A 576,716-nucleotide genomic window follows, 5' to 3' on the forward strand; every position below is an offset into this window, starting at 1 on the left:
CGAACTGAAGAGCCGCCTTATTATTAATCAGAATTTCCATCGTTATCCCTGGCAGGAGCATCCTTCAGTAGGGACCGCAGAAGCATCACAGTGCTGGGGCTGAGATGTGCATGGGGGCTGTTTCTGTTACATCTCGGAAGAGAACAGGACAACACCAAGATCAGCACCACCCGTGCGGGGTGCAGTTAGGGGTGTTTTGTTAGCAGAGAAAAAGGACAAGAAGAGGAGTGCTGGCCTGCCAGAGGTCCGCATCTCTTTGAAGGAAAGGGACAAGGGAACTAAAGTGGGACGTTGTTTTTAGGGGGTGGGCAAAGAAGTTTATATCCTTCATAGAAAAGGTGTGGGGAAGCAGGAGCAACAGGGTGCTTGACTGGACACCAAGACAAATCGTTTCCTGTAAAGAAGAGGAAGCAGGCAGCAGCGAGGTCTGGAGGCCAGCGTGTGGTAGTGACCAGGGCCAGCAGTGCGGTGGGACAGCCAGCAAGAGAAAGGCAGGGCTCAGGAACAAGCAGAACAATGACTCATTTACAGGCTGGTCTCTCTCCTGAGACCCTGGAGAAAGCCCGCCTGGAGCTCAATGAGAACCCAGACACACTGCACCAGGACATCCAGGAGGTGAGGGATATGGTCATCACCAGGCCGGACATTGGCTTTCTCCGCACAGATGATGCCTTCATCTTACGCTTCTTGCGGGCCAGGAAGTTTCATCACTTCGAGGCTTTCCGCCTCCTGGCCCAGTACTTTGAGTACCGGCAGCAGAACCTGGACATGTTCAAAAGCTTCAAGGCCACTGATCCGGGCATCAAGCAGGCACTGAAGGATGGCTTCCCTGGGGGCCTAGCCAATCTGGACCACTATGGCAGGAAGATTCTAGTCCTTTTCGCTGCTAACTGGGATCAGAGCAGGTAAGTCCTAAATCCGAACTGGTACTAGGGCTTATTTTACTCTCCCATTTTCCAGAATTTATCTTGAGTAGTGTCATAGTTTTACAGCTTTGACGTTACTGTTTATTTGGCTCGGGGCGGGGGGTGGGGGCGTGGGTGGGAAGAGAAACTGGAACTAAGAAATGCGTTTTTGGTGGGCACCCTGGGGGTGGGTGGGACTCTTATCTTTACCTTTGAAACTCTTACTTCACTAGCACCCGTTTTCTACTGCAGCGTTAGGTGCTTCATGAACCATATTATTGTGCTGTATGATCTAAATCATTCAGCTTCTAAATAAAGCTGCTAATTTTTTCAACTCCTAAATAAGTTTACTGTTCTGTGGAGAAATGAGTATGAGAATGGAGACAACTTTCCCTCCTTCCTCCTAAAGAAATTCTTTTTTTTTTTCCTAAAGAAATTCTTAAACTGGATTCATCACCATCATCGTCCTCCACCTCTTCCTCCTCATCTCTCTCTTTAGTACTGCAGTTTTATTTTTTTTAAGACTACCCTGGCATTCAACCAAGATCAAGTAGTTTTATTGCTTGGAAACTTTTCTGCTTGGTGATGTGTAGATGAAGGAATAATATGATGTGTGTCACTTCAATAAAAAGGAAGAGTTGTCCCCTCTGTTGCTGAGCAAGCTGCCGATCCTGAAAATAAAGTCTGACTTGTGTGCTTGTTCTACACCTGTCACTAATCTAAAGAATGTGTTTCCTGTCTGATGTGATTTTTCATCATTTGGAAGGAAGTGAAAAATGTTCAGATCTGTCAGTTGGTAGACTTTTTGAGCTCTCTGGCTTTTTAATGGAGGAGAACTAATATTCTTACTTCATCTACATTACAATAGAAAAACACCAGACAATGACTCTTCTCCTTCCTCAGTTGGAGGAATTATTTTCTCAGATTGAAAGATATAAGAAATTATAAAAGACCTTTGTGTAAGGTAGTTTCAATTAAGTTTGAAGTTAAATAAATGTCATGGAACTTAAAAGCGTTACCAGAATTATGAATCATAAGAAGCTTGTTGTTAAAACATCGTATTTTTAGTGCGGTGAATGGTGATTTTTGATGCATCTGGTTAGTTTAAACCATCTCTGGAGCAACTTTAAAAGACTTTTACAGTTACTGAGAAATCTTATGGATCTTATAGGTCTCTAGATAGGCTTCTCAGAGTCTTGGGATTTTAGAAAGCAAATTAATATTTTTAACAGGCGTTTAACCCTTCAGTTGGTCTCCTTTTCCCTGTAATTCTACGTTGAGAACTACTCTAATTATTTTTTTAGGTAAATATAAAGATAAACTACTACCTGAAGAATCATAAAGCTAAGAAACTCAGAGAGTTAGCCATTGAGGGGAATGGAGTTCTCTTTCTGTCTCTTACTTTGGTTAATTATAGAGATTTTACTCTACTCTTTATCAGGTAGCAAAGTTTAAAGGCTCGTGAAATGCCATTCTTTGACCACAATTTCTCTTTAAAAAGTTTTTATTTCATCTAAGAAGTACATTGTAGGGTTATGCAAACCAATTATTGTGTATATCAAAGTAGAAAAACTTTATTCAAGAAAGAACCTAGTATTTCATGAGTTAGACCGGAACTTAGTTTATTGAGTTGCCGTGAAATGGGAGCTGTGGAAATTGTATATTTAAATATGTCTCAAAGTCTGTTAAAGATATCATTAGGGAAGCAGATTGCCCTTAGGGAGACATGAACATACATCAAACCTATTTTCATTTATTTCTATAAGTGAGCTAATATTGACATTGATTTATAAACCTAATTAAGATGAAAGCCACTTGTAGTTCTCATGTATGTGGAAAGGTGATTATTTTGAACTTACTAAAGAAACTATGTTTTAGTTGTCTATCTCATGTTTTCATGTAAAGGATAAGTTACTAGTAATCAAAATATAGCTCCCTGGAAATCTACAGTGGGAGGGGACTTAATTGATATTAATTGATTTCTTTAAATCTACACAAGGGCCTCCCTGGTGGCGCAGTGGTTGAGAGTCCGCCTGCCGATGCAGGGGATACGGGTTCGTGCCCCGGTCTGGGAGGATCCCATATGCCGCGGAGCGGCTGGGCCCGTGAGCCATGGCCGCTGGGCCTGCGCATCCGGAGCCTGTGCTCCGCAACGGGAGAGGCCACAACAGTGAGAGGCCCGCATACCGCAAAAAGAAAAAAAAAATCTACACAAAATCTTAAATATTAAAACTTTGTACATGTGACATTAAAAATGAAAAGCCGGGCTTCCCTGGTGGTGCAGTGGTTGAGAGTCCGCCTGCCAACGCAGGGGACACGGGTTCGTGCCCCGGTCTGGGAGGATCCCACATGCCGCGGAGCGGCTGGGCCCATGAGCCATGGCCGCTGAGCCTGCGCGTCTGGAGCCTGTGCTCCGCAGCGGGAGAGGCCACAACAGTGAGAGGTCCGCGTACTGCAAATAAATAAATAAATAAATAAAATAAAAATGAAAAGCCATGTCCTGTAAAAATACTTTACAGGGCCTATAGACTAATAATTGTGAATTCAATTTCTGTGGTTAGAAATGAACAGGTATGATCAAGATGTTTTAGTACTTCAAGATCAAAAGGTATACAAGTTATTTGGAGCTTATGTAAAATTCAGTTGAGTTTCCTCCTTCTATATATATATTTTAAAAGTCCCTCCCTCCTTTTCCCTGCCTGCGCCCCCCTATCCCATATCTACATGTACATATACAAGGACTAGTGGATAAGCAGGTCCACCCTCTTGGCATCCTCTGTAAACCTTTATCATTGGGAGATGTGCCTAAGAACTGTCTCTGCCCTGCTCTGAAACCAGCAGGACCACTGCCTGTCTGATAGGGCCCAGAGTGTCACCAGCTCTTCTTCTGCCTTTGGCCTGAATCCCCTTCCTTCCTCCACTATACATTTTCAAGGCTTATCTGACTTGACTCCTACAGAAGTCTCTGCCACATTCCCTAGGTGTTTACCTTACGATTGCTCTTTTAGCTGGATATGTCACGTGCCAAATTCTCTTGCTTCTCATCTGTCCCCTGTTCTGTGAGTGAGGTGCTCTCACCTTCCTGCTCTGATCCCACCAGTCCAAACAACCTGGGTCCCTGGAGAAGACTGCACATCTGAACATAATTCTAACCACCTTCTAGAGTTGTTCAGTGAATTACCTGGATCTCAACAACTAAAAATAATAATAATAACACTATTAAAAGAGATAAAATAGGGCTTCCCTGGTGGCGCAGTGGTTGAGAGTCCGCCTGCCGATGCAGGGGACACGGGTTCGTGCCCCGGTCCGGGAAGATCCCACATGCTGTGGAGCGGCTGGGCTCGTGAGTCATGGCTGCTGAGCCTGCACGTGGCCGGAGCCTGTGCTCCGCAAGGGGAGAGGCCACAACAGTGAGAGGTCCGCGTACCACACACACACAAAAAAAGAGACAAAATAGCATTGTTTTAACGAAAGAATAGGTGGGAATTGTCCAGGATTGCACAGGGAAATTCCAGAAATGAGGTAGAAGAAAATGTCCCCCTTTATTTGGATAACAGGTTATTTCCAACTTCCCAAAGGGAATAATCAAGATTTTTTGTGAATTTTGAAAAACTTTGTAAAGAGTTTTGTATAACAAAAAAAGACTAAGCCTCATGTTATTATAACAGCACCTGAACTAGAGTTAATGTTCAGTAAATGTTTGTTGAGTTGAATTGAATTATGCATTATTTTAAAAAAGAATTCTAAACAGGAAGTTATCTGATATATACTTTCTCCTATATTGAATTTTTAGGACAGTTTTCTGTGCTTCTCAGGAGACTGGAAACAGTAAATGTGTGTGAGATGGTGACTATAAATAAAATAGTGTCTCTTCCTATTGCAATATGGTACAGGTCAGTTTCAGGTTATTGCAAATAACTGGACCATTTCCAAAGCCTTTACAAGAAATATGGAATCTTCAGGAGACTGAGGTATAATATTTACAGTGTACCCACCTTCTAATACAGCTAAAAAAATATTTGAAATACTGAAATGTCAAAATGACTTTCAGTGTGGTCTGTGGTTCTTTTTTAAAAAAACATAGAACAGGTTTCAGATGATTTGTTACGTTTATTGAGCAGGCTATCCTTGGCAAAGATTCACACAATTTTATCTTTTTTCTTTTCAAATCGTCTAACATAATTTCTGAAAACAAAAGTAAATTCCACAAAATTAAAAACAAACGGATTGTTACCCTGCAGCACTGTGATGCAGTAGTCCTCCGTATATTACATGCTGTCTTGCTTTCCTGAGTGACAGTGCCCTGCTTATGACTCAGAGGATACCTTCAAATTGTCCACCTGATTTCATCAACAGAGTGTGATGATAATCTACCAAGAAGCTAGAATAGATTATACTACCTTAAGAAAAGGACGTTTGGAACAAAAGTAGATTGTGGTCTAGACCCCAGGGCGTGAGAGCAGGTATCTGAGAAGTCGAAATTCACTGGCATGTAATTATTGGGAATATTCATGGGTAAACTGTGTTACCTGAAACATAATGATGACATATATTCTGATATGTGGCCTGTAATTTGTCAGTTATCCTGTAAGTAATATTTTACCTTCTTAGACTTATAAATGACTTCTCTATACTTAGTACCACAAACAACCAATTGTAAACAAACAATTTATCTGGAATCTGGTTAACAACCATTAGAAAATAATTAAATACAGCGACGTTAAAATGATTCTAATATAGTGGCAATTCAGAAAGTACTGACCATCTTGTACCATGTTTGGCTTGTCATAATGGACATTGATTATCACTTATAGTACTGAAACTCTGAAAGGGCTCAAAGACTGATTGGTGAGACAATGCTATGATCCTCTAACTTATCCTGGAATTTGCCTTAAAAATGTACTGTTGTCAGTTTGTTCGTTCCTATTGTGTGGCTTTTTCATACAAAGGAAAATATTATACAAATGGCCAGCTATTTGAAGCTTCAGTTTTAATTATGACTATGCTCTCATTTATTAAAATAGTGTGGCAAATCTTCAAATGAAAGAAGGTTATGATGATGGTAGCTTAAAATTTTTTAAAAATAGCCGTAGATTATACATATTTGCTTTATTCTCAGCCACAAAGCTTTACTCTTCTGTGGAAGTGCACTAAAATAAAATAAAATAAAATATAAAATAAAATAAAATGATTAGAAATAGATTAAAACAGACAAGGGCAATTAACTAGTTAATTAGGGAGAAACACTCTTACTTGATAATTTTAAAAACAAAAAACAAGCCAAAAAAGAGGATTAATTTTTTTGGACTGATTTTTCAAGTCTTCTTGGCTCTGTTTATTAAAATATTTAAATATTTCTCAACTTTTTGTTTCTTGGTGTCATATATCCTGGCAGGGTCAGGAATCCTTACCTTCGAAATCCTAGAGGCACTGCTATGGTGTATTACGGCTGATTTTGAGATTAGGTCAATACTAGGAATGCAGGTGTGGGTTCCATGGGGTTTCTGTCCCAGCAGGGCTTCTGTATTGCTTCCTTATAGGGCTGCTCTTTAAACAAATACTCTGGGAACTGCAGCTTACTTTAAAATATGCCCTTGGTTCATACCATGGAAAATGGGAGAGAAAAAAAAAATTGTCCTGAGAAATGTTAGCGAAATATTGGGACAAATCTCTTAAAAAAAATAGGACAGTCTCTAAAAACTAGGGTAATTATGCAGTAATTAGTGAAATAATCCTGAAATAACAGCAATGACCAAGAGTTCCAAACTTCAGCAGGATGTTGATTGGGTCTGGCCCAAACCAGGCTATTTTCATGTTTCAAATATGCAACTGTAAACAAAGTTGAAAAGAAGCAACAGATTTGATGTTACTAAAGTGCTCTGAAAGGATGTCTCAAAAAATGTGTAAAGATATTATAAAACACGAGCCAACAATTAGTAAATTATTAAATTATCCTTAGTAAATTACTATATTTCCTCCATTCTGGGAAAAAGATTGAATTCTTTTACATCATTGAAGGCAGGTACATATATTTCATTAACATAGTAAGTGGCACTATTGACACAAGGGAAAAGATGTCTCCGTACGTTGGTTGGGTCCTTACAACATCGAGTAAAATGAGTGAATAGAATAGTACTTGATTCAAATCAATGTTTTAAAAAGTATACTTTTTTCCAGCGTTTGCTACATACATGGACATTTAATAGGTGCTAGGTGCAAAAAATGACACATGACACATTCTTTGTACCATCAAGGAACATACAACCTCTCTGGGAAGAAAATACACTAAAAGCAAAATAACTCCAGAGAGGTCATTAAGTGCTAAATGAGGGTACTGCTTGTCTGTGCTGGAAGTTCAGGGCAGGGGCAGCAGGCTGCTCAGTGTTGTATAGAAAGAAATTCACCTGCTCGGGTAATGTAATTCAACCTTTTATTTTTTCATTTTAATTAATTATTTAATTCACTCATTCATGTTAAAACACTTTTATAGCATATGCTATGTGTCAGGCACTGTTCTAAGCACTTTATAAACATTAATTTATTAAATCTTTATCACATACATACAAGGTAGGTTCTGTTAATATCCACATTTTGCAGATGCGGAAAGTGAGGCACAGAGCAGTTATTCCACCCATAACTGCACAGCTAGTAAGTGAATTGGTCAAACTTGTTTTTTGTGTACGGATAGTTAACCAGCATAAATCTGGAAAAGACAATTAAATATAATTATTAAAAAAGCAAACTCTGGGGCTTCCCTGGTGGCACAGTGGTTGGGAGTCCGCCTGCCGATGCAGGGGACACGGGTTCGTGCCCCAGTCTGGGAAGATCCCACGTGCCACAGAGTGGCTGGGCCCGTGAGCCATGGCCGCTGGGCCTGCACATCCGGAGCCTGTGCTCCGCAACGGGGGAGGCCACAATGGTGAGAGGCCCGCGTACCGCAAAAACAAAAAACAAAAAACAAAAAAACACTTAAAAAAAAAAAAAGCAAACTCTGATAATTAAAAATTCATCTATGTTTTAGAAAATCTTGATTAAACATCAGAATGTAGACCATTAAGCACAGAAATTTAAGTTGGTAGAATAAATATTCTGAAGGCAAAGACTGTATTAAACAGCTGAGCAAACACTTATTCTGCCCTGAGGAAGAGTTGCCTTTTCAATGTTTGTATTTTTCCAGTACAATTTTGTTTTATTTCATTTCATTTTAGTTTGGCGGCAGCCCGTGCACATTTTTTAACCTTTTTTTTTCAAAGAATGACATTTTTTCTCTAGATGTTTCATTTACAAGGATTGTTTTGCTCTTATTCACCTACATTTCCACAGCAGTAAAATTAAAGCAAGGTTGAGACCACGAATCTGTGCCTAGTGATAAAAACCAGACACTTAATTATTTTGGATTTCATATTTCCTCCAAGGTTTGTAGACTTAGCCTGTTCCCATCCTGACTTTTACAAACGTCTTGTTCCTTTTCTTCCGCCAAAGCCCCTTGCTGGGACCAGGTTGGAGCTACCCTGGTACCTGGCCTGGCGCCATGGTGGTATCGACTTTTCTGATCCATCTTCTGACACAGAGTATGCCACTGAGACATGAGAAAGCAGAACAGCTATTCATCAAACTCGGTTCTAGGTCTAGGCACCATAAGGAGTGGAGAGCACTGGGGTGTCAGAAAGACCCAGCTTCTCATCTAGGCTTCCAGTTTTACTCCCATAGTGATTTTGGACAAACTGTCTAAATTCTCTGAGACCTCATCTGTGTCCTCATCTCCAGAATAATAGGAACTAAGCCAGGCACAGAGACTTTGGGCTTATTTTGAGATTAAGATAATACATTTGAAATTGCTTTGGAAATCTTAAACGATTACACATATAGAGATATTGTTATTACCACTCAGTAATATAAAATACCTTGGTGAATTCATTGACTTTAGCACTAATGATACTCCAAGGCATTAATAAAAGTAATTCTTCTCCTTTGTCTCTTCCCCTAGCACCTTTCTAACACAAAGTGCTTCAGACATTAGAAAATGTGGCATAATAAAAACTGAGGGTTGGGGGCAGCCTTAATGAAGAATTTAATAATGGCTGATTGATTTAGTGACAGAGGGGAAACTGCTTGTTCTTGTGCTGCTCAGTGTGATGCCAAGATGCCAGTTTTTCCTTGTCAGGCTAAAAGAAAGGGCTGGAGAGTAGGAAGGAAATGGTCTGTTTGTGATTTAAGTTGCTCTTTGTGCTGATTGTAAGCTGTAGTAGGGGATGAGACGTTGTGAACCCCAGGAGAGAAGCATAGGTTAGGTAGCTCCCCAAAACCTTGTAAGGCCAGAGGCAGGAGAAGAAGCTTCCCTGCTCTTGATCACACTGGTACTAAATAGAATTTTTAATTTTTTAATTTTTTTTACATATTATAGCAGCTTTGACTTCTTTCAAGAGCAGTGGTCTACATAGTCCCAGTTGTACTGGTGTCATTATTTCATCCTCTCCAAGCTGATTTCAGGTTCAGGCTTCACCTAATGCTGCTTTGGGAAGCACAGTCAGGAGCCAAGAGCCCCATTAATGGGCTAGTTTATTGTTTATGGCTTTCTTTCAACATAGAAGGGAAGAATAGCAATGGTAGAGCTACTATAATTGGGGTGTAAACCCCAAACATGAGCTTGTGAAATACCTATTGTAGTGACGTCTAATTTGTAAAATACAACAGTTCAAAAATAGTTTCAAAGAGAATAATGAAAGTAGGATTCCTGAAGACAGAAAATTCATAAAATGCTCCATTTCTTTGGAAGATATTTTGCGGACTTTGGCAAGATCTCATGTAATAATGTTCTGCTTAGGAATAACCTGCTGAGCTGCTAATGGTAGTAATGTGACATGTTGGACAACAGAGGATTGGAGTGTCAAGAGTGGTTTTTTTTTTTGGCTGAGTTGGGTCTTCACTGCTGCATGCGGGCTTTCTCTAGCCGTGGCGAGCGGGGGCCACTCTTCGCTGCAGTCAGCGGGCTTCTCGTTTGCGGTGGCTTCTCCCGTTGCGGAGCACAGGCTCCAGGCGCGCGGGCTTCAGCAGTTCTGGCTTGTGGGCTCCAGAGCGCAGGCTCAGTATTTGTGGCGCATGGTCCCAGCTGCTCCGCGGCACGTGGGATCCTCCCAGACCAGGGCTCGAACCCGTGTCCCCCACACCGGCAGGCAGACTCTCAACCACTGCGCCACCACGGAAGCCCTCAAGAGTGGTTTTGACCTGCCCTTTGAATTCAGTTAGCTAAGATGTTTTTATGTTTCTTTTATTAAACGTATACACTAGTATAATTTATATAAAAATCACATAATTCTCTTTTTGGAAGAAGATATTAAATTAAAACACCATTGTTAGATTTACTCTTGAAAACTTTGCAAACCTGCTTTTCTCTATTGATGATCCTGGGATTTGCCTTATTTTCTTTCCTTTGGAATAATAATATATATATAAGTTTCTCTCTTGATTTGACACAGTTTTGGAAAAACCAAACTTAAAATGTGTTGCTCAAAACAAATTGCCTCTTGTTTTCAGCCCTACTGGTGCCATGGCTTATTCTTCATGCATACAGTGCATCATTCTTCCAAAGCTGATTTCAGATTCCACTTTTACTTAAGGCTGTTTGGTATTAATGCTATTTGTCATTCTTATAGGAAATGTAAGAATGATCATAATGGGGGGAAGTTCTAAATTGGATTGTTCTAATTTTTAATTTTCTCAACTGTGATATTATTATGAACTTCAGAAATTAAAGTGAATACTTTTTTAGAGGCGGTAGCTCTACATTTTAACCGGAACTATAGCCTTCCTGCTCCAACTTTCCCGTCTGTGTAGGCTTATAGGCTTTTGGTCACAATACCGTGTTAGGCCATTATATTTAAAAAGGAGATGAGCCAGCCATGAAGTGACAGATAAAGGTACTCAGTCATTCATATTTCACAGATTTAAAGACAAGTAACAGAGCTCTACAAAAAATTTTATCTCATGTGCTTATGTAGTATTTTGGGATGCCATAGCCTTAGGCCTATAAATACCCTGTATACTTTCCAGAGATTTAAAAATAATCTCTTGATCCTTGCCTTTCACAGTAGTAATAAGCTATCTAAAGATTATCATTAATTTTTAAGTAAAATTTACAAGCAAATATTCTTCAGTTCTGATTATACCCTGCCTAGTGCACAATGTCTGTGGTTACCAATACAGTAAAAAGTGTGCTATGTGTGTATTCCAACCAACATTTACTGAACACATGCTATATACCTAGCATTGTGCAAATGCTTTCACTTGAATCATGTCTTTGACTTCCCTTCCCATACCCCCTCCTCCCACCTTGCCTCTGCCAGTGAGATGCAGTGAGATAATCATAGATACTCTCATTTAAGGGAACTAAGCCTCAGAATGATAAATCATTGACATGTCCAGGGCCACACAGCTAATGAGGGACAGGAAGAGATTCCTTCTTGAAGTCTTCTGACACCACGTCCTTTGCTTGATTAATGCTGGGACCCTAAAGAGATTCTATTCCAAACTACTGATTTTACAGATGAGGAAATGAGGCCCAGAGAACGTGAGAAATTGCCTGAGGTTTCACTGTTAATTATTCCTTCCTTTCTGAACTACTACACTTTCTCCATTCGCCTCCAAATGCTTTTAGAAGTCAAAATAGAACTACTCCCTCACATGTGCTCACTGTCTCATGCATCTTCCTGGTGAACCCATCGCTTCCACTGAATCCCAATGATTTCCACTCATTATCCACCCCTCTCCGCACACCACCTCTTCCCTGAGGTCAGGATTTCTTTCTCTCGCTTTTCCCAGATACCTCCACCTGAATGTCTGAGCAGAAAAGTAAACTTGAAATGCAGGCTGCTAAAAATGGAAAATTGTTAACATCTTCCATAAATTTACTAATCCCTCTTATAATGCTGGGATTCCCTCAGAGTAATTATCTCATTTTCTTCTCAGCTCAGATTGCATTACCTCCTTCACTTCCTTGAACGTAGGATTGGTATGCTTTTGATTCTGGAATTTTCAATCTTGAGCTCTCTCCTGAGTTTGGAATTTACTTTTTCAGATGTTTACTTGATATATCTTTCTGGGTATACTACATATTTCTCAAGTACAACAGGTACTATTCCAAATTCCACATTTCCAGCCATCCTCAACTGTATCCTCTTTTTGCACTATTTATTTTGATGAAAGATTTTTACCATCTAATTAGAATGAAGCTAGAATCTGTGTGCCATCTTATACTCTTCCCTCAATCTTAGCCCTCACATTTAATTAAGTACTAAATTTTAAAAAGTTTACCTCTAAAACACTTCTCAAATGTGGCTTCTTTTCTTCTTACTTCTGCTGCCTTCGTTGAGGCAGTGTCTTAATGTACAATTAGTGTCTTTGCACTCTAGTCTAGTTCCATTTTAGAAGAAAGTAAAGAGCATTTATGGGGTTTTTACAGTGTGCCAGGCACTGTGCTAAGTTGCAAGGTAGAAAAAGATAAAGTCTTGACCCCTAAATTTGGATGGTCTATGTAATAACAGGCAGGTACATTTTCCCTTTTATTTTCATTGATTTCTCTTTCTTTCTGTCCATCCCACCTTTCCTTTTTTCTTTTCCTTTCTTTTATCTTTATGATATAAACTCAGTACAATTAAAATCTGTTGACACTTTCAATCATAACTGTTTACATATAATGTTGTTTATTGATGAAACTCCTTCAAATCTCTTTCTCAAATTTTCCAAATGTGAAGATATGAAATGTCAGTACTACTGAGAGCATTCTTGAGCCATTTAAAAGTACCATGCCTAGTTTTTAGGGTTGTTGAAATGAGATTTTATAAACTCATGGGAAGGCCTAGAAAGAAAGGAAAAGGTTTTAAAATATGAAACAAATTGTAGTATTTTCAAAAGCATTGGAATTTGTTTTCGTAGAATGCATGTTAAATTCTAATATGTCCCCTGAGTATAGCGAATAAAGTAAACTTCATCTTAAAAGAAGATTTTTAAACAAAATCATTTCCTTAAGATTCCTGATGTATTTTAAAAGGGAATTTTTAGTATGCTTCACAACTTTCTATAGCTTCTACAAAAGTGGTTGTCAGATTTAATGCAGCACTTTTCTGTTGCTGATAGGTACACACTGGTGGATATTTTGCGTGCCATCTTACTTTCTTTAGAAGCCATGATCGAAGATCCTGAGCTTCAAGTGAATGGATTTGTTTTGATCATAGACTGGAGTAACTTCACCTTCAAGCAAGCCTCTAAACTTACACCAAGCATGCTGCGCTTGGCTATCGAAGGCCTTCAGGTAATGATTTACAAATTACCCAGTTTCTCAGTGTCCCATGTTTGGCTGATCTGTGGTAGAACAACAGAAGGTCTTACTTAAGGAATAATAAAAGCACATTTAAAAACTAGTTTTCAAGCACAAACACTAACTGGACAAAGGATCATAGAAGAAAAGCTAGAAGATGTGGGCCTTTTTTTTTTTTGCGTTATGCGGGCCTCTTCACGGTTGTGGCCTCTCCCCTTGCGGAGCACAGGCTCCGGACGCACAGGCCCAGCGGCCATGGCTCACGGGTCCAGCCGCTCCGCAGCATGTGGGACCCTCCCGGATCGGGGCACGAACCCGTGTCCCCTGCATCGGCAGGCGGACTCTCAACCACTGCGCCACCAGGGAAGCCCGATGTGGGTCTTTTAATGAACGGAAGATTGTGATACTTGGCGCTGAGCCCTCACTATGTCTATAAGTGCCAGTGATGGTCTGGGATTTTTAGCTTGACAATCAGAACAAGCAACATCTTCTGGATTTTCATTATTAGCTATCTAGGCTTTTGTTTGTTTGTTTTTCTTTCCTTTTCTGTGTATAGTTGTTAATTAGCTAAATGTTTGCTTCATTGTTCCATTTAGTTGCCCAACAACTGTTGGAAAGCCAATCAATCAATATGTTTTTTGGTATCTAAGATATGGAATCACTGTTTTGAATTACTTCTTTAGACTTAATTGGGGTTTTTCTTTTTTGCTCTCTTTTTTTTTTTTTTTTTTTTTTTTTATTGTGGAAGGGCCATGATGTGAAGTTGACAGAGGAATGGTGAATTTTCCAATGAATGACATTTAACTGGTTGGGAATTATAAAATGGAAAATCAGTTATTATTTAGTGAGATGTTATAAACCTAATATCAACGATTTCTTTTTAAATTTTAAGGTGTCTTTAAGGTGTCTAAATTTTAAGGTCTCCTGCTACTTTATATATACTATTTATGGAATGAAATTTAAATTCTTAAAAAGATTTGCATATTAACTCTTAAGTGATGTTAGTCAGTATTTATTCTCAGTATGTTCAACATGCTTTTTAGAAGTTTGCAGCTGTTAGTTTTTATAACGTTTATCACTGAAAATATCACAAAATAACTAATTTTATCATTGTCATTCATTAGTTCAGGATGCTAGATTTTTTTTTAATAGAACAACCAAAATTATCTAGATCTCTGCTTCACAGTAATTTCTGACTGTGTCTATAGGCACCTAAATTGAAGGATGATGGCCCCCTAAACAAAGGTCACTTCTCCAAGCAGCAGGACATCTTAACCAAATTGAATTCACAGTTTGGGTTTTGCCTCTGGAGTGAATAAGACACACTGATCCTTTTCTCTGATAGGCTTTCCCTGATGCAGGTTTCCTGACTTGCTCTTGGTGAGTCAGCCTTGCTCCTACCGTATCTTGAACTACACTTTCTTTTGAACTCCATAGAGACAGTTAATAAAAGTTGGGAGGGCATGGGGAAACACAGTGTTTGGAAATGTGTGTATCATGTAGAATCAGTCCTAATTCTGCCCTCCTGCCATGAGCGTGTAAAGTGTTCTTCACTTTATAGAGAAAATTGGTCACCACCAACCATATTACTTAACACAGAATGGTAACCTAGCCTTTTATAATCGTGATCCCAATTTAACTGGCATGAGGCGTAGTCTAGGCCTTCAGCATATGAAGAACTGGAGAACTCATATTATTTCCAAAAAATTGAAAAAAACAAACAACTCAAGGATAGACTCAATATCTCGCTGTTTGCTAATTTACACACTTTATGGAGTCATTTAATAGTAATATGATAAGTCCTCGATGGAGGAAAAAACTGACCACTTGGACATGTTTGGGAACTTCCCCATTACCCATGGCTTCAATCTGGACTTTTTTAAGTGCTGAGGGTCAGCCCAACAGGAGCTACAGTCACGTTAAACCTCTGTGCTTGTGTTAGGGAGGGAAATGGTCCCCCTCTCTGCAGGGACCTCAGCTGAACTTCCTTATCTCTATTCCCCATCACTGTCCCGATCCCCTTTCCTTGCTCCCAGGACCCAGACTGAGTAAGCAGGGTTGATTCCTCCTGGTTGCCAATTGGGAAGCCACTTAAAAGAAGGGAGCTCCTCCTGGGAATAAATTTGACATGTTACTAACTTTTAAACTCATTTTTTCTCTAGTTCAAATTAATTTTAAATGCTCTATATCTATGTCTATATCTGTGTCTATGTCTATATCGATATCTATAAACAATGGTGATTCTGAATTGGAATATAAGATGTGCTAAAAATGTTTCATTGTGACGTGTGATTTCATATTTACTTTCATACTGAAGTAACGTTTTCTGACTTTTCTCATTAAGACTGTTTTATTTTGCACTTACTAGGTGAGAAATATTATTGTGTATTGATATGTTTCACGCAGAGCATGAATAAACTTTTTTTTTTGAGATTAGTGTGAAACTGTAAAGTGTTTGAAGTAAAGACACATATGCACAATTTTAGATTGTTAAACACAACTATCGCCATCACTAAGACCACCACCGAAACCACAATAATAAGCCCCTTCCAATTAACCCAGTCAGGGAAATTAAGAGGTGAGAATATTTTTAATAACTCAGTGATAATTTATATCACTCTATCATTCTGCCATAATATGTTACTTTTATTTAGGCAAACAAAAAAATATCCTAGGGAATTAAACCAAAAGTAAGAAAAGCTACCAGTGGGTCTAGTGCAAGGGAGGAAACTTAATTTAATGATGTGTTTTATTAAGGGATGTAACTGTGTTTTGAAGAGGGCCCATCTCTCTTCCTTTATACAGAGGTGACTGTATAACCTCTCTACCTGCATACACCAATCCCCTTTTTCCTCAAGTATTTTGAGTGACCCAGCTAGAGATAGCACCTTATACTTTGGATAAAAACACAGAGACCATTGTTGTAAGATCCACCTGTGATCACATTGGAAGGCGAATAGAGAGACACTGTTGAAGGATGGAAACTATAGGCTATAGAGGCAGAGAGACCTGGGTTTGGATGGCAGCCCTGCCACATATCAAATATTTGGGCAAATTACTTAACTTGTTTGGATGTCAATCTATTCATTTATACCAATTTTGAAGTATTGCATTAAAAATAATACACCTTGCACCTAGCAGGTGATATTAATGATCAAAGTAATTGATGTGGGTAAGCTCATTTTTCAAGTGGCATATTTTTCTGGATGTGTGCTGGTTTTCTCACAATTCAGTGACTACCTAGGCTGTGAAGACTTAAAGATGATTGACTTTGGGAATCTGAAAAATATCATATTTTGCTTTTAGTGCTCAGATTATAGATACACAGATTCCATGTTTAAAAAATCACTTACTTTGTCATTAAATAGCATCTAGATATTTTCATGTTAGATGCCAAATAATATACTTTTTTCTTGTTGGAAGCCAAACAAAACATGAGATTTTTTTTCACCTGGTGAAAATTAATCTTTGTTTCTTTTGGGAGAAACTCCAGGCACAGTTGGAAAGGTGGTGATTGTGGAGATAGCTTTGGCCTTGAGGGAGGAGCAAGAGTTTGCTATGGGAATAAGGACAGGAAGAGCATTTTGGGCAGGGAAACTTTGGGGGAGGTGACTTGAACAAACAGCTATAAAGCATTGAAAGTATGTGATAAATCAGTTTCGATATGGCTAGAGTGAGAAATGAATGGAAAAGAATGACCAGAGGTGATCTGGGAAAGACAGACTGAGGCCTGGCCCTATGGGCTGGAGGAAGGCATGCTGTGTGGTTTGACCTGGGTACTCCAGACATGGGGACATTTGGGACAGGAAAGTGACCTCGTCACTCTTCTTCTTTGGAAAGATCTGTTGGGTAGAAGAATTGACTTGGATCAAAGGAGAGGCCTTAGATATAGAGAACACCCACACTACCCTGGAGGTACTTATATTGATCCCAGTTTGTAGGACAGATAATGAAACTTCAAGGAGTTTAAGACACTTACCTGAATTTTCTCAACTGACCTCAAGGCTTGAGTCCAGGGTGTCTGATTCCAAAGAATGAATGTCTTTCCTGAATCTTATTGTGTCTGGTTTTATGTTAATTTAAAAAATTATACAATTTTAAAGGTTACTTTCCATTTACAGTGATTACAAAATATTGGCTCCACTCCTCGTGTTGTACAATACATCCTTGAGCTTATTTTACATCCAATAGTTTGTGCCTCCCATGCCCCCTTGTTTCTGTTGTTTCCAGGGCTGTGCCTAAGAAAAAATGAGTAGCCTCAGGTTAAAGTAACTTTCCTCCCCCATGCCAAAAATCCTCACATTTCAGTACAGGAGAAATTTCTTTGCTGGGATAGTACAGTACTAAAATAGTCACAAATGGCTGACCTTGCACTTTTTTGGACACCAAGTGGCAGAACAATTTTCTTCTTCCCAATGAGTGGTCTCTTTGAGTGACTACCAACCTCCCAGTTCCCTGTGATTAAGGACAAGGGCAAGGCACTTTTCTGCTAGCCAAAGAGAACTTTTATCCTCACAACCACAAATTGCTAAGCCACTCATTATACCAATCCAAGGCAATTCTGTACACTTTCTCTTTGCAGAATCTTCATACATTTTTTTAAATGAAAGGCATAAAAGATTTTTTACCAACACAATGCAGCTTCTTGATAGATAAGAGGCAACATCAGATATATTTTGTGGAAATAAAGTATTCATTCTTAGTCAGAAGGAAAAGAAAAAGAGAAAATTGTCTTGCACCTTATAAGAATTTAATTGATTAGGGTAGTCATAGTAACAGGAAGCATCTTAGAAAATCAATACAAGATTAAGTGGATGTGACTGGTTGACTCTAAGATATCTGTCTGGGAAGCCAATTAAAACATGAAATGTTTGGAAATACCTAGAATGACTTAGACTGAACTTATAATGGAGCAGTATGCTTTTAATATTTTTTGGTTGCTATTTCTCTATGTTAATATTTTTCTTATAAAATATTACCATTCTTAAAACTCTTCGGTAGTGAAAAACTCAAACTGTCTTATGAATCCAGAATCTCTTATTTGTGATTTTTAAAAACATATCCTGACCCTACCTTTGTTGTTTGTTGCCCTTTGGATGTATTTACCTGTTATTCCCCCTTAGCTCTGTTCTGCCGAGTCTCTGTGCTGTTGCTTTCACAATTTCACAGGAATCCTCAAACTCCGTCTGCTGAAAAGTACATAACGTAGTCAAGAGTTAGCTTGCTGACAAGGGGTTTGGCTGTAACAAAGAATTGAATAGCTCTTTGAATTGCTACCTAACACTCAGATGTAGGGCCATCACAAAGTACCTAAATCAGTGCCAGATATTGTAAGAGCTCTTAATAAATAGGACTTGTGAAAGAATAAAGAATATGTAATCAATTCACAGTACTTAATGCTGGCCCTTTCTTTTGACTCAAGGATCCAGTGTTACTAGCAGCCACCAATCTGCTAGCTCTGAGAGTTCTGGTCATTCATGTGGAAGGCAGAAAGTGCTGCCACTACAAATTCTGGCTCTGACTGTTTGGAAGCCCAGTCCTACCTAAGGGATCTTGCCAAAAACAGAGGCCATGCTAATGACTTGGAACATCCCTGTCCAGGGCTAGCGGGTGAGGAGCGCCATTAACTTCAGTCTAACATTAGCTTATTCAGTCTTCCCGATCTTACCTACAGTTCCTGCTAGCTTTGAAATTGCACATGTGTGTGTGCATGTGTATGTGTGTGTGTGTGTGTGTGTGTGTAGGACAGTTATCGGAGAATATTAAAAAGGAAGTCAGTGAGATATTGAGTAAATTAGGCTTTCATAATAAGACAAAAGGACTCTGCTTTGCAACAGTGTTTTTTGCAATGGTTGTTAACCTGCCAGTAGTTTTCAGGCTTATAATGCTTCTGACAATAGCAGAAACCTCTTGCATGCAAGCTGCCTTGTAAATTTAAGGCGGCATGATGGTGCATTGATGGTAGAGGTCTGAAACGATACCTGTCTTTTTGAAAATGAACACACGGACTCATGAACTGTATTTATTCAGACAGCCTGGAGGTGGGGGCATTTATTTCCACATTTTGTATGCACAGTCAGAACCATGTTGAGAAACAGTGACAAGGGCAGTGTGTAAAAAAAAATAGTGACATTTTGTTCATCACATGCATAGCTGTCTGAACTAAGTGTGCTTCCTTTCAGTTGTTTCTTAACCTAAAACAAAATGAGTGAAAACCCTAAAGTTGCCTGATTTCATGGTATGAGAATGTGGCTTGGCTGAGAGGTTTAGTCCCCAGAAGTAGGACATTGGAAGTCTTTTTAAAATCTGACAATAGACATGTAAAAGCTATATATAATATTCAGTTCAGCAAGCAGGCTAAGGATTATATAAACTTTGCTAACAGGCCAGGTTAATTCTGCATATATATGTACATATATACACATAACACATACATGTACCTACATACATGTGTATGTGCATATATCTCACTATTTTTTCTTGCATTAAAATTGCTGGGTTTTTTTTTTTGATTAGCAGCTAAATCCATTTAAAATGTCTAGTTATAGGAAGTAGCTGTCAACCTTGGAAAAAAATTAGATGAATGCTCTAGACTTACTTAACATACACTTACTGAATTATAAAGTAAGACGTATCAGTAATTATCCATAAAATTTAATACCTGTACACTTTCAGCCACTGAAAAGGAGACTAGCTATCATTTTTCTTCTAATAGCCAAATAATTTAAGCAACAAAAGGGAAGGAAGCAAATAATCTTTCTGTTTGAGTCATTGAGATAATGATAAATGGATAGAAAGTAACTACCTATAATGAAAAACTGGACAAACCATATGAGCTATTCTACATTTCATTTTATTGGCTATGTTAAGACAAGTCCTTAACTGGAGAACAAAAAAGATGAGTAACTGCAAGTTCTCTCTTATTCTTTTTATTATTAATGTAAATGCATCTTGATATATTCTTCTCTCCCAGTAGAACTTCATTTTTTTCACTCTCTTCAAATCAAAATGGCAAAATGTGAACATTCATTTATCTTTAAAAAATTAGTTTAGATACAACCTTAAAAAACAAAGGAATCTTGCTGTTTGCAACAATACGGGTGAACCTTGAGGACATTATGCTAAGTGAAGTAAGCCAGGCACTGAAATACAAGTACTGCATGATCTCGCTTGCACGTGGGATCTACAAAGTCAAATTCATAGTAACAGGGAGGAGAATGGTGGTTACCAGGGGTCGGGAGGTTGGTGAAATGGGGAGATGCTGGTCAAAGGGTACAACATTTCAGTTATAAGATGAATAAATCCTGGAGACCTAATGGACAGAATGGTGACTATAGTTAATAATAATGTGTTGTATACTTGAAATTTGCTAAGAGAGTAGATCTCAACTGTTTTTACCACACACACACACACACACACACACATAATAAAAGGTAATTATGTGAGGTGATAGATATGTTAGTTAGCCTAATTGTGGCAATTATTTTACAATGTATGTGTATACCAAAATATCATGCTGTATACCTTAAATATATCCAATTTTTGTCAATCATGTCTTGATAAAACTGGAAAAAATTAATTTAAGACCCCAGTGCTATCAGATTTTCCTACAGATGTTGATAAAACTGACATGCTTATCTTTCAAGTGTTTAGTCATTTCACCTTCATAAATGTACCCTCCTGGACATCTAAATCAAAATCTTTTGAAATCTCAAATTAAGGTGTCATTTTTTTTTCTTAAGTTTGAAAATTCTGGTACCATATTGCCAGAATCTTGGAGGTGAGTGATTCTTCTGCCCCATCCATGAGTAGCACTCTTGTTATATTCTCTTAAGATTGATCTGGAAATTAAAATACTCTTTATTCTTCATTTTAACTATTCTGAGGATTTGTTTTTAATGGGCTTAATTTTCTTCATATCAGCAATTGGAGAAGTCGCAATAAACTCATAAGAGGAATGCCTCCTTGTATTAATCCTGGGCTTCTATTTGATGCACAATTAAAAATAGTGTGTTTCTATGGCTTGAGGTCAACTGTATTTTGAAAGGCCTCAGTCAGTTGGAATTTTAAGATGTGGGTGAGTGTGAGGTAGTTATACAAGGTAATGATAGCTGCTGTAACAAACAAATGAAAATGTGTGCATTTGCTCAACCATCTCACGGTGAAATCAAATAGGGTGCTTTGATCAAGGTATGGTGCTTCTCCTAGTGAGTCAGTAACCCATGTTCCTTCCACTTTGTTGCCCTGCCATTTTCTATGTGTGGCTTCCTGGATCACTTTTGTCAGTTTCATTGCATTTCCTTATAAGGTGAAAAAGCATGGAGGATCACGTATGATACATGTCTATCGGCCAAACCTGAAAACAGTGTACATTGTTTATTTGAATTTGAATTCTGTTGGCTAGAAAACTCAGTCAAGTCGACACCCATAACTATAAAGGAGATGAAGAAATGTAGTCTGTGATTCTAGGAAGAACAGGAATGGTGGACACCTCGTCCTCTCCTTCACAATGCTGATTCCCTAAAATACCTATGATGACTCTTCTATCAGCTCTTTATAGCATGTTTGCTTATGTTCTCTGAAAGGAAGAGGTGATAATTAGACAGTGTTTCAAGAAAGTTTTATTCCAACATTTAAGCACAAAGAAATAAATGCAGTTTTCCTACAATCCATTCTGTGTACTTATTGCAATCTCTGTACCCGACTAGCTTTGCATAGGTAGGGATGCTGGCAATTTCTACGTACGTGGGTCACTATAGCTATATCCCCATAACAAAGGTAACACAGCTGCGATTCAATCAGTTCAGTGCTCCTAAAATCCCAATTTTAAAAGGAGAAAAGTAGTAAATCATCTTCTAGCGTCTTAAGACTACATGTAAGACAGCTATAGTGATATTTTTGTTGCTTTACCTTGAAAGTTAGAAATCCTCTGAATTGGGGATTTAATTTTCATAAAATGAGAATAGGACTTTTTAAAAAATTTGAGATTACCTACCTTGAGAAACTCCCCAAAAAAGAACACTAGCTGCTGAAACACTGAAAGGATTTCACTGTAGAGTCTTGTTGCATAGGCTTAAAGACTGAAATCAATGTCAAATTTTAGGATGCAGAGTCCACCAGCTTTCACCATTTTGTCAATATCTATCAAGTGCTTTAAAAACCAGTAGAAGTTTTACTTATTGTTTAGTCATCTAGTGAAAACATGCAAAAAGTCAATATAATTTTAGTACATAAATTAATAAAGTAAAAGTTATACTATCGGTACCTAATTTTTCAATCATATTGTATACTATAAGGAATCCACTTTCCTCTTGAAGGTATTCTAGGAGCTCTTTATTTCCTGTTTTGACTTTTTCCTCTTGTTTATTAGGTCTGTATTAGAGCTGTCATTCTAGAAGACTTTCAAATTTCATTCTTGTGTAATATTCGTTGTGTCTTAGATTTCCTTTCCTCAAGTCCTTGAATTCTTTTCTCTCTTTTTTGTTTTGTTTACATATATATATATATATATATATATATATATATATATATTTTTTTTTTTTTTTCCACCTAAAGGAGTATGAGGGAGGTAAAGTTGCAGAACACTTGCATTCTCTAAAGTGTGTTTACTTTTTCACATCGGTTAATAGTTTTGTCTAGATATATAAATATAGATTCAAAATAATTTCCCTCAGTACTTAGAAATCATTATTTTATAGTTGTTAGGCATCCATTATTTCTGATAAGAAGCCTGGATTCAGACAAATTTTTGTTACTTTGTAGGTACCTGTGAAAGATTTTAGGATCTTTTTTCATCTTTGGCATTTACAAGCATGCATTTGGGAGCAGATCTTCTTGTGTCTACCACACCTTAATGAATCCCTCAGTTAGAAACAGAAATATTTTTGTTATTCTTTCTTTTCAATTTTTCTCTGATCCCTTTTCTGGTATTACTATTGCGTGGACATTGTATCTGTGGTCTTAATCCTCTGTGTATCATAATGTTTCTGGATCACATGTTTTTGAATTAAACTTTTCATTTTTATTTTGAAATTAATGTAGCTTCACGTGCAGTTGTAAGAAATAGTGCAGAGAGATCTCATATATGTTTTCCTCAATGGTAACATCTTGCAAAAATATTGTGCAATCTCACAACCAGGATATTAACATCGATATAATAGGGGTGAAAGTCCTGGCTATGTACTCAGTCTTCTCTTACACGTGACCCTGGTGGGAGCTGGGATACCTCATCAAAGCTTGATGAGGGTGCTTTCATCCTTTGCTGGTGTGGGTGGGAGTGAGATCACATGTTTTTGTTTTTGTTTTTTTCTTTTCCTCTAGTGCTTAGTTGGAGTAGAGTAGTTATTGCCTAAAAATTTTGTGTGTTGCTAGTATGCATCTTTCCTGGTCCTTTGGCCAGTGAGAGCAAGCTTTAATTAAGGCTTTTTTTGTCTGTGCCCGTTTCCAGTTGCCAGTTTCCTGAGCTATAAATCTGGTATATCTGAGGCAAAATCAAGCCCGGGGAATGTGCTAGTATTTCATTCTTTGGGTCCCAAAGTCTCTAGCTGGTCTGCCTTTTTCTTTTCACCATTTATAGTCTTCTTATGTTTGTTTTATGTATACTGCCCAAGTTTTTTAGTTATACTTAATGAGAAGAATAGGGAAAAGTATGATTTGATTATCCTGTCTTTCTGGAAGTGGAAGTTAGAACCACATGTATTTTTCATCTTCTAAAATTTTATCAAATATCTGATTTAATAAAGTTACTTTGCCTCATTTAGTTTTCAGTGTTGTTGTAAGTTTCTTATAGTTTGTACTGTTTACTGTCATTTAAATTTGTGGAGGGAGGTGAGGAAAGTGTGCTTATTCAGTCTGCCTTATTGACTTGGAAGCTCCTTAACTCCTTAAAGCAACCATTTTCTAGTTTATGACCACAAGACAATAGAAATGAAGGTCATGAGCCATCATTTTTACCTATAGATAATGATCTAAGGGAGAAATTCTTCTTCTTCTATGTAGTAATAGCTTTTATTATTATGTTCTTTAAATCCCCAGAGATATTTTTCTAGTATTAAATATGGAGTAAATTTATTTTCAAAAACCCAAAAATATTCCAAAAGATATACCCATAATTATTTGCAAATTATTATGAACAAAGACGCTAAAGCTTAGAAAACCAGGTTTATTTTCAAGTAAGATGAAATTCAGGCAGATAGGCAATTTTATCACTTGGTTTTAAAAGAAAACCTCAAAAAGATGCTACCAATCAGACCACTGTCTCTCCTAAGATGGCTAAGAAAAGCACATTCTCCAGCATTTATTGTTTCTAGATTTTTTTGATGATGGTCATTCTGACTGGTGTGAGATGATATCTCATTGTAGTTTTGATTTGCATTTCTCTAATGATTAGTGATGTTGAGCATCCTTTCATGAGTTTGTTGGCAATCTGGGACTTGAGGATATGGGGAAGGGGAAGGGGAAGCTGTGACAAAGTGAGAGAGTGGCATGGACGTATATAAATACCAAACGTAAAATAGCTAGTGGGAAGCAGCCGCATAGCACAGGGAGATCAGCTCTGTGCTTTGTGACCACCTACAGGGGTGGGATAGGGAGGGTGGGAGGGAGGGAGACGCAAGAGGGAAGAGATATGGGAACATATGTATATGTATAACTGATTCACTTTGTTATAAAGCAGAAACTAACACACCATTGTAAAGCAATTATACTCCAATAAAGATGTTAAAAAAAAAAAAAGAAAAGCACATTCTACCCCACGTAGGACAATGATGGGCTGCAACAGAACTGGTAAACAAACTACATTTAGTGGTATTTGAGGCCTACTGTCTCAACAGGGGGTAGATAATCAGCATCATAATGGGCTACTACTATACGCTAAACTTAGAGCTATAATTTAGTCAGTGAAAGGAGGGTAAAAGCACTCTGCTGTAAATCATAACAGGCTGTTTTCTAGTTTCATAGATATTTAGATCTGGAAAGTGCCTTAACTCAGAAAAGAGCTAATGTGACTTCAATGCTGCATAGGAACCATCAAAGTAGGCTTAGGCTGAATTGAGCAGCACCACGGAGAGCTCCCAGAAATTCCATTGCTGCGGTTTGTCTTTTCCGCTTTGCAGTTCTGGTTTTCTCTTGTCATCACTGCCTTTAAAGTAAGCCCCTCTACCTCTTAGAATAGGTCACAGTACTCACAGAAGCAGAGGTTTCCTTCATTTTCCCTGAGTCTCATAGTTTCTATGTCTGAGTCAAGGCTACATTTTTCACGTGGTCCAAGGTTTTCCTTTTAAGGCTCTCCCTTTATTATTTAGCTCCTGTTTTTTTGGAATTGTTTACTGGAAACTCATGTATCGGCATTGGAATTAGAACTATTGGAATTAGAACTATCACCTCTCTTTGCTTTATTCTTGGAATCTTCCCATAAGTTATTTATATCCGAATTTTAAAAACACAAAAACATTCCTAAGTTGGATATAGGGTAAGAGAAATGACACTGTGATTTGTGTTTCATCATAAGGTCATGTAAGGAAGAAAGAGATTGTCTTCTTTCACCCACGAAAACTGCTAGGAAAGTCATGGTTTGATTATATGCTTTCTTCCTAAAGAAGTATTTGAACAAAAATTATATAGGATATAGTTGAAAGCAGAATTGTCTCTCCCCTGACAAGTGCTAGAATAGGTCAGACTTTAGAAGCAAGCATTCCTGGGCTTAAGTCTTGTCTCAGCCACATCCAGATTTCAACTTTAGATAGACTACTTAACTGATCGCAGTCACTGTTACCACATATAAAATGGGAGTGATACCTTCCACCTGGTGTTATTTTGAGGATTAAACAAGATAACATATATGAAAGAGATTGGCATGATACCTAGTCAGAGAAGTCACTTGGTTACAGTCAGTCCTGACCATGCACTTCTTCCCTGCCCCATGCTGGAGAAGATAATATAAATAAACTATGTAACAAGAAGATTACATCTTTAGAACAAAATACAGTGGTTATATAATATAATTAATCAACCTAACTTGGCAGATCATGCAAAACTCACCAACTAAAATTAGGTGGGAAGAAAGTCTCCCACCTCCTTTTTCTGAAAACAATGCATCTTTTAAGAAATTAAGTGGGTAATTTTCTCTTTGAAGTTTATAGTCACTACATTTGTTCTTCCAAGTTGTAAGATAATGGTTAAATGTGATAATAAAAAGTATTGTGATTTATAGCATGTAGAACTCGTTGGTTTGTTCTCAGGATGTAAAACTTTGGGGATCTTCACTCTTGGGAATATCACAAATATTTTCTGCTGAAATACATGAAGAGACTTGTTTTTACATGATTAATATCCATATCTCTCCTCACTGTTTTCAACTAGATGAAGACTTTCTCAATGGCAAGATAACAGTTCCACTAAATAACTCACCAGTTGGCTGGCAAGGAGGATCGTATCATTGGTCCTGGGTGGACTAAAAGCATGTTATAGACCTGCAACTCTTAAAACTTTCATAGTGGTGAAATAGGATGAGATACTCATGGGAGAACATACACTGGAGAGTGCAATATCTAAGAAATGTGAAAGCTGCAGGGGAATTAGTAATCAAAAGTAGCTTAAGCTGCAGTTATTATAATGAGTGGCAAGGTTGGAGTGGCAAACATAAGGGCCTGGCCCTAAGGGAGCTATGGATATGGTTATTAAACATGGTGTTCCTATGGGAAAGAAAGATAGGAAGACAATAAATATTGCTTAAAGTATTAAACGAGGGCTTCCCTGGTGGCGCAGTGGTTGAGAGTCTGCCTGCCGATGCAGGGGACACGGGTTCGTGCCCCGGTCCGGGAAGATCACACATGCCACAGAGTGGCTGGGCCCGTGAGCCATGGCCGCTGAGCCTGCATGTCCAGAGCCTGTGCTCCGCAACGGGAGAGGCCGCAGCAGTGAGAGGCCCACGTACCGCAAAAAAAAAAAAAAAAAAAAAAAAAAAAAAAAATCACACACAAAAAAACAAGTTAAACGAGAAAAAAGAGAAAAGGAATGAAGGCAGCTATCCGAATATAAAGTTAGAATATTATGCCTAGTTTCCTGACCTGAGATAGTTCTCAGACTCAGAATCCATGAGCTGAAGGAGAATATAGATCCTTGTGAGGAAGAACCCTGCAACACCAAGATGTTTCTACGGTGGATGATCTTTCAACTGCTAGGAGTAATGTTTGCAAAGAGTTTGTGATAATATGGGCAATGATTATTAATAATCTTAAGTGTGTGTGATAGAAACGAATGTATGAAAATATGATCACATTTATGTTAATAATATGTTAAACAAAGAGGAGAAGAAAATGCATTGGAATGTAAGCAATGATTATATGAGAGTGGTAGGACTGTGGAGAAATTTTCCTTTTCCTACTTTCTGCATTTTATACATTTTACCATTGGGAACATAGTATTTTTATCATAAAAATTTTATTTCAAATAGTCATGATATACAGTAGAAAATAAAGCAAATTATTTAACAAATAAGTATACAATGTGCCATGTTAAAAAGGTTAGCTTCTATTTTAAAGTGATATTAACATAGTCTGATGAGAAAATTAATAGAATCAGGCAGCTGCAGCTGCTCATCTTAAGAAAATTATGCAGTGCTAACTCATATAGCTGTGATGGGTCACATTTGGGAACCACAAAGAAAATTTACAGCAAGACCTAGGAAAACAGAGTCAGTGGAAATGTAAATATGCTTCAGAGTTAAAGATCAGACATGCTTTAAAAAGCATGTTTTATGAAGCTACCAGGCTGATATATAATCCAAAATATTATGCTAATATACCTGATATGAACTAACCAGTGTTTGGTAGGAGAAAAGAAGGAAGTTGAATTTTTAAACAGCCATCAATAAGCCCCATTTAAAAACATTTTTATGCAAATCTGAATAAGATAGCCATCGATGAATTAAGTAAAAGACAAAAAGTGGACATAAATTACACCTTATAAGACAATCATGCTTTTAAACAGTACATCTTATTTCTGCCTACCAGTCATATCCTTATATTATTAAAATTAGTTCTATAAATGGCAAAATAAATTTTTACAGACAGAAATTGTTTAATAGTTCAGAAGAGGGAGTTGTGGTGTATGGACTAAAATGCTATAAATGTTTTATGTAAGAGTTAAAGATTGAGCATATCTTCAAGGATGACATGATTTGGTATATAGAGATGCATAGGGAGGGAAACAGTGCAGCTAAGTATAGAGTGAAAATTCATACATTGCATTTTGGATATGTTATAAGTCTAGGCAGTCTCATGTGACGAGTTGATGTAAGGTAGGCAAGAAAGATACACTGGAGAAATCTGATAGGTTGGGGTCAAAGTGGGATGGACTTTGAATTTAAACTGTATTTTATGAAGACTGGAGAATAAATGAGTATTTTAAGTCAGAGAACAAATCATGGAAAATGGCCAATTGAAAAACTAATGTGATATAATTCATTTGTTCATGACTTCAGCCCACCAATATCTATGGAGTGGGATAATCTTAAAGAAAGAAGTTGGAAAAGTGGGAATTTAGGAGACAATTTTATAGCAATCCAGCCCAGAGATGCTGAAAGTCCGCATTAGCTCGGGCCAAATGATATGAAAAAGAAGGGGAGGGTACTTTTTTCTGTGTCCTTTCCGATTCACATTTTTTTCCTATCCTCCTTTAAATCTTTGTTACCTCTCACCTTTGTTATCTCCAAAGATAAATCAGTGGCCCTTCCTCCAACTGGACCCTGTCCAGTTCCTCCTCAACATGGATGTGGTAATCACAGTTGTCTTTCTAAAACGTGATCTAGTCACCAGACACTCTCCCCCAGCCCATGTCTTTGCTCACATTGGTCTCTTTGAACAGACGAGAAGTAAGGGTTCTGGCATGCTCCATAGACCCGGAGCTTGTCAGGCTTACCTTAAATGAAACAAACCAGAGGTTTTGGCGAGGCAGCGGTTTGGGACCCAAATTAGAATGCCATCCGGTTTGCAAGGCAGAAATAGAGACACAGATGTAGAGAACAAATGTATGGACACCAAGGGGGGAAGGTGGCAGGGGTGGGGGGGGGTGGGATGAACTGGGAGCCTGGGATTGACATGTATACACTAATATGTATAAAATGGATAACTAATAAGAACCTGCTGTATAAAAAATAAATAAAATAAAATTCAAAAAAAGATACTCTTAAAACATTAAATTAGTTGTTACTCATGGTAAAGCCTTTTGTGGAAAAGATTTTCTTGAAAAGGTTTATACTTTCATTTGCTCAAGATCTGATTATAAACTGTATTTATGATATTGAATGTACAAAAAAGTGCATTCTGTTTTATAAGACTTTTTAATGAATTAATTTTCTTCTAAAATCTGATCAAATGTTGGTAAATTATAAACAACTATTCACATATTTTAAATATTTAAGGGTTACAGATTCATGACTAGATTCTTCTTTTTCCTGTAGACTTTCTAGACTAATACTAAGTACAAGTGAATGTAAAACCAAGTATTAAAATAACAGAGAGCAACCTAATGTGATCTTTCTTATCTAATTAGGATGCTATTTCTTGGCATTTTATGTCATTCTGTATTGGGCTCTTGACCATTCTATATATATCTAAATGAGTTTCAGCAGGTACACAACACAGGAGCACATTCTATGTCAGATGCTGTCATGAAAAGTTTAGTGTAGAAGTGGCTAGAATCTTTAGAATCTTAGCATTTGAAGGAAACGTAGAAGTCACACCGGCAATCTTATGTAAGAATTACTTCTGTGGTAGTCTTAAGAGATGATTCTGCAGCTTCCATTTATACACAATCTGAGCCTGCTAGTGCAGCACCTCAAAAGGCAGTCCTTTCCATCTCTGAGTTTGACAACAAAGCTCTTTCTTAAATTCAGCTAAAATCTGCTTCTGAATCTTACACCCATTGGTCCTTATACCAACTCATGAAGACAGGATCAATGCTACTGCACCTAGTACCTGGCCCTTTACATAACAATATTTCAAAAACATAGAGTGTTGTTCCTTTGAACATTTGGAGCTATCTGATATTTTTTATTTTATGATTTTCTTCTCCAAATACCAATGACCTGTTCCTCCATCCTTTCTCTCATGACAGTTTCTAAATAGTGTATCACTCTAGTTTCCTTCTTCTAAATTCAAAACATTTTTTTTCAGTTTATCCCCAAGTAAAAAAGTAATTACTCTACATGTGTTTGGATCAGTGTGGCAAATATTTCCCACCATTAGTAAAGTATATTATTAAATAGCCAAAGATGATGTTAACTTAAAATCACAAATGCTCTGTAAAAGTGCAAATAACATACTAAAAAGGGAGAAAGGAAAGGGCAGTTATATATTACTTAAGGAAAGGAATAAGAAAAATGATATCCGTAGAAGGTCCTGGAAGGATTTTGAGATATGGGAAATGCATCGTTAAAAGCATTACATGCTGAGGGACAGTTAGGGGAAAAAACAGAGATGAATATGTACATGATGTACATGATGAGTATTAGCAAGTAGATTAATTTAGTTGTATATTAGCATTCATGAAAAAGTAAAGTAGGAAATAACGTTGCAAAAGTTAATTGATACCAATAGTATAAGGTCATGAATGCAACTCTAGAGTTCAAATTTTTTCCTGTGGGTGATCAGTCAAGATTTTGACTTGACAGGAAAAGTGTATTTTAATAGAAAATCTGGTGGGCCTGTTATAAAGGATGGGTTAAACAGAGGGAAACACTGTGTAACAGTTGCAACATGCTGTTGGTTCACTTAAGCATATCATCAACTGTACTTATAACAAATACTGTCTGATGATGGAATTCACAGGTAACAAGGAACCTGTGTATTAAAACACAGATTGATGAGGCAGTTTTTGTTAAAACTACTGTGAGACTAGTTCTCATGAATCGTCTTACATGGAGAAGGTTTTGGACTTGGAGATGCATCATCCTCGCTTAGCAAAATGCTCATAACCTCTGTACACCAGACCTTTAGCGAGCCGTACAGAGAGCCGAGTCAAAGCTCTGTCACAGCTCTGCAACACCGACTGGGAAAAGGCAGGAAGTTACAGTTTATCACCATCACACTATTGCCTTATAATATCCCAATGTCTCCTTTTATGTCATTTTTTCTTATTTCTTTGAAATAGGCTTTTAAATAGGCTGTTAATAAAAGTGCGTACATTTAGTTCTTTTCTTGTTCAATTCTATCTGTGTCTGATTTTTGATCTCTCTCTGGTCTTTGATCTCATCTCTGGTCTTATGGAGCTATTATAAGAGACAGGTAAGAGACTGGATTCTTGAATTCTTTGCATAATATTTAATATCCAGTGGAGTCCCAGTGATCCAAGAACCTTATTTCAGGTTCTGTTTTAATGTTCTCAACACTATGGGAGAGAGAAGCAGCAATGAGTCATGTTGAAGTCAAGCTTTATGCCACCTAAAACTGTATGTTCTTCAGACTCATATATGACTGCTTAGAGAATTGCTCACTCCCCGCTAGCTAAGCATGAAAGTCAGCCCTATCTTCAGTAACATTTTCTTTAGATCTGCTTCCCTTTGTCTTTTTTCATAGCTCCAAACTGGACTTTGCTGTCCAGGTAGTAGTGGAGTGGAACCAAGGTGGGCAGATCCAAATGACAGCACATGCTTTCTTCTTCATGTTAATATCTGAGACTAAAACTTGCTCTACCAAGCTAGATGGAGTAAATCCTAGGGCCTTAACTGCTACTTTGCTTGCTATGCATTGAGATGGGGTTGAAATCATTAAGAAATCATGGAGAATCTTAATCTTACCTGAAAGGTTATCATTCAGCTCATCACAGAGTAGAGTAAGGATGAATTTCTGTTGTGTTAGGTGTCTCTATTAGGCCACCTCTAAAAGTTGCTTGTTTTCACAAGCAAATGCCAATTCTAATTCCAGCTCACATGTCTACTCACAAATCTGATGAACTTCTAAGTGACTATTTCCAGAAGATTTTCAGGGATTATAACTTCAAATTCTGCTCCTAAAACACTCAGGGATATATCTGTACTAACTAGTTCTACATATACCTTACTGCATTAGTCTCATTATTGAGAATCTTGGTCTTATTTTTCCTTCTTTTATACTTAACTCCATTTAAAAATATTATATCAAGGTATTTACTTCTTCATAAAAATAAAAGACCTTATAACTAAAAGTAAAAGACCTTTTCCCACTATTCACTGCCAGTATCTTATAGTCATCTTTTCATAATATTTACTCATGAAATTCTTTTTATTCCTTTAAAAATCATTTTTCTTTTAGCCCAGTCATTTTCTCTTCTAAGTTGTCTAATTGCTTTCTAGTTTTGCTGCATGACTATCATGCTGTATTGTTTTTCAGTGAATTCCTGGTTTAAATCTACGTTTCTTGTTTAAAATCTCTTTCTTCGTGTTCTCATACCTGTCTGTATTGCTTCTATTTTATTCATTAGACTTTTAAATCCTTCAACTATTCTAAAAATGCTTTGAAATAATTTAAGTGATCATGTTTTTTTTCTCCACTCTGCTCACTATTTATGGTTTCATTTCCTCAAAAACATTCCTTTCCCATCATTGTAATGAAGCCTCAGGAGTAAGGGAGACAAATGCACATGCTCAGTCTGTCATTTTAAATCAGAAACTACTCACTTTACTTTAAAATAAAGTTTTGTATCATTGTAAGCCACCAAAATGCTCTCTGGTAAAACATAGAATATAACATTTTAATTTCAACTAAATGGCAAAATCCATGGGTGGCAGAGATGGTATCTTACTCACCATCACTAAGGGAATGGCAAAAAGTAGAGCTTAACGAATGTTCCTTAAATACATGTATCATCAATAAAATGTGAAGCCCTTTTTTGCTTAAACTAAGAAAATGATAAAGGTGTGTGTTGGCTGTAGAGTGACTGAAGCAGTGTCACTGCTACAGGAGTATGTGCAGTATTTTCTTAGTATGATACTTAAGTTTAATATTCAAAATTTGGTCTCTTGCTCACTAATAGACAAAAAATTATAGCAGAGGGGACTAAGAAGTAGATTTGAAACTATGGTAGAGTCCATGCTCACCTTAACTAACAACAGTTTGATTAGATCTTTAATCCTTTAAATTTTTAAACTTTCTGTGTCTCAGTTTTCTCAGTTATAAAATTAAGATTATGTAATGACAGACTTGTCCAAGAGGCTATGGGCATTCTGTATATCATAAACACCAAAGGTTTATTTGTTGTCTGTTGTTTCTTTATCTATGTCAGAGTTTTGCTTTGTTTTTTTTTGCGGTACGTGGGCCTTTCACTGTTGTGGCCTCTCCCGTTGCAGAGCACAGGCTCCGGACACGCAGGCTCAGCGGCCATGGCTCACGGGCCCAGCCGCTCCGCGGATTGTGGGATCTTCCCGGACCGGGGCATGAACCCGTGTCCCCTGCATCGGCAGGCGGACTCTCAACCACTGCACCACCAGGGAAGCCCCAGAGTTTTTTAAAAAATTAATTATTTCTTAGTTGTATATTTTTTCCTAGTAATTTTTCTCAACCTTTAGATATGTATTTTTTATTCAAGTTTGGAGTTTATTTTTTTCATGTTGGCATATTAATCTTTTCTTGCTTTAACAGAAACATTTCAAACTAACATTATTTGGCTTATGAAATTGAAAGGTATAAAATGGAAAGTTAATTTTCAGCTTTTTCTAGGGCCGGAATTGTTTCCTTAAAAATAAACTTTTATTTATGTTTCAGAGAACAACATAGTGATATATTTGGAAAATAGTTTTAATTTACATCTTGAGAAGAAGTAGATTTTGTTCTTTTTGTGTCAAATTTATATAGCTACAGTAATATTAGATATAAATATTAGAACGTTGAACTGGTAGAGGGATAAACACATAGAAAAATGGAGCAAAATAGAGAACCTAGAAATAGACTTACACAAATATGCCCTTGTTTTTTACAGAAATGTGAGAGCTATTCAGTGGAGGAAGTATAGCTTTTTCAACAAATGATGCAGGAAGTAACTGGACATCCATAGGCAAAAAAATGAATCCCAACTTAAACCTCAAACTTTATGCAAAAATTAACTCAAAATGGATTATGGAATTAAATGTAAAACACAAAACTATAACTTCTAAAAAATCAAAGAAAATCTTTAGGATCTAAGGCTAGGAAAAGGTTTCTTAGACTTGATGTTGAAAGCACAATCTATAAAAGAAAAAAAAATAAATTGAACCTCATCAAAATTAAAGAAATATTTACTCTATGAAACACCCTGTTTAAAGGATGAAAAGACTGGCTGCAAGCAAGGAGAAAATATTTGCAAACCACATAAGTGAGAAAGAACTTTTATCTAGGAAACAAACAACTCTTAAAAAGTCAACATTTGAAAAAACCCTCCAATAATAAAATGAGCAAAGTAAATGAACATATATTTCACTGAGGAGGATATACAGATGACAAATAAGCACATGAAAAGATGTTCAACATTTTTGCGTGTAGGGAAATGCAATTAATACCACAATGAAATATCAGTATATACCTACCAGAATTGCTAAAATAAAAACAAAATTAAAAACAGTGAAAATACTAAATGATGGTAAAGATGCAGAGAAACCAGATCTCTCATACATTCCTTGTGGGAATGTAAAATGCTGCAGCAATTCTGAAGATCAATTGGCAATTTTCTATAAAACTAAACATGCAACCATATCACCCAGCAATTTCACTCTGGAGCACTTATCACAGATAAATGAAAACTTATGTTCACACAAAATGATACACACAAATATTCTTAATAATAGCCCCAAACTGGAAACAACCCAAATGTCCTAAAAGGAGTGAATGGTGGTACATCCATACCATGGTATACTACTTAGTAATAAAAAGGGGAAAAAATGACTATTGCTACATACAACAATTTTGAAGTATATCAAGGGCATTATGTAAATGAGAAAAGCCAGTCTCAAAAAGTTATATACTGTATGATTCTACTTGTATATAAAATTCTCAAAATAACAAAATTATAGAGATGGAAGATAGATGAATGGTTACCAGAGATGAAGGATTGGGGTCAGGTTGGGTGTGACTCTGGAGAGGTAGCAGGAGGGAACCCTGTGGTGATAGATCATTTAGGCATCTTGAATGTGGTGAGCTACGCAGATGATATAAATTGCATAGACGTACATACAAACACACTCACAAATGAGTATTTGTAAAACTGATGTTATCTGAGTAAACTGTGGATTGTACAAATATTCCATTGGGCGCGGAAGGGGGAGTGGTGCAGGAGGTCTCTCTTTCAGTTTTGCAGCTTTCTATGTGTCTATAATTAAAAACTTAAAAATCAGCGAGTAAATAGATAGATACAAGTACCTTCTGAATGGTTAAAAAAGTGAAAATATTATAGAGTCTGGATCTCACCACCAACATCGTACCAATGTATATTTAAAACAATAAATCCTTGTTGAATGAGAAATAAACTTTTATTACCTCTTTTGAAGAAGACCATAGAATAACATTCAGAATAACATTTTTATCTTGTATCATTGAAAGAAGTAGAATAGTTTTTGCTGTTTTGTTTTGTTTTTGGTCAGACCTATATGGCAGAGACTATTGGAGAGATAAAAGCAACACTTTTTAAAGTAAAATCTACTCCTTTGCTAATATTTACTTGTAAAGGAATTTTTTGATGACTTTACCTAAAGGTGGGGGTTACTTTTTAGAGTTAATACGTAGAACTTCATGTGGAGCTTTCCATCAAATACATACATATGTACATGCATGAACACAGATAAGACCCATGTTAAAGCAATTGTAAGTAGATGATAGAAAAAAAAGAATATGATCAAAACCTGATCCAGTGACAAACTACATGGATGGGGTGGGGAGAGTGTTGAAGTTGGAGAAAAGGTGTAGCTGTCTGTGTTTTGTCTCCAAAATCTCTGGAATCCACCTAAATTGCAACTCATGGGTGAGCCATGGACTATTCTAAAGATTTGAGAGTGAGTTTTTTAAAATTACACTGAACAAAGTATCAGCCTAAATATGTCACATACTTCAATTTTTTAAATGACATGCATTGCCCCAGTCAGATTTACACGTTGTATAAAATGGATATCTACCAGCTTTGTCACTAGTTCAGAATTGTTGTGTTCCCTTCAAGGGCAGGTGAAGGGCAAGGCATGAAATCTCTTCTACTCATGAATTGCAAAGAAGAGGTTGAAGCTATGGAGCTTTCTTAAACACATACATCCATGCATACAGCAATCATTGGAAATAAGTTTTCAGGAAATCTGTGCTTTCTTGAGGATTTTCTGCAATCTTATGTGGCTGGGCTAGAATTTTATTTTATTTTTTGTGTATATACCATGACTGAGATTATAGAAAGAAAGACCACAGATGTGTGTGGTTGCCCTGATATGAATGTTTGGACAAATAAAGATGCTTCCATATCTTGTTCATGCAAATTGGCAGACCAAAGACTAATATGAACTCTCCAGTTCCTGTGCAGTCAAGGAGGCCTTGAGTGCATAGGAATGCTATGGGGGGACAGTAAGTGCCAATCTTTGACATCTCCATGCCGATGAAATGCACCATGGTGCAACAGCTTGTTGAATACAACTTCCCAAGGAGCTTTATTTGTAGGAGGAGTTTACAGCAATGTGAAGGCAAACTTCCAGGGAATAGCTTTGGATGATTATTACTGCCAATAAAGTCACAGAAGGTAAAGCAAAAGGAATACGAATCCTATACAGCGCACATGAATTTCCTGTAGCTTTAATTAGAATCGTCTCAAAGTAACCAAAATCGATAAGTATCTTTTATTTTGTAATAAACACAAGGAAAGCACAGTAAAATATTTGAAGCATTGAATTAGAAGTTCTTTTTTTTAGAGGTACATTCATTACGAGTTTTCAGATTTTGGAGGCAGTGGGGTGGTGGTGGTGGTGACCATCCCAAGCTATACCCTTGCTTCCTTCCTGTTGTAAAACTAACAGGTAAGAGAATGTAAATATTCCCAGATTAGCTAAACTGAGGAATCATCCTCCTTACCCCTGGCCTTGCAGGAGACATTCAGAGACTAAATGGGAGCTCCTCATTAGCAGTGTCAGGCAGAGGGGCTGCCTACACCATGAGCCTTGGCTGTGCTGTTTTTCATATGTGTTTCTTTGAAGGACACGTGCCTGAACATCTTTAGAACCTCTCAAGCTATCTTTATAATCCACTGCCTTACCATCCATATGGACACCACATAGTCTTGGAAGGAGTTGGTAGAGCTAAAAATGTTCTGGCAAATGATTGGAAAACATCACACTGGCTTCAGTGACCTCTTCCCTCCAATGCCGGCAACATGATAGTGGTCAAGAACTTCAATTTGGGAGACAAATGTGTATTATTATCATTTTAAAATTTACAGGTGTCTGTAGTCTTTTAAAATGTTTTTCAGTGTATTCATGAATCTCCATTTTTTGCTCTGTTTCTGCTTTTCTATATCTCTACTCCAGTCTGAGTTATCCAAACTTGGGGACATCTCCACATGGCCTACTGCCACTTGAAATTCGACATATCACACTCCCCCTCAAATATAATCCTTTTCCTCTTTCAGTTTCTAGTACAAGTAGTGGTTTCTCAACTAACCAAGATTAAAATGTGCCAGCCTACTTTCAGCCATTCTCTTGTAAGCTCCCTCTTCTGTCTTCACCATATTTCTGACGAGTGTATCTTGTTTTCTCTTTATAGTTAACACCTTAATATGGCTCACATTCAGCTTTGTTACCTGCAGAGTGCTAATAGGCTTGACCTCATGTGTCCATCCTCCCTTTCTCCCTACTTGAAATCAAGTAAAGTAGGACATTTTGCAAGGCTTCACTAAACGAATTGGGCAGGTGAAAACATAAAAATCACTGTTTCATATTCCAAGAAATGTGCACCAGAGACACACAGGGCTCTTATTCCATCCTTATCTCCATTAGTTCCCAAGTCTTACTCCAGCCCTGTCCCATCCCTTACCCTCACCACATTATCCCTGCTGCGGGTGAGCATGTGGTAGGTGAACATGATGGGAGGACCTAGTGGATGGATGTGTGTGTCACACATCACTTGGTCATTAAAAAACAAAACGACAAAACTAACACTCTAGTTGTTTTTGATTTTTAGCTTGACAGAATGTCTCTACGTTAAAATGGTTGCACTAAAACATAAATATTAAAATATCAATTTCCATAACAAACTACACAACCCTGCTAGATTAATGTTCCCACAGCACGACTGCAACATGCCACTCTTCTCAAGGAGACCTAGTGCAAGGTACACACGAAATTTTTTGTGAGACAGCTTGGATGGCTCAGGTGGACTGCGAAACCATCTTGCTGACAGCCATGCTGTCAACACTTCTTCACTCTTACCTTCAACTGCAGACAAACAGTCCTGGCAACTGGATCCCAAAGATGGCCCAGTCTCCCCGTGTCTAGTCCCACTGCTCCTTCTCTCTGAGATGCTCTCTTCCACTCACTCTGTTGCCTTATCTACAGCGACCAGATTCTCACTGACACCCTAAGATTTATTCCAAATACCGCCTCTTTTGAGAGCTCTTTCCTCATCATTTCAACTTCTGTTCAATCTGTCATCCTTTCTCTCCTTTAAACCTTATAGCATTTTGTGAACATTATCTTTCCTTGGTTTACATTACTTATTCTCTTTACCAAAATATAAATTCCTTCAGCGTAAGGACTCTGCTTCATTCATATTCCCCTTACATTTCTTAGGCTTGAGCAGTTTTCAGTAAATATTTGTTAGCATTAATCAATGCTTAGAGTTCTGTGTTGTCTTTGTATAGATTTTTAAAAAATATTTCTCTAAGTGTGTATGTGTGTGTGTGTGTGTGCATGTGTGTGTGTGGTGTATGGTCATCTTGGAACATTTGAAAAATATAAAATATACAAAGAATAAAATAAAAGTCATCTAGTATTCTATTACACAGAGTTAACCAGGACAATATTTAATGTATATTTCTAATTCTTTTCTTTTATATTCTTTGTTAAAATAAAGTTTTTTCCTGGGTTATTGCCTAATATTATATTTTGATTGTTTTCTGTTATTAAGAATTCTTTGAAAATGCCATTTCAATGGCTCTTTAGTATTATATATTATAAATACACTATTCATTTATTCACTCTTTTGTTAAATAAATTTAAATTGTTCCTGGTGTTTTCCTCATTACAAAATATGTACAAAACATTCAAGTACAGAAAATTTTGCCCCAATTAATGATAATTTCTTTATAATTTATTTCTAGAAATGGTATTAGGAGAAATAAAGTACATGCTTTGAGGTTTCTTTCAGGAATGTTTCACCAATTTCTATTTCCTTAACAGAATACGACAGATACTGTCTTGCCAAACCCGTGCAGCACTGAGTTTCACCATTACAAACAATCCTGGCCAGTTTCACCTGCCTGATGTAGGCAGGAGTGTCCTGAAATATTCACTTAAGGACTTCTGCCTAATTATTTTTATAATTTGCTCTTCTGAATTCCTCTGGCTGAAGTTCTGCTGCTTCATTCTCCTTTGGCAATTTTGAATATGAGAACGTCAGCACTTCTGAATGTGTGTTACTAAAGTAGTTTAAAAGTCAAGTGGGAGACCTAATTCATTATTGATATACTGTCTGGGGGTAAAAGTAAGGCTGTCTTGCTACAGCTAACACATAGATTGAAGCCACAAGGCTCAAGGTACAGGTCATAAAAAATTACTATATATTCTATTTTGATTAGAAATGGCACAATTAACTGTTAACTTTGCTTTGTGTTCAGTTTTAATAAAAGAACCTAGTGCTTTTATAAGGTGGTAGTTTTGACTTCGGGTTCTCTCCTGCTGTTATAGTTGATTGAAATTGGTACTTCATGGATTGTAAAGAGGTGTGAGAATAGCTTTGTGTCCTGTCCTTTTGGCTGTCTCACCTCCTGCATGTACCAGACACACACCAGCAGACTAACTTAAATAAGTCTTGTGTCTTCGTGTCAAGGCTCTGTAGCTGTGATTTGTTTCAATCTGTTTTCAACCTTCTCTGACAGAAAAAATAGCTGGGGAGAATACCAACTTATTTTGCTCATGAAAGATAAATCTTCTTGCTCATTCAGTTATGTGATGACTAAACATGCTACAAATTAATTTTCAGTGTTGGTTATACTTTAAGAAACTTTTTTATCTAAGTAGTGCTCTTTCGAGGAGGAATAGTTTATATAATATCCCACTTTAAGTTGTCTGTATTTTACTGCACTCAAGACTCAGACATACCCTTCCATGTGCAAAGTTGATGGCACTGTGTCACCAGTGTAATTTGAGAGTTTTATCTAGATATAGGGATCTATCCACTGTAATGTACCAACATTGTGTTCCAGGGTTCCTCACAGGATGGGAAGGGTTGTACTTGAACCAAAGTTAACCAACACCAGATGATCAACTATAGGCACAAGAACACAATAATAAAACAGTGATTTGTCTGGAATTAGAATATACCTGAGATTTTGAGAAAGATTAGTCAGTTCCAGCCCACAAATTTCAGAGACCCTGATCATATAGTCATAATGTACTCTCGTAGGCTTTCTCTCCATAGTAATCCCTCTGGTCTATTTAATAATTCTGATTATGTGGCTGAGAGGGAGGGACAGGAATACTTTTGCTGACAGAGACATTTACCTAATAGGTACATGGATTTATCCCTGGAACCTAGAAGCCAAGAGTGTTATAGATTACCTCAATACATGTGTTCAAAACATAGCAGTAATAGGAAAAAATGGAATAACATTTGTGTTTTTTCCTGTAGAATTAGTGTATAACCATTATTTACAAGTGATAATTTACTCGTGAGAGAGGAAGTAAGGTTATTCTTTGTAGATTTAGGCAAGCAAACTATACTGTATTTAAGATTTTTATAACGAAATTAAAAATTGGGAAATGATGGTCTACATTAAAATTACAACAATAAGAATATTACAAAATTCTCATTTTCATGTGAGCAGATGATAATCATGTGCCGTCTTGGATGAGGAAAGGATCACTCCTTCCCTTTCTCTAGGCCTGTAGCTTTGTGAGCTGGAGCAGTCCTTGGCCACCACTGGGTTCTGAGTGACCCAGAGAAGTTTCCTCCTAGTCCTCTGGAGTGGAAGTTGGAGACTCTCTCAGTCCAAGCAATCACCAAAGCAATGCAGTCAAATGCCTCTGCCTTCAAAATGCTGGTGTGAGACCTGCTCTCCCTACAGCACATGTCCACTCACAGTTTAAAGGACATGATAATTTAATACCTTAGAATCCTATAGCAGTTGTCCTAGTTATTTGCATTGAGAAGATAGAACCCTCCATTGAGCCCCTCTAAGTTTTCTTTTATGTTCCCCAGAAAGGAGAATATCAGGCAACATCATTGCATTTGCACTTGGGCATCATTTCAAATTAACTTAAAAAAAAACAAAACAGAGAACACCCTCAGACAAAACTGAAAAAGAACAAAGCTAGCATATCTCTATAATGGGAACTGAATTCTATAAAAGGAGAGTGACAGGGCAAAAGAGACATTATTAGGAGTCATGGTGCCATAAAATCTTCTTTAGCCAAATATTGATGCATATAGGATGAAGGAAAGTGGCTATTTTTTAAAATAGAAATGTCATAAATGATATGCATTTGCCTTTGGGTAGAGCACATTCTGTTGATCACCCTTAATAGAAATTCATGTTGACACACTTGTATTCATGATAGACACTTTAAACAATAGCTGACATTTTGCCAGAGGTCTTAAAACAAACAGATACTGTAAAGTTTGCAAATGCAAATCTAAGAACATCAATTTTCAAATTTAAAAATTTAACATAAACTGTTATCTATATTTTAGTGTGTATTTGGATTTAAGATTTTAACCTTTATAAGGGTAAAATCATTTCAAAATATATTCATATCTCAAAAATTTTTAATTCTAAAAAGAATATCACTTATTAATGGGAAATTAATGTATCTTATTTATCACTCTTTTAAATGATCCATCATGGTTAATCCATGTTTCTTAAAACACTTATTAAAATTAAGACTGTTTTCTGAGGAATCATAAAAATTTAAATCTGTAATTTACATGCATTTTGTTTCAGAGATTGCTCATCAAACAAAAAGCTTTGCTAAGTGCTTATTTTGGAATACAATGTGATATATCATTGAAGGCTGACTTGTTTCCTGAAACAGGAATTCACTGGTCATTTTACCAACCATTCGCTTATTTTTTTCTCTTTTCTCTGATGACAAACTCTAAATGTTAAACAAACTGGTTGTAGAAAATGTTAATCATTATTGTTTCCCTACATATCAGAGCAATTACTTCTTTTTGGTGAAATTTTGTTTCTACACAATTTTTTTCATCTAAGTTCCTTTATTTGATGCCTATCTGGATAGCATGAGGTTTTAATGGACAGTTAGAAGTTAAGAGGATGGAGATGAAGCATCCTCCTGCATGTGTATGATTTCAATGTAAACTCTCTTATCTCCATACCAGGGTCAAGATCCTTTGTTTTCAATATGTCATTTACATTCATTTACATATGGCTTATTACCAGTCATGAGACAGGCACAGAAAAAGACATACCAATTAGCTGATAATTAAATAGTTTCCTGCCTGTCTTCTTGAAGTTTGGCAGAAGGCACTAGTTTTGGTAAAAATTTTTGTTTCCCTTGTGAAAGTAGTTGAATGACTTGCCTGGATCTGTCTGTCCACTATTGATGGCGCTAAATATATGGGATCACAACTATAGTTCCATTCTTTTCAGTTGCATACGCTGCGCAGGGTGCTAGTGGTAGGGAATGGGAGCAGGGCTTTGGAACTAGAACAAACGTGATTTCATACAGGAATCTTAACCTTCTGAAGATGGGTACAACATGTAGACAAATAGCTAATACAACATTCTAAAAGATGTATATGAGGTATTAAAATACTATTTTACCATCTAGAAAGAATACCCTCAATATACATATTTAGCAAAACATTCTACGGTTAGCACGTCAAAGCAGACCAATCGTTTTTTTTGTTGTTGTTGTTTTGTTTTGTTTTTCAGATACAAGATGAAATTTTACTCATGATGAAGAAATGAATCACTATAAACTAGACATTTTAAGAAGCTGCCACATACCACAAATATCATAAAATCTATACAAATAACATAATATTCTTAATAACTACTTAACACCATCTTTTATATCTTTTTTCTCTTCATCTTTCAATTGCATATTTTTTATGCTTTCTTTTCAAAGTTTTTATTTTTATTTTTTTAACATCTTTACTGAAGTATAATTGCTTTACAACGTTGTGTTAGTTGCTGCTGTATAACAAAGCGAATCAGCTATATGTATACATATATCCCCATATCTCTTCCCTCTTGTGTTTCCCTCTCACCCTCCCTATCCCACCCTTTAGGTGGACACGAAGCACTGAGCTGATCTCCCTGTACTATGTGGCTGCTGCCCACTAGCTATCAAAGCAGACAAATCTTAAGAAGTTTGAACATATCTGAAGGAAGCTAATGTTGATCCTACCTAAGGAACCAGTAGTACCAACTGCTACAATAATCACCTACTTTCTATACCTACTCATACTTTTAGAGAAAGTGATTATTGTGTATGTTGCACATATATGAGCCATTATAAAAAAAACTATTATCATAATTTCAGACTGTTAGAGTTTCATGTCATCTATATAAAACATAACTGAAAAGAAATGGAGGCATACCCCAAGATGCTTAGAGTATTGCTTTTGTCTCTAGGTGGTAAGGTTATGAGTGACTTTTTAAAAATTATATTTTGGGCTTCCCTGGTGGCGCAGTGGTTGAGAGTCCACCTGCCGGTGCAGGGGACACGGGTTCATGCCCCGGTCTGGGAAGATACCACATGCTACGGAGCGGGTAGGCCCGTGAGCCATGGCCGCTGAGCCTGCGTGTCCGGAGCCTGTGCTCCGCAACAGGAGAGGCCACAATAGTGAGAGACCTGCGTACTGCAATAAATAAATAAATAAATAAATAAATAAAAATTATATTTTATTTTGTGTTCAGAATTTCTACAACAAGCGTGTTTTATATTTATTCTAAAACATCATAAAATAATAGTCCAATATTTTTGATCCTAGTGTAACTTCAGAGGTAGAATTGTAGAATTAAAGGTGTAATTTCTAGGTGCTGGTGCTACAATGTATCACTAAATGCATTTTGCCATAGCGCATATAGTAGTTGAAACTAAGTGCTACAAAAAAAGTGCAAGAAAAGAGGAAAAGAAAAACAAACATTAAAAAAGGCCGAATAGATTTAATTCTGAACGGGTGAGTTACAAATTCAATTTTTGCCTCTGTTCACATTGAGGACAATTCTTAAACCCAGTTGATAAGTTTAAGAAGAAGTTGAGAAACTCTAGACAGTCTGGTTTAGGAGTCCTAGACAGTCTTACTTGTGAAACAAGACCAGAGTTTTGATGTAATAATAGAAAAGTTCATTTTCCTCACATTTGTGACCTCAACCTTTAATTACACCAGAAACTATATTGATTTATGTTCTCAAATCTGACAATTTACTCATAGTAGTATTAATCTTAATATACAATTTTTATATTTCATCAAAATCAGTTAAAAATTTGAGTTACATGCTAATAGTTCAGATTCTCTAAATTGTTTTTCTTGAATAGCTAGATATTTAGGGCAAACGTATTTTTTTTGGCTAGAAATATGTGAATAATTCTCTTATGTATATTTGGTAGGTATAAATACGTTTACCCCTCTATATGGTGCCCATGGTGCCAATGTCTATTGTGTTCATAGTGTTTATATGCTAATGAGAAGATCAAGGCTTTGCTTTGATTGAACTCGTTTTGCAGTTGTTTGCCATGGCAGTCAACTCTTAAGGAAACCCACATATTACATGCTGGAAGTACTTCCAAATCCATCTTCTCCCAAAGAAGGATATTTATTTGAGTTTGTGGTCAGCAGAGGCTTGGAGAGATGCTGAATTCCACTAGAGCTCTGGTGGGTCAAGTTTCCATTAACTGAAGAATTCAGGCCAGACAATCTGTACCTCAAGCACAAGTGTTCTGCTCAAGGAAAAATGAATGGAAGTAGGTGAATTGGCAAAAGCTTTTGGAAGGTAGAAATTCTATTAACTCTTTTCAGCCCATTTTGGCTGTATTCTCACTAATTGTAAAGCACTTATTTCCTTGTCTCCAGTGAAGAGCAGTGTGGCCAGAGCCAATGATCAACATACTGTATATTTTTAATATTTTGATTATTATTTTGTACTATGTAGTATTATTTAGGGCCAAACAATTGCCCAATAAACTATATTATAAAATTACCACCGTGGTCATTTCCACGTGTGTAAAGTGGGAGTTAATATGGTAGCTCAGCACCAAGAAGGTGGGCTCAATGAGTGGCACCAATGGTGAGCCATTAGCAGTCCTGTTAAATATTTTTCCCATGTTGCAGATAAAGAAATTGTAGCTCAGAGAATATAAATAGTTTACTTAAATAATAAATATCAGAATGTATTTCATTTAATAAATATTCATCTAGCTTACACACACATTCACATACACAGGTTTTCAAAATGCTGGGAGTATAAGGATGAATCAGGCACAGTCTGGATCAGCATTCAGTGCACAAAACAGAAATCTCTCTAGATAGTTCAAGGAAAAATGGATTTAAATGCAGTGAGGGAGTGCTTAAAACCTCACTGGAAGAGCAGGAGGAATGAAAATAACAGAGAACTGTGACTGATCTCTTGGTTTTGAGGTCACAACCCTGCAGATGTGATTCAGAGGTCAAGAAACTGATGTCTTCACCCTCTTACTGCTGATGTCCCAACAGACTTTTACTTTCCAAGGGTGGTAACTAGAAAGTGGAAGGTGGTGTGCAGATACTACTGTAAACAATTGCTCTTCTAGAGCTTGCTTAGCAGCTGTCATTGCACAGGAAGGTGACTGCTGCCTCCCTTTAGTCCTTTAAATCTTATTCAAGTGCTTCTCATTGACAGATCTCACCTAGTCAGAACCCTAGCTAACATAGATTCCTGTTTTAGCCTTCCATCCCCTGCTCTGTTAGGTGGGATGTGAAGTAGGTGGAAATGGATGCCAGGCCCAGCACCAACAGACCATATGGAACACACAACCTCTGCACTCAAAGAGCTCACAATTTAGTAGTGGAGGCAGACAAATAAAGAGACAAATTTAGTATCTCACGGCAAGTGCAGTGATGGACTTAGGCACTGTGATGGTAGAGATGGGCTTTGATGTGAGAGCAGTGGGATGAGAAGACAGGAAAAGGATCAAAAGGGCTTCCTGGAAATGATGTTGCCTGAGCTAATTCTTGAGGGATTAGTAAGAGCAGATGGTACAAAAAGGGAGGGATGCGTATGGGAAGGAACAGAATCAACAAGTGATTAAACAGCATGTGAACATGAACGGACATGAAGGGGATGGGGGGAAGTGACATGGTACTAAGGAGTGGAATGGATGTAGTTAGTATCGGATTTAACTGTGATCACACTGGCATCATATGGAAGGTGAATGTGAAAATATGAAGCTACACAGAGGTGGGGGCATAAATACTGCAAGACTTGAGGTGTGATCAGAAATAAAGGGGATCAGACTTCTGGTTTCCAGTTCCTAATATAAACAGCTTGGAAGTCACCACTCTGTCCTAACAAGGAAAAAACTGAACAGACTGAAAAATCAACAACTATTCTTAGATCTATAAAAGTGGTGTGAGGGCACAGGGCAATCCCCTACCCTCCAAGATTAGAGAAACAGGTGAATACAGGGAGTCTTGGCTTATTGGGGCAGAAAGTCATGATCAGAAACCTACGTGGGAACCAATCTGGGGAAGGACAACCTGAATTGTTAATGATGAATTGCTGGAGGCTCATTGTATAAAATGCTGAGAGTTAAAAGTTCCAGAGAGAGGAGCAGGTATAGGGGGGCCCTCCCCACTTTTGTGAGATTTACCTCCAGGATTTTGACCAAGTTCTCACAGTAAATATTTGAGAAAAATCTCCTTATGTTTGCATCAGGAGGAGGGGAAAAGGAACCATTTTTACATATGCCAGAGCACTCTGCTCTTCTCATCAAGGCTTGCTCTCAGGAGAAACCAGGTAACCAGAACCTAACCTGCTGGGGTATTATTAGAGCTTAACTGACCTGCGGGGGAGAGAAACTCCCAACTTTAGTCTTCCACATGGGAAAAGGCAAATACCCAACTCCAGGTACTTTAGTCATCCTGCTCCACCCAAGCGGGGAGAAAAAAAATCAAGAAACACTTGTGAGTTAACAGTCCAGAGGCACATGATCATTAAAAGCCCAAGAGCTAATCTATTGGACTATAGAATGCTTTACCTTCCCCCACCTCTTACCATTTTATTACTGAAGGCCTTTACAATAGTTCCTTTTATCTGGTACAACATGCCTGGCTATCAAGAAAAAATTATAAGTCATAACTGAAAAAAAGTAGAAAACAAAATATAAAGAGACAGGGTAAGTATCTGAATGAGACATGGCAGGGATATTGGAATTATTAGACTGGGAAATTAAAACTATGATTAATATGCTAAGGGCTTTAATGAATATCTAGACAGCATGCTAAAACAGATGGACAATGTAAGCAGAGAGGAGGAAATCCTAAAAAAGAACCAAAAAGAAATGCTAGCGATCAAAAACTGTGACAGAAATGAAGAATGCTTTTGATAGGCTTTTTAGTAGACTGGACACAACTAAGGAAAGAATCTCTGAGCTTGAGGATATATCAATAGAAACCTCAAAAACTGAAATGCAAGGAGAACAAAGGGAAGAAAAAAAAAAACAGAACAGAATATCCAAGGACTGCAGGGCAACTACAAAAGGTGTACCATGTGTATAATGGTAATACCACAAGGAGAAGAAAGAGAGAAAGGAAATGAGTGATATCACAGTGAGGAAAGGAAGGAATCAAGTATTATGTCCTTGCTTTGGACTTTGATACTTTGATATCTTTTTAACACAGAAGTAGTGTTAAGTCAGAATTTTAACCTAGGTCTACTTGATTGCAAAGTCAGTGCTTTCCTTTCTCTTTCACACTGCCTTAACTGTGATTTGGTACTGACCAAGTCATTCTGTATTTAAAGATGTGTCCAAGGAATCCATGGCATCATGTATAAGTTATGTGTTTACATGTGTATATTCTTTGTTCACAGTAGAAGAAGCATGACCTTCAAGTGGTTCTCAAAGTTTAAAAATCACTGAGCTAATTAAATTTGTTATAAGCAGAAAAAATAAATTTAAAAAAAACGACAAAAAAAAACTATAAATGTTTGAAGGTGTGTTCAGCCATGTACTCATTAACAAGATCACTTTTGAATGATTGAGTATCCTGATTATTTTGAATACTTCCAATGACTGGGATCCCAGGCACACCATTGAATCGTTGCATGCCTGTCTATGTGCTAGGGATTTTCCTTTCTGTTTAATGTAAATCATTGTCTGAAACAACTGGAATCCATTTGTTATTGGTTCTATCACTGCCTAATAAAAGCAACTTGTCCCTAAAAAAATCAAAAACAAAACAAAACAAACAAACAAACAAACAAACAAAATCACTGAGCTAAGACTTCTGGCTTAAAAACCTGATAGTTGGTGTTCATTCAGTTTTGTTCTAGAGATCAAATGCTCACTCAGGAGTATATTTTAAAAGTGTACTAAGTAGCTCTGCTTTAGGTAGTGCAGTAGGTTAAAAATTCTTAAAGATCTCCCTGCCACGAAGCACCAAGGTGTTGAATAAATCACAATGAAAATATATCTAGATGCTCTACTGAACTCTGGTGAACATAAAAAAAGTCCCAACAGAGACAAGCACAGGGAGTCTACTGGAAAGAAACAGAATAAGGGAAACTTGAGTGGTTCTGGAGACCAGTGTTGACTGTAGGAACCTAGAATTTTGGAGAGTAATGATTGCTGGGGGTGTGCGGTGGGCAGGAGAAGACGTGAGGCCTGCACACACTGAGGGCAAGTTGGGGACTGGATGTGAGAACCTGCATTCCTCCAGGTGCTGCATCCTTAGGGAAAGGTTGTGCTGGGAAAATCCCTGCTGGCCAGGAAATGTTTAAGGAACCTCTCTGCCTCTCCCATATCCAGGGATAGAACCTAGTGGGAGCTAATATAGATCTTGTCGGGAGAAAAGCATCCTCAAACTAGCTCTTTCAGGATACCCAAGGATTAATATTAGCCAAATATGATCCACCATAAACAAGGTATCATGATCAAGGTCAGCAGAGATAACAAATTCAATCCCTCAAGGACCCAGAAACAAAATACCTCTGTGTAAAATGGTTATATTATGAAACAATGATATTAATGATGGAATTAAAATAAGCAAAGACCAAGCAACTAACAAATTAAAGTGTCACGAGAATCTATTTTACACCCACTAGATTGGCAGAAGTTAGAAAGATGGATAATACCAAGTGTAGTATGTGGAGCAGCCAGAACTTTCCTGCATTACTGGGGGAAAGATGAGTATAAATTGGTGCAGTTTGCTCCTAACAATTTTGTAAAGTTGGACTGTATACACTCTATGACTCAACGTTAACACTTTTAGATAAATACCCTGCACATACACCTGAACATGCACAAGAGACACTTCTGAGAATGAAGTCTGCAGAGCAGCTGTGTTGGTGATAACACATATATATGGAATTAAAAAAAAATTTCATGAAGAACCTAGGGGTAAAACGGGAATAAAGACACAGACCTACTTGAGAATGGACTTGAGGATATGGGGAGGGGAAGGGTAAGCTGTGACAAAGCGAAAGAGAGGCATGGGCATATATACACTACCAAATGTAAGGTAGATAGATAGTGGGAAGCAGCCACAGAGCACAGGGAGATCAGCTCGGTGCTTTGTGACCGCCTGGAGGGGTGGGATGGGGAGGGTGGGAGGGAGGGAGATGCATGAGGGAAGGGATGTGGGAACAGATGTATATGTATGACTGATTCACTTTGTTATAAAGCAGAAACTAATAATAATAATAAAAAAACCCAAAATTTGGAAAACAATGTGCAGGGACAGAAGAAAATAAACTGTGGTGTTCCATACAATGGTATGCTATACAATAGTGACAATGAACTATAGCTATGCACAACGTGTTTAAATTTCAAATACAACGAACCGCAAAAACACTGTTATGCGACCACATTCACTATGACATTTTTATAAAGCTTAAGTACTTAAAAAACTTAACAGTATGTTTTAAGGGATATATATATATATATATATATATATATATATATATATATATAGCAAAAATATAAAATATGCAAAATAAAAAATAAATATAATATTTATATATTTATAAACTTTATAAAATAAAATATAAAATATTGATATAAGCAAGAGAAATGCTTATATTTGAAATACAATGTGAAATTTTAAAATGTGGGGGAAATGAAAGAATATGTAAATACAGTGATCTTCAAGGTTACCAATTATATTCTATTTCTTAAGCTGAATGGAGAGCACATATTAGTATTCTCTTTATTGTATATACATTATTTATCTTCATTTTATATATAAAAATGTCATAAAAAATGTCATAATTTTAAAAGACACTGAATCATATATACATATATGATTCATATATCCCCTCTTTTTTGGATTTCCTTCCCATGTAGGTCACCACAGAGCACTGAGTAGAGTTCCCTGTGCTATACAGTAGGTTCTCATTAGTTATCTATTTTATACGTAGTATCAATAGTGTATATATGTCAATCTCAGTGTCCCAATTCATCCCCCCACCATTTCCCCCTTGGTATCCATATGTTTGTTCTCTATGCCTGTGTACAGTAGAAACTAACACAACATTGTAAAGCAACTATACTCCAATAAAAATTTTTTTTAAAGTAACCTGCTATGTGGAAGTCAGATGTATTTTTTCATAGGAAAATAAAAGCACATTCAGCTGAAAAAATAAAAATAAAAAAATTAAAAGACACTATGTCTGCGTTTCTACCTGATTCATTTCTGTTTTGTAATACTCTTGATGAATGAAAGCTACAAATTTATAAAAGAAGTAAGACACTGACATAAAATAAGACACAGCTTATGAATGTATTTATTTATTATTTGAAGTACTGTGGTTTTTTCATAGTGTGTTATTCTCAAAGATAGAAATTTTGTTGCAGAAAATGTTTGTTGACTCTAAAAATCAATATATGAAATCACTAATTAATTTCTAATGCTCATAAGTGTCCCCTAAAAACAAGATAACTTAATGATGTTAAACCATGTTTTTAAATCTTTTGAATCTTGTTCAAGAGAAAATTTAAATTAAGAAAATAGAGTTACAATTATTTCAGTTTCTTCTCTTTTGTTCCTGTTTATGTTCTCAGTAGAATCCAGATGTATGCCAATTATTATGATGCCTCTCAAGAGTCACTTCTAGTGGTACGGTTTTTTAAAGGAGACTTTTGTAGTCAGTTCAGCATGGAATGTTGAACCAGTAGCAAAATCTAAGTCCATTTACATAGAATCCATAGCACTGTCAAATATTTGGCTTAAGGATTCTCTTCAGATTTTGGGGTGGACTTGAGATGCACCTATTTAGTCACAGAAAGGAGGAAAACACCTCTACATCACTTCAGATGCAAACCTTACATGGTTGAGTTCTTGCTGAAGAAGAGGCTGGCTTTGTGATAGCCCCGTTTTCCTCCTGTTGGGGGAGCTCAGAGGGTTTAACTTTCATTTAACTTGGCAAAATGCATGTGCAAATTTCTAACACTACAATTCCAGGTTTTTATTTTGCTTAAGCATGTTTCTTTTTTTGGTAGTTGGAATAAGGAAAGGAGAGTGTTTATAGTAAAGTTGGTAATAAAATAAAGAGAATAAAGTGAGTTTTGATATCTGACCGTACTCACATTATAGATAACTACATTGAAATTTGATAAAACATTTTAATTTAAATACATTTTAATATACACTTATCTAACATAGATTCATTATTTGACAAATTTCTAAAGTCTTTTACTTATATTTCTTGGTCTATAATGACTGTTAGCAGTTTGCAGGCTTAAAACGTGGCACTCCTAAAAATGCTGAAATTCCTATCGACAACCTATTCTTGAGAAAGATGTGCTTTATTACATATTGCTTCAGTTTCTGTATGAAAGTTACAGTGATTAATTGCAGTAAGCTTCTTCCTTCTTTCTTCTCCTTAGCTATACAGATAATCATTTAAGCGTACGGAATAACAAATTTGTATACCATATGGCCTTCCCTAAACCTTCTCAGTGTTTTAAAGCGTGTTTTGATTTTTTTTTCCCCGCCATGTTACTCTAGGATAGTTTCCCAGCACGATTTGGAGGAATTCATTTTGTCAACCAACCATGGTATATCCATGCCCTGTATACCGTGATCCGGCCTTTCCTGAAGGAGAAGACTCGGAAAAGGGTATTTGTTTGCTTCTTTGTTTTTTTATTTCCTTTCTGCTCCCCCATTCAATAAATTATGATGCATACTGTATGTATAACATGTGCTGTGGTAAAATGTGTTTCTGTATTGAATATAACTTCAAAAGATAACATAAAAGATATTTTACAAAATGTAAAAACTTGTGATTAATTCTGAACAGTGTATCTGTGAAAGAAATACTTAAAAACTAGCTCTCTTGCTTTTCCACAAATGGGGAGAACATTTTAGCACATTCATTATATATTAAAGCCTCAGTTTAAAAGTAAAAAAATATATACCATGTTACTATATTGTTATTGGTACACTTAATTTCAAGTAATATACAGGTAAAAGTTATAACTTTTTATGTTATAAATAAGCATTAGTTATTTCTCAATATGTATTACATTGAATATAGTGAATTTTGTGATCTCTAATATAATTTTGTAGTGATTGTCTTGATCAATCACATATTTTAGAAAGAATACTAATGTGTAGAAATTTTAATATCTCTTTAAATTACGTTACTTGAATTCCAAGATTCAGTTTTATCCAACAATGAGGATATTCAAAGTATGTTCCAAAATAATCATTTTTCTGAGAATAAGAATATTTATATAAATTATTTAATGCAGTGCATGGCACATTGTAAATACCGAACACATTTATCACTCTTGATAATATTTTAAAATGTATTTTAATGTACATTATTTCATTTTATCCTCCAAACATCTCTGAAAAGTAAGCTTAATAAGCATCATCTCCTATTTCAAAGCTGAGGAAAGTAAGTCTTAGGATGGATAAATAACTTGCTTATTCATTTACACAGCTGTAAAGTTGTAGAGTTAACATTTGAATCCAAATAGCTCTGCATTTAGAGATATTTTTACCACTGTGCTGTGACCAATTTTCAAATGATTAGTTCCACAGTAAAATATAGTTACTTCTAAATCCATATGGAAGATAATTTTCCATGTTTCTCATGAATGAGAAGGCACTTCAGGTATCTCAGTGCCATAAAAGCCTTACTGTGAGTGTGAAAGTGAAATCATTGTTAGTATGTGTTGGTGTCAAACATTTGTGAAGAGAGTTTTCTGTTTATGAATTTGTTGAATATGCTTTAGTAATTTAGGAGGAATAATTCTGTAAACAATTATAATTTATATTAGGAATTATTTCTACCACCAAGATTCATATTAATTTACATTTTATAATTTGGAAAAAGGTATTGATGTGCCTCAGAAAAAAACACTTTCAGCATTGTTTTATGAAGGGATGATCAGGTGATCCAAAATACCTGCTGGGGCTTTTAGCACAAATTGTACTAGTGAATGCTTTTGTAGTGTTCAAGCTATGCCACGTGTTGTTCTAAGTACTCTTGGTATGTTAATTCATTTAGTCCTTCCAAACAAAGCTATAGGGTAAGCATTGCTATCTTCCTCCTTTTATAGATGGGAAAATGAGGCATGGAAGGTGAAACCATTTGCTCTAAATCACAGCTAGGAGGTAGTAGAGCTGAAAATGTGGATGTATTGGGAAGACTGTTCCAGGTAGAGGGACTAGCAAAGGCAATGGTCCTTAGGTAGAAAGAGGCCTGGAATATTTGACAAACAGCAAGGACACCAGAAAAGCTGGAGACGAATGAGCTACTGGGGAGGATATTAGGGGACTGGATGGGCAGGAACATAGTGTGCCCACTCATAGAGGGTCTTGTACACTATTGTAAAGATCTGGGCTTTCAGTCAGAGTGAAATGAGGAGCACTTGAAAGACTTTGATTGCAGGAGTGACTGGTTGTGACATGATTTTGACATGATCTTGTTCTGTTGAAAAGACTGAAGTGTATCAAGTCTACAAAACAAGGAAAGCTCTAGGTTTGGGGGTTATTTGATGGAATTTGATGATTTTGACAATGCCTACAAGAATGCATTGCTAGCACTATTCCAGATGGAATTGAGGTATTTGAATTTTACCATTTTAATTAAAACTATATGACTTGGAAATTTTTGTATGAGAAAATAATTATAGATTGAAACACCTTTAATTTTTAAGTATATAATCAATGCACAATACAACGTTATTATATTTCCTTACTGGAATCCCAAGTGATTCAGCATTACAGTATTACTCAAACAACTTATAATACAGATGCTGTAAATCTATGTTCTGAAAAACTGGTAAAAGGAAACCTAGGAAAGAGTCGTGAATCCTCTTTTACAGTAGACATTTAACTCTTCATTTTCTTAAATTAAATCAGACTTTGAGTTTCCAACACACTGGGCTGATGGAAATGTCAACCTTAGGTGTCACAGGGGTCCCTTCTTCTCAAAATTTCACCAGTGTCTGGAATCTTTCATGTAGAGCCTAACTTCCCATCCATCATGGCCACTTTTGACATGCTCACTGTTCAAGCTAGTATTAGTTCCTTGAATTAAGGTCTGCTTCTGCTCCAGCAGAAGGAGATGCTTCAGCATCTTTACTGAAGCCAGAACCCAATGGCTAGGTTTCAATCCACTACCCTAGTGCACTCTTCAGCTGTGGGTCCTGCCACACCCCAAGAGCTGGCAGGAAACAGGTTTGTCACAAATTTCCACTTCTTCCTCATTCGTTGGCTTGCTATTATATTCCTTGCTAATTCTTAAAAATATTCTACCCTCTTTCTACCATAATTATGGTCAGCTACCATAATCTCTTCAATGGCACGGTTTAGGAAAATAAAATTTTAAATTTTTTTAAATTAAAAAATTCAGCCTAAGTATAATTGTAAGGTAATCTGAGGCAAAGGAGACCCAAAGAACCAGACTTCTTGCATGAAATGGATGAAGAAAAAATATACACGGGGAGAATATAGTAAAACTTCAACAAATGATGAGACAAATGTGTGCATGGCATATTCCAGCAGGGTGTGAGTAGTAGGAGATGTGCTCACAGAAAGAGTTCATAGAGGATCTTATAAGACTTACTCTAAGAGAAAGAAGAAGCCAGTGGGGGATTATGAGCAGACTAATGTGACCCGACGGATGTTTTAACATGGTCATTCTGTCTGCTGTGTTGAGAATAGAGTGTTGGTGGCAAGAGTGGAAGTCGGGAGAGCAGTTAGGAGGCAGTAACACAGTGTGAAGGATGATGGGAGTTGAGTTAGGGTTGTAAGGGTGGAGTTGTTCAGATGTTTGAATTCAGGATAGATTTTGGAGGTAGTACCAAAAGAATTTACTGACAACTTAGATTATGAGAGAAGTAAAAGATGAGTCAAATGTTTTGGCCTGAGAAACTAGAAGCATATTTGTATGAATAACTGACATTGAAAATAGGGAGGAGTTGATTTGGGGGAGAGAATTATAAGTTCAATCTTGGATATGTTAAGTTCCAGGTTCCCATTTACCATTTAAGTGGAGGTGTGACATAGAGAGTAGAAATACCAATATGGAGTTCAAAAGAGAGGTTTGGATTCAAAATATAAATTTTCAGTGTATGGACAATACTTAAAGCCACTAGACTGAATGACATCACCAAGGAGTGAGTATAGTTAGAAAAGAGAATAAATCCAAGAACTGAAGCCTGGAGCTCTCTGATGTTAAGATGCTGGGGAGGTGATGAATAACCAGCAAAAGAGTCTGAAAAAAACGTCTATCAAATAGAAGGAAACCAAGAGATCCTGGGAGAAATTGTTTCAATGAGGAGAGCCATCTACTATATCCAGTGCTGCTGAGAGTTTAAGAAAAATAAGGACAGAGAATTATTGGACACTGAATTTAGCAGTGAGAAGGATCTTGACAAGAGCTATTTTCATGCAATGGTGGGAGGCAAAGTCTATTTGGATTCGATTCAGGAAAAATGGGACAAAAGTACTTGGACAATGAATATAGATGACTCCTTTGATGAGTTTTGCAATGAAAGGAAGGAGAAAAATAGGATAATAACTGTAGGTAAGGTCAAGAGAGGTTTTATGCATCTGTATGGGGGTGAAGGGAAGAGTAGAGTTGGCATGTTTGTTCTTTGATGGGAAAGATACAGAAGAGGAGGAAATTTGATGATGTGAGAGAGACAAGAGAGAATTGTTTGGGAAATATAACTGAGTGGAAGAGAGAATGAATTCTAGTGCACAGGTGGAGGGGTTGGCCTTTGTAGAATTTATTCTTCCATTGTGCTGGGAGCAAAGGCAAAGCATATGGACACAGATGCTAGTGGGTGGGTCTCATCTGGTTGCCCTATTTTTTCAGAGAAAGAGGAAACAAGGCCAAAGCTGAAAGTGATGTTGAGGGAGGAGGGAACAGGGTGTTAGTGAAAAGAGAAGTAGTGTGAATTCCACTTACTTTTCTAAGGATTTATTACCATAACTCTTGCATGACTTGAAAGATAAGGTTTCTGACATGAAGTAGTACCTCTAATGAAATAAAGGTTGTATACCTAATAAAGTAGGGATTTCAGGTGCTAGAACTTAATTTTCCCAGGAAAATTATAGGAGAGAGAGAGAGAGAGAGAGAGAGAGAGAGAGAGAGAGAGAGAGTGTGTGTTTTCCTGTTGTGCTCTGTAAGTAGGAAGGGGAAGGTGTAAAATTTGCAATTAACCTGATTTAACTTGGGGCAGACAGTATCTTCTACATCTGTAAGCCCCACATTATGTATTCCACCAGCCACTTGCTGTGATCATTTTGGCCAGTGACCCGCTCTCAGGTGCTTTTATTCTCTTCCACAATTTGTTGAAATTATTTGTTGACTGGTGACTCCCATTCCTCTCATTTTATTTGATATAGACTAGTCTTTGTTTCCCAGTATATTTACTTCTGTGGATTCTAAAAGTATGGAAAGCAAGATGAATGTCTTAGCCTGTTTATCTTGAACCTGAAGTATGAGATTTCTAAGCCACTTATAAATTATAATCTTTAAATAAATATATAAGTTTATATGAGGTGACAAGAGTACTTTATCAGAGAAGACTGATCTGAGTCTTGAGATTGAAATGAAAGAAGAGGAAAGAGGTAGCAATTTATGGAGAAACAAATCTTGAGTATGTAGCTTAAATAATTCTCCAGTTTAACAAAAAGCTCTATGTAGACAATGATAAGAATAATTAACAGATGCACACAGCTTTACAGTTTCAACTCATTATTCCATTTCTGATTTGAATGATAACCATGGAAATCTCTAGCAGAGAAGATGCTGGCAACATTATAGAACTTGGTCCTTTGGGATGTGAAACTTCAGTCAACCTTTCATTGTGATGATGCTAATCTACTTTTATTTACATCACATACTTTGTATTATAAAACAGTAATTTAGTGGTTACAGTATTCTTATTTTTACTGAAGATAAAGAGAAAGCCATACTGGTGACAGCTTTTGGGATTAATAACTTGAATGGGCTCAGCAGTTGTTGAGTCCTTATGAGAAGAGTCTTTTAACAGCATTCATTATGCATGTCATCAGCTTTGTACAGCTAACACCAGGATAATGTGCAGATCAACGTGCACATTAGATTCTGCTCATGTTCCCAGCTATGAAGCAGGAAACTAAATTTCTTGTTCCAGTTCTTTAAACCAATAACCATCTGACCTTCTAGAAGCTCCTTAAAATCCCTGAGCCTCAGGATTTTTATATGAATTATTAGGATTACAGAACCAGCCTTCCTGTTTCACAGAGTAGATGAGGGGCTTAAATATTTAAACAGACATGGGAAACTTTTGCTTTGGCTTTGCTATCCTCAATCCTCCATCCCCCCACCTCCCTCCCAGTTCCCAAAATCTGGGTGATATTTATTCTCCTCTGTGTGTTTTCTCCCACCCTCCTCTTGCATTTGTAGATATTTTTGCACGGTAACAACCTGAACAGTCTACACCAACTAATTCATCCTGAGATTTTGCCCTCTGAGTTTGGAGGAATGCTCCCCCCTTATGATATGGGAACCTGGGCAAGAACACTGCTAGACCACGAGTATGATGACGACAGTGAGTACAATGTGGACTCCTACAGCATGCCTGTGAAGGAGGTAGAGAAGGAACTCTCCCCGAAGTCCATGAAGAGGTATGCTGGAGGTCGCTGGGAAGTGGGCTGGGCCAGGGTGGGGACACCTGATACAACTCCAGATTTTATATTTTTCTGAAGTAGATATTTGGTGACATTTTAAAGCCTTTCATGCTCCTGTGATTGGATGTCTAAGGAGTTTCAAGTCAAAGATAAATTCATTCAAGGTAACCTCAACTCAGTGTTGCTCCAAATTCACAATCTAGCTGGCCCCTTAGAAGTCAGCCAATCCAGTGGCTTTTCAAACTGTTCTTTAAGGTTCTGGTTGAGTGTCTCAGGGCAAGCAGGTAGGGGGTGGGGACAGTGCCCATCTCCACTGCAATGAGACTGACTATCTAAACAAATTTTTGAACTTCTGAGTAAGATTTCATTTGAAGGAATGGATCCATAGAGTGCACACATACACACTTCAAACACTAACATTCAAAGCTTACGTTCTTTTTTCAGCATCTCTGCCAAGTTTCTGTCTAGTCATTCCTTGGGCAAAACACTGTATTTCCCTGCAGCTTTAATCCTTACAGAATTCATTGTTGAGTCAGAATCTGATTTCCTGCTTTGACTCTCATAGTGTTATTAGGCCTGTTTTCTTTCAGTCAGTGGGTATTTATTCAACACATGCTCTGTAATAAAAACTTTCCTAGGCGTTTTGTATCCAATATGGGTAAAACATATGTCGAGGGCAGGGGGGTTGCCAGACATACATTCTGTAGCACACCAGAAGAGTTTGCATTCTGTAGCACACCAGAAGACATCTAATTCTTATGCTACCCCTGGCCACACCAGCCCAGGGTTCATTTGGATCACAAATATTATTTCTTGGTTCATTTCCTATCCTGGAAATATAGGAACCACAGCTCCTACAAGTCTCTCTTCACCTAATTCAGGGAGGACACAAGGGCATCTCCCATGTCATTGCAAACACTATCTTGCATCCTTCTCTGAGGAAAGCCTTAGGGTCATTTGGTCACCACTGACTCATGCAGTGGCATCTTTGAGACTGGCCTCTTTTATTTGCTGCTGCAGCTTCTGCTGTTCTTGGGGGGTGGAGTGTGATGCCTTTCTCTCCCCAGGCTGCTCCACAACTCCTTGGAGAGAACAGAAAGGCCAGGAACATCTTCAGCTTTAATTTCTCCACTAATTGACAAGCTTATCTTTAAATCAAGTTTGGGCTTTTCAACTCCCTCCTCTTAAAACAAGGCTTCCTAATTTGAGTTATATGCTCTTCTCACCAAAGGGGTTCATTGATGGACTCTCAAAGTGGTCTGTAAAGTGATAAAAGTTGTATTCAAAACTGTGTGTGTATATGTTTGAATGTATGTATGTATATATAGATATATAAATGTATATATAGTGGATTTTTTTTCTGGAGAGAAGGCATATTTCATCAAACTCTCAAAGTTGTCTAAGACAAAAATGGTTAAAAGTCATTGCCTAAGAATAGGTTCCTGCTGATAAAAATTAAAATTCTAACAGTGATAATTGTTACAATCTACCATTTTTATTATTTATTATTTTTTTATTTTACTGTTGGCAGAAGTCAGAGGTTTTTTTTTTTTTTTGGCGGTACGCGGGCCTCTCACTGTTGTGGCCTCTCCCATTGCGGAGCACAGGCTCCAGACGCGCAGGCTCAGCGGCCATGGCTCACGGGCCCAGCTGCTCCGCTGCATGTGGGATCTTCCCGGACTGGGGCACAAACCTGTGTCCCCTGCATCGGCAGGTGGACTCTCAACCACTGCGCCACCAGGGAAGCCCACAACCTACCATTTTTAATAAACTTCTCATGAGCTAGGCCCTTACTAGGTACCTTTTTTGGTAACATTCACTTATTTAATTCTCACAGCAACCTTGTTAAACAGATATTCGTATCCCCAAAGTCACATAGTTTATATGTAATGGAACAAGGTTCCAATCCATGAGGTACGGAGTCTTTCATGTTCTTGATATAAATCTTGTCTACTCTTCTGTGACAGCATGACACAGAGTGCCCTTACTGTAGAACTGAGCTACAGGAGGATTTGGAGACTGCTCTCATAGGTGTCCCTTAGTCTTTTCCTTTGCCAGCTAGCAATGCTCATTTCCTTTAGTCCCTCCTTCTGTGACTTGTTAACTAATGTGGTCCCCTCCTCTGAGCACACCTCTCTCCATATCCTCTACAGCCTTAGCTGCATCCCCATCACCTACACTTCCTCCAAAACGTCCTACCTGCTCTCTTTGCCTCCACCTTTACCCTGCTCCCCTACCTTCCATTTATTATATTATCCATGTGGCAATCAAAATAATATTTTAAAAATGTAAATCAGATCACTTCACTTCTCTGCTTTGAATTTTTAAGTGACTGCTGATTATACAATGAATACAATCAACTCCATATCGAGACTTACAGTATGCTGCATGATCTGATCCTGCCTACCTCTCTCCTCTCAGTTTATTTACCTTTTCTCTCCTCCCCTACCTTTCAGACACAACATCCTTCTTTATTCTCCTTCAGCCTCCCCAGCTTGTTCCTATCCAAGGGTCTTTATTCTGGTCACCTCTGGCTGGAATATTCTTTTCCTCTATCTTCCAATGGCTGGCCCCAATCAAAGGTCATCTCCTCAAGAGGGTCTTTTGGTCTTCCTCAGTCACCAGGTCTTAATCAGCTCTACTTCTTACTCATTCTAGCCACTTCCTATCAATCACCTTCTTCATTTTCTTCATAGTTCATTATTAGTCAGTGAAATGATTGATTTTATTTAGTTATTTATCCCCCTGTCCTGCAATGTAAGCTTCAGGGAGACTTTAGTGGCTTTGTCTATCCTGTTCTCTTCTGAATCCTCAGTGCCTGGAGTGGAGCCTGGCACACAAACCATGCTCACTAGGCACCAGTTAAATGAATGAAGGAGTCCTCTGCTGTCTGTCAGTGGCCCCTTTTAGGTGCAGTGTTTAGAATTTTAGAGGTGACATCTAACGTTATCATTACTTGCATAGAGGTTCCAGAATTCTGGCTTTGCAGTGTAGACCTCTTTGGCTTCCTTTAGTTGCTGTTGTTGTCACTGTTGCTGCCGTTCAGGCAGCCAAGGCACATTGCTGACTCATACTGAACCCCTTAAAACTGGTCTCTTTACTTATAGATCCTTATCCTCATAATTCTTTATTTCTGTGTTTAGCTTTTTCCTCCAAGCACATTATTTTAATTGACATCACCTTGTTAGATTTGGTTCAGGCGATCCACCTTTTGAAGTCTTTTTGGATCCTGATTTTCTTCTCCAATTAATTAGGACATTTTGTCCCCTGAAGACTTGGCTTACAGCATGGTGACCTCCCCAACCCTGAGTTTCTTGCTTCTGACATGGGCTGATTGAAATTTCAGACATCCTTTGTTTGGTGTAGGTTTTGTATCATATGAAGCTTATATGGTTCTATTTGAAAACTCCTGAAGAATGAGATCAGGAAAGTTGTTTCACTTTATTTTTATCTTCTCTCTGGCAGGGGATGGCAGTTCCCCATCAAGGATGGGAGAAAATTGTTTCTAGGTTCCACCCTTCCTCCATCTCCTTTTCCAGTTTTATATCATTCTTAGATTGAGAGGGGAAAAATCATTCCTTCACCAAAGAGTTGTAGATAACTGTTCCTTTGGGTGAATTTAGCTACGTGTATAGCTAGAAGATTATGTTCTTCTGTGTAAATTTGTGGAGAGATAGTATAATCATGTGAAAGAATACAAACTTCACTAGAGAATGGGTTCCTTAAACTCGGGGAATGTCTTGTACCTTATGCCTCTAGGACCCAGGATAGTGTCTGGCACACAACAGTTTCAGTGAGCATCAACACTAATGTTGTCATGGTAATATGCACTTCCATTTTATTAAATAATATTCAACACCTATTGTTACTACATGCCAAACCCTACCTAATGCTTTGTATACATCAACTCCTTTGCTTTTTCTAAACAACTAATAAGGTAATACTACACCCATCTTATTGATGAGGAGACCCAGATACAGAGAAGGTAAGTAACTTCTACATTTCACATAGCTACAAAGCTACAATGCTAATGTTGGAACACAGGTAATAGTATTCTCTAAGTTATTTCCTTAACCACTACCATATGCTATCTGCCAGAATTAATGCTGGGGGTTATGCATGCATTATTGCACTTGATCCTCAATATGTCTGTATGATGTAGGTATTATTTTCCCCATTTCACAGATAAGGGAACAAAATCTTAGGAAGTTTAAACAGCCTTCCCTTGGTCACAGAATTAATAAATAGCAGAAGGTGGAATTGGAATCCATTTCTGTCTAAAATCTAGTCTCTTAAACACTAAGGTATAGCACAATATTGTAGATACATAATAAATGAACAAATGATACCTGGATAATTAAGGTTAAACTATAGGTTTTCATGAGGAAAAAAAGTTATTCATTGAAAGACAGTAGAGGTTGGAGACTGCTAAGATGTATTATGAATTAATGTTAGGTAACTTCCTCTATTGCAGTTGAAACAGACCAATTTATTAGCAGTTATGATCCTGCACAAATAACCCTGTTGTTTTGTAAAAGAGAGCAAAAAAGAAAATCTAGACTAAAACAACAGTACACTTGGGGCAATTAAATATCAAAAAAATCTTAATCAGAAATTGTTTCTGCCTGGCTTGCTTTATTGAGGAATTGTTCTGCATATTGAGCCAGCAACGTTCATCATCCAACAATTCTGACACGTGTAGTGCATGTTAAAAGCAAACTAGGACATATATACACTACCAAACATAAAACAGATAGCTAGTGGGAAGCAGCCGCAGAGCACAGGGAGATCAGCTCGGTGCTTTGTGACCACCCTAGAGGAGTGGGATAAGGAGGGTGGGAGGGAAGGAGACGCAAGAGGGAAGAGATATGGGGACATATGTATATGCATAACTGATTCACTTTGTTATAAAGCAGAAACTAACACACCATTGTAAAGCAATTATACTCCAATAAAGATGTTTAAACAAAAAGCAAACTAGGAACTTAATCCCAGGTTGGATAGTGCACTGTAATTTAAACTATTTTATTAAAATTGCCATATCCTCTAATAATTTTATTTTATTTAAAATTTTTTTAAACATCTTTATTGGAGTATAATTGCTTTACAATGGTGTGTTAGTCTCTGCTGTATAACAAAGTGAATCAGCTATACATATACATATGTCCCCATATCTCCTCCCTCTTGCGTTTCCCTCCCCCCCTCCCTATCCCACCCCTCTAGGTGGTCACAAAGCACCGAGTTGATCTCCCTTTGCTACGTGACTGCTTCCCACTAGCTATCTATTTTACATTTGGTAGTAAAAGTAGTCAAGGAACATAAGGATTTAAAAGATGTGTGTGCATGTGTATGTGTATTTGTATGATGTGTGTTTTCATAGAACATTATGACAAATGCTTATATTGTAGACTCTGTGCTGTCTGAAGAGCTTTGGTGTGTACTTAATGAATATTATTAGGATATGCCTCAACATTTATATATTTAACTTTGTGAGAATTTTAAAATAAATGTTTTTGTGAAGAATTTCTTTCTCCACAGGATAAATTGCTTTATCTTCATCACTCTTCACTTTGAATGCTTGATACCCATCTTCTTTCAGTATGGAAACTATTTATTGGATAAAAGTTAAGACATTGAAATCCTACTGTGTAACAGACTCTGTGACACGCATGGTGTTCACAGCAAGGAGAGAAACTGATAAAGTCCCTGCTCATGGAATTTATAGTCTAGTGGGTACTCATTGTCAAGTAACGCTCTAGTGCAGGACATTAAATGAACCCCTGTATATTTTAGCATGGATTCATCTTGGGAAACCAATTATTTCAGTTGAGTCTAAGAAAAATAGTGTTACAGGTCTAATTATTAAGTGCTTTGTGCAATTGTCAATTGTGTTAAAATGTATTTTATTCATGTACTTTTTTCTAAGATAAATTATCATTTCTCCTTCTCCTTCTCTCTCTCTCTGTCTCTTTCTCTCTCCTGCACACACATAGACACACACACACACACACACACACACACACCTCACATTCAACTGCAGTCAGTCTCCATTCTGACATATGCATCTAATACCTATTATTGAGGTAAAATAGTGAAAATGACTTAGGAAATAAACCTCCTTATTTTAAAGTTCTCACCTTCCTTTTCATTCTCTCTTTAGAAATGAATTTAAGTTTATTTAAATGAAGGAGTCAATTTATCAGTTAATTCTGTCATTAGTTTTGCTTTGATAATTAGTTACATTGCTGTTCTTTTCCATTAGCATGTGTGGTTGTATTTAGCTTATAGTCTTTCTTTTTGAAAATTAATGAGGTCTGCGAAGAGACATATTGCCACAGCAATAGCCAAATGGTTGGCTATTGCAGCAGCAGGGGAAAAATTCATTATGGAGGAGAATTTAAAAGGGCAGCTGCTTCTTTAATGCCATAGCCAGTAAGATGGCAGCTTCCTGCCACCACAGTAGCACTTTTCATTGACTTTCCTCCTTCCAAGTTTTATGTTGTTTCCTAGTGAGGAACTGAGATATAATTCCCACCTGCTATCAAAGGCATGTGTAAGGGGTTTTCACATTATTTGCTTTCCTAATCATAAAGTGCTGCTGACTAAACAAGAGGGGTTTCTACTTTTCTTAAAGTTTTCAAGAGTAGGATTGATTTTATTCAGATGTCCTAGTGGAAAATTTAACAAAACTCATATTGAAATATTGATTTTTTCCTAATGTTCTCATTAAATATAAAAAATGATGGTTAAAAATGCACATTCCTGTTGAAGTCATTTCATAGAGCCCTTTCAGACAGGAATCAAGGCTCCTTTTATTTCTACTTCTTTTCTTATAACAATAAGTTCACTGTAATAATTCTCCCATTTGGTGATCTCTTGGAATACATCAGTCCTGTACTAGAAATTCTCAGACTCAAAGAAAAGTCTCTTGCTTGACTGTAAAGAAGAGAACTTAAGCCTATTATTGTGTATTTAGAATCCTCTGCTGTGCATTATTCTATTCAGAGGCCAGAGGGGATTGTTTCCTTTGATGTAAAACATCACCATAAATGTATCTCTCTAAATGTGCAGCATTCTCAGTTCATTAGTCTCTTGATGTAGAAGAAGTTAATCCGCATCCATGAGAGAAGTAATAAAGGAGAAAAGACAGGGAAGAGAACGTGATTGTTTGGCAGTAATGTACTGATATTGGCTTTATCATTTCTAGATCCCAATCAGTTGTGGATCCTACAGTGCTAAAACGCATGGATAAAAATGAGGAAGAAAACATGCAACCTTTGCTCTCTCTGGACTGATAACTTCTCTACCCTCCCCATGGATTAGAAATGGAAGGTACTTTTTTCAGCACCAGGGCCAGGGCTGTGGAGGAATTACCAGCTGGAAATTTATTTATTCACGTTAATGTAGCATAATATATAAGACATCAGGCTTTCCCATTTGCCTGAACCATGGGTGCCCTGGTCTGGATTTTTTTTAACAAGTCAATAATTTATTCTGTAAGTGCCAAGTTCTTTGTAAATACAATGTACTCTTCACGTCAAGTTTGTAAATTTTGGTAGTAACTTAAATTGGAAGATTGGCTTATGAGTCTATGCCAGTGATATGAACTATAACAAGAACAGAAAAGACACATAAACAATCAAAGATAATTAAATGTAGCCCTGTTTCCTATGAAGCCATATTTCAGCTATCATAGTGATTGTTTTGTTGTTTTTCTCTGAAACTCTGTTCTACTCAAATGTACATTTAATGGGCACAGGGAACTAGATGATTCTAGGAAATTATTATGATAAGTGTATTAACTGTCTAGTGATTTTCAGTTCACAGAAAACGTACCCTGGTGACTATCACTGGCCTTGCATTTGGGAGACAAGAAATGGCAAATGACCTGGTAAACTCAACACTTGAACTCTTCTATGTTGTTTAATTCCTGGAGTCTTGTGAAAAAATATGTTCCCCAAATTAAGATGTGGAATTCTGAAAGAGAGTGGATTCTGTTTAAACTGCTGTCTTCACAATATGTCCTTTAGTCCAGACCCCATTTTATCCCTGTCTGATGTACTCTAAGAAACTTTTTCCCCCAAAACCCTTTGATCAAGAAAAAGAGAACTCATACATGAATAGTATTTGACAGCTAATTTTGAACATAAAAGTTGCCAAGTACCAATAAGGGGCTAATTTCTAATTCTTGTGCACTGGTTGAAAAAATATATATATTCACACACACGTATATATTTTTACTGAGCTCTAATAAATCCTCAATGTGACAGGCTTACAAAATAAATCACACATATTCAATGGTCTTAGAGATGTTATAGATTACTGTATGCAATGCTAACTCTGGAAAACCACTTCCATTAAAGTTAATGAAAATGAGGTATTGTAAAACAGACTTTCAATGAACTTATTTAAGGGAATTCAATTTAATTTGTAATGCAATCTTGACTCTGCCATTTTAGTGAAATATATTTTTTCTTCAAAAAAACAACAGGTATCAACAAAGGCAGTAGGCAGTATCAGGTGATAGCGAGTAATATTGTTTTCCCCAAATTCAAGTTAATTTTCCTAATGATCCAGTAAGTACACATTTTCTTCTCAGAAAAGATTTTAAGAGCATATTGCATCCAGGAGAGATAATGAAATCTTCTGAGGGCATCTGAGACACTATATTATAGTATAAATCTAGATTTGGAATCCTTATGTTAAAGTTTTCACTTCATAAAAATTCTGCAATGATAGCACATTTTAAAAAATTTAACTTTAAATTTCAAATTCTAGTGTGAAAAAGCAAGATTTTTACCACCTTTTCAGAGTGGTAATTTTTGAGACTGAGGATTTAACATTAAACTATTCTTTTGAAAGAAAAATATCTCAAGGAACTTTTGGAAACCAACAGAAATAAAGGCATGTAGCAGCCTTCATATACTTCTTAGTCAAAAGCTTTAAAAAGTCCAGTTCTAATTCTACAGCTAAGAATCTTAAAATCAAGATCAGTACATGATTCTGCAGTGTCACCAATGGACTGTCTAGTATTTGTAAAAATATATAAATATACATAAAAAATATGAACAAAAGATACCTTAAAAATGCTGACCTCCAATCAAATGCAGAAAAATAATGACTGTTGGTCCTTTGCTCCACCCATAAATATTACAGAGATTGGAATGCATTGGAATAAAAAGCCACAGCAACTCTTAATCTAAGAACCTAACCAATGGTGTTCTTTTTTTTGCCAACTTGACATACATTTTTTAGCGTTGGGCTTTATATACTATACAAGCAAGTGTTAGACAATATGATGCATTGGAATAAAATGGAAACAAAGTAAGTACAGAAGGCCAGTCAACTTTGCATTTTCATGAGTTTCATTTGATATGCACCATTTATTGCCAATTTTCAGAATTCTACCAGCTTCAGAAGTCAACCAGCATAGCCAGCTTATTTTTCCCCCTGTCATAGGCTAGTGTCATATACAAAAATAACTTGGAAGGCATATTTTATGTGTATACCTACCCACTTATAAGTATCATTCACACTCTCTCCCTACCCCACATTTGGAAACTGCATTGGCATTGCTGCTTGACTGCTCTTCTTCAAATGAGCAATTGAGAGTTGGCTGGATTGTGTAAAATATTTTTAAATGAATGAACAAATTACAACAATTATGTGTTTTGAAATTGCTGTATCTAGTTCGGTCTGCCTATGTCTTTTCAGTCTGGAAAAAATTTTTCCAGTAATGTTTTTGAAGCTGCTTAGAGAACATTTGATCAACTTCATGAATTTTCCCCTCAGCACCAGCTAACTAACACTGTTTAGGAATTTTCTTTTTCCTCATGTGACTTTCTGTGTTATGTAGCTATGTCTACTGTTACATAACATAGTAAATAAACACCCTTATATTCTTTCAATTTCATTGAGATAGTACATCCCCACTCACACACACACACGAACACTAGGCTGTTTGCTCTAATGATTTGCCTCTCTATTTTGAGAGCTATGCTTTTCTTTTTCAGTTATCTTGTTACTTAAAATTTGTAGGCATCAAAAAATTACCACGTTTGATTTGGAATAGGCCCATAATTCATTTACTTCCCTCACTTAGCCTGCCTTACCTTCTATTTCTTGTATCATTTCTTTTCTCCAGTGTTTCAGGGGCAGCTGCTTCCAAAGCTGGTTTAAAAATAAGTAACTTCCTTATGTTGTCAGTGATATTTGCACACATTTTTGACTGATATTTTAAAAGGAAGAGATTATCATAAAAATATATTCTAAGAAATATGAAGAAGCGCCTCTTTAAAAATGGAACAAAGCAGTGATACTAGAATATGGATTCTATTTGGTCTCTCTTCCAAAAAGTAAATACATGCATCTATTATATTATAAGGGTGAAATATAGCTATAATTTGAAGAAGGATACTTGAGGTCTTGCTTTGACTATTCTCGTATAGTATTGTCTTTATTGTGTAAGTTCGATACAGTAACTTCAACATGTTTCTGACAAACATGGCACTATGCTAAAACAATATACAAATATTAAATTGAGTGTTGCAAGCAAGTTTTTGAAGTGCATGCATGATTACTTTTATTTCATTAATAGTTTGCATAAGTGTAGACAGAGACATTCCTTAAGTGTTTTCATATAAAATGCTTGTTTACTTTACAGTACTGAAAGTTCATACATTCATAAGCAAGAAAGCCAAGCAGCTGGGTTCTCTTTAATATTAACTAGGTCACATTGTTAAATTAAACATTTGAAGTTTCCGTAATATTTCTGAGGGAACAGAGGTCCCTCTAATGCATCAAGATAATGCAGAATTGTTTTAAACATCAAGAAACATGTTTACTACTCTTCACAAAAAGAAACTTTTAGAGCTATGGCAGTGTGTCTTCAGGAACAGACTTCCTTTTCATCTACAAATAACCCAAAAGCGTATGGATATGCTTATGGTCCTTTAAAGTTATATCAAGAAAACCTGCTGAAAGGTGGTACAATCTTATGTTATTTTATGTAAGCGTCTAGCTGGTTTGGTTGGTTAATAATTTCTTTTGCTTCTTATTTGGTGTGTATTTATTAATGATTACTTGAAAAATTGCCGCCAGTTATATGAGGACATTTCAGAATGACTTTCAACACAAAATAAAAGGAGCAGAACTCTGGCACGATGTGTGAACTTTCAGATATGGTATTTACATTTTTTGCATTAATCAGCTAATAGGGAAATGTTCCATTTTATATGTGCTATATAGCTATATAGCCTAAGAATTAGTGATACATTTTAAATTTATGAGGCTGTTAGATCATGTAAGAATCAGCAGATTATCTAAAATATATTGGAACAAATGTGGAGGATTGGCTAAATATCCATTGTGTGTGTAATTATCTTTAGTAGTGAAAAGGATTTTGTTTTGCTTTGTTTTAGTTGAAAAAACTGTTTTCCAATATGTTATTGGAACTAGTTAGCACTATTACTATTTGAAAGGGAGAAAATAATAAATACATAAGGAGGCTTGGCTTTGAAACATTATTATATCACTTTAATGGCTTAAAGCATATAATTTTTTTCATGAATTGAAGTTTTTATTTAGTAAATATCCATAGATTAGCCCGGCACATGGACATAATACTATGGAACTTATTCTGTGCTGAGCGTGGGAATTTATTCCCCTATACTGTAAAAGAAAAATATGAAATAGCAATGCACTGGACTGAAACACTTAAGTTGTACTATTTTTTTTAAAGGAGTGCAAATGATACTGTTGAAATTAAAAATAATTAGAAAACAAATAAGCATAGGTCTTAAATACAATAAATGCACTTTTATAGTAAATAGTGGACATTGTTACAATTCAGAAGGTGTTTGGTCAGTCAGTATTTGACTTAGTTTCAAATTTCATGCAAATATTTTTTTCCTTAATGATATCAATGCATTTATTCTGTCAAAATTAGTTCTTGTGGTGAATGAGAGGGACCTAGATAAGAAGTGAACAAACCCTAAACCATATTAAAAAATTGCAATGCATTATAATTGGTTATATATAACAGAGGTTCAAAGCTTTGTCTTGTTCTTAATTCAGTTTTTCAGTTTTCATATTTGTGTAAAATATAAATAAAACTCCCCAAACTAAGTAGTTTTGTTTTCAAAACAGACTAAATAAGATGTCTAAGAGGTAATTATACAGTCTTTGATATGAATATTGAGCACACTGTTTACTATTTGGCTCAACTACCTTTGACCTTTTGAGGGAATTGTTTATTCCAATACAATATTACAAATGGTATAACATAATTTTGAATAAATATACATTTTTGCCTTAAAAAAGCCTTTATTTTGCATATAGTAGATGTAGAATTTTGTAGTATGGATCTTTGCATCTGTGAAATGGAGATTTCTAAAATGTTATCTAAAAATGGGCAACAGTAACTATATTTTGAGAGAAATTGTAGTTAGCTATTTTGGTTAGGACACCTGAAATTTTCTGATACTTGTATGTTTGGGGCTAAAGGGAAAAACAATTCATTTCATCAAAATTACATTTTCAATAGTCTATAACTTCTAGACAAGCCTTCAAAGGAGAGCTTGAAAGAAGAAGTAAGTTAATTTTTAAGTTGCATGGAGCAATGGGAATGATCAATAAGTAAAATAACTCACATTTTCACATTTTCATGTAATGTTATTGGATTAGACAAGGAACTAAATTCAGAAATTTGAATTATAAAAAACATTGATTTAAATTCTATAAAAATAATTAAGTAAAATTAAAAAATATTAAGTAAAAAAAAAAAAATTTAGCCTGACTTGAAAAAAATGCTTACTTAATAAATACACACTTGTATCTTCTGCGAGTTTTCCTCACCTGTGGATGAAAAAACATCTATGGAGGGGCAAGAGACCCCTAACTAGAATCCTCTATAATTGATTTCATGACTTTCTTTAGCTCAAATGCAGATGATTTTCCCGTGCACAGCTTTTGAGGTTATCAAGTCTCGTTATTGCCGCCTCTTTCTAAAGCTCTGTCAGGAGGAACCCAAGTTTCTAGCAGCCACTGCAGAAGCATCCTGAGTAGGAATAAAACAAGGGCAACCAGACAATACACAAAAAGCCAGAGATATGGTCTGCACTCCTTGTCACTTAAAAGTGCATTAAACTGTATTACTAATTCTAAATACAGAAAATGATTTCAAAATGTCAAGACTTTCTGATATCAAGAGTTAAACATTCTTAGCCCAAGAACAGAGGCCACAGGGACATGATGGGTAGGGCTCTGGTGTGTAGTCTGTCTGCACACAGCAGCACCACCTAAACCCTTATCTCTAGGTATCACTTTTCTCTAAAAATAAAATATGATCTTATTCCCTTTTTCCTAACTGGAAACATAAAAGTATCAGTTGGAAACTGTAAATGCTTAGTTGTCTTTTAAGAAAAAAATGCTATGTTATACCCATATAAACACAACTCACTCAGTTGCATAGGACTGAAATATTTGCATCCTGATTTATAAATCCTTCCTAAAAATTTAAAAACATATATAATAAGACTTTATTGCTAGAAAATTATTAAATGTTCTTTGTATCTGGGATTCGTGGGGAAGACTGGTAATATCCTTTCTGTTGAATTCATATATCTAAACATTTTATTTGGATGTTTAACGGACATCTCACATTTAACATTTACAAAACCAAACTTCTCTATCCTGAACCTGTTTCCTCTTTATAACTTTACCATCTCACTAAGAGTCAACCCTAACCTTCTAGTTTCTAGGGCTTAAAACTTTACAGTCATCATATCCCTCCTCTCTTGATCTCAAAACCACATCCAATCTGCTAGCTCATACTTTTAGCTCCTTTTCAAAGTATAGTATCCGCACTCTGACCACTTCTCTAACCTTCATCATCAGTACCTTGCTCCAAGATTTCATTTTCCACCTGGAATAGTTTAATAATCTGAAAACTAGTCTCCTTGTTTCTGCCCTTGCCCCCTAGAATCAATTTATGACATGTTAGTGAGGGTGAGCTCAGATGATTTCATTCTTCTCAAAACTCTCTGCAAGAGTGAAAACCACAGTCCTTATAACGATGGTTGAGGATTGATATGAAGTTTGTAAGCACCAGTATCGCAGAAGAGCATATTTTCTGATTGGGCTGGCATCTTTACCTGTACGATGCAAATGTAATTGTTGACTAATTTCTTGCTTCTAAAGTTCTAGACACTATACCCTCTCACCCCTGACCTTGACTTTTCTTAGATCATCTCTTAAGCTTTCATCTACTCTTTATTGTTTTGCTAAACAGTCAGCCTTGCGCTTCCAGGAAATTGCCAAGCATTCCTCCACTTCAGAACTTTTACTCTCTGTTCCTTCTTCCTCTTTCCCCCAGATATCCCCGTAGCTTATTCCCTCATCTCCTTCAGATCTTTGCTCAAATGACACCTTCTTAGAACTCTCTGGATTTCCCTATTTAAAATCACATGGCCCTGTGGTTCTTCACGTATTTTTTTCTGCTTTATTTCTTCTCCATAGCTTTTATCACCTTCTAATACATCATAAAGCTTATTTATTTTGTTCACTTTGCATTTTCCCCTAATGGAATATGAACTCCACACAGGCAGAGGTTTGTGTCTGTCTTGTTTACTGTTGTATTACCAGTGCCTTGAATAGTGACTGGAATTTAGTAGCAAATCCAAAATGACTGCATGAATATCTTAAGTTGTTTCAGCAAGTTTTATATTAGCCAGTAGTATACATTTAAGGAGAGTCCTTTTTTTCTTAATAAGAAATATTTTTTTAAAACTCATCATCAAAGTAGGAATTTTTACCTCTCTGATGATGATGGAGTCACGAGCTGAGAATTCTCTTCCCCTTTCTCCCAAATCTGGTCTCTACTCCAGGGCCTAAATTTTACATAACTGTTTGAGCTTTATCTTTGGAAGTCATCCTAAGATCATTAGATGTTGTGTCTATATATTCATGGCTTATATTTACATCTAGAGAGACTACAAGATACCTCAGATGAAAAGTCATTTTGAGCTCAAAACCATAGTAAATTGTTCTTTGTTGATTATCCTAGTTAATTCCAATTTTTAAAAATTGCAGGAAGTTAAAAGACCGTAGTTCTTCCACTATAGAAGACAGATCAAGAGAATATGCCTATATACTTACTTTTACTGGAAAGGAGAGGGAAAAGAGCAGGAAGAAGGAAAGAGATTATGATCACCCTTTCTCTGAAACAATTATAAATGAGGAAGTTTTTTGGTGTTTCTAAGAGCTTCCCATGATCTAGAAATCTATATATTACAACTACTTAATCCATGAGCCCTCTTAACAGAAGTCCTATATCAAATGAGTCTTATATTTGATATCTTTATACATTTCTTATAGCCCTGACACCACATGACAGGAATTGATCAAACTCATATAGTCTAACTGGCTTTCCAACTTTCTCCCTTCTCTGTACTTTACTTGCAGGTATCATTTTCTGAACTTTACAATCACATTTTTTTTTGTCCTTAACTATCCCCATATTATTTTTTTTTACAATTTGGACACACCCATAATTTTAGTAACTGAATATCTTAGATATTGATTCTTGGTGTGACAAGTTTCTGACTTTTATCCTTTGCAGTTTATCTTTTTGTTCTTGTTAAACCTATGCTATTCCTTTTCCCCCACTATACTTTTGTGCCTTTCCCTACATTGTAATAATTCAATGCTCCAGTTTTATAATTTCCTACCAGGACTTCTATTAAGAAGATACTGAAAATAAAGGATTGACAGGTGGTACTGAAGAAGGAACTATAACTTGAAAAATAAGGATAGATGTTTGAAAGTGTTTTCAGGAGACAACCAGTCTTTAGTGACTTTGTGATGTATAGTATGTACATTAGTACTCAGTAATGATCATGTTTCTTGTCAGTTACATAAATATATTGCAATCAGGGTTAATGGATAGTTTGGAAAACCTTCTTCTATAGAGAAGAGATTAAATGGCTCTTGCTCAGAAACAAGGCAGGATTTTCTTGTATTTCTATCCTTGACAGTATTTGCCTCTGTGGCAACATTTTTTGCCAATCTTCAAGAATGTGTTTAGCATCACTTCAGAAATAAAGGATTCAAGCTCAAGTATGCACAGTACATGGAAGATACTGTAATTCATGTTATCTTTTACTCAATTTTATTTTTTTCATGAATTATTTTTATGATTGAATCCTAACAATATGTTCTTTGATAAATTTATTCATTATATCCACTTTTTAATGCACTTAGAAATTTTACAAAATAGGTCACTGTTTATTATATTCTTAAACCCATAGTATTCATGTTTCATTTAATGTCTAGATTATTCATGTCTGTTTATTTCTGAGGACAAATGGATTTCTGTTAAATAAAGTGTCGCTAAATGAAATTTCAGATTCTAAAATGTGGATGTGCGTATATGCCCTTTCAATCTTTTTGTCATAAGCTAAATTTCTGTAAATTTAGAAGACATCGTATCAAATAGCTATGAATAACTTTGTCATTAAAAATGGAGACATATGAAATTGGTGTTAGTATTTAGAAGTATAAAATATTTTTAAAGGGACTCTAAACATTTGTGGGCATATTGTAATGTTATTTTGAATTTATTGTTGACTTGATACAATATATTTGATGAGATTGTTATAAACAGCAAATCACTAGAAAGAACTTAGTGACTTCTGGAATGACAGAATGGTGATCCAAACCAGTGTCAGCTGTAAAGTCCTCCCCTTGAAGCAGTGGAATGGACTGGATGATGATTTCAGTTTATTTCATTTTTAACATTAACAAACATTAATTGAGCACTTTATCTGTCCCAGTTACTGTTCTAAGCTCCAGAGGTACAGGAGTAAACAAAACCAAGCCTTTGTCTTTATGAGAGTCTTATTCTGGTGGAGAAGACATGCAAAAAGTAGATAAGAAAAATTATATACTGTCAGGTAGTAGTGTAAGTACAATGAAGACTTATTAGTTTAATTTGTGTGACCTCTGGTACTCTGTTTTCTCACCTGTGAAATGGGACAATACTTTTACCCAAAACATGAGCTAGATCTTGTTATAAATCCTCTTGTTAATTTGGCCCCTTGCCTTTCATGGAAAAATACAATATAATCTATCATTATCCATGCTATTTGGGGGATGGCTATCAGGATTCTTCAGTTCATTTCTGCTCAGCACTGGCAGTGGTTGCCAGGGCTGCAGATGCCCACAGAAAATGAATCATACAACCTGCATTTCAGGGTCATCCAGAGGTACCAGCTCCTGCTCAGTTTTGTCCCTTTTAAGGTAAATTCCATACTGCTTTAATTCATTATATGTGAAAAGTAAACATCAATTTTCATCAGAAAGGAGACAAAAAGAACGAAAGATAAATGAGCGCTGATAGACTGCACAATTTCATCTTTCCATTTAATCTGTTATTTTCCCGCATCCACAGGGAGAACCACAAACCCATGGTTTTTCTGAAAAGGTTTGGGTGTATTCTATGTATCAGTATCACAGTTAAAGGGAGCTCCAACCATTGTAGATCCAGAGGTGTTAATTTAGGTAGAATTAAAAGGATTACTTCCTGCTGGTATGTGAAACTTAGAAGTTTTGCTTTTTATAAAGTAGTCACATTATAAAATACTCAGAGAAACTTGTGAGAAAGTTTGGACAAAGTACAAGACACCATGAATATAGATTATAACTCATCTAGGAGGAGCCGTGAGCAAATAAAAGTTTCACTTATGAAATAGAGAGAAAAACAGCAAATGACTTCCATCTTAGGGAAACATAGGGCTTCTCTATTTCTGTTCATACAGAAAAATCACTAAAGGAAAGTGTCTATATTAGGTCAGGCTAGATGCCATGTTAGTTAACTAATAGAAAAATTGAGTCTTCTTTCACATACTGACTTTCATAAAGGAATATTTCAGACCACCAACAATTGATTCATTAAATTTATGGCAAAAAAAACAGATAATTTTTACGATCATAATAAAACATTCTGTTTTTGAGAGCAGGAAAGTATTACCTATTTTGTGAGTTGATGTGTTTCTGAAGTCTTTATAAATTTATTTCCCTCATTGATTATATACTAAAGATTTTAGCCAGTCTCTAGAAAAAAAAGGTGGGTTTTTTTTTGGGGGGGCGGTATGCGGGCGTCTCACTGCTGTGGCATCTCCCGTTGCGGAGCACAGGCTCTGGACGTGCTGGCTCAGCGGCCATGGTTCATGGGCCCAGCCGCTCCACGGCATGTGGGATCTTCCCAGACCGGGGCACGAACCGGTGTCCCCTGCATCGGCAGGTGGACTCTCAACCACTGCGCCACCAGGGAAGCCCAAATAGTGGTTTTTATACAACTTACATACTAAAATGTATTTGAAAGCAATTTTTCTAGTGCAAAGAATTTTAAAACTTATTTTGCCACAGTTGCTCTTTTGACAGTTAATGGATATTATAAACATGTTTTAACAAACTTTTCTCAAAAATAGTAAAACAAATTATAGATATAATTCAAGACTTTTAAAAAATCTAAGAATCTATAGCATACATATTTTTAACTTGGAACGATTATGAGGATATTTGGTAATTATTCAATATATTTGATTAATGAAGACTGCCAAACAGACAGTTGTTAACACCTAACGAAAAAAGCAAAAAAACTTTCTCATTATACCTCAGGTATGGCCCTCCTCACCACAATCAAAAACTACCTCTCTTTTTGTTTTCCTTGAGAATAATAGATGCTACTAGAAGATCCTTCAGAGATTAAGTAATCCAAATTGCTAATTTTATTCGTATATAAATGGAAACCTATAACGTCTGTCTTGCTAGAAGTCACATAACTAATTAAGGGAAATGCTGGCACTAGAATGAAGATTCAACCAATTTGGTGATACTTTTGTTGCTTTTAATAACTTCTTCCTTGCTCTCCTAACCCTTTTCTATTAAACTCTCTTCTGCATATGTCCCCATTTCATTTTTTTCATTTTTCCCCCATACCTTTTACTGTGCTTGGAATTCTCCACCAGTATTATATTAGGTAAATATCTACTAACACTAAGAGCACAATATTCAGGGATATTAAAATTAGAAACAGACTGTACATATCCACTATGCCCAGCCTTTGAAAAGATCTTAACAATCAGTAGATGCGACATAAGCCCAGTCCTGCAGGAAGATGAAATTTTATCAGGCTTATGACTAAGAAAACAATAGTCACTCAGTGAAGCCAACTATCTTGTGTTTAGAAGCATGTGTTCCTTGATTTCAAGAAGAAAATGGGATGGGGAGCAGCTCAGCACAACTACTCAACTTAACTCTTGACTATCGTCTCTACATTTGTCAACGATTAAAGGCAAATCAAAGGCCAGGAGGTTGGTGACATTTTCTATCATGATGGTTGCCAATCAACTATGTGTTCTGTGGGAGAGCTGTGGTACTCTTTGGGAGAGAGCTTCCCACAGGCATTTCCCCTACTGTGTTACCTTATTGTGAGCTTTTCTCATAGGATTTGCTATAAGAGTTTTATGGGTTGGTATCTTTCACAGATTGGATTTTCTCAAATCTTAAGAAAAAAATTGGACAGAACTATAGATCTTAATAAATTGGTTAATCTAAGTGTACAAGAATATTTAATTCAGTTCACTAAAAAGGAGTAAAAAGGTTCTGTATCAGATTTTATCTGAGATTATCTCAGCATTGCTATTGTTGAGTTTGGAAAATGGTGGCTTTGGAGTTACTTGGCCATTATCATTTTATCTGACTTTTTAACTGCATTTTTATGTTTTTTTAAATAATGTGTGAAAATATGGTATTAGACCTATACTGAGAACATAAATGCTACACAGAGTCAACTATCTTAAAATAATGCACTTTAGAAAACCCATAGTAGGGCTTCCCTGGTGGTGCAGTGGTTGGGAGTCCGCCTGCCGGTGCAGGGGACACGGATTTGTGCCCCGGTCCGGGAGGATCCCGGGTGCCGCGGAGTGGCTGGGCCCATGGGCCATGGCCGCTGAGCCTGCGCTCCACGACGGGAGAGGCCACAGCAGTGAGAGGCCCGCGTACCGCAAAAAAAGACAAAACACAAAAAAACACTAAGTACTTATAATACTATTGTATTCTAAGTTGGAAGTAATCTAATTTAAATATATTTCTCTTTGGGAAACAGAATTATAATTAAAAACAGCATAGCTTCATACATCATACCGTGTATTATCCTAAATTTCAAATGCAAGCCCTTTAAAAGTCAAAAGACAAAGGACAAATTGGGAAAAATTTTCAACTCATATCACAGATATAGAGCTAAGTTCTCATGTATTAAAAGGTTTCTAGAAATTGATGAGAAAAAGAAAAACCCAATAGAAATATGGGCAGCTGATATAAACATATGGTTCACAGAAAAGAAAACATAGTATCTCTAAAAATATGAAAAGATGCTGTACCATGCTCAAAATGAGAGAAATAAAAATTCAGTGGGGCAGTTTCAGGGCACACTCTCTTTTGAGGAGGCTATGGGGAAATCAGTTCTTCCTCACATTGCTTTTACGATGGATGACAGTTTGGCAATATCTATCAAAACTACAAAAGGAAGTGTACTTTGACTCAGACATTCCACTTTTGGGAATTTATCCTTCAAACATACTTGCAGACATGAGAAATATTTCATAGGATATATTTAAATGCATTTCCAAGGATATTCATAGGATAATTGTTTGCAAGAACAAAAAATTGGAAGAAAAAATGTTTAAAAATATATGTTATATCCATAGAAAGGATACTATACAGAGCTGATATAATCTGCTTAAATAAACCAGAATACTATACAAACCTAAAAAAATTGAGGAAACACTTTATGTACTAAAATAGAAAGATATCTAAGATACATTGTTCAGAAAAACAGCAAGGTACAGAATATTGTACAGAATATGTTATAGTTAATGTAAAAAAGTGGAGAAGGGAATAAAATAAATATACATATTTGCTTGTATATTAAGGAAATGCAGAAAAATACAAAGGACTTAATAACATTTGTTGTCTGTTGGGGGAGTTGGAAATTGGGTAGATTGAGCAAGGGTGGGAAGGAAATTTGCACTTTTCACCTTTCCATGTTTTTTTAATTGAAATTTGTGCATGTATTATGTATTGAAAAATCAAGTAAAAACTTAAGAAATTGTTATTGTCTTAAGCCATTCTGACATTGCTAATAGTTTAAAAGTTTGTAGTACATATACGAAATAACAGAAGGAGTACCCATATATCCATACCTCGGCTTAAGATATAGACCATTACCAATAGTTTTAAATCCTCCTTCACGTCTCTACATGATGCCATCTGATTCCATTTAAAGATAACTATCCCAAATTATGTTGATTATTAATTTTATTTTCTCTATAGTTTTACCAATTATGAGTAGATCTCTGAAAAATATAGCATTGCAAAGAGCAAGATTGGATTTTCTCTTCTTTGAATGGCAAACTCAGTTAAAGTTATCTGGGACTGGTATTTTCCTTAAGTAAATATTTATACCCTTAATAGCACATCCTCAATGATTTCAGGACTATTACAATTTTCAGTTTCTAGTTGAGTTGGTTTAAGCTATTGTACAGGCATACCTCATCTTATTGTGCTTTTCTTTATTAAGCTTTGCAGATACTGTGTTTTCTTACAAATTGAAGGTTTGTGTCAGTCGTGCCTGGAGCAAGTCTATTGGCTGCATTTTTCCAACAACCTTGTCTTACTTTGTATCTCTGTGTCACATTTTGGTAATTCTTGCAATATTTCAAACACTTTCATTATTATTATATGTGTTATAGTGATCTGTGATCAGTGATCTTTGATGTTACTACTGTGACTCACTGAAGGCTCAGACGATGGTTAGCATTTTTTAACAATAAAATATTTTTAATTAAGGTACATACATTGTTTTTTAGACATAATGCTATTGCATACTTTGTAGACTATAGTATAGTATAAACATAACTTTTATATGCACTGAGAAAGCAGAAAATGCGTATTACTGGCTGTATGGCAATATTCACTTTACCTCAGTGGTCTGGAACCCAACCCACAATATCTCTGAGGCATGCCTGCCTGTATTTCTTTTTCTAGAAATTTGATCATTTTCAATAAACTTTTCAAAATTTTTTGCATAAATTTTATATTAATCTCTGTTTTTTTAAGTACATATGCTGTATTTGTATTCACCTCCCCTTCCTACTCTTCATATTATTAATATATGTCTTTTTTATTAGTATTGCCATAGGCCTTTGTATATCAATAGTTTAGTTGAAACTGTATTGTACTTTTGATTCTTATTTCACTAACTCCACTGTATTATATTTTATTTGCCTTTTTCTTTGTGTTAAATTTTGTGGATCTTTTTTTAAAATAGGAATTCTTAATTTGGATTCTAAACTATTAAGTCTTTCTTATTTTCTAATATTAAAATTTTTGAAAGCTATGCATTTTTTTCTTTAAAAAAATATATTTTCTCTTTTTTTCCAAAACATTTTACATTTTTGCCTCTCACATTTAATCCTTGACCTCTGTGGAACTGATATTTGTACACAGTGAATGATGGAGACCAAATATTGCTCTTTCCCCATCAAGCATCTAACCTTAGTCTTAAATAGCCCTGACTTCACTTACTGTTGTGTGTTTCAAATGTTCCAGCCTCATACAGGGCCCCTGCTTTATCTCCTATACTTTCAGTAACTATTCAAGCCAAAACTTCAGATGAAACGGGAATGGCAAAAGATCCCAAGTCAATGGCCGTCTTCAGTCTTTGAAATCCTTCCTCAGATTCTCACACCTGTCTTGTATTTATCATCTGAGGATTTCCCTTATTTTCTTGTCAGTTTAGCATTATTTAAATAAAAATTTAAAATATAGCATTTCTTTTTATTTCACAAAGGGAGGAATTGTCACAGTACCTACATATCAATAGTACAAGAAGTCTTTCAAATTGATTGCCATTTTAAGAACTTTTAACTCCAGCAGAATAAAAGCATTGGAATAACAAACCTAATTTAGTTTTTAAGAAATATATATTCTAGGAACTTTGCTACTCCCTTTGTGATGTGTTTTTTATCACCAATACTCTTGGCATGTGCCTCAATGCAATGTGTTTCAATATTGTACATTAAAAGAAAGAAAAGAAATTATCAGTGTAAGAGGCTGAATACTCACTGATTTAAGAATAAATGTCTAGACATTGTAGATGCACATTAAGTCAGGTATTCTATTTTGGTTGGAATTGACAGTAACTTTTCTTGGAATCACAACTGCTTAGTCATTTATTCTTCTCTTGTATATAATTTATGTATTGGTCTAGGCAAAAATCTCTCAGACTTTACCTGCTGCCTATGCACTTTTCCATAAGTTTAGACAGGATTTTCTGAGGTCATGTATATACAGAAAATATTCAACAAGGAGTCTGTCATTTCCCATGGATTCCTTCTGTTTAAATAGTCACCTAGCAAAGATGAAATCCTCTCTGGATTATAGGAGGCAATGTTATGGAAAGCAAAATACTCTAGTGGGATTCTTTTGCCTCTACTTTTTCTAGGGTTCAGAACCTCCAGGTTGTTTCTAAAATAGTTTCTTGGTAAAATCATTTTATACCTTTTAGAATGGGTGTTCCAGAGTCAGAGGTGATGTCTTATAAGATTTATCATTTGTGGACCAACAAGAAATCATCACAATTTACTCAGAACCAAAAGTGATTTTTAGATTATTAAATAACTCTCTACAATTGCCTAGATAAAAAGATTCAAAGTGGGTATTAATAACATAGATAGATTAAAACAACTCATACATATTAAAAAATCAGGGACAAACAAAAATAACCATGTCTGCCATGATGCCCTAGAATAATGGTTAGCACTGTGGCCCCTCAAGTCAGACACTGAGTTTAAGTCTTTAATGTAAGTTTGCTAGAGCTGCCTTACCAAAATACCAGAGACTGGGTGGCTTAACCAGCAGAAATGTATTTCTCACCCTCACGGAGGCTACAAGTCCAAGATCAAGGTGTCTGCATGTTTGGTTTCTTCTGAGGCTTCTCTCCTTGACTTCGAGATGGCTGCCTTCTCACTGTGTCCTTACATGGTCTTTCCTCTATGCACCTGCACCCCTGGTGTTTCTCCATGTCCAAATTTCTTCTTCTTATCAGGGTACCAATTAAAATGGATTCAAACCTACCCTAACAGCCTCATTTTAATTTAATTACTTCTTTATTAAAGACCCTATCTCCAAATGCAATCACGTTCTCAGGTACTGGGGTTTAGGGCTTCAATATATGAATTTGGCAGGGTGGAGAGCATGGGAGGATACAATTCAGACCATAATACCCTTGTTTGTTATTCACCAGCTGTGAGACATCAAACCAGTTTTTATTTTATTTTTTTACATCTTCTTTGTACCATTAGGATTGTTGTGATTATTAAAGAATAAGAAACCTGCAAAACACTTAGGATAATGCCTGGTAAATAGCAAATGTTAACTATTAGTGTTAATTATTACAGAATGGAAACTATGAATTTTTACATTTAGGTAAAAAATTATGAAATACAAACTTCTCTGAAGATATCAAGTACGTCTAGTGGGTTTACAGTGTACATGTATTCTATTTCCTTGTTGATCTTCTGTCTAGTCATTCTATCTATTATTGAAAATGGAATTTTGAAAACACCAACTACTACTGTTGAATTGTCTATTTTTTCCTTCAGTTCTGTCAGTTTTTCTTTCATGTATTTTGGGGCTCTACTATTACGTACCTGAAGGTTTATAACTGGTATGTAGTCAATGGATTGACCCTTTTATCATTATAAACTGATCTTAGTGTTAAGGAAAACATCTATAAGTGAAAGTCATAAACATTATTTGCCTCTTTCACTCCAGATTTCTTCATCTTTTATATTTATATGTGTAGTAGCCTTTTCCTGACCTTGGAGCCCCATTTGAAGAGAGAGGTAACTAGTATGATGATTTGACCAATAAATCTCCTGCTACATCCATCCTTATGTGCTCTTGCCACTAATAACTCATGCCCATCAATTGAGAATGCAGCTTACCAAGACAAATGAGGAATTGGAAAATACAGGTATCATGAAACTGAACTAGAAGCCAAAGGAGACCAAGGCTTCTCAGTGTGCGTTGACAGTAATTAAAGAAAACTGAAAATTATGACAAAGAAGAGTCTCAAAATATTGATGAATACTGAAATAATATTGATTATTATGTTTGCTGTCAATACTGTCAGTAGTACAGACAGTAAAATGATTATTGATTGATTGCTAAAGTTACTAAGACACTGAATTATATTACTTTACCTTATTTATTACTTAATACATAGCTTATTCTACTTTTTAAATGCTCTTAATAAACATGGAAGAAGAGAGAACATATTATGTACCAAGTACGTTTTTCTGTAAAGAAGCTATTTTAACTCATACTTCAGTTTGATGAAAGTAAAGGCTTTGTGAAGATGAGTTCAGAGTAATAAATGGAAGAAGCAGGATTTTAAAACTTGAGTATCTAATGCTCAGGTTATTTCTACTACAACTGCCTGCTACTTAAAAATATCTTGACATTACCCCGAATTAATTTTATCAGGATATTCTGCTTTTTAGAGTTCTCTTTAATAAAAATGTTGTAACTTAACATATGTTATAAAGTGAAGTATATCAGTCATGTCATATATAACATGTATTGTGTAATCCAAAAGGATTGTTTAAGTGCTATTGAAATAGATTTTGTCATTTCATTTAGAATAATAAAAAAACTCCTCTCTATTATGTTTATTTAGTGCAATGTGGTCTTCACCATTGACACATTTGCAAAATGTGTCAGTAAAAGGAAGGTCGAAGACACAGAAGATCTCATAAAACAGAACTATCTGCAATGTTGACATACTCTTAGTTCAAGGTAGTGACTAATGGTGCGAAAGTTCTGGTGGGCGTATGTCACTATTTCTATGTCAAAGGCAAAGCTAAGTGAAAAATAGAAGTGGACATTCTCATAAAGGAGATTCATGTATATTATCTCAACATGTATGTATATTATCTCAAGCTACTTGGAAATGATAATCAATAAATGACTTCCAATGTTCCTGATAACTGAGAAGAAATGTGGCATGTGTTAGATGTGTTAGTGCTTTTTGAAGATTGGGTTTTAAGCAAAAGTATTTTATAAAAGAAGAAAAATGTGAGAAACCTATGCTCTGATGACTCACTATTCATGAATGTGTTTACTTAAGATACATATGATCTCCATAGAGCAGAGAATGGGGACACTGGAAGGGTCTCTGGCTGTCTTCTTTTCACATGACAGGTTTGTTGAATGAAAAGAAAGTCATAATCAAGTGCTTACTCTTATTCTTATCTCTTTTATTTTATTTTATATTTATTTATTCTTTGGCCTCGCCATGCAGCATCCAGGATCTTCGTTCCTCGACCAAGGATCAAACCCACATCCCCTGCAGTGGAAACACAGAGTCTTAACCACTGGACCGCCAGGGAAGTCCTCCTCTAATTTTAGAAAATCCCTTACACTGATTCCATTTATCTAATCCTGTTATGTTGCTTTTTCCTTGAGATGACATAGTAAAAAAAAAAAAAAAGATGTTTAACAGATTTCTGGGAACACAAACAATTGAAACAAACCTTTACTTTGTTGATTATATTAACCATATGGCATCTATCAGTTTTCCAAGAGCAAATTAGAACAGAGATTTTGAAAAGAAAAATAAGTGAAAATAGAGACATGAGATATATAAAAACCATTTTGGTTGATTTTTAAAAAAAATTTCCTGGATGGTCTCTCTGGAATAAGAAGTGAGAAATTACATAGACTGAATCATCTGATTCTGTCTGTAGCTAGATAAGTGATATTAGGAGTAGATCAGCTGGGAAACTGCCTATAAAGATGTTCCATATGGGACACAAAAACATTATTGACATAAAATGGAAAAAATTAAATTGTTCCTATTCTCACTCCCAAGTGGTGGAGATGTGGAACATTTCTTTGTAGCATAATATCTCAGTTGGGTAATTGTTGGGTTTTTTTTTTTTTGGTTTGTTTGTTTTAATTTACATGACAGCAGAAATCTGACAGCCTGTCACAGTAAGTTGAAATTCTGAAAACAGATAATTCATGATGCAGTGTTTTTTTATGGGAAATTAATCTGAATTTTAAAGACTTTGCTATACCTCTCAAGTGATTTCTGAATAAAAAATAAATGCATAATAATGCTGAAAAGAAAATAGAAACTATAAAACAGAGAGTTATTTATTAATTTTTTAGACTGTAAATCTTGCTTTATCCAATTAAAGTGAATCAGTAAGTGAATCTATTTGATATACAATACTTAGAAAAGCAGGTCATTCATTTATAGCAATATTTATAAGCAACAAAATAACTAGAATGATCACAATATTTTTTAATCCTTTTAAATGCATAGCTGGGCAAGCAAGGAAATAAGGGAAATACTCAAGATAAGAAAGTAAAAGTATTGAAGTACTTGAATTATACTGGGTGGTGGGTTTGTGGAATGGAGGGGTGGGAAGTATGTGGAGGGGGTTACTATTCTACTTTTTTGGGGGATGTAAAAGTTTAATGAAGATTTGGGTCCAGGGAAAGGGCGGTGAATTGGAAATAAGATCCTGCACTAATCTAGCCCCCTCCCAAAGGGCTATATTCTCATTAAAAGAGAAGGAACAACTACTCCATCAGGAAATCCACCTTCATAAGGAAACTTAATAGGTAGTAGTCTGGGCCATGGTGGGAAAAAATAAGTGTTTCCCCTGAGAATTCATAACTATGTGGATTTGTGGTTCCAGTTTATTCTATATGAGTGGTCCAGAAAACCATAATCAGAAATAACATTTAAATAGTAGTCTTAGATAGGGGTACCCCAAGAGTACCTGGCAGAAGCAAAAGCACAACCACTCATAAGCAAAACTCACATTTTACCTTCACTTTTAGGGGCATATTCTTGATGGGGTTCAGGACACGCTACTCCAAAATACAGCACCTAGCATATTGACTATTTTAAGCTGAAAGAGTTTGAGAAAACAGAAAAATAAGGGAGGTCACTGTGATCTTCCCCCTGCTCTCTCCTGGAACAGGTCAAAAAGCCCTCATGTGTGAGGTGACTGACTTATAGCTGGAGAAAAGGAGCATCCTTATCTCTGAAAACAAAGGAACACCAAGAAAAATCCTAATACAGTCCTTTCTAAGTTTTCCCCATTTTACTACACTTCCCTCATACTCTTTGACCTATCATATTTCTCCACACTGTCCACCTAGAATAAAATACTCAGGTTTAACCATTTCTTTGGGTCTTCACTTCCTTATGAAGACTCTCGTGTCACATAAAACTTACATTAAATAAAGTTGTGTGCTTTTTTTCTTGTTAATCTGTCTTGGTCAGTTTACTTTTCAGACTGTTCCAGGAGCCCAAAGGGGATCGAGGAAAACTTTTTCCTTCCCTACCTTTGGTAGAGAAAATTTGAACATTCACACAATGAGATAGGTACAGAAATCCTCGATCAGTGTTGTTTGTATTAGTCAACAAATTGAAAACAATTTAAACATCCATCAAGAGAAAAATGAATATTTACATTGTGATATAGTCAACCCTAGAATATTATACAACAGTTAAAATAAAAGAGCTGGAGCTAAATGTATAAAAGGAAATTTGGAATTGATAGCTATATTACAATGCCACTTATGTGGAATTTAATAATAAGAAAAGCAATAGTCTATTTGTATGAAGCAGAAGTATAAAAATATCATGTGTGGTGGTGGAAAAAAAAACAAAAAAATAATTACCTGTGGGAAAGGAAAGAAGGCACAGTGATCAAGCAAAGATTCACAGGGGCTTCAAATGTATCTGTGATATTATACTTCTTTTAAAAGAACAATATTTCTTTCAAAAGAATTATGTTAAAAGAATTTGTTTTAATTAATTTGGATTAATACCTGAGTATTCATTTTATTATTAATTAAAATTTCCTGTATATTTGAAATATTCCACTATAAAAAAGAAAACAAAATGTTTTATCCTACTCACTAAATCAATTATTGGTCTGATAATTAAATAATTTTGATGAAAAACTTCCATTTTGTTAACTTGCCTAAATGGCTGATACATCTCAGTGTTTTCCAGGCCCTGTAAAATCTGATTACATTAGTCCCTGGCCCCACCTATGGAGAACATCATACTCCTTGGAAGCTGCCTGTAGGATAATGTTCACTCTTCCAGTGTTCCACTCAACAGGGTCAGGGAGGTCAAGCCTCATCAAATGATTAGTCTGCAAGGCTCTTGTTATGGACTGAATTGTGTTCCCCCAAATTTCATATGTTGAATCCTAACCTCCAGTATTACACTATTTGGAGGTAGGACGTTTAAGGAAGTAATTAAGGTTAATAAATTAAGTCATAACCTCGGGTCCTGATCCAATAAGACTGGTGTCCTTATCAAAGAGGAAAGGATGACAGAGAAAAGATCATGTGAGGACATGGTGAGAAAGAGTCTTTTTGCAAGCCAAGGAGAGGTGTCTTGGGACAAACCAAACCTACCACACCTTGATCTTGGACTGCCAGCCTCCAGAACTCTGAGAAGATACATTTCTGTTAAGTCATCCAGCCTAGGATATTTTGTCATGGTAGCCCTTGCAAACTAATACAGCTGTCATAGCATGGGAAGACATGAGATTGGAAGCCCAGAAGTAGATCGAAGACCAGAAGCAGAAAAGTTAGTTCATCTATTTACTAAAGGAGCCAAAAGAACAGCAAATGGCCACTCCAGCAAAGTTGTGAGTAGTATTGGACTAGTTAAGATAGAGATCACTCAGAGTGTGCCATGGCCTTATTCAAACATCAGGTGATTGCCAACCTGGCTGAAAACTCAAGTGTAAACCCCATCTGAATGTAAAAATAAATTTTGTTTTGGTTATTATATGAATGGGGGCTCTTTTTGCTTTGAGTTTTGCACTGTATTTGTATAATTCTAACACAATGCACTAATAAATACTCTATGGTTTAGTTCCCAAATACCTAATTTTAAGTCTATTCATAATTTTAGAAATCACACACAATGACAAAAAGGACAGACAAATAAACTAAAACAAACACCACAGCCAGGTTGTAAATAGGCCTTGCATTCAATCAATTTCAAATAAGTTAATGTTTGAGTTTTTAAAGTAACATTAAAGTAATAAAAAAATTACTGCCTTTTCTCAGACATGAGTAAATTTTTATCTTTATTCCTTTTGGATGATTAGATTGTACTGTACTGCAAGTTAAGATATGATATCAAGGGTTAGCCTAAGGAGAGTTAAGCCAATAGAATGATTAAAAATAAAAGAAATGAATGATAGTAGTGACAGCTAAAAGAACATTGGATTATTATGGAAACAGACAATGAATATAATACCTTTAATAATATGTCCCAGTTACTGAACCATTATCCTGCACCTGGTTCTATGGTCTGCCTTTTATATACCAGATTCCATTTAATTCTTAAAACCAACCTATGGGGTAGGTACGAAGATTGGCCAAAATTCTCGGATGAGTAAACTGGGATTTAGGAACACCAATTAATCTGCCGAAGGACACATAGCTAGTAAGTGTTAGGATCTGAATCCAGTTCTGTCTGATTCATTAACCTATGTCTTTAACCACCACAACATACCAGGACAGACATTACTTTTAAGGAATTATAAAAGTCAATGTGAATGACCTCTTGAACATTGTCAACAAACAGAGGCCAACAAAGCTCAAGACTGGCTCAGTTTTGCCCGGCATCATTTCAGGGCACTTTGTTCTCCAACTCATGTCTGCTGATGATTCAGGGTCCTGACATCGCCATAACACACCAATTAGAACAGAGCAGCAGGGCTTTCTCAGAGCTGAAGTTGACCCTCAAGGTAGCGTAGACCAGACCTATCCTCGGAGGACACCATAATCAGATTTGGGAAGTCTGGAAGGAGGCCAGGCCGTATATTCAGCAGGAGTGGGCTGGGATTCAGATGAAATAAAAGAGAAAGTCTGCTGTGGCAGTGGAAAATAACTATGTAGCCCTGGATTGCCGATTTAGCATAAATGCAGCAATGATTCAACTGAGTTGATAAACATGTTTTCCAAAGTGAAAAGCAGTCAGGATGCTGTTTCCAGCTTGGAGGGCTTCATTACTGAAAGGTTTCTTGAGAGAAGCCACTCAGCCCATGCCTCCATAATATTGGATATGGATCAGTGCTAGGGGCACAGTTTTTCCTTTCGATGAAATGCAGACAAGAGGGAACTCTAGCAGTTGAACACAGCATAGTTTGAGGTGGGTCTTTAGCCTTACTTTTCTTATAGTTCACATAGTGACGCAGCCCCAGTGTCATTTCAGGACTCTCACTGACAATAGGCATGCTGGAAATGCTCACTGACTCATTGATATGGTCACCAGTATGTTCCCAATCCTGGGAGAAAATAAAAAGGACGAAAGACCCAGAATTTGAAAATCTGTCTGGCATTGTTTACTCTCGATCTACATGTGGAAAGAAATACAAAACATAGAGCATACCTCTGTGAGGAAGCCTTGTTAATAAGAATCTTCAGTATCAAATCAAATATTGTCATTGGTTTCTCCTATTTAAACTTTTTTTTTTTTTTTTGGAAATAGCAGACTTAACAGGAAAATCTTCTTTTCCTCTTGATGCTTCTCTGGGATAAAGCATTAAGGATGCTCCCCCCCAAAAAGTGATAATGACACTAAAGCAGGATTCTAGGGTAATGAGGTAGGAGAGAAATGACTGAGATTTTAGGAGAGAATTTAATATATAACAAAATAATTGTATTAAAGTTTTCCAAGGTATTTTAAAAAGATAACTATTTTGATATTGGGGAAAAAAGGAAGTTCTCTTTTTAAAAAATTAACTATGAGATCTATGTACAATTTTAATAAAAGCTCATCCGTGAAACATGCAAAAAAAAAAAATGAAATGAAACATATAGCTACCAGGTAGGCACAAGGAAACTACCGCACCTCAGTTATTAACATCAAGTTTACTTTACAGGTTCTCTTTTATGTGCTGGTTCAACCCAAGTTCACCATCACTACCACCCCAGTCTTTAAAGAATTGCTTTATAATTCACAGGGGAGAAAGAGCCTTGTGCTCATAAGTAAACAAACTTCCAAAGTCTGTTTGAAAGGGGAAACTGGTAATGAGCGTTTGAAAGGAGTTCAGTTACATTTGAAAATAATGAAAAAGCAGAGTGTTTTTCAGAAGAAGAGAGTACAGTACACATCAGGGGTCCCCAACCCCTGGGCCGCGGACTGATAGCGGTCCGCAGCCTGTTAGAATCCGGGCCGCACAGTAGCAGGTGATCGGAGAGCGAGGAAAGCTTCATCTGCCGCTCCCCATCGCTTGTATTACCGCCCGAACCAACCCCCACCCCGTCTGTGGAAAAAATGTCTTCCATGAAACCAGTGCCTGGTGCCAAAAAGTTTGTGGACCGCTGTTATAAATTGAAGAACTCTACAAGGGGCTGATGGCGGTTCAGGGAAATAAACTGAGTATTAAAAATATTGTGTTCATGGAGTTTTCCACTTTTAGAATTTGTGACAGGAAATTCAACTGATTGATTATGCATGAGCTAATTGCCTTTTTTATTATCTAACACTTTCAGGCAGACTGAAGGTAAATCATTAAGTTAATTAAATAAATACACAATTTAATTGTGAAATATCCAAGTGGTATATCATCAGGCATTTGGCTATAGGTCTAGGGCTTGGAAGAGAAGTTGTGATAGAAATATAAATCTGATTTATATTCATGATTTTAAAGGAATAGGAGAAAATATAAACACTTAAGGAAAGAAGATAAATTCAAATATGTAGATAGCTTAGATCTGAGCCCTACAAAATTCCAGTATTTAAAGGGCTGGTAGTTGGCAAGTATCACTAGAAGGGGCTGCCTGAGAAACAAGAAGAAAAATAGGAAAATGTTCTGTTAAAGAAAAAAAGAAAAGGAGGTGTTTCAAGAATAGGAAACTTTTGGTTAGCTTGTTGAATCTGCCTGAAAAATCAAACAAGTTTTCCTGTAACTTAACTATTTGGGTGGCATTAATTTCATTTACAAGAGCAATTTTTTTAGAGCTTTAGGGTCAGAATGCAGATTGGAGTAAACTGCAGAGTGAGCTGAATGTGAAGAAAAAAGCTGTAGAAAGCTCTTTTAAGAGAGGTTCTATAGTTTCATCTAGAGCTGTGATTTTCTCGTTTGGCTATAATGATAAAGGAAGGACAGGGAAATTAGTTACATCTGCAATGTGGTAACAGAAATAAATCTATGTAGAATTGAACCTGGGTAGGGAGAGACTTTAAGCCCGAAAGTCTGCTAGATATAGTAAAAATGATAGTGATAATGGACTGGTGATCTCAATGAGTTATATGAATAACTGCTTCAGGGGACGGAGGGAGGTACCCGGCAAGTGGCTGGAAGATTGGGATGTCGTGGTCAGAGTGGGATATCTGAAATGGGTACTTTGGGAGTGGTTGAGTTTCCTGAGATGGCAGAGTTCAAGTTATGATTGAGGGGGCAGGTGGTTTAGGTGAAGTGGAGGAGATCATTAGGAAGTTCAGAGAACACAGAGTCAAGGTTGTTGGATGGTTTGTCCATGTGGCCATTGTATTCACCTGGATAATTAAAGCAGCTAAGGTGAAGATGAAGATTGTGCTGAAGTCTTCAAGGAGGACTTGGAGGGTGGAGGAGGGGAGAGTGCTGAAGCTGGATGATATGAATCTGAAAGTTCCAGAATAGGGGGATTCAGATACAGCTATTGGAAACCAGGAGGAAACAAATCCCACTGCCTAGCCCAATGCTTAAACACTGGAGGTGTGAGAGGGAAAAGAAACAAACAGACAACAAAATAAAAACAACTTGTCTGAGTAGGATAAAGGGGAAATTGTGTCTTCTGGGGACATCTAGGTTTCAGTTAAGGTCATTTTTGAATAACAGATAATTTAGGGGAATATCAGTGGTCACCATGGAAGATTTGAGAGAGAAGATTAGAGTGAGACATTGGGTCAAGAGAAAATCTGTTTACAGCATTGTGGGGATAAGAGTTGAAGAGATGATTGAATGATCTGAAAGGCTTGGACTCTGGGCAGTGACTATATAAACAGGGAAGAGAGATATCATATCCTTGGTTCTGATTGTGTCCTTAAGGCAGGTGATATGAACTGATGGAATCAGCTGCAATCTGGAAGCAAGGCCTAGCAATTGCAATGTAGGACCAGGGTTCTAGTGGCTGAGTGTTGTCCGCTGTGGTGGGGATAACAATGCCAGCAGCAGCTGTCAGTTGTGCTTTACTGGGAGTCAAGTGATTCTTACTGGGGGACAGCTTGGGTTTATATGTTGGCAGCAAGTGTAAGTGGGTTCAGATAAATTTCTGCATTGTGTGGACATCCCAAAGGATTGATCAGAACTCTCCATGGCTTTCAAATGGCTGGGACCAAATACTTCTTGAGGCATCCTGTGGGGTCCACCACAACCACCTGTAGTGGTTGTCTCCTGGGATCTCCAGCAGCATGGGAGGAAGGTTTCAGCAAACACAGGCTTAGCACTATGATAAAATATCCGTTTAATTTTACATAGTGCAAAACATGATTTTTGTTATATACGGAACATAAATTGGAGAGATATTATTGTTAATACCTAGAGCATAAGTTTTGAGTTTGAAATGTAGTTTCATCACTTACTTAGAGAGTGACACAAAGACACTATCTTTTCTCAGGTTCAGGCTTCCTATCTTAAAATGGGAAAAAATTAACCTGTAGGAATGATCTAAGAAATAAACGCAAATATTGAACATATTCAAGATATATATCTATATATGTTTCACGAATATACTACTTGTATATGTACAAATTTTATATAAATGCATGTACATATATATACACACATATATATACATGTATAGCCTTGTACAGTTTCTGATAAATATGAAACAGATATGTCTTGTTTTAATAAGATGTTATTCAGAGGTGATAGTCAAATTATTTAACAATAAGTGAGGCAGAGGTAGAGAGGCTGCCTAACTAATGAGAATGCATATTGGCTAGTTTGTGGTATCAAACCTGTAAAAAGTTAATAAACAGAAACTTCAAGTAAATAGAGTTGGGAGGCCAGAAGGAAGAACTTTCACACCTGAAAAGATAGTAGAGCGCAAAAGGAAGAAGAAAGACTCTTTCTTTCCTGGCAACAGCTCAGCCAATGAAAAGCATGAACTCTTCGTTTACTATAGCCCTCCCAACTTCCTTTTCCCATCTTCCCTTGCCATGGGGCCCTTGCACGTGGCTCACCATTGTTGCAGACCCCACAATGCAATTCTTTGCTTATTCGGTAATAAACCCATTTTTGCTGGAGAAATGGCTGGCAGTCTGTTTGTTTTAGATCAGTGAAGCATGCCATGATGAGTATTGGTTCTGAAGCTAAGTACATTGAAATAGCAAGAACAGCTGGACAGCAGTCCATTCTATTATGGCCTCGTGGTCTTGTGACTTTACTCACAATGGTCTAGCTTCTCATTTTTACCCACTGAATTAGTAATACCATAAAATGCAACAGGCAGTTTCCTCTACTGAAAATTAGGGTCATTATTTCAAATGTATCTCATTGTAGTATTTAAACAGATTTGTAAACTAGTCTTTATGAGTGTAGAAACAGTATTTCACCTTCTACTAACAAGTTAGAATTGTTGAAAACAAGTACATGTGTCCCTCAATATCCATAGGGGATTGGTACCAGGACCACCAAAAGATATGAAAATCCACTGATGCTCGAGTCCCTAAACAAAATGGCTAGTACAATTGGCCCTCTGTGAAACCCACAGGTTTCACAATCTCAGATACAAAGAGCTGACTGTAATAGCTAAAAGCAATTGCTTCTTGATGTCTGCTTTGGAGAGGTCAGTGTTTTGAGGAGTTGGTAGCATTTAATTTCTTAAGACCTCTCTTACAAATATGCTTATTTCATTTTATAACAACTTACTTTCTTTTTGATGTGTGAGTCAGTATTTAAACATTTGTTCCGTCAAACTACTGTTATTAAACTAAGAAGAAAAGGGTAAGAAGATAGTCTTTTTTTTCAAAAATGGAAATGTTATTGAATTATGTTGTATTTATGTTATATGTTAAAATAAGGAATTTAGACAATTTAAAAAAATCCAGATCTTCCTTCTCTCCCAAACCCTAAAACATCCAAGGAAAAATGCCTAGAAAATTGAATCCAATGTTAAGATTTAGACTGAATTAATAAGTGGTTCTCCATAGCATTTGAGGTATGGAAACAATATATATCTATATCATCCCTGGAAATATTGGAAAGCTTTAAAAGAATTCTCTCCAAGCTTTGATTAAAATTTGTTGAGATTTATCCAGGGCATTATTTAATGACGGCTCAATTTTCATTTACGTTGTCCAAATAGATATTTTTCAGGAATGTCATAGAGGGATATGTTGATTTATCCATTTCTATATGAATCTTTAGAGTTTATAATCCTTGACCTTGAAAAATAGGAAAATTTTATTTCTTCATCTCACTCTAAGAAAGTATTTATTTCTCCTGGAGTTTAGGATGTCATTCTAAGTTTTGATTAAATAAACACTTTTATTTTATATAATAATTCTAAATAATTTTTGCATGTGGCTTTATAATAAAATTGGTTCTTTGCTAATATCTATCAAGTTATTTAAAATAACTTATTGCCCTGATTTAAATGATTTGGTCCATGAGAAATTAAAGAGCTCAAGGCCAGTGCCTCAGCTAAGTCTGTATTGAATAAATATTTATTAAATGAAAAAAATAGGTTTTAATAGCAATTACATTATTATTATTATTTTAAAATTTGCTCTTTAATTATAAGTACCTTTTTAAAAAGTTATTTTATCAAATAATGGGGAAATCACAATACTAAATACATACAACAAAACCAATCTAGGTAACTTGCATATCCACTCCTGCTCATTTCTGTAAAATAATATTACTGTAGGGCTAAACTCCTTTGGCTTCCTTTATGATTCATCTTTTATTTATTTATTATTAATTAATTAATTAATTAATTTATTTATTTATTTTTTTGCGGTACCCGGGCCTCTCACTGCTGTGGCCTCTCCCGTTGCGGAGCACAGGCTCCGGACGCGCAGGCTCAGCGGCCATGGCTCACGGACCCAGCTGCTCCGCGGCATGTGGGATCTTCCCGGACCGGGGCACGAACCCGTGTCCGCTGCATCGGTAGCCGGACTCTCAACCACTGCGCCACCAGGGAAGCCCCCTTTGTGATTCTTACAAATTGTTGCATGATTTATTTCTCTGTATGTTATCAAAATAAATAATACCCATGGGCATAGAGAACTCACTGTTTCCTCTGCGACAAGCTTTTGTTTCAGTTCAACTCAGCAGGTACTCGTTGGACATCTAAAAATTAGTGGGTGTTGCTAGGATATGAATATGAATGAGACAGTTTTTATCTTTGAGGGTCTTATAATCCGTGAGGGAGACAGAAGCACAAGTACCAGTGAGTGTCATGCAGCATGAAAAGTGGTAGAGTCATACAATGACTGATGAGGAAGCAGTTTTTTCTGAATAAGATTGGAAGGTTGGGAATCAAAAGAGAATTACAGAAAGCTTCAGATATGAGATAATGTTTGTGCCAGCTCTTGAAGCCTGAGAAAATCATTTTCCAGGTAAACTAATGGAGAAAGACATTCTATGGCCAGGGAAAAGCATGGTTAAAGTCATGAAGAGAGGACCTGTGTGTGATATATTTCTTGCTGGGCAATAGTGACCCACCAAGAATGGTTATAAAATGAAGTTTGGTGGGGACAGTGTGGAGGCAAGACAGGAAAAGCAAACTGTAATGAGCTTGTGGGGGTAAATGGCTCAGATGGTGCATGGGGTTAGGGAGGTGGGGAGCAGTAGAGGTACCCTTCCTGCTCTGGAAGGTGGAAAGCAAGCAGAGGCTTTTAAACAAGAAGCAGATAGGATCTGAGTTCAGATACAAATAAATCATCTCAATCTGTTTGTTCTTCCTTTCCTTGAATTCTTTTGTATTTTCCTCTTAGAGAAAACCTGCTTTTCATATGGCTATATTTTACTCGGAAGAGCAATTACCTGACAGTACTCTCAAAGTAGAAGACTAAACGTGGGAAAATGGAAATGGGAGAGTAATTTATACAACCAGGAATGAAAATGAACGTTGAAAGGTCATGTTCTGTCGTTTGCCTCTTGAGGCTAGTAAATCTAGACACAAAGAATCAGAGTTGACACTTCTTATAGGCTTAAAGGATAGTAATATTGAGATTCTTTCACAGCACGGGATGCCTCTCATTGTGCTGCTCGTGAGTCAAGTCTCCTCCTCTGGCCTTCCTGTGTATGCACCCCTCACTCAGTCCTTCATAATGAATTGCAGGACCTAGAATTCACTATGCTTTCTTTCTTCTACGCCTTTTAATATGCCAATCACTAAAGTTGTCTCTCCTCCAATGTTTTTTTTTAAAACTGGATAGTTCTTAATTATTCTTCAAGATTCAGCTCAAATATAATCTGCTCCAGGCAGGCTTCTCTGTACGTTTTGAATCTGGTTTAGACCTTCCCTTATGTACCTCAATGTCATCCTGTGTATATTTTGATATTACCACTTTTTCAATTGTATTGAAGTTGTTTAACTTTTTCCCATATGAAACTGCAAGCTTTTGGTAACCAGGCACTGTGTCCTACCTCTATATTCTTAATGTCATATATTGATACTTAGAAAATCCCCAAACATTTGCTAAATCTAATGAAACAGAATGGAATGGAAGAAATGAATAGATTAATTGAACTTGATTTTTTTTGTAAAACCTACACAACAATTTCAACTTTTTCTTTCATGTTACATAACTGTCTTTCTTTCTTTCTTCCTTCCTTCCTTCCTCTTTCTCTCTCTCTCTCTTTCTTTCCTTTTAACTTGATTCTTATACAAAGAAAAGTAAAAATATGATAAAGTACTTCTCCATAACCAAGGCTGGGATGTTTCTAAGCCAGTAAATTTGGGTGGAGCATAAAGAAAGCAGGTTTTCTGGGCAGTTTCAGATTTAAACATGCACAAGTGCACATACAAGAAATGCATGAAATACATGATATGTATATGTATACTAATAATTCAAAGAATAATGTATTCCTTTTGGAATAGAATCTATTTTTTTCTCCAAATTCAGGAATAGGAAGGCTGGATAGCTTCCCCTGAAATAAATCAACTAATATTTGTTCAGCTGTAATGAACCATCCAGAAACCAGGACCTTTGGGACATAAATCCACCACACTGTAAGCTGTTGAAAGCTAGAGACCATGCTATACTGATTTGTCTCATGACCTAGCACCATGTCTGCATTGTAGCATATACCAAATAACTGGTTGGAAAGGGAAAAGAAAAGGAGAGTGTAAAGATGGTTTAAATATTGTTTCCTGGTTCCCTGCTTTATGACATTTCATATCTATATATACTTTCTAATATATCACTTGGGGTTTAACTAGGTAATGTGTATCAAAAAGTTGATTTTCTTTCTCTTCTATTAATCAGTTTGGGGACTGGGAACTTGAATCTCAATCGAAAAGCAATTAGCGGCATTTTATGAAATAAATATAAGCTTAATCACTTTTGGGACTGTATAACTAAATAATGTGCCTTCAGGAAACATAAATACTTGAATATATATTTACTATTTTTCATCAAATGTTCTGAAGTGAAAAATGCTACTGTTCTTCATCCCAGATCATATGATACAATTATAATTCAGTACTTATTTGTGAAATAAGTAAACATAATACACTAAGTTTAAGTTTTGTTATTTTTGAAGTGGAGTAAGATTTTGTTTTCTCAAAACTCTAAAAGACAATAACTTCTTCAGGAAATGATTTATTGAACTGCTTTCTCTTATTAATTCATATTGACTTTTACCATTGCTCTGATGTGCTACTAAATTTGAGGTAGCTTTTATTATTTGATTAATTAATCCAGGGGTCTAAGCAACAGCTCATCATTACCCATAAACACCAAAGTTCCTTGAAGATTTTTTCAGGATATGTATGTCAAATCACTTGAAGATTTGATTGATGATATTTTCAGGTCAGGCTCTGTCTATGCCATTCAAAAGGATTGATGTGGCCCTAGACAATGTTCTGGGCCCCAGCGGCTGCTGGTCCACCTTCCCTGCAAGTACACACACCTTTACCACTGCCCTCCCTCCTCTCTGCCATAGAGTCTTCCATAAACTGCGGCTTCTCATCCTTAATGCTCTCTTCACCTGTATACTTAAAATATATCTGTGGGTTTTCTATTGTTGTGTAAGAAATTACCTCAAGTTTAGCTGAAAGCAACACACAGTTTCCAAGGGTCAGGAGTCTGGGTACAGTGGCTGAGTGTTCTGCTTAGGCTCTCACAAGGTTGTAATGAGGTTATAAGTCTGGGATATGATTTCATCTAAGGCTCAGGGTGCATTTCCAAGCTCACTGGTTGTTGGCAGAATTCCGTTCCTTGTGGCCATAGGACTGAAACCCTCTGTTCCTAGAAGTCACCCACAATTCCCTTCCACGTGGCTATATCCAAAGCATGGCTGTTTGCTTCTTCAAGGCCAGCAGGAGTGTAGCTCTCCTGCTTTGAGTCTCTGAACTCTGGACTCGCTCTGAAAGTGCTAACCTGATTAGTAGAAGCCAGCCCAAGAAAATCTCCCTTTTGACTAAAGTGAACTGATCAGGGACTTTATTAATCTGCAAGATCCCTTCACCTTTGCCATCTAGGCTAACCTAATCAAAGGAGTAACATCCTATCATATTCACAGGCTCCACCCACACTCAAGAGGTGTAATGCTTTGGAGGTCATCTTAGAATTTTGCTCACTTTACTTAGACATGTAATTTCATTTGGGTTAATCTTACCTGATCCTAACATTTACCCAAACTGTAATCTAATCAGGGATCATAGCTCAAAAACCTACAGTGCCTGGAAGGTTTTATTAAGGAATAAGGTGATAGTGGGGAATTGTAGAGAATGTGATTTTTCAGAGAGCCTATGATCATCTAAAGAACCAAACTCTCCTCAGCCCTAACCAACGATTGTCTTGCAGGAATGCTGGCCCAGTGAGTCATACCTGATTTTTTTCAGATAAACCGGGTATCTAGATTTCTGTATGTATATGTGTATATGCCTGTGTATGTCTGAGTATAAAATCTTAAATGTTACTAATTAATTCAAATAATAAAAACACTCTCCAGGCCAATACCATGCAGAACAAATTAATATATTTGCAGGCAGGATTTGTCCTTGTGCTATCACTTTCAAATTTTGTCTTAAGTGATTATTTGTGCTACTAGTTTTTTTGTTTTTTTAATACATTTGACCCCTCTAGGTGATAAGTGTTTGAGGTCCTGGATCGTGTCTGTCTCATTCATTCACACACTTCAGCACCTAGCACAGTGCATGACACATAATATATGATCAATACATATTTGTTGAATGGATTAATAAATGCGAACATTGTGAGCTCTCTCAGTAAGGTAGACCTGGGTTAAAATTTTGATTCACCAACAGGGCTACTTAAACCTTGACAAATGGCGTAACATTTCTGATCTTTAATTTCATCATTTATAAAATGGGGTTATTCATAACTACACTTGTGAGGACTAACTAGAATAACAAATATAGATTGTTTAGCACAGAGGCTGCTCATGACGAGATGATTTCTTTTCTTAGGGAAGGCTCGTGGATGTGAGTACCATCTACATTTGTATAATTTCCATGTTTACCGTGGTGGATGTATGTGACCAAATTCACATGTTATATAGAAAGCTTACGTATTTCAGTCTACATACCTGGAAGGCATATGAATGTGACTAATGTATGTATATATATGTGTATGTGTATGTGTATATGTATGTGTATGTGTGTGTGTGTGAGTGTGTCAAAGGCTGACGTGTTTTGGTTAAGGGAAGAGAAATGGAAAAGTATACTTCATGGGTCCTTGGCAGGAAGAGCAGAGAGCAAGGAAAGGTATTTTGCCACATGGAGAAGGAGGTAAAATGATATTGTATGCAGAGCCCCTTCTCTGTCTCCCACATAAAAACTGGAAAAGGAGCTTCTCCCTATTACCAATAAATATTTTAAAAGGAAATGAAATCGATTTTATTTCTAAGGCTTTATTCCACAAATGCTAACAGGAAGGGAAATCCTTATTATTCATGGTGAATGAATTAATTCTGGATTTTAGTATTATGCTTTTTTCCAGGAATAGTTAAGCATTATTTTTAAGTGGTCAATTATAGACAGTTTATAGTTCATTATTAAAGGGTGATAAAATGGAGGTATAAAATAGAAAACCTATGTCCTCCTTTAAAATAATGAATGTTCTTGTTAAAATGATCAGATAAACCCACAGTAGCAAGGGAAAAAAAAGCTACAAGAAGAATCCCAGCTGAAAGACCATTCCATAATTTATATATATTCAATGTTATGGTCCTTATTTCATTTTTTAAAATTTTATTGTATCTACAATGAAAGCGATTTTATTGTGTTGTACATCAGAAAGAGATGAGAATGTGCTTAAGGGAATTTGACCCAATTAGTATTACATTGCTGACCTTTAGTAAAGAATACACAAAACGAATTCAAGAGTAAGGTTAAAATAGATAGATTATATATCACATGTACTCTAAAGGTTCAAAAGTGTAAAAATTTTTACTTTGTGATTACAAGCATGTGCATTGTAAGATTTTACAATCTGAATTGCTCATAGCTGTGGGACATCATTTCAAAAAACCATCCTTAGGGGAGAAATATAGTCAAATGAAGCTGAACCATGTAACAAAATTAGCAATATGCATTTGATAAGCAACTTCCTTCTAAATGTATTAATATCATCAGGGCTTATGTCTCCTAATGTCTGAAGAAGGTAAAACCTAGAAGAGTAAATTACTTCCACAGTTTTCCAATTTGCATTATTACAGAACTGGTGAAATTATTTTATAAATCACTAAGAAGATATTATCTTCATAGTCATTAAAATTGTTACATGGCTCTCTGGTGTATTTTTTAAGTGAAATTTTAGGTGTAAAGAAAGGAAAAAAATCTGGCTGAAAAATAGAGCTAAGCAAATTTCTGTTTTTTTTTTTCTCAAGGTCAGGATAATTCAGTTTTTACCCCTTGGGAGTACTGCACTAGAGCTAGGCCATGAAGAATGATTCTGAGTACATAAAATAGAGCTGATTTGGAATTAAGAGATGCAGAGCTTAACACAGGTATACCTTATTTACATAGTAAATGTGTTCCTAAAACTATATATGCATGTGAACCAAGTGGGAAATGATTTATGCACATAAGTGGTAGTTGAACTGGTAAGTGAATAATATTGCCATGGAATATTTGTACCCATCTTAGCTCCAATTGAGTTGTCCAAATTTATCCCTTAGTCAATGCAAGAAGATGTATCTACAGTGACCCTTGTTTCACTCACAGTGGGCTTAGAAAATATCTTTGGCTACTCTAAACTACACACTATTTTGGAATCAAACTTATGCGGTAAGTTTCTGAAGTTATTTCTATGGGGTGGCCTATCTGATCCTTAGTTCTGTTTCGGTGGCTTGAAAATGTGACAGTTACTCATTCTGCAGGGTCTTTGGATCAGATCATCCACACTTTTAACATCTTTTCATGTCTGCTCAAGATCCTGGCATCTGTTGCCCTACTCAAGGGCTTCAGAGGTTTTACTTCTTGCATCATTGTCTTTTCCTCTACTGGATCATTCACATCAGCAAACATATATGCTATAGTTTTCCCCATCTTTAAAGCAAAACAGTCAAAAAACCCTTGACATCATATTCCTTTCATATGCTGCCCAATCCTTTACTGTCCTTTGTCACAAATCTTTATAAATCTCTTTTAAAATATTTGAATTTTTGTGGGCTCCACTTGTTTAATTACCTCTTGAACTCATCCAGTCTTTTGTCTCCACCTCTCTACTAAAGTTACTTTTGTCAAGGTCACCAATAAACTCCATAGTTATAAATCCAAACATCAGTCTTCATCTTCCTAGACTTTTCAGCAACGTTTGAAATAGTCTCTCTCTCTCTCTCTTTTTAATCATTGTCTTGCCTTCTGAAATACCAGTCTTGTTTACATTCAATAGCTTTACGTGAATCTGATTCATCTTCTCCACAGCTAAACGTGTGTGTGTTTGTGCACACGTGCATGCTTTTTATCTGTTCAGGATGGAAAGTAAGCTAAATATATGAAAAATCATACTATTAGACTTGGCTTTATCAGTACATAATATCTATATTGTAGAATTTCACTGATACTAAGAAAGTTTCTCTGCCTCAAAATATGTACATAAGCATTCATGATAGTGCTAACTTGCACTTCTAGAAATGTTCTTTGGGAATTGAAGATCTTTTTGGTCAGCAAGAATCTTTATAATACTCCTGGGAGACATTACTATTTGAACAGTTGATATTTTAAGGGGAATTATCTTGCTTTCTCAATTAGTGACAGTTAAGAGAGCCTGCTCTATGGGGACTAGAAAGAAATATGCCTCAGGTAGAGAGTATAATTATTAGGAAGGTGGGGAAAAGTAGCAAAGATAACTATCTATTTCACAATTTTGCTTAGGGCTGGCTCTGAAAAACTGTCTGTTATTGACACACTATAATTCTTCAACATTAAGCTACAGTTTTAGAGAGAAGACCAGCATCCATCTAAGAAGGCACTACTCCTGTGTTTACATAGCAGAGAGGAGAGCAGGTCCTGTCCTTTATTCTGTAATGGGTTAGAGCACTTCTTCCCCAAGACTCTGACTCTCATATTTCTCATGCTTCTTACAAAAGCCATGATACCCTGGTAAAGGACTATGCTGCCAAGAACCGTGTCATAACTTCTCTAAATTTTGTGTAAGAAAAGGGGATAAATATTAAAGTGCCTGAGAAATTCAACACTCTCCTTGAATTCAGTAAATTCAACCTGTACTGTAGTTTACTTAATACTTTTTTTCTGATTTGATCTTAAATTGACTCAATTTCTTTACATAGTCTTACCCTAAGAATTAAGGACTAAGTGATTGCTATAAAATTATTAATGTGAAAAGCCATATATAATATATAAGTGGGACAATTAAATACATTAAAATATGTAAACTGATAAATGATCTCCTTTGAAAGCAAAGAATATGTCATACTGACCTTCAGCAAACATTGTGCTACAATATACTACATTTAAAATATTTTGAATTTTTTCACACGTTAAACTTTTAGATTAACATTTTCTTCAAAAATCTATGTTCCCTTTGACTGCTATTTATGAGTTATTTAGCTAAAAATCAATTAGCAGTGAAGCTGTGCATCCAAGCAATTGTAGTTCCTGGATGTAACCACAACCAATCTCCACCACCATTTTTTTCTTTTTTTAATTTTTATTGGAGTATAATTGCTTTACAATGGTGGGTTAGTTTCTGCTTTATAACAAAGTGAATCCGGTATACACATACATATATGTATGTGGCTTTTCCCCCTCACTTTTTACTGCTTTATCCTGAAGCGCACTTCCTCAATAAATCATGTACATGCAAATCCCTGCCTCAGGCTCTGCTTTGAAAAGTCCAAATAAAATTTCTGGGTGACCCAGGGAAATTGTTACAGTTTAGACACTTTTGCTTGTGTTTCAGAGGCCTAACTGGGGAGTGATGCTAAGAATTAAACTGAGGTGATATGGTCTAGAGAACACTAACGTTTTGTTTATCTTGCTTTTATTTACTTATTTTAGATAACATAGCTGTTGAAAATTTTTAAGGTGGATGAGGTTTAGTTACTTTTTTAAAAACCTCATTGTTAAGTTATAATTAACTCAAGTCTCAATCTAAATTCTACCACATATCAGATATGTATTAACTAAATATTGACTAGCAAGCACACATACAACATGAAAAAATAAAATTAACTATATGTGAAAACTTTAAAAGTATTCTATAACTTTACAAATGATAAAATAAATAAGGAGTAAAAATATTGACTTATTTTGATTACATGAAGAGTAATATCTTCTGGCCTACCAGGATAAAAGTGGCAATACTTAATAAATTTGGATACATGGACAGAGAAACAGTATTAGGGAACTATGGTGAGTTTAATAGTGTATCTTTGGACTATCCAGAATATAACTGGAAAAATACATGCTTAGCTCAGGCAAGGATTATGAAAGTGGTGAATGTTTCTGGACTAAAATATTTTCTCCCGACTTGAATCTCTGTGAGTGAGCTCAGCTAGGTAAAGTGTGTGAAATGAGAAAGGAAGATTAAACCCTGGGAAATATTAATATTATGGGGCTGGGTGAACCTGAGGAGCCCAAAAGAAGATTGATAAAGAGCAGGTTCTTATGCCAGATGGAATATATATAGAGAAAAGTGAGGCAGGAATCAACAGAGAAAAGATTTCGATGAGAAGATGTTTAATAAATTTAAATTCTCCATTGAGATCCTGATAAGAGTATAAAAGTATCTTTTTAAAGGTGTATCTCAAGCAGTGACATATAGGATAATGTGACAGCCCGTCTACACATTGATTCTAAGTATATTTGACCAGGCAGTAGATGATATCATAAGTTCTCTGGAATTTGCCATCTCAGAATAAGTTTTCTTTATTTAATTCTTTTTCTCATGATGTTACCTTTTGTCTGTGGTACAGATCCTTCCCAAACTCCTCTCCAATTCTTTCCCCAACATAGAGTTAAGTAGACCATTTGTGATGTCATATTTACTTTATTTTGTGCATTTTTCCCATTGTAATCCCATTATGATAAGGTGAGGGCCCCACTGAGAGAATAACCTTAAAAGGTTTACCTTCTAAAACCTTACCATCATCTGGTTAAAATCCCAGTGTATTCTTGGTTTACTTCACTTCCCACATTTTACTGATAGTAGCTAACCCAGATAATTTCTCCATCAACTTATAATGGCCATTCAGCAACACCATCATTATAAACTAACCTGCTCAGGGATCATCTATAGTAGAAAGTGAGGCTGGGGAGCTCTTATAGCTTACCATTTTATTGCATTGCCTTAAGAGTCTGTCTTAACATGCAATATAGTGAGAAAGCCTTTGTCTAAGGCTCAGAGGCCCCAGATTTTAGTTCCACTTCGGTCACATACCTACTATATGCCCTTGTAGAGGTCTTATGATTAAGTTTCTTCATCTTTAAAGGATCAGAATAATACTTGTCCTACTGAACTGATAAGGTTGATTGGAGACTACCTAAAATAATGTGAAAAGACTTCAAAAACTCTAAAATACAGTAAAAAGTTATGTTGTTGTCATATGTGAAAACAGAAAGGAAGCAAGCAGAACCTGAATCTCCTATTGAAATTGCAGATATGCCCAAATATTTACGATAAGAAGCTGAAGGTAAACTAAGAAAAAACTTTTTCTTTTTATATTTACCCACTTTATTTTCAAGCCCCCAGACTTTGGAAAATGGTGTTCTATTTCAACTGCTAAGTAATATCAGCTTTTCAAATGCCACATATTTTGGGGGCTCATCCTAATACTCTTTCTGAGTCTTGCAATTCCTGTTTTGGCAAACTCACTAATAGAGTCAACATAAAAAATGAATATAAAGGGAAATGCAGAGCAGGAAAAAAATGATAAAATATTAAAGTCCAACATGTGTTTGCCCAAGGGCAGGAAAGCTTAAATATGTAAAATCTAAGCCTGTTGTAAGGCTCAACTGTATTTTGTAGAATCACAGATCAATAGCTCTAATATGCATTCCCTTCTGTACTCTTAAAAAAAATAGCCTGATTTATCAACTGATGGTCAAACTTATCGAGGAAGCAAAATAAATTCATTAATTATTTACAGTAAAACATCAGATCTAATACTAAGGGACTTTGTGAGGTCATCTCACCCCTCCCCTACTTACTGGCAGAAAATGCCCAAATATATTCAAAGTACAATGATTTATTTACTGACTGGTGTTTCTATTCCTAGTTCAAAATATTCCAACAGATGTACATTCCACAGTCTTCCCCTGTAACATAACTCACATTCTGAGATCACTAAAAGTGTAACGGCCTACCTTGATTATTTTATTGAATTTACAATTATTATTGTTAACAAATCGGTAATTTGGTGTAATAACAACCAAATTTGCCTTATCTCTTCACATAATTACCAATAATTTTGTTACATACATTATATAATTAACATTTGTATGATGTAATTTTATGCCTGTAATTACCTTGTATTTAGTCAAATTTAAAGTGCCATAGATAGGTATAAAGATCAATAAATCACTTACAAAAATTCACATTTGAAATTAATTTGATAAAAATTCTTTAAATAAAATATAATATTTAATGTTTAGTATTTAATACTTGTTTTGTGTTATGTAGCCTCATGTACTCTATGATTTATAAATATCTGTCTCTATCACCAGATTGTGATCCCATTGAAGTTGGAGACTCTTTCATTCATTTTTGCATTTTTTTTCTGACTAACCATGCTTGGCACATAGCAGGTGTCACCCAAAATTATATTGAATGAATGAAGCAATCTTAGATGTTGTAACAGCTCTTCCCACACAATAGATATTGCAATCAGATGCCAATTTTCCCTGCACCTAATCTAAACCAAATATGGCAATAAATTTCCCTTTTGACATTGATTGTTCTAGGAATGACTATGTGATCCAGTCCGAGTCAGTAAGTTATAACGAGACTCCACTAGGATTCTTCTGGGAAAGATTTTCTTTCCTAATGAAAGAGGTAGACATCCAAGTAGAATGCTATTTATTCTGCTTGGTCTTTCCTTCGTGCTTGGGAAAATAAGTGAAAATGTGAAACTATGGCAACCCCGAGGGCAAGACCTCCCTGTTAGTATGAGGAGGACAGCACAGCAAGCAGAGAGGACTGGGTGCTGGGAAGACAATGCTCCATGAATCTTTTCACCTTTTTGCAGAGGCTGGACTTCACAACTGAACGGCAAAGAAACTAGAGATTGAGGGTTGCTCCAGGGAGATTTAGACATTCATCTTCCCTGCACTCAGTTGTTTACATTTTAAGGATAATAAAATCTTGGAACCCTCCCCTCCTCTTCCCTGAGAGGATTTGTTTACATTCCAGAGCAAAAAATAAGGGGCCTCTGTCTCTCCAGAGAGGAGAAGGGACAAAGGCACCAGCGGTCCTATGTAAGCTTTGAGACATAATTTCCATTTCCTCTCCTGTGGTGCAAACACTCCCTATATGCACAGGTGGCAGCAGGCTTCATAGTGTGTTGCCTTATGAAGAATTGGGAGATGGGGAACCCGTGCAAGATGCTCTGTGAAGAAGCAGTGTGTTCTCTGATCTAGAGCCCTCATATTTCCTGTCGGGGTGAATAAATACATATACACATAGACTGCCTAATACTGGGTATTTTAGAACATTTTGGGTTACTATATCAGTCCTGGAATCTCTTATGTGAGAGAATTAGATGTCATTATTTTTAAAAACATTTTTAGACAGGTGTTCTCTTACATATAGTTAAAGACATCCTAACTGAAACAGAATTAATCTACTTCTTACTCAGAATCATGTGGTGTAGCAGTTTTCTCTTGAACTTGTTTTAGGATTACTTTGAAAGGACCTCTATCTAATGTATGCCTGGTTTCCTAGTTAGGAAATCCATAATATTCAGCCGAATTGTACCCTCTGTTTACCCTATCTATAGCATCATGTTTAAAAATATAAAGTTTGTATTCAGATCCAGGTTTTCATTCTAATTCTAGAATTTATTGGCTATATGATACTTAATCTCTGTTTTAAGCTTCAGTATCACCATTTGTAAAGTAAGCAACACAATATTTATATCATAGGGTTTTATAAGGGTTAAATGAGATAATTTATGTAAAGTGTTAAATAGAATGCTTGGCGTAGAGTAAGTGCTTAAAGCAGGTAATCTCAATGGGCGAAGTAGAAATTCAACCACCACTACAATCACTGAGAACAGTGTGTCAATGTATAATCTAGTCGTATTTTTCAAATCGTAAAGGCTTAGCCCCCACTCCTATCACTCCCACAAAGGGAGACACTAAATTAAACTTTCAGGTGATAATCCCTACCAGCAGAAGTCTCCATTACTGATGGAAGTGTGCCATATAGCTCCAGTATACAGAACCAAAACAAATAGCAGAGAATCATGATATTAGTAAATCTGCTTTTTTTTTTTTAGGTCCTCTTCAGCAGGATGATCTTTATACGTTTGTTGACAAGCATCATGCTTCCTCATGTTTCTTCTTCTTCCTATATCTTTCCCATTTGCCTTGGTTTCTAGACTGGTCTTCCTGTACCCTAACTGTGAATGCCTTCTAGTTTGTTCATATCTTTTCAAAATATAGTACAGAGAAATAACACCAATAGTTCCTCTCTAGGTAGCATAAACAATGAGGATCGTAAATCCTAGTATTTTTCTTCATCTGAATGTTTTGTTTCTGGAAGTATGCCTACAACTTCACATACTCTTTTAGCACTGCTATAGTAGCCACCATTGGCTCATACTATGCTTGTATCCAAGTTTTTTTCTTATAGGTCTTCTTTAAGCCAAGATCCTATAATGCACATTAGGAATAAATGTAGGCATTTATCTTTATTTTCGTCATATTTAATCTTACTAGTTTTAATTCATTATTCCATCTTATTGAGAAATTTTGTTCATGTTTGTTTATATTTTCAAAAATGTATTTCTGATTATATAAATAATACTAGTGTAGGAGAAAATTTATTGGAAATATAAATATAGTAAAATATTACCAAATGTTTTTCTCAAAACACATCAATAAAATTTACATTGCCTAGCTATACATCTTTCCATGTTTTTATGCTCATATATTTATGCAATTGCCTTAATAGGTCACATAGTTTTATTATCCTCTATTTTAACTGTAACTGTTTGAAATATATTTTGGTACTTTGTAAGGCTATGTCCCAGCTGTGTGTTATAATCAGCTCTTGCTTTAAAGACAAATCATCCTTAATTTACCAAGTTCAAGTTAAGAAATATTGAGAGACCAGAATCAGATATAGTGACTTGTAACACACACTAGAGCACTCTCTTCCAGACTGACATCACTCTATTAATCACACTGCTTGAACACAGATGTGTTTTCACATAATTAAGCTGTCTTTCAAAATATACATCTCCATCATGTCCACAACAAAGGTTTTCATTCAATCACTTATTCATTGATTAAATTAGCTTATGAAAATGGAACATGAGAAAAGTCTATGTATTATGTCAAACATTACACTCAGGTCCACAGGTACAAATTGAATAAAAACATTCTATATCTTGAAAATACAGTTCCCTGGGAAAGAAAGATATTTATACAAATATCTCCGAAGTACTCAAATGTACAAAATTCCGAATGTATAAAAAGTTATGGGAGTTATTCATGTTATTTCAGATACTTTGATCAAATTTCAAATTGAATTCTGGATATAGCTTGGGAGCAGAAGATGGCTGAGTAAAGGATTTTAAACTATTATTACCTTTGAGCAGGAAGAAAATGAAACATAAAGATTAAAAACTCCATCTTTATTGTAATCCTAACCCTAACCTTTGAAGAATAACTGTCAAAAATTCAAATTTGGACCAAACTTAGGACACTACAATCTGAATATATACGACTATATCTGCAAATCTTGATCAATGAGTAGAGGTCTCCAAAATCAAACAGTAAGCCCTAGGTTGAGAGATCAATGATGATTGATTTAAGATGTCAAGGTCTGAGGTGTAGGTAGGCTAAAAAGTATATCTGAGATCCCTTAGCTGGTCAGGCAGGGCTGAATAATAGCCACATGGATAAACGATTTTGCAAAACGTGGGCTTTTATTTTGACAGCATGAAGGATATATGTGTTTGCTAATCACCTATGCAGATGTTGATCACTATAAATGGAAGAGAAGTTTATGCTAATTTGTTCAGAACTCTATTATGAATCTAGTAGAATTTCTCATACTCTGGAGATGAGATATACCTGCAAGTAAGAATTCTGTTAAGGAGTTTTTGGGACAAAGTAATCACAACCAGGCTGATATGATTCTTTCCTACCCACAGTTTTAGCAATAGATAGCTTAAACAGAATTGCCTTCATTCAAAGATAATCATCAAAAAGCAGATCATATAGGGATCTTACAAAAGTATTTTAAGAAAAATGGTAGAAATGAACTTTAAAATCCAGAGTAAAAGGGACATGAGAAAACTTCTAGGAGGTATAGAAAAGTTATGAATCTTATTTGTAGTGGTGGTGACTTCAGGTGGGTATACATCTGTCAAAACCCACTTCCTACTTACACAGTGTCAACGTCAGTCAATAGAAAGTGCTTAGCATTTTCTTATTTCCTGAGCTCACAACCCTGGGCATAGGCAATGAGGTAGCTGATATTGGAAACTTACTCTTGAGGAAACTAACATGTATAATGAAGAAGTTACTTGCCCATTGCCACATAGCTATAAGCTGTAAGAGACAGATTTGGGATTCAAAGACAGCCTCTATAACAATGGTGAGTACCTCCGACATATGACCCACAATCACCCTGTAGTTCTTAAAGGACACATTAAAACTAGCAACTGTCTGAACTCCCTGAGGAAAGAGACAGTCTAAGCCTTGATCATACCTGTTTTGTGCTATATTATCACAAAAATACTTATACAGTTATTATTTTCTCTGACATTACAGTTGAGAACTCCTGTGTAGATTAATTCTTGGTTTTATATCTAGGGTCTTGAGTTGTTTGGAAATTTAAAAAGAAATAACTTTTCTCAGTAGGTTTTCTAGAAGCCTGGGGGTCATATGTAATACATTCGTCATTTCTAGAGCCTTCAGTGCTTGGTCATTCTCTGCTAAAATATTTGCAGCTCAGATGCAACTTTGAATGGACATTTAGGTAAACAGAACCTCCTGAATGTTGGCATAAATCTCACTGCTTGGCACTGTCATGGGGACTGAGAGATACGCCAAGACTGTTAAATACATTTATTTGAAGAGAGTGCTTGGTTTTTGATCAATTGTTGTAGGAATAGAAGAGAAAACAGCCACGGCGTTTTGAAAAGGGAAGAGCTGTAATCTCCTCCTTTGGGAAAAGTGACTAAGCTTGTGGGAGAGGTATCAGATCGAGGAGTCCAGAGAACAACTGCTTTAACCTGCAGGCTTTTTGGCAGCGGTGACAACAGACCACCTTTCAGAAGCAGACAAAAAATCAAATTTAGATGGTCTCTCCTGCGACAGGATTAGATCATATAGACAACAACAAAGAGCAGACTTCTTTTTAAGGAGGGAGCACCTCGGTGTTTGAACAAGTAGGGCACCCAGCACAGCAAGGCTTGAGTTCAAACCTAATTCTCCTGTCTCAACAACCTTATGACCATGAAAAAGTGGCATACACACTCTGAGCCTCAGTGTGGTCATCTGTACAATGATAATAACTTCCCTCTTTCACATCATCTAGTGAGGTAAGATACATGAAAACAAAGGGCAGTAAATGATTATACAAATGTTAATTGTCACTATATTTAAGATGGGTATCTATGATGGGATGATAATATATTTCATTGCTCTTTCACATATATGAATTGGATTTTGGATTCTGGACCAGTATCTAAATTTACAAGCTGAAAATCAGATTTTATTCTTCAATATGTTTTTTCCCATTTAAAGTTTTACAAAATTGCATCAAATACCTGCATATATTATAGTTTGTGGAGATAGAGTGTAATGACAAGACTAGAAGGTTTTTTCTACTCACTATTACAAGTAAATTAGAACTTGCTAATGATCATCGGATTCTGTATTGAGCACACTGATGACCAAAGATCAGTTTTGTTGCATAATTAATACTCAATTGTTATTATAGTTCTAACAAACACAATCTTTGAGAATTTAAAAATGTAGTAAGGCATTTCTGGTACTTCCCTGGTGGCGCAGTGGTTAAGAATCCACCTGCTAATGCAGGGGACACTGGTTTGCACCCTGGTCCAGGAAGATCCCACATGCCGTGGAACAACTAAGCCTGTGCGCCACAACTACTGAGCCTGCGCTTTAGAGTCCGCAAGCCACAACTCCTGAAGCCTGCGTCCTTTAGGGCTCACGTGCCGCAACTACTGAGCCCGTGTTCTGCAACTACTGAAACTCGCGCGCCTAGAGCCCGTGCTCCGCAACAAGAGAAGCCACCACAATGAGAAGCCTGCGCACCGCAACGAAAAGTAGCTCCCGCTCGCCGCAACAAGAGAAAGCCCGCGCACAGCAATGAAGACCCAATGAAGCCAAAATAAATAAATACATAAATAACTTTTGAAAAAAAAATTAAAAATAAAGATGTATTAAGGCATTTCTAAAACTCACTTTTGTATCTATAAATTGAAGATCAGGAAAACTGGTTTCCCTATCTCAAAGAAATTCATGTACAACATTTAAGAATGAATCACGAACAAGTGTCTAAACTTAAACTTGAAGCTCTTCTCTCATTATTCAAAGAACATTTACTGTTTCCTATGTAACAGGCCCTAGAATTTTTCTTTATTATTAAAAAGTTTGGCTTTGTTGATGGTCACTAATATTTTTACAACTAATTTTCTTTTCCCTCAGAAATTGGAAAGCTTATAATCTTTATGTCAAATTTGAATTACCTAGCTTTACCAAATTTAGTCTTATAAAACTGTACTAAAAATCAAAGTTCTGCACCTTTAGATCTCCTACCTTGATCTGTTGTTAACAGCAATAATAATAATAACAATAAAACTAATAAATAACAATTATAGCTTTTAGAAACATGAATTCTTCAAAAACAGATGGAATCATGCTGTATAAATTGTGAAATTAACTCTATGATTCTATTCATACTGATATTACATATAACTTCTATGAAGACAGAAAAGAAAAAAAATCTATGAGTGTTTTGGTAAATTCAGATAACAATACACCTATCAGGACTTCTCTCCCAGGTGGTACTCTGCAGGGCCAATTGTATTCAGTCAACAGAATCATCAGATACTCAGGAAACATCAACTCCCTGCCAGGAACTCTCCAGGTACTGGGAATGCAGCAAGGAACCTGGAGGAAAATATTCTTACCCTCATGGATATTACATTCTAGGAGGATAAGGTGGACAATAAACTAATACTAGCAATTTGTTCGGGTTTTAATTATTTAATAAAATCAGCCAGTTTGGAGGCAGTTACTATGTGAACACTAATAACATGCAAACAACACCTTTTTCTTTTTTTCTGCCTGGAAATTTCTCAGTGGCTATCTAATTTTGAAAGCCCCGCCCCGTTTATCTTTTCTTTGTTTCTTTCATGCCACATTTTTCTCTTATGTTTTCCAGAATAGCTAGAAGATGTTAACGACCTCTGAAGTATGAAGAGGACAAATAACTTGTCGAGGCAACACAGACACACCCATGTCCCCATATCTTAGCACTCTTACAGCTATGTGCGGATTGGCTTCCTAACAAGAAGTGGGTGCAAACCTGACAGGGTGACCAAGGAGATCTGCGTGGTGTGGAGTAGGAAAGAAAAACTTTCCTCCTACATGAGGAAGTTTCATGCTGCAAAGTCATGTGGCTCCAGGTAATGCACCCACTTGATAAAGTAGAGGTGATAAACAAGTAGGCATGGAATGAACAGCCCTCCAGTGACAAAAAGCAGTAAAATGATTGTATAAATTTAAAGGAAAAAAAATTAACTCAATTGTTGAATCATAGAAGCACTGTGACATGTGATAAACCTCCTCTTTAGTTGTAAATTGTTTTCTGAGATGTTTCTTTATAATTCTGGTGAATATAGAAAATTAGATTGGATCCATTGCTACAGTGGGGTTTGGGTGACGGTGGCTCAAGTGTATCATTAGCAGTGTCCTCAGTGACATGAAGAATTACAACCTTTTTAATGAGTTAATTTTGGCCTTAATAACAAAGAAATTAATCAAAACTTTATGGATTATTTAATCTGTGCTTGTACTGTGCTTTACATGCATTTCCAATTTAATCCCAACAAAAATCTTATAAAATGGTTTTTATCATCATCTTGTTCAGATGAGGAAATGAAGAGTGAAGTTAAGCATCTCACTCTTTTATTTTTTTTTTCCAGGACCTAAACGTTTATTTGACCTTAGGATGACAGGAAAAGTTTTAGCATTATCTGTGTCATATGGAGACATAAAACATTAAAACTTTTTATACATTCAAACCTGTTCACTTTTTTTTTCCTTTATTATTTCCAGGTTTCCAAAATGCCTTAAAATTTTTTCCCAACTCTGAAATTATATGAATATTCTACTAACTTTTCTCCTAATATTTTAATTTTTTTACATTTAAGTCATTGTAGTTAGAGATTATTTCTATACATGATGTAAGAAAGGAATATGACTTTTTGTCCCATATAAAACATCTCACTCTTATTTACAAGCTGGTAAGTGGTATAACTCAGCCCCTGAGCTTATGACCTAATCACTGCCAAACTGCTATATCAGTTAGCATACTATCTCAAATGATATGTAACTTATTTACATGTGTTTAATCCTATTATATTTTTAATGTCAGATATTATTTTTAAAAATCAAATTTGAATCTGATTTATGTCCTGTCTCTAATATATCCTAATATACCCTAATATGTCTGCCTTCCTATAGCTAATATGACTAAAGGACAGCATCCAGCCCAGCTTCTTTGTGTAAAAATGTTTTTTCTATGTTTGGAATGAATGACTCAGTCAAGTTCTCATTCAAGAAAACTTTATTGAGTGCATATTATGTGTATAGAAATAAAAGGTAAAAAGTGAACTAGACACAGATCAGCCCTGCAGAATCTTTCACTCTAATAATGGAGATGGCAGGAATACAGCCAACATCACCACTCCAAATGAAATAAAAGACCAGGCTAGGGCTTCCCTGGTGGCACAGTGGTTGAGAGTCCGCCTGCCGATGCAGGGGACACGGGTTCATGCCCCGGTCCAGGAAGATCCCACATGCCGTGGAGCGGCTGGGCCCGTGAGCCATGGCCGCTGAGCCTGTGCGTCCAGAGCCTGTGCTCCGCAACAGGAGAGGCCACAACAGTGAGAGGCCCGTGTACCGAAAAAAAAAAAAAATCACATTTCAGTTCTGCTTGGAACAAGCTTGTCTTAGGCAAATCAATAAACTATTCTGAGCTTTATCCTGTTTGTCAAATTACTGGTTTATCTCTTCAGACTCAAAGTTTCTATACTCACAATATTTTTCTCTAGGCATTTAAAGCTATTCATAACTACTTTCTTGTTTTTCAAATCAATATTATTTTATAAGTAAGAAATACAGGGACTTTCCTGGTGGCACAGTGGCTAACAGTCCAAGCTCCCAATGCAGGGGGCCCAGGTTCGATCCCTGGTCAGGGAACTAGATCCCACATGCATGGTGCAACTAAGAGTTCACATGCCACAACTAAGGAGCTAGTGAGCCAAAACTAAAGAGCCCTGGAGCCACAAATAAGGAGCCCGCCTGCCGCAACTAAGACCCAGCACAACCAAACAAATAAATATTTATAAAAAAAGAAATGCGTAATAAACAAGTTTCTTAAACATTCATTTTTTAAAAATTTAAGGTAACCAATCATTTCTGAAAGACAAAGTTTCTTGTTCCTGTCATTATCAAGTTGATGTTTCATTTACAAAACAATCTCCTCATTAAGTATCAGCTAGTATCTTGATTCTTTTGATTATTAATTTAATTACTAATATATTATATTATTAATCTACTATGGAAATATTGTGATTATTTTAATCTGGCTTGAGTTTTACCCTCTTAGATACGTGAAAAGTATCTTTATATACCAAAAAATTGGCCTGGTAATCAAAGAATAAAAATCTTTCACTCTGTTTCAAAATTATTTTCTCTATTTCAAAAGGCTGCTCATTACTTGACTAAAGGTGGTACCACTGAAATTAAATTACAGAAAATGTAACTATGTTGTGGTCCCATTTTCTACTGTAGACATTCCATTCTATATAAAATGTGTTATTTTTGCCCATTTTACACAAAATGTAAAGCACGATTTCTATATTATTTCTCAAAATGTGCTCTAAGCAATGATCACACTAAATATGCTTTATTTTTATTCTGTTTTAGCATAATGTTGTAGTAGAAAGTAATAGGAAATAACCAATGAGACAAATAACATTTGCCAATTCCCACTCAACAGATGAAAAAAATACTTTGTAATTGGATTTATAATAGCAAATTTCAGTAAGATGGATATTAACAACATGGATTTAAGTCATTTTCAGCCCTTTCATTTTGAGCAGCTTTAGCAGAGGTAAGTGGTCTAGCTAAGTCATTTTAGGCATACATGTGATAAGTTCTTCCCTCACTAGACAAGGGGTTAGTTACAATCTCTAATGGAACTGAATAAAATGAAATGTGAATGGGATTTATCAATTTCAAGCAAAGATCACTTTGAACTAAGCAGAACTAAAGACTGCTTTACATCAAAGGTGCAGTTTTAAAGCTGAGGGTGTTAATGATGTGAATCATGACCTTTTGATTTCTTTAAAATATTTTTATATGACTCATAATGAGATTAAAAGTGGGCATTATTTCCAGATATATGAAATGTAGGCACCAGACTTTTGTTATTCAAAATGACCCATTGGAAAATCTTTGCCTAACCATCCTCAGAATTAAAGAAAGTAACAGTTACAAATTAAAATTTCTTCATCTCTCAAAAAAGTTTGCTTAATTTCCTCATCCACACCAAATGAAACTTAACTTGAAAAGAAGCAAATGATTACTAATTATAAAAGTCTGTGCATTATATTTCAGTCATCAAAAAACTTAACACTATACTGGCATTAGCAATAGAGTACTGCCATTTAGAACTGTCAATTTCATTCAATTTGTTTTCTAGTTTCAAAAATAATTTTATTTTCTTTAAATGAATGTTATTCTGGTTCTAATAGAAACATGATGTACGCTGAGTTCCAAATCTTGACACTTCATGGAAAATACATGGAACAACTACAAGAACAAAATAAATGAACAAACTAAAAAGGTCCAAAATCTTGTATCTTCAGCAAAACGTGGAAACAAAGAAAATGTGAAAACTCAAAACTAGATCTATGTGAAGCCAAAGGTATTCCTTAAAAAAAAAAAAAGACAAAAATCTACTTAACAAAAGTCCACAAAATTTAAACAAGTTTTATGTAAAAGAGGATTTCCAAATGATCGATAAATATATTAAAATTTCTCAACATCATTGGTTATCAGGGAAATCCAATTTACAAGAGTGATGACGTATGACTACATACCCACTAGAAGTTAAAATGAACAAAATGACAATAGCAAGTATAAGCAAGGATTGAGGCAGCTGGAAATTTCGTACTCTGTTGTTGGAGTGCAAACTGTTACAACCAGTTAGAAAACTGTTTGGAATTATCTACTAAAAATGAACATTCACATACTCTATAAGTCAACAATTCACCTCTGAGCTATAACTGTCCCCCGACCCATGTACATATGTATGCAATATAAGAAACTAACAAGAATATTTATAGCAGTGCTATTACACTGGACAGAAACTGGAGATGTCCAAATACCCACCCACAACAGAATGTATGAATAAATTCTTTGGTATATACATACATGAATACTATAAAACAATGAAAATGAATAAACTGCTTCTTTAGAATGTAAACAATAACAATATGAATGAGTCTAACCTGTGTAATGATAATTACATAGAATAGAAACTGGATATTAAGATGAATAATTTATGATTTCATTTATATGAAGGTCAAAACAGTCAAGATATTTCTTTGATGATAAAGTCAGAATAGTGGTTATCCAGGGGACATTAACTTGATGAGATATGAATGAGGCTTCTGCGGCACTGTTAAGGTTTTATATCTTGACCTGAGTGGTGGTTTCATAGATGCCTCCAGCTCTCCACTCAAGATGTGTGCATAAAATACATCTATCTATATCTGTCTACATTAAAAAGGAAGCTCTGTATATACTGACATAAACAAATAATTGAAGATACATTAGATGAAGAAAGGAAGGTACAGAACAATGTTTATGATATGTACTGTTTGTGTAAGAGAAGTGTCAAAATGAGAACATGCATTAGTTTACCTTTGTATTTTCATAGGATGAATAAACAAGAATCTGTCAATGTGATTAGCTGTGGGAAGTAAAGGACTGGATGGGAAACTGAAGCAACAGGGATGGAGTGAGATGATACTTTCGATGTATACCTTTAATACCATTTTGACTTTGAGCAACATTAATGTATTCCCAATTTTAAAAATATTTTTTTCATGAGTAGCTGTTCCAAAGATGAAAAAATTGAATTGTTTGCTACATTTGTCCCTCAAAATTGCTGGAATTCACAGCTGTCTTGTCTTTTCTATAAAATAGTGCCTCTTTTTTAAAGAATGTACTTTCCTTTCAGATCATCCCAACTCTGTCCATGATGGCATCAAATATATACAGATATACAAATGATTTGCCATTGAATTCTGAATATGAGAGGGAGAGAGAGAGTTCTTCTTTAAGCCAAGACATATGTTAATTGTTTTAAGATGCAGTAGTATTTATTTTGACACTGCTTTCACTAACTTACATTGCTGAAACACCTTCAGACGTTCTAACAAATGTTCAATTCTGTGGCAGTGTCTAGGGTACAAGAGTCAATCGGTGTTCTGTCTCAGCTTTACATTCAGAGCACTACCTTTTCACAGATATCTTACAAGCTCCGTGGGTTCTGATTCAATGGTTTGAAGGATATTCTGCTGTCACTGATTTATAGCAGCTCCATGAAGAGAACACAAAACAGTGAATTTTTTTAAAGCAAACATTTTTTTGCCAGTGGTGATGTTCCCATTTTTGTGTTTGGCTCATGCCAGTCTGGCTTTCATTTGCTGCTTTAGCTCATGACACTTAGCAATGCTAGGTCTCCAGTTCAGAGCATAGCTGGACCATTTAATAACAAAACCAGAAGGAGTTTGAAAGGTCTTAACAATATTACTTTCCAAGGTACTTTCCTGTAACTTTCCTCACCAAAGATGAATGACCTTGTGTGGCAGGAACATTTGTTTTCATTTCGAGATGAAGAACTGAGGAATAGAGGAGATGAATGACCAGAGTTACTCTAGAATTAGAATCTGACGTCAAGTTTGAGGACCCTTAGGCTACAGGGCTCTCTATCACAGCAGACTTGTTCTGAAAACACATCTGACCTGGAAACTCAGAGAGATCCTGAGGGACCCCTCCTGCTCAGAGGGATCCCAACCTCTTATTAACTTATTTAAGAGAGCTTTGGATGTAGTGGGGAAAAAAGTAAAATACCCTAATGACCTAATGCAAGCAGTTAGTTCTTGCTAAAATTTCAACATGGAGAATTGACTCAGAAATTGATGATCTTGAAGAGGGCACATGGCATGGAACTGAACATGGCTGTGTGAGAAACCAATAATTTTTTTTGCTATTACCACTTTATTAACGTGCACTTCTTCTGAAATTTGTATGACTCTAATTAGTAATATGCACTAATTCATCATTTATTTTGAGCTTTCCTTTAGAGTCTAAATGTGTTTTTGTTAGAATCTGTTTTTCTTACTTATTTTGTTAACCTGCATCTTTGGATGCATTGAGATTAATTTAAAGAGAGTTGTTTTCTTTTTATTTGGTGTCTTTCAGTGACTTTTGACATTTTTACAGTTAAACTGTGTGGAAAAATAAAAAGGTTTTTATACACACAGGGAAGCATCCACAGGAATTTCTAAATGTTTTATGGACATATATGATTATTGAAGGGGAACAGGTACAGGGTAGCAGCAGTATTGGCCTGAAAGGAATAGGACAAAGAGTGCTGTCTGAAAGCCTGTTCCTGGAAAATTGTGCTGTTTCCACATCTTAATGAGTGTGTAAATTACATAAGAAGTTGATGGTGGAGACTTATATGGAGTCACACCGGATGGTTTATATGCAGCAGATTAGAAAACAGAAGATTCCGGTTCTCAATCTAGTTCTGTTACTAGCTAGCAATCCCTTTGGCACTTCACCTAACATCTTTGAGATTCAGTTTCTTTATCTCTAAAGCAAATGAATGAAACTCTTAACGTCCTTTTAGGCTCTCATGTAGAAAAAAGCAAGTCTTTGCACACAGGATTGCATTTCTAACACTGTTTATAATTTAAAAATAAATTTTGAGATGCTGGATAAAGTAGCCAAGATTTGTAATAGCACCCTGAGGACAAAGTTAAAGGCATTTGGGAGCTAGCAGACTAATGTTCTAGGCCTGGCTTTGATGCAGTTGGTAACTGGGCAAATTTATGCATTTCTATAGGGACTAGGTTTGTTTTCTGTATTGCCAATTGGGCTAGATCGTCTCTGAGTTTTCAATCAGCAATAATATTGGCTATTCTCTCTGATTTTTCCAGTAAAATAACTCAAAGAAATAATATGAGTCCCTCAATATACAGTTTTAATTTCCACAATATTTCCATGAGGAGTTTTGACAGGGATGTACCAGAAGGAAACAATATACCAGCACTTTTCATGGGAATTATTTCGAAAAAGCCTTGTCCCATTATCAGGCTTTATGAAAACTAAACGTAAATTTAAAACCTTAGGTAGTTATTTTCTATAGACCTTCCTTTATTAATAAGAGGTAAAGTGTGGGGCAGAGTAAAGAGTTGGGATGGGTAGCTCATACCAATTAGACAAAATGAAGGACTGAAACAGTTATTAACTACTTACATATTCATGACCAATATGACATGAATTATAGGTGAACTGCTAAAGACAATGACTTTTAACCAACCATTTATCTTTTCCTTTTAAAATGTAAAGCACAAACATTAAAGGACTAGAAATACTTTATTTGATGGACTCGTACGTACAGATGAGTTTAGTTAATATTTTTCATGTGCTCTTATCATTGTAACTTTAAGCAGATAAACCTTAACAATTATTATTAATATCATCAACATCATAATTCATTCGCCTAATTCTAATTACAAGAAATTGTCATATTTTATTTTTTTATCAAATAGTTTTCATAATGAGCGTGAAAAAAACAATAAAATAATATAGAAATGCACTCAGAGGGAAAAGTAGTGCCACATCCTAAAGTATTATTTCAGAAATTTTTTTTTAATGTCATATCTATATTAAGATATTTTGTCAGTCTCCACAGTACATCTGTGAGGTATAAGGTTGTTTGTCCTGAAATCCCTATTTTACACACAGGGAAACAAGTGCAGTATGTTTAGCAAATTTTCCAAGGCCACATACTGTGTCAGGATAGCGCTGGGAAAAGAATTTATCTCTGATATTTTTCTTTTATAGTCCAGTGCCTAACACAGTGCCCTAAAAAGAGTAAATGCTCAACAGTCACTGAAGGAAAAGAATGAAACCATTCTTCTCTATGAAACTGAGAAAACTGTCATATTTGCTCTCTATTCCTTTAGTCATTAAATTGAACAAGCTGGGGCAGCAGTTGAGCAATAAGCTTCATCCACTGTCCTTTCCACAAGTTTTCATTATTACATGAAGAGGCTTTACAAGATGGTACCATCTGGTCAGTACTGAAGTTACACACTTCTAGGCACCCCACAAAAAGAGTGTCATTAATCTTGGTTCATTGTACCATTGGCTTTTGTGGTGTCAGTTAGGTCCACCAGCCTGTGGCCAAGATCAACTTTTCACAAAAGTCACTGAAAATTCATTATTAATAAACATGTTACTGATGCCCTACCCTAATGATATTCTAGTAAAACAGAGTTCTACATCTTGGACCTAAAGAACTTAGTTAAAGTCCTTGAAAATAAATGACTTGGCTAGTGTCGGCTCTGGCTACTTCAGACTTTGCTGAAGATAATTATAAAGCCAGAAAGAATAACTCAATTTATTTCCTGAGTTAATGTGTCATAAGTTGAATTGCAACTGTAAACATGATGAAGGTCACAGTGGTATGACTTCTACCTTTATTTATTTAATTATTTTGGCCACACCACACAGCATGCGGGATCATAGTTCCCCGACCAGGGATGGAACGCTTCCCCCCTGCAGTGGAAGTACAGAGTCGTAACCACTGGACCACCAGGGAATTCTCTGGCATGACTTTTAGAGTTGATAGAAAAATGTGGTAAAAAAACACAAGTGTTTATATCACTGGGAGACAAAAGGATGGCAAAACTATAGTAGTTACTCCCAGTGATACATCATCAAAATAAGTTAAAGATTGTCATTCATTTCATTGACACTGGTAACCAATTACGTAAAAAATAAGTAAGACATCTCATGAAGCACTTATGGTTAAAACGTATTCCTTCACCTCTAATAACATTCATATTTTTCTGTTTTGAGAAATAAAACCTGTTTAACTCCATAGAATGATCCTATTAAAGTGAAATGAAAATACTCTTGTATCTGTCACCCGAATTTAGTGATTGATCTAAAATTTCACCCAGGTGACATTTTCATTAGGGCACAGTCTGGAGAAATCTGACAATTCTACATCTCATTTGCTTATACTTAAACAAATGATTCACCAGACTTGCCTAATTGGATGGTGTATTTCCACTGGAGTGAACGTCCTAATAGTAATTCAAGACAAATCTTAGAGATAAGATTCATCAAACATTTCTACTCCATCTTATCATGTCTAAGATCAGAGATATTTTGAGCTCTAAAAGAGCACCATGAGGAACTTAAAGCATTCTTTGGTGCAACTGTTACTCATTTTTAGAGCATAGTCACAACTAAAATAGAGATAGACAGAAATCAAATCAAACTATTAAACATCTTTAAAAAATGGTTCTGAAGAACCTAGTGGCAGGACAGGAATAAAGATGCAGATGTAGAGAATGGACTTGAGGACACGCGGAGGGGGCAGGGTAAGCTGGGATGAAGTGAGAGAGTGGCATGGACATATATACACTACCAAATGTAAAATAGATAGCTAGTGGGAAGCCGCCGCATAGCACAGGGAGATCAGCCTGGTGCTTTGTGACCACCTAGAGGGGTGGGATAGGGAGGGTGGGAGGGAGACACAAGCGGGAGGAGATATGGGATATATGTATATGTATAGCTGATTCACTTTGTTATAAAGCAGAAACTAACACACCATTGTAAAGCAATTATCCTCCAATAAAGACGATAAAAAAAAAACTATTAAACATCAGCTTACTGGGCAAATTGAGTTTAGATACCTACATGATGCAAAAGAGCAGCTTTTGTATAAGCTCCTCTACCCTTTAAACTTAAAGCATAGCCCGTGTTTTCACTTAAAAGTAAATAACTGAAGCCAGGAATTTCATTTTGTCATTGTGTCAATTATGTTTAAAAGGCCATTATTAAGTAAAACTTAACTTAATTTGTGAACAACCCTACAGTGAGTGGAAATAGAAAACTATAAGTACCCACACCCAGCAACAAACAAATGACAGATTCTTGAGTGCCAGACCCTCCAACTTGTCTACTTATCATTCAATCCCTTTGCTCACTCTTTCTTTCTACACCAGGCAGAAGAGTAAAATATTTTCAAAGAAATTCCCTCGACTATATGATTTCAATTGCACGTGCCACTCTGGACAAACAGAAGATCCTATTTTCAAAGCCTTAAAGCACTTGTAAGGGCTGTGTATATGTGTCTTATTGTCCTTGTTGCTTCTGTTCTGGAGAATTTGGTTGGCCAGAGCTCTCTCCAGGGCGGTGTGCAGGAGTGACAGGAAATTGAAATCCATAGCCATTGTATCCATCCAAGTAGACACATTGGAAGAAGCTGATGGGGCCTAAAGAATAGAGGATGATGATTTATTAAAACAAGTAGAATGTGATTAGGAACAGAGGTAAAACACTGTGAGGCCATCTAATATAATACATATGGACATGGGTTCTCCAGCCAGATAGGCTTGGCAACAACCAGCAAGTTCCACACATGTAAAATCAAGACAACAACAAAAACCTCACAGAAATATTGTGGAAATTAAATAAGTTCATATATGTGAACAACTTGAAATCCTTCCTGGCACATAATAAGTCATTATTAAAATGATAATTAAAAAAGCCTGGCATAGAAAGTCAAAGTGTTTAGTTTATAGGAATCTAGGATGTGCACAGTATTTGGAAAAACTGTTATGTAGTAACAGGTTTCAAAACATGAGCTTATCAATATGCAAAGTAACCAACTCGTGTGTGTGTGTGTGTGTGTGTGTGTGTGTGTGTGTGTGTTAATAACACCACAGAGAGCCTTGTGATTTGTAAAGTCTTGAGGTTTTCCACTTGCCCTTACTCTGGAGGCAAGCACTCTCCTTAGGTGGCACAGTTACTCTTTAGGGCAGTGCCTCCAGGTAGCAGCTCTGTTGTCAGAGTAGAAAACAACACAGGAAAGGAGTTAAAGCCCAGTGAGGCAGTGTGCGCATTGGATACATCATGAGCTCTGGGCCCAGTGAGCCGAGGCTCCCAGGTAGCAGTTTTGTTAAGAGATGGTGAGTTTAGCCCCTCCTCACCATGATGGACCCCTACTGACTCTTCAGTGTGGTTCTGTCAACCAACCACAGACTTCTTGCACATGGCCAGGAAAGAGAATGACAATTGCAGCTAGCAGTATGTGGGATATGGGGGTGAGGGGCGTGCTGGCCAAATCCATGTGAGCCTAAGGGCTTAAGAAGTAGAATAAAGCAAAGTGTGGGTAGAAAGAAGTCAAGGGAAGCAACAAGGGATTATTCTGATTTCATCATCCATGATGTCAGCTGACTTTAATCATTGGATTTTCAGTGATGAAAACAGTTTGGAGAAATCTTGAGTTTAGTTCTTCTCCTTTCCACTCTATCTCATCCAGAATTGTTTTCTATTTTGTTCTAGCCTCAGACAGAGGCAGGAACACAACCCCTCTCCCCACTGGGGGTTGGATGGTTACACAGAAGGATGGCAGTAAACGACAGCACCAGTACTAAACGGGGAAGAGTCCATCAGCAACAGGCTACTTTCCAGATGAACCTTCTGAGCCATAGGCACAGTTCTGACATTTATTTTAATGATGTCAAATAGTTATTAGTGAAAATATCATCATAGCTGCCTATTCCAGATCTTATATAAAAGGCTCATGAATATCAAACTATAGAACTGCTTCATGGTAAGATGAAAATAGAAAATATTGTTTTGCTACAAGTAAATCCCCAAATGAACTTAAAGTACTTGATACCTTGGTACTTTTTTTACTAAAATAATGGAATTATTTTATTTATTTACTTCTTTTTAATTAAACCTTTTACTTTGAGATCATTGTAGAGTCTCATACAGTTGTAAGAAATAATGCAGAGAGAGCCCGCGTATCCTTCACCTAGTTTTCCCCAATGGTTAACATCTTTGCAAAACTATACTATAATATCACAACCAGGAAACTGACATTAATATAATCCACCTATCTCATTATGTTTTAATATTTATTTATGAAATAAGAGATTTTGAGTGTTATGTGATAAAGCCACAATTTGTTATGTGTAGGTTAACAATTGGGAAAGCATTACTATATAAATCAGAAACATGCCCAGATTGACTTTATGGATTTTGCAACCATATCTGAAAGTATTAAAACTGCTTATTTCTTTATATTCCACACAACCTGATTATATGAAGGGTTATAATGAGTTTCCCTCTTATCTGTTGTAGAAGCTCCAGCATCTAAATGGTGCTTAGAACATAGTAGGCACTTAACATTTGTTCAATAATTCAAGTATTAATACAGAACAGGAGGCATTTTCTATTATAGAGGGCATTTTTGTAATTTCCTTCAGAAATACATCTAAGAAATATTGTAAAACCTAGAGAACATTATTGACATCATTTCCTCAGATAAATGTCTATTCTTTACTTTAAAAGCATTATGTGAAGCAAACTTAGGTTACACCTATTTTAAAAATTGCTTCCTTTAGTCTGTCCAGCAATGACTTTTATGCATATGTGAATTCAAGATGTATTGCTTTACCATCTGAAGAAAAATATCTAATTTAGAAGTACTGAAATAATGAGAATCTTGGACATAGAATTTTGTAACTGCATATGAATATTGATTGCATTCTAAAATCAACGATCCCAAAGATCGAATATTAAGAGCCTGCCATATATCGAGAACAATCCAAAAGAACTTTCATTCTTAGAATGAGTTTCTAAGCAACTGAATTGCTGAGACCTATTCCTACATTTTTTTCTTTTTGATATAAAAAATTTCAGCATATCACTTCAGCTTTCTTTTTATAAAGTAGACAGTAGCACGCATTTAAGCACAGATTCGGTTGGAGTGCTCAGGATCAGAGCTGTGTAGAATGGTTTGCAATAAGTGCCACTTCCATCATTACTTTGTAATTCCTCCAAATATGTGCCACTTGCCTGACGAAAAAAATGCAGAACTTCTCTTTGAAATATAAGAGAACTACTTTAATGTTATTCTTCATGTCTGTGCTAAAAATCTTTTTCTTCTAATACTGGTCTTCTTAAGGGAGTCTAAAGTTTCAATTTATATATACCATCTACAGAATGCCTCAGTAGTTTTAATCTTTTTTAAAAAAACTTACTTCTTTGCTTCTTTGTGGAAGACACATCTTCAGCTTCTTCTAGGATACAAAAATATGAAAGTAAATAACTTGTACATTCACAGCTATTATACAAATACGTAAGGAACTGAAAAATGTCAAAAAATGCACAGTATGAAAGAAACAGGAGCTACTTGCCCTCCTTAGAATATACTCTATGTTCTTATTCAGATTCTGTTCAGCCTTTAACTACAAAATTTAGTAGGTAAGATCCAGGAGTAGAAGAGGAGGCAATGAAAGAAAAGAATGGGAAATGTTACAGGCAATTGTTCAGATAGAAACTGGTCCTGATGTTAATGGAGGGCTAGCTGACACCCATTCCTTTCTCAGAAGAGGTTTCTGATGCTCAGAGTTATAATATGGTAAGGATGGAATCTGGCTATGAAACAAACATTTTAGTCAAAATAATTTTAAATTTGTGAGAGACGTAAGTTCTAATGATCATCCTTGTCCTGAAAGAATAGCAGCAGGCTAGTATTCTGTATCCTTTCCTTTTCTCATGTGATTCAAGGACTCTTTTGCTTGAGTGGTATGTACCATGTGTATATCTAACAAAGGATAATTTGACACTATCCATTTGAACCCTCTTTCCCAGGTTAGAAATTCTTAACTGGTGTCCACAGATGTACTTTTGCGAGTTTCCTGTAAAACTATGAAATGTTAAGATATGAGTGTGTGTGTGTGTGTGTTTCATCTAAAGCAGGTTTTAGATTTCATCAAATTCTAAATGAGTTCAAAAAACTTCCTTCTCAAAGTGTGATCCATGTGCCAGTAGTTTCAGCATCACTTGGAAAACTGATATAAACACAGTTCTTGGTCCCCAACCTCAACTTATTTCATTTTAACAAGATTTCCAAATGATTTGTGTATAAAATTGTTTGAGAAGTTATGGCCTAGAAATAAAAAAATATATTAAAATTATAGTTCTTAATAATTCAATTTTTTAAAAAATCTAAAAATTTTAGTATTCAAAAATATCTTAAGACGAGTGTAAATCATTTCATAAGAATCAGAAAACTGTTCTCTTGTGTCTTTTCTCAAAGTGCTATTTTCCACACTGTTAATTAATTCCACTGCCACAAAACTTATATTTTGATGACAAGAACACCTCTTAGGCAAACTCTTATTGTCCACAGGCAAGTCTCGAAGTAGTACAGCAAATATCTATCATATAACAAGCCAAACTAGGAAGCCAGGAAACCCTTCAGGAAAAAAATGCATTAAATTAAATTAGTTGAAAACCTTACAATACAGATGAGGAAATTTAGTCCTGGAAATACTCGCCTAAGGTCATGTATCTGGTTGTAGTAAATTTTTTTGAGCTTTGAGATCTGTCTTCCTCCCTCCCTCCCTTCCTCCCTCCCTCCCTCCCTCCCTTCCTCCCTCCCTCCCTCCCTTCCTCCCTCCCTTCCTCCCTTCCTTCCTCCCTCCTTCCCTTCCTTCCTCCCTTCCTTCCTTCCTTCCTCCCTCCCTTCTTCCCTCCCTTCCTCCCTTCCTTCCTCCCTCCCTCCCTCCCTTCCTCCCTTCCTCCCTCCCTCCCTCCCTTCCTCCCTCCCTTCCTTCCTTCCTCCTTCCCTTCCTTCCTCCCTTCCTTCCTTCCTTCCTCCCTCCCTTCTTCCCTCCCTTCCTCCCTTCATTCCTCCCTCCCTCCCTCCCTTCCTCTCTTCCTTCCTCCCTTCCTTCCTTCCTCCCTCCCTTCCTTCCTCCCTCCCTCCCTTCCTTCCTTCTTCTCTTCCTTCCTTCCTTCCTCCCTCCCTCCCTTCCTTCCTTCTTCTCTTCCTTCCTTCCTTCCTCCCTCCCTCCCTTCCTTCCTTCCTTCCTCCCTCCCTCCCTTCCTTCCTTCTTCTCTTCCTTCCTTCATTCCTCCCTCCCTCCCTTCCTTCCTTCCTCCCTTCCTTCCTTCCTTCCTTCCTCCCTCCCTTCTTTCCTTCCTTCCTCCCTCCCACCCTTCCTCCCTCCCTTCCTCCCTTCCTTCCTCCCTCCCTCCCTCCCTTCCTCCCTCCCTTCCTCCATTCCTTCCTCCCTTCCTTCCTTCCTCCCTTCCTTCCTCCCTTCCTTCCCTCCCTCCCTTCCTCCCTTCCTTCCTTCCTTCCTTCCTTCCATCTTTCCTCTATGCTATTGTTTCCAGTATAGGCAAGTTATCTTAATTTTTCTTAATAAACACATCAATCTCATATTTGAACATTTATGTGAACTTCCTGCTGTCAAATAACATCTCCCCAATCCTTGGTGAAACGATAATTTTGAAATATTGCTCTTGTAAGCAGATTGGCCAAAAAATTATTCAATAATTACTTGTAAATATATCAGTGTCCAGTTAGGCTTCAATATATGGAGGTATATATATATATATATATATATATATATATATATATATATATATATATATATATATGTTTTCCAAATAACATACAAAAACTGTTTGTTTACAAATAAGTCTACCTCTTAATATTGCTTAGGTAAAGCTGAAAACCAGATCAAGAAATAGTTAAATAAAACAGACAGAAAAAATATTGCAGACTTAAGAGAAAACTCATAGTGAACTGAAGATAACAATCTTACCTTTAGCTTTCGTTGAAGCTGGTACATCTTCAGAATCTTCTCCTAGAGAGTAAAGAAAGACATATCAATTCATGATCTATTTCTCAGATTTCCCAAAGAGGAAATATTGTATTTAAAGGTTTTTAAGAGATAGAGGGTCTCTTAATCTATAAACTCAGCATGAAGTGTCTCTATGAATAAGAACTTTCTGACAAATAAGGCAACTTCTCTGACTTGGGCAGAGGGTGGGGAGGAAATAGATGCTGTGCCAGGACTGTGGTCAGCAGGCCAGCGAAGTCTGGCTAGGGCAAGGAGAGCTTGCAGTGACCCTCCCAAACATGCTTGTCCTCCTCTGACTCCTAAAACTGTTTCCCAAAACCACAATCACTTTTGGAATTTTGGGAATTTGAGGTAAATAAATTCATACACATATGGCAGATCAAGAGGAAAATCTCCACCCATGTATTTTATGGGAGCAAGATCAGGGGAGGCAAGAAAGGATGGAGTCAAGGAGGAACATGGATCGATAAATCTTGGGAGAAGCAATGCTTCTTCACCTGAGCATGAGAGGGTAGTGGTGGGTAAAAAAGGGAAAAGATTAAAAGAGATTGTAATTTGGAGAGAAGGAAAATTTTAAAGAATCCACATCGATAGCATAGATTGTTAAATTTATTTTTCTTATTTTTACAGATAACATTTTCCTGTGTAGTGCCCAGTTTGCTCTGCATTCTCTTAGCAAACAGGATAAATAAATAAAAACTACCTAAATAATGCATGTGTATGTACCAGCAGTTACTGCATGTTTATTTCTACTGGCAGTCTATTCTGATTTGTGCAGAGTTTCAGGAAATACTCATAGGTAAGCATCTAGGATCCTTAGGCACAGACACAAAAGTAACTTAGCATGGATTTTTGTATTCTTCCTCACTCTTCTTACTTTATCTAATTCACAGAATCACCTTTTGTCTGCAGAAATACTGAAAGCTCCAAATTATTTTCTCAGCTGATTCATTGATAGATTATCTGTAAATAGCCTGATAGAATATTATGTTCTAAGAGTTTATGTTTTTTCAAGACATCCTAAGAATCTATAGTAGTTCAAGGCAACAGTTGACAGCCAGCCTATTTTAGCTGTCAGGTGTGAAATGCTCCGTCTATACATTCTATCATTTAAAATGATCATGAGTTTTAAAGAAAATTAACTGCTACACTGAGCAATATCCACAGATTCTTGGAATTGCCCGCAGGGAGTAATGAAGTATACAGAGACAATTCACATTTGGACTCTTGCACACAGTGAAGCCAAGGGTATTCAATAAAGTTTGCAATCCTTTCTGAGTGTCTGTCCTGTCACTCTAAGGATAAGACACAACTGTTTTGAGGGTAATGTCAGAACAACTTACCATCACCAGTAAATGAACGTGGACACATTCCTGGTACCCGAAGACTAATAATGGACAGTGACAAACATTTCACCAACTATGCCTTATACACAGACTTTCTCTAGGATCTAACAGAAGGTGTGATCACAGGGGATGAGAACTGCAACTAGTGCCTATTTAGAAGGCTTCGGCCAAAAGTAAGTGCTCCATTTTTTTTTTTTCTCCTGGAACAAAATCTCCATGAATTTAATCACCCATTTTCTTAAAAAGTAGGATTGTTTTAAGTCCACCCCAAAATAAGTGAGATTTTAAAATTATTATTTTATCTCATTGTTTCATCAATTTTGACACAAAATCTTATAAGCAAAGCCTATCTCTAACAAGGGAAGTAACCCATTTTCATCATTATCACCATCATTATCATCCTCCTCCTCACAGATAGCAATTAATGATCACTTACTATGCACCAGTCACTTATGCACTCTTTTTTATCTTACTTCATCTTCCCCAAATTTCAATTAGGTAATTTTATTATCACTATTCACATTGAAAAAAAATAAGACTACTAAGCACAAAGATGTTAAGCAATTTACCCAAGCTTTTAAGTCATGATGGGAACCCAGTCCATCTGAAACCAATTTCCCTGTTATCAGCCACTACCCTGTGAGAACTTTTGTAATTCTACATGTATTCGTTGTTAATTTGTTTTTAACAAAAACTACACTGATGTTAGTATCCATCAACATTCCATTGCAGCAAGTGATATCCAATAAGATTCCATTTCACCAAGGGGCCTCCAATAAAAATGGGAGTCAATCATTTTATCCTGAATTAAGTTTTCATCTATATACCACAAGAAGGCATGTTTTCCTTTTTCAAAGGTTTGTGTCTTTAGGTATTAACTGAGGATGAGGATGGTTTGGTTTGAAAGAAGATTAAATTGAAGATTCTATGAATAAGATTGTCTAAAATTTTAATAACAAATTTAATTTTATACAGCTGTCTGGAACGAAGCTATCAGATATTTTACTTTTTAATTTAGAAAAGTAAGGCATGAACCTTGGTTAAAACAAGATTTGTGGGTGACATTAAAAAAACTCTTAGGCACTAATACTTCTGATACTATGGTAGACAATAACGACAACTACAAAATCACATCTTTTGTTGTAGTGCTGAATTCAGAGGAAGTAAAGGAATCTCCAAACAGAATCCTCCCTCCTGCTCCAGGAAGGGGACAAAACCGTGCTGATACACGAAAAGTAAAGTCATCCTGAGGATAAGTGATTATATTAAAACTGGAACTCAAAAACTAAGTGTACAAGGAGCAAAGTGGAGGTGTAGGGGCTAAGCACCCTTATTAGGTCAGAGACAGTGGGATGAACATATGACTGTCCCAGGGCTCCTGAGAAGACAGAAGTTTTCAGATCTCCTCCAAATCCCACCATAAAAACAGATAGCAAAGGCCATGGACAATATTTATTACAAAATGGAGTGAACCCTAAAGTACTTGTGAATGGGGACAATTGGTCAGTCAAACACCCACCAGGTATCAGTATTTGCAGAAGAGGAAGCAGGAGGAAACAATGGGGATTCTGAGATACCTGAAAATAGGGAACCCTACTACAGCCAACAGATATTTTCTGAAAAGTGAGTCAGAACAACTTGAGATCATCAGTTGAAACTGGGAGAGACTTTGCCCAGTCATTAGCAGGTGAGCATAAAGTGTTCACCATGAGGTCTGAGTGCTGATGCCATCAGGTACCCTATGACCTTGAGAAACTGATGAGCCAGTGTTGACTTTCAAGACAGGACCCCTCAAATGGTAAGAAGCTGCTAGGAGTGGAATAAAAGTTGAGCAGGACAGGGACAATAGAGACAAAGAACGATAAGGTCAGATAAAAATGAGGGAAAGAAAAAAAATAGGACCTCAAAATCAAAGTCCCAAACACAGAAAAGACCATCATGAGTAACAGTCTGAAAAAACAACAAACAACAAATTTATATCACAAAGTACTTCAAATATTGAGATTTTCAAATTCAAAATTTAATATATATGAAATGTTTTAAGAAATGGAATGTAAATTTATAAATAAGGACAAGCAATAGGAGATTGTGAAAATAACAAATAAGTTTTGAAAAGTAACTTATAATAAAAATATAACATATAAAAGCTCATTGGATTAGTTAAAATAATATAACTATTATTTGTTTGAAGTTTTATTAAAAAGTAATTAATTTCTATAACATTAAATTTTATCAGTATAGCTATAAAAAGTTAAATTCATTATTTTAATATCAAAATTAGATCTCAGGGAATTTATAATGATCCAAACCTGTCTATGCAGATAATTTTGGTGAGGTGCTAACAGTAAAATCCTCCCTATTTACTATCAGAGAAAAATTATTACAGAAAAAGATGTCAAAGTTAAATTTCAGCACAGAATCATCTCAAGAAATGCCCTTACTACATCACTCCTTTTAAAATACTCATTTTGAGGGGCAAGCTAACCTAGCTTTACTTAAATGTTGACTATTAGATACTAAGAACAAAAGAACTATGGATTCCTATAAAATCTTTTTCCTTGATACCCCAATACCCACTGTGATAAATATATTGTCAGTGTCTTAGCTATGTCAAGAGCCTTGAAAATCTTCTAGGTGCAAACCTTCCCTTGGCACCATTTGCTTTTTAATAATGTATTTCTCATTTCTTTGTTTTATTTCATGTATTCCCTTTGGACAAGTTCCTGGGGAATGATGTTTTAGGATGTACAGGTTTTTTTTTTTTTCAAAGAAAAAGTTTTCCAAAGACTTAAAGTATTAATATCAATAAGAAATGGTTGCACTGTTTAAAATTCAAGAACATGAATATTTCTTTTGCTTTTAATTTTAAGGTAATAGACCTTAAATATAACACAATCTCACACCTCTTGATGTCTTCCTGCAAACTCCATGGAAAGGTAATTATTAATTATATATTTATCATTATACAAAGAAAAAATATAGAATGAAAATTAAATGACTATTTAGAAATTAGAAACCTACATCCCTTGAAAAAGTAAATCCACAAAACAGGCATTGATTAAACCATAATAGTCTGTGAATCATGAAAAATTTGATTTTGCAATGTAATTTTCACGGATGTAATAGAGAAATGTTATTGAATTGCTGATTCTTTGTTATCCCTATAATAAAACCCTAGGTATTTGAGAATCCAGTCCCCTGGGATGGTTTCAAGAATCTCAATCAGAGCAAGCCACGAGAATTCAGAAAGAGATACTGCCCCTCTCTTTTACATCAGTCTTTTTCCACATATTAAAAACCTCCCCTACCCCCACCAAAAAATCTGGAAATGAATTACATTCTCTGTACATTCAGCACCAAAGCAGGAAAAATTACCTATCAGAGGTGGAGGACCTAGTCCTGTTCAGAAGACGAGATACAGTCACTAGAGTAGAGAATGTGGTTGGAAGGAAGCAATGGGCTCAAAGCAGGAACTATTTCTTGAGCCTCCTTTAGCTAAAGACAATAAGTAACTGAAAAAGAAATAAGAAGTCTGACAAAAGAAAAATTATACAATGTTGGAAAAGGGTTCAGGAAAAGAACAATGGTTCTTTAGTTTAAATGATCTTTAGTATGTTCAATTTGATAAGTATCTGAGGCAGTTTTTGATAGTTGCCTCTAAAAAAGCATGTCAAAAATATGTGCTATAAAAATATAATTTTCATATACTTAGAAACCAACTTATTAAAATGTATCATTCCATGATGCCCTGGACATTTATATCTTATTATCCATAAGAAGAAATATACTTTCTTCCTCACACCTTTCTCTTTTCAGTTACTACTCTTATTCTTACTACTTCTATTACTACTATTCTTGTGAGATTAGACTTTCTGACAATTCCTTCACATTTCACTCCTTTATATAAAATAAACCACTGCCTTCTGTGGCAATAAGTCTAAAGTTTTTTTGGCTTGCAGGTTCTCTACCTCATAGTTTCACCCTACATATCCATACTTTTCAATACTTTCTAACACAAGCCAAAGCAATTTTAAGAAAGAAAAACTGAACTGGAGGAATCAGGCTCCCTGACTTCAGACTATACTACAAAGATACAGTAATCAAAACACTATGGTACCAGCACAAAAACAGAAATAGAGACCAATGGAACAAGATAGGAAGCCCAGAAATAAACCCACACACAAATGGTCAATTAATCTATGACAAAGGAAGCAAGAAAATACAATGGAGAAAAGACAGTCTCTTCAATAAGTGGTGCTGGGAAAACTGGACAGCTACATGTAAAAGGATGAAATTAGAACACTCCCTAACACCATATACGAAAATAAACTCACAATGGATTAAAGACCTAAATTTAAGGCCAGACACTCTAAAACTCTTAGAGGAAAACATAGGCAGAACACCCTATGACATAAATCACAACAAGATCATTTTTGACCCATCTCCTAGAGAAATGCAAATAAAAACAAAAATAAACAAATGGGACCTAATGAAACTTAAAAGCTTTTGTACAGCAAAGGAGACCATAAACAAGATGAAAAGACAACCCTCAGAATGGGAGAAAATATTTGCTAATGAAGCAACTGACAAAGGATTAATCTGCAAAATTTACAAAATGGGCAGAAGACCTAAATATACATTTCTCCAAGGAAGATATACAGATAGCCAACAAACACATGAAAGAATGCTCAACATCACTAATCATTAGAGAAATGAAAATCAAAACTACCTCACACTAGGGGCTTCCCTGGTGGCGCAGTTGTTGAGAGTCCGCCTGCTGATGCAGGGGACACGGGTTTGTGCCCCGGCCCGGGAAGATCCCACATGCCGCAGAGCAGCTGGGCCCGTGAGCCATGGCCGCTGAGCCTGCACGTCTGGAGCCTGTGCTCCACAATTGGAGAGACCACAACAGCGAGAGGCCCACGTACCAAAAAAAAAAAAAACAAACAAAAAACAAAAAACTACCTCACACTGGTCAGAATGGCCATCATCAAAAAGTCTACAAATAATAAATGATGGAAAGGGTGTGGAGAAAGGGAACCCTCCTACACTGTTGGTGGGAATGTAAATTGGTACAGCCACTATGGAGAACAGTATGGAGGTTCCTTAAAGAACTAAAAATAGAGCTACCATATGATCCTGCAATCCTACTCCTTGTCATATATCTGGAGAAAAACGTAATTCAAAAAGACACATGCACTCCAATGTTCATAGCAGCACTATTTACAATAGCCAAGACACTGAAAAAACCTAAGGGTCCATCAACAGAAAAATGGATAAAGAAGATGTGGTATATATACACAATGGAATATTACTCAACCATAAAAAAGAATGAAATAATGCCATCTGCAGCAACATGGATGAACCCAGAGATTATCATACTAAGTGAAGTAAGCCAGACAAAGACAAATATCATACGATAGTGCTTACATGTGGAATCTACAAAAAGGATACAAATTAACTTATTTAAAAAACAGAAATAGACTCACAGACGTAGAAAACAAACTTATGGTTACCAAAGGAGAAAGAGGGAGGAGGAATAAATTAGGAGTTTGGGTTTAAAATATACACACTACTATATATAAAATAGATAACCAACAAGGACCTACTGTATAGCATAGGGACCTCAACTCAATATTTTGAAATAACGTATAATGGAAGAGAATGTAAAAAAAAAGTATATATATATATATATATATATATATATGTGTTGAAGCGAATCACTTTACTGTACACCTGAAACTAACACAACATTGTTAATCAACTATATTTCAAGAAAATTCTTTTTAAAAACACAAGCCCTCAACTCCAGCCAACTCTTCCTTTGATTGCCTCTATATACTATTCTTGTTTGCCCACTGTGAAATAACAGAAAAATATATATATTAGTCTTTGCTCCTAGTTCCTGGTATAAAGCTTGTAAAACCCTTGGAATTTCCTGGGTGACAGGAGAGTCTTTTGTTCTCATTTGGCAATGCTTGGTGGGCCTCTAGATATGGGTTTGTCATCAGAAAGACCAAGCCAGATTAGAAATGTGGCACTTTCAGCCTCACACCCCACCTTCCAGGAAGGGGAGAGTGCTAGAGATTGAGTTAAGGATCCATCATGCCTATGTGATGAAGCCTCCATAAAAGTCCCAGAAGGACGAGGTTAAAGAATCTTCTGAGTTGCTGAAGACATCTACATGCCAGAAGGATGGTGTACCCCAACTCCATAGGGACAGAAGCTCCTGTGCTCGGACCCTTCCAGGTGTCGTCCTGCGTATCTCTTCATCAGGCTGTTCATTTGTATCCTTTATCATATCTTTTATTATATAATAAACTTGTAAACCTAAGTAAGCTTTCCCCTGACTTCTGTGATCTGTTCTACCAAATAATTTAATACAAGGGAGGGATGTCATGGGAAAGTCTAATTTGTAGCCAAGTAGGACAGAAGTTGTGGATAGCGAGGGGACCTACTATTTTTGACTGGCATCTGAATTTGAGGAGTAATCTCATGGGACTGAGTCCTTAACCTATGATATGCTAACTCCAGTTAGTATCAGAAATGAATTGAATTGTAGGACATCTAGCTGGTGTCACAGAGAATTACTTGGTGTGAAAACAATCCTACTTGCGTGGTGTCAGAAGTGTTAGGAGTGTGTTAGTAGTGTGAGAGTGATGGAGAAACACACAGGAGCAGTGAGTTTCTTTACACTCTCTTTTTCCAATTATCCAATCCTAACCATTTTTAAATACAAATCCTGGAGTTACCTCCTATATGAAGTCTGTCCTGACTACCTTTGGCTGTAGGGGAAGGGTATGGAGTGGGATAGTTTCAGAGGGCTTTCCTGAGAATGAAATATAAGCTTTGCTCTTGAATCAGTGAGACACTTCTGTACTCTTGTAATTATTTTCCTTTTTTTAAACGCCTGAAGCAAATCCATGTGGGGCTCTATTACTTGCAGTCAAAGAAATTTGAATGAGATATATGGCAAGCACCACCTTTACCAATTGTCTTGTATTGTCCTCAGTACTCACTAAATGTTGAACACAGCAGAAGCACTCAAGAAACACTGAGATCTTCTCTGCCCAATGCAGTAGCCACTGACCACCTGGGCTATAGGGAATTGAAATGTGACTAGTACAAATTGAAATGGGACTTAAGTGTAAAATACACAATTTCAAAGGCTCAATTAAAATTATGTAAATTATCAATATACTTCTATATTGATTACATATTGAAATAATATTTATATATAGAGTTAAATAAAATTATTAAAATTGTTTCCACCTGTTTCTTTTTACCCTTTAAATGTGCCTACTTGAAAATTTAAAACTATACATGTGGCTCACATGACGTTAGATTATATAGCACTGATTTAAAATGATTTGTCTTCTTAAATCCAGAAACATGGGAAGGAAATTTGCTATTTCCCAGAATTTTAGAATTTATAGGGAAATTTATAGTTGTATCCTGTATAATTTGAGCTCTCCATACCCAGATTGTGGCATTTCAGAGTATTTTCTGAGAGTTTAGTCTCTTTATGTTATATACAAGATTAGACCCATTCCTTACTATGTATTCTTCTCAGATATATAATTATAATTAAGTTACTGAGCATTAGAAAACAACAGCAAAGGAAACATTATTGCTCAACCACATGTGCTCTGTAGCAAATTTTTAGTGATTGAGGGTTTAAGGCAGAAGCAGGATTATTTATTCCTTTCTACCTCAATCACTGAAAAGACTGATGTATTGAATGCAAGTCACTTTAATCTTCAGGTTCGAGAACATGTATTTCTGCTACAAGTTATCATTTCAAATAACGTAGTTTAGTTTTTTTGAGTTTCAACATAAATAAGATGAAAAGTTATCAAATTCCTGTCAGAGGGTATAGTATGAAATGACTCAATCTCTGAACACATTAAAAAATAAATATTTCATGAATTTCAGCTTGAAATTCATATTGTGTGCCAAAGAGAATTTATCATCAATACAAGCAGTACTTACTTGATACTCTTGTAGGTTTTTCTGCTAAAAATAAAGAAAAAAAGTCTTGCTTAACTCAGGTAAAATGCAAAGAAATTATACATCAATAGGCTATATAAATGTATCTAATATCTTTTGACTTTCTTCCTTATTGTTTAGGAGTTGGTGAAGAAATGTAGCTCTCTATTGCCTGATAACATGGATCTTTGTAAGCTGTGACAAAGTGAGAGAGTGGCATGGACATATATACACTATCAAACGTAAAATAGATAGCTAGTGGGAAGCAGCCGCATAGCACAGGGAGATCAGCTCTGTGCTTTGTGACCGCCTAAAGGGGTGGGATAGGGAAGGTGGAAGGGAGGGAGATGCAAGAGGGAAGAGATATGGGAACATATGTATATGTATAACTGATTCACTTTGTTTTAAAGCAGAAACTAACACACCATTGTAAAGCAATTATACTCCAATAAAGATGTTTTAAAAAAAAGGATCTTTGAATAACTTAATCGTTTTTATGTGAGACATCAAAAAAGCTATTAATCATTGGAGATTTCACAACATATTTATGCTTTTTTTTTTTTTTTTTTTTTTGCGTTACATGGGCCTCTCACTGTTGTGGCCTCTCCCGTTGCGGAGCACAGGCTCCGGACGCACAGGCCCAACAGCCATGGCTCACGGGCCCAGCCGCTCCGCGGCATGTGGGATCCTCCCAGACCGGGGCACGAACCCGTGTCCCCTGCATCGGCAGGCGGACTCTCAACCACTGCGCCACCAGGGAAGCCCATATTTATGCTTTTTAAACACTCATTAAAATCAGCAGGATCTTTGTTAAATTGCTTTGGATTAATTATAATTATACCTAACTCCAGTGAAATTGCTTTGTATGATGTAATTAATCTAAATATCTGCTTTACAGTTTGCAAATTCCATAAAATATATTATTGAGAATTATTTTCCTTTCACAGATGAATAAAGACAAATAACTACCCATTAGACTATAAAATATAAATCTTAAAAAGCAACATGCAAAATCAGCTTAATTTTTCATAATCATTTATTAGTTTCAATGAGGGATTATAATTCTTCAAATATGTTTTTCCATTAAACTGTATGAATGTAGGACAAAGATATAAAGTGGAATGATTGTCCCAAATACTACAGCAGACATTCTAACTTTCTGAAATAAAGAGGATTGGTAACATCTGTATTCCATTAACATTAGTCTCATTTAAAGGGCTAGGTTTGAAAATATAATTTTTAAGGAATCTGCATAACATGTTTTACTTTGAGACTTATAGAGTTTCTGATATAAACCTAAGAATTACAAATTTAGAAAAGTTAGGTTAATGCCAACAGAAAGGTTTATTTTTGTGGGGGGGATACTTATGTTTTCAGTGACATTACAGCAGCACGTGTATAAAATTGCAAAACAAACAAAATAATTCAGAAAAATGCTTTAGTAAAGCTAATGTTATAATTTTTCCTTTAAAAATACTAGCTTTGGCTAAAAAGACAAGAACTTAGAAAGGAATAAAATAAACATTTATTGAGATGCAATGAACCATTCGTTGAGTGAAGGAATAAATAAGAATGTGCCTGTATTCTCAACTAGCTCTAGGTTGGACTTGTGCTTTCACATATAACAATTTTTCCCTTCTGTGTATTCATAATATGAAGATCTTAGAAATAATGGACTCACAGAAGAGAGTAAAAAAGGAGTATCCATCCAATGTCCAAATCCCTAGAATCCCTTGTGCAGTCCTCTAGTCTTAGCACTAATAGACAACATCCTTGGCGACAAAGTGGGGTACATTTTATCTTTGGGCCGCTCTGATTGGTAGAAAGCTTTCCCGTATATTTGCCACAGTGTGGTAGGATAGTGAAATGTAATTGAATGGGCTTAAGTCTTTGATGTCACATCCACTTGGAGGCAATTCCTGTCTCTATTATGTAAACACTGAGATGTTAGACTTCCCTTCATCTAGCATCAACTCAGCTTTAAACTGGGAATGATAATTGGTCCTGTACTAAGGAGGAAATTGAGCTAATAATAGGAAAGGATATATCTACAGGTTTTCAAAATAATCTATTTCTTTTCATTCTCTGGCTAAATATCTTAAAAGATATCAAGCTTTTGCAGAAAATTCCAATATAAAAATTGTGTTCCTGTATCTTTGTACAAATTTGATATTTCTCTTATTCTAAATGTTACCTCTTAATATTACTGATAATTGTGTCTAGATATGCCCTGCCATTACAAGTATACATACTACAGTAAGAAACAACAGGGAACCAGTGAAAAACAAGAGTCCTCCCCAACCCCTGCCCCCCACCCCTGGTACACACACACACACTAGAGATCTATGTATTTACTATGAATGAAAATTCTTGCTCAATTATGGCATGTTTACTTAGCACTTTAAAATTTAAAGCATTTACTTTTTGTTACATTTTGGATTAGTTAGATTCGCCTAAAATTTTATGACCCAGACTACATAATTCAGCTGTACACTTATAGTTTTATGATAATATCACCAAAATAGGTCATCCTCATGTTAGGTAAAGAACATCTACCTGACATGTGCATGCTGGCATCTACCTTCTACTACCCACTTTGCGTCTACATTGAATTAATTTCAAGGACCAGTATATAAATAATAAAAATGTATACATGATATTAGCTACATTTTATGTAGTCATAGATAAAATGAATCTCGGCATCTCGGCTTCCTCTTTTTACTACTCTCTCATTCTTGACCGTAGTCATGCTGCGAAAGTCTTTTGCAATAAAATAAATTCTTCTTCTGGTATGTACTCAAATATCTTATGAAGGTTTAAGTTGTTAATAGTTTCTATCTCCACATTTCCTAGTTTTCCACTGAAATGTAAGCTTTCTGCTAGATTTCCTACCTGTCCACTTCCTCTGCTGTTAGAAGTAGTGTATACCCACTAGACTTCCTTGCTTTAAAAAAATTGTGTTAATATTAAGCACCAACGTAATTCAGGCACCTCCACATCAACATAGCATTTGAATCTTTACAAAGTTCAAGATTACCTTTTGTCACATTGTGTAATTGAAGACTTTCTTTTCTAGTTGGCACTGTATATAAAGAAAGTGTAAATTAAAATATGAATTTTTAAAGAAAAATTTCATAAAATTTTGGTTCACTTCATCTCTAAGCTTTAGCAACGTGAGAATAATTTAAATGTCGTAAATATTTTCTTGAGGCTTTAAAAAAAACTTTCTCTTCTACTAACACCTAACAAAAATAAATGATTGTTTTGTTTGCATAAACAAAGATATAACATAATCAGTGATTTCAGGGTACTGAAATGAATTACAGACCATGGACAATGGGTCATTATGATTAACTGAATTTAGGTATAAACCAGAAGAAAAGTGTCGTCTTTTGTTTTTAACAATCTTTTTGGTATGGCTAAGAATGCTTTCCTCATGACTCGATAGAGTATTTCTCTAATGATTAAGGTCTTTGCAAGTTTTTTAGATAACTACATGGAAATTAGTGATTATCATATTATATTATGTAGTTTACCAAAGAAATAAACCTAATGTTAAGAAAAAAAGCAACTTACAATGCAGCCTCTATCTAGTTGCTCACCAATGACCCAACACATGACTGCATACTGAAGGAGTGGCCTGCCATCCATTGCTCCTTTGACCCTGCCATTACCACATAGCCAGGATTATTGACCAAATTTCTTTTTTTAATCAGACCAGCAATCATCACATACATAAACAAAAGTTTTATTTAAAATTGAAATAAATTTTGACTCAAAATATTTTGACTTCAGGGCCTTTCAATCTTTTAAAAATTACCTTTTTCTTCTTTAAGATGTTTCATTTCTGCTTTTTCTATAGAGATAAAATGGTAATTAGAGTCATATACATATTTATTCATAGGTCTTCCTAAGGTTTGGAATTACATATTTTGTAGTCAATATTTACAATTCAGGAGTTATATGAAAAGAACTTTATGGTGTTAATTTAGCAATAATAGGTGGAGTTTGCTTTGAGATCTAAATTCCTGTTCCCTTTAGATATCTAATAATAATGCAATACATACACCTGTTGCATGGGTAAACCCAAAATGAGCTGCAGTTCTGACACATGCTTTAAAATCAGTGTCCATATTTTTATGAATTGCTTTTAAGTAGTATAATTTGTGTAATTACATATTTTTGAATTCCTGTGCTTTTACCACTAATTTGATATGCATGTCTTAAGACGTCTTTACCTTTACTTTCCTTTTCAGATTTTTCAATTGTCTTCTTCACTAGAGTGTAAAATAACAAGAAATCATTTGTTTATAAAACATAATTTTCTTACTCAATCTTGGAGTAAATATTTAGAGTTGAAATTTAATCCCATAAGTGGAAGGGGGTCAAGGCTCTACTTTTTCAAGATGTGAAGAAAAAGTCTCCCTCCCATGTGTGAGAACATATGTATTTTTGTTACCCTTGGTTACTTGGCTTTGTAAGGCAGAGCCCCCTCCTTTTGTTTTTGTTTTTTACATGCTTTGAAGTAAAGCTAGAGGAAGCCATGCATTTATTAATAAGTTTAAATGAGTAACAGAAAAAAAATCTAAATTTTTTATTGTTATCTGTAGGAAATGAGAATTTGATCAGTGCTATGGATGCTCGGTAAATAAACTGTTGAGTAAAAAAAATGTAAGAGTCACAACATATCTCTGGGCAAAATGTGGACACATGCTTTTTAAAGCAGAGTTTTGGTTGATTGATGCTTTTCTTCAACTATATTTATCTGACAAGAGTAAGAAGGAAACCAATATTTAATGATGACAATGAAGTATGTAGTGGGAATGTTATATATGTTATTTCATTTAATATTTATAACAAGTCTTTTGGGAAGTCATTATGCCTGGTCTAATAGATGAGGAAACTGAGAATCTGAGCTGTTAAGGTATTTTCCCAAATGTTACACAGCTAGACAGAGACTCAAATTTAAATACTTTTCCCACAAATCTATGTTACCTCCTCTGGGAAAGTAAATATTTACCTGATGCTGTTACTTCTGATGTTTCCTCTTTAGAAAAAAAAATAGAAAAAAAGGAAGAAAAATAAAAGGGAAGAATAGTTTTGTTTTTCAGTAGCAGACAACTGAACTTCATCTGCATGTATTTCCTATTAAATTCCAATAATAATGAAAACAGACATATACTCAAAATGGCACAGAGACATACTGGTAACTAATATTTCTGAAAACTGTAGCTAGAATCTATTCTGGAAATAGAACCACTCTACAAATTAATCTTAAACAGTCGATTCATATATGGTAGAAAGAATCAATCTGAAGTTCTTTGGGTGGTTTTCTCAATTACAATTATAAATCTCCATTACATAAATTTTTAACACCATCTGCACATGTGCATGCATGCATTCATTTATTAAATATTTATAAAGCAACTTCATGTATAAGATGTACTGAGTTCAATGGGTGGTGTTGAGAGATGAGATTTTAAAATATCACAAAAGTAAACTCAACTCATGATGACTACAGTCAGAGTAGTGAGACAAAAAATAAAAATGTTATTTGTCTTAGCCTATGATAATGTAGAACCAACCCTTCATTTTGCCCTTTTAGTAAATTCATAGAACAATTATTTTTAAAAATATAACATGTCAGGCTTTAAAGAATATAGCTTTCCTCACAAATCAGTTCAAATGATAATATTTTCTATAAAACTGATACATTTAATTATCAGTCTAATATAACTTTTTTGGAAGCTATTTTCAAAGTTCAAGGAAAACTAGTTAAAATATTTTATAAGAATGAAGATGTAAAATAATGTTTCATAAACTAAACAGTATTTGCCAATAATTATGCTGATATTTCATATTAGTATTCTAGTTTTGACTTTCAGCCCTTAATTTTTGTAATACCCTTCATATTAGTAGCAATTACACAAACTAAATATACTAGAGATTTTTGCCAACCCAAAGGCAACATTTAATGTTTAACGCTGGCATCGAATCCATTCAGAAGAAAATCGTAGATGCATTTCTAAGAAAGCTGTCGTAACACTCTTAAGGAAACAGGTTAGTCCTTGGCATTTAAAAACTTTAGGCTCAGCTTCTAGATACACTCTTGATTGATATGCAAATATTTCCCCCCAGGATAATGTCTAGGTCATAATTTAATGTACTAGTTTCATTTTTATGAAATTGCATAAATTTTCAAAAATTTCATAAATTGTTGCATTCTTACTACCATTTGAAATGCCAAAATAAAACAGTGATTCTGAAATACTAAAACAACTCACCTTCAGCTTTTGAAAAAATATGAAAATAAAAAGCTAATGTGTTAAGATTAAATATTTGAAGACAGGCACTCTATGTTCTGAACTTTTTTTTAACCCAGCAGTGATGATAAGAGGAATCTCCAAACTGTGTTTACTCAATACACCCTAACAAAAAACTGAAAGTACAGAAAAGAGAGATGCAACCACCTTTTTTTTTTTCCACAGGTATTAGTTATGGTAACTGTGTTAATTACACAGATAATGACAACACAAGTCATTTTAGGCATTTCTTCACATACCCTGGTATAGAGTAATGTATCTAATAGGCACTCAATAAATACATGTTCAAGGATTAATGAATACAATACACACAAATATTCTTTGTCAGTAAGAATCATTTATATAGGTAATGGTGTAATATCTATTGCATTAATGAAATACCATACTAATTTTTACTGCATGTACAATTTAAAGAAACTATAAAATTAAAATTAATTAAATAGCAAATTCTTAAAACTTTAGAATGGTACACTTACTTGGAGTTGGTTTTGGTTTGTCTAAAAAGTAAAGAAGAAAAGAAAGAAAATAAAAGAAAAAGTCAGTGATCATTTTCTAGCTATAGGTAAAATATCAGCCTTTTATATTTCCTAATTCTGTTTGTTTGAGTTAAAATAGGAAAAGGCTAAACTTATATTAAAATGAGCAGTAGGCAATGCATTTTGAGTAATTTTTAAGTCATATTCCAATGAATTCCTCAAAGAAGTTGTAAAGCTTGAAAGTATAGTGTCTTCTTGGTCTCAGCTTATCCCTGCAAAGCCCCATATTTCATCTTATGAAAAATGAATGCTCAGGATAATCTGAACTCCTTACTGTTTCTGAATGGCATAAAAGGTATATTCTGCCATGTCTTTTCAGAATACATATTAATATTAATTAATATTAACTATTTAAACTCTTCCAATCCAGTATTTTTTTTTAATTTTTTAAATTTATTTATGGCTGTGTCGGGTCTTCGTTTCTGTGCGAGGGCTTTCTCTAGTTGCGGCAAGTGGGGGCCACTCTTCATCGCGGTGCGCGGGCCTCTCACTATCGCGGCCTCTCCTGTTACGGAGCACAGGCTCCAGACGCGCAGGCTCAGTAATTGTGACTCACGGGCCTAGTTGCTCCGCAGCATGTGGGATCCTCCCAGACCAGGGCTCGAACCCGTGTCCCCTGCATCGGCAGGCAGACTCTCAACCACTGCGCCACCAGGGAAGCCCCAATCCAGTATTTTGAATAAAGAAGCTGACTATAAAATCTCAGGAAAGATAAGTGAATGGTGGGTGAAAAACACAAAGCTATATTATCTAAATACATGATTTCTTTCTCCAAACTACCTTGTCTTCTGAAATTATTAACTAAAAGCATGAGTTATGCAGTTTTACATGTAAATAGTCATAGAAAACTAGACAACATTTCATCATGATTGCGAAGAATTTGAATCATCCAAAATTAGGTCAACTAATTCATTAATGGTGGGAATAAAAATTAATATAATTTTTTAAAGAACAATTAGGGATGTCTATAAATATTTCATTGAATGTATCATTGCACTAAAAAAATTTTACTGATTTTACCCCAAAGATAAATTTACAAAACTAGACAGGTAGGTATATTTTTTATTGTATATCATTAAAGAAAGCTTGTTAGATAACTTAAACATAGGTCAATCAGAGACTAGTTAACTGTATACAACTGTACAATAGAATACTATTAATGAAGAAATTCTTTATGTACTGATATAAAAAGATCTTCAAAAATACATTCTTAAATAGAAAAACCTAGGGACAAAGCTATTTATAGTATGTCATGGTTTGTGTAAAAAAACTGGGAATATATATATATATAATTCGTATATATGTATGTTTATATGTATTTTATATATATTGCTAGAAGGAGACATTAAAAAATAACAATGATTACCTATCAGACATTTTTGGATATTTTGGGAATGGGAACTGGTAGAATAGGAAAAAAGAGGAGAGGGAGGGATATTTTCACAGTTAGCCTCCTATATGCCTTAGTGTTGAACCATGCCAAGTATTATATATTTTTTAAATTGAATAATAGTTGTAAAAGTATTAAGCTATTATAGAATGGGATAACTTCTATTTTAAGCAATTAAACCAAGTTGAAATTCATGATTAGTTTTCAGTGAAATGTTATATGTGCAATTTGACAGGATATTTTACAGTATATAAACAGTGAATCAACATTACCAGTCTGATAAATGATATTAATATTGACATCAGTGAAATACTGAATATTTTGGAAGGGTCTTATGAACCATGAAGGCAAATACTATTTTGTTAATACTGCTGTATTATAATAGAATGCTTAGCAATCCATATATATTGGTTATAATATTTAGGAAAATGTTTATCAGCACTATCACAGCCCTTATATTAGATAAACTAGATTCTACCACAAAACCACAAGACTAAACATTACCAGGAAATAAAATGAAAGGTACTTATACGTTTTGCTTTAATTTTCAAATTTAATAAAAATAGTGAATTAGGTCAGAATATAAACCAGAAAGGCAAAAACACCTGTTTTTATAGATGGAGATTCTTTTTCTTGATGTTCAGCTTTTTCTAGAGAGAGAAATCAAAATTAACTGACACTCTGTAGATTGTTTGCATAGCAAGCAATTTAGTATTTACATATTTGCAGGTGATCCTCAGCATGCCTCCAAAGCCATTTGCATGTAACTTGGAACACAGAAAGCATATTACCATAGAAACACATTATAAACAAGGTCAGGTTCATTCTCAGGACATCCTGTAAGATACTTCAAAGGCGCTAGCCCTCTTAGGGCCATGTGGTATAAGAAGAAGATAGAATATGACAAAAAGGAGAATAATAATAAGAGGATTTTTCTTTCTTTGCTGAAGGTTGAATCATTCTTTGAGCATATTTCAAACCAGATGACATTTGCCTTTGGCATTTTACAAGCTCCCTTTTTACCTCTCTGACTCCTACTTCCTTTCTTGTCTCATCAGAAGCAATTTGGTGCTGGTCAGAAGCAATTTGGTGCTAGGCTTTGGTTTCTTGTTGAAAATGTAACCTAGACTTGCCTTATTCCAAAAGTGCAACACTTTGTATTTTCATTTTTCTGGAACACCCTCTCTTTTCAGGTTCAGTTAGAACTCTCACAGATGAATCTCAAGTAAATCTAGGACATGACAACTGTAATCAAAATGTGGAATTGATATTCTTCTCAGCCCTTTGAAAAATATTTGAATTAAAGTAAATTTTAAATCTCTCTCTTTCACCAAAAGTGGAATTTCAAATAAAGTTATATAGGGTAGGATATTCTGAATGGAGTTGAGAATATTTGGAAATACAGCAGATCACTGCCAAGTGTTAGTTCTTACTAATCACTTCCAGGTTTAGTCCTCCTGAACTGTTCTGGTTTACCTGTCCTTTCCTTCCCTCATCTTGAATTTGGAGATTCTCTGAAATCACTATTATTTCCTCCCCATCATCTTGCACCAACAATGAAGTAAGTGGGGAGATGTGGGATCTATGTTGTCATAAGGTTTAATTGGATATTTGTAAATTAGGGATTGATAGCATTCAAGAATGAACTTCCATGAACTTAAGTTGTATAAATTTTAGTGTTAAATAAGCATGCACAATAAAAGAAGCCAATATTCAAGTTATTAAACTGTCAAAATAACACTGCAAAAGTATAATAAATTAAAGTAAAAATAATATAAAATATATATTCAAAATACATGCAATAGGTTCTGGGAGGTGATTATGTTCTTTTTAGCTCCATATATTTTGCCATATCTCCTGAATCACTAACATGACCTCCTAACTGGTCTCACCAAATTCATCTTTGGACCTTGTCAATTCATTTTTCATACATGAACCAGAGAATATTTGACAAAAGCCACTCATATCTTCATTCAAGCCTCTGTTTCACAAATATATGTATGAACCAATATCACAATTTTGACACAATTTTGGACATATTTACTACCTGCGACAATGGGCAAATAGTCACACTTTTCTGAGCCCAATAGTCACCTTTTAAACTCTCTACACCAGTAACATCTGTATGACTCCTGAACAATAAAATGGACAATCTTTAAAATCTATACTCATGAGAAAATTCCATGATTTTAATAAACAAATGGCAAAACGTTTATAATTCATAAAATTATGAATAACATTAATACCAAAAACTACCTACCATATAATTAATGCTGCTTATAGGAAACAAATTAAAAACAGTATGTGGTTCATAACACCAAAAATTGTATATCATTTCATTTTCCTTTGTTATTCATTATGTATCCTTAAAAGATTGCCCATTTACCCTAATTTCTTAGTGTTATTTGATAGCCTGTATGGACTCACTCTTTTAGTATTAATGATAGTGACACAACTTCCAAAGATTTCTTCTGTATAATTATACTGAATTATTAATTAGTAGTGAAAGATAAAGATGTTAAATCAAAGCTGTAGCAATAACGTTAATTTATCACCTATAGAGGTACTTTAGCCTTGGGCAATGCTAAAAATAACAATTGGGAAAAAAAAACCCAAGCAAATTGTTAAAGTTAAATGGCCAAGCGATACTTTCCAGATTTTATTTTTGTCTCTTACTTGTTGGTTTGGGTTTGACTGTGGAGAATGAAAGAAAGCAAATGGCATATGATGAATACAAACCATGGAAAAAAGTAACTCTTTAGCATTTGTATTTATTCTTTCTTCATTTTAAGTTCTCATCTTATCTAAGCTTAATCCATTCTCTCTGAACACTATTATTTCACTGTCAGCAAATACGTTAAACACGCTGCTTATTGAAAAACTAAGACGCACAAAATTTTATGTAAAATTTGAAACAATCTATATATTTGGGACACAAATACATTGGGCTAGCTTCTTCATAATCTCCAAATACCCATATAACTAACTGAGATGCTTAACACTTTAGGGTGCAAATTAGAGGAATGTTAACTAAAATTATGAGCTAAGGCAATGACTGGAATAGAGTACAATGGTTGTATGGGGTAATGTGAAAATAGGGTTTCTTTCTCATGAAATATAGTCTACAATTTCTATAAATAATTAGTTATCTCCTGAAATCTATTATATTTTCCTCTGAGAACTGTATTCAAATCCCAATTATCATGATTATCTCAGTTAAAAGGAAGAAATTACTTCACGGGCTTTTTCCCTTGGAATAATTTTTAGTAAGAAATGGGACTCCATTCATGGCAGAGGTAGGTAGGATTTCCATCTTGGGATCAAATGGAGGAGATACAGTGTTTCAAGATGTCAGTTGAGATGGAGACTTAATTTTGTTCATCCTTTTAGGAAATAACTTCAGAATTTCAAGAGTGTGTACACTCCTTTTTTTTTCTCACATGAAATGATGCTTTGATATTTTTGCTTTGATATTATATGTTCTATTGATCATTCTTCAAGGCAGATTTTAAAAAGTTACACAATCATATGTCTCTGCGGAGCTCTCATGAATGGAAATTATTCCATCTAATACATGAACAGCAGACAGTTTAAAATATCTGTGATTTTAAAATTCGAGAAAATGTGTTTTGAAAGTGAGATTAAACACCTAAAAATAGTACATGATAATCAATGCATGACATAAATTTCCTTGTGAATTATCTGTAAGCTTAGGTCAATCACACTTTAAAAAACTAAAGTATGTCACTCTAGTTTTCCACTGTTAATTTTTACTGAGTATAACTTTTAGTTATTTACAAGAATCAAGAATCTTAGCATTTATGGCACTAAGAGCACACATACTTCAGTAAAGATGTGTGTGTCTGTGTTTGCTCATGTGTGGGTGTGTGCCAACATAACATAAAACTGATACATAGAAGAAAAATCTAAAATAGCTCATTTACCTGTTTTTTCTACTGTGATAGCTTTTGCCTGCTTGACAACTTTTTCATCTGTGATAAGAAAAACTTTTAACGCAAGTGGAAATTTTAAATGTATCAGTACAAAACAGTGACACATTCCAACCTTGATACTTTGTATTTTCTTTGAAATAACACCAATACTGAGACAAGCTTAGCTGTTTTCTCAATAAAACAGCAAGTGATATCTTTTATTCAAATTGGATGGGAGCACACACAAAAAAATTGTCCAGCTGCATATGTCCTTTGCAGCTTTCTTGCCATAAAAGTTTTCCTAATTCAAATGGTCCCCTAACCCCCAACCAAAGTATACTCTATCCTTTGCCTTCACTGTACTTCACTGTATTTATCTACACTGAAGTACACATAAAACATGTATTCCCTTTTCATTATTGAATAAGAATAGGAAGAAACAAGTTTTTATCTTTCTTGAGCAAGATACCTTCCTGAGAACCCAGGATTAGCCTGGCAACCCAAGTTTTTATGTTGCAAAGCTGGGGAAGGGCAAAGGTGGTACATTTATGGGATGTCTTCTGTGCTGTATGTTTTTGTAGACATAGTCAAATAGATTTGGGTCAAAGTAGAGGGATTAGTAAAATGATTCTATATAAAATTAAACTTTTCAAGTATTCAGCAGTGAGAATGAATCAGTTAGTCACATATCCTAATTAGAAAGTTTCACTGGGAAACAGAATTTAGAGTATGAATGTGACCACTGAAATAAAAGAAAGATGAGGCTAGAGGGCAATGCCTTTGTTATACACTCAGAGACTAAATTCTCTCCTTCTCTCAGTATTTCACCTCAGAAATGGTTGATATTTAGGACAGAAAAGGAAGTAACAGGGTTTACAATTCATTATATCAGGAGGTTCTAAAAGTTGTTTCTAAAGTTTTGCTTATGTTTATACAGACTGCTTTTCTCACCTCCCCATAGTCTGCTTCTGCTTTATTTATTTCTATGGTTTCTGCTGCTGGTGTCTCATATTCTTTAAAGCATATACAAGTAAAATCAAACTGACTCAAATCCATTGAAAACAGATTGTATAAAGTAAAATTTTAAAAGTATAAGCAAAAAGTTTCCTAAGATACGTTTAAAGAAAGTATGCTTTAACATTTGTAAAGATTCTGGCCTAACTATATTCACAACATCAGGGAAACAATAAAGGACAATATTCTACAGAATAACTGGGGCTTGACACAACCACAAATTTCAATTCATATTTAATTGGCTTAAATTAAAATTTAAATAAAGTTTCTATTCTTAAATAAAAACTAAGTATTAAGCTAGTCTTGGTAATTTCTCTATTTCTCCTTATGAGCAAAGCCCATTGGCTTACCTCTACTTTCTACAAAATGTAGGACCAAGAATAAGAAGAGGAAGGAAAGAAGAAGGATGAAGGGAAGCAGGAGGAAATATTGATTTCCTTTTCTTGGGATTTTTGGAATTCAAGATGATCATGTTTGAATGAGCCATTCTGAATTACAAGTTTTCTAGTGATGTCTTGTCCCAAACAGAACAAAACAAAATGAAATATAGAGACCATTCATCTGAATGCTGGCAAAGATGGTCTTTATGCTAAGCTAAGTCTCTGATGGGAAGGGATCACGAGCTATGTAGTTATATCTGGCAGGTCAAGTTCTCAGCATGAACTGTGAACCATCCCTAATAACTTTAGATTTGACTCTAAGCTCATCATCCTGTTAAAACTAGAACATTGAGAGACAATTTGATACTATTGTACAAATAACACCTGCAAAATACCTGGTTTACCATGAGAAACAGTCTTTTCTGGTTTCACTATGTCTTGTTCTGAAAATAATAAAAAGAAAATCTTTTCAGATATTTAGAAGCTTTATAAATTAACATATGGCGAATTTTCTCTGTGATGTGGTCCAGTGATTTGTTTAGTAGAAAAAAAATTGACAGATTTCAACAAATGTGTCCATGGAGAAAAACTGTTCCTTAATTTTCATGTCATTTCATGTAGTTTAAATAAAAAACTTAAAGGTTTTGGTTGCATGAAAACAATATACAAAGAATTCTTATTTACATTTAAGCACCTATAATTTCCAAAGCATAGGCTGTAATAAAGTATAAATACTGAGGCATAGATTGCAAATATGTATTATTAAAATATTTAAGTTTTTTGTAAAAATTCTATATCAACTTTATAGAAAAAATTCAGATACATACTGTGTATTTGAGCTTTTTTGGATGAAGCTAGAAAATAAACATTCAAAATTATAAAAATTTCAATTAAATAACCTGCAAAATTGTAGTATTTAATAATAATAAATGAAAGTTTTAAATATTACTAGGCCTAAATAGAAGTTTTAAATGGTATTGGGTTTCTGATTAAAAAAAAAAGAGGTAAAATGCAAAGTGTTCATATCTGGTAACACATACTCTTCTGCAGCAAATAAATGTACTCAGGAAAATAAATAATAAGATAGTAGTTAGGCATTTTTAAGCCTTAATACACTAAAAAGATACATTATTTACAAGAAAAACTAGATTCAAGCTTATGATCAGTTGTCAGGTAAGCTCTGGTAAGAATTAAAGGAATAAGATAGTATTGTATATACATCTAGACTTGGATTCTTGAATTTGTTTTTATTTAAGAATCCTGTTACATAATTTTTTTTTTTTTTTGCGGTACGTGGGCCTCTCACCATTGTGGCCTCTCCCGCCACAGAGCACAGGCTCCGGACGCACAGGCTCAGCGCCATGACTCACGGGCCCAGCTGCTCCGCGACATGTGGGATCTTCCCGGACTGGGGCACAAACCCGTGTCCCCTGCATCAGCAGGAGGACTCTCAACCACTGCGTCACCAGGGAAGCCCTACATAATTTTCTATAATGAAGGAATAGCATCCATAGAGCCTGACGGTTTTGTTGACTTGCCTCAGGTGAGTAATTAGTTGGTACCAGAACTAGGACTTACACATTAAATAGCAGTGTAAACTTGGAAAGATTGCCCTTATTTTAGATCAATGTTGCCTCTTAATAAAATGATTGTTAGTCTGGGACAATCTCTTAGTGATATCACCCAGGGTTTTGAGTAAACCAGACCTGGGCACAATTCTAGCTCCAATATTTATTAACGTGAAAATCTTGGAAAAATAACTTTCTAAACTTGGTCTATTGAACTGTTTCCACAGATATGAAACATGGGTAATAATTGTCATGTTGCATGTCTCTCCTAGTGATGGGATGAAAATGGAATCTTACGCTATTCCTCAGCTCTAGAAGATGCTTGGTAAGTTCTTGTCCTCTTTCCCTTCAAATCTCAGTAGTCTATGATTTCATGATTTTATAACTCTGGTGTGTTATCAGAAATAAACCCACAGATTAAACATGATTATACTAGGCTTTGAAGAACTCCAAGAAATGTCTCCTGAAACCTGGAGTCTCTGCTGAGGTTCACTTAAAGCCATATTCTAGATGTTTTTGCCTATGGAATATCCCCATTCTCACCTAATCCAGTAGTGTGAAACCATATTGAGCAATGGAGTAGGGAAAATAATGAGGACCTGGGAGACTCTGTGTAACTCCCCATTGGTGGGTAGTAAGCCTTTTTTAGTACTAAAATAACAGCAATATTAGCTCTGTGACTAAGAATAAAAATATTATTACCTGGCTTTGTTTCCTTTTTAACTTGCGACTCTGAAGGGGAAAACAAAAGATAGAAATTTTTAAATCTGAAAAAATAAACTAGAGCACAAATTCATTTTTGGACACTATTTTATTTCTTTTACCATAATTTGAAAAAGCAGAATTTTAGTAAAAATTATTTTAGTTTCCTACTGGCCTGCCAGTACTGGACTATTGACACACAGTAGTTAAAATCATGATATGTCCTTGTCTGTCACTAAGTTATTGCTACTGCTAATGGATTTCAACATGAATTTTCTGTTTTCTCAAGATTATTGTTGTGGAGAATAGTTTTAATGTCCACATAAGATAAATGACTTGATGATAGGAGTTGGAAGAGTTTTTCTTAAATATATGTAATTGTGGTTCAGAAATTTAGACCATGTTATGGCTTGAATTGTGTGCCACAAAAAAATATTTGAAGCCCTAGTAGAAAATAACTCAGAATGTGACTTTATTTGGAAATAGGATTATTTGCAGATGTGATTAGTTAAGGTAAAATGAGGCCACACTGGAGTAGGGTGGGCCCTTAATCCAATCTGACTGGTGTCCTTATAAGAAGAAAAAAGACACAGATAGAGACACACCAGAGAAGATGGCTGTGTAATGACGGAGGCAGAGATTGGAGTGAGCCAACTACAAGCCAAGGAACACCAAGGACTGCTGACAAACACCAGAAGCTAGAAGAGATAAGGAAACATTGTCCTCTACAGGTTTCAAAGGGAGTGTGGCTCTGCTTCTATCTTGACTTGGGACTTCCATCCTCTAGAACTGTGAAAAAATCAATTTTTGTTGTTTTAAGTTATAATAATTAGTTAAGGTGTGGTTATATGGGGGTAGAGAGGATCCTTAATCTAGTAGGACTGGTATCCTTAAAGAAGAAGAGAAAACATACGGAGATAAAGACAATGGGAGAAGAGGTTCATGTGATGATAGAGGCTGAGATTAGAGAGATGCCTCTTCAAGCCTAGGAATACCAAGGATTGCTCACAAACACCAGAAGCCGAAAGAGGCAAGGAAGGATTCTTCCCTACACCTTACAAGGGAAACATGCCCTGCTGGCACTTTGATTTTGAATGTCTAGTTCCCAGAACTGTGAGAGAATAAATTTCTGTTGTTTTTAGCCACCTAGTTTCTGGTATTTTATTACAGCAGCCCCATAACACCAATACAGTTGGGAGACATGAATCAAAATTTTAACTGTTTTTAAAATCATTGCTCTGTTTTCTTTTAAAAAACTGTTTGCTGCCTGCTATAGCCCTCAGAAATGTTCATCTGACTCAGGAGCCCCCAAAAAATAGAAGAGTGTGGGCAGCTTTTTTTCTGACAGGATGTCTGTGTTCTATAATAATCAGCGAAAAATAGTCATTTGTTTCTTCTGAACTATATAAATTTCTCAGCGGTTTCACTTTGTAAATAGGGTTTTTTTTCTAGGAACAGGTAGTATAGCTAAACATATGTTACGTTTGTTTTATTTTAAAAAGTTGTTCAAGAATAAAATTTTAGTATAATATTTGCACTAGAACACATTTGCAAAAAAGTATGCTATTCATTATAAATATGGAAGGAAATGTACATACCTGGCTTATCTTCCTTTTTTATTTGTGGCTCTAAAAACGAGTAAACATTAGTAATAACGATTATATAAAAATATTTATTTCCTGTACTCATGCATATTTCTTTTACATATTATTGTTCTTTAATCTTCCATATTAATTGTCTTCTTATGATTGCAGCAGATTAATACACACACAACTAAAAGTTCCTCATTATCAATCACAATAAGAATTTTTGAGAAAACCTGGAAACATGAACTAAGATTTTTAATGAGAAGTTAATGAAATCATTCCCAGTGAATGAAGTATAAAGGAAAATATCAGCATAGCAAATTCTCAGAAAAACAAGTAAGATAACCAGCACATTATCTGCACAAAATAGTTAAGCCTTTGACTTTATGCAAAATACACTCAACAATAGAATCAGAGGATGAGTAAAGCAGGCATTTAATATTTGTTTTTTGTTATTGGCATGTATAACATACGTGGAGACTTGGGCTTGACTTCTTTGCCTAGAAAAAATTGAAAAATTATTAAAAACTGAGTCTTTCCATTGTTATTGGATCAACATTGTATATGGTAGAATATTATATATTTGAAAATCAAACACTATAGAACCCAACTATCATTCTTTATTGAAATTTTTACAGGATATGTAATTTAATGTCCAAGCCAAGTTACTAATTGAAAAATCATTTAAAACAATAACAGTTTAATTTCATTGCACCATTAAAAAATTTGCTCACAAACTCATGTGCAATGTTAACTGTTTAATCTAATGTTAAGATGGAACATACAATTTTATTTTGAGAATTACTTTTAGCCTTTCATTAACCAAGATGAAAAATTCAAGACTACTGTTTTCATTTCCATTAACATTATCAATATGTTATCTGTCCCAGTATAATACATTAAATAGCGACTGCTGCTGAATCTGGAATTCTTGATGACCCAAAATATACCATATGCTTTTATTGCATATTGGAGTCCTAGTTCAGGGGTTGGCAAATTTTCTGTGAAAGTAGATATATATATATTTTTTTACTTTGGAGCCATATGATCTCTGTTGCAATTATTCAGCTCTGTTGTAGAACAGAGCAGCCATAACCATTATGTGAATGAATAGAAATGGCTGTGTTCCAATAAAGCTTTACTTACAGAAGCTGGTGGCCAGTCTGCAGGCCATGGTTTGCCAACATCTGCCCTATCCACAGTAAATTTTAACTTTCTTTCTTTTTTATCTCAACAAAGATCTTAACAGTAAACAAAGCACCTTTCTTTGATTCTGAATTCCTAGATTAATAAACATCCAATACCTTTCCATAACTGCTCTACTAAAATTCTTAAGAATGTTACCTGTACTTGTTTTTTCCATTTATTAACTCCCATTTAATCATTAATTCACTATCATCTAGCTTCTATTCCCAACATTATATTTTACAGGCATCTCTGGTCACTAACTAATTCCCCCTTACTTTCCAGTATCAATGAACATATGTAACTATGTTGATCACTTTCTTCTTTTTAAATTCCTATTCATTTGGCTTCTGGGAAGGATGTACATAATATACTCTACTGTAATAAGATAAACATTTATACCATCCTCTTCATTGTCAAAAGTGTCCTAGTGACTTTCACTTTTAGCTAAATAAAATAGCAAGAACCTGATTAGTTTTCACACTTGAAACTATAGGAAATAGAAAAACTATATAAAACATGGTTTAAAAGATATTGGACATCACACAATAAAGGACAGTGATTTTTAAGTAATGAAAAACAAATGAGGGGCACTCTATGATTATCCCAGCTTAATGCCTTAAGAGAACTGAAGGCTGTTAGTGCAGGAATAGAGCTGATTTGATGAGATTGAACTGGGAGTCTTGAGAGACCAAGACAGCGAGAGATCAGTGGTCAGAGTAATATAAAGTAGGAAGCTAAAGAGATTAGAAAGAGGGAGAAAAAAAGATTTTAAAAAGTTTGGAGAATTTGTGGAAGGCTCCCTCAAGTCTTCAGATGAGCACTGCCAGGCTATGTGCACAACGAAACTACTTAAGGTAGAGAAAGAAATAGTAATAATACTGTAGCAGTTTATAGTAAGTGTTGATGTTGGGTAGTGTCAGTCCTTCAGCTCTGTTCTTTTTTTTTTTTTTGGTTTTGTGTTGGCTATTCTGGGTGTTTTCCCAATCCATGTAAACTTTAGAATCACTTAGTCAACATCCATGAAATAACTTGCTGAGATTTTGATGGAAATTACAATGTATCTATAGATCAAGTTGGGAAGAACTGACATCTTAATGTTGAATCTTCTACTTCACAAACATAGAATATCTCACCATTTATGTAGAGATTTTTATTCCTTGATTCTTTTTTTTTTATCAGAGTTTTCTTCCCTTCACTTTTTATTTGGCTAATTTCTATTTAGGGCTCAGCTATCTCTTCCTCAGAAAGCATTTTCTGATATGGTTGGACAACTTTTCCCCTTTATGTGCCAACATTATTTTTGTGATATCTTGATCATTGTTTTTTGATATCTTATTCACAATATACTGTAAATATTAACTTAAGTGAATACCTTCCCTTCTATACTGTGAGATATTTGAGAACAGAGATCATGTTTATCCATCATTGAATCCAGAGAGCTGGTGCAATACATGGTTACGTGATAGGCACTCAATTATTGTTTGTTCATTAGATAAATAAATGAAATAATTAATGAAAATAAGAGAAGGTAAATAAATGGAGAAGTTGAGTCAATGAATGTAGGAGAATATGTGAATTCAGAAATTACATTAGAACACAAAAAAATGTTAAAATTACTACAGGCTTTCTTTGAATTGACATGACTATTCACCTCTCAGCTTTCTGGTACCCAGACAAAGATAAAATGTGCAATCAGTTATACAATTCACACTGTTTTAAGTTGTAAGCAAATAAGTTGTTTAAGAGAAGCACAACAATTCTTGGTAATATTACCTGAGATAAATTTGTTTTATGGGTTCTCAGAAAAAAAAAAACTGTAATGCAGTATAATGTAGCAGATAACATCTTCAACAATAGCCCTACCCTAATTATGTAACAGTTTTCATAAGACTCTACCTACTGCTCTCAACATGGACCAAGCACAGTTCAATAAGAAAACATACACACACACACCACACACACAAATTGTGTACAAATATAAGGATGTTCAGTTATGCTCTTCAAACCCAACCAGGTTAAGAAAATCTTGACTTAAAAGTTCTGCTAATTCCTACAATCAGGTTGTGATAGATACTGGGTAACTATCTATTCCCACAAATCTGTTCAATAATGAAATCTGGGTTTCAGAGCTGGTTCTTCATGTGCCCTCCCATATATACTTATTTCCAAGTTTAATTTCAATTGCAGTCCTCTAACAACTGTCTAATTATTCTGCTGTTCTCCTGTATTCTGTACTATGGTTTTAATGTGTCCCCCTATCAGAAATGTTGCAGGGCTTCCCTGGTGGCACAGTGGTTAAGAGTTCACCTGCCGACGCAGGGGGACGCGGGTTCGTGCCCCGGTCCGGGAAGATCCCACATGCCGCGGAGCGGCTGGGCCCGTGAGCCATGGCCGCTGAGCCTGCGCGTCCAGAGCCTGTGCTCCACAACGGGAAAGGCCACAACAGTGAGAGGCCCGCATACTGAAAAAAAAAAAAAAAAAAGAAAAGAAAAAAAGAAATGTTGCAGTCCTAATACTCAGTACCGCATAAATGTGATCTTATTTGGAAATAGGGTCTTTGCAGATATAATTAGGTTACATGAAGTCATTAGGCTGGGCCCTAACCCAGTATGACTGGTGTCCCTATAAAAGGAGGAGAAGAGACACAGAAATGGACATGCATAGAGGGAAGATGATGTGAAGATACAGGGAGAATACCATGTGATGACAAAGGCAGAGATTGGAATGATTCACCTAGAAGCCAAGGAACATCAAGAATTTCCAGCAAGACCAGAAGCTGAGAGAAAGGCATGGAACAGATTCTCTTCCAAAACCCTCAAAGAGAACATAGTCCTGCCTAAACCTTGATTTTGGACTTCTGGTCTAGGGAACTGTGAGAGAATAATTTTCTGTTTTAAGCCACTTATTTTCTGGCATAGTTACCACAGCCCTAGGAAACAATACAATACTTTAATCCAATCCACCACTGTTTCTGTTTGTAATTACCAAGAACATCCAAACTGGTCATGCAAACATAGGCTTTTTTGCATCGTTCTTTCAATTCTGAAGCCAGAGAGATTTTCTAGGATGCCTGTCTGGTTATTTCAGATATCACATCTCAGTGTAAATCACGTACTGCCTTTATTAACTCCAGCTGCCTCTGCCTGCTCTATAAGGCTACTGATGAATCTAATTGTTGCACATATCATCACCCTCTTCTGTACTATTTTGTACTCTATGTTCAAGTTATACTGAAGTATTGTTTTTCTAAAAAACATCTTAAGGTCTCTTTTTCTTCTGGGATGTCTTAAATGTTTATCTCTCTGTCTAGAACATTCTTCCTCCTTCTTCATCTGGCTAAATCCCATTTAGTATTCAGACTAGCTCTGGGGTCTGTGGTGAAGTTGGGTGCTCACTTCACTCTCCTTCTCCCATGAGGATGGTGTCTTTTTCTGAGCTGGGCTGCCTGGGCTTGGGGAAGGGGAATGGCGGGAATGCGGATCTATTTTTTCCTACTCTCCTCAGTGTGTCTTTACTTATTTCTTTGCTTCACCCAGGTGTTTTAAGACCTCACCTGGAATACCTGACTCTTGTGAAGGTATTTGCATGCACAAAGAGTTGTTCAAATGGATGTGTCTTGGGAGGAAATGAACACTGGAAATTCCTATATCACCATCTTGCTAATGTCAGTCCTAAATATTCTTTAGCTCTTTTATATTCCTAGTTTCATGATCTTATACATTCAGTTGTGAGAGTATATCATATCAGTTTAAAATCTGATGAAACTTCACAGGCAAACATATCTGCAGATACATGAATGAATAAAGTGTATGTAAATGTTTGTTTATACATGGTCTAAGACTATATATTTCCTAAGGTCCATATTTAGGCTGCAATAAACATAAGGACAAGTGTAGAATGTTTGTTGGAGGAGAATTCTGGAAAGGCAGTAGTTCTCAAACAACAGCATCACCTGGGAACTTAAAAATGTAAATTCTTAGCCCCATCCCTGACCTTCAGAATCATAAACTCTAGGCACGGGCCAGCCCACCACGTATATCTGACACATGTTGAAATTTGAGAACCACTGTTTGATAACCATGACATTTGTTAACAGCATTCATTTAACAAAAAACTATGGTTATTTTTTACAATTCTGAGTTCCATCTAACCGTGTATGTCATATTTCAGCAAATATGGCTTAATTAAAATCAGAGAAAGCCTTCAATCTACTGAGACATAAATGGATAAAGCTAAAAACAGAACATGCTTATGTTGATTATAGGGTGTCAACTTTTCAATATAGATGACAGTAATAGTATATTCAGATGTTTGTGATTGAGATCTGTAAAGTATGTGATGTGAAATCTACTTTATATAACACAAGAATATTTTATTTTTACAAAGGAAACCAAATCATTGTAACATTGATGTTCTCATGGAAGTGATAATTGACTCCACATTCACAGAATACATTTCAATAGTAAGTAGCAATATAATTAGTATATACATACATAAATATATTTGTTCATTTTAGTTATGGAGATTTTAGTTTTTTCTATTTCTATTATAGCTTTTGTATTTTCTGTATTTTCTAAATATTTTGAATTGTATTAAAACAAAATGTCAATGCAGTATTTCCCATTTCTACCCTTACAATGCATAGACTTAAAAGAATAAATGGTCATAGTCAACAAATAAAAAAAGAAAGCAAAAGGAAAAAAATTAAGGGCCAAAATATTCTAAAATATTAGACACATGAATGATAAAAATTATAGCAGTTTAAAATTATATACATAAAAGAATAAATAGCCTATCTACATCTATATATATTAAGGAATTTTGAAAGTAATGTCAGACAAAATTAATAAAATTTTGACCTATACAATCAGAAACTACTTATTTCGTAGTACACTGCAACAAGCAGTAGATAAAGATATCTTAAGTGTTGGATCAAATTCTCATTCAGACACTTATTTACTGTGAAACCTTGACATGGCCATTTAACTTGTTTGGTTCTCCTCTTCCAAAATGAAAATAAATGTAAGAAGTTAGATTAGGTGATTTTTAAGATCTCATCCAGGTCTAAAATAATATATTTACACTAAATATTAATTTAAATCTAAATAGTAAATCATTTAAAAGGGAGACACAGTGTAGATAATCAACTTGAAATGTTGCAGCGTTAATTCCTCTTAGTTTTATTGCTGTTTAGTAAGTCTGTTTACTCAATTCCTCATAGATTTTCTGCTGTGGAAGCACGTTTTTAGGTCTAAGGCAGATTAACAAACTTTGTTTTTAAGACCTGTGAGTCTGTTTCAGATATATTTCTTTACACAGATATTTAGTACAGAGCAGAAGATGGCTCTGTTGTAGACGTATATCTTAGCCAAAAGAACTACTTAACAGGCACTTTACCTTTTAAATTGACTTGAAGGTTAATAGCTAAACTTTGTGCCATACATATTGAATAAGCAATCCATTTGGAGGAAGCAAGGAAATATTATAAGGACTTTTATGGAATGCCTGCGTCAGTTCAAAGATCTTACCACATTTTACTAGAAGCCATTATTACTCAGCTACATGTTTCATGAAGTTTTCTAACCCTTTAATTATCAAAATTAAAATGGAAAAGTATAAATGTTAAATATATAAAATACGTTATAAAACTCTAAACGGTCATCTTTTCTGATTTGTATATGAATTTGAGTAAAAATATATCATTTTCACCCTCCAGTTTCCTTTCTCATCTGATGTCCTTTCCCTTCTTATCACCTTTCACTGTACTGCACTCATTTATTAAGACAGCTCAGCTGTTGTCTCTCTTATGAAGACTTTCTTGACCTCTTTCCATGATGGGTTAAATGCCCCTAATCTGTACTCTCCCTATCCAATGTAAATTATTATCCCTGTATATTGTAATTATTTGCAATACTCTGTAATTATTTACTCATTTGCCTTCCCCAAATAAATTGGTAAGTTCACTAGTCAGGGACTGCAACTATCACCTTAGTATCTTTTGCACTTGTTCATTGTCCACACATAGTCAATAATAATGAACAAGTGATAACTCTGTATCAATGGAGGGTTGCTCTCTTGAGTAATGCATACACTAAATACATTCTCACTGATGACCCATCGAAGATGCTGCTAAAATATATGGGAAGTGGTTGCAAAAAAGAGAGAGCTTTTAACTCTGTGACCCTTCAATAAAACATATTAAACATATTATCAACAGAAATCTTCCATTTTTTCTCTACAGAGGATATTTTTCACAATTGTATTGTGATCACCTTGCTTTGGGATACATGAAAATAAAACATGGGAAAGTCTGTGCATGGGATTTCTTATTAATGTTGTGATCATTTCATCTAAGAAAAGGAGGAAATTATGCTATGTTTAGCTGTGACTATTGTGCAGTTTTGGCCTGGAATATAAAATGCATTGGAGAGCATTTTAAATTGATTAGCACCACCAGGCACAAGCATGTTTTAATTATTAAGATTTACTATATTTCCCTAAACACCTCTCCAACACATTCTGATCCTTTAAGTGGATCTTAGGAAAAAATGAGACAATAAGAAATGAGCCCTCACTATGATGTAGGCTCAGTGAGATTCAATCCTTAGTTTAAAGGTCAGGGCTTTGATTAGGGCATGATTTAGTGGTGGAGGGTTTGTGAGGAGGAGAGCACAGTAAAATGTCTGAGTTTGGATCAGCCTCTTTAAAGTAGGGAGGCATGACCTTAAAGGAACCATTATTTTTGTCATGTTAGGTATTGGTCACATTAATCTCAGTTCCGAAGCTCTAAGATATTCTGTTCTGAAATCAGGGATGTGAGAATAGAAGAGATAGTAATTAATATTATTTCTTTTCATTTCTACTACAGCCACATAAACAGTCTCATTTTCCTTTTTTAAGATGTTTTGTGTCATTGGGAGCTAAATTTGAACAGCATATAAAAGCAAAGGGGAGATTCCTGATGTTTGTCCACAAGAGAGATCTGAAATATTTTCCTCTGGAATATGATTCAGTTATTAAATATACACCCTCTTTTAAGCATCCCACAGGTGTGGAACATTTCATCACTGGCTTGAGAAATATTTCTATATATAAATATCACTGTGTTAATCTACTAAATCAAAAAACAAAACAAAAATTAGCTAAGAACATTGTTTTTAAAACTGTACGATATATTGAGTGTTACAAATAGTATAAGAGCATGTTTATTCATAGAAGAAAGAAAAAAGGAGATTGAGAATAGGTTCAAATAATTAATAAAGCTATAATTAATTAATTATAATTAATATAGCTAATATAAAGCTATATTTTAGAATAGCAAAGAAGATATAAAGTAAGCAATACATTAACATGGGGGAAAACTGAATTTTTGTAAATTTTGTAATATCAGAGTAACTCACAAATTAGCCTGGAGACAGAAACCATTCTAATCGAGCTGTCTTCTTAAAGGCAAGTGTCTATAAAGCTCTGGAGCTGTGTTTTTTGTTGTTGTTGTTTTTTATTTTAGAAGAATCAGATCATCAACTTCCTCTATGGCAAGTAATAAAGTCTTGGTTAGTGAATTGCTTTTGCCACACTGAAAGCTCTTCCTCAATTAGTTTTTAGAGTGGGTTGAAATTGGGAAGGAGAATTTTCAATGACAATTTTATATAAAGGGCAAAAAAAAGCATTTTTTATTCCCATAAATTACAGAAAGAAGAAAATCTTTCTGAAAAAAACCTAAAAACTAAAAATTATGTCTTTTGAAGGAGTCTAAAATGCATACCATTGAAGAAATATCTAAAGGAGATGAAATATCTAATTATTGGCTCTTTGTTTACACTCATGCATAAGTAGTGTTTAGTAATTTTAAATGAAGCTATCATTATTCTTCCTTTTTCACTGGATAGAGAGGACTTTCCTAGGATTCACAGACCATGCATCTCTCCTTTAAGCCAGCTGAGAAAAATTGTACCTGTCACAGGTTGATTCAGAAGCTACTAATGGGACTGTGCTTGACTGATTGAATTGGCTAAGAAATATTTCATCTCTAGAAGATACATTTCACCAGAAAAACTTAAGGCTACAGTACTCAAGTCATTATTATAAATAAAAAGAGAAGATTTTAGTACGGAAGTGGTCTACATTCAAAGGTCAAGCAGGAAAAGGGTTATATCTTTTTTCCACAAAATAAAATTTTTTCCACAAAATAAAAATTGCTTAAATGAAAGCCAATGATTTCATCTCTTTCAAATTTTGAAAAACTGTACCAAATTTTAATTCTGAAAAATTCTCATGAACCTATTAGCATAATTTATAGCTAACACACTAAAAGTTTATTTTGTGCCCAGAACCAGACTAAGCATATTAAATAGAATACTTTAACATTTATAGTAACCCTCATGAGCTCAAGTTCTCATTTTAACAAATTATTAGACAGGATTCCAGGTCCATTTGACTGAATAACTAAACTCTTACTACATTTGTTCATTCAAAAACATTTACTGAGCTCTTACTATGTGCTAGGAACTATTTTAGGCACAAGTAAGAATAAAATAAACCAACAAAAATCCTGCCCTAAGGAACATATGGTCTACTGCCCTGATTTGTTATTAGTATCATCCAGATTTATCTAAGAGTTACTCAGATAATCAATTCAGTTCAAAATAGGTGTATCACCACTCCAACATTTTTTTCCCACCACTGCCCCCATCATTTCTATTTATATTTTTCTGAGAATAGAATGATAATATTATAATTGAGGTTCTAAATTTGACAGTAAACTATATCCGTGATACATTGGCAAAAGGAAGGGACACTACATTTTATGTTACCTTGAAGTCAAAGAGGACAACTTGTGACACTGTAAGTCATTTGCTCACTGCCTTAGAAATCAAGTTGAGTATATGAATGTGGCCATTGATATGTTGAAAGAAGCTAGGTCATCCCACCTATGAATTTTGTAACCTGGGAATTCATTTCATCTTTATTTCAGTTTCCTTGCTTGTAACTTGGGCAAAATAATGAAACCTAAATCATAAGATCTTATGAGATCAAATTATGTATGTATGTGAATAAATCCTCTTGATTAATTGCTCTACCAATATTAGTCATTTTTTCCATTTTCCAGGATTTGTATTAGTTGGTATTCAATAAATACCCTTGGACTTACATAGTAAAATTTATTGCAATTTTCTTAGTTTATTGTAAGTTTCTTTGTGGTAATAATCCTTCTCAGCATATTATAATGACACATACCTAGTGACTAATCAGCAAACACTAGTTTATAATAGAAGCAATGGTTGACCTACTGCATTTACATGGTTATCTGTAGGGATACTTATGAAGTATTTAACACCAATGCCACTTGCTAGCAATTACTCAATTTTCCATGTCAGCATAATTTTAATAAATTTTTTATCCCAAAAGAGAATGATTGCTTCCTCCCCCAAGAATTTACAGTAGAATTTTTTGTCTTCTTGTTTATGGGGAAAAAAATTAAAGGAAATTTTGAGATAGCAATGCCTGGGCATAAATTTATTATTCATGTTAGCATATCTTCATCATTCTAATTGCAACACAATCAAACATTGCTTCCAGTCTTCCTTATTTAGTTTTTCTTCTTTTTTAAAATATACGCTGTTATTAATTTAAAAAATTCTATCATCTTTGCTCTATTGCTTCCCCAATCTTTTAAGTAAGTAAATGTGTAAGACATCGTTTTTCAAAGTGTGTTCAGCTGAACACCACTATTATATTACAGAAAGGATACCATGGTTGAATAAATACGAGAAACATTGGGTGAAAAAATGTTCAGCAGGTTTTTTACTATCAGATTTTCATTATGTGTTCATATCTATGATGAACTCCAAGAGGTTTTCCCAGACTTACTTAACCTCAAAACTCTTTCATGTATCCATAATTATGGCTAGTCTTCTATGCAAAACACTTTGCAAAATACAAGTGTAAGAAATAACTTATACTGCAGGAACACTTCTCCTTTTACAGTTAGAAAGAAAAACTCTATAACAATAATGTTATTGATTTTTACTCTTAGCTGAACTGTATAAAATTATATGGTCTTTAAAGGCAGAAGGATTTAGTTCAAGGTTTTAAAATTAAAAGTGGTATTACTACACAAGTAGGGAAATATTACACAAGTAAACTTAAAAAACAAATGAGAGATCTATATTGAAAAGGAAATTGTTTGATCTCCATGGTAATTAAACAAAATGAAATCCTTTAGGTGTTACGAACATAAATTCCCTTATCTCTCAGGTGTTTAACAATGGAATTAGTGTATGCCTTAGTTTTTAGCATTTTTCCATATATTATTGCCTTTACAGATACTGTAACCCTGTAAAGTTGTAAAGACAGTAGCTGTGAAATCTCTGTTTGATAGATTAGGAACCAAACTACAGGTTCCCGGATGTCACAGCTCCCATTCTTTTTACTCTGCCCAGCTGTTTTCTTAACTAAATGCACTGTCTTTTCCCTTTTTCAGACAAGATTTTAAACGAATAGTCTACAATGTATGCAAAGTATACAATGTATGTTTTCTAGCCCCAATTTCTGACTTCCAACCAAAGGCCTCAAAATATAGTAATTTGGTTTTCCACCCATTGAGCTCCACCAAAATTGCTCATAAGATCATCAGTGACTCCATATTATATATTCCAAATACTTTTCAGTCTTTATCTTACTGCAAATTTCTGCTATGTTTGACATTTTGACAATTTCCTCCTCCTTGAAATTCTTTCCTCCCTGGTTTCTGAGACAATGTCTCGAGCTTCTAAGAGAATTCTCCTCTTGCTCTTTCTTTAACTCCTTCAGAGTCTCCCTCTCCCCCTCTATCCACTCTTTACATATCAGTGTCCTTCCTGGTTGCTTCCTCAGTCCTTGCTCCTCCCCGACACACTCCCCTCGGTAGATGTCAATAACTCTCATCATTTAAGCCAGCACATCTTTGCTGGAAACTTCCGAATTAACTACTGTGTTTTCTCCCCAGCTGCCTGGTAAACACACTTCAATGCACATCCCACAGGTACCTCTAATTCGACATGTCTCTCCTGCACCTCTACCCCAATTAGATTATAAGTTCTAGGAGGACAGGAACTTGACTGTTTACTAATGGATGTCTGCACTTACCAAATTGTTACCGAACCCAGGTCTGGCTGCTTGCCACTCGAGAGCCAATTCTCTAGAGAAAATTGTTGGTAGGAAAGGAAAGCTTGCTTTATTTCGGAAGCTGGCAACCGGGGGAGAGGGTGGACTCTCCTGTCCTAGAACCAACTCCCGATTGCTGTTCAGGGGACAGGGGCTTTTAAAGGGGAGTTTCAGGGTTGTGTTGGCGGAAGGAGGGAGCAGAACAGCACAGGCAGTTCTGACAGCCATCTTGCAATCAGTAATGTGGTGGTCTGATCGGCCTCTCCCGTTGCGGAGCACAGGCTCCGGACGCGCAGGCTCAGCGGCCATGGCTCACGGGCCCGGCCGCTCCACGGCATGTGGGATCTTTCTGGACTGGGGCACGCACCCGCGTCCCCTGCATCGGCAGGCAGACTCTCAACCACTGCGCCACCAGGGAAGCCCCATCTTGGTTGTTTTAAGTACAGTTAGTCTTTAGTTCCAGGGTTTGTTCCCATTTCTCTGAGGCCAGTTCTTGGAATTGTAGCAGCTTATGTCATGGCTACAGCCTGGTCATCATGTAGTTAACTTCTTCCTCCTGGTAGGGGTGTCAGTATCTATAAGACAGCTCACGGGATATGGCTCAGAATATTATCTGTAGTCCTTAAGGAGGAACTAAAAGTCCTTGACTTTGCTTAATGATTAAACTGTTATTATTTGGTCTCCTTTGACTGTTTTCTTTTGTTTCTACATTTTCTCACTCCTCTAATTAAACTTATTCTTTGGCTAAAGTTTTTCCACAGACAAAAGGCAGGCTGAGGACATGGGTGGGGGCAGGACCATAGAGTCCTGCTCCGTTTCAATATCCCCTATAATATAATAACTGCTTGACAAAAATTTGTATAATAAATATGTCAAAACTTTACATAACACATACAGCTTCCTTTTGCTAAATCTACACTTCTCTTGAAAATTCCAATCACAGAAAATGACATTACTGTCCACACACTATCCCAAGACAGAAACCTGGGAGTTATCCTGAATTTTTCTCCAATCCACCCCCTTTTCCATAGTATGGCAATTTTACTTCCTAAATATTTCTGTAATAGCTCTCTTCTTTTCCTTCCTACCAGTGCTCTATGAAAATCGAGTAACTCTAGAGGTATCAGTGCAATAGTCTCCTGCCCCCAACAGATTTCCTGAAACTATTGACATCCTGTTTATCTTCAGTCTCTGTAATTAGCCAGACTGAGCAATTTGAAATTCTTTTTTTGGGGGGTGGGGGTGGGGTTGGAGTTTATTAATTAATTTATTTTTGCTGTGCTGCGTCTTCGTTTCTGTGCGAGGGCTTTCTCTAGTTGCATCAAGCGGGTTCCACTCTTCATCGTGGTGCACGGGCCTCACTATGGCGGCCTCTCTTGTTGTGGAGCACAGGCTCCAGATGCGCAGGCTCAGTAGTTGTGGCTCACAGGCCCAGCTGCTCTGCGGCATGTGGGATCCTCCCAGACCAGGGCTCGAACTTGCATCCCCTGCATTAGCAGGCAGATTCTCAACCACTGCACCACCAGGGAAGCCCCAGCAATTTGAAATTCTAATTTAAGCTGTATCTCATTTTCCTTAAACTCTTGTAGTTGTTCCCAATTTCCCTTAGGAAGAAGGACACAACCCTTACTCGGGACACAGCTGTTCCTCTCAAGCCTCACCTACTCCTATCCTCCACACAGACCTTTTGCTGAAGTGAAGGTGAAATACTGGTGGCTCCCAATGTTCCTCACTGCTTCCCTCCTCTAGCCGAGGCTTCTGCTTACTCTTTCTTGTCTGCAATATCCTCCCCAGGCTTTCTTCACCTGGTTAATCTTTACCCATACTTTGAGACCACGCTTATATTCTCTCCTTTGGGAATTTTTCTCTGAACCAATAGGCTGGAAAAAGAAAACTTTCCTCTGTTTACAGAATTCACTCTGAACAACTTTTTCTTGTTTGTTTGATTTTAATTACTTATTCCTTTTTCTGCTAGTATTAGCTCTTTATTTACTGAACCCTGCCTAGATAAAATATATTTCTTGAGAGTTTAAAACCTAGCAAAGTATTTAATGCATGGTAGAAATTCTATAAATACTTATTAAACTAAACTTAGCCATGGATCCTACTATAACTTAGTTTAGTTAATGAAACCGAGATTTAATTATCTCTACAATTTATAGGAGCCCTGCATATTCAAATATCCAATGCTTTCTGTTTAACTTAAAGATGTACATAAAGTATTGTGTGTGTGCGCACCCGCACACATGAACATGTATGTGTGTGTGTGAGAGAGAGAGAAATAGGGAGAGAGAGAGAGGAGGGAGGGAGGGAGAGAGAGAGAATGTAAATTCTCTCTATTATCTATTAAGATCCAGTTAATAAGGTTAATACATATTTCTCTTGCAGGATCACTATGGTAAATTTTAAATAGATATTGAACTGTATTTATTTTATACTATGATAGACATAAATTAAATAGAGTAACCAATTGGAACTAAGTTCTTTAAAAGATATAGGCCAGAGATACTTTGATGACTGATAGGTGTAAGGGCATCCTGTTTTCCTTCAGTAAGTCATTCACCTGTTGTATCAGTATCTTAGCCAGCTGGTAAAATAAAAAGACAGTTTACCCTTGACATACAGGTACTTCAAGCAAAATACGTGTATTTATTCCTTTTAAGCTCAGATGAACACACAGGTACAAGCAGTGCCTGTTTGCCTGTTCTGTGTCATGAGAAAGGAAGGGTTGATTCCTCAGTCATTTCATGGATGACCAAAGTTCAGAAATCACCCAAATGAGACAGTGGATGGACAATGTAAACCAGTGTTTAGTTATTGTGAGGACCTTGTTTCTAGTTAGAAAGCAACCATTCAAAAACACGTGTACACTTTGCATTACCTAAATGTATAGAGAGAAGCTTGATATATTTTTCTTCCCTGGAGATAAGGGCAATCTTAGATGTTTATGAATTCTATAATTTTCTTTCTCAAATTTTAATGTGCATACTAATGACTTTGGAGTTTTGGTAAAAATTCAAATTCTTATTCAGCAGTTATTAATGGGACCTAAGAGTCTACGTATCTAACAAGCAACCAGGTGATGCTGATGCTGTTTTGTGGACCACCCTTGGAATAGCAAGGATATGGATGATAGCCTTTTATTTTTTTCTGCTTTCATAGCTCTATGAAGGCACTTTCACATACATTATATCATGTCATTTCACAATAAGTCTGTTAGATTAGCATGGAATACATTGTTGATGGGAACTTTATTTCATAGGTAAAGAATGAAGGACTCAGAACTTAAGTGGTTTGTTGTAAATCACTCCATACCTATTGTCCTAGAGTTCCTCTCTCTAAACCATCCTGCTTCTGTTGGTCTTTTACATTTAAAAAACTATCTCTGTGTGTCCTATACTGCAAATGCAAGACACATGTCAAAAATAGAGTTTTTAAAATAATCATTAACCAACGCCTCCCTTTCTATGAGGAGAATTTTGTTGATCTGCTGTGGCTATGGTGGCTTTTGAGTGATTTTCTGTCTCCTCTGAGAAGGAAAAGGCTGCATAGCTCACAGCAGAGATAATATAGGAGCTGAGACACAAAGTTAGAAGAAACCCATTCAACAAACATTGCTATCACATGATATGCTAGAGGAAAACATGTGCAAACAGACCAAGGCTGGATAATTCATGTTGTGTGTTTAAAGACAGAGAAAAGGGGGTGGGTGGGAAAGTAAGTTGCCAAGAATGGAGGGAAGTTAAACAGGTAAGATGTTTTTGATATGGACCTGACATGAAAGGAAAATATTGAAAAGTCACTGAATAGACGAAAATCCACAGAATTGGTGATCTTTTTAAAATGTCTTTGTGGGGGTGGATTAGACAAATGGAAGCCACATGAAGAAATACGCTGGAGGCAGTATAATGCAGTGGCAATGAACCTAACACTGTGCCCCTACACATACCCATTTAGAAAATGTAACTAGCATAGGCTTCTGGTAGATCTTTGAAGAGGAGATGGAAACAAGATGATTAAGTCATGGGTTTGTATATTTATTCAGGCAAGAGATGATGAGAACTAGAACTAGGGTCTTACTGAGAGAGAAAAAAAGGAGAGACCAAATTTGGGAAACATATAACTTAGTACATACTTGGATGTTGGGTTCTGAAAGAGAAGGGAAAGCTGTAAATGACTCATATGATGTTTAAGTCAGTGTAACTGAATTCTGAGTCATGAGTCGCATTTTTTGGGATAAGAAACAAAAGGAAAAGAGAATGTTAAGGGATATTGAGTTCAATTTTAAAACAAAGTGATGTCCAGGCAGATTAACAGTGTGAAGATTTTGATGAGGCAGTTAGAAATGCAGTTACAGAACTCTGAAGATTTTGTTTATGAATATCAATTTTCTTGATGAATAGGAAAAGTAAATTATTGCTTATTACTTATGCAAGTCTTTTTTGGTTTTAATTACATTACTACTTATAATTAATGTCCATTGCTTCCCGAAAACAACACTTAGCTATTCTCCAATTACCTAATGAAATGCATGCCCTGTTTGCCATCGTTTTCATTAGGGGGTAAAAAACAAAGAATTTAGAGGCTAATAATATGCCATGTCAAAAATAACTAATTGCTACAATGTTGCTTCAGTTTTTTAAATTGTAGTCAATTTTGTTGTTGTTTTATTTTTAACTCTGTGGGTTAAATGTTTTAGTTTCTGTCAAAGAAAAAGATATTTTATTTGAGGAGTAAGAGAAGATGAACATGGTCAGATATTATCTAGAGGTCAGTGTAATATGAAGCAAGAAAACTATCCCCTGGGTTTGGCAACGGACATGTTAGTGGTCACCTTTGCAGAAGAGATTTTAGGAGAAAAGATTGCTCACCAGAAGCGTCCTCATGTACACTCAGCTTTAATTTAATCTATCCTTTCATTGTTTTTACAAAGCTCAGGGGAGAAATTTTTCTTCCTCATAATTAAGCTAACGTCCTCCACCTACAGTGTGTATCCCAACACTTGTCATATCTGGGGCAGTTCTCTCCAAATTCATATCTCCCTCCGGATTTCATGCTCCTCCTCTCCCTGGAATGCTCCACCCTATCATAAACGTGGAAACGACAAACCTAGTTCATTGATTCCACCTGCTGGAATACAGTATTTTGTCTCCTTTTTTTTTTTTTTTTTTTGCGGTACGCGGGCCTCTCACTGTTGTGGCCTCTCCCGATGCGGAGCACAGGCTCCGGACGCGCAGGCTCAGCGGCCATGGCTCACGGGCCCAGCCGCTCCGCAGCATGTGGGATCTTCCCGGACCGGGACACAAACCCATGTCCCCTGCATGGGCAGGCGGACTCTCAACCACTGTGCCACCAGGGGAGCCCTTGTCTCCTTTTAACAGCAAACTCCTGAAAAAAGTAGTTGCTGTTCTGCGTCCACTTATTACTGATAAATTCTCTTATTAATTCCTCTAAGCTTCATTCTACTTCCACCACTTTACTAAAAATGCTCTCCACTTGGTCACAAAATGACAGATTTTTGTCAAATATAACGGCTGTTTCTCAGTCATCATGCCCCTTGACTTTCCTGAGACATTGAGACTGCTGATTTTTCTACTTTTTCTTGAAAGTGTCCGGGCTTTGGGATACTGATACACTGTGTGTCCCTATCTCTCAGGTAACACACTTTCCGTTTCACCAGTTCTTTTACTTTTCCAAGAACCTGCCTTTCATTCCCTTCTCTTTTCTCTCTATGTTTCTGTTTATTGAAGAAATCCTTTACTCCTTTGGCTTCTAACTCTAAACCTCTAAGCTCATGGATACAAAACCTTGTGTGAGGATTCAGAGTGAATATTCCCGATTTCCTAGTGTCTCTAGGACACCTCTGTCCACACCACCTGCATTTCCTTTGCAACTTTTACATTTCATCACCTTCTTCGTCTTTTCGTGCTTGAGACCTTAGAGTCATATATAGCTAATGTCATCAGTTTCCAGCCTTTTCCTGTGAAGCAGCTTGACAATTACAAAAGCAGTGATACCACAGTACAGAGAGTATGATTGTGATTGTTGTATTCATATAACTGAAAGGGTATATAACAAGATGCTATTAGTATTTTTCAATGGGTTGCTAGGTCCTGTGATATTTAAAAACCTTAATTCCTAATGATTCCACACAGAATATTAATCATGGCTATAAATAATATTTAAAGTAAACAGAATTCACTTCCTTAATGCTGCCTCTCTACCCCTCCCTATCAATTTCTCCCACCTTTATAACACTTAGATTACTATAAAAGTAAGCTTAGGGGCTTCCCTGGTGGCGCAATGGTTGAGAGTCCGCCTGCCGATGCAGGGGACACAGGTTCGTGTCCCAGTCCGGGAAGATCCCACATGCCACGGAGCAGCTGGGCCCGTGAGCCACGGCCGCTGAGCTTGCGCATCTGGAGCCTGTGCTCCGCAACGGGAGAGGCCACAACAGTGAGAGAAGTAAGCTTTTACTCATATGGGCAGACGTCATCGCTGCAGTCCTGCCATTTTCTGGTCCTCATGTGGCCCCTGGAATCTCCTTTGGTCCTTGATCCTCTCCTCACTGTCTCCTGCTTCTGCCATGCTCATCCCTGCCTCCGGGCTAACTCCTAAATAGAGCTCCCTTTTATTGAATCTGAACCAAATGGCAAACATCAACTGGATTTCTTATAACAACCCTACCAGGTGAGTATTCAATAGACAAAAAAATTAAAACTCAGAAACGTTAAGGAATTTAGGTCACACCCCTGGCAAGTGGCAAAGAGAGTCAAATTCATGTTTTTCTATTATAAAGCTGACTTCTGCCATGCTTTATAATCACCTTCCTGCCTCAGATGCTCTTGCATATTCCTAAAATCCCAGCTTAATCCATCATCTCCCTGAAGTTTTCACTGATTGACACAGACTACAGGAATGTCCCCTCTCTCTAGACTCCTAGAGCAATCTTCACAAATGTAACTAATTATCTGGTAGCCATCTTTCAATAGTTCATGTCTATGTCCTTGATCATATTCTCTTGGGATGGAAACAATATCTTATCACTTGTTTCTAAACTTTGTATCAACAAGCACAATTCTTGACATACGGCAGTGATATTAGCATAATATATGTTGTCAATAAATTGTTAATTGATTATATTTTATAATAAAATAGCCCTTAGTGCTGATTTCCCTTTCCTTTTAGGAAGAGAAAAATAAATATAACATAAAAACAGGCATAATTATTTAATGTCAACCAATAATAGGAAATTTATAGTGCATATATTACTATTTTCCATTATATACCGAAAGTAAAATAAAGCATAAAATACAATGCTATGCTTACAGGAAGGGGTGACATCATGCACCTTTTATCTGGCCAGTGATAAACACCCAGTAAGTGTGCTAACAACAGTAAAGTAATTTATATGCATAGTTTTTCCTTTTCTTCAGGTATATCTAAAGTTCAATTATAACTTTTGATGTTAAGACTCAATGTATCATTTTGTCTTTATCATGCATTTTTCTTACTGTTTAAAATTGTTGATTTTCCCATTTACCTTCCAGAGAATGCATACTTTCAGATTTTATAAAGTCACTTAAAATGACTATTTCATTCACTAAAAATACAAAAACACTTAAACCATCCCTTTTGATATGTTGACAATACTTTTCGTAGAAGTGACAATAATTTGGGTTAATATTTAACCTATAAATAGAAGGGTGAAGCAAGAATTACTTAAATGTAGGTTAAAATTTGTAAAAATTAGTATATGCAAATATTTTAACACCAACGATATGAATGCATGTACATAGTATTACTTTCACTATAGGGAGAGATATAGATATAACCTTCTTTTGCATATGTAGATACAGACATGTAAATATCTTCATCTAGATACAAAATATTTGGTATAGGGTTAGCCCTAGAAAGACTGTAATTAATTGGAGTTCTCCTCAGGAATTTTAGTCTTCTTTTTTTTTCCGCACTTTATTCTATGATGATTCTTCTTCTTTCTTTTTTTTTTTTCTTTTTTTTTTTTTTTGCGGTACGTGGGCCTCTCACTGTTGTGGCCTCTCCCGATGCGGAGCACAGGCTCCGGACGCGCAGGCTCAATGGCCATGGCTCAAGGGCCCAGCCACTACGCGGCATGTGGGATCCTCCCAGACCAGGGCACGAACCCGTGTCCCCTGCATCCGCAGGCAGACTCTCAACCACTGCGCCACCAGGGAAACCCTCTTCTAACTTTTAACACCTGTCTTAAAAGTGACCAGCTTGGGGCTTCCCTGGTGGCGCAGTGGTTGGGAGTCCGCCTGCCGATGCAGGGGACACGGGTTCGTGCCCCTATCCCGGAGGATCCCACATGCCGCGGAGCGGCTGGGCCCGCGAGCCATGGCCGCGGAGCCTGTGTGTCCGGAGCCTGTGCTCCGCAACGGGAGAGGCCACAGCAGTGAGAGGCCCGCGTACAGCAAAAAAAAAAAAAAAAAAAGTGACCAGCTAATCTCTTGTCTTCCTTTCTTGCAGAACCTGTTTGCAGGAAGTCTCTTGTAAAAGTATTCCAATTTTCAAATTAATGGTCAGTAAGGCAATGGATTACTCCTCTAAAGAGTATTTGGATATTTAATTAGAGGGAAAGAAAATAGTTGAATCTGTTATGTTGAACTGTATGAAACTACTGTTTTCGAGGTAAAAGATGTTCGAGTACAGGTGATTCCATAAGGTTCAACCAATTATAAGAATAAGATTTAGGCATTTGTCACAATCTGGCTAAATTCTCTGAAACTGAAATTGTCCCCTTAGCACTTTGTAAACAATGTTCAATTGCCCGGTAGATAAATAAGGAGCAGCATATGTTAACAGTTCCAGTGCTTTGACAAACGTATCTGAAATTTGCTAACAGAAAACAGAAGCTATATTAATTTTAGCATACTTTTGTGTATGGCTTATTACAATTAAAATATTTGGGGTACACGAGTATTTTTTCAATGTTTTCAGCATTTCAAGGCCTTACACACCCTGATTGTAACGCTGGCCTTTTTCATTATAAACAGAATATATACTTATATGTAAATCTTACAAAGTATCCTTACCTGCTTTGGACATCTTTTCATCTTTTTTAATTTCATGGTCTGGGGTGAGACAAACACATACACACACACAAAGAAACAAATTGGAAAAAATAAGCACTTTTTAAAAATCTGTACTAAATAGACTAATAGGCAGGTTTAATAGATTTTTCTCATTTGTCATAAATTTCAATTATAGTTACATACTTTTATCAGTATACAATGGAATATGTATTTATAGTAAACTATAAAGTAACTTAAGCAAAGGACATTGGTTTAAATTCCAGTTTGCTAAAAAGTGTTATACTAATCAAGCAATTTGGCATTTTGTCTTTCATAAGAGCCCATCTCTTATAATTCATAAATTCTCTAAGCATTGCAAATAAGGAAATTAGCCAAAACGGCTCAGAAAAAAATGTGTTGTAATTTTTCCTAATTTGACCAATTTAAGCGATTTTCTACTTCTGACTACATACGTTGAATTCATGGAGCTCCACCTGGTGGTTAATTTAATCATTTCAAACTGGTATAATTATTGTTTTTAGTAGTATTTGTTATTAATTTTATAAAATAAATTGGATTAACTTCAGTATAATAGAATAAACACATTAAAATAAAGTATTGTGCTTTCTTATTTCCTAGGACAATGGCTTTTGTCTAGAAACTCTGCATTCTAACTTAATATCAGTATAGGATAAATACATAGTTTTTTGAGCTACCTAAGTAATACTCATGACACTACCCCAACAACTTCAATAACTGATATTTTCATGCTCCCCAGTCCTTTCTCTTATTTAAACAATTTTGCCTTGGCCTCATAATTATACTCTCTCGGCATAAAGTCTTGTTTTGATTAATAGAAGGGCTCTGATACATTACAATTTTTCCTCCCTTCAAACAGCAGAAAAACTGAGCTGTGGTTAGGATATTACTGAGTACAGACTTTGTGTCAGGGGTAGTGCTAACCAGCTTTATTTGGGTCTTAGCCTAATGGAGTCTATTTCCTAGAGTTACAAGTTTTTATAAAGCTCATTTGCTTAACTGCAGAATTTTATGTAATAGAGAATTCCATAGCCATTCACACCGTACTTCCTGTACCACTTGAATGCATATCCTGTAAAAAGTGATATCAGTGCTATTATTGCACTTCCACACTCCCTGGCACATATTTCTCTCTTTTTAATTGACACATCCACCAGGTAGGACATATATTATTTTAATATTTTCTATGTGCCTTAATGTGGTATAAAATTTTTTATACGATTTTTAATTAATTTTTGTTTATTGTCTGTATCCCCTCTTTCAATTTTAAGTTCCATAGGGCAAGAGTTGTGCCTTGTTTATTACTCAAATATCAGCATTTGGTCAAATATCTAACATGTGGTGTATGATCAATAAATATTGTTGAATGAATGACTGAACAAAACAAATATAGACAATGAAATATAGAGCAAAAAATATAGAGAAATATGAAATGCTCCCTCCTGTGTATCTGTAGTCCTAGAAAAACTGATCCATGCTTCTAGAGTTAGAGATAAACATTCAATGTCCTAGGACAGGATCCATAGGCATTTTGCTCATCATGTACAGCTGTTTATTTAAAAGAGTTTTGCTTCTCACTCTACACCTGGTTCTCTCCCCTGTCAATCACATTGCCATGTAATCTTGAAGTGGAATCATTTTAGACTTAATGTTTGTCAAAAGACCTTCTGTAAAAAATAAAAGGTGTGGGGAATACTTTTATCAGCTATGAGCACAATACAATCAGAACCAACTTCTACATTGTTCATGAAATTTTATAACTATTCTTATTATCATTCAACATGAATGTGGCTGTGGACCCTCTCACGATGTGAGAACTACTGACTTTTGGTGTTATGTAAACAACACTAACATGATAACCACACAAATTATGAATTCTTGGGAAGCGTTGAAAGGAGGCTCTTGGATCTATAATCTGGCTTTTTAAAGCAAGCTCATTTACTTAGTTTTGTGACCTTGGGCATTACTTAAATCCTCAAGTCTCAATTTTGTCATTGCTGAAATGAAGAAAATAATGTTGTAAAACTGATGTAAGAATTCAGAGTGATGTGTAGAAAAAGCTTACTTATTTTAAAATTATGCTCATGAACTTAAATTACATGATCTCTCAAGGTAATTTTCTTTTGTTCTTACAGAACGGGAACTTTACCGTTGAATATGCAAAGCAGGAATTGACAGGTGAGGATTTCTAAGGTGGACATCTCTTTTATTAGCCTACTTGGTCACTAAGAACATGGTGCCCTCATTTTGTAGACAGCATTTCTACTGAAGTGTGTCTTTAATTTTTGAGTCACATATGGATGCCTGTTCTTAGTCCTATAAAAATGACTATATATATATATATATATATATATATAGACATATTTCATGTATATATGTATGTCTATTCAAATAACAACAACAATATATATGTCTATATATATACTTTTTTTTTGTTTAGTCAAAAGTCTTCACTGAGAAGTTTCAGGAAACTAAGGGCAGTATTTGATGCTGAAGACTGAGATCTGGAAGCCGGGAAAAGAGAACGGGAACTTTTATTTTCACCCCGTTTATACTGCTAAATATTTTTAACCATTGATTATTATTGTATAATAAAATATCTGGTTTCCATAAACATTTTTCACTTGAGCCCTTCTTTCTGGGCTCGACTCACAAGCACTGCAGAAACATAGAATCAAGCAATCCCCAAGCTGAGTGTTTGAAGCAGACAGCCTGCCATTTCATATGCAGCACTGACTTTTCCAGGGAGTTGATTTCACTTATGAAATGTTAATTGCTGGTGGGTCTGGGGAGGAGAGCTTCATTAATGATTTTTCAGTGTCACCAACACTGTGTTCTCAAGTAAAGCAGGCCAACCAAAACTTCAACATGCATGTGCTTGAATTAGAGAATGGCAGCAGTGGGGATCAACTTTGTTTAGGAGTCTCTGCTCTGTCTTTATAAATTGAAAAGTAAGAAATCTATGCAATATATAAATCCCAAGAATGTGCATTCTTTTAAGAATATCTCCACTTTAAATACTTTGCAAGTTAGAAGCTGAATGCCACTGATTTTTCTTTTCCCAATCTTTTTATCATTATCAAATTGCTTCTTCAGCATATAGAAGCCTTATATGTGTGATAAAATATAATAATAATAATTCTTGGTTTTGCAACTAATGATGTTTTGTATTTTATATATGACATTAAGTAAGTGTATTATATGCATTATCTATAGTTTATTTATATAATATTAAATATTCATTGTTATTAGCTCTCTAACCCCAGTAGAATACAAATTTCATGAGTTCTGGGGTGAATTTTCATTTTCTCTGCTGTATGATAGTGTCTAGATCAGTGCTCTGCACAGACTAGGGATCAATAAATATCTGTTGCACAAAATTTGTTACACGAATGAACAATTACATAATCCTCATATATCACTTCTATGAACTAAATACTATTATTACACCCACTTTACAGATAATAATACTGAGGCTTAATACTTGTCTAAGTATGTACTCCCTAGTAAGTGGAAAAACTGGTCTTTGAATATTGATTTATTCCAACTCCAAAGCCTTAAACACTTGTACACACACTGCTATAACTACTGTTGATACAGAATGAAAGTTTTTAAATATTTCATGCATAAAAACTACATAGTAAGCCACGTGCTATATCTTATAGGTACAAATTACTAACAGAGTCATTAAGATTGTAATTAACATGAACGATAAAGCCACTGAGGTTTCTATTTTTTTCCAGCCAGTCATTAAATCATGAATCGTATAAACAGTTTCCTAAATTAAGCTGTTTAAACTAGGTAAATATACTGAACATGGATAGAAAATTGATAGCTATCTCACTCACTCCTGGAGTAGTATTCAATATTTAGTGGCGTGGGAAGATTTTACATTAAAAAGCAGGTCACCAAACCTATTTATATAAAATATACAAAGGAACTTCAGCACTGTTTTCCCTAGGCAATTGTATGTGAGTTCTGGTCTGAGGGAATCTGGAAAGCCTGCTGGCAAAGGAGGCAGGTCATATTGCCAGGCATGACTCCCAAATCAACCTCAGGTGGCTGTGTGACCCGGGCAATTCACTTCCAGTGCTTCAATTTTCACATTAATAAAAAAAAGGATTGCTGTGAAAATGAAATTGAACGCTATGTGTGAAGCACTTAGCATCAGACACAAAGGCAACAGTGTAAGTCTCTTTACTGATATTTGAAATGATTTTTCTTATGTTTTTCTACCAAGATGTTCACTAAAATATATTTAAATATAAATATATTTAAATAAAGCAATTAAAGTTGTATTAAATGAAGTAACATTCATAAATTTATTCTAAACCCATGATTTTTATACCATTTGAGTAATCATTTGCCTTTTTTGATGAAAATCCACTACTATTATAATTACATACATATATACATTTACACTTTACTGTGTCCTCATTGTATTATTTAACAAGTGGTTTGCAAAACTCACACACACACACACACACACTTTCACATTTTGTTTTCTGCATGAGGCTTTATTGGATGGGGTGGAGCACTACTGTCACTCAATCAGCTCGCTACACAATTTGGGATTTGGAAGAACCGTCAGGGAACACATGTTTCTTCCTAATTATGTCTTAAGAGAAAGTGTTTTGCAAATAAGAGGTCTGTTTTAATAGGTAGCATTTGATTTCATCTGCTGTGGACACATTATTTTGTGACCCTGGTAAACACAACTGTGAGAAAGACAAGCTCTGATTATCTTTCAGTTTGATTTGAAATGTCTTCAGTTCACAGATTTCCAAAAGACAAAACTGTCCTGAGTTTGGGTGAAGTTACACAGAGAACCAACACCTGACAGCCTCTAGCCCACAACTTTTCATCTTATCTCTGCCTACATTTCTTTCCTTCAATACTCCATGGACTGTTAAATATTTTCCTTCCTCTTATTGAACCATGTTCATATGTTTATGAAACCTCATGCATTCTCTATGCTCCTATTTTTCCTGCTTGAGTTTCTAAATCAGTGTTATCTTTGGTTGTAAACTGAGGAATCCTTTCATGCATAATAAAGGGGCAAGGTGATGATGCTGTCAAGTAATTGCCCAACTTCATCCAAAGCAAGAGATCATTTTTTGCACTGCAGCTGGAGAAAAGCAGACAGACACAAACCAAATGAACAAAAAAATCCCTCAGTTTAAAATTTATTTCCCTATTTTAAAACCAAATGGTCTAATGTGAGGCATCTAAAACACTCTAAATTTTAATTTTCTCACCTTCTGAAATGGGAGAAATGATACTTAGCTGATGTATCTATGGCTGAGATTAGATTGAATAACTGAACAAATATTTCCTGAGCACTCATGTACTAATACCTATATCATAGATATCCACTGATTGGATGACAACTTTGGTTTGCTTTGTCTAAGTCACCACTGGAGGCCACTTCACTTTTACTCATTCCCAGCTTTCTTTCCCAAGTACTGTGAGATCTTTGAGGACAGGGATTTTGTCTTGTTCATCTTTGGAGCCTCAGTGACTAAGATATCCCCAGAATATTATACTAACACTCAAAAATTGTTATTGACACAAAACAATTTAAGATGTGGTTTCAAAATGCCAAGAAAATCAAATTTATAAGCTTCAGTTTTAGATGGTTTAGACCAAAATGTAAAGTGGAATCTTTGTCCCATTAACTAAAACCTTACCTGGGTGGAAAAGTCATTTAGAATGGACCCACCACATACACAACATTGGTGTACATTATCCTCAGATAATCATCTGGTAATTTCACACCCGTTCTCTCTCTGTGTTTATGTCTGTGTCTGTCTGTCTCTCTCTCACCTCTCATTCCCTTTAGGTCAACAAGAAAAGCAATTATGCTTTATAAGCTTCTATAGGTATAGTGTTAAAATAGCTCTAGTTCGCAATACAAACACTTAATGCATGACTCAATGCTTTATGACTAAGTCCTGATTCTGCAACCCTTCCTTGGCAAGATTCCCATGGGACTTTGATGCTCACAAAGAAAGTTTGCTGAGTGGACCGGAAAAACACAAAATGAGCCAGAGGGCATTCTCTCTTTGCAGCACAGAATAAATGCATACATTTTCCGTGCCTCATTCTGTCATCATTTCATTTTCGTGATCCTTTGTCTTTTGTATATGCTAAATACAATGTCCCACATTCCTGATAGTGTCACTCTGTCTTTATCTAATCTTTCTTTTATGCCTTGCTATGTGTGCCTCATGATTCTATCCTTCCCTGAAGCTTCCCAACATGAAGAGTCTGCACTGAAAGAAGTAAGAAATAATTGGAGGAGGCTGAACATACTGTAGGTCACACAGAGAACAGTCAGTCAGAACAAGGTCCTGTGATGTTATTTGAAGATGGCAGGAGAGCTGGTTGGATATATTTCAGGTAATGAACCAGTTGACTTTACAGCCTTCAAGTGGTTCAAAAAGTTGTGCAAAAATCACTTGCCAAGGTAAATAAGCAGACAGTCTTTGTTTTTTTCCCTTATCAAGAGAGAGTCACCTTTTCTTACTTATGCTTCTGAGCACCAGAATTCATTTTCTTAAACTTGAAGTAAGAATAATCAATTACGTGAATAAAAGGTCAGAGGTCATAGGTATGGCTCATCCTACAACTGGTTAAATATATAAAAATAATAGATGACCTTATATGAAAAACTTTTTAAATTTAAATTTAAAGATTTAAACATTTAAGTCTTTTTAAAAAGGGAACAAGAAAAATAAAAAATAAAATAACAATTTTATTTAAATTTATTTCAACTAACTAATTATTTATTTAATAAATAAAATACTGTGACATTTTAAAAAATTTCCCCTGAAGGAGAGAAGCACATTAGAATATTTGCATAATGTGGCTTGGAGTGACAAGAAAAATGAACATGCAGAGTGAAAGTGAGTCATCCTCTTGAGGGCTTAAATGGAGAGAATACCAAGGAAGGAATATTGGGGCTTTACAATTATAATTGTCCATATATTTTACATACATATAGTTGCACATATATTACTGCTGTACATTAACTTTTTGAATGAAAGAAATAAAATTCACAGTACTTAGATACATTAAATTTGGAAAGCCAATTATTAAGAGAAAATTCTGGCAGTCTCAACTACTTTTCTTTCTAAAATGTATCCCCTTTCCATTCATTCCATCAACTTGGCATTTTGGCCTGATGGGCACAACCGGAAAAGTGTTAGACTGTCAGTTGCTACTTTTTAACTTTTACTAGAGTAAAAGTGCTACTATTACTGGTATAATTTTTATTTAGACAATTCTTCAGGCAAAGAACTGTCAATAATTCTTCTTCAAATATTTGGTAGAATTCACCATGAAGCCTTCTGGTCCTGGACTTTCTTTGTTAGGAGGCTTTCAATTATGTTCTTACTTGTTATTAGTCTGTTCAAATTTCCTGTTTCTTCATGATTCAGTCTTGGCTATCATATGTCCTAGATATTTATTCTGATTTTCTAGGTTGTCCAATTTGTTGGCATATAAACATTTGTAGTAGTCTTTTATGATCCATTTTTTATTTCTGTAGCACCAGTTATAATGTCTCCTCTTTCAAATCTGATTTTATTTATTTGGCTCTTCACTCTTTTTTTTTTAATCTAACCAAAGTTTTGTCATTTTTGTCTATTTTTTCAAAAGTCAACTCAGTTTTGTTGATTTTTCTATTCTCTGTTTTGTTTAAGTCTGCACTAATCTTTATTATTTCCTTCCTTCTGCTAACTTTGGGCTTAGTTTGTTCTTTTTTCTCTAGTTCCTTGGAGTATGAAGTTAGGTTGTTTATTTGAAATCTTTCATCTTCTTTTTTAATGTAGATATTTATTGCTATGAACTTCTCTCTTAGAACTGCTTTTGCTGCAGTCGGTAAGTTTTGGTATGTTGTGTTTTCATTTTCATTTGTCTAAAGATATTTTCTAATTTCCTTTTAATTTCTTCTTTGACCTATTGGATTTTCAAGAATATGTTGTTTAATTTCTATGTATTTGTGAATTTTATCATTTAAGTGTGCATGATGTTATCGCTCTGTTTGATGCTCTTTGACTGGATATTAAATAAAGACTTTTAAGACTCCCTCTGTTTACTAAAAGAAGATATGCTAAACTTTTAATCTAACAAGACTTCTTTTAAAATTAATTTCTTTTTTAGTAAGAATTTTTTGAATTGTAGCTGTCCTGATATATGTGAGATGACAGTGACCCCCTTTAAGGAAAGAAAGCCTAATGTGACACCACCTCTCAGAGGTGAAAGTGAAAGTCTGCATGTCATGTTACACTTTCTGTCAAAATATCCTAGGACTGTCATTCACATTCAGCACCACAGGCCTGAATTTTGGTTGTTCGGTGGAAAACAAATGATGAAATTCAATTCATAAAATTGCAAAGCACCAATAATATTCTGGCACATTACTAAGAGAGATCATTGTTGCTTTAAATGGTAAAAGAAAAAACACATTAAATATACTCAAGTGGTTATTTGAAACATAGAGTAAAGTAGAAAATTCAATATTAATGAAATGAGAATATAACTTTAAAAAATGCATCTTTTCCAAATGCTGCCTTCCCCATCACCATTATCTGTGGCCACACACTGGCTGGTGCTACACTGATCATGTGGAATGGGATGGTAAAAAAACAATACCTGGAAGGATGAAAGTAGAGAGAGGAAACTCTTAAGTAGATATTTCCAGTGTTCAAAGACTCAAATTAGCATCACGTGTTTTTAGTGGAAACCTAAATTGTTTTTCATTCATATATACATTCCACACACATTTCTACTGGGGAAAATTTTGCACTGCACTTCCTAATAAAAATGTGGAAATTTATAATATTCCTGTCTGTCCCTCATTTTTGATATTTCTATCTTAGTTTGGCAAAAGAATTGTAACATCATTGAATGATTGAATTACTTGATGGCATCAAATCTTTTCAATTTAGATATTTATATAAATCTCCCTTGCAATCAACAGTCAGATCATGTTGAAGAAATCTACAGTTCTTTTAAAGAAATAAATCAGTTTAGCTTCATCCAAAGGAATGTCATTAGTCTTCACAATTAATTCATTCTTCAAATAATACGATGTAACAACATTTTGCTGCCTATTGAACATTTAACATAACGTAAAAATTCTCTTGCAAGCAAAATATCCTAATTTACATATTATGCCTGAAAAACATAAAATTGTATATAGCACCAAAGTAACTACTACCTAGGTGACAATAAAAATAAAGTTTGGGATATGATGATATTTTTCTGAAGTGAAACATAAATGCCTTAATAGGTTTGGAGTCCATGTTGCTTGAAATACTTTTTTAAAAAAATTAAGTACATACATGGCTGAGAAAAAAATCATGCTATGCTCTCATGTTTCACTAAATAACAATTTTGTTTAATTTAAATTTAATTGCATAGTTAGAAAAATATGACTTTAGGGTATTTTTTTATACATTGCTACTCTGACTAATGGAGCTTCTCCTTGTGTCCTTCATTGGTCTCACTGAGTCTCCTGTCAGCTTTCCCCTCCTACTACTCTCCCACATCTCCTCCAACTCCAGCGCATGCTTTTTTTTTTTTTTTTTTTTTTTTTTTGCGTTACATGGGCCTCTCACTGTTGTGGCCTCTCCCGTTGCGGAGCACAGGCTCCGGATGCGCAGGCTCAACAGCCATGGCTCACGGGCCCAGCTGCTCCGCGGCATGTGGGATCTTCCCAGACCGGGGCACGAACCCGTGTCCCCTGCATCGGCAGGCGGACTCTCAACCACTGCGCCACCAGGGAAGCCCGCATGCTTATTTTTAAACCCAAAAGTTTTTTTTCTTTTTAATAAAAAATTCCAGTAAATTGGAATTTTTACCACTAAGTTCCTGTATATTTGTCAATAGTTCACGTAGATCTTCTCTTCTGGGTAAATGTAGAAACAGGCTCTATTTGAACATTCAACATAGCAGGTATACATCATGGTTTTACTGGTTCACTATTATGTTCATTTTGACAACAAGAAATATTAGACAGTTCGGAGAATGACACCACACCCATAGAATGTCTTGGGATAATTAGAAACTAAATGTATTACATTGGACTTAACATATTTACTTATGTTTTAGGGAACATAACTTGATGCATGGCATATCAGAATCCACATTCCTCTGAGCCTAGTATAGTAGGAAGGCCAGAGGTGAAATAAGATGCCTTAGCAAGATCACAGTGCTTGATTTGGGGATCAGCGATCTCAGGCTGGCTCTGGGGCAAATTACAATAACTGAAAAGTTTCTTGAGTATTTCAGTTTTATTTACCTACAAGATGATGGTTTTGGACTATAGTTTCTCGCTAAGTTACTCATAGTTATAAAATTTGTTAGGATTTTACTGTATCTGAACTTACAGAATGACAAGCTATCACTAAGAAATTTTAAGTATTTTTTTGTATCTTAAATCTTTGGTTTCCCATGGCTATTCCTAATAGGATTTACCCTGGGATATTTTAAAAATGTAGATTTTCCACTACAGACTCACAGAATCAGAATAGCATATGTATTTTTCAAAGCTTTCTTAGTATTTCTGACACAGCCACTCAATCCTTTGTTGTTTCATAGTACAATTTAGAATTTTTCCTTTGCTCAAAAACAGAGGAGGCCATATAAAAATTAGAGTTTTGAGAATATGAAAAATAATGATATACTACTTTATTTCAAATAACTGAATATGCACTAGGCAGATCAATGTGTTTTCACATTTCGTTATAGAGTAATACCTTTTTCCTTTACAGAAGCTGGAACCTTCACTTCTTTTCCCTTAATAGGCTCTGGAAAGAAACATTGAACATTTATTTGAAACCAAGATCAAAAGATGTAAGAAGACACATACAATGGAGTCAATGAGCTATCGGTAAGGTGAACCTGGATGGAAATGATATGATATTTTCTTTCAAAAATAATTTTAATCATAGACAAAGAAACAACAGTATAGAGTACAACAAGCTGTTCTCTAATCATTTCTATTTAAAATAAATGTAAATTGTTGAGTGAGGTACAATCTATTTGTTCATTTAAGGGGATGTGTATTTGGATGAATAGGAACTTGCTTTATCTGTAATTTTAAAAAACACATGACTTCAGCATCTAGAAATCTTCCAAAACTGTTATAATCAGCACTAACTTAGTTTATTTCTTTCAGGCTATGTTTTTTCAAAAAAATAAACGATCAAATGGAAAACTCTGCATATATCATGTAAATGTGGTGTTTTAGTCATCAGACTCAAGTCAAACAAATTTCAAGAATAAGATTAAAATAAATTTTGAGACAGTTTCATCTGTGAACTCCCAATGTCTTAAACATGTGGTCCTTAGTTAAAGCAAATCAAGTAAAACTTCATTTATCCTACCAGGTTCAAATACAAAATGACTCTAATCATATCATGCCTTCCAGACATATATATGGGTCTGAAAGACATGAGAAATATGATAAATTTATCATATTTATGATAAATTTGATAAAAATATATGATGAAATATAATATATATTTTTAATCTATTAAAAATAAAAGCTAAAACCAGTTTTCTGCTTTTTCTGCAACATTAAATCTCAGTATCTATTTTACTGACAAAAATGATTAATAATGCAGTGAGAAAGGAAGCAAAGAAAGAAATCTATCCTTCCAGCTCTTTTTTCTATTCTCATCTGAGGTTTGGGGTGGAAGGCAAAAAATACGGTGGTGGTGCTTGTGAATGGACATGCCACTCCAGGCAATCACTTAGAATCCACTGAGCTCAGGTGGATTTGGATTGTGTCAAGAATATATTCTGGTGTTCCACTGAAAATGCTGTGTCCCTCAGAGCAAGATTTTCTTGATAGATAAACTAGAGCCTTAAGTATCCATAGGCTTGTAGACTTTTTAAAAGTGGCTTTGGTGGCAAAGGAGTGTCCCTGTTGCTATTTATTGTGTTAAGAATAAATAAGATCAATTTTTTCTGTGTATTTCAGCATGTGAAGATGAAATCAAGAACTATGAATTGAATAGGCACACGGAGAAGCTTCATTAACTTTTTTTTTTTTTTTTTAGGCTGATGGGGGTAATTTACTGCTTTGCATTTGGCTAAACCAAAAGAATTAATGTATCATGAAATGAGAAGTGGTGGTGGGGACAGATTCCTGGTGGGGTGGGAAAGCACAATGCCTGGAACTTCACATTTCAAGATTCAGCATGTTGATTTAAATGGGTGTCTTTAAATGACTGTGTGAGATTAAAGTAGTTATAAAGAACAAGGCCTAAAGAGAGGGCTTGTAGAATGCTTCGATTTTGGTGGAGAAAGAAGGAAGGGGTGGAAAAACAAATATACTTTTATAGGGTATTTGAAGGTCATAAACCCATCACCTTAAATTTGAAGAAAGTCCTCAGAAAATAGAAATAATTTTTATTTCCTAGTTTGCTAGTAGGAAGATACCTTTGCTCCCAGGCTGGGTCATCTCCTGCACCAACTTTCCTGCATCTCATTTCTTCTCAGTGTCCTTTTGACTGGATTTAAGAAGTCCACAGACTGGTCTGAGCATCCCTAACTACCCAGGGATACCAAATATTACCAAAAATGTGGAGACAGTATTATATGGGAATTCTGCACTTCTGTATTAGCAAGGATTGAAACATCGTTGATTTAGGTCAGCTATTAAGGCATTTTTCAATGCATCTATCTTGTTTGTCAGGAGCAAAGCACTGGAGAGCACATTTTTTGTGTGTGTTGTTTTTACAAATATGGTAGTTTCTTTGCATTTGACCAAGAGCCTACAGGAAGGCTTATGAATCTTGATTATCAGGATCTAGAATATGTTTAAAGGTGCTGGGATATTTCTTGGAACTCTCAAAATAATCTGGTAGGAGGTTGTGATGGAGAAAATGTTTACAAAGAAACAGGAAGATCATTTCAGGTTTTACACCACTCCCAGACACAAAGGCAATAATGAACTAGGGTGAGTGTTCGTGATGAATAAATCATTGGGGATCAGTTTTAAAGTCATCAGCCAACTTACCCTATTCTTAGCTCTAGCTTCTGTTTGATGAGTGGGAATGGCCAAGGAAAAGTATGGTGAAGACAAAGAGAAGTTGGGGGAATCAGCAGGTGCATGGTCCTGAGCATCAGAATATGAAAGAAGATAAGCTCTGCTCTGAATTCTCTGGCATTAGTCCAAACATATGCAAGCCTGAGTCACAAAGCTAGTCAATAATTCTAATGTCCATCATATTACGCCAATGCCAGAGGAACCTAAGGATGCTACTATTGCATTCTCAATAGAAGGTAATTAATTAACCTCCTTGTTGCCTGGTTATGATTTGGTTTGCAGTTTCTTGGACCATGGGTGAATCTTGCAACCTCAGATAAGTCAGACTAATAAGAAGCAAGTAGCGAGAGGATAGTGGTGGATGCCAGAAGGAATATAGCCAATAATAGGGCTAACTAATAGGGTTGTATGGTTTCTGGATGGTCAAGGCTGCATAAGCAGGGCTCTGCCCTCTTGAGTGTGTATAGAGGGCTTACATGAGTCCACTAGCCAAGGAAAGTCAGTAGTTGAACCAGCAGCAAAAGGCAACAAGATGTGTCTTTCTCTTACTCTTTTTCTTTGGAATAATCATCCCTAGCCCTCTCTATACCTCCTTAAATAAAGACACAAGCCTAATGATGTTTCTTTAAATGTCTAATTTACTCATGGTTATCACATCCCCAGTAAATATAGCCCCAAAGGATTTCCGTGTAATAATTCTGATTTTTGAAATGTAGCATTGCTTCAGTATGGGTTCTAATATATACATGCAGGTGGAGTCTATAAGAGACCAGCAAAGGTAGGCAATCTTTAAGCTGCTCCAGTGAAATAAGAGGCTATGTAGCAAGTGGAATTGCTGCATTGTGATTCCGCCACAGTTCAGCAGCAAGCTTCAATAATCCTCTCCAGAAACAATAACACTGCAGAGGTTAAAGTCACTGAAATTTTATAGGTAATACTACAATTTTTTCTTTGATTTTTGTATATAATGAAAATTATATTCAGAAAATAAAGGAAAGGTGACAATATAATTCTTCTAAAATTGTACCCAACTTGTATATAACAAAGATATTTGAGGGCATTAACACAGCTTGAATAAAAAAAGAGGTTCACTTTAAATAGTTCCAAATCAATAATGATTATGTAGTAAACCTTTATATACATGATTTTCTAGTGACCGTGGAGACATCTTGCAAATAGTAGAGAATTTAACGTTGAGGAAAAAGTGTTCCCTAGGAAACTGTCTGCAATTGTACATTAACAACAACAACATCAACAATAATAGAAATTACAGGAGCCAACTTAGTAAAGTGGTCAGTGTGGATATAAATTCTCCCAGATAGGGACTGCCCTAATGGTGCAGTGGTTAAGAATCTGTCTGCCAGTGCAGGGGACATGGGTTTGATCCCTGATCTGGGAAGTTCCCACATGCCACAGAGCAACTAAGCCTGTGCTCCACAATTACTGAGCCTGTGCTCTAGAGCCTGTGAGCCACAACTACTAAGCCCATGTACCAATGAATAAATAAATAAATAAATAAATAAATTCTCCCAGATAATGTTTTCCGAGACAGATGTTTACAAGTACCATTTCCAATGAGTTTAGGCTTCAGCACAAGTGAAGTCTTTAAGTAGTAGTTTAAATTTTTGATAATCATCATTGCCTGAAAGGTCATTTTAGAGGTAAGACCCAAATTTCTGTTGAGTTGTTTTCATACTGGACAATAATATATGGTCCAAGTATTCCTGTGAAATAAGTGCTCACCAAAATAAGTATATTTCATACTGCATTGGAAGGAGGGAAGGTTTAGATTTTGCATGTATATATGGATTTTCCTGGTAGTGTGTTTCAATCATAGTTTTAGTTCTCACACAGACGAGGACAATGTTTTTGTTAATTGTCAGATAAAATGAGAATGGAGGTGAGAAGGAGTCTTTCTCAAAGAACAAGTACTCACTGGTGAAAAATGGACTGAGCTCCTCTGTGGGAATTAAGGAAAGTCACCCCAATAGTAAAAGGACAAAGACTATTTTTCCACATCGCATATCCAGTGTGTCTATGTCAAATAGATTTTCTAACTTACGTAATGAGCTCTGCACTCAAAGCAAAGGTGCTTTGAAGAATACAAATACAAGGGCCCTATTTTAAGGAGCAAGCAGTATCTGTGTTAAAAATGAAATAAATGGGTGTTAAAATCCAACAGGCTTGACTTTGATTCTTGCCTTTGCCTCTTACCCATAGTGTGACACTGAGTAATTTAAATTACATGTACCTCAGCTTCCTCCTTTACTGAAATGGTGATATCAAGCACCAACTTGCAGAAACAAAATATATAAAGTAGATTGCAATGTGTCTGGCAAAGAGCAGATGCCCTGCTTCTGTACTTCTCCCAAACAATCCTCACACCTTTGTCTGGCTAACTCCTCATGCATCATACTTGAATTTAATATAACTCTTCAGGAAAGTCTCCTCTGATTCCCCAGATTTGATTAGGAAGTCGATGGAGATGGCTTTATGTGGACATTATTCTTAGAAAGAGGCCTGGGATTTGAATGGTATTTAAATAAGAATGTCATGCTCTTTCATAGCAATAAGGAACCTGATAAGACTAAAGCAGACAGAGTATGACTAGGAGTCTTTGAAGACAGCAGAATTCAGAACTCCAATTCTCAAGTCTTCCTCTCTATTCCTAGCTTTGCCATCTTTGTTTTGCCAATGATTACCAAGTGTTTGGAAAGATTATGCACTAAATATATAGTTAATGAAGGACAGAAAGGAGAGAACCAGAGGGCATGGAAGCAAACCCTTCCTATACTCTTTATTTTCCTTCTAATCTTTTTTAGCCCTTCCATTCTTTGTAAAAAATCATTTTTCTGTTTTTTTCTTTCAGAAATTATAATGAGAGCACTTTAAGTCACAGTGAACTGAAGGAAAGTATTTAACAGACAGGTAAATAAATAAAAGTTTTCAAATATATGAGAGTGTCCTGTGCAATTCTGACCCACAAACCTGCAAAGAAGATGACTAATGTACTGTGGACGCATTCAGATATTTTTGCTAATAAATTTCTTGTGTTATGTTAACTTGACTCTATTACCTTTATCCTTCAGAACTGAAGATGTCTTTCCGGATTTTTCTTTTCTAATTTCTGCAAGAAGAATCATAGGGAGGAAAGGTTACAAGGAATAATGGAGAAAAAATGGCAAGTTCTTTATGTGTTATGTTTACTGAGGCTTAAAGAACCAGAGGGGCTCTGCTTTGGTATTCAAGATACAGGTGTCTACTGGGATAAATTGCTTGTAACATATTGAACTAAATATACGGAAGACAGAAAATAAGTCCTGAAATTATTACAAGGGGCAGACTATGGTAGATACAAGAATGTACAAATAAAATACTATGGGCTTTGGAAAAAGAAGGTATGATAAGAGTTATAGCTAACATTGTCTACTTACTACGTGTCACAGGGAATGTTCTCTACTGTTTAGTCATTCAACATTCACAATAACCCTATAAGGTTGGTAGGTCTTGTTATTATTGCTACTTTTCACATAAAGGGATTAAATAACTTTCCCAAGGTCATGTAGCCCTTAAATGGGAAATCTGGGATTTGAACTAATGTCTCTCTGAACTCAAACACAAAGGTATTGGCTCTGGTAGCTCAATGATGGAATCAGGAAAGGCTTTGGCAGGTGGTACTGAAGAAGAACTTGAAAGCTGGAAAGGAATTAGACCAACAGAAATGAAGCTGAAAAGACATTTTAGGACAGAAGAGAGAATGGGGAGGCATGGGCTGGACAGTCTGTCAGTTTGGGTGTGTGAGTCACTTGTAACCAAAAGAATACAGTAGAAGTGTTGCTGCATGACTTCCTAGGCTAAATCAGGAAAAAACATGTAGTTTCTATCTGCTTCTCTAGTTCTGGGGGAAGCTGGCTGCCATGTAAGTACTCCAACTGACACTGCCATGTTGGCAAGACCACATATAGGCAATCCAGTCAGCACCCGCAGCTGAGCTCCCAGCCGACAGCTAGCATCAACTGCAAGCCATCTAAGTGAGCCATCTTGGACATCCAGAAGTCAGTTACTTTAGATGTCTACAGCCCAAGTCTACATCTGATTGTAATCACATGAGATATCCAAGTGAAAAACTGCTCAGTTTATCCCTCCTGAACTCCCGATCCTCTAAATCATGAGCAAAGTAAAATCAGCTGTTGTTTTATATCACTAAGTTCTGAAGTGGTCTGTAAGCAGAAACAGTACATGAAACAGCGAATAAACAACAAAATATTGTACCATGCACAATATAAGTTCTCCAGTAGAGCTATATAGATAACAGAGAAATGATTAATTCTACTTTTAAAACTGGGGAAGGTTTTTACTGCATTTGGGTTTAGGTTCCTCAGCTGACTAGAATTTCACTGGTCAGGAAATAACAATTTAACAGTATATCAGGGTGCAGGATGTAAGTCAGGTTTTTTTTTTAAAAGCTGAGGATCATACAAAAAAAGAACTCCTGGAGTTCTTACTTGGTTCACAGAAGGATAATCTACCATCAGTTGACATATGAAATATAGGTAACAGAGTTCTTTGGAGGAAGACATTATCTTTGTTTTGAATATATTGTGCTTCATGTGTCAACAAGATACCCAAAAAGGAAATGTCTTGCAAACAGTTGGAAATACAAGTGAAGTACATACTACATGCAAGTGTTGCAGAAGCAAATCAGCTTGAAGTCTCATTTACAAATGTAAGCTATCAATACAACCAGTAACATGATTTTTTTAAATGCCCCAAACAAATCTTATTTGCTTTGTTCACGTAGATAAACTTGATGTAGTGAATAAACTAAGTATACAAGGGCAAAATAAACCAGAAAGTTAAAAATTGTTTTCTTAACAACATATGAAATTAAAAGAAAAACTGATGTCCTGTGTTACTTTTTACCTGCATGTTTTAAATCCATTCTCATATAATTTGCCTATATTGATATATATTCATATATTGGTAATATAAATTTTATCAATTTTGCTATTGCCAAATGTTTAAAAATGAATACCACACACAAAGTGTGATCAAAAGAGCTATAAATAGTAAGCTAAATTTTAAATAATTTACTAGATAAAAACTATTCATTTAAAGTGAAAAATATTCAATTTCAATAAATCCAAGGTTTTTTTTAAAGTTAGGAACCTGAATATCTAACCAATAAAAAGAAATAGAAAATAGCATTTACTTTTTCTTCTAACATTATCCTCTAAGAGATAAAATGTATATATAATAATAGTGTTTCCGGGCTTCCCTGGTGGCGCAGTGGTTGAGAGTCTGCCTGCCGCTGCAAAGGACACGGGTTCATGCCCCGGTCCGGGAAGATCTCCTATACCGCAGAGCGGCTGGACCCGTGCGCCATGGCCGCTGATCCTGCGCGTCCGGAGCCTGTGCTCCACAACGGAAGAGGCCACAACAGTGAGAGACCCGCATACCTCAAAAAATAATAATAATAATAGTGTTTCCTTCTACAAGATTTTTGTAAAAGGCCTATGAAACAGACAAAATAGCAAACTGAAATAATGGACAATCTTGTAACAAAAGAAATCAGCACTGGAGTTCCTCCTCAGCACATAAATATTTTGAACCCCAAAAACAATGTGTTTAAAGGAAAGGGTATTGATTAATGATATCTTTTTTTTTTTTCGGTACGCGGGCCTCTCACTGTTGTGGCCTCTCCCGTTGCGGAGCGCAGGCTCCGGATGCACAGGCTCAGCGGCCATGGCTCACGGGCCCAGCTGCTCCGCGGCATGTGGGATCTTCCCGGACCTGGGCACGAACCCGCGTGCCCTGCATCGGCAGGCAGACTCTCAACCACTGCACCACCAGGGAAGCCCTGATTAATAATATCTTTGATCTAGCTATTAGTTATTCCTCATTGCTCTGAATGATCAAATTCAATATCAGTTTATTATTAGTGACATTAGGATATTAAAAAAATATTTCTGTTGAAGTGTTTTGGCTTGATGTCAATGTCAAGTGTAGCTAGATTGTGAAAAATGAAACTGAAATTGGAAGGTGTAAAAGATCCTAACAGGATCATCAGGCAGCCCAGATTTCCTGACTGTGTGAAGAATCAAACTCAAAATTCTTAACCTTTCTTTCCCAGCTAGCTCTACTGGAGTGTTCAAAAGTATCACTTCAAAAACTGTGTTTCTTTCCTCTTTTTGAAGATATATAATTTGCCTGCTGATTTGAGATATTGTTTCATGAGCATAATGAATAAGATCAAAGTATCAATTTTTTTTGGATTTTTCTTCTGATGGAAAGAATAGTTTTAAAGAACCCTATGGAGAGCTCTATCCGTAAGTTCAATGACAGATAATTCCTCAGATCATGACTATTAATGTACATCACACAGCACCAAAAATGTCAAAATTGTTTATAACATCTCTGTTGCATCCTAAAGTGATACTATCTTGTTCCTAGAGTGGTTCAATTGTGATTAGTTGCATGATTTTTAAATATTTAATATGTGAATGACCTACATGCATCTGTCATTGTTTTATGTTCATTTGGACATAATTTTGACAATCAGGGATATTTTAGAAAAGGTATTTTATAGCATTTTTGTAACTTTTTCAAACTCCAAAATATGTTTCATAAATAAATAGAGAAAAGAATTTTCAAGTAGTCTAAATGGTTTAGCATTCTATGTTTATAATCACCAAGAGAAAAAATAAAATATTTTGATGTTTTATGCAATACTAACTTTGAATGCTCCTGAAAAGATGTTGTCAGGGTTTAATTTTATTCAGGACATTGTCCATTAACTTTGTAATTAAGTATGACTTGGTCGGGATGCCATTTTTAACTTCCTTTTTGCCTTAGTGATGCATTTAATCATTTCCTGGTCTATAGACTAAATAACTTGGCACACATATTTTTAACATTTTAAAATATTTTTCTCTAAAAATCTGTTTAAAAATTATCAATTTAAAACATCTTCAATTCAATTATATTTATATGTTGGTGTCTTTTTTAAAAAAACTTGGAACTTTATTGTATTTCTTAGTCTTTTTTTTAATTAAAAAAAAGAATATTATTTTGCAACCTGTCTTATCCTCTATCTTTAACAGGACATTCTAATTGAAGAGTATAATATAAAATTTCTTTGAATGACATCTTAACAGTGTTGTTAGTACTTGAAGACTATGGTAAGGTATTTCTCAAGAAACTGTAAATAAGGGAATTCAGAATGTTCTCTGAAAGTTAAGCTAATAATCAATACAGAATGTGGAGAGTTGGGGAGTTCTGAAAGCACCAATTATATAATACTATATAACACTTTGTATATGCATTTCTGAGAAGCTTCCTTCAATTACTCAAGCACTGTGTTGTTCTAGGCAAGCTGGGCTGTGTTAGCATGTTAAAACTGTGACATGGAGCATGGCATAGGAATTCAAAACAACTAACAGATATAGAACTTGTCTAATGTGTATCTTGTAATCACCACGGAGATGGAAGTCTTGTCCAATGGACTAAGTATTCTAGTCCTTTTGACAAACTCTTTCCTATAGAAATATAGGTCTTCAAATTACCTTAGCTGAGGTACTTCCTGAAATCATCTAAATACTCTTTTCCTTTGACTGAATTCTGATAAAACTTTATAATTATGATGCTTTTACGCTGTGTAGCTTGGCTGCAAGAAGAGAATACTCTTCAGAATTCTGGACTGTACCTCAGTGGGGTACATTTTACTTTATCTGTAATCGGCTCTTTTAGAAAGATCAGCAATATGCAATTATTTAAAAAATAAAATAAGCACTCCTTTTTATATTTGGGAGCTGAAATAAACTAGGACACCCTAGGCATATAATTTGCTTTCTAAGCCCTAAAGAATTTGTTTTTAAAGAAAACTTTATTAGCTATGAATTTTTCTCATGTAATCATGTTCAACTTAAGATGTCAAAGTTCCCATGTTTTCTTCAAGAAAAAAATCTTTTTAACAAGACTGTAATTTCCTTGAGGGCAGGCAAAGCTAGGTCGTGGTCATTCCTGTATTCACATATAATGATGAAGTGTTGTTTTGTATGGTTAGACACTTTTTTTTTTTTTTTTCTTTTTGCGGTACGCGGGCCTCTCACTGTTGTGGCCTCTCCCATTGCGGAGCACAGGCTCCAGACACGCAGGCTCAGCGGCCATGGCTCACGGGCCCAGCCGCTCCGCGGCATATGGGATCCTCCCAGACCGGGGCACGAACCCGTATCCCCTGCATCGGCAGGCGGACTCTCAACCACTGCGCCACCAGGGAGGCCCTGGTTAGACACTTTTACATAAAATCTTGCTATGAATGGGATGTTTGTTTCACCCTGATATTCATATGTTAAAGACTAATACCCAATGTGATGGTATTTGGAGGTGGGGCCTTTAGGAGGTGATTATGTCATGAGGGTGGAGCTTCATGAATGGGATTAGTGCCCTTATAAGAAGAGACATGAGAAAGATGCTCTCTCTCTCTCTCCCTCACTCTCTGCACCATAGCAGGACATAGTAAGAAGACATCTGTTTGCAAACCAGGAAGAGTCCCCTCACCAGGAACCAAATTGGCTGGCACCTGATCTTGGACATCCTAAGCCTCCAGAAATGTGAGAAATACATTTCTGTTATTTAAACCACCTAGTCTATAATATTTTGTTATAGCAGCCAGAGCTGATTGAGACAAATCTCTAACTCCTCACCCATTCCGGGAGGAAGACATTACCTAGATTTTACAGATATGATAATAGGATCTAAGAGAGGTAAATAACTTGCCTAATGTCATGACTACTAAGTAGCAGTGGGAAATTTGAACCTGGACCAACAAAATTAAAGTTAGAGCTAAACTACTACAGTAAGTGCTGGGAGTACAATGGATTATAAAGTTGATAGCACCACAGATGACTTCTAGAAGTGAAGAGTGAGCATATTTGCATCACCACCTCACAGCAATGTTCTTCATAACTGCCAGTCTGCCATAGTTTTCCAAATTCTTTTCCAGAAGCAGGGACCATGTCATCTGGCAAATACTAGGAAGTCAATAACTATTCATTGAATAAATTAATAAATTTTCCAAATTTGTGCTGATCACATTTTATCAGAAAACTTAACTATTAAATTTTTACACAAAGGCCTAATAATCATATAATTGCCTTTCATGGTTAGTTATTTCCCAATTTTGCAGTCCCAACCTGACTAAGGTATCAAAGTAAAATGAAATCGCTGGTATTTGACAATTTTCATGGATAAAAACCAAAAATGATATATATTTCAACCTAACTTCACATAGCATTTTGCTTTCTTTACCTAAGAAATTTTGGATGGTGAATTTCCAGTGTTTAATAATCTCACACACCTATATTTATATACTTAATTTTCAATTAATTTTTGTAAAAATCCCAAATCATCTCTTCATTTTAAATGTAACATATTCTTCTATTTTCTATGACAATCATAATATTGTATATATTCTATATTGCCTTTTGAAATTCTTTTCTCAATTAGAGATCTTTTTCTACAAACACATTTATGTGCAATCTGAGAGATTTATCATTATAGTCTGTGTTCAAACATGAAACATTTTATGAGAGGATGTATATAGAAAACAAACCTAATTGAATATAAGAAGAATATTAACTTAAAATTATTAATAAAATAAAAAATAAATAGGATTTTAAAATAAATCCTTCTGTTATTCATAGTATGGAATATCATAGTATTTTGAAATTCACTTAGTGGATTAATTCTTTAAGATTTCCATGCCACTTTTTAAAATTAATGAACTATAATAATTTTTAGAGTAGATTAAGGTTTATAGTAAATTGAATGGAAAGTTCAGAGGGTTCCCACATATGTCCTCCCCTAATACACCCCACCTTCTCCACATCAAATCCCTAATTAATGTTGTATGTCTGTTACAGTTGATGAACCAATATTGATACATCATTATCAACCAAAATCCACAGTTTACATTAGGGTTCATTCTTAGTTTTGTTCATTCTGTGGATTTTGACAAATATATAATGACATATGTATACCATTATAGTAGGATATAAAATAGCTTCACTGCCCTAAGAATTCCCCGTGCACTACCTATTCATTCCTCCCTCCCCCCAAACCCCTGGCTACCACTGAACTTTTTACTATCTCCATAGTTTTTCCTTTTCCAGAGAGTCATGTAGTTGGGTTATATAATATGTAAACTTTTCAGATTGGCTTCTTTCACTTAGAAATAGAATTTAATGTTCCTCAATATCTTTTCATGGCTTGATAGCTCATGCCTTTTTAACACTGGAGAAAATTCTTTTGTATGGACATACCAGAATTTATTTATCCATTCACCTATTGAAGAAATATTTGTTGGTTCCAAGTTTAGCAACCATGATTAAAGCAACCATGAATAAAGAATATTTGTGTACATTAGTTTTCAACTCATTTGGGTAAATACCAAAGAGCATGACTGCAGAATTGTATGATAAGAGTACCTTTAGTTTTGTAAGCAACCACCAAACAATCTTCCAAAGTGGCTGTACCATTTTGCATTCCCTCCAGCAAAGCATGAGAGTTCTTGTTGCCCCACGTCCTCCCCAACATTTGATGTTTCAGTGTTTTGGATTTTAGCCATTCTAATAGGTGTGTAGTGGTGTCTCATTGTTTTAATTTGCAATTTCCTAATGATGTATGATGTTGAGCATTTTTTCATATGCTTATTTCCCATCTGTATATCTTCTTTGGTGAGGTATCTGTTCAGACATTTTGCCAATTTTTAAAATGATTTGTTCATTTTCCTATTGTTGAGTTTTAAGAGTTCTTTGTGTATTTTGAATAACAGTTCTTTATCAGATATGTATTTTACAAATATTTTCTTTTATTCTGTGTTTTGTCTTTAAATATTCTTGACAGTATCTTTTGCAGAAGTTTTTAATTTTAAAAGAGCCCAACATATCAACTTTTCACTTAAGGGTTGTGTCTTTGGTGTTGTATCTAAAGAGTAATCTGCAAAACAAAGATAAACTAGATTTTCTCTTATGTTTTCTTCTAGGAGTTTTATAGTTTTATGTTTTACATTTAGGTCTATGATCCACTTTGAATTAATATTTTGAAAAGGATGTAGGAATCACATCCAGATTCTTTTTTTTTTTCTTTTTGCTTGTACCACTTGCTGAGAAGACTATCCTTTCTCCATTGATTTGCTTTTGCTCCTTTGTCAAAGATCAGTCGACTGTATTTTTTGTTTTTTTTGTTTTTTTTTTTTGCGGTATGCAGGCCTCTCACTGTTGTGGCCTCTCCCGTTGCGGAGTACAGGCTCTGGACGCACAGGCTCAGCGGCCATGGCTCACGGGCCTAGCCGCTCTGCGGCATGTGGGATCTTCCCAGACCGGGGCACGAACCCGTGTCCCCTGCATCGGCAGGCGGATTCTCAACGGCTGTGCCACCAGGGAAGCCCAGTTGACTGTATTTTTGTGGGTCTATTTCTGGGCTCTTCATTTTGTTCCATTGATCTATTTGTTGATTCTTTCACCAACATCACAGTGTGATGACGAATGTAGCTTTATAATAAGTCTTGAGTGTCAGTCCTCAGACTTTGTTCTTCTCCTTTAATGTTGTCTTGGCTATTCTGGGCCTTTTATTTTTCCATATAAACTTTAAGATCAGTTTGTTGATATTCACAATATTTGTTTGTCAATATCCATTGGAATTTTTATCATGATTGCATTGAATCTATAGATAACTTTGTAAAGAACTTACATCTTAACAATTTTGAGTCTGCCTATCCATGAACATAGAATAGATTATTCTTAGATTTATATCTAAGTCTTTCCTTTTTTTGGCACTAATGTAAATGGTCTTGCATTTTTTATTTTGTTCATTCCAATTTTTGATTGCTGGTACATAGGAGAACAATTGACTTTTGTAGATTAACCTTGTGTCCTGCAACCTTGCTATAATCACTGATTAGTTCTATGAGATTTTTATTGATTCTTTAGAATTTTCTAAATAGATGATCATATCATTCAAGACAGTTTTATTTCTTTCTTCCCAACTGGTATGTCTTTTCTTTCCTTTTCTTGTCTTATTTCATTAACTAGTACTTCCAGTACAAAATAAGTGTGCTGAGAGGGGACATCCTTGCCTTGTTTTTTATCTTAGTGGGAAATCTTCTAGTGCCTCATCATTAAATATGATGTTAGCAGTAGGTTTTATTGCAGATGTTCTTTATCAAGTTGAGGAAGTTTCTCTCTGTTCCTAGTTTGCTGAGAGTTTGTATCATACATGGATGTTGGATTTTGTCAAATGATTTTCTGTATCTATTGAGATGATTTTGTTTCTTGTTTATCTGGTTGATGTAATGAATTACATCAATTTATTTTCAAATAAAAAAACAGTTTTGCTTACCTAGAATGAATCCTACTTGGTCATGGTATATAATTCTTTTATATACACTGTTTAATTTGATTTACTAATATATTAGACTTCAATGAAATTTTTTAGAAATCTTTAACAGCACTTTAAACTTTGTGATGGATATGTGCATATAAAAGAAAGTTGAGGTCTGAGACTCTCAAAAAGGCTTTGGTTAGAGTAAAAGCAAAAGCTAATGCCATTTTAACAAACTAGAAACTGTCCTTCTTACAGTGCTTAGCAGTGTGACAAAGTGATCCCCCTGCAGAACAAGAACCCCAGGTCTATTTAAGTTTCTTCACTTGGGAACAAAATGTTAGAAGAAGAATACATTTTTTGGTGTTTTGAAGAGGTAAACTTGATTCATTCAATAAATATTTATTCAATGTCTCTTTTGGGTTCAGAGCTGAGAAAAAGAAGAAAAGATGGTTTCATGGAGTTCAGTCTATGCTGGAAGGCATCCACCTAGACAGATTAAATACAATGATAGAGACACATACACAGGGCTCTGAGCTCATAGAAGAAGGACGGACAAACTACCTTATGCAATAAGAAAAGACCTCACAGAGGTACTGGCATCTGTGATCAATCCTGAAACTGGATATAAAATTTGTCATCAAAGAAGAATTGGAGAGACATCTCCAACATAAGGAACAACATAAGGAAAAATGGAGTGTGAAAGTTCATGTGGCTGCCTCGCTGGATGTACAAAGTCGGGGAGAAGTATGTGAGCCAAGGCTGGAAAGTCACAGTGAGGGATGGTGATAAAGAAACCAGCAGTACCCTGCTAGAGAATTTGAATTTATATCCTTCCGATGATAAGGAGTCTTTAAAGATCCTTAGTCCAAACATTTTTTCAGTTATTGTATCAATGAAATTAAACTTTTGCTCTTAAGAGAATATGATATGTACTGAACTGACTGACAATACTTAGAAAGTCATTGTTATTTTGTTTGGAAATATGCCAAAACTGAAACCACAATTCAACCACAGTTGTGTTATCCACACTCTCCTGTCTCCTGAGACAATACCTTCTTCTGTTTCATTTTTTATAAATTCTTTTGTACATTGTGTGTCATGGGCATAATTTCTGCATCCTGTGTTCCATTATTAGTGATCCCTGTAGCTAAATTAATATTTAGAGAACCTTCATGTCATTTCATTGGATATTCAATAGTATGCTTTGCTCCAGCGATGTACTTTTTGAAACTTAAGTATAATTTAAGTGTATATATTGAAATTCAAGTGAAGTAAATACTTCAAATATTAGAATTCTATTTAGTAGATTTATATAATACTTAGAAGTATTTTCATTTTAGATTCTGAATCTGACATTTCTGTTTATACTTTGGTACAGATTGTACTTGCAATCAGAAAAGTAAGTTTACTCTTCAGCATTTGGGTCAAAATTGGAAACGTCTCAGGCAAGGGAGACATTTCTTACAAATGAGAATTAGACAATATTAGGACTGGAAAGTTCTGTAGAGAATGCTTAGTAAAATAATCTTGGCTTAAAAAAGGAGATTTATGAAAAAAGTAAATACCCTAATGTCACAGAATAAATTACTGGAAGAGACAGACCAAGTCTTAAGTTTTATTTTGAGATAACTGTACTCTATTATTCAAGCAGATTAATATTTCTAATCATTATTAGTTTTTATCAGTTATTTCTTTTCAAGGACCAGCAATACAAGTGCTAACTCCAAGCTAAGAATTGTTGACCATGATTTTTATTGCCAAGACTTTTAACGAGACTATAGATGCTTTTTATGAGTTATCTGAGCTAGTATCTCTCTTTCTTATATAAAAAATCAAGTGAAATAAAACCCAAAATTAGCAAGTCAAAATGATGAAGAAATTTTCTAACTTATATTTTGCCACTTCATAATTCCAAAGGAGTATCTGAATTGAATTTTCAGGTTTTAAGAATTGCTTTTTATTTAGCATATAATACATCATTCTATGAAAAACCAGGGCAGTAATAATCAATAAGGTGCAAGTAAATTTTACGTAGAATTATGAAAAATTTTTTCATGTTTATTCCTGAAATGATTTGACCTATAATGTGTACTTTAATTTACAATTAGAAGAAAGTAATAATGCATTTTTATGTAGGGCTAATGATTTAAGATAATATCTGCAATTTGATTTTTAGAGACTGTAGCTTAAACTCCATTAATTTGTTCCAGGATATAACTTGGCAATTGATTTTAAGCAATTTTATTCAAGATTGTGTGTATTGTATTCCAACTATTTTTTCCCCTAAATAGGCCTCTAGTAGAAAATCAATTTATAAATGAAAGAAAAAAGTCAGTAAAAAAGGGATTAAAAAATTCTCCCAAAACAATCTTTGTTCTGGCCACTTAGCTTTGTAACAGAGCAGCTTATAATATACTTTCCATTAAAAATCCCTAAGGGAAAAAAGAGAATAAACCCATATGTGGTTTCAGAATAAAAGCAGGAGTGAAAGTAAATATTAATAGAAAAAAGAGACATAATTAGCAGTTTACTGTCCTTGAACTTGCAAGGAGCTGTTTTCTTTGTGTGTCATATGGTAAACACTACAATGCATTTCCTCAATCTTTTATATAATCTAGCATAGAGTGTCAAAGGAACAAACAAAAGTCAATTTTTCTCTGTGGAGAACAAAATTGTAATCTTCAAATATCTATACTGAGTAATTAAAATAGTTTTTGCTTGCCAAATCCTGGTTTTGGTGATCAAAATTCTCTATGAGGAAAAATAAGGCTTATAAGAGTTTTCATTATAAAGAGGATGAAAATGGTCTTTCACAGATTTAAGGATTTCTTAAAGAACCACCAACCTAATATTAAGATGTAGACAATGATCAAAAATACACTTTATCTGAAGTGCATTGTCATTAAATTCAGAAATCATATGACAACTTTTCTTCATATTTACAGTTTGATTTGACTGGGCTTTAGGAAATGGTTTATAACTGCATTCCATTAGTTTACATAAAGATTGTTGGACATTACATCAAGACAAAGTTTTAGAATTATAAGATAGATGAAGCAAGAGCACATGCTTGATGTAAAATGTTTGTTGCTTTTAAGAACCTAAAAGATGGATACAATTGCCATTAAGAAATTACTTTGATGAATCATGGAAGGGGTAGAATATAAACAGAGTAGAATAGGGTAGTAGGGGTAGAATATAAGCAGACACACTACCCCTATGTACATTGTCTGTTCTGGCAATGTCAGGTAACTTAATTTAGCTCATCTAACAGCCAGTTACTCTGACTCCAGAGTTAAAAAGTAACCTGGTGGTAAAAGTAGTGACCCCAGTATGAAGTGCAGGGGGAGGTTCCTGGGGTAATGTTATAGTTTTACTGTTCTTCTCCATGAAATGACCACAGTCTCCAAGAAAAGGAAAGAAAAAGATAGGCACAGAGGCCATATTAGGCAGAGGAGTGGTTCAGTTTCATGATAACTGAAAAGCAGAATTATGCATGACAGAAACTGGAATGTGGGCATTAAAATTATCTCTCTGTGTGACTTGTACTTGCCTATAGTATATACTGCATAAAATAAGAGTAATCAAGTTACACATTAGTTTATTAGAGAAAATGGATCATTAATACAAGAACCATTAATTTCTGAGGGAAAGGTACAGCATGAATGCACACCTTTTAGCATTGCCTCCAAATCTTGCCAACCTCACTGGCACACATTGCTCCTTTACTGGGCTGAAATTCTCTAGCGTTCAATGTCATTCCTACCAATAAATGAATCACATGAACCAAATGTTGCGTGGCAGGAGGTGGTACCCTGTAGGAGATCAATGCAACAATACAAACTTTTTGAGTGTGTTGTGAATCAGCTGTGATAGGTTGGATTTATACCTGTCTATTTATTAAAGTGATGAAGGGAATGGGGAGGAACATGGTGAAAAAGAAGGGACTAGAAAGAAATTTCCATACATGAGATCAAATGATTATGAGAACATTCTAAAAGTACTAAATGAAATAAAAGTAAGAAGTAGTAGTGAAATGTGTTATGTGAGCAAGTGAGATAGTGGAAAATTGCAAAAAGTTCTCTTGAAAATATATAAAATATGTAAGCAAGCAGAGTACACTCATTTTTACAAGTGTTGCATGAGCTCTGTATGTAGACCATCTTCTCTCCAAAGCCCACTCAATACTCCTCACACCCATTCCCAGCGCCTAGTCTGTTGTGGGCGCTCAATAAATATTAAACAACCAGAGCACAAACTATTGTCAAAAGTTTGGAATTCACAGGAATCAATACTATTGTTATTATACTTTAACATTTATTGAGGGTCAACAGCATGACTTAGTCCACATGTGTGCAAATAGGTTATTTTATAGCCACATATTAAGCAAATAATTAAATACAATATGTATCAACTACACCTTCAGTTTTACTACATTGATCTTAAATGTAAAATTGTTTCTCTCTTTTTTTATAGTGTTGACACATCATGAAGTATAAACATTTATTATTTAAATAAATAAGTTTCTCTCAGAGAAATCATTACTCTTAGATATTATTAACATTCACTTGAAAGTATGGGATCAATCTACAATAAATACACATTGCTGATTCTAAATAGACCAGTACATGTACAAAGAATAGAAGAATCTGAAAAGTGTCTGAGGACAATTACAAACACACAAACCATGTAATATCAGTTGGGTTTCACTTGTTGTTGTGACAATTTAAAACACTAATACAATTATGTAGGGTACCATTATTTACAAAATAGCAACAAAGGCAAAGAAAAACAGAAAGTCTTCAAGTGGACACAAATTACTGCACTTATGAATTTAAAAAGATTTCTTAATTTAAAGCAAAATATAAGTTTTATTACAGGAAATGAACTGCATTTGATACATTTATGATCCATATGCTCCAATTTTACCCTTAATAAAATGATTACTAATTGTGTTCAAATTTATTCTTGGTGGTTAATAGGTACTCAAATTCTATTTAATCATTTTTCATGAATATTTTTGTCATGTTTGTACTTAAGTGGATTTTGAAGTGATTTTTAATTGTTAAGAGGATGGAAAACTATAATTAATGTTTCTGTAATGAAATTTTCAGTTTAATTTTGGGATACTAAAATATCCAAGTTTATAAAGTGTGTTTTCCCTTAACATTTGAGTCTTAGAATCCTAGAAATAAAAGTCTTTCTAGACCAGCCTTCTCCTATAGAAGGAAGAGACTTTATATTCTGATATAAGGGATATACTACTTAAAAACTTTGTTGAACATAAATTTTTTTATGATTCAAAGGAATAGAAGATCATCTAATTCAGTTCTATAATGTAAAGCCAAGAAAAGTGAGGATAAGGCCTTATGTTTCTATATTTAGACATACATTGGCCTAATTGGGCAATTATTAAATTTTCTCTCTCATTTTAAGATTTTTTTTAATTTGCAATATAGAAGGTGCAATTGCTAAATTTAATTTATTCGATGTCTTTATCCATATGATGGTTCACCACATGCTGTTTTGTTATGTAAGAGTACCATCTACAAAGATCATAATAATGATATAATTAATGAATAATGCATATTTAATTATTAATTTGCCCTACTTTTTTTACTTTAAAATGAGAGTAGTTAGATGATTTAATCACTTATCCTTGTTTCTGAAATATTTGGCAATCTTTGCTATCAGAAATCACATTTGATTTACTAAAATATCTTAATTGTACAGTATTTAGAGGCACAGATCATCGATATCTGGATCACCTAGTATTCTTTTCTTCAACAATTCCTCTATGTTTTCATTCAACCCACAAGTATTTATTGAACACTTCTTACATGCCAGCATTGTTACAGGCCCTTAGAACAAACTCTTAAAGAAAGCTTTAAGTAATATCATGCACAGGTGTGAATGAAAGAAAAAGAAAGATGATATGTGAATGATTTGATTTATTACTATTTTCTTCACCTTTTCATTGTTGGATTGAAATCACTTTGAAGGAAGAAAATTAGAAACAAAGAGATGCTGGGACTCCAATCTACAACTCAGATCATTAAAGTTAGTTGTCTTGACTGGTCTCCTTCCCTGCCACATTAAGTAAGAAGTCACTGGATGCTTCCCTAGAGTGACTGCTTTGATCCTCTGGCTATTAACAAGCAAATACTATGAAAAATTTTCTTCTGAGAGAAAACAAGATTGAAAAAGAGAGAGGGAAATTGGATTTAGGGGGACAGGTCAATTCTGAAAAGTAATACTGAGGAAAAAGTACACTAAAAAATGAGAAATTAAATATCAAACAATAAATAAACCAAGCTTAATGAAATGTGATGTACTCTTTCTAGATATAATATATAAATATATAAAGACAAATCTTCATACAGTAGCACGTGTTGTGATGTTTTATCTTTGGCATTCCTTGGCTCTCACTATAAGGAGAGCAACATGTATTGTGGAAAATATTTGTGTCTCCTGATGCTTCTAGGTAATTGCTTTCTAAACAAGAGAAATCGTTAATGGTGTCTGTGGTGTGTGTGGGTGTGTATGTGTGTGTGTGTGGCTTTAGTGTGGGAAAATTTATAAAGAGTTTCTTAATACTCAAAATTCTGGTCTAGCCAATTTAAGATCTTTATGAGAAGAATAACTAAAAGCCACATGATCCATCATGAATTAAAGATAAAATAGAGATACTTTTTTGGACTTTTGCAGAGGTTAGATTAACTAAATTTCTAATTCTTAAATGTTATGAGGTCTAGTTCACTAAATTACATAAACATAAAATTTATTTCACCTTTCACTATATGAATTTTCCATAATGTAAAGTTTAGCTTAATCGATGTTTCCAAGTACAATTATAATGCAGACTAAGTTCAGAGGTTCAGTGTACACAGTTTTACATAGATCACACTGTGTATTTGAAATCTATTAAGAATTATGAGTGTCATACTTTTTCCCTAGTACAAGTCCATGAGTTCAAACTTAAATGAAAATAACTCTTTATAAACTATTTAACTGTACTTCAAAGAATTATGAACTAGTTTTAGATTATTTATACTTCTGAAAATAACTAAAAACTATATAAGGAAGAGAAATACACAATAGTCAAAGCATCATCTTATTATAAATATTAGAATATTATGATGAAATCTGTAGAATGTAATTGATTTATTATCACATAAATTCCTTGATTTATTAAAATCACAAAATATATATTTTCATATAAATTATTAGTCATAGATATACCATCGCAAAAGTATGCAAGTTATCCAAATACCTTATTTCTTATGATTTGTATAGTTAAAAATGAGGTCATTGCTTTATGATATTTAAAACTGAAATGATTTACTAAGTCATTATAAAAAGTCATTGAAAGAATCTCTTATTGTTTTTACATAAGCCAAGAGCCTAGGTGTTTATAAAATAGAAAGTATTTTTGATAAAAGAATGAATTATAAAATCATCTGGAGGAGTAAATTCACATCCCTAAGAGCCATTTCCAGTCTCCAAACTATTTGAGGCAACATTATAGAATTAATGAAACTGACACCAACATGAAGGTAAGAAGACATGAACAATCTGTGCTTAATCAGTTATATGTTAGGTACTATTATTAATGTGGACATTTTATATTCTAGTCAGTCTTCTCTTAATTTTCTGTGGCTATAAAAACAATCTGCAAATGCTGTAAGATGAGTAACCAACGCCTTTATACTAGAGGGGAGAAAAACTATGAAGCTTAGTGAAAGCAAAGTGCTTTGATTCTCATTTATATTGAAGCTGATTTTATAAGGAAAAATGCCTAAGTAAATACTATATACTTAACTAGGAGTTTATATTTTTTCGCATCCTTTCACATACGTTTTCTTGCTTGAACTCCACATCTTGTCAGACAGGCAGGTCAGGTATAATTAACTCTATTTTTTAGAGAAGAAATTTAGGCTCAGAACCTTGTCTAAGTCAACAAGTTGAAATTGGGATCCATGCTGCTAGAGCTCTACTTTATAATTCACAGACTAAAGTATCCACCTCAAAAAGAAGTTGACAGAAATATTTTATTGAATTCTAAAAGTCGAGGTAGTCCACAGAAGCCAAAATGAATTTGAAAACTTATTCAATGTCATCTAATGTGATTTTTCTTTTGAAAAACCAAAGGAAATATATTCTTGATGAAGTTTTTAACCTTAGTTTACTTATCTGAAATGTGAGGGTTTGAAGGATTTTCTTGATATATTTATGTAAAAATATCTAATTTCTGATATTAGGAATTTGTCTCAAATTTAAGAGGGGAAATGATTTTGATTTCATTCTTGACAAAATTATTGCTAGTTCTGATTTCATCTGTTTATTATAATAAATAATACATATTATAATATTATAATATATTAAAAGCCAAAGAGTGGGGGGAACAAAAATTAAAATTATTGGCACTATGAGCTCTGACAGAAGGCCCAACATCACTTCAAATGCTTTTATTCTACTCTGCTGTAGCATTTTTCTAAGCATATTCTAGAATGATATATTTATTATATAGCTGCATTAAAAAAAAGAAAATGCATTATTTATGGCATTATGGTTTATAACACTGAAATTGTAGACCTCTTGGGAGAATCAACTGCTGAAGTCGTAATATAAACGCAAGTAATTTACCTGTATTGCTGTTTTTTTGCTTTGTTTTAACATATTACTTTTCAAGCAGTAGAAATTGTTTTTACATAAACAGAATTGTGTCACCTCTATTCTTTAAGCTATGATCAGTCAGGTAGTGTTAAAACCACAAATCAAACAGAAAAAAATGTCTACCAATTGCCTGGAAGATTTCCTTATTCCCAACAATCTTCAGCATTTCTCTTGATGTAATTAAGCAGTCTGTGGAGCTTTCCTGTTCTGAACTTACACTCAAAGTTTAGTTATACAAAAGAACAAAAACCCAGATTGCCACCTCACATTCTCCCTGGCACAAAAAAACATGCAAGGACAGTGAAAGAGAGCAATCGATTTAAAGGTTATTGTCGTCCGCCTGTCTGAATCCAGTGCTTTCCTCCTCATGTTGTTGTCTTTCTAAAGATAATGTCAACCTCCTTCATTTTTTTTTACCTTGCTCCACTGTCTTGGTTGTTTTCTCTTCCTTCTTTCCAGGTACAGCTGCAAAGCAGAGATAAGGTTTAAATAAAATTCCAGATGTAAATGCTGCTTCTGCTCAAAAAGGCATTTTGTAACTCATTCAATGCCAAAATTTTCTTCTAGCTTTTTCAATATTTCTCACTTCTCTAAAATCCAACTGAAACCTACTATTATAAATCTAGTCTTAAAGAATTAGAGAAAAAAATAATCCCTTGCCCTCTTCTTACTAGTCTTTGCACACTGTTTTCTATCTTATTCTTTTATACTCTGCTTTGATAAACAAGCTCTATGAAGAATTCCACTTGACAGGATTATGATTAATCGACTTACATTCCAGGTAATTGCTGGAGCCACTTAGCGTCTTGAAAATGTCAACTAGATGCTCCTTAAATTCAAGCTTAATGTTGCTTAATCAACTCAAAGGACAGTGTAGTAATGTTTGAGATTTGCTTAAATATTAAATGAAGTCATTCCAAGTCACAAGTAACCAAAAAAGAAATAAGAATTATCACTTAGGTGCTGTTTCCCATGAACTACTGAGATTTTACTACTCTCGGTGGAGTATTATCTGCTTACCTTGTTATACATCCAAGAAATAGAGATGATTCATACAAAATCAGTGTATTGAAATAACTGATTCAAGTAAGGATCTTCAGAGGACATTAGCAACTATTAGATGAAGGATGAATGGGGAACTGGATATTGCCGTCATACCCAGGTATCACCCCCAAGAGTTGCATGGGGAAAACTGCAACTTGGAAATGAAGAAATGTGATTGTCACCAACTTAACCCACTGAGGAAACTTAAAGCCACTCATTCACAATAGGACACCCAGACATTCTGTGCTTCCTCATGACATGCAGTGTGATGGATAACTGTATCACCTCTGAAATATTCTTGCCAAAGCAGCCAACTGGAATCAAGTTAAGCCAAAGATTAAGCTTTCAGGTTAATCAAATATATGATATAGAGTACATATTAAATAATATTCTGAAGAAACAATTACATAAATCAAGTGTCTACAGAGTAAATGATCATGATCTTTTCAAAAAGTTAATGACATGAACTAGAGACAGAGCAAGGGAAAAAATGACTTTTTTATATAAAACTTGCTAAATTCACTCAGTTGTAATAGTTCAACTGTATATTCTTTTTTTTTTTTTTTTTTTTCTTTTTGCGGTATGCGGGCCTCTCACTGTTGTGGCCTCTCCCGTTGCGGAGCACAGGCTCCGGATGCGCAGGCCCAGCGGCCATGGCTCACGGGCCCAGCCGCTCCGCGGCATATGGGATCCTCCCAGACCGGGGCACGAACCCGTATCCCCTGCATCGGCAGGCGGACTCTCAACCACTGCGCCACCAGGGAGGCCCTGTATATTCTTTTGAATTTTTCAAGCAGATAATTTCACCTGTGAATAGTTTTATTTTTTACTTTTTTATTCTTGTACTGATTAATTCTATTTCTCACTTTATTGCAGTGGTTAAAATATCCAGTATAATGCATAATAGAAGTGCTGATAGCAGACATCCTTGTCTTGTTCCAATTCTCAGGGAGAAATCTTTCCATTTTTCTCCATTGAGTATAATATTGGCTAATGGTTTTTGTATATATCTTATCAGAATAGGGAAGTTTCTTTCTACTATAATATGAAATATATCAAATGCATCTTCTATGATAAGTATAATTTCCCTTTATTCTATTATTCTGATTAATTACATTGAATTTTGAAATTGCAGTCTAGAAATAAAACCAACTTGATTCCATTTTGTCTTTCTTATATAATATCAGACTAGATCTGCTAATATTTTGTTTAGATCTGTGCCCTTATGTTCACAAGAGAAGTTAACCTGTACGTTTTCTTTCTTTTTTGTTCCTTGCTAGGTTGTTGTATCAAGGTTATTCTAGCTCCATAAAATGAGCTCCATAAAATGTTTCCTCTTTTTCTGTTCCTGGAAGGTTTGGTACAAGATTGGTGTTAATTTTTCCTTAAATGTTTGAAAAATATTCACTGGTGAAGCCATCTGGCTAGACTTTTCTTTGGTGAAAAATTATAATTAAAGATTCAAAATGTCAATTGTATTAAAATTTTCAAACTCGCTGGGAATATTTCTATTTTAAATTATCTGTAGAATCTGTAATGATGACTCCTTTTAATTTTCTGATATTAATGTTTTGTGTCTTCTCTTTTTTTCTTAATAAGTTTACATAAGTGTTTATCAGTTTTTTCAGTTTTTATAGAGAATCTAATTTGGATTTATTGCTTTTTCTATTGTACTATTTGATTTCTATTTCTTTAGCTTCTTTATTTACATTTTTTATTTCTCTTTCTTCTACTTTCTTTGGGTTTCATGAAAATTTTAACATAAATTAAAAATTATTTTCTTCCTAAATGTTTGCTTTTCAGCCTTTCTTCTTTTCTAATGAATATTTTTAATGAGTATAAATTTCAGGTAAACACTGTTTAGCAGCATCTCAAGTTTCAGTGTGACATTTTCATCATAGATTAATTCAACATATTTCCAAAATTCCATTGTCATTTTTTCTTTGGCCCATGGGATATACAGAAATGATTGCTTATATTTCTTACAGCATCTAGCATTGTTTCGGACCTAGCAACTGATCGATATATATTTGCTTGGTGATTAAGTGTATTAATTGAAAAATGAGATTTGATAATAAATATTCTGAGTTAGAGAGATCAGTTTTGGTATTAGTATATGTCCTGAAAGAGGAGAGATATTAGGTGTAACCAATAAAACATGAAAAAGGCAAAGAAGCAGGAAAGCCTTGTGTGTGCCTAGAGGAAGTGAACAAGTGTAGCTGGAGCAGAGGGTTCCCATAGAAGAGATATGAAATAATCTAAAAGTAGATGAGGTCAATTGCATAAGCCCCTGAATTCCAAACTAAAGAGTTAGACTTTATTATAATTACTTTAAGGAGCTAGTAAGGTGTGTGGTACATTAATCTCCTCTGTGAATGCTCTCTCTCAAATCAATGTGAAAATCAAACACTGATAATTTTTAATTATAGTAGAGCCCTGGGCATATAACCTTATTCATAATTCTTTTATTCTGAAAACTCATTATGAATATTGTATAGGAAATATGTATTTTTCAATTATTTTGTTTTAATCTTCTGAAGAGTAAATATCTTTCAGAAAACATTGGATTGTGACTTACACACAAAGACCAAGGTTTTCTTTTCCAGTGGTGAGTTAATAACTGCTTGCACTTATATTAAGTAGAGAAGGCTAGTCCCCTAAACCAGTTTTTTTTTTTAATTCAGAAAAGGTCACTGAAAATACTAATTATCTATACAGAAAAGAAAACATTTTATGTGAAATGACCCTTTCATTTCTGATTCTGATATAAAGTTCATCAAGCCTAATTCTATGGAGAGTAAGTATTAGGAATAAACAGTTCATCTAAGTAAGTGGATGTTCTAATTGCCTGTAATCAAAGGAAGACCTTAATCAAATTCTCCTTCTATGCTATAGGGTACCTGAAACCTCCTTTCATGCTGGAAATAAGAAATTCCATTTGTTCTACATTTGGATGTGTTTATTTTAGAAAAAAATGTAGATTTTTGCTGCACTCCTTCAGTGACCCCGACTAATATTAAGGAAGCAAAGTAGCTAACATTTATATAAAATAATGCCTGGATTATGGATAGCCCTGAGATAAACTGTAAGGTGGATAAATTGGTTTTCTATAATTCCAGGTTTTTTAAAAAATTTCTTTATTGCTGTTTAATTTACCTGCAAAGTTGCAGCTTATACCAAACTTCAATCTCACTTTTATTACAAGGATACCAAAAAGATGCTTTCTCAAATTAAAATTATTGGTTTTAGTATTTATATCTTACTATAATATTATTGAGGTAACATTGATTAATAACATTATATAAGTTCCATATGTACCAGATTATATTTCTACTTCTATATACACTACAGTATGATTGCCACCAAAAATTTAGTTTCTATCCATCACTATCTCTTTTATTCATTTCACCTTCCCCTGCCCCTTTCCACTACTCTGATCTCTATATCATGTTGGGTTTTGCTTCGTTTGGTTTGTTCATTTATTCTGGTTTTCTGTTTTTTTTTTTTTTTTTTTTTTTTATCTTTTTTTTTTTTACATCTTTATTGGAGTATAATTGCTTTACAATGGTGTGTTAGTTTCTGCTTTATAACAAAGTGAATCAGTTATACATATACATATGTTCCCATATCTCTTCCCTCTTGCATCTCCCTCCCTCCCATCCTCCCTATCCCACCCCTCCAGGAGGTCACAAAGCACTGAGCTGATCTCCCTGTGCTATGCGGCTGCTTCCCACTAGCTATCTACCTTACGTTTGGTAGTGTATATATGTCCAAAATAGATGAATCTTGAGGACATTTTGCTAAGTAAAATAAGCCAGCCACAAAAAGACAAATACTGAATGATTCTATTTATCTGCGTTATCTAAAGTAGTCATTCATAGAAACAGGAAGTTGAATGGTAGTTATAAAAGGATTGAGGTAGACAAAAATGGGAATTACTGTTTAACAGATACAGAGTTTCAGTTTCTCAAGATGCAAAAGTTCTGGAGATCTGTTGCATAACAATGTGAATATACTTAAGACTACTGAACTGTACACTTAAAAATGGTTCTTCAGGGCTTCCCTGGTGGCACAGTGGTTGAGAGTCCGCCTGCCAATGCAGGGGACACGGGTTCGCGCCCCGGTCCGGGAAGATCCCACATGCCGCGGAGCAGCTAAGCCCCTGAGCCATGGCCTCTGAGCCTGCGCGTCCGGAGCCTGCGTGTCCGGAGCCCGTGATCCGCAACGGGAGAGGCCACAACAGTGAGAGGCCCGCACACCCCAAAAAAAAAAAAAAAAGGTTCTTCAGATGGTAAATTTTATGTTATATGATTTTATCACAATTTTAAAATATTTTAAAGAAAAGAAAATATTTTAGAAATTATTTAGATTAAGTTCTCATTCTTTTTTTTTTTTATTTTTTAATTAGTTTCTGCTTTATAACAAAGTGAATCAGTCATACATATACATCTGTTCCCACATCCCTTCCCTCATGCATCTCCCTCCCTCCCACCCTCCCCATCCCACCCCTCCAGGCGGTCACAAAGCACCGAGCTGATCTCCCTGTGCTCTGTGGCTGCTTCCCACTATCTATCTACCTTACGTTTGGTAGTGTATATATGTCCATGCCTCTCTTTCGCTTTGTCACAGCTTACCCTTCCCCCTCCCCATATCCTCAAGTCCATTCTCAAGTAGGTCTGTGTCTTTATTCCCGTTTTGCCCCTAGGTCCTTCATGACTTTTTTTTTTTTTTTTTAAATTCCGTATATATGTGTTAGCATACGGTATTTGTCTTTCTCTTTCTGACTTACTTCACTCTGTATGACAGACTCTAGGTCTATCCACCTCATTACAAATAGCTCAGTTTCGTTTCTTTTTATGGCTGAGTAATATTCCATTGTATATATGTGGCACATCTTCTTTATCCATTCATCCGATGATGGACACTTAGGTTGTTTCCAGCTCCGGGCTATTGTGAATAGAGCTGCAATGAACATTTTGGTACATGTCTCTTTTGGAATTATGGTTTTCTCAGGGTATATGCCTAGTAGTGGGATTGCTGGGTCATATGGTAGTTCTATTTGTAGTTTTTTAAGGAACCTCCATACTGTTCTCCAGAGTGGCTGTACCAATTCACATTCCCACCAGCAGTGCAAGAGTGTTCCCTTTTTTCCACACCCTCTCCAGCATTTATTGTTTCTAGATTTCTTGATGATGGCCATTCTGACTGGTGTGAGATGATATCTCATTGTAGTTTTGATTTGCATTTCTCTAATGATTAATGATGTTGAGCATTCTTTCATGTGTTTGTTGGCCGTCTGTATATCTTCTTTGGAGAAATGCCTATTTAAGTCTTCTGCCCATTTTTGGATGGGGTTGTTTGTCTTTTTGCTATTGAGCTGCATGAGCTGTTTATAAATTTTGGAGATTAATCCTTTGTCAGTTGCTTCATTTGCAAATATTTTCTCCCATTCTGAGGATTGTCTTTTGGTCTTGTTTATGGTTTCCTTTGCTGTGCAAAAGCTTTGAAGTTTCATTAGGTCCCATTTGTTTATCTTTGTTTTTATTTCCATTTCTCTAGGAGGTGGGTCCAAAAGGATCTTGCTGTGATTTATGTCATAGAGTGTTCTACCTATGTTTTCCTCTAAGAGTTTGATAGTTTCTGGCCTTACATTTAAGTCTTTAATCCATTTTGAGCTTATTTTTGTGTATGGTGTTAGGGAATGATCTAATCTCAAACTTTTACATGTCCCTGTCCAGTTTTTCCAGCACCACTTATTGAAGAGGCTGTCCTTTCTCCACTGTACATTCCTGCCTCCTTTATCAAAGATAAGTTGGCCATATGTGCGTGGGTTTATCTCTGGGCTTTCTATCCTGATCCACTGATCTATCTTTCTGTTTTTATGCCAGTACCACACTGTCTTGATTACTGTAGCTTTGTAGTATAGTCTGAAGTCAGGGAGCCTGATTCCTCCAGCTCCGTTTTTCGTTCTCAAGATTGCTTTGGCTATTCGGGGTCTTTTGTTTTTCCAAACAAATTTTGAAATTTTTTGTTCTAGTTCTGTGAAAAATGCCAGTGGTAGTTTGATAGGGATTGCATTGAATCTGTAGATTGCTTTGGGTAGTAGAGTCATTTTCACAATATTGATTCTTCCAATCCAGGAGCATGGTATATCTCTCCATCTATTTGTATCATATTTAATTTCTTTCATCACTGTCTTATAATTTTCTGCATACAGGTCTTTTGTCTCCTTAGGTAGGTTTATTCCTAGATATTTTATTCTTTTTGTTGCAATGGTAAATGGGAGTGTTTTCTTGATTTCATTTTCAGATTTTTATACTTTACATATGAGTGAAATCATAAGATCCTTGTCTTTGTCTGACTTAATTCACTTAGCCTAATACTCTCAAGATCTATTGATGCTGTCATAAATGGCAAGATTTCATTTTTATGAGTATTATTCCATTGTGTGTGTGTGTGTGTGTGTGTGTGTGTGTATACCACATCTTCTTTATCCACTCATCTATTGATGGAGACTTAGGTTGTTTCCACGTCTTGGCTATTGTAAATAATGCTATGACGAATATAGGGGTGCATGTATCTTCAAACTGGTGTTTTCATATTATTTGTATAAATACCCAGAAGTGGGATAACTGGATCATAGGGTAGCACTAGTTTTCAATTTTTTGAGGAATCTTCATACTGTTTTCCATAGTGGCTACACAAAGTTACATTCCCATCAGCAGTGCATGAGGGTTCCCCTTTTTCCACATCCTCACCAACACTTGTTATTTCTCGCTTTTTTGATAATAGCCATTCTAACAGGCATGAGGTGATATCTCATTGGGGTTTTAATTTTAATTTCCCTAATAATTAGTGATGTTGAACAATTTTTCAAGTACCTGTTGGCCTTCTATATGCCTTCTTTGGAAAATTTCTATTCAGCTCCTCTGCCCATTTATTAACTGGGTTTTCTGGTTTTTTGTTGTTGAGGTGTATGAGTTCTTTATATTTTTTTGATATTAACCCCTAACTGGATATATGATCTGCAAATATCTTCTCACACTTGGTGGTAGGGCAAGTTGCATTTTCATTTTGTTGATGGTTTCCTTTGCTGTTCAGGAGCTTTCTAGTTTGATGAGTCCCATTTTTTGTTTTTTCTTTTGTTTCCCTTGCCTGAGGAGACACATCTTGAAAGATACTGCTATGACTGAAGTCAAAGAGCATACTGCCTAGATTTTCTTCTAAGAGTTTTATGGTTTCTGGTCTTACATTCAAGGCTTTAATCCACTTTGGGTTCATTTTTTTGTGGAAGATATGAGGTACTGGTCTAGCTTCATTTTTTTGCATGTGGCTCTCCAGGTTTCTTTGTTCCTTTTTTGTAAAATTTTCCACATATGTTTGGGTTTATTTCTCAGCTCTCAATTACATTGCACTGATCTATGTATCTGTTTTTCTGCCCATATCATGCTGTTTTAATTACTATAACTTTGTAATATAGTTTGAAACCAGTGCATGTGATACCTCCAGCTTTATTCTTTTTTCTTAGGATTGCTTCAGCCATTCAGAATCTTTTGTAGTTCCATATACATTTTAGAATTTTTTGTTCTATCTCTGTGAAAAACATCCTTGGGATTTTGATTGGGATTGCATTGAATCTGTAAATTGATTCAGATAATATGGACATTTTAGCAATGTTCATTCTTCCAATCCATGAGCACAGAATATACTCACTTTTTTTGACTATCATTTGATTGGAGTATCATCTTCCATCCCTTTATTTTAGCCTATGTTTATATTTAGAGCTGAGGTGAGTCTCCCAGACGTAGGATATAGCTAGGTCTTGTTTTTTAATCCATCCATCCACTCTGTGTCTTTTGTCTGGTGAATTCAATCCATTGACATTTAGGGTAATTATTTACAGAGGAGGACGTAGTTCTGCCATTTTATCTTTTGTTTTCTGGGTGCCCTCTTTTCCTTGTGTTTCTGTCTGCCATTTTGGTTTGATGGTTTTCTATGATGTTTTGTATCTTCTCTGGATTTCTATCTTTGAGTTTGCTAATTCTCTCTTCCATATCATATTCTCTTTCCCGATGCTTTCTAATGCATTCTTCATCTCATTTATTCAATTCTTCAGCTCCAGAATTTCTGTTTGGCTCTTTTTTAGAGTTTCAATTACTTAAAGTATTCCTTCTGTTCATTAATTCTATTCCTAAGCTCGTTGAACTGCCTTTCTGAGCTTTTTTGTAGTTCATTCAGTTTCTTCAATCAGTTAGATTGCAATATTCTGTGACTTTAAGTTTGGTTTCTGGAGAACTATCATTTTCTTTGTGTGGTTCTTCATGGTGCTTGATGTGTTGTTCCTCTGACAGTGCATTTGAAGTACTGAATATAATTCTTGTTTAGGTAAAGCTTTTTTTTTTTTTTTTCTTTTTAATTCTAAGGATTCTACAGGTTAGAAATTAGAAGGCTTTCTTTTGTTTTCCAGTAGGTGGTACTATAGAACAAGTTTTTGGTTTCTCTCACCTGTGCTGTCTCTGGTTTTATTTGAGAGTCAGCATTTTCTGCCCTCCACCACCTCTATCAGAGGTGTCACCCAGTGCCCTTGTTACTGTTGCTTGTGCCTCTGCGGTAATTGGTACCTTGTTGCTGTTGGTATTGCTGGCACCACCACCTGGGGCATCAGGATGGAGGGTGCTTCTGCCACATCTGGGCTCTCCTTATTTGCAGGTTCCAAGGGGTGGGTGGGGTGCGGTTGGAGTTGCAAGTGCCTCTATATCAGGTATTGTCAGATTTGTGGGCTTCACCACTGCAGGCAGGGAACAGGGGGCTGGAGTCGTGGATGGCTCTGTGGCTGGAGGAACTGTGTCCCAGTTATCTGTGGCCACGGGCACCACTACATTCAGGAGGCTAGAGTCCTATGTATTGCTTCCCTTGCTGCTTTTGGGTTTTCTGGGGCTGCAGGCTTTGCTGCCACAGCCAGGGGACCACGATTGCAGGGACTGCCTCCACCGTTTCCCCAGTTCTACCTCCTCGATGTGTTCCAATCCTTCCACCTTTAGATGTACAGATATGTGGAATTCTCTGGCATTCTGATAGGTTGGGCAGAGGATTATTGTTGAGTTGTTAATGTTTCACAGGTTGTAGATTGAAGGGGAAGCATCTTATCTGCTGTGATGCTGACATCGCTTGCTTCATTCTAGGCTCTTATTTCACTATGTTTCCCTCAATTTTCTTTGAGGACTCAATTCTTTCTTTCCCCTTAACTCCACTCAACATATGCCCATTAGTTATAGGGGCTTGCCTGGGTACTGAGGCTTCCATGGAATTGGGGTATGTTAGAATTCTGGTAAAGAGTGGAGAGTGGTAAGAAAATATTGTGCAGTTTGAAATATCACCCATATGACACATACATTACTTCTGGTATATACATCTATAGGATTAACATGACAAACTATTATTTCCAAGGATGTAAGAATGTAATGTTACCTGCCCAAGGGTTATTGCCTGGAGATGTCAATGACTGAAACAATGGAATAAATCACTGATTGTGGAAGACAAAGTCTTAAATCTTGGATACATATTCAGGTGGAGAGACAGGAAAGAGAGGCTTCTCATCACTTCTCAGACAATGTTAACAACTCAATCTATTCACAAGGCCATCCTTTCCGGCTATCATTTTCCCTGAAGATTACTTCTAGTAAATCTGGAATTATAAACAATATGGTATTATTGTAGCATACAAAATATCTGAAGATGAAACTGGAAAAGGATATAGGAGCCAGATCTTGGAGGACTCTTACATCATTTTAACAAGTTTGGACTTTATTTTATAAAAAACTGGGGAAAAAATAGAGTTTTAAATTAAGTGTGGTTTATTCAGTTTTATGACTTTGATAATTTATGTTGAGGGGGTTCTGCTAGGATGAATATTAGTGATATAAAAATAAAGATGTGAGGACAGTGTTTAGATCATTACAGTGGTTCAAGAAAAAGATAATGAGACTTGAATTAACATGGAAGTCATAGTTATGAATAGGAGGAAGTAAACTCAAGAAATATTTAGGAAACAAAATCAGCAGAACTTAAAGATTCTTTGAATAATCACCTGAAGGCTAGAAAGAGAAAATTTATTACCCTCAGATTTCTAGGGAAGTGGAGGGTGGATTGTGGTTTCACCAATGATAATTAAAAGCAAGCTGGGAAAAGGAAATGAAGAGTATAAGTTAAGACACATTGAATTTAAAGGTGTTTATTTGACATTTGAATATACAAACCTGAAATTTTCAGGGAAAAGCTCTTTGCCAGAGAAGTCCTGAAATGAAGACATAGAATTGGAGATCTTCAGGATAAAAGGCAGAGTTTCAACCTTGAGAGTGTACATATCTCATGAAGAGAGGGTATAGAATGAGAAGTTCAGAGGACTAATGATGGAATCTGGGGAACACCAATAATTAAGGGGAAGCAAAGAAAAAACACACAAAGAAGTCAGAAATAAAGCTCAGAGAATATGGTAAGAACTAGGAGACTGTTGTCATGCTCACCCAACAGTAGAGAAGCTTAGAGAAAAGACAAAGTGGTAAATGCCACTGAGACATCTAATAATGTGAGGAGTGGAATGGTTCCATTGGTTCAGCAATGATAATGTCTTCAGCATTAGCCATATTATTGGAAGCACAGTAGAAACAGAAGCCTCATCTTTGTGGGAGATAAGAAGCAGTGTTAACACTCCAATATCCAGAAGACTGGCTAAGATACAGAGGAGAGAAAATAGTAGAGAGAGATATGGGAATCTAGAAAAAAGTAATTTTAAACTGAGAATAATTTTTCCAAAATGAGGAATAAAGTCAATAAGGAGAAAGAACATAATGCCACAAAATAGCATGGATGACTGATCAAGAAGGACCCAAATGGAGATACTGGTCTTGAAGAGGAGGATAAACACTTTACCTCGGAGATTAAAATAGAAATGGATATAGACTAAACAAGAACCTCAAGCTACTATCCTATTTATCATTTTATTCCTAACCAATATTCTTCAGCATCAGTGCCTGTATCTTTCACTTCGTCATCCCTCAATCAATTTGTCAGCCTTTAGCTTTTAGTTGTGCCACTCCCCAGAAAATTCTCTTTTGAAAATCATTAATAATTATCTAGTTGACAAATCCAATGACATGGTGACAACCGCCTTGTCATTGAAAGGGTTTATTTTCCTTGGTTACTATGAAATTATAACAATTACCTTTTTTTAACCTCTGATCTTTCTAGTCACTATTTTCTGCTTTTTCTCTTTGACTCTCCTTGCTTTTCTTCCTGCAAACGTTCTCTAGCATTCCATCCCAGACCTGTCCTCTCTCGAGAACAGAGAACATCCCAGACCTGTCCTCTCTCGAGAACAGAATCCATGAAAAGCTCATGGATTATAACTGTTTCCACCATTAACCGACGCAGAGGACACCCACAGATATATCTCCAGTTTTGTCATTCTCTGGAGCTCTAGTTTGACATTTGGAGCCACCTACTTGCTACTTGCATGTGCCACAGTACTATAATTTAAATATGTCTAAAATTAATCTTGTCTTCTCTCACCAAACTATTTTTATCTTTCTTCTTCATTTTTATGATAAATACCAACAATATTCTCCTAGCACCCAGTCTGAAAACTTATTATTGTCATTAAATAATTTCTGACTTTTCCTCTTCCATAGCTGGTCGATTGTCAAATTCCACTAATCTACTTTATAATAGTGCCTATAAAATATCCCTTCTTTCCAATCTCATAACTAATATCAGGTCCTAATGCACGCTGCCTACATTATTGCCAAAGCTTCCTAACTATCCTGCCCTTTCCTAAAGCAAATACCTGAGTGTTATTTCCTACACTTACAATTTTTCATTGACTCCCTATTGCCCATGCAGTAGAGTCCAATTTTAAAATCAGGCCCCTTTACTGCATTATTAGCACAGGTTGTACGAATTCATACTGTGTTTTTGAGACTCTTGTTATTCCTCATACACATCCTGCAATTTCCCACCACTTTGCCTTCCTCTGTTACCTATGCCCAAGATACCCTTCCAACTAATTATTACATAACAAAATTCTATCTGTTATTTAAGGCTTGACTCTAAAGTCACCTTGTATAATAAATGTTTTGCTTTTCCTCAGGTAAGAATAATTTTTAAACTCCTACAGCTCTTTATCTGTATTTATCTCTTTACCCTGTTGGCTTTCAAACATGAACTAAGATTATATGGAAAACCTTTAGCTGATAGCAAAAAATGAGGTCCAAACTACTCAGGGACTCAATAAAGATTCATATTTTTCCCTATCTTTAATTGCTCAAGAATAGTATTAACATCTGAATATTTCCTTAAGTTTTCACGTAGTATGCGACCCATAAATATATGTTGAATGAAAGTGAAAATGATTTGAAAGCTGCAAATCAAATATAAAACAGTAAGAGGATTATCATATTGATGATTAAATACTATATATCTCCAAAGAAAATATGACTTAAAAGCAGGCTTAAGATCAAATAATTATATTAGATATAAATTGGCACACTGCCATTAATTTAAAATATTAAATTATCTTTTAACTTTGAAAATTTTAAAACAATCAGAAAATCAGTAATTTCCACTTAACATTGCACACATGGTTACTAATTAAAGCCTCAGTGTAGAACAACAATTTCCAGTATCTTAAAAACAAATAAAGCAAACCCAAATCACTTTCTTATTCTACTTATTTAAAAGGGACTAAAAGGTGGACATCTTGTAACATATACTGAGTTTTGTGGAGATTAGGGACTGGTTACTAAATGTATGATAAAGTAATATATATTTTCATGTGTGATTGATTGTCAGTGAGGAGGAGGAGAAATGAAAACTACTTGACAAATGAGAAGCATCTCCTTTGACTTTTATATGTAACTTGTCAAATTGGTAAAGCTCTACCTGAGTTTCAAAATATTTATGATGGCTTTCGAAGGAAAATTGTTTCTATTCATTCTACTGTTGAGAGTAAACCTAATATGCAGAGTCATATTTAAATTAATGATTGAGGTATGAGATCTAAGACTAACTAGAGTCAAAGTAATTAATGCCAATAGTTTAATTTCATAAAAGGTTATTTCTCTCCTTATATTTCACTCTAAGCCTAGCAATCAGGTCTACTTAATCCCAACCAATATGTCTGGCTTACTAGAGACCATTCTTGGTTGAATATTCCAGCGAATTCAGTAACTGATGATTCAATATCAATTCAGTATCTCTACTCACTCCAATTTGACTTGATTAAACTCCAAATTATGTGTGTTTGTATTTCTGCCCTAATATCTAGGCTCCAAGTGATTCAGAGTCTGTGCATTGGTCAGTTACTGGTTATTGAACCTTTCCTTTTTTTTTTTTTAATAAATTTATTTATTTATTTTTGGCTGTGTTGGGTCTTCGTTTCTGTGCGAGGGCTTTCTCTAGTTGCGGCAAGCAGGGGCCACTCTTTTTTTTTTTTTTTTGTGGTACTCGGGCCTCTCACTGTTGTGGCCTCTCCTGCTGCGAAGCACAGGCTCCTGACGCGCAGGCTCAGTGGCCATGGCTCACGGGCCCAGCCGCTCCGCGGCATGTGGGATCTTCCAGGACCGGGGCACGAACCCGTGTCCCCTGCATCGGCAGGCGGACTCTCAACCACTGCGCCACCAGGGAAGCCCCGGGGGCCACTCTTCATCGCAGTGCGCGGGCCTCTCACTGTCACAGTTTCTCTTGTTGTGGAGCACAGGCTCCAGAGGTGCAGGCTCAGTAGTTGTGGCTCACAGGCCCAGTTGCTCCGTGGCATGTGGGATCCTCCCAGACCAAGGCTGGAACCCGTGTGCTCTGCATTTGGCAGGCAGGTTCTCAAGTGCTCCGTCACCAGGGAAGGCCCTGAATCTTTCCTTTTTAACTCTGTCTCCAGATCGTCTTCACAATCAAGGATTCCCTGAGGCTCAGTAGCTGAAATCTAATTCCAATGAAACCCATATACTGCTATTTGGACATCCACTGGTCTCACCCATGGCTGAAGATTTTGAACACAATTTTGTCTCACTTTTGTTCTTGCTTTCAACACATATAGATGTCCTGACCTTATATTCACTTGCTGGATCCATATACCCTGTATCCATGCTTAGATTATGACTTCCTCTGAATCTATATTTAGACTCTTAGCCTTGTCATTGATACCATGGCATTATCCATCCTGAAGCACTCAGGTTTTACCCACACATTCCATTTAATGTTGACAAGCAAAATTGATAAGACACCATAAAAGAATGAGATATATTAATATGGACTTCCAATAAATTCATGGCTCTGCCACTTATGGAAAAACTGATACCTAGTAAAAGATGTCAATGAAACATGTATCGTGATAACTTACCTCAAAAATGACATCACGCATATTACATCACTAAGAAAAGAACTATCTAGGAGACAGATTTTATTCCTATCTACTATAAATTCAGAATAATAAATAGAGCTGTATTTGAAAAAGGGAAGCAATTAATCTCAATAGTTCAATTGCTTCTAATTAAGTATTATCTTATAGTGCAGTTTATATTTTCCTTTAAGTGTCATTTAATATTTTGTCTTTCATTAGATGTACATGTGTACTAATTTATGCATTAATTTATATAACTAATGTATATTAATTTATATTTTAATTTATTAACTAATATATAAATTTATATCCATATATATGTTGCTTGGGATTGAGAATGTGGATATGCATCATATATATTTTATAACTCCCTATAGTCCTGATATATATTCTCTTATAGAGCATATGCAATAAGAGATTTTTTTTTTTTCTTTGCGTTACGTGGGCCTCTCACTGTTGTGGCCTCTCCCATTGCGGAGCACAGGCTCCGGACATGCAGGCTCAGCGGCCATGGCTCACGGGCCCAGCCGCTCCACGGCATGCAGGATCCTCCCGGACCGGGGCACGAACCCGCGTCCCCTGCATCGGCAGGCAGACTCTCAACCACTGTGCCACCAGGGAAGCCCGCAATAAGAGATTTTTTAAGGAGAAAAATGTTATGCCATTTTAGTGGCGTGTATGTGAAAGGGTACTCCTGTTGTGTGTGTGTGTGTGTGTGTGTGAGTGTATGTTGAGGATAGCGTTGTTAAACTGTGTCTTGAGATTCTTCCAAAGACATTAGATACATTACTGATTTAATTTCTATTTGTAAAACAGAATCACAAATTTCAAAATTGTTCCAGTTTGTTTTGAATAGAGAATATGTAAATGTTTCATCATATTGAATATTTTTAACATGTATTAATGTTCTTAAAGATATTCTTTAGAGTGTCTACTGAGAGGAGTCAATATTCACATAATAGTTGCTTCTGATTAGACATGACAAGAGGCATAGCTTTGAAAACTTAAATTTAAACTTAAATTTGATACTATTCTTGCACAAAGCAAACATTGTTCATGTAAGTTCTACTAGTCAAAGTTTCATTTGCTCAAACGCTAACCTTATAGATCAGTATATTGAATTTGAATGTTCTCCAGATGACTGGGATCCCATTGAGCTTACACAGCAGCGTTTCTTCAATTTTTCAAAAACTAACTTACAATTGGACTATAATTACTAGCTTTAGTTTATGACCCTAAAGGAATAAAACTATTGTCATTAGAGCACTGAAGACAAAGCCTTGTTAACATAGGTACTACAAATCTTGTGCAAAGTGGGTTTCCATATCAGTGAAATAGTAAAATCAATAAATAGAGCTCTTCTATAAGCACTAAACAATACATTGAGTTAGAAACCTTAGCATAAAGAAGTTATAGTCATGACATCTTTTGATTTAAGCTGCACTTACCTTTTTTAGTTGAGGCAGAACCAACCTCTTCTTTGGCTCGTTCAGTTTCTGTAAATTCAGAGATTGAAGAACGAGAAACGGATATCAGACATGTGAGGTCAATATCTTATAGTATTCTAAGTCAGACAAGACTAAAACTGCCCAAAGGATAAAACGTATGTGGCACCTGAGAGCAAAGCAAGCAGCAGAGAAAACCACGCTAGAATAAGCTTGAATTTTTTTTGTAACTAATGAACTTCCTTAAATAACAGTGCAGAAATTCTCTTTCAAGATACAATTCTGGTGGTACTAAATTTTATGCTTATATAAGTAGTGACCATAAAAAAGGCGGCTTATTCCACAGAATTACACTGGAATACTAATTTATTAGTTTATAGTCAAATCTTAAATGATGCATAAATTGTGGGGAAGAGCACTTGAAGGGCCTTCTTTGTTTAGCCTTTAACTATGGGGATGGCAAGCCATAACTGATCTCAATCAATTTGCTTTATATTATAAAATATTAGCCATAATGTTATAGAAAATTCCATTTGAATATTGCTTTGAAGAGAGAGAAAAAGAAAAAAAATTAAAAAGGCCAAAATAGCTTCTTGGAGTTTCTCTGAATATCTAGTGTGGAAGATAGGAAGATAGGAGAGCTCTTCCAAAAATATAATCTGAAATGCTGGTCCTAGTGCAAAATGTTAGACCTCAAATCAAGGCTAATTAAAGTGGAAGTTTCTTTGATCCATATGAAAATTAGAAAATGACAATGAGCTGGTAAATTTTTACAAAGTTTATTTACTCATTTTATTAGCTTTTGATTATTCAAGGCTGTTGCCCTTGGACATCTGTATTTGTATTTTTAGTTTTATTCTTACTAGTACATGTATATAATCCCTGTTACTCATGTGCACTCACTCAGCAGCTGAGGCTCTAGGAACAACCAGTAAACAGGGGTCTTCATGCCCCCTTGCCCTCCCTGTGCCATAGACCTTGGGCTGTGAGAGAGATCAGATGTCAGGAAACCTTCACGTCACTTTCAGGTTTTAATTTCACAATATTACATACCACAAGCTTCACAATTTGAGCCCAGGCAAGAAGTCATGTAAATAAGACTTCTTCAGGCTGTTTCAAGACCCGGAGCTCCAGGACTAAGCAGATCCCTGGCTGTTATATAGCTTTGAGGAAAGACTTTAGACCAGTGGTTCTCAAAATTGGCATGCATCAGAGTCACTCAGGAGGGCTGTTAAAACACAGATACGGGCCTGATTCAGTAGGTCTGGGGCATGTCCAAGAATTTACATTTCTAGCCAGTTCCCAGGTGATGCTTACACTGCTGGTCTTGGCCATATTTTGGAAACTAATTACCACACTTCCCCTAATATACAACCAGGACTAATGTCCCTGAAATCCCCAACCTTGTTCACCTCAGTTACTACCATGAGCCTAGGCTTCCAGCAGAAAACAGTCTATATGGCTTCATATTTCTCCTAAAACCAGACTCTTTTCCAAAGTCCTTCCACTGAGTTATCTCTATCATAGCACACATCCCTAAATTCTCAGCCTCTTCTCAAAATGTGCACTTTACTTTCTTCCTTTAACCAAACTAGTTCCCTAAGGACACTACATCCCCTACAAATGGTTTTCCAAAATAGAGACAGTTTATTTTTCCTCTATATACCAAAGTGTCTGGAAGTGATGTATATTTACTTCTTCTTTTTAACTAAATTAATAAATGCTGTTTATGACTTCTCCTTACTTCTTATTACTTCTGATCAATGGTTATCTCCTTGTTTCCTCCAAATCTCAGTTGTTTTGAACTCCATAGTATCAGGTTGCACCCGGCTCTGTCTTGCTCTATTGCTGCCATTAACCAGCATTATGTCTGTGTCACATTAATTATTGAATATTTCTATACATAGTTATCTGCTCCACTATTACTACTGTGATTTTTCATTAGGAACCACTCTTAACCCAGGCTTCACACTAGACTAAGCTGGGGAGTTTTTATACGCCTATGAGATTCAGACATAGTAGTTCTGGGGAGGACTACAGAGCTTTGAGATTCTGAGTTAATGAGTCTGGGATAAGGTAAGCCTGGCTATTTGTCTATTTGTAAGCTTGTCAAGATACTCTATTATTTAACCAGGATTGGGAGTCACTTATAGACACAGTCCATACAACCACGGAATCTCTCATTTCCTTGACCTTCTCACTTTTGAAAACTGGAGACCCCACTTCTCTGATCACTACCAAGAAAAAGTATCTTGGACTTTTTCTTTGCTGCCAAGACTTTGATTTCAAAATTCCTATTCCCTGGCACCACTCTTCCTGTTATAGTTCACTTACTCAAGAACCTCCTCTAAGTAGTTTCTGACCCCATCAATACTTTCATTCCTTTGACCTTATCAGTTTCTCAATGCTCCAGATCTTCCTTATGTCCTCACTTTTCTTCTTTCAAGCTTATGTTTAAATAAGCCATGGTTAAATCATTCACTTATTCTTTGTTTTCATAGTCATCGGGTATATTAAGTTTCTAGGGCTGCCTTTAAGTTATTAGGTGGCTAAAAACAACAGAAATTTATTCTTTCACAGTTCTGGAGGCTAGAAGTCCAGCATTAAAGTGTTGCCAAGGCCCTCTGAAACTTGCTCTGAAGGCTCTTGGGAAGAATCCTTCCTTGCCTCTTCCTAGATTCTGTTGGTTGCCAGCAATCTTTGGCATTCCTTGGCTTGTAGCTGCATCACTCCAATTTCTCGCATTATGTTCATATGGCTGCCTTCCTTCTGAATGTGTCTGTGTCTCTAAATCTCCCTCTCCTTAAAAGAGCATCAGTCATTGGATTTAGGGCCCATTCTAATCCAGTATAGCCTCATCTTACCATGATTACACCACTAAAGACCATTTTTTGAAATAAGCTTGCATTCACAGGTACTGTACTAGTTAGGATTTCAACATATCTTTTGAGGGGATGCAATTCAATCCACTACATGTGCCAAAACACCAAACCTACTCTATGCCTGCCACCTGAGCTGCCATCCAAACTGGAGGAAGGCCCCCATCTGCTGCAGATCTGACTTCAAATGTCTAGTCACAGTGTTTAACAGAGTGCTCAGCACTGATCAACAATACTACCACAGACTTAGTGAAGTTACTTTCTCATTTTTCTAGACAAGTGGTTCATGAATACCCCTCCTTTCTCAAACTTCCAACATCCTGTAACATAAAAGCAAGTTGCTGTTGGGATCTTCATAGAGAAAGTAGAAGCAGACTAGGCTATCTCTTCTTTTCACCACCTCACCAGCACATACCAGCACTATTCGTCTTCTTTCCAGACCCATAGGATCATCATTCCCTATCTAACACCAATTCCTCCAAATTTGCCCTGCATCCCAACTCCTTTTGCATAGACAATGACGTTATGCTTGCAAGTACTGCCTCTCTCTGCTACTTCATCTGCTTTCCACTTCACTGATATTTTCACATCAGCTCAGAAACACAAAATGTCACCGTGTATAAGTTCAGACCACCACGGCCTTCACTCCTACGTGTCCCCTACCTCAACTACTTCATCTCTCTGTGGTCCACCATGGTCTCCAGAGAGCTGCTATGCTCAGTGTCACCACTTCTATCTTCTCATTCTTTATTTTTTAAGATTGTTTAATTGTGAAAGATATAATATAAATGAAAGGCATAAAGGTGTATAACATATGTAATAACATATATGCGTATTTTAATGAGTGGCAATAAAAAATGCACATCTTTGAAACCCCCTGTAAACTTAAGTAATAAAACATCAACAAAGACTTTGAAACCTCTTACTTGTCCTATTACCACTGCATACCTCTCTCTTCATCTCAGAATTATCACTGTCCTATATTTTGTATTAATAATTTCTTTATTTTCCTGTACATTTTTTATTACATGAATTTATCTCTAAACAAAGCTAAGGCCATTTTTTACAGATTGAATTATATTGTTTAGTGATATAACTCTATAAATTGACTTATACTTTTTAATTCTTATAATTTGCTTCCTTTAAAATGTGTGCTGAGACGCAGTTGTAAAACTGTTTAACAAGATAGCCATTAGACTTGGGTAGCTTTAGGGCCTTTCGTGGTCTACCTAAACAAACCAAAGCCAGAGTCAACTAGATTTATCTCAAATCTGAGTGATACTCAAAAGCAATTATCATAAGCTAAACAAACTAAAGTATTTAGTTATTTAGCCAAATAACTAATTTTCCCAAATAAGACAATATATGTTATAGTCAGTTAAATATATATTTTTGCTTTGCTTCCATGTATTCTCTATAAAAACCTTTGCCCTACCCCTCAATGGTGGAGTGCCCCTCATCATTTATCGGTTTTGTCACTGCCCTATTTGATTAATTGTTTACTTAAATAAATTGTTTAACTTTTTATACAAGCCACGTTGATATGAGGAACTGTAGTTGATTGATTTAACTGCTGTACAGTATTCCACTTATACATATTCTACAAATTATGTATCCATTTTCCTGCCAATGGATACTAGGTCATGTCCTGTACATGTTATTATAAAATAATGCTGCTATGAATATTCCTGTATATGAATCCTGGTGCAATGTGCAAGAATTTTCTTAGAAATGAAATTGCTAGGATATAGCATGTGTCTCTGTTTAACTTCTCTAGATAAAAGCCATATTTTTCCCCCAAATTTTACACTCACACCAACACTGTATGTGAGAGTTTCTATTGCTTCATATCATCACCATCACCAGAATGAACATTTTTCTCCATTTTTGGTCAATTTGATATTGTAAAATAGTATTGTGGTTTTAAGTACATTTTCATTATTACTAAGAGGTTAAATATTTTTGATATGTCTATAGGCAATTTGTGTCTTGTTTTGTTTTCTTTTTGATCCTAACATATCTTTTGCTCATTTTTTCTATGCATTAGTCTATCAAGTTCTTTCTCTTCTTGTTTTTTTATTTTTAGAGTTATTTATTTTTCATTACTAACCTCTAGTTACTTATATATGCTACAAGTACCTTTTCCAAAATTGTAACTTGTCTTTTATCTCTTTATGGCATCTATTGATGAGTTTTAAATTTTACTGTAATCATTTTAGTACATTAGATTTTTAATTTACAGCTTGAATTTATACATATAATTTTTGTGATCCAACCATACTTCAAGAAAATATATACATATACCTCCTATACATTTTTCTTTAAATTAATGGCTTGTTTTATTTTTACCATTTAAGTCCCTGAACCATCTGGAGTTGATATTTTGGAATTGTATGAAGTAGGAATAAATTAGATTTTTTTGGGGGGGGGCAATGAATACCAACTACATCAGCAACATTTTAAAATAATCTCTATTCTCTAACTATTGAAATGGCTACTATTTCTTATATCAGATTTTTGCTCAAGTGCAATCATTTTAGGTCTCTTTTTGTTCCTGTTTGTCCTATTGGAAAACTTGTTTAGATCTGCACCAATACCATGCTCCTTGAAAACACAGTATCATGACACTGTTTTATTAATAAGACTCAGGTCACTAAGTACTTGTCTCAATAGTCATACTTCATACTTATTTTGCTGTACTCATTATTATACTTTCACAATATTAAAATTTATTCCTGATTTTCTATTTGAAATTCTCTCCTCCTCTTCTCTACTTCCTAATGTCTAAACTGAACTCAGATTCTACTTCTGCAAGTTCTCATCTATATAGCTTGGACCTCTTTGAACAAAACTTGATAAATGTTCTTAAGCTCTGAACCATGACATTTTTCCAATTTTGTGCTGGCACTCAGGACACCAACCTTGGCTCTATACGTGGGATTGAACAAGAAGCACATCTTGGCCTAACATCTAAGTCAGTCCCAGGTTTCTCACAGTCTACTTTTCCTGGCACTTAAACCTCCCCAAACCATCCCCTGGCATTGTATCGGTACTATTTTGAGTTTATTCAGTCAGCATCATCTGTGATTTGGGTAGTGATCATATAATTTATTATCCAAACTAAGCAAGTGAAAAAGGTGTTAGTAATAATTATTCCAGAATAATATGAATAAACCCAGATTTCCCTAAACAACTGAGATACCTGTCATATATGTCATCCAACCTGTGGTCTAGACACACACCCCTGATATCAGATCTACTAGTTCAGGCCCATAGATCCTTCCCCCTAGCAATTTCCATGACAGAATATTTAAACTATGTCCAAAAAGACATGCCACTTTCTAACTAACATAAGCTGTCCCCAAATAGTCTTCTAACATCATAAAACTAAATAAATCCAGGGCTTCCCTGGTGGTGCAGTGGTTGAGAGTCTGCCTGCCGATGCAGGGGACACGGCTTCGTGCCCCGGTCCGGGAAGATCCCACATGCCGCGGAGTGGCTGGGCCCGTGAACCATGGCCGCTGAGCCTGCGCATCCGGAGCCTGTGCTCCACAACGGGAGAGGCCACAACAGTGAGAGGCCCCAACAGTGAGAGGCCCGCGTACCGCAAAAACAAACAAACAAACAAACAAAAAAAAAAAAACTAAATAAATCCAAAGGGGCTTTATTTTTTATTTTTAAATTCTGCATACTGGCTTCTCCTGAATGATCTGACATATATTACTAGATCAAGAGATAGATATGTGACTCACAAATTTAGGTATTGAAATGTAGTTAAGGTGATAAGCAGAGTCAGGCTTGGTGGCTGAGCATACTACAAAAATCTAGTGTAGTGTTAAAACCAAGGAATGAAAAATGCCTGACCATTGTCATTTAATTCAAATTTAGGCCCACAATTAAAAATAACTAGACTTTGGCCCCTGACCTGGTCTTTGATGTCTTTTTCACTCAGAATTCAAACTGACCACAGGCTGGTCAAACATGCACATGGAATACATGATCAAAGCCCTATGGTCCTCAATATGAGGAACGAAGTAATGTATGGGAGTGTTTCCCAAGGTTTTGAGGAATACTGGTCCTTGAAGTGTTCTTTGGAAAAAAGAGAGTGATGTGGTCAAATATATTTGCTAAGCATTGTCTACTACATTCCCTCTTGATTCACCAAGAGGAGTGTCAAAGATCTGAAATGCCCATGAGTCTTGGTCCTCCTCCTCCTTGGAAATGACTAATCATATCATCAACCCCTCTGTCTCTATCCAATGTGGTGGTAGGGGTGAGGGAGTGTGTGTGCAGTGGACTGAAGGGAGGAGAACTGGGTGTGTTGAGGCATTTCTGTAAACAGGATGATAAAGAAATCTGTGTTGACTTGCGGAAATAGTAAATCTAGATTTGGCATCTCTGTTGGTCAAAGGCACTCTTCATCCATCCACATAATCCCTGACAAATAACTTTACATGTGGAGGCATTAAGTGCCCCTCCGTAGTGCTTGCTACATCATTGAACATGAAGGCCTTCCCTTTTCTTCAAGCTCATGGTACCATGAGAACATCCACCCTGTACTGATACAATTCCCAAACTAGTCTGTGTCCTATAGTGTTTTTCTTACAGTGATTTTGGTTTCTTAAGGCCTAGAGGAAACAGTTCCACACCAAAAATTCAATTCACATTCTTGTTATTTCCTTTAATTGAGTGCTAAAGACAAATTACCTTTTACTTTTTCCATGGACTTGCTCTAGTCCTGTCAATTTCACCTATCCTTTTTAATTCAATACCATGAAATTGTATCACATAAATACTTTATTTATGTTAATTAAACTATACATCTCACTCTCTCATTTGCTCTCATAATTTAAGATAATGTAAAGTCATATCCTAAATATTCAAGTTATACACACAAAACTGTGTCTTTACTATGTGGGTGACAGAAGGAATTTTCAAGAGTATTTGTAATGATATGCCTTAGGCATTAACTTTATAAATAGCTCACTGTATATAAAAGCTATGTAAATATTCTTCTGTTGTATGATTTCAAGACCAAAAAAAAAAAAAAACAGTTCTTATTTGGGGAAGTGGATGGTCACATTGCTAGCAGAGATTTTAAACAATTTATGAATTATCTCTACCTTTTGTACTGGGAGATAATGCCCATGTCAAGTCCAAATCATTCAACCATACAAGGAGTTGAATATTAATTCTCTTGAAACCTTTATACTGGGTCTCAGATGATTTGGCAACCTAAATTTGTTAATTTCCTGCAAAAGATGCTGATCTCTTCAAAACTTGATTGGATAGTGTTTCATAGCAGAACTTACAGGGTTTTTTTTTATTGCAAATGAATATTTTTATCTAAATGTCACATTTTTCTAGGAAGAAAATTTTCATTTTCAGAGTAATCTTCAATCTAGAGTCCTCTACCAGTTCTGCAAAATTATCAGTTTTGTTTTATATATTTTCTTGATTATGCATTTCTACAGACTAAGTATTAGTATACTAAATACTCTGTAATATGAAGTTCTAATCAGCTTATATTCAACTAAAAATTGTCATGAAAATATAACTGGAATTTTAGATTCATGTTACACCTTTCCTTAAGGTCTACAGTGTCTATGTAAACACTTCCAACTGCAATTTTTTTTAAAAGACACCAAGCTACTCAATATTATATTTTCCAATTTTTTTCTGATATATTCACCAATGATATACCCTGTCTCAAAAGCCTGACAGTAAATAAAACATGCATTTGTTTTTTGTATTAGTACCATCATTAATACTTATGCAACACTAAATCAAAAGGAAAATATAAACATATTTACATAATGCACAGAAATGAGGTTTGATCTTAAATCTTATATACAAAGCTTAGAGAAGCTAAAAGAATATTTTTTCTAAACTCAAATATACGCCATTATGCCTAAATTTTCATGAATGGCCATCTGTTAGATACTTCATCAAATTGAGAAATACCAACAAAGAAAAAAGCATTTATCCATTAGCGTATTGTCAAAGCCACTATTGATGCAAATGCCATGGTATACTATAGTTGTCAGTCAATATTTATTCTAAATCTGAGGATAGAAGCCTTAAAAGAAAATTGTGATATTGCAAGGGCAGTACTTAATAAAATTGTTGGGGGTTTCCTTTTCATTACAGACACAATAATTTTCATAGTAGACAAATTACATTGCCTCCTGGTTTGATCAAGTGATTAATCATTAGGAAAATTTTCTAATGTGTTTAAGAAACTGAAAACATCACTTATCATTCTGCAAAATGGGAAACAAAAATATAAACAACTTAAAAGAGGTTATGACCTGGACAAATTAACATTTACAAGTGAAAGCTCTATAGATAAATTTTAATAAGAATTGATTCACAGAAGAGACAAGATTGAGTAATTATGCATATCAGTTTAACACAACAAATAATCAGAGCAAGAAACATTTGATAAGTCAGCCTAAAATATTAGCATTAGCACTGTCTATAGCAGAAGTTAAATGAGTAAGCTGCTGAAATATGCTTTTTGTTTTCTCAAGTTTTAGTCAACATACTTGCTTTAACTTGTTTTTCACTTGGAGCTGTTAAGGACAAGAAATAATAAGATCTAAGTCAGTTACAAGTCTCCTTGGGTCTCTCTCTAAAATAATTTTCCAAAATAGTTTTTTTTTTCAAAAAAACTATATTACAACCTTGGAAACTAAAGAAAAATGTAGGTCTGAGGAAGAAAAAATACAACACTGTGCCATTTTCTTTGATAAACTTTAAATATATGCCATGAACCATAGATTTCTTCTCTGATATTCATATAACTTCTCCCAATACAGAATGCTCATTCATGACTCATTCATTTTGTTTTCCATTTTTAATTATTTAAGAATCTGATTGGTTTTATATATATGCCAAAGCAGTTTCCTTAAAGTCTACAAAATGGTATGAAAGGAAGTGAATCAATAAATTATCCAATTGTTTCCATTTTAAAAACATAGTGAATTACAGCTAAGTTGCTACACTGTAATCACACCATGAAATGAACAGATAATGATTTCAAGAAATTTAAAATATTGTTTTTTGTCAAATTTAATATTGGATAATAATGTTTAGCTATTAAAACTCTTAAAACTATTCTATCAAACATTTAGAGAGGAGCTAACAGTCATCCTTCTCAAACTCCTCCAAAAATTGCAGAGTAAGGAACACTCCCAAACTCATTCTATGAGGCCACCATCACCCTGATACCAAAACCAGACAAAGATACAACAAAAAAAGAAAATTACAGACCAATATCACTGCGGAATATAGATGCAAAAATCCTCAAAAAAGACTAGCAAACAGAAACTAACAGCACATTAAAAGGATCATACACAAAGATCAAGTAGAATTTATCCCAGGGATGGAAGGATTCTTCAATATACACAAATAAATCAAGGTGATACACCATATTAACAAACTGAAGAATAAAAACCATATGATCATCTCAATAGATGCAGGAAAAGCTTTTGACAAAATTCAACACTCATTTATGATAAAAACTCTCCAGAAAGTGGGCATAGAAGGAACCTACCTCAACATAATAAAAGCCATATACGACAAACCCACAGCAAAACATCATTCTCAATGGTGAAAAACTGAAAGCGTTTCCTCTAAGATCAGGAACAAGACAAGGTTGCCCACTCTCACCACTATTATTCAACATAGTTTTGGAAGTCTTAGCCATGGCAATCAGAGAAGAAAAAGAAATAAAAGGAATACAAATTGGAAAAGATGTAAAACTGTCACTGTTTGCAGATAACATGATACTATAGGTAGATAATCCTAGGGATGCCATCAGAAAACTACTAGAGCTAATCAATGAATTTGGTAACATTGCAGGATACAAAATTAATGCACAGAAATCTCTTGCATTCCTATACACTAACAATGAAAGATCAGCAAGAGAAATTAAGGAAACAATCCCATTCACCATTGCAACAAAAAGAATAAAATACCTAGGAATAAACCTACCAAAGGAGGTAAAAGACCTGTACTCAGAAAACTATGACAGTGATGAAAGAAATCAAAGATGACACAAACAGATGGAGAGAATTACCATATTCTTGGATTGGAAGAATCAATATTGTGAAAATGACTATACTACCCAAAGCAACCTACAGATTCAATGCAATACCTATCAAATTACCAATGACATTTTTTATAGAACTAGAACAAAAAATCTTAAAATTTGTATGGAGACACAAAGACCCTGAATAGCCAAAGCAATCTTGAGAAAGAAAAATGGGGCTGGAGGAATCAGACTCCCTGACTTCACACTATACTACAAAGCTACAGTAATCAAGACAATATGGTACTAGCACAAAAACAGAAATATAGATCAATGGAACAGGATAGAAAGCCCAGAGATAAACCCACGCACCTATGGTCAACTAATCTATGACAAAGGAGGCAAGGATATACAATGGAGAAAAGACAGTTTCTACAAAAAGTGGTGCTGGGAAAACTGTACAGCCACATGTAAAAGAATAAAAGTAGAACACTCCCTAACACCATACACAAAAATAAACTCAAAATGGATTAAAGATCTAAATGGAAGACCAGACATTATAATAAAACTCTTAGAGGAAATCACAGGAAGAACACTCTTTGACATAAATCACAGCAAATCTTTTTTGACCCACCTCTTAGAGTAACGGAAATAAAAACAAAACTAGACAAATAGGACCTAATGAAACTTAAAAGCTTTTGCACAGCAAAGGAAACTATAAAGAAGACAAAAAGACAACCCTCAGAATGGTAGAAAATATTTGCAAACAAATCCGTGGACAAAAGGTTAATCTCCAAAATATATAAATAGCTCATGCAGCTCAATATTAAAAAAACAACAACAACCTAATCAAAAATGGGTGGAAGACCTAAATAGACATTTCTCCAAAGAAGACATACAGATGGCCAAGAGGCATATGAAAAGTTGCTCAACATCACTAATTATTAGAGAAATGCAAATCAAAACTACAATGAGGTATCACCTCACACCAGTTAGAATAGGCATCATAAGAAAATCTATAAACAATAAATGCTGGAGGGGGTGTGGAGAAGTGGGAACTCTCTTGCACTGTTGGTGGGAATGTATATTGATACAGCCACTATGGAGAGCAGTATGGAGGTTCCTTAAAAAACTAAAAATAGAATTACCATATAACCTAGCAATCCCATTATTGGGCATATACCCAGAGAAAACCACAATTCAAAAAGACACATGCACACCAATGTTCATTGCAGCTCTATTTACAATAGCCAGGTCATGGAAGCAACCTAAATGCCCATCGACAGATGAATGGATAAAGAAGATGTAGTACATATATACAAAGAAGTATTACTCAACCATAAAAAGGAATGAAATTGGGTCATTTTTAGAGATGTGGATGGACCTAGAGACTGTCATATAGAGTGAAGTAAGTCAGAAAGAGAAAAGCAAATATCATATATTAACGCATATATGTGGAATCTAGAAAAATGGTACAGATGAACCAGTTTGCAAAGCAGTAATAGAGACACAGATGTAGAGAACAGACGTATAAACAGCAAGGGGGGAAAGTGCAAGGGGGCGGCGGATGGGATGAATTGGGGGATTGAGATTGACATATATACACTAATATGTATAAAATGGATAACTAATAAGAACATGCTGTATAGCACAGGGAACTCTACTTTACTTTGCTGTACAGTAGAAACGAACACAACATTGTAAAACAACTATACCACAATAATTTTTTTTTTAAAATAAAAAAAAAATTCTTAAAACTGATTAGACCCATAGTCATTCTTTATGCCTCCCCGTGTTTATACGTTTCTCTGATGTATGCTCTCTTTCAGCTTTCTGTGTATGTACATAAGTGAGAATATGTGTTATGGCCCAGTTATGGGAATGTTACCCCCAAACACATAATCTGTTCTCTGTTCTTTGTAAGGTAGACAACAACATTCATTCCTTCCCAAAGGTAAGTAATATCAATGTTAATGTGAAGTGTGAAATGTGTGATTATTTCATATTGTAAATTATTTAAAAGTCGTTCATATTTATATTTTTTAAAAAATATGATTATCCTATTTGATATTTCTCTTTTCATCCACTCAAACATTTTCAAGTTCCTAAAATGTTCCTGACATTATGATAGGCACTCTGGGATAAAGATATAAAAAACAATCTTCATATTCTAATTTCTGACTATTTAAAGTGGAAAAAAGAAAAGGTAATATGATTATAAGAGTATGTTAAGTGTTTTTATATAGAAAAGAAAATGATGCTATGGGAACTAGCTGGAGAAACTCTTAAATGGATTTGGGTTTTCTGAGGAAGTTTTACAAACCTGGAAGAAGAATAAGAAATGTGGTTTCGAATCTGCAGTTTGCTGTGGTCTGTGACAGGGGTGGGAGTATAATTGAGCTAGATTTGCATGGTTATTTACATAATATTGTAATTGCTATTTTAATGTATTGGAAATGTAAATGTTATTTCCATGTAAATATAATATGATGGGAAGGGTGACTAATGGACATTATATGAGGCTATGACTGCTTACACACACACACACACACACACACACAATCAGTAAAGTTCCTTGAGCAGGAGTTGCATTTATTTTCATTTGAAACAACAAATAGGGCAAGTTAAATGCCAGAAACCTTTAAGAAAATCATTTGATATATACACCTACTGCATTCTTAGCTTCTGTTTGTTTGTATATGTGTTTTTCTGCTTGTCTGATAGTCAGTTCACTTTTTTCCCCTCATTCGAATGTAAATTGACTGAAGACAAAATCTACTTCTACTCTCATTGCAACTCCCCTGAGTACTCAAGATGTGTCATTAAATAACATTTTGAATAGAGAGAGAATATTTGCCTGAATTGAATATTTCATATTTCCAAAACAAAGCAATGTCAGATGCACTTATAATAGAAAGGGTTTTGTTTTTGTTTTTGTTTTTGTTTTCTACCCTAAACTGTAAAATAGTGCTTCTCAAACACTGCTTTGACTAATGCACTGGGGATCTTAGGAAGTTGCAGATGCTGATTCAGTTATCTGGGGTGGGACCACAGATTCTGTATTTCTAATAACTTCTCAGGCGCTCCTAATGCTGCTGGTTCACAGAACACACATTGAGTAGCAAGAATGTAATGTACTATTTGGCCTCCATTTTCTAACATGGCATTGGTGTTAACTGTATGACAAGAACTTGGAAAAAAGACATCTCATAAGATGGAAGGGTTTCCTGCCCTTTCCAGTCATGGCCCTTACCCCCGTCTGAGGGTACATCATTAATAAACCTTGGACATCAGGTAGAAAGACCCCAGCAACCCCAGTCTGACTCACCTGAATGTTCCTTCTTTGGTGACTTTGCTGTATCAAACAAGAAAAGAAAAAAATTCAACATTTTATACCATTTGATCACATTTCATTATTCAATTGCAAGTTAATATCTTGAAATTAAGAGGATAGAGGAATTTAAAAAGTTACCTGGTTCTACATGTTTTTCTTTCTTTTCCTGTTCTGAAACATATTATTTTTGTTATTATTATTATTATTCCAATTTTATGTGTCACAACTTAATTGTCCTAACACAAAGAAACATATATGCCTAGTGCTGTATTGAACCAATAATAGCTGCCATGAAAAGACTAATATCTGACGTATATTTAAAAAGAGTTTTTCCAATCTTCCTCTGTTTTCCCTCACAGAACAGCAATAAAAATTATTCTGGATATTAGAGGAATTAAATTTTTCATGGATAATAAACTAGAAAGATAAAGTAGGGTCTATAAAGGATGGAAATTTTTTAAATTTCCTTTCTTACTAGATCAACATGAAATAAATTTGGGATAAAAAGTAAGCATAAAGGATAATTACTACAGCTGTTTTAAAATAATTCTCAGATAAGGATGAACAGATTTCCTCTGGACTTTCTCTTCTAAGGTGAAATTTTCTTATATTGAAAAGGTATTTGTTTAGCTAAGACAAAGTCTTTGCTGAGGCAGATTTAAGACGCTAAAAATAGACTAATAATTTTCAGGGGGAAGCAAAACACACTTCCCTGTTTTTAGGACAAATGCTCCTTATAGAGTATTTTTCAGATAGTGTTCCTTTTTAAGAACCCACTTTTGCCAATGTTATATGAGATGAAGAATCATTCTGGCCTCAAAATTAAGCTGACATTTGTATTATAATAAGCACTAATTTTATATGAAGTGTAGTACTAATTTTATATGAAATGCTATTTTCTACATTTCTATTCTTACTTATTTTGCCTTGACAAGCTTGTCAAATTAATTTAAATGATTTTCAAGAAATACTTTAACATAGACACATTATTATCTGATTTTTTAAAGAAAATAATAAAGAGATTTCTTCAGGTTTCATTTAATGAATATATTTTGGAGACTAGAAGATGTTTATGCTGAAAGAATTCTAAGAACTATATTTTAGAAACATAGAGTGTCATCGAATCTCCTATGGTTATCTCATCAGTCTCTCAAGTGTACAATTTTGTTTACCACACTTGTACTTGTGAAGGTATAACGAGCAATTTATTCACTCCCAAGATAGCAGGCAGGCAATAAAACAAATAAAGTGAATGGCTTGACCAAGTGTTACAAGTCAAAGGGAAGAAGCATACGTGACTTAGCTAAAATTAAACACAGGTAAGAACATTAACAAAAACTGTCTGGGAAACATGGAGTAATTAAATGCATTGCTTAATTTATTGCTGAACTGAACCACCAATTATCAAAACATTTCTAAGAAATTTGTAAAGTAATAACAATCAAAAAAAATACTGGAAGTAGCTTTGGGTATGCATCAAACTCAATTACCAACTATCTGTGAGATTTCAAAGTTAAAGTAAGGATCTTCCAATCATATCAGAAAGTAATTGTATAAACAGAAAAATACCTGTGCTAATTTGGGATGATGTGCAAGAAAAGGCTGTCAAGTCCATTTATTATATGGGATAATTCAAGATGTAATTATTGAATTATCTTAAATACAAATTAATTCATGCCTATATCTACAGGGACTGCCAAATCATACTTATAATTGATTATTTTATTTTATTTTTTATTTGGAAAAAATTATAGCTCACTAGAGTTAGCAAAAATATATACAGGAAGGTCCCATGAACTCTTCTCCCTGTTTTTCTACCATGATTTGTTTTAGACTGCAAAAAAAAAACAAAACAAAAAAAACAACCAACTTTTAAGTTGTAGTAACTAGAAAAGAAAAAGCAAAATAAGAATATAGGGTTGGAGATGTATTGAATAAAGCAATCTTAAAGTAAAAACAACAACAACTGAATCCAGCAAATTCAAAGATGTGACAATAACAACAAAAGCAAGTCCAGATGATAAACTAGAGCAAATAAGTTAATTTGAAAAGAATTAGTAGTTGTTTAGAGGAAAATTCTTTTTCTTGTCCTTATTACTGCCCAAGTCAATCCACAGAACTTCCCAAGGAGGGAAGCTGTTTGAATGTTAAATGAATGCCTGGGAAGGCATGTTTATTTATTAAATATATCAATACTCTGAAGATTGTCAAGGAGCTGCAGTGTGTCTGTGGGAAATTTTAAATCATATAGACTGTAATAAAGCAAGGGCCTTAAGGTTACATATATATTATTTAAATACCATTTTTCAAATCTCCAGTTGTCCTCCATTTCCCTGCTGGTGCAATGGTTTATAGAGTGGTTTCTGTATCAGTGTGCCAGTGCCCATCAGCAGCTGTGCACACACATAAATCTGGGATCGAAATATCACATAGTTCTCTATAGAAAGATTGCTCCCCTTGGCTGAGTTGTAGTGTAACTTCATGATTCTCTCCGTAAGACATTTTAGAGCACTTTTATGACATAAAAGGTCTCAATGTCCTGACCTTTGCAGGACCAAAATGCATGTAAATCTTTTTTTTAAACTCGTATATATTTTAAAACATGTTTTTAATTTCACTAGGATTTTTTAAAGCTCTGCATACCTGGAAATGGAATGATTATTAATGGCTAATTGAATAAGGTTAAGTTGATATTTTTTGTTTCTGTTTGTTTTTCTTCAGAGAAGAGTATACATTTGCAAAAGACACAACCTCAAAGCATCAAGCTTTACTGAATTGTTAGCAAGCAAGCTTTAATAATGTGTTATAGCAACAGTGGATGCTGCCTAAGTTATGCATCCCAAGCAATGCAGTTTCACAGAGCTCATAGTGCTTGTAGGGAAAAATGACATTGTTATGGACAAAATGTCATATATCATGTGAACATGCCAAAATATTTATGGATTACAAGAACAAAGAAAACAGAAAAGAGATTGTAAAACTAACCTGAAAAAGAACTTCTGTTCTATATTCTAGCTACAGAACTAACCAGAATACAGAGACTAAATTTCCACTAACATAATACAGTTTTGGTTAATGGAATGAAGTTATATTTTTTGGTTAAGACTGTGAATAATGTTATTAGACGATTGCATGAATTTGAAAAAGGACTCTAAGAAAGAGTGTCATGCTTTTCAGTCCACTCTGACCACCCCCTTCCCAGGTTGTATATTCTTTCATTCTGACCAAAAAAATAGAGTTCACATGCATAAAACATAGAAAAGGGAGATTCAAAACCACAAGTCTGGTATTTCAGCAGGCCAATAGTAGCAGTAAATAGAAAAAATATATAATTTGCATGCCTTTCCTTACTTTTTCCCTTGGGTAGTTCTGTTGAAAGAAATATAAACAGAAAGCCATTGCTCATGAAAGTTTCAAAGATAAATTATACTCCCTCAACACATTGATTAGACTGTAATGTTTCCTACGCCTCCCCCCATTCTCTCCCCTTAAATTTCTCAGTGTTGCTCGGAGTTATTGCTGATTATCATAGGTGTTTCCATAAGTTAATTGTAAAACATTATTTGACAATGAACCTAGGATTATACTGTTTAACTATTTAAAATGATTTATATCTTGTAGTTTCTTAAATGTATGTGAACACATAAACACCCTGTACACATAAACCCTTATGAACAAATACAAAAGACACAGGTATACTTGCCACATGATTTATGATTTTACTCAAGACTTAAAGGAACTACTCAGTTCCATCGATGCTGGTATATCCAAGATTAATTAAATTTATGCTTTTTAGCAAAGTAAATGCTTGTTACTGAACATAGTTCAATTTCTTGTCCAGCAAACATTTCTTTGAAAATAATTACTGTGAAAGGTAAACATAGGCAGTATTTATTTTTATTACTGCCAAATATTTCTCATAGCGTTATTGTCTGGAAAGATTTGACTCTGTCTCTTTTTCTTTCTTTCTCAATATTTCTCTCTTTTTTATCCCATATTTAGTTTTTTCTTTTGTGTGACTCCTTTAAAAAGGAATGCTGCTTGGGGGTTCATTAAATATAAGACAGAAAAAAGAAATATTCCCAATACCTTCTGCAGTTGTTCTTGTTTTCTTGGAATCTGAAAATACAAATATAAATTACTGACAAAGCAGATAAGAAAAATCAACAACTGAGAAGCTCACAACAAAATGTCCATACACTCTGAAATCATTTTCAATGAAATGGATTGATTGCATGTTGTATTTTTAGAATATGGGGCTTAAAGCTAAATTATTCTGTTTTTGAGAGGAGGAGTATTAGATTAAGGCAAGAAGTGAGAAACTTTTGATGTATAAATTATAGAAAAAATACAAAGGAAAATATCCACATCTAATTTGCATAGAAATTACATTGTGTCTATAGCAGCTAATGACCTTTTAATAAAATGTCAAACTGGGCAGATATACTGTCTGTTTCTATAGAGATGGGTTGGAATCCATGAAGTTAGTTGGCAATTTCTTCATTTGTTCAATCTATAGCAATCCTGGTGAAATGTATTGTACTCTCCTTGAATAATTGATGCATTTCCAGTACAAACAATAACTTATTCATATTGTAATGAAAAAGAAACAGGTGATGATGGCTCATGGGTTACTGATGAACATATAATTTATTTAGTAATTGCTATGTAGTAACACGCATTCAGTGGTCAAAAGCCATCTATCCAATTTTTAGTCTTTTGGGTGTTCAGCCTATATCTGAGAAATTTATTATTTCCAGTATTTTTATACCATGAAACTCTCTATTCCTATCACTTGAAATTAAAAACAAGTGTTTTTTTAACTTGTTTATTTTAGAATGGAGGCATCTTAAATTTTTGCTTAGAATATTTCATTCTGTATATTCTGTTTTCTTTCTTTTACCTCTTCTGTAACTTAGTTTTGAAATTATCTGAATATTACTGAAATTAGAATCAAAATAATGAACTATAAATTTATACTTGCAAAAGATAAACTGTTCTCTGGCTGACAATTATATGGCTTAGAACCTAGAGCAATAGATATTCACTAACAATTTGGAAGTTAATGAATCTGTGTGCCTTATAGTGATGTAGATGGATCATGATTATAGTTCCACAATGAAGTAATGGACCTAAAATGTTTGAAGATGACAGTGAGTAGGAGACTGTTCACAAAAGACAGTTAGATGGTCAACTGAACTGTTTTATGAGAAAATGATAATCAGTAACAGGAATAGTGTGGTGAAAGTAATAGCCTACTTCCACAGAAGTAGAAGCTGAAAACACATTTTAGGAGAGCAACTTGGGAAAAAAAAATCTAGAAAGTCATTAAAATGGGCATACTTTTTGACACAGTAGTTCAACTTCTAGATTTCCAAGGAGAAACATGCAAAATTGTCATAAGAAAATCTTATACGAAGATGCTTTGTTTGTGACATTGTTTTATACCTCTAAATAAGGGGAATATTAACCAGTACCCTCCGTACAGTAGGGGAACTGTTCATAGGATTCACAGTATATCCACATAATAGAAAAACATAGTCATTAAAATGATGTTTTGCAATGTCTTCTTTCTGAATTTCTATTTTTTCTGTAATTGGGTTATGTTTCACGTTTAAGAGAAAAACAAACCTTATTTTTTAAAATAATATATCCTTGAAATGGAACACTTATTTATTGAGTAAACATTTATTAAACACTATTGTGTCCAGCATGGCTTAGTGAAAAGAATTTTTGACTAAATTTTTCTTAATACCTGTCACCTCACCCCAAAAACCCAATCTTTTCCTTGCTATTCATTTTCTCATCAGGAACTATAATGAAGTGGACCAAATTCATGATCTAAAACAAATGTGCTTTGCAAGCAAGTTCTCATTTGTTTCCTTGATGAGTAATTATCCTAATTAGGTAAGCAGTTAATTCAAATAATAGAAAAATATTATATAAAACAATTCCATATAAGAATGTGATAAATGTCATCTATCATCTTACTCATATGTCTAGCTATTTATTAATAATATACAGTGGCCACTCTTTTGGAGATACAGATTCTCCTACCACAACAGATGAAAGTATGAAGTGGATAGTTCAATGGCTAGCACGACTTATCAATTAGTTTGGCTGCAGTATACTGGGATAGGATTTCTGCCTGTCCAAGAGGTTCTGTGATCCTTGTTGAGCAATCTTTTGAGCCCAGAGTACAGCCAATATGCAAAACACAGAAATATTATGGTGGGCACCTACAGTTGAAATACAACTGAAGGTAACGTTTGGGAGGAATGTTTGAACAGACAGAGGCTAAAATGTGGCATATTAGGACAAGATTATTTCCAGCCACCCCTGTTTTTCAACTAGATGCTGGCATGGGGTAGAGGCAAAAAGCTTAATACAATATATGTAAGTCTGGAATGACTGTTGTTTTTAATCGTTTTTCTTTTCCCTGATAATAAGAATTGATAAATATTGTATTAGATATCCATTGTTCTGTAATAAAAGAATAAAAATAATATGAAGTCCAGGGTCAGGTAAAGTACATCACTTACTGAGATAAAGAAAAGTATTTCACGAAGTAGAAATGTAAAAAAATAAGTCATGATCTAATCAAGCAGGTCTTTAAAGTTCAATATATTTGCTGTAAGAACTGGGAACTGTAGTGAAATGTACTTAAAATGTCATCATAATTTCACGTCTTTTGGTTAGGAGTCAACAGAGCAGCAGACTTACACAAGTAAATACCTAAGCAACCAAAAAATATAATGCTTAAAATTGAAAGATCACATACTGACCCTAAAGAGCTATTAGTCCCAGCACTTAATACTCATGTTATTAAACTTCATTATGCACTCCCAGCACTCTGCTGAAATGGCTTAAAAATATTACAAAGGCTTGCTTGGTGAATATACCTCCCTAAAGGCCATCTGCCCAATAATCTGAACAACAGTCTTCTATTAAGAACATCGAGACCCAGAGCAGCTGATTGAAAAGCAGTGATGTGTTTGCAATCTGTTCAATTCATCACTCACTCAACTTTAGCAATGTATCAAGTATGGTCTATTATGTTCATGAATGATGCCAGAGGAAAATGAAATACCAATCCATATTGAAGGGAAAAATTAACTCTCTGATAGTCTAATAAATCAGGTAATGAAGTATGCCGTGTGTGTGTGTGTGTGTCACTTGCCAATTGGCATCCTTATTCAATTACAATAACAGAAACTTTGCATTGTTTTTCAGCATGATTCCTCTTCAGATCTCAATGATGAAGCCCTAGAATTTAGGACTAATTCTTACATGCATTCAACTCTACTTGGACTTGCCCTAGTTACAGTAAATAATAAATCTCATCTGGCTAGTTCTCAATGGAGCTGTATCCTTCAGAAGATAACCTGTGTTGAAAAACCCACAGGCTTGAGGACTTCCCTGGTGGTACAGTGGTTAAGAATCCACCTACCAATGCAGGGGACATGCATTCAATCGCTGGTCCAGGAAGATGCCACATGCCACAGAGCAACTAAGCCCATGCACCACAATTACTGAGCCTGAGCTCTAGAGCCCGCGAGCCACAACTACTGAAGGCCACATGCCTAGAGCCTGTGCTCCGCAACAAGAGAAGCCACCGCAATGAGAAACCCATGCACGGCAATGAAGAGTAGGCCCTGCTCAGCACAACTAGAGAAAACCCACGTGCAGGAATGAAGACCCAAGGCAGCCAAATATAAATAAAATAAATAAGTTTATAAAAAAAAAACCCACAGGCTTTCCAACCCCTAGAATTTCATCAACGAAGCTGAGGTTAGTTGAATGAGATCTACCTAGATCTGCTAGTGTAACTCAAGTAGCAGCTAATGATCATATACACTTAAGATAAAATTGTTAGTAATTGACTATAAATTCCCAGACCTAAAAAGCTCACTATAATACAACTCCCAATTTGAAAAAAAAATCGTTTCTTGCCTGGGATATGAAAATTTGAGTTCCTACTCTTACTTCTTGTGGCTATAATATTTATCTTAAGAGTCCTAGATATTACTGATTCATTCACAAAATAAATATTTGTTGAGCAATGTACAAACTAAGGAAATGTGTTAGTTCCTGTAGGGGATAAAAGTGAATTAGACATCCTTTAGTCAAAGGTCTTAAAGTCAAGTAGAATAGAAGGAAAATGATGCAAGTAATATGAAGTACAAGGGGCATGAAATAAACAATACTAAGGAAGTACACAAATATTCTGAAGGGAGATTATAAATGAAAGAGAAAAAATATTTAATTGGGAGGGTCAGAGAGACATCCTAGAACAGTGGTCCCCAACCTTTTTGGCACCAGGGACGGGTTTCGTGGAAGACAATTTTTCCACGGACGAAGTGGGTGGGGGATGGCTCAGGCGTTAATGAAAGTAATGGGGAGTGGTGGGGAGCAATGGGGAGTGGCAGATGAAGCTTCGCTCACTCGCCTACCGCTCACCTCCTGCTGTGCAGCCTGGTTCCCCGGGGCGTTGGGGACCCTTGTCCTAGAGGGAAGAGAATTTATCTTGAGCCCTAAGAACACTGAGTATTCATAGAAGGAAAAGAAAGGGTAAGATCTATTATGATAATAACAGGGACAATGGCTAGACAGCACATTGTATATGTAAAATTGAAAGTGACTTAGTATGGATGAAATACATAATATATAAAGGAAGAAACTGGGTGGGAGAGTTCCACCAGGTTCCACCACGGTGCCCTGGTGGCTTTGCACTAGCCATATATGCCATTCAGGCAAAGATCTGAACCAGAGCTAATTCTGAGTCTGGCAGGATGTCTTGTGATCCTTCAAGAACGTAAGAGGATGGGAGGCTTATGAGGATTTTCTATGAGGTCATCTTCCACATGTCTCTCTGTCTCTCCTGGAGGTTGTCATGAGACAACTTCTCATTGCCTCCTGGGTTCTCCTGCCTAGAGCCCTTTGAGAACAGACCTGCAGACCACTGGCTGTAGTCCAGATTTGAGTCCTCAGCAAAAAGGTGTCCCTAACTTATGTTGAATTATCTGGTGTGTTGAATTTTTGGTGTGTGGGACAAGGACAATCAAGAGCTGGCACCATTAGATACCCTGCTTTTGCTGGCCATGAAAGTAATAAATTGTCTCAATCTGAAAAGAGATCATTGTATTTCTACTGGTGGAATTTGTCAGTCCTTGGCTTTGCCTTTGCCTTGATATGTGCTTGATAGGAGGTCAGGAAACACTCTGTGGGGACTTAAATTACAGGTTAAGGCTTGTAGACTATGTTCTGTGGTCAGTGTGGTGCTACTGACTATTTTAAATAGGTAATGACATAAAGTGTTTCATGAAGTCAGTTCAGTATTTTGGAAGAAAATATTTAGGGAAAGCATTACAGGTAGAATGATTATTTAGGTCAGAGATACTCAAACTTTTTTATCTCAGGACTCCTTTAAAGATCTTAACAATTGTAAAGGACTCCAAATAGCTTTTATTTACATAGGTTCTATCTACGACATTTATAATTTTTAAAAAAATAAAGCTGATAATATTTTAAATATATAAATATATATTTATTAATTACAAAATTTAAAACCTGTTACCTGTTACCATAAATACACTTTTTATGACAAATATATTTTCCAATACCAAAAAAATGATGAGATGAAGGACTTTGTTTTACACTTTTGTGAATCTTCTTAATGTCTGGCAAAGATAGTTGGATTCGCATATCTCCTTAAGCATTCATTCTGTTGCAATATCACACATTATGTAGCTTCTGGAAAACTCTAGTGCACACTCATAAGAGAATGAGAGTGAGAAGGAAATGATAAATCCATATTTTTATAAATATATTTTTGATCTTGCAGAACCACTGAAAAGGTCTCAGGTACTTCCAGTAGTTCTTGACCACATCTTGAGAACCTCTGATTTTCAAGATCGTTTCCCTGGTTCACGCAAGAAGTTAGTAAGACCAACATGAGGTCACAAATGAGGATGTGAGGTCGCAACTGAAGGAATGGAGGCTGTGAGTGAAGATTAGCTTTTCTAATTACTTTAGGATGGATTAGACAAGAGAATTTAGTCAAATTAAAAATTCCAGAGGGCTAAATTTTAGTGGCAAAGGAAAAACAGGAGTCAAAGTTTACACTACAATTTGAGTCCTGGTGTCTGCAAAGAGAATGGGATGACTCTATAAGAAGAAATAAAGGAATAAGCATATGTTTATAAAGAAAAATATAATTTGATTAGGACTTTGACTTTGGGAACCTGATGGACAGTAGGAACGTGTGTTAATAAATCACAAGGAAAGTGTCTGCTGAGGGAGAAAGAGTGGCAACTTCAGTAGAAAAAGTCTTGTCACAAAAGGATCTCAGCTGAACATTTATTCAGAAACGTTACTCTACTTAGGCTAAGATATGCTTGCTCTGACACCGAAACTGCTAACAACAGTAAACTTGATGGGCAAAGCTCAATGGAGCCAAGGGTCTCTCTTGCTAAGTTTTGTGAAAGAGATTTGATGAGACATGCTGTAATAAGATCTTAATATGAACAGCAAATCTTCAGAGTTCACTAACGCAAGAAGCTCTTTGTGGCCTGATGCCTGCTTATCATAAAGGAGTTCATATGCACTTTTATTTCTGTGTTTTAAAATTCACCACAAAAACTTCTCAAGAGCATTCTAATTAAATCCCTGAAACCCCCCTTATTCTCTTTTTCTTCACGAAAGTTGTCAACCTTTAGTATCTTTGACTATATCCAAAAAGGTTGAACGTGAATAAACTTTGTGTAAAATAAAATACTGAAAATCCAAATTGTATGCCACCTGATGATTTGTATTAAACTTGCCTCATTTGAGGAAAAATGTGCTTCCTGCCTCTACGGAAAAGATTTCTATAATCTTTACTGAGATCATTGAAAATAAGAAACAAGAGCCAAGAAGCTTAAGTCCATATACCTCCTCTGCTTTGCTTAACAGAAGATACAGAGAGGGAAATAGCAACTCATGAAATGTAAAATCAAGCCACTGCCTAGAATGCCTGGCCATTAAGCCTATTCTCCTACTATACATTGAGAGAAATGAAAATTACGCTGAATAGTTTTTATCTTAAATATCATCATCTTACCAATTTAAAAAGTTTTCCAAACAAGAGATGAGAGATAATCTATGAAACCCTTTGGAAATGACAATTTAATAATAATGATGATGATAGTGATGGTAATATTAAGAAATAGTCAGGAGTATATGTTTTATATATTTCACAGCTGGTGATGCACACTGGATTACTTGAGTCTCCAAGGGCAAAGCTCTGCTTGGGCTCCCCAGGCTCTTCCAAAAATTGTCCATCGCATATGGACAATTTATCAGAAAAGTGAAAAAAGCCACATAATTCAGGAAAAACAGAACCAAGCATAGCAATGAGGGGGAAAAAATACATATAAAGCTTATAGCTGTGAATTGTAATTTGACTGTTTCATATACCCAAAAGTCTTCTAATACTTTGGTTTGAATGCCAACGAATGGAAAAATAACTGTTCATATTACTCCTTTACCTAAATCAAATGGTAAATTGTTCTTTATTCAGAAGAAGGAAGGATGGAGGGAAGATAAACATCTTTGAGCACTTACTATCTGTCAAAAGCTGTGTCAGGAACTTACTATCTCTTTTTTCTTGTGAGGTCTCTGTATACACACCACAATGTTGATCATATAAATGATATAATTTCCAAAATGCACTGAAATATTTGCTATGTGTATATGGGGAATTAATACTGATTTCTATGCCTTTATAATAAACACAGTGATATGTATTAGTTGACTTTTATGATACTATGTTTTGTTCTCCTAGGTAAGTAATAACCAACTAAAATATTTTCTCCTTCTCAGATCTATTGACTCTTAGATTCTTGTTTAACAGAAGCAGAATGTGACTCCCAAGCTATCAGGACTATGTAAAATTCTGATGATATTAAATATAAAATATAACACTTGTTTTCTTATTTTTTCTCAGATCATATGAACACTAATGTAGAATATAATTGTCATTTTCAAAGTCATAAGTGATTGCTTATATCTACATGCCATTTTTACTGAGAAAATAAACTAGATTCATAAACAGTAATGATAGCTAGATACCCTATCTAAGAGTAGTCAGGCTGTTCATTAGAAACATCTCTAAATAGAGATATTAGAAATATCTTTCTCAAGATCTGCAAGACATCACTTTGAAACATAATCATCAAAAGAGATAGCAGTCCCATATCCCAGTATCTGTGGAAGGGTAGGAGCCTAATTTCATAGGAAATTAAAAAACCCAGATGGCCTCATCACATTGACCAGCTCCCACACCAAACCCACCAACATCCTCCAGTGCTTTTCTACGAGCTCACACCAGAACTTTAAAACTCTCATTTTTGTTTCAGTGGAGTTGAGTTCAATTTCTCCTATTGTAAACAGACTTGACTCCTATCGCAATAGTCTTGAATAAAGTCTCTCTTGCCTGTGTAAGTCCATCAGGTGCAGTCTCTTTTTGACAGCAGGGAATAAATGACTCCATATCAAGACATCATGACAAAGGGAGGTGGAGTGCAAGTGATGGACTATGACTTATTTTCAACATAATCGAACAAAAAAACATCAGCTGCTTGTCAGTGTCAGAGATATAAGTAGTCAATATAAGAAAATTGGTCTGTATTTTATGTATTTTTGAAATTTGATAAAATTGCTAATGAAATAGGAGGCCCAGGATTTTGAGAGGCTGTGTTTTACCCCCTGTATATTGAGAAAGATTAGATTAAAATTACTTTTTAAAAAAGTAGTTCACCCTTTAGTGTGAAGTGATGTTCTAGGAAAAACACGTTCACACGAAATGTATGCACATAATGGATCCAAAGCAAACACAGACAAGCTGGCAGTCAAAATTCAACTCTGATTATTGGTAAATTGTTCACACAAAAAGCATAGTGGAACTTTGCATAAAACATACCTTCCTTCTTTTCATCTTTTTTAGTTGCTGCTGAAATAAGGGAAAGAAAATAGTGTTAAAACATATTAAATAGCCATTCCTCAGAAAACTGAGACTATGAGGATGTAGTGCATATATTCATAAACTTAGTGGTTATCAATGCACAAGTTAATTCATCCAAATCTGAAATAAGAGAATAAATTGAAAATATTATTTCATATAAAGTTTTTCTTTTAATTCAGATATAAACATAAAACCAAAAAAGGAGAATAAAAATATATTGTTACACAGACAAGAAGTTAAAATAATAAGTATGTGTTTAGCATAATTACATTTTAGGTTTGAAATTGTTACATGTGACCAAACAACAATCCCTTCTAAAATAACAGGAATAGATCTATGCAAAAAATAGAGTCCATAAATTATCTGTGCCTAGTTACCGAAGAATTATATACCAGTTTATTTTACATAGTTACAATAACAGTGTATAAAATGTATCACTTCAGAAAGTTAATGAAAATCCCACCCTCCTTTTAGCAAATGTATATCATCATTTACATAGAGAAAAGGCATGGCACACCTTAATTACCTTTGAATTCTGACTTCCTCTGTGGTGGAATTCATCTAACCCTCATGATCAAGATCATGAGTCTAAACTAGGATCCAAGTTGTAGTTTATGTGTGTTACTGGAAGGGAGCATTTGGGGGAGGCTCAGTCATCTTGGAATTGTTCCAAGCAAACCTATGATGTCTTAAGCCACATTAACTGAATCAGAGGTCATGTACATCCCTTAAGGTAATTCCTCCTGTGTGGATTAGAATTTGGGGGACCACTTTCAACCAACATCCAGGACTACATTGGCTCTATATTCTGTTCTACAATTGCCAAAACACTTTCATGTACATCCTCTCTTTGGTCTTCATAGCAACCTTTTAAAAAAGGCAGCCCAGAGCAAGAAACTAAGCCTTAGAGACATCAAATGATTTACAGATGTTCACATAGTGAGCAAGAAGCAGAATTGAGTATAAAAATGAGGAACAAAAGACTGAAAAGGAATATATTTAAATTTATTATTTTAATGTATTACCGGTCTTTTAAAATCTGTTTTCTAAATGTTATTAATATACCATTACTTTCAGAGTAAAAAAGTAAATTTACAAGCAAATTAATTCTACTTTGTCACATTTGTTTCTTTTTAATGGAGTTTTAATTAATAGCATACAAAATGTAGAGAGGATTTATATCTATAATGTTTTTAAGTTAAGAAATTTGCCTATTCCAATGATATAGTGAGGAGAGTAATAAAGGTAACTAAAATGAATTAAAGGATATGGACACTGTCGGACAGATTTCAAAGCCACCAGGCATTATTTCAGCAAACCCTTTGAGTTTGACTCAATAGACGTATTTGTAGTTAGTTCTTTGCTTTACAAATAAGAATTTCCTTCAAGAAGCATCATAATTTTCAAAATCACCCATCATGTATACATTTGATTCTGGAATTCACTTGAAATTTTGCATTTCACCTGGAGCTTGTAGAATAAGGACAAGAATTGAAATGGTGCTGTCCTTTCAGATGTTGCAAAAGAGGATTTTACTTTGTTTTTCTATGGGAGATTATCTCCACGATATCTCCCATAATTTAAGTCATAATCTCTCTCCAGTTGGGTCAAAGGGTGAAGGTAGAGGGCTCTTTCAATAAAAACAAAATAAAATGACACAAAATCACAAATTAAAAATTGCTGTGGTCCTTTCCAGGGTCCTGGGAGAGTCTCTGGCAAGGGAGTGGCCCTGGTCCCTAACTTCATCAGTTGAGCAATAAACCCGAGGGGCAACCAAGGCCAGAAAGAAGACTAAGAACATGAACACACTTTGAAGAACCATCATCTCTTATGAATTCCACAGAGAAGAAAAGCTCTAAAACAAATTTCTCAAAGAAGTGGCAAAATCTTGCAGCTGCTTTGAAATTTTTTGACTCCTAAATAACATGGTTGTGCAGGTATGTGGGTATTACACACTTTCCTCTTCCCCATTCTAACATTCTTAAATAATTTCAGCCCTTAACTTTACAGTAAGAGAGAAAAGAGCTGAACTAAGGAGTTTGACTTATTCCTTCATAACTGACACTGGCTTTGCTTCTTGCCCTGTATCCCTTGAAGGTTGATGGGTTTTACTCACTGTCATCTGGAAAGCCATGTGATCTGTCAAGCTGGATTCTGGCCCAGAAGTTAATCAAAACCAGGGTTTCAGGGTCCAACTGTTTCCAGAATGGTTTTGTAACTTTTGTTCATGTATCCCACTTCTGGCACTCAATTCAGCTCACCTGACTCTAATTTATTTAACTGGATTACAATGGCTGGATGACTGATTTACTGAGTGGGAGTGATTCTTAACTATTTAGCTCTTGTTTTTCTCATTGTAATGAGACTGTAATGAACCCTGAAATCTCCACAAAGAAACTATCAGAACTAATAAATCAGTTTAGTAAAGTTGCAGGATACAGGATTAATATACAGAAATCTGTTGCTTTTCTACGCACTAATAATGAACTATCAGAAAGAGAAAGCAAGAAAACAATTCTGTTTAAAATTGCATCAAAAAGAATAAAATACCTAGGCATAAGCTTAACCAAGCAGGTGAAAGATCTATACTCTGAAAACTATAAAACACTGATAAAGCAATATGAAAATGGTACAAAGAAATGGAAAGATACCCCATGTTCTTGAACTGGAAAAATTAATATTGTAAAAATGTCCATACTACACAAAGCAATATACAGATTTGATGCAAACCCTATCAAAATACTGATGACATTTTTCATGGAACTAGAACAAATAATCCTAAAATTTATATGGAACCACAAAAGACCCCGAATTTCCAAAGCAATCTTGAGACTGCAATGGATAATATTTTAGTTATTTTGTTCTTTTTGTTCTCTAACAGATGGGATACTTTTAATGTTTGCTTTGAGACCAAAAGGAAAAAAAATACACCGAAATACAATAACACAGATGCCTATAGACCCATCTTTTTTTTAAATGAGAAATAAGTTTACTGTTTAAGCCACCCATGATATTCTGTTATAGCAGCCCAAACTAAGATAACATGTGAATCTACAATTATCTCAGTAGTTGAAAGGAAATAAAGATACCATTTTCCTGGCTCAGTGTACTGTCCTCCTTTCCAAATGTACACCCACCCACCCACAGGACTCCACAGGCACATCCCTAGATTTATGCACAGAGTAGGATCCAATACCCTGGTACATCATGAGAGATAAGTGGCAGCACCACACCAGAGTATCAACTGCAGTATCTTGAGATGGGAATTTAGGAAATATTTGATGTAGATCCATCTTTTAAAGCGAGTTCCATTATGGTTCCTGTCCTCACTCGGGCATTTCATTCTCAACAGGTGTCTTCCTAGCTGTTACAACTAACTGATTAAAAAATGATTCCTTATTTCTCTCCTTCCTTTCGCCATTTTGGTCTATATTCCATTCCTGCACCACAACTTATTGTGTAATATCTATTAACCAGATTGATATCCCATCTAAGTTCTAACTGGCTACAGAAAAATCATTGCCTGGATAACATTCCGTCTGCTCAACATAAACCTGCCCAAAAGTGAATCCTCTTCTTTTCTCTTAAGCTCATTCCTTCCCCTGGGACTTATCACTATGACAATTATAATGATCCTATTCACCAACGCTCGAAAGCTCAGTACCATTTTATTTTTTCTTTGTTTCATCTGTATAGTTTATCAAATATTATGTCTTCAAAATGTTCACCTTATTTGCATTTCTCTGGAGTCATTTGCGCCATCCTAGTTGAGGTTATTGTCTCATGTCTTGATAGTGACAACAACCTTTCATAATTATCGCTTTTTATATCTACTTAAGTCATCCGCTTACTAGCAATGCTGTTTTTTCTTCCAGTTTATTTTTTAGTCATGCTACAAACTCAAGTCACCCCTCATCCATGAGGAATCCCTCTTACTGAAAATCACTTTGTCTTAATTCTTTGACATTTATTATCTCTACCATTTAATTCAGCACTACAAGATATTCAATTTGTGTTGTTACTTAAATTTCTCATATCTCCAAATTGTAATCTCCTGTAGTGTAAAGACATTTATGTCATTGTCTTCTCAGTGTCTCCAAACTCTTTGTTAAAATAATTTTTTAAGTACTTCCAAAAAAGAATGCTATATGTTAATTATAATTAATATGTACATATATACATAATTTATATAAAACTAGGGTTTAAATAGTTCCTTTGTTATAAAAGTAAAAAAAATAAATAAATGAAGAGATATACTCTAACTTTTACTCCACTATAAATATCACTGTCAATTTTGTCACTGTATCTATCAAAATTATCAGTCTCTGCTATAGTAATATTGCCATTGTGTTTAAGCTGTCTCCACATGGAGTACTTGCAAATATCAATTACTTCTATGCATAATTTAATTATGCAGCTGTGGTGTTATAAAACCTGTCTACAAAAGGTCTACTGAGTATGTGCACAACACAAGTGACATTTATCCCTGCTTGGTGTGTCCCTGCTTTGATGTGTCATTACCATTTAGTGAACATATATATATAGCCCCTAACTCTTGCCTTGTACACTGTTCTCAATCAGCACTTTCATCTAATCTCATAAAAGGATAGTTTTACAAGCCTTCAAAACTCTACCTGATTATTCACTCAACAATAAATGCTTTATTCTGAAAGCATTAAGTTCTGAGTCTGCCTAATCCAATGTACTTGGAATATAAAAGTGAAGAGCCCATGGCCCCAGGCTCAAATCTGAAGCAGATTTCCAAATATCTCTGCAATTCTCTCCCCTGAACTCCTCTAATAGGAGGCTGAAGTAACACGAAGTGCCTGCCTCGAGTCATAGTTCCACACCTACCATGACCTTCAGAAGTCTCAGTTAAAACAGACTGTGCCAGGCTATTGTGCTTTTTTATGAGAACATATATGCATTAACTGCAATAATTCTTGAACTAGGTAGTCATTCACTTAAGGAATCCGCTCTGAGCTGCGTTTTCATGAATAGAAAACACAAAAGTGATGATAATATTTGCCCTGCTTTTCTACTTCCCATAATATTAATGACATTCCTGATCAGAACTCTTCTAAAGAAGAATCAGTTTTGTTGATCAGCCCAATGATCAAATGAAAACTAAAACCTTGTATCATAGTTCTTAACCATTCTAACACATATACTTTATAAACACCATGATTGGGTCAAATGGCTAGTCAACCCATTTTACCAATATGTACTAGGATGATTCTGTATATTGCTGGGTCCAGGATTAAATGTAACAGAAAATTTTGGATCAGATGGAATCATGTCATGTGCTGAGAAGTCTGCTACAAGGGGCTTCTGCACAGAAACAAATGTACCACCACCTAAATGCATCTCCTTTATTGGTCAATGCTGTATAATATGGCAAAGGAGAAAAAATAAAGATTTTCTCCAGTAAATATTTTACTTTTTCTTTCCTGAGTGTTCTATAAAGTGAACAATGGAGTTAGAGTAGCTTTCTCAAAGGATGTGATTTCAGGTGATAGTGGAAAAATAACATTACAGGAAAATTATTTTAAAGAAGTACTTTTCCCAAACTGATGATTTAAAGAATCAATATATTTTCTAAAGTTCTCTTAAACAAAACCACTTTTGATGTCCCAAAGATATTAGTGAGTGAGAAAACAAACTTTCTCAGATGGCTCATAAAAGCTAGGATGACTACTTTGTAGTCATATCTGATTTTTGCAGTCTCAATATACAGATGAAGTAGTATTAATTTAACAACATTCTGACTGAATTTTCTAGTATGACACAAATTAAAATGCATAACTAAAAATATTGGAAACTTTATATATTTGTGTATCTCTATCTGTCCATCATATTATCTTCTATGTATCAATTAATCTATGGTTTATTTTTGGATGTACAAGTAAAAGCTCAATGACAAACCTGGAGTCAAGATACGAATTCTTGGGTCATTCAGTGTCTCCTCTGCAAATGTGGCATTACTCTCAGTTGCACTTTCTCCAATTACTAAATAAATTCTTGAAATGTGCATCTTCATGCAACAACAAAATGTTTTCTATAATAACCCAGCAGATGGTGCTATTCTGCAATAAACAGCTTTGGCTATTGTCAAAAAAGAGCTACTGTAAGTTTTTTTTTAAAAAGCAATAGAATTTTTAAGTGTTTTATTGCCTACCTTGTGCTGCAACTTTTATTGTCGCTTGTTTGGCTTCTGGGACTTTGCCAGGATCTTATGGAAAAAAAAAAAAGAGACAAATAAATTACCATGAAGTACTATTTCAGAAGGATATATAACAACAAAAAAAGGAAAAATTATAAAAACACAAACATAAAAACACTGCCTTTGGCACTCAGAAGTTTTGTTAAGAAATGAACACAATTATTAGGAGAACCACTGAGAATCAGGCTTACCGAGACAGAAATAAAGTAACTGAACCAAATAAAATCATAAAATAAAGTTTCCCAAAACTATTTTGCTTCACTGTTAACTGACCATGGAATACTTTGCATTCATTTAGCACCTGAATTTGATTTTTTAAATTAATTAATTTATTTATTTTTGGTTGCATTGCGCCTTTGTTGCTGCGCGTGGGCTTTCTCTTGGGGCGACCTAAGGCTACTCTTCATTGCGATGTGTGGTCTTCTCATTGCGGTGGCTTCTCTTGTTACTGAGCATGGCTCTAGGTGTGCAGGCTTCAGTAGTTGTGGCTTGCAGGCTCTAGAGTGCAGGCTCAGGAGTTGTGGCGCATTGGCTTAGAGGCTCTGCGGCATGTGGGATCTTCCTGGACCAGGGCTTAAACCCCTGTCCCCTGAATTGGCAGGCAGATTCTCAACCACTGCACCACCAAGGAAGCCCTTAGCACCTGAATTTGAAAATCTCAGAATTCTTCGTATATTATTTCTGTATGATTAGCTCTTTGAAATGCGTGGAGCATTAAGACATAAATAAAGTGGCTCACTGAAGGTCACTGAGTAACTAATAAGAGAACAAAGCCCAGAACAATCAAATTCCAGGATAAGCTTTTGACCTAAGATGTCATTCCCTACACTGCTGTGGTGCCCATCAACTATAACCATGGCCCTGGACAACAATATGTGTTGTGAGAGTATGAGCAAGTTTCATTTTGAATCTTTCTTCCCTCTTGTCTTAGGGGTGTTTTGTTGGTTTTGTTTTTTGTTTTTTTTCTTTGTTCAGAATGTTCTCTTAAAAGAAACGGGGTACCAAAAAAATCTAACTTATACCATAGACATTTAAATATATTATTTGATTAATTAACATGAAAATAAAGGAGAAATAAAGATTTTAAAAGCAATGGATCATTTCACATTTCACTAAATAATTGTTCATGATTGCCTTTACTAAGTTTTCAATAATTGAATTATCATTTAACAACATGGGAAGGAAGATTTGGTCATTTGTTTTATGTATTAATCTTTATTTGCTCATTTATCACATATTTATTTAGGACCTATTATTTGTATGTACTAAGCTAGGTGTAAATGTAGTAGTTGATACACATATATATTATAATCTTTCATTTAATTATCATCAAATGTTGATTACAGGTTAATATTATAATCTTAGTTAGAATTATAAAATAACAAAATTACATCAGAATAACTTGGCCAAGAATCATAAGCAAAGAATCAATGTTTCATTGGCCAAACACCAGAGGTTTAATTTCTAATTCATGCTTTACCTCTTGTTGGTGAGATAATTATTCATTTGTATTATAATCATGATACAAAAATAGTAATTTTTCATTCTGTTTTTATATAAAAGAAATATTATTTATCCACATATATGGTTTACGTTATTCCTAAATTTATTTCTTAAGACAAAATATCTTTTGTCAAAATTAAATGGAGTCCATTCTACCTATGATCTTTTTATTATTAATTTCTTTTATTCCTGGAGGAACATGCAACTATCATGTTAGTGTTACCTTTGTCACATCTAGAATAGTTGGTTTCAAATCAGAATTAATCAAGATTTACATATAGATAGTGAATTCTAACTAATATATTTCTAAGTATTACTCTACCCTATCACTAGCATTTAGTGGGTACTTAATAAATAATTGGTGAATGAAAAGGTGGATGAAAGGATACAAGAATACATAGGAAAGATCATCAAAAGTACCCTAAACTGCCTAAGCGTTTTACTACTTAAAGATCTCAACATATCAGAGAACTGTAGAGTAGTTCTGATTTAAAAAAAAAAAAAAAAAAGATTTTAAAAATAGTTGTCAGTAAAGTACCTTAGCATTTTTATAGTCAAATTTCCCCCATCTTTTCTCTTTTATGTCTTCTTAGACCACTGTTTCTTTTTTTTCTTTCTTTCTTTTTTTTTTTTTTTTTTTTTTTTTTGCGGTACGCGGGCCTCTCACTGTTGTGGCCTCTCCCGTTGCGGAGCACAGGCTCCGGACGCGCAGGCTCAGCAGCCATGCCTCACGGGCCCAGCCGCTACACGGCATGTGGGATCTTCCCAGACCGGGGCACGAACCCGTGTCCCCTGCATCGGCAGGCGGACTCTCAACCACTGTGCCACCAGGGAAGCCCTAGACCACTGATTCTAAACGAGTTCTCCATGCCTACGATTCTGTTGGACCACCCGGTATACCCTATTGTGAATTATGGAGAGCTTTTCTTAGAGCCTTATTAATAACTTCTCCCATTGATCATTCGGTTCCTCTGTCAGCCTCTAATCTATTGAGGGCACATGCAGAGGTGATCAGATTTGACATCTGCTAGTGTACAGTATTTCCATGTTCAAAACCAACGCTTTAAGAAGGAAGCAACTCTGAAACCATAAATGTACATTAAGAAGGCCAGACAAAAACTACACAAGGGGCTTCCCTGGTGGTGCAGTGGTTGAGAGTCCGCCTGCCGATGCAGGGGATGCGGGTTCGTGCCCCAGTCCGGGAAGATCCCATATGCCACGGAGCGGCTGGGCCTGTGGGCCATGGCTGCTGAGCCTGTGTGTCCGGAGCCTGTGCTCTGCAACGGGAGAGGCCACAACAGTGAGAGGCCCGCGTACCACAAAAAAAAAAAAAAAAAAAAAAACCTACACAAGAGTGAAAACACATTAAATCTTTACAGTCAAGTTTTCAGTATACATAATTTCTCTCTCCTTTTGATTACTGCCAACTGCAAATGAAACTAACCTTTTACTAGAATAATTTTTCCTTTTTTCAATTTTTTATTAGATAATTTTTATAGTTACGTTTTTGAAATAAAATAGTGATTTAAATAAGAACACAGGACAATAAGAAAATTCAACTGAAGTTTATAATAATTCTGAAATCCATAAATAATATTTTGGAGCTCAAAATCAGAGACAGGATGGACCTAGATTTAAGTGTCAGTATACATCTCCTGGGAATGTTTTAGCAGGAAATTATCAGAATAGTTAGTATTCTTAGCTTCCTGAAACATGTTGTATTTATATAAACAAATTGTCATGAATCAGATTAGCCAAATGTTTTAGTGTCTTCTGATTCCTTAGGCATGAAACAGTCTGACTTAACAAACTGAAAAAATATTGTGAGTCTGCAAATACTTTGTTAAGAAATCAATTTTTGCATATAGGTTTAAATATTAGTTTAATATCATGAACTTTTCATCTACAGGACTCTGTTTATACTCTGACTTCTTTTAATATGAAGTGTGAATCCATTGAGTTTTCAAATGTAGGGTTCACATAACTTTAACAGCAAATAGATTGCTGCACTGTGAGTCTAGTATTGGTCTTTGACTAACGGACAGCAGATGAACAATAATAGCATTGTAGAGAACCATACTTACATTTTAAATATGTTCTAAGCAATCTTCCAGTTCTTCCCAACCCCAAATCACTGAATTTAAAATATTTTCCAGAAACATTTCTTTAAAAGCCATCTCTTGCTAATTCTGCAATGGTACAAGGCATTTATTTTTTTATTTTTATTTTATTATTATTTTTTTTTGTGGTACGCAGGCCTCTCACTGTTGTGGCCTCTCCCGTTGCGCAGCACAGGCTCCGGACGCGCAGGCTCAGCGGCCATGCCTCACGGGCCCAGCTGCTCCGTGGCATGTGGGATCTTCCCGGACTGGGGCACGAACACGTGTCCCCTGCATCGGCAGGTGGACTCTCAACCACTGAGCCACCAGAGAAGCCCCGGTACAAGGCATTTAGACTGTTCTTAGGTGAGAAAACTAAATATAGAAAAGCTGAATGACTTTTACACAAACCGGAAGAAAAATTAATATTTATTGATTCAGCAGTAAACTTTGAACCAGCAATATAAAAACCTCCTTGATCGTTCAAAAGTATATATCCTTTTTAAATAAGATACTAGAAACTAATGACAAATTATCCTGCAATCCAATGAGCTGCTAAATCAAGCTCTAAATTATTGTTTTCTAGCCTTGTAAAATCCAATATTATTTTTAGGTGTACATACTCCCCACATAGAGAAAGGTTAACAATTAAGCTAAAACTTACTATATGGTTAAAAGCTCTTAAACTAACTAAACCTCTTGTGCCTGTAGCTCCAGGAAAGCATATTTCAGGGGCATTGCTAATTTCAGTATAATAACCCCACTGAGATGAAATTAATCATGAAGCAGCCTTCGGCCATCCTGTCTGACCAAGGGGACTGAAGCCTGAAAAGAGAGCCTATTTGCTGCCAGATATGCAAATTGCAAAAGGTGCACAGTGCAGAAATATGAATAATTTATCAAAATAATCTGTTATTGCTAGAGGTTAAGAATCTAAATAAGCTGGTAGCATTGCTTACAATAGGTAGCATAATTTAGCTAGACTATTTTTTTCTAGAAAATCTTCTGATTGAGGAATGTATTTTGTACATTGCATTTGCTTTAGAATCTAAATAGCCTTTAACTTAGTATCATAGCATTACAGAGTTTAATTCAGAAAAAAAAAAGATTCTTCAAGGTTTGTTAAAATATTCTCCTGATTTATTTCTCAATCTTTAAGAGCACAGACTATGTTTTCCATTAAAACTATTCTAAATATTTCTTAATTTGAAAAAAAATAATTTTGATGTTTTAATTAAATATAAGTCAAAATCTACCTACAGTTTCTACACATGGAATCACATTTTTCCTATATTATTTGAAGAGAAGTAAGCTTAGGGAGAAAAGAAACTGGAAAACATCAGTGAGAATATTTACAATTAGAGTAACGGGTATTTCCCCTCATGGCATCATCTAGCTCTCTGAATGTCTAAGAATGGCAGGTTTCTGAAACATTTAACAATTTAGAATTTAGAGTTGAAGATCAAGGTATAGATTTATTTAAACAATTAAAAGAAGGAAACTTTTTTTAATAAAAAGAGAAGTATGAATGAGGCACAGATGATTTGGCCTTTCACTTTAAAAATATTTGGCATGTTAAAGGGAAGGCTGATTCCATTTAGATTAAGAAAAAGCCTTCTGCCATACAGCTAATAAAACAATGAAATGTGATACCATGGGAAGATGGGAGGTCCCATTCTTGGGGTTGCCAGATAGATATCTGTTTTCAAGGGGTCCTCAATGTATCTGCTTAAAGCAAAGAGGCAGCCCCAGATGATCACTCCAGGTCCCTTTCTACTTCTGTAACACCTTTCTAAAATCCGTGACTATGAACAAAGATATGCGAATTTGAAAAAAATTACCTATATTATGGTTTTTTTTTTTTTTTTTTTTTCCGGTACGCGGGCCTCTCACTGTTGTGGCCTCTCCTGTTGCGGAGCACAGCCTCCGGACGCGCAGGTCAGCGGCCATGGCTCACAGGCCCAGCCCCTCCGCCTCATGTGGGATCTTCCCGGACCAGGGCACGAACCCGTGTCCCCTGCATAGGCAGGCGGACTCTCAACCACTGCGCCACCAGGGAAGCGCCTATATTATGTTTTGATGGAAAATTTCTTGATTATTTATTTTTATTATTGAGGCTTACCTTGGTAGTCCTCCCTTACCATAAAATAATTACCCCCTTTTCTTTGATCATGCTTTAAAAGCAAGCATTTTAACCACCAAACTGGACGGATTCTCTTAGGAGAAACATGCTTCCTAGAAGAATTAGGACTCAAGTAGAAACCTGACTTTTTATTGGAATAAATGTTATGATTTGGAAAAATTATTGCATTCCCAATATGAGTGATTTATTTCCTTATCTAAGATCGATTTGGGCTCTTTAAGTGAAACAAAATGAAATTTAAAGAGTCAAGAGTTTATTTTAGAAAACAAGCTATTTTATTATGTATATTATATATACATATCAAAAAAACAAAATTTCTGACTGTTCAATCATATTTTTCAGGTAAAATTTCAGTCTTAAAAATTAAGTGATATGCTGTTGGTAGGTCCCTTAACTCACAACTTATACATACTATGAGGAGTGATTTCCTCACTAAATGATATCATAGAGCATCATGATCTAATTCAGCCCTTAAAAACCACCAGCCCCTATTGTTCTAACATTAGTAAACAGTGTCTGTGAATATTACCATTCTGTTTTTCACTTTTCTAGACAATAAGAAACACACACATACCCCTTTTATCTCATTACCCAATTTGGGAATGTTATAAACAAACAGAATTGTTAAGCATAAAAGTAACCGTATAAAAATGTAAAAAAAAAAATGAGGATAATGGAAGCAAAAACTGAGAGCAAAGCATGGTTTATTTTCATTCTCTCACACAATTCTTGGCACTAATAAGGCATCCAGTCAATGTTTTTGCATGGGTACATGAATAATGATTAGGAGAAAATGTGTTTAAAAAAGTCATTGTTATCTGCCTGAAATTCTAAACCAAATAGGTAGCAATTATCCTCATAAAACTATTCAGACTCACAGAGTCTTTTTTTTCTCTATAATACTGCACATGTCAAAATCTGAAGGTTTTATAATCAGCTTCAAAGAGAATCTACATTTCTTGAAAAAATGGCTAGGTTTATAAAATGCAGATCTACTACACTGGAAAATTAGCATGATTTCCTAAAAGAAGGAATCCTTAACAGAGAGTCCTAAATCAAAGAAATCTAAGGAAGAATTCAGGGTTATATTTTTAAAGAAACACTTTCAGCTAAACTTTGTCCCCAGGTTTAACAGACAATTTAAGGTTGAACAACTCAATTTTATTAAATGAGAAAATACTTCTCCAAATAATTACTGAGTTCCATCACTCATTCTTGCTTCAGTATTTTTTGCATTCATGCTTACTGGGGGCAGGCATGATACTTAAATGTAAGGACTATTTCCACACACAGTCTGGTTAGGGACACTACAGGAAAAATGTCAAATGAAGGGCATAGTAATCTGAGTTTTGGACTTTGGCAATTTTAAAGGAGGCAGGATAAGTAAGGCTTGAAGGAGAGTATAGAGCCACAAAGGGGTGAGGGAAAGAAAGTTACAAAGTGAATGACTGATGCAGTATTCCCGTGGACTATGGATCTATCTGGCTGGGGAGCAAGAGTCTCCTTTGTGTTAATGAGAAGTAAAAATGAAAATTTAAAAATTGTTTAAAGTAAATTATGGCCAAAAAAATTAACATTGATATCTCAGTGAATGAGATGTACTTTTTTTCTTAGAACATTAAGAGCCATTACACTTTTGAGCAAGGGAGTTACACAGCAATGTTTCGAAGAGATAAACTTGCCGTGATTGTCAGGAGAAAGGGCTTATTCTGGTAGCATAGAAACCAGGTAAATTGTCACTGAAATACTCTAGTTGTAAAATGATAATGTCTAAGACTAGGCAAGTGTTCATGGAAATGGAAAGAAAATAATAAGTTAGACATTTAACAGCTTTCTTTTTCCTCCTCTGTAGATGTGTTTGACATGTACAGAGGAGGAAAAAGAAGGTTGTTTATTCAAATATGACAGGTTCGGGATCTGATAAACAGAATTTGTTTTAACACAATTTAATTGAAGTTTATAACAGAAATACATATTGCGTTTGAGAAAATGGTGTAACTTCAAGTGAAAATATTAAGTAGACATTGGGAAAAAAATATGGCCTTTGAAGAGATATGGAGATTCTCACATCATCCACATAGAGGTTAAATCAACATTATGAGAGCAAGGAGGAACAGTTTTTCCAAGGGACAAACAGAAGCCCTCAAGTTGGCTTGAGAAAAATATTGGTTGAAAAAGTATAAGAAAAATTCAGATGTTAATTTCAGCAAGGTCAATGAAAGAGCGTGTTTAAAAAATGAAGAAATAAACCTCAGGATTAAACACAAAGAGAGTTTGTTTTTATATCTAGAGAGTCCCTGGCAACATTTTTTAACATGATTTTGGAATTGGGATGCAAATAGTAGGAAGCCTATTGTTTTGTGCTGGTCTCAGCCTATCAATAACCTATGTTGTATCTGGAGAGGGTCTTGTATTCTTATTATGATTGCAAGACACTCTCAGCAAAAAAAAAAAAAAAAAAAAAAAGGTCACTTACAGGTCCTGGAAATTACATGGCACACCGGGAGGCCACAAAGCAAGTTTTTGAGGGGAGACGGAGAGAAAGAGAGAGCTAGCAGGCCTGGAGTTCTGCCTTTGTTGGGGTCAAAGGTTGGGCCTAGGGTTTTGAAGACTCACTACTGGTGAATAAAAAACGTAAGAGTGGAAATTTAAAGCCTGGGAAGAGAAAAAGCAAGCGGCCCAAGTGGTCAGTTATCAAAATAAACCAAGATCTCTCTCTAAAAAAAAGCCTGGACTATGGAAGGTGGGGGGCTGGGGCAAGATGCCTATCTGAGACAGCCATCTAGGAAGTGGTCTAGGTGCCTATCTGAGACAGCCATCTGGGAAGTGGTCAAGGTGCCTATCTGAGACAGCCATCTGGGAAGTGGTCAAGGTGCCTATCTGAGACAGCCATCTAGGAAGTGGTTTGAAGTGGATGACTGTGAAACCAAAGCTTAAGTCAGGCACTTGCATTAAAAAAAAAAAAGCCAACTGTCACGGTTTACACTACATCTGTCTTTAGGGGCTTAAGGTGGGCAGTGACTAAATCGAGGTGGAGGGTGTAAGTCATTTATTTGACAAGTGTTGTAAAAGGCACTAGAAAAAAAGTGGCTTGAAGGTAGCGGGAGAATCAAGCAAATGCTGTTTTCAAAATAGGAAACTCCTATTTTATTTGAAGAGAGCAGAAAAATACCTGATGGAGAGAAAAATATTAAAAAGTCTGGGAAGTGGGAAAGCTATTAAGGTAGAAAGATCCCAAGATGTGAGAGAGGGAACAGTAAAAAGCACTGGTGGAGAGAAAGGTATCTTTTCCTCTGGAAATCAAAATTACCCTACTGAAATGCCAACAACACCCAACTATTTCCTGTAAGGGTAATATTGTGATCAATGACGAGTACAAGGCAGACATCCAAATTCAAAATACATTCAATTTAGCTGAAAATGGAATTTTATTAAATAAAGGAAAAATATGAGAGAGAAAAGGATAAAGAGAAAAAACTACTGGAGAGAAGAATTGAAAAAAAATGTAAATACAAGCAGTAAATTGTGATAAAAAACAATGACAGTTGAGGGAAAAATGGGAAAAGATATTTGGAATGAAATTTATTATTGAAATGACTCAGGTTTTCTAATGCATAAAATTGTGCTATTAAATATTATATGTAGGTATTCTGATATATCAAGATTATAGGGCAAACTTTTTTTTCTCTAAAACTAAAGAGGACCATTTGGCAAATAGTTGACAGATCTAATAAAGCCAGAAAGCAATATTTGATTATTTTCTTCTATCTGACATCAAGATTTCAATCTTCTCCTTGGGGCTTTACTAACATTCATGAAGAACAAAATACTTGGATGAAGTGATCTAATTTTTGAAGCTATGTACTAAAATAGATGCCACATGTTTGAGGTTTTTTCCCCTAATCTAATACGTAAAGTATGCAATTATTTGTTTAAACATGAAGGTGATATTATTTGCTGTTTGTTACCTCTGGGATGTATGGGAAAATATGCACTACATATTTAAGATGAAATGTCACTGAATGAGTCATAGATAACAGTCCATATTTATTCCTAATTTTAGGGATTGTGGACTTATTGTAATGTGTGATGATCTGTTTTTTAGCACAAATTTGTGTCACAGCTCTAAGAGTTCAAATGCTTTAACTGTCAGTTCGCACATGATCGATCTAGAGAAATAAATGAGCTTCACAATGTTGTCCTCCCAAGAAGGATATTTCACCACGTCGTGCTCTCCTTTCCATCAATGTTAAAGGGAATTATGTACACCTCTCAGGAAAAGTAGTCCCCAATGTCAAGCATGCAGACTTAAACTTAACTTGATATTTAGCAAGAAGCCTAGAGGTTCTCTTAACAGCAAAATGACAAGCTGAGGTTACTAAGGACTGACATTGCTCTGAAGCCCACATTTTCACATATTGCAGCAAATGTACTGCTTTCCCTGGGACCATACAATGAAGCATAATAGGTTACTTTAGCAGCCGGTCTCTACCTTCGAATATTCAAAATCCACGCTCATATGCACAAATAAGGGAGTTAATATTTCAATTACTGGAGCCATGTGCACAGAAGCATTTGAGAGCAAATGAGTGAGTGCTAGTACATGAAAACACCTTCCCACATACTTTGGTAAAAGGCAAGGTATTAATCTTCTTCAAACAAATGACTGAACTGAAATCCACTCTTAGAACTATAAGGTTTCCAATTAGCCCATCCCCAGCATCTCACAGATGGACTGGATTCCACATGACCCATGTGAAGGCAGTGGAAATTTTACAAATATGAACTACTGTACATATCTGAGTTCAGAAACCAGAGAAGAATTTGAAAAATCTGTTAAGAATGAAATTACAATTGACTATGGAGCATGAAATATTTTTGAGAGGGCTTCCCTGGTGGTGCAGTGGTTGAGAGTCTGCCTGCCGATGCAGGGGACAGGGGTTCATGCCCTGGTCCGGGAGGCTCCCACATGCCGTGGAGCGGCTGGGCCCATGAGCCATGGCCGCTGAGCCTGTGCGTCCGGAGCCTGTGCTCCCCAACGGGAGAGGCCACAACAGTGAGAGGCCCGTGTACCACAAAAAAAAAAAAAAAAAAAAAAATTTTGAGAACTTTAACATTGACAAGAAATCTCAAAAGCAGACAGAATGAGTTCCAATACTACACGATGAGGCTGGAGGGAGGAGGCCAAAGATAAGGATGCAACAGAGGTTACCATGTTAAATCCTCAGACCAGAGACTAGTAAATAATCAAATATCTCTCAAACAAGTTAACATGATGATGGGAAATGTTAAAAGTCAATTTACTTTCAAAAACACACTGATATCATGGCAAACTACTGCAAAACGCTATCACAGGAAGGTTGATCATTCCACCAATGGTCCCATACTAATTGCAATCCTCATATATATCTAACCCAAGTATTCAAGCACTAGAACCAGAGAACACTCATTAGATGACTAATACCAAGAAGGATGTTCTATCTCTTGAACAGTAAGCAGAAACTTAATGGTGGTGCCTCAGTATTTTGTGCTGAAATGTTTAAAATACTGACTTATCTTGTGACCATACTTGACTCTTTACATTAGTCCTTGGAATATATATGTCTACTCAAATTTCTAAAAATTTTATTGATTCCTCATCCTTCATTTATTGAATTTTCTAGAAAATCAGATAACTACAAATGTACAGATTAAAATTTTAATCAGAAAAATTTTAAAACCAAGCAAAAAGCCAAAATCGAATAATGGAGGACCAAAAAAATAAAAAATCAAAACCTATGAATATTCTGCATAAATATTCAACAAAAGTGTATTTCACAGACATCAAGATTGTATAACACATTAAGTTCTAGAAAGTCCTCACCAACATACTGAAAATCTTACTCTGAGCTATTCTGTGTTTGAATGAAATTTTTAATTTGTATGCATCCTTAGAATTTCCAAAGTCCTTTGCATAAATTATTTCACTTGATCTATGTCATAACCCTATCAGACAAGCAGGCAGGCCTAGGCTAAGTTATAAATATTCGGATTCCTAGTCCAGCATGTTTCCAACATAGAAAGCCTTATCAACTCTTTTCAAAATAATGTCATTTTTTCTTGATAGCCATATATAAACGTAAGCAAATCTTTTAATACAAACGGTTCTGAGTTTTAAAAAAATAACAACAATGGCAGTACTAACAGCTAATTTCTATAGAGTAATGTATAGAAAATCCTGTATTATTTGACTTAAACAAGAAAGAAATGCATTATTTCATATAACAGGAAGACCAGAAAAGAAGGATTCCAAGGCTGCCCTTTAATTACTTATCTCGGGCACAGAAATAGTGTTAATATTGCAGTATCATGGTAAATTAGTGTATTGTATTACAAGAATATTAATTATAAACAAAAACAATGATATTGATAGAGAATATATTTACCCCAAAATTCTTTAAATATTTAAAATATCAACCCTTATAAAATATTCAAATAATAGCAATAAGTATATTAACCAAAAATAGAAGAATAAAATCTAGTTCTACTGTTTTTTTTTAGTTAACTTTGGATTTATAATTTTTTTACTTTTATTGAGTTTGGTTGCCTTTATGTGAATTTAACCTTTGAATTGTTCTCAGAATTTTTCTTTTTAAACATTTAAAGTCTTTAATGTATTTTAGTAATTTTGGAATCAGATCATTTAAAGACAATTTTTTAAAAATCTAGATTTTGTTATATGTTAAAAGATTGTCAAAGTAGTGAAACAAATTAATTTGGTCTAAGAAAAATCATTCCATGTGATTTACATTCAGTGTTATAAACTACTGTCTCAGTTAAAAGGAACTTGCTGGGCTCAAAAACAGGAACAGAATCTTTCAGTCTCTCCTGAGAGCTAACACTTTAGGAATAACTGAAAACAGAGAACGAGTTTCTCTTGTGTATTGATAAGGACAATGGTACCTATGAATTCAACAAATGGCAAATAACAAAGAAATGCATGCAGAACACAGCATGCTACACACACAAATGTTCATAAGTTATCCTACAATTGGGGCCATATAGTTGATTTTAAATTAAGATTTTTTTTTTAGACAGTTTAGATATGAAACAGATCTAAAGGTAGTAATACATGTATTTGATGTTCAGAGAATTTAAACTGTGGCATTACCAGTCCCATTCGAGCAGGCATTGGCATTCTTTTCTAAAAATTAAATTACATGATGGTTTTAGGTGGTAGTTAACCCCTGATGTAGTTATGTCCCTGATTATTCCTAAAGTTAAAATGTGTATATTCTTTTACACAAAAAAGATAAAATGAAAAAGGCACAGTCCTAAAAATAACATGCATTTGTTTCAATTACATGAAAATTTTATCCTGAGAATTTTAGTGTTAGAATTATTAAATTAACTTGTTAATGGTATAATTTATCTTTGGTGTGCAAATCAGTTTTGGACACCTGACACTAGGACAGAAGGCACCAAACTCAGGTAACACTTGAGCCAGTCAAGTTAGATTGTATCCCTCATCCCTGCTCCCTCCCCTTTGCTCTTACCCTGGAGGTTATGGTAATCAGCTGCCTGGGAACAGAGTGAGGAAAAGGGACAGGAAGCCCAGGACACCCCACCCACTTACAGGCTTCCAAGCTCAGGGCAAGCTCAAGCTGAGCAATGGGAAACTTTTTAACTGGGATGAATGTTGGGAGATTTGATATTACATTGGATTTGGAAGTTTTAAATGCTTGGGGGAAAAGACCATTGTTTTATTATCTGAGCATGACCAGGAAAAATATAGGGTCTTTTTCAGATTTCATCCAAGGGGTGGAGAAAAGCAAGTCTAAAGAGAGAGGTTTGCAGTGGTAGTCACTGAAAGAACAAAGTTGCTTTCTGCTTACACCCAACTGAATACAGCACGTTTTAGTAACTCCGGACATGAAATTAGCACTGGGACTCTCCCCATGCCTTTATTTGTGCTTGTCTGCTTCTCTCTTTATCTTCACATCCAACTGCGTACTCTTTTTCATCCAACCTCAAATACCACCATTTTCTGGAAACTTCCCTGATCCCCCAGGTGCAAGTCCTCTCTCTGTCCTTTGAGCCAGCATGGCACCTCACTAGGACTTTTCTTAAGGCATCTATACCTTCTATGTGTGCTTTCATTGTTCACATACATTTCTGTCTCTCTCCTTAGTCTACACATGCTGTGAGGACAGACTTTCCAAATGCATCATTTTTCTTCCCTCATGCCATCCCCTCTCTGTGGATATGCATAATATATCCCCCACAATCTAAATGATGGACTAAAATAGTAAATCTGTTGAATAAAAACACGTCATTTTAAAGGATGAAAGAACATGGGAGAAGCATGGTAAAGTATTAATTATTTGGTAAAAATGAATTGTTAGGAGGGTAAAAGTAAGACTGCTACCTTTTATGATTACTTCACTCAAAATTGCTGTAAATCTTGAAAACTATAGCAATACAAGTACACTTTTGTACAAAGAAATTATTTTTTCCACAAAGACTTCCCATCAGAAATCAGTAAGAAAGTGGCAATATTGTATCACATAGGGGTTAATAACATAAGCCCTAGAGGCACACAGCCTGATTTCAAATCCAATCCCAACCAATTTTTAGTTGTGTGACATTGGGAAATAATTCAATAGCTCTCTTGCTTGGTTTCCTCATCTTTAAGATGTATTAAAAATGGTACCTGGTTTCACATTAAGACAGGAGCTAATACTTTGAAAATGCTTAGAAGATGGCAGATAGTAAGTGTGTAATTCCCATGTGCTCTGTGCTGTTCATCTGGTTCATCACAACACTGTATGCACAATATTCAATCATCAAAGTTTCTGAATTTAATTGAAGCATCTCAGTATGCATAATACTAATTAGGCACGCGAATAAGAAGTCATATTTTATATCCTCTAATATAAAGTGGGAAACTCTCATATCTATTTCTTAGAGGAGTAACTTAATGAGTTATTTTGCAACCCACATATATAAATTAACTTCCATACTTTACCATCTCAGAAATAGCCATCCAGGGGCTTCCCTGGTGGTGCAATGGTTGAGAGTCTGCCTGCTAATGTAGGGGACACGGGTTCGAGCCCTGGTCTGGGGGTATCCCACATGCCATGGAGCAACTAGGCCCGTGAGCCACAACTACTGAGCCTGCGCGTCTGGAGTCTGTGCTCCCCAACGAGAGAGGCCACGACAGTGAGAGGCCCGCGTACCGCGATGAAGAGTGGCCCCCGCTCAATGCAACTAGAGAAAGCCCTCACACAGAAACGAAGGCCCAACACAGCCATGAATAAATAAATAAATAAATAAATAAAATTAAAAAAAAAAAAGAAATAGCCATCCACAATCCTTGTTTGAATTTACATGGCAGAACACATTTTTAAGAGTAACATTCTCTGATGAGTAATTTTACAACTAATTTACAAGTGGGATCCATAGAATACTAGTTCTGACAGATGCTCTTATCCACAAAAAGAGTTCAGGGTCAAGAACTCTGAAAAGCATGCAGACAAGATGTTACCTTTCTAAGATTTTTAAATGGCAACATATTCCACACTGAAATTCTACAGTAGAGAAACCAATTTAAGCTCATTGTTTCCTAAACATATTTGATGATAAAACTCTTCTCTAATATAACATTCCTCTGTCTCCCAGAGGAATACACACTGGGCGACGTTACTCTTAGAAATAAAAAGAATAAATGTTTTCTGCTTCTCTCTAACACTAATGATGCTATTAATACTGTATAGTCACTTAGTTATGTATTTAATAGATGCTTAAGGAATACCCATAGCTCCCTGTACCGTTGTAGAATATTTACAGTTTACAAAGCTCTTTAATAAATATTCCTCAATTCAGCCAACAAGATGGATAGTAGTCAGCAGTTCAGCTTTCATAGACCCTCAAAAGCAATGCGAATTGGTAAAAAGAACATAAATATTGTATTCAGAAAGGTCAAGCTTTGAATCCCAGCTTTGCCACTTAGTATTTTATACCCTTGAGCATGCTTAGGTTTTCAAAGGCTCAAATGCTGTAAGGATTAAATGAGGTGACATATGTAAAGTATTGAGCACAATACTTTGAACATAATAGATACTTGCAAATGTATGCTTTCTTCCTAATCACTTTTGAATACCAGCTGAGAAACAAAGTCTCCTAGTTATGGATAGCATTTATTAATTCTCCCTAATTTTGAACAGAGGCATGATATTCATTTTACATTGTACCCAGCTCTGTCAGTTAAAATAGAGAAACCTACTTAAAAAAAACAGGACTCAGATCTGGTGAGATACAATTAAATACCCAGTACTGTGCACTATGTTCCATTGTAAGAGATGGATACTTAGTGGAAACTCTTGGAACAAAATGTCTATGTATCCAGCGGGGCAAGAAGGGATGGTATTTTACAGAAATAACAACTGGATACTTTAATATGAATAAAAGGTATTCAAAACATAAGCGACAGAGAGGTGAAGATAAGGTTTTCAACAAAGAAAGAAGCCTCTGAAAGAACAGAAAGTGTAACAGAATGGAATGCCTTTAAATGATTGGAGAGAATTTTGTGTGGCGAAGCAGTTATCAAGAGATGAAACTAGACACAGAGCAGGAGAGGCACTGATACCCTTAAATTTGAACTTTATCCTAAGGACAAAGTAAAGCTTCAGCAGGTTTAAAGTGGAGAGTAAAATAACTGGATGTGTAGGCTATGAATCCACGCACTGCAAAATATGTGGTGCAAATTATGGGCTATGCAGAACCAGTCAAGAAGGATAAAACAGTGTTCCAGACTAAAGGTAATGGCAGCCTGGACTAGGACAGAGGCTGTGGAGGCCTAAAACAGTGGGAAGGTGTGAGAGACAGACTGGATGAGCAAGGGTATTAACACAGAACACTGTATATCCCCTCTTCTGCCACAAGCACCTAGCATCGGGGCAATAAAATATTGCCCAAGGTACTTGCAAAATTTACCTAATAATATTAGAGTAAAAACTGAAAGAATGATGAAAGAAAAAAATAAGCCAAAATATATTATTAAGCATAACTACAGCACTTACTGTATTTTTCATTTATTGTAGTTTCTCATTCATTGAAAGCAAAAGTGTTTTCAGTGCATATTTACTGTGTACCCACAATGTACAGCTAGTGAATTTATAACAGAAGCAACAACAACAAACAAATACAGGTCAATGGAAAGATGTGCTTGTATTAATTGAAAATGTACAACTTTGCTAAAATGATAGTGGATTACATCATTGTCTCTATACATCTGAGGGTCATAAATATCATGACTGAAAAGGCTTTGAGGTGGAATAGGATGTCTAATTACGGGGAATAGATGAAATAAAGAAATGAAAAGATTAATATTTCTGAAGATCACATCCTCTATTTCTTTCCCTTAATGTTTCTAAATAATTCTAAATTTTGCTTAAAATATATATAATAACATGATATCTATTGAATGCCAACATATTTCAGCACTGTGCTAGGCATTTTGACAATGATTACACTCACTACTAATGTAATAGAGGGCCACATTTGATATTTACAACCAGAAGAGTGCCTGGTACATTATCAGTATTCAATAAATAATTGTTGAATTTATGAATAACTGCTTTATAAGGAAGGTTGATCCTGGGGCCCTTTAAGCAAAGTGATGAGTTTGGCTGCTAAAAGGAGAGTCTAGGAGACTGGAAAGACCTAAACTGCTTTTAATGACAATGAGAATTTTAGAATTCCTGGGGGCAATCTAAAAGTAAGGAGGTGAGGACAAGTGAGGAAAAAAAGTCGGAAAGAAGTCAGAGAGATGACCTGGGGCTGGTGACTACCTGGGAAAGGAAAACAGACAACATCCAGAGAGCATTAAATAGCAAAGATAGCCAATATTCAATCTGTATTTGTTACCATTGATCATACACACACACACGCACACACATACACACACACACATATGCTCTACCATCCATAAACTCCTTTTTTTTAAAATTCAACTCTTTACATAAATAGTTTGTGTGAATGGATTTTGTGCAAGTTAAAGACAAGTGGTGGTGAGAATAAAGGACAGAATCAAGAGGATTAACAAGCCAAGCTACTAACTGAACCAATTAAGTAAGAGCAGGGCTCAAAGCCAGAGGTGATCTTGAGCATACAAAGCTCTGGGACTTTGAAGCAAAGGTGGGAGGGCTGTGGACTTTCACAGGGCATAAATACATTAGAACCAGTTCGTACAAGCTTGTGAGAGCCACTAGTCAAATTTTTAGAAATTTCTCCAGCTGGGTGATTTCATGTTGGTAGCTTCAAAATGGTCATGGTGGGATTGTTTACACCGTGGAAATGAACAAATGCTAACTCAGTGCTATACTTTTCTCCCCAAGAGCGAGATTACCAGCACTCCATGGAAACTTACCCAGCTCTTAGGAAGCATAGGAATCCTAACTGACCCCTGTGTTAAGTAAAACTACAATTTATTTTCTGCGTCTGGGTTCTCAGATAAATAAAGGAGTAGGGAGGGGGTAAAGGAAGGACCTAGTAAACTAAAAGAGTAGGTTGTGCTGGCCAATAGGGCACCATTAGCCACATCTGGCTATTCAAATATAAAACTAAATAAAATTTAAAACTAAGCTTCTCAGTAGCACCAGTCATACTTCAAGAGTTAGAAAACACATGTGGCTAGTAGCTACCATTTTCAACAATGTGGATATGGAACATTTCTATCAATACAGAATGTTTAGCTGAACAGTGCTCATAGACTCTCTAATTTGAGAAACGTCACATTTTTCTTTTTAGGTTTCAAAATCCCCCGGTCATTGTGGTAAGGCTTCCTGATGAGGTTGTAAACATCCTTCTTAGTCTCCTAATATTTGAGCAAAATATCTGATCATCATTGATTACATCTCTTTACTAACAGATCGTGTGCTGTTTTTAAAAGGCTTCAGCCAGAAACTAACAAAACTCTAACATACTTCCATGAATGGAAACTTCCATGAATGGAAATTTTGTGGTAAAAATTTTAGGAGTTTAAGTAAAATAATACCATTAAAAAATTAAATTATGATAAATCAGAAAAAAATTTTAAAGTTTATATAATGTGAAAAACCTTAAGAAGAAATAAAGGGCTTCCCTGGTGGCTCAGCGATTAAAAATCTGCCTGCCAATGCAGGGGACACGGGTTCGAGCACTGGTCCGGGAAGGTCCCACACGCCGTGGAGCACCTAAGCAGTAGTGCCACAACTACTGAGCCTGCGCTCTAGAGCCCATGAACCACAACTACTGAAGCCCGCGTGCCACAACTACTGAAGCCCACGCACCTAGAGCCCGTGCTCCGCAACAAGAGAAGCCACCGCAATGAGAAGCCTACGCACCGAAAGGAAGAGTAGCCGCCGCTCGCCGCAACTAGAGAAAGCCCGCACGCAGCAACGAGGACCCAGCGCAGCCAAAACCAAATTTTTAAAAAAGAAGAAATAAAGAAAAAATAATAATTGTGATATTAGTAACTAGCTAATTTAAAATTTGACTGCTTCCAGTAGGCTAGAATGCAAAAAATGTCTAAAATGTTTAATAATTCTCTGAGTTAAAATATATCATTGTGTATGTTTATTTGATGGGGGACAGGGTTGGGGGATAAAAAAATCACATTACATAGAAAGTAGCACAGAAAAAAAGAGTAAAAGAGTTAAGAAATCAAGAGATAATAAATAGTATTTCATGGAGGAATGTGTTTTAAAAAATAAAAATCTTTACAAAGTTTGTAACCTATGCAATGAGACTCTGAAAACATCATTTTAAGGATTTTATCACATAGTGTTCAACAAATTCTCAGTGCTAAGGGCGCTGGTGGAAGTAATGGCAATAACACAAGCACCCCAGGCTCCTAAATCAGGGGTCTTGGAGGAAGAGCTGAGCGAGGGGACAGTGTGCTGAGTTGAAGCTTGGACACACCATCCTGCATTTGCTCCTAAAGGGATTATCAGAAGTGCTTCAAGTGCAGAGACCTGTATATATCTGTACTTTCTGACATCAAACCATCAAATTATGGGCACCACTTTAATTGAGACTATATCTGAAATAATGACTTGGTGACGTACCAGACAATATTGATTACAAAAAAAAAAAAAAAAGAGAGAGAGAGAGAATTTTCTTTTAAGAGTACAATGCTGTGACTTGAGATTATTTAGGAGTAACTAAAGCACTGAGAAAGAAGCATTAATTCTTTCTGATACGATTGAATTGATGACTTCACAGCTTTGAAAAAAGTAAATCCTGCAAGAATAACTAAGGCACTGTACAGAAAGCACTCAACAACAGACAGAGTGGTGTTTGATATAGCCAGCTGGCAAGTGAATATAGGTCCCAGCAAGCATTCTTCCACATGAAATTGTTATAAATGTTATTGACTTTGAAGACGTCCTGGCCTAATATGATAGCAAATGTATCATAAACCATTGATGAGTCATGAATGAGCCTCCTACAAATAAAGAAATACGTAATAGTGCCACAATTCGATCTTTTTATCAAGGATAACTAAATCCAGAAACTCTCAAGTAATGGTGCAGGTCTCTACACATCCCTACAGATCTCTGCCAGGTTGAGAGTTGTTTATTATTGAGTTGGTAAGTAGAAGTCCAAAGGATTACTAGCTGTCCCTTGTATTCAGTCCATTCGCTCCCTTTTAATCACATATCACAAGGCACCTTTTCAAAAGATTTGCTACACATTCACCAAGTGTACATAATCTCTCTAATCTTCCAGTTCACTATCAGATAAAGAATTAAGGTTAATTTAACATGCCTTATTTGATTTTGGTGAACCCATGCTAGGTCTTTGTGATTAGCACTTCCCCTAGGTCACAATAAATAATCCTTTCCTAATACTTTCTGAAATATTGATCAAGGTTAACATTAAGGTTACAAGATCCTTTTTATTCACAGTTTTAAAAAATTATAGACCACTGAAGCATGATTAAAATGCAGAATAAGTACTGTATAAGAAACCACTGTACAGGATCTGCAGGAGTACTTGGAAAATATGTGAGTTAAAGTATAAAAATTTTCACATTGCTTTGATAGTCTGAAGTTCACTGTTTAAAAGGGCACTTCATGGACATGTGTTGAATATTAGCAAGTAGTTGATGCTGTCCTGAGATTATTTAATAGATAGTAAATGTATATGCAAATATCAGCTTTTCTTAAGTCTCAGAAAAATGAATCCTTGAGCGCATATGCTGTGGAGATGAGTTTTGGCTGAATAGGAAATAAGAAAGTATACGTGTGAGTTACATTTTAATACACATGTACATATTAGGGAAAAAGCCAACATAAACAAATTGAGTAATTTGCATAATAGTTGTACCAAAATTCCTCTCTTTAAGGATCCTTCTCCCAATTAGTAATGCAAGAATCTTTTGATCATTGCTGAAAAATCAGTACCTCAGGATAGCATTAATACTGATATCCTTCTCCTAGGGAAAAATATAATGACAATAATATAATTTTGCACACATTCCAGTTTTGCATACATCTACGTACAAGAAACCTTAATTTATATCAAGTTCCTTTTTTAATAGTTACATGACTAAAAAGTAAAACTAGAGAGTTTTAATGTTTATGGAGTTCTTTTTCATTCATTCATTCAGCAAATATGTATTGAGCATCTACTCTGTGCCAGATGCCACTCTAGGCTCTGGAAACATAGTGATTAAACCCCCAGAAGCTTGCCATCATGGAGTTTTCCATTCTTATTAGTAAAGCCCATGTTTGTTGGACATGCCAGAACAGTGCTTACTACAGAGAAGGTATTCAATCAAATGCGTATTGAATGATCCAACTAAACCATCTTTAGGAGCTACTTATTTTTTTCACACGTAACTTTTCCATGAAACATAATCTGACCTTCAGAATGTTAAGCAGAATAAATAAAACTCATAATAATGATAAATATAGGAACTATGTATTGACTGCTTATAATATACCAAATACTGCACTAGGCGTCTGACCTACATTTTCTCATTTAATTTTCACAAAAACCTCATGAAGTGAGAACTGTTAGTGTCTTTCCAGATAAGGAAACTAAGTTTTATCCATAAGGTCATATGGATGACCTTTATCCAGGCAGCCTGAGTCCACAGCCCTTGAGATAAACTTCTATGTAACATTAAAACATAGTTATTTATTTCCTATAAATTTATTTATATTTATTAGGTGAACACTATGTAAAAAAGTCCGTGTGCTAGCCAAATAATCACACTCCAACAATAACTACTACAATAAATAGAACACGATATAGTCTCTCGCTGGATTCAAGGGGATTATAGTCATATACTTAGGAAAGGTAGATGGTATGTCACTGATGAATATACATTAGATTCATTTCAACTGAATAAGAATTTGTCTAATACCCACTATGTGAATGGAATTACATATATAGACAAAAATAACTATCAGTCGGACTCAACTAAAAGATTGCAGGTAGCACAGAATAGCATCAGCCGCTATTTTAGCAGAGTTTCTAAATTCATTCTAGTATTATGTGTACTCAATAGATACATTTACCTAGGGTGATGAGTATTATTGAAAGCTTCCTTACCCTTCGTCCTGAATGCTTTCATTTTTGCAAATACTCTAAGATAGAGACTGATGTTCACAAGTGTGGCCATCAGATGGCACTAGCCTTTTCCTTTTCTGAAGAGAAGAATTTTGTATGCAAAAATCAGACTACAATGTCACTGGAGGCAAGGGGACAGAGCAAGAGGCAAATTAAACGACTTTTCTAGCCAACAGAGGACATGACTAGTATGTTTATCATTCCTTCTAATTTTTTTTTCACTTTTGTAATTGCTTAAACTGATCTGTACTCAGACCTTTTGAAAGCTCCCCACTGGACTTGGGATTAAAAACCTTTACAATCCAGATATCCACAGCTTGGTGATTTCACCTCTTATTACTCCCTCCTTGCTCACGCCATTCCAGCCGCACTGCATCTTTTACAGTCCCTTGATCTCTGGGACATTTTTTTTTTTTTTTAATTGCGGTACGCGGGCCTCTCACTGTTGTGGCTTCTCCCGCTGCGGAGCACAGGCTCCGGACGCGCAGGCTCAGCAGCCATGGCTCACGGGCCCAGCCGCTCCACGGTATGTGGGATCTTCCCGGACCGGGGCACGACCCCGTGTCCCCTGCATCGGCAGGCAGACTCTCAACCACTGCGCCACCAGGGAAGCCCTGGGACATTTTCAGTTACTCTTTCTTTCACATGGAACTTTTTCCACTGCCTTGTGCTCAGCTCACTCTTTCACTTCATTCAAATCTCTGCTCTGATAGCAGCTCCCTAGAGAGGGTTCCAGACCACCCTGTGGAAATAGGACCTTCCTAACTCTCTATTCCCTTACCCTCATAATTCTTCCTAGCACTTATCACTCAAAGATGTTATAACACATACCACTTATTGTCTGCTTCCCTCACTAGACTGGAAAGTTCTATAAGGGCAAGAGCTTGGTCTTTTCACTGTTACTGCCTGGCATCTAGAAGATTGACTCTCATGGTAAGACTCAATAAGTGAACACATAAACAAATGAATGAATGAGTGAACAAACATCTAGAAAGAATTACAGAAATCATTTGTCAAGAGTGTAGATTTGCCTTGCACCAATGCCATCAACAGGTTTACTTTTACTTTTACACCTGTTTCATTTTGATTTCTTAAAATTTGAAAATTTCTAGGGCTTCCCTGGTGGCGCAGTGGTTGAGAGTCTACCTGCCGATGCAGGGGACACAGGTTTGTGCCCTGGTCCGGGAAGATCCCACATGCTGCAGAGCAGCTGGGCCCGTGAGCCATGGCCGCTGAGCCTGTGCGTCCAGAGCCTGTGCTCTGCAGTGGGAGAGGCCACAACAGTGAGAGGCCTGCGTACTGCAAAAAAAAAAAATTAAAAATTTCTAAATTAACCTGAGGTAAGCAGGTTAAGCATACATTTCAGATGCAAGTATTGTTGGTCTAAACTCCTATATATGAAATTGTGGTTTTATTTTTACACATTTTTACAGATATTAATTTTTTGACCCCATCACCAGCATCACAGAATCTGATTTGATTTTACTTTCATCTGAGACAGGAATGGCTGTCTTTAGAGATGAAAATTAGTCTTTATATTCTAATGCATGAAGGCTAGGAGGAGCAGTGTATATAAATAACATTGCATGAGGAGTTATTTTTGTGATTGTTTTGAAGACTGGAAATACGGTCATAGGGGTTCTTTTAATGTCTATATAAAGCAGAGCCAAAAGGTCAACCAATGGGAAGAGAGAAGATTTTTTTCCCTCATTCCCCCATGTATCTTTGCCCTTTTGTACTGTAAATTGCATAGGCTGGTATTTAAATGTGCAATGTCAAAGGCAAAGCGCTTGCCTTCAACCTATGCTAAAGGACAGCTGACAAGGGACAGAAAGAAAAATCCTGCCAAGAGCTTTCAATGCTGAACTTGCCTATTGCACATACCGCCTCTCCAGTTTCTCATATTACAGTATTCACCTTCTGGACAAAAGTCGCCAGAGGAGCGAATTTTCTTCCAACAGAGCAACAGCTATATTCCACCTCTGAGACCAATAACCCCTCCTAGCCACCTCTGTTAAACAAAGACACCAAGGATGATGATCTGAACCATTTCGGCCCTTAAATCACGTTTGTAACAGCAGCTATTTTTGTCCAAGGCTATTTCTACATTCTGCTTATTTGGCTCTCACAAGTAAAATTACTCATGCAGGACTGGGTAGGTGTAATGCACAAATGTAAGTGGAGTTCAGACACTAATAAGGACATGCTGTAATAATTTCGACCAGAGGCAACTTGTCATAATGGGTAGGGTAATTGTGGCAGTTATTTTCCTGGTCTAGGAATACAAGCCAGCTGGCAAGGAAGGGTGGATGCTCACACTATTGTCTTTCAGCAACTCAGTAGGAAAGGGACTAAAAAAATCAGTTTGTGCTCACATCATCAAATATGTCTTCAGCTATTGTTCCACATATTGTGTGTGTTGTTTGTCTGTGGGTAGTCAAACCAAGCAGCTGACAGACAAGTTATTTAATCAAGAAGTTGCTAAATCCAATCATACAGTTTTTAAAAAATGTTTAGCTTTAGAAAGAGAAATTAAAGATTATCTATCCAAGTTTTCAAATTTTTCATTTTCCAGCTTCAAGGTAAGTGATGATGATGACATTATTCCATCACCAGCACTGGCACTCTAAAAGCAGTGATGGTCAAAGAGAAACCTCTTCATGCATGCCCAACTTCCACAGAGGTGCCTACTGGAATCTCGTGTCATTTGACAGAGTGTCCTCTCCCAAGATACTCCTTTCCCCAGGCTGGCCCCCAATCTCAACCAAGAGCCACGGATGCTATTCCAACTCCTTGGTTGAAAAAGAAAAAGCAAAAGCCTGGAATGATGAGGCACTTGTTCAAGGTCATGCAGCCAGTGGCAGGAGTAGACCTCACATTTAGTCTTCCAACTCCCAGGAGAGTATTCTGTTTCATTGCTTATGGCTACTTCCTTCATGGGCCTTAATGAGTGCTTTCTTTATTTGGTGTTATGGACTGATGCTTATGCCTCCCCCCACAAATTCATATGTTGAAGCTCTAACCCCCAAAATGTTGATATCTGGAAATGGGGCTTTTGGGAGATAATTGGGGTTAGATGAGGTCATGAGGTTAGGGCCCTGATCTGAAGGGGTTAGTGCCCTTATGAGAAGAGACACTAGAGAGCATTCTCTCTCCATGTATATGCACCAAGGAAAGGCCATGTTGAGCACACAGTGAGATGGTGGCTGCCTGCAAGCCAGGAGAAGACTCAGAATGAAATCTACATTGCTGGCACCTTGATCTTACCACATCACCTCCAGAACTTTGAGAAATAAATTTATATTGTTAAAGCCATCCAGTCTATGGTATTTTGTTACGATAGCCCAAGCAGACTAATAGATCTGGCAGCACAGAATCATCCTAGAATCACCTATGGGCCCCATACCAAGCCAGCTGAATCATAATTTCTAAGGGGGTTATAGAGTCTGGTGCTCAACATATCTAAATCTCTCGGAAAGTATGATTTAAAAACCTGCCTAGATGGGGATGCAATTGTCTATACTGAATATTTTTGAGAATGAAAGGGAGTGTGATTAATAACTATACCATTACAACAGATGCAAACTGATATGTATGTCACCTTGACCTTGAGTGATCCTGAAGCACCCCCTTGCTCCCAGCTGCTGACCATCACTGAAGCTTTGACCCTGGTTTTGAAATCAGAACAGAGTTCAAGTTCTGATCCCTTCTTGTATAAGCAGTAGGATCTTTTACTCTTGAAAAAAAATGAATATGTGATTCTCTTTGCTCATCTGTGAAATGTGGGTGGTAATTTTCGTCTGTTTGTCTTTAGTACCTGAGTGGTTAAAACATTATAATAGAAATGAATGTTGAAGTGATGGGCCAATCTCATATAAAGGGGAATCCTGAAGTTTTAAGGCAATAATGCAAGCAATAATAATGTGTGGATATAAATGTTAGCTTCTCTCCTCTTATGGCTTTAATATATAAAATTACAACTATCTCAAGCAACCTAATTTCTATTGTGCTGCTTTGGAAAGAAATCATTTTTAAAGTTAGTTTTTATAGTTGTAAGAAAACAAATGGTTTCGATAAAGTTTAGAAGTGACTCTCCTTCTGTCATGTAATGATGGCAAAGGGTGGCAGCTCAGATACGAGTATCTTTTCAAGTCTTCTTTCTGGTTCTACTCTTTTTATAGAGGAGATGCCATGACTTCTAACAGCAAAACTGTCTATTATTCTCTCAAAACAATTAACATAAAAACTTTTGAATTCAGTGAAGGTCAGAGGATTAATAGGTTTTATCTGCAATGTGTTTGAGAAGCTAATTAAGACTCCACATACAGCAGAGGGGACTGGGAATACAATATTTAGCTTTTCTCTACATGACCACTGTGAGCAAAAGTGAATAGAGAAAGACACAGTGATTTGCCTCACTGACAGAAGGCAAATCCTTTTTAAAGGAAATAAAACTAAAAATACTTCTCTTTGACAGAAGATGCTTCCTTTATTTATTGAACAAATGTATTCAGCATCTGCTTTATAATGGCATTATTCTAGGTTCTGCATATTCAGTATTGAACAGAACAGATACGGTCTCTATTCTTTTTTTTTTTTTCTTTTCTTTTTTTAGCTTAGAGGCAACCTGATTAACAAAGAAATCACATTAAAAAATAATGAAAAGAACTTTAATGTGGTCAACAAATTAGAAAAGGAAAATATTCTTTGGTTCCCCAAAACAGTATTTAACAAAACTGACTTAAACAGCCAACTTAAATATTGACATGAAAACAAGCGTGTTATTTAAAGTCATCATAATGAGAAGAAATCCATTTCCCTGTAATTATTTTATATTCATTTACTACAATATTCTTCTTCCAGTTAAAAGAGAGGAAATAACAGAGATCCCAAAATTCTCTGGGGGACATTATCTGCTAAAATACTGGTTTAGCAGATACGTTTTTTTTTTTCTTCCTCTGAACCTTGGTTGCCATACAATGTGTCATTTTCCTTTATAGTGTTTTGAATGGCTATCTTCTCTGAATACATCATGTTGGGTCAGGTCCCCCCTTATCTCTCACCAGCACTATTTTAATAGATTTGAAGTCTATAGTATTTATTAAGATCGTTTTCCAACTAGTATTTCTCTTGGTCTTTCCCACTTGACAGGTTAATATTTGTATGTTATGTGTACACGCATTTATACACACACACACATACATCATCATGTCAATCCCTTGTTTTTACACTTTCAGTGGCTCTCCATTATCTTCCAAATGAAGTGTAAATTAGGTATGCCCTCAAAGCTAATAATCAGCTTCCTTTTTAATCAGTACATGGCTTCCCAATTTTACTTCCCTTTCTTCCCCATTCTGCTCTCTCTTCATGCTTTATATGGACTTTTCTCCATCTTCTTGCCACCTAACCTATATTGCCCTTTCAGGAGAACTCAGCCACCAGAGGGAAACACATAACCCAGTTCTGCCCACACATCTAGCATGTGACCCAAGTTTTGCCCATCAGTATATTCCCTGGGAATTTTGAGTTACATGATTTTCCTTGGGATTCAGTGTTTAAAGGCAATATAAGCCTTAAGCTTACAAAAAATAATCTTGCAACAAGGTGTAGAGAGATTACATGAGACTATAGGTGAGCAATAAGCTGCTGAGAGATGGGAAAAAAGAGATCAAGAGAGAAAGCCATGATAATATCCTTTATTCCCCCCCTTGGACTCCCAAGGAAAGTAATCCAATAAATTATAAACTAGTTTGAATTGAACTCATTATGATGAATCAGAATTAAAATATTCCCCACAAAATAGTGGGTTCTCCAAATATTTTTAAAATAATTCAAGTCCCCATGATCTTCACATGAAGATTGTAATGGCAAATCATTATTGCTCACAGTTTACACAGGAGTAATTTAAGATAAAATAGTTGAATAAAATTGTGCAAGGTTATGTAACAAAACTTAGACCTAACAAAAGAAGCATTTGATGTTTTCAGTACTTACTTCCTAGATTACAAACCCCTCTAATTTCCTCTGTTTACCTCAATATTGCCAATCATCATAGGTTTTAACACCTCCTGGATCTATAATAGTGCAAATTATAATAGAGAAGGTATGTGTTTTCAAGGGGCTGCCAGGAAAAAAAATAGCAAAAAGACGTAACAGGAATAAGTACAAATTATTATATAACAGAAAGGATAGTGAGCTCTTTCTAACTGCAGTTACTAGAGAAGCTAATAAATGTAAAAACATTATGGGATGTTGTATTATCTCTAATTTGTCTTGGGCTGACTCACTGTGTTTATTAATAGTTTGGAGAGAGAAACATGTTGTTAATTTTATACTCCAGCTATAAAATGACATCTTTTCAAATTGAAAATCAAAAAGAAAGGCAGGTTTAAACTCGGAATAAAATTAAAAGAATCATTTGGGTTTGTTTTATATTTTATTTATAAAATAAAACAAATGAGAGTCACCCCTACTTTTAAAAAGAAACAATTTTAATTATATTAACATGATGTTTTCTGGCAAGCAAGTGCTGAGTAGACAAATATAGTTTCCTTTCTAAGTCTGGTTAAGTATATACGTATTGTTTTCCACTCTCTAAAGCAGACTACCATAAAACAAGCACTTAAGAAATATCAGAGAAAAATTATTTTTCTCTTATAAGAATTCATGCAGCAAACTGAGATCCATCAAACACAAAATCCTTGGTACAATTTATCTACCTGCTTGATTTGATAGCTTTTATAATGCTATACTTATTCTAAATCTGTATGGAAATTTCATTTGGTAATGAACATATAGGTTGGATATAACAGAATCCCAGCATAAACTAACTCGGACAAACAGAGGAATTAACTAAATGGTATAACCTAATGGCAGGAGGTCAGGGGATGGTAGTTTCCAGGGACACGTGGATCATAGGGTTGAAATACCATTAAAATTCTACCTTCATCCTTTGCTTCTATGTGTCAGCATTATTTTCAAGATTGGCTGTCACAACAAGGGTGTAAACATAACCAATTACATTTCCTGGACTCACATTACCTAATCTGACCACCTTAAAAGAAGAGACTATCTTTCTTTTGTCCTTTGTAAAATGTCCATGGACAAGACTCTGGTTCAGCTTGGATCATGCATCCACTCATGGGTAGAGTGGCAGGTACATCAGCGATGATGATTTGAACCCTCATTTGAGCTATGTGATCAAAATTAAAGAGGAGAATCATTCACCAAATGAGCAGGGTGAGAAGAAAAGGTTTATAATTGTGGCTTTTTTCATCTGCATTATATTTTTACAGGCTCTCTACAAGTAAGGAAGAATAACTCATACATTAATTGTCTTTCTGTCTGTGATTGTATTAAAACAACTTGCTAGCTAAAAGACATCACATGTTGATTGTAGCTATCTTTTTGACAAAAACTTGAGTGAAGCTAAAATTCAACTGAAACCACAAATTAAAATTTGCACATACTTGTAAAACCCAAATGCTGAAACTGTTGGAAATGAAAGAAATTTATTCAAAAAACAAATGATTAGAAATGGCAAGAACATGTGGTTAGAACCTCAAGTTAATTACCTTGCTGCACAAAAGGGCTGCCCTGGAGTTATCAGCAGCCATCAGTTCATGAAGCCTTTTACAGCATTGTGGAGACTTTAGATTTTACTCTGAGTGAGAATGGAAGCCTCAATAAAGGTTGAAGCAGAGGGAGGTAGGATCTCCATTGGCTTGCGTGCCTCCACAGATATGAGTTCAGCCCCTTTTGACCATAAATAAACTTTGTCAAAGTTGCTAAAATTTTTCGGTTTTCTGTTGTTGTTGTTATTGTTGTTGTTACAGTATGACCTTGCCTACAGAAATAAGAGATGATGGTAACTGAATGAGCGTAGTTCTTAAAGATAGTGAGAAAGGGTCCTTTATGTCAAAGGTGAAGGTGACAGGATTTAATAATAGGTTGAGGAAGAGAAATAAAGGAGTCACTAGTGATTAGAGACATTTGTGTCTAAGCAGAAAAAAGAATGATATGATCATTTATGGATAAGGGGAAGAGAGCTGAGTGTAGGGAACACATTCTAGGGTATGTGTATATGAAAATTTGAGTTTGTTTTTTATAAACCATATTAATTTGGGGATGTCTAATAGATATTTAAGTGGGGATGTGGAATAGGAAAGTGGATAGATGAGTGTAGAGTTTAGGGAGATATCAGAACTGGAGACATACATTGGAGACTCATTATCTTAAAGATGGTATCAAAACCATGGGACTGTACGAGGTTACATAGGAAGTGAATACAGAGAAAGAGACATAGGATTGAGCCCTGGGTTGCTTCCATTTTTAGATGCCAGAAAGAAAGGGAGGAAACAAGCAAAGAAGACCAAGAAAGAGTGACCAGAATGTTAAAAGGAGAAAGTATTGTCCAAGAGGCTGAGTAAAGAAAGAGGGATCAACTGTCAAATGCCCTTGAGTACTGAGAATTCACATTTGGATGTGGTATTGTGGAGGTCAGTAGCACCCTTGACAAGAATTGTGTGGGTTCAAAAACCTAAATACAGTGAGTACATGAAAGACTGGGAAAAGAGTGTAGAAAACCCATAAAGAGTTTAGCTCTAAAGGGGATTTGAGAAATGGGACAATAATCTGAGACAAACTGCCATCAACAACAGGACGCATGTTTTAATATATAAGAGATGTTATAGCACGTTGTACGCTACTGGGAACGACCAGTAGAAGAAGTCAAAATGAATTTGCAGAGGAAAGAATTGCTGGCGAAACATTCCTGAGTTACCAGACGGAAATAGCATATTGTGCACAAGTGAAAAAATTGTTCCTGTAATTGTATTGTATTGTATTGTATTGTATTGTATTGTATTGTATTGTATTGTATTGTATTGTATTCAGCCAAGAAGGCAGAGGCCATAAGGAGATGAATGAAGAATGTCAGTGGATTCCATGGTCAGAGCTCATGAGATCTGTCTTCTAATTTTTATTTTCTAAGGGAATGAGAAAGCAAGGTATTCAGCTGATAGAGAAGAAGGGTGAAAAGGTGAAGAAAAATTGTAAAAAGGGGAACAGGGAAATAGTAGCCTCAGAAAGGAGAGAGTGAACTCTTAGGTTTCTATTCCTAAAAAGTAATAGAATCACTTGGCAGCGCCATTTCAAAAGACTCTATTTACTTGAAAAATGTCCACTAAGGCACTGCATATGAGGAATAGTGGAGCAATAATAACAAGTAATATAAATTCCTAGTAATATAAATGTACATGTAAATTTAGTGAATATACTTATTTTTAGGGAGAAGAGGGCCCATTTCATCTATTCTTTGATAAACTTATTTCACATGTTCAATGCCATGTTTGTTTTTTTTTGTTTTTTGTTTTTTTTTATTTGTCCTTTGATTTGTATAACTTGAGTATCTACCCACCTCTACATCACCACAGTACCTTTCAGGACAATTATTTTTATCTGCCTCTGCTTCTGATGTATTTTAGCATTAGCTTTTTCATTCGTTCATCTTTTTGACTTTATGTTCTAAGATTAATAGAGCTAACAGGACTATAATTGACTAAGATAATTGCTCCACTTTTTTTCCTGAAACTGAAATCATTTCTGGAAAAAAAAAAGCTTCTTTTGATTACAGAAGTATTATATATGCTCCTCCATGCCTCCTTCATAAGTAACAGACAAACTTCCTAAAACATAATCACAATTCTTATTTTCCAGACTGAAAACTTTTACTGTCTGAAAGCTTTTTTCCCTGACTTTTGCATCTTAAGTAATTGTTGTACTGTCTCTTCTACTTTAAGCTCATTGTCATTGGAGTTTTCCTTCTGAGATGTTTCAAGATATTTCTTTACCCTGAGGGCAATTAATCATTTTTCAATATATGTTACATATTTTATTTCCTTTTCTCATAGTGTCCTGGGTTTATTCAGACATTAATAAAACATGCTCTGATTAGATTCAGAATAGTGTTTTATGCTACAATAGATAGACAGTAGAAAGAGTGTGAATTTAGGTTATATACAATTAAAGACAGTGAACATTTACTCTGGAATCAACTCTTGATGAGTCTTTTTTTTTTTTTTTTTTTAATAATCAGCTAGGAGTTTGACAAATGGCCAAATTAAAATCACAATAATAAAAAGACTTCATTTCAAAAGTTAATCCAGACATCAGTTTCATTTAGCCTGACATTTAATTTTGGAAAAATACAGTCTTATAAGTCTCCTTAAATTTAATATAATTATTCTTCTTATAGGATTAAATCTCAGAGAGATACCCACTCTTCTGCTTGAACACTTGGAATGGTAGGCTTCACTGACTGAAAAGATTCCTTATATAATCTTGACCATTCCATAGTGTCTTTTAATTTCAACTATTGAGTCCCAACCCTCAGGGATAATAAAGAGTAAGTACACCTAAATAAGTGGGCACATCAAAGTTATAAACATGTTGATGCCCACCCTGGTATCTCATTTCCATATTAAATATCTACATTTCCAAAGTACTCCCTTCTGAATATAATCTGGTTTATTTTTTTAAATCTTTGCTTAAATTAAAGACTCTTATCCAAGTGAGATTCTAAAACTACAAGGTATAGTGGAAAGATTTCACTCTTTACTCTAGACCATAATTTTTTTTTTTTTTTTTTTTTTTGCGGTACGCGGGCCTCTCACTGTTGTGGCCCCTCTGGTTGCGGAGCACAGGCTCCGGACGCGCAGGCTCAGTGGCCATGGCTCACGGGCCTAGCCACTCCGCAGCATGTGGGATCCTCCCGTACCGGGGCACGAACCCACGTCCCCTGCATCAGTAGGCGGACTCCCAACCACTGCGTCACCAGGGAAGCCCCAGGACCATAATATTTTGTTTAATGAAATCTGCAATTTCATTTGCTTTTGGGGGGGCCTACATTATATTACATTATCCTATGTTGAGGTGCTTTTCTAAAATACTTAAGTATTTTCACCATGGATGGTAGCTTAAAAAGTTGTCCCTTATACTATTCTGTAAATAAATTTTAAAAAAATGACTTCTTGAAAGAACTCTTACGTTGTTGGGTTTTTTTTCCCATGTAGTAACAATTCCATTTTATTGTGGTTTTATTATACTAATTTAACTTTGAGGGAATCAACTTTACCCTTCCAATTTCAGTCCAAATATCTTGGACAAAGTTTATTTAATTGTTCTGCTTAACAGATCGGACCGGGCTTCCCTGGTGGCGCAGTGGTTGAGAGTACGCCTGCCGATGCAGGGGACACGGGTTCGTGCCTCAGTCGGGAGGATCCCACATGCCGCGGAGCGGCTGGGCTCGTGAGCCGTGGCTGCTGAGCCTGCGCGTCCGGAGCCTGTGCTCCGCAATGGGAGAGGCCACAACAGTGAGAGGCCCGCATACCACAAAAAAAAAAAAAAAAAAAAAGATAGGACCTATGGCCTAAGCTAAGACAATCAGATTATTCCTTTACTCTCACCACAAACGTTAGCTCAGGAACCAGTCCACAAGGACCAATATGACTCAATTCAGGTTTTCAGTTTGAGCTCTCAGGAAGCCAATCTATTCTTTTCCTCATAGGACATGAATAAGAGAGGATGGAGGGCAGGCAGTATCTGATACGGCCAATTTGCAATCACATGGGCCAATATCAAGGAAACAGAGTCTAAAAGTGAGGAGAGATAAATCTCATCCTAATGATATCATTTGACCCCTGGGTCAGGATGAACTCGAAGATACTTTACTCTAGAACTGTATTTGGATAAACCAATAAATTCTTTATTTTAGATGGTCTGCCAGTTGTGAAAGCAAATATCTTCAGTGATAAAGCACTGTTAAAATTTTATGAGTTCCAGTTTCCAGCCTGTTTAAAACTATGTTAAATGCATCTAGGTCAAATACCTTATTACATAAGTCTGTGTCATCCCTGTTCTAAATTTCTAAGATACCAACCTACCAAAAGAGACATAATTTCTATACTCAGGCCGTGATCTTAGTGTGAGCCCTTGTACATGCTCTATTGTGATAGTGGACATGGTATATTATAAATGTCTATCTGCCTATTTTCTAAGGTCTTTGAGAGCAAGTGCCATGTCTTTTATACTGACCTGTCTCCAATATTTAGCAGATTTACTTGCAAATGTTACGCACCTATTAAATATTTGTTGAGTGAAAGAGGAAGGAAAGCATAATTTCTACAAGAAAAAAGAGAATCAGACTTATAGTATATCTTCTTTATTTCCTCCTTTCTTATCCCTGTCTGCAATATGATCTCAAAGGAATTAGGAAAAACAAAGAAGCAAAAAGAAAAGAAAAAGACACTAAGGCAATCTACAATCTGCGTTTCCTAGAGTTGGAAAAAAAAACGTTTGCAGGTTGCTAAAGACAGCGAGCTTTATTTGGTGAACTTCTTACTGCCTTTGCTCCATCACTAACTGGTAAGCATGGCCAAGATACTTAACTGCTCCAATCCTGAGTTTCCCTTTCTATAAAATGGGCATTATAATATCTACCTCAAGAGTTGTTGTAAGTATTAAATGAGAACACAGGGAATAAATTTAACTGCTATTACTATGACTTTAAAATATCTTGATAAAAGGAATTCATATTGGCACGATTTGCTAAATTATTTTTTAAATATGCTTTTGGAATCCCAGGAGAGGCTGGAATGGAAGGAGATATTATTTGGAAATTTTTTAAGCTTTACTTTTACTGAAAGAAAAATCTTGTAGGCTTTTAGGATACATAATACAAAAAAATTACTGGATATTTTGCTTCTATATGCTTAAATGTATATCTCAGGCCACAAGGGAAACTCAGGCTATGTAATTCCCCAACAAATTGGTCAAAATCCTCCCATCTATTAAAATTAAAAAAAAGAAAAACTTGTTTCTAATATCTCACTTCCTGTCCCACTCTGTGTAATCTTCTCATTAAAATTTAATTTATGGTGTTTGCAAGAGACCACTTTGTTTTAATGTTAAATTATTTTGTTTTTTATTTTTTTTCAGAAAATACTTCATTCTGAAAATAAACTGCATAAAATAATTTATCTAATATGGGTACAGGAAATACTTAAGTATCATTATGGATGCATACAGGGAAGAAATAGTCATAGTCTATTTACTCATTCTTCCTCATATGTATTTCAATCCTCCTTGTTGAAAATACTTCACAAATCATAACACAACTCCCTCATACTCACATATGAGGGCTGATTTTGTTTCTGTCTTCAGTGAGAGGGCGGTCTGGATTCTCCATAATAAGCATTAAAAAGACTATTAAAATAGTCACTTTGTATACTAGTTTACTTTTTCCAGGCCTGAATAATTTTTAATATGAACACTTTCCCTTTCTGAATTTTAAAATGTATTTTAAAATTCTTTTTTAAAACAAAATGCCTTTATGTCCTTTCTGCATTGAGCCCAAACACACTTTTGCATTGTTCAAACCCAAAGCTAGAACATGGGGGATTATCTCAGAGATCCCACAGCACATTATGACATTAAATCCCTCTTACTATCTCTGAAGCATTTTAGCTTCTATCCGGCTAATCCACATGTGATATAAGAGGTAATCAAGGATCACAGTAAGTAACAAGTCAGCCGACTTTCCTGTATTGTTTCATTACAAAATCTCTTACCCTCAAAAGAATAAGCAACTATTGTCTTACATGATTTCTATGACTACAAAACACTTGAAAATGGATTCTCTTGCCTTCACAGAAATTCAAGCATTGTAAATGTTTTTAATATAGTCAAGCTGCCATCATCTGAACTCTGACTTGCAATCTAGTCTATCTGGGAACTAAAAGCTAACTTGAAAGTAATCTACCTTTGCCCTGTAATTTTGGAGCGCCCCGAATTACTAATTAGATCAGGTCCTTTTTGTGCCAAATTCCCGATTATTTACCTGTTGAACATTTTTTAAAATAATTTCATCTAGAATATACATTAATATAATTGCTCAATATCACTAAAAAGTGTGTGAAGTACCTGTATATTATAATTGATATTAACTGGGAGATTACCACAGAATATGTAGAATCCCCCACAAAATTATTCTAGATTTCAAAGGGTCTAACAAATAATGACAAGCTGATGCATTTGTCAAATCTTGCCCAAATGCTTATGCACAAAATTCAAATACAAGATAACTTTCTACAATCAAGTGCTTTTCAAATAGAAAAAGATGGAATGAGCATAAAAAGCTATAATCTTCTCAAAATACAAGTTTGGAAAACAGAAGTTTGCTCTTTTAAACTGAAACTTAACAATGAACACATATGAAAGATACTATATATTATCTTGACAATTATATCTGTACATATATATATTTCAAAAAGTTACTTTTAAATACAAATCAATGTATTTTCATGGTCTGTAATCTGCCATGTAAATTATTTTGAGCTCTAGTAGCTAGAACAACTTATTACAAAAGTTTTATAAAGTAAAACAGATGATAGTCTATGTCTGGTAGGCATAGAATTTAATGATATGTTCAAAGCTATAAGCCTCTATAAAGGATTTTTTGCAATGTCTCAATGACAAAAGAAGATACTATATAGAGGAATCAAGTAGCTAAAGGTTTCAGTTTTTCAGAATTTAATAGTATGTGCCCCATACAGTAACTGAAAATATTCTATGGTAATAGATATGATTATATCATTTAAACAGCACATGCTTTATGAGCTTTATACTGGATTAATCCAATCTGGTTAACTTATCACCACAAAGATATTTTAATGTAAAGTTCTAATGGGGTATTTTAACTGAATGAATGATTCTTTAAACACAGTGCTACAATACACTCACAAACTTACCTTTTGCCATTCAGAGAACATCAAGAACACTTAGATATATCTTTTTCTAAAACTGAGCCTTTCAATTCAGAATGTATTTAGTATTGGAGTTTTAGTTTTATCACAACATCCTCTTAATCTTATATTGTATATCTTTCTAAGGTGATCTAGACGAATTCCTCTTCATAACTGGAAAACACCAACTTTTTACTGTTGGAGTGTCTGTAGTGTTACCTCAGAAAAATGCAGATTATTTTTTCCCCCATGAGCTCATCAAACAATGAATTCTAAATTATCTCTTATATTTCCACTTATACTTCATCCCTTTAAGCATCAATCTCTCACATTCTGTTTATGTTTATCAGGCACTAAATTCACCTTCCAAAGCAAAACTAAACAAAAAACAAAAAAGACTCTTTACTCCTTATACAGCCACACACACACCAAAAAAGAAAGAAATTCACTACTTCTCATTTTTGGATCTCCATTCCAATCTGGCTTTATCTGTTCTCTGTGCTTGTCTTTTCTGCCCTCACATTACAACTTCTAAGTAATATTCACCAAGTGGATAACTTCTTGCTTCTTGAAACATACATTTCTGAAATGTCTCTATTACCAAACTCCTTTGCTTTTCCTTTAACCTCTCTAGCAATTCCTTTCAGCCCCTCTTACTTTATTTTCCATTACCTAATGTCTAGATGTTGGAATTTCCCAGGTCTTGATGCTGTATTCTATTCTTTTTCTTCTGACACAATCTCTCTGGGTGATCTCATCTACTCCCAGGACAATACCTGTGATCTATATGGATAACTCTTTCTATGGTTTCACTTCAGAATCTCCTCTGAGTTCCAGACCCATATTTCTAATTGACTGTTCAGAGTATGTGGCTGTGGAGCCACACTACCTGGGTTAATGTCCTGGCCCTGACATTTACTACCTCTCAATTTTGTAATGAGGGTTATAATAGCTTATTTCCTGATTTATCATAAAGATTGAATGAGTTAGTATGTGTAAAGCACCTAAAATAGTTCCTGATACAAAGTTTGGATGATGCATCACATACACCTGAAACAACACACTCAAAAGAAAGCTCTGAATTTTTTCCATCACAGCTGTTCTCGTATAGGCTTCCCCATTTCAGTAAATGACACCATCTTTTCATTGGTGTACCTATTCTCTTTTCTCTGTCTAACCTATTATCTAAATGAGAATATACTTGTATTAAACACAAATCAAAATATTTTCTCCACTGCTGATACCCTTCAAGAGTTTCCCATTACAATTTTAATAAATTCAAACACCTGCACACGTCCCTGCATATCCTGACCCCTTGTATGTCTTCTCATACAAATCACACATATACACATACCACACACACATGCACATACCATATTCACACATCACACAAAGATGTCCTCACCAATGGCTGGATCCTTCCAATACATCCGATTCCAATTTCAATGTCTCTGAGAGAGCCTGCTGTAACAAGCTTTCTATCTAAATAGCTCACTGTCTCCACCTATTGTTTCCATTGTCATTGCCCCAACTTTGTTTCCTCTGTGTCCCTTACCCCGAGTTGTCGACATTATGTCTTCTTAGTCACTGTGTGCCTCCCGTATCAAACTGCAGGTCTCGTTAGACTAGGGCTTATGTTGGTTTATCCACCTTTAAGTGTACTCACCCCCTAGCACAATATAATAGGCACTTAGTGACTATTTCCCGTAGGAAAGCATGCAAGAATAAAGGAATGAGTGAATTAGTCCTTTTCTATCAGCTTATTTCAGAAAAGCTAGTCTGGTTTTTCAGGATCCTTCTTAGCATTTATACTTTTATTTAGCTAATTCTTGGGGGGAAAAATCATGCTGCTACAGTTCAGGTAAAGAACAAAATAAACTACATTTGTGTGTTTTTTGGGCACTTTAAATTGCCAAATTGTATCATGTTGCTTGATTGAGTCATCTTTTTCAACTTTTAGGGGAACTCAAAGATAGGTTTAGTCATTGTACAATTCAGGTCTTCAAAACCATTTCGTATATGAATTTTATCTTCTAAAACATTTCTGAAAGTGTCTTTATTATAGATACTTTGGATAGCCTCTTTCTACTTCCATTCTACCCTCCCTCCTGTTGGAAAAATTGCAATGCCAAAAACCTGTCTTCTAGACTCCCAGCATGTTTAATTTCATCATTTAGATGCACCTATAGGAGACTGCAAAGCAGGAATGCTTTAGCAAACAAGGTTGCTTTGATGTGAGTAAGTGGCTGATGTTGGCCTCAACATTTTCAGTATCTAGTCTGTGGGTGCAAAGAGGCAGGTGTGGAGGCAGTTTTGAAGAACAAAGCAGCTTCCTGGCCAATTGATAGTCCTGGGTGCTCAATAATCCAATGTAGTCTCCTGACATCAATTCTTCTAGTCCTTCCAACAATTGTGTGTGCATCCAGTTCCCTGTACAGAAGTCCCTCTGCTTATATCATCTAGAGTGGTTTGTATATCTAGCACAGAAGTCTGATACAAACATAGGAACATGTTTTTAAAAAGTTTTTGTTTCCTTTCTTGTTTATTTGTTTTTTTCATAGCATTTCTTCAGGGTAAAACATACCTCATAACATTGTAAAAATATCTTGGTGATTTTTTTTTTCATTTCTCTCAATGTTTTTAAATGACATATTTGGGTTTTTTTTTCCACCATGGACAATTTCAAATATATACAAGCAACAAATTATTATAATGAATCTCAGTGTACCACTTACCCAGTTTCAATTCATGGACTGGCAATTTTATATCCTATAAAACCCCACCCACATTCTCCCTAACAGATCACTAACAAAGTGTGATTTACAAGTTTCATGCAGCAGAGGCTCTTTTATCAAACCTTAGAACTTAAGCCTTAGATTCATTTGCACCTATATAATAATAAAATATAAATATAGTAAAATAAAATAATATAACATATAAATACATTATATGTTCTATAATCATAAATAATATGAAAGTTATTATAAATGTAATAAAATGCCATGATAAGACCCATATATTAAATAAGCATCTAGGCATATTTTACGTCTTGTAAATTTGCTACTATTTGGGACTACAGTAATGATATCAGATGTTCTGCCATATTCCTCTGACTACTTTAGGAAGAAATAACATATGTATCATGGCTCTTCAAGATTTCAGGTAATTCTCAATTTTCCCACATAACCTCTAGAAATTTTTACTATTTTCATAATAAGTTTCAAACTGGCTATTTCTAAAGCATATTGCTCTCACATGAAAATATTGTTGGAGAATTATTAAACTCTAAAAAGAAACATAAGTTAGAAATCAACACTAATTGAATCTCTCTGTCTGTCTCTCTCTCATACACACACATACACACACACACACACAATTTTGAGTATTTGGAAATTAAGAGCTTGCAAACTAATAATTTGTGCATATTTTAATCAGGAATTTGAGCTGATTTGTAAGAGCCAATGGTTTTGTGTTTTTAAAAGTAAAAATGACTTTTTTTAACAAAAACAAACTGAACTGATTATAAACTGATTATAAACAAACTGAAAACTGATTCCAAGAAGGACAAGCTTGTTTTTCAACACTTGCTGAGCAGCCCTCCCCTGATGTGCTGTGCTATGCAATCACCCAGTTCAGTCTCTGCTTCAATGGCTGAGGACTGGCCTTGCAGGAAGGGATATTGGCATAATCACTCCTCTTGCCAGTGGTGCACAATCTCACTCTGACATGACTGCTGGGCTAATAACACAGGTCTCCCAGTAGCAGAGAAGTATCAGATTTTCCCATCACTCTCTGAACAGAAAAGTGTTGTGCCCTTCCCCTCAAAATCAAAATTCAAATCAAAACAACCACCACACACACACCATTGTGTTTTACCAAAAGCATTTTTCATGATTTTGCGTTTTCACAACTATGATAAATACTTTGACAATTACAATTCAAAACTTTCCTCTGCAAATACTTTAATAAAACTGATGGCCCAGGAAAAACTTGTTTCTCTTTAACACTCAATTATATAGCTGTCACAGATACATTGACCCAAGCAACCAGTTTCTCAGCATCATCACGTGGTCAGAATTGTATTTTCACTTTCTTATGATAAGATACATATTTCACCAGGAGAATAAAGAATGTTGTAAATAAACAAAATAAATGAATGTTCAATAATAAAATTAATAATAATTCAAATACAAAGTAATCAGTAATCAAGTCCCAAACTCAAGAGAACACATGGCTATCTCTTCCTGAATATTTTATTAGCCATGAAATCATGTAACTCTCAGTATTTTACAATATTTTTACCCCACTTATAGCATGATGTAGGGATTTCCTGTAATTCCTATTTGCTACTTACTAAGAGTAATCAATGTCTAGTTTGTCATCTTATGATCTTCTTTTTCAGCATCCTTCACCACATTTTTTTTCCAACATATGCTATTACTTCCTAGGAAGGGAAGTTTTCACTAATGGCATCCAGCCCAGTCTGCTCTCTCCACACCATGTCCTACCTTGAAGCTCTCTTCAACTTCACCTTCATTTAAGCTTATCTATTGACTCAGTTTCTATGACAATGTTTTCAGCTTATTATCACACAGGGAAGATCTAGAAGTCTCATTCACTTTAAGTGTTAATAGCTGAGAGGAATTCGTTTGTTACCCCATGCACACAGGCCCTAAGAGATTTACATTTTAATAGAGGACAATTCTTTCATAACTCAAAGGAATGGAATATCTCTAATGGTGGAATTTCAAGCATCACTGACACTAATGGAGGAAATATTTGGGGTGAAAATACTTATCACCAAACCATAATACTTGAGACAACTACATATCTTTTCACCTAGATTTAAGCTTAACTTGAGTAAAAGCAGATATTCATGCTTGAACAAGAGTAAAAGCAGAACTAAATTTAAAGCAAAAATCTAAGCTGTTTCTTAATGGAATGCATTATTATCTTTGCATTCTTTGCTTCTTATCTTTGCAAAGTGAAGTTATACCATGTATAACTCAATTTCATTATGTCTTGAAAAAGATGGCCTTAAAGTTCTCTTCACCTTCACCAAACTTAGACAGGCGTCTTCTTGTCCTTCGGCTCCTGACCTCCCTTTTCTTAGAGCATTTACTTTAGAAAACTTGTACTTGTAAATTCTCTCTCTTATCTTTCAAGATATAAATTTTCTTAGAAGCCTCCTGCCAGTTTTACAACCCATGTGTGCCTTTCTCAGAGGCCTGGGAGCCGCCCCTTTGAAATGTAATCATCAAGAAAGATAGTACTTCTATCTCCCAGTTTCTGTGGGAGGGTAGGAACCTAACTCCCTTGGGTGCCTTGCTCCAAGTTGTAAAACTACACTCTTGACATGAAAATAAGAGAAAATTTTCTCTTCTTTTGAGTAAGGCCAATCAGCAAACACAGATGGCCTACAATCCTCCCACCACTTTCCAGATCTTAAAAACTCTCCTGCTTTTTGTTTCAGTGAAATTGAGTTCAGAATGAGTTCTGGTCTCTCTCCCCTATTGCAATAGCCTTGAATAAAGTCTGCCTTGCCTGTTTAACTTTGTCTAGTGCAAGTTTTGCTTTGACAGCCTGGACGTGGACAGACTTAAGTACCTATATTCAATTTGTTTACATTGCCCCAAGATTCCTTTATTAACAAACATCCTGAACATAATCTGACTAAGGAAGCAAAGAAAGTACAATACCTTTTTTCTTGACATCCATGGCAGTTTCCTTCTCAGTTTTCATTTTGACATCTTCTTTTTCTGGTAGTAAAATGAGAAAATTATAAACATCTGTTTAATTATCATATATTTCAGGGCACATTTTACTGCCATTAACATCCAATTCATCTTGTATAGAGTGATTCTACATTAGAGTCATAGTCATGTCAAATATGAGTGAACTAGCACCTTTGTAACAGAACAGTGGTTTTGATGTGCTATCCCTTCAGGGAAGGAGCAAATTTTTGCTAAGGTAAAAAAAAAAAAAATTTTTTTTTCATGACAGCATGAACATTAGATGGCATTGTTAATTATGATACAATTCAATAGTTTTTCTAAAGGACATTAAAAGGAATATATTGAATGTTCCCTGGGCTATCAGGCCACTGCAAGCATGTCAGAAGCTGAGAAATCTCTTGGGCTCATTTGGGACTTCATATGTGCTATTTGAAAATAACCATTCAAAAAAGAACAAAACATATCAAACCAATTAACTACTTTCTTTCCCATACATTCAATAATTTGCTCTTTTGATAGACAATTTTATTAAACTAAATTAATTGGATAGTAAACTTCATATTCATATACGTAATCAAGTAAAGTAATGAAGTAGAATTGAGCACCACTCTTAAGAAAGAAAAAAAATAATCAGTAACAAATTTTAAAAGTGTTTAGGCTTGAATTTTCTTTTAAAAATTTATCAATCTCTACTTTTTTGGAATACTTATATTTGTTTGTTAGTAACAATGACAACAAAATTGTTAAGGGGATTTCTTTCCTAGAAAACAGTAGCTTTACCAGTAACATTACAAATGGATACTAATTAATATATGTGTTAGTTTTTAAATTCCTTACCTTTCTTTTTTGTTTCAGAAGTCACTTTATTCTCAGTTTTCTTCTTTTCTTCTTTTTCTAGAGAAGAAATTTAAAATATTTCCTTTAGGAAAATTTAGTACAAAAGGAAAATGAAGTTTTGAATGAAGGATTACCATTAAAGTCAATTTTGCCTCCAGATAGTTTTGTGACTTTGAGCAAGTGATTTAATCTCACTAAGCCTTATTTTCTTCATTTGTAAAGTAACAGTACTTCCTTCAAAGTTAGATATGTTTTCAAAGCATTCTGCACAGTGCCTGGCTCACAGTAAGTGCATAAAATTGTGGGTTGCTAATACTGTTTACAAAAAATGAAGAAGATAGTTCAAGCTTTCTGAACCAAACAATTGTTTGTCTAGTGCCTAAAGTAAGATATTAATATTGAAAATTAAAATATAATTTCTGAGAAACAATGCTGCAGGTAAGCTAAAAGAATTATTTTTTGTTTCCTTTTCATATGTTCAGTTTCATTAGAAATAATACATTAGGCCATTAACAATATCTATTTTGATTTAACTGTTTTTCAGATCTGCCTCTTGTCAACAGACATTTGGATTCTGGTGACATTTATCTGGCACCATATTGGGGACATAACTTCCACTGCCCTTTCTGAGTGGCCATATCAACCAGCGTGCTCAGACTATATTTGCACCCAGAGGTTGCTGTTAAGTCTGGATGACACATAGAACAGTTTGACAGTTTGTGGTACCTCTAGACTTCTTTATGGAAGATTTCTTTATGGAAGATTTCAGAGATCTAAGAAAACCTTGGTCTGAGGGGCAGAGGGAACTTTAAATGTTGCTCAGCAATAGTCATGTAACAACTAGACATCCCCGGACACTTTTCTGGTAAGTGTTCTCATTTTAAATATCAAAGTCATGTAGAAGTACACAGTTGTTGAAATGGAATATTCAGTACTGTTAGGTTTGAGGCAGCTACAAGCACAGTTAATGTTGGAAACTGACTGATTTTTATCTTCAGTTAGTAATGTGATTTACCTTATATTTGAAATACTTTTCTCTTTGTCATTTGTCTCTCCAACTCAAGTATAAATGCCAGGCATTCAAAGATGTTCAGTACCCAGAACTATTATGAGATTGTTACTATGCTGAAGAAATTCAATGTGTACTTCTAGTATCAATGCTTAAGTTGCCTACTAACACTGGCATCTTATTAAATATAGGAATTAATTCATTCCCTTAGGTATAGAGATTTTTTACCTACGAGATCAAAGCCAACACTTTCTTGCAGTCTCAGAAGTATAATTTACAAAGAACCTCTTTTCATGACTCCTAGAGATAAGTTAGTGTTGTAGGGAGAAATATATTCACACTCTGTCCGAATGTGTCTACAATGTACCTTTACAGCTCATCCAGTCAGAAGTAGAAAATCAAGAAGTCAGATTTTGATAGTTCTAGAGTTAGAAATAAACCAATGGAATTCTACTTTGCCTTTTCCTAAAGGTTTATACATACTAAATATGCAAAAATCTTCAAAATTCTGAATAAAGATACATTTTTTGGGGGGGGGGGGCTCTCACTGTTGTGGCCTCTCCCATTGTGGAGCACAGGCTCCGGATGTGCAGGCTCAGTGGCCATGGCTCACGGGCCCAGCCACTCTGCCGCCTGTGGGATCCTCCCAGACCGGGGCATGAACCCACGTCCCCTGCATCAGCAGGTGGACTTTCAACCACCGTGCCACCAGGGAAGCCCTAAAGACACTTCTGACTTAAGTATCATTACTTTCAGCTTCTCTGGGAGAAATTTTATGTAGCAAGGACTTTTCCATCTTATCTAAATAAATGCATATGCCAGACAGTTGAATTGGCATTTGCTAAACATCACCATCTGATGTCATGTGCTAGGAAAGGAGTTAATTAAAATACAGATTAGTTGTAAATATTTCTTAGCCTATATTAAAAATCAATGCCATAGTCACGATAAGATCACAACTTAGTATCCAACTTAGTATCCGAGTCTCTAAGTTTCATAATGTAGATGAATAAATATTTCATTTAAAAGTTCGTGCCAATTAGTTAATCTTATATTAAACTTCAGAAGGAAAGTAGGTATTTGAGGCCAGAAGATGGAAGACATTCTTTTCATTTTTTTAAAAGAGAATTGTCTTGTGTAATAAATTCTACCCTTTATATTAATACAGCTGGGACTTTATTGTGGTGATACAGTATTCTTGCCTTAGTTCAGATTGATTAATGCTTCCATTATACACTCTGCCTGTGATTATGGCCATACACTGAAAGAGTCATGAATAAGAACAGAAATCCACAAAAAGCAGGTATAAATAATGTACTTTAATAACATTTTTATGAATTAGACTTTTAAGCTGTCATTATGGGGCTTACTTTATTCGTGGTTAATTCATTTTAAAACATCAACTTCTGAAGATTCATGCATTTCTTCAAGAACAACTGTCTATTCTTTAGGTGATTTGGCAGCAGTGAAATTAAGCTTTTCATTTATAAAAGGCACAACAATTTAATTATATCCTACTTGGATATAAAAGTAACCCATGTTTCTTATATGAAAACTCTCCTTCCCTTGACTTTTGTCTCCTTCAACAGTCAACAATACTGCTCCCTTTCCACTTGACTGTGCACCCACATATCCAATTTCCTCCTCATCCTCTCCTCCAATTTGTTTGCTGTTTTGTTAGTAACAACTAGAGAAGAGTTAGGACACTTTATATCATCGATTTTCAGAGCGTTCGCAATTAAGTGTGTCTATAGAGTGTGAACTTATCAGCATACTGCCTTTCTCTGAGAAAAGTGTCATAAGCCCGGAAATGACGGCTCTATCTGGCAGGGATCACAGGAAAGGCTGGCTGAGAGAGAAATCCTCTCCACAATGAGCAGCTCTGAGCCACAAATATGTTATTAGCTTCTGCATAAATTAACATCAGATGAAAGAAAAATTAAGACTTACTTTTTACTTTCTAAGCCCTTACAATGGGCTTTTCTCTTGCTTTTAAATGTTTTTATGCCATCTCAAAGCCAGAGAATCCACAGTAGTTAATTATAATTGTAAAGCTTTTGAAGATGCCTGTTCCTAGCAAACCGAGCAAACAAATGCAAATGCTTCATTTTCATCCTATGTTTGTTCCTCCCCTTTTTGCCTTTCTACTGTAGAGATTATCCAAAATTTACATGCTCTTCTTCTAACTCTCTCTGGCCAGGGTTCATGTATTCTTGGTCCCAGTCATGTTTCTTCATAACAACTCATTCTAGCACACCTCGTCCCTGTCACCTTGTTTGTAAAGAGTGGCAGAGGTTGGCCTGGAACCCCAGTCACAGTATGATCATGGAAAATTTCACATAAACAGATAAGTTCAATTACACCAATGATTGTCAGAGTTCTCCACTGTTATCTACAGAGGGGAATGGAGCAAGAGAGAAAGCACTCGTGCTAGCATGGGTGACCTTGGTCTGAATTCTGTCTCTGACCCCTTCTGGTTGTCACATTGGCAATGTGCTCTGACACACTGAATTTCATTTACCTCTTTTAAAAATGGACTAGTAAAATCTACCTTGCTGGCTTATTGTGAAGAAACTGAGGAAAAGTGCCTGGACCAAAGTGGATGTTCAAAAAAAATAATGATAGCAATAACTAGTTATTACTATATTTTAGAAACAATCAAAATCTGCCTACATATACTCTTCAGTAATTTTTCTAAGTGTGACATTTATTAATCTGAGTAAATGCACATTAATTCTTATTTTTCTGTGTTGAGGGAGGCTGTATCAGGAACATTTTATATTGTGAAACTTTAAGAAAAAAATACTCAAGTAGGAATTAACATGTTTATGAAGGGGCACTGTGCTGGAATGAAGTGGATTCCAGTTTCAGTTTTGCTGTAATTAGTAGTTTTTGCCTAATGCAACTGTAAGGGAATCTTCTGTCTTCAACCACAAAAGTCAGGGGAATGAGTAGAATGTAGTTAAGTCCCTCTTCACCTGTCTATTCCTTTATTCCCCAAATGCAGTATTTATTTCCTAATTTTTCTGAGAACAGTTAACATAAAGAGCTTTAAATCTGTAAATAGCTGTTGTACATTCTCTGGCTTTGCTATGGCTTAAAAAATTTTAAAGCTAGAGAAAAGTCCATTTTTAAGCCTTAAAAATGAATATGTTTATATGCATATGTATGCATGGATATATGAATACGTATATATGTGTATATAATGTCAGGTGATAATAAGGGTCAGAAAAAAATAAAGCTTGGTTTAGAGGAATAGAGCATGCGGGAGAAGATCAGAAGTGGCTTTTTCTTTTAAGGTGGAACAGGGGTAAGTCTTTCTGAACGAGTACCATTTGAAAAGATTCTTGAAAAAAAGTAGAAGAGTTTTGGCTACTGAGGAGAAGACTTCTCCTGCAGAGGAAAAATATCTGCCAAGACCTTGAAAGAGAAGCATTTGAGCCATATTCAAAGAAGAGCATAGAGACCAGAGTGGTTGGAGTGGAGGATGCAGGAGGAGAGTGAGAAGAGGGGTGACCAGTGATGTAGCAGGGGCCAATCGCACAAAATCTTGTTCATGATATGAATTTTCCCTTTTATTGTGAGTGAGGTAGGAGGCTGCTGAGAGGTTTCAAGCAGAGTAATTATATTGTGATAAATTATGTTTTAAGAGGAACTTTGGCTGTTGCTGCCTGGTTGGAACCAAGTACCCCATTGGATTTTGTGATCACACTGTGATGAAGAAGACTAAGAAAGTAAAAGAAAAAGAAAAAAGAAAAAAAAAGGAAAAAAAAAAAGGAAGTAAAAGGATTCAGTACAAATATCTTTCTTCGTGTTTTCCTCTAAATTTTATTTGGGACTGAATGTAACATTATAGAAACATGGTGGGAGTACCTCACTTTACATTGTGCTTAAGTTGCTATAACAGCAAAGCTCTTCAAGGACTTCACTTGAGTTATCTGGCATAACTAAACTGGTTTTTCAGAACCTGAATCCAGTCTTTGCCTTGACTTTTCCTTTAGTGAATGCTGAATTATTCTGAGAAGTCAGCTCTTCTCATTATCAGCTACTAACAACAAAAAATTCACAACCAGAACTTGTATAGCATCTTCCACTGACTACCCAGAGACTTTTACATAAACAATGTATTCACTTAATCAACACATGTTTATTTAACCTTATGTCAAACCCTTTGCTGGGGTCTAGAGTCTTAAACTATTCCTTCCAGGAATTTTAGGTATGAGACTAAGAAGGGGTAAAGTTTACAATTACAATATGGACTTAGGGGCATTAAAGTCGGAGTCTAAGGGAGACAGTAGAGGCTCAAACCCAAGAGCAAAAAGTGTGAAAGCTGCTCCAGGGAAAAATGGTATGTGAATTCTGAACTGAGTACGGCACGTGTTACTATCAATGCTGGCTGGAGGGACTGAGGTGCCTGCTGAGTGCCCAGTCCTGTCCTGCAGATAAAGGCTGACAACTCTTAGTGATACAATACCATTCATGAAGTAAACGCCCCAAAGAACTCCAGAGCTAATCAGTGTAAATCCAAACTTTTTCAAGATACCAGACTACATACAGTTCTTTAAGCTTAAAAAAGATTGTGGAAAAGTGATCTCAATAGTTATTTTATGTGATCAGAGCAAGGCAGAAAAAAAATGTATTAGTTTTGGTTTAATCACACTGATTTTAAGGTGATAGGAAATTATACTGTAATAGAATGTTATAACAGAATACAGCACATGACCTTACATGCATTAGTATATACTTAGTTCTCAGATAAAAGTCAACACATCCTTCAACCCATGAGAAAATGGGCTCAGGAAAGATGAGTAACTTGCCCAACTTCACAAATCACATAAGTGACAGAACAAGGATTTAAAACTAAGGATCACTGCAAACTCTGATCTTTCCCCTACAACATGGAATAAGAAGTTTGATGTAGACTTATTCTAACAAAAAATTGCAAACGAACTGAGGCACAGAGAGAAAAGTGCCAATTTCTACTCTCTCTTTGTGACACTTATCTTTCAGCTCTCTCACAGCCAAAGTTCTCTGATATAACGACAATTTTTTTCTGTTTCTGAATTTAGTATGCAAAAAGTAATGCAAAGAGAAAGATTATTTGATACATTTCAAATTGCAAAAAAAGTTTCTTATGTTAATTAAACTTCATATTTAAAGTGGATAAGGTAGATTTCTCCCAAACCTTTCAAAAATGATAAAAGCTTTTTAGATAAGTGACTGCATTACTTTTGAATGGATTAAGTTTATATAAATGAAGGTGGCCACAGCTCGTCTTTTTCTTTCTGGTATTTATTTTTCCTCTCAGTGCTTTTACATTTCAGAAAGCAAATGTTCAATTAAAGTTTATTGACCTTTACGCTCAAGTGAGAAGCTCTCCATCCACACAACTCATCTCTGGATAGCTCCAAAGAGAGCATTTTGTATTTTCTTTTTTGTTTTTCTTGGATTTTTTCTTTTTTGGGTGCTGCAGCCATTTGGAGATTTTCTAAAAACTCTTCTAACCCTATTAAAATTTACTTTTTATGCAGGATCATTGCTTGCTCAAGATCTTTTATTGTAAACTTTTCTAATGCATCTTTCTACAAGGGTAAGGAAAATATAAGATTCATTTCTAATAGCTGTTCATTTTCAAAATCATATTATTTACATATAATTACTTTTTTCATATTTTTATCTATATGCTTTTTCTACATTTCTCTATATTTTAAAATGAACTGCAAAAGTACTTTGTTGCATTTAAAATGTCAAGAATGACTAGAAACATCAGAAAATTGAGACTTTCCTTTTTGTGACTAAATTATTGATATTTAGGGAAAAAGTTGGTTATCATTCAAAATCAAAATATACATTACTCTAAACCATCATTTCAAAGATATGGCTATTTTTATAACAGGTCGTTGAGAATTTAGGGCTTGAGTTACTAAACAAATTAGAAAGACTCAATTACCAAAAGTTACCGGTATATTGGGCACATTTATAAGTCTGATTCTTAATTGAAGCCTTTTATCTTAAAAATATGCCCAATAGATATCAATATTCATAAAGGAAATAAATGCCCATTCAAAGAGTACAACTTTTCTAGTTGTAATTGTTTTAATATATTGAATTCAGGTTTATTTCAAATGATGGACTACATAAATTCCCTCATCTTTCATAAATTATACCAAACCATTAACACAATTTTTGTCTTCTTCCTAGTATAAGGTCTATTCTAGTAGATTAAAAATTTTTACACAAAATTCTCACATAATTGAAACAAATATCTGTCACTGTTTATTATGTGAACAATCGCCAAGACCCCTTACTCCATTTGGATAAAACAGATCTGGCTTTAAAGATGTAGCCACTTTTCTCATCAGTTCTAGAGAGGATGAATAATTTCACTGGGAATTCTAATAAACTTATATAATAGAAAGAAACATTTAGGTCAAGCTGACACAAATAGTAAATAAATGTTTTATAAAGAAAAACTGGTACTTTTAAACTAGAGCTTTGGAGGGACCTGGTTCTTTCTTATAAAATAGTTCATGAGAAAAGTTTGCTGGCACAAGAGGGTTCCAACAAGAATTTCATAATAAGAAAGCTATTAAAAATCACATTCACTCTTACTCACAAAACTTCTCATCCCTAACTTTCTCTTTTGTCAAAATATAGGGGAAAAAAACCCTCATTTTTAATACCAGCATGAAAGTTATGAAAGATTTCTTAAGAAGGAAGCTGGCCCTGATCAACAGAAAGCTCCTTACCCTTCCCTGATTCTTGGTTGTCATCCCTTGATCTCCAGAATAAAAATTTATTGCAACTAGACAGTTAAATCAGACAGACATCCCTTGCCATATTGTCAGATGTATAGGGGAAGAAAAACAAAACTTCTTTCTCTTATTATGGGAAAAAGCTAATGATGTCCCCAAAAACTATTTTTAATCTATAATGGAAAATTGAGACTATTATAACAAGAGAGAAAAGTTCTAAGTTTGGAGATGCAAGTTTCTAATGAAATATATTTAACGTCTACTAAAATGTATATTTCATAATCTGTGGAATATTTTTCTTTACATTTTCCTTTTTCTTGACACTTTTCCGCCTATTTGTCTTTGTGTTTCTTTTTCCCCCTTAATTTCTCAACAGTCATTTGTTAAGACTTACCTACTTTTCCATGATACTAAGATGAATTACCCTTGTTCTAACATATTACCCCCAACAGAGCTGAGTTACCTCATGCCTAGCTCTGCACAGTGCTGCAATCAAAAGAAATGAGAGTCTAAAATTCCAGGGAGGTTTGAAGATAAGTTTAAATCTTTTTTGAAGTCTCTCAAATAGCTAATGTTGTATGACCCAAAGCAAAATGTTCTAAATGTTCTCTTCTTACTGGAGCTTCCCAATCCATCACAGCATTTCCTGCCAAAAGCTTCTCTCTCCCAAGGGCACGCTAAAAACTTACTTCAGCCCATGCTGACTCTCCTATTCCCTTCTCTTGACCTTTTTTCTCACTGTTTAAATCTTATATTTTCTTCTGGGTAATAACCCTTCCTATTCAAACATGAATTAATTTAATTATTTGAGCCGCTTCCAATTTTTTGGCTCACCCAGCATATCCTGAGTCCTGAGCAGAACATAAACGCTCAGGAGCTGACCAGGCATACCTAGAATATTCCTTAGGCAATAAACTGGAGGAGAAAAGCTGTGAATACATATGTTAATATCTGTGTCCTCATCACACATGTAAGAAATAATTTAAAAAACACTTACAAATCACTGAAAGGTGAAAGCTAAATATAGTTTGTAGTTTAGTTACTAGTGTACAAAAGTTAATCTCTTAGTCTTGGTAGGTGAATCATGGTTTTATAAAATCCTAACATTAGAGGAAGCTTGCTGAAGAGTGTATTAGAACTCTGTATATTATCTTTACAACTCTTCTGGCATTGGCTAGCCTTGGGGTGCTTCACCATAACTCTGCTCAAACCTTTATAAATACTACATTCATTAAATACTCTTAATCAGCCATTTTGAATGTTCCAGGGACCCTGATGCACCTAGCAAGTCTGAACTCATTATCATCTCCCCAAACCTGTTCTTATTCTTAAGTGCCATTCATTTATCCAGGTCAGATAAGACTTTAGCAATTATGCTCAGCCCTTTTATTGCTAGTCTATGATAATGGAATAGACTGATCCTGGGAGTGAGACACCTGGATTCCAATTTCAATTATACCACTGTTAGGACTGTGTTATCTTGGGCAATTTACTTGATTCCTCTGATCTTCTCTGTAAAATGATATAAATCATATTCACTGCTTGGAATTGTTTTGAGGGTTAAATATGATTGTTTAAGAGAAAAGTCACATAATTTTCCCCCATGAGCAGTAGCCTCCTAAGTTTTTCTTGTCTCCAAACCCCCAAGCCCCACCCCTCACCATCTACACTTTCTATAGCTGACACAATGATCTAAAATGCAAATCTAATCATACTACCCCTCTGCTCAGTTGTTTTAGCAGGCTCACGCAGTCTCTGAGGAGGTATAAATGATTCAGTTGTGTGTACAAAATTCTTTAGGATATGACTGAGGTCCTATATTAAGAAATTATATAGAGTTTCACGTTTACTGACTAATGTCATTAATGAGATTACCATATTATCTTTACAGATACCAATAAAGAACTAACATAAAAATTAATGATTTACTATATATACAAGAGAAATTTCCTGATTAAAAAAATGATGATAATAATAGTAGCTAATGGCTGAGTACCTAATTGTGCTAAGTTGCTATATACCTTGTTTCATTCACTCCTCATGGCAACTTTCTAAGTAAAATAGGTACTAAAAGTAGTATGGTTTACCTATATTATCAACATTTATAACTAAAGGTCAATCCCATTAAAAATTGCCCAAGGGTATGAGTTTACTTCACCTCAAAACAAAGAAAAATATTGCATTGCCCTAAAGTTCAAGATTAACTGTGTCATAGAGTTAATGGAATAAGAACCTGGGCCAAATTTCAATTTTATTATTTTATGTTTTTTGCTTCTCAGGATATGTTTCAATGAAGAGCTAAGACAATATGGTTCTCAGTTTCATAGAATTGTAAATAAAACGTCACTAGCTCCTGTAGAAAACTGTCTTCGAATGCACCCTATGGTAAGAAATCATCTTATAGTAAGTTTCCTACATTGTTCCTTTCTCCTCTGCACATATCCTACCAACTTATCTTTATGGCCCAATGCAAATCTTGTGATTTCACCTCATAGCCTTGCTTCACTCGTATCTCATCTTCCTCCTAACTTTTATATCCCTTATTATCTGTACCACACACTTTTGAACTTCAGAAAATAATGCTTCATAGTATTATCCATTTCATAGGGACATGCCTGGTTGGCCCAAGTGTGACATCTCTATCTAAGCCATGGCCATACCTTCCTTACACACTGTGGTAGCTATTTAAACACTGTGCCAAGCCATGGAGTCTTCACTATGCTCTTAATGTAGCTTACTACTAATGCACCAACCTGAAAAAAATAAGCTTGAAATATCTGGGTGTGAAAGCAGAAAAGACCATTTAAATTCAGTCCCCACACTTGACAGGTGAAGAAGTGGAGGCCCTAAAAAGTGAATCGATTTGTCAAAGATAATACAACTGATTAGTGTCAAAGTTGCAATTGGAAGCTGGGATTTTAGTCTTCTCTCTAGAGTTCTCTTACGCACTGTTGGGTGATGGCATTTATATTACTCACGACTGCAATACTAAGTTAGTACCAGTTACATGTTCATTCAAGAAGATGATAGGGTATACAGTATTCATTCACCTTGCTTTATTTGGCTCCATTAATGCCAACTATACATTTGTAATGGAATATTAAAAGTATTTTAAGTATAAGATATATACCTAACAAGAGATCACATAACCTCTTCTTTCCACATCTTTGCCACAATAGATGAGGTGTGGCAATTTTACATTAAATGTCCAGTAATCACATGTAGATGGAAGTCTTTAATTCTTCAGGAATCAACAACATAAAATGTGGTGTTTGGTAGTGGGGGAGGGGGTTGTGTTGACTAGGAGGAAAGAAAAAAAATTTCCAGCGTTGTTGATTATAGGACAACAGGATGATATCCAGTAATCGTACTTATACAAAGATTTAATGAAGCAGCTTTTTGGATGATTGGGGAGGGGATGGAAAATGTTGCCTGAAGCTGTCTTGTTTAATCACTGAGGACTCTCTCCGAGAGCAGTCAGGAACTAATCTCTCCTAAGAAATACAGTTCTGACAAACATTTGCTGATAAACGGGCTCTCACGCTAAGGGTTGAAACCACCTGTGATGTGAATATAATAAGGCACCATTTGATGAAGGGGGCGAGGTACTAACATAGATCTGTCTCATTTGTGGAATATATGGATAACTATAGTGGCCTTTTGAACTTGCAAGCCTTTCAACACCAGAGAGCTCACAACAGACAGAAGAATTAATTCGTCACAAAATTTAACACTGTTGTGAAAGATCATAAGAATTACTATTATATTGAAGGTAGCTCTCTATTTAAGTTAGTTCCAGTTAAGTTATGTCCATAATCAAATGCAAATTGACAACAATGACCAAAATGATTTCCTGAGGTGGTTGGTAATTATACAAGATCTTTTCAATGTTATTGTAGCCAATTTCCCTGGCCAAACGCCAAACATATTCTAAAACATACAGTAGTAGGAGTCAAAGAAAACAACTGATTTAATATATAATTAGTCTTTATACCCAAAGATTCAAAGCAATAGAATTTCATTATAGTGTACAAAGTGTCTGGTATGGGGAGAGGAGTGAAATTCTAGGAAGGCCAGACACAACTTCCAGGCATTAGATAAGTGACCCAAGATAAGAAGTGCACAGATACTTAACAGAATGAAGCCAGTGTTGTGAGAAACTTATTGTTTTAAGTGCTATGAAAGCACCAAGGGAAGCTTTTAAGGGCTTCAGAGATGTGTAGAATGCTTTCACCCATAATAAAGTCCATGATTTTTTTTAGATTTCTGTTGATAAAATCCTAAATTGTTTCCAATCTCCTGTGAGCAAACTTAATAATCTAGTCTATATATAAGCCCTCCTTTTCTTTAAAACATTAAAATGCAAAATACGTTTAAGTTCCTACATTTTGACCTGTCATAACTGTATTCCTCAAATCAAAGAGCATAAGTTAGTGCCACATGTAAGTTCCTTTTTACATAATGCCATTTTCTTGCAACTTGGTCCTAAGGAAGTTCCAGACTAAAATAGTGCATCAAGGACTGTGCATAATCAGCCTCAGTAAAAACAGCTTGATTAATACTAAATATGTCCTAGTTCCTAATCAATTATGTTAATGAAGGCACAGGCAGCACATCTGCAAGCCCTGACAAAGCCCATGATCTCAGCATTGCCTGATAACATGGACTCCTTGGGAAGCTGCTTAGTACCAGCACTCTTAGGGCAGACTGTGTCTTTCTGCAGATAAAAAGTGGATACTGCTAACAAAAGCCTTGTAATCCTGCAACATTGTTAGGTTTTTACTTAAACTGTAGTGTTGGGCTCCAGGATGAAATGTCAAATAAAATTGCTCTTTAAATATAACAATAGAACCTAAGGGTCCCACTTAACAAATGACAGATTCTTTTCCAAGTGACAGACTGATAGGCAAAACATTTGCTACAGGGTGGTTTATGAACCTCTTCCAGGAGGTAAACTAGGGTCAAACATTTGAATAATCTATCAAAATCTGCCTCAAATTGGGGAATTGGAGCTCCCTGATTTATGTCTGTCTCACAACAACAATGGAATTAAAATCTGATGAAACTTAAAGGTGACAGTATTATTTATAGGCTATCTCTTGTTCTGTGAACATTTGGGCAGTGAGATGGTCACTTGTCAGTTTTTTGTCTAATTATCTAAAGTCACATAAGCTATTATAGTCCAAATGCCAAAAGAAATATAACTCTGATCTCTCCCTCTCTCTCCCTCTCGGACTATAAAGTTTTTCCAAGTCATTTACTTACCAGCTAGATAAATGATACACGTCGGTAGTCAATAATGAGAGTACTTAGAGCTTTTGTTGTTTTATTACCTTCAGTATAAGCTCAGTTATATGTGATTTCAGTTAAGAAAAATAGGTAACTAATACTAAAATTTTTTAAATATTTAACTCTTATCAATTATAAGCATGTACAGAAGATGATTCAAGTTGGGAATTCATGGTGTTGGAAAATCAGGTATCACAGAAATGAAAAAGGCAGAATCATTAATTACTGAAAAAGAAATATTTAAACAGCTTATTAAACTAAACAAATTATATGAGGCAAACATTTAAGCTGCTTTACTTATACATTAACTAAGCTTAGAGGTTACCAAGTGTTATGGATTGAATTGTGTCCTTCCAAAATTCATGTGTTGAAGTCCTAACCCCCATGTAACTGGATTAAAAGATGATTAAACTTAAATGAGATCATAAGGGTGGAGTCCTGATCCAACAGAACTGGTGTTCTGCTGAGAAGAGGAAGAGACACCAGAGTGCTCTCTCTGCTATGCGAAGACACAGCAAGAAGCTGGCCATATACAAGCCAGGAAATGATCTCACTAGAACCTAATCATGTTGGCACCCTAAGCTGAGACTCCCAGCCTCCAGAACTGTAAGAAAATCAACTTCTGTTGTCTAAGCCATCCAGTCTGTAGCATTTTACTATGGCAGCCCTTGCAGACTAAGACACCAAGGTTGATCAGGAATTTAAGAAATTATTATGTTAGGAAGAAACTATCTTTACATAATTGTCACACACACGAAGTAAGTCTGGACCCAAGTGAGTGAATGGGAGAAGGAGGGGTAAAAGTCAATGGAGACAGTGGGGAGCTCACCCTATCCAAGATGATCACATTCAAAAATCAATAAATAAAAGACCCGTGTGGGGCAAATAAATGTGTCTTTAGCTGACTTGGATGGGAGACAAAAGTTTCAAACCTTGGACTATATCTGGACTGTTATCTAAATATTCAAGAAGCATTGTTGGTTTGGACTCTTGGAGCGAGACGTTATGTGAACTTTTCATTAAATCATGGTCTCTAATAACCAAACAAATTCTTTTCTTCAGATTGGTATTGACCCAGTACTAACTTGCAGATTGTATGGGATTTTTATTTGAAATTTGCAACTACTAATTCATTCAATTTGTAGCTGACCAAATCAAAATATTTTACATACTATATAATAGGTTATTACAATTTACAAGTATAATGTAACCTTTCCCCCAATTCCCAGTGGCATTTCTCTTGCTCTCTTTTGAGCCCTTCTACAATGCTTAGTTAGGTATGTGGCTTGAAACCTTTTGCTTTTTCCCAGACAATTAGCAGTCAGAATTTCTCCATGTGTGTCATTCCAGTCATTCTGAAGGACATTTGGCCAACAATAGGTCATTTAGGTAACTAATACTAAATGGAAAGCATTTTTAGGATTATTCAATTGCTCTCCACCTTCCTCCTAAATCACCTAGGGATTTACTATACAGATGAAGTCCTGGACCAGTAGCAGCAGCAACACTTGGGAGCTTGGTAAAAATGAAGAATCTAAGGCCCCACCCTTGACCGACCAAATCAGAATCTGCATTGTCAAAGATTCCCAGGTGATTTGTGTGCACATTAGATTTTGATAAACATTGCTAGCGTACTCTTGACTGACATCAGAACATGATACTATCACAGAACTGCATGGAATCTAAAGCACAAAATGTCAAGCACAAAATGTCATGTCTTCATTTTACCAAAGTTGCTGATGTCTCAGAAGACATGAAGTTAGAATCCTCAAACTCCAAAGTCTTCATAGTAATATGATAGAAGGATCTCTGGGTACAGAACTAGAAATACAGGGCTAGAATCCCAGTCCTGCTGTTCACTAATTTAGCAAAAATAAACTCAAGCTTAGATTTGTTAATCATTAATAATAACTACTTTAAAGCGTTTTGAAATGTCAAAGGTGAAATGCATATATATAATTAAAGCCAACATAATAATATTCTAAATAAATGTGAGTTGAAGAGAGCATAGCCACAGGCATAATTTGGTCAGGATCTGGCCAGAAAAGTAGATAGAATATGCTGGTATTATAATATAAACTTAGAAAAACTTCACCTGCTCAGCTACTAAAATCTTTCCCTGGCTGCTGACTGTAATATAAATAAATGTATTGCCCGAAATATAAATGTATAGCCAATCAATTGTTGGGTCTGTGGTCAATGAGACAATGCATCTCTTACCAAGTCATTCAGATTTAATTTATAAATAAATAAATTATTTGAAGCAGGCTACCAAATTCAGATGTTTGGTGTAAAACACTTGGATTTGTAATAATTTTTACACATAAACATAAATCAAAGTTTCTTAACATTTAATGTGTACAAGCCTCAACTAAAGAGTTTGTTAAAAATATAGATTTTCCTCTCTGAATTGCCAGATTTGATTCACTAGATCTAAGATGTGGCAGGAATATGCATTTTTTAAACAAGCTTTACAATTGATTTTTTTTTTTTTTTTTTTGCGGTATGCGGGCCTCTCACTGTTGTGGCCTCTCCCGTTGCAGAGCACAGGCTCCGGATGCGCAGGCTCCGGATGCGCAGGCTCAGCGGCCATGGCTCACGGGCCCAGCCGCTCCGCGGCATATGGGATCCTCCCGGACCGGGGCACGAACCCGTATCCCCTGCATCGGCAGGCGGACTCTCAACCACTGCGCCACCAGGGAGGCCCTACAATTGATTTTAATGCGGTGATCTACAAACTATTCTTTGGGGACAGTTGTGTTAAGCCAATAAAATACAGTTAAAGAAATTCCTAAGTTCATCAGTATCAAATATAATAATAAAAATTGCAATTGTTATAGTTTTATTCTACATTTACAGCACCTCTCTGTGGTAGTATTATGAGTATCAGTATTTTACTAATAAAGAGCCTGAAAGTTTAGGTATCACATTAAGGTCATCCAGGTAGAAAAGGGTAGAACCAGAATTTGGACCCAGATCTATTTGATTGTAGAACACAGGCTGTTAATCACTATATTATTTCCAAGGCACAGAGTTACCACCATCTTTCTAAGAAACAAGAAATTATCAACAGGGCTTGGGTCATCTTTATAGGAGGGGTTTGGAGGATATATGAGATGAACTGAAAATCTCAGCCGTTTTCTCGTAGTTATTGGAGATTCATTTGGGAGTGGGTTTAGGGGAGAGAAGATAAATAAGGTATAGAGGAGAGAATAGTTACATGAGTGTATGATTCCTGATAATGACCATATGACATTTTCTCGAGTTCTATGTACAGGAATTGCAAGGCATATCCTTGTCCATTTGTCCCTATACTTTCTGGCTTGATTTCCAGGGTATGAAGCAGGTCGTCCTTCTGGAAGCTGATGGTCACCAATATAAAACCTTAGGAGGAAATTTTTAGTGTTCTAAAAAGGAGCAAATTGTAATTTTTTGGAAGAGTAAACTGTAGCTTAGACATACTAAAACTATTTGAGAAAATATTGATTTTGTTGTTTCTGCTATTACTATTTTGCTTTGTTTCTCTATATTCTATTTTATCTACAATAGAGATGATCTTTCGAAAAATAAAATAAATACTTGCCTTCAAGAGTTGGTGATGCCAAAGTGGGTCCAGAAGCTTGTTCTGTTGGTAATGGAGGTGGTATGGCTGGGCTTTGTCCTGTGCACACAATGCAGGAGTAGGTATTGAACAAAAAGTATTAATAAATTTAATATACACAACTAAAATAGCTAGATCTGTCCCCAACATGCATAATTCATAATCCAAAGTATAAATTCATATTATTATGCAATAAGAAAATTGTTATTAAGTGAGATCTTTAAGTGGATACATACAAAGATTCAGTTATCTTCAGAGCCATTTCTGAAAATATTTCTTTTCTTAGATGTATACACAATGTCAAATATATCTACAGGACTTCATTAATGAAAACATACATGCAATCAAATAAAGCAATTTATTTTCAATATGCACTTCAAATTATGGAAACTAAAATCACAGAAGCTAAGAGGAATCCTAATATATAGAAAAATCACCATTTTCTTCATTTAGCTAAAAATTCTCAAATGACACAATAAAGCAATGAAAGAAGGTTAAAATTCATAGGCCTTTTGATATTGAACAGGTACATTTTCTACTGCCAAAATAAATGACCTGCAGTTAAGTAAATAATGGGCTAAAGGGAAAATATATTCAGTTTTATAGAAACTTGAAAGCCCGCCTCAAGTCTCTGGGCTTCTTATGAACCATAAAAACCCACAATCGTTTCTGAGTAATTCCTTATCCCAAGTGATTTCTTTAATTAACCAAAACCATCCCAGCCATGAACTGTAAACATTAACTAACATATGATCTCATATGAAATGCTTGCAAAATGTTTTATCATTCATTTTCATTCCATAAACTCCTGCTGTGTGTTTCTTTTAAGTCCAAGAACCAACGTGGGCATATGCACCTTCTAAAATCTCACTGACAACTAGATATTATCAAATATCAGCAGACCTGCCTGCTTCCTGGAAGTCTTCCTTTTTTAGAATTTGTCAAAATTAGTTTGCTTTGGTGAACTGTGGATTAGGGACCTGAGTTACACACACACCACCTTCTGTGGTGGCGAGAAGGGAGGAATCCCAGGCTGTCAAGCTGAGTAGAAGAGGTTAGTCTCCACTCATCATAGGACTTTCTTCTAGCTGTTAGACCCATCCAGGTTGATTCTTGAGCATGTTCAAGTATGCACAAAAGCAAAGCATATTATTCCATGACATGCAGGCCATATACCTAGAAAAGTATCCATCCATATTAGTATTAATTATTTTCCTCATGAAAGCAAAGATTTGATGGAAACATAATGCAACATGGAATTTCCTTTTTCAGTAAGCAAAGAAAAGGTAAGGATGGGCAAACTAAAAAAGGAGTTTGATCCACATTGTTTTTCCCTGGCTAACATTTATATAGTGCTTACTATGTGCCTAGAACGATCCCAAACAGTTTTGATGTATTAAGTCATTTAATTTTTATAAGATGCTTAGGATGTAGATGTAATTTTCATTTTGCAGTTTTAAACTGAAGTGAACAGGGATTCAGGTGCTCAGCTCCTAAGAAGTAGATTTGAGGTGCCAAAAGCTCCTCTCAGACTGCCTAAGGCAGGCAAAGGGTCATCATATGTAAGGGGTCATCACATATAAGGGGTTCTGCAGCTGGAGAGACACAGAGGCGTGGAGCTTCCACCCCGAGTTTCCACTGTCTTTGTAAGTCAAATGGACGTATACTTGGGAAAATTCACTCCCAAATCTTTCTTGAGAGCTGTTCTTGAAAAACTGTTTCTAAAATAGGATGGTATTTTGTAGTTTGCAAAACCTAGGGATAATCTATCAAAAGATTGAGGAAGGAGTCAATTAAATAGCTAAAGCTTAAAATACAAGTGACCATGAATATACATAAATAGTTTCTAAATACTAAGGCTTTCAAAAATATCTTCATGGAATCCTGCCTGTTCAAACTAAACTGCTTTCTCTCTTGTCAAATACTTTCTTGAACAGTACTGATGTATAATCATAGTCTTGATAAGCAATTTAGGAATTTATTTTAAAATGTATTCAATTCTTTCCCCAGGGAATAATTCATAATTCAGAATACAAAATATTCTTATATTTTCCTGGAGGAACTATGAGGTCATTATTTTATATATTTTTTTAATTTAGTGAGCACTTATTATATCCCAGCACTGAAGAACAATTAAACCCCAACTCTGCCTATAAGAAGTTCCCAATATAATGGCTAAAATAGACTTACAGACAGATCATTATAATACAGTGTGAAGATGGGAAATAATATACACAGAGGGGATGTCACAGAAAGATTCTCTCATTTAAAGGCCTAAAAGGATATTCCCAGGTAAAGAATGGAGGAATAGCGGGAGGGAATCCGGACAAAGAGTATCTGGTGAAAAAAAGGCCTGGATGCCAAAATACATAGAACTATTAAAACGATCAAACTGGTGCTTCTGCAGCATAAAGTAAAATATCCAGTTTATATCAGAAATTCTCTACGACTGATTACAGTCGTAGAGAAATTCTCTCACTGTAATCAGCGATATTACACTCCCTAAAATGGCTAACTGCATGATGGTGACGCAGTGGATGCAGTCGGGAAGTAGCACCACAAGAAATAGAAAAAGCCAGATGTCCATTTGCCTCCATAGTGACAGTGCTAGGTAGCCCTGGCAGGGGAATTACTAGCTCAGGAAAAGTTTTTGTTTTGCTAGGGGTCACCAAAACAAATCAGGCATGTCATACTTGAGAATGACACATGACTCTCTAGTACTGACTTATAGAAAAGCCTTCTTTTAGAGAATGCTATTGAAGTCAGAGAATGCTATTGAAATCAGAGACCATTTTGCTATATGAATGAATATATACAATATTATATGAATATAATAATTTATGAATTTATATGAATATAATGTTACATTAATAATAGAATTTTATAATGAAAGCAATGTTGTTTAGTATAAAGACTACATGGTTGTAGTCAAATAGATAAATATGAGAGTTTCAGCTCCATCACTTACAATCTGTGTGAATTTGAAAATTTCATCAAGTACCCAAGCATCATGGCCTTTATAAAATAAGGAGAGTTTTCAGGGCCGTTGTGAGGATTAAGTGATGAAGCATCTAACACATAGTAAATACTCAAAATATTCTTTTTCCTACAATATATTTACAATTTATATTCCATCTAATTACACAAGAGGACTTGAAACACACTTTTGAAGTAAGAAAACAAAGACATAACAACAGATAAAATTAAACATGACAGAAATAGCATAACTCATTTATAGGAAAAAGGCTTATCATTTTATTAGGAATATATTTCTTTGGAATTCCTGAAGATTGTTACTCTCTGAAGGGAGAATTCAGGTTGTTGAAATTTACATTGGAACTCTAAAGGTGCCCTTCATTTTACAAGCTATTACCCGAAAATCCCTCTGACATTCAAACATAGTGAATTGGCTTTTTGTTCCTTGAGTGATTTTGGCTGGCTTATTTCCATAATACCTGAATTGCATGTTTGTAAGCTGCCAATATTTTACTGTTCTGAATTTTTTGTCACCCAAGTTGTTATGACTGTTTAGTCAAATTCCACTGGGGATAGTATACAGTGTGCATTCCTTCTAATATTCTAAGTTACAGATGTTTTCTTTACTTTGCTAGAAATGATGAATGGAATTACTCAGAATCTCAAGTCAAGAAGGAGGCTGTGAGCAGAATTCAGGTAATGTGAAGGAAAAAGCAATTCACTATACTAAAGTTTAATTTACCTAGTTTTTTTTATCAAAGGAGATTTACTGGTTCTAAACCATTTCTAGGCAACTAAAGTCTAGCAACTAAATCTTGAAACAAATGTTGAGGAGATTTTCTATGCTAATGCATGAAAGCTACTTTTTCCTTGGGCCTCCACTGCATTTTCCTAGAGGTACTGAGTTCACCCAGAAGACTACAAACTCTTTGAAATGCCTCCTGTGCTGCAAACAATGAATGGCCATAGATCTCGTGACAGAGAAGGTGTCACTCTAGTAAATGACTGCTGAGTTAAAATTCATTTACATCTTGAAAAATTAAAAAGTATGAATAATTACAAATTCCTATCCCAACTCATTCTGTCAGCATCATTAAAAGAATTTGTGAATCTGTGACTGAACATAAAATGGGAAGATCTGAATTTAGTAAGAAAATTATTGTCAAGTGTGTTAAAACAATAGTATTACTTTTATTTATTGGCACAAGGTTCCTAGACTGACACTTTTTGTAACATGTAGAATAATATTTTCAAAGTTTAGCATTGAACAAATACTAAAATAAAATGAAAATACGGTTTATATTTTAGACTGATACATGTAATTGTGCTAGCGTCCTTATTAAAATAGGGACACGTTGACCTTCAAGTTTCCTTACTGAGTGTCTCTTTCTCTGCCTTGGATTTTTGGACCACTTACAAAATGGAGAGAAGGAACCATTTTGAAGGGAGGAATTTAGAGAGTCAACCACTCCTCCCTTTCCCACACTATTCATTTAAAACAAAATTAAGACACCACTAATATAATAATCCCAGACTTGTGAATTTGACTATGAAATGAGGAATTAGGAATCTGAAGTTCAGGAGTTTGTATGGGGTGGATGGATCAAGGTTTTTACTCCAGTCATAGGCATCTTTATACCTCCCACTTATGTACTGATAAATTCTAAACATGTACTTTGCATCCCTTGTACTCAATCTTGTGAAGGGTATACGTAAACAGGCAATCATCACTTAACTGAGGTCTCAGTTGTTTCAAGGTAAAACAAGAACAGTAATGTCTCTTCCAGCTGGGTTGTTGTGAGTGTTCCTGGGCATAACGGTACAAACGAAATCAGTGAGGGACCATAGGGAAGACAAAGAAGGACCCTGTTTTTATGGAGCTTACATTAAAGATGAAGGGAGACAGGCAATAAACAAGCAAGACAGATAATTTCAGACCTCAGAAAGGTAGGGACATCAAAACAGAGTGGTGAGGCAGACAATGACTGTGGGAAAGAGATGACACTAAATTGATTAGAAAAGGAAGAATGGGGTCAGTACTGACCAGGACTCCACTAACCTATGAAGATTTGTGCAAATTAGAAAAAGTCTCCTTTCTGGGTATGTGCTGTCCAAGGTGGCAAGGTCTGAACAGGAGGGCTTGTTTAGTGCAAAATTAAGAGGCAGCTCTTACCCTGGTCAGTTGCAGCTCCAGTCTGAGTCTTGAGGAGGAGAGAAGAGCAGGGGGCCTTTGTGTAAGTATACAAACTGCAGGACAAGTGCGTAATGTATGAAGTGGCTCTGTCTCCAAGGGGGAGACACTTGAGTTCTGACTTGAATACAAAGAAGCAAACCTCAGAAGAGGTCCGATAAAAAGATTCCTGGCAGGGAAAGGCAAGTCAAAATGCCCAAGTTAGGAGCCAGCCTGGCTTGCTTAAAGGTCATTGGTGCTGGAAAGCAGAGGCAAGCTCATATCAGAGCACTCTCGGCTGTTCCAGTGAGTTTGGATTTGTTCTAAGGGCAGCAGTAAGCTTTTGAAGTGTTTTAGTATGACATGTAGGTTTTTAAAAGATCATTGGCTGCTGTGTGAAGAGAAACAATGTTTGCAGAGGAAAGCTTGTGAGAGGCAGCAGAAGATCAATTGGAGACTATTGAAATAACCCAGGTGAGAGATGACATGAGCTTGGTCTAGGTGGTTGCAGTGGAGATTCAGTTGTTTGCGCAAAAAAATGTACATGAGTACCTACTCAGTACTAGGCACTTTCCTAGGATATGGAGTTATAGCAGTGACCAATATAGACAAAATCACCTATTTTGTGGAGCTGAGATTCTACTGGGCAGAGAGAAAAAATGTCAACTAAATAAGTAAAATGGAAATAAGTATCCTATTAAAAATGTATCAAGGAAGGGTAATAAGGAATGCTATTTAGAGTAACGGGCGACAATTTTAAAGATATGGTCAATGAAAAACATAGAAATTATAGATAAGTGGATGGACTCAGAGTACATTTTGACACAAACCCAAAAGGATTTTTAAATGAATTTGATATGGTAAGTGAAGGAAAGAAATCAAGGATGACTGACAATTTGGCTTGAGCATCTGGGAATGAATGAGAAAAGTAATACTCAAATAAGGGCAGGAAATTTCCTGTTTACTCAGCTAGATGCTGTTTATGGACTAATTACTTAGTCATTGTTGTCACTTGAATTATGTAGTTTTCAGTTTTGCCAGAGGACTTATATAGAAGACACTGAAGTTGAAGCCATAGTTACTTTGTTGGATTATTGCAAAAATATATCATATTGGTAATTAATTTTCAAGATTTTTTTCATGATTTTAGAAAAATTTTAAGCAAATGGATTATTTAGTATAAATTGGCTATGCAACCCTACTATAGGGTGTTTAAAACACCATAAGCTTCAAGTTCTCAGATCAAAGAGCATCCTCTAGGCCAAAATGTTTCTACTGGAAAGGTTTCTTTGCATCCTGATAAAAAGCTTCCCTAATATTTCCATGTGTTATTATATATTTGCATATTTGCTTTGATGAAAAGCAAGGAATAGCAGTCAAGTACATATTTCATACATTCTTTTGATTAAAAATGATAAAGGTAATATTAGTATGTTTTCTTCTTCATCTCCAATTTATAAGGTAGAAATAATTCTTCCATGGAAAAGCCAACTAAAGAAAGGAAATAAGATTGATTCAAGATCATATCATTGTTCCATTTATCCTTTACCTTGATTATGACAGAATACCTGATGTCTGGGACTTAACAAAAATAAATGCACAGAATCAAAACCATAGAGTTTTGGGGTGTGGAAGAGATCTTTGAAATCAGCTATTACAACACCCTAATGTTTCAGGTGGAAAAAAATGGTCTCTAGAAGGAAAAGCGGCCTAACCAAGGTCATGCTTCAAGAGCATTTAAGATAAAGGTTTTTCACTCCATTTCATTTTTCTATTTATTGAATATTTATTTGGAAGGTGAAGATAAATGCTAATTATTCTATCTATTTTCATAAATGACTCATAACTTTTAGAAGATCTTTAAATATTCACTTTCTAAGATGAAAAGTCTCATAGTTTTCTTCAGTGGTCAAGTTCTATTTAATTAGATACTAAATTGACCTCAAGTAGCACATTTAGTTACCTGACCTCATTTTGACAATTCTAGATAGACTGTCAAGTGGAAGGTTTTCAAGACTTTCAGAATTACTATTTCTTCACTTTTCCTAAATAGTCCCTTCTAGCTACCCAAATTATATCTCTGTCAACCCCAAAGCAAATCATATTTATACATAAGGTGAGGCAATGGGCAGACAGTAAAGATGGAAGAAATAAATAGGTAATATGAACTGTATGTTTCTCTTTTAGTACAAAGGCCAAAGCTGATAGGAAAAGAGCTTAATGAGGCATATTAGATGGACTGCAGTCTCAATTTATAAAAACAAAAACTATCTCATGTACTTAGGATGCAAATATCCTACTTGCCATGGGGTCATCCAATGAAATGTCTTTTATCCCTTCTTTGATTCCCTTCTACCCACTCCCTTCATAACCTTTATGCTCCCAGAGTACCCAGAGTACACTTTATTGTCTGATTCTCAATACATTTGTTTATTTACAAGTCTGTGCTGAGATTTTTTGTTATTGTTGCTGTTTTTGTTTTTTTATCCTCATTCGACTAGAGCAACTTGAGAACAGAATCTGAAATGCCAATACATATTTGGTAAAGGAAAATGAATAAAGGAGAAAATGAATGAATAAATGAGTGTTGCTAAATGCTTATCTGTTATACTGTTTCTAGAGTGTTTGAATATGAACAGAGCAAATCACAGTATTTTTAGTTCTTGGTAGAGTACAAAACAGTTTCAACAAAATATTAAAAATAATAAAATTTTACTTATTTATTTTTTGGTTTTCTATTTTTCAATTATTTATAGCTCCAGACCAAAGTATTCATTTTCTTTCTGTGAGACTCTTTACCAAGTTGTTTATGAGTACCAATCTTTCAATGAAAGTGAAACATTAACACTGTTATCGACGATTAGTGGGAAAAACTGAGCTGAAAGTTCAAAGATGTAGAAAGGTAGCTTCATTAGTTAAATAGCTCAATCAAAATATAACACTTGCAATATATTCTGAATCTACAGTTACCCTCAAGTGGAAAGACTATGAAATTACCCATTGTGGTATATTTCAAGCTTAAAGAATTATGTCCCTACGTATGTAACTTGAATAGGATTTTAGTGCCAGAAGAAACAAGAATTTACTGAGAACACTGAAACCCAAAGAAAATGAACAACTTGCTAAATTCACCTAAATGACACATAACTAGGATCCATGAGTGTGGATTCCCAATGTAGTGCTCTGCACAGCAGCATGTTGTCTTTCTGTTTGCATTTATTTTAGAGATAGCAAAGAAGGACAAGCAATGAACAAAATATATGATGAAATCTAGAATAATATTAAACAATTTCAATTCAGTAAAAATGTTATGTTGTTATATTATGCTTTAGAATTCTATAGTCAATGATATTCATAATAATTAAAAGAAAATAGATCTTAAGTGCAGTATCCTATATTATGGTGTAATGATATTTTTAATGGATGTTTTAATCCTTGTTTCATTTGAAGATGTTTGAAATACAAATAACACATGTTTTTGACCATCAGTTATGTCAATTCAATTTTCGAAGTTACAGTTAATTCAAATTAGGTCTCTGAGATGCTGTTCTCCAATGTCAAACATGTTTAACATTCTTTATCAAAATGGAGATGCCTATTCTCTAAGTGAGTTGAGTGATAGAAGTATAACAGTGGCTTATCTTATTAGAAATCAATTTTTTCCATGACATATATTCAAAATATTATATTTATGTTTAAAATTTTAAGGACATAATTGAATAGAATTAAAAATGGATATTTTTTTTTTTTTTTTTTTGCGGTACGCGGGCCTCTCACTGTTGTGGCCTCTCCCGTTGCGAGCACAGGCTCCAGACGCGCAGGCTCAGTGGCCATGGCTCACGGGCCCAGCCGCTCCGCGGCATGTGGGATCTTCCCGGACCAGGGCACGAACCCGTGTCCCCTGCATCGGCAGGCGGACTCTCAACCACTGCGCCACCAGGGAAGCCCAAAAAAAAATGGATATTTTTTAAGAAAAATTACAAAATTTCAATAAAATTTTGAGTTAAAAATCTCATTTTATTTATATCCCTAAGCATGCCCCTACCCCCATCACATGCTAACTTTCTAATGAATAATGAGCTATTATTCACTTAATTTAATTGATCATTGCTACTAAAACAAAAGTATCAGTTCTAATAAGGTTGTTGTTTACCAACCAGGTCATTATAACATGTCATATCCCTAAATATGAGTACATTAAATATATAATAGCTCTCAAGTCAAAATTTAATACTTCAGGTTTTATATTCGGTTTTACTTTTCAGAGATCCAACACACTTTATTGATCTATTCAAAGACTGAAAATCAAGTCACAACGAATTTTTGATCATTGGGACTGTGAGTAGCAAACAGAAAGTTGAGAAAATAAGAGAAAAGATGGCTCCCAAGACAAAATCATTACATTTACAAAATGCATTAAAGTAACTTTCAAGTAGAATAACAAATTCACTTCTTAAGAGGTAGGAGGCTTGACATTTTTGTAAACTATCTAAACATGGAAAATAAATAATGTCTCCTTCCGTCTCATATCTTTTATGGTTGTTTGACTTGAGGATTCTACCAAAGATGTTATTGACAGAGAATAGCTGGCACAGTGAATTGCTAAATCAATTCCTAAACTACTAGAATCTGTTGTTTTCATTCTCAATAACATCAGGACCTACCAACAACCTTAGAGATAAATCTACTTTGTGTTCTCTTCCATCTCAATTTGCTGTCACTCTAACCACTAAGAATAAAATTCACCTAAAAATCTAATGATGGAATTGGATGATATTTTATCAGGCCTTATGGCCAGCTTAATAGACACCCAGGAAATTTAAAAGTAAACCATAATCCAAGATTCCTCCAGTAATTTTGGTGAGAAGCCATCTGATCTCTTGAGTATGGAATCACAGTCCACTCTGCTTACACTTTCTATACCAGATTCCCTTCATTGACAAACCAACAAAGGCAGCTAATAGTTAGCAGCAGATTGCCTGCTTTCTTTGGCAGTTGTGTTGGCAAGATTTAGGAGTATATGTCAAATTTACACTGTAATGGAAATAGAAATTGTGAGTTTGTTTTAAATTACATCACTCAAAACAGAGTAAAGAAAAGGAAGGGAAAAAGAAAACCTAAGATGCAGTGACCCCCTTTTCAAAAAATATTTATATTCTCCCTATAGTGCTGGAGACAATAAGTATCTATCTGAGCAAATTCTGCAACTTCCTCTAGGTTCCATTTCCTAATCTATGAGGTGGAGAACTTAAACCCACCTCCTAGGTTTTGGTGAGAATTCAGTGAATTCCATGTGCTTCACTTAACACAGTGCCTGGTACACTGTTAACTCTCAGTAAGTGGTAAATCTTTTCCATCATCAATGTTGTCATCACCATCTCTAATAGTCCCCAAAACTCTTTTAAGGTTAGACACAGAATAATGTCTGGATGACTTCCTGAGTTTTTCTTCAGCTCTAGGCAAGCCATGTTTTTCAAGGTTCATTGTTTATTTCCTTATCTTCAAATACAGGGAGGTAATTTTTAAAGCTATTGTATGGCATTTGAAAAACAGTGTTGCTTCCCTTTTATACAGAGATCTCATACATACAAAATAGAATCAGTCTGATACCTTTCAACCACTCCCTATAGCTATTTCCACACCACACAGAACTTGGCAAAGGGATGGGATGCTGCCATTGTCCTATTCTTTATATACACCTGTAGGAAAATTTCTTTCCTTTTTTTCCCCCATATTGTCTCTAACACATGAAAGTATTCCATGGTTACAAGCATTTCAAAGAGATATGAAAAGCCTAAGGAAGAACCTACAGTCAATTAATAAAGAATCTTCTGGTTTTGGAATTTACCTCAGGAAGAGAAAAAAGGGGTTGACATTTTGTTTTAGTAGAGAATTTTCTAATGGGTGCTTTAATAAAGATGATAGAACTCCGTATCTTTTCAACTACAGGCAGATAACATAAATTTAAATATTTCAATGCTTGTGCTTAATAGATAAAGGATAAAATGGGGACATGTTAATAATTATTATGTAATAGGCTTAAGACCACAATTAAATTCACAAATACATTCTCACCTGAATGACATATCTGGAAATCATCCAACTTCTCTTCCTGCTTTAAATTGTGTATAACTGATATTATTTTGTCATTAAAAAAATACACACTGCTTATCCAGTGTCTGCCAGGAGGCTATTTATAATTTACACAAAAAATATTCCTCTGGGAAAAAATCATTATTAATGTAATCATTGTCATGAATAATAGAAAATGGAAAAGGTTTACATCTTATGTAACCTCCATATAAGAGAAGATTAAATCATCAGTTTGTTTTTCACCGGATGTTTTAATATGAGAGTGTTGGTGCTTTTTCTATGTCTACTTCTAAGAGATTCCAGTTGTTACAAACCTTGTCTACCAAACACGTGCTCGTTACCTAAACAATGTGAGTGGTTGCAAATAAAAAAAAATGATTTATAGGTGACAGTTTTTTCTTCAGGAGAGCACCATGTCAACCACAAAGCAGAAATATTGAATAAAAGAGAATAGTGGGGATTTGAGAAATGTAATATAAATAATTAAGTGTGAATGACAAAGGACAGACACTAAAGTATAATGGGGTCTAATCTGGAAAGACACAGTGCGGTATAGATAACAACTACATGATGAGACATTACTTTGTTCAGTTCTTCTCCTGTATTTATTTCTCACTAGGTATTGTAAATAAAAAAGTATACCTAATTATATCACTACGTTTTCCCTCTTGGGTTGAAAAAATTGACCACCTAAATAAGGATAAATACTAAACTCATCGTAAGCAACTAATAATAACAATCAGAATAAAGCTGAAGATAAACATTGATGAAATACTAGGACCTCACCTTTATCAAGCCTGTTCCAGCCTCTGTGGCTCTTTCTTCTCTAGGTGTTTATAGTGAGTATAATCTGCATCATATAGTTTAGTCTTTTTTTTTTTTTAGTTTAGTCTTTAATTAGTACCTTCTTCCACTTTTCTCCCCAAGCTTCTTTATACTGTTCATTGTTTTATTTGTAATAACTTCTGGCTAGATCGTTACCTCCTTCTACTTTGAAACTTATGTTAATGACCACCAGCACTGAGTACATACTAGGGTTTCAGTAACTGCTGGGAGACTGACAGGACGACTTTCAGCGTATCAACTTGGATGTTGAGGAGGAGATAAATAGGCAAAACATACTATCTTCAAATGTGGAATAATTATTACTACTATGTGGGAATAAACAGTACCAGTGCCTCAACATAGAATATTTTAGAAAACCAAAACATAAAATACATTAGGCTAGAATAGCAGTCATAGAACTGATCAAAAAATCCTGAGTGACTGGTTGAACAGTCTTCAGCCTATAACGTTAATGTTAATATTGCAAAATTCATTATTGTCTTCATCTTGCACAAACATCCTATATGGGAATAAAAGCTATGGACAAGGAATATTTGTTTACCAAATTAGGTCTCTCTGAAAGTAGCTATATCAAACTACTTAGTTTATAATTAGTTATATCAAAATAGGCATGGGACATACTTATTTCTATGTTTAAAATAGGGCTGCTTTTAAAACTAAAAAATAAAATAAGACTTGCTTAAGAAAAGGGTTAAGAACTATGCATTTAGTTGAATGGTTCGAAAGCCCTAAACCCTATTCTTTATCTTCTGGGCCACCCAAATGAACCTTAGAATAGCACTAGGGGAATATATTTACATAATCACTAGAATGCTTTTTAAATCTGCGCTCTTGCATATAAACGACGGATAAGATTATTAAAAGACATGACATTAATAAATAACACCTAATTAGTTTGATAATTCTTTGATTAAGCCCTAATTTTCCTTGCTTCTCATTCAGCAATTCAAATTACTCTGTATTATTTGTTCCTTTTCAGACTATTTTAGAACAAGCTTTGAATAGTCCCAGTAGGCTACCTGAGAAGGAATTTATTCTTATCTGACAGCAGGTCCATGCCATTAATAGTGACAAGGCCAGACCAAAACGACACTGTAATGAAAGTTCCCTCACAGCAAAGACATTCCTCTAGAATCTGACACCTCTTTCAAAAGGGCTGGAGACAAAATTCTGAGAAAGCAAGAAAAATGAAATGTTAGGTCTTCAGTTTGTCCTCCTTACATGTACAAAGAGAAAGTAAAGTGATATGAACATTATACTGTGGGGAGAGAATTCTTCTTATTTACTGGCCTTCTCCCCAAACCTAATGCCCTTTATCACAATGAAGCTGACTGAGAGAGTGGTAGCAGCATCAGAGGAATCATGGCCACTCAGAAGTGCTTGGATCTATTTCTGAACATTCTGGCTATTTATAATGACTAGAATGTTTAATGGATTGATTGAGACAACTATGAAAATTGGATACTTTTATCTTAAATAGATTCCCCATACTTCAAATAATCAGAAGGCAACTTTCATGGGGCCAAGTCCAGGAGCTGCACGCCTGTAATGAAGTGTAGGCTCTCTCTCTTTTTTTCTCACTTCTGTGTAATTCTATATGGTACCTGCAGTTTACTGACCCACACAGCAAACCCAGCTTTGTTAATTCTGAGCCTCCGTCTCTAGAGATACTACCAATAATTCCTTTAAGAATCTTTACACAAGGCCTATTTGCAATGCTTAGAAACCCGTCATCTTTCTAAAAACAAGATTATTTCTAGGAATGAATAAAGAGGGCTGCTCTGGGATGATCATCAATAATTTTTTTTTAGTGACATAAATATTATACATCATGAATTCAATTCAATAAACATAGTATGTATCTGGCAAGGTATGAGGCAACAAGGATTTCAAGGAAAATGTTTCTTGAAGGTGTATATAGGGCAGTAAACGAAGACTTGCTAGGGAGAGGATGATAATAATATATGATAAATCAGAAAGATAATAAGAAGTGGTGGGTAGAAAACCATAATTTTGCTATATTTGAGCACGACTGCTACCACTATACATCTAAATAGTACATATTATAGTCAGGTAGTGTTCTACGTATATGTGTCTATGCATGAATTATTCCATTATTACCCTATAAAGTAATATCTATTACCCTATTTTAAAGGAGAAGTAGGCATCACGCATACTTGTTCACTGCTATATCTACAGAATCTAACATGGTTCGCAGAACTCATCTAGATGACACTTAAACCAAACTCATTAATGCATATAATGCAGGATTTTTCATATGAACCTCAATATAACACTATAAATTATGTATTATTACCCACATTATATAGATAGTAGAACCAAGGATAGAAGACATCAGATGACTAGAATGGTCAAAATTGGTCTAGTATGCTGTTGATGTGATTCTAAAAAACTAAGCACTTGGAAAGCTTTGGCCTTTCAGTGCACTTTGACCATCTGCTCATGTATTCTGCAACAATCCCATTATCCACCTCATTTGACAGGGGAGGAAATGGAGATTTAAAGAGATTGATTAACTTGACTAAAGTTATAATTTCAAGCAAGTGTCAGGGCCTAGATTTGAAACCATGCAGTCTGGCTCTGGAGTCAGTATGCTTAACCACCTGTTCTCACTGCCTGTAATGTTCATGCATTAAATGGCTACTTCTGAAGAACCAAAATAAAACAATGGAAAACAACAGAAATCAGCCAAAGAAGAAAAGGAAGCAATTACTGTCTGTTAGGTTATAAACAGGTCTGGTTCTAGCACTTTCCTTCATACACTGTGGTTTTGACCAACAGTCACACATATTTCACTTTTCTTATTTATATCTAGACTTCATTTACGTTTCTACCTCTTGTGTGAACTTAAATTGTCAAGATAGTTTGCAGCATTTTGAGTTGCAATATTAATTTCTTAAGTCACTTATACACAGTTCCCATCACCACCCCCGTGAAAAAATGGCTTGTGAAATATGCTCCAACTTCCTTCAAAACCGTGTCTTAGACTCAACAGCTTTATATCACTATTCCACAAATTTTCTTGTTTTCAATACCTTAAGCAGAGGGCTGCCTGATCACACTCTCTGAAATACTGGTTTTGTGTCATTGTTCTACTTTAAATCTTTCAAAGATTCTCTTCCATGTCAGATATCAGCCGTGCCTGATTGACCAAGTGTCTGTAATCTGTCACCACAAACATCACTTCTTATGCCCCAATGTTTTCTAATCTTAATTTATCCCCTATCCAGTCTGATGTCATCATTGTCATATAAACATATCAATTTCACATGTCCTGCTATGTCCTCATTCATTTTCTCTTTCATTCATACACAAAGCAAGCCCTATGTATTCTTCAGCAGTTAGTCAAATAATATCCATTTTTCAAGTTCTAGATGCACATTATCTCCCCTGACACCAGAAATCACGGGATGTCTCTCCTCTGAAACTTGTAACATTTAGTGCCTGTATTATACAATCTCTCAAGTTTAAACGTTTTTCTACTAATTAGTTCCTTTCTTCTCTTTCAAATGATCATCTACACCACTTGTTAAAAGAGAGATCATCTTTTAGTATTCTTATGTCCTTTATTGTGCTCAGTTTGGGACTGCTGAGCATGCAGAAGATACTCAGTGCTTGTACTTTGACTTACTTCATTCTGTCTCCTGGCAACCTCATCTCCACCACTGACCTCTCCCCGAAGCTCCACACTTGATTCTCTAACTGCCTACTTCAGAGCTTTCTGTGAGAATTAAATGAATAAAGTATGTGAAAGTATACAGAATGAACCTTAGTATTTAGCAGATGCTTATCAAATGACGTCTGGATTGGAATTTTCACTTATTCCCCTTTTGCAAATGAATACCATATGTGGCTTTAAGAATAAGTGAATTCAGTCTCCTACCTCTCCAGCTCTGCCCACTCTAGTGGGCACTCTCTTCCTTTACTTCCTATTTAAGGCATCTTTTTGGGTTTTCAGGCCAACAATCTCTGAATAAGCTTTTACTTTCCTTTCCTATGGTATCAATATTAATAAATCCCATAAGTCTACTTTTGTGATATTTCTAAAATCAACTTAGTTACCTTCATACCACCTCCCAAGGTCAAGCTTTACTTCCTCTCCTCGGACTTACCCTAATTGGTCCTTCCTATTTCATTCTCTGAACCATCTTGCACAACATTTCCAATCTTGTTTCTCTTTCTAGGTCCCTGAGTACCAATCAGAGTGAACCACTGACAGTTCCCTAAGTCTGGGAAGCTGAGAGATTTCATCTTAATCCTGAGGGCCTTAGAATTAGGCTGACCTGGGTTTAAACTCTCTGTCCACACAGTGTATGACCTGGACAAAACACTTGAACTCTCTGCCTCAGTTCTCTCATCTATAAAACAGGGATGATAACACACTACTCTCAAAGTTTTATAAGGATTAAATAAGATTTAGCAAAAAGTAAATACTCAAGAATTGACAGTCACAAAAGAACATTTCAATATATTGTGATTCTGTGCCTTAATTATTATCACTTCAGCCTTAAATGTCTTTATTCTTAACTTGATTTAGGCATATCCTACCAATTTCTCAAGGTCCATTACAATTTTTACCTCTTCCATAAGATTTTCTCTGAACTTTCACACTAGGAGCACTAACTTTTTGCAGTAAATTTCCATAGTAAAAGAGAAAGCAAAAAAATTTGGGAAAGGACATGTGCATATATTATCATTTTAAGAATCTTAATAAATGAATTTTATAAAGAAATTCTCCAGACTAAAGACCACCCTCCCCCAAAAAAAACCCACAGCAAAGTATCTAAATCCTGGCTTTTGTGGCCCCTACTTTTACATTCTCTCCACTGGGTCTCAGTGTACTATCTGGGTCCACTGAAGCCAATCTTAGTTTTTTTGTTTCTTTTTTGAGCTATTCTCACTATTTGTAGAGACTAATATTCCTTGTCTTAGTTTTTCTTATAGAGCTTCCAAAGAAGATCTATAATTAATTATTTTTAAACAATAATTAAAATTAATTATTTTTAAACAATAAAACTCATTCTATCTTGTAATTATCACGTAGCACCATTGGACAGTTTTAAAAATCACACATTATGGGATATTCATGATCTTATTTTTCTCATATCTTGAACATTTTCTATTTCATCAACTTAGGAATTATTTCATCATTACTCGTCAATTATTCCCAGCAATGCTAAGGAGAAAAAAAATTAAGAAAATAGAATAATGATGGAATTGTCCAGAAGGATGATGTAGTTGTAAGATAAATCATCATTATCTCATCATTCAGTTTTTTCATTGTGTTGACTAAAGTTTTGCATCATCATTCAAGATGTTATAAAAGCCTGGAGACATTTTTACAGTCTACTTTTAGTTTCATTTAATACAGTTTAGAATTTAGAGTTTTTATTTTCCATCCATTACTGCAAAGAGAAGAATATTGACACACAAAGCTTTTTATTGGGTGAATCAGAAGATGAATGCAAAAAGACAGACAGCAGTACACTAAACCTTAATGATTAGGGTGAAATTGAAATTGACTCTTCAAGTGAAATTTTAGACTATGAATCTTCACATGAATTTTCAATGTGAATTCAAATGAATTTTCTCAAACCCAACAATCAATGAGTGAACAATATATTTCAAAGGACAAAAAGGGAATATGGTATTCTCATCTGGTTAGTTCTTCAACTGGGACTTTATCATGCAATATTTTGTGGCAAGAACGTGAAACATCTCATTTCATTAAAAGGTTATGTTATAGTACTCATTCATCTTTTATAAAATCTGAGTGCCAAAATTTATGTTTTTTAAGTGTATAAATGCTAAGGAAGTCAGAAGGATTAATAATGTATAAATTTTTAAATTATTGGATTTATCATTCTAATTAATGTTTGTAAATCTAATAATAAAAATGTTTTACAATTATGGAATCAAGATGACATCTTCTTTTCAACAAAATTATGAGCCATCAAAAATTTAAAAAATTCAGCTGTTGCATTTTGGTGATGCAAGTTCTGAAAGAATGTGAAGTAATAACATCCTAGAGTCTATTAAAGATGTGTTTGAAATCTGGAACTGGTATCTACAAGTTGGATACATTGTAGGTTTATGCATGATAGTGGACAAGCGGTTTTAGTTCCTTTTGTAAGATGTTCCCAATTTGGAGTGTACACACCTTCAAAACCAGGTAATTGATGAAATAAACATTGAACTTTGCTATGTTTAAGTTTTTATCACAATTTTCACCATTCCTTTAATCTTACTTCTGTGAACAATTTTTAAATGATTTAAACTATTAAAAACATTAAAAGGTCCAAATGATAAGTGGAGATAACTATTTGTTGTAGTATCCTGAGATTAGCTTGTACATTTTCTGAACCTCTATTGCATACCTATCAAGTTTTCCTTAGTTATAAAATTATTTGTACTATGTCTTATCTCTTTTCTGGATTATCAGCTTACAGAGAGGGTTCAACAAATGCTTACTGAGTAAACATCAAAACTCCCAAAGCTTTTGTTCTGTGAAAATAATTAGATGTTTGGAACTAAAGTGAGTATGTTTTTTAGGAGCAGGATTTTTTGCAGAAGAGTAGAGCAAGGCTAAATTTTACCTAGTTTTCTCCAATACAGCCAATTGAGCTCTGAAATACACTAGATTAAACCATTGAATAACAGTGACTATAATGCAATTACATTTGACCTCTTCTCAGCAGGATCAAACCAAAAATGCAGTTAAGCACCACTGAAGTTCAAGAAAAGGGTCATAATAAAATGAGAGTACTAACTTATTCCTTGAGGCTCTTTCTAGCTATGGACTTAAAACCCACAGAATTGGAATGTGGGCTGCCAAAGAATGCCTTATTATAGTGAGAAAAAATTTTGATAGGTGAATACCTTCAATTTTAAGAGAATAAATGACACAGAAAGTAGAATAAATTACCTTGACATAAATTCGTGGCTCAAGTAAAAGTCAGACAGTAGCTGGAATTTCAATAGTGGGATAGCTTCTAAGGGATAAACTTTAGCTTGTATTGAACTTCAATCATAATGGCTACAGAGATGAAAAGCTGAAAAAAAGTGTTAAAATTACTAAGCGAAAGCACACTAGCCCTGGTCCTTGTACTGGACATTTAAATTGATTTCTTTATCTATAGTAAGTATAAAGGGGTCTGTGAGCCATATGATTTCTTACTCATAGAAATGTGTCTCTTGTTTAATTTGGTTGACTCTGTCCAGTAATGCATGCAATTTATTTGGCCCAAGTGGAAGCTGATGAAGAAGGAGTATGAAAATGCCTAGCAAAATCATGATGTCTCTTTTTAAGAGTCTACCTAAATGAATGAAACTATCAGTAAGCTGTCGCTTAAGAAAAATGTGCTTAGCCACAAAGTATGGAAAAGGAAATTGGAATTACTGGAAAGTTGATAAAGATTAATAAATCTAAAGGCTTCTATCTTGACCATCTGTATGATAAATTTCTAAAAACAAAAAACAAAAAGACACTGTAAATTGAGTCTCAGAGTTGCCACCAAAATCTGCTCTGACCAGTTTTAATAGTTCTAAGATTATTAATTTGTGAAGATGTATGCACCCCTATGTTCACTGCAGCACTATTTTCAATAGCCAAGATATGAAAGCAACCTAAGTATCCATCAGTAGGTGACTGGATAAAGAAGATGTGGTATATATATATATTTTTTTTTTCAATGGAATATTACTCAGACATAAAAAAAGTATGAAATCTTTCCATGTGAGGCAACATGGATGGACCTGGAGTTTATCATACTAAGTGAAATAAATCAGAAAGAGAAAAACAAATACCACATGATTTCACTTATATGTGGAATATAAAAAACAAAACAAATGAACAAACAAAATAAAACAGAAACAAACTCATAGATACAGAGAACACATTAGTGGTTGCCAGAGAGGAGGGGTTTGGGGGATGGACGAAATAGTTGAAGGGGATTAAGAGGTACAAATCTCCAGCTATAAAATAAGCAAGTCATGGGGATGTAATGTACACATAGGGAATATAGTCAAAAGTGTTGCAAAAACTTTGTATGGTGATGGATGGTAACTGGACTTATTGTGGTTATCATTTCATAATGTATAAAAATATCAATCTCTAAGGTGTACACCTGAAACTAATATAATAATATTGTGGCTTAATCATAACTCCATAGAAATTGAAAAATAAAAAATAAATTAAAAAAAAGAAAATGACAACTAGACACTTTAGCCCTAGAGGAAAAGTGGGGGTGATCAGCTTCAGGACAGCCCCCATGTAAAGATGGGATCTCTCTTTCTCCTTCTCTCTGAGTCTCTCCCTCTCTTCCTCTTCCCCTCCCTCCTCCCTAAAGTAGGTTAGGGGCTATTCAAAATGCATCCTATTACATTGAACATCTACACATTCAGGAGATCTAATGGTGGGGTTGTTAGTTATTGAAGGGCAGCAGAGAAGGTATTTCTTGAAGAAAGGAGCTCTTCAATGTCCATAATATCCCTAAAATTACACATTGTAGACACATGTCTACTCCAGTTGTTCATAGTTTTGGCCTTAGTAGCATACGCTAATTTTCCAGGTTTAAACAGAATTTTCTTAATTTTTCAACTTAATATAGAGTGCGTCAGTATAAGAGAATTTTAACTGGATACAACAAAATGATCTGATCCCTATAGTTCATTCTGCCTAATTAAGATGGTCCCTGTGATTGAGGTGAGGATTGTTTCTGGCCATAGAATACTGCATATTTACTGTAGAGAAAGAGCAATTCGGTTCATCTTCAGATAGCTAAAAAATTTTAAGACAATATTAGTCAGAAGTACTTTATTTGATGAGATAAAAAAGCAACATGTGAGGGCTTTCCTCGTGGCGCAGTGGTTAAGAATCTGCCTGCCAGTGCAGGGGACACGGGTTCGAGCCCTGGTCTGGGAAGATCTCACATGCCATGGAGCAACTAAGCCCGTGAGCCACAACTACTGAGCCTGCGCATCTGGAGCCTGCGCTCCGCAACAAGAGAGGCCGCAATAGTGAGAGGCCCGCGCACCGTGATGAAGAGTGGCCCCGGCTCGCCACAACTGGAGAAAGCCCTCGCACAGAAACGAAGACCCAACGCAGCCAAAAATAAATAAATAAATAAATAAATAAATAAATAAATTAAGTTTAAAAAAACAACATGTGAGACATCATGGCATTAGCACATTTAACAAGGTTTTTCAAATCTGAACTGTAATTTGGGCTACTTTTGAGGGTGGGACAATATTATCCAAAAACCAAAAAAAAAAAGGAAACTTCATCTCGGAGGGTAAAATCAAGTTGTAGTTTTAAAAACTCATTACCAATAATTAATAATGAACTCTAACTAAATAATAACAGGTGTTCCACTAATCCCAAACAGAAGCAGATGGAAGCACAAATGTTTTATAAATACTGGATACATGCAGAGCAATAAATTTGGCAGGAATTGTTTTATTCTGTAATTGTCAGTCAAAGTCTATCACTTGCATTTTCTCTAAATTAATATGCCCAGATTAAATCTTGTTTCTGATTCCTTATTTTCCAAAATGCAAGCCATATTTAGTGTTTTCTCACTTCATTTTATGTATTGTCTCACCAACAAAAATAATATTATTAATTTTCCTTCTGTACACTTATGAAGCTTTATATAATTTTTTATATGAAACAATGGGCATAACATACAGGCTTCCATTCTCTAACTTCTTCCATTCCACCCCCCCAGATAAGATATACCAATCTACATATTCTTTTTCTTTCTTTTTTGCATCTTAATGATTACATATGCTTTAATTTCTTATACATTATGGCAACAAACCTTCAAAATCATGAATGTAGGTAGATGAAATAAATTATGAAGGCAACTAGAAAGTCAATAAATGGTATCAAGAAATCTAAAACCATGGCACTTGGGAATTATTTTCAAGAGTTTGAATATTACATAGTGCAAGAGATTTGAACTCATGACTGTTTAGAGAATGTTTACATATGACTTTAGAAGGGACCTTTCTGTATGGCTAGTAGTGTGGAGGCTCAGAACAGACCTCCCCAAGATGTACCCCTTCGGCATGTGGATTATTTTGAGCTAGGGCAACAGAGATCCTACAGGCTCAAGAGAAAATGACTGCCCCTCCCTTAACAACCTATAGGGATTTAAATTGGGATTTTTTCCCCAGAAAAAGAGTTATTTATAGTAGATCATTTTTATCTAAGTGTCCTCATCTGTATGGCAGGACGAACACCTAATTACCTAATACCTGCTTTTCTTTTTATTGTGCTGTGAATTACCCTCCTGTCCTTGAGAGCCCCAGGTCCCTATCTTATTCCCTAGCTCAGGATGGCAATATATAGCTCATTTTACCTTTCTGTCTGTGAACTCTCTGGTATGTGAGGTCCCTGAGCCTCTTGTGTTGTGTGTGTGTGTGGCAGAGCAGGTAATTCCTGTATGTATGAAATTAAATTTGATGTTCTCCTGTTAATCTGTCTCATGTCAATTTAATTTTTAGAACCTAGAAGATTAGAGGGAAGTTTTCTTCTTCCCAGACAGTTGGTTTAGTTGGTAACATAAACTTCCCTTGCTGGACTGTGCTCCCTGCAAGGCTGCTGCAGCTGAGAGATCCTGGAACATCTAACAAATGGTAAGACTCTTTTTAAAAAAAAAAAAAAAAATTAATTAGCAGGAGAAAATATTTGTAAAGCTAGTTCCTTGTACTTGGTGACCAGTAAATTTGGCAGAGAACTCTTGACTTTATTGATCCATTTCCTCCCAGAGACGGGCGCTGTTTTAATTTTAATTTGTATCTGTCTTCTTTTGTCTTGTTCTCTGTCCTGAGAGCTCATTTGGCTTTACGACCAGTGAGAATAGTCTCTCTGGGTTCTGCCATCTATCAATAGAAGGTGGATGTGCCTACATGCATTTGCCAGTCAGTCAAATAGACTAGGATTTAGAGCAGCTGTAGCCAGTTGGTCCTAAGTACAGGCATCAACCTTGGCTTTGACTAGCATCTCTTTGTCCAGGCATGCCAGTTCTCAGGGGAGTTTATCATAAGTGTCCCAGTCCATAAGGAGTCATTTTCATCTCAACCTTTGTTGCTTTGTTAGTGCAGGCACTACATCATCCTTACTGTTTGTGCAACAAAGATCTTTGCTTTCTTAGATTATTTTTGGGAGTGAACTTTTTGGATCTTATGAGGGTTGTATCTCTTTGCACTCTCCTTTGGGGACACCTCTTGCATCTATGGTTAAACCATAGAAAGACTTATTGGTTTGAATCACTATTAAGATCCTACTTGCCAATTATGGGTCCTCTGGATTGGAAAAGCTTCTAAACTGGTAAATTTTTAGAGAGCTGTCATCATAAACAGATGTTTTATTGGTACCTATGGAAAGACCAAATTAAAAAGTGAATACAAAGAATATAATGGCTAGCCTTAAGAACTCCCCTAATTTAAAAAAAAAAACAAAAAAAAAACAGTTTCAAGAAGCAGTCTCAGCTTTCCCTCATGGATCTTACAGATGCCAATAAAAATATTATGTTAATTAACAAGATAATGAAAAGAGGTTGAGGGGAGAGTCAAGGGACTCTTCCCAACAAGGTGACATTTTTAAAAGTTATTAAGAAATAAAGTAAATAAAGCAAGTATTGAAAGAGATGGAACAAGAGAAATCAGAAAGAGAAGAGTCACAGGACTCATCCCTGCAGCGTGGAAATCTTTAGATGGTTATTAAAAATGGGATTGAGGCAGGAAAGATAGGACTGGGCCCAAGGACAGCCTCCTCATGTTAGAGAAGGCAGATAGCTACATGTGAACAGAGAAAGGGGGACATGGGCCAAATGGCAGGAAACCATACATCTTGCAAATAATAAACAGTGGGGGTCCTTGAGCAGACAAAGAAAAGCAGGAACCTCCAGACTGACAGGAAACCACACATTTTGGGGTGATAAGTGTCCTGGAGGCACACAAAGAAATGTGGGAAAAGGAGGGACTCTCTGGCATCCCAAGGTAACCTTTTGCTTAGTATGTTCTCATCACAATAAAATTAGCCTTGCAGATACGAAGTTCCCATCATGCACCAATGCCATGACACTCCCCACCAAGATTAAATAAAGAAAAAAATCCCTCCTCCCCTCAGGAATGAAAATCAGGGAGTAAGACCCCAAAACCCTCCCTCCCCAATGAATATTCTGCCCCTTCATTTCTACACCCCACATAACCGGCTTGCCAAAAGAAGCTCAGAGAAGCTACTCATCTGATACTGCCTGCTCTCCCTTTGAGAGTATCCTAAGCATCCTATCACTTAAATAAAGCCTTGCTTTGTTTTCTTGACCTCGCTGTCATCTCTGAATTCTTTCTGTGATGAGACAAAACCTACCCTCCAGTAATATCTCTGGCAAGGAACAGCCAGGAGAATTCGGTAAGCCTCAGCCTCTTGCCTCCCTTGCGCTTGAGAGGCTCTGCCTGACTTCCTGCCATTTCTCTCTCTCTCTCTCTCACTGTCTGTTGCATTTTCAGACCAATTGCCGCCATGATGTGCGCGTGGGCCCAGCTGTAAAAGCCACGAGGACACTCACCACGAGAACTCTCCCGCAAGAGGATGAGTCAGACGTGGAACGGACTGGAGAGAGGATAGGTCTGTCCGCCCACCTCGAGGCAATTGCCACGCAAGGCTTTTCGGCACCCAGGTAAAGGCATAACACCGCCCGCTCCCCGCGGCTCCCCTTACAGGATTACTACCGGTCCACCTACGCCTATCGTCTCTGCCTCCCTATCTCACTCCTTCCATTCTTCCTTCTGCGCCTTACTCGGCCGGAAATGGGGGGAAAGACATCTGCCAGGCACTTTTCCAACCTCACCGCTAGGTCTTGCACTTCTCATCGTGCAGGGCAAGTCAGGAAAAGTTTCCGGCCCTTCTCACAGGCAGCTAGCGACCCGAACCACAGGAGCTTTGCCCTCTGGGTTTGCCTTATCCACCATTTAACTAACGGTCCTCGGGTTCAATTGTGTGGCGATATAAAATGCAGCCTCACTCAGACTGTAGGAGAGTTCGCACAGAGGCGGTGCCGCAGTCCCCTCGGGCGCTCCCTCGGCCGCAGGCGGTCTGGGTGTCGCAGGTGGCGCTTACTGTGGTGGGACCGCGTCCAGGCCGCCAGCGTTCGCCGCCGCCTCAGTGCGCGCTCCCGGGGCTCCGCCCCCTCCGCTAAACTGGGCCTGTCCCTGCCCCCGCTCCCCGCCTCGCCCTAGGAGGCAGCGGCCTCGCCCAGGGGATACGAGCCCCAGCGGTACCCGGTGTCCCCTCTGCGCTTGCCTCCTCCGGGTTGATGGATTGGGAGTGTCCTCACAGGGCCGCCGGGCCCTCTGTCCCCTTAAGTGCAGATATAGTGCCTCTGCCTGGTGCTGCCGAATCCCGCCCTGCACCACTCCGCCCTGGCCCACTGGATGGAGGGGGCGGGGGGACTGAGACCCAGGGACGCTGCCCACAAAAGGGAAGGGAAGGGCTTCCCTGGTGGCACAGTGGTTGAGAGTCCTCCTGCCAATGCAGGGGACACGGGTTCGTGCCCCAGTTGGGAGGATCCCACAGGCCGCGGAGCGGCTGGGCCCGAGAGCCATGGCCGCTGAGCCTGCGCGTCCGGAGCCTGTGCTCCGCAACGGGAGAGGCCACAACAGTGAGAGGCCCGCGTACTGCAAAAAAAAAAAAAACTATAGAGAAGGCTTTGAGGAAGGTCACTCATCCTGGGTACCAAGGATGCCAGGATAGGACACAGGCCCCAGCAGGACTGCCATAAGGGGGCTAGCTAATCCCCATTTTGGCTAGGGTCCATGGACTGCGTGGGCTGGGAGGCCTGGAACCAGCTCTATCTTAGGGAGCCCCCATGGGACCTCCTAAGGCTAGTGCTTCTCTTTGTTACAGGAGCACTCTCTCCCTGAAGGAACTATGGGAAACACCTCCTCCATCCCCAAGGACTCACCCCTCAGGTGCATTCTGAGTCACTGGGGCAAGTTTTCTCTAGATGCTTTAAAACGAAAAAAGCACATTTTCTTTTGTAACACAGTTCTGCCCCATTGAGGACGATGAGGCCTGGCCAGAGAATGGAAGCCTCAACTATAATACCACCCTACAGTTAGACATTGTTGCAAAAGGCAGGGAAAATGGGTAGAAGTTCCTTAGGTTCAGGCTTTTATGGCCCTAAGAGAGAACCTGGAGCTATGCAAGTCCTATGTTAGGGAACCTTCCAGCTGGGAGCCTTTCAGGCTATACAAATGCCCTCTCTAGTGGCACCCCTGGAGGAACACAAGCCCCTGGCAGACGACCCAAGCCCCAACACTCTTTTACCATCTTCAGCCCCTCACCTGCCCTATAAGCTTCTTGACCCTTCCGTACCAGAAGTGCAGCCAGAGCTGCTTTTCCCCCTTCAGGAAGCAGTAGGCAGGCCTCAGGGAATTACCAGAGTCCACACCCCTTTTTCTTTGACCTCAACCAGTGCCTCACGTGCTTAGGCAGATTCTGGGAGGACCCCAGCTGGTTCACCAAAGAATTCCAGGGACTGACTCTCTCCTTTGATCCTACCTGGAAGGACCTAAATATTGTCCTTTCCCACTGCTGCCACACTGAGGAAAAGACCCGGTATTTGGGCACACGGTCAAACATGCTGATGGATTATACGTTGCCCAACTTCATCAGCACCCTGTGGGCATGACAGCCGTACCTCTAATGGATCCCAACTGGGAACCCAATTGGGACTATCAGCCGGGTCAGCCTGGTATCACTAGAAGGGACCACATAATCCTTTGCCTTACTGAAGGGATGAATTGATGCATAATTAAACCTGTTAACTATTGTAAGGTCAAGGAGATAACCCAAGGCCAAGATGAAAATCCAGCCCTATTTCAGACCCAATTGGTAGACACACTCAGAGGGTATATGAATGTAGACCCAAACACTTTTGAGGGACACATTGTATTTACAACCCACTTCACCAGCCAATCAGCCCCTGACATCCATCAGAAGCTTCAAAAGCTTGCCATGGGGCCCCAAACCCTCTCAACCTTCTTATTGATATGGCCTATTGATAGAGACCAGGCTGAGGAAGAAAGGAAGGAACAGCATGACTTAAGAAAGGAAGGATGGCAAGCCAGGCTTTTGGCAGCTCTCATGACAAGACCTAACCACCTCCTGGTCACCCCAAAAGTACTCCCAGAAGACCCCCGCCAGGAAAGGGAGCCTGTTTTAGCTATGGGAGCCTCAAACACTGGAGCAAGGAATACCCGGGAAACAGTTCCCAGCCTCCACCCAAGATGCCATGCCCACTCTGTAAGAAGATGGGCCACTGGAAGAGGGAATGCCCCCAGCTCCGAAGGGAGCGAGGAAATTCCCCCATGCCGGTCATGGCAGTGGTTGATTGACGGGACCTGGGACCTCCCAAGGCTCCCGAGAAAACAGTCATCATCGCACGGGAGGAACCACGGGTGACCACTGACGTGGCAGGTCAGTCTGTCCAGTTTCTAGTGGACACGAGAGCCATGTACTCTGTCCTGACTTCTCACACTGGGCCCCTTGCCCCCCAAAACCTGCTTTGCTGTTGGGGAAGAAGGAAGGCCAAGGCTAAAACACTTCACCACCCCCTCACTTGCACCTGGGGAAAGACCCTTGTAACTCACAAGTTTCTTGTCATGCCTGAATGCCCCAGCCCATTTATTGGGAAGGGATTTTCTCTCAGTCTTATTCACCCTAAAAATTAAAACCAAGGCCTATTTAAGGCTGGATTATGCCTTATGGACAGTCCAGCCCAAAATATTTCCCCCAAATTAAAAAACAAAAAACAACTTATAGATCCACAGGTCTGGGATCAGGGAACCCCAGGGAAAACAAAGTTTGTCAGTCCTGTAAAAATCACCTTAAAAGAGGCTAATAACTTCCCTTCCAATTGTCAATACCCTCCCTGTCCAGTAAACTCTCTTTTTCTCTGCTCTTTTGCTTCTCAGGAAGTCATGACTCCATCCTAACGGTCCTCCTGGTTATTCACATTGTCACAGCTCCAGCTTACAAACGTCCACTATCTGACACCATGAATGTCACTGCTAACGGAACTAACTCATCTGACTGCTGGATCTGCCCCACGACCACACCTCCCCAGAGGACCTACGTACATCTCTTCTAGGACTCCCCACCCCTTGAGGGACCTGATGGGGCTGAGAGCAAAATATGCTGGGTTCTTATTTACCACCCAGTGTGGTAAGGAAGGAAGGAATGTAGCAGGAACCACCTGGAAGCCAAACTCTCTGGAACAGACCCCCTCCTCCAAATCGGAGGGAAGGCCATTTCAGCTTTTAGGCAAAGCTAGCCTCTGTGTTACTGGTATTAGCATCCAGGGACAAGAATTACGACGGCTGAGTGAAACATACTACAATCAAACTCTAGTTTTCAGTAATCACAGTTGGGTAACAGACACCAACCAGACTGCCAACATCCAATATGTAGGGGATGTCACTGTCTGGTGGAAGAACCTACTGACTGGAATAAAGAAAACTAAAACTCACAATAAAAGCATAATATCAGGGCTTCCCTGGTGGCGCAGTGGTTGAGAGTCCGCCTGCCGATGCGGGGGACACAGGTTCGTGCCCCGGTCCGGGAGGAGCAGCTGGGCCCATGAGCCATGGCCACTGAGCCTGCGCGTCCGGAGCCTGTGCTCCGCAACGGGAGAGGCCACAACAGTGAGAGGCCCGTGTAACACACACACACACACAAAAGCATAATATCAATAATAGTTAACAATACACAAGAGAAAGCCAGCATAGGGATTAGACAATATTCAGGACTAATGTTTAATATAACTAATAACTATACTCAGATATACTCCAATTTCTCCCTAACAGCTGCTGTATCAAAACCTGAGGTGCCAAGGGGAAAAAACCCATGGCTTCAGAAAACTCCAACTTCAAATGATGATGCAACAAGGATTTCAACCCATCCCACCTGAAGATGAGGACAATCAACATCCACTGGACAAGGTTGCTGCCTCCTTCTACTCCCCACTCTATCTCCACCACTGGAAAAACCCCAAGACCCCTATCTCTGACCGATAGCAAGGAGATCTGCACCCACAGGCAGCAGGGACAATGCCCATGCTCAGGTTGAAGCAGTTACAGAAGACCGACCAACCCTTTACCCCTTAAAAGATTTTAAGGGTCCAGACTCCTTGAAGGGGTAATGTTAGAGAAGGCAGATAGCTAGATATAAACAGAGAAAGGGGACAGGGGCCAAATGGCAGGAAGCCATACATCTTGTAAACAGCACAGCTACTCAACTGATACTGTCTGCTTTTCCTTTGAGAGCATCCTATCGCTTAAATAAATCCTAGCTTTGCTTTCTCGACTTTCCTGTCTCCTCTCTGAATACTTTCTGCGATGAGACAAGAACCTACTCTCCGGTGACACTCAGTATAGGCATTAGGCAAAAAGGCAAAGCCACCTCATTGTCTTGCTCTTAATGAGATCATGAAACATGGAAGAATGGCATCAGCCAGAAGAACATAAATTAGATTTTGATTAAGCTTTGTGACATCTGAATAGGGAACCCTGATCACAAAACCTGCAGAGCAAGACCGAGCATGTGCAGTAAAAATGTCCAGGCTTCAAATGACCACTATACAACGTTCCACTGTGGCGCTCAACTGGTAAGGGAAACCTTAAGGGAAAATAGCTCTCAGGATGCACGTGTGGTGGCTTCAGGAGCCCAGTGTACAAGAATGGATGGATGTGATCATCGCCCCGCCTCAACTTTCTCATCAATGAATATTCTGCACCTAATAGAAAAAACTCATGCTTATTCAAAGGTTAAGATGAAATAAAAAGGGAAATAAGAAAACCCCCAGGGCGCTCCTCACTTGCGAGGACACCCACATTCTTCTCGGAGTGCATACTTTCGCTTCTTAATAAACTGCTTCTTTGTTTCTCTTTATGCTTCAGTCTCTGTGTGTTTTCCATTGCATTCCTTGTCCAAAATTCTTTTTGGACAGGTAGAACAAGACCCTGAACCTCTAATAAAGCCATCCAGCATCAGGATGAATAAAACAGACATTGATTGGGTTACCATAAAGGTTTTTTTTGTTTTTGCGGTACACGGGTCTCTCACTGTTGTGGCCTCTCCCGTTGCGGAGCACAGGCTCCGGACGCGCAGGCTCAGCAGCCATGGCTCACGGGCCCAGCCGCTCCGCAGCATGTGGGATCCTCCCGGACCAGGGCAAGAACCCGTGTCCCCTGCATCGGCAGGCGGACTCTCAACCACTGCGCCACCAGGGAAGCCCAGTTTTATCTACTTTTGTCCTTTTATAATGTAGAAACTAAAGATGTTTGGGTTTCTTAGTAAACATGTCTTCTGCTTTATCTAAGGATTGTACTATAAAGTAGCATACATCTTTAGAAAATATGAAATATATTCATAAATTTGCCAATCCACAGAATGTTAATGTAAAAAAAAGACCTCTTTTTGCCAGAATTTTGCCATTCTAATGTCCTTGTACATGCTAATAGTTGTTCCTGAATCAGAGAAGTAAAAATGGGTAAACAATAGTTGTAAATTTTATAAACATTTAGGGCTATGGGAAACTCAGAATGCCCACTTGGTACTTTGTGGCTCTGTGGCAAACCCCATTTTTTGGTTTCTGTATTCCTTCACCCACCACAGTGAATTTAATATTACTCAGATTGTAAATACACATTGCTTGGGAGACTTCTATGAAATTGTGAAAACAGTCTACCAGCAATGTCTGACCTGTCAGAGGCCTCAGACCTCCTCCCACTGAACCCTTGAAACATCTGCAGCTGGACTTCATTCAACTGCAACTTAGTATGGGTTATCAGTGTATTATTGTTATTGTATAATGTTTTCAGGATGGGTTGAAGCCTTCCCTTGGTACAAGGCTGATGCCTTCACAGTGGCAAAGAAAACGTTAGAAAATGTGTTTCTTACTTGGGGTATACCTTTCACAGTCTCTGGTGATCAAGTGATTTGTCCACTTCACTGGGCAAATCATTTGAGCCTTAGTGAAAACCTTATAAACTTCTTGGAATTATCACCATCCCTATCACCCTCAATCATCAAGCAAGGTTGACAGAGCTAATGGAACAACTAGACTCAAGCAGAGCATGAATTAATTACATAGGACTGAATGAGCTGACAAATACGATTATAATTTTTATGATTTTTTGTCTAAAATGTTACTGTTTTTTAATCATTTGTCTTCTAGATATAAAGAATTTTTTAACTTTGCTACCTATGACTTACAGCAATTGGTAAATCATAAACAGAATTAAAACTTTTATCTTTTTCTCCCTACCTAATCCCTCCAGAACTTGGGAACTCTTAGCATTTTAAGGATTTTTTTTTTTTAATGGCAGTATAGTTATTTGCATAACTTCAATGAGAATCTTTTCTCTTTCTAACAGGACAAAATTGAAAACATTGGTTATATTATCAGGGCTTTGACTGGAGTATCATATTTGAGAGATACATGCATAGACTCAGGCCACTTGAAGGAGCTAAGATTTGCTTTAGGGAACCAGTAAAGCTCCTGATAACAGCCTGGTGCTTTACTTACAGGGTTGTCAGCAGCCTCACCGGGTGAGTAAGGAAGGTCACTTCCTGGCAAGTGCAGGAATCTCAAGATATTTTGGGGACCTTGAGAAGAGAGGAGTTCACCCAAATCTATATTCAATTTCAGGCGAAGGCTGATGACAATTTCCTGGCTTGACTATCCTAGCTTCAAGAGGCCTTTAAAATTTCAATCTTGAGATTTCTCATGAAAAGTTCCAACAAAGCAGTTTAAAAGAGTCTGTATGACCACTCACTATTCCTGTACTTATGTAAATAATCAGACCAAGTTTATTGAAACTAGACTTATTTTGCAAACAGATTAGTCTTAATTTGTCTATATTTGATAGATATGAGGGTGATTTTTAGAGAGGAAAATCATGTTTCAGTGACACACTTTTGTGGTTATTAGATTCTATTGCTGTCCATTGTCTTTTAAAGTTTTGTTTTCTACCTGTAAACTTGACTGCTCCTGAATTCTTCTAGTTTTCACCAATATTTGGCTACAGTTCTCCAAACTAAGGTTTCCAATTTTCTCCCACCCTTTTGATTTGGAATCATTGAGAACTAAAACTGCCCTTTCCCCAAAGCCATGCAAACTAAAGTTGGACAACTTGATATAAACTTCACAGAAATCACCATAACAGCTCATGCACTGACAGTCTTCATGCCTGTTGCTATGGCCAATCAGAAAGATTGCTAGACATATTCAAACTGCAAACCTGAAAAAATCTATCAGATTGTCACTGCCTGTCCCCACTCCATCTGAAGATGCTTCAAGTTGGATGCCTAGAAACTTTCTCAACTGCTTGCATTCAGAAACTGGGCCGATAGTCTACTCCAGTCACTAACTATTATTTTTCTTTTGTTTCTATATACTTGTCTCATTAAATATCTGATTGATTTCACAATAGGCTTAACTTTAGGAGCCTCATGAAATGAGACACAACTGTTTCACTGAGATGACCTATTCTCAGGACCAAGAGACTGGTTCAAGGAGATAGAGCAATCTACCAACTCAAATTCTGAACTGTGAAACTTCTTGGGGAAGTTCCAAAGGAGGGAACCCTGGGGGTTCAGAACAGACCTCTCCAAGATGTGTCACTTTGGCACATGGATTATTTTGAGCTAGGGCAACATAGATCCTACAGGTTCAAGAGAAACTACTTCTCCTCCCTTAACTACCTACAAGGACTTAAATTGGGGATTTTTCCCAGAAAAAAAAAAGTTATTACCAGAACTTTATGTAAGTGGCCCCATCTGTATGGCAGGGCAAACATCTAATTGACCAATATCTGCTCCTTTTAAAACTGTCCCGTGAATTACGCTCCTGCCCTTGAGAGCCTCGGGCCCCTATCCCATTTCTTAGTTCAGGATAGCAATGTATACCTCATTGTACCTTTCTGTCTCTGACCCTCTCGTGTAGGGTTCCTATGCTTATGAAGTAATTTGAGTTTCTCCTGTGAAGCTCTCTCATGTCAATTCAATTCTTATAGCAGCTAGAAGAACCTAGGAGGGTAAAGGAAAGTTTCCTCCCTCCCCAACAACAGCAACATTCTCCTTTACTCATGCAGACGTGTTTTTTCTGGTCCTTCTGACCTTAATCCATTGTTGAATTTTCAGAAAGAAATGAATGGCATTGTGATAATGCACGGGTATCTGTGCCCTGTGATTCTCTTAGAAATTGTATTGTATAATCAATTAGTAGCTACTATGAATAATTTAAGTGGAACAAAGAACACATTATTTTCTTCAGATGATGGAATTTAAAAACTCATGCTCATCAAGAACATAGATTCATCTTGTGTGTAAGTAAATAGTTTCTTGATATCTTCAAGATTTGGTCTCTTAAAAAAGCAAAATATGTATAGAGCATGAATTTCTTAAACCATCACAGCTGAACAAAATGGGCAACAACCTGCTACCTAAAACTGAGTTAACGGTATATAGAGATAGGGACTTGTCAATGTTGATGCGTTCACTTTATGTGGGATGCTCGCCCAGACGGGCTGTGGTGAAATAAATGAATTAGAGAATAAAGCTATAATAGCACTTTGTTGTGCATCTATTATATGCTTTATCAACAACTTTGTAAGTTTATTACTGTAATCCCAATGTATGAACTCTGAAGATCAGATGGAGTTCAATGATTTGCTAAAGGTCCAATTATAGAAAGGGATGGGGTCAAGAATTATATCGGTAATTTGTGTCCAAACCCCTCTCTTTTCACTATATTAAACTACCTTCCTCAATGCTTCCATCTAATTTTATTATGACACTATACACATACGTTAATATTAATCATTTCTACCAAATGAGTGATTTTATTTTTCAGTGTTTTTCTCCTCATTTCAGTTTCTAACCCAATAAGAAAGTTAAAAAAGAAGGATAAGAAAATAAAAAAAAGAAGTAGAGAAGGAGGAGGAAATTAACTTCAATAAGTTACTAAAATTAAGTTTTCCTGAGAGCCAAAGTTCTCATGATCTTCTAATTTTCCAGGACCTAGATGTGTCATATATATATTTTAGGTATAACATGCCCGTTTGCCATTATATGCATGAATTATAATTGTACATTTTAGAACGATTTCCATAAAAATAGTTAAGAAACCAAAATATAGTTTGCTTTAAACAATCAGCTTCAATTATTCTAATGTAAATTAGTTCCTAACTTAACAATACCATCTTCCTAGAAATGTTTCCCCAAACATGAACATAGACTATCAGTTTTTAAATCTGAAAAAGGCAGAGTACAAGCAATCAAATTAATTCTTAATTAAGATGTTAGTAAAGAATCCCCTGTTACACTCTGGGCACCATTTAAAGACAGGAGAAATGATAGATAAATTCATTTAAGTAAAAATACTTCCCCACTGTGTTGACTATCTCCATCAATAGTAGTTCTCTGGAGTGGTTAACCCAAGATCATATGCAAGTGAGAAAATCAAAAAAGATTAAATATTTGAAATATGATGGATTTTAATGTGAATTGTGTTCACTACCAAAAAAAGAAGAATGCTTTCATTGTCACATGTCTTTTATTCTAAGTTTACCAAGAATAAAATAAGATGATTCACCTCTTCACTCTAAGATATTATTAAAGATATTAGCATTTTTTGTATATAAAGATATTAGCACTTTTTTGCTTTCAACCGACTTCATTTGCAACAGGCCATGCAGTGGTAGCAAGTAATATTAAAGGCCCTAATGCCAGTTATTACTTCTGGTTTTCATGGGTTTTATTCTAGGTCTGCACATGCATTATGCAATGTTTTATAAAAATGAGCATAACAGTTTAGTACATAAAAAACAGACAACCTTAGAAACAGACTATTAAAACAGACAAATACAAGGACTGTTTGAATACCTGGTTTTAAATCCCCATGGACAAATATGTCAATCATATATCGACAGAATGCATACTGATCTGACAAAAGTAGAAAGAAAAAAAAGCCGTGAAAAAAATGTCATTGACGCCTTTCTTTTTTCCTAGGGAAAGATGGCTTAACAAAACAAAGTAGCATAATTCTATTTTAATTACTACAATATGTTCTGTGAAGGAATAATTTGCACATATATGAATACGTGGGGAAAATAATAAACTTAAACTTCCATTTATTCCATACAAAAGGAATAACCTTAAAAATTGAAACAGACTAGTTCAGAGTAATATTATAGTGGTTGTTTTTAAAAATCAAAACATTTTTCATCAAATTTATTATTAGTCATCAATATTTAAGCAATTTTTCTCATTGTCTGTATATATACTTCCAGTAATGAAACAGAAGTTCCACAAGAGGAAATTGTTTCCAACTTGGAATGTTTTACCAAATATTCACTCCCAACCCTTCACCTCATTGTCTAAATGAAGCCACAGAATGTTTCTTGAAAAGGCAAGCAGGAGGGCTAACCCCTTTGCAACTTGTCAGGGGTCTTCTATGTGGAGATTCTCTTCAATTAGAAGAGGAAATCCAGAAGAACAGACTTACAGCACTAAATAACATTCTTAAGGTAATTGATTGGGTAATCATTATTAGAAGATCATCTTATGATCTTGATTAGTATATGGTCCATGGAAAAAGTAAAAAAAAAAAAAGAGAGAAACAGCATAGGATTTGAGTTTTTGAGGCAGACTTTGTCAAAAATGATTTCAGGAGTTTGTTTTTTCATTTCCTTTTAAATTAAAGACATTGCACTGAACTTTAAATTTTCATATAACTTTAGATTCTGCCGAGGTCATTCCAATCCAAATTTCAATTGATGAATCATTCTATAAGCTTTACCGTATCTTCTTTAAAGCTTGCAGATTATTAAATGAATTTTGTTCAAAATGATTTACAGTTTAATGTTTCTAAATAGGCATCTTATTAATTCAATAAATCCAAAGGCAGCTTTAGGATCAAGAGAGTTTATTGAATTTATACAACATGACATACCCTTAAGTGCTTTAAATTATGTATATCAAACCTATGAAATAATGAAACCTGTTACTATATAAATACACATACAAGAATTTTTGTAAACCTCATTGTTTTTAGAGTATTTACAGTATTTTTAGAGTAATCCATTTTATTATGAGACTCCACCTTTGAAAAAAATGTACTTATTGCAGAAGATGTAAAAATATAATTCTTTTCATTAGTACCTAAATGAGTAGGCCAAAACTCATAAAGTTTCAAAAATTTGCATGGATTTTGATTGTTGAATTGGGTCACCCTTCCCCACGTGTGAGGTGGGGAGTGGGAGGGAGTTAGCTCTCGGATCAGCCCAAGAATTTATTTGCTCCTCAGTGTACTGGAAGTTATAACAGGGGTTTCTGATCCCAGGACCTGGGAATCCTATGATACAGGAGAGAAGATTAAGGTAGAGAGTATTTTCTCTTTTCTGGGCATAACCCTTTTCCTTAGCAAAATTGTAGAATGAGCCATTTGACTCTAAGATGAAAAACTGCATTTCCCTTAAATGGCAAACTTGAGGTTGGGCAAGGAGGACTTCCTAAACTCAGCAGGCTTTCCCCTTTGGTTCAGTAGTTAATGTGACTGATCATTTTAGATGTGCCCTGCCTAAAACTCTAGAAGTAGTTCTCAAAGGGCAATTTAAATATCAAAAAGATGAGGAATTTGTTAAAATGCAGATTTTTTTTTGCCTAGTCATGCAAAAAAACACACCTTACAATTCGATGGATCTGGACCCTAGGAATATGCATTTTTGACCAACTCCTCAGAGGAATCAGATTAGACCACACTTTCAGAACCACTGATCTAAAATTGCTCAAAATTTCTTTTCTCACAACGTTTCTAGTGGTACCATAGCCCTCAGCAACAGCAATGGAGAAAGTATGTACCTTAGAAGTTTAGAATGCAGGGACTTCTTGAAATTTGAAGGGTTTGGACTATCCCCCAAAATGAAATATTGTGCTCTGCCCCAAGTTGTGATAGAATGTTTATATACATAACATGTGGAATAGTTTATTGAATTAATTAAAATCTTCATGCTTCAGAGATTCTTCTTAAACTGAATGCTAAGAGTGTAATGATGCTATTACCAAATTATTACCAAGTAAAATGCTTATATTTCTTATACCAATATTTTCTGGATCCAAAGTCAGTTGTTTAATTAATGCACCAGTAGTCCTACAAGTTTCCAATTTAAAAAAGAAAATCTCTTATGAACTCGAAGAAGGTTAATATTTTTAATCTAGAAAATTGAGTTACACCACGTAGGAGGTTTCTTTTATATTTAAATAATGCTGTGAAGTTGCATTCTAATGACACCGACATATCATTAGGAAGATAGAGAGTATTTTTACAAAATTTAAAGTTAAGAATTTTCTTTTTTTTCTTTTTTGGCTGCACCACAGGCATCCAGGATCTTAATTCCCCCACCAGGGAATTCTTGCAGTAGAAGCATGGTGTCCTAACCACTGGACCACCAGGGAATTCCCAAAGTTAAGAATTTTAAAATATTTTAAATTAGGATGCCCATTTCCACCTGTCTTGTGTGTTGACCTTAACAATGTGTAAGAACTCTAAGCAGGTATGTGTTGGGCAGTCCCCAGTGTGTCTGCTTCACCTGTCTAAGGGTAAAGCAAAACCAAGTCTTCCTGACTTTGGAAAATTCATTTTAAAGAAATGCTTCTTTAAATCCAACTCAAATATTCAAACAGGACATTTTTTTCCTAAAGAAAATCTGAACTGTTCTATCATTCTTTCATTGTTATGTGACAATAATTCACATAAGGTAATTTCATATCTCGTCACCACTTCTTAGTACTTTTTTCCCCGAATGAACATCTTTCTAGGAATACCACATGCTGTCCATCCCTCCCCTTCCTGATCCTCAGGGAGCAGTGATGGATGTCATTCAGCTGCTGCCTTATTGGTATTCCCTGTGGAGTAGCAGCTGAGAGAAAATGCATTCAGGGTGTAGAATGTTAACAGAAAATAAATTTTAAAAAAGCTCTAATGAGAACGGGGCATATGTGGTCTGGTGCTCTATGGCAGATTCACATTAGCTACAATTTCTCTGCTTGCCACAAACAGTTGTTAAAAAAAATAAGAAGGAAGAAAAGAAAGAATGAGCATAGCAGTGGGGAGGTTTGATTTTTTCCTTCCCCACAAATTTGCCATAGACCATCAGAAAATCAGAGAGCAATGCTTGATCGTGCTGACCCTTCTTACCCTACTTTAAACAGATTAAGAATGGTCCATAAAAAACAGATTATGCAATATATAAGAGTGTGTTTATAGTAGGCATGTACAAATATATGAGTCTTATTCCTGATGCTTTAGTAGAAATAGTGTTTATATATACAATGTTAAAAATAACCATACATGAATGTATATGCATGTATACTATGTAGTAAAATAATTGCCAATAAGTGTATTGCTGCATGTAAAAATCTGTGTCCAGTGAATAAAAGACCTATAGAAGCTATTTATTTAAGAAGAACTATTAGAAATCTATAGGAAAAGAATGTTAAATTCATTAGGTCTAAATTAAGCTAAGCAAATAAATAATCCCTTGCCTAAAGGAAAACCAACTCAATTTTACTAAATCATCAATACAAGAGTCTCAAAATCAAAGTCACCTCACAAGTAGATTATTTAGAAAGCACTATGTCTTTATCATGTCTGAGTTAAAACTATAATGCGATTAGGTTTTTTATAAACAAATGCTGTTAAATCATAGCTTAAATTTTTAAAATGACATATTTATGTGTCTGATCAGCTATTTGAGGTAACATTTTCATTATTTACCTAATAATACAATTATCTAATTGATGGTAGATCTCAATAGAGAGCCTTAATTTAGCAAATGCATTTGTTTAGCTGATAAAATCACATTTGTGCTTTTATTTAACTCTAAGTGATATCTGAATGTCTTTTAATAGATAAATAGCTCTTGATATGAAAATGAAAACAGTAGATTGAAAATGGAAAGGTAATATAATGCTATCTTCAATACTGATTACTGATAGGAATAAAATATAGTATATGTGACCCAGAAAATACATATTATTTGGAAATATTTTAGTGACGTGTCTTCATCAATAAAATATGACCCCCAAATAACTAAGATACTAAAAATGAACATCCAAAAGTGTACTCATATTCCTAGTTGCTAGATAAGTATTTTGGTACTCCCATATATAACTGGAATGAATTTTTACACACTGTATTTATGGACAAAAAATAAAAATATGCTTGGTACGTTTAATCTGGTTTCATGTGATTATTTTCTTTTTTTGTGTGATTATTTTCTTTTTTAAAAGGCAATCTAAAATGCCAAGTATTTTAGGATCTTGATAATAATTTTAAATAAGCATATAAGTGAATCAGAAGATTAATTTTCCTGTCTTCTATCACAATAAAATAGTCCATTCAAAATATTTTTCTTTATTTACTATATTTTTCCTACCCAAATTATTGCATAAATAACATACAGCTTTGTTAGAGATGATAATTAATATTTTTAATTGATTCAAGGCAATATAATCATCTTTAAAATTGAAGAAAGGTTTTGGGCTCCAAAGATTTAATTCCACTCATATGCTTTAAATATCAGTAATACTTTAAAATAAAAGATAAGATTACTTAAATTAAAAATGTTGTGGACTACTACAAAAAAAAACTTCCTTTCTTCTTTCTCTCCTTCTTTTCCTTTTTAAAATACATTTTCAAAAAATACACCTTTTCCTTTATATAAATAAACGTTTCCAAATATTACTTGTGAATTCAGGGGAAAAAGTGATTCAAAGATAATATACAAGAGTGGATTGCAAAGACAAATGCCATATAATTTCACCTGTATGTAGAATCTTAAACAAAAAAAGAATAGATTGCAAATTTCATATCTTGTTTGTACCTTATAGTGGGGAAAATGATCAGTTTCACTGTCCAAATAGCTTACTCAGTAACAATATTTTTAACTTCTTTAATGCAAATCTTATGCAAACAATTCCTTAATTTTAGCCCTCAAATAAAACTATTAAAACTCTCAGGATAAGGACAACTTTTATTTTGCAACACCCCTAAAAAACATTTATAGGAATAGTCTATACAGAGCAGATCCCACATTCTGTGTGGGGAAGCTCAGGACTGTGTAGCAACTTGGAACCAGGGGTGGATTTAGGGAAGGAAAGATTCAACAAGGGCGGGAGATGTGTGACAATACAGCCCTCAGCTGACCTCTTAAAACTCTACCCTTTTATGCTTACAAGCACCTTTTTTTAAAGAATATCAGGTTTACATTCCACCTCCATGTAAATGCTCTATTTCTGTGAAGTACGGATGTTAAGTTTGACATCACTCTTATAGAAAAGCAGCACAATATGTAAGATACAGAGCTTTCTAAGGTGATAAATTTAGTCATTGGACAAACTGGATTTAATAATTCAATGTATATTCTAAATTATATGCTCTTGCAGAGCTACAGGAATGTATGGATACTTTTTATGATACTTCTTCTATATGATTTGAACATCCACCCCTTAATAAACTCCTTGAGAATTGTCAGTTTCCTGTATTGCTGTTCTTCAAAGAGTACACAAAGGACAGAGTATGTGTCCTTTAAACAACTTCAGATATTAACTCAAATCCTCTTTTAAAAATGCATCAAAATGCATCTTTAGATATGTGAACACAGTTTAGTATTTCTATAAATAAATTTTAACCCCCAAATTATTGTATTTCCTTTCAGGTATATTCACTTATACAAGTCTTTTACTCCCATGTAAAGTCTGATCTTGATCTTTTATCAGTTTTTAATTTCACTGCATCTGCTTCTTGCACAATACTCTCTTAGAACCTCTGGCCACCTCCTCTGAATGTTTACCTTTCTGTTCATTCTTGGACACCACTGCAGCATCTTTCTTGTCCTTCTCTTTGGGTTTAGGTGATGTTTTCTGTGCTTCTTTTACTTTTGCAGCTGTTTGCTTCACCTTCTCCTGTTTCACACCTTTCACTTCCTTTTTAATCTTTTCTTCAGTTTTTTCTCTAGTCTTAGCTTTCTTCTCTTCTGTATGGAGTTAAAGAAAAGTTGAATTATATATATATATATATATATATATATTTAACCAATGCAGCATTTCATATTTCATTGGTTGTTAAGAACACTTTTAAAAGAAAGAGAACAGAAAAACAAAAAAATTGTGTCACTGACATAAATACTTATGACTATCATTTGATTTTTATATAGTTTATGAAGTGGCATGTTAGATTACTAAAAAAATGTAACTAACTTGAAAGTTGGACTCTTTCTTAATTTGTACATGAAAACATTACTTTTTAGGTAGTCAGGAACTAAGTATATCAACAAGGAAGGATTTGGATTTTGGAGGGAAGTATATATATAGATATTTTCAGTGAAAATCCATGTCCATACCAAAGAGCCCAATAAGAGACCTTTTAAAACGATATGATCATTTTTGTCCACAACTGAAATATCATAAAAGTCATTCAAGAAACTGAATTGTCAACAAAATATTTTTTAAATGTAACTATTATGAAGGCGAATGGAAAATTATTTGCACTGGTAATGACTAATAGAAACAAAACAATAAAATCCATTAAGGGATAACTCAGACATTCAGTCTCTAATGATGTGACTTTAAAGAGATGGAAAGAAAGTGAAATTAAGATGTTGGCTCCTGCTTATTTTAATTGAAAAATAATAATTCAGGTGACTTTTAAAGCCCTTAAATATATCCTAGAAAACAGAAAGTGCTAGAAATTAGCCTATATGTGAATATATATGAATTATGATACATACACATATATTCTATACATTCATATTTTATTCTGATATTATTACATGTATTGGGGGAAGGGAACTGGGAATGTGAACTAATCAGTCTGAGAATCTTTCAATTATTTTAAAAAAGCAATAATAATATAGTACACATTTGTGGAAAGTGTTTATAATAGAAGTTGCATATTGGACGTTATTTATTCTATGGGATCACACATAATCATTAGACTTCATAGTAAGTCTAATATAGTGTTGGACCCTCTAACGTCATTTGTCCATGTAATGGGTAGCCTTTATTGTAACTCATGTTGAAGAATTTGATGAAAATATTATAATCAAGTCTCTTGACTTTAGTACACTAAGCTAGGATTTGAGACTAAGACAAGATAATATTATGAAGTCCTGCAAAGAGAAGAATGAAAATGCTAATGCTTGATGCTTGTGAAACCACAATATCACCTGTGGTACTGCATTTAACTGAATGGACTAACACCTCCCAAAGCACTGTTAAACTTCGCAGGGAAATCTTGATGCTGTGTTAGGGGTAGTGGATATTTCTATCAAAATAAATTGGGAAACACTTAAGCTACACTGGTTTCTTTACTATGGAACTTCTCAAAGCTAAAGTGCATTAAGAATCTTCAAGGAGGGAGATAATGCTACCCACTGTTTCCCAAAGTTACTGACCATAAACTCTCATAGAAGAATCACCCAATTGCTCCACAAGCTTCCAACATCTTTGTGGCTTCTGTGACTACAATCAACTGGGGATTTTCTTCTACTCCCTTTAAACACTTTCTAAGTTTCCTTTACTGCTTTCTGCTCCTTCCTACAGCAGACACATACATTTCTATGACTGAAACCATCAGCTCTGTGCAAATGACTTTAAATCAACATCATTCCAGGACCCCACACCAAAATATTTATTCATGTCCGCTTGGAGAGAAAGTTCCTCTGAGATGGCCAACAGCACCTCAGAGTCATACAATCCACATATGTTCACCTAACAAACCCATCCAGAGAGCCTAGCATGACCTAGGCCCAGAGCCTGCAGCCAGTGCTCTGAAGATTGGCGGGACAATGTTCCTATCTGAGGAGAGCTGACTAAAAGCCTGTGATACCCAATTAAAAAAAAATGAAAACAAAACAAAACCACAAAACCCTGTGATATCTGGCTTCATCATTTCTCCTCTCATAGCATCTTTCCAAAAGTTTCTTCCTCCAATAGACTACTTTCTTTTTTTAAAAATATCTCATGTATTTTCCACATGTCAAATACTACCAAGCTATATTGTCTATGTTTTTCATATTTTACACACATATTAAATCCCTTTGTGCTAAATTCATATGCAGCAAATGACTCTGCCATTGGAATTAATCATTTCTTCACCCAAGATTAAATTTGTCTCAACTTTTTTTTAGGTACACGTTATTCCCTACTATTTATCTTGTACTACGGATGGCTGTTCACATATCTGTCTTCCCTACCATACTGAGAGCAACTTGACGATAGGAACTATATTGTTCATTTTTGTAGCAACATAATGTCTAACATAGTGCTTTTTTCAGAGAAAACAAAGAATAAATGTTTATGAATGAACAATTTTGATCAAGAAGAGAAAAAAGTAATTGTTTCACTGTATTCAGATCATGTGTACAACATACTGACATATAGATTACATATGTAAATATGTAAGTATGTGATCTGGCTTATGAATTTGCTGCTAACCCACAGTATGTGGCTTCCATGATTACTTTACATAAGATTGTTATTTCTGTCTTGCTAGCTAATTTGCTCTCTTGCTAGCTGATTCGCTCTTGCTGGGTTTGATGAAGCCAGCAATATTGGTGAGACTCATGTGGCAAGAAATGAGGATGGCCTCCTTCCAAAAGCCAGGAAGAACTGAGACTCTCATGCAACAGGCCTTGAGGAACTGAATCTTGCCAACAATCATTTAAATGAACTTGGAAATAGTTCTTCCCCAGCTGAAACTTCAGATGGGACTGCAGCCCTGTCTAACACATTGATCTCAGTTTTGTGAGACATTGTAAGGCAGAAGGCTAAGTTGAGCCATGTCCATATTCTTGGCCCACAGAAACTGTGAGATAATATATGTGTGTTGATTTCAGCCACTAAATTTGTGGTAATTTTTTACACATCAAGAAATAATTAATACAGTATTAAATAAATATTTGTTGAAGGAATAATGGATGCTTGAAGAACTTTATTTAATTATCTTTGGGAAGAATACTTGATTTATACTCACTTGGGGTTTGTCTTAGTTCAATTACATACTAGCTTTATAATCTGGACAAATTGTTTTCTCTTCCCAGAAGTAAATTTCTTCATCTGTTAAATTAGGTAATTAATTGGGATAATCTCTAACATTCCTACTAGCTTTAAGTTTCAATTCATCCATCTTAACTTCAATAAAATGATGTTTGGTTACCTCATGGAAAAATTTAGTAAAAAAATATATCTTCCTCAAATATCTAATTATTTTACATTGTGTAGATAAACACATTAAATTTTGAAAATACATTCCAATTTTTATCTACATGCTTAGACTCTTGAAAATATACTAAATTTCTAAAATATACTGATCACATAAAACCTATATTTTAAAATATGAGGAGGGAGCAGGAGATAAAATGGCCAAGTAGGAGGACACAGAGCTCACCTGCCCCCATGAACACATCAAAAGTACATCTACATGTGGAGCAATTCTCACTGAAAACAAACTGGAGACTGGCAGAAAGACTTTTTTACAACCAAGCCTCTAAGAAAGATACACACAAAATCAGGTAGGAAGAGAAGCAATTAGGTTGTGACCTGTACAAGAAGGGGACACAGAAGAGGAGCAGGATTAACTAGGCTTGCAGATTCCCCCCTGGGGAGTGAGCAGTTTGAAACACATATCAGTCACCGCAGTCCTTGGGTCTGACACCAGGAGTACCAGTCCCCTTAGCTGGTTTGAAAACCAGTGGGACTGACAGCAGGGCTGTAAGAAACCTAGACTCTGCTCTGGAAGAGTACACACATGCTCACTTACTCCTGAAACAAAGCAGAGGAAGCAAACTGAACTGTCTGGGATTCTAGCCAGTTTCCAGCGACTATTCCAGCTCATGCCCCAGCCTAAGCTGAGCACCCACTCTAGCCAAGCTTGCCTGTGGTGTAGTTCTACCCTAAGGCAAAGGCTGCCACAGCTGAGGAGAGTGCATGGTTATAAAGGATAGAGCCGGCTCATCTTAATTGGGTGACAGCAGTCATTCCTGGCACTTATGGAGGCAGCAGATGGGGAGTGGACCAGAATTCTGAATGGGGTGCTGGGAGCACCCCAGCCTGCACCCTGAATAATGCTGAGTACACACTCCAGCCCCTCTTGCTGCAGTACTGCTCCGCTCTGTGCTGAAGGTGCCAATGCCCAGAGCAGGAAGAGCACACACTTAGAGGGAACAGAGCCAGCTTGGTCCCAAACATCAGGGATTCTCCTCCAGCAACTTGGGACCTGATCCAGTCCCCGATAGGGCAGTGCTAGCCTCTGAACAGAGGAGAAGCCCAGGCTCACACCTGGCTCTGGCCCTAGACCCTCCGTCTCCAGCTCCACATCCTACCGTGGTGAGAGCTGCCTGCACACCATGGGGGAAGATGAGACTCATGCTCACGTCAGATCCAGCCCTCCAACCAAAGCCACTTGGCACATGAAGACTATAGGGGCACTCCCACATAAAGACACCCCTTCAAGATGGGGATAGATTACTGTTTCATCTAATTTCATAGAGATAGTTGAGAAAACTGAGAAGAGAGAGGAATTTGTTTTAAATGAAGGAACAATAAAAAAAACTCTGAAAAAACATCAAATGAATCAAAGATAAATATTACCAGATAAAGAGTTCAAAGCATTAGTAATAACAATGCTAACTGAATTAGTGAGAAGAATAGATGAACACCATGATAATTTTAGCAAGGAACTAGAAAATATAAAAAAGAACCAATCAGAACTGAAGAATATGATAATTGAAATGAAAAAACATACTAGAAGGGATTAACAGCTGACTAGGTGATACAAAATAATGCATAAGAGATCTGGAAAATAAAATAATGGAAATCACCCAATCAGAACAGCAAAAAGAAAAACAATTTAAAAAAATGAGAACAGTTTAAGGGACCTCTGAGACAACACTGAACAACCCAGTGTTCACATCATAGGGTTCCCAGGAGAAGAGAGAAAGGGGTCAAAAATGTATTTGAGGACATTATGGCTGAAAACTTCCTGAACCTGAAGAAGGAAACAGATATCCAGGTACAGGAAGCACAGAGGGTCCCAAAGAAGATGAACACCCAAACATATCATAATTAAAATGGAAAATATTAAAGACAGAGAATTCTAAAAGAGCAAGAAAAAAACAAAGAGTCATACAAGGAAATCCCTATAAGGCTACCAGATGATTTTTTCTGCAGAAACTTTACAGGCCAGAAGAGAATGGTCTGATATATTTAAAATGCTGAAATTGAAAAACCTACAACCTAGGATATTCTATCCAGCAAGATTATCATTTACAACTGAAGGAAGACAAAGAACTTCTCAGAAAAGCAAAAACTAAAATAGTTCATCAAGACTAAACAGGCCCTAAAAGAAACATTGAAGGGTCTTCTCTAAGTGGAAAAGAAAAAGCTACAAGAAATAATAATCTATAGGAAAAGAAAAATCCCACTAGTAAAGGCAAATGTATAGTAAAGGCTGTGGATCAACCACTTAAATAAGCTAGTACAAAGATTAAAAGACAAAAAAACTCATAAATTCATCTATAACTGAAATAAATGGCTAAGGTATAAGCATGAAGATGTAAAACATGACATTAAAAACACAAAACGTGGGCTTCCCTGGTGGCGCAGTGGTTGAGAGTCCGCCTGCCAATGCAGGGCACACGGGTTCGAGTCCTGGTCTGGGAAGATCCCACATGCCACGGAGCAGCTGGACCCGTGAGCCACAATTACTGAGCCTGCGTGTCTGGAGCCTGTGCTCCGCAACAAGAGAGGCCGCGATAGTGAGAGGCCCGTGCACCGCGATGAGGAGTGGCCCCCACTTGCCACAACTAGAGAAAGCCCTCGCACAGAAACGAAGACCCAACACAGCCATAAATAAATAAATAAATAAATAATAATTTAAAAAAAAACACACACACACACAAAACGTGGGGCACTCACAGATATAGAGAACAAGCTAGTAGTTACCAGTTGGGAGAGTAAAGGGAGAAGGGGCAAGATAGGAGTAGGGGAGTAAGAGGTACAGCCCATTACATGTAAAGTAAATAAGGTACATGGATATAATACAGGAATATAGCCAATATTTTATAATAATTTTAAATGGAATATAATCTATGAAAATTTTGAATCATTATGTTGTATACCTGAAACTAATATAATATTGTAAATCAACTATACTTCTATTAAAAAACATTAAATTTTTAAATTAAAGTTAAAACAAAAATATTAAAAAGACAAATATTGTATGACATCATTTATATATGGAATCTAAAAAATAATACAAATGAACTTATTTGTAAAACAGAAAACAGACTCAGTCATAGAAAACAAACTTATATTTACCAAAGGGGAAGTTGGGGAGGGATAAATTAGGAGTATGGATTTAATAGATATACTTCTCTCTATAAAAACTAGATAAACAAGGATTTACGGTATAGCACAGGGAACTATAGTCAATATCTTATAATAACCTATAATGGAAAATAATCAGAAAAAATATTTATATATTTATAACTGAATTGCTTTGCTGTATATCTGAAACTAATACAATATTATAAATCAACTATACTTCAATAAAATATATATATATATAAATAAAATATGAGGAAGCAATTTGAATTTAGTAGATAAGACTGAACTATCAGAACCTGTATTTTTCTAACATCAAATGATTTGTAGACAAACTTAGAATAAAAACTAGTTGATGTAATCTTCCAAAGTTTATAACATTATGTTGATATTCTAACCGATTTTTTCTTTGGTGTATTATCAAGACAGTTAAGGCCCTCAATGCTTAAAATATTGATCAAGTTGATGCATTATCCTTCTTGGAAAAATAAATCCTTAATTTTAGTGTTCTAAAATTAAATTCAAGGTGTAATACTGATCCAAACTATAAACCAGATATGTTGTACTGGTTTCCCCTTGTTATAGTAACTACCACAAATTTAGCTGCTTAACCCAGCAACCATTTAATATCTTCTGGTTTCCATGGTTCAAAAGTCTTGCCATAATGTGGCTCAAATAGGTTTTCTGCTTAGGGCCCACAGTGCGAAAATCAAGTTGTCAGCAGGGCTGCATTTCTTACTGGATACTTTGGGGAAGAGTTGGCTTCCACACTTACTCAACATGTTGGCAGAATTCATTCCCTTCTCACACTTTCCATGTACCTCCCTCAATTTTCAAGCCAGTAGTGGGGGCCCAAGTCCTTCTGACACTTCAAATCTTTCTCTTCTGCCACATCTCTATGTTTTTAAAGGTTCGCAAGATTACACTGAGCCCTGGATAATTCAGGATAATCTCCGTATTTTAGATCCACCTTAACTACTTCTGCAAACTCCTTTGACCATGTAATGTAACCTAGCTAAGGGGATGCCACCAAGGGATGAAGGTAATGGGGACCAAAATTCTGCCCCCCACATATGGGAAAGCTCTTCATTTTCTTCTCACATTTGGAGATGCTCTATTATTTTAAGTATTCAGTTTTATTATTCTTTTAGATATTAAATTTTAAGTGTAAGGCCAAGTTAAATTTTATGTAAAGGAAATGGTGAATGCTTACAATCATCCAGCTACCTGTTACTCAAAATGTAATCTTTTAAAGTAAAAAGTATAATTTACCTTTTGCCATTGTCTTTGTTTCTGGTTTTTCTTTTTTCTCAATTTTTTCCTTGTGAGTTGCTTAAACAGAAAATTTTATATTAGTACACACTCTTAATAGATTTTGAGCTTTTTCTTTGCCTCAGTATTATAGCCACCAAAATCATAAGCTAGTTTGAAGATTGATGACATTAATGAGCCCAATTCAGGAATAAAATATTACTAATTTAATAAAAACTGTATAAAACTTAATTTAAAAGACTTGGCATGAAGATTTAGGAAAGCATTTTGAAAGCTAGTCTCACCCTCCAGTTTAAAGTTATCATTCTAAGTAGAATTTTAGAATAATAGCTTTCAGGAAAGACAAACAGAGAGAGTAATTTATAAGAATTTGTTGGGCTTCCCTGGTGGCGCAGTGGTTGAGAGTCCACCTGCTGATGCAGGGGACACAGGTTCGTGCCCCTGTCTGGGAACATCCCACATGCTGCGGAGCGGTTAGGCCCGTGAGCCATGGCCGCTGAGCCTGCGCATCCGGAGCCTGTGCTCCGCAACGGGAGAGGCCACAACAGTGACAGGCCCGCGTATGGCAAAAAAAAAAAAAAAAAAAAAAAGAATTTGTTGAAAGATACATCATTTTATCAGGAGGAAGCACTGTCTTTACAATTTAAAGAAATAACTATCAGGACTACAGCTTTGATTAAGAACACTGTGTCTCAACAAGGACACAATTGACTTTTAGGGAACAATTTCTCAGTATGAGGGATTGTCTTATGCACTGAAAAAATGCTTAGCTTCCCTGGTCCCCACTTACCAAATGCCTGTCACGCCAATGACATTTTAACAACCAAAATTTTTCCAAATACTTCCTAAGGGGAGCACCTATGGTTGAGAACCACTAATGGGTTATAAAGTAACCATCAAAGATTACTGATTGAGTGCAGCTTCTTAACTGAATGGTACTTGACATGATACCTGAAACATTATACCTTGTAGTTGTTTATGTAATAGATTAATAAAAATAATCAATGATTGTTTATAAAACAATATAAATTTATTTTATCAACTTCTATTTTACTTACATAGACTAGTAAAATCTTGTGTCTCTTAATGGTTTAAGTAAAGGACTTCTGAGAAGTACAACAGTATGAGCTGGTTATCCTCATTTCAAATGTATTAAACTGCACGGTTTAGTAGTTTCCCAAATCACTATACATATTTCAACATTTACATAGTATTTATTAGAGAATAATAATGAGAGTTAAAGAAATATTGGAAAATTAAATGATAAGAGATTTTAATTAAAATAGTTGGGTTAAGGAAGGAGCCAAATTATTAGAGTAAAAAATTGGAGCCCTAATTATTTTCATTTCTCTAACTATATAATACAAATATTAATGTCAATTAGTTTTACTTGTATTATAAAAGGAAAATGATGTGCTTAAAATATGTATTTAAATAATTATTCTTTTAAAATACACTCTATGAATGGTTTCCCCAGAATTTTGGAAAGATGATGCAAGCCTCATAGAAAGCTTAGGGCACAATGTCCAGTTGAAGTCCATGAGATCATGGCAGCTGCAGAGTTACCAAGACAGCAGTTTCCTTCCTCTCCAGGGTTTCAGCCTTTCCACTTCTCAGCCTGGCCCATAGTCATCTCCACTACCATTTGGGGTTATGAGTAACAGCTTGGACAATATTCACTGAAGGAGGGCACAATTCACTCAAGGTCATTGGGCTACAGTATAACTTATAAAAAGCAAACTCCTTTAATTGGTATACAGTAAATAAAAGGACACATGTGTTTTGTTTCTGCTTTTGAATTTGGAGAAATTTTCTTCAAATGTATAATTTAGGGGCAACAAATTCTCAATTATTTTTCAATGAAAAGTATTTAGCCATTGTAAAGATGGAAAGAAATCACAAGAAGTATCAGATTATTTCATTTAGTCAGAGTACACAGAATCTGATGCCAATAATTCTATATAAGTCAATAGCAGGTAGGAAATGGACACCTGTTTCTAGAACAAAGAAGATGGCTGTATTGAAATTCATGGATATTATCACAAAGTAAACATTAATAAAAGAACAACTATTTAATTCAAATTTTCAAATGTGAGTTTAGAATAAGGAAGAATGAAGCATGTTTCAACTCATCTGATTCCTAAGCATTGTAAAACATTCTAGCTAAGTGGAATGTTTCACAAAATAAAATTTCTCAGTAGGTTATGTGTATTGTGGATACATAAATCAGCTGAAATTTAGCCTAAATATCCTAGACATGATCCATTCTAAAACAAGAGCAAAAAAATTAAGTTAGAACTTTATTTTACATCATATGTTAAAATAGATTTTTATGAATTAAAGTTAAGTGTGAACTATGAACCTAATTTTTTAAACTTGAGGAATATTAGTAATTACTGAATTAATCCTTGGATTAAGACTCAAGAGCAGAAATACCAAAAGAAAATATCAACATATCTAGCCCCACAAAAATTCAAGAACTTAAAACACATACATATATCACACATATGCACTCACACATGTTTATTCACACAGGCAGAAACCCTTACATTAACTACAAAACTAACTATATAAGAAATATATTTGTAAATGTAACAGATCAGTGATGTATACCCAAATGACACATACATGTATCATCAGGAGAAATGGGCAGTGAGTGTGAAGAGTTATACAAGAAATATGTATCACTAAAAATCACATTCAGATCCCTCAATCTACAAATAACAAGCAATTAAAAGATATAGTGGAAGAAAATATCTCTATTTAAATACTATGCAGCTTTTTAAAAAGAATGAGGGAAAAATCTGTTTACTGATATGGAAAGATCTCTAAGGTATATTGTTATAAAGACAGACCATAGGACTAAATTTTGTGTAAAAATAGGGAGAGACAATAATGTATATTGTCTTCTAAATGCATAATGAATTTCTGAAAAGATGCACACAGAGCTCATAAAAGCGGTTTACTGTGTGTATGTGTGGGTAGATAAGGAATGGCATCAGAGGGTGTGGGCAAGGCAGGAGAAAGCTTTTTGCAAGGTACCTTTATGTGTTAAACAATGAGTGTGCATTGCTTATTCTAAAGAAATAAAAACTAAAAAAGTTTTAAGTCCAGTCTAATATATAATCACAGAATGGAAGTTAAGGTAATGAAGTACACTTCCTTACCTATCAAACTGGCAATTATTTTCTGAAATAATATCCTCATTGTTGGCTAAAACAATCTCAGAATTGCCAGGGGAAAAATTGATACATTTCCAGAAAGTAAATTGGTAACAGTTTGAGAGTCTTAAGGATTTTATTTCCTTCAACCAAGAAATTGTTCTTTTCACATTCAATTCTAAGGAAAATTATCATAATATAATTTTTAAAAATTAATTCATGGTCATCTAAATTCGGACATATAGAAGAAAGGGTCAAACGGTGACAGACCAATGAGTAAAAACCACAATAAGAATAACTCCATACCTTTCTTTTCAGGTTTTCCTTTTTCTTTGTCTTTTTCTTTCTCTTTGTGTGTAACTGGAAAGAAACAGACAATACCTTTCATTTAAATAAAAAGAATAAAAGATGAGATGATTGCATGGCAGTCTTTGATGTCAAAAACTTATCTACTGTCTTTGGAAATCTTTAACTAGCATGAGGTTTTACACAGGTTTAAATGTTAAAATAATTATAGATATTTTAAATTTCTATTTTTATTTTGTAACCAAGGACAAACTCATACCAAAGCCAGGTCTGACTGCAAAGACTACCCCTCAACTTTTCCAAATCTTTAACTTCAATTTAATGAATTGGAAAAGTTTTAAAATGTATTATGCTATCTGCCAAAGAAGCCCAGCTCAATACTGAAGGAACACCAAAACTGTGAAGACAAAAATACAGAGAGAATCTTTTGAACCTGAGGCAAAGAACACTCAATAGATAGTATATGTTAATATACTATAGATATATACAATAGATATACAATAGATAATACACAATAATATACAATAGATAGTATATGTTAATATTCTACAGGAGATTTCCATGCAAATAGGTTTTGAAAATATACTGGAATGAAACTGGAATGACACCAAACCCTTTCAAAGAAAACAAAAGTTAATTCAATATGAGCTATGATTCAATTAATTAATATAGTAGGGCTCAAATTTAAGTTATAATCTTCCCCCATAATTCAGTCATAACTCTTATTAATGGCACCTCCAATTATCCAAACTAGAAACTTGGGACTCATCCAGGATTCATCTTTTATTTTTCATTTTTGTCCATTTGCCAAGCTTTTGCAATCCTACCTATTAAATATTCCTTTTACCCATCTTCTTCTATCCAATATTACACTCCCTACTTATAATTTATTTACATGAAACTATAGAAGGAGCACCAGCTATGTGCTAAAGACTTCACTAGGCAAGAGAGACTTCATCCCTATCATTATGATGTCAACAAGCTAATGGATGATGGATACCAAACAAATAATCCCAAAGGTAGTTAATTGCAGTTAGAATAATTGTTGTGAAGAAAATATTCAGGGTAGCATATCAATGTATAAAATGAGACCTAATCTAGTCTGTGTGCTTGGGGAAGGTCTGTTGGTAGAAATGATATATAAGGATGTGAAAGATGAGAAGAAATTAACCTAGTAGGGGAGTAGGAAGGAGAAAGGGGAAAGAGACCATTTCAAAAGTGGGACTATGATGTCCTTCTTGGGCATATTATTATTATAAATATTATTACACTAATATCCTGAATAGTGTCTTGAACACTTAGATTTTGAGTTTTCTGAGTCTCAGAGTAGCCTTTCTAACATGAAAATCTGATCATACCATTGATCTGATACAAGTGTTAGTATCTCCCTCATTGCTTAGCATGGTAATCTGTCACATGGTAGGTGCTATATCAAATATAAAAATATTTCATTGTTTTAGTGATCTGACATTTGCTTATCAATCCAATCTTACCTAGCAGGAATTTCCCCTTGAACTTTACATTCCAGTTACAACAAAATGTTTGGAATTCCATAAACATGCTACATGCCCTCCTAAAGCCTTTGCATCTCTGTCTGCTTGTGCCTTCACTTAGATTTCCCACACCTACATTTCCTCTGTTCCATGTACCCTTTCAGTCCTGGCTCAAATGTCTCTTCCTCTGCAGAGGGTTGGTTGATCTCTACTTATTCCATATGCCAACTGCACCATGTGCATAATTCTATCTTATCAATTAAGTAATAATACAGCAATTGTTCATAAATCTGACTCCCAAGAAGGTGAGCTCTCTTTAGGGGCTATGCCATATTATTTTATTTTTGTATCCTGGCTCATCACATGGTGTCTGACTCACAGTGGACTCTTAATAGATATTTTTGAACAAGGGAAATTCTAAAATATTATAAGAAGAGCTACTTTCATCTTCTAGTACAATTCTATTTACTGATGATTTGTATGGATATAATACGCACTGCTTGCTTCCAATCATTTAAATATTTTACAATTTGTTAAAATTTCCTAAATAATTAAAACCCAGTGAGAAACAGAAGAGAAAAAAAAAATCATAGACCATCTAGACATTATTTTTCCTTTCCACATTCAATGGTTCTTCTGGGTTTTCTAAGTTTCTAAGTTCAATATTAAAATCTCACAAAATAAGAGTAGGACATCAGCACTCACACATGACAACAGATAGCTTATTTCGGTTCCTTTGGATCACTATTAATTAAGCTGAAAAGCAAAAGAAAATCTTGGCAAAAACAAAGCCTCTTTTAAAGTTTCTCTAGGGGAAAGGAAGTTTGCATGAGATAAGCTGTGCTTTTGAAACCCTGATTGGCAAGACCCCTAGGAGAAAACCTAATCTGTGTCTCTGCCTCTGTGAAGGACCAGACCTCAGCCACCTCCGACAGCTGGTTGTCCATTCCACTAAAGGATTTTCCAATTGACGTGTGCATGGGTATAAATGGGAGAATTAATACAAAATCAAAAAGCAAGGGGTCTGAATTGAGGCTCAAATTAGCATATGTATGCCTTATTCCTGTTACCCTGGGGAAAAATCCGGTTCCTCGCAGTCTAAGTTTTGATTTACAGACACAGTGCTGTATGCTGGAATTTCATTATCCTCCTCAGAAATGGTACCATAATACTGCTTAGTGAAGCAGCTGGAACCACATGCTCTAGGGAGCTGTTCAACATAGCAGGGAGCCACTGAAGCTTCTTGGATGGAAACTTCAAACTTTGGCAAGACTGAGCTCAAACACTAAGCTTTGAAATTGCTTTTATCAAAATAGTGCCACCATCAATAACTGCCTTAATAATCCCTCTAAAACAAAAATAATTTGCTGCAACAATTACATTTGCTCATGCATCTCTTGGCTTAGAACTCACAGAAGTTTTCATATGAAAGAAGAAAAAAAGTATATTCCTCGTCACCAGCTCTGTTTGGTAAGTTACATCTTAGCTAGGATAGTTTTAGCTCAGGACAAAATAAGCTTGATGCACCTGCTAGAGCTTAATTTGCTTGTCATCCTTATTTACAAAAAACAAAATTCCCTTTGGCATGCTGATAATAAAAAACAAATGGAATACACAAGTTGGAATGGCCCTGATGTTTGGTATCTGAGTTGGCATGGCCCTACTGTTCCTGCACTTGCCCAGACTCTGACCTTTCCCTGGCCAGAACACTCAGCTCAGCTGAACTCCGAAGCACGTCTCTTGCCTTCCCCATGTGTTCTCTCTCCAGTACTCTGCCAGCTGTGCTCTGTGCTTTCACAGCTCTTGGCCCTGGCAACACCACAGGCGGGCTCTGTGTCATTTTCTGAAGTGTATCAGAGTTCAGAGTGCACCTGACCCTGGGTTCCTACGGGCAAAACACGCACAAGGGGCCAAGCAGCAGGTATTAGGGGCCAGGTTGTCAGAATCCTTTGCAGATCTCTCTGCTCTGAGTTCAAAACTCAAAAGTTTTGGCATCAAAAGTTTTAAAGTACTGACTTGTATAGGCTACTCTATTATTCAACTGATGTAGCAAGAAAATTTAATTAAGTGTAACTCTGGAACCTCATACTTGACTTCAGAACTATTGGACTGGACTAAGCTTGAGGGTCTGAAGCAAAAGGAATTGGATAAATAAGCATGTAACAACTACACCTTTGCATTAGAAAACACTTTGGGGAGCACAGCTACCTGTAATAGATTTTGCTGATTTTTCTTTTAATTAATTTCTCTATTTCTCAGATTTCTGGCACTGCTGTTGAGAGAGGTATTAGCCCTGAAGTGGTCTATAAATTTTAAATAGGTCAACATTTTAAACAGTTTCATAAAATTCATATACACCCATGTTTCAATTCATCATTATTTATGAAAGAGCAAGATACATATTCATTTTAAATCATTTAAAAAAATTATCCTTTAGCCACCACTAAACAAAAATGCCAGATGTACTCTTGGTTAGTGTATATCTCTGTGTTTCTTTTTTCTTTTTTTGTAATTTCAATTTGTCAAATTTCCATTCTGTGCTAAGACAAAATGATCTACACACTTTATATGATAATGATGAATTCAGTAGAAAAGCATTCTTGAGTAGAGAAACTTCTCAAAGATTATATTATTCATTCTTCTTTAAGGAAGAATTTATCATTTTTACTTTAATATAAGTACACAATTTTAGAGCTGATAGGAACCTAAGAGATCAATTAGCCTGAAGTTCTTTGTCCATTGATAAGAAAATACAGCCGCGTAAGTGTCCATGGCAGAGTAGAAGAAGAATTCAGTTATTATGTTGCTAAACTAGTACTCTCTCCACAAGATTATGCTGCCTTGTCCATCCCACATCCTGTGCAGACTTGTTCTTATGAGCCCAAGTGTACTAACTAGATTCTCCAAGCATGTTATCTACAATCTATCCTACAATAATGCACACAATTCTTTTTCATAATAAAATTACATTTATTTATGTATTAAAGTGAAGATTAGGCAAATTACCTAAAGTTACAAAGCTCATCTGATACATATGCTTTCAATCACAAAATAGATTTTTTTAATTCTAAAGGATTAGTTTTACTTTCAAGTCTGATTTAATTGTATGGGTAATTTCCCCTTCACCTGGGGCTACATGGCCATAGTCAGAACCATAATGATTTCCTCATAAGTGAACAATCGCTATGCAGAAGGAGATACATAGCTTTGTATAGGGCCTTCTGTTCTCATTTTACAGGTTTATCATTCACAGCAGCCAAAGAAGAAAATAAAATATATTTTGTACTTCAAGGAGACAATTAAGTATAGCTGAGAGAAGGCAAAAGTAAATTTATACAACACAGGCTAACTAAATTAACCTGTGGGCTTTGAGAGCATTTTCACAAAGGGCTCCAGGATATTTAGATACATTTTAACGTCCTGCCCTCTTTGGCTTTTGAGTCTCATCTTCAGCCCTATGCCATGCCAGCCTATGATTCCGGTCCTATAATAGTTTCTCAGAAAGGATCCTAAACCAGTCAATCAGGATGATTGTTCTCTATTAACCCTTTTACAAAATGTTCCCCTGACTTTGTGCATGTGATACTGTTATGGGTTTAATTACGTTAGCGAGAAAAGATATGCCGAAGTCCTAACCTCCTGTACCTCAGAATGTGATCTTATTTGGAAATAGGGTCTTTACAAGAGGTAATCAAGTTAAAATCAGGTCAGTAGGGTGGCTCCTAATCCAATATGACTGGTGTCCTTATGAAAAGGGGAAATTTGGACACAGAGACAAATATGCACAGCAAGAAGGGACAGAGATGCAGGGAGAACACCATTTGAAGGTAAAGGCAGAGACTGGAGTGATTCATCTACAAGCCAGTGAATGCCAGCAAATGCCCCTGAAGCTGGGAAAAGCCTGCAGATTCTCCCTCACAGCCCTCTGAAGGAACTAACCCTGCTAAAACCTTGACTTTGAACTTCTAGCCTCTCTAAATGTGAGACAATACATTTCTGTTATTTTAAGCCTCCCAGGTTTTGGTACTTTGTTACAACAGCCCTAGGAAACGAACACTAACACTAGTCACTGGGCTTCTCTTGTGTTCCTTTAACCAAGTTCCCACCTGGTTCCTTGAGGACTGACCCCTGACCTAGCTATCGTATCTTCCATTTTAAGTTCCAGAGTGCACACCTAAATCCCAAATTAAGGCCCTTCCAGAAAACTGAGGTCAGACCTACTCAGCGACTAGGGCAGCCAGATGTCTCCTCAAACAGCATCTCTCGTCCAGGACATCTCTTTGCGGAGTATTCACCACATGATGATGTGACTGTGTACTTGGTTTTTAGATCTCTCATTGGACTGGGTCTTACTCTTCTTAGTATTCTTAGTTCCCAGTATGGTGTTTGGCACAAAGTAAGTGCAATAAATAAATTAATGTGTTATTATTGCTTAACAGCTATAGCAAGTTTTTCTATTTATACCAAATGTCTGCCAGGACACTCCCCCATTCCCACTAACTGGCCCCCTCAGACGTTAACTACATGCCATTCATCAGCACCCACTCTGCTGTGTAAATTTCCTCACTATACCTGAGGTCAGCTCTTTAGCGAAACACCTGATAACCCAGGTGGATGTAGCAGACACCTATTGCTCTGAATGCCTACAAGGCCCTCCTTTTGGCTAGGAGCCATCCTAGAGAGACAAAATTCTCTCATCTAGTTATATGTTTATCACCAGGTTCTAGTCTTTTCTGGTTTACTCTGTTCTATGAGTATACTGACATGTTTAATAGTTAAATAGAAGCCTAAACGGTGTCTGAAACCAACAATAAAATTTGCAATTGAAAAAGAAACAAGACAATATGCAATAAAAGAGTAACCACATGGAGGGAAAAAGCAGAGGAAAGTAAAAAAATAAATTACTATTTTTCTCTGGAGAACTGAGTTTTGCTTGTATCTTTCTTTTTCTGCACTTTCCAAATTGTCCAAATTAATCTGTATTACTTTAACCTATACTATTATACATTTATTGTGGGTGTTTCTGATTACATGTTACAGATAGTTTTTGTTTTAATATGGAGCTCACTGTCAAATTCTTCAATTGCCTCTGACCAAATAAATTTGACATTACAATGGCCCAATTAAAGCCGCATAATTATACACACTTGAAAATAAACACAGATTGTCAAAGGAAAAGTTCTCTATAGAAATCAAGTAAATATTAACAAAATAGAGAAAATGAATGCTTTATTAATTCATTCATTAATTATTTCAACATGCATTGAACGTGTTTTGTCTGTTTGGCACTTTGCTAGATATTAGAATGATTTTTAATTTAATATAAGGACACAAATTCAGAGCTGATAGGAAGCTGAGAGACCACTGAGCCTGAATCTCTTTGTTCACGAATAAGGAAACACACAATCATAAATGTCAACACCAACCTAGAACATATAAAAAGACAAACACAGTTCCTGCCCCCAGTGAGCTAGATCAATATACCCACAATTAAAATTTGGTGTCAAAATGCTTTAAAGGCTGAAAGCAAGGATGTAACTGTAGCAAGGAGGAAGTACCTGAATGCCCACAGAGTGAGGGTCAGCAAAGGAGGCCTATTGAAGGAAGGGATGTTCCATCTGAGAATCAAAAAAATGAGCAGAAGCCTGCCAAGTGGCCGATGGTCAGAGAGAACAGGTATATAAAAGCACAGTTATGAGAGAGCAGCAGTGCTGGCTTAGGAACTGCCCAAAAGTTCAGCCTGCCTATGGCATGGGAGGTGTTGGTGGATGTGGAGTGAGGTGGTGAGGGGAGCAGGGGGAGACCTGGGAATGCAGTAGGTTGACGAGGAGCTTGCAGAGTAGGGAAGGTGAGTGGCAAAGTGGACAAAGCTGACCACTGGTTATCTATCAGTGATCATATGATGAGGGCCTTTTATGTCATTACAGTGTGGCTTTTATTTCTAAAGCACTGTGAGCCCATGAGCATGATTAACATGTCTTTCAGGGGTTAATGCAGGGAAATCAGTTATGAAGTAACTGTCACAACCTAATTGGGAGATGACTGTAGAGGGGATAGTAATGGGAGAGGAGAGGTGAGAATAGACTAAATTATAATTAAGAGAGAGGATGACAAAGAGCCATTCAGGATTGGACTTTGGTATTGAAAGAGACCAACAAGTCTATGGCAGGGATTGTAACTCAAATGCCTTCAGAGATAAAGCAGATAAATAAATGTCTACTCCAGTAGTGATGAGAGTGGAGGAGATTGGTGCAGGTCCCACCTAAAGACATACAGGTAGAAGTTATGTTAACATACTGGTTGGTCAAAGAGAACCTCTGTGGGATATACTTGAACCCTAGGCTAGGTGTTTCATTGAGAATATTCATGAGATGGCTACTCATCTGAAGAGGCTGACTTGAATTCTAGCCTCACCTCCCAAACATTAATGGAACCAGGATGGAGTCTGCACATGAATATATATATTTAAACCTATCCAGATGATTCTAAAGTCCAGTCAGGATTGAGTACCACTACTGGCCAAAATGACTCCTAGCTTTTTAACTTGAATAACTTGGGTGAATCGTGATGTTAATTTTCAGGACAAAGAATACAGAAGGATGTAGACATTTTGTGCGACAGAAGTTAATACATCAGCTTCTGCATAATAGATCTCTTTATACTCTGATATTTGCTGGCTTCTCTATAATCATTTCGGGCTACGATTACCTTGGATATAGTGTATCTTTTCTTATAAGAGTTCAAAATGCTTCGATAACAATTTAAATTCCTAACTATCCGTCATATATAAACATAACTGACAGAATGTGGCATAGAGAAAACATGTATTTATCTAGACATAGGAGCAGCTATAAAACCACATTTATTTTCACTGAACTACTTGGGAATAGAAAGCAGGCATTATTCTATTCTACCTGGATGAGGAAACTAAGCAGTAAAATGAAATCTTTTGTTCATATTCACAAAAAAAAAATTGTGGAAAAAAGTATCTCTGAAGCCCATTTCACTGTTGAACAGCTGAAGCTCCATTTTCTCTTCCTTGAGAAACATTCACTTTCCCAAACTATATTTGATCTATTCAGGAAATATATTCAGGTACCAATCTCTAGCCCAGCCTTTGAGGAATTTATTTTAAACTTCAGCCAAATTCACTGTTTTAATTATACAAGACTCACTAGTTTAAAAAACCCACTCTACAGCCCACTGCTCAGTCTTTAACAGCAGGATTCTAATAGAGCGAAGTCCAAAATGCAAATGGTACCATCTGCATCACAATATCCACTCCAGGAGCACTGCTATTAAATTAGTAGTACAGTCTGCAAGATAAAACAGCAGACTCCTCAATCATGTGGAACCAGTTGAATTTCTGTTTAACCTCCAGCAGATAGAAACACATAACCAGTTCAGTGATGGCTAGCTTAGTCAATCCGTACCCAAGAACTGTGTCCAATTTCCCTGACCAAAGGAATTAAGAACGAAAAAAGGGAAAGGGAACAGAAATAAGACATTAGTTCCCTGAGTACAAATATAAATAGGTTTCAGTTGAGTAAACTTCATTGTCCCTTGTTGTATAAGGATTGGCTGATCAATCTGGAACTAATTCAAACATTAGGATTAAGATATAATATCTGCAGAATGATTTGAACTCTTCACAAAAAGGAAGTTCATGAAGTATATTAAAAAAGAAAACATGGTATTTTAATGTAGATTCACAGATTGGTATTATTTCAGGTTAATTAGAACTTCTATTACTTGAAACTGTTACTGGCAACTTTGATGTTTGTGCAGGTAATGTTGTACTAGTCAGTTTTTGACATAATAAATATTAGACAACATTCAATTTTATCCTAGGAAAATTCTTTCATTTTCAGCTGTATCACACAAATACAGTAATAATGAGATTTTTATTTTTGCCTTAACTCACCCAGTATCATGTGAGACTGATCATTGGGGAAACTTGGGCATATTTAGAAACATGTCCTATTGAATGTTTGTGCTTCTGGTAAGTTTTCTTTTTAAGTTTTATGACTACATGGGTCACTCCTAGAAAAGTGATGCTTGTAAGATGAGCAAGACACTGCTGGCCATTAGTAATATCCCTCTAATGCAAGGTTTCAGTTACTAGATTTAGTTGAGTTGAAAAGGATACTAATCATCATGTTGTCATTGTCCATCTACCCCTTGAGGCTGTGTAAGCAAGCTCTGAGGCCATAGCAGTCTTCAGTGAGATAGTATAATGACTGCATTTCTATGACAAAGATTTTGAAGGTATAGCATGGCATAAAAAAATTCAAGTTAAAAAAATTGAACTCTGATCTATTAACTGATTAAAGAAGGAAAAATGTTTGCTAATAAGTCAAAAAATACGTTTGTGGTACTATCTCAGTAAGCAAAAGCCAACTGTATCAGTAAATAACTGAAAGATTGTAACACATTTTGAAGTTATTTTGATTCCAGTAATTAAATATTATACATTTATACCTGGGGTTTACTTAGAAGTAAACTTACTTAAACACTATCAACAATTAAAGCAAAAGAGCACTAAATATGAAAACTTTCCATTGTCTCATGTAAATATACAAAATATATATCCTGAATAAAAATAAGAATAAACACAAAATTTAACACTTACCTTTAGTTTGTATTTTCCTTTCAATTTTCTCCTGCTTTTCAGTCTTTTCTTTGTGTATTTCTAGGAAAAAATAGGATATACTTTTAAAAACTCTTTTTGAAAATGTGCAAAATATAAATCATAGCTATGAGCGAAACATTATAATTCCAGCATGAAGTCTAAATTATTTTAGCCAACAAATTTAAAGGTATCTAAAAGGAAAGAGTCATTGTAACATATTGCCACATAAATCCCTCATTATTGAAATAAGGAAAAAATTGGAGTTACCTAAAATTTAGTTATTGAAAAAGCTTAAAAACTTCAATCAATAAATGTTGCCACTGTTTTCAGTGCTAAATCTGATCACAAATTATAATTATGTTTTATTTCAATTACTCTCAATGCATATTAAGACTCCTTAGTAAAAAATGTCATTTAGATTTAGGAAGATTTAGTTTTTACATATTAAATTAAGAATTTGTGAAATGAACTGTAACAACTATCTAATAGGAAATATATCTCAGAAGTATTGACTCTAAGCTATGTTTATAATCAGAATTTGGCCTTGCATTTAACCAATAATTACTGCATGAAGATATGACACATTTCATAGAATGTTAGTTGTTACATTTTTTCTAAATATCAGGTTTTAACAAATATATTCAATTTGCTGCTAGTTTCAGTAAACATACGTTGCCAAGGCTTAGAAAATAAAGTTAATTTTGAATTTGCAGTTAATTTGGATAGAAGTAAATTTGAGATTAGAGTTTACAAATATGATTACTACCTCTGAAAAGTGACTTAATCTTAAATACCATGGTTTTTCTTAGAAAAATGCTAATGAGTTTTACTTATTTATTTATCACAACTTTATTCCACAGATGGTCTGAGATGGTGCTAATTACTGTACATATTCTAAATTCTCCATTTGTAGATTTGAATTTGCATTTTTATAATTTTTCTAGAAGTCTAAAATCAAGACCAACTATAGGAAAATCCTAAATATCTTCAGAAAAGACAGTTACTGACTTTCATTCACCAGTTAAAGAGATAATCACCACTGTGAAGATTTCCTCCCCTCATTTTCCCTATTAATCAGTCATACTATTTATAAGGCCACTCCTCTACCCTTATCCCATTCTTGACCTTGAAAATGGCAATGGAGATACAAAAGAGTTAAGATATTCAATTGCATTTGTGAAAAAAAGGCTTCAAGGTATAAGGAAAGATATCCCAAGGGCTTAGGAAACATCCAGCTTCCAGCTTCTCTCCTCCTCCTCCTCCTCATTATTTTTATTATTAATCTCCTCCCTATGTCTCCAAATCCTACTCCAAAGCATGATTCTTCATCTTAGCATTATTGACTTTTTAGATTGGGGAAATTGTTATTTGGAGGTGGAGTGGGGCTACTCTGTGCACTGTATTTAGCAGCATCCCTACTTACTAGATGCTTCTAGCCCCCATCCCCATCCCCAGTCATGACTATAAAAAATGTCTTTAGATATTGTGAAATGACTCCTGTTGGGAACTTGTATCTTTAGAGCAACAGTCCAATCATTCTTTGTCACTGTCGAGACCTACATTGTCCAATGCAATGTCCACTAGACATGATATGTGGTTAGTCCAAATTGAGATGTGCTATAAGTGTAAGTACATAATGAATTATGATGACTTAATATTAAAAAGAATGTAAAATATCTCATTAATAATTTTTATATTAATTACATATCAGAATGATATTATTTTGGACATATTGAGTGTGATGGTTTTATTTATGTGTCAACTTGGCTAGGCTACTATCCCAAATCATTCAAATGAACACTAATCTAGAAGTTGCTGTGAAGGTATTTTGCATATGTAATTAAAATGCCTAGTTTATTAGCTTTAAATAGGTGGTTCTGGATCATCTGGGTGGGCTTGTCTGATTCCACTGGAAGGTCTCAAAAACAAGTTTGAGGTTTCCTGGGAGAGGGAAGAAATTCTTTGGGTGGATGACAGCGTTGGTCCATGCCCGTGGGCTCCAGCTTGCCCATGATCTTCACTTCTTGACTGCCTGTCCTATGGGTTCTCATTTGCTCAGCTAGTCCCCACAATCACACAGGCCAATTCCTTGTAATAAATGTCTTAATATATAAATATATCTGCATAATTTCCTACTTTTGCTTCTTTGGTTGAGCCCTGACTGATATTTGGGGTTAAATAATACATGTTATTAAAATTAATTTCATATTTTTCTTTTTACATTTTTTTAATGTGGCTACTCAAAAAATTTTAAATACATATGTAGCTCACATTATACTAGTTTTAGACAGTACTTGTCTGGTCCTAGGGGTGGGCAAATGACCTTTTCAGGTCATCTACAGGGTTAAATCTTCTACAAGTTAATTTAAAACCCCCCTCAAAATTCTCCCCTGCCAATACCATTCTGCTTCCTCCCTCCTATTTAAACAAACAGAAGATATGGAGAAGATTGTGGCCTTGTATAACTCAGCCTGATAAAGTAAGTAAAATGCCAAAGATTTAGAGTAGTCTTTGCATGTGCTAAGGGAATCATCCTTAAGAAATAATTTCTTACTCCTGATAGGGATTAATTTGAATATAGAAAGGGGATGAAATTTTCTAAATTAAAAATTTATATGAAACGTTACATCTATTGTGATTGAAAAAGGCCTTAAATCTGTCATTGAGAATAATATTTTTCCTTTAGAGGTGTGTGTGTGTGTGTGTGTGTATGTGTGTGTGTGTTTATATTCCACAGTTATCCACTGGCTACTCAGAGGAATAAAAGAGGGATTCTAGAACTCATACAGGAGGATCAGACAGGAGTTAGAATCTTCTGCAGGATTGGGTTCAAAAGGCCATTCTGCCTGGGTAAGCCTGTCAGAGCCTCCTAGCCTAACTTAACTGGGGAAATACACTGTTTAGACAAGGTGGTGGTTTATGGAATTAGACAATCCATGTTGGTTCATGATGGGGTTTCCTGCAAGGTAGGTGAAAGCTTGCACATCAGAGGACAGAAAAAATAACAGTAGTAGAAGAAACCTTGGTTCCCCTTAGCCTTAGCTCTTGTGCACCCAGCAGCAGCTGACCAAAAGGGAATGAGCTCTAGATTATGACCAGAATTGTAATGAGCAGGGATCCATCCTGGAGGGGAAAAAAATAAAATGAAAGAAGACAAATCTCAAAAAGATTGGGATGCAGATCACCACTCAGGAAAAGGCAGGAGGGAAACATATTCCCTCCATTTTCCCCCAAATACAAGAAAGGGAGGTAACCTTAAAGTGGGAGGTAAGTCCAGGAATGTTGGTTACACTTCATAATAAGTTTCACTTAAGCAAAAATAAAAATAGATGAAAGTAAAGGAGAATTAGACTTAAAAATGATGATAATTTTTATATTCATTTGTGACATTGGCCTGTAATTTTCTTTTTTGTGGTATCTTTGTCTGGTTTTGGTATCAGGGTGATTGTGGCCTCACAGAATGAGTTTGGAAGTATTCCTTCCTCTGCAATTTTTTGGAATAGTTTCAGAAGGGAAGATGTTAACTCTTCTCTAAATGTTTGATAGAATCCGCCTGTGAAGCCATCTGGTCCTGGGCTTTTTTATGTTGGGAGTTTTTAAATCACAGATTCAATTTCAGTACTTGTAATTGGTCTGTTCATATTTTTTATTTCTTCCTTGTTCAGTCTTGGGAGATTGCACCATTCTAAGAATTTGTCCATTTTTTCTAGGTTGTCCATTTTATTGGCATATAGTTGTTTATAGTAGTGTCTTATGGTCCTCTGTATTTCTGTGGTGTCGGTCGTAACTTCTCCTTTCTCATTTCTGATTTTACTGATTTGGGCCCTATCCCTTTTTTTCTTGATGAGTTTGGCTAAAAGTTTATCAATTTTGTTTGTCTTTTCAAAGAACCAGCTTTTAGTTTAATTTATCTTTTCTATTGTTTTCTTCATCTCTATTTAATTTATTTCTGCTCTGATATTTATGATTTCTTTCCTACTACTAACTTTAGGTTTTGTTTATTCTTCTTTCTCTAGTTGTTTTAGGTGTAAGGTTAGGTTGTTTATTAGAGATTTTTCTTGTGGGATTAACAATATACATACTACTATATATAAAATAGATAACCAACAAGGACCTACTACTGTATACCATGGGGAACTATACTCAATAGTTCATAAAACCTGTAAGGAAAAAGAATCTGAAAAAGAACATGTATATATATATATATATATATATATATATATATATATATATATATATATATATATATATATATAACTGAATCACTGCTGTATACCTGAAACTAACACAACATTGTAAATAAATTATACTTCAATAAAAATAAAAATAAATAAAAAATGATGACAATATATTTCAGAGTGTTTACTTTATTTTTTTGTTATAACAAAATTCTTTAATAAGATTTATAAAAATGATTTAAGAATAATTTTTTCACCTTGAATTGTTTTCCTTTTCCACTCCCAATGAAAATACAAAATTATCAGCACCCACACACATATACACCCAAAACTACAGTGACATTCTCTACACAGAACTACATTATAGTTTAAATTGTTGAAAAATCAAGACAGTTCTAAGTGGTTGCAGGGATGGGTTTTTCTTCCAAAAACAGCTGATAGATAGGGAAGCAATTTACATAAAGTTCTGGTCAATGGTTGTCAAAAGTTCCTTAAAGGTTGCATTTCAACTAAAAGAGGATCCAAATTAAGGTTCTCCCTATCCTCACCTCCCTTTGCTAACACCCTTTCAAAGAGTATTTTCTTCCTGCTCCTAAGAGAAAAAAAAATTGAATTTTTAAAATATTCTGAAGTTTTCGTGCACAGTTGGAATTTGGGGCAAATGTGTCCAGACCAGCCAGCATTTTCTATAGACATCAACAAAAGCAGGCACTGGGGATTCTGTGCTTTGGGTACAAACCACGATACAAGGATCCTGGCAGGAAACACATGCTGAGATTCCTCTACTCTTTCAGAATTTTTCGGGGCTGGGGCTTTTGTACCTCGAAAGTTCCCCCAGGGTCCTGCTCAATTTCACAGTCTCAAGAATAAAGTCCCAACTTTTTATTTTCCTGATTCTGCACTTCAGCTTTATATAAACTAAGACAGCCCCACTGCTCTGGGCAGATCCACTCAGATCTTTTATAAGTGTGAGTCGTGGATTAAAACACACACATACACACACACACACAAATCTCTACAGCTCACGATGAAATATAATGACTTACATAGACGTTGTTTTGCAGGAACATCATCAACTATTTTTAACTGATGATCACTTGAAGACTGTTAGTATCTCTGTACAGGTAAGTGCAGACAAGCACAGCTAACCTTGTAAAGGCATACACACATACATTTCTTTGCTTATAGAAGACAAAATAAATTTATTTCTGATGATTCTGAAAAGGAGCAGATTTCACTACCTCAAAATATGTCTCTTTGGCATAAGGATTATTTTTCAGCTAAATGCAATCAAAGCCCAGCAGGAAAAGCTCTTTACCTTCCCCTCAACTGCCTAAATTTACATTGGAAAGGGGGCCTGTACCAAGGAGAGAGCTATTACCAGAGATACCAAGAAACTTATCTACATAACAGGACACTCTTTGTTTTCCAAACGTCTACTCTCCCTTCCTGTGAATAGCCTTCCTTCCTTTTGTATACTCAGACCCCTCTCTTTTCCTTAGCTCAGGATGTTATTTATATATGTCTCAATTACCTGGCTGCCCTTTGAGTCTCATATTTTTATGGGGCTCCCGTATGTATGAACACTGTTTATTTTTCTCCCATTAATCTGTCTTCTATCAATTTAATTATTAGACCAGCCAAAGAACCTAGACAGGAGGAAGGAGAATTTTTCTGCCCCTACAATTCAAACTTAAGGATAAATTAAATGTCTCTGCATGTTTTATTGCAACATTACATTTTCTTTGGGGATTGTATTCCATCACTATTGTCACTGTCTCTGGCTAACAGATGTCCAAAGAATCCAATGTAGCCTCTACACAGTGTGCTAGTTCTATCTCCTTACACTTTAGTCAGGAAATGATGACCATTCAGGCTCCTGCCCAACTGAGTAACAGCATGATACCAATTTAGACTTCAGAAGGATATTTTTCTCATAAGCAGATGATGCCTAATTTTTTACTCTCAATTACTCTTGCCCGCAAAGAAATATTTGTGTAAGAATGGAAAATTAAATGTAAAAGAGTCAAGTCAGTAAATGGAAATTTATTGCCCTATGGTTTTCAGCAAACTTCAAAGAAAAATAAAATTTCTTATATTAATACTATCTTCTAGTTATTCAATAATTTCTATAGACAGGTAAATGCCTCTACCTTATGCAACATAACAGTAATGTATACTAGCAAAAAATTTCATTTAACCTTTTGCACTCTTTAAGAAGAGTTCACTTAAACTGAACCAATTCTGGATACAAGGGACAAAGAAGGTCAAAATAGTCATTATTTACCTCCAAATGTATGTGCTTTGCCAATAGGTTAGAGTCCAACCTGAGAACATGGTAAGTCTCAGCAACAGATTCTAGTTGGAATGATAAGCCATTTTGGTAACAGTAAACCTCAAAGATTGTTTTGTGGCTTAGAAAGCACAGAGGTCAAAGTATCTCAATCCAAGTGTGAGACTGTCCAAGGTCCTTAAAGGTGCAATTGTCAATTTGAATTTTGATAACTGGAGAGGGAAAAATAAATGGAGAAAGAGTGACAGCTCAATGTGTCAGGAAGCAATGAAAAGGATCCCTTTGTTTTCCTGAGTTATTGGTAACCTTATCTAATGTATCAGTTCTCCACTAGTGTTTACTCTGTCCATTATGATATGAGGGGCACTCAACAGAAGGGGCAAGTTACTTCCATAGAAGATGGGAAGTGTATTCTGACTTCTTTCACTAGTCCTGGTTTTCCCCTATCCCCTTTCTCACTATCTGTAGGGAAGTATGTGTGAATATGAGAAGTGGAGAAAAGAGAAGAAGTCTCCTTTTAGATTCTTATTGTTATTATTCATCTCCCATTCTAAAACCAATACTTCATCATGCTAGGCTTTATTTTATTTTATTATTTTTTTAAACATTTTTATTGAAGTATAATTGCTTTACATTGTTGTGTTAGTTTCTGCTGTATAACAAAGTGAATCAGCAATACACATACTTGTATCCCCATATCCTCTCCCTCTTGCATCTCCCTCCCACCCTCCCTACCCCACCCCTCTAGGTGGTCACAAAGCACTGAGATGATCTCCCTGTGCTATGCTCCTGCTTCCCACTAGCTAGCTATTTTACATTTGGTAGTGTATACATGTCAGTGCCACTCTCTCACTTCATCCCAGCTAACCCTTACCCCTCTCCATGTCCTCAAGTCCATTCTCTACCTCTGCGTCTTTATTCCTGTCTTGCCCCTAGGTCCTTCAGAACCATTTTTTTTGATTCCATATATATGTGTGTGTGTGTGTGTGTGTGTTAGTATACTGTATTTATTTTTCTCTTTCTGACTTTCTTCACTCTGTACGACAGACTCTAGATCCATCCACCTCACTACAAATAACTCAATTTAATGCATTTTTTTAATGAAAGGAACTCAAAGAATTTAAACTCTGGTTTTCATGCTTTATAACTCAATAGTGATAACCAAAAAATATACCCTCCTAAATCAGGCGGTTTTTCTAAAGTCTAATGCCAAATAAGCAATTGGGTTAGAGTCCAATGTCTCTGAAGAGGTATTAGTCTCTGCACTAGACTTGTGAAGTGCTGGGAAACATGAGAAGTAGATATAATAATGTATTATTTTGCTGAGAAAAAATAAAAAATTAGAATTATTTAGAGTATTCATTATTTCTGGATTGCAATGGTCATTAAATGATTATTTGAATAATTGTCGTACAAAAGATGGCATAAATCAATAGTATTCTAGTGTAATTAAAAATGCATTTTGTTAGGAAAATCTAGACATACATAAGCTATTAAAAGATCTATACAAAAATATTGTCATCCCAGGCATGTATTAAAATGCAGCTTAGTGTTTAAGATAACTAATGCTTGAGTCAATCTGCTTCATTCAAATCTAATTCTCATACCTACTAGTTGTGTGAACTTCACTTCCTCATCTGTAGAATGAGGTTAATAATAGTACCTACCACATAGATTTACATGAGGATTAAAATAAGTTAAAATGTAAAGGATTTAGAGCAGCACCTGATATCTAATAAGCATCATGTAAAATATTGGCTATTATTATTATTACTTGTCTCCCTCACTAAATTCTAAATTTGATGAGGGCAAAAACTATGTCTATTTTGTTCCACAGTAAATTTTCAATAATAATTGGCATATACTAACCACTCTATAAATATATACTGAGTTAAAAAATAAATGTTTAAGCAAGATTATAAGCTATTAACTCTTGCACAATATAGAAAGTTGTGGTGGAGAGTATCTCACCTGTTCTTTAAGACATGATACACAAATGATTTAAACACTAAAATGAGTGTGGTTGAAAAGTTGGGACAGTAAAATGTTGCATTTATCAACCTTTTTACTTTCTATTAGAAATGCTGGAGAAAGTTGCAGAATTTTACTATTTGTGGAAATTTAAAAATGTACGTGAAAGGTATTGTAAACTGCAACACTTGTACAAAAGGTGGTAGGGTTTTTTGTTTGTTTGTTTGTTTGTTTAAAGGAACTTTATTCATAATTGCTAAACCTTGGAAGTAACTGAGGTGTCCTTCAGTAGGTGAATGAAGAAATACATTGTGGTACCTCCAGACAATGGAATATTACTCAGCACTAAAAAAAAAATACACTATCAAGCCATGAAAAGACATGGAGGAAACTTAAAAGCATGTTACCAATGCATTTTTAAAGCATTTCTTCCCACAGTGATCAATATGGGTGTCAATAAGTTAGGGTTTTTTAATATTGTTTTTCTGGAATACTGCAAATCTAAATAATAATAAAATTTAAAACACTGTGCATTTTTAATACTTTGCCTTAACTTATCCACAGATGTTTATATAAAATATGTCACCTATAAATTGACATTATATAATTGACAATTATGCCTATAATAAAATATTGATAGTCAAATACCATGTTCATTTCAACAGAAAAATATTGGGACAGGAGTTAAAAGTGGGATATGCTATTCCACCTAACTTGAAAGTGTTCAAAATTTCTATTTCTTTTGTTCTACATGTTAGGTAGTAAAAAAAAAAAAAAAGCAAAACAGAAAAATTACCAGGGATTCTCAACTCCATGCATCAGATTCAAATGATGTCTTAACTGGACATACTTTTTTCCACAAGAGACCGAAATCTCGTGATTTTGAAAAACAGAACGTACAGAGTTGAAGAGAATCTGGAATACATATAAACCTAACAGCTTCTCATTCACAGGCTTCTCAATTACACACACAACCTTATTTCCAGATAGGAATGCAGCAACCTTGAGATTATTCTTTTTTTTTTTTGGAGTACACGGGCCTCTCACTGTTGTGGCCACTCCCATTGCAGAGCACAGGCTCCGGAGGCGCAGGCTCAGTGGCCATGGCTCATGGGCCCAGCCGCTCCGCGGCATGTGGGATCCTCCCAGACCGAGGCACAAACCCGTGTCCCCTGTATCGGCCGGCGGACTCTCAACCACTGCGCCACCAGGGAAGCCCCTGAGATTATTTTTGCTCCAACAGGAGCTACTTAAAATGGTTGGGCCTGAGTTGAGCTGTCTTAGCCTTTCTTTTTTTTTTTAAAATTTATTTTATTTTTGGCTGCACTGGGTCTTTGTTGCTGCACGTGGGCTCTCTCTAGTTGGGGAGAGTCGGGGGCTACTCTTTGTTGTGGTGCGCGTGCTTCTCATCGTGGCGGCTTCTCTTATTGCGGAGCACGGGCACTAGGCACGCTGGGCTTCAGTAGTTGTGGCACGTGGGCTCAATAGTTGTGGCACACATGCTTAGTTGCTTCGCGGCATGTGGGATCTTCCCGTACGAGGGCTCCAACACGCGTCCCCTACATTAGCAGGCGGATTCTTAACCACTGTGCCACCAGGTAAGTCCTGTCTCAGCCTTTTTATTCTCCATGATGTTGGCACCAAAATTTAATCCCTTGCTTTCATCGGCTTGCTGCTTCAGGCTCCAGTGTTACCAGCATTATTTCCATCACTCTGGTTCCAGTTTGCTTGCCTTGATAGAAATGAGCTCTTTTGGGCCCAGGGTTCACTACAGCTGCAACTCCTTAGAGAAGTAAGTCTCTGGATCATTCATCAAAACTCTCCTCAGCCTTTTTCATTCTGATCCCATCACCAAGCCTCACTGTCTGCTCTTTCTGCGTTTTGTCCCTTGTCCTCACAGGTCTGATCAATATTGGGAAAGACAACCGGAAGATAAAGCAGTGAGTTCCTTGAGCAGCCTGAGGGCAATATGCAGCAGTGCAGTTATGGAGCTGAGTTTTAATCTAGACTTATTTAGAGGAGTAGTCCAAAGATTAATGTATCTACTTAACAGTGTTACTAGGGCCAACCTGGTAACCAGTATTCTGAGGCTACGAATTTTAACAAGTTTAGTCACCTTTCCATTCTCCCTCCGTTTTTCACTCACAGTATTTTTCAGACACTTAAAGTTCTGCCTGGGGTAAGGCACCGAAGCTGCCAACAAAGATGGATGTAATGAAATCTCTGGCACAGAAACATGTCCATCTATCTTACTCCCAGTGACGTGATACAACCTTCTGAATGGCCTAATCCTAAAGTCTTGAATATTTATGATGCTCAGGTTCCCTGGTTCTTCCTTATTCACCCTGACTGCAAAGAGCTAATGTGAATTTCAATAAAGTGAGAAAAATACACAATGAAAGAACTGAGTTTAAATTTGCTGGGCTCTTTTCAACCCCAGGAGCTTTAGGGAAATCTTAAAACACGATTATAAGGAGAATGTAATTTGTTTTGCTCTAAGTTAAGAAGAGCTTCTTCCTCTGCCATTGGCATGCATCAGGAACAATTTCACAGAATATCAGCCTTCATATTTGGGTCCTGTTCAAACTTCAAGGTGGTCCCTTAGTTCAAAGAGCAAGTAGCTGGAAAGCAAGGAAATTCAACATAATGTACAGGGGATTTTGGCTCTTTCCACAAAGGCAAGTGATAATTTATCTCATAAGACCACCATGTCCCTAAAATTGAAGATCAATTTTTCCTTCCCCAAAAAATGAGTATGTATGGGTCCGAAGGACTAAAAGTATTCTTTCTTAACTTTAAAGCTAGATGTCAGAAAGTGACATTATTAAATGTAATTTCTTGTTAAGAGACTATTATTGTCTCCTAAAATTACATATTTCAAAGAATATAAATGCTGTAATGATTATTCTTATATACAGACTTATTGTAGACTAAGGTTTAAGTAAGAATAAACTGTAAAAAGAGATAAGTATATCCATTATGTTGCACTTAGAAATGTTAGTACAAAAAATTAAAAAGCTGTATCCCCAGTAAAAATTATACTTTTATGAATGTTTACATAATCTGAAAAGTCCACATCACATGAATGTTAATATAGAACTATGAAAGAAAAATCATATTAGGTTTGTGAGAAACCAGTATCTTTTTTTGGAAAAAGAAATATGCTAAGCTGCCTATGCTGAATAGACATATATATATATATATATATATATTGTGTGTGTGTGTGTGTGTGTGTGGTACGCAGGCCTTTCACTGTTGTAGCCTCTCCCATTGCGGAGCACAGGCTCCGGACGCACAGGCTCAGTGGACATGGCTCACAGGCCTAGCCGCTCCGCGGCATGTGGGATCTTCCCGGACCGGGGCACGAACCCGTGTCCCCTGCATCGGCAGGTGGACTCTCAACCGCTGTGCAACCAGGGAAGCCCTAGACATATATTTTTAACTTCGTTTTAAAATACACTGTTTATTTAGCTCCTCTGCCCATTTTTTAATTTGGTTGCTTGTTTTTTGTTGTTTCTGCTTTGTTTTGTTTTTTTATTTTATTTTTTAGATTCCAATAGATACAGAGAACAAACTGGTGATTGCTGGGGGGGTGCGGGGAGAGGGCCAGATGAAATAGATGAAAGGGATTAAGAAGTATAAACTTCTAGCCATAAAACAAAAAATCACAGGAATGTAATCTACACATAGGGAATATAGTTCATAATTTTGTAGCAACTTTGTATAGTGATGGATGGTAATTGGTTTTACTGCAGTGAACATTTCATAATGCATAAAAATACTGAATCACTATTTTGTACACCTGAAACTAATATAATATTGTATGTTAATTATAACTCAATAAAAATTGTATAATGTAATAATGTAGGATAAAATGATATTGCTTTATGTTTCAATTGTAATTCTTGCTTTAGGTATATTTCATCTAAACTTTGGTGCTGCCGCTCACTTAATTTATGGAAAATGTTTGCCATGTTAACTAATGGGCAAAGCCAGCCTTTGTTTTCAAATTTCTTATGTAAATCAAACTTACCCCTTTTCAAAAAAATATAATTTTGCTCTTCAGTTCAAAAAAATTTTTAGTGTGTATTTTGAGGAAATTATTATGAAAGTAATAAATTTTTCAACATATTTAAATTATTTGGATTTAATATAATACATTTATTTTACAATAAGTTATAAAACAAGACAAACCAATATTCTGCTGCACATTATTTTACTTGAACTAATGTCAGGTACCATATAAGTAAAATTTTTAGTTGTTTATGGAGCTAGGAGTATTTTTAAAAGTTTGATATTCCTGAAATATACATGTTAGGGGGATACCAAATTTTGAGGTTTTACTTTTGGGAATAATTTTTAAAGTTGCAAATATAAAAGAAATAACTCTAATAATTTTGTTAGATATCATGATAAAAATTTATAATTTATAGGCAAAGTAGAATATATATTAAATCTTTACATTTACATATATATGTTTATTGAGCAGCCAGCTAGCATATAGTGGGTTGTTTTTTGTTAGTAGGAGGTAGAAAATACATATAATAAAAAAACATATAATGAATAAATGGTACATAATATATTATGTATATATATACATAAACACATCTCTCTCTATATATATATACATACACATAGTGAACTAGTTCTGCAAATAGTATATAATTTAATTTTTTGTCAATAGGAGGTACAAAATATTAAACATTTTATATTAAATGATGTATGATAAGGTTTGATATCAGTTAGATTATGTATTTCATAATATAATTAATTACATAAGGTAAGTTTTAAATTTCTTTTTGAACAATACAGAATTAGTCTGAAATGAATCACAGAAATGTGATATCCATGGGTTTATTCAATGCATCTTTAACAGTCTGGTTGTCTTAGAAATATCCCAGTTATATTTAAAAGAATTAGTGTCACTAACCTACACTGCTTTGATTGTTTCAAAGTAGTTTCAAACCAGTCACACTTCCTAGGAACAAATATTGAGGATAACTGAAAAGAACTGCTTACATTTAAATTTTTAAAATCCATTTTTAGTTTTCAGTATTTCCTATGGATGTTCTTTCTGTTTTGCTCTCAAGGGAGTCTCCCTCAAGAGCAATGCACTCTTTCACATTATTCAGCTAAATAAAAGGCAAAATCATTAAATGAAACTTGCCATTGTTCCCATCTCCCCACTCTACCTTATCTCTGACTTCAGAACATCCCATCATGACACAGAACACCTGAGTATCAGCACCATGCCTCTCCTTTAGCAGATATATGCAAGATAGGACAGGAAGGCTTATTGGTCTCTTTGGTTGGCATTCTAGCAATTTGAAGATGTGTGAAAGACACTTCTTTATCTCATAACATAGAAGAATTACTATGATAACCTTGGATATGTTCTCAGGCAGATCAATTTTAGGAAAGCATACAAATGTAATTTGATTCCTTTGATGCTATCCTCACTCGTTTATCCCTTGGAAAGTGTGGTGTTAACATGTCCATGATAGATAACCTGGTGTGAAGAAAGCTACTCAACAGGCTGATTCTAGGTAAACAAAGCACACCCACCCTACATAGCAAAGAATTGTTCCAGAATCTATAATTTACAATGGTATTGGTTTTCATAGTTATGTTTTAAATAATTATACAATAAAAATGTAATATTTTACAATGATTCAGTGCCTTCAGCCTGCATCATGGAGTAGTTGAAATAGAATTTAATATTTAAAAATTTTGACAAGTTGGTAAGTAAATATGCATGAAGAATGTAAAGACACTAGGTACTACACTTAATACCCTAAAGCTATATTTATATATAACAACATAAGCCACAGAAGAGCAGATTCAAAAATTTCATCCATATTAATAATCTGTTTAATAATCAACCAGGCAACCCTGAGATTATTTGACTGTACTGTTATTCCATATCAAATTAAAACTGCAAACTCCACCCATAAATAACAAGGTAGCTGAATTTTTATTTTGGTAAAAATAGCAATAACTGGACAAATGAAACCAACATTTTAAGCACATTTAAATAAAATGCTTCATATAGATACAGGACAGTCAAATAAACAATGTCACAGCCTGATAATTAGGTAATATAAAATGGTTAACTATCATTGAATGTGTCTGAATGGGAAAGAGTACTAATGAAGAGACTAATAAAGACTCATTTAGACAGGTGAAAATCAAATATTTTAAGAGGATATAATTCTAGATTATCAAAAATAACCTAAAAAACTTCTTAAACCACAATTTTAAAATATAGAATTTATAAAATAATTCATCATAAGACAGAGATAAGCTCATGGAATCTCTTCCCTAATAATAACATTAAAAATGTACTTTTAAAAGCAGAATATGTATTAAAAATGCTTTGTAAAATATCACATACTGATTTAAAATTCATTGTTTCTATGACTCTACAAAAGAAAAGGTTTTAAATAAAAAATAATTGTAATTAAATATATTTCTTTTGTAACTAATGTTTATTATAGCCTCTGTACCCAAGGTAGGATGTATAAGATGATGCTTTAAATGTCCATTTTCTCATGTAACTCTGTAAATAATAATATTAAGAAAATATATTCAGGTGATTTTAGTCAATTCTCCTTTAAGACATTAGTGTACATGGTTTTAAATATATATATCCCTTAGACTGCTTTAACTAATAATCATTACTGACATTTTTTAAAAGTATCTTAAACAACTATTTAATAGTTTTTCTGTTGATTTCATAAAGCAATACAATAATTTAAAAACAATAATTAAACAGTTTTGCATGCATTTGCAACTTATGCTAATCATTTCATAAAACTTAATTTTAAAATAATCCCACCAGGAAATTCAAATAAAAAGCAATGAACAGATTCTATATTAAATACTAGATATTGAATTATGGAGAATATGATCTTATATGATATTCTTGTAGAATTTAATTTATAAATAAGAAAATATTTGTTTTTCACTCTTCCATATCCAAATGGAATATATATATATACAAGCTGTAATTTCCAGACCATGACTGGTAACTCATTAGCTTAAACTTTGACTATGTTCTGGGCAGTATCCATTGGAGAACAGCTATAAAAAGACTCTGCTTTTTACCTCAAGAAGTTTATAAACTAATTTAGATTCTCTATACCTGGATTTGATGACTTAAGAATGTCTTGAGTTCCTGGGTTCCCATCATGGATTTGTGAGTAGGGCAACCCATCCTTTCTGCTCTCAATAGCTTCATAAACATTTTCATTTCTGAATGGCAGTCCCACACTTGAGTTTCACTACTTTACCTTTTACTGGGTAAGTTACAGATTCAAATTTTCCAAATTAACATACACTAAGTAGATTTTATCGATAACAGTGAGGTTATCATCATCTATCAGGCAAGGCCGAAGCTCCAAATTTGTATCCTACTGTGTGCATTCACAATAGGTCTAGGGAGATAGCAACAGAGGCCAGCAAGTTCTCCTCTGTAATAAATACTCCCAAGAGCTATTGCCCAACGTGTGCATCAATAACTAACTGTATTAAGTCTGGCTTTTATGTTTCTATCTCATACCAAATATATCTCAGGATGGTATCCTTTGCTCCCTATTATTCCTTCTAGACATAATTCCTACCCCTTCCTGTAAAAATCTCTGAGGCTTTTGCCCTACAGTTATAACCCCCTTTTCCCAGTCGTATTGCTCCCATCTTTTGGATTTAAGATCATTCCATTCAGTGACTGATGACGTTGTTTATTCCTTCAAGGAATCCCTGTAAACCACAGCCAAGCACACCCAGATGACTCTGCTGCTTTGGGATGACACATAATACATACTGACTGCATATGCCTGTGCCTTCAAGATTATTATCCTCCACACTATCTCAGCTACCCTCTCCAATAGATATCACCTAAAATAGAAAAATAATACTGACAATAACATAAGAAAAAGAATAAAAATTTAAAATCGATATATCTGGCCACAGTGAGAATAATAAAGATCATGGGCATCCTCATCTTCTGGGTCATTTAGAAAACTATAGAATTTACTCCTCATTCTTGCAATTCAAATTCACATTGATCAGTGTGTAGATTGATTTGCACATCTACTGAAGAAGGCATTAATTAAATAATCAACTTAAAAATGATGGGATTAGCTTCATTGGAAAGAATCGAGTATTTCTTTTCCTAACTATAAATCTTAATCTAACCATTAAACAAAAACTCTACATTAAAAATAAATTGTCTGTAACAAAGTAAAATCTATTTAAGTTATGGTGAAAATCAACATTACCATAAAAGAAAAATACTTTTTTTTCAAAGGTCAACACAACTAACCTTTTTTTTTCAAGGGAGGCTCCTCTATTTCTCCTAAACCAAGGCAAAAACAGTAAATTAGAAAAACTTTCAGCAGAGCATAATATTGCCTCTCTATTTTCCCATTTTCTTTCATTCATTTTTAAAAAAACCATCTATTAGTTTTGATAATAGTAGTTCATATATTACTTTGACTTCTAAATTCCAATTTTTAAATATACACTTTGCCTATGTACATTTATTTGAGATAGTTTCAGTTTTATGAGTTCAATAAAATTGTGGCAGTGATCCAAATTATACATTATAGTTTGTATATCATGTTCATTTCAGTCCTCTATTGTTCATCTCGACCTCTCACAGGAGCCAAGAAACACAAATTCAGACAAAGTCATAGAAAGGACTAAAATAATAAGAGCTTTCCTGGTAGTCAAGGCTGAATATGTAATTTCTGATGAGTAAGGCTGATCTTAAAAATGCCATCTAAAAAGCAGAATTACAATGCTTTGTTCTTTTCACATCCACTCAATAGCAGTTTACATGTGGTTTAAGTTGTTATTTCCTTTTGATCATCAATACATTCTAGAGAGTAAATAGTTTAGTTGCATAATTGTTGTGACATTTAGAATATGTCTCCGTTCTACACCTCCATTTGATTCAATTAATTAACTTTCATTGTGATTTTAGTAGGACTGCTTTCTCTATTTGACTGTAAATATGAATTATATGTATAACATATTTATACGTATATTTAGTTTTCAAACTTGGGAAAGAACAGCCATTTTTTGTTCCTGAAGAAGCATATAAATGTGAGTTTCTATTGTGGTTCTGTAGGACTGTATAGTAAGTCCCTCTCTACTATAATGCTACTCTAATGTAGCATTTAATTTTGACATCTTTGCCATAATGGCAGATAAGCTATAAGATGAAAGCCATATAGAGACCAATTTACTGAGTTTGGCAGCCTGTTGATAGGCTATTTGCACTCTGAAGTGTATTCATTTTGGTTTAGCCTGACCCAAGTGCTCATTTGTGCTTAAACTTAAGCAAACTATTGTAATGCGTATCAATCATCCGTCCTAGCAGTTAGATATATCTCTATGCTCTTTGTACCTTTATCAGTGTCCTTGTCTCCATCATCATTATCTTCTTCATCACCCTCAGACGAGATGATGTCAGACAACAAAGAAAAGAAGCCATAGACCCAGTCCGTGGTTTCCTCCACAGCATCATGTACAAGTTTTAGAGGATCTGAGCCAATCTTGGAAATAGAGCTTGCTAAAAGTAATTAAAAACAAAGAAAAGTTTTGTAATTATTCCCAAAGAAACTAAGAAAAGCTGCTTTTCCTGATTTATTCTTTTAACACATTTGAGTTACTTCTAGTAACTTCAATGGATAGAATTAGGAAAAACTGAAGTCTGTAAATCTTCTCTTTCTTATACCCTAGGAGATATAAACTGTTTGTGAAATAAAAGATTAAATAATAAAAATGCAAGCAAGAAAACAGACATATTAGGGATTTCCAACATGTTGTTATTCTCATTCTAGTTACATGAAAGTTGCTCTGAAGGGTTAAGGGTAGCCTTTAAGATCTGATTGAAGAGGTGATATATCTAGAAATATGGTCTAAGTTGCACCTGATTTTTCATCAATCTGTAATTAAATTTTTAGATTTATGTTTTCCTTAATTTAAAAAACTAAGCTTTTCAGGGATTCTTCTCCCTATGACATCTTAAGGGACTAGAATTATATCAACATATTATACTTTCTAAGGGTTAAGTATGCCCAAATTAGGTTTTACTTGAGATAGGAAGTCATTGGAAGGTCTGAGCAGAGGAAAAAGTGATATGATTTATGTAACTTCATTTGCCATGTTGAGGACTGAAAGAATGCCTGGTTGGAAACAGGGAGATCAGTAAGAAGCCAAATGAAATAATCCATAATCCAAGGGAAAGAAGATGGTGATTTCTATATGGGTGGTACCAGTTTGTGTGGTGAGGTGTGATGAGATTCTGAGTGTATCTAAAAGATAGAATTAATGTATAGACTGACAGTATGGCTGTTGGATGTGAGAGAAAGAGAGGGGTATGGAATAACTTCAAGGTTTTTGGTTTGAGAAACTGGAAGGATGAAAATACCATTTACTGAAATGGGGAGGACTGGAGAGAAACAGGGTTTGTTGTGCAGAATATTTAACTAGCTGAGTTTTAAACTTGTTAAACTTGAGTTGTCTATTAGACCTCTATGTGGAGATGTAGACATTTGTATAGCTCAATATGTTCTACAAAAATGAAGTTCTAGCTGAAGACGGAAACTTGAAAATTCAATAAAGAATAGAAAGCATTCAAAGCTATGACACTGAATGTGATCACTAAGGGAGTGGACCTAGGAACACTCCAACATTTACAAGACAGTGAGATAAGTCAGAGAGATAAGGAAGAACCAGCAATGGATTCTGAGGAGAGAAGAGAGACAGACAGAGACAAAGAGACACAGAGGGAGATTAATTGAGAGGCAGAAGAAAAAGAGTATAATGTACTAGATATCAAGTCAAGAAATTGTTTCTGTGAGGATAAAGTGAGCAGTTGGCAAATGTTGCTGATAGGTCAAGAAAGATGAAGACAGAATAGAGCTTTAGATTTAATGATGAGGATGTCACTGGTGACCTTCAAAGGGCAATTTCAGTGAAATACATTCAAGACTAAATGGGAAGAATTTAGAGGTAGTAAGTATATTTTACTGTAAAGTAAATGACAGCGATTGGGCGATAGTTGAAGGACTAGAATCATAGTGGGGTTTCCATTGCTTATGTTGTTCAAGTGGGAAGAATGTTCCATTTTTATGTTGATGGGTAAGATGCCATAGAAAGGGACGAATAATATTAGAGATAAGATTTCTGGGGAAATTTTTAATTTCAGAGGATTCACAACCCATCACAAGGATGCCAAGTTACAACTGGTCTCAGGGAAACCTACCTCCATGATTCAGTGACAACATAACTTTACTCTTTGGACCTTATTTCACTGTATTCTGGAGAGTGTCATGTGAGCAAGATATGGTAGTCTGAAAGGTGAGATTAAACCTTAGAGAAAGGAAATGAAGTGGAATTTTATAATTGCCTTTGAGACTTTTAAAAGAATTAGGGCTTCCCTGGTGGCGCAGTGGTTGAGAGTTCGCCTGCAGATGCAGGGGACACAGGTTCGTGCCCCGGTCCAGGAAGATCCCACATGCCACGGAGCGGCTAGGCCCGTGAGCCGTGGCCGCTGAGCCTGTGCGTCTGGAGCCTGTGCTCTGCAACGGGAGAGGCCACAACAGTGAGAGGCCCGCGTACCGCAAAAAAAAAAAAAAAAAAAAAAAAAAAAAAAAGAATTATATGTAAGGAATTGGACTGTACTGGTACCATTACAGGCATTTTTAGCACTAGTATATTTTATATCTAATGGAAGAATATTGCAAATGGGATTTTTATGATCTGAATAGATTGAGACCATTTCCCCATCCCTCTTCTTTCTAAGTGTTCACTGAGGAACTTAATAAAATCCAACAAAATAGATATCAGTTTAATTATCCTTATGCTTAAATGCATTATATATACACTTTGCAGACATGTATATTGCCTGGTTCTAAAATAGTCAAACCAGGTTATTTTCATGAAAAAATATTTTGCTATCTTGAGACCAGCTTTTGATTTTCAGTCACATGGAAAACAACTTTAAAAACATATAGAGATATGGATATAGATATATCTTTAAAAAGATAGTAGTCCTCAAGTTAATTCTTATTCCTTCTCTCAGACATCACATCCAAATTATAACAGTGGGGATAATATTATACAAAGCAACTAAACCTTTTATAGATGTTTTCTTTTTTAATCATACTTTTCTACCTTTCATGTTTCCATGAGTTAAATTACATACATTAAAATGAGGATCATCATAAAAATGGTAGTAGCTAACACTTTTAGGGTGTATATTACCTGCCAGGTACCATTCTAAGAATTTTATGCATACGAACTCACTTTTTCCTTTCAAAAACCCAGTGAGGTTGACATCTCTATTTTAAATATAAGAAAACTGAGACAGAGGGAATTTAAATAAAATACCTAAGGCTGCATAGCTAGTAAGTAACGGAGCCAGATTTTGCACCATCCAGAGTATGACTCAACTACTATGCAATACTGCAATCAAAAAACAAACAAACAAACAAAACCATGAATTCACAATTGGTTCTGTAGTAAGATGTTGGATGAGAAATTCTGAGAGGGCTTTTCTTGCCGTTAAAGTGGGGAACAAGGACTTTGCTGAGAATATAAAGCCTGGAACTGCTATAGCATCTTAAACCATGAGGACTGACTCACTGAGGAAGGCAAAGGCTAAAAATGAAAGAACTTGAGTCAAGTGCAGCTCTCCTACCTAGTACTGAACCACGCCATTTTGAAGCCAGAGACAAAAGGAAAAATCAGTAACAATGCTTCTGTCTTTATTAAAAATTTTGTTCGTCCCAGATTTTTGCATTAGTTTTTTTGTGTGTTTTGTTTTGTTTTTGTGGTACGCGGGCCTCTCACTGTTGTGGCCTCTCCCGTTGCGGAGCACAGGCTCCGGACGTGCAGGCTCAGCGGCCATGGCTCACGGGCCCAGCCGCTCTGCAGCATGTGGGATCTTCCCGGACCGGGGCACGAACTCGTGTCCCCTGCATCTGCAGGCGGACTCCCAACCACTGCGCCACCAGGGAAGCCCTCATTTTGCTATTTTTAAATGCCTTCTTTTACAAATGAGTGAGTACCAGGATATTGCCATACTCAATAACAGATGTTATATTTTAAAAGTATAAAAACTTTTTAGAAAGTTGTATGTAATCACCTACCCTGAATTACATAAATGATTTAACTTCAAAATCAAGTGTCTCTGCATAGATTTTCCTTCCACTAGATTTTTAACATAGACCATATACAGAGGTTGAAATTCCCTGTAACCTTTTATCCTTACCCTCAGTGAACACTCTTCAGAATATGGCAAAATAAAAAGCCAGATTCATAAAATTCCCATGGTACTTCTAATATTCATCACACTATGAAAGATTTTTACTTATGTTTGTGATGTTGGGGCCTGAAGACAAAATAAGAGGCACTCAGGAAGAAAAAATGGGCGAAAAGTAAAGGAAGCCGTGGAATCTGGAGCCTGTGAGGGTTGAGAGAACACACTGGAAACTGCATCAGTCTTAAGACCTCCAAATTTCCCTCTTCAAAGAGGAGAAGCTGTCACCGTTCTCATGGAGCTAAATATGTACCTAGGCCAGGAGTGAAGAAGCCAAAGGTAGCTCTGGGAGGTGCTGGGGTCGCTGCAGGAGCAGCTGCTGTCCCATGCCAACAAGGTGAGTCAAGGGATCAGTGACAACAGGCGTGTGCAACTGCACGTGGTGCCCTGCAATGACCTCCCTGGTCCTGCTTGCCTCTGCCTCTCAAATCTCTCATACAATGATCCTTCTGGCTCACACAAACCCACAACTATGCAGGGGAGGGAATTCTAGAAAACATGGTTTTATCCTAGCCAAAATAACACAATACAAATCCACCACACCTAGCTTCAATAGTTATCATTTTACCAGTTTTATTTATATTTCTTCTCTCCCACATTTATCTTTTTTTTTCTAGTTTAGTAAATATTTTAAAGCAAATCCTAGATACTTAAATTCTTAATCCCAGATCCATAAATACTTCAACATGCATGTCTGTTCCCTAATTTGTTTGATAGTTTGTTTGAGGCACAAAAAAATGTCCAAAGTAAGTTTTGTGTCTTTCTTTTGCCAAGTATGGAATCAGCCACTTCTTGAAGGAATAACAGTTTCTTTTATTGGGAAATGGTATTTTGAGACTAAAATTTGGTCAGCAGGGGTGCTCATTGAGTTGGATTTGGCCAAGAAATATGAAATTTCAGTCATGTGTTTACATTGATATTTCCAAATAAAATCTGGAACTTTCACACACCATTTTTGCTATTAAACTCACATTTCTTCTCTTCTGTTGAAAATCTGATTTCTTAATGATATCAACTTAATTAATTACTTCATTTTTTTCTACAGTATACCAATAACAATTTCAAATAAAATGACAGCAGTACTACTAATAACAATAAAAGCAGTGAATGGAGTCTTAGATCTCTTTTCATTTCTCTTCCTCGTTGAACTATATCATACTAAGGACAGAGAGTCAGAATTGTATGTTTTAAAGTTATTTAAAGTAATTATTTTCTCTGGTTATGCAAACAACTTGATATAGATTTAGGTTCATTTGCTTCAGAGCGTTTTCAAATTTTAGTGATTAATTTTAATTATTTAAAATTTTTATAATTATAAAATGACATTTGCAAGTTCTCTAAGTCAAAACCTTTTAAGAGCACATATTAAGAAAAGTTTTGTTGCCATCCTAATCCCTTGCTATACTGTCCTCTTCTTTTGACAGCTACCTAATTTTGTTAATTTTGGCTTATACTTTCATTATTTCATATAGATATTTCATATACATATTTGTATTTAAAGGAAGACATCTAAAATTTTAAATAGGGGAATAATAAAATGAGATTTGCCATTTACAGTAATCTGGCTACAGAATGAGAAAGGAGGCAGAGGCAAGATTAGAGGCAAAGAGTAAATATATGGCTAGTGTAACAATTTTGGGGAAACCAAGGCAAGAGTTCTAGAGACAAAGTACAGAGTATAGAACAGAATCAACAGATGTTTGGAAAGTTGAATGAGTTCTTTTTGATCACTGAACGTTCATGGGTAGTGGGGAAAGAGGAAAGTATGTGAGGAGTCCCACTTTTCTGACTTAAGAAACTGGAAACTGGATTTGTAATCTAAGAGGCTGACCTGGAAAGAAATACTGGGTTGGCCAAAAAGTTCGTTTGGGTTGTTCGTAACATTCTATGGAAAAACCCGAACGAACTTTTTGGTCAACCCAATATAACCAGCTCAGTTAGGAATTTTGAGTTTGAAGTTCCAACTGAATGTCTTAACGCAATTAGAAAAATGGAGAGAGATTAGGGTTAAAGATATGGACTGGGAAGTCATTATGTGTGAAAGTCAGTTATAAACAAACTTCTGGGCAAGTAGGTCAATTAAGGGGAAAATAAAAATGCCGATGAGCTGATTTTTTTTCAAAATAAAATAGCTTACTGACTCCCATGGTGGGAAAAATGCATTTTCCTAAAACTTATCTTGCATGCTTTAATTGTTTCAAACTGTGTCACTGTTTTTGGCCTCCAAATCTAACTATCTGGCCATTTTAGAAAAGGGTTGATCCTGTTATTAGATTGAGAGACATATATTAAAGATAAGCAGGCTAAGTATGATGGCAGCTTACTCATCACTTGTATGGGCAACACAAAGTCATCACAGCTAAAGCAATGGAACAAGGTGATATTGTCTAACTGGGGCAAGAAGCTCATGGTGTCAAAGAAGAGTTATAAAAGTCATAAGAGGACAGGTTTTTTTTTTTTTTTTTTTTCGGTACACGGGCCTCTCACTGTTGTGGCCTCCCCCGTTGCTGAGCACAGGCTCCGGACACGCAGGCTCAGCAGCCCTGGCTCATGGGCCCAGCCGCTCTGCGGCATGTGGGATCTTCCCGGACCAGGGCACGAACCCATGACCCCTGCAGGCGGGGACAAGCGGGTGGACTCTCAACCACTACACCACCAGGGAAGCCAAAGAGGACAAGGTTTTAATAAGCAAGTGCCAGTCAACAGTTCTAGTGCTGAAAAGTTTAACCAAGATGAAGATGTTAAGTATGCAATTTGTTCTTTTGTTCATTTTTTCAAATTTTTTCATTAAGAATTCAAGTGTGTATTTGAGACACTTCAGCAGAGTGATAGAATAGTGTCAGATTGTCTCTTTGAGGGGCTTGGCTAGAGGGATAGAAACAAAAAGGTTTGTAGCTAAATAGAGATATAAGGAGGTGAGGGAAATTTGCCGGGTTTTCCAAGTTATAAAACACATAAACATGTAGAAAGGAAGGAGGGAATAGAGGGGAGATTGTGAAGATACAGGAAGGAGCCACATTGAAAGCATACCTTCATGAGGCCCTTTCCTCTCAGACACACATATTTCTTTTTTTTTTTTTTTTTCGGTACGCGGGCCTCTCACTGTTGTGGCCTCTCCCACTGTGGAGCACAGGCTCCGGACGCGCAGGCTCAGCAGCCATGGCTCATGGGCCCAGTCACTCCGCGGCATGTGAGATCTTCCCGAACCAGGGCACAAACCCGTGTCCCCTGAATCGGCAGGCGGACTCTCAACCACTGCGCCACCAGGGAAGCCCCCACATATTTCTTTAAGAGTGATAAGCCCTTTTATAAAACAAGATCTTCCTGAAGCAATAACTTGTACTTCTCTGTTAAATTAATTAAACAAGGAGGCCATTAGACTGAGGTGGCTCTAATATCTTAGCAGCCTTTGACAGCAAACAAAACCTAAGCCTTTAAGTGTCTCAAGGTTAAGAAATCAAACCTATGGACAACAAGTCACAATGAGCCAGCTAGCCTTTCCCAAATAAGGCAAACACTTAAGCTGTAGCCAATCAAATGATTTCCTTGCTTTGCTTCCGCCTCTTCTCTGTAAAAGTTTTTCCTGAACTCCTGTCAGCAGAGTGCTCCTAAGCAGTTTGGGTTTGGTGATGCCCGATACAAATCAATTTTTGTTTATATTCTTAAAATTTTGGATATGCCTTAGTTTATCTTTTAACATCCCAGATAAACATAGATTCCCAAAACATTGTCATTTTCTCTTTCTCTCCCTTTCTCTCTCCATCTCTCTTATCATCTTCTTCCCCTCTCTCTCCTACCTCTGATCTCCGGATACTGCCCATATTAGATTGCAATGATCAGGCTTCTCCATCCTTTAGTGAGAATCATGCAAAAAATAAAATAAAATGAAGGGTGAACACAAAGCTCTTGAAATGCATCAGATTCTAAAAGTTAAAACCCATTTGAATTACAATTTTGAAAAAAAATATTGCAGATGTTAGATATTTAGATGAATTTAAAGCAAAGAAAAACTAGGATCCTGATTTAAAAGCAGTTTTGGTGAGCTAATTGTTTTATTGACTGCACAAGGAAATGACTGTCAGTTTTCTGATCTACATTTGAATAGTCATAGTGTAGCTCCAATCCTTGCCATTCAACATCTGAGGCATGAGCATTTTCCTTCTGATTTTTAACATTTTCTCAATTGAAATTTTCCCATACTCATCTTTACTATTAACTGACTTCAGTATTTTAGAAATGTGCACTTGTGTGGAACCCTAATGAAATTAAACACAAGCATCCTTAGTTTTAATTGTGTGACTATTTCAATATTTAACAGTTTCAAAATATGTTTCTAAGTTGTCCTTTGCTGTTCCTCAACTGATACTTTTTGAGGCAATAAGAAGCATTAATGCAAATAAATGTACATTTCACCTCTCTTTCTGAATATGACCCCAATCAACCAATTTTTTGCTGGCAAAATTGTGTTGCAGGTGTTTAAGCCTGGAATATTTCCAGCTAGCTGGAGCTAGACCCATGTCAAATAAAGGGCATTTTACATTCTGAAACAAAAACCACAAACAACTTTTGGCTTCTTTTATTCATGTCAAGCATCTATATAAAAATGGAAGAGTCTTACACTAATTTTATTAATAATCATGGTGTGGATGTTATTATATTAATTGAAAAATTAACTTTCCTTCCTCCTCTTAAAAATGTATATCTTAAGTATAAATATAATCCCAATGTTACATGTATTAACAAGGAATGAGAAAGCAAGTTTTCTGTAGATTTATAGATTTCTATAGATTTGTTTCCAAGCTAATAGGATTAATTTCCTGGTAGCACAAGAACAGTCAAAATATCACAATACTCCAGTTAGATGACTTACTTGGATCATTATGTTATAAATTTAGCAGACCAGTGAAAAAGAAAGATATTAGATTTGGGATTCATACAGCAGTTAGCATATCCTGACTATGTACTGAATAAACATGTATTTCATCAAGTCAAGGTTTGGTTTTGGAAACTCTTGACTATATTTTATATTCTCTTTAGCTATTCTATTGCTCAGTGTTAGCCAAAAAAATAATTAAAAAATAATAAATTTATTTATTTATTTATTTTTGGCTGTGTTGGGTCTTCGTTGCTGCGCACGTGCTTTCTCTAGTGGTGGAGGGCAGGGGCTAATCTTCATTGTGGTGTGAGGGCTTCTCATTGCAGTGGTTTCTCTTGTTGCAGAGCATGGGCTCCAGGCACAGGCTTCAGTAGTTGTGGCATGCGGGCTCAGTAGTTGTGACGCACGGGCTTAGTTGCTCCGCGGCATATGGGATCTTCCTGGACCAGGGATCGAACTTTTGTGCCCTGAACTGGCAGGCGGATTCTTAACCCCTGTGCCACCAGGGAAGTCCCCAAATAAATAATTTTAAAGTTTTTAAAACCACATTAAAATGGAGCATGTAGGGCCATGAATTATGTTCTTACTATATCATATAAAAATAATAAGCTATTTCAGAATGGCTAGAACATTCCCTCACTGTGAAAATAAAATAGAATACTTTAATCATTGGATTACTATTGTATAATTGGTAGAATCTATGTATATTCAAATGATATTTAAAATTGGAAATCATGTAGTCAATTCATCTTTTTGAAATATGCCTATTCATCTTTCTGAAACATTGAATAAGCTTAAAGTCATGAAGAATAAATTAAAATAATACTAACTACAATTTATCTAACAATTACTATGTGCCATTCAAAATTCCAAATGTTTTGTATATATTAACTCATTCAATGCTCACAGAACCATATGAAGCAGATACTTTTATTGCCTACAGAGAATGAAACTGAGGCACAGGGAAGTTGTGTTCCCAAGGTTACACAGCTACTAATTGGAGTCAGGACTTCAACCCAGTACTTTAGCCCCCAGAGCCTGCATTCAACTACTTCACTTGGGTCTTGAAGTCCATGTGTTCTTTTATTATTACTGTTGTGTAGTTTTGCTTGTTTGCTTGCTATATATGCTTAGCAAATAACTCCTGCTAAGCTCATACAAATTTTACTAAACAATGTGTGCCAGGCAATAAGCAGGTTAACAGGAACATTAAGATAAATGAGACAATCCTACCTTTGAGACACTTAAGGTTCAATCAGAGACATAGAGGTTTAAAAAGTGAATCTTAACACTATCAAAATCATCATAAACTATAAAGAACGACTGCTCATTACTTAGCATTCAGAGTGTAAAAAACACTACTACCTTTTCCTTTATTTATTTACTTATTTATTCATTCTTTCATCTCAACATTCATTCAAATGTTTATTGAGCTCACAGTGCTAAACACTTCTAAGCACTAGAAAAATCAAGCAAATAAAATAGACGGTCATTTTCTTTGCAAACATAACAGATCAGTAGAGAAGAAAGATATTAAATAAGTAACCACACACAATCAAATGTATGTAACTTGTAATAAGTGCTGTGCGTAAAGAGTAAATGATGTAATGGGGAATTAGGATTGAGTGACTTGATTTACACTGAAAGTTCAGGAAAGGTTTCTCTAAGGAAGTGAATCCAAGCACAGCACTAAAAGATGTTTAATAGCTGGACCATCAAAAAGTGGGGTATTAACGTACGGTATGATTTATAATTGTATCCATCTAGATACATCTATAAATATAAAGTCTCCTTTGCTAAGGTTCAAATGAGTGGTATAGAGCATTGGTATCAAACTTGGATTTCTTGACCTTGAAATCTGCCACCAGAAAAAACCTGGAGCCCAACATCGAATTACCAACTTTTTATTTTGTAAGAAAATGTCATTTAAAAACTGTAACAGGAACAATATCTGTCAATATCATCATTTTAAAAGAGAATTTTAAGACCAAAAATGTAGGAACAATAGAATTAAGGACACATCTTTAAAGTGGATATATTTTTCTTTATCTTTTTCTTCATTTCATGAAGAATCAACAAACTCTGATTAGGATCTGGGAACCACTGCACTATAAAAACTTCTGTTTCCTTGAGGTGTTTATAAGCAGATTGGAATTAGGTAATGAAATGCATCCTTATAGATGTAGTGACCAAGAAGACCAAACAGGCCTGGGACATTGAACAGAATATGGGATTTGAGATAAGACTTGAATCAGAATAAGAAGCACAAAAATGTCAGCTACTCTTGAAACCTCAGTACACATGAGAACTGATAAAGTCTAAAATGTTGCATTTAGTGTCCCAGTTTTCCAAGTCTCCTAAAATGTAATAACATATTCACACATAGGCAGTCACACAGGCATTTCTATATACACACACACACACACACAGACACATATACATATATATATATATATAACTATTAAACGTTAAATTTAAATATTCTGATTGACTTTGGGTCTTCCCTGAATCATTTCGCTCCTCTAAACTCACAGCCTGACAAACAGTGCACCTGTTTTACTGGGCTAAGTGCCAGGGGAAAAAAATATCAGGGAAATTAATTTTTAAGAGCAGTAGATAAATGGCACACCTCATTAGAAAGTCTATTTAAAAGGCACATCAGGAGATGTCTGCAAGACTTTCATAAGAAATTGATGCTTCCTACCATCATATTCTTGCTGGCTCTCTTCTCAGATTACTGATCTTACTTCCTGGTAATAAGACTCAAATTCAAGTTGCATTTAATGAGTGCCTCCTATGTGCCAGGCGGGTATGTTTTACATAGATTATCTTATCTAATTCTTTCAAAATTGTTTTGAAATAAGTATATTTTGCAGAATGCCTGCAAGAATTACTAAATGTGCTTTGAGACCCCCTGGTACAGACATATAATGATTTTCCCTTCTTATGAATGAAGATGCTAATAAATTATGACCCTTGTTTTTAGGTAAGAAAAGCCATGAATTACTACAATTTATTCACGTACATTCTGACCTAGAGGAAAATCATTAACATGCACTAATAACTAAGTTTGTAGTCATTTCTTTAGAAATCCTACTTGCTCGCATTTATTGTTTAGAGAGAAAGTTGTCTCTTTGTAAATAAGGCAAAGAAGTCTGTAAGGAATGTCAACAAAAGACCACGAATTCTGACCCTGCAAGAATCATTAAATTATCACAGCACACCACCGTTTTCTGGAAGGACTTCCTGGCTGAGTCTACAGAAGCTTGGGGGCGAGGCCTCTAGCAGCCTTTGTGACCCGCTAGGCTCAGTTATTAAGGAATGAGGGCTTCCCTGGTGGCGCAGTGGTTGAGAGTCGGCCTGCCAATGCAGGGGACACGGGTTCGTGCCCCGGTCCGGGAAGATCCCACACGCCGCAGAGCGGCTAGGCCCGTGAGCCATGGCCGCTGAGCCTGTGTGTCCAGAGCCTGTACTCTGCAGTGGGAGAGGCCACAACAGTGAGAGGCCCGCGTACTGCAAAAAAAAAAAAAAAAAAAAGGAATGAACATTACTCTGCCCCTCCACCCCAACTTGGGGTTTCGGAAGACATAATATCCAGGTGATCAGACACCTTGGTTTGTGCCTATTGTTCTGAGGTAAATATTCATAGCTGTCCATTTCACACTCACAAGTGTCCTGTTTTGGATGATAAATTATATAGTCATCCTATGGGGTGGTTTTGTGTGCTGTCAAGTCACTAAACTTGACTTACATTTCCCAGAATTCCCTTACATGAATGTTCCAGGTAACAGTTGGGTACAGGAGAAATTTGCACAAGCTTTGGAAGGCAAAATAGAAGCAATAGCCATTGTTTATTCTCTGAAGGTTGGTATAGGGCAGGTGCTGTCAACTCTCATGCATATTGTGGCAGGTATGCTGGCTAGTCTTGACGTGTGACAGCAGCAGGCTGCATCTCTTCCAGTTCCCACTGACTGGCCCTCCTCCTTCAGCATCTCCTCCAGCAAGTGGAAGGCACCAGCTTATACTGCAGCTTACCCATGTCATCGTAATTTGAGGTGGTGAGAGTCAAATGAGGGTTCCAGGTTGTCCTTTGTCTCCCCTATTCTATTTCCATCTGCATTTTTCAGTGATGGGGTTCAGGACATGCTACCCCAAAATGTGGCACCTTAGCATATTGAATATTTTCAGCTGAAGGAATGGAAGAAATAGCATGTGCAAGAAGAACTTTCTGACCCTCCCCTAAAGCAGGTCATAAAACCCTCCTGTGAGAGAGCCCCTCCCTACACCCAGAGGAAAGGAATGTCCTTATCCTCAAATGCACAGAGGAATCTGAATGAACAGGCCTTACTGTGTCCCCCAATTTGCTATACTTAGCTCATACCTTTTTGTCGTGTCACATTTTTTCACCACTTTCCACTTATCACCAAACCTAGCATAAAAATGCTCAGGTTTAACTACCTCTTAAGGGCTTCACTTCCTTATGAAGAAATGCTCCTATGTCCCATAAAGCTTATATTAAATAAATCTGAGTGCTTTTCTCTAATTAATTTGTCTTTTGTTAGAGGGGCCCCAGCCTAGAATTTAGAAAGGGAGAGGAAAAAGATATTTTTTCTCTTCTACACTATCTTCCACTCTGCTGCCTTCTGACCCTGTACCAGATAAACTGCAACAGCCTCACCTAGACTGATTAATCACCTCCCATGAATGCATAAGCAATACAAAATAAATTCCCTATTTTACATCACTTACAGTGACTCTACTCTCATCAAAGTCTGACAGATAGACCACAGCATTGTTCGAATAGTATTTTGACATTATGTTTAGTAAGAAATGAAGGGTAGGTGAAATCTCTTTTCTAGTACCTGATTTTTGTGTCCTAAAATTTGTTTTATTTGAAAAGATGAAGTAAAGTCACAAATTTTGCAGACCAGGAACCAAGCTGTCATCCCCAATTTATAGACAAGAAAATATAATTTCTTAGTCATGCTAACTTGTAGGTTATAGAGATATGAGTGAACCCAAGTCTTTTGAAATAAGCCAATTCTATTAGTGCTTCACAAGTAGATTATATACAGCTCAACCAGATCAAATTCCGAAAATAGGGAATTGTGAAGATTGGCCAGAGGAGACTCATTCTTCTCAATCCAGTATAGTACTTGCTTATGAAAATAGGTTTTCATTTCTCTGTAAACATTTTTTAATATCTTGGAAGCATTCACCTACTCTTCTCAAGTGTCAGAGCCCAAGGACAGGTGCTCTCTCTGGCTTTCAGAGAGACTATTTCTAGTATGCTTTCTTGTACCACCAACCTTGTTATTTAAATATTAACAATACATATTTCGAAGACTACTATGTGGTACAAAAGGCTCATCATGGTAATAATATTAATCCCTGGTAAATGTTTGAAATGTATCAGTTAAAAATAGCATTAGAAACACAAGAGGATCATTTACATTTTGAAACTCTTAATGAAGCAAATGGTTTCTTTTCTGTGAAAAAAAACAACATTGAAAAGGCAAGTTAAAACTTAATAAATGGAGAAAAGAAATTAGAATTTTAATACAAGTTGATGTATCCCATCCAACCAGTGGTTAATACAGGTTTTATGCTATAATTTTACAATGTCCTTGAAGTTATTATACTCTTTTGGTTCTAGAAGTTGATCATTCAAATTTTAATTAGCAAACAGTACTTGAATTTCTTCTTTGAAGAATTAATATATATGTCTGGAAGAATTTTAGCTTTGAGACTTTTTAAAATTTCAAATCCATTGGAGAATATTTGTCTTCTGAAATATGGCTTCAGGTTGCCAGCCATCCCAACACACCATCTTTCTCTTTGCACCTGTTGTAATTACAATCTCTCTTTGTCAATTAGAGTACTGAATGGTACTTACTTAGATCTAAGTATTTATCTTAAGATACATAACTTGGCAATATAACTTTCTGAGAGTAAAATACGTGGTAGCCAGCCAGCACAGTGGCCCCCAGTGATTCTTGCCTGTGGGCATTCCTATCATTGTAGAGTCTCATCCAACACTGAATAGGGTTGACCTGTTATGACCTAAAGGATTTTGCAGAAATGGCAGTGTGCGATTTCTAAGTGTAGGTCATAAGGGGTGTTGTGGCTTCTGCCTTGCTCTTTCTCAAATCACTCAGTCTAGGCGATGCCAGTTGCCATGATGTGAGGAAACACCAGCATTAACTTAAAAGCCGAATAAGTGAGACATCTTGCCAATTGGTCTGCAACCCCAGAAAAAAAATTTCAGATGTCTGCAGCCCCAGCCAAGGTCTTCACTGCAACATCAAGATATACCCTAAACCAGAACCACTGACCTAAGCCATTCCCAAATTCCTAAGCCACAGAAACTGTGTGGAGTGATAGATGTTTATTAATTTTTTAAACCTCTTACTTTTCCGGTAATTTATTATGCAGCAATAGATGACCATTACAAAATATGACAAGTATCATTTCATAAACATATTTTTTTCATTCTAATTTTATTAAATGTCCTTATTAGTTTTTAAAGTGGGTCAAAACCTGTTTGACTGGATGAAAAAAAAATTTATAATAAATATTTCTTTTGTCCTAAGGTAAGGAATTGTTTCAAAATCAAAATATCAGCATTATTCATTCCTTTAAGCAATATATAGCAGAAAACTTGCTATGTGACAGACACTCATGTACAGAGATGAATAAGATAATTTCTTCCTTGAATAAGGTTAAGTTTCTGAGTGAGATGGACAAGTAAACAGATATTAACAATACAATGTGTTAACTGATGATAATACAGGTGCCTGTAAGGGACTAAGAAAATGAAAGCACGGTACAGTGAATTTTTCTTAGGAAATCTGGAATTCTTTCACAAAAAAGGGATGAATTCATCCTTCAAGAAAACTGAGGAATGAATCTCTTACTAGTGATATTAAAATGTATACAGGGGAGACCTTCAAGATGGAAGAGGAGTAAGACGTGGAGATCATCTTCCTCCCCACAAATACATCAAAAATACATCTACATGTGGAACAACACCTACTGAATGCTGGCAGAACACCTCAGACTTCCCCAAAGGCAAGAAACTACCCACGTACCTGGCTAGGGCAAAAGAAAAAAGAGACACAAAAGAATAGGGACAGGACCTGCAGCTCTGGGAGGGAGCTGTGAAGGAGGAAAGGTTTCCACACACTAGAAAGACCCTTCACTGGTGGAGACGGGGGGCGGGTGGCAGGGGGAAAGCTTCAGAGTCACAGAGGAGAGCACAGCAACAGGGGTGCAGAGGGCAAAGTGGAGAGATTCCTGCACAGAGGATTGGTGCCGACCAGTACTCACCAGCCCGAGAGGCTTGTCTGCTCACCCGCCGGGATGGGTGAGGGCTGGGAGCTGAGGCTCGGGCTTTGGAGGTCGGATCCCAGGGAAAGGACTGGGGTTGGCTGTGTGAACACAGGCTGAAGGGGATACTGCACCACAGCTAGCTGGGAGAGAGTCCAGGAAAATGTCTGGACCTGCCTAAGAGGCAAGAGACCATTGTTTCGGGGTGTACAAGGAGAGGGGATTCAGAGCACCACTTAAATGAGCTCCAGAGACAGGCATGAGCTGCAACTATCAGCACGGACCCCAGTGATGGGCATGAGATGCTAAGGCTGCTGCTGCAGCCACCAAGAAGCCTGTGTGCAAACACAGGTAACTATCCACACCTCCCTTCCCAGGAGCCTGTGCAGCCCGCCACTGCCAGGGTCCCGTGATCAGGGACAACTTCCCTGGGAGAAGACATGGCGCACCTCAGGATGGTGCAACATCATTCCGGCCTCTGCTGCCACAGGCTCACCCCGAATTCCATACCCCTCCCTCCCCCCGGCCTGAGTGAGCCAGAGCCCCTGAATCAGCTGCTACTTTAACCCTGTCCTGTCTGGGAGGGAACAGATGTCCTCAGGCGAACTACATGCAGAGGTGGGGCCAAATCCAAAGCTGAGACCCAGGAGCTGTGCGAACAAAGAAGAGAAAGGGAAATCTCTCCCAGCAGCCTCAGGAGCAGTGGATTAAATCTCCATACTCAACTTGATGTACACTGCATCTGTGGAATACCTCTAGAGACAACGAATCATCCCAAAATTGAGGCAGTGGACTTTGGGAGCAATTGTAGACTTGGGGTTTGCTTTCTGCATCTAATTTGTTTCTGGTCTTATGTTTATCTTAGTTTAGTATTTAGAGTTTATTATCAGTGGTAAATTTGTTTATTGATTTGGTTGCTCTCTTTCTTTTTTATATATATATACATATATATATATATATATATATATATATATATATATATATATATATATATTTCCTTTTTTTCTGAGTGTGTATATGCATGCTTCTTAGTGTGATTTTGTCTGTATAGCTTTGCTTTTACCATTTGCCCTAGGTTTCTGTCTGTCTGTTTTTCTTTTCATTCTTTTTTTTTTTTTTCCCGTATAGTTCTTAGCGCTTGTTATCATTGGTGAATTTGTTTTTTGGTTTGGCTGCTCTCTTCTTTCTTACTTTCTTTTCCTTTACTACTTTTGAATTTTTTTATTTTTAATAATTTTTTTATTTTAATAACTTTATTTTATTTAGTTTTTCTTTCGTTCTTTTTTTCTCCCTTTTCTTCTGAGCTGTGTGGCTGACAGGCTCTTGGTGCTCCGGCCAGGTGTCAGGCCTGTGCTTCTGAGGTGGGAGAGCAAAGTTCAGGACATTGGTCCACCAGAGACCTCCCAGATCCACATAATATCAAACAGCGAAAGCTCTCCCAGAGATCTCTGTCTCAATGCCAAGACTCAGCTCCACTCAATGACCAGCACACTCCAGTGCTGGACACCCTATGCCAAACAACTAGCAAGAAAGGAACACAGCCCCACCCATTAGCAGAGAGGCTGCCTAAAATCATAATAAGGTCAAAGACACCCCAAAACTCACCACCGGACATGGTCCTGCCTACCAGAAAGACAAGATCCAGCCTGATCCACCAGAAAACAGGCACCAGTCCCCTCCACCAGGAAGCCTACACAACCCACTGAACCAACCTTACCCAGTGGGGGCAGACACAGAAAACAATGGGAACTACGAACCTGCAGCCTGCGAAAAGGAGACCCAAACACAGTAAGTTAAGCAAAATGAGAAGACAGAAAAACACACAGCATATGAAGGAGCAAGGTAAAAACCCACCAGACCAAACAAATGAAGAGGAAATAGGCAGTCGACCTGAAAAAGAATTCAGAGTAATCATAGTAAAGATGATCCAAAATCTTGGAAACAGAATGGAAACAATACAAGAAACGTTTAACAAGGACCTAGAAGAACTAAAGAGCAAACAAACAATGATGAACAACACAATGAATGAAATTAAAAGTTCTCTAGAAGGAATCAACAGCAGAATAAATGAGACAAAAGAATGGGTAAGTGACCTGGAAGATAAAATAGTGGAAATAAATACCACAGAGCAGAATAAAGAAAAAAGAATGAAAAGAAATGAGAACAGTCTTGGAGACCTCTGGGACTACATTAAATGTACCAACTTTCAAATTATAGGGGCCCTAGAAGATGAAGAGAAAAAGAAAGGGACTGAGAAAATATTTGCAGAGATTATAGTTGAAAACTTCCCCAATATGGGAAAGGAAATAATCAGTCAAGTCCAGGAGGCACAGAGAGTCCCATACAGGATAATTCCAAGGAGAAACACTCCAAGACGCATATTAATCAAATATCAAAAATTAAATACAAAGAAAAAATATTAAAAGCAGCAAGGGAAAAACAACAAATAACATACAAGGGAATCCCCATAAGGTTAACAGCTGATCTTTCAGCAGAAACTCTGCAAGCCAGAAGGGACTGGCAAGACATATTTAAAGTGATGAAAGGGAAAAACCTACAAACAAGATTACTCTAACCAGCAAGGATCTCATTCAGATTTTATGGAGAAATTAAAACTGTTACAGACAAGCAAGAGCCAAGAGAATTCAGCACCACCAAACCAGCTTTACAACGAATGCTAAAGGAACTTCTCTAGGCAGGAAACACAAGAGAAGGAAAAGGTCTACAATAACAAAACTATTAAGAAAATGGTAATAGGAACATACATATCGATAACTACCTTAAATTTCAATGGATTAAATGCTCCAACCAAAAGACATAGATCGGTTGAATGGATCATAGATCAGCCAAGTGTAAACAAGGCGAAAAGACAACCCTCAGAATGGGAGAAAAGATTTGCAAATGAAGCAACTGACAAAGGATTAATTTCCAAAATTTAAAAGCAGCTCATGCAGCTCAATATCAAAAAAACAAACAACCCAATCTCCAAAAATGGCAGAAGACCTAAATAGACATTTCTCCAAAGAAGATATACAGATTGCCGACAAACACATGAAAGGATGCTCAACATCACTAATCATTAGAGAAATGCAAGTCAAAACTACAATGAGGTATCACCTCACACCAGTCAGAATGGTCATCATCAAAATATCTACAAACAATAAATGCTGGAGAGGGTGTGGAGAAAAGGGAACTCTCTTGACTGTTGGTGGGAATGTAAATTGATATAGCCACTATGGAGAACAGTATGGAGGTTCCTTAAAAAACTAAAAATAGAACTACCATACGACCCAGCAATCCAACTACTCGGCATATACCCTGAGAAAACCATAATTCAAAAAGAGTTATGTATCACAATGTTCATTGCAGCTCTATTTACAATAGCCAGGACATGGAGGCAACCTAAGTGTCCATTGACAGATGAATGGATAAAGAAGATGTGGCACATATATACAATGGAATACTACTCAGCCATAAAAAGAAAAGAAATTGAGTTTTTTGTAGTGAGGTGGATGGACCTAGAGTCTGTCATACAGAGTGAAGTAAGTCAGAAAGAGAAAAACAAATACTGTATGCTAACACATATATATGGTATTTAAAAAAAAAAAGGTTCTGAACAACCTAGAGGCAGGACAGGAATAAAGATGCAGACATAGAGAATGGACTTGAAGTCACGGTGAGGGGGAAGGGGAAGCTGGGATGAAGTGAGAGCGTGACGTTGACATATATACACTACCAAATGTAAAATAGCTAGTGGGAAGAAGCTGCATAGCACAGGGAGATCAGCTTGGTGCTTTGTGACCACTTAGAAGGGTGGGATAGGGAGGGTGGGAGGGAGATGCAAGAGGGAGGGGATATGGGGATATATGTATAGGTATGGCTGATTCACTTTGTTATAAAGCAGAAACTAATACTCCATTGTAAACGAATTATAGTCCAATAAAGATGTTTAAAAAATTAATAAATAAATAAAATTAAAAAAAAATAAAATGTATACAGTACTTGTGATAAACCAGGTTCTGTTCTAAACACTCCAAATATATTCATTTGTATAATTCTCTTAATCTTATTACATATGTACTAATGTATAGATGATGAAACTGAAGCAAAGAGAGACTAAGTGACTTTTCTGATATCACAACGGCTAGGAAGTTGCAAGATCTGGATTTAATAGCAAGGAAATGCAGCACTAGAGTTCACATTTTTAACTACTTTCTTACACTTTCTGCTATACTGGATCAGGGAATGAGGGAAGGATGGTATGAGCAGAGGCAGCGAGGAGTGAGAGTGTATGTTTTCCTAGGGAAAGAAAACAGGTGAGAGCAATAGGAAGTATGGCTGGAAAACGGGTGCATGAGTGGAATTACAAGATGAAAATAAAGGGCTAAGCCAAGGACTTGAATTTCATGCCAAGGAATTTGTAGTTGGCAGAAATACTCAATGAAATTTACGTTTTATGAAGATACCTTGGGGGCAATGTTAAAGGAGAGAGACCTGGATGAGGCAGACAAGAAGAAACTGCATTAGCCCCCTCAGAAGAGAATCAAGGTCTGAAGTGTAGTAATGGAGACCGTGGTAATAAGAGGAGGGAGAAAATTTATGAGGCATAAGAGGGTTGGCTGGCATACAGTGTGGTAACTGATCAGGTGCCCAGCAGATTTAACAGATGACTTGCAGGTTTCTTTTTCAAGGAAATGGATAGATGGTTAGGTCATTAATAAATATATAGCACTGGACGAGGAGTCTTCACAAAGATGATACACTTAGCAAACACTTCTTGAAAGAAGAAATGAAGTAGTAGTAATACAGAAGTTATTTTTCCCCTATCAAATGAAATGCCAGGAACATAGGCATTATCCATAGTACCTAATTACAATGGTCCAAGGAAGCTCTACTGTGGACAGTGTGCCTTACATTTAAGTAATCTAATCTGAAAATTTAATTATAGGTAGCTGCTCATTTTATCAAATAATTAAGAACAAATTCAACAGTAATTTATTTAGTATACTTATTAAAATATTAACTTTACAAATATTAGATTTACACACAATTCTTAAAATACATCTAGTGTAAAAATTGAAGAACTACATTATATGATGATATTTGGTTCTAAAATTTGAATGAATGAAATTCTAAAAAAGAACAGATGAAAAATATCAGTCAATATAGGCTCAAGGGAAATGAAATTTCCTAGAGTAATGTAACCAACTGTTTTTCACTTAAAATTCTAGGTCATATTTTATATTATAGGCATTTCAACTGTATATTCTTTTAAGAGTCTGCATTACACAATATACCAACACTACTACCTACTTAAAGCAGAGGTTTATGGCTCTGGATAAATAGCCCTTTTGCTTTGGTTGACATCATGAGACTTAGCTCTACCTGTTAGATGATGCTCACTTTAACCCAGCTACCAACGGTACAGGGGGCAGTGTCATCTTCGTCACACCTCCATATCAATAAACCCAAACTATATAGTTTTTTGACTTTGTGTTATTCATACTTGCATTTCTTTTAACATAGCCATTTCCTGGCATATGTAGCAGATACTTGACAATAATTATTGTATGAGTAAAATACCATAATGAGAAGTAGAGGATCTCTCAGTATATAGAATGCAACTTACAGTATTTATAGTTTCTGGGTTCTACCGATTCCACTCTTACTGAAGAAAGATCAGGTAGGTTGGAGGGTGCACAGTGCAAATATGAACGATCACATTAAGAGGCTAATAAAATGTTTTTGCGTATGATACAAAGGCATAAGCATAAACTCATTCATCTATTTCCTTAATACTTATTGAGCAACTGACCGATTCCTTCCCTCAAGGAACTCACATGCTCAACAGAGCATGTCAGATGTGGAAATAGACAAATATAATTTAAAAAAAAACAGAAAGACCTTGAACAAAGAGATGAACAATATACTCAGAGATTGGATAGGCCAAAATGAAAATCTAAATTTCCTCACTTGTGATAGTCCTATTTCACTCCGAATCTATAAGAACACATGGCTGGCCGTAGTATCACATTAAAAGTAATTCCTGGAAATTCCTTTTATCATCCTTTATTTTTAGGAAATCAAAATAGGAATGTTTTAATGGGAGGAGCAAAGAGAATGTCTGGGAAGGGAACTTGGAGCCAGATAGTGGGGGACTTAAAAATACACAATTTTCCATTTGTCCAAGAGTGTTTTATTTGGGTTTGGTTTGGTTTTATATAGCCGAGTGTAAAATCTACAAATTATCCTTTATTAATGATTGATAAAGTCCCTATTCCCAAACCAAATATCCACCAAGCTTTGGAATTGTTATCCTCATGAAACTATAACATCGAGCTTTTGTTCAGCTCTTCAAATCAGGTTGCATTTCAAGTCTATGAGAACAACAGGCAAAGATTAGAAGGAAATGTGAAGATGGGAACTAGCCCTTAGTGGTCCTCAAGCATGTTTGTGGGATGCTTTGTTTATCTGCAGGGTGAAGAGAAACAAAGCCAGAGCTGGAGAGAACTCTGTTTCTCTCCATTTAAAAGCCAAACTTCTGTGGTACGGCAGACACCAACACAACATTGCAAAGTAGCTATACTCCAATAAAAATTAATTTAAAAAAAAAAGAAGGAAAAAAAAAAAGCCAAACTTCATGGATCTTACCTGAAAGGTTTCTGTAATCCACTAAGTCAAACATAACAATGGCCACAGCTGACCACGTGATGATCAGAGCAATGACCAGAAGCCAGGCTGCTGGGGAGCTGAATGTCGTCACTATATCTTCTGTGACTGTCCTCTTTATCACTTTTCCAGGGGATTTGGGCACAGATCCATTCTTGCTGTCTATCACAGTTGTGGTCGTAGACGTATTTCCTAATCGAACATTGGAAAAGGAGAATTACAATTTGGAATTTCATGTCAAATATTGATGACAAAAACCCCTTCCCCACAAAACACAGACTGTATAGGTATATATAGCTCTTTTATAGCATTTTCTATGGCAGAATACACCTCTTTAATGGTAAAGCCAACCTCCCTGCCCGCTACCACATTTCACTTTCTCAGCATTTTCCCTCCACCCTGATACCCATAGGCCCTCATAATCAGCATTCCTCGTCTCCCAAGCTCCTGCCATCCAGGCCACAAACTATGTCATAATCTTCAATCATGTTTGCATCTCCCTTACCGCCTCATATACCCAATACCATCAAGGGCAATGGCTTTTTTGGTCAAGTTGCTTTTTAACACCTTTCTCTTTTATTTAGGTTCATATGTCAGGTCTAAATGCAAGCAAAAATATCCCCTCTTGGAGAGAAACAAAATCAGTGATAAAATAGTTCAAATGGATGAAATTTCTTTTGGATATTCTGGTTTAACAGAATAATTGACCCTCTGTTAAAGCCATTAATTTTTATTTGTGAAAGGGGCATAGAAGATCTAAGAGATTAATGTTGGAAAATCTTATTATATCCAGAAACGTTTTATTTCTGCTTACAAAAGTCTACACATTCAGTTCATGACTGAAAATTCAAAAAATATAAAAAATAGCAAAATAAATAAATAGATAATTATTTGGGGTTTTTATTAAGCAATAGATTTACCATAGATAATTATTTGTATTCTCACCACGCAAAAACAACTGTTGACGTATTATTCTATTTATACCTACTTTTCTGTACCTGCAAGTAAATACATAAATATGTTTTATTTGTTTCTGACAAGTCATGAACACACTCTCCGTTAGTTTTTTTTACTAGGCAATATATAATAAACATGATTTCTTGCTGTACATATTCCATAAAATACCACTTAAGTGGCTGCATGGCATGGCATTCCGTGGCTATGCATAATTTAGTCGAACAGCTTTCTACCCTGGGACATGGCAGAAGTTTTCTCAGCACATATTAATGAGTTTTGTATAAGGAGAATTTCCTAAATATAGAATTTCTGGGCAAATAATATAATCACTTTTATATCTTTTGAGAATATATGTATATATTTGAAAATTAGTTTATTTTTGAAAATTGTATATGCCAGCAGTCTCTGTTTCCTTATCCTTGACAACCCTGGGTATTACCGGTATTCAAAATATGTGCAATCACACAGGAGGAAAATTCTACTTTATTTGCAATTCTTTGATTGCTAGAGATAAGCTTTTTTATATGTTTATTTTTCATTTATATTTCTTATCCTGTGAAGTTTTTTGTTCATTTTTCTATAAACTTCTTTCTGGTGGTTTATAAAATTGTGTACACATATACATATATACATAATGTATACGTATATATTTTGTATATGTATATTTGCATATACATATATGCATGTGTCTATGAGTAAATGCACTTACATGTATGCATGTGTGTATACATGTATGTTTATAAATAAACACACACATATAGGATAGTACCACTTTATCTAAACTTATGTTGTACTTTTTTCCTTCAACTGTTTACTTTTTCTTTTTATGATATTTTTATGTATAGAGTAAACACTTTAAGTTTTTAACTCATTTTTCTCCTGTAAAGTTGCTGCCTTTGCATGACTAGAAAGCGTCCCCTCAATGGAGAGCAGGCATATATGACTATATTGACAAGCCTTGACTCATAGAAAGTTATCTCTAGAGGAAACTTAGAGATTATTTGGAACAAATATATCATGTTTCATTTAAGAACAATTGAAGACCAACCAGAAATTACACAGATGTGGAGTAAATAACTCAGTACTAAAGAGAAAAAATACCCCTAGCAATCTAAATATTTTTGCCAAAATTACAGCTTAACAATATATTTCATATACTTTAAATATGAGCTACTTTGTCTACAACAATTAAAGAATTACATGTCAGGGAAGAGAAAATTTTGATTAATCACATTCTAATATACATCAGTAAATATTTTCAATTTTATCTCTAAATTACATTCCCAAATTTTTTTAAAAAAGCAAATTTTCGAACTTCCTTGACATTAAAAATTAAAAAAAAAATTTTCCACTCCCAACTGGAAACTTCTTTGACATGTTTTACAAAATGAATTTCACCTAAATGGAGTTATTCTTAGAATAATCTTCACCATTATCATCATCCTTATCATTGTTACTTTGGCCACTACTTCTACAGGTAGGACTACAACCACTACTATCATTATAAGGAAGGGCTAGAAGTGCAAGATTAACCTTAGAAACAAAGGCTGAAGGACTACTCCTCGATAAATGCAGACATTTATTTCCACTTAATAAGCATATACATTAGGCTAAGACAGTGTCAGGGAACCAAAAAAAGAATGCTATGACTTCCTCAATGTCTTTCCTAATCAATTTATTTCTTGTAATACAGGAAAACAGGGACTCATACTGTAATTTATTCATATTAATGGATCCTGTTTTGCCCCATTAACAAAATTAAGAGAGATGATTGATAACAAATAAACTTATTTTGTTATTGTACAAATGTTGTCAATGTAACTGAATTCTTTAAAGTACAAAAATAAAGTTTGAACCCTGAAACAGATGTGTGCACTGGGTACTTAAAGTATAAATTCAGTTTATAAGACAATTTTTAGTTGTCGACAGAAGAAATGAAAATACCACATGCAAAATTAAATACTCTAGTTAATAAAGTTTTCCTCTTTTGTTTCTTTACCCATAAAATGGTACTTTCCTCCCCTATATAGAAATAAAATAAATGACATAAAATTCTAGACTGACTAGGGAAAAGAAAATCAAATACATTCTAGTGTATATATTAGTAGGTATTAATAATAACCAAACATAACTAATACAACTATTTTTAGATGACAATGGTAAATCTAGCATATATTTTTAAGAGTAAAAAGCTGATGAGAAACATCAGTGGTAAAATCATTTAATTAAAATTTTAAAACAACTTTAGGTATAAATTAATAATAGTAACAATGAATCTCCTTTCTTCTCTGAAAATCTATGTGAATACATATCCCAAGCTCAAGAATTCAATTTAGTTGAAATGATACCAAGATGGAAAAATAACTTTAAAAAAACAGATTTCACAGTTTGTACCTGAGGTGGTGCTCAAAGAAAGAAAAATTAGAAAGAACTCATATCATATCCTCTCACTGAATTTGGTGCCAAATTCCCATTCTAATGGTAGTTCTGAAAATGGATGAATGATAGAAATACTTTGAAATGAGATTCAAGACTCAAGTGGGGGGCTTCCCTGGTGGCGCAGTGGTTGAGAGTCCACCTGCCGATGCAGGGGACACGGGTTCGTGCCCCTATCCCGGAAGATCCCACATGCCGTGGAGCGGCTGGGCCCGCGAGCCATGGCCGCGGAGCCTGTGTGTCCGGAGCCTGTGCTCCGCAACGGGAGAGGCCACAGCAGTGAGAGGCCCGCGTACAGAAAAAAAAAAAAAAAAAAAAAAAAAGACTCAAGTGGGGCTACAAGTGAATCAAATGATTCGCAGGAGAGTAAGTGAATTATAAGTGTTTAGGAGAGGCCCACCTGAAAGCTGATATGTTGCTACACTCCAGTTTTTTAACTTCTGGAAGGCTTCCTACTATCACTATATAGAGAACATGGGAAGAATTGCTTTTGCTCTTCAGATTCACTTCAGTGAACTGTGTATAAGACAGTATTTCTGCAGACAATAACATACACACCTGCTTGGTATCTTGAAACTGAATAAATAAACTTACTGAGATTTGATACAAAATTAGTTGAATCCTGGTCCCATTTTTAAAAGACAGAAAATTTTTTATGGGATAAGAATTTCTACATTTTTTCCCTCTTTTATCAGGAAAATGAGAGTATATAAATTCAGGAGGTAATGCAAGTTCAGAGTTAAGATATGACTGTTAATTTTTTAAAGAACTGATTTTAATATAAATTCCAAATTTTATTTCACCTTACAGTCCTGCCAAAGCAATTATGGTACAATACTTTAAACAAATAAAAATGACAAAGTTAACACTAAACAATTTTTTAATCTTTTCTATTTTTTTTTTCATCCTCACATCCTCAAAAATTCCACTTAAGAATTAATCAAGATTCCAAGGTGATGAAAACATTCTGAGTATCCAACAGCAAAACCATAAGCAATTTGAAAGTAACCTGAAGGTTATCCTGCTTAAGGTAAATTATGTGTTGCCTTTGTTATGGAAACACGCTAGGTTGTAACTTTCAATTTCCATTCAGATTTACTTATAGAAGCCACACAGTGCCAAGAAGAATAAAATTGAGGGGAAATAAATTGCCTTCTCTGACAGCTGGTCAAGATATATGCAAAGAACAGAGTGTGTAATCTGAGATTATTTAATGTTTGAGAAGCACTTTGGAGATGAAACCAGCTAGTTATTGATATGGTGGGAAAAATGAGAGGTAAATATTATTGAGAAATCTGATATGGGTGATGTTTCTTGAAAGTTGGTGTCTCACAATTGGAGCAGAGCAGCGAGGATATGTGACAGTACTTTCCATGCTTACTTTTTTATTCCATTCGTTTTGATTTCATACAAATTATTTTGATTGCCAGGTAGCCAGAATCAGCTTCAAAAGAAGTGGGGATCTGCACTGCTATATTTAACATGGCTAACCAACAAGGACATACTGTATAGCACAGGGAACTCTGCTTAATGTTATGTGGTAGCCTGGATGAGAGGGGAGTTTGGGGGAGAATGGATACCTGCATATGTATGGTTGAGTTGCTTTGCTGTGCAGTTGAAACTATCACAACATTGTTAATCGGCTATACTCCAATATAAAATAAAAAGTTAAAAACAAATAAAGAGACAGTTCAAAACAAAACAAAAAAACAACAAAAAAGAAGTGGGAATCTGGCTGAAGGGCCAAGAGACTCTGCTCCATAAAGTGAAATTAGGGCTGTTTATGTAGTAGCTCCAAAGACCACAGCCAGGTTATGCATTGGAGAATAAATCATAAGTCTCCTGAAAGAATTCACTTAACCTCATCATGCCTTATTAATCAGATAAGGAAAGTGCCATGCCCACTTGCCCATTATTATTCCTGTGGGAATAATACAATACAGTCTCTTCTAGGATGCTCAAGGAAGACACCTATATTCTAGAATGGTATAAATAAAATATTGCATATTCATTTCATAAAAGCATTAATTTAAATTTCACATTTAACTGTGCGATGTGGTTTGTGGAATACTCTAACGCTAAATTTTTTCTTCAAAAATTAGAGAGCAAAGGAGAGCAGGGCAGTATATACTATCAGTGAAAAAAAAAGTTATTTCAAAATTCTATTAAGAATGTAATTCCCAGTCACAAGAATGACCTTTGCTATATTTTTAAGTGTTCCAGAAAACATGCATATAAGTAAGAATTTTGGAGAAACTCTACTGAAAAGATCTTTAAGCAAATAAAGTTGAAAAGTGAAGAATCCATCTTTTAATTTGCATATTTTATTAATCCTAGTGTTTGAAAAATGTCTGTGTATCGATAGCAAAAACACACTTATAGTTACCAAATGGAAAACGTGGCAGGGAGGGATAAATCAGAAGCTTGGGATGAACATACACACACTACATTTAAGATAGATGGTGAGAAGATAGCACTGCTGTTACAATAGCTGTTTGCTTAGACTGCCGACACCATTTTTATCAGATAAATTATAGGTAGCAAGTTATAAGAGTATCAGTGAGGGATGAAATTTTCTTTATACAGTTTTTTATCTCAGCCACTAAAATATTTTTATTTTACAGGAAAGACATGAACCTACTGATGTGATGCAATCCTTACTTGTAGTGAACTTTGCAGAATAAACAAGTAATAGGATGCTTCCGCTACATTTTAGGATCACATACTCTTTTGCCATTGCTGTATCTCCCCTGACAGATGTGATGAATCCATGCTGACAAAACAGTAGTTTACGGACTTAAAAAAATTAGTTTTATTTTGAGAATTTTTCAAGTGCTCTTTTCTTGTTGTATGAGAAAACCTAAATGACTAAACTATTGATTTTAGGAAGTCAACCTCTGTAAGAACTGATAAACTTTATGGAAATAAATGATAAAAAAAAGATAGATAACCAACAAGGATCTACTGTACAGCACAAGGAAATCTACTCAATATTATGTGGTAACCTATATGAGAAAAGAATCTAAAAAGATAATATATGTATATGTATAACTGAATCACTTTGCTGTACACCTGAAACTAACACAACATTGTAAATCAACTACACTATAGTAAAAAAAAAGAATGTCTATGTATCATATACATAGAAATCTGTGACAACTAAATTATGCTTTTTCTAGTATAAACTGAATGAAAATAGATTTTGAGAGGCAAGTTAAATCATGAGAATTCACAAAAACAATCTTTATCAAAATAATCCTAGACATTCTAGTTGATATATATCTAATATTGGTAAACCATAAGAAGTAACCTAGAGAAATTTTTAGAAGAATCCAGACTCTAAGCACTTTAAAAAAAAGCTATTCACTCTCTTTCAAGGTAAAAATTGCTTTTGCCTCAAACCGGAAATGGACCCCCTGCCAATCTCAATGAAAGCCCTAAACTACCATCTCTTTCCCCAGATTTGGGGTATGTGATTATTGTAATATTTCAGAGCATGATTTGGCCACCTATTCTACCTGCAAAGATGAAGAGATATACACCTATATTTTGCATTATCTAGCACTCCTTGCTACCCACTTGCTCCCTCTACCCTTCCAGGAAGTGAATTTCTTTTTCCAGTAGTGGGATTGGAAAGTGAACACTCCCCTAACCCCCAGCCATAGGAATGGGTCTTTAAGACAAGCCTGACCACTTAGAACTTCCTTCTTGCCTAAGACTGTGAAGGGATGGGGCAATCAGAGTCCTCCTCATTTTTCGTGGAACTATTGGAGTTATCCTCTCTTTCTGCTGGGTTTACCAAGCTGGTGGGGTCTACCAGTAGCCCTCTAGCCCACCAGTTGAAGAATCTGCTGCAAGATAGAAAGAGGTAGAGTCTAGATACCACTGTGTGGGTTCACGGAGCCAGCTGTGTTTACAGACAGATTTATCTCTGGACTTCCAGTTATAAGAGAATACAAAAATTCCTTTAATTTGGTTGTGTTTGCATTACCAGCCGTCAGAAGTTCTGACTGATGCTCTTGCTTCTGTTAGAAATGTAAATAATTATTTTCCTTCATCTCTGTCATGAGGGGTGATCAGTCAGATTGATCTAAATATCCAGATTCTTTTTTTAAAAGAAATATTTTCATTTCTGGAGGAAAATCTCAAATCTCACTCTTATTTTTTGAGTGGCTGTGTTGTCTTGGTCGTAAACGACATGAGGTTTTTTGGGGTTTTCAAGGTCAGATTCTAATATTGAAGTGCTCCTTCTAGGAAGAGCTCGCTTGTGTTCTGGTTGAGTGAGAGGCAGGATATCTCCCTCCCTGGGCAGTGGGCCCTTGCTGTGACCTGCTAGCCACTTCCCAGTACTCCTTACTGCCAAGTAATAGATGTCTCTTCTTGTATTAGTTCCGGTAAGCCTAGTTTTCCCCTACCTTTTGAACTTTTCATTTTCAACTTAGCAGTTACTCCCCATTCAGGATAATTGTTTTCCTACAAATAGTAAACTGGATTTAAAGGTGAAAAGCAATGGTAAGTGTGTAACTAGAATTCACTTTCTGAAACAATATGTATTGAACTCTTAACACATTACAGGTAAAATACACTGGGGTTTACTAATCTAACTTGGGCAAGGATTTCTGATGAATTCCTTTTTTTTTTTCTTTTTTTAAAAAAATGGTCTTACTGAAACTCCACTTTTAAAAGCCAACTTTTCTTTCAAGAATTGCCTCAAATGCCTCACTCCTTTTGAACTGAACACTACTGTTCTTACCTATCATTCTATAACATTTTTTGATTAATACAGTGATATGGGTGAAATTATCCCAACTCTTGTATAGTTCTTCTTTTGTTTTCAACAAAGCTCCAGGTTGGAAGCAAGTCATTTACCCTTTCATAGAACTTAGCACAGCACTTTTTTACACAGCGAGGCCCCAACAAACACTTATTAAATGTGAAAAACTTCCTAAGTTTTGCTAAGGGAATCAGCTAAAGAGTCATGTTAAATAACATGTATTTCTACATATAGAAGCATGTGTGGTATGCAGTGATTTCTATCCAGAAATATAAATACAAATGAAAATATATTTTTATGACATGATAAAATGTTGAATTGAGATATATGTTTACTGATAGAAGTAAAAGCATATCTGTTCAGAAATTTTGCCATTTGCAGCAACACGGATGGACTTGGAAGGCATTATGCTAAGTGAAATAAGTCAGACAGAGAAAGATAAATGCTGTATGATATAACTTATATGTGGAATCTAAAAAATACAACAAACTAGTGAATATAGCATAAAAGAAGAAGACTCACAGATATAGAGAAACTAGTGGTTATCAGTGGGAAGAAGGGCAAGAGGGGCAATGTAGGGATAGGGGAGTGGAAGGCATAGACTATTGGGAGTAAGATAGGCTCAAGGTTGTTTTGTGCAACATAGGGAATACAGTCAATATTTTGTAATAACTATAAATGGAGTATAACCTTTAAAAATTGTATAAAAATTAAAAAATTAAAGTTAACAAAACACATCTGTTCAGGTACCTCTCATAAGAAGTGGCAAGTTTAGCTGGTCAACAAAATTAAGTCTTCCACAGAGGAGGAAAGACTAGTGGGGCACAGAAAAAGATGTGCAATCTCTTTGACTAAAAAAAGCATATATTTACTAAATAATGCCAATAATTAAGCAGAGACTTTCCTTTCTAATGCGGCAGTTAAAACTAGCATCTCAAACATTATTAAGGTTGATAAATCTCCAAAAGATGCAACATCTGGAAGAAGTTTCTACAACCAGATTAGGCAGCATAAATGTGCAGATGAATAAAAGTTCTGAGGATCAATTTACACATGTGATGGTGCATTTTCTTAGTCAGCTGGGGCTGCCGTCAAAAAATACCACAGACCACAGATGGGGTGTCTTAAACAACAGAAATTTATTTTCTCACAGTTTTGGAGGTGCCAGCATGGTCAGATTCTAGTGAGGACTCTCTTCCTAGCTTGCAGATGGCTGTCTTCTCACTGTGTCCTCACATGGTGGAGAGAGCACAGCAAGCTCTCTACTATCTCATGGTATAAGGGAACTAATTCCATAATGAGGGATCTACCCCCATGACCTAACCTAAACCTAATTACCTCCCAAAGACCTCATCTCCAAATACCATCACACTGAGGAACAGGGCTTTGACATGTGAATTTGTGGGGGGGACACAATTCAGTCCGTAGCATGCATGTTTCTGTTTATTTAAAAACTGCTCAAAAGAATATTAATATATTTAAGCGTAATAACCATAGTTATTTTAATAGAGCTATATCTTTCATACTAAATTAAAGGAAATCATGGCCATGGAGCCATACTACCAGTACATGCCCAAGTAGCCCAAATCAAAATGTCAGTGTGTACTACACATAGTGGGATAGTTTAGGGATGGACATTAATTAACAAGACCCATGATATGACTTTTTTTATGACAATGATTTTGACATATTCAATCAAATTCATTTTAGGAAAATAATCCATCCTGACGTCATGAACCCAGAAAGTCTCATGCAAGAAGATAAATCATTTTAGGGCCTGATTTTCTGAGTTTGAAGTTTGGGGATGGAATTGACAGAAAATCTCCCAAATTCTGTGGATTCAGTTTTAGGCAAAGAAAAGTTAGACACTGGTTCCTAGCAAATATGATTTGAATAGGACAGACATAAGATCCATGAACTATATTCAGTTCTTTTGAGAAATTAACTTTCTAGTATTTTACATTTGGGGTGACACATTTTCTTCATGCTCTAAATATACATAATTGAAACGCTTTACCTAGCCCCAGCAGTCTTCCTGCTAAATTGCCCCATTGTCATTGAATTACAAACCCAGTGAAATAGAAAAGGACTGAGTAATGACCTGCTATTTCAATTTGGAAAAAAATTCTAAATTCAATGCTTCACAATCATTAGCTTTCCATGATTTGTTGGCTCTAATATGTGTTTTTTACTTTCTTTTCCTTACAGACATTTTCATGGAAATCAACTCTTCCTTGAGAATTAATCATCTCCTGCTGCTCTTACCCCAAAAGGAGTAGTAATCCTGTCATTCTGGTGTCACAATAGCTTCTACTTTATTTCCATTAAGAGAGTGTGACAGTCCCCCCAACCCAAAAAGAGCACACTGCATATTCATACTCTTTTCATATAAATGTACTCGGTAATAATAATAAGGACTTCATGTATTGTTTCTGCTTAAAGCTATAGTCATATAAAATGATTGGTTTCTCATGTTGCATCGACTACTTTCCAGAAATTTAAGGAAAAGCAAGAACTAAGACCTAAATTTCTTTCAAGTTTACTTCTCTGGGTGAGTTTTTAGGCATTTGTTTCATGAATCAACCTGCTTTATTTTTGATATACTTAAATATAAATAAAATTAGACTTGTGCTTTCTAGTTATAAGGAAATTTGTATCCATTGGATGGAAAACTAGTGATAATTCAATAATATTTTCATAATATTAAGTAATATTTTCATATGTACATGAATATGAACAAGGATATTTTAGAGTATATAACCATTAAGTAGGGACATAACTGATTTCATTGAGTACCGCAGGGGCTTTTAAAATAAATAAAACTTATAATGAAATACCTTTATTTTCATTAGTAATATAAATTGACACTTTCTATAGTCACTCCAGAATTAATGATATTGCCATAATTGGATTAAAAGCAGACGTATAGATTTTTAAAAAATTTTATTGCCGTATAGTTGATTTAAAATGTTAGTTTCTGCTGTACAGCAAAGTGAATCAGTTATATATATATACATATACCCACTCTTTTTTTAGATTCTTTTCCCATATAGGTCATTACAGAGTATTGAGAAGTGTTCCCTGTGCTATACAGTAGGTCCTTATTAGTTATCTATTTTATATATAGTAGTGTGTATATGTCAATCCCAATCTCCCAACTTATCCCTACCTCCCTGCCCTTTCCCCCCTGGTAACCATAAGTTTGTTCTCTACATCTGTGACTCTATTTCTGTTCTGTAAATAAGTTCATTTTTACCACTTTTTAGATATAAGTGATATCATATGATATTTGTCTTTCTCTGTCTGACTTACTTCACTCATTATGACAATCTCTAGGTCCATCCATGTTGCTGCAAATGACATTATTTTGTTCTTTTTTTATAGCTGAGTAATATTCCATTATATATATATACCACATCTTCTTTATCCATTCTTCTGTCTAGAATTTTTAAATATCTAATAAAGTAAAATATTTAAGAATTTTTGTGAGAAAAAATATATGCTTAGACTTGGACACCATTATAATAGGATATTACTATATTTTGTTCAACTTGAATGCAAATCTTCATGAAGCTATTTGAAAGGTTTAGACAGATCAGAATAACCTAGCTCAAACCCTCATTTTTCTGAACAGAGTCTGTATATCTCATGAATAAGATACACATATTGCATGAAGAAAATGCAGCCTGAAAATTTAGAGAGAGAAGATTTGCTGTGTAGTTTTTTTTTTAATCATCTAATCTATAGGGAAAAAAAGCAGCTTCCTGTGCCTTTCAAAAGACTTCCAAATGAGCTTGAAGCTCTTTTACGTATTTCTGGAAAGAACATTAAGGTATCCATGCCCATATTTCAAAAATGCAAGCAATTAGGTAAACACAAATAATACTTTATACAAATCTTTCTTCTAAGGAGCTCATAGGGTTTTTGAAACAGCTGATAAAGCTGCACACATGACATGAAAGGAAACTGAAACAGAGGAGTTAAAGAGAACCAGTTTTCTGAAGTCTACTCATTATTGGAGTTTTCAAAGTATTATGTATTGCTTAGTCCCTAACATCTGCAACCTCTGAATTGTTTGTCCAAATAGACTTAAAATTGATCTTAAATTGTATGTAAAGAAGGTGCCACTCATTGGCAACTAATAAAAGACTTTTTCTCTGGGCAATTAAAGTTCTGATACAAAACAATTTGAAAAAGCAAACAGATAAACAAAATGATAAATGGTTGAACTTTTTCCTTCTAGCCCCTTCACACCCATCAACATTTCAGTTTTTATTGAGCAGAAGAGCAGTCACTTTGTTGAGTATTCTGGAGATAAAATTATATCCTTAGCACCTCAAGGAGTAAAAAATAAATGGAAAATTAGGTCATTGTCCTCTAAGAACCTACTTGGTATTTACTGTCAGGTGGACTTGACTTTGGTTTTGGTGCTAATCACTCGGAGAGTGGAGCCACTTCCCTCAGAGTCAATCCAGGGTCAACTCTAGGTGTTGGAACTGTCAGTATTACATGGAACAGTGAAATTCCCTAACCTATCATTTGAAAAGCTTATACGAATAGGATTTTACTATTGACAGACACATATTTCTGACCTTAGATCACCCAGAGCAGTTATTTCTGTGGAGTGAGCATTTTTATAGGCTTTATTTGACTAAGCTTATTCAAGCATTACAGCTGCATTAGTATTACCAAGTCATAGCAAATTTGGTATAATAAGCTTTATAAAATTGTGTTTGCCCTATAGCATGTGTTTTTAGAAACTACTAAGTGGCTTTCCCTTGAGTAACATAGCTCTACAGTTATGCTCTACAAGATGCTTGCCATCCAATGTCTCCCTCCGTTGTAGAAGAGAAGTGAGAAACAATTTAGGGATCATTTTTCTTGCATAAAAAAATCACTTTCCTCTTTAATTTTATAACAAAAAGGAAATGCATTAAATATTCAAATATGAATATTAAACCCTTTGATTCAGTATTAAAGGAGGTTCTTCAAAGATGGCATCAATTCTATTCTGCATCTTACTTCTGAGGAAATGTGCCTCCTAAAAAGGCTCCACAGATTGTAAAAATAATCAGATCATAAAAAAATTTGCTAAGGCAATTTTCAGGAGAAAGTCATAATGGTTACTACCCTAGTCCTAAAACTGATCATAATTATGTTGCTTTAGGCATATATAGCATCTCTTCTCCAGGGAAATTAAAGATATTCTAGATCAAAATAAGTCTAGAATAATAAAGATAAAATTAAAGATACTCACACAAGCCAGATTTTCTGGATATACATATGTATGTGTGTGTGTGTGTGTATGTATGTATATATATATATATATATATATATATATATATAATTTCCTGTGGAAAACTCAGTCATTTCAGAAGCCACAGTGACTCAAAAAGAGCACTTATGTTCCAAAGTTCCAAAGGTAACTGTGAAATTATTCAAGTGATGGCTTCTGGTAGTAATGCTCTCGATTGTTTTTCTTCTGTTATAGAAATGTTAATTTAAAAAATATATGTATGTGTATGTACTTTGAAATTTGTATGCACAACTAAGCACGCACACACACGCACACACACAAACATGGTAGCTTAGGCAAGCATATGCCATCTACATATATATATATATATATTTTGCGGTATGCGGGCCTCTCACTGTTGTGGCCTCTCCCGTTGTGGAGCACAGGCTCCGGACGTGCAGGCTCAGCGGCCATGGCTCACGGGACCAGCCGCTCCGCGGCATGTGGGATCTTCCCGGACCGGGGCATGAACCCGTGTCCCCTGCATCGGCAGGTGGACTCTCAACCACTGCGCCACCAGGGAAGCCCCCATCTACATATTTTAATGAAATGATAGACCATCAAAACCCAAAGTAACTGCAATTAGGTCAGATACTTAATTACTTGTCCAAGTTATTCATTTTTCCCTAACTTGAAATATTAAATCCTTTTAATCAGATATTTAACAGTTAAATGATTCTATCCTTTATGCCTTAATCCATAAACTATAATGTAAATAAAGACTACACATTTTATTTTTTGCCAAAAGAATCAACATGTATGAATGTTACGCTCTCAGAGAAAATTTTCTTGTCGATTATAGGCTTTGTATGATTTAATTATAACATGTCATAAAAAACTTAATGATTGCTAAATTAAAATATTTACAGTAAAAATGTTTCTTCAAAGAATAACCCCTTCCTTCACCAATCCCAGAAAAAGAAAACATTCGCTCCAATAATTAAAAAATGCCGGAAGCATAAATGCAATTAAGCAGAATAAAATCCTGGCTGTAATATTTGCTGATTGATCCTAAGAAAATTACTCAACAAAATCTACCACCCTCAGTACTCACAATGTGGGGAATCCTTTCAGGTTAATAAACAGCTTAAAAGTCATACAGTGAAAGGTCAAAAAATAGATTTGAACTTCTTTTAGTATTATTTAGATAACATATCTTTAGTATTAAAAAAACAAGCTTTTCAACTTATCACTCAATCATGAAGAATTCTCAGTTGCCAAATGATCAGATCCCATTCTCTAACAAGAAGGCCTAAATATTGCAAAACCCAAAACAAACAAACAAGAAAAATAAGTCTAGAATATGATCCCAGCCCACAATACGCCTCTGTAATACAGAAAGTGTTAAGGTACACAGTCTGTGAGAACCACAGTTCCTTATTCATAAAAATGACAATTTTTGAACCCATAGACTCCATAGTACTACCAAAATGTTTATAGCAAAATAGCAACATTTCCTGGTGTCCTACAAATTGTTTCTCATGAAATTGAAAATAATCTATAAAGTTTGTCTTAATTATGTAAAGCAGAACATTTTAATGAAATCACTTATTAATTTATTCAATTGTTCATTTGTACTTCTCATAGACCTTATGAATAAAAATCTTTTTTAAAACTCATTACTCTGGTGCCTCTTATGAAATAGTATTTTATTATTTTTCATATGGCCCTTTCTATGGTCACATAATCCTCAGATTCTATGACCTGTAAAGCAAGCCATTAGTGAATGGGACAAAATCAATTTGCCCTGCAATGGATCCTGATGAAAGACTGAATAGCTGCTAAGGAGATTTTCCATAAATAGATTTGCAAACCTAAATGAGAAATTAAAAAGCACTTAAGTGTTCTTTTTGTGTGTTTTTTTAAAGATGGCGTTTGTTCTTCTGAAAGGAGAGAGTAATCAGAAAAGGACTTGTCAGATTATTATCTTTTTAAAGACATAAAAAATATACCACAGGTCAATAGCAAATGGTTGGGGATGGAGCATGAACTGGGTACTGGAGCAGAGGTGACTGAGGGACCTCTTGGGTACGACTTCACCTGTCTACAAGGCAGTCAGTCTCTGCAAATGTAAATCAGGGACTGCCCTGCCCTTTCTACAATGAACAAGACCAGTTGAGAGTGAAAAAGTGATACTCTTCAAGGAAAACAGTAGTGCTCAGTAAGTACCATGAAGGGAATGTGACCTATAGCGTAGTCCTAAGTGCAATAAAAGAGCTTTTATGCAGGTGACACAAAACCAACAGATTATATCACTGTCACCTCTATCTCTGAGGCTCTGTTATCTACCCTAACCCTAATAATGACAAAAAGCATGAGTACAAAGAATCGCACACTCCAAGTCTCAGGCAACTCTGTCTCACATCACTCAATCCCTTCCATTTATATACTATGGCCAACCCAAAGTTTCTGTGATTCCTGGGACACACTGTGTCTGTTCTTTCCTCTGTGAATGTGAGTAGTCTGCAGCCTAAGACAGAAATGACTTTATCTAGTTGTCCACCTTACCCCCTACTCCCTCTGCAGGACTCAATTTTATTGGAACACAACCACACCCATTTGTTTGTGTGTTGTCTTTTGTCTATTTCTATGACTTCCTGCTAAGGTAGCAGAGTGGAGTAGTTGTACCCTAGACCATTTGGCTCACCAAATCTAAAATATTTATTATCTGGCCATTTATAGAAAACATTCGCCAATCCCCTCTCTTTGAGGAAAGTAACTGACAAAGTAAGAACTTAAAAATATATGTTAAGTGGTTTTAAAATCAGGAAGCAATTTAAGCTAGCACTTAAAAAATACTAATCAAGCATAGGGGAGGCATATGACATAGTGACATAAAAGTAGGGTGTAGATGGAACAGTACTGGCTTTGAATCCTGGCTTTGGTCTTTACTGGCAACTGTACTTCAGTGTTCACCTATAAAACCAAAATAATTAAAACTACCTCACAGGATTGTCATGAAGAATAGAGTTTTTAGCACAGTGTCAGGCACAATAGCTTACTCTCTTCCCTCTATAACTAACCTTCTTTACTTTAATGCATTGTTGATAATAGTGATAAATATGTTTCCATAAAAATATGGCTTCTTAAAATGTCTCTCTTAGGAGGAAAATTACTTCAGCTCCATCACTCTTTTAGCTCTGTACATGGCATTCTGAAGCACTGAGATTAAACCACTTTTTCATGTATATGATAATTGGGGTTATATAACTGGGAATGTAAGCCCTGGAGGCTTAGAGGTTCATTTCTTTGAAGAGACTTTGCATTGCAAAGTATACAACTGATGTTCAACTCATTCATAGCTACCATTATAATAAAGCCAAGAGATGTAAACAATTCAGAAAAGTATTTCTCCAATGAATGTTCAGAATGCATAATGGATAAAATCATGCATTTTCATTCATATGAAAACCCATAATGTTTTTAATGCATTCACCACCAATTACAAAAAGCACAGTATTGCAGTTTTTGTTTACCTCTGACATAATTTCGTGCTATTCTTTATTCTAAACAGGCATTAGGTCCCAAAGGATTTTTTCATAAGGTGGTTATTTGGAGCACAAATGTGTTTCCCCATTTTAATTAAAGAATATTATGAAGGTTGGTTATGGTCTCAGTATGCCAATCAAAACCTTTTTAGTATTATGCAGCTGAACTGTTATACAAATAAAACCGTAGACATCCTCATGCTTTTTAATGTGTTTGTATATTACCTACATGAGGGCCTAGTCAGTTTAAGCCTCAGATCTTTCAGAAAGCCTTAGATATCAACTTCCAGGGTGACTTAAGTGTCCCTCCTGGATGCTTTCAGACCACCCTCTTTGTACATTTATCTAAGACCTACCTATGTTATATTGCAGTTGCCTGTTTATGTTTCTGAGTCTCCAACTAGAATGTAAGCTCCTTGAAGCTTCTCATATTCATTTGTCTACTTCTAGTGCCCAGTGCAATGACCAGCCCTGGGTAAGTATTAGTGAATTGATGTGCCGACCTGAATATCAAATGCCTCATGGTGCTTTTTACGTTGGAGATACTCCAAACTTGTGTGCTGTGTGAGAGAATGAACCCCTCTGTGCCCTTTGTGTTCTCAGTCCCAGGCTATTGCTCCAAGGGCACATTTTGCATCTGCTCCTTTATCACCAGATTATCACAGTGTCTGAAGCCTTGTTGCCACGTCAAGAAACAATGCCTTCCCTTCCCCCTGAATCCACAACGGGTCTGCAGGATGAACACAGATGAACCTCAGCCACTGCCTGCAGTTCTCCAGGAGGAAGGACCCCAGAACAGTGGAGTGTTTTACTGGAAAGGGCACCAGTGGGGGTGAGGAGGGGGACAGGGAAGGGATTTAGGATCAGACAAAGAGGACCAACAATGGGTCAACAATGGAGTGAATGGGTGGAGAGTCCTAGCAGTGGGGGCTAAGGAGAGGGCAAGGAGGCTTTGTTATGGGAAAATGATGGAGGGGTGGAAACAAAGTTTGGGGGGACATGAGGGTGGTAGCTGTTCTCGGCTCTTTTGCATCCTGAGTCTTGTTTAGGTGGAGACATACATATGGGGATGGGAAGAAAACCCAGAGTTTTGTGTAAAAAATATTAACAAGTCTAGTGGTGAAGAAGGTGGCTGAGGAAAGAGAGCAACTACCATCATGTTCACAGATAATTATAAGTATTGTTGGGAGGTGTTCATAAGTACAGAACTAACTCTAGTGCCCCTTTTTTGCTTTCTAAATATAAACTCTGGAGAGTAGAATTTTCAGTTCAGCACAGTTGTGTCTACTGAATATTATTATATGCATGTATGGCTCTTTATAAATTTTTTAAAAACTAAACTAATTTATTATTTGTACTGCACTTATCAGTTGAATAAACGAACACAACTGAAAAGTTCCAAATATGAAAATATTTTTTAAAAACTGTGCTACATCCACTTGATTCCTTATCCTTTCCTCACTCTCTTTGCTAACCATACTTGAAAAGTTTATTTGCATTAGTATACAAGGCTGGTTATGAAAGGCTATTTGAAGTATAGCATAATCAAATTTGAGATGATGAATATTAAATATTTGCATATAGACTTTTAATAAAGATCTTAGTACTAAAATTATATATTTCCTGGATGTACAACATAGATAGAATTCTCATTTTGTAAGTAACAAAATGCATTGCCATTGGCAATTCTGACTTCTAAGGGCCAAAATTGATCAGTTCTTTAAGAACAACATAATGCTTTGTTACACCATCATTGACATTTCTGCTCACCCTTGCTGCATGCCTAGCCACAAGGATTTAAGAATAAAGTTGCAGCCCTTTCTGTACCTTCGAAAGCAGGTTTCATCATGATAGGGACTACGTTTCTTTAACATTAAATCAAGTGTAACAGAATCAAAGAATGGTGGTCTTGGCCAGGGCCCCAGCTACTCTAAATGACACATTTGTGCTAATCAACAGAAGTGTCCCTTCTAAGCATTCACAACTGCTACACCAGAGCTCAGGGCACACTGAAAAGAGAACATGCTAGATTTATCTTGTGAAAGGAAAATCAAAATGGAGTTGGTATTGCTAAGAGAGCTCTCTAAAAAGGAGCCAGGAGGCCACTGAGGAAGTGTATGACTTATGCACTTCTCAGCCTGGATGGAATCTGAGCTTTGTCCACTTATGGTCTTAAAGCAAGCATCCAGAACATCTGCCTAGTGTTCCAGATACTTATGGACACTTACCCTAAATCACTCATCACAATCTATCCCTTAAGGACAAGTATGTCCTCTCTTGAATCAGAATCAATCGTAATTCTTGTCAGACAACTTTCACAACCTTGTGGCTTTTGCCTTTTTAAGCCCCTCACTCTTTCTTCCCCAGAACACTCTTGGTTTTATCTGATCTGTATTTCCCAAATTGCAATTCCTAAGACTATCAAATAATTCTTTTCTTATTTGCAGCCTTATGCGTTCCTTGGTTGATAACACCCTTTCTTGCTTCTTCGACCTGGTATTCTTCTGCAGGGCATAACTTGTGGCAGTCCCTGTCTTGGTCAATATGGATGGGGAATTGTAGGTCAGAGGTAATAAATAACCATTCAAAAAGTTTTTATTTGTTTGTTGGGCTAACAATATCATATTTTGTGCAACACTTCAGAATTTGTAATGCCAAATTCACATGTATTATTATCAACTGATCTTCCTGAGGGAGACTGGGAAGCTAACCCCATTCTCAGTTGAGAGAAGAGAAAACTGTTGCTCAGAGAGATTATGTGATAAGTACTGCAAAACAGTGGTGTCAAGACTAGAACCCAGATAGTTAGACTAGTTCTATCAGCTTGAACTAGAGTATCAACAATAATAGCAAATATCTACTGAGGTAACTCTATGTCAGGCACTGGTTCTAAGGGCTGGGAATACAGTCCTTGCTCTCTCATGCTGTCTATATTCTAGTGAAGTGAAAGTACGTTTGAATATGTTTGCAAGGTCAGTATGAGTAAAAAGAAGAGGTTCAAGTTTAACTAAACCTATTGCCCTTCCCCAACACAACTAACTCCAGGAGCTACCCAGTGTCAATCTATTGCCAAATGAAGGAAAAGGAATGAAGATGCTGTTGGCAACAAAGAGAAACTGAGCTTCATAAAGTCATAATACTTACCATAAACTTCCTCCACCCAGCACTTATGAAGGTAGACTTTGGAAAGGGCAGCTTTCAAAACAAGACTCTCATGATTTCCATATGCCCTATGGACTGGCGACCACAGTCCAGGGTAAAAGTCTCAAAATAGCAACAAAGGCAAAACTTAGTCATTATATTATTTCTCCCATAACAATGACTTCAGACTATTACTTTAGCCAAAGAACAGTGATTATATTTAAAATAGGCATGCAATTTAAATTTATAAAATTATACAGCAATACAAAATTAAAATTTGGCTTTAGGATGTGTTATTCAATTTAGCATCACTTCTTGTTTAAATTTCAGATATCTAGAACTCAGATCTTTGTTATTCGAAAGACTAATGTATAACAAAATGGATAGCTCGTGGGGCTATTGAAATCCAGTCGCAACCATAATCCTATGCATTTTGACTTTTTTTCTTGTATGGTGAATCAGCACAAAATAAATTAGAAAGGTATTATAGAAAAGAAGCATGCTTGTGTTTCTGCCCAAATTTGATTTTTCATGAATTGTAAACATAATCTAAACTAAGATCACAGACACACAACTGGAACTAGGAATGAACAGCCTTATTTAGTCTTATCTGTGAGGTCGTTAGGAAAAATGTAACCACTTGATTTTGTCTTTCAGACCAAATTCAATCCACATCTTATCTACTACTAAAATTTTAGTACAATAAACTATGTTTAAAGCTATTTCCCTCCTTCCAAAATTTCTTTCTTTGTTTTTATACTTGTTTCTTTCTGTATTAAGGTCTGTCATGATTTCTCAAGCTGTCTTACTTTGATATTATATTTGGTTTATTTTACCTCATAGCTTAATACTATAATATGAGCTTAGTTCACTCATTCATTCAATTATTCCCCAAATATTCTGTGTTTATTCATTCGTACATTCATCCATCAAATGTCTGTTTAGCACTTAACTTTGTTCCAGGCATTGTTCTATGTTATGAGAATAAAAAAGATGGATCTAGACTCTGCTCTCCCTAATTTGTAAAGATTTGACATTTTTTACACTTTTCTTATTGCCATTGTCCATCTTCCACTGATTCTGAACTCCTTGCTGAGATGGTAAATGGAAACTCCCTTGTATATCTACGTTGCAACTTTGTTTAAAAATTTGGATCTTTTCAGAAATATTTACCTTGAAGCACACATTTCTGAAAGTAACATTGGGAATGAACTGAAATTATCAATTCAAATGTACCTGGTATTAATTTTCTTAAATTCATCAACTGCAATAATGTATCCACCCTACTGATATTCTTCTATATCTTATTAAAGAAAATGAGACTAGAGTTAATGCTTTTGTCAAAAGAGTAAACACTGCATCTATCTGAAATAAATTGCTGAGTTCTCAGAACACTGCTAAACAAAGTTAACTGTTGAGTGGTTATCATAATTTCCTCTGCTTTCATTGTTTTGATAAATGTATATTGAGCATTTACCATGAGAATCAAGTGTTAGAGATAAAATCAGACAAGACCCAGTCCTGTCCTCCAGTTGCTTAGAGGGTGTTGAGGAAAACAGACAAGGAACCAGAATCACAGCTCTGCTTTCTAATTGTGGGAAGGTGTCTTACACAAGCCACTATGAGAACTTAGTGTGAGAAGGACACCTGAGCCAGGCAAAGGGACAGCATGTGTAAAGCTTAGAGGATGAAAGGAGGCTATACTTAAGAAACTGCAGCTCTATTCGTGTAGCTGGAGGCAAAGGCACTTATAGCAAAATGAAGAGAGAAGAAGACAGAGATAGGAAGGGAAAAAATACATTTACAATGTCTGACTGCCCAAATAAGGAAGCTGTACTTTATAACAAATAACACTGTAGGTCAGAGCTGAATTTTACACAAAAGGCTCTTGATCATATTGGCATTTTGCAAAGTTTATGTTAGCAGGGCACAGGATTTGAGGCAAGCCCCAGAAACTGAATGAAAAATTTTATAGAAATCCAGGTTTCTTTGAAAAGAGGCTGAACTCTGGGGATGGTATGAGGAATGGAGAGAAAGGGAAGGAATTCAGAAATATTCAGGAAGTAGTATTTTGACTGCTTTGGTGGTTAGAGTCGTGGGGAGGGGAGGGTTAGAGGGTAGGGAAGGCCAATGATTTGATTATTAGAGTTCTAGCTCTAGAAAGTAGGTAGATGGTGTCAGCCACCAAGACAGAATATTGAGGAAAAGAAGCAGGTTTGCTGGGGGAAATGATGCATTAACTGTCACAAGAATAGCTTGATAACTATTTGGAGAAAATAATGGTCACATCTTAGCTTTTAGCGTTTTATAATTATTAATGAATATGCCAAACATTTACACACATACACATATATTTCAGTGCTCGTATAAGGGGATGCAATGTATATATCATTGTTGACTAGATTTATGAAGATTTGTTTACAACAGGGTCCCCAATCCCCGGTCCACGGACTGCTACGAGTCTGCGGCCTGTTAGGAACCCGGCCGCACAGCAGGAGGCGAGCGGCAGGCTAGGGAGCGAAGCTTCATCTGCTGCTCCCCGTCGCTCCCCAGCGCTCGCGTTACCCGCCTGAACCAACCATTCCCCCCAACCCCCAGCACCCCATCCGTGGAAAAACTGTCTTCCACGAAGCCGGTGCTTGGCGCCAGAAATGTTGGGGAACACTGGTTTACAAAGTTTTAAATTTGAGCGGTAAAACACCATCACTGTGACTCGTAACCAAGTAGCCAGATAGTATGCTGCTTTCTATTCCAGTTTCATTCTAAATGACCCTTTATCAAAATAAAGATTTTAATCACTATTTCTATTAAAGTCATGCAAAAAATATATATGTATATATAAACACTTTTCAAGGCTGTACAAAAAACTCCTTTGAACGTATTGGAGAGGAATAAGCTGATATTTTAGAAAAGAGCATGAAATGATTGACATAATACTTTAGACTATTAATATGCTTCAAAACCATTTAATGATGACAGTAAAAATAAAACCTACTTAATAAAAAAGAAAAAAGATTGCATTCTAAAGAAATAAGTAATTGAAAATTCTGACCTTAGTTTAAATAAACTTTTATGCCACAATATGTTCTAAGCCTCCTATTTTATTTTTGATGGTTATTGTCATTGAGTAAAACTTTCAATTATAACTTTCGGTGACACAGGGAGAATGGGCTAATTATCACTGTGAAAGACAAAGTCCAGAAAAAGCTCATTAATGGAAAATAGATCCTTTCAAAGGTCATGGTCATAGGTCAATGTGACCAAACTGAAGTTTATGTCCAAGTTTCCATGAATAAGCAATTTGCTGAATGTATTTATAATGTAAACAAGACAAAAAGGGGATATTTAAAAAAGAAATCATTTAGTGTTAACAGAAAAATAAATATTTTAACAATTTAAATATAAGCTTTATTATTTTAAACATAGTCAACTACTTATTATATATCTGAAAAATATTTTAATTTAATTGTATAACCCATCCATACATAAACATGAGTTTTACACAAATGCATACACACATTTGACCAAATCTAGACTTTTATTAAATACAGTATGTTTTTCTCTTTGCTTTTGTTTTCCTTTTTACTTTGTTTGTGGTATTATTTATTGTCTCATAGATTTATATATATATATGAATATGACTATGTCCATCTTTTTAAAAAATAAATTTTAGATTTTCAGTCTTAGTTAGGAAGTTCCTCACCACTAGGCTTTACATATAGTTTTCGAGGTTTTCGATCGAGACTTTTTGTTTTATTTTTTATATTTAAGTCTTTAGTTATTCTGAAATTTACTCTTGCATATAATATAAACAGAGGGTTCATTGATATTCTGCTGGATACATAACCATCTCCATGTATAATGTATAATATTATTTACAAATATTTTTACGTGTGTAACCCAATTTTTCAAAGAATATAGCTTCATCTAGCTAATCAAGTCTATAAAATATGAGTTAGATGTACTAGCCACATTGGCTCTAATAGGTATTGTAATAAATGTATGACTATTAAAATAGACATGTTAATCTTTATGTAATGTAAAATCATCTTGTGTACCATTAGTGGTACAAGTGCCACATACTGCAAAATACTAGACCAGACACTAAGATGCACTAGAACCCTGGGGTCTCTGGGAGTGCCCCAGGCAGCACTGGATAAGCTTGTGCTCTGCCTCTGCCTCCACTGAAAGGGTCTGGAGAATTCTCTTCTTATAAAATAACTTCAAACATCACAAAGTTTTTAGAAACAGCCACCAGTGGTTTCTTAAAAACAAACTATTTCAGTTATAGTACTATTGGATTATTATATTAATTAGAGATTACTTAACTGATTCATTTTTATGAATTTTTCTTTAATGTATTTCTGCTTCTGTTGTAAGGTATGTGGTTCCAAATCCTGCTAATTTGGAAATCAGAAAGTAAATATGGTTGACAGACTAACTCAACTGGACTTATAAAAGGAGAATCCATGCTAGATGGATATAAACTCCCTATTGTTGGTAAAAGATAAATTAGGTTGTCAACGTTGATATATGCCTATGGAGAAACTCAGAAGGACCTCAAAAAGGACTCAAAACTGCTATCATATTCTTGCTCTCCACACACAAATTATATTGATTTATAAAAATATTATGTCAACATATACGGAATGTAGTTTCAGGATAAGGCCACCTGCTATGACAAGCAAGCATCAGTGGTCTCCCACAGAGCCTGTAATCTCTCTTTACATGAATTGTGTTTGAATTCACAAATATCCTATTATATTTGTCTTGTTTCAGCAAGATTCTCAAAAATATCACATGCTTCCCATATAGAAATGACCTCTTATGAATGATGTTTATACACCAATATCATAAGTTCTGATTTACAACCTGAAAATATTTTTATTTTTTAAGAAAATATTGAATCCTATTTCTTGTTTACTGATAAGTTGCTTGACAACTTCACAGCCTATTATTGGGTTGGCCATAAAGTTCATCCAGGTTTTTCTGTAAGATGTTACAGAAAAGCCTGGAAGAACTTTTTGGCCAATCCAATATGTTCTAAACATCTAACTTCATTAGGGACATATTCAGGTCCATGCTTTCAAGATAGCTTTTACTATAAAGAGGTAAGTGCCAATAAGATGCCAAAATATACCCCTAAATTTACTGACTGCAAGTGAAAATAATGATGTTGAACTTAGAGGCCTGAGATAAATGTAGTATTTAAGAGCACAAGCTTTTATCATTTAGGCAAGTCATCGCACCTCTTCAATATTCATGCTTCTGGTGTGTAAATCATGACAATAATAGTAGCTATCTTATGGAGCTCTTACAAGGATTAAATGAGACAATATCTAGTAAGTTGTTAGCACAGCATCAGGTACATCATAAGTGCTCAAAATAGGATTATTATCATTATTTACTGAATCAGACATTTAACTAATCTGAGCTTCAGTTTTCTTGTCTGTAAAAAAAGTCAACATAGGAGCTTCCCTGGTGGTGCAGTGGTTGAGAGTCCGCCTGCCGATGCAGGGGACATGGGTTCGTGCCCCGGTCCAGGAAGATCCCACATGCCGTGGAGCGGCTGGGCCTGTGATCCATGGCCGCTGAGCCTGTGCATCCGGAGCCTGTGCTCCACAATGGGAGAGGCCACAACAGTGAGAGGCCCGCGTGCCGAAAAAAAAAAAAAAAAAAAAAAAAAAAAAAAAAAAAGTCAACATAAAAATACCCATTCTATCTTACTAGTTCATTGCAAGTACTATCAAAAAGGGCCTTATATGAAAATGTCGGGGAAAGCCCTTAAGTGACATATAAATACTGTCACCATTAGGTTATCGTCACTAAATACCAGTGAATCCATGGGAGAGTATCGTCCAGTGGAGAGTCACTAGGTCATTCCTTCAAGACTTCATTGCTTTCATGTTTCAAGCATTTAGTAAATGGTGATTTGCCTATACTTATATTTTTCCAATTCTAACTAGTGTAAACATTACCCATGGACTGGTGTTCAGAAATACGTGAAGAGTTATTTCTTATATTCTGTCTTCCTTAATACAACTTATATTTAGTGTACTTGATTATCACAGAATAATGAAGAATCAAAGTATGTTTTTTAAAACATGCAAATTTGAGGGCTTCCCTGGTGGCGCAGTGGTTGGGAATTCGCCTGCCAATGCAGGAGACACAGGTTCGAGCCCTGGTCCAGGAAGATCCCACATGCCGCGGAGCAACTAAGCCTGTGTGCCACAATTACTGAGCCTGTCCTCTAGAGCCGGTGAGCCACAACTACTGAAACCTGCGCGCCCAGAGCCCGCGCACCGCAGCAAGAGAAGCCACGGCAATGAGAAGCCCGCGCACCCAAGGAAGAGTAGCCCCCACTCGCTGCAACTAAAGAAAGCCCACGTGCAGCAACGAAGACCCAACACAGACAAAAATAAAATAAATAAAATAAATAAATTTATATTTAAAAAAACCCTTTAAAACAGGCAAATTTGAAAAGCTTTAGAAAACTTCTCAGAAAAAGTTCCAGGGTAGAAAGCTTAGAGAAAAAATTATATTTTAAAAATTGTTCTTTTAAAGACCTAAATATAAGACCTGAAAGCATAAAATTCCCAGAAGAGAACATAGGCAGAACACTCTTTGACATAAATTGTAGCAATACTTTCTTGGCTCTGTCTCCTAAGACAAAAGAAATATAAGCAAAAATAAACAAATGGGGGCTTCCCTGGTGGCACAGTGGTTGAGAGTCCGCCTGCTGATGCAGGGAACACGGGTTCGTGCCCCAGTCCGGGAAGATCCCACATGCCGTGGAGCGGCTAGGCCCATGAGCCATGGCCGCTGAGCCTGCGCATCCAGAGCCTGTGCTCCACAACAGGAGAGGCCACAACAGAGAGAGGCCCGTGTACCACAAAAATTTAAAAATAAGTAAATAAATAAATAAATAAACAAATGGGGCATAATTAAACTTAAAATCTTTCACGGCAAAGAAAACCACTGACAAAACAAAAAGACAACTTATGGAATGGGAGAAAATATTTGCAAATGATATGATCAACAAGGAGTTAATATCCAAAATATATAAACAGCTCATATAACTCAATATCAAAACAACATACAACTCAATAAAAAAATCGGCAGAAGACCTGGATAGACATTTTTTCAAAGAAGACATACAGATGGCTAACAGGCATATGAAAAGATGGAAATCAAATCAACAAGTTATCACCTCACACCTGTCAGAATGGATATCATCAAAAAGTCTACAAATAACAAATGTTGGAGAGGGTTTGGAGAAAAGGGAACACTTGTACACTGTTGGTGGAAATGTAAATTGGTACAGCCACTATGGAAAACAATATGGTGGTTCCTCAAAAAACTAAAAATAAAACTACCACATGATCTAGCAATTCCACTCCTAGGTCTATATCTGGAAAAAATGAAAACACTAATTTGAAAAGATACATGTACCCAAATGTTCATAGCAGCACTATTTACAATAGCTAAGACATGGAAGCAATCCAAGTGCCCATCAACAAATTAATGGATAAAGAAGATGTTGTATACACACACACACACACAATGGAATATTAGCCATAAAAAATGAAATTCTGCCACATGCAACAACAAGGATGAACCTAGAGTGCATTACGCTTAGTGAAATAAGTCAGACAGAGAAAGACAGATACTGTATGTTATCACTCATATGTGAAATCTAAAAAATAAAACAAACAAATGATTATAACAAAACAGAAATGAACTCACATATATAGAAAACAAGCTAGTGGTTACCAGAGGGCAGAGGGAAGGAGGTGCAACTTAGGGGTATGGAATTAAGAGATACAAACTACTATGTTTAAAATAGATAAACAACAAGAATATATTTTATAGCAGAGGGAATTACAGCCATAATTTGGCAATAACTTTTAATGGAGTATGAGCTGTAAAAATACTAAATCACTGTGCTGTATACCTGAAATGAATAGAATATTGTAAGTCAACTATACTTCAATTAAAAATCTGGAAAATATTAGAACTAACAAAATGGGATAAGAAATAAATCTATAATACAATAGTTTCCCTCAAAAAATTAAAATAAAATAAAGTTGGGTTAAGTGAGGAAAATGTGTCAATATACATCAAAAGCTTAAAATTACATACCTTTGAACCAGTAATTTCAATATTAACAAAGGGATTAATTATGAATTATGCTGAGCAAAGATATGACTATTTCCATATTGTTTATAATAATGAAAAAAATGTAAGCAATTTAAATACCCAACATAAAAGGATTGGCTAAATAAACAATGTAATGAAACACAATACAGCCAAGCAAATGCCGATGAAAATATTTACTGAAAGAGAAAGATGCTCAATACATTTTTATGAAAGAAATCAAATTACAAAACATTACTCAAAATATTACCTTTATTTCCTTACTTTTATACCTAAAAATATATTACTTGTATACTTAAAAAAAGAAATTTACCCTGCCAATGTCAAAGTATTATTTCAAAATAATTAAAGTGTTTGATTGACACTTGAATTATTAATTATATTAGAGGATTAAAAAATTGATAAGACACAGATGAGGCAAAATTGGGAAATCAATCACTTCCTCCTTTGTTCTTCTCCCAGCTGACTTGTAATTGGTTCTTTTAGATTTTCCTCAAGCATCTCCTCTAAATGGAATCCTTTCCTGGGAATGTTCCCACTTTGGTCTCTGGCTATACTATGGGCTGGTATCTCATTTATATGCTATCATGGTATTATATGCAGAAATTTTAATTGTTCTTATATAAAGTTCATATTTCTCATTATACTACATTAAAATTCCTGTTTGTTCTCCCCATTAATCTCTATCACTATCACATTCTACAATATCTAGTTTTAAAAGAGGTGCTCAATGCATGATTGTTCAAAGGATAGATGAAATTTAAGAAACTTTGAAAAAACAGAGCAAAATTCATACTAGAAATCATGAAAATAACTTCTTTCAATAAGTTAAAGTCACAAAATCAGTCAATTAATTAATGTTGCAAACCAGAGAATAAAGGGTTAAGTGATAACCGTAAATGGTCTTACACACAGCTTTAATTTTTATTTGTCTAGTTGATTCTGTCTACTAACAGAATGATTCCTTACATTACAATGATTCCTTGTAATGATTCATTACAACTAATGATGTAATAGTTATTAAAGATATCCAAAAATATACTAAAGTTTAACAAGTGCCATGTCTAACAACACCTTGGTAAATGCCAAGGTATTTAAAATGTTAAATAAGAAAGAGTTGAAAATGAGCACATCAAAGAGCACCATAGCTAAGTTATAGCCAGGAGCCCATTGTCACTGTGATTCTCTTTTTCCTTAACACAGGTTTCAGCTTCAAATCAGGGCCCCTCTGTTGCTTCCTGCAGCTTGATAACATCACTCACTGGCATAGGGAGAGCTTTCAGTCTGATAACTGTCGTTCCAGATGCCCACATATGCATTCACTCTGCAATGATTTATTGAGTGGCTACTGTGTCAAGCATTTTGTTGGGTACTTGGGATCAAAAAGTGAGCAAATTTCCTTACGGTCTCTGCCTTCATTGGGCCAAGACTAGTAAGTAATAGAGGCATCTATTAGATAACCATACAAATGGAAAATTGCAACTGTGATAAGTGCTACAGAGGAGACATAGGAATGCTATAAGACCCTATAATGTAGACATAATCACAGACAGGGACAACTGAGATAAAATCTGAGGGATGAGTAGAACTTAATTCATAACAAGGACACAAAATCCTACTTTTTCTTTTTACCCAAGTATGGGGACTTTCTGGGAACAAGGTTAAAAGTCTAGTCCCTAAGGCTTTTCATAGTATATGACAAAAGAAAAACTCTGTTAAGCTCCCCTGACCATCCAGGTGGGACTCCTGGAGTCCAAATACACCTAGGAAATCAGATTTCAACTTGAAAATGTGTTGAAATATAAATGTTGATGAAATGATCCACGAAACATTTGATGTGGTAACCAGAAAAAGTAGAGCAAGAAAAAAGTTTTCCTAGTTAATTCAGCACTACATAATTGTAGAGAACTGGCCAATCCTCACAATTAGGTCACTGTAGAAACTGTATTTTAGTGGTGCAAGTCCTAATCCATGAGAATCTCACATTTCCAGAGTGAAACATCCCTTGGAACTGTGAAAATTCCTTTGTCCTATTTCTAGCACTAAAGTTTCTTTTAATTAACTTTTCCATGTACCTAAATGTTGGAAGGGACTGAAATGAACTGAATCCAAATATTATGGTCCCTGGAAAAGCAAAACCATTTATAGATAATTAAACAAAAGCATATTTCATGTTTTAACTCAGCCTCATAAGATTTAAGTCTTTCAGCTAAGCCTGATTAATAAACAGGTTTCTGACTTATTCAACTGAAGAGCAGATCCTGAACTGCAGAGGCTGTGGCAGACAGATTCTAAGATGGCCTGTGTAATATCCATCTCCAGATAGTCATGCCCTTGCATAATCTTCTCCTGTGGAGTGTAGACATGAGCTGGGACTAACTTCTAACCAACAGGATGCAGCAAAGTGAAGGGATGTGTACATTACTACCTTACATAAGATTGTGACACCTGACTTGCCTAGGAGACTGTCTTTCTTGCTGGTGGTCATGTTGTGAGTCCTATGTGGCAAGGATATAAAAACAGCACCTAGGAATTGACAGCAACTCCCAGACAACAGGTTCTTCCAGGAACCAGCAAGAAACTGAGGCCAGTCCTGCAGTCATAAGGAAGGAATTCTGCCAATAACCTTGTGAGTTTAGAAATAGATCCTTCCCCCATTTAACCCTCAAATGAGACCTCAGCTATTGTTGACACTTTTATTGCATGTTTGAGAGACCTTGAAGTAGAAGATCCAACTAAATCATGCCCAGACTCCTAACACAGAAACTAGGAGATAATAAATATATGATAATTTAAGCCACTTTGATTGTGGTAATATTGTTACACAGCAGCAGAAAAGTAAAACAAGGGCGTGCTAAGCCGAATTAAACCTAGAAAGATGCAATTTACCTTAGTTATTTGTACAAGTTCTTAGAGCTGGAAGAATTAAATTATTTTAGGAATTTCATAATTCTTGTGAAATATGAAAATGAGATTAGTATGTGAAAGAAAATTGAAATGTCAAAACTTTATGTATAATTGTAGGTTTTACTGTAAATTTCAAGTCTGAAAAAAATGCCAATAATTTTAAAATTGTCAAGAAAACCAGATTGAGAAGAACAAAATTTACACTATATTCACAAGATGTGAGAGGGGGAAGAAAAGAATAATGAAACAACTGTACCTATTGTAATCTGTATAAGTTAGAGGAATATTATAATCTTTATTATCTGAGTAAATAGAAACAAAACAATTTTTAAATATTATTGATTGCATGTGTGTATGATTCATACATATACCAACACAGATGTATGACTCTTTGGAGCTCCAATAAAGTTGTTTGATCGATACAAGAAAAAATAAATTCATGTTTATATTGTCCTAGTATGTGTCAGGCAGTGTTGGGCAGTTTCATATACAGGCATACCTCAGAGATATTGAAGGTTCAGTTCCAGACCACTGCAATAAAGCAAGTCACACAAATTTTTTGGTTTCCCAGTGTATATAAAAGTTATGTTTACACTAAGTCTATTAAATGTGCAATAGCATTATGTCTGAAAAAAACAACATACATACCTTAATTTAAAAAGACGTTATTGCTAAAAAATGTTAACCATCATCTGAGTCTTCAGCGAGTCATAATATTTTTGACGGTGGAAGGTCTTGGCTCAATGTTGATGGCTGTTGATTGATCAGGGTGGTAGTTGCTGGAGATTGGAATGGCTGTGGCTATTTCTCAAAATACACAACAATGAAATTTGACCAATCTATTAGTGCTATCTTGCACAAAATATTTCTCTGTAGGATGCAGTGCTATTTGATAAATTTACCCACAGAACTTCTTTCAAAATTGGAGTTAGGGCTTCCCTGGTGGCGCAGTGGTTGAGGGTTCGCCTGCCGATGCAGGGGACACGGGTTCGTGCCCCGGTCCGGGAAGATCCCACATGCCGCGGAGCGACTGGGCCCGTGAGCCATGGCCGCTGAGCCTGAGCGTCCGGAGCCTGTGCTCCGCAACGGGAGAGGCCCCAACAGTGAGAGGCCCGTGTACCAAAAAAAAAAAAAAAAAAAAAAAAAAAAATTGGAGTTAATTCTCTCAAACCCTGCCACTGCTCTATCAACTAAGTTTGTGTAACATTCTAAATCCTGTGTTGTCATTTCAAGAATCTTCACAGCATCTTCACCAGGAGCAGATTCTATCTCAAAAGACCACTTTCTTTGCTCATCCATAAGAAGAAACTCCTTTCATTCAACTTTTATCATGAGATGGCAGCAACTCAGTCCCATCTTCAGGCTCCACTTCTAATTCCAGTTCTCTTGCTATTTTCACCACATCTGTAGTTACTTTGTCCACTCAAGTCCTGAACTCCTCAAAGTCATCCATGAAGGTTGGAATCAATTCTTCCAAACTCCTGTTAATGTTAATATTTTGACCTTTTTCCATGAATCACAAATATTCTTAATGGCATTTAGAATGGTGCATCCTTTCCAGAAAGTTTTCAGTTTAGTTTGCCCAGATCCATCAGAGGAATAACTATCTGTGGCACCTACAGCTTTACAAAATGTATTTCTTAAATCATAAGATTTGAAAGTCAGAATGACTCCCTGATCCATGGGCTTCAGAATGGATGTTGTGTCAGCAGGCATGAAAACAACATTAATCTCCTTCTCCATCTCTCTGCACTTGGGTGAACAGGTGCATTGTCAATGAACAGTAATATTTTGAAAGGATTTTTTTTTTTCTGAGCAGTAGTTCTCAACAGTGGGCTTAAAATATCCAGTAAACCATGTTGTAACAGATGTGCTGTCATCCAGGCTTTGTTGTTCCATTTATAGAGCAGAGGTAGAGTAGAGGTAGCATAATTATTAAGAGACCTAGGGTTTTCAAAATGGGAAATGACCATTGGGTTCAACTTAAAGTTACCAGCTGCATTAGCCCCTAATAAGAGAGTCAGCCAGTCCTTCGAAGATTTGAAGCCAGGCATTAACTTAATCCTCTCTAGCTATGAAAGTTCTAGATGGCATCTTTTTCCAATAGAAGGCTGTTTAGTCTACACTGAGAATCTGTTGTTTAGTGTAGCCACCTTCATGAATTTTTCTTAACTAGATCTTCTGGACAACAGCAGCAGCACTTCTACACTTGCTGCTTCACCTTGCACTTTCGTGTTATGGAGATGGCTTCTTCCCTTAAACCTCATAAATAACCTCTGCCAGTTTCAGACTTCTTCTGCAGCTTCCTTACCTCTCTCAACCTTTATAGAATTGAAGAAAGTTAGCGCCTTGGTCTGGACTAGGCTTTGGCTTAATAGAATGTTGTGGCTAGTTTGATCTTCTAGCCAGACCACTAAAACTTTCTCCATATCAGCAGTAAGGCTGTTTTGCTTTCCAATCACTCATGTGTTCACTGGAGTAGCACTTTTAATTTCCTTCCAGAACTTTTCCTTTGCATTCACAACTTGGCTGTTTGGTGCAAGAGGCCTAGATTTCCACCTGTCATGGAATTTAATATGCCTTCCTCACTAAGCTTAATCATTTCTAGCTTTTGTTTTAATGTGAGAGACATGCAACTCTTCCTTTCACTTGAACACTTAGAGGCCGTTGTAGCATTATTAATTGGCATAATTTCAATATTGTTATGTCTCAGAGACTGGGGAACAGCTGATCAGTGGAGCAGTCAGAACACACATATTTATCAATTAAGTTCGCCATCTTAAAGAGGTGCTGTTTGTGGTGCCCCACAATAATTACAATAGTAACATCAAAGATTATTGATCACAGATCACCATAACAAATATAATAATAATGAAAAAAATTTGAAATATTGTGAGAGTTGCCAAAATGTGACACAGAGACAAGACATGAGAAAAGGCTGTTGGTAAAATGGTGCTGATAGACTTGCTTGATGCAGGGATGCCAGAAACCTTCAATTTGTAAAAAATGCAAATTTGCAAAGGGCAATAAAGTGAAGCTCAATAAAATGAGGTATGCTTGTATACACCCTATAAACTGTCATTATAATCTTTCTGTTGTAGATAAGAAAACTGTACTTCAGAAAGATGAGTCACATTGTGAGTACAAGGGAGAGTAAGAGTTTAAATCTATGACGCTCTGATCTTATACAGTTTTTTCACCAAACATTCTCAGTACACAGAGTTGGTAGTTAGTAAGCACAAACACAGCATCAAGGCTGACCCTCCTTCTGATTGGCTTGGGGTGTTCATTTTTATGTCAGTGCCTTTGCTTTGTCTGTAAATAAATGTTTGAAATATCACATCTACACCTTCTCAAAAAATAGTTTTATTTGAAATTTACAGGTTAGAAATTAATATGACTAAAAGGCTGAAAAATAATGTACAGCATATGGAGAAACATGTTTTTCTCCTCTTGGCTCTTCCAACTTAAGTAAAAAGCCAAGAACAATGTAAAATTAGTGTTCTAAAAGACAAAGCGTCACTATAAAGAGAATGGTGACCTGCTATATTCAAGTTCAAAAATAGAAGAGGAAATTGTGTTAAATCTTAACAGGAGAGATTTAGGTGAGGACATCTTGACACAAGTATTATTATAAAAATAGCTAAGGAAAATGCTGAGTACCCTTTCATGAAAATATTTAACTATAAGATAGATATTCATTTTCTTTGACATTTCTTATAGTATATTTCTGCTTAGGGACAGGAGAAAGACTTGAAGTAGTTTCCAGGCACATAATTTTATAACAAGAAAAACTCTTGTATTTTAACATGAAATTGCTTGAAATGACCTTGAAAACTGTTTCAATTCTACTTTCTTACAATTCTATTTGATCATAATGGTATTTCTTTCTCATCATAGAAATAAAATCAATAACTGAATCCAGGATAAGGGTAAAATTAGATGCACTGAATAACAAGGAAAAGTGGTACATTTGGTGAATAATGACCTAAAACAAGTATGAAAGGCAACAGCATCATCCTTCACTTATGGAGGTATTAGAAAAAGTCAGACAATGAACAAATCTAAGGCTCATATGGTGCCAACACATGAGTGCTAGAAAAAAGACTCATGATTTGGGGATGGGCAAGTGATGCCAGAATTTACATGAAGAAAGTCCCAATCTACATTTATATCAGGAACATTTTTAGTTCCAATTGAAATAAACTTAGAGATTTCCTAGCATTCATTTAAATAAATGTATTTAAATATATATTTGCAAGTTTTATGTTTCCTAATTATTATAAGGAATTCAAAACCTATCATCTTAAAGAGAAAACATAATCTCTTTCAGCACTAATCAATTAATGTCATCAACATTATTAATCAACTATTTTATCTGCTTAATAACCTCATTTATTCAGTTTGATTGAAACTCTTAAAAAAGGTAAGCATGGAGACAGCTTACAGTGCATTATAAAGAGACACATGTCTAATCTTGTTAAAAGTGTGAAACCTAAAGCCAAACACCCAGTGATATTCAATAAATATAAATTGGTAATAATTATTAATTTTTAAGTGTTAAAAAGCGTCTAAATAAACGTTCATGCAATTTGTATCCCTTTGTAAAATCTAAGTCATCATAAACAACATAGAAATATCATTAAAGGGTGAAAAAATTATTTTTAAGATTTGTCAAGTTTGAAACTATTTGGCATTATATACAGATAATAAATATGAGTTGTATGGCACACAAGCAACCCAGCATTATGAACCTTTCTTCTTATAAAGATTCATATGCACTCTTTAAAGAGTCAAATAAAAAATAAATTAAAAAAAATTCTTCCTCCTTCTGGTCTTCTCTCACAGGATATCCATTGGTTTATTCACTTCAGCTGAAAATTAGATGCTAAAACCAAAAGCATAGTTTTTCTCTAATCATCCCTTAAAATACTCTAGATCTTCTTATGCAAAGTGAGGTCCATGTACAAGCAGCATCCTCATCATCTGGAGCATGTTAGAAATGCAGATTCTTAGGCCTCATCCCAGCCCTACTGAGTCAGAATTAGCCTTTTAATAAGATCCTCAAGTGACTCATACACACATTGAAGTCTGGGAGGCACTGGCTTAAGTGTGTATAAATCACTTCAAACTCTCCACCATTCAAAGAACATACGAATGTTACCATGGGACAATAACTGGATATTTTTAAAAATAATCTCAAGTTGACCCTTTTAATATTAATTCAAAGATAAGTGAAAAAATTAGAAAAATGAGGTGTATTTACAAAATTATTCTAAAATAAAAATATTTTACTTGCTTCTGAACTTAAGCTACTATTATATTTAAAATAAATGTTTTAAATACATTTATCAAAGAACATCTCTCTATCATGAAATTATAATTTTTTATGACACAGTTACCAAATACTTTCTCTTAGTGCTTCATGCACAGTGTTGCATGAGACACTAGGAACTCAATATTAATTAAAATTAAAACTTTAAACTCACATTTTATTCTCTGCGTCATAAGATAAATACATGTACACTTTGTATTTATTCCTATGAATTTATACAGTATAAATTCTGTATAAATATTATGTACTTTTTTTTTTTTTTTCTTTTTTATTATTTTTTTTTATTTTTTTTTAATTTTTTAATTAGTTTCTGCTTTATAACAAAGTGAATCAGTCATACATATACATCTGTTCCCACATCCCTTCCCTCATGCATCTCCCTCCCTCCCACCCTCCCCATCCCACCCCTCCAGGCGGTCACAAAGCACCGAGCTGATCTCCCTGTGCTCTGTGGCTGCTTCCCACTATCTATCTACCTTACGTTTGGTAGTGTATATATGTCCATGCCTCTCTTTCGCTTTGTCACAGCTTACCCTTCCCCCTCCCCATATCCTCAAGTCCATTCTCAAGTAGGTCTGTGTCTTTATTCCCGTTTTGCCCCTAGGTCCTTCATGACTTTTTTTTTTTTTTAAATTCCGTATATATGTGTTAGCATACGGTATTTGTCTTTCTCTTTCTGACTTACTTCACTCTGTATGACAGACTCTAGGTCTATCCACCTCATTACAAATAGCTCAGTTTCGTTTCTTTTTATGGCTGAGTAATATTCCATTGTATATATGTGCCACATCTTCTTTATCCATTCATCTGATGATGGACACTTAGGTTGTTTCCAGCTCCGGGCTATTGTGAATAGAGCTGCAATGAACATTTTGGTACATGTCTCTTTTGGAATTATGGTTTTCTCAGGGTATATGCCTAGTAGTGGGATTGCTGGGTCATATGGTAGTTCTATTTTTAGTTTTTTAAGGAACCTCCATACTGTTCTCCATAGTGGCTGTACCAATTCACATTCCCACCAGCAGTGCAAGAGTGTTCCCTTTTTTCCACACCCTCTCCAGCATTTATTGTTTCTAGATTTCTTGATGATGGCCATTCTGACTGGTGTGAGATGATATCTCATTGTAGTTTTGATTTGCATTTCTCTAATGATTAATGATGTTGAGCATTCTTTCATGTGTTTGTTGGCCGTCTGTATATCTTCTTTGGAGAAATGCCTATTTAAGTCTTCTGCCCATTTTTGGATTGGGGTGTTTGTTTTTTTGCTATTGAGCTGCATGAGCTGTTTATAAATTTTGGAGATTAATCCTTTGTCAGTTGCTTCATTTGCAAATATTTTCTCCCATTCTGAGGGTTGTCTTTTGGTCTTGTTTATGGTTTCCTTTGCTGTGCAAAAGCTTTGAAGTTTCATTAGGTCCCATTTGTTTATCTTTGTTTTTATTTCCATTTCTCTAGGAGGTGGGTCCAAAAGGATCTTGCTGTGATTTATGTCATAGAGTGTTCTACCTATGTTTTCCTCTAAGAGTTTGATAGTTTCTGGCCTTACATTTAAGTCTTTAATCCATTTTGAGCTTATTTTTGTGTATGGTGTTAGGGAATGATCTAATCTCAAACTTTTACATGTTCCTGTCCAGTTTTCCCAGCACCACTTATTGAAGAGGCTGTCCTTTCTCCACTGTACATTCCTGCCTCCTTTATCAAAGATAAGTTGGCCATATGTGCGTGGGTTTATCTCTGGGCTTTCTATCCTGATCCACTGATCCATCTTTCTGTTTTTATGCCAGTACCACACTGTCTTGATTACTGTAGCTTTGTAGTATAGTCTGAAGTCAGGGAGCCTGATTCCTCCAGCTCCGTTTTTCGTTCTCAAGATTGCTTTGGCTATTCGGGGTCTTTTGTTTTTCCAAACAAATTTTGAAATTTTTTGTTCTAGTTCTGTGAAAAATGCCAGTGGTAGTTTGATAGGGATTGCATTGAATCTGTAGATTGCTTTGGGTAGTAGAGTCATTTTCACAATATTGATTCTTCCAATCCAGGGGCATGGTATATCTCTCCATCTATTTGTATCATCTTTAATTTCTTTCATCAGTGTCTTATAATTTTCTGCATACAGGTCTTTTGTCTCCTTAGGTAGGTTTATTCCTAGATATTTTATTCTTTTTGTTGCAATGGTAAATGGGAGTGTTTTCTTGATTTCATTTTCAGATTTTTCATCATTAGTGTACAGGAATGCCAGAGATTTCTGTACATTAATTTTGTATCCTGCTACTTTACCAAATCCATTGATTAGTTCTAGTAGTTTTTCGGTAGCATCTTTAGGATTCTCTATGTATAGTATCATGTCATCTGCAAACAGTGACAGCTTTACTTCTTCTTTTCCAATTTGGATTCCTTTTATTTCCTTTTCTTCTCTGATTGCTGTGGCTAAAACTTCCAAAACTATGTTGAATAAGAGTGGTGAGAGTGGGCAGCCTTGTCTTGTTCCTGATCTTAGTGGAAATGGTTTCAGTTTTTCACCATTGAGGACAATGTTGGCTGTGGGTTTGTCATATATGGCCTTTATGATGTTGAGGAAAGTTCCCTCTATGCCTACTTTCTGCAGGGTTTTTATCATAAATGGGTGTTGAATTTTGTCAAAAGCTTTCTCTGCATCTATTGAGATGATCATATGGTTTTTCTCCTTCAACTTGTTAATATGGTGTATCACATTGATTGATTTGCGTATATTGAAGAATCCTTGCATTCCTGGAATAAACCCCACTTGATCATGGTGTATGATGCTTTTAATGTGCTGTTGGATTCTGTTTGCTAGTATTTTGTTGAGGATTTTTGCATCTATGTTCATCAGTGATATTGGCCTGTAGTTTTCTTTCTTTGTGACATCCTTGCCTGGTTTTGGTATCAAGGTGATGGTGGCCTCGTAGAATGAGTTTGGGAGTGTTCCTTCCTCTGATATTGTTTGGAAGAGTTTGAGAAGGATGGGTGTTAGCTCTTCTCTAAATGTTTGATAGAATTCGCCTGTGAAGCCATCTGGTCCTGGGCTTTTGTTTGATGGAAGATTTTTAATCACAGTTTCAATTTCAGTGCTTGTGATTGGTCTATTCATATTTTCTATTTCTTCCTGAGTCAGTCTTGGCAGGTTGTGCATTTCTAAGAATTTGTCCATCTCTTCCAGGTTGTCCATTTTATGGGCATAGAGTTGCTTGTAGTAATCTCTCATGATCTTTTGTATTTCTGCAGTGTCAGTTGTTACTTCTCCTTTTTCATTTCTAATTCTATTGATTTGAGTCTTCTCCCTTCTTTTCTTGATGAGTCTGGCTAATGGTTTATCAATTTTGTTTATCTTCTCAAAGAACCAGCTTTTAGTTTTATTGATCTTTGCTATCGTTTCCTTCATTTCTTTTTCATTTATTTCTGATCTGATTTTTATGATTTCTTTCCTTCTGCTAACTTTGGGGTGTTTTTGTTCTTCTTTCTCTAATTGCTTTAGGTGCAAGGTTAGGTTGTTTATTCGAGATGTTTCCTGTTTCTTAAGGTGGGATTGTATTGCTATAAACTTCCCTCTTAGAACTGCTTTTGCTGCGTCCCATAGGTTTTGGGTCGTCGTGTCTCCATTGTCATTTGTTTCTAGGTATTTTTTAATTTCCTCTTTGATTTCTTCAGTGATCACTTCGTTATTAAGTAGTGTATTGTTTAGCCTCCATGTGTTTGTATTTTTTACAGCTCTTTTTCTGTAATTGATACCTAGTCTCATAGCATTGTGGTCAGAAAAGACACTTGATACAATTTCAATTTTCTTAAATTTACCAAGGCTTGATTTGTGACCCAAGATATGATCTATCCTGGAGAATGTTCCATGAGCACTTGAGAAAAATGTGTATTCTGTTGTTTTTGGATGGAATGTCCTATAAATATCAATTAAGTCCATCTTGTTTAATGTATCATTTAAAGCTTGTGTTTCCTTATTTATTTTCATTTTGGAAGATCTGTCCATTGGTGAAAGTGGGGTGTTAAAGTCCCCTACTATGATTGTGTTACTGTCGATTTCTCCTTTTATGGCTGTTAGTATTTGCCTTATGTATTTAGGTGCTCCTATGTTGGGTGCATAAATATTTACAATTGTTATATCTTCTTCTTGGATCGATCCCTTGATCATTATGTAGTGTCCTTCTTTGTCTCTTCTAGTAGTCTTTATTTTAAAGTCTATTTTGTCTGATATGAGAATTGCTACTCCAGCTTTCTTTTGGTTTCCATTTGCATGGAATATCTTTTTCCATCCCCTTACTTTCAGTCTGTATGTGTCTCTAGGTCTGAAGTGGGTCTCTTGTAGACAGCATATATATGGGTCTTGTTTTTGTATCCATTCAGCCAATCTGTGTCTTTTGGTGGGAGCATTTAGTCCATTTACATTTAAGGTAATTATTGATATGTATGTTCCTATTCCCATTTTCTTAATTGTTTTGGGTTCGTTATTGTAGGTCTTTTCCTTCTGTTGTGTTTCTTGCCTAGAGAAGTTCCTTTAGCATTTGTTGTAAAGCTGGTTTGGTGGTGCTGAATTCTCTCAGCTTTTGCTTGTCTGTAAACGTTTTAATTTCTCCATCAAATCTGAATGAGATCCTTGCTGGGTAGAGTAATCTTGGTTGCAGGTTTTTCTCCTTCATCACTTTAATTATGTCCTGCCACTCCCTTCTGGCTTGTAGAGTTTCTGCTGAGAGATCAGCTGTTATCCTGATGGGGATTCCCTTGTGTGTTATTTGTTGTTTTTGCCTTGCTGCTTTTAATATGATTTCTTTGTGTTTAATTTTTGACAGTTTGATTAATATGTGTCTTGGCGTATTTCTCCTTGGATTTATTCTGTATGGGACTCTCTGTGCTTCCTGAACTTGATTAACTATTTCCTTTCCCATATTAGGGAAGTTTTCAACTATAATCTCTTCAAATATTTTCTCAGTCCCTTTCTTTTTCTCTTCTTCTTCTGGAACCCCTATAATTCGAATGTTGGTGCGTTTAATGTTGTCCCAGAGGTCTCTGAGACTGTCCTCTGTTCTTTTCATTCTTTTTTCTTTATTTTGCTCTGCAGCAGTTATTTCCACTATTTTATCTTCCACCTCACTTATCCGTTCTTCTGCCTCAGTTATTCTGCTATTGATCCCATCTAGAGTATTTTTTATTTCATGTATTGTGTTTTTAATCGATGCTTGATTCATCTTTAGTTCTTCTAGGTCCTTGTTAACTGTTTCTTGCATTTTGTCTATTCTATTTCCAAGATTTTGGATCTGGGAAATAGAATCTTGGATCATCTTTACCATCATTATTCTGAATTCTTTTTCAGGTAGACTGCCTATTACGTCTTCATTTGTTAGGTCTGGTGGGTTTTTATCTTGTTCCTTCTCCTGCTGTGTGTTTTTCTGTCTTCTCATTTTGCTTATGTTACTGTGTTTGGGGTCTCCTTTTTGCAGGCTGCAGGTTCGTAGTTCCCGTTGTTTTTGGTGTCTGTCCCCAGTGGCTAAGGTTGGTTTAGTGGGTTGTGTAGGCTTCCTGGTGGAAGGTAGTAGTGCCTGTGTTCTGGTGAATGAGGCTGGATCTTGTCTTTCTGGTGGGCAGGTCCACGTCTGGTGGTGTGTTTTGGGGTGTCTGCGGACTTTTTATGATTTTAGGCCACCTCTCTGCTAATGGGTGGCGTTGTGTTTCTGTCTTGCTAGCTGTTTGGCATAGGGTGTCCAGCACTGTAGCTTGCTGGTCGTTGAGTGAAGCTGGGTGCTGCTGTTGAGATGGAGATCTCTGGAAGATTTTCGCCGTTTGATATTATGTGGAGCTGGGAGGTCTCTTGTGGACCAGTGTCCTGAAGTTGGCTCTCCCACCTCAGAGGCACAGCACTGACTCCTGGCTCCTCAATTTGGGATGATTTGTTGTCTATTCATGTATTCCACAGATGCAGGGTACATCAAGTTGATTGTGGAGCTTTAATCCGCTGCTTCTGAGGCTGCTGGGAGAGGTTTCCCTTTCTCTTCTTTGTTCTCACAGCTCCTGGGTCTCAGCTTTGGATTTGGCCCCGCCTCTGCGTGTAGGTCGCCGGAGGGCGTCTGTTCTTTGCTCAGACAGGACAGGGTTAAAGGAGCAGCCTCTTCGGGGACTCTGGCTCACTCAGGCCGGGCGGGAGGGAGGGGCACGGAGTGCGGGGCGAGCCTGCAGCGGCAGAGTTCGGCGTGACGTTGCACCAGCCCGAGGCGCGCCGTGCGTTCTCCCAGGGAAGCCGCCCCTGGATCCCGGGACCCCGGCAGTGGCGGGCTGCACAGGCTCCCGGAAGGGCGGTGTGGACAGTGACCTGCGCTCGCACACAGGCTTCTTGGCGGCGGCAGCAGCGGCCCCAGCGTCCCACGCCCGCCACTGGGGTCCGCGCTTTCAGTCGCGACTCGCGCCCGTCTGTGGAGCCCCTCCAAGCAGCGCTCTTAATCCCCTCTCCTCGCGCACCAGGAAACCAAGAGGGAAGAAAAAGTCTCTTGCCTCTTCGGCAGCTCCAGAGTTTTCCCGGACTCCCTGCCGGCTAGCTGTGGCACATTAGCCCCCTTCAGGCTGAGTTCTCGCTGCCAGCCCCAGTCCTTTCCCTGCGCTCTGACCGAAGCCCGAGCCTCAGCTTCCAGCGCCGCCCGCCCTGGCGGGCGAGCAGACAAGCCTCTCGGGCGGGTGAGTGCCGCTCGGCACCGATCTTCTGTGCGGGAATCTCTCCGCTTTGCCCTACCCAGGTATGTGGGGAGTTTCTTGCCTTTTGTGAGGTCTGGGGTCTTCTGCTAGCATTCAGTAGGTGTTCTGTAGGAGTTGTTCCACGTGTAGCTGTATTTCTGGTGTATCCGTGGGGAGGAAGTTGATCTCCGCGTCAAATATTATGTACTTATGGTTTCTCACAACTTACAATTTTGCTTTGCTGTTGCTTTCTTTCCTTTCTAAAATGTGTCTTTTAATATTTATCAACAAAGATACATCCACCAGCATTCTGCCCTTTAATGGACATTCAGCGTCTTCAGGTCAAACTAAGGAAAACTTTGTTTTCCTGCAAATCTAACTTTTGTTTACTTAGTTCCATGTTTTAGTTTTCTAACTTTTACAACTTCAAGAACTTTAATTACATCATTTTTAATATATGCTTGAATCCACCATGTGATCACATTTTTTCTTTAATGGGTTTTATTTGGAAGATGTTTCAGCACAAAGATTGTGTCAGTAGTTTAAAATCTGCAGAAACTTTATGCAAAGATACATTAGAAGTCTCAAACGAAAGAAGGAAAGTTTTAAAATCCGAATATAAAAGGAAGACATGTTTATTTTAGTTTGGACAGCGAGTGGAGTAATCTCACAACCTACCTCAAACAGATCATGTTTAGCTGACATGACTGTGGGTTCCATGAAATTAATCTCTGACCTGAGTCTTTTTTTACTGCAGCAGTGTCAGCTTTCTATCCTGTGGAAAATGTAGCTTCCTAGTGTGTGCAAACCTGGAAAGGTGAAGAATACCCATTCCAAAAAGGGCAAAGTGTCCTGATTTAAGAACCAAGAGAACTCTTTAAAGAAGTTTACTTTATAATTTTCAAGTTAGTGTGGACAATATGTATTACATATTGTGTGTAGGTAATTAAATATACATACATGCAAATGCTACTGATTATAGAAAAAGTCATAGTTTGTGTTTCACAAATGGCATAGAATTGAATGGAAGCAGACTAACTGTAGAGATTTCAAGAAGAAATAAATATTGCACAAACTATAACCCTCTTTCCTAAGATTTTCAATTATCCATTTCTGAAAGATATGAACCAAAATGAAGTGCCTCTCTATATTTGCTGATTATTAGAGGGAAAATATTACTTACTAGAAAACTCCATTTATTGGAAGGAAAGTCAGCATACATTTCTACAGGAAGGATAAGCCAGTTAGTCATTAACAGAAATAAGCCAGTTAGTCATTAACAATTGTTAATTGTCCCAATAATGAGCTCTGTAACCTTGGAAAGAGGGTTCCTTTTTAGCCTCAGGTTTCTTATACAAAAGGGAGACCTATTTTTTTAATTTAAAAAGTGACTTTTATAAAAAATTTTCGTGGAAAAAATTTGCAGTTATTCTATGTCAGTTTTTTATAAGCCTTCTGAAAATTTGTTTCTTAGTGCATAAGAGAGAGTTGCAGTAATCAGATAAACATGGTATATTAGGTTTCTACTGCTGCCATAATAAATTACCATAAACTCAGTGGCTTAAAATAACACAACTTTATTATCTTAGGGTTTTGTGTCACAGAAGTCCATCATGAGTCTCCAGTGGCTAAAATCCAGGTGTTTGCCGGGCTACATTCCTTTCTGGAGGCTCTAGGGAAGAATTCATCTCCTTACGCTCTCTGGCTTCTACAGGCTACCACATTCCTTGGCTCATGGTCTCCTCCTCCATCTTGAAAGCCAACAGTGGCTGGTCAAGTATTAACATCACATATCCCTCTGACCATAACCAGGAAAGATTCTCCACTTTCAAGGACTCATATGATTAGATTAGACCCTCCCAGATAATACAGGATAATCTCTTTATCTCCAGGTCCCTAATTTAATCACACTTGCAAATTCCCTTTTGCCCAGTTAAATAACATGTTCACAAGTTCTGGGGATTAGGGCATGGATATCTTTGAGGGCCATTATTTTGCATACCATAACTAATATTCTCTCTACTCTTTATCAGTAGACATTTTGTGAGCATTTCTCAGTACAAAGTGTCGCTTAGGCCTGCTTAGTAGAGCAAAGTATTGTGTGGGGATCTTAAACATTGAAAGTTGCTTAAATTCCCTGGCCACAACCGGTAGAGTTTTTAAGCATTTTTGAGAGTTTCAGATGACAAAATGAACATGAAATGGATAAAATTAAATTTCTGAAGCAGACTACCTTTAAAGACAGGAGGTCCTGATCTAAAAGCAGGAAGAGTAGAACTGGAAACTTAAGTCTTGCCTGAATGTGAAAAATAGCAATATCTGAATAAATGTCATTAAAGACTAACTAAAGCTTGTGTCCATGAATAGGAATGTACTAGGAATCCTAGAAAAAGGAACCCAACCAGCAAGAATTTCGTCATCCTCACCAGTGCCAGCAAGGAGATCAACATGCAGAACCTGGTGAGGATGAGTATTCTGGTCATCAGACATAAGTTTTCTACGTCAGCATAAACTCTGGGAAAACAGGGACTATTTTTTGTTGTTACTGGCCCAGCTCCAAGCACAACGATTGGCAATGAGGAGACATAATATTCAATCAATATTTTTGAATATTTTTTATGACAGGTTATACCAGGTCTAAATGACAATTCTTGAGTTGCTGCTTATACAATCTCAGATACATTGGGGATTAGTACTTTTTTAAATTTTAATTTATTTTTTATTGAAGTATAGTTGAATTACAGTGTTGTGTTAATTACTGCTGTACAGCAAAGTGACTCAGTTATATATATATATATATATATATATATATATATATATACATATATATTCTTTTTCATATTCTTTTCCATTATAGCTTATCACAGGATGTTGAATATAGTTCCCTGTTCTATACAGTAGGACACTGTTACTTATCCATTCTATATATAGCAGCTTGCATTTGCTAATCCCAAACTCCCACTCCTACCCTCTCAACCCCCCCACCCCCTTGGGAACCACCTGTCTATTCTCTACATCCCTGATTCTATTTCTGTTTCATAGATAGTTCATTTGTGTCATCTTTTAGATTCCACATATAAGTGATAACATATGGTATTTGTCTTTCTCTTTCTGACTTACTTCATTTTGTATGATAATCTCTAGTTGCATTCATGTTGCTGTAGATGGAATTATTTCATTCTTTTTTATGGCTGAGTAGTATTCCATTGTATATATGTACCACATCATCTTTAGGGGATTACTTCTTTATCTCTGAGAAGTCCTTATATTCTATTTATTCTCTCCCTGCTCCTCCAAATACCCATAATATATATCTCATAGGACTAGGTCAATTTCTTCTGAAAAACAAGCTGGGGTATTTCTAGTAGATGCCCATTGAGGTCAACCTTTCTCCATGTTTTTCAATTAGATAATAATAGAATTTGATAAGCTAAATGATAACACTCATGCTACCCAATTTTAGTGAACAAGGTATCTTCTTCATTCCTAATTCACCTTTTCATTACAGAGCACAGTGCCCTGAAATAAATATACATTGTCAGTAGAACCATAGCATAATAAAACTAAAAAAACCAGAAATGATCATAGCAGTATTGCTCATAAAAGCAGCAAATTTAAAAAATTCCAATGGATAAATAAATTATGACATTCATACAATGGAATACTGTGCAGCAAGAAGAATAACATAAAGTACAGTTACATACAACAAAACAAATGAGTCATACAAGCAGTGTTGAATTAAGGCAGCAAGACAGAGAATAACACATGCTGTGTGGTTTCATTTATGCAAAGAACAAACATGGAAGACTAAATTATATTGTTTACAGATGTGGAGGTTATAAAACTATAAAGCAAAGCAAGAAGAGTTTTTTTTTTTGTTTTGTTTTGTTTTGTTTTGGTACGCGGGCTTCTCGCTGCTGTGGCCTCTCCCGTTGTGGAGCACAGGCTCTGGACGCACAGGCTCTGCGGCCATGGCTCACGGGCCCAGCCGCTCCACGGCATGTGGGATCTTCCTGAACCGGGGCATGAACCCGTGTCCCCTGCATCGGCAGGCAGACTCTCAACCACTGCGCCACCAGGGAAGCCCAAGATATTTATTAAAAGAGTAAGAATAGTTTTTCCTTATGGGAGAAGGGCTGGAGAAATAGAAATAGAAATAGAAATAGATGGGAAGCAAAGCCAGTGAGAGTCAGTCTATTGGTGGGCAGATTGGACTATGCTTCAGAGGTGATGGCAGTATTGTTTTCTGATCTGGGTGTTGGTTTTGTGGGTGTCAACTCCATTAATGTTTAGTAAATGTTATATAAACATATATGATTTATGCAGCTTTCCGTGTCTATATTTTAAAAAAGAATTTTAAAGAAAAAATTAAAAACATTTAAAAAACTGTGATGACTCATGTTATTTCTTTTCACACTGAAAGGATGAGATGGCGTGTCTTTTGAAAACCAAGTGGAACAATATTTTTCAAAAAATTAAGTCAGAAAGAGAAAAACAAATACCGTATGCTAACACATATATATGGGATCTAAAGAAAAAAAAATGGTTCTGAAGAACGTAGGGGCAGGACAGGAATAAAGACACAGACGTACAGAATGGACTTGAGGAAATGGGGAGGGGGAAGGGGAAGCTGGGAAGAAGTGAGAGAGTGGCATGGACATATATACACTAGCAAATGTAAAATAGATAGCTAGTGGGAAGCAGCCGCATAGCACAGGGAGATCAACTCGGTGCTTTGTGACCACCTAGAGGGGTGGGATAGGGAGGGTGGGAGGGAGACGCAAGAGGGAAGGGATATGGGGATATATGTATACATATAGCTGATTCACTTTGTTATACAGCCAAAACTAACACACCATTGTAAAGCAATTATACTCTAATAAAGGTGTTTAAAAAAATTGCCACAGTTACCTAATTATTTATTCACCTGTAGATAGTGTTGTTGTGCATTTTGGCTTCTAGATCAGTGTTATGTAACAACATAATTTTAAGTGAGTTCCTACATGATTAGAAAACACATTTGCCCTTTTGGTAGTGTAGCAAAGGATTAAAAAATCATCAGAGGTCCCTAAGCAGACTCAGAATTCAGTATGACACAATGTAGGGTGACTATCAGGTAAAAAAATGCAATCCACCCTCAAGTTTATAATTTAGCTTCTGTTAAACTATATGAGGCAATTTGCAAAGTACTGACTTTCAGTTTACCCATTAGAGCTGCTTCCACCTGTGCCTCTCCTCAAATTATGCTGTCATTTCTCAACTCATTAGCTCAAGGACACACAAAATAAGCCATCACCTTTCACTGATTTTTCTCAAGGGGAAATTGTGTTATTGCATTTAGTTTGTGAATCTCTTTGCCCCTCACTTCCTTAAAATTATCCTGTTTTTATCTTTCTACTATAGAATTACAAATAGCAAATCAAGGCAACCAAACATAATTCCTTTTCAGAAAGGATTTCATTCTATTCCAAATAACTTTTTAATCATTGAACAAGATGGCTATCTTTAATACTGATATAATAACTCTTAGTTGGTAACTGATTAAAGACTATTAAGAAAACCTTCCTAGCAATGCAAATTCTTTATACTGACCTAAAGAGAATCTTCTGTATAAAATTGGAAGATAACTAAGCCAGGAATTTCTCGTAATTGAGTACTTTGATGCTAGCTCCTTCACAACTATTAGCACCTTTGCTCACTTTTGTCTTAGATTCTTGTTTGTTGTTAACTGGGGCATGGTTTAGCATCTCTATTGGAAAAAGTTTGGGATTGTTTGTTCAGTCAAAATTATGGTGAGGGGTGCTACTGTATGGTAATTGTCCTGCAGTGTCTGGGAGAGACATTTCCTGCCCCAAATGTCAGTAGAGTGTGTCTTCTCCAGCTTTGATTCCCCAGCATAGATCATGAGGGCAAGATGTTAATTTAATGAAAATAGATCAAATAATTGTTAGTTAAATAAATTAACCTGGGACTATTAGCATCTAGGGATTTTGGTGAAAAACTTAATTATTTGCTTTTCTTTTATGTTCCTGTCCTTTCCTTTAGAAAGATCTTTCAAGTTTTAAGTTAAACTCTACTCCTTTTTAACAGTCCCTGGTCAACCAAGTCCATCTATTCTCCTGCTTCTCAGATTTCCCTGATAATCATATCTCATAACCCTAATTTGTTTATTTGTTATCTATTAATTTATTCTCTAGCTGTTTCATATGTGTAAATATTGTCTACTTTAAATCTGAATGATAAGAAACCAAAAAATCTATCTCACAATTTTTATATTTATAATTTTATCTGTACTTCCTTTAGGCAACTTAGAACTTCCGAACTTGTATCATATAGTTACTTACACAATTATTTCATCTTTCCTTGAGCACTAGATTTATATATATTTCACATTTCACCCTCAGACCTAACAAAGATACCCCAAATATATACAAGTAAGTACTTCTTAAATGAATGAACATACTTCAAGATATCAGAAGTTTTGCCCCTCTGCATCCACAGGTGAATAACAGAGTGATGGGACAAAGATAAAATATCCTGTTCCACAACACCTGGGTACTGAGAGCCTGTGTCACTCAAAGATAGGGACCCATGATAGAATCATTCTAGCCAAGACCTACAAGACATTTCAAATCTAGAGAGACTGGGCAGAAACTTAATAGTTAAACCTGTCTACCTAATTCAAGAGATAGCCAAAATGATCCGGTAACTTTCAAAACTATAATATTATTTCTAATACAACTCTTCCAGTCACTATGAATAAAGTCTCTAGAGGGTTCTGTGAACTTATTGCTTCAATCTAGTTATATCTAGATTAAAGATTCCTGGTCACATATTCTGAACCTCAGACTAAGGATCATGTCTCTTTATCTTTTCCTTGAAAAAAGCTTTTCCCTAGCATCTTTAAAACCCTCTTGCCTCGCTTCAGTGTTTAATTCATTGGCCTTATAAGACACCTTGACAAGACCACCGGTCTATTAACACTAGTTCTTATAGTACTTAGAACAACACTGATCATAGAATTAATTCTTTACAGCTGATTTCTCATTATTAACCTGAAGAAACTTATTTAGTGAATACCTGTCTCACACTTAGCATTATCCCATTGTTTCTTCATGAACTGGAAATAGGGCTCCATAAATACAAACTAAGCTCAAAGTGGAGTGGTTGAGGATCAAAAGCAACAATGGAAATACAAACAGTGGGAGAACACTTAAATAGGTGAGAAAAAAAAAACCCAAAAAACAGGGATCAAAATAAACAACTAGTTTAAAATAAATCAGGCACGTGAGACATCCAACTTTTTCAACACTATAGCAATAGGGTCCCTTAACAAAAACAGAGGATTTTTACCAAATTTCTTAGCCAGGTAACTCCACACCTTGGTCATCCTAGGGTTTCATCCCGCAAACCACTAATTCTCAACTACCACCCATTTCTTTTTCTCTTCATCTCTACATTGAGCAAACCTACTCTTGATCTCCTTACCCTTTGGCCAGCCATTTCACCTTCCCAACAATGGCATGTGCACTGTAAATGATCAGAGTCAAGAACAGGACGCTGTCATCCTAAAGTTATTTTCAGCAAGATTCAATGTGTGCTCACTAATCATAAGATCTATGAACAATAGCATGACTTTGTTAAACCAAATTAAACACTCATCATTCATAAATCCTTACTTAAGTCATATGTTTTTAAATCTGTCTACTCTTAGTTTTTCTCTTTCCTGCTTGTTTTTTTTTTTTTTTTTTTTTTTGCGGTACATGGGCCTCTCACTGTTGTGGCCTCTCCCGTTGCGGAGCACAGGCTCTGGACACGCAGGCTCAGCGGCCATGGCTCACGGGCCCAGCCGCTCCACGGCATGTGGAATCTCCCCGGATCGGGGCACGAACCCATGTCCCCTGCATCGGCAGGCAGACTCTCAACCACTGCGCCACCAGGGAAGCCCTCCTGCTTGTTTATTAATCTACTCTGTTAGAGTCAGCGACCTTGTGTTATTCTTCTTCATGTCCCCATTGTCTGGCATTCAGCCTGGTATGTAATATGTGCTAAAATATCAACTACAACTGAGCTTTCAATATGACCTACTGCTTTATACATCTACTTATAGGTTGATAGTTAATACCATAGAGTCTAAAATTTTGTTACATTTCAAATGAATGTACTTTGTTTGCTTTTCTCTAAATGCAACTCCTAATACTTCTACAGATTTAAATTAATAAGCATGGAGTTTTACCATCCTATGGTAACTTATAGATTTTATAGTACACTCTTTTTCCCCCCAGGCAATTATACATAAGTTAAATAAGAATAACCACAGACAAAAATAATAACTCTAGCACTGAATGTCAAAGAGTGTCACTTAATATTTGCCATTTTTGTCGTGACATTGTATCAAATGTCTACCACAAACAGAAAATTCACTTAATCACATGACGATTTTATTTTAAAAGGCAACAATAAGATTTCCAAGGAAACCTTGTTAAAAATGTACTTTGAAAGTAGTATAAATAATTGGAAACTGATTCTTTCACATCCACAAGCTCACTAATGCCCTCGAACATTTTTAAAACAAGATTTTAAATATTAAGAGCTCTTTCTTTCTTACATTTTTCTCAACGTTTCAGTAACCTGTGTTACTGAGAGGAAATGATGCAACAAGGATAAAACAGGTCTATCACAGTGAGCTCTAGCCTCATGCTGTGTGAAAAACAAACCAAGTTTCCCCTGTACAAAGCATGTTGCCAAACAATAATTATCTTTGTTCTTCTAGGTTAAAAGATTGTATCTTTAACTTGTTTAAGGAAAGACCACATGCCCCAGCCCCTGTCACAGAAACTAAGTTAGAAACTATCTAAATGATATATATTTAAATGTAATATTCAACTACTTTATAAGAGAGACAGACTCTGTGGTTTATGAGGAAACAGCTCATTTACATCCCAAAGGATCTCTCAAAATCATAAATTCCATGAGCCTTTGACAGCTTGACTTCAGGCATGGAGATGTGGAGATGTTTGATCTTTAGCGAGCATAACTTGTAGAGAGAGAAGCAGGACTTTATTCATTACACATTTGCCAAGGATATTCTTTTCAACTTCCTTTGAAGATGGAAAATACTATGATTTTGGACGAGGAAGTTCATCTATCTCTGCATAACCCTCACTTGGGGCAATACATTTTTATGTGACATTCAAATAAGTGCTTTCTATCAGAAATTATGCATGGTACTCATCCAGAGAAAAGAGGAACTGGGGAGAGCAAAAAACTTAACTTTGATGGATCTTCCTAGAACTTTTAAGTTGAATAGAACCTAAACTCCATAAACTTGGAATTATTGTATGATGATAATGCATAGTAACCAGATGAAGTTTTCCCCCTAATTTACTCTTTCTAAACGTGTTACTTTAGATAACATACAGCTTTAAAATACATTAAGCATATCCACAAAGGGTTTCTTTATATTTGAAGGAAGAAAAGAAAATAATAATGCTTTAAACTCTGTAAATATAAAACCGAAAACTTAGCTGGAAGACCTAAACTATCTATGCATTTTCTTTCAAACTGATATATTCAACCCAAAGGTCAATGTAGATGATTTTAAAATTGCTTAGTTGTACCATTTTAGGTTTCTCTCATCTTTAACATTGTTAACAGATTAAAAATTAATGCAAACAGCATTGGAGGCTTTAACTCTCTAAGGATTCCTAAGCCTTTAGAATAATAGCTGGAATAGCCTCAATTCATTTTTGTATTGTAAAAGTAGAATGATTTTTAAATTACAGTCCCAATGATGACCAAAAATAAATAGGAAAAAAATTAAGAAGTGTTTAAGCTAACAAACAGAACATTTTCCATGGGTACTGTGTGCTTAGGAATGGGCCGGGGGGAGGGGGAAAGAGTCAATATTACAAATAATAACAAAAGGAAGGAAAGGAAAAGCTATACGGAAAAGCTTCGTAATGAAACCCAATTAGAGCTAACACTACAAAGATATACTTTCTGTCCACTTTCACTACCTATTTTGCATCATGGATGCTTTGAACAGCTAAAATATATATATATATATATATATATAATTTGCCAATTAGCACGACCGTGTAAAAGTTGGAAAATTTCCTCTGGTCATATTATTCACTATTAACCGAGGTTAGCCAACTAGTGTATGTCCCCTCCCAGACCACCTATGGTTAAGTAGTGAAGCTAGTGCTTAAACAGGATTTCTGACTTGAAACTCCACACACTTCCTACTTTATCACACTGCCTTTAATTATTTTAATTCTGACTTCCCTCAATTCTGCACTACATTTACTCTCTGATTTTTAATTAACTATATAAGTCACTGGTTTTCACACTCTTTCTTCTCTTTTCTAAATTCAACTTGACCAGTAAAGAAGATGATGTTTAGAGTCAATCTGATCAGGTTTATGTAATATCTGCCTTTCAGCCTTTCAGAATTTCTGTGATATTTAAAATAAATATTCTTGCAAGACTTCAGCACTTAAGACCCTGATAATAAACATAATGTTCCTGACCATAGCAATTTTTAGGACTATTTTTCTTGTATCATATTGACTCCTTAGGTTTTTAATTTTTCCTCAGGTTTTCACATGGACCATCTCAAAAATGATCTGTTGCTCACTAATTTCTCTAATTAATGTCACTAATAATATTGAGAAATGTTATGAAACTAAGCAACAGATTCCCACATTATAATGAACATATTTGAAAATCATTATTTACTGGTCTGTTGTTACAAATTTAGATTTCTGGACCCTCTGTCTAATATGAGCATTTTTTGGTTTCCATTTCAATAACTACAGACTGTTCAATTAGGGGGTAATTTGCACTTATGAATAAATTTGGTGGCCAGTAGAGTCACTGACCTTACATGCATTACAAAAATTTTTTTTCTTAAAATTATTTACTTCACTAAAAACGTCAGCTCTGTTCTTTTCCTTTCTAACTATTATGGAGAAGCTTGAATATTTGCAGAAGTAGATAGAAAATTATAATGAAACTCCATGTACCCATTATCAGTCCCAATGTAATTAATTCCTGGCCAATCCTACCCCACCCACACCTCATCTATTTTATTCTCTGGCATACTCTGTAGAAGCAAATTTCAAGCATCATATCATCTCATCCATATTTGAGTATGTGTATGTCCAAATAATAAGCAGTTTTAAAATATAACCACATATATACACTAGTATGTATAAAATGGATAACTAATAAGAACCTGCTGTATAAAAAAATAAATAGAATAAAATTCAAAAATTCAAAAAAAAAAAGAATATAAGAATCTGGCTAAAATCCTTCTTTTGACATGATTTGAACTTATTCTGCCAAATAAGAAGTTTTGTCAAATCTTGACAAAATATGCATAAACTGAAAATGTGTTTGCTTGTTAGAAACATATATGCTCATTTTGGAACACATTGGTATTTTTCAAGAAGATAATAAATCATTTTGACTATTAAAAAATATAACCACAATATTATTATCCCACCATAAATATCATAATTTATTAATATCATCTAACATCCAGAATCTATTAAACTTCCAATTATTTCATAGATTTTTTTTTTTTTTTTTTGCGGTACGTGGGCCTCTCACTGTTGTGGCCTCTCCCGTCGCGGAGCACAGGCTCCGGACATGCAGGCTCAGTGGCCATGGCTCACGGGCCCAGCCGCTCTGCGGCATGTGGGATCTTCCCGGACCGGGGCATGAACCCGTGTCCCCTGCATTGGCAGGCAGACTCTCAACCACTGCACCACCAGGGAAGCCCCTTTTTCATAGATTTTTTAAAGTTTGTTTGAATCATGATCTAACAATTCTATACCTTGTAATGGGTTGCTCTGTTCTTACGTTTCTTTTCATCCACAGGATTCCTTGGCATCTCCTTATGTTCCTAGTAACTTATTTGAAGGAACTGGGTTGTTAGTGCTGTAGAGGTTACCACAGCCTGGATTTTGCTGACTGCATAACATGGTGTAGTTTGTAATATAGTCCTCATCCTTCTATTGCTTGAAAATCCAAGTGTTATTGGTGTTATTTTTCTTTCATTGGTTTTCTTTTCTATTTTTTTTCCTGTTTTGTTTTGAGTCAGAAGAGTCAGTTCTAGATATTATTTCTTTTTTTGTTTTTTTTAAATAAATTTATTTATTTTATTTTTGGCTGCATTGGGTCTTCATTGCTGTGTGTGGGCTTCCTCTAGTAGTGGCGAAAGGGGGCTACTCTTCATTGTGGAGCACGGACTCAAGACGCACGGGCTTCAGTAGCTGTGGCGTGTGGGCTTCAGTAGCTGTGGCACATGGGCTTAGTTCCTCCGCAGCATGTGGGATCTTCCCGGACCAGGGCTCGAACCCATGTGCCCTGCATTGGCAGGAGGATTCTTAACCACTGCACCACCAGGGAAGCCCTAGATATCATTTCAATGGTTGGTTATGTTTTGCCTTATATTTCACCAACATTTTGCCTTTTTGTGGCTTCCAGACTTTTACCCATGGGTCTTTGCATTGCCCTCTAGTGCTACATAATGAGAAAATCCAATCTTAAAGGACCTGAGCACAAGTCTTTTCATTTCACTGTGCCTCTTACCATCATGGTTCTCCTCTTCTGAATGTACTGGCTTGTCAATGTCAATTTTAAAATGTGCTCCTGGAGCTAAAAATGATATTCTGTATGTGGTCATTGCTTCTCTTGATCAGGAGAACATAACCCAGAAGTGATTAAGCTTTGAACCTAGTGCTTCATCCTCTTCCTCCTCCCCCAGCTTCAAGTCACCTCCACTTAGGCCAGAGTAGCCACTTCCGGTTTTGGCAAGATAAACACAGATATGGAGGTTGCATCTTCTCCTGGTCTTAATTTCATCATCTGTTGCTCTGGGTTATCTAACTTGTGTGTATAGTTATTAAACATTCTGCCTGTGTATTTTTAAATTTTTTTTCTTGAGAGCAACAATGGGTACTCTTATGCAAAGCAGAGCAGTACATAAAATAAATGACCATTTTTGCTCTAAATTTTGAACGTCAAACCCTCTCAAATATTTGTGACAGAAGCAGTAAAATGTGGTTAAACTAATAGGAAAGAATTCCTTACATAGTACAATAACCCTTCTGAACCCTGAGGTTGTATAACAGTTTAGAAGTTGAGAGTTTTACATCCCTTCTCTAACTTGAAAAAAAAAAGAACTTCCTTTAACTACCTATTCTAGTAAATGCTAATTTAATTGTATATAGGCTCTCTACCAACTTGAATCTATTGCAGAAAAATTTGTATTTTCCTATATTCTGGAGGTAGTTGGACCCAGAGAACACAATTACATGAATGTTATTGTAAAACATAATTTGACTGTGTGTTAGTTAATTGGCAATTTGAAAACATTATCTATTTTCCAACTTTTAAAAAAGTCTCCATGTTTTTAACAAAGCTATTAAGAATTAACTAAATTTTACTGTCATCAAACTTACTCAAAAAGTATTTTTACATAGTGATATATTCTGTCAAATAGATGATGAAATTGGTAGTCGAAAGTTCATATGAACCTCAGAAGGGGAAGCTAACTTTGGCATTTGTCTAGGAATAACTGGGCCTCTGGAAAGAAGGCAGAAGGCTATTTATAACTCAAAACCTTAGTACTGTTTGAGTCAGATCCAGTCTGGGGCCTGATCTAACCTACCCAATGTAGCAGGGGCCAAACCAGAACAGGGGTCTAGTACAGGTCCCTCCCAACCTCTGAATTAACACCAGGCTGACTATTAGTCTCACGCAGCAAAAGGAAGTATTTAACATGCCTCTGGAGTCAGAGATCTGAGTGTGAATCCTAGCTACACCATAAATAGCTGTGTGAATTCAGGCAAATTTCTAACCTCTCTAAGCCTCAGCTTCCTATTCCATAAATAGCAATAATAAAAGTATCTATCTCATTTTGCTGTCCTGAAGATTAAATGGTCATGTTACCTTTGACATATAATGTCTTCTGAATAAATATCAGTGGTTATTATCATTATCATTATAATTATTAATTTATCATAGCTAGAATCAAAGATATTGTTTCCCTAAAGTCCTTTGGGGTTCAACTTTGTTCTAATTTTAGTTCATCTGTTGCTCTGTACCTGAAACACAATTCCATATCTAACATTACTTCCTTTCTTCTGTCAGATGAAGTAAGCCAGCTTGGAATATGCACTGAAAATCTATGTGAGGAACTCAGTAAGGTTTACAGATATGCCGTGCATTATAGTTGAGTAAGCACCACAAGAAACACTAACTCTATCCTCAGACCTCCCCCAATTATCAGTGACCACGAGAGAGTTGTATAATCTCCATGACCTTCAGTTTTATAAAAATTGAGGTGAGGATGGTGGACTTAAGCTTTCTAAGGGACTACTCTAGCTCTGTCTTAAGTACTACAAGGTGTCTGCTTGCTTTGTGATCAATGGATGAGAAGAATAATCAGTATATGTCTAAGGCTACTGATGTTGTGCTTACATTTCAATAATGTGTCCAAAAGTGGCAGCAAAAGAAATAACAGATGAGAGGAAAGAATATTCCAGGTTGACGGAACAAGTTGTACCAAGGCTCTGCACAAAAGTACACCTCTTATAAAACACTGAAAGAAGGCTATTGTAGCTGGGGCACAAAAAGTGAGAATCATGAAGACAAAATGAAAGGTGTGTAGTAGAGCAGCATGCAAGAAACTTTGGATGAACACAGAGAATGACTGTGGTGCTAACCTTAAAAGGTAAGCTCATCTGAGTTGTCAGTCTAATTATCATTTGAGAAATATGATTAATAAATCATTCCAGAAAAGGAAAAAAGTAGATAACTAATGCGATGTTCAGATGACATATATCCTACGAACTGTTAAGGCCAGGGAGTAGAAAATGCCCATCACCTAGGAACTAGATGGCGTTTTTACATTTTTAATTCATTACTAAGTCAATGATTTTTTTTTAGAGGTGACAACAAGAGGTCTTCCAAGCACCCTTTAAACTCTCCATGGGGAGAAGACAGAAACATAAGTTCTATTCCATAATCTGGAATTTTCCTGTAAAAACATTTATGAATCAAGTGTGAAGGTCTACAGAGCATAATCCACAGGCAAGTGAAAAATGTTTTGGCCAAGTGACCCGAATCAGCTGGCAGTTCACGCCCCATGCAGAGGTAGGGAACATATTCACAGGTATCTTAATAACTTGTGCAAGGCTAAGTGAGACATTTTTATAGATAGCTGTCTTTAAGACCATCTAAAGGTCACATGATGCAGAATATCTAAGGAATAAGAAAAATGCTATTTATATTTAGTTAGCAAATTCTGAACTAAAATTGGTAAAGAGGAAACCTAATATCCTCTTAGAGAAATGAAAAAACACAAACTAGATTTAAGGGAGCTGGCTTCTAATCTTGGCAATGCTGTGGTTTTGAGCAAGTCTCCAAATATCAGAGTTACAGCTTCTATTTTTGCAAAATGGAGATAATAATGCTAACTTAATTGAATTCTGTGAGGTTTAAATAAGTACATACACATAAAGTCCCGAGCAAAATACCTGATACATAGAAATCTCTCAGTAATTATTTCTATTAATTTGGGGTACTAGACTAAATTTCTTAGTGGAAGATGCAAGTAAGACAATTCTCCTTGTAAGTAGTGACTGAAAATCTTAAACTCTGAAATGACCATGTGCCCATACTAATATCTACCCAAAGAGCCAAAACCACACATTCTCTTTTTTCAGTTGTCTGATTAAAAACAAACCAGCTCAGCATTAGACTTGGAAGCTGTGGAGAGCACCACCTGTCTGATTTGCTTACAGCTGTCAGAAGCAAATTTTAGATCCACCTCCCAAATTTTACCCCAGCTAGAACTGGATTGTGCCTGTATTCAAAACACTTTAGTTGTCTTAAAGATAGCAAAAAATATATATATATAATTATATATGTACATATATTTTGCATATATTATATTTGGACGAAATGATTGCTATCATGGTCGAATAATAAAAATGTTTTAAGGTGTGGCACATACCTTTTCAGAATAAGCTTTAAAACAGAAAAGCATATAGCTTTTCAGAATAAGTATGGAAACAGAAAATATTTAATATAGATTCATCATGTAGAGGTAAAAGACACGAGTGCATGAAAAGAATCAGAATCAAAAGCTTAATTACTCTATTTTTAAAACCATACTGATTTAAAGTGATTTTGTGCAATTCCAAACCTTGTCTCTGAATACCCACCAACATACATATAAAAATTTTAGGTATATAAATCTTATATGTGTGTGTGTGCATATTTATATACTCGAGTTAGAAAGGAAAACAAATTTAAGATCTCCAATTTGATATGCCATAAAGCAAAATGCTCAAAATCAGTTCTCTAAGTTTCAACATTAAATGCAACATTTTAAGTTCATCGTGGTCTCCAGCCTTGCATGCAAACCTTGTAAATTTTGCTAGGTAAGATATCAGACCTAACGTTGCATGACCATAGCTATTTATAGAGGTATGGGTAACAACTGTTAACTAGTGGGGCCCTTGGCATCGCAAATAGCAGTTTCCACATGCAAAATTTCAGAGAAACTCCTTTTCACTCCCCAACACACACATCTGCCAGCCTCTCAGCTCCCAAACCCACTTCTTTGATCCCATATAGAACCATCCATCAAGATAACTATCTAAGCAACATTTTAAGAGGACACATTGACCATCAATGGGACTGTCAACTTCCACCTTTTTCGTTTTTGTTTTTCTAGTTGATACTATTGGAAAATGCTAGCAATACCTTCAGCCGTGATCTCAGTCATGGTGGTTGGAGAAAGGAAAAGGCAGGCAAAAATTCCGGTCAAGTGGCCCTTTGCAGAATAATTTAGGTTTGGAGAACTCTGATAGGGGGCTCTGTGTGAAAGCGTGAGGGCTCTTCCTTTTCCTGGCTGTTTCTGCTGCTCCTTTGTTGTCCTGTTGAACTTTGTCTCTTCTCTGCAGAGTTCTCCCCCCTGGAAACAACCTGAGCCCTTTCCAAGCAGCACTTGTGGCTCAGGCAGAAGTATCAGCTTCGAACAAAAATAGCTTCATCTCCCTAGGACTCTTCAGCACTTTTTTTTTTTTTTTGGCACTCTAAGGGACACACACACCAGCTCTCCAGCCCCAAAGAGAGATAGTCCAAGAAAAGGCAAAGGAACCAGAAAGTACCGTCTAAGCCCCTACAGTTTCCCTAAGATAATTACAGATTTGGGGGTCTATGTCACAAAACATGAAATAAAGAGTTAAAAGTAATCTTATCCACGATAGCTCAGATTTATTCTTAGTGCCCTTAAAGCTCAGAACATTCCTCATCCCCTTATTTGGTGTGGGGAGGATCCTGTAATGTCTACCCAAGGCAAAGGGGAGGGTAGTCTTGTCATTTTCTCCAAGTTGATTCCCTATTGGTCTAAATCCATTTGGCAAGTGCAGTTATTTATATTGGGCTACACTTAAAGTTGCAACTATTAAATCCTAAGGCTTTCCTGTAGGAGATTAAGATTGTCCAAACACTGGCTAATAAGAAATATGTAATGTGAAGTTATATTGACACTTGAGAACTGATGAATTACTAGGTTCTTCATTCTTTTTAATACTTTCATGAAAAGGAAGTACCTGAATTTATCTATGAAGTAAAAGAAAGGGAAGGTGGCATAAAGTTTAGAAGCCTACAGCTCATATTTTAGTAAAAGATTTCAACTTTTCTCTATTTCAACTTCAAAAAAGTAAAATAAAAAGGATCATAGCAGCTAACAATTAGCCAAATTGGCTGATTAGCATTTCACCTTCCCACTACTAGACAGGTGTTAATGAGCAGAGAAATATTCAATAGCTGGCAGTTAGAAGGAGGAGTATCAAAGGGCATTGATAATCACACACTCTAGCCAATCTGTGAATAATCAGGGGTTGACTACACTTACCTTTTATTTTACTCTCATATTCAACCTAACAAATGTTTGTGGTTTAAACTTTTAGCCTTAACTTGCTGGCTTTGATTGTCAGAACCTCTTGAATGTGCATGGTACTTCAGAGATCAGAAAACAAAGTCACCCATGTTGTTTTAATATTTGAGACTCAGAAGAGTGCTACAACAGCTATTTCCTTTGCCTCCGTGTTGGCAGCTCTGTATTTGCTGCCCCAATTCCTACAATAGGAAGTGCTCATATACCAGCTGAATAAATGGGTTAGGAAGTAAGCAATCTTAATTCACAAAAGAGGAAATCATTCTGGGTAGCTCTCATGATTTATACAAGATTCTACACCTAGGGCTGGGCTTGGGGCTTTTGACTACAAGTCTGATATCTTTCCAGAGAAGTGAGACTTTGTTGCAGACAATGCCATTTGTAGGCAAAGGGAGGACCACAAAAAATTAGGTCCACCAATGGATGGAAAGATGCAAACTCCTAGCAGCATCCCCCTGGAGCCCTGGGTTGGTGCCTACTTTTTAAGGTGGGGAAAAGGAGCCCCCCAAAAACAGAGCTCTCCTCACTTTGCCCCCAAAGGCATCTCCATTCAGTATCACCACAGTGCTTCCAATTTGAAGAAAACATTGTGCTTTGAATCTCCATTTGGCAGTCAATTTCATAGTCTTTCACTGTAGTTAACTGATGAAATAGTAATTCCTTATGTAACTCATTAAGAACTTACATTAAAAAGTTGAAACAAGACTAGAGAGCAAGACCAGTGATTGATGTTACTCTTAAATTCCTAATCACTAATTTCATGTCATACATACTAGAAGGAAAACGAAGAGTAAAAATATTCTAGCTAAATATGTTTATAGGATAACAAGCTTTTAACCCATTTATTGGATGAGTTTATGAATTTTCTTAGACATTAAGAAATCAGTATATTTCTCATTTTGAAAAGTTACTAGAACTCTTTCAAATTATTTGAAACCCAATTCATAAAATGTCTTTGCGTTTCAAATGGAACTCTGAGAAGCTTTCCGAAGTGAAGCAACTGACATTCTTCTAAGGCTACACATCTCATTCTTCAGGACAAAGAACAAAATATTACAAATAATACATTTGCCTTTCTTCATTTTTTTGATCTTTTTCATTTTAAACAGATATTCACTTTAAAGGAACAACCGTTCACTGGAATCTTTCAACATGACCTAAAAGTGGTGGTTCTCTCTTCTCAGTGATAGCTTCTGATGTACTTTCACGTTTTCCATTGCTGTAGGATCAGCACAGATAGGCTTATCCTGGTTTTGCATATAGGGACCCTTGTTCCTGTATGCATTATTAACTGGCCTGGTCTTTATAAGTCAATGGCAAACCATGAAAGCTTGTTCTCCTAGAAAATGTTTCATTTTGTCCAAGCCACTTCTCCAACCTGATTATACTGATCATTATGCCTTGTGATTTTCACTAGATATTCTAAATATTCAAGTTAGCAGCCAAAAAATTCATTCTTAGAGCATTTAAAAAAAGAATCTGGCTGCTCTGCCAGCTATTATCATAAACTAACAATCAGTAAGACATATTCTATATTTGACTATGAACAAGATATTTTCATCCAAACTGAATTTTAGAATGTAAAAAGATTCAGGAGGCAAGGAGAGAAGTGTTTTGATGATTTTTGGTTTCCACCAAAAAAAATCATAAAATAAAACAAAATTTAAAAAAAATTAATTATTTTAAGACCATACTACATTGTTTTGTTCAGTGCCAATTTGTGTTTTTTATAGAGCAGTGAGGAGAGATGTAAATAGAGGAAAATAGCTATTTATCATCAGTCACCTATTTTTCAAGGACTAGGGATTTTTGAAAGAAAGCAAAGTTTTAGGGTTACTTCTCAAGATCTTCCGTTTATTAATTCACAGACATGAACAGCTTATACTTGAAAAGCCTATACCTAAATTTGTGTTAAACAGAAATAAAACAGTAAGAAATGTGTATAATATTATATGTTTAAACTGAGTGGGAGTAAATTTATGGGTATTTAATTAGGATAGAAAGTGCTCATTCCTTGGATCTTAAAATAGTGATAGGTGTAACTTTTATGTGTGTCTAAGTTTTCAGGTTCATTTTAATAGAAGACAAAAATAAATAACCAACTAGAATGCTTTTGGGAAAAAAGGGGGGCAGCTACTGTTATACTGCTTTGGTTGAAGTAGCTTACAGGGGAAATATACAAAAGAGAAATCTTTTCTTTTAGCTTTGTAGGTGAAGAAAAACAGCAAAAACAAACTAGGTATGGAAAGAATAAATACTGGCTTATTAAACTTTAGAATGAACAAATATAGAAGAAACTAGGATCATTGAAAGTGAACTTAGGGACCATTGGATTGTATTTACTTTCATCTGACCTTGAAATCCCATCACATGACCAAGAAATTCCTCTGAAGCTCACTTGATAAACAGTCTTCAGAATCACAAGAAAAGCCTCAATTGAACTATTAGTTCATTAATCTTACTTGATCTCAGCATTGCTGTTCACTTTATTTTAAATTGTTTTGTGTTCTGTTTGTGCCATGGAAAATCTCCTTCTGTCCTCATTACATTCTCTAACTGGCCTGTGCTCACTGCTTTAACCAAATGCTGAAAGCCATTCCATAGGTTTGGCTTTACCAACTGATTATTTAGGAACTGTGTAATCCAGCTCGTTTCAAATGACAAAAGGCTTTCCAGTGCAATTAAAAACTTTCCTCTCTTTAACCCTGACTCATGAATAGCTGAGTCTCCAATATCAGGCTTCACACACATTTGACTCTGTCCAACATTTCTCTCATAAATTTGCCTACGTCAATCCAGTCTTCAATTAAGATGCTCCTTTGTTCTTTTTTTTTTTTTTTTTTTTTTTTGTGGTACGCGGGCCTCTCTCTGTTGTGGCCTCTCCCGTTGCGGAGCACAGGCTCCGGATGCGCAGGCTCAGTGGCCATGGCTCACGGGCCCAGCCACTCTGCGGCATGTGGGATCTTCCTGGACCGGGGCACAAACCCGTGTCCCCTGCATCGGCAGGCGGGCTCTCAACCGCTGCGCCACCAGGGAAGCCCTCCTTTGTTCTTAAAGACTCCTTTCTCTGAAGAGCTGGCTTCTGTCCACTACCACTGTCCTCTTTATGAGGACTGACAACATCTCGTAGTAGGTGGCCCCTGTGGAGTCCATAATTCAGACTACTGCTTGCTGCTCTGTAGTCTATCACACATGACCTTCACTCTGTGGTCCTGGTTGCTATTCAAAAGCAATTTATGATTTATATATTTTTTGTTTTCTTATAAAAGCATCAATACTTTTCTTATAAAAGATAAATTATTTGCTGATCAGTTCTTAGATACAAATTTTTCTCTGAAAATAATATAAATGGATATTTCTATTTGCTAATTTTGAAAAAATTCACAATGTCATCATCTTGTTCTTTACATTTTGATGTTTTGCATTATCAATGATATAATCTGTTATACCTGTATATCACAACTGAATACCAACTAGAGTCACTAACTTTGCGAGCTTACTTAAAAGTAAGGAAATAACATACTCATTAATTCCATTGTGCACTCTCTCTCTCTCTCTCCACACACACACACCCACACACCCACACACACTCTTTACTGTGTCCTCAGCACTAGGCTAGGTTCTAGTGATATCAAGATGAGCAAGACAAGGTTTTGTCTTCAAGGAGCTCACAGTCTAGTAGGAGAGTAAAAAAGGTATACCAAAAATTATAGTGCAGACTGGTAAGTTCTAAGTACAGTAAACACTATGCATTGGATGACAGAAAAGGAGTTTCAATGCAACAGGAAAGGCTTTAAGAGTAAGAAATACTAGAATTGGGTCTTAAAGTGTAAGAAATTATTTAAATAAATGATCAATTGAGGACATATCAATACTTTCCAAGAAGAGGGAACAACTCCAAAAATATTATAAAGGTTTAAACATAATGAACTTTAAATACTTCAGTAATCCCTTCACAGGGTACTTAGAAGGGAGCTCCACAAGAAAAAACAAGAGAATAAAAAAGAGCCAGATACTTAAGTGTCTTATAAGCCATACTAAGATTTTTGGACTTAACTCTAATTTAGTATGACACTGAAGTATTTTAAGCAAGAACATGAAATAATCAAATTTATCTTTTAGAAATACTGGTCAACAACAGTGATGATTACAGCTTCCTTAAGACAATTTCAAACGAGCCTTAGAAATAGAAGCCAGATTACAGAATGTGGGGCAAATGAGAAATCATAAAATGAAGAGAGAATCTAGAATATACTTCAAAGAAGCTTATATAAAAAGCAAAGGAGTGAGATGGATTAGGAATTAGAGGGGGACACTAGGTACAGTAGGAGATTTTTTAAAGATCAAAAATATATTCATATTTTCAATCATATTTTCCTTTAAAGGAAGGAATACAGGAATGAGGGAGGAGTGATTAATGATCTAGGAGAGGAAAGATAAGGAATACAGAAAAATCTTCAAGCAAATGGAAGGGTAAAGTTAGAGCTCATGTGGACAGTACTTACAAAAAGAAATAAAATTCTTGGTAAAGTAAAAATAATTAAAATGGGACAAATATGGATAATTTTTGACTTATGAAAGGGGAAAAATGAAAGGAATTCATGCCTGATGGCATTGTTTTCTCTGTGAGCCAATGTCATCTGCTGAGAAACAAAGGGTTAGATGTTAGAATGACATCTTGAAGAAAGTTCTAAAGGTTTCAAAAAGCTGCAGAAGTAAAGAGAGAGGCAGCTTCTTAAGAAGTGCAGCGTTCTACTGAGAGGCCAACGAGGTTTATAGACCATAAGTTTGTAGTAACAAATCCATTTATATTAGTTAGTGTAATCAAAGAGGGAAAAACAAAAAGAATTCCAAATACACCTCCTCTAAAATAAAAATAAAAACATATCCCTCTCAGGTTAACAGTTCCATGTTAGTGGGCATCTATAATGGCAGCTCTGTCATCTTTATGTGGCTTCCATTATTGTTCTGATTCTTGGTACTCCAGCTGGCAATGAGAGAAAAAGCTTGCAAGGCTATATGGGTTAAGGCTGGAGGTAGCATGAAGCACTGCTGTTTCTACTCCATGGTGAGAACCTAATTCTTGGTCATACCTAACTGCAAGGGGGTAGAATTGGGGCTGGCCATGACATCCTTCTAAAACCCTACTCCTTGGATTGGATTTCCACCACAGGACTATTTTTGAGTTCTCCGGAGCCATGTTAATAGTTGAGCATTGGAGCAGAGAAGGTAGGTAGTTGGACTGAAATCTCTGGGCAAGTGTGGCCTTAAAGGAAAATTTTAGCTACAGTTAGGCCAAGGCAAGGATATGGAAAGAGCAGTACAGAGATGACAGTTTGGGAGAAAATACATGATTGAAAAGGCTTTTATTTTAAGTAGTGTCTCAGGATTACAGTACATGTTTATAAATCAATCTTTTTGCATTCAGAATGTGTACTACCCTTAACTGCTAAATACATGAAGAGTTGTGACATACTATCAATATTCATGTGAATGAAGTACAAAGACATACCTACCAAGAATTAAATCATTTCAAAAGATTGTATATCAGAGCATTTGACTTCCATTCTGATAAGCAGTTTTTAAGCATTTGTTTATCCAAATCTCTTTCTCTCTCTCTCTCTCTTTTTATTTGGGGAAGGGAGAGTACTACCATCCAAATGTGCCCCTGCAGAGTATTTCATCAATTCAAATTAAAGATGTATTTTACAGTTGTCACTGATATATGACTTTGAGAATATGAACTGCTGTATAAATGTTAAATGTTCCCATCCTCATGAAAATCACATTTCACCTCAGAGCCATGTCTGGTTTTGCTATTCATTATTCATTTGAAGTCAGAGCTTTCCACTTCCAATATTATAATTAATCTGAATATTATTAAATGTTGTCACAAATAGCAGATTGTCAGCTTTCCTTGACCTCCTAACGTGCATTCACTCTCATTTTAAATATTTTATTTTTATTCTTAATCTCCTTCAAAACAAAACAGAACCATTTGCTCTGTGTCTCTAAAAATTCCATTTAACAAAATAGATCCATTCCTCTTTCTTCACTCCATACCCTTTTATTTAACAGGAGTTATTTTCTGTCTTCCACGCCCCCAACAGTGTCAGCCTGACTACCTGAAAACCAACGCATGTAGGATTTGCATTAGGAAAAAAGTACGTGTTTTGTCAACTTTACACCCCACACAGAAATCGTGGGCTCTAAGTTTAGAATAGAATTTCAACCAATATAAGTGGTATTTCATGCTGGGTACAAACTGGAGTTGTGAAAGACACTGGGGGTATAAATTCATGCTGTCTTGGCATAGTCAGTAAGTTGAATATATGGCTGGATATAAAGAATAACATAGGGGCTTCCCTGGTGGCGCAGTGGTTGAGAATCTGCCTGCTAATGCAGGGGACACGGGTTCAAACCCTGGTCTGGGAGGATCCCACATGCCACGGAGCAACTAGGCCCGTGAGCCACAACTACTGAGCCTGCGCATCTGGAGCCTGTGCTCCGCAACAAGAGAGGCCACGATAGTGAGAGGCCCGCGCACTGCGATGAAGAGTGGCCCCCGCTTGCCACAACTAGAGAAAGCCCTCACACAGAAACGAAGACCCAACACAGAAAAATAAATTAATTAATTAATAAACTCCTACCCCCAACATCTTCTTAAAAAAAAAAAAAAAAAAAGAATAACATAGAAAGTATCCTGGTCCCAAAAGGTATCACCCAGTAGGGAAGCCTGTTATATACAAGTCAAAGGTTCAGTCCTATCATTTAAAATTGAATTTAAAGTTTTCTATTAAAAGGCAAATAACATTTGGAATACAAAATTAAGTTAGCAGTTGGAAAACACATATCCGTCATAGTCAGAAAAGCCACATTTTTTGACAATTGTGCCATTTTGCAGCCCCGCTTATTTATCAGAGCATCTTTTCCCACAAGCCTGGATACAGTCTTGTAACCCTCTCCAATACAGCATTCCATGTAGCCACTACAGTTTATCCTAGTTGGCCCCACTTATGAACTTAATAGCCATGCCATGAGCTTGGCAAGGGATTCAGAGGGATGGACTGAGAGGGTTGAGACCTCACTGGAAGGACACACAGGGGCATTTCCAATGCCAAACTTCAAGAACCTCTAAATTTGGTTTAGGGGCTTCTGTACATAAGTGTTCAGCATTATAATCTGCAGAGACAATCAATTCTGACAATTCACTATTTCATTGGAACTATAAAAATCAGCAGTTACTTCAGCTGGTTCAAATTAGAAGGATATATAATTTTGTTTTTGCTTTGGAAATGTTGTGGACTACAGACACGTTTGATTTAGTCACTGATTGCATTTACATTCCACTGGATTAATCTAGTAGCATCATACTTTTTATTTTTAACAGAAAGCTTAAAAGCAAAGGAATGGAAAAGAAAAATATGTTATTATAAGAAAAAAATTATTAAGCAGCTATTCACAGGCAGGGCACTTATTTCAAAGTGTGATTAGTTTAGTGGTGTCTAGGACAAGCAAGTTTGTAGTTTTAAGGATCTTAGAAATAGCTGAAGCTAATTTTATCATTTTATAGAGGAGAGAACTAAGTGTTGGAAAGACTGAATAACTTGTTTACATTCACATATTTTATGACTGAAAACCTGAACTAGGATCCAGTTGTCCTCTCAGCCCAGAGCTACTTACATTATTCCTTATCCAGGTTTTTTTCCATATCTAGTCTTTTGGGATTTGAACTAGAACCCCATTTACCATAAATCCTAATTTCCTCTGTCTATTCTGAATCCTAAAAAAGAGGTGGATGGTCTTACATATCTTTGAATCCAGGAATGTAACAGTATCACCAATACTTTCACCATTTTTCAGTTCTGTTCTTAAACACATATTTACTTCACTCTCATGTGATCAAATGGGCATTTTCCACATGGGCATGGCTGCAAATAGTCCCCACTTTACTCAGGTCAATCAAGATATGACCCCAGAAGAAAGACAGTTGTCTTTTCCCAATGTGTGTATATAAATATTATAGGGAAGGGCTCTTATTGGTCTGGTTCAATCACATCCTCAATTAATCTTTGTGATGAGGAGAATGGGACACTTTGATTGCCCCAAAGCAATCTTTTGTGGTTGGAGTGGCTCAGTACAATAATTGGCAACCTCATCAGAAACCTCCAGGATATGGGAGGGGAGGGGACAGAGAGGAGCAGTTGCCCAAGGAGGAGGATGCTATTATCAGAAAACAGTGAGGAATACTAAGCTGAACAAAATAAATGTCTCCTCTTACTCGTGACTATGACTGCAAATACACACACACACACACACACACACAGTCATACATACTTCTTCCCAGATATGCATACCAATACAACTATTCCATGTACAAGTAAAAATACACCCACCTCTTACTCTAAACAAAAAAAAGCATGTAACTTGATTCATCTCTGGTTGATGAGAAATATCTTAACCTGGTCTATATATGTTTTTTAATAATTATGAGTCTAAAGTTAACTAATAAATTTAAATAATCTATACTCCATATATAATGATGGGAAGAGAATAATCTCCTTAAAATGAAAAGAAGTAACGTAGTTTGTCCCTGGTCCAGAATATCTTGCACACTTTGGAAGGGAAGAAGGACTAATTTGTTGTTTCCATTTTCCTTGAAAATGACCATTAATGGTGCCATCATACCATCTTAAAATTGTAGTCTCTCCTTAGCAAAATCCTCAACCTCTTCTCTGTATTCCCTTTACCTTTGTGCTTTCTCAAGGATTGCTTTTCCTTTGAAGACACCTTTTCTCACACAGTCTGTCAAGTAGGGGCAGGATTTTCTCTTGGACCTCAAGGCCTGGAGGAGTTTTGGGTGTCCTTCTTACTTCTCATAATTTTTTCCAAAAGTTTTCTCCTCCTTACTCCAAAATGCATGCTTTTACTATCCCCTTTCTTGTCATTACCATCATTTAATGTCCCAGTAAGCTTCCTCAAGAAAACAGGACTATCGGGCTTCCCTGGTGGCGCAGTGGTTGAGAGTCTGCCTGCCGATGCAGGGGACACGGGTTCGTGCCCCAGTCCGGGAAGATCCCACATCCGTGGCTGGGCCCATGAGCCATGGCCGCTGAGCCTGCGCGTCCAGAGCCTGTGCTCCGCAACAGGAGAGGCCGCAACAGTGAGAGGCCCGCGTATGGCAAAAAAAAAAAAAAAAAAGAAAAAGAAAAAAGAAAAAAAAAGAAAACAGGACTATCTATAAAGCCCCCACTGCCTCATCTATTTGCACACCATTGCTTACCCCAAAAATTCCACCCAGTAGGAGATGCCCACAGAGGCCTAGGAACTGCAGGCTGTTGGGAAAAGGCTGTGTGTATTAATAGAAATAGTATTTGAACATGTATTATACAGCAAGAACTGTGCTGAGCACTTTTCACAGATTACCTCATTTTATCCTAGGTGTCTTCTCCACTTTTCTCTAAGGTTCATTAGAGCAAGGGCTCTGTCTATCTTGCTCACATAGTCATATTGTATCTCTATTACCTAGCATAGTGCCAGGGCCTTGATATGAGTAATAATGGAAATAATATAAGGATTGAAATAGAACTGAAAATGAACTTTGGTTAAAAATATAAAATGAGGGCCTTCCTGGTGGCGCAGTGGTTGGGAGTCCGCCTGCCGATGCGGGGGATGCGGGTTCGTGCCCCGGTCTGGGAGGATCCCATATGCCGCGGGGCGGCTGGGCCCGTGAGCCATGGCCGCTGGGCCTGCGCGTCCGGAGCCTGTGCTCCGCAACGGGAGAGGCCACGGCAGTGAGAGGCCCGCATACCGCAAAAAGAAAAAAAAAATATATATATATATATATAAAATGACATCTCTTTCCCAATATTTACTTGAACCTTTTAAGCTTGGATTATTTTGAATGGTTTTATGTTTGTCAAAAGGCTTCCCTAATTGAATTAGAATATTACTGTTAAATAAACATGCCTCAAGAAATTGGATTCAGTTTCAGTGGTTTTCTTCTTTATCTGGTATAATGGGTTTATATATGAAAAGTAATTCCACTTCTAGTAATGTCAGATGAGGTAATTTGTACCAATTATCCCACCAAGACAACAAGAAAAGCTGGACAAAGTATTTTTAAAAGCTTATATTTTAGAACTAATAAAACAATGAAGATTGGTTAATACAGTGAGGATGGAAGCTCAGCTTATGAGCTTCTCTTTCCTTCAGGTTATTTGTTATTTCAGAAGGGGTAACTGAAGCTTAGGTTGAGCTCCACTTTTGACAGTCTTCAGGCACTAGGAAAATGGAGATTTGGAGCACAGGCTCTCATGAAAGAAAATAGACTTGATGAACACCCCTAACTGAAAGGCAGTACCTGCGAATCCAAAATTCACCAAAGGGTGAATCCAAAATAGTCTTCCACAGAGACTGCAGCTCAGCCTCATATAATATTAAATCTAAAAATTATATAAAGATAATTCTGAAAGGCTACTTCCCCAAGATACCTGGCCAAAGTAATAATAAGTAACAAATCCTTTCTGGAAGAAAGTAATATCCTAGGGCATAGATTATTGCTACCAAGTGTTTGCAAAGATAGTTGGAAGACATAGTTAAAAATATCCAGGCAAAAAGACAGAAGACAGCACGAACCAGCAGAAGCAGAAACAACAGGCATCAGTAAAAGTCTACAAAATCCTCTGATATTAGAGATATCAGATATTGATTTTAAGTTAATTCTGTTTACTATGTTCAAGAAGATAAAAGACAAGATGGAGAATTTTGAAAGAGAACAAATAACTATAAAAATGGAAATCATAGAACTGAAAAAACACAGTAACTGAAACTAAGGACTCATTTGATAGGTTTTAGAGCAGATTAGGCACAGCTAAAGGCTGAAGTCTGGAGAAAAGACTGGAAAACGTAAATGATGCTGTATAAGACAATGATGATTGAGAGAATGTCTATTAGGTGTACAAATGGAATTCTCAAAAGACAGATAATATTATAAAAGATAATGACTGATAACTTTCCAAATTTGAAGAATGTCATCAAGCCATAAATTCAAGAAGCTTGAAAAACCTCAGGCAGAATGAATGCAAATAAACCACTCTCTTTAATGGCTGAGTAATAGGACCTAGTGTATAGCACAGGAAACTCTGCTCAATATTATGTAACTACCTAAATGGGAAAAGAATTTGAAAAAGAATAGATACATGTATATGTAACTGAATCACTTTGTTGTACACCTGAAACTAACACAACATTGTTAATCAACTATACTTCAATATGAAATAAAAAGTTATTTCCTGAAAAAAAGTAAATAAACCACTCTCAGGCACATCAGTAAAACCAGAGATAAAAATGGAAAAATAGTTTTAAATATAGCAAGAGAAGACTAGAAAGTTTACCTTAAAAGATGCATCAGCTGAGACTAACAGGTAACTTTTATGTATAAAAAATTTCATGATAACCATGATATCAAACCAGACATGAACATTACAAGAAAGAAGAATTACAAGTTAGAAAATTTCTTTATAAATATAGATGTGAAAATTCTAAACAAAAATTAATAAACCATCCCAGCAATATATAAAAGGATAATACAGCCATATCCCATTTGGATTGATTCCAGGAATATAAATTTGGTTTAACATTTGAAAATCATTGATATAATTTATAACCAAATAAAGGAGAAAAAGTATATGACCATCTCAATAAACACAGAAAAATTATTTTATGTAATACAATATTCTTTGATGTATGTATGGGTGTTTATAATATTAAGCATCTTCTTTAATCTAACAAATGACCATTACACAAAACCTACAGCAACCAACTCATCTAACTGTGAAATGTTGAAAGTTTTCCTTGCAAAAGTGGGAATAAAACAGAGACATTTCTATTTAATATTGTACTAGAGCATATAATAAATAATAAGGAAATAAATAATAAAATGTTAAAAGATTTGAAAGGAAGAAATATAGCTGTCATTAATCATCACTGACATGATTGTTCACATAGAAAATATACAATAATCTGAAGATAAACTATTAGAATTAACAAGTGAGTTTAATAGGTAAAAACCTATAAAATCACTTTGGCAAAGCAGTATTATTACTAATTCTTCTCTGAAGCACATACCCAATATAAATGCAAACACATGTACCATATGTGCCACAAGAGATTTCTATAAAAGTGGTCCTAGCAGTATTGTTAGTAATAGCCAAACACTGAAAACAAACTCAATACTCATGAACAATAGAATGGAAAAATTGTGGTATATTTATACAATGGATTACTGTTCAGTAAGGAAACTGAACAAACTACAACTATGTGCAAAAACATGAATAAATTTCATAGCCTAACGTTGAGTAAAAGAAGCCAGACAGGAAAGACTACATAGCATATGGGCATCATTCTATTTGTATAAATTTAAAAAATAGGCAAGTGTAAATTATAACACTTGAGAATGCATGCTTAGATGGACAACTATCAAATAAATCAAGGAAGCAATTGCCATTTAGAAGGAGTCTATCTTTTAGAAAGAGAAACGGATTACTATGGACAATGGGGGGTGGGGTATGAGATGCTGGCAATGTTCTATTTTTTTTTTTTTTTTTTTTTTTTTGCGGTACGCGGGCCTCTCACTGTTGTGGCCTCTCCCATTGCGGAGCACAGGCTCCGGACGCACAGGCTCAGTGGCCATGGCTCACAGGCCCAGCCGCTCCATGGCATGTGGGATCTTCCCGGACCGGGGCACGAACCCGTGTCCCCTGCATCGGCAGGTGGACTCTCAACCACTGCACCACCAGGGAAGCCCATTGTTCTATTTTTTGATCTGGGTGATCACTGCATGAGCATTTATTTGCTTTGTGTTAAATCACATGTATATTTTTTCTACATGTACTATGTATTTTATAATTATAATATTTTTATTAATTTTTATTGGAGTATAGTTGCTTTACAATGTTGTGTTAGTTTCTACTGTATAGCAAAATGAATCAGCTATACATATACATATACCCCTCTTTTTTGGATTTCCTTCCCATTTAGGTCTCCACAGTGCGTTAAGTAGAGTTCCCTGTGCTATACAGGATAATTTCATTAGTTGTCTATTTTATACATAGTACCAATAGTGTATATATGTCAACCCCATCTCCCAATTCCTCCCACCCCCGCTTCCCCCTTGGTATCCATACATTTGTTCTCTATGTCTGTGTCTCTATTTCTGCTTTGCAAATGACATAATAATTTATACCATTTTTCTAGATTTCACATATATGCATTAATATACGATGTTTTGTTTTTCTTTCTGACTTACTTCACTCTGTATGACACTCTCTAGGTCCATCCACATCTCTACAAATGACCCAATTTCATTCCTTTTTAGGGCTGAGTAATGTTCCTTTGTATATATGTACACACACCTTCTTTAATTTTTTTTGGGGTACGCAGGTCTCTCACTGTTGTGGCCTCTCCCGTTGCGGAGCACAGGCTCCGGACGCGCAGGCTCAGCGGCCATGGCTCACGGGCCCAGCCACTCCGTGGCATGTGGGATCTTCTTAGACCGGGGCATGAACCCGTGTCCCCTGCATCGGCAGGTGGACTCTCAACCACTGCACCACCAGGGAAGCCCCACACACCTTCTTTACCCATTCCTCTGTCGATGGACATTTAGGTTGCTTCCATGTCCTGGTTATTGTAAACAGTGCTGCAATGAACATTGGGGTGCATGTGTCTTTTTGAATTATGCTTTTCTCAGGGTATATGCCCACTAGTGGGATTGCTGGGTCATATGGTAGTTCTATTTTTAGTTTCTTAAGGAAACGCCATACTGTTTTCCATAGCGGTTGTATAATAATTATAATATTTAAAACAAAATAAATGAGAATTTTTCAAACTGGACCAGGGGCATCAAGAAAGCTAGTAATGGTAATGATTTAAGGACAGGACCAGGATTAGGATGAGATGAGCAAGGCACTCACCTTGGGTGCAAACTTTAAGGGAGGGCAAAAAACTCACTAACTGTAAGTAAATAATCTTTTAATGTATTAAAGAATTAATATCAATGCAAAAAATTAAGGATGAATGAAATATCAAAAGGATAGATAACAAAGAACAACTATGAAGGCAGGATCAATACAGACCAGGCACTGTTTTGTGCTTTGACCTATGTTAACTGATCTAGTCCACATAGAACTCTATGAGGGGGCTTCCCTGGTGGCATAGTGGTTGAGAATCTGCCTGCTCACGTAGGGGACATGGATTCGAGCCCTGGTCCGGGAAGATCCCACATGCCATGTAGCAACTAAGCCCGTGTGCCACAACCACTGAGACTGCATTCTAGAGTCCGTGAGCCACAACTACTGAGCCCGTGTGCCACGACTACTGAAGCCTATGTGCCTAGAGCCCGTGCTCCGCAACAAGAGAAGCCACCGCAATAAGAAGCCCGTGCACCGTCACAAGAGTAGCCCCCGCTTGCTGCCCGTGCGCAGCAACAAAGACCCAACGCAGCCAAAAATAAATAAATAAATAAAATAATTAAAAAAAAAAAACTCTATGAGGTAGACTCTATAATTATCCCCTATTTTACTAAGAAGGAACCTGTGGCACAAAGGAAAGTATTTATTTTCCCAAGGTCATCCAGCCAACCCATGGTAAAGCCTGAGTTCAAACCCAGTTCAAACTCAGAAGCCATGCTCTTAGAGACAGAACTACACTCCACTTGCCCATTTGCAAGAGTAAGTGAAGGCAGTCAGATCGTGACAGCCGGTGATCTCCCATGGGTGACATTAGCTCTGACTCCTTCTACTGAGCATATGCCCTCCACATAATTGTGATTATTGTGTTCAGAGGACAGATATAATTAAAGGAAGAAGATTAGGGAAATCAGTATAATTGGGGACCTTACAAAATTGTCATGAAACCTCTCTTTTCTTAAGTGTGATTCCTGTTGTGTGGGATATGCCAAGCAGTCAATAAAACCTCCTAGAGTTCTCGCACTCAAATAATTCTGTCTCACTACTGTAATTCACGCTACTCTAGGACTCCTGTGAGGGTTAGATCAAGTAAACTTAATATCTGATAAACATAGTTGAATAAAAAATACAGATTTATATCAATTAATTTGAAAATTATACCACAGTACGTTGCTACACTTTAAAAGCAGCTTAGAACTGTACAATTTTTCAGGCCTTTTTTTATAAGAATGAGGGCCAGCGTGGGGAGTACATGGTGTCAGGTTTTATTTATCTTCTGAAATGCTAACTCATTAAACAAATGTCATCATTTAGACTGTTGTTTTCTGTTGAAGTAAGCTCAGTTTGAGCCAGAAAAAAACAAGTCACAGAATCAGTTTGGGGAAAGTGCACAAAGCAGCTTAAATTTCAAAGGTAGCTCAAAAATTAATGACTCTTATTTCCCTCAAGGTTCAACACTATGCTTTGAGAACAGAGAAAGAAACAGAAAAAAAAAAAATTAGGGAACTAAATAATTCTAGTGCTCACTGTTGTGGCCTCTCCCGTTGTGGAGCACAGGCTCCGGACGTGCAGGTTCAGCAGCCATGGCTCACGGGCCCAGTTGCTCTGCGGCATGTGCGATCTTCCCGGACTGGGGCACGAACCCATGTCCCCTGCATCGGCAGACGGACTCTCAACCACTGTGCCACCAGGGAAGCCCCCAATGAATATTAATGAAAGATGGGCACTTTTCAGGCAGAGCTTTGTAGGTAGAAAGGAAATAGAATTTGTAAGAGAGTAGAGTTCAGTAAACAGTTATTTATAGATATGGGGAAATGAGTTCTGCTGAATTTCAATCCTTCTTAAGCTGTGACAATGTCCATTTTTTTCATACAAGTCAAACTTTCTGAGAAACAAAGCTTGCTATAGGCTACCAATATATCTCACTAGAACATAAAAAATTCCATTAAATAACCACTTTTAAAAATCTTTTCTAAATAGTCAGTTTGATGTTTCCACAGAACTATAACTCTGAGCCTACATCCAGAATCTTAAAAATTGCCATTAAATCTTTAGTCATCCTGCTTTCTGTTTTAATCAAACTATGGCATAAAGTATCATTGCAAAAAAATGAGAGTTCTGTTGCAGAAATACTCTATGACAATGATGGGAGTAGAGTTGAGAAAACTGAAAAGCTGATTTGAAACTCTCTGCACTCCATCTAGAAAGGTGGTGACAGAGTTAAGGTAAGACTCAGGGTATCAATCACAGCAGGAAAAATTATAATTAAATGTTTTAAAGTACCATTGTGAAAAAGTCACAGTTTTCTATTCTAAACTTAAATTAGCAACCTGTGAAGAAAATTTCTCTGAAGTTCATTTTGAAAAATTTTAGAATGAAAATTAGTAGACAAAATGTCAGGTCCAAAACTTTAGAAAAATCTTGGTGATACTCAGTTGGGCCCCAAAGCCTTTCAATTCATCTCCTCCTCATTATTTTTCTGTAACAAAAGGAGTTATCTTTGACTGTTAGTGTTTCCATGCAACCATCTTTGACTGTTAAAGCCAGAGATGGGTCTGTCAGAGCTGTCAATATCTTTCTGTGTTTGGGATTTCAGCCTTTCATCCATCTGAACATATAAATGTAGAGCTTTTGTGCTTTGCAGTTCTGATTTTTCATGAGCATGAATGCAAAAGAAACTGAGCTAAGAATGGCAGCTACAACTCTTCTGACAAAAAAAGATAATGCAAAAAGGGCCAATTTTTAAAAGAGGGAAAATGTTTGGGACATAAGAGGTTTTGTGACTCTAGCAATATGTTCCTCTTTTCCGAATTGTTACTCATTACTGTCAATCACCATCCTATCTTAGAACGCTAGATCCTGTCACTCGCTTTTCTAAATGCAAGTGAAAAAACATACAATCTTCAAGTTCATTTTAATTAGTTCTAGGTTTGTGTTTTTTTTTTTTTTCTTCCCTGCAATGAGATCTAAGTACATACAAACAAAAGCAAGTAGTTACCTAGTCCTGGTTCAGAAAATGAAAGCTCAAATCTTCCAAGGAGATATGGTAATTTGTCCTGAATGCTAGGAGACTGTAATGAGCTGTGACCACTCTTTCCAGGAAATGGGTGATGGTCACTGGGGTGTACAAATATGAACCACCATGAAGATCCAAGAGTCCTATGGAGAGACATTAAAATTTCCCACCATTCTACTTCCATAGATTCTCCTTCCTTCAGCAAAGAGTAGTTGAGTCCTATTCAGGTACTGTGCTAGGCCTGGGGATAAAATGGTGAACAAGTCACAGTTACAGCTTCAAAGAGATGAGGGCCTGTGAAGAAGCACTAGACTAACACTGGTGAAACCGGTGAGGTTCCCTGTGCCATTACCCCACATTCACTCCTAGAGGGCAGGAGTCCATTAACATAAAACAAAAAAAGAGTCCATTTTTGAGAAGCAATTAGAAATTCAAAGTCTTTCAGCTGTTTCATTTTGAAGGCTCAGAAAGACTTAGAGTTTTAACCACACACTGACTATATGGGAGAGGATAGTGTGTGAGAACATGGGGGTCCCCTTACCCCACAGAAACTAATGCACTGGATCAAACTAGATCACTGTCCAGCCCAAAGCCCTCGATGGTTTCTCACTGCAACCAGAATAAAGTCCAAATTCTTTCCCTGACTATAAGGCTCTGCATGACATGGCCTGAATACCTCTCTGTACTCCTCTTTTTTATCCCTATGACTAATGCTGCTGTCATGAGAGTTTCCTTTCTGCCTTCAAATATGCCTGCCTTGTTCTCATGCCAAGATACTAGTGTGTTCTTTTGGCTTGGAATTCTCTTCCTCCAAATCATTGTATGGTTGCCCTCTCCTCACCATTCAGGCCTCAATTCACAATACCCTAAACTAAAATAACACCCTCTCATTTTCTTGTTTGACTGCTCTTAGCATTCAGCTGTACCTGAAATTATGCACATGTCTGTGTGCTTATTGAGTGTCCCATAATCCTGTAGGCATTCCATCTTCTTCACTTCTCTATTCCTAGAGCTTCAAGTATTGCCTGTTCTCATAGTGGGTCTTCCAAAAAATATTTGCTGATTGATGCACTGACTCATTTATGAGAGAAGAATGAGCAGGAGAGTCTCTATGGGTACAAGTGTTGGGCAGAAACAAGAAATGTATATTGATGTCACTATAACTTCATTGTAAACGGCCTAAAGAAACTCATCATATATGAGTTATGCAATTCACTATGATACGTGCTACAAAGGGAATAAATTCAAATTTTGAGAAGTGAGAAATACCCAGGAAATAATGATATCTTCGTTGATATTTCAAAGATAAGTAAGATATAGCCAGATTCTGGAAGAATAAGAGATGAAGGAGAAAAGCCAATCCCAGCCCCTCCCCCCAATTAAACTGAATATATAAAGCTCAAAGAGGTTTGACATTTACCAAGAAAAAAATGAAAGACAGTGAAACACAGAGTAATGGCATCATATTTGCATGACAAATAAATGGAAGGGTTGAGACTGAAAGCCGGGAATTGAGTTAGAGCGCTGTTGAAGAAATCCAGGGGAGAGATAACAGCATTCTTCAACTGGGGTAGATCCACAGGGGATGGGTGGAATTGGATAAACCAGGAGATTTAAAGGTGTTATAGAATCAATAGGACTTGGTTGAATAGGCGTGAGAATGAACAATGGGAATATTTTTTACCCAATTTTCCTTACTAAGCATTTGGATGCATGGTGGCTTCAGTAACTGACAGAGGACCTTGGAGGAGAGGCAGGTTTCAATGGACAAGATAATGTTCTTGTTGAGCTTAATTTGTCAGAGGAACAGCCAAGTGGAGCCAAGGGGGCTATTGGATGTACATGTCTGGGAAGATGCATTTGTGAGTTGGCCTAGAAATGATAATTAAAGTCATTGGAGTTGATGAGGTCATATAGCAATAGTAAACAAAGGGATAAAGGAAAGCAAACTCAGGTGGAACCCTATAAAACACCAATATGTAATACATTTTTTTTTTAAAAGGAGAAAGGGCCAGTTATGATGTCTAGTTAGAGCAGCCAGAAAGATAGGTGGAAAACAAACTGTGTGAATTACAAGAGCCAATGAAGGAGAACATTTCACTAAGAGTAACTATTCAACAGTGTCAAGTGGTAGGGAAAATCTCAAATTAGATTAGGTTTCCAAAGTGCCCATGGTATTTAGTAAAGTTGCTGGTTACAATCACAAGAACGTTTTAATGGAGTGGCGAAAATGAAAGTGGGTTCCAGGAAGTGATTCCAGAAACCTGACTAGGAAATGGGAGGCAAAATACGGCCATAATGAGTGGAGAAAATAATGAGTGGAGAAAATTCTTTAAAGAAATTTAGCCATTGTTGTGAGGCAAGTGAAAGACTGGAGTAGAAAGAGAGATGGTGAAATATTTCGTTTATGTTGGAAAGTAACTTAGAATATTTAAATGCTGATAGAAGAGAACCAATGAGGGGAGTGGTTTTGAAGATATAGGCAAAAGATAATTAATGGGGCAAGATTATTGAGAGGTGGAAGGAAAGGCTATGTAAGACTGAGACAGATGAATTATAAGAAGGGACACTTGTTTCTCATGAGAGGATTATAAAAGGAAAGAATATGTGTAGACCAAGTAAATTATACATGTGTGGAATAGGAGAGAAAAATAACCAGAAGAACACAGGGAGAATGATGGTATTGATGATATGAATTTTTCAAGGCACCAGCCTATGTAAGTCTGTCGCTTCCTTCAGTAGGGCTCATCTGCCTGAATATAGAAATAAAAAATGGTAGTTATATTGGACAAGATTTGGGGGTTTTTGAGTATTCAAATGAAAATGCAAGATAACAAGCTAATTAAAACTGGTTGGAAACTGTGATCATATGGTGGACTGAAAGTAAAGTAAGGAATAAAGTAAATGTTAATGTAAAGTATAAGGCAGTTAACAGGCTGGCAAAATTCCAAAGAGCTGAATATTCTGACTTATCTTACTTCTCATTCTCTCTTTTTAATTCCTTCCAATAAGGTTTCATCCTCACCACTCCATAAAAATTTTCCCTGTGAAAACACTCATGATTTACACCTTGCCAAGTATCAATGAATAATTCTCAGTCCTCATTTTCCTTGATCCCTCTGCAGCATTTGACACATGTTGATCATTCTTTCTCGAAATTCTCTTTTTTACTTGCATTCCAGAACTCCACACATCTTTAGATTTGCTCCTACCTTATCAGCATCAATTTCCCACTCTATCACCTCTATTTGAATGAGAATTTTGGAAGCAACCAGAGCTGAATGATTAAACTTCTCTTTTCTTATTCCTTAAGTGATGTCAACAAATCTTAAGGGTTTAGATACCACCTATTTCCTGATAGCTCCCAAATTTACATCTTTAGCACCAATTTATTTTATTCTCACTCTCCCAACACTTAACCAATTTAGATGTTTAAAAAGCATCTCAAATTTAAGCTATGTAAAACAAATTCTCAATCCTTACCACCAACCCCATTCCTCCTTCAGTTTTTCCAAGTTAATAAATAGCACACCAATTACCAAGTTGCTCACACTAAAAACTTAGCATGTCATCTTTGAATCTTCTCTTTCTCTCACATCTCATATCCAAACCATCATTATATAATATTGGTCTTTCCAGCAATGTGTATTAAGAAACATGTGGTGCCCATCCAAGGTGTCAGGCATTATTCAATGAGTTCATTTTTTTTTTGCTATACGCGGGCCTCTTACTGCTGTGGCCCCTCCCGCTGCAGAGCACAGGCTCCGGACACGCAGGCCCAGTGGCCATGGCTCACTGGCCCAGCCCCTCCACGGCATATGGGATCCCCCCGGACCGGGGCACGAACCCATGTCCCCTGCATCGGCAGGCGGACTCTCAACCACTGCGCCACCAGGGAAGCCCAATGAGTTCATTTTTATATGGTTAAACTGTTCCCAACATAAAGGGGCTTTGGTATTTAGATGTCCATAACCCAGAGTTAACCATATGAACTTGCCTTATATTGGGGAATGGTACCCCCTAAAATATAAAACGTGACATTTTTCAATTCTGGTTTAGTTCTTCCCTGAGATTGGACCTTGGTAACCCTAAGAGAAAACAAATACCGATGTCCAGAGTCATTTAAGGTTTGGTTGATGGGCCATTCATGTGGGTTCCAAAGTGATAGCTCCAGTTTCTGAAGTTCCACTGGCATTTCTTTCCTCTAAAATGAAATATCCTAAAGCTCATCAGTTGGATCCTTATAGTGGAGATATTAACCAAGGTAGCCCAGAAGTACTGAACAAGAGCAATTGTCCACGAATTCAACAGTTGGATTCACTTTTTAAATTTGAATATGACTGTGCCCATAGGAGAAAAACATTTGAATCAAAAGCATTGGTATGTGGAAAGAGGGAAATAAAAAGAAGGATTATAGAGTCCTAGTCCCAAATCTTGCTATCCAGAACATATATAATCTGCTTCATTATCCTGGCTTTTGTCTGGTTAATTTTAGTTTCAGGTCTCTAGATGATTGTGAAGTCCAAGTAGGAGGTGGAACCTTCTTTAAATGAAAAACATGAATCTATGAGTCAAGGTCCATTGGTTTAGTGGTGCAAGAGTTAGTTAACAATACCTGGTAAAGTCCCTTCCAAAAAGTTTGGAGGGCATCTTTATGAAGATGTCATTTCCAATAGACATAGCCTCCAGGTTGGAGACCATGATGCTGTATGTCTTTATCTCCCAGGAGCACAGTGTGGAAAGACTTCTTTATAAGCTGTGAGTTAACTTTAAGGCCTTGATAAGTTCCATATCGTAGGGTAAGAGGTTTCCTTTTAACAAGTTCATACACACCTTCATCTAATCTCATGGGTCTGCCAGTAAAGATTTCAAATGGTGTTAACCTAATTTTCCCAAAGGGAATATATCTCAGGTTAAGTAAAACTAAAGGCAGTGCTTCTAGGCCAAGACAGCTTAAATGACTCAACAAATTTAGCTAACTGAACTTTTATAATTCTATTAGGGTGTTCCACCAGTCCTGATGACTGGAGATGGTAGGCACATGGAAATGTTGTAAAGAAGGCCAAATTTTACAAACTGATTTAATCACTTGTCCAGTAAAATGGGAACCTCTTTCACTGTGGGGTTCAGAGGGTATTCCTCAAGTGGGAATAACTTTTCCCAGTAAGACTTTAATTACTGCTGTGGCCATGGCTTTGTGCCAAGGAAAATCTTCCATCTAATGAGAAAACATACAAATCATTACCAATACATATTTATAACCCTAAGATGGTGGCAACTGGATAAAACCCATTTGTCACACCTCAAAAGGTCTGGAGGGTAAGGAAAAATAACCCATGGAAGTTGGATGGGTTTTCCTGGGTTATGTTTAGGACAAACTTGACAACTTTGGTATATGTGGCAAGCAAGCCCTTTTAAGGGATGGTTTCCAATGGTTTCTCTCTCTGTACTGGGAACCAAGGTGAGGTGTTTTATTTTTTGTGAAAATATAAAATTATGTTCTTTCGACTGGAAAAAAATTGTTTTCCCCATTGAACCATCATATTAGTGTTCTAGTGAATCAGATTATGAATATATTCTAGAATAATTTTTTACAAACATTTAGGGAGAACAGGTCTACCATTTGGTCCTAACCAAAGGTTTCTCTTGGAGTCATGTGTAAAATCTTGTTTGATGCAATTTTTTAAATCTTTCCAAATGGAGAGTTGTTTTGCTTCTAATATTTTAGTAATTAATTCATATTCTGAATTTACAGGTAAACAAGTTATGATTTTGGACTTTTTGAAGGCTGCTATTTTGGCAGCAGTGTCAGCCAAATGGTTTCCTTTACTTTCCTCCATGTCTGTTGAGTTTTAATTTTTTAAATTGTCCATGAGTTTTAATTACTGTCAAGGATTTAGGCAGTTGCATGGCATCTAAGAGTCTTACCACGTAAGAACAGTTGTGAGTTTCTGTCCTCAGGAGGTAAAAACCTCGTTGTTCCCAAAGTATGCCAAAATCATGGGCAACACCAAAAGTGTACCTACTGTCAGTATATATATTAATAGTTTTATCTTTTGCTAAAAATCAAACTCAAATTAATGCATAAGGTTCTACATGTTGTGCAGAAGTAGCTTCTGGTGTGGGGTCAGCCTCAGTGACTTCAGTTAAAAATACTAGAGAATAGCTGGCTCAGCAGCAACCAGACTCATCTTTTATTTTTTATTTTTTTAAATATTTTATTTGTGTACATTATTCTTTTCAAAGCTTTTCTACACATTATTTAGGTTGGTCTTCAAAATAGTTTTAAAGAGGCAGGTAGCACTGTTATTTGATGTCATTTCAGAGGCCCAGATATAAGAAGTCATTTGCACAAGGCCATGCCACTATTTGTAGTAGAGAATCTCTGACTCCTGATAAGTCTCTTTCCAGTCAACTCTGTTTTTCTGATTTATATAAAAAGTTACACAGGCACAAGAAACTTCAACAAAGTCATGTCAAAGAAGAAAGGAATTGATAGTCCTATAAAGGATGTGAGTAGTAAGAAATAAACTGGAAATTTAATTCATAGGAGTCAAATTGGTAAATCATTTATGCATACTTTTTCTCATGTATTTATTTATTTTTTTAAATTGGGTTATAGTTGTTTTACAATGTTGTGTTAGTTTCTATTGTACAGTGAAGTGGAATTCCCTGTGTGCTATACAGCAGGTTCTCATTGGTTATCTATTTTATACATATTAGTATATATATATGTCAGTCCCAATCTCCTAATTCATCCTTCCTCCTCTTCCCCCACTTAGTGTCCATACGTTTGTTCCGTATATCTGTGTCTCTATTACTGCCTTGCAAACCAGTTCATCTGTACCATTTTTCTAGATTCCACATACATGCGTTAATATATGATATTTGTTTTTCTCTTTCTGACTTACTTCACTCTGTATGACAGTCTCTAGGTCCATTCACATCTCTACAAATGACCTAATTTTGTTCCTTTTTATGGCTGAGTAATATTCCATTGTATATATGTGCCACATCTTTATCCATTCATCTGTCGATGGACATTTAGGTTGTTTCCATGCTTTGGCTATTTTAAACAGAGCTACAGTGAACATTGGGATGCATGTATCCTTTTGAACCATGTTTTTTCCCCAGATATATACCCAGGAGTGGGATTGCTGGATAATATGGTAATTCTATTTTTAGTTTTTTGAGGAACCTCCATACTGTTCTCCATAGTGGCTGTATCAATTTACATTCCTACCAACAGTGCAAGAGGGTTCCCTTTTCTCCACACCCTCTCCAGCATTTATTGTTTGTAGATTTTCTGATGATGCCCATTCTAACTAGTGTGAGGTGATACCTCATTGTAGTTTTGATTTGCATTTCTCTAATAATTAGTGATGTTGAGCAGCTTTTCATGTACTTTTGGCCATCTGTATTTTTTTTTTTTGGAGAAATGGCTATTTAGGTCTTCTGTCTGTTTTTTGATTGGGTTGTTTCTTTTTTATTTTTTATATTGAGCTTCATAAGCTGTTTATATATTCTGGAGATTAGTCCTTTGTCCGTTGTTTCATTTGCAAATATTTTCTCCCATTCTGAGGGTTGTCTTTTCATCTTGTTTATGGTTTCCTTTGCTGTGCAAAAGCTTTTAAGTTTCATTAGGTCCCATTTGTTTATTTTTGTTTTTATTTCCATTACTCTAGGAAATGGGTCAAAAAAGATCTTGCTGTGATTTATGTCAAAGAGTGTTCTTCCTATGTTTTCCTCTAAGAGTTTTACAGTGTCTGGCCTTACATTTAGGTTTTTAATCCATTTTGAGTTTATTTTTGTGTGTGGTGTTAGGAAGTGTTCTAATTTCATTCTTTTACATGTAGCTGTCCAGTCTTCCCAGCACCACTTTTCTTTTTCTTTTTTTTTTTTTTTTGTGGTACACGGGCCTCTCACTATTGTGGCCTCTCCCGTTGCAGAGCACAGGCTCAGTGGCCATGGCTCACAGGCCCAGCTGCTCCGCAGCATGTGGGATCTTCCCAGACTGGGGCACGAACCCACATCCCCTGCATCGGCAGGTGGACTCTCAACCACTGCACCACCAGGGAAGCCCCAGCACCAATTATTGAAGAGGCTGTTCTTTCTCCATTGTATATTCTTGCCTCCTTTGTCAAATATAAGGTGACCAGATGTGGGTGGGTTTATCTCTGGGCTTTCTATCTTGTTCCATTGATCTATATTTCTGTTTTTGTCCCAGTACCATAGTCTTGACTACTATCTTTTAAATAGGAACAATCAGTAAACTAGATTGGTTCAGTGTTTTCAAGAGGCTTCTCCTGCGTATCATCAGAAGTTGGTCAGTCAGCATCAGCCATGAGGGCTTTCATCCACTGGAGAGTGTAGAAGGGTAGTGGGATTCAGGGTATTGCAGTGGGGCATAGTCACATTAAAAGGAAACAGCAGAAGAATTCACAGGAGGTTAGTCTGCTAGTGAAAAGATGCTGAGTATGGTGAGAATTAAGCAAGACTTCCATGCAATAAGGTACATAAATGGTCAGCGGAGACCCCATTACAATTTCTTCTACATGTTGTAATAAATTGGCAGTGGCCATGATGGCTCTCATTCAAGACAGAAGACCTTTAGCTACTGGGTTTATTTGTTGACTGTAATATCCTATAGGTTTATGGTGGTCCCCATGGCATTGAGTAAGTACACTGAGGGTATTTCCTTTTCTTTCATGGACAAAAAAGAAAAAGGGCAGTTATTAATTAGGGTGACCTAAGACAGATGGGTAATGAAGGCTGCCTTTAATAAGGTAAAAGCTCCTTGAATTTCTTTTGTCCAAATAAGAGGTTTGGTCTGATCAGCCATAAGGAGGGAGTATAAGGACTGAGCCATGGCAGAAAAAATTAGAGATGCAGTTTCCACAGTGTCCTGCCAGTCCTAAAAAATCTCTGAGTTATCTTTTGGTTTTGGGGTAAGGAAAAGTTCAAATACTCTGAATCATATCTGGATCTAAAAGGAGATCTTGCTCAGTAATTAAATGGCCTAAATACCTGACTTTATGTTTACAAAAGTGGAATTTTTTCTTTGACAACTTGTGTCTTTTTTGCTAGTTCTCAGATGTAATGGAGGCTATTCTTCAAGGATGCTTCCTCTGAAGGAGAGCAGAGAAGAAGATCATCCACATATTATAAAAGGGAAGATTTTTGAGGGATGGTGACATCAGCAGTATCAGCCTTTAAAATTTACGAAAAATAAGTTGGGCTTTCAGTGTAGCCTTGAGGTATAACAGTCCAAGTGAATTGTTGGTTTTCCCAGGTAAAGGCAAACAAGTATTGACTCTCGGGGTCAACATGGATGCTAAAGAAGGCAATATGGAGGTCTATCACTGTAAAGGTTGTGCTCTTTGGAGGTATGGCTGAAAGTAGGGTATGAGGATTTGACACAACTGGGCATTGGGGTATAACTGTGTTAATGGCTCTTAAGTCCTGAACAAACTTAAGAGAGGATGAGAGTGGTAAAACAGCTTGTACGTGGAACAATCAAACCTTGTTTAATATATTCTTTAATTATGGGTTTGAATCCTTGAATAGCTTCTGCATTCATGGGACACTGGTGAATATTTAGCAGAGGCTTTCTTTCACCTACCTGAATCTTTATGGGTGTTACAGAGTAAATGTATCCAATGTCAATAGCATTCTTAGACCAGATCCAGATCATCAAGGATGGTATCTAAGAGAGGGTTAGAATCAGCCATAGAGACTAAGAAAACTGGAATTTTAATAGATGAGTCTCCTGGAGAATTGTGAGAATTGGGGTCTCCTTCAATATGTAAAAATATTTCCCCCTTTTGAAAGAAGGAAATGTAGGCTTTATGAGCCTCTAAGAAATCTCTCTCCAATAGGTGGATGGGGACAGAAGGGACTAAGAGAAATGGATGAGTCCCTTCAATAGTCTCTAATTGAAAAGGGACTGGAAGAGACTTGAAAACAGTCATTGGTTTGTTAGATACTGCCACCATTTTCACAGTTTCGGTATTCCAAGGATGGGGAACAGACAGGTTGATGGGGTTAAGAACTGACAAGGTGGCCCCTGTATTTACTAAGGTCTTAGTAACCTCATTCCCAATGGTTAAGTCAATTTTTCCCAGAGAATTTGTTAGGAGCATGGGGAAACTCCCCCTTGTCCTGAGAGAAGCCCTATTGTTGAGAACAGCCAGGTAGGAACTTGTGAGAATGCCTGTCATTTTTAAGCTATTGATTTTCCAGTAATTGTTTAAGTTTAAAACAGTCTTTTTTTCCATTGGCTGAGACTTTTACAGTAATTGCAAACCTCCTTTATTTGTCATTTATTTTGGGGACAATGAGGGTTTGATTTAGCAGAAAGTTGTAGTTGTAAATGCATTATTTGGGTTGCCTGAACTTGAGCATTTCAAGCTTTTTCAGCTTTCTTTTTTGTATCTTTCTGAATAGCTCAGGAGAGCAGTTCAATCGCTTCTTGGCCTTTTGGCTAAGATCAAGTGTAGGAGAGCAGTTCAACATAGTTTACTAAATCATGAGGTTGCATGGTGGCCCAATTAAGGCATAATTTTCTAATTTGTTGCCCAAGATCTTCCTATTAACCTTCAAGGGCAGAATTTAAAAGTGTTGAGGTTTTATCATTAATTTTATCTATGCCAGAATAGTGTTTAAAACCTTTCTCAATTGTATTATAATAAAGTCGGATTCATCAGGTTTTTGAATAACTTTTGGATTTTTTTTCAGTCAATAATTTGAGAGAAGCCCTCAAAAATTTTATCATGAAGCTGTTTTGTTAATTTAGAGGCTCATGCATAGCAGTTTGTCCCTTACAGGTAAAAATATTTGGTTCATCCCCACCACCTAACAAAATCCATTTTTTAGCAAGACCTTCCCTACTAATATGTGGATAAGTTGATAAAGATCAGAAAATCCTGGCTCCTAAGTCCAAACCGTAAGAAAGGATTCCTGTGCAAAAACCCACTGGATCTTCCTTGGGGCTTAGGAAGTCCTTAGCAATTACATGGAGTTCAGCTTTAGTCCAGGCAATGTAAGAAACAAGTTGGTGACTCTGGTTAGGGCTGTAGACTGGCTTGGTTAGGGCAGGAGGGTCTAGACTGGCTTCAGAATCATCTGGATAGGAGTTATAGAAGGGAAGTCTGGCAAGAGAAGGTCAGAGGGGGAAGGGGCTTAGAGGAGCAAGGCAGGTGCAGCATTGGCAGGAGTAGGAAGTAGCATCAGGGAAGCATTAGGAGAACATTTAGAAGTTTCTTTTAGTTTAGTCAGTCACTGAGACAATTCAGAATTAGCCTCAGATAATTTGGAATTAATATCTTGGAGGGAAGCAATTTTGGAATTGCAACTTGTTTTGAGGGCTCAAAATGCCAACTGAAATAAGCTTCCCATTCAGGCTGCTTTGTCTTACACTTTTTTCTAATTGTCTGTGCAGATAAACTAATAAGGAATTTCAAGGAGGCCTAACTTCGCCAATTTAATTGTAAATCATTCTGGATACTACAGTCCAGTGAGACAAATACTTGTAGGACAAGGGCCCATAGTTCTTACACGTAAAACCAGCAGGAGTTCCAGAAGGATGCTGCTCCACAGCCCTACCCTTAGAGAGTGAACTTTCTTTTTTCCAAGAGTAATTAGTCACCAGGCCAAAATGGGAAACAAAGTTCCAAAAACAGAAGCCAGCACAGAGGACACCCAAATAAAGTAGAACCTCTACCAAGACAGAGGGTTCATTCCACAATCTGGGAACACCAAGGAAATGATAGGGAACAATGGATTATTGTAGATACCTTACTTGAATCCGTGGAGTTGCCAGAGGTTGGAGGCAGGGCTGGGGTGGGGGGAGGCAGAGACTACACAGGTTGATTTGTATCCCACTTCTGACACCATGTATTGTCAACTAAAAATACAGAAAACTGCTAATAAGAAAAAAGAATTTATTTGGGGTCTTAAGAATTGCAATTAAGGAGGGACCATTCAAAAAGCAACTCAAATATGCTCTGAAGGGTGTAGAAAATGACAGAGGTTTATAAAGACAACAGACAAAAACATTCAGGAGAAATTACATAGGAGGTTACATTTACAGAATTACAATTGGTGCTGGCAGGCATACTGTCACTTGTCAGTAGCAGACTGGTTGCTAAGCTGCAGTTTCTAGGCAGTAAAGAAAATGAGTTCCAGATGGCCTGAGGATGACCAGGTCAAAAGTTTATATTGCATCCACTGGTGGATGTGTGTAGGCTCCGTCTCCCTAATGGCCTTCTAGCTTCATTTTTGATCCCTTTGACATAAGTGACTCCACTTTGTTGTTCATAGTCCACAGTAGGCAGAAAAATTGTTTTCAAAGTATTAAAGACACCAAAAATAGCTAGCTAACATAATAGATAAGTTGGGGAATTAGTTTAGAAGAGAAAAGGGACACTTGAAACTATAAGAATCATACGAAAATTATTTGAATCTGTCCATTAATGTTAATAAGTAATTTGAGTGAGTAAAATTTCCTCTTCTTACCTATTAACTTTTTACAAAGTTACCAGCTCAGAACATCTGCTTGCATAATGGGTCTTTCCAGTGTTCTTGAACTAAAATGTCAATTGGCAGGAAATATTTAACATTTTTAAATGCCTTGAAACTAGGGATTTGTTAATTATGTCTCCATTTTTCTGTGTTGTTACTATTTTCTTCTTTGAATAGTTCATTTTCCTGAAGGCTATCTAATTAACAGTCAGGCATTGAATGTGCGCTTAGTATTAGAGTGATATAAAATCTATAATTCTGACAGTAACTCCCTAACATCTTTATGCCAGTGCTATTGAAAGTCAGCTTCCAGAACTCTGACTGTGGTTAGAATGAATGTGCTCTGATTTTTTTTCATATGCTTATGTCTCTCCAATCAAAAGTTGAAGTCACAGAACACAAGTGCCATTTGTCCAGGCTTTGGTTAGTTGTCCACCATGCTTGAAAAGAACAGGGCACAGACTGCTCACAATAAAGACCCCAAAATTATATGGGGATGCAGCTCCTGAAAAAAGGGAGAAGGCCACTGCATGATCAAAAAAAATGAATGTTCACCATTCTCATGGAACTCACAGTTCTTGTTAATGAGTCAATTGCCATAATATAGCACTCTTCACAATTTGCAGCTTAACAAGTATTGCTTGCTCTGGACATCGGAATCTTGATTTTCTCACTAAGGTCGGTTTCAAGTAGCTCAACTCTCAGATATAACAAGGCTTGGAATATTTTCTTAACTTGTAGTTTTTATGAAAATGACAAATAAATGTCTTGATAATGAGTGAAACAAAACTCTGGCTTTATACATTCTACGTTTTTTAGCAAAGGAAATTATGGAGCTGTGTATGTATGTGTATACACACATGCACACATATAATTCCGTATATAAATATTTTACAAAATTATGCATCTATAAATCAGCATAAATATTCTTTAATGGAATTCTGATATAGACTTCTATTCTCCTTTACTAATAACTAGATGATAGTTGTTAACCAAAGTGCATCGGGGTTCGCTACTCTGGTTCAATTTGGACTCCTAGTCCTTTTTCTTTGCCTTTGTTTGCTGGTCATTTTCAGTGTATTATCAACATTGAGTCCCCTTTTGTTTTGCAACTGGATATCATTCTCTTCTGAGGCCAGTTGCTAAGATCATAGTCTTTCATCAAAATTTATTTTAAATACTGGATCATTATGAATTGAAGTGCATGAAAAGATTTTCTTCTTTCCAGTCCATTATGAATTGCTAGGTACTTGCTTTATTTCTTAACAAAAATGGGTATGCGATGCTACAGCTCTGTCTTTTTTTCTAGCCTGAGCAACCTATGATCAATAATTTAGCATGCCCAGTAGTATGGGTAAATCATTTAACAATCTTTGTTTTAGTAGAACATTTGTTTCCATTTTTGAGTTCCAGGTTTAAAAGTAAATGTATCACTTGCCAATACCATAGCACTTCCAACAAGTGCCATTGAATACTTTCCTAATCAAAGTACTCAATGGTAGTATAGGTAACTTAATTCATTCCCAGTATTGAATGTCCTATAGATTGTCTATTATCATCAAATACTACTTAAATTATTTAAAATATAAAGGTATGATAGGCACCTCTCAGATTCTCTCCAATTTTGCTCATGCAACTTTCCCTTTGATAGTCCATAAGACTATCAATTAAACTCAAGACATTCAGTTTATAGCTACACGATAAAACTTATCTGATTGAATCACCTTTTCCAAGAAACAAAAAAGAAGAGGTAAGCCAAACTCAGGCACTAGGGTTCTAATATCAATTTAATTTTTCACGTGCAATAGTTTATTCTGTTATCGTACACAGTCCCAATGTTTCATGTATAAAATGCAACTGAATGGATTAGATGCATTGTGATTTTCCATATGTTTTAGCCCATTTTTAAAGTAATCTGATACTTATAAAAGATTCATTTTAATTGTAGACTATGGTTAATCTTATCTTTTTACTTTGCAAACATTAGGGTATCTGGTCAGTAGGATCTTAAAGCCTACCATAAATTGTACCAGATGACAGCATTTGACACTTACTGGTAAGGGAATAAACATATTTTTAAATATAAAAATAAATAAAAACCCATGCCAAAATTTGCAAATGTTCATTATGGCATGATTTTCAGGAAAATATTCAACATTACAGTGGCCTAAAGTAGGTATGAATTTTCCTAGGATTAGATGATATAAGACAAAGGATCCTGATATACATATTCCCAATTTTTAGCAAAACAAAACTTGCCAAAACAACAACAAAAATTACAGTGGAAGCAGTTAAAAGCAAAGTATCTTACGTTGATGGTCCTTCATATATAGTGATGTTAATTGCAGCATTAATACCAGTTTTGGACCAGATAAATGTTCAAAACTATATGTATTTGTAGAATTGAATCTTTAAGGACTTTTAATAACATATGTGGTACAGGAAAAATAATAATATGAGAAAACATTCACAATTATATTAAGTGAAAAAAAAGCATGATTAAAACAATTTCTACACTACCAGTATTTATTAAATAGATTACACATTTACTTAGGAATAAAGGCTGATGGGAAATACATTAAATAACTAAAATAATAATTATTTAAAATAAACACATCTTTCTGTGAATGGGATGTATATGACTTTCATTTTATTTCTAATATTTTCCTAATTTTCTATATGAATGTAATTTTCTGATGTGAAAACTACAGAGGACATTATAAAGCAAATAAATTCTTTCAATTTTAATTCCTAAATGTTATACCTCTATAATAAGGTTTATATATAGTACATAAAAATGTATTGAACTACTTCTCAAATAATCTTAGGTCTAAAAATAACCTATCTTTTAAATCAGGTTTCCCTTATGACACAAAACCTTTCATTACACTCAAAAATAACATCAGTGAAAGCACTTCTAAATCGACCCCCTCTCAAAAAAAAGGGTGAAAATACCATTCATTATCTGTTATATACATGTTAAAATGTACTAAAAACAAAACATATACCTGTGACTTTCCTTAATAAGAACCAGCCAACAGAAAACCCCTCTAAGGTATCTTTAGACATATTATTTAATTTTTTGTTAAAACAGTTTAAAACAGAATGTAGAATTCTCAAGATTGCTGGCAAGACAGAATTATTTCAAATTCTTTTTATAGTTCTTTGAAATAAACATTTCTTATCCAAAATATAATTGTTTCAATCTGGGATCATTTAGATGCAAGCAACGAGAACCCCACACAGCTTGAAAGAGCGGTATTTATCTGAAAGATTTTAAGTCACTTTCTGAGAGTCTAGAGCAGAAAGCAGAGGTCTGTTTAAGGTGGAGGGAGAGGGCAAGTTTGGAGGAATTGGCAGTGCAGAACTCTCAGCCCATCTGCTTCCCAAAAGCCTCCGATCTCTGGTTCTCTACACACCCACCTCTTGATTCTTTCTCTGCCAGCAGATTGACAGTATCTGGTTTTCTAAGTACAGTAGCCTTAAATGGCCTGACATGTTCTTAGATTTTAAATTCTCATGTATACTGAGTTCCAATCTCAAATTCTTAGGTCCTCTTGCACTGTTGGTGGGAACGTAAATTGATACAGCCACTAAGGAGAACAGTATGGAGTTTCCTTAAAAAACTAACAATAGAATTACCATATGACCCAGCAATCCCACTACTGGGCATATACCCAGAGGAGACCATAATTCAAAAAGAAACATGCACCCCGATATTCACTGCAGCACTATTTACAATAGCAAGGTCATGGAAGTAACCTAAATGTCCATTGACAGATAAATGGATAAAGAAGATGTGGTACATATATACAATGGAATATTACTCAGCCATAAAAAGGAACGAAATTGGGTCATTTGTAGAGACGTGGATGGACCTAGACACTGTCATACAGAGTGAAGTAAGTCAGAAAAACAAATATCATATATTAACACATATATGTGGAATCTAGAAAAATGGTACAGATGAACCGGTTTGCAAGGCAGAAATAGAGACACAGATGTAGAGAACAAACCTATGGACACCAAGGGGGGAAAGCAGGGGGGCGGGTGGTGAGATGAGTTGGGAGACTGGGATTGACATATATACATTAATATCTATAAAAGAGATAACTAATAAGAACCTGTTGTATAAAAATAAATAAATAAAATTAAAAAATAAAAGATTGCTTTTGCTTTAGCTTAGCTCAGAACCAGCAACTCAGCCATGCAGAGAATATTCTCAAGATCAAAGACACAGAGTGAAGCATCTCCGTTGTCTAGGGGCCAATGAAGCCCACACAGACTGGACAATCCATCAAGACAGAGGAGTCAGAACCAAGAACCACCCTCCAGCTGTGATGATCTGGGAGCAGAGCCTCAAGTGCATTTCCAGCTCCTTCTGTGTCTTATCTATTATGGGACCTCAGCTGGGTCCAAAGGCATCTTTTAAGATAAAGCTTTTTCAAAATGAAAAAAAAAAAAAATTCTTGGGCTGAGAAACTGATTTGCACTGCATGGGTAAGGTTGCCCCAGGGACACACTCATGTACAGAATTAGTTCACAAAACAGGTGGAGCTTGCAGGGTATTTCTAACTCTGCAGAATATCTGTGCATGCAGAATATTTTTATGACATTTGCTATGAAATGATGACTAATAGCCAAAAGCAGATACAATAAATGTATTATGTGTATGTTTGTATGTATGTACATATAAAATATGTATATAGGATTTATATAATTTATTATTGACAAGAACAAAACCAACTCTTGTACAATTCTTATATACTTTATATGCAAACAGAAGCACCAAAAATTAATGTACATCATAAAATTTCATAATTGAAAAAAAATATTTTTCTAAATTTTTGCTCTAAATTGTACTTGCAAAGATTTGAGAGTTAAGAGGTACGGACAGTTAAAATGTGTTTCTACAGTTACACTGCCAGAGTTTGAATCATGACTCTATCATTAATGTGCTGTATAAACCTTCAATAAATTACTTAACCTCTCTGCCCCTCAACTTCCTCATTTGCTAAATAAGGGTAGTGACAGTCATAGGATTGTCCAGAGGATTAAACAAGTGACTATATGAAATACTTAGACTCTCCCATCTGGCACACAGGAATTTATTATATTTTAATTATTAAAATTTTGCTGTATACTTTCTTTTCAGATGCTTGTGATCTCAACTTTCTCTAGATATGGACTACTAACATGTCCATTGTTTGTGGCTATAAAGTTGATTTCATGGAAATTGTTTAATAAAATAAATTCTGGGGCTTTCCTGGTGGTGCAGTGGTTGAGAGTCCGCCTGCCGATGCAGGGAACACGGGTTCGTGCCCCGGTCCGGGAGGATCCCACATGCCGCGGAGCGGCTGGGCCCGTGAGCCATGGCCGCTGAGCCTGCGCGTCCGGAGCCTGTGCTCCACAACGGGAGAGGCCACAACAGTGAGAGGCCCGCGTACCGCAAAAAAAAAAAATAATAAAATAAATTCTGTAATTATCTTCAGGCTCAGTATAAATATTAATTGTAAAGCAAGTATATATATAGAAATTTGAAGCACAAATTAAACTAAATTATTTATTAAATGTTTTACTGAATCATTATTTCTGACTCTTAAAACTAATACTAATTTTAGATAATTTGAGAAATAGTATATAATTAGGGAGCAAAGCAGGTCACTGATAATCTCAATCCTCAGAGAGAATTATTGTTACATTTTCCATTTAGTCTTTCATCTATACATGTTTATAATTTAGTTGAGATCATTTGTACATATAATTTTGTCTCTTGCATTTTCACTTAATATTAATAATGATTTAATAAAGTAGAATAATGATTTATATAATTACCTTATAATCATATTTTTCATGGATTTGTAAACAGTCCAATTAATGAATTGTTTAGTTTCTAGGCACTTTCTAGGCTATTTGAGGGCTCATGAAAGTAATGAAAATATTTATACACTTTAAGCAGTTATTTATTCAATACCAAATCCAGAGAGCCTACAAGAGTACTTTATGCTACTAAACTTAGCTTATTCACATTCTCAGAGGTTCCCCAAAGACTTCTATACAAGATATTCCTCACCCTTCTTATTGCTTCCTGACTTTCTAAGACCTTATTACACATATTTTGTAAACAGAATACTGATGATCTCCCCAAAGAATTCTTGCACAAATATTAATTTTACACATACTCAGTTATCCCAGGATATTCCTGTGTGAGAGGAGAGTTGGTTAGAAAAGTAGAAAACTTCATATTTAAGACTTCACTGACATGCTTGGGTATATGTTGTATTAGTTTCCTATTATTCCTATAATAAATTACTACAAACTTGGAGGCTTAAAACAACAAAAATTATTTTTCTACAGTTCTGGGAGACAGAATTCCAAAATTAGTTCTTAGGGGTTAAAGTCAAGAAGTCAGTAGAGCTGCTTCCTTCCAGAAGTTTTGAAAGGAGAATTTGTTTCCTTGCCTTTATTAGTTTTTAGGGGCTGTCTTTTTTCGTGGACTTGGGGTCCTCCTCCATCTCCAAAGCACATCATTCTAAACATTTTTTCTGTGATCCTGTATCTTCTTCTCTGTGACTCCTTTCACATCCCTCTTATAATGACCTCTGTGATTAGATTGGTCCTTCTGCATAATCCAAGATAACCCTCCACCTCAAGATCCTTAATCACATCTGCAAAGAACCTTTTGCCATAAAGGTAACTTCCACAGGTTCTGGGAATTAGGAAGTGAACCTACTAGGAAGAGGGCCTTTCTTTAACCAACTACATATTTTAGTGACTTATTCTCTTAGCTAATTCTATAGTACATTTATGAACTCTCTCTGCTGTTAATACATTGATTTTTCTTTTGGTAATATCCATATCTTTACCCCAACTATTCATTTTGTTCTACCAAATGCAAATTTTAATTCATACACCACACCCAACAACTACCAAAAAAAGAAAAAAAAAAGAGAATGTAATATACTATACCTATCTCCCTGTTTTAGAACACAAAACTATTTCCAAAGTTCAAATATTTCAAATAATGCTGTGATGAATGTCTTTGAGCAAAGAGCATCTGCATTTTAAATTATTCTCTTAGGGGCACGCAATGTATTTTGACATAAATGAGAAAAAGTATTAAAATTTTAAATCACACCACATTGTGGGTCTCTAGTTTACTGTTTCTTTATCATTGGATTTCTGCAATGTAAAAGGCCTATTCAAAATATTGGAAAACATTCTGACTTTTCTAAGACAACATGTTCGATGGTTATTTATTTTGTAAAGAGATTGAGAAAAGTTTACTCACTAGGATTTCCTGGAGATGAGTGAAGAATGTGGACATTTGAAAAATCCTCTGGCTGACGACTTGTCTCTAGGGGAAATCAATTGTAGTGCATAGCTTGACTACAAATTCTAGAATTATTTATATAGCAAGAAGCGTTCTATATTAGGAGTGGGGCTTTTGAATGGTTATGGAACTATCTAAACCATGAGGAGGAGACCTGCCACAACAGATAGAGGAGCAAAGTTGAAGTCAACTAAAGGAAGGAATCAACATACCTTGCAAAATGCTGTAAGACAAAGAATATTGCCTACCATCTGGCTAGCTCTACAAGGATTAAGTCATTACCCACTGCAGTCCCTGACCTACAGTATACCCTGAAAGGAATTCAGGATGAAGGATGAGGTACTCTGTGCTTTGGGAAAACAGGCAAAATAGGCTCCTTAGACAGTTAAATCAATTTCAGGAAAAAATTTAATGAACCTGGATTTCTTGCATCTTCTCATACATAGAAAAGTACTAAAATCATGAACCAATATACCTGCTGCTTTTGAACTGGCAGTAACTTTCTACTGAGATGTATGCTTGACTGCACATATTCCTTAGCCAAAATCATACATTTAAAAAAAAATTTTAGCCCACATGATCTATCTGCTACCGTTTCTTGCAAATATTCTATGAAACCTCAAAAATCACAATGTGCTTGAGACAGAGTATCTGCCAAGTTCAGCAAGACGCAGATCTAGTCAGTCTGTTTGGACTCAGGGATGGAGACACTTGGGAAGCTAAGAAAGTAAGATGAAATAGGGGATTTAAATAAGCCACCACATATCCTTTTCTCTGTGGAGAAATCAAACCATATCTGAGTAACAATCTGCCTTTCAAAGCATATAAAGTTGCTGAAATTAAGAATCATAGAATGCAAAAACCATCAAAAGAAACAAAGGTTTACATTTAAGAACATTTTTTACAAAAAAAAATTAACGCAGTATTTGGAAGTGAAAAGGAAAAATCATAGACTTGTCATAAACTATCAGATGACTATAAGCAATAAATTTTAAAAATGTTCAGGTTACAAATAGTACTTTGATATATTAGTTAGGAGGAAAAAATATATATCCATGGAGCAAAATGCAGATTGAAAATACATCTCTAACCATACCTGAAAATAAATAAATGATAACAACTTGAGATGTCCTGTAATTCAGGAGTCAAATATCCCTTTCACAATGGGTTTGGAGCGTTTCCCCCATGTTATAATGGGATTCTTGCAGTTCTGTTGTTTTTAGAAAACTAAGAAGGTAAATAACAAATTGGAATGAACTTCATTCACTAGAGGACCTTCAGAAACTTTACTTAATATCACTAGATTAAGGTCTTTTGAAAAAGAACAGACAGTTACTAGGTTTACTGTTTGCTGATAAGAAAAGAGGATTGCCATTTCATTTGCTCTATTTGCATTTTTCTTAACTGGTGCACTTGAAATACCCACAGCTGAGAATGTTTTGCTTTCGAATTCAAATAAGAGGAGGAACCATATCTTCCTCATCCAATATTCATTCTATTCCTTTATTGACTCCTCTTTCTAAATAGCAGGTCAAATTAGTATCTTTTGCCCTTACACAAAAGAAAGGGATTGAAGAGTCAGAAATTTACTGCTGATCCATAACCCAGGGATCAGAAAACAGAGCCCTGGTAACTCTTAGGGGTTTACACCTGCCTCTAATTTAATCACCTACTGTGACTGTTTTTCAACACCAAAATAACTCAAGTAGTCTTCATCTTCAAGGAAAAAAAGAGGAATTTTTAAAAAGGAAGCCTACTAAGAGAATTTCAACTACTCTGACACATCTCTAAGAAAAAAAAAAGAACTTAAAACTATTTTCAAGTGATTAACATTGATTAATTCACAACTAAAAAGATCCTTTGCATAATTTTAGAATATATAATTAACTCCATGATTTGTCTGAATACTTCAGACATAAAGATTTCAGTTTTTTGAGGTTTTTTCCCCCCATGAATCAACTTACTACTTATACCCATACTTAATGTAGCTGAACCAAGGTGCTAGTGGTCTGAGCAATGCTGGGTAGACGGAACCCAGAGAGAGTAGAGGTTAGATCAAGAGCTTTGGGGTCACAGATCTGAGTTCCAGTCTTGACTCTACCATCTACTTTGTGACTTTGGACAAGTTGTTTAATCTCTCCAAGACATTGTTTCCTTAGCTGTAATTTGGGAATAAAATTCCAAACTCACAAGGTTTATAATTATCAAATAACATCATTAATGTAGGCTATACACTAAGCCTATGACTGAAACAATAATCCTTTTCTGGTATAATTACTGTCATGATAATGATGTTCAATGTTTTTATCATGGAAATTATATAGATTTCAAGATCATGTTAAATTCATAGAACACTAAGTATTTTATTTCATATCACAAATGGTAGACTGTAGAAGCAGTGAGGGGTGAAATGAGAAAGGCAACTAGAGGACCTATTTCTCCAGAATGTCTGCTCACTTCTCAAAAGCATGTGCCTACTGACAGCAGGAATAAAAATTCATGTATGTTTTGCAACTCACATTTGACAAAGCCTTTTATGTATATATCTCTGTTTAAGTTAGTGTATAGTTAGGAGAGACTTGCGGAGAGTACTGGGTAAACAAAGAATCATCAGAAGGTACATGGGGCTGGCAAACAAGCAGAAAAGAGATGAGTATCTGGGAAGTTACAACATCAGCACAAACAAACTCCATGAATATTATAATAAGTAGTAAGTGGGATTATTATAATGGTAAGTGAATGCTTACAATAATAAGAGCTAACATTTATTGAATGCCTAGCAGAGGCAGATCCAGGTTTAGTGAGGCCAAAAACTTGCATGATTTGTGGAACGATTTGTAAAAAAAGAAATGCAAAGGTATAAATACAGGTTTAGGGACAGAGCTTTGAAAGCAGTCCATACAATTGAGGGGTCCTGAAGCTTAGCTTTCTTAGCTTCTTGGTAAATCCACTTCTGCCTGCTTACTATATGCCCAAGTCAGTGAAGAAGATGCTATAGCAAATGATATGAAATCAAACAGCTTCAGTCCATATCCTGGTTCCATCTATGAGCTCTATCAATCTGGGCAAGTTTCTTTCTTTTCTTTTCCTCTTGAGCCTAATTGCATTCTTTCACCGTGATGCCCAGGTAACTCTGCTGTAGTGAGGTTGAAAATACATTTTATATACATAGTAATATATACATAATAATTGATGAGTGAGCTTAATCATCATAACTATTATTATTAAGAGTTATTTAATAGTTTTTATCATTATTAATAGTTTTTATCATTTTACTTACAAGGGAAAATTATGAAATTTGACCACCATCCATATAAAAAGTAAAATCAAAATTTATTTTATAAATTTTTGAAATCTAGTGCAATTAAAATAATTGCAAAGCTAAAAAAAAAAAAATTCAAGCAGATGCAGTCCCAAATTTGACTGCAAATTCCATGCCCTTAATCATGATACAATACTCTCCTCTCTTCAGAACTCAGAGTGGAAGTGGGTCTTCTGAAAATATCAAAAAATTTAAACAGGAACCAAAACAGTGTGGTTTTATAGCACTCTCCTTTGTTTCTGTGTAAATAGTTTCAAATAACTAAACCCTAGAGAAGATATTGCCAATTTGCGTTCTCAATTCATCAACCAAAGCAATTCTAAATACCAAGAAAATATGGCTGTAGACATGCTTAGTGAAAATCAGATACTGCACTGCTGCTGAAGAGGTTTTCTTGAATCTCTATGTATTCATAAATTTCATTGAGGTCCAGAGCAGTTCTTTCCCAGCATTTCTCCATTAAGGAAGATCACTTCAGTTCTAAATAAGCTTTCTTAGAAAATTGGCATAAAATATTTTTAAAATAGTAAAATTTTAAGTTGTCTTCAGCTTAGGAGCGATGCAGAGAAAGTATAAGAATGTATGTGACTATTGTATAATGAAAGACCCCTTACCCAGGTCAAATCCAATATAGAATTTTGCATTTCCAAGCTTCAATATTGTCAAAAGGGCCAAAGGTAAATATGTGCTCATAAAACTTATGAGACCTCTTAGAAAGGAAAGAGATTCACAAAGCATGGAAGGTTTCATACAGCTTGTGATACTTGTAACAGATAGCCTGAAGCTTACCTTGAACACTATCGCTTAAAACACTTCAGAACCACAATTTTTATGTGCTTAGGGCAGTATCTGGCATGTGGAGTGAGCACTCAATACTGTAAGTTATAGTGTCTATCTTGTTACTTTAAATGTACTGTTCCTTCCATATACTGCCCTAAAAACACAAAGCAGTTCCATGATCAATATTCCAGGTAATTGCTTTAGATTGGTTCTCTGCTTATTCTCTTTCTGTGGTGTCTTATTAATCTTGCTTCTTGGTTCCCAGGGCCTATATCCCACTTAAATCTTCCTTGATGGCACATTTAACTCCTGTTCTTGGCTTCCAGCAACTCTAGTTGTACACTTTTGTCCAATCCTCTTTTTCTCCAAAGTTTTTTAAGGAATTCAGAGCACAGACCACAAGGTGATGTCCAAGATTTTCTAACTCTTATCAAGTCTCTGTCCAATTGTACTCATTGTCTCTAACCAGGAGAAGAAGCCATCGGGTCCTGGGCTTTTGTTTGTTGGAAGATTTTTAATCACAGTTTCAGTTTCAGTGCTTGTGATTGGTCTGTTTGTATTTTCTATTTCTTCCTGGTTCAGTCTTGGAAGGTTGTGCTTTTCTAAGGATTTGTCCATTTCTTCCAGGTTGTCCATTTTATTGGCATATAGTTACTTGTAGTAATCTCTCAGGATCCTTGGTATTTCTGCAGTGTCAGGTGTTACTTCTCCTTTTTCATTTGTAATTCTATTGATTTGAGTCTTCTCCCTTTTTTTCTTGATGAGTCTGGCTAATGGTTTATCAATTTTGTTTAACTTCACAAAGAACCAGCTTTTAGTGTTATTGATCTTTGCTATCATTTCCCTCATTTCCTTTTCATTTATTTCTGATCTGATCTTTATGATTTCTTTCCTTCTGCTAACTTTGGGGTTTTTTTGTTTTTCTTTCTCTAATTGTTTTAGGTGTAAGGTTAGGTTGTTTATTTGAGATGTTTCTTGTTTCTTGAGGTAGGATTGTATTGCTATAAACTTCATTCATAGAACTGCTTTTGCTGCAGTTCCCATAAGTCTTGGGTTGTCGTGTTTTCATTGTCATTTGCTTCTAGGTATTTTTTGATTTCCTCTTTGATTTCTTCAGTGATCTCTTGGTTATTTAGTAGTGTATTGTTTAGCCTCCATGTGTTTGTATTTTTACAGATTTTTTCCTGTAATTGATAACTAGTCTCATAGCATTGTGGTCAGAAAAGATACTTGATACAATTTCAATTTTCTTAAATTACCAAGGCTTGATTTGTGACCCAAGATATGATCTATCCTGGAGAATGTTACATGAGCACTTGAGAAGAAAGTGTATTCTGTTGTTTTGGGATGGAATGTCCTCTAAATATCAATTAAGTCTGTCTTGTTTAATGTATCATTTAAAGCTTGTGTTTCCCTCATTTATTTTCAATTTGGATGATCTGTCCATTGGTGAAAGTGGGGTGTTAAAGTCCCCTACTATGACTGTGTGTTACTGTCAATTTCCCCTTTTATGGCTGTCAGCATTTGCCTTAAGTATTGAGGTGCTCCTATGATGGGTGCATAAATATTTACAATTGTTATATCTTCTTCTTGGATTGATCCCTTGATCATTATGTCCTTCTTTGTCTCTTGTAATAGTCTTAATTTTAAAGTCTATTTTGTCTGATGTGAGAATTACTACTCCAGCTTTCTTTTGATTTCCATTTGCATGGAATATCATTTTCCATCCCCTCACTTTCAGTCTGTATGTGTCCCTAGGTCTGAAGTGGGTTTCTTGTAGACAGCATATATACGGGTCTTGTTTTTGTATCCATTCAGCCAGTGAAGACTGAATTTCTTAGGCACTTGTGGTCAGAATGCAAACTGTCACAGGCACTTTGGAAAAGAGTTTGTCAGTTTCTTGAAAAGTTAAAAATAAACCTACTGTATAAATATAGGTTCATATAAAAACTTGTGCATTAGTGTTCACAGAAGCTTTATTTGAAACAGTCCCAAACTGGAAATGACCCAAATATCCATCAATAGGTAAGTAGATGAACAAATTGTGGTATATTCATTCAGTAGAAAACTACTCAGAAATAATAGAACTAACTATATTGATACATGCAACAATGTGGACGAATCTCAAAATCATCATGCTCATTGAAAGAAGCTAGACAAAAAAGAGTATATAGTGTATGGCTAACTTTCTTAAGATACTAGAAGGTGTAAACTACCTATAGTGACAGAAATTAGATCACTAGTTCCCTCGGAATTGGAAGTAGAGGAAAGTTTTGGGAGGGTGACAAAATGTTCACTTGATTGTGGTAATGAATTCATACAAATGCCTGTATTTGTCAAAACTCACCAAATTGTATAACTTACATATGTGCATTTATTATATGACGATTCTACCATAAAATTCAGGTTATATGACAATTATTTGAAAATTCCACAAGAGCTACCAGATTAAATGTATTAAAAAATGTCTTTAGGAAAACTCAGCCCATCTTTTATCTCCTTCTGATGATGAACTAGAAATTAAGATTAAAACTACTAAAATATGTAGTTCATGTATATGAAGTAGAAAACCTTACAGACATTTTCCCCTTGCTTCTTTAAGGCAATAAAAGGGTTTTTGGAGAAGTTGGTTAGGGGCTGGAAAGTCGGAGCAGAATTGAGAGAGTAATGTGATTTAAAGTGGCTCTTTGAGAAAGCATTGGAACTCCATTTCTGCAGAGAACGCTGGGACACATTCCAGGAAGACCTGGAAGAGAAGGAATACAGAAGAGATTTGGATAAAGAGGACAGGAAAAATTGTAGGATTCTGATAATTTGGCCCCATCTCTGAAAGCCATCCTAAATTCAGTCTGTGGATGAAAAAGTGGCAGAGATCATAGATCAGGAGAATTCTGTGAGGAGTCAGTGTTCAAGTTCCCAGGAGCTGTGTGCATCCAGATAAACCACTTATGTCCCCAAACACGGAAACAACTAGTCTGAACCAGCTGCCTGTCACACAGTGGAACCAGGGAGCTACTAGAGCCTTGAAATTTCACTCAGCTATAGTATGAGTAAATAACCACTTGATTGGTTCTCTGTGTCTAAGATGTCATTATTTTTCAATCACATCTCAGGATGCTCAGAAATACTGTGGGAATCACGAGGCACATATCAGGGTGGTGGCAGAGAAAGCTTGAATTACCTATATATTAGGGACAAACTGGGACAGGCTAGAGCATTCCAAACTTGGAACAAGGGGTCCTATATAAAACTAATATATAAAACAAATTATATATAAACTATATATAGTTTTTCAATCTAAAGTGTTACTTTATTTCTAATTGTTATTTTTATTTTATAAAATACTGAGTTATGTTGATGTCTGGATCTGATGGACTTAACCCAACTGGTCAACTGAAATTAAGAATCTAATGGTCAAAATGGTGAGACCAGATAAGCAGCACACCTTGCAGAGTCCTGTCTGAAGCTGACTTCTGGCTAGTTCTAGTTCAGCTTCACATTTCACCACTGTATGATTTTTCTTCGTCCTCAGATACAGAACACTCATTCTTTTGGGTTAAAGTTATTTTCCAACTCTTTGGAAAATTCCATTTTCAGCAGGATTAAACTAGATTTATCAGTTTACTCTTACTGCACGGTTCTATCTTTGCAATGAAAACATACATACACAAAACAAAAGCCACTCAATCAAAGAAAATTCCATAGAACAAAATTATGGGATGAAATATAGAAAAATCAGTCAAGTGGAAAGAAAACATACATATCAGAGATCAGAGTGGATAAAAAGGTAAAAATAAAAATAGAACTCTAGATTGATGAATCATGAAAATGGTAGATCACGTATTGTTTCTGTGGTTTTCCGTCTTCAGAACAATGATTTCATTCTTTTATATCATTTTATGCTACTGTGGTTTTGTTTTGAAAGAACCATTCAAGTTTCTTATTAAAAGGTTTAATATAAATGGGAAAAAAAACCCCAAAGGAATAACCCTATTCTCACAGGTGTTTTTACACCAAAGTTATTGGCTTCAAAGTATTACTGAAGTATAATTTTACATCAGTTAAACACAGTATCATTTAAGTATGATATTTGAAACTGGGTGAAAGTGTTTGGTCTCTTATAATTAACTACTAACATAGCACATTGTTTTGGAAAGTGCATGGGGATTTAGATGTATACAAAGTAGTCATTTTAACTCTGAAGTTCATTGTTTGATGACTCAAGGCAAATTCATATTTTTTGAATCCCATTCATAACCCCAGGATAATACTACTTATGAGATGTGCGTGAAATTTTAAGGTGATAACATACCAAACGTCTACCAGTGTCACTTCCTACACCCAGAACTCAGATTTACGTTTTTAGAATATTTGTTGAGGAGTTTTTTTATGCTAGAGAATTAGAAGAAACTTATTTTTAGAGACACTAGGAAGGCCAGCATGTACAATTAACTATATTATCCATCATGAGAGGTCAATGAGCATTTGGGTTTTTTCCTCTTGTCTCAAAGATTAAGAGGCTGTGTTGCTTGCCTCCTTATCATTACAGAGGTGATTTCTAAAATTGCACCAAGATGAGAAGGGACGTCAGTACAGAGTGGTAAAGTACACAGCCTCTAGAGTTGGCTGCCTGGAACTGATTACCAGTTCTATCATGTGTTAACTATCATGTGTTAACTCTGTGACCTTGGGCAAGTTTCTCCACCTCAGTGCCTCAGTTTCTCATCTCTAAAATACATCATAGTATTGTTTGAGGTTTAATTAGTTAACATACATAAAGCATGAATAACCATGCCAGGCACAAAGCAAGCACACAAAATATAATCGCCATTATTATTTCTCTTGTAGTTTTCTTAGCCTCAAGCCAACAATTAGCTTTCACTTGAAAAAGAAATGTAATATCCTACCTCCAGTCTTAATATTAGAAATGTCAGTGTAGATAGGAGATGCTAAGCATGCAAGTGTTCTGTCCTCAACCTTCATTATTCATTCATTGTGGAAGAGGAGAGCCAAACTAAGCTTTCAAGGAGAAAAAATGTTGATAAACACAAATGGTTTTCTTTGCTGATAGTACAAAAAGCATGTTTTTTTTTTAACTTGCCTTTTCAAAAAATTTTGAATTCTTGTACTGTGATGTCCAAAAACAAAGCTAAGAAAACAGGTCATGGAACCAGTTAGGGAAGAAATGAAAAGTGGAGAGGAGGAAAGAAAAAGCTACTTCTCTATATTTAATATAATACTTCTGAAAAAAAAGTGAGGAAAGAGTGGTGAATAGTCATGATTATTTTCTTGTACAGTCTATTTTCTACCCATCAGTATGTCCTGTCAGCTCTTCCTCTGAATAGATTCCACATATGCGGTTTCCCACTATACTATCTTTGCTACTATTTCTCTGGTCCGTACCTTCATCATTTCTCCCTGGATTTCAGTAGCACCACTTACTGATCTTCTTGACTATTCTTGCCCCCAGAGTATGTCTGCCACACAGCAGCCTGAATGATCTTTCTAAAGTATAAATTATATCATTTCACTACCTTTTTTTAAGCTGCAGTGGCTACCAGTTACTATTCAATAAAAATCTGAACTCTGTGTCATGTCCTACCAGGTCCTCTGTGATCTTTTCATAGCCATTTTTCTGGCCTTGTGCCCTTCCACACTCTTCCTTACCTACTTCTCTCCAGCCACTGGCCCTTTCCCTCATCTTTGGAACACATCATGCTGTTTCCTGGATCAGGGTTTTTGCATTTGCTGTTCTTCCTACCTGGAATTCTCTCTCCCAGTTCTTCACGCAGCTACCCATTTCCCATTATTCAAACTCTTAGTTGTACCTTGTCGGAGAGGCCATTCCTGATCATCCTAACTAAAGCATCATTCCCTATTATTATTTATCTTCTTTGTAACACTTTTCAGTACCTGAAATCATCTTATTTATTTTCAGGTTCACTATCTGTTCCCTTCAATTAGTTAAGCAGCTTGGAAAGAGAGCTCAGTCTGTTTTATTTCTGTATCTCCAACACCTAGAAATAATACATATTTGTAGCCTGACTGGTCGACCCCAGGTACCAAGAGCCTGAGACTGATGGCCGCTCACTGTTGGTGCTATTACATCATTGAAGCCCAGGCTCTTTTTGACCTTTACCATCTCTTCTGCCCTTACACTTATTTTTTAACCAAATAATTACTTTAAAATATATGTGGGCTCACTTTTAGTAGGAGAAGTAAAAATACTGTATGTTCTCTTAAACATTATATGGAAGTCTGTGACACAAACCAGATGGATCTCAGTGATTCTGTGTCCCTGACCTAACAAGTTATCTCCATTCTTGGCTAAATGCTTATGTCGAAGGTATGAAAACTAAGTGTTAAAATTAAAACTCAAGAATTGATTGTACAAAAATAATTTAGATTGCGTGGAAAAATACACTGTTAGAAAACAAGAAATTTCTCCAGGAAAAAGAATAACAGAAGACCAATAGAAGGAAATTGATTTGAAGCAAAGCAGCTGCATCTTCCATCTGCACTCTCACAAGAGAAAACTCTAAACACTACATCGCAGCAGAATTTTTTACCTCTCAGTTATGAACACAAGAAACGCAAATCCTGCTTCTATAGTTGGTTTATAAGAATCATTCCTTCTGATTTTAATGAGAGGATTTTAGGGAGGAAGTATCAGACATTTAAAACAATTTAGCATACTGAAGCAAGGATCCCAAGGGGTAGAGGGGTCTTCTGCAAGTATACAGTAATGTCAGCACCAGAGAGTAGAGAGCCTTTAATAATAAAGATCACAGAATTTTAGATACAGTTATTAGAATGAAGCAATAGAAGATGGATATTCCAATAATGATATGAAGAAAACACAAGTAAAATGATCTATTATCTGTTCTGAGATATAAAAATATTTGTTATGTAAATATAATCAAATGGGCTTGTGAGTTGAATTGTAGGATTTATTGAAATTAAAAATAAATGAATAAAGTGATTAGGTAGCCTGGATTACTTAGATTTTTCTGCTTATTCCAGGGATTGTAGCATATCTTGAGTGGTGAATTAGTGCACAAAACAAGGTTCCTAGCTTCTGCTTGGTAGCACCAAATGGACGGGACACAATATTATGCCCTTGGTCAAAGTGAAATGGAGGGAAAGATGTTTAAAAATGTCATGATACAAGTTTGATGGGAATGAAATAACAAGGTGATGTAATACTGAAGAATCTCTTTTAACTAACCAGTATTACCCTAAGTCATGAAGAAGAGAAGTTTTGGTAGAAAATGAGGTGACTTGTTACAGGTAATTTTAGTTTGAGGTGTCAGTGGAGATTTCAAACTGTTTGTCCAGGAAGAGCTGGAAATGAACGTCCACAGAACAAAATCAGCAAGTAAGTATTTTTAATAAAGATTTTTGGATTGCTTTGCATATTAAGCATATCATAGCTACCATATGTGAGCATAGTGTAGGTTGGAAGCTAATTTCAATACCTCTTTTAATCATCACAAGCATCCTGTAATTTAAGTATTATCCCCATGTCACAGACAAAACTGGGACAGAATAAAATGAAGAGTCCTTCCCTAAATCACACAACTAATAACTAACAGAACCTAGAGTTAAAATCAGGCCTTCCCATTCCAGTTTCCTGCTCCTTCATTTACGCTACAGCTTATGGGGACAAAGAATGAAGAGAAAGAAAGGAAGGTCAAGGGAAAAAACATGGACAAATTCATGACTCAGAATCAAGTTAGCACGAATTTTCAGTCAGCATAATTTTGAGAGTTTATCCAGCAAAGTCTGGCAACCTGGGAATAAAATCTGAAAAACAGATAGTGGAGTGATTTACTGTTGAAGAGCAGCCAGTTGCCACAAATCAAGGTTAAATATACGAGGATTTTTTTAAGGTGGTAACAAGTGCATCCCTGGAAAGTTAGTCTATGTTTGCACAGAGGAAGGTAAATCTACAAGGTGACTGATAGACTATAAGAGTTTGAAAAAGCTTTTACTGCCATCTTCCCACTATCGAAGCTCAAAATATCCGATTTTCATTTTCTTAGCCTCTTTGGATTCTAGAGCACAAGATGCAATGGAGATTTCTGAAACTGGTTCTGCAGGATTTAGGGCAATTCTGCAAGCTTCCTAATATCTTCTCAATAGGTTTCATTTCAGCTTAAATTAATCAGAAATCTGTGGATTTGTTTCCTTTCTCTTATTGACTAATACAGTATTTGATCAATTTTGGTTTTATTTTTTTCTGCCCTTCCTCTCATCCTAATCCCTTAAAATTACAGAAAGTATTTACAATCAATAAAGGATGTAACCAACATCAAATAAATTAGGAAATATTCTTGGAAGAGAGAAAATTAAATGGCATTGGGTTGATAAGAGTAGAAGAACCCATAAGCTTAAATGATGCGCAGGAGGAAACCATTAGAAATGTTCACAGTAAGAGCAGATTCAAAGATGTTCATAGTTAAGAGCACAAGTGGAAAGAGAACTGGCTTTTGAGTTCAATCGTCTGAGCAATTAATAACTGCATTTCCACAGCAAAACTGGTAGGCCAAGCAGTATTTCCTCTCCTTCCTCACATATGAAACACTAGCTGTTAGGAGTTACGTTCATCCCCAGGCTAAACAATCAGACCCGCAGTCTAGAGTAAGTGAACTAACCATCTGGAGAGGGCTTCTTAGGCATGTGGGGTCTGGGAGAGGAGCAGAGGAGAGGCTGGCAGAACGCTGGGCCTCCACAGAGGGAAACATATTACAGACTCAAGCTGAAAGTACGGCAGGGATATAGCTTTTCTGCTTCCTTCACACAGTCCCCTGAAAATGAAGCTGGACTGTCAATATTCCCCATCCACCCAAAACCCATAGTCAGTTCTTCATCTCACCCAGAATATCAATCTGGCTGTTGAAGCTAATCCATTTAGCCAAGCACAAGTCCAAAGAAAGCATAACATGTCTTTGTAGTGTTTGTATGTAATCTGATACCAGTTATCTATACTTTATATCTAACTATTGAATGAATGACCTTTTATAGAAGAGTTTCTGGCATTAAAAAGCAGGTTTAAATCTATTTAATGCTCAAAGGGATCTTCCTAATTCTTCTGAAATTGCCCAAGATCAATGTTTTCTAGATTTGCGTTATCTCAGTAATCACCGGGGACACACACACACACTCCTGGAGTCCACTCCCGACCTACTAAAATCTTCATTTTGAGCCCATTGAGGGGTTCAGAGATCTAAATTTTAAATAAGTGGTCCAGGTAATCCTGTGATCTTACAAATTTGGGGAATACTGCAAAATATGGTACTATGTACAACCACAAGCAAACCTATTCACCTGCCCGTCACATACCTATACACAGCATTTCTGCTGTATAGAAACTAACCTTCAGTGAATTTTTTCATGTCTGAAGTTTATTAATGGTATAAAGTGTTTAAAAAGTAGGTGTGATAACTTCTAGAGGGGTTTAGAATTTAAATTTAGATTTCAATTCTTTTGTTAACCATTACTATTGTTCTCAAACTTCAGGAGGCATAGAATCATCTCAAAATGATTAAAGTAGAGATGCCCAGGCCCCCCAGAGTCTCTGATCCTGTCTGTTAGGAACAGATGGAATCTACATAGGCAACAAGCAATCCCGGGTGATGTTATCGCTTTCAGGCACACTTGCATCCTCCTACCACTTACTTATCTTTTTTCACCTTATTTTCTCTTCTGCTTTTCCTGCCTTATCTAGTTCTAATTAAGTACAGAAAATATGATGTAACACCTAAATGTCATATGTGTTTGGGTGGAGATTATCAGTACTGTTTGCAAATGCTCTTTGGTTTTATCACCAGCAAAATAAAAAACATTGAAAGGATATCCTCAATGATTTCCCTTACTTGAAACAGGAAAACAAGTGAAAACAAACTGGCTAAGAATAGTATATCAAAGGCTCTCATTCTTAGCTGCACATTAAAATCATTTGAGAAGCCTTTAAATCCACCCCCAGAGATTCAGATTTATTTGGTTGGGTATGGTACCAGAAATTGGTATGGTCTTTTAAGTTCCCAGGTAATTCCAATGTGCAGGAAGAGCTTAGAACTTCCAAATTAGGTTCAGTGGAAGCCTATGCAAAGGTAATGACAAGGAAAGATATATCTCTGAGATCTAAAAACAATGGAGGGAGAAAGGGACTTTAATGAAAAGACAGAAGAAAAAGATATAATTATATATAACTAATGGAGGGGAAAATCGAGAGAAAGAAGGGTTGTCAGGGCAAAGAGAGAAAGAAATCAATGAAAATGAGCAGTCCTTCCTTAATACCAGCTAAAAAATAAGGAGAGTTTAAGTGCAATTGAGGGTAAAGTATTTTAGATGGATTACAGAGGAGGTAAAAGGAACATTTATTGCTTCCCACTCCAAAAATAATGGAAAGATTAGAGCCCATTTCTCCTTCCAGACTAAGACCCAGAGAGAAAAAGAACAAAAGTCAGAGCATAATTAGAAATGTTTTTATGAATGCCTAAGCAAAGTGTGAAAAAAAGTGACCAGCCGATAGATAAATACTTTGCAATAATAAACCTTGAAGCTTGGAGCAGAGAGGGACAAACTAAACCAAAGTCAAGAGCACAATTAAGGGTAAGAAAAATCACTGCCAATAGTATTAGGCCTGAGAGGCCTTCTAGAAAAGGTCATAGAAGGTTTACATTAAACATAATCAGAAACAAAACCAAAGGAGAAAATGAATAGAAAGGTTTGCATTGCCAGAGTAAGGGGAGGTTAGTGCCTATTGTTTTGGAAGGACATGCAGAAAGGACATTGCACAAATATCCTTTGTTTCAACAATAGAGATATTTCTAAATTGGTGGACATTATTAAGTATAAAAAGATAGAGAAAGGACAAATATTGTTTAAAATCTGCAAAAAAAAAAAAACAGAAGAGCAACCTCATTCTTGGAACAAATACAGTTAGGAGAATCCATGAATCCAGGTAAATCAAATTATTTTGCCTTATGCAGGAAGGCAAGATGACTAATTTTTAAATTCACTCATAAGAGAGGACACTGAGGACAAATATTGACTTTTCAATTCTGGAAAATCAACTCTTCTGAACAGGTCAATTTGAGATGACTCTCCCAGAATAGAACTTTTAATTCTAAATTAATTACACTCTTTAATGCAATGCAACAGTAGTGCGCACGCACACACACACACACACACACACACACACACACACCCCTTTGCCCATCTATTAAAACCTTTTATTTTCCTGCTCTTCACCACCCTTAGCCCTTTATTCACAGTCTGACATTTTGAAAAGAGAGTATTTGTAACAGTATGAAATGTAATAAAAAATAAAATTCAATAATGCATCAAATCAGCTGAATAAAACTGTTACATAAGTTACAGTTCCATTTGTTAGGTGACTTTGTAAAATTTTTTCATCAAGCTAAAAATGTAAGAAAAAAGAAATAAATGAAAAAATGAAGAAATATACCATTACCACATACAGTTTTAGTCTTCCAAATATAACGTTTTTGCTTGAGATATCAGATATATGGGGTGAGTAGGGCAAATGTATGTGGAAAGGTGCTTGTTTTGAATTCCTTAGTGTGTCTAACATGCCTTCTGGGGCTTTGTTCTCCATTTCCTCTCTTGTCTGGGTTTAGAAAAACCACTAGGTCATTTTTTAAGTCCACCTTTTACTTCACACAATGACTATTTGGCACTACTGACCACTCCATACTTAAAACTCTTTACTTTCTTGTGTTTCATGGCAGTTCTTTACACTGACACCCATTTTTCTTCTCTGGCCATTCTCTATCAGTCTCCTTCCTGATTTTTCTAACTTTGCATTTTGTGGGCAATATCATTTATATCAATAAATTCCACTACCACTAATGATCATCAAATCTATACCTCCACTCTAGGCCTCTCTTTTATCTCCAGACCCACATATCCAGTTCTCTATTGAACATCAGCACCTGATGTGGAATTCAGTAATATTTCTTTGAGCACATCCTCTTTCCTCCAATATTGGCTCCACTTAAAGCATATCTCAATAATATTAATGACTGTAATCCAGTTTCCCAAGGTGAAAATCTTGCAGTCACCATATGCTGAAGTTGACCATATAATTTAATTTTTCATTCGAACTAGGATATGTTTGATAATGAAATGGGAACTCAGTAAATATGCTGGTCAATTAGGATGTTCAGTTACAATAGAATTGTCCTCCCTTTACTTAAACTAATTGGTCACTGAGTCTGGAAAACTTCTTGATATTTTTCAAGCCCACTTCCTCTTATTCAGGTCCTGATTATCTCATCTCTAGACTATTTCAGGCTCAACTCATCTTTCTGCTTCTTACAATAAGTGCTTTTAACACTGCTGTTGAGGTTAGTTTTCTAGATCCCAAATCTGATTATGTTATCCTTGTTTAAAATCCTTTGCTGTCTCCTACCTGCCTTTCAGGATAATATTGTACCTCTTTAATATAATATATACATGTAAGCCCTAAATTATCTAATTCCCAGCTACTTTTGAACAATAGGTTGCATAATAGTTTAAAAACAGAGCCTGGTGTGTGTCTAGGTTGCAGAAAGCTAGAGTGAGCACTGTTCTCTCCCAACAGTTAGAAAAATCTGGATTAACTACAAAGTCATAGCTTTTATTGACTCCGTCAGATTGCTGAGGTTATGAGGCAATGATGTAATCAGAATCCCAAAGAGAGGCAAGAAGAAATCCAAGCAGAGATGGAACGTAAGGACTTTCTCACCTGAGGAATAGCACAGGAGGAAGAAGCATTATTTACCATATAAGAAGATAAGAAGAAATCAGGTTAAAAAAAAATCAATGAGTTCCTATAATCAAGTGTGGACTACTGTGACAATATAGAATCTCTGGAAGTTCTAAACCCAAGTGGAATTTGCATACATCATAGTTTCTTTTCCATGGACCTTCATTCATTGCTTGTAAGAAAGATTGGGAGACCAAAAAGAGCCCCCCAAGGTAGTGCAGACATGAAGAAGGAGATTGGCCATCACTGAGGGAAAGGTATGGAACCCTACACCCCTACCCTCAGCCTTCTCACATATGGAGCAAAAGTCTAAAGCCACTGGGGAAGGCCAGCAAACTCTGTCACCTTTAGGGTACAGGTGAACACCCATTGATGTTACAGGAAAAAATTCCCTCTACATTAGAGAAAGCAGCAGAAAAGAGCCTGAGACCTAGCATCCTATTGTAATACCACTAGCAAAGGGGGAGAAAACACTCCTAACAGATACAAGTTAGACTTTGGCTGATGTGGGGAGAAGGGGCATAAATCCTCCCCTGGGCTCAGGCACACAGGATCTGCTTAAGATTGAGACTGGACTGGAACGACAGAGAATATGTCTATCCCTATGTCTAAGCCTAAACTATACCAAGTAACAGGCTACAAAAGTCTGTTGCTGCAGTAGGGGAAGAGCATGTGGGGAGAGACAGAGAGAGAGTGCGTGCACTCCCTTTATTGTACAGGCATTCAGAGAACTGAGGGTAGAACAAAATCACTGAGGGAGGAAATAAAACCTTGTGGTACTCTAGCCCTCATTAGCTTTATTAACTTGGTTTAAGTTAGACTTGGTCAACTTAAGCACAAGGCAATGCTAGAGAAAATTGAAGCCTGTGGTACACTGACAATAATCAAAGCCAAAACAAAATCCAAATTTGGCTCAGCTTCTTACTGGATTGACTCAATACCCACACTAATGGCCTGAGAGGAGAGTGCCCATTTCTTCTTCACATATAACATTTCTCAGGTCTAAATGTTATTTACCTGAATCTCTACTGGTTTACACATTATGTCCATCATGTAATAAATAATTATGAGACACACAAAAAAGCAAGGGGAAAAAATATAGTCATTGTCAAGAGACATAGCAATCAGAAGAACCAGACTTAAAATGACCCAGATGTTGGAACTATCAGACATAATATTTAACATAATATTATTTATAATAATCAAAAAGTAAAACAAGAAAAATGTCTACCCACCAGTGAACAGATAAACTGATTATGAAACCCACATAATGGAAGCTATTGAAGCAATAGAAAAGAAAGAACTTTGGATATATGCCACCATATGGATGAATATCAAACGCATTCATCGAAATTCCTAGACTGTCAACACTTAAAAGTTGAATTTTATAATATGTACATTTTACCTCAAAAAAAGCTGAATTTGAAAATAAAATCAGGGGAAAATTTTTGTCTGCCTGGTTTTGAATCTGATTCTACAACCTATTAACTCTACAACCTTTATCAACTTATGTTGCCTTTCTCTGCCTGCATTCCTACATCTATAAAATAGGGAAAACAGTGAAGACATGATACCTACCTCACAGAGTTCCTGTACAGAGTTAAAACATGTAATATACATAGAACAAACTACCACTTAAATATTTGCTATTATTATTAATTTTCCAACCTCATCACCTACAAATGCCATGTGGTAGCATGAATCTAGACATTCTAATTATTTAAGATTCCTTTAATCCATCCTACAATTTCATACCATGTTTTTAATACTTCTTGGAATGTGCTTTATTATCTTACCTATAATTCCCAGCAGTACAAACTTCTCATCATTAAAGACAGAGTTTATATGTCTTCTCTGTAGGCCTTCTCTACCATTTTCCACTGCTATCCAAGTGAAGGAGATTAATTCCCCTCTTCTTTAATACATATCTCCATTTTTACACTAATCACACAATACTGTAATTATTTTTTGAATCTTTTTCTCCTCTCATATCATGTCATTGAATAAAAGCCAAATTGTATTTAATATTATGTCCCAGATCTTAGTTCAGGGCATGACATGTGATAAATGCTCAATAAATATTGGAATGACTGAATGGATATGGGAATCTATTATGGTTCACTTCAATCCTGGTTGGTAACTATTAAAATACCAAGACGAAAGAAGCACCATAGAAAGAAGTTATCTGGAATATCAGAGCATGTAAAGTCAATCAGTACAATAGGACATGCTCCTCTTAGAGGCTGGAATCTGCAAGAGGCCAGGAATTTCAGTGATGGATGTTTCCATCAGCCTGCTGAGTAACCCAGGCTCTCAGCCTTACTAGCTTTATTAACTTGGTTTAAGTTAGACTTGGTCAACTTAAGGCTTGACGGCCTCATTTGCCTCTTTCTTAGAAAAGTTTGGTTGGTTCTTATCATGAATGTGTATAGTGCCAAGATCTGCCTTCACCTTTATTTCAATCTCTAGGCATGACCTTGTTTTATGTTTCTGAACATTTGCAGGAGGCTGAGGGAGGTTACTGCCAGTAGAGGCCAGTGACGGATCACCTGAGGGCATGATACAATGTAACAATTGTATCGCAAAAATGAAAAAAAAGACACTCTTATTTAATCTGAGGATCTATGTAGCAGGGATCACCAGCCTCTTCAGAACTTTTCCATAAACTGTCCTAGCTCTTTAACAAACAGACTACTCTCTGGATGTCCTGGACATCTGGCCATGGCCCTTGACTACTTCTATAGTCTTTTCGATGATCAATGGTCATAAGCAAGTTACTTTGTGAATAAATATATCTGCTCAGGTGATGACAGGAACAAGAAGAAAAGGCATTACAGTAATTTTAAAAAGGTTTGATTTCTTTCTGTTCCAATTTCCTAGTTGGCCCTTTAGAGATTTAGTTTTCGTAAATGATGCCAATAGCAGCTTGGAATTCTCTGTCTATCCACTTAGCTACTTCCCCTAGGGATAAGTCTATTTCTTCCAAAGACAATTGGTAAGACTTGTCCCCAGAATCTTCTATAAGGGTTTTACCACTTCTTACCAAAGATGTGTAGCAAGAGACCTAGGCCTCAATTTCTTACCAAGCTTTCTTCCCTCTTTCTTAACAAAAACATTCTTAACACGTAAGTTTGAAAGATAATCTTGCCACTGCTATCAATTTGTGCCATAAAATGTTGAATTGTCAAAGCTGACGTATACATGAAAAATCTTACCCAGCGCCAAACTTTTCTAATATTTAACTATACAAGCAAGCCACAAGCTGCATGTGGAGAGAGTGAGTTACTCACATGTTGCTCCTTCCTTCTACCAGGTTATTGCTCTGTTCCATCTAAGTCTACTGCCCTTAGGCGGGCACTTCAGATCCAGACCTAAGACAAAGTCTGCCTCTCCCAAATACCCTGTACTTGTAGCTACCCTCTTACACTCCTTACTGTGTCCAGAGGATTCTAATTGTATTTCATGAGGATTGGCTACTTTTCTATTAAGTGGCACATATAAATTCCCTGGTTGAAGCAACTCTTTTGGTTAGCTAGCATTGCTACAGGTGCTTTGCATCTATTTTCCTTCTTTCTTTGTTAGTTCTTTAGTATTCCTAATTCCTGACTCCTTGGAGCTCATTTGTCAGTGTTGATGGCAGGGAATAGAATCACTCAGTGTTTTTAAGCAGAAAGGAATTCAGTACCAGAATTTAGGTGCTTACAAAATTGTTCTGGAGTGAGAAGTTAGAGGTCAAGAACTGTTACTGCCACCTCGTGGTCAGGAAAGTGCTGCACCACTGCCAACCTAACAGAGGCATTTCACTCACATCTATTTCAATGGTGTAGACAGACAAGGAAGCTCTTGCACGTGACACATCTGCTGCATTCTGCTTATTGACCTGCTCCACTAAATAAGGAAGAATGACCCCCACATCCTTCATTTTCTAAACTCTAATGAGGACATCTCAATGGTGGAAGCTAATCTCATCCAGAAAACTAGTTGCAAGGGCATCTGAGAAATGTAGTTTCTAGCCATACAGCCCCTGTGATTTAGGAGGTGGGGGGGGGGGATTAAACAGGAAGAGAGGTGCCAGGTGACAATACCTAACACAGATTTATTCGTTACACTTTTGCAATCTCAGAAGCTATTTCAGTATCCTGAGTCCACACCTGACCTGACACATTCTTTCTGCATTTCCCTCTCATGTCTTTTCAATAAATTCATGTATTTTAAGAAGTGGCAGCTAGCTATTTATAATTTTTTAAATTAATGATAGTAGGTTAGTATTTTCACTGCTGGTGAAACATCTGCATTGTTATTGAGGCGTTCTGGAATCCTTAATTTCGACAATGACTCTACTGAGAATTTCAGGCCCCACGGCCGGCCAGCCGACATGGGAAATGTATTCATTAGTAAGATTTTGGAACCTCTTCCTTTAGGGCACCCGTAAAACCTGCCCTCTTTGCTCAGTCCCTAGAGCTGGTCCCAATCGATTATAGTGTACTGCAAATTAATTTATTATTTTGTGGTCATGAAATTATAAGCACTACTTTTCTATCCTGAAAATAATAATGTACAAAATAAAAGGAAATTAATTATTCTTTTAATATTTCTGGAAGAGGAGTGGATTATTCATAAAAATGATAATAAAACCATCCATTTCAAAAGTGACAAAAAAGTTTAAAAATTCTTTGGAGTCAGCCTCCAAAAACCTTTTGTCCTGGCCCCTTCTATGTTTTAGTCAGTAGGAACAATCTCGGAACTGCATCCCTTCCAAACTCCAAACCAATAATTGAGAAAATAGTTTAAAGTTCCATTTTTGGAACTTGCTATTTATATGCTAAGTTTGAACTATAACATGGAATAAAAGTTCTTTGAAAATGTCCCCAACATTGTATATCTCATAATAATTATGTTCTGATTTCCTATTTTTTCTTCCCTTGCCCATTCTTTTATCCTTCTTCCTCTGACTCTCCTTGTCTCACCTTTTCACTGTAAAGATTTAAGATGTTTATTTCTTTTCTTCAACTGGTATTTTTTTGTTTAAAGGAGATTTTTCATTGCTCAAATAGTCTTTTTTTTTTTCAGTAAATTAAACACTGCTACAAAGCTGATTTTCTTTATAAGAATAGAGCTTTTACTGTAATTGTACAGAATACCATGGTAGGAATGTTATTTAAAGCAAAATATTCAAAATATTCAAGATATTGTGACAGGGCCAAGAGAGAGACCAAAGAAAAAAGTATAATTTTTTTTTTTTTTTTGCTTCTGGGGAATGAGAATTTGGTGTTACTAATGGTACTGATTTTTTACTGAGATATACTATACACTCTTTTTTAATGAATTCTTGCTAATTAATAGCAGACAGTGTAAACCACAGAGGACATAAAGTGAAAAGTTTTAATCAGCCACTGAAATTTAAAATCCCATATTTTTAATACAGAAAGTTTCAGGAAGATGAATACTTGTTTGCTTTATTAAATATCCAAAATATGAATAACATCTAGATGCAAATTTAAACATCCATTATGAACTAGTTGAAAACTGTGCCACTTACCAAAATGAAATGACTCTGGGGTAACGCATTTTTTGGTAATTTCTCCTGAAAAAAACAAATGCCCTCATTTCAATAATAGTATATTCAAATGTTCAAGGATATTTTAACTTTTTGTTAAGTGGTAAGGTCTAAGTTATTTGTGTAAGACATGGGCCACCATGGCACGTTTATAGACTGAGTATAAAAGAGAGACACAGAGTTCAACGCTAAGTGTTTTAAAGGCAACCTCTTCCTTTTCATGCTCATGTCACGCGCTGTGTGTGACACAAATTGGCTTTTTATTGTTATTATTGTGTGTTAAATGAAAAACTGATGCTATAATAGCAATATTAAATACAGTATTCATTATAAATATAGCTTATCATCAGGAAAGATTTAGATAAAGATTCAATATTTATTTAGTCCTACTTTGTGTCAAGCACTGATCTCTTTTACATGCATTATTTCATTTATTTCTTTCAACAATCTGAGTGTGCATTGGAAGGAGGGAAAATTATAGCTCATTCCAAAGTGATTTTATGGCATTAGGATTCCAATTAAAAAGAAAAAGTCTGAAAGATATCACAAAAGTAATACTTGTTATCACACCAGAAATTGTTGTCTCATCTAGCAAGAAGCAATAGATTCTGACTGGGCAGATGCTGTTCCCATGCCTCCTAATGGCAGTTACATACTGTGGGCACCATCGAGGTACAAGCTGTGTTTGCTGCCTGGGCACTTTGGATTCTGTGCTCCCAGGCCCCAGAGGAAAGAAGAGGAGTCACCAGCATGGGAAATTGACACTGATCCCAGGATGAGGTAGGGCTGCTCTTACAAATGGGAGTCAGCCCCACTGTAACTGTGAATGGACAAGTGCAGCAACACCAGACCAAGAGGGTAATTGTCAAGAGCTTACTGCCTTCAGAAATGAAGGTTTAGGTCATACCATCATGTATACAACACCATTAACTGGCAAGGTGATAGCCTGGGATGAGGGGATTTTGAAACAAATAATGGAGGAGGAAGAGAATGGGTAACAATGGTGGCCCCCAGATCAACTGCAGAGGCTGGGGCTATCTATTCTTCTTCTCACAAACCCCTTATTCAAAATTCAAATTATTGACATTATTTAAAATTTTCCTGAGGAAGAGAGGACAATGGAGGAGATTTCCTTGAATCTGTGGGGTGGAGCAAGTGTGGGCTGTGGAGGCCGTGAGAGTGCACAGTCAGTCCTGGGCCACAAGGAGCAGAGCTCACGGAGAGCCCCAGCTGCTGTGTTCTGACATCTGTTGCCCCATTTTAATGGAAGCCACACTCCCCACAGGCTGCTCCTGCCAGTGAGAGAGAGTGGCAGGGACTCAAAGGCAGGTCTGTTCCTTAGAGAAGCAGGAATCCTGGGACAGCTGCCTTTGGCTCCTGAACAGCCTTGTGGAAATGAACTTTCCTTTGAACTTCAATCTAAGATGTTTCCACCCAGTTGCTTCCTTCCTGTCCTCTCTCCTCACTCAGGGTCAGATCTGAATCCTGATCTGATGTCTCTCCCAGCCTCCCTTGGATCCCTCCCCATTTTCTCTCATAGCTTGCTTCTCACAAGGCCCGGACAAACACAGACACTTACTGGATGAAAACTGCCCACTTTTTCATTGAGCAGTTTTGGCTCACGTTGTGTAATCAGCTGACAGCACAACAACCTTATCTTATAAGGCTGACAAGCCTCATAGCTCCCAGAAATTAATCAACATTTCAGGCCTGTTGATGAGACCTTTATAGTTTTTGCTGCTCCTGCAGATAATTGTCTTAAACTCTGGCTCATTTCTTTGTTCAGTTCACTGTGATGCTGAGAGGAAGAAACAGGTAACAGCGTTTGGGGAGGAAAGAAGGGGTTGAATGTTGAAACTGAACACTGCTCTTTTAAATCTTTACCATTAGTTCCAGCAATAAGTTAAACTTTGTTTGATTTTAATTCTCTTCTTGACTTACCGTAACCATTTTTTACACATGCTTGTTATATATTTTCTTTTATTTCTATTACCAAATATATGCTTATTAATATCAGTACTATTCTTCCCTAAATTTGGACTCTTCTCCTCCTTTAACTTTCTGATTACCAATTATATGTCATTCATTTAACCACATTTATTGAAAATCAACCTCATACCAGGCAAGGAAGGGGGAAGAAGAAATGAATATCAAGTGGCTTTTAATCCCAAACATTCTAGAGTTTTTTCATAGCTAGGAGAGACCTAAGGGGAATAATTCTGCCCATTTTTCAGCATGCCTCCTGTTTCTGCCTTTGTTTATCTGTGCTCTGTTACCCAGGTCATGGGACCCTTCATAGAAGGACATGCAACCACATAAGAAGAATAGAAAGCTAACAATTTTGTATATTGGATGAGAAATGAAGGACAATTTATGTAACTGCTACACAGAGCTTGCTATAGTAAGCATATTTTCCCAATCAGAACTTTTTTTTTGTAATCATGGAAAACTGCTTATTGTGAGCACTTATTACCCAATTGAAATGATTTCTTTTAAGGATAGAGTGTGATTTTGAGTTTTATCCAATTGGAAGCTTATCATGAAGCATGATTGCCTATCTTGATGCATTATATACAATCAGAAAATATATGTTAATTAGGAAATTTTGTTCAAGTATGTTTATGAAATGCTTGGTTTAGAAGACCTTGCATTCAAAATTGAGAAAGACATGCTCTTGGGGACAAGGTCTAAGGCAAAAAGAAAAAAAAAAGTAACATCTGTCCATCAGTGCTCCTGTGAACCTGTGAACTTTTATTGGCTTCAAACCCTGATTTTTATCTTAGAATCTGATTTTCACATTCATCTTATAGATAGGATAATTCTTCTTTGCCAAATTGGTACCAGTCTTAAGTCTCTTTGTTGTATTTTATTGAGATTTATTTTATGATAGCTCCCCTTAGCTCTCACTCTTGACCTGGCTGGTTCCTTTTTTTTCAAAATTAAATTATTAAAATGTATAATGTACAGTAATATTCTCCCATTGAGATTCTACAGTTACTCTTTTACTATACTGGATTTATCACATACATGTCCCTCTACCTATCCTACAATTTATCTTATTTTGGGATGCATTTCAAAGTTAGTTGCAAATATGACACTTCAGCATGCATATCATTCACTAGAGTTCAATAATTATTGTTCTCTTTAATTCTTTAGAGATAAAATTTATATACAAGGAAATGTTCAGAACATCAGTGTTTCATTCCAGGAAAATTTTGACAAATGCTTTGACCTCTGTTACCTAAATCCCTGTGGGCATATTTCTTTCTTAAACTTCTAGTAGCTAACAGCTCATAGCTCACAGACATATTGACATATGACTAAATTTAGCTGGGGCAAGAAAACACCTTATTGGGAGATAAACTTGGTTTAAAACCAGGGTCACCTTATGGCATCTTGACGACTAGCCCTAACTATATATGACTATGTCATATTGTCTTTTACCCTTCAACATGGCAGTCAGCACCTCTTACTCCAGACTGTGAGCTCAACACTGACAGAAAAAAATCTCACTCATCTTTAATTCCAAACATTTAAGAAGAGATAAATATTTTATACTTTAATAATAAACATAAGTTGCATATTGACCTACACAAGAAATCTGTCCAAACTGATTATGTATAAAAGTATTGTTTGTTTTCCAAATATTTTTAGTTCCTGCGATCAGATAGCAAGAGTTTTTAGGCCTCAGCATTTTTTATATATAAATTTCCAAAATCTGTATGCTCCTTAGTTCCTGAATACATATTCTACCTGTCCAAATGCTTAAATTTTTGACCTGTTTTGACCTCTAATATAGATCAGAGAATCAAAGGCTCACCCAGATGAGAGTATCTGCAAAATACTGGTCTAGAGTGGTTTGTCAGCCTAATAACCACAGGTAAGAGAATCTTATGAGAAAATGACTAGATTCTCCCACTGAAGGATAGCAGAGCTGCTGCAGGATAAAAATCCAATTCCAAATTTCTGTGGACTACAGTTTACTCGACAGGAAAGGATCAAATGATGGTAGAAAGAAAATAGACTCTTAGTATGTCTGGGAGTTTCCATGAGAGCTGCTTCCTTCATCCCAGCAAAGGCTTTTCTTGACATGTCCTTAGCAGAGGTGTCACTAGGGGTAACAAACACCCCCTGAGAGTCACTTCTGGATTTTCTTAAGCACATGAACTAAAATATACCATTTCATGTTTTCAGAATCACCTATGTTGCAATTACTCGGCTCCTAAAATGCTCTGCCTCTTTACTATACCACATGCTCACTAGTTCACAGTTTTGCACCTGCATCGTTGTATTGTATCATGTAACAATTGTATCATGTAACAATTACCTTTTTGGTAGTAAATATTAATATAGTAGCAAGAGATCACTACTTTAAATAAGAAAATGGTTGAAACTAGAGTATTGATTCCCATTAACTCTTTTTTTTTAAACAGCTGTATCTAACTTAATAAATAAGACAGTCTGTTCATGGGACCAACATGGAGACAGACAGACTAACAGGGATTAAATAAAGAATTCCCCTTGGATGAGATCATGAGAAGAAAGAAGTTAAACGATTTACACATGCTTGTGTCCCAGGCATTACTCATCAAATGCTTTTTCTGCATGTATTAAGATGATCGTATGATTTTTATCTTTTCTTTTATTAATGTAGTGGTTGTTGAACCATAATTGCATCCAAGGGATGAATACCACTTATCATGGTGTACGTATCTTAATTTATTGTCGAATTCAGTTTGCTAATGTTTTGTTGAGAATTTTTGCATCTGTGTTCATCAAAGACATTAGCCTATAGCTTTTGTTTCTGGTAGTGTTCTTACCTGGTTTTGGTATCAGGCTAATGCAGGCCTCAAGAAATGAATTTGAAAGTGGTCCCTCTTCTTCAATTTTGTTGGAAGAGTTTGAGAAGGACTGGCGTTAATTTTTCTTTAAATGTTGGGTAGACTTGACAAGTGAAGCCACCTGGTCCTGGGACAGAAAAAAATTAATGTAATCATTAAGTGGATCTTAGTAGTGCAGGGAGAAGATTGTAATGTATGCTAGCGGTGCTATTGGTACCCTGCCCAAATACCCCTTAAGGTGAGGGGTACACATTCCCTAGCTTATGTGAGTGTTGGCAAATATCAACTCACACCTGCTCCCCTATCTGGAGAATTTCCATCAGCCAAATGGACGCCAGTTTGACTGGGAGGCTACATGCCAGCCCCATCCATCTCCCTGAGGTAGAACTTGGCCAAAGACTTTCAATCGACTGCTCTGCCTGCCTCTAGCTGGACTAAATCTATAGTGCCTTTCCCTAAAAACTTCACAGTGATTGATCACACTAGGCACTCTCCAGACCCAATTCTTTTCCCCCCACCATATGCTGCTTCCCTCACTTTCTCCTGAGAGCGTTTCCACAATAAACACATGGGTAAGAATCCCTATATCAAGCTTTGCTTCTAGGCAACTTGACCTGTAAGGCTTGGGAACAAAATTAACATAATAGAAATCTGAGCAAACGAGGAACCACAGGAGTAGAGTGAATGCAGGCAGACAAATGCAGGAAGGCAAATTTTCTCTACTCAACAATTTTCCATGGGTTTACACTAAAGAGAGTCAGTGCCACTGGACATATATACAACAAAAGTACACAAAAATTACTGAAGAAATGAGTGAATTATAAACACAGAAGCAAACCACTATAAAAGTAACATAGGCAGGTGGAGCGCCCGGGGGCCCAGGCGGCGCGGAGAAGGAAGGCAGCCCCGCCCGGGACGCCGACCTGGCCCTCAGCCCGCGGCCCCGCCCACCCCGGCCCCGGGCCCGGCCGCCACCGCCATAGCCCGGCCGCTGGTGCCCAAGATCACAGAAGGCGCTGCTGCTAGAGCTCGAGGGACTGCAAGAGGAGCCGGTGGAGGGCTTCTGGGTGACCCTGCTGGACGGGGGCGACCTGTACAACTGGGAAGTGGCCATCTCCGGGCCTCCCAACACCTACGACGAGGGCGGCTACTTCCCAGGCGCGCCTCAAAAGCCCTATCGACTTCCTTACTCCCTGCCAGCCTTTCGGTTCCTGACCAAGATATAGCACCCCAACATCTAGAGACTGGTCCGGCACTCAGTTTGTGACCCCCCCCACCCCGGAGCTGTGAGCTGCCCTCAGCGCGGTGAGACCCCACCCAGAACGTCAGGACCACCCTCCTTAGCGCCACCTCCCTCCTTCACGAACGCAGCGCCTCACCCGCCAACTTGGACGCCTCCGTGATGCGCGGGAAGCGGGAAGCGGGAAGCGAGCGAAGTCAGGACCGGGAGCACGCGGACGTAACCCGCAAGCAGGTCCTGGGGGCCGAGGCGGAGGCGGAGCGGCGTGGCGTGCAGGTGCCCACGACTGGCCGAGTCCTGCGTGACCACCGAGGCCCCGGCGCCCACCAGAGCTCAGAGCTCTTGCACAGGACGACGACTACGAGGGAGGAAGGCGAGGCCGAGGCCGACAGCTGCTTCCGGCTCGACGAGGACGACCCGGGCAACGAGGGGTCCTGACGCCGCGTTCCCCACGTATAGACTTACAAATTTTACCTCAAAAAGAAAAAAAAAAAGGTAATATAAATCTCTTAGTCATATTAAATAATTTATGCCTCAGAATGCTGTTGCGAAATCTTAGAGCAATCCCTTATGGTCTCCAGCTAGTGCTTAGCGATTATCACAGTTTCTGTGAGTCGTTGGTTTAAAACCTCTGGATTAAACCCAAGCAAGGCTCTGCTCTCACATGTATATTCCCTCCAAAAGGATATACCCCTTAGTTCTTTCGCACACATCCTCTATAAACTATGTGTATTTAACAGTTTTTTAAAATTTTAATTAATTAATTTATTTTTTGGCTGTGTTGGGTCCTCGTTTCTGTGCGAGGGCTTTCTCTAGTTGCGGCGAGCGGGGGCCACTCTTCATCGCGGTGCGCGGGCCTCTCACTATCGCGGCCTCTCTTGTTGCAGAGCACAGGCTCCAGACGCGCAGGCTCAGTAGTTGTGTCTCACGGGCCCAGTTGCTCCGCGGCATGTGGGATCTTCCCAGACCAGGGCTCGAACCCGTGTCCCCTTCATTGGCAGGCAGATTCTCAACCACTGCACCACCAGGGAAGCCCACTATGTGTAATTAGAAATTGTTTACTGACTGTTTTTCATGCATCTGTTTTTTGAACTATAAATTTTACAATTGATTTTAGGAAGTTGTGATGGTTAACTTTACATGTCAACTTGGCTGGGCTATAGTACCCAGTTATTCATTTAAAAACTAAATTAGGTGTTGCTGTGAAGACATTTTGTAAATGTGGGTAAGATCTGCAATTAATTAACTTTAAATGAAGAAGATTATCCTCAATAATCTGGGTGGGCCTGAGCCAATCAGTTGAAAGACCATAAGAGCAAAACTGAAATCTCTCTGAGGAAGAAGAAATTGTCATAGAGACTGTAGTTTCCAGCCTGTGAGCTGGCCTTACAGATTTCGAACTTTCCAACCCCTGCAATCATATTAGCCAAATGCTTGAAATAAATCGCTATGTGTGTGTGTGTGTGTGTGTGTGTGTGTGTGTGTGTGTGTGTGTTGGTTCTGCTTCTACTTGTTTTGTATTATTGGTTCTATTTCTTGGAGCAAACTGATACTGAAGTTAATTTTTTATATAATAGTATTTGGTCTAGAAGCAACTAACATAGTAATAGCCTCTCTCATTAGTTCAGTGCCTTGAGAACTGATTTATAGAACACATCTGCAAATGCTTGTCTGCCAATCATCAATTAGTCCAGAAGACAGCAGAGAATCTAATCTTCGTTTTTAGGTAAGTGGTTCAAATATGTTGTCCTGCTGATGTATCATTGACTGTATAAAATCTGGAACATTGTCTCTGGTTCTCCTGTTTTTAGTACTTATCTCTAGATTTGTCTGTTCCTCCAGAAGATATTGATAATTACAATCTATATTTTGAATCAGTTGTTTTAACTCCATACTGCAAGTCACATATCCACCTTTCAGACACAAGACTTACCTACTGGCCACAGCCCAGTATTTATCCCATGACACAGCCTGATAACTTCACTAGATCTGGCGTTTTCTGATCGACCCCATCTAACAGCCTTCCATGCCTTGGTCTTATATGTCACAATTAATTAGTTACATATTGAATAAAATGCTGGTACTGTCAACTAACTCTTATTCAACATGGAATTATGGTGTTTATGTATCATAGTATTGTATAAATAAAAAGGCCTGTTTGAGAGTCTTTAAATGAGGTATTCTAAGTTTGTCAATTTTACAATTATTATAATGAAGTAAAATATACATAATGAAAACACTACCATTTAGTGTTTTAATTTAATAGATTAAGTTTAGTTTCAGAAAGCCCTCAATTTAAAGTATGTTAGAGATACCACTGTTAACAGCATTGATTTTAGGACTGTAGGTGTGTGTGCCATTTGATAGACTGTCAGTTGTTGGATAATTTGCTATGTTATTGTAACCCAATTAAAATAATGAATCATTAGATTCTATAGCCAAGATACAGGACTAGAGAATGAACACTCGAGTCCTGGCTTCATTCCCAGCTCAGTCAATATCTATTACAAATAAATAATCTCACCTGCCTATTTCATTTTCTCCATCTATAAATCACAAATGCTTAGTTACCAAGTTAAGCCTTCAGAGCAAGTTGTAAAGATTAATAAGTTAATGGTTGTAAAGCTGTAAATCCTCAATCGAATTATTATGCAAGGGTTCTGATTATGTAGTTACTATTTAGGTAAATGACATAAAATCATATTTAATCTTGAAATAACTGAGCAGATAGAACTGCTGATATAATATACACATGCAATGGCTAGCTTTTTATTTGCATATTTCCAAGATATATTTGAAAGACATAAAAAGGCAATGATTTGCATATGCTAGCACAAAGGTGGAAATGAGAGTAAGTTCATCATTTGAAAGTTTGAGGTCATTATCTGATGTAAGAAAGTTGTTATCTGACATAAGTCAAAATCAAATACAGAATTTAGCAGTTGGCTACAGGACTAATGCTTTAAACTATTTACCAATAGTCCCATAACAATTTTACTTCTCTCAGAAACATGTATCCTCAGTTCTGTGAAAAACTTCAACAGTTCTTCAAACCCATACCTTTTACATTCAGGTTCCCAAATATAAAATCCTTGACTTCTTTCACTTCAGGCCTTGAACCAGCATGTCTGTATAAAGTCTATCATTTTCTTTCTCAAAATTAATTTAATTGGATAATTTTTAGTGATATGGGATGAGGGGTAATTTGATTAACATACATAAAGTTTAAAAAAAAGCATGGTCTTTAAAAGTATAAGAAGGGAAGAAATCTTTGAGAAGCAATTTGTGAGAAATGTTATACTAATTGCACTAAAAGATTTGGATAAAATAAATGTTCATAAGAGAGCACTTTTTTTATAATAGTGAAAAATTGCAATAAACCCAAATAGGTGACAAAAGAGTAAAAATGAATTACATTTTGTGCATATAAAAATTGCTGTGCAGCTATTAAGTTGCTTATTTTTTATATTTTAATTCTATAAAATGCTTAAATATGTTACTATGTAAAAAGTATGGATACAAAACTATAATACAGGATATTCCATAATTTTAAAAAATATTTATTATATAGAAGAGTGACTGTGAGGAAATACACCAAAAATGGCAGTGAAATTATCAAGTTTTTATTTTCTTTTTTATTCAATTTAGATTTTTCTCTATTTTTCAGTCTTCATTTCCTTAACATCTTGAGGGAAATTCATCAATTTGTGATATGCACAAGTTAATCAAAACTTCTGCTTTATTTTTATGATGCCATTTTGACAATCAGTTTATCTATTTTCATTTGAAATGATGTCTTTAGCACTTTATTCACTTAAAACTTTTAAATACCTCTTGCTTCTGTGCTTCAAGAAGCATGAGAATTTTCGAAAATCATCAAAAGTAAAATTGAATGTAAAAATGAGCTATTTTAAATCTATGACATCTTGCTCCTCTATTCTCTAACAACTTATAAAATAAATTATTCCAGAAATGTGTATTGATCTCCTACTATATTCCAGTTGCTGTATATCAAAACTAAATTCTCTTGATTTTTGGTTGACTTTGATTTAAAATATATTTGAGAATTTATTGTGGTATTCTTTGTAATTTGTTCTAATGTCTTTAATCTGCAATGGCAGATACTTACATTGGCTTTCTCAGCCTTTATTTCACCCATCTTCTATTTGAAGAGGTTGGAAAGCTAAAAGTTGTATTTCCCAGACTTTCATGTAACTCAATTACTACTAAATAGATACACTTCCACAAAAATTGGAAAGTGCAAATGAGGCGGAGGTAATCCTGTGATTTCTGGCTCTCATCACCTGTTAGGAAGGCCATGCTTTCCCTTGTTCCATTGTTCTTTTTCAAGAAGCAGTAGCAGTAGCAGTGACTTGACCTAACCCTCTAATCCGTAGTTTCCAGGTTCAGAGTGTTGTCTATTCTCTAATTCCCTTGTGTCTAGAGACTGTTGTGAGGGTGACCACGACTTCAGACCTAGACTGGTACAACTGATGGTGACATCAAACATGGTAGCTCCCTAGTGGGTAAGTTTTGTATTGTTCTCGGAGCCACTCCAAGAGCCCCAGCCTAGGAACTGCTGGTTTACCCCATCCAACAATTTTGCAAGCACTTAAATCTCTGTATTTTATAATAATACATCATGCTTAAATATCTAGAGTGGTTCAACATTAAACCCTGCCTGATTATTTTCTTTAGCTGTTGTACCAATAATACTCACTGAAATATATAATAACAGAATTATAAACAAAACAAAACAAAAACACTTTAAAAAAATTTCCTCTCCCTCTTCATGGGTAAAGATCTTTACTTATTAAAATGTCTACTTAAGGTATATTTTCAGTCTCTAATTTTAAATAGATAGAAAGGTAGATAGATAAATAGAACACAATCTCCTGTAGCACGAATATAACAATCTTAAGAACACCAAGCTTCATGCAAGCAGTTTCATAATTCAAAATTCTGCCCTATGATATGTCAGTGTTCAGTCCCATTGAAATAATCTGGACTTTCTCTGGTCTGGTTGCTGAATTGTCTACTAAAATATTTTAGCATCAGCAAATGCCTATTAAAAACGTCTTACAGGGCTTCCCTGGTGGCGCAGTGGTTGAGAGTCCGCCTGCCGATGCAGGGGACACGGGTTTGTGCCCCGGTCTGGGAAGATCCCACATGCTGCGGAGCGGCTGGGCCCGTGAGCCATGGCCACTGAGCCTGCGCGTCCGGAGCCTGTGCTTCGCAACGGGAGAGGCCACAACAGTGAGAGGCCCGCGTACAGCACAAAAAAGAAAAAAAAAAATATGGTCCATTCATCATAGTAAAACAGTGCTGATACATTACCATCAACTAAACCCCATCCTTTATTCAGAGTTCTTCAGCTTTTCCCTAATTTTCTTTTTCTGTTTTAGGTTTCCATGCAGGATTCCACATTGCATTTAGTCATCATGTCTCTTTTTGCTTTTCTTGGTTGTGAAAGTTTATTGGACTTTGATTTTAATGAACTTGATAGTTTTAAAGGTTACTGGTCAGGTATATTGTATAGTGTCCTTCATGTGATGTCTGTGTAATGTTTTTCTTATGGTTAGACTGGGATTATGGGTTTTGGGGAGGAAGATCACAGAGGTGAAGTACCATTATCATCACAGTGTATCACCGTGACTTCTCACTGTTGATGTTAACCTAGATCACGTGGCTGATAATATTTGTCAGGTTTCTCCACTGCTAAGTTACTTTTTCTTTCTCCCTTTAGAAGTAAGTCAGTATGCACAGTCCAGATCTTAAGGAGTGGACAGTTGTGCTAAGTACAGTAATTCTACACAAATTAATTGGAATTCTTCTGTAAGGGTAGATGTGTCTATTCTCCCCCATTCATTTATTAATTCATTTATTTATATCATTATGGATATTTATTTCATACTTTGGGTTATAATCCAATACTTTATTTATTTTGTTGCTAACAATCCTTCAGCTGTGGCCATTGGGAGCTCCTTCAGTTGGCTCCTGTGTCTTTTAGACATATCCCCATTAATGTAGCTTTTTTCCCCCAAGTACTTCCTTACTTTCTGACACCAGTAGATGCCCCAGGTGCATTTTTTATGTTTCCTGCACCAGTCCTAGAACAAATGACCTCTCCAAGGAGTCATAATTTCTTCAACTGGAGCATGGTATTAGAAACCAAAATCTGGGCACTGGGTTTTCTTATTGCTTGTTAGGGTGTTGTTGCTTCTAGGCCCTTTCAGATGAAATATATGTATGTCTACTAACCTGTGTATATACACATGTCTATATATATTTATATAGATAACCATCTCTATCTATAGTAAGCTAAGCATGAGTTTATACTGATACCTCTGACCCAAATCCATTATCAAATGGCTAATTTTAGCCTCCTCACTTGCTTATCTGTAACCTCCCAACCCAATAGTGAGAAACTTGGCTTCCACTATCTGCCACCCATTTACTTAATTGTTCACTTCCAGCATATGCAAATAATTATTTCAGAATTGTTAACTCATACCCGCCATGGGAAACATTTATCAGGTAGTGTACAGTTACATCACAGTTCATTTTGCCTTTAGTCATGAAGTCTCCACTTATTTCCAGAGTTGCTTAAGTCAACCCCTTATTCTCCCACCCTCTTCAGTGAGATTGGTTTATTCATTTGTGATACCGTTACATTATTTTTGTCACATTCTGCATTACATCCTGAGATCCTCCAACCTCCTAAATGATTTTTTAAATTTGATACATAAGGTTTGCTCTTTATGTTGTAAAGTTCTATGTATTTTAATACTACAGTCGTATATGTTGTATTCACCATTACAGTGTCATGCTGAATAATTTTGCCCCTAAAAATACTCTGGGCATTACCTGCTGACATCATCCTATCTTCTGCCAAACCTCTAACATCCAGTTATCTCTTTATGATCTCTGTATTTTTTACCTTTTCCAGAATGTCATATAATTTGGATTATACAGTATGTAGCTTTTTTAGAGTGGCTTCATTCATATCACAATTAGATACTCTTCTTTGTAGTAGATGTCTAGTTATTCCAGTACCATTTGTTGAAAGACTGTCCTTCCTCCATTGAATTACCTTTGCTCCTTTGTCAAAGATCCGTTGGCTATCTCTACATGGTTCTATTTCTGAACTCTATTTTTATTTCTTTTCATATCAATTATACTTTTTTTAAGTTTATAATGGTTGTTCTAGAGTTTACAATATACATGTTTAACTAATCTAATTCTACCTTCGAAGAACTCTATACCAGAGGGTTCTTAATTGCAGAGTATACTTAATGGCTCCCTCTCATCCTGTATGAAATTGTTTTCTTTCATTTCACTTATCAATCTGTCTTTATCACAAAGTAAGTTGCTACTGTTTTTAGCAACTACTATTTAAGCAGTTATCTTTAGATCAATTAATAGTAAGAAATATAAATATATTTTTTTGATTTATTTCTTCTATATTATTTTCTTTCTGCTTGAAAAACTTTAACATTTTGTACAGGACAGGTCTGCTGGTTATGAGTTACTTCAGTTTTTGTTTGTTTGAGAAAGACTGTTTCTTCACAATTTTGAAGGATAAGTTCACTGGATATGAAATTCCAGGTTGGTGAATTTTTTTCTCTCAGCACTTTAAATATTCCACTGTGCTTTATTCTTGTTTAAACAGTTTCTGATACAAAGTCTGCTGTAATTACTATTGTCATTCCTCTATAGGTAAGATGTTTTCCTTTGGCTTTCTTCAAAAATTGCCTTTATCTTTGGTTTTCTGAAGTTTTCATATGATATGCATAGGCTTATATTATCTTTGAATCAGTCACATCCTGTGGTACTGGGGTTAGGACTTCAACATATACATTTGGTTGAGGACACAATTCAGCCTTTAACTTCCCTCTTGACTTTGGTTTTCCCTAAATACCACCAGAGACAGTTTGTGCCTTGCAGCTTGTTCAGCTGCAATCCACTGCTACTAGACTAGACCCTGTTGGTGTGTGGTAAGGTGTGGAGAAGGAACAGTGTTCTATAATCTTCTGATTAAGCCTCAGTCTTTTAGTGAGTCTGTGTCTCTGGTCTGTGACCATCACAAGTATTTCTTCTTATGTAGCTCCCTCCTCTTTCAATGAAACGGGAAAGCTAGAGAGGGCTGAAATGAGAGGAATACCCCGTTCCCATGGCTCCTTAAAGGGAAGACTCCAAAAAAATCATTTCCCCCAAGAGAGCAGAACTCTGTTACAGAAAAAAACGGGTCTATTTCACAAAGGTTATTCTTCCTCTACCTCTGCTGGAACTAAGAGGGGATATTCCTCTGACTTTCACTGTGAATAACTGGTGGGGTTTTTTGGAGTTAAAGTCTACGAATATATTAAGCCCCCCCCCCCAACAAGACTGGGGCTCCAGGAGTTTCTTGCTCTCACACTAATCCATACTCAGCTTCAAGCAATTTGTCAGCATTACCATTTCAGGGTTTCTACATGTTTATAGCTCTAGCTACTTCTGTCCAGATAAGCAGATTCCAGCTGTGATTCTCTGGATTTGCCCTTCTCTCCAGATTTTGGGTTAGTGTCCTGTAAACTCAGTCCTTGGATGGGTTTAAGAAAAGTCAATTTCAGTGTGTCTGGCTTTTTCTTGTTATAAAGACAGAACTGATGATTTCTAAACACCTTACATGTTAAAGCAGAAACCAAATCCCCTAATTAACTTTTTATTTGCAATTCAGAGGTCATTTATCAGTCTTCATCTTCCTTAATATCTCTGGGGCTTTCCTTAGATGATCATTTCCTCTTCCATTGCCAGTGTATAAACTATTCCCAGTCTGGGATAAGAAGCTTGTACCAGAATGTAAATCTACTACATCAGTAAGCACATGTTTAGCTCAGCTGACATTTTTTTTTTTTTTGTAACAAGACTTCCTTGACATAGAGGCAGAGTGTTGTTGCACATTCTCGCACAAGTCCTCTGCCCTGTCATGGACTGGTCACAATCAGTTTGTTGACTAGCCACTTAAAGTAGAACTACTCAGTCTGATATACAGGCATATATTTTCTGCTACTACCTACATTATGGAAAATATAAAACATGAATTCTCAGTTTATACTTCTCTCTTGACATCTTTGTTCTCTGATTCTGACTTATAGGTTACCTCCCAAGCCATATGCATAGGCCTGAGAATGGTGATACTGTTCCAGTGCCAACATTCATCATTCTTTTGATATGTATCCTAGGATAATACATTTCTCAAACAACTTAATTGCCAAAATGGACATTTTTCCTGTGTCTGAATGGGAAATTCTTTATATTTTATTGATAGGACTCAATGTTATATCCTATATATTTAATATATAGTGTGTAAGTGAAGTTGTATGTTTTATCAATAGTCAAAATATATGTTGAATTTAGGTCACTTAAAATTTATAAAATTGTAAGTTCATGGATTCATTACCATTTATGAAGTATTATTAGTAAATATTAGTAGTCAATTATTCTTCTTGCCTTTATAACCTAAGAATTTTATTATTATTATTTCAAACAGTTTCAATATTCTAGAACATTGTTTTTATAATGCCAGTATATATTGATAAAAACAATATAAGCAACCAAGTAAGTAAAAATATTCTAACCTTCCAAACTAAAAATGTCTGACAGAGTCTGGAATATTTCCCAGAAAGAATCCATTGAATGCAGGTTACCATGGTGATTAGCAAAAATGTGGAATGAAGTTCATTTCATGATAATTGCTACATATTTGCAGCTGAAGTGCATCTTTCAGTTTCAGTCGCCGACTTTGAGACCGTAATAATAGCTCTAGTATCTGAGTTGTATATTTAAACCTGTAATATTGTGCAGGGACATATCTAATTCTATGGAGATTCTTTTTCCGTGGTGACCAACATGGTAATTTTTAAAAGCTTATCCCTATTTATTGGGATTTCTGTGTATAGTTAATTGAGATTATGTTTGATTGATTCTTAAAAAACAGAATTTATAATGTCCCCAAGTCAATTTAAAGATAAAAGGAAAGCGTTTTATTTTAAAATCCACCCCTTTAGGAAGAAAGCTGAATTTATTTTTTGAGGCAGCTGAATGCTCCTGCTTTGTAATTATTTCTGAAGAAGTTCATGGTCTAATGCCAACTTTTGTGAATTAATAATAAGTTTTGAAAAATGTTGCCAAAATCAGAAAGTTAGTGCTTTGAAAGCTATTTTAACTCTTTGGGGCCAAGTGAAAATTAAATATAAAGTGTAAAAAATTGCTAAGGGATCTGTATGTGATATTGTAAGTATATAAATAAACCCAGTCAAAGATTCTTAATAATAGTTGCAGAATAGCTATGTCAAATTTACTTCGTTGTATGCTACCATTTCAAGTCTGTGAAAAGTTTTTATTTTAAAATATCTGTTTTTTAATTCTTACAAAAACCCTCTGAATAAAAATAATATTAAAAAAATAACGTTCATTGAGGACTTACTCTGTCACAAACACAATTATACATATACTAACTCATTTAGTCCTCACAGTAATACTAAGAAGTAGGTTATTATTCTTATCTTCATTTTATGGATGATGAAACCAAGGCACAGAGAAATGAAGCAATTTAGCTGGTGTCACACAGTTAGGGTGGAATCAAATTCAGAGATGGTAGCTCTAATATCCACACTCTTAACTGTATAATGCTATACTGCTGATCTGAAGTATTTTTATTCTCAATTTATGGAAGCAAAATTAAAGGCTCAAAGAAGTCAAGTACCACCAATGTTACATAGTTATCAAATGGCAGAAATGGAGCAAGGCTTTGTTTTCTGATTCTAAATCTAGGAAACACTCCATCACAGCTCATGGTCTTCTTCGACTTGAATGTAAAATTAGTGTCTTGTACCTGGCTAGTCGGGAAATAAAACAGGCTAGTTCTAACTGCTTGTTACAGTTATAGCCTTCAGACTGGACTCCCCTGTGTCATATGTTTATCATATTTGTCCTTTCCAAATATCAAATATATATTATAATACACAAAATATAGCATTTATTATTTTTATTCATGTGCCAATAGACTAAAGGGAGCCATTGTTACCTGCTATATTGCTGTAGATCACTGATACATGATCAATGATTATATACGATATTAGTTATGTATCACTGACGTATAAAGATTAAAACCCCAAATGAGCAGCTTGCCATTATTAACAACTAGTTCACCACTTAGCATTTCTTTTTTTTTTTAATTTTGTTTGAAAGTAAAAGGAATGACTTTTCACTATTGAGAAACCTATGGAAGTCAGCCTTTACATATTATAAGAAATTTTCTGTCTGATTACAATAGTCCTTTTAAAATTAAGAAAAAATGAAAGTGTAACATTGCATAGCTTCAGAGGGCTGAGAAATTAACTTTTTCATGTGATTAGCAGAAGGAGGAAGGAAGAATATTAGAATACCTTAATTTGGTCTCTAATAAATACCTCAGAAGTAACCTTACCCATGAAGTGGTTCAAAAGTCTGGCATTGTATGTGTGTGTGTGTTTCTGTATGTGTGTGTTTCTGTATGTGTAAAATAGGAGCAACTGAAACTGATGTCCAAATTTTAAAACATCAAAACAAACAAACCAAAAAGCCTATATGTCATCCCAATCTAGTAGAACGGTCTACTCCAGAAAGATACAGTGGTTCTGACTGGGAAAGAAAAGCAGTTACAGGGATCATAGGTGAACCAGAGGAACTGAGAGCTGGCTTGTGACTCTAGCAGACATATTTAATAGAAATACTTCAAATACATTTTCGTGTTGTTTTAAATTTTAGGTTTAAATCAATAATAATCATACACAACTAATATTTTTTGATTCTGCAGCATATTTCATGACATTAAAATAACAACACCATTAAAATAGCCTTCCTTACAGGGATGGCTTATCCCGCATTTATTTAAGGGTATTTGTTTACTCTGTGCTCATGATTAGATTAGTATATATCCTAGCAGCATAATTATTTAGCCATATTTAAGAAGAAAATTAGTGTATTAGAACAAAATATAATAAATGCCTTTTTACTGATATTAAATATATTTATAAAATTACAGCAACATGCATAATAGTGAATTTGATAACTCAAATACTAAGATTCAGAATCCTTAATCTTCACAGTGAAATAATTGTAAATGGGAACTCTTTTTAGTACTTACATAATAAATACTTTACTTTTGAGAGTGCTGCGATTGTCTTATCATTAGTGAAGTAATAGGCTAGCCAGTTACTAAGTGTCAAAGTCTATGAAACATTTTACAAATTAGTCCTCACTGATATGTAAGTATTAAAACTCCCAAATGAGCAATTTGTCATTTTTAACAACTAGTTCTTTACTTAGCATTTAGGTTTTTAAAAAAATTTTGGTTGTTTATGCCCATACAATCCTTATATGGTATTGCAATTAGTTAAATTATGAAGATTCTTCAGAAAGGAGTGATTAGTATGAAAATGTTTCTGCTTTTATCCTGCCCATCTAGCAAGAATATCTTGATTCCTTATGGTTTGGGAAGTATGGGATACACTTACCATTGTCTGAGAAAATAATATAGACTATTGTGACTCCTCAAATTTGCCAATGAGATTTTAATATATAATATTCCCTATAAAACACATTAAAATACAATTGAACATGTTAATGGAATGACTTCAAATGTTTAACTGATTCAATAAATACAGGACAGACATTATAATGTTATTATTAAGGTTAATTTCACTACTAAAAATAAGCACTATTATATGCCTCATTATATTATTAACATATCTAGATGAAGTTACAAAATTTTTTTTCACAGTCCAAGAATTACTGCTGATGTCGCACATAATAAAGTACTACAAATCCACGTCAGACTGTGGATAGTGGGAGGTCTCCAGACGCACCCATTAGCTGTATGAGTCATTCCCATGCACCCATTTCACAAAACTGTGATTCAAATCTGTGCCTCATCAAAATCACAAGTGAGTACATATCACTAGCCTACTATTCACAGGAATAGAAACTCTAAGTGTTGAACTGTCATATGCCAAATATATGTTTGTAATTGAGACAGTTCCAGCAGAAAAATGATATCTTTTCTGAGCATAAATAATTTAGTTGGCAGAAAGAAGACTTTCATGAAACACTCAAAACAAACAGCATCTGAATTACTACAAAAATATAGTACACATTAAATGGTTCTATTTCTCCTATAAGAGTTTTCTTAAAAATCACCGCCTCTGTTAAGTGTTCCTGACTTCTCTAAACAAATTAACCACTCCTTCCAGTCTGAATATGTTTATTTAGCATTTCTCAGTATCTATTTCATATTTTTTTTCTTATTGTGTCTACCCTTAGCTAGAACTTGAGAATGTCAGACAACACTGAAATGTCATATTCATGTTTGTATTTCCTAGCACATTGCCTGAAATATATCACTGTCTATCAGATTAAGTCATTCACTGGAAGCTCTGCTAGGCCTGGGTTACTGGGCACAAATAATTGTCCTGTCCCTATTTGGTCCAAGAAGACATTTAATCAGGTGTTGTCTGTGGATTCAGAGTATGAATGGTGGCATTTAAGTACATTTATGTGAGATTTATCACATACTCTGGACACCATGCACACAGATACACAGAGAGATGACATGTAGAAGTATTATGATCAGAAAGGTATATGTTGATATGGCAGTAGAAGATCCCCTTCAAGAGAAGAGACTGATAGTTTATCTTTGTTTTCTGGTTTCTCTTTAGATGAAAGGTTTGTGTGTTTATACTTTCACAAAAGACATGGTACTGTGACATATTTCATTATTCACTGTGGATTTCTGTATTATATTTCATTTTCTGTCATGATTCAGTTACATTTTTTCCCTTCTGCAACTTCCGTATGTCAAGTTGTGATAGCAGGAAGCATTTTGATTCTCCCCCACCATGATCCAACCCCCTCTACCAGTAGCTTCTGATTGCTAGGAAGGAGTGATGATTTGGACCTATTGGGGCACACAGGTTAGACACACTCTCTACTTCCAAGTCCTGGCACCAGATCCTTTGTCACTAGAGATTCATTTTCATGATTTAATGATTTCTTCTAGTTTTTCAAAATAAAACTACTCATCAGAGAGGAATTCATACTATGAAGGAATTGATCAGATCACTTCCTTTCTGGATTGAAGGAATCTTAGAACATCCTCAAAGGACTTGTCACCAGAGGAGTGCGTGACTGTTGCAGTTCAGCCTTATCTTTCCTGTCCTCCTGTGCTGATTAACTATGCCATTTGGTTATTTTAAAAGCATCATTAAGAAGAAGGGCTCCAAGTGATCCCTTTTCAGTATATTTTTCTTTTATAGTTATCATAGCAAGTAGCATAGTGTTACACTAATTGAAAAATTTGATAACTACCTTTTCATCAATTAATGAAATATTTGCCCTCTTTCAAATATCAAAGGATTTCCCCTAAAATTTTTATTGTAACAGACACGTAATTCTGAGATGATTTTTTGTTAAGAAAGTGCTTTCATTTTAAACTCCAGAATTTTGACGCTTCATTTACCAACTATTCAGAAATCCTGCTGAGTTGGCACTTGCTTGGCAGCCTAGTTGCAATGGCACTATTGTAGAACCACTTAGCTAATTTAGAGAGTTGTACAGTTTAATTCAACATGATATTTAAACAATATAGAGGCTTTTCAGAAAAGGAAAATATGAAGATCTGAATTTGTGTCACACCAAATTATACTAAATATTGATATAATGCCACACAAACAGGAAGACTTTTGTCATTTTTCTTGTAAACCCTCATGAGAATCAGCATATCTGTCATTTCTTTCTTTGAACTATTTTCAACTTATGTTCTTCTCAGCTATGAAATAATGACTAATGAGCACTTTCTGATTCTAAAAGGGTTAAAATGTATTTGGTTATTTTCAGAAATACTTTCCTAAAGTCTTCATTTTCAAGATTGGTAGTAATAAGAAAAAAAGAATACATGCACTAACAACATAATTTTCATGGATGATAGAAATTGGGAGTGGGAAGTCAATTTTGTACCACTATAAAATTTAAAATATGTATGTAACTTTATGTTTGGTCTTATAAGTGTTTTGTCAATTATTGCTTCAGTAGGTCAAGAAGTTTGATATATACAAAGTTCTAGTGGCAAAGTGTTTTAGATGGCCAATTAGCAGGAGGAGAAAAAATAACCAATTTTTCATAATTGAAGCAATGTCTAAGTGAATTGTCTAGTTATTAAAGATAAAAATGTTATTTATGTTTATAACATTTAAAGTAGGGTGATGTCAAATTCATTCAATATACAAAAATATATCAAGTGTCTACTATGTACTGGGCACTGTTTTAGGTCTTGAGGAAACTGCAGTGAAAGAAACATTTAAAATTCCTATCTTTGTACTTATTTATATTCCTGGGAGGTAATACAAAATAAAGATAAATAAATAAAATGGCTACCTTATAGAGAATAAATGAAGCAGAGAAAGGGAATGGCAATTAATTTTAAAATAAGCTAGCCAGAATATATAGATGAGATTTTAGTTAAAGTATTTATATATTTGTTGATATTCCGTATGATTTCTTCAAGTTCTTAGTGACCCAGCTGAGCTAGTACATAGGTCTCTTCATAAACTCTGTAAACTCCAAAGATGATCTTGAAACAGGATCTTTACTGTTTACCAGAGTCACCTTCATAAATATCTATGGAAACAGCTCAGGGCATGAAGAGTGTGGTTTTCCTGATCCTGGGGATGATGTTAGCCGCTAAAAAGATGGTGCATTTTTTATTCAGCAGAATCAAGAAAATTTGTCAAGACTGGTTGTGGGGATGGAGGTGGAGGTATGAAATATTTTCTTTTCTGATATATAGAGGTTAGAATTTGCTACTTGTTTAACCATTGGATGCCATCAAAAGTTAATAATTTTCCATAAGGAGTAAGATTAACCATGGATTTCTTTTGCATTTTGAAGCCTAGCTCAATAATGATGGAGTAACATTAGTGGGAAAAAAATCAGTGTTTTGAAATAGAAAACTTTATGAGATAATAAGAGATTTATAAGCTGAAAATGTAATAATAATGAGCTTAAGAAGATGAAAGAGCAGAAAGATCAGTGCCATGATGCATATGACAGCAAAAGCTTTGAGAATAAATTATTTTATAATTTAATCTTTTGCAAAAAGAAAAAAAGATTCAGAAAACATTGTTTTTTTTGTTTTTTGTTTTTTTTTTCTTTTTGCGGTATGCGGGCCTCTCACTGTTGTGGCCTCTCCCGTTGCGGAGCACAGGCTCCGGATGCGCAGGCCCAGCGGCCATGGCTCACGGGCCCAGCCGCTCCGCGGCATATGGGATCCTCCCAGACCGGGGCACGAACCCGTATCCCCTGCATCGGCAGGCGGACTCTCAACCACTGCGCCACCAGGGAGGCCCGAAAACATTGTTTTTATTTATCATAAAAACAAGTTTGTTTTAAATCTTAGTTTTATCCATTCCTTTTAATACTATTGGCAGAGAGAAAATCTAACTAAACTCTATGTGGAAGAGCTCTTACTCTGACATAAGTTATGAGTTAACCACAAATAATAACAATTATAGTCGACATTTATTGAAGGGATACCATGTGCTGATATAATCACAGATGATCATTACAGAAACCTTATAAGTATTGTTTTATTGATGGAGAAATTGAGGGTCAGAAAGATGGTTACTTCATCAAAACCAGACAGGTGGTAAATGACAGAGATAGGAATCAAAGTAGATCTAGAGTTCATATTCCTAAACTACACAAGTCTGACTTTTCTAAGCAATATCCTTGAATAAACTGTTACAATAGAAAAAAAAAAATGAAATAAGCTCTAGAAGAGCAAAAATGGAAAGTAAGGAACCAGTTGGGAGACTATTTCATGGTTAGACCAGTCAGGGATAAAAACAGTTTACACCAGGGTTGTAGTGGGGAAGGCTGTTAAAATTGGTCAGGTGTAGAATACATTTTGAAGGTGGAGCCAATAGGATTTGCTGCTTAAATGTAAGTGAGAGAAATATAAAAAGGAGAAAAGAGAGAAATGTAAGTCCAAAATAATATTTTTAAACTGAGATTAATAATGCAGTTCCCTGCTATGAGAACACTTGGGGAGGAACATGTTTGATAGAGGAGGATGGCCATCATGAGATGAAGATGGTTAAATATCCAAATGGGTATGTCAAGAAGGCAGCTACATCTAAAAGTCTGGGGTTCTGGGGGATGTTCAGGCCTGGAGATATACGTTAGGGAATCAGTGACATTTAGAGCTGTAGGAGACATCTTCGTGGATGAATGTGAATGAGAATAATCTGAGGACAAAGCCTTAGGGACCACCTGAATTTAGAGGAGGAGAAAAAAGAACTCACTGAAGAGCCTGAGAAAAAGAGATCAATAAGGGAGAAGGAAGATCGGAGGATAACCTTGTCATGGGGCCTCTATACTGAAGGGACAAAAAGAAGACACAAATGGGGAACAGTCGTCTTGCTCTTCAGTTGTCCTCATCAGCAACACTTACATTGTATATAGAACATTTCTTGCACATTAAAGCAAGAAAGTATCCAAAGATCCCTTTAGAGGAAACATTTCCCCTTTCTTTTTTTATTTAAATTTTTATTGAAATAACTGTAAAGTCTAATGCGGTTGTAAAAAATAATAGAGAGACATCCTGTACCTGTTACCATTTCTCCTCATGACAGTTGTCTTGAAAAACTAGTACAATATCACAACCAAGATATTGACATCGATATAATCCACAAATTTTGTTCAGATTTCCCAGGTTTTACTTGTTGTACTCATTGTTTTCTCTCTCTCTGTGTATATTTTGCTCTGTACAATTTTATGAGTTTATATATCTACCACAAGAACCAAGATAAGAATAGCTCCATCACAAGGATCCTTTTATAACCATCACTAACCCCTGGTAATCAGTAATCTGTTCATTTCCAAAATTTTGTCACTTCAAAAGTGTTTTATAAATGGAATTGTACAATATGTATACATTTGTGATTGGATTTTTTTTTTCTGCTCAGCATAATTCCCTGAAGATCCATCTAAGTTGCTGCCATCTATTAAGAGTTCATTCTATTTTATTGCTGAGTAGTATGGATGTACCACCATATGTTTAACCATCTGCCCATTGAGGGACATCTGACCTGTTTCCTGTTTTTAGCTATTATGAATAAAGCTGCTATGAACACTGCATATAGGATTTTTTACAAAGGTAAGTTTTAACTTATCTGGAACAAATGTTCAAGAGTATAATTATTGTGTCATATGATAATTGCATGTTTAGTTTGTTGTGAAACTGCCAAACTGTTTTTCAGAGTGGGTGTACCATTTTACATTCCCATCAACAATGTATGAATGGTCCAGTTTCTTTGTATCCTCACCAGCATTTATTGTTGTTGCTATTTTTTAATATTAGCCTGTCTGATAGATGTATAGTGATATCTTATTGTGGTTTTAATTTGCATTTCCCTGATAACTAATGAAGGAGAATATCTTTTCATATGCTTTTTGTTGTCTTAGCCCATTCAGGGCTCCTATAACAAAATACCATAGAATGGGTAGCTTAAGCAACAAACATTTATTTCTCATAGTTCTGGAGGCTGGGAAGTGCAAGATCAAGGTACTAGCAGATTCAGTGTCTAGTGAGGGCCCACTTCCTGTTCATAAGCAGCTGTCTTCTCCTTGGTGTATCCTCACATGGTCGAAGGGTTAGGGAGCTCTCTAGGGTCTCTTCTGTAAGGGTATTAATCCTATTTATATGGGCTCCACCCTCATGAGCCAATTACCTTGCAAAGACCCCACCTCTGAATAAAATTACAGTTGGGATATAGGTTTCAACATATGAAATGTGGGGGGACATATTTATTCAGTCTATAACATTTGTCAACTGTATGTCTTTTTTGGTGACCTGTTTGTTCATCTCATTTGCTCATATTCCAATTGGATTTATTATAATGTTAAGTTTTAAGAATTCTTTCTATATTCTAGATACTAGTCCTGTATCAGATACATCTTGAAAGTGTCTTCTCCCAACCTGTAGTTTATCTTTTCATCCTCTTCACCCGGCTTTACAGAGAACAAAAGTTTTAATTTTGATGAGGTTCCATTTCTCAATTTTTTTAATGGATTTTTCATTTGATGTCAATTCTAAAACCTCTTTGTTCAGTTCTAGGCACAGAAGATTCTCCTCTCTTGTTCTTCTAAAAGTCTTATAGTTTATGTTTTACACTTAAGTCCATGATCAACATAGAATTAATTTTTGTATAAGGAGTGAGGTTTAGGTCAAGGAATTGTTTTTTCTTTTTGCCTGTGGATGTTCAGTAGTTCCAGAATCATTTTGGGGGAAGCATATCCTTTCTCCATTGAATTGATTTTGCACCTTTTCAAAAAGTTGATTTTGCATACTTATGTGGTTCTATTTCTGGGTTCTCTATTCTGTTCCATTGATCTATATGTTTATCTCTGCACTGTTTCTTTGCTGAGATTTTCCATTTGCTTTAAGATAATATTGTAATTAATTCTTGAAGCATGGTCATGTTGATTGATTTAAAATCTTTGTCAAATAATTCCAACATCTGATTTATTTCAGTGTTTGTCATTTTGTTTTCTTTTCTAATTCAAGTTGTGATTTTGCTTGTTTTTGGAATGATGGGTGAATTTCACTTGCATCCTGGGTGTTTATTATTTTAGGAAACTCTGGGTCCTATTTAGATCTTTTATTGTTTCAGGCAAACACTTTTCTTTAGGTTTAACATGCAGGTCTTGGTCTATTTTTGTGGGCTGTGGTTCCAATGACAAAGCCTTGACCACTTTATTTTGGTTTGCTTGGTTTATCTTGTGGCCTTGGGTTACCACTTGTTCCTGCTGGTGCCGACTGTGGTTTAGGAAGGGATTTCCCTAGTTGGAGCTGCCTGTGGTCTCCTTGTGGGTGAGGGAAGTCTCGGGTCTGTTAAGGTGTGAGATATAAATATTTTCTTGACTCCTGGCAAAATGGGTCAGTATATAGTGCCCCAAGATTACAGGAATAGGAGCCACAAGTTCAGTCATGTGGAAGAAACTTTCCCCTATAAATACCTTCTTTCTTGTTTTCACTTCTTTTTCTATTTTCATTTTTAATTTTTCTTCATTTTATTCTAGTTTTCTTGTGATTTTGCCACTGGAGTACTTAGGAAAGGACCTTTGGAGTACTTAGGAAAGGAAGCCCTGCTCCCTTTCCAACCTCCCCAACCCTCCTACCCACACAGAGCTCAGCCATTGTAGAGCTCCTTTGGCCGGTCACCACTTGCTCCTGTATAGACATTAAAGCAGAGGAGGGGAAGTTTATGTGTATTTAAAAATTTTTCAGTGGAGAGTTTATATTTCTAATGTGGAATATAAAAAATAAGCACACACAAATAATCTAATTTCAGATATAGTAATTGCTATCAGAAAGAATAAGACAATGGTATACACTGATTGGGGGTGTGTATGTGGCTTAATCAGTAGACTTCCAGAAGGGCCTCAGAAATCCTATGGCTTGAGGTGGTTTTGAACTTGCTGAGTTTGAGCGATAGGAAAGAAGGTCATTGGGGCTTGAGTGTAACTTGCCTCACAGCCATGGTACAAAACAACACTATTAATCAGTACATGCCTCTTTTTTTTTTTTTTTTTTTGCGTTATGCGGGCCTCTCACTGTTGTGGCCTCTCCCATTGCGGAGCACAGGCTCCAGATGCGCAGGCTCAGCGGCCATGGCTCACGGGCCCAGCCGCTCCGCGGCATGTGGGATCTTCCCAGACCGGGGCACGAACCCGTGTCCCCTGCATCGGCAGGCGGACTCTCAACCACTGCACCACCAGGGAAGCCCAGTACATGCCTCTTTACCAGGGGTCAGATTGGTTTATCTGACTTCAGCACAACAGCACCAACCTATTTCAGACCTGCTGAAATTAACCTTCAGAGCAGACCTTGTTACCACCATGGTTTTTTGAAGGATGAGTGAATTTCAAGTGGCTTTTAAGAGGACCATACCACTTAGGTACAAATGAGAGTAAGCAGGGCTGTGAGACAAGGGAAATTTGTATTTTTAAAGGGGCAAAAAACAAACAAAACCCCTTGGCATCCTAGAAAAACAAAATGATCCAAAGAACTGAAGGGATTGATAATAGAAACAAGATAAAAAACAAATTCAAAATTATTATGAATAATCAATCATATTTAGAATGCTGTGTATCATGATAGATAGAGGCTACTCCTATCACTCCTGTCTATAGATAGTAATCACTCCGCCCTAACATATTCTTGGAAACAACATCTAGCCGTGGATCAGCTTTTTTATCTAGGGCTGTTTTAATTTGAGGTTTAATAATAATTTAATGTATGACAAAGACATGATCAAAAATATATCATGAAAGTAATCATATTCTGCACTTCTGTATTCATTTAAAATAAAATTTTTCTGTGAATTCTTTATGTTGTTTATAACGCTATAAGAGAGCTTGACCTATACGAGGAATAGAAAAGTGTAAGTTCATTTATTGCACAAACCTTTATTGAACACTAACTATATACTAAACACTGTGCTAATTTTGTATACTTAATCTAATTTAAGGTCCACAAAATGCTTTTTAGGTACATATTACTATTACTCACTTCTTTTTTTCAGATGATGAAACTAACTAACCATTAAAAATGGCTGGGTAGGAATTTGAGTGCAGGTTATCTGAATCCAGAATCCATTCTTTATGACCAGGTAACATTTCCTCATTCTATAATATTATTAGTTTCTGATCTCAAGGTATTCAAATTAATGGAGAAGTCAGACAAATGAAAAATGACAGTACGTTATAAAAATACATATGCCATAGGGTGCTACAGAGGTATTTGGGAGGAGTAAGCTAGCTAAGAGAGGAACTTGTCAGAATGGATTCCTGAAGAAGAAAGTAGAGTAAGAATTGAGACTTGAACAGCAAATGGAAGTTCACCATAAGAAGATCAGGTTGGGAAAGGCATTTTAGGCAAGGAGATAAAAATATCTGTTATAAAAGTACGAACCTGAGAAAGAAAGCACTGGGGAAACGGAAATTTCTTGGGGGAAGAGTAAGAGAGATAAAGATGATCACATTATAGATGGCTTCATATATCCTGTTACAGAATTGTTAAATGCTAGTGACTGTTTGTAAACATTTATATTTTACAGCAATGTAGAAAATTAATTGAGAGAGAGAAACCGTATGCACATGGAAAATAATAAGCAACTGCACTAAGATACTGGCAATTGGGATAGAGAAGTGAGAGAAGATTCAAGAACTCTTAGGAGGAAGAAGCATTTTGACTTAGAGAATTAACTGATGGAAACCCAAAACAGAAGGAGGATGTAGGATCAAAGAAGAGATTTTAAGAGAGCAAAACTTTTATACATACATGCTAAAATTAAAGAAGTACTGAAAACACACTGCTATGGAATTTGGCACACCTAAGCTCAAATCATGACTCCAGTTCCTAAATCATAAGATCATGTGCAAGATACTTAAATTCTACAAGCCAGGGTTTCTTTATCCCCTTTCTTAATGCCTTCCAGTCAGTTCCTGTGCTCTCTCACTTCTATTTCTTAAACACAGTTTGAATCTGTAATTTATTAGCCTTTCTGTCCCTTTATTACATCTTGCTTGAAATGCAGAATGCTCTTAACTGGTATTTTTGGCCTCTAATCTCTTGAAAAATAAAGAAAGATAACAATTTCATTTAAAGAACTCTGGCTTCAGTGTGGACAATTTGTAAAGGGAGACAAGACTTTTCCAGGGAAACTAGCTGGGGTTACTAGAATATTCTAGAAGTGGCTTGATGATTCAGAAGCCGTTAGATTAGAAAGGAGTCCATAGAGGTGCACAATGCAGATGGATTTGGAAGGGAGAGTTCTGGATGATATGGGAAGGGAGAGATGTGTGAGAGATTACTCCTTGATTTCTCATTTGAGCTGCTGAATGGAAAAGGACTAAGTGGGACAGGAAGGTGAGTTTGGTCTTGGATAAATTGATGGTGACATGACTTTCAGAGATTTAAGTGGATGTACAGAGAAAGCAATTGAGTCTGATTCTGAGTTAGAGCTATACATGTAGTGTCATGAGTATATAGGCACCTGTGAATTTATAGATGAGTATTAGATTGTCAAATAGTGAGTATAGAATGGGAATATCAACAGACTATGACATTCGAAATGCCAATATTAAAAAAAAATTATTGGTAGCAGTGCCAATATTTAATGGTAAGTAGAAGAGGAGGAACCTGCAATAAAAGGTAGCTAGAAAGGAAGAAGGAAAACAAAGAATATGGTGTCATGGTGGCTGCCAGAAAGATTGTTTCTGGAAGAACAGAGTAATCCACAACACTGAGAGATGCTGAGCAGTGAAGTAAAATGAAGACTGAAAAGGACCCATTGGATTTAGCAATATGAATGTCATTTAAGGGCATTAGTGGGTAGTTTTCCCATGGCGTAGAAAGTGAAGAGTGGGTTGGGGAGTAAGTTTGAGATGAGGAAAAGGAGAAAAAGGAAAAACCACATAGAAGATGTTGAACCGTGAAGAAAAGGAGAGAGAGAGAAATTTTGCTCTCAAGGAACACAGTTGATGTAAGAAAAGAAGGCATTAAGTTGTGATGTCCATCAGTGCCCAGCAGAACCGTATTGGTCTGAAACAATAGCAAAAATGTGCATCCCTAGTACACTTAGCAAAATATCCTCCCATATTTTGAAGCAAGGGTTAAGAGTTAATAGAAGTTTTACAATAAAATATAATGACTACGTATAAAGCTCCATAATTCCAAGTCTGTTTACACATCATTGTGAATCCTCACAAACCCACCCTGCACGGGAACTTGGGAAACTCCGGCTGGTTGGAAGATTGTTATTTGTGTTGCACAATAGCACAAAGTCATAAATCAAACAACCTATCTTTATTTAAATTTTTGATTTTTTGTTTATTATGATTTTTAAAATAGTACATTAAAATATCATTTATGTTGATTACTGAGTTTTTGACACCCCTTTAAAATTTGCACCTGAATTGGCTGCCATTATGGCCTCACTTTAACACTGATCTTAGTCTAAAGGCA

General features: G+C 35.9%; 2 protein-coding genes and 1 pseudogene across 3 annotated transcripts; 2 read left to right on the plus strand and 1 right to left on the minus strand.

The window, feature by feature from the left end:
- Positions 1-396: 396 nt before the first annotated feature.
- Positions 397-66,004, plus strand: CLVS2 (clavesin 2; the record flags this gene model as incomplete). The annotated part of the gene is made up of 5 exons (XM_081250961.1): positions 397-905; positions 13,038-13,212; positions 52,578-52,688; positions 58,486-58,706; positions 65,917-66,004. Exons 1-5 carry the CDS (start codon positions 517-519, stop codon positions 66,002-66,004), a joined length of 984 nt encoding a protein of 327 aa, XP_081107087.1. The 5' UTR covers positions 397-516.
- A 58,429-nt stretch (positions 66,005-124,433) lies between these two features.
- TRDN (triadin) lies at positions 124,434-426,547 on the minus strand (the record flags this gene model as incomplete). The annotated part of the gene is given in 37 exon segments (XM_081251093.1): positions 124,434-124,573; positions 127,355-127,393; positions 129,935-129,976; positions 139,312-139,335; positions 142,346-142,390; positions 143,129-143,164; positions 143,547-143,585; positions 146,108-146,128; positions 151,502-151,549; positions 153,279-153,326; positions 155,154-155,183; positions 156,752-156,781; positions 157,213-157,239; positions 178,147-178,185; positions 188,931-188,981; positions 194,307-194,357; positions 212,708-212,755; positions 229,172-229,219; positions 238,596-238,622; positions 243,411-243,437; positions 243,555-243,587; positions 246,768-246,785; positions 247,506-247,535; positions 256,378-256,407; positions 262,598-262,651; positions 305,490-305,549; positions 306,363-306,417; positions 322,994-323,076; positions 358,080-358,139; positions 364,049-364,231; positions 371,853-371,912; positions 375,320-375,373; positions 385,445-385,504; positions 402,210-402,242; positions 403,299-403,463; positions 426,076-426,285; positions 426,445-426,547. Coding segments are annotated over 37 exon segments (2,151 nt in total).
- A 118,753-nt stretch (positions 426,548-545,300) lies between these two features.
- On the plus strand, positions 545,301-553,306 carry LOC308626244 (ubiquitin-conjugating enzyme E2 R1-like; annotated as a pseudogene). The gene is made up of 4 exons: positions 545,301-545,363; positions 547,119-547,306; positions 550,326-550,406; positions 552,229-553,306. The product of its transcript is annotated as a ubiquitin-conjugating enzyme E2 R1-like (transcript).
- Positions 553,307-576,716: the final 23,410 nt, after the last annotated feature.

Source organism: Mesoplodon bidens (assembly GCF_964165515.1).
Source record: "Mesoplodon bidens genome assembly, chromosome: 12".
Lineage (NCBI taxonomy): Eukaryota > Metazoa > Chordata > Mammalia > Artiodactyla > Ziphiidae > Mesoplodon > Mesoplodon bidens.